This window comes from Drosophila obscura, unplaced genomic scaffold (assembly GCF_018151105.1).
Source record: "Drosophila obscura isolate BZ-5 IFL unplaced genomic scaffold, ASM1815110v1 contig_4, whole genome shotgun sequence".
Taxonomy (NCBI): domain Eukaryota; kingdom Metazoa; phylum Arthropoda; class Insecta; order Diptera; family Drosophilidae; genus Drosophila; species Drosophila obscura.
In genome coordinates this window covers 6,755,942-7,315,972 of record NW_024542828.1, presented here as the reverse complement: position 1 = coordinate 7,315,972, position 560,031 = coordinate 6,755,942, and the positions used below count along the sequence as shown (strand labels likewise).

The 560,031-nt window shown below is 42.9% G+C and overlaps 62 protein-coding genes, 4 long non-coding RNA genes and 1 pseudogene across 89 annotated transcripts in view; 31 read left to right on the top strand and 36 right to left on the bottom strand.

Moving 5' to 3' along the window:
• Positions 1-24,640, top strand: part of LOC121404764 — a 30,359-nt gene extending 5,719 nt beyond the window's left edge. Inside the window, exons 2-3 of the long non-coding RNA XR_005968194.1 lie at positions 12,956-12,999; positions 24,579-24,640. This is a non-coding gene — a long non-coding RNA (uncharacterized LOC121404764). The remainder of the gene's footprint in view (positions 1-12,955; positions 13,000-24,578) is intronic.
• LOC121404799 lies at positions 6,298-6,413 on the top strand (annotated as a pseudogene).
• A 12,849-nt stretch (positions 24,641-37,489) lies between the features above and the next one.
• Positions 37,490-41,677, top strand: LOC111067143 (xanthine dehydrogenase-like). Its single transcript, XM_022356196.2, has 7 exons — positions 37,490-37,544; positions 37,638-37,792; positions 37,854-38,594; positions 38,655-38,888; positions 38,948-40,039; positions 40,101-40,809; positions 40,863-41,677. The coding sequence occupies exons 1-7, from the start codon at positions 37,505-37,507 to the stop codon at positions 41,660-41,662; spliced, it is 3,771 nt and encodes a 1,256-aa protein (XP_022211888.2). The 5' UTR covers positions 37,490-37,504; the 3' UTR covers positions 41,663-41,677.
• A 1,331-nt stretch (positions 41,678-43,008) lies between these two features.
• LOC111067132 (indole-3-acetaldehyde oxidase) lies at positions 43,009-48,910 on the top strand. The gene is made up of 7 exons (XM_022356186.2): positions 43,009-43,407; positions 44,775-44,929; positions 45,000-45,740; positions 45,801-46,034; positions 46,094-47,185; positions 47,242-47,950; positions 48,012-48,910. Exons 1-7 carry the CDS (start codon positions 43,368-43,370, stop codon positions 48,809-48,811), a joined length of 3,771 nt encoding a protein of 1,256 aa, XP_022211878.2. The 5' UTR covers positions 43,009-43,367; the 3' UTR covers positions 48,812-48,910.
• Positions 48,911-49,072: 162 nt separating this feature from the next.
• On the top strand, positions 49,073-53,614 carry LOC111067122 (xanthine dehydrogenase). Its single transcript, XM_022356177.2, has 6 exons — positions 49,073-49,324; positions 49,404-50,144; positions 50,478-50,711; positions 50,775-51,219; positions 51,290-52,333; positions 52,400-53,614. The coding sequence occupies exons 1-6, from the start codon at positions 49,112-49,114 to the stop codon at positions 53,530-53,532; spliced, it is 3,810 nt and encodes a 1,269-aa protein (XP_022211869.2). The 5' UTR covers positions 49,073-49,111; the 3' UTR covers positions 53,533-53,614.
• Positions 53,615-54,048: 434 nt separating this feature from the next.
• LOC111065893 (indole-3-acetaldehyde oxidase) lies at positions 54,049-59,159 on the top strand. The gene is made up of 6 exons (XM_022354335.2): positions 54,049-54,295; positions 54,888-55,810; positions 55,923-56,156; positions 56,222-58,034; positions 58,090-58,710; positions 58,772-59,159. Exons 1-6 carry the CDS (start codon positions 54,256-54,258, stop codon positions 58,951-58,953), a joined length of 3,813 nt encoding a protein of 1,270 aa, XP_022210027.2. The 5' UTR covers positions 54,049-54,255; the 3' UTR covers positions 58,954-59,159.
• Positions 59,160-61,253: 2,094 nt separating this feature from the next.
• On the top strand, positions 61,254-66,560 carry LOC111082032 (indole-3-acetaldehyde oxidase-like). The gene is made up of 6 exons (XM_041594917.1): positions 61,254-61,447; positions 61,905-62,839; positions 62,952-63,185; positions 63,251-65,063; positions 65,492-66,112; positions 66,174-66,560. Exons 1-6 carry the CDS (start codon positions 61,408-61,410, stop codon positions 66,353-66,355), a joined length of 3,825 nt encoding a protein of 1,274 aa, XP_041450851.1. The 5' UTR covers positions 61,254-61,407; the 3' UTR covers positions 66,356-66,560.
• Positions 66,561-73,396: 6,836 nt separating this feature from the next.
• Positions 73,397-74,572, bottom strand: LOC111066326 (allergen Tab y 5.0101). The gene is made up of 3 exons (XM_022354842.2): positions 74,419-74,572; positions 73,962-74,356; positions 73,397-73,894 (listed from the first exon to the last, which is right to left on the bottom strand). The coding sequence occupies exons 1-3, from the start codon at positions 74,548-74,550 to the stop codon at positions 73,519-73,521; spliced, it is 903 nt and encodes a 300-aa protein (XP_022210534.2). The 5' UTR covers positions 74,551-74,572; the 3' UTR covers positions 73,397-73,518.
• A 16,302-nt stretch (positions 74,573-90,874) lies between these two features.
• LOC121404756 lies at positions 90,875-92,265 on the top strand. The gene is made up of 3 exons (XR_005968187.1): positions 90,875-91,345; positions 91,423-91,468; positions 91,724-92,265. It is a non-coding gene; the product is annotated as an uncharacterized LOC121404756 (long non-coding RNA).
• A 470-nt stretch (positions 92,266-92,735) lies between these two features.
• On the top strand, positions 92,736-93,807 carry LOC111065726. Its single transcript, XM_022354101.2, has 2 exons — positions 92,736-92,940; positions 93,002-93,807. Exons 1-2 carry the CDS (start codon positions 92,782-92,784, stop codon positions 93,503-93,505), a joined length of 663 nt encoding a protein of 220 aa, XP_022209793.2. The 5' UTR covers positions 92,736-92,781; the 3' UTR covers positions 93,506-93,807.
• Positions 93,808-122,985: 29,178 nt separating this feature from the next.
• Positions 122,986-124,696, bottom strand: LOC111065750. Its single transcript, XM_022354132.2, has 3 exons — positions 124,357-124,696; positions 123,322-123,501; positions 122,986-123,240 (listed from the first exon to the last, which is right to left on the bottom strand). Exons 1-3 carry the CDS (start codon positions 124,382-124,384, stop codon positions 123,206-123,208), a joined length of 243 nt encoding a protein of 80 aa, XP_022209824.1. The 5' UTR covers positions 124,385-124,696; the 3' UTR covers positions 122,986-123,205.
• A 1,804-nt stretch (positions 124,697-126,500) lies between these two features.
• Positions 126,501-145,162, bottom strand: LOC111065837 (dynein beta chain, ciliary). Of its 2 annotated transcripts, XM_022354263.2 has the most exons (27): positions 144,354-145,162; positions 143,395-143,547; positions 143,079-143,290; positions 142,771-143,012; positions 142,420-142,702; positions 142,102-142,367; positions 141,234-141,685; positions 139,597-141,173; positions 139,085-139,357; positions 138,735-138,764; positions 136,577-138,565; positions 135,792-136,504; positions 135,085-135,437; positions 134,184-135,007; positions 133,400-133,761; positions 133,169-133,325; positions 131,732-133,081; positions 131,493-131,662; positions 130,925-131,422; positions 130,343-130,853; positions 130,102-130,272; positions 129,705-130,021; positions 129,230-129,644; positions 128,159-129,160; positions 127,932-128,080; positions 127,100-127,232; positions 126,501-126,938 (listed from the first exon to the last, which is right to left on the bottom strand). In XM_022354263.2, exons 1-27 carry the CDS (start codon positions 145,075-145,077, stop codon positions 126,774-126,776), a joined length of 13,491 nt encoding a protein of 4,496 aa, XP_022209955.2. In that variant the 5' UTR covers positions 145,078-145,162; the 3' UTR covers positions 126,501-126,773. The 2 variants fall into 2 exon arrangements, with proteins under 2 accessions (XP_022209955.2, XP_022209956.2); XM_022354264.2 differs by lacking the exon at positions 138,735-138,764.
• A 1,909-nt stretch (positions 145,163-147,071) lies between these two features.
• LOC111065834 lies at positions 147,072-147,779 on the top strand. Its single transcript, XM_022354262.2, has one exon. The coding sequence runs from the start codon at positions 147,072-147,074 to the stop codon at positions 147,741-147,743; it is 672 nt and encodes a 223-aa protein (XP_022209954.2). The 3' UTR covers positions 147,744-147,779.
• Positions 147,735-148,836, bottom strand: LOC111065830. Its single transcript, XM_041594956.1, has 3 exons — positions 148,796-148,836; positions 148,078-148,713; positions 147,735-148,014 (listed from the first exon to the last, which is right to left on the bottom strand). Exons 1-3 carry the CDS (start codon positions 148,834-148,836, stop codon positions 147,777-147,779), a joined length of 915 nt encoding a protein of 304 aa, XP_041450890.1. The 3' UTR covers positions 147,735-147,776.
• LOC111065832 lies at positions 148,626-149,967 on the bottom strand. Its single transcript, XM_022354259.2, has 3 exons — positions 149,821-149,967; positions 149,251-149,734; positions 148,626-149,188 (listed from the first exon to the last, which is right to left on the bottom strand). The coding sequence occupies exons 1-3, from the start codon at positions 149,885-149,887 to the stop codon at positions 148,963-148,965; spliced, it is 777 nt and encodes a 258-aa protein (XP_022209951.1). The 5' UTR covers positions 149,888-149,967; the 3' UTR covers positions 148,626-148,962.
• Positions 149,968-150,083: 116 nt separating this feature from the next.
• Positions 150,084-151,344, bottom strand: LOC111065831 (circadian clock-controlled protein daywake-like). Its single transcript, XM_022354258.2, has 3 exons — positions 150,964-151,344; positions 150,397-150,883; positions 150,084-150,338 (listed from the first exon to the last, which is right to left on the bottom strand). Exons 1-3 carry the CDS (start codon positions 151,061-151,063, stop codon positions 150,140-150,142), a joined length of 786 nt encoding a protein of 261 aa, XP_022209950.1. The 5' UTR covers positions 151,064-151,344; the 3' UTR covers positions 150,084-150,139.
• An 11-nt stretch (positions 151,345-151,355) lies between these two features.
• Positions 151,356-152,388, bottom strand: LOC111065833. 2 transcript variants are annotated; one of them, XM_022354261.2, is made up of 4 exons: positions 152,205-152,388; positions 151,989-152,146; positions 151,660-151,931; positions 151,356-151,606 (listed from the first exon to the last, which is right to left on the bottom strand). In XM_022354261.2, exons 1-4 carry the CDS (start codon positions 152,272-152,274, stop codon positions 151,390-151,392), a joined length of 717 nt encoding a protein of 238 aa, XP_022209953.1. In that variant the 5' UTR covers positions 152,275-152,388; the 3' UTR covers positions 151,356-151,389. The 2 variants fall into 2 exon arrangements, with proteins under 2 accessions (XP_022209953.1, XP_022209952.1); XM_022354260.2 differs by having other exon boundaries at positions 151,660-152,146.
• Positions 152,389-152,744: 356 nt separating this feature from the next.
• LOC111065814 lies at positions 152,745-153,644 on the bottom strand. The gene is made up of 3 exons (XM_022354236.2): positions 153,562-153,644; positions 153,035-153,509; positions 152,745-152,978 (listed from the first exon to the last, which is right to left on the bottom strand). The coding sequence occupies exons 1-3, from the start codon at positions 153,617-153,619 to the stop codon at positions 152,783-152,785; spliced, it is 729 nt and encodes a 242-aa protein (XP_022209928.2). The 5' UTR covers positions 153,620-153,644; the 3' UTR covers positions 152,745-152,782.
• Positions 153,645-154,161: 517 nt separating this feature from the next.
• On the bottom strand, positions 154,162-164,170 carry LOC111065778 (protein Malvolio). 3 transcript variants are annotated; one of them, XM_022354170.2, is made up of 12 exons: positions 163,714-164,169; positions 160,976-161,216; positions 160,728-160,912; positions 160,492-160,656; positions 160,279-160,417; positions 159,385-159,540; positions 159,161-159,319; positions 158,647-159,092; positions 158,468-158,583; positions 158,296-158,387; positions 157,972-158,042; positions 154,162-154,964 (listed from the first exon to the last, which is right to left on the bottom strand). In XM_022354170.2, exons 2-12 carry the CDS (start codon positions 161,213-161,215, stop codon positions 154,907-154,909), a joined length of 1,827 nt encoding a protein of 608 aa, XP_022209862.2. In that variant the 5' UTR covers position 161,216; positions 163,714-164,169; the 3' UTR covers positions 154,162-154,906. The 3 variants fall into 3 exon arrangements, with proteins under 3 accessions (XP_022209862.2, XP_022209861.2, XP_022209860.2); XM_022354169.2 differs by lacking the exon at positions 154,162-154,964 and adding an exon at positions 155,811-156,165 and having other exon boundaries at positions 163,714-164,170; XM_022354168.2 differs by lacking the exon at positions 154,162-154,964 and adding an exon at positions 157,462-157,647 and having other exon boundaries at positions 163,714-164,170.
• A 1,808-nt stretch (positions 164,171-165,978) lies between these two features.
• LOC111065838 (hematopoietic lineage cell-specific protein) lies at positions 165,979-168,231 on the bottom strand. The gene is made up of 4 exons (XM_022354265.2): positions 168,091-168,231; positions 167,778-167,967; positions 167,274-167,677; positions 165,979-167,215 (listed from the first exon to the last, which is right to left on the bottom strand). Exons 2-4 carry the CDS (start codon positions 167,942-167,944, stop codon positions 166,095-166,097), a joined length of 1,692 nt encoding a protein of 563 aa, XP_022209957.1. The 5' UTR covers positions 167,945-167,967; positions 168,091-168,231; the 3' UTR covers positions 165,979-166,094.
• Positions 168,232-169,684: 1,453 nt separating this feature from the next.
• LOC111065728 (annexin B9) lies at positions 169,685-175,742 on the top strand. Of its 4 annotated transcripts, none has more exons than XM_022354099.2 (5): positions 169,685-169,731; positions 171,978-172,033; positions 172,650-173,358; positions 173,420-173,601; positions 175,498-175,742. In XM_022354099.2, the coding sequence occupies exons 2-5, from the start codon at positions 172,004-172,006 to the stop codon at positions 175,549-175,551; spliced, it is 975 nt and encodes a 324-aa protein (XP_022209791.1). In that variant the 5' UTR covers positions 169,685-169,731; positions 171,978-172,003; the 3' UTR covers positions 175,552-175,742. The 4 variants fall into 4 exon arrangements, with proteins under 4 accessions (XP_022209791.1, XP_022209792.1, XP_022209790.1 ...); XM_022354100.2 differs by lacking the exon at positions 175,498-175,742 and adding an exon at positions 174,985-175,450; XM_022354098.2 differs by lacking the exon at positions 175,498-175,742 and adding an exon at positions 173,911-174,421.
• Positions 175,613-177,983, bottom strand: LOC111065727 (uridine 5'-monophosphate synthase). The gene is made up of 3 exons (XM_022354097.2): positions 177,721-177,983; positions 177,132-177,648; positions 175,613-176,669 (listed from the first exon to the last, which is right to left on the bottom strand). The coding sequence occupies exons 1-3, from the start codon at positions 177,871-177,873 to the stop codon at positions 175,858-175,860; spliced, it is 1,482 nt and encodes a 493-aa protein (XP_022209789.1). The 5' UTR covers positions 177,874-177,983; the 3' UTR covers positions 175,613-175,857.
• A 1,432-nt stretch (positions 177,984-179,415) lies between these two features.
• On the top strand, positions 179,416-181,287 carry LOC111065822 (doublesex- and mab-3-related transcription factor A2). Its single transcript, XM_022354246.2, has 3 exons — positions 179,416-179,682; positions 180,455-180,994; positions 181,058-181,287. The coding sequence occupies exons 1-3, from the start codon at positions 179,416-179,418 to the stop codon at positions 181,262-181,264; spliced, it is 1,014 nt and encodes a 337-aa protein (XP_022209938.2). The 3' UTR covers positions 181,265-181,287.
• A 92-nt stretch (positions 181,288-181,379) lies between these two features.
• On the bottom strand, positions 181,380-186,937 carry LOC111065779 (hematopoietically-expressed homeobox protein HHEX). The gene is made up of 2 exons (XM_022354171.2): positions 186,035-186,937; positions 181,380-181,907 (listed from the first exon to the last, which is right to left on the bottom strand). Exons 1-2 carry the CDS (start codon positions 186,882-186,884, stop codon positions 181,393-181,395), a joined length of 1,365 nt encoding a protein of 454 aa, XP_022209863.2. The 5' UTR covers positions 186,885-186,937; the 3' UTR covers positions 181,380-181,392.
• A 3,002-nt stretch (positions 186,938-189,939) lies between these two features.
• LOC111065749 (hornerin) lies at positions 189,940-206,529 on the bottom strand. Its single transcript, XM_022354131.2, has 14 exons — positions 206,060-206,529; positions 204,711-204,801; positions 195,223-195,680; positions 195,013-195,095; positions 194,730-194,922; positions 194,206-194,636; positions 193,000-194,134; positions 192,055-192,933; positions 191,845-191,988; positions 191,593-191,773; positions 191,417-191,533; positions 191,226-191,349; positions 190,985-191,139; positions 189,940-190,894 (listed from the first exon to the last, which is right to left on the bottom strand). The coding sequence occupies exons 1-14, from the start codon at positions 206,077-206,079 to the stop codon at positions 190,670-190,672; spliced, it is 4,236 nt and encodes a 1,411-aa protein (XP_022209823.2). The 5' UTR covers positions 206,080-206,529; the 3' UTR covers positions 189,940-190,669.
• Positions 206,530-207,006: 477 nt separating this feature from the next.
• On the bottom strand, positions 207,007-210,556 carry LOC111065718. Its single transcript, XM_022354083.2, has 6 exons — positions 210,295-210,556; positions 210,037-210,220; positions 208,620-209,976; positions 208,334-208,538; positions 208,090-208,262; positions 207,007-208,027 (listed from the first exon to the last, which is right to left on the bottom strand). Exons 1-6 carry the CDS (start codon positions 210,416-210,418, stop codon positions 207,134-207,136), a joined length of 2,937 nt encoding a protein of 978 aa, XP_022209775.2. The 5' UTR covers positions 210,419-210,556; the 3' UTR covers positions 207,007-207,133.
• A 296-nt stretch (positions 210,557-210,852) lies between these two features.
• Positions 210,853-213,851, top strand: LOC111065720 (TBC1 domain family member 22B). 2 transcript variants are annotated; one of them, XM_022354085.2, is made up of 6 exons: positions 210,853-211,316; positions 211,390-211,588; positions 211,855-212,023; positions 212,106-212,637; positions 212,918-213,141; positions 213,225-213,851. In XM_022354085.2, the coding sequence occupies exons 1-6, from the start codon at positions 210,932-210,934 to the stop codon at positions 213,357-213,359; spliced, it is 1,644 nt and encodes a 547-aa protein (XP_022209777.2). In that variant the 5' UTR covers positions 210,853-210,931; the 3' UTR covers positions 213,360-213,851. The 2 variants fall into 2 exon arrangements, with proteins under 2 accessions (XP_022209777.2, XP_022209778.2); XM_022354086.2 differs by having other exon boundaries at positions 210,854-211,310.
• Positions 213,185-216,416, bottom strand: LOC111065719 (exocyst complex component 6). Its single transcript, XM_022354084.2, has 3 exons — positions 216,243-216,416; positions 215,073-216,181; positions 213,185-215,009 (listed from the first exon to the last, which is right to left on the bottom strand). Exons 1-3 carry the CDS (start codon positions 216,316-216,318, stop codon positions 213,903-213,905), a joined length of 2,292 nt encoding a protein of 763 aa, XP_022209776.2. The 5' UTR covers positions 216,319-216,416; the 3' UTR covers positions 213,185-213,902.
• Positions 216,417-216,621: 205 nt separating this feature from the next.
• On the top strand, positions 216,622-218,877 carry LOC111065721 (major facilitator superfamily domain-containing protein 10). The gene is made up of 6 exons (XM_022354087.2): positions 216,622-217,228; positions 217,294-217,641; positions 217,699-217,772; positions 218,064-218,239; positions 218,303-218,608; positions 218,664-218,877. Exons 1-6 carry the CDS (start codon positions 216,770-216,772, stop codon positions 218,753-218,755), a joined length of 1,455 nt encoding a protein of 484 aa, XP_022209779.2. The 5' UTR covers positions 216,622-216,769; the 3' UTR covers positions 218,756-218,877.
• An 828-nt stretch (positions 218,878-219,705) lies between these two features.
• Positions 219,706-224,378, top strand: LOC111065819 (ras-related protein Rab-11A). 2 transcript variants are annotated; one of them, XM_022354242.2, is made up of 5 exons: positions 219,706-219,768; positions 219,962-220,159; positions 222,456-222,577; positions 223,002-223,350; positions 223,425-224,378. In XM_022354242.2, the coding sequence occupies exons 2-5, from the start codon at positions 220,120-220,122 to the stop codon at positions 223,556-223,558; spliced, it is 645 nt and encodes a 214-aa protein (XP_022209934.1). In that variant the 5' UTR covers positions 219,706-219,768; positions 219,962-220,119; the 3' UTR covers positions 223,559-224,378. The 2 variants fall into 2 exon arrangements, with proteins under 2 accessions (XP_022209934.1, XP_022209935.1); XM_022354243.2 differs by having other exon boundaries at positions 219,741-219,776.
• Positions 224,379-224,801: 423 nt separating this feature from the next.
• LOC111065735 (protein Peter pan) lies at positions 224,802-226,433 on the top strand. Its single transcript, XM_022354109.2, has 4 exons — positions 224,802-225,173; positions 225,235-225,599; positions 225,672-226,096; positions 226,155-226,433. The coding sequence occupies exons 1-4, from the start codon at positions 224,841-224,843 to the stop codon at positions 226,388-226,390; spliced, it is 1,359 nt and encodes a 452-aa protein (XP_022209801.2). The 5' UTR covers positions 224,802-224,840; the 3' UTR covers positions 226,391-226,433.
• Positions 226,391-227,439, bottom strand: LOC111065736 (70 kDa peptidyl-prolyl isomerase). The gene has a single exon (XM_022354110.2). It carries the CDS (start codon positions 227,329-227,331, stop codon positions 226,471-226,473), a length of 861 nt encoding a protein of 286 aa, XP_022209802.1. The 5' UTR covers positions 227,332-227,439; the 3' UTR covers positions 226,391-226,470.
• Positions 227,440-229,175: 1,736 nt separating this feature from the next.
• On the bottom strand, positions 229,176-236,615 carry LOC111065888 (F-box/WD repeat-containing protein 11). Its single transcript, XM_022354328.2, has 8 exons — positions 236,074-236,615; positions 234,069-234,291; positions 231,207-231,478; positions 230,943-231,122; positions 230,417-230,871; positions 230,151-230,340; positions 229,950-230,085; positions 229,176-229,831 (listed from the first exon to the last, which is right to left on the bottom strand). Exons 1-8 carry the CDS (start codon positions 236,128-236,130, stop codon positions 229,812-229,814), a joined length of 1,533 nt encoding a protein of 510 aa, XP_022210020.1. The 5' UTR covers positions 236,131-236,615; the 3' UTR covers positions 229,176-229,811.
• Positions 236,616-236,822: 207 nt separating this feature from the next.
• On the top strand, positions 236,823-238,066 carry LOC111065891 (acylpyruvase FAHD1, mitochondrial). The gene is made up of 5 exons (XM_022354331.2): positions 236,823-236,945; positions 237,062-237,164; positions 237,228-237,324; positions 237,383-237,529; positions 237,586-238,066. Coding segments are annotated over exons 1-5 (690 nt in total). The 5' UTR covers positions 236,823-236,944; the 3' UTR covers positions 237,928-238,066.
• On the bottom strand, positions 237,956-238,975 carry LOC111065892. Of its 2 annotated transcripts, XM_022354333.2 has the most exons (5): positions 238,797-238,975; positions 238,682-238,709; positions 238,487-238,627; positions 238,275-238,431; positions 237,956-238,223 (listed from the first exon to the last, which is right to left on the bottom strand). In XM_022354333.2, the coding sequence occupies exons 3-5, from the start codon at positions 238,625-238,627 to the stop codon at positions 238,027-238,029; spliced, it is 495 nt and encodes a 164-aa protein (XP_022210025.2). In that variant the 5' UTR covers positions 238,682-238,709; positions 238,797-238,975; the 3' UTR covers positions 237,956-238,026. The 2 variants fall into 2 exon arrangements, with proteins under 2 accessions (XP_022210025.2, XP_022210024.2); XM_022354332.2 differs by having other exon boundaries at positions 237,957-238,223; positions 238,682-238,975.
• On the top strand, positions 238,702-241,127 carry LOC111065886 (little elongation complex subunit 2). The gene has a single exon (XM_022354326.2). The coding sequence runs from the start codon at positions 239,058-239,060 to the stop codon at positions 241,062-241,064; it is 2,007 nt and encodes a 668-aa protein (XP_022210018.2). The 5' UTR covers positions 238,702-239,057; the 3' UTR covers positions 241,065-241,127.
• Positions 241,032-242,050, bottom strand: LOC111065890 (SRR1-like protein). The gene is made up of 2 exons (XM_022354330.2): positions 241,887-242,050; positions 241,032-241,830 (listed from the first exon to the last, which is right to left on the bottom strand). The coding sequence occupies exons 1-2, from the start codon at positions 242,027-242,029 to the stop codon at positions 241,161-241,163; spliced, it is 813 nt and encodes a 270-aa protein (XP_022210022.2). The 5' UTR covers positions 242,030-242,050; the 3' UTR covers positions 241,032-241,160.
• Positions 241,873-244,123, top strand: LOC111065887 (coiled-coil domain-containing protein 174). Of its 2 annotated transcripts, none has more exons than XM_022354327.2 (2): positions 241,873-242,037; positions 242,097-244,123. In XM_022354327.2, exon 2 carries the CDS (start codon positions 242,190-242,192, stop codon positions 243,870-243,872), a length of 1,683 nt encoding a protein of 560 aa, XP_022210019.2. In that variant the 5' UTR covers positions 241,873-242,037; positions 242,097-242,189; the 3' UTR covers positions 243,873-244,123. The 2 variants fall into 2 exon arrangements, with proteins under 2 accessions (XP_022210019.2, XP_041451079.1); XM_041595145.1 differs by having other exon boundaries at positions 242,088-244,123.
• On the bottom strand, positions 243,876-246,323 carry LOC111065889. The gene is made up of 5 exons (XM_022354329.2): positions 245,951-246,323; positions 245,701-245,879; positions 245,506-245,639; positions 244,801-245,446; positions 243,876-244,740 (listed from the first exon to the last, which is right to left on the bottom strand). The coding sequence occupies exons 1-5, from the start codon at positions 246,098-246,100 to the stop codon at positions 244,509-244,511; spliced, it is 1,341 nt and encodes a 446-aa protein (XP_022210021.2). The 5' UTR covers positions 246,101-246,323; the 3' UTR covers positions 243,876-244,508.
• Positions 246,324-246,794: 471 nt separating this feature from the next.
• LOC111065825 (hexosaminidase D) lies at positions 246,795-263,705 on the bottom strand. 3 transcript variants are annotated; one of them, XM_022354253.2, is made up of 3 exons: positions 263,567-263,705; positions 248,231-248,992; positions 246,795-248,167 (listed from the first exon to the last, which is right to left on the bottom strand). In XM_022354253.2, the coding sequence occupies exons 2-3, from the start codon at positions 248,990-248,992 to the stop codon at positions 246,800-246,802; spliced, it is 2,130 nt and encodes a 709-aa protein (XP_022209945.2). In that variant the 5' UTR covers positions 263,567-263,705; the 3' UTR covers positions 246,795-246,799. The 3 variants fall into 3 exon arrangements, with proteins under 3 accessions (XP_022209945.2, XP_022209942.2, XP_022209943.2); XM_022354250.2 differs by lacking the exon at positions 263,567-263,705 and adding an exon at positions 249,163-249,460; XM_022354251.2 differs by lacking the exon at positions 263,567-263,705 and adding an exon at positions 249,195-249,460.
• A 693-nt stretch (positions 263,706-264,398) lies between these two features.
• Positions 264,399-266,818, top strand: LOC111065827. Of its 2 annotated transcripts, none has more exons than XR_005968186.1 (2): positions 264,399-264,771; positions 266,706-266,818. It is a non-coding gene; the product is annotated as an uncharacterized LOC111065827 (long non-coding RNA). The 2 variants fall into 2 exon arrangements; XR_002607036.2 differs by lacking the exon at positions 264,399-264,771 and adding an exon at positions 265,105-265,240.
• A 356-nt stretch (positions 266,819-267,174) lies between these two features.
• On the top strand, positions 267,175-269,181 carry LOC111065818 (single-stranded DNA-binding protein 2). The gene has a single exon (XM_022354241.2). It carries the CDS (start codon positions 267,246-267,248, stop codon positions 268,587-268,589), a length of 1,344 nt encoding a protein of 447 aa, XP_022209933.1. The 5' UTR covers positions 267,175-267,245; the 3' UTR covers positions 268,590-269,181.
• A 2,476-nt stretch (positions 269,182-271,657) lies between these two features.
• Positions 271,658-272,874, top strand: LOC111065774. The gene is made up of 2 exons (XM_022354165.2): positions 271,658-272,668; positions 272,740-272,874. The coding sequence occupies exons 1-2, from the start codon at positions 272,393-272,395 to the stop codon at positions 272,872-272,874; spliced, it is 411 nt and encodes a 136-aa protein (XP_022209857.1). The 5' UTR covers positions 271,658-272,392.
• A 60-nt stretch (positions 272,875-272,934) lies between these two features.
• On the bottom strand, positions 272,935-275,192 carry LOC111065769 (mediator of RNA polymerase II transcription subunit 17). Its single transcript, XM_022354159.2, has 3 exons — positions 275,022-275,192; positions 273,206-274,961; positions 272,935-273,131 (listed from the first exon to the last, which is right to left on the bottom strand). Exons 1-3 carry the CDS (start codon positions 275,108-275,110, stop codon positions 273,048-273,050), a joined length of 1,929 nt encoding a protein of 642 aa, XP_022209851.1. The 5' UTR covers positions 275,111-275,192; the 3' UTR covers positions 272,935-273,047.
• A 180-nt stretch (positions 275,193-275,372) lies between these two features.
• On the top strand, positions 275,373-276,253 carry LOC111065771 (proteasome assembly chaperone 2). Its single transcript, XM_022354162.2, has one exon. It carries the CDS (start codon positions 275,467-275,469, stop codon positions 276,208-276,210), a length of 744 nt encoding a protein of 247 aa, XP_022209854.1. The 5' UTR covers positions 275,373-275,466; the 3' UTR covers positions 276,211-276,253.
• Positions 276,187-278,320, bottom strand: LOC121404765 (actin-related protein 5). Its single transcript, XM_041595043.1, has 2 exons — positions 277,756-278,320; positions 276,187-277,689 (listed from the first exon to the last, which is right to left on the bottom strand). The coding sequence occupies exons 1-2, from the start codon at positions 278,257-278,259 to the stop codon at positions 276,238-276,240; spliced, it is 1,956 nt and encodes a 651-aa protein (XP_041450977.1). The 5' UTR covers positions 278,260-278,320; the 3' UTR covers positions 276,187-276,237.
• A 156-nt stretch (positions 278,321-278,476) lies between these two features.
• Positions 278,477-279,433, top strand: LOC121404748. Its single transcript, XM_041594955.1, has 2 exons — positions 278,477-278,518; positions 278,579-279,433. Exons 1-2 carry the CDS (start codon positions 278,477-278,479, stop codon positions 279,431-279,433), a joined length of 897 nt encoding a protein of 298 aa, XP_041450889.1.
• Positions 279,434-280,771: 1,338 nt separating this feature from the next.
• Positions 280,772-282,829, bottom strand: LOC111065768 (actin-related protein 5; the record flags this gene model as incomplete). Its single annotated transcript, XM_022354158.2, has 2 exons — positions 282,242-282,829; positions 280,772-282,175 (listed from the first exon to the last, which is right to left on the bottom strand). Coding segments are annotated over exons 1-2 (1,908 nt in total), but the record flags the coding sequence as incomplete, so codon positions are not given.
• Positions 282,830-282,894: 65 nt separating this feature from the next.
• Positions 282,895-284,622, top strand: LOC111065770. Its single transcript, XM_022354161.2, has 3 exons — positions 282,895-283,004; positions 283,065-283,555; positions 283,613-284,622. Exons 1-3 carry the CDS (start codon positions 282,963-282,965, stop codon positions 284,517-284,519), a joined length of 1,440 nt encoding a protein of 479 aa, XP_022209853.2. The 5' UTR covers positions 282,895-282,962; the 3' UTR covers positions 284,520-284,622.
• A 172-nt stretch (positions 284,623-284,794) lies between these two features.
• LOC111065767 (importin-13) lies at positions 284,795-288,999 on the top strand. Its single transcript, XM_022354157.2, has 8 exons — positions 284,795-285,266; positions 285,408-285,904; positions 285,981-286,662; positions 286,731-287,330; positions 287,404-287,601; positions 287,680-287,817; positions 287,891-288,450; positions 288,516-288,999. The coding sequence occupies exons 1-8, from the start codon at positions 285,096-285,098 to the stop codon at positions 288,598-288,600; spliced, it is 2,931 nt and encodes a 976-aa protein (XP_022209849.2). The 5' UTR covers positions 284,795-285,095; the 3' UTR covers positions 288,601-288,999.
• A 1,061-nt stretch (positions 289,000-290,060) lies between these two features.
• On the bottom strand, positions 290,061-300,875 carry LOC111065765 (serine/threonine-protein phosphatase 2A 56 kDa regulatory subunit gamma isoform). Of its 7 annotated transcripts, none has more exons than XM_041595090.1 (10): positions 300,770-300,875; positions 298,720-299,293; positions 297,782-297,820; positions 297,334-297,508; positions 293,510-293,706; positions 293,106-293,440; positions 292,791-293,021; positions 292,307-292,699; positions 291,976-292,234; positions 290,644-290,978 (listed from the first exon to the last, which is right to left on the bottom strand). In XM_041595090.1, the coding sequence occupies exons 2-10, from the start codon at positions 299,143-299,145 to the stop codon at positions 290,832-290,834; spliced, it is 2,202 nt and encodes a 733-aa protein (XP_041451024.1). In that variant the 5' UTR covers positions 299,146-299,293; positions 300,770-300,875; the 3' UTR covers positions 290,644-290,831. The 7 variants fall into 7 exon arrangements, with proteins under 7 accessions (XP_022209844.2, XP_041451024.1, XP_041451026.1 ...); XM_041595092.1 differs by having other exon boundaries at positions 298,720-299,192; positions 300,770-300,855; XM_041595091.1 differs by lacking the exon at positions 300,770-300,875 and adding an exon at positions 299,875-299,982.
• Positions 300,876-301,105: 230 nt separating this feature from the next.
• On the top strand, positions 301,106-301,714 carry LOC111065775 (ubiquitin-like protein 4A). The gene is made up of 2 exons (XM_022354166.2): positions 301,106-301,229; positions 301,295-301,714. Exons 1-2 carry the CDS (start codon positions 301,182-301,184, stop codon positions 301,637-301,639), a joined length of 393 nt encoding a protein of 130 aa, XP_022209858.1. The 5' UTR covers positions 301,106-301,181; the 3' UTR covers positions 301,640-301,714.
• Positions 301,715-302,279: 565 nt separating this feature from the next.
• Positions 302,280-303,307, top strand: LOC111065772 (peroxiredoxin-5, mitochondrial). Its single transcript, XM_022354163.2, has 3 exons — positions 302,280-302,436; positions 302,626-302,760; positions 302,826-303,307. The coding sequence occupies exons 1-3, from the start codon at positions 302,332-302,334 to the stop codon at positions 303,153-303,155; spliced, it is 570 nt and encodes a 189-aa protein (XP_022209855.1). The 5' UTR covers positions 302,280-302,331; the 3' UTR covers positions 303,156-303,307.
• On the bottom strand, positions 303,232-304,035 carry LOC111065773 (nuclear cap-binding protein subunit 2). The gene is made up of 3 exons (XM_022354164.2): positions 303,919-304,035; positions 303,645-303,862; positions 303,232-303,576 (listed from the first exon to the last, which is right to left on the bottom strand). Exons 1-3 carry the CDS (start codon positions 303,964-303,966, stop codon positions 303,378-303,380), a joined length of 465 nt encoding a protein of 154 aa, XP_022209856.1. The 5' UTR covers positions 303,967-304,035; the 3' UTR covers positions 303,232-303,377.
• Positions 304,036-304,323: 288 nt separating this feature from the next.
• Positions 304,324-306,774, top strand: LOC111065737 (protein TAPT1 homolog). Its single transcript, XM_022354111.2, has 3 exons — positions 304,324-304,606; positions 304,666-305,276; positions 305,332-306,774. Exons 1-3 carry the CDS (start codon positions 304,402-304,404, stop codon positions 306,595-306,597), a joined length of 2,082 nt encoding a protein of 693 aa, XP_022209803.1. The 5' UTR covers positions 304,324-304,401; the 3' UTR covers positions 306,598-306,774.
• Positions 306,775-310,456: 3,682 nt separating this feature from the next.
• On the bottom strand, positions 310,457-311,266 carry LOC111065815. Its single transcript, XM_022354237.2, has one exon. It carries the CDS (start codon positions 311,249-311,251, stop codon positions 310,541-310,543), a length of 711 nt encoding a protein of 236 aa, XP_022209929.1. The 5' UTR covers positions 311,252-311,266; the 3' UTR covers positions 310,457-310,540.
• Positions 311,267-311,466: 200 nt separating this feature from the next.
• On the bottom strand, positions 311,467-312,090 carry LOC111065821. The gene has a single exon (XM_022354245.2). It carries the CDS (start codon positions 312,088-312,090, stop codon positions 311,467-311,469), a length of 624 nt encoding a protein of 207 aa, XP_022209937.2.
• Positions 312,091-312,852: 762 nt separating this feature from the next.
• On the top strand, positions 312,853-362,833 carry LOC121404737. Its single transcript, XR_005968175.1, has 3 exons — positions 312,853-312,940; positions 313,152-313,630; positions 362,770-362,833. It is a non-coding gene; the product is annotated as an uncharacterized LOC121404737 (long non-coding RNA).
• LOC111065871 lies at positions 316,069-317,663 on the bottom strand. Its single transcript, XM_022354311.2, has 2 exons — positions 316,370-317,663; positions 316,069-316,303 (listed from the first exon to the last, which is right to left on the bottom strand). Exons 1-2 carry the CDS (start codon positions 317,549-317,551, stop codon positions 316,163-316,165), a joined length of 1,323 nt encoding a protein of 440 aa, XP_022210003.2. The 5' UTR covers positions 317,552-317,663; the 3' UTR covers positions 316,069-316,162.
• Positions 338,816-385,512, bottom strand: LOC121403751 (alpha-protein kinase 1-like). Of its 4 annotated transcripts, none has more exons than XM_041594910.1 (4): positions 385,268-385,512; positions 385,041-385,175; positions 345,013-345,711; positions 338,816-341,778 (listed from the first exon to the last, which is right to left on the bottom strand). In XM_041594910.1, exons 3-4 carry the CDS (start codon positions 345,677-345,679, stop codon positions 339,635-339,637), a joined length of 2,811 nt encoding a protein of 936 aa, XP_041450844.1. In that variant the 5' UTR covers positions 345,680-345,711; positions 385,041-385,175; positions 385,268-385,512; the 3' UTR covers positions 338,816-339,634. The 4 variants fall into 4 exon arrangements, with proteins under 4 accessions (XP_041450844.1, XP_041450843.1, XP_022209997.2 ...); XM_041594911.1 differs by having other exon boundaries at positions 338,819-341,079; positions 341,638-341,778; positions 385,041-385,329; XM_041594909.1 differs by having other exon boundaries at positions 385,041-385,337.
• On the bottom strand, positions 385,254-392,706 carry LOC111065866 (enhanced filamentous growth protein). Its single transcript, XM_041594954.1, has 2 exons — positions 391,950-392,706; positions 385,254-386,643 (listed from the first exon to the last, which is right to left on the bottom strand). Exon 2 carries the CDS (start codon positions 386,016-386,018, stop codon positions 385,254-385,256), a length of 765 nt encoding a protein of 254 aa, XP_041450888.1. The 5' UTR covers positions 386,019-386,643; positions 391,950-392,706.
• Positions 392,707-403,255: 10,549 nt separating this feature from the next.
• On the bottom strand, positions 403,256-404,964 carry LOC111065870. The gene has a single exon (XM_022354310.2). The coding sequence runs from the start codon at positions 404,669-404,671 to the stop codon at positions 403,322-403,324; it is 1,350 nt and encodes a 449-aa protein (XP_022210002.1). The 5' UTR covers positions 404,672-404,964; the 3' UTR covers positions 403,256-403,321.
• A 42,140-nt stretch (positions 404,965-447,104) lies between these two features.
• On the top strand, positions 447,105-449,539 carry LOC111065868 (fibroblast growth factor receptor homolog 1). Its single transcript, XM_041595096.1, has one exon. The coding sequence runs from the start codon at positions 447,205-447,207 to the stop codon at positions 449,500-449,502; it is 2,298 nt and encodes a 765-aa protein (XP_041451030.1). The 5' UTR covers positions 447,105-447,204; the 3' UTR covers positions 449,503-449,539.
• Positions 449,540-464,914: 15,375 nt separating this feature from the next.
• On the bottom strand, positions 464,915-466,635 carry LOC111065869 (tubulin alpha chain). The gene is made up of 3 exons (XM_022354309.2): positions 466,235-466,635; positions 465,861-466,164; positions 464,915-465,803 (listed from the first exon to the last, which is right to left on the bottom strand). Exons 1-3 carry the CDS (start codon positions 466,458-466,460, stop codon positions 464,951-464,953), a joined length of 1,383 nt encoding a protein of 460 aa, XP_022210001.2. The 5' UTR covers positions 466,461-466,635; the 3' UTR covers positions 464,915-464,950.
• Positions 466,636-466,689: 54 nt separating this feature from the next.
• LOC111065873 (SPRY domain-containing protein 7) lies at positions 466,690-468,861 on the bottom strand. The gene is made up of 3 exons (XM_022354313.2): positions 468,589-468,861; positions 467,947-468,522; positions 466,690-467,870 (listed from the first exon to the last, which is right to left on the bottom strand). The coding sequence occupies exons 1-3, from the start codon at positions 468,695-468,697 to the stop codon at positions 467,773-467,775; spliced, it is 783 nt and encodes a 260-aa protein (XP_022210005.2). The 5' UTR covers positions 468,698-468,861; the 3' UTR covers positions 466,690-467,772.
• Positions 468,862-469,908: 1,047 nt separating this feature from the next.
• Positions 469,909-471,165, bottom strand: LOC111065872 (deoxyribonuclease-2). The gene is made up of 2 exons (XM_022354312.2): positions 471,013-471,165; positions 469,909-470,930 (listed from the first exon to the last, which is right to left on the bottom strand). Exons 1-2 carry the CDS (start codon positions 471,114-471,116, stop codon positions 469,937-469,939), a joined length of 1,098 nt encoding a protein of 365 aa, XP_022210004.2. The 5' UTR covers positions 471,117-471,165; the 3' UTR covers positions 469,909-469,936.
• A 6,542-nt stretch (positions 471,166-477,707) lies between these two features.
• Positions 477,708-554,001, bottom strand: LOC111065884 (protein couch potato). Its single transcript, XM_022354323.2, is given in 12 exon segments — positions 477,708-477,837; positions 478,852-478,885; positions 480,025-480,632; positions 480,771-480,808; positions 481,197-481,522; positions 481,603-481,805; positions 483,224-483,368; positions 485,046-485,108; positions 485,180-485,233; positions 485,301-485,378; positions 544,757-546,144; positions 553,938-554,001. Coding segments are annotated over 12 exon segments (3,048 nt in total). The 3' UTR covers positions 477,708-477,790.
• Between the last annotated feature and the right edge of the window lie 6,030 nt (positions 554,002-560,031).

Sequence of the window (560,031 nt, the reverse complement as noted above, 5' to 3'; positions counted from 1 at the left end):
GCTTTGCTTTGGTTTGGTTTTGGTTTGTGTTTCCAGCAAAAGTGTGAAAGTTGCAAGAGCAGAGAATGAAATTTGCATTGGAAATACATACGAATATACGAGTATGTAATATATTATTGGGGAGAGCTAAAGAAAGTGACATCTTTTGAATGGAAATAAGTTATAGTTTCTCTTGAGAAAACTGTGAGACATATAAATATGTAACTGGCAGTTGGAAGTTAATGAAAATTGCTTAGGCGAAGAAAAGTACCGCTTTGTATTTTAGGGCAGGTATTGTAGCTGTAGCCTGAAGATTTGTTCATCTTTTCATTGCTCAAGTTGGAGTTGTTCTTTGAATATTTATTTGTAATCTGAAATTAATTGTACGATAACTGCTTGCTATAAATATTTTTAAATTCACTTTTTTGATTACGTTTCTAATGTTTGAGTTTTAAAATAATATATTTAAATATATATATTAATAATAATAATATATTTAAATATATATATTAAATATATAGATTTAAGCTTAGCTTGCTAGCTTGTTTCTTCTGTAATTATTCTAATTACAGGAAATCATAATTTCACATATATTTTCCACGAGCCCATCCTGGGGGAATGGTGGGAATTTTTGAAAGCTGTTCTACGTTCATATTTATTTCACTCACATATTCAACCCCACCCCCCCGATCTTGCGCCATTTACATAGCAATCCCTTCTTTTATTCTGCTCACATGCACCCTGTGAAATTTCCAAATATAATATTATTACTTTCAATTCTCACAACATTATGTCAATTTCAATTTGGTTATGTCCCCTGTCCCTGCCTGTCCCTCCCCGACCCTACTTATTCGTACCATCAAAAAATAAAAATTCCTATATTGCATTTCTTGTCTGCTGCCAATCGAGAGACGTCTACACAGCATTAAGCCGCTACTAAGTGTCATGTTGAACACATTGTACATCAAATTCAATCAAATCAACAAATGAAAAACCCCTTCCACTTGCCCCTTTCCGCTGTTGGCGTGACACAGCAGAGTGCCAAGGGGGACATTCGTCTCATTTCGTCTCATTTCTGTTTCGGTGGAAATTTTATGTGTTTATGTTCGTTCTATTCTGTCATTTGTCTGTCAATCAACTGTCGCATATATTTTGCAATAAGGGTTAATTTACGCTCATAATCCTTAGCCTGAGGGACTACTCCGCCTCATGCTCTGCTCCTTCTACCGATTGCATGACATAGAGGGCGAAATATTTATGTCCCGAGGCCTAACTCTGGGAGGACTTCCCGCCCAGTCCTCGCTCACCCATCGATTTCTAATGCTGATTGACAATCTCGCAGCGAATGTGTTTCAATCGCTGGATGTGGATGCCGCCACAGCCTGAAAATATCTGGGAAAACTTTGCTAGAAATTTGCATAATTTTTCTATAATTACGAGCCGCTCAAATCGTTTTCCACCGTTGAGCTCATTTAATTGCCGCATAATTGTCCAGCCTCGATTACGATGGGTCCCCTTTATGGGCGTTGCTGGCACTGGGACATGCTACATGGTATCATTAAGGAAGGTCCCAAAAACCCACCGACCGCATCAATTAGATGCGCCGCAGCATAACGGTGCAAAAATATTGACATGTGACGTGTTTCCATAGTGTGTGCTGCGGTCCATGTGCAGGATAATGGCAGCCAGCAGCCAGCAGCAGCAGCAACAGCATAGCCATTGTCCCTTCTGGCATTCGCATCCGCATCCCAAAAAGCTAATCATCCAACCAAGAGAGAGAGAGAGCGAGAGCATTTCCACTCATAATTGTTGCCTCATAATTGCAGAGACACGCGAGCTGTGCCACGGGAATTGCTTTGGGTGCTCTGTGCACTGGGCTCTGGGATGTGTTGAGCGAGGGGTGTTGCCAGGCCACAGGACTGTACTGCTGCGTGTGGCTTATTCACACGTAATAGTTGGGTTTTTATTTTGTCCCGTTTTGCGCCAAATAGTTGTTGTTATTGCAATAATTTAAGGATTATATTCATAAGCCGCCGCTGCGGCCCAGCATTTATCTGGGGGATGTCAGCAGGCGATGATGTCTGCCCAACGGGGTGGACAGATTGAGGGAGACATTTGAGAGGCAATTTGTGGCTAGAGTTAGACGACTTAAAGAGTGCAGTACAGTGGGTGGAATCAGAAATTCTTTGGGTATTCAAGCTAATCGGAGGAGAAGAAGGAGAGTAATGTAGGAGAATATTTAATGGGTTAATAGTTTCAAATATTCTCTTTTTATAATTAACTCTTTCCTTGCTTAATATTTACTGATATTTGAGTTTCCGTTTTAATAGTTTTTCCCTTGTATTCTCTGATAAACCAATATGCCCTGGCTGCACGCAGAAGTGTAGCGCATCGTGAAAGACGAAAATTTCAACCGCAAAATTAATGAGCACAAAACTAAATCAAACGAAGCACAAAGTGCGCCTTCGGCTGGCTTTGGCTCTAGCTCTGGCTCTCTCCGCTGTCCACTAAGCAGCAGCCGCGCGGTTCGGGCTGCACTTTGAGCTCCGTGTTATTGCATTGTGTGAGTGGAGTGGAGAGAGATAGAGAGATGGAGAGAGAGATAAAGCAAACATATTGTACGCTTGTTTGCACAGCGCTCTGCTGCTCGCCACGCAATGAGCGGCTGGCCGCCCGAGCGAACAAAACGATGATTTGATGCTAATCGCCAGAGACAATTTAATCTCTAATCAAAATTCAAAATTCGCAAATTTCCGAATCAAACCGGAGATGAGATGGAGAAAGAGTGGCGAGCGAGCGAGGAGTGGAGTGGAGTGCAGATAGCGAGCGAGGAGAGAGTGTGTGATTGGTAAATGCAATCAATGGTTATCCTCAGAGGGTTACTTGAAAGTTCCACAGAAAGTTTCGAAAAACTTATCAAGCAACCCTCCGTTGTCATTGGAAGCCCCGAGGGTCGCGCTTGTGTTTGTTTGCTATTGTCTTCCCCACGCGTTTATTGGAAATTGGAAAAACATTATGCTGTTTACTTTGGCAAAGGATTTTCACACGTTCCAGTGAACCGTCGACCACCGTCGGCCATAATAATATTTAATTATTGATTTATTGCATCGAATTAACCAATCAACCAAGGAATCCAACCCCCTGGTGAGACACATTCCCCGTCCTCTCTGAGGTTCAGATCTTTAAAGAGCCTTTGCGTTAACGAGAAAATTAAACAAGGAACAGAACAGAGCCAGAATAGAAATATAAAAGAAACCAAAAATCACCGAAAAAAAAAAACAAAACAAAAAACCTAACGAGCAGGTTGATCAAACACCAAAACAAGGATTGGAACGAACGAACGGGGCCTCTCTTTGAAGTCGCCTGTGGCACATGCAACTCGAGATTTCAGTCGTTTTGGTTGTTGTTTTCTTCCTTTTATTACCATTTCTTGTTTGATTATGGCAAACGGATAAACGCAGCCCAAGGCACAGGGCCCGGCCTCGGCCTCGGCCCGTACGTTGCACAAACAGAACCTCAAACAAACACACAGAAAAAAATTTGGATGCTGCAGTTTTTGGCTGTTGATTCAAAGATTGTAAAACTGCATTGGCCACACTTCCAGTGCCCTGTTCTCGTGCGACTCTTACTCTCTCTGGGGGCAAACACACACACATAGAGTTTGAGAATTTACAAAAATACACAGAGAGAGAGAGAGAGAAATCCGTTGCACCTTTTTCTTGAAACGACGCGCGACGTTCAACAAACAATACAAGGAATTGCCGATTCCCAGAGTGCAGGAGAAGGAGGTGGAGTAGGAGGAGGTGGAGGGTTGTAAACAGAGTCCCAGAGTCATCGGAGTCCCCCTGCAAAAGGTGATTGTGTAATCGACATTAAGCCGACATTCCCGGGCTTAGGCTTGTCCAAGAAATTAGCATGCCAGCCAAGGCAGCACGATTGGGCAGGGATTTGGGGACGAGCGCAGCTTGTGCCGAGGGAAAGTGATACAATTTTGGGAAAGAAAAGGAAGATCCACAGAGGAAGTAGTAGTAGTGATTTCAATCAAAGGAATCGGCATAAGAACCGCTTTTTGGGCAGGGGAGAACGATACATATCTCAAATAAAGGTAGGAAAGAAAAGTACCTATAATTCACAGGAATAAAAAAACAAATACCATATATTCTATCCATAGTTGATTGCTCAAAGAATCATTCCAACCAAATCTTTAGGGACTTCCCTTCATAGCTAATAACTTCTAATCAGTCCAGCCAAGCCTTTGAAGACTTCTCCACCATTCACCTGAAGCTGAAATGCTAATTCATTTGACTCCATTAAAGTCAACTTAAGGGATTGCGCCTTATTCAGCATACACTTTTTTTCCATTGAGCAAATAAATATGCACAGGAAATATCAAAATAATAAACCTGGTGCAGGCGGCGTGGAGTCTCTGGCGGATTGAAGAGGACAATGATGAGGATGATAATGAAGAAGTTGACGCCTGACAAATAGAAAACGCAGCAAAGGAAGTTGCCACTCAAAAGGCGACGACGACGATGAGGCGATGGTGAGGTTATGATGGCTTTGGCGGTTGAAGGGAGGAAATATGTTGTCACTGGGCTTATCCTTGGCACAGACGAGAGTGCGACGGAGAGCCACTCGCATCTGCAGTCGTGTGGCTTCATGAGCGTGCATCAGGAATCACACTTTAATTTACACTCGAGAGAGTTCTTTTTATCCGGAATGGAAACGAAACGTGTCCGCAACAAATGAGCAGCCCCACAGCAGAGGCCATAAAAAAATGTCTGGGAAATGTCCGTGCCGTGGGTATAGCTCGTGTACGTACCTATGACATCGGTAGTTGAACAAAGAGCGAAAGAAATCTTTGCCAGGCATCATAATTCGATTGTCCACTCAAATGAAATCGAATGCACAAATCAGAAATCACAAATCACAAGCCGCTGAGGGGAAAAATCGAAAGGAAAAGGGCGACAGCCAAACGACAGAGTAAAAGTTCCCTCAAATTGGAAAAGGGGAAGGGAACTGCAGCCAGTTCCCAAGCAATAATAATAATAATTGTTGTGCCACTGCCTCGATAAGCATATTGCCACGACAGAGAGGGAGAGAGCCAGAGTGTGTGAGGGGTCTGTCTCCTTCCCCCCCTTAATGGACTCTGCAGCGATCCGTTCAAGTGTTAAGTGTCAGATGCAGGATAAAAGCGTGCAGCATGCATGCAGCGGCAGCGGCAGGATATTTGTTTGTTTGTTCGCAGTTCCTTTCGTTCTCGACGCTTGCCAAACACATCACGAGCAGCAATCGCACTTTTAATGCATACTTCAAGGCAACTCGGGGCGTTCCCATCACACGATAAGACCTAACAAATGACAGCCCGCAAATCAGGAGTGCAAGCCCAGAGTCCCAATCCCAAGCCCAAGCCTCAGCCTCAGTGTGGGTGTGTTTGCGTATTTAGCAACGATTTGTGCGATAGGCAGCAGGCACACAGCAGTCCGGCACAGAACCCAAAACCAAAGTCAAGTTCAATTTTCGCAATGCACTTTTAATGTTATCTGCGCTTGCAGGCTGTCCAACCAAGGGGGGTGGGCAGGGGAAATCTACGAGTAGGAGTGGTTAGGCATTACGGGGCACAATGTGTTCGTTGATCAAGATTTACCACACACATTTTTGGGCAAGGGATTTCCCCTAAAGAGTGACTGCTGGCTGACAGTGTGAGAAAATGGAATTTAATAGATTGGATATTACTTGATTTAACTGGTAAATGCTTTTGACAGCTTGTGAAAATATAAAAACAATTTAGATCCTCCATTAAATTACTTGAAATTTCACCAACAAAATTGTATTTTATTAATTTTATATTCTATTGATTATATTTTTATTATATACATATATATATTTTATTATATATACACTGATAGAAAAAAGGCATAGTAAAAATAACTACAATCATATTCGAATTTAAAATGCCATTTTTAAATACAAACAAAGTAAAATTTAATAGAATTCACTTTGATTCAAATATAAATGTATTAAAAATGTTTTTTTAATACGGTCATATTTAATCTAAATACAAAACACTTCAAAATAACTATAATATATTAAATTTGTAGTTTAATATGTTTCATATTTAAATTGAATATTATTATGACTTGATTTAAAAATTTTTCTTTTAAAATCCAAAGGAAAAACTTTTTATTTTAAATATTCCATATTAAATGAAATCAAATATTTTTTGTATTTATTTTAACTATGTTTATATTATTTTTTTATGTCCCTCGAATTCCCAACTGGTTCCAGCTGCTGCCGCCTTGAATGCACAGTAAAATTATCTTAGCGCAGGGGCATAATCACAACCAATGCAGTCCTACTGATGTTGCGATTATTTCTAGTTGAAAACTTTAACCAATTCACACCATGAGGACTTGTGTAATTTGCGTGCGCAAAATAATAACCAATTAGTTAAAAATGAATATAAATATAAATATGAAACATATTAGATTTAAATATTAAACATATTAAATTTAAATATGAAGCATATTAACATTAAATATGAAACATATTAAATTTGAATATAAAACATATTAAATTTAAATATGAAACATATTAAATGTATATATGAAATATATTAAATTTAAATATTTCTATATTAATATCAAAATTTAAGTGAAAAATATTCAATTTTAATACAACCACTCTTGGATGAAAATCAATGGCATAAATATTAAAATCTAAGTGAAAATATATAAATTTCAGGGCTTTTTTCTATCGGTGTACTTATATTCATTTTTATTCATCGATTGGATATTAAATAAATATTAGTAATATTAAATTTTAAATAGATAAATACAAGCACCATCTGTGAATATATTTTTTTAAATTTATGAATATAATTAAGCATTGATTCAGAATTGTTTATTGCTTTATTAGGGATTTATTAGAGGGTATATTTTTTAAATAAAAACCAATTTTCCAGGCAGTAATGCATGGCTATAGCATAGACTATGAACTAACTATGTACTGGCTAAGATTGGATTTGTAATCGAATACTTATCAGCATAAAATCGATTTTGAATCATTTGCCAGTGTAATCTTCAATGATTCGATCGGTGAAAAATATTTGCAAATATTTAAAAACTGTCTACTTTTCAATGATATAACAAATGAAGTTTCGAGTTATTTTTCTTGCCCATGCCAAAAACCGATTGAGAAACCGTTAAATATTTTAATTTAATTTGTGTAAAATGTAAATTAGATTTCAAATCTAAATCTGTTGTAAGAATTTCCTTGATTGGTAAGGCAGTTCTTGCTGCACTTGCCACTTGCCACTTACTCGTAGTTATTGATAACCTGCAGACGATGTCCAGCAGCAGATCTGTGTGCGTGTGTGTGCCCCCGCTGTGTGCCCTAAAGCTCGGCAGATAAACATTTATGCCGGCATAATATTAAATAAATGTAAATAACTTTTGAAATTTACAAAACAATTTGTCAACATTTATTCTAGTAGATGGCATAATTTCCGAGTTAACAATTCCATCCGCAGAGCAAAGCTTACGGGGGTTGTGCCCAAAATGGGAATGGGGATGGGGGATTGTAACTAATGCATGCAACTCAGCTTCATGCCTCCAATGGCAGCAGCAACAGCATCAGGCTGGGGTGGGGTGTGTGTGGGAGCACCATCCGTTTGCCATTGTCATTTAGTTAAGAGTTTCCTTAATTGCAAACATGTCATACTCCCTGGCACACACCAGGGCAGCAGCCGAGGAGGATGCAACAGTTGCCTGATGCCCCATAGCTGGGGCAAAAGTGATTTGGAGCAGAAAATTGTGCAAACATGAAGGAGGAGCAGATGGAACGGGGGGTGCATCTGTGTGGATGGATCCTTGGCCACAGCGTAAATAAATAAACGCATATTTAGAATACTCGCAACAGTCGCCCAAAAAGGTCCTTCGTGGAGGCAGAAGCTCTCTCCAGAATATGAGGCAAGAAGGGAGGTACTGCGGCTGATGCTGCTGCTCCTCTGAACGGATTTGATAAAAAGTTAATCACATAAAATGCACTCGGCTGACTCTCTCTCGGAAAAAGTCTCATAAATCTGTTTGGGAAACTGCTCCAGTCCGTGACTCTGTGCTCCCAGTCACTGCTACTCCGCTGCGGCTGCTACTCCGCTGCTACTGCTACTGCTACTCGTTCATTTAAAGGTTCATAAATAATTGTCTAAACGAGAGATTAGCCGCCAGCAAAGTTGTCATGGAAGTTTTGTGCCCCCCCGCCCGAAAGAGTTTTGCTGGATTCATCTCTGGCTGTCGACTAATTGCCCAGTAATTTGGTTTTGTGGGTTAACACCATTTCCCTGTCACAGCTTAAAATGTAATTTAGAACGTGGAAAGAAAGGGGAAAGACAGGAGTGTGTGTGGGAAATTTGTAATTGTCAAATATTAGATTAAAATATTAACTAAAATGTTAAATGGGTGGCAAGATTTAAAGGCTGTTTCTGTTTAAGAAATTTGAGAATAGAATTTTTATTTTTATTTGCCATTAAATCAAAAATTTCCAACTCTAATTAAAAAGAGCGAAAGAGTTCTCAAAGCGCACTTTAGTATTAATTAAATAGAAAATATACTTCAAATCTTTTAATTTGGGCAACACTCAAAGGCAATTCTCTGGGGCTCATTTCGTTCCCATTTGATTGGTAAAAGTTAAGTAAGAAATTCCCCATTTCCTCCATAGTTTGATTAGCTAAAAACCGTAAGAAATTCTTTAAAGATCTACTTTCCCCACAGAGAGAAACAATGAGAACTTTAAAGTCAAACAATCTCTTTTTTTCCAACCAAAAAAAAAACTCTGTCGAACAGGTACAAGAATTTTACAAGAATCCAATAAGATACGCTGCATTAAGTGCAATAAGCGGAGCAGACAACAAAAAAAAAAAACAACAAACAAATGCTCCACGAAAATGAACCATAAAATTGTATACTTAACAGACAGATAGATGGATGGATGGATGGTTGGATGGTGGAAAAAGACTGGCTCTGATTGAGTCTGCGTCTGCATCTGAGTCTGCGTCTGAGTCTGGGGTAAGTGTCTGTGGGATCATTAGAATCCGTCAGATACCTTTTAGTTCAAGTCACTCAGTGAGTTTTTCAGGTGTTTGAAAAAATATTAAGAAACGAAATTAGTGCAGACGCAAACATTTTACGTTTTTAATGATGCACACAAATTGTATATAACATTTCAGGCTCCAAACTCTTTTAACGGATTTGTGTGGCCATTAAAATGTGGCAAAGTCGTAAACTAAAAATTGGTAGTGGGCAGCAGACAGCCAAAGAAACGAAAAAAAATAGAAGTGTAGAAGGGGGGCACCATTGGCTGTGGATCGTGTGGTAATTAGTATTAAAATGCATTAAAAAAGAAGTGGAAAGAATTCACACACACACACACACACACACACAATTCCCCCCCTCCCAGAGGAAAGGTCGTAAATAAAGCCATAAAAATGTAAACCAAGTGAATGGATGGACTACCAAAAATGAAAAACTCTGTGGAAACTTAATTAGTTTCACTCGCTAACGGTAGAGTTTTGGGACAAAGAAAACTGAACACTGAAGACTGCAAACTGCAAGTTCCAAGCGATAAACTCTCAGTGATAACAATTAATTTTTTTTTTTTTTTGTGTTGGTAGAGACCTGAAATAATTTACGATTGCGGCGACTGTTGACAATGCCGTTTGACGGACAGTTCGTAAAAAAAAATAAATAAATAAACTAGACTTTTGAATTAAATAGCAGACATTTTCGAGTGGCTATAAAACAGGTATGAACAGCTGCGTGGGCGTTGCCTAGGGTCAAAGGGTCTACTCTCCCATAAATAGAATTACAAGCTCGATTGATTCTGCAATTTCTGCCTGGAATAGGATCTATGTATGGGTAATTATATTCCACTTCCACTGTGTCGATTGGGGGAAATACAAATGCTAGAATTGTCATATACCTATATGCACATATATCCCTTTGCTGCTCCTTCTCTGTCGTTCCCTTTATTTGTCATCTTTAATCCTGGTTTGGGCTCAACGCTGCCGCTGTAGGTGCACCTCGGGGATAATCCTGTCGGGCCACAATGCGCTGACATTTCTGCCAGCCGGAGAGCTGTTGACATGCAATTTGTTGAGTATGTGTGTGTCCTCACTCAACCCCACCACCATTGGCCATTCCCTACTTGGTGACTGGTCCTGTGATTGCTTGTGCCTTGTTCCTTGGTCCCACAGGCCGGGTGCACACAATTGACATTTGCTTTTGCCGACTGGGCGACAATATACGGATTTTGTGCCAAACTCCTCCGATGCTGATGCTGCTGATGCGGATGCGAATGCAGCGACTCGAACTCGGCTTTGGATTTAGAATTTTGCCCCTCGGCTTTGGCTTATTATTTGGGCATGTTTTTTTCCCTTATTTTTCCTCTTTTTTTCCTCTGTTTTTCCTCTGTTTTTTTTTTTTGTCTCTATATTTTTCATGACAAATTGAATACGTGATGTCTGCGGCCTGTTTGAGGTTTATAAACAGCATAAATATTTGCTAGATATACGCAGCAAATATGGGAAACGCATGATCCTTTGCACCAAATGAAAATTATCGGCTTGCAGCTGTGGCTTTGCCTTTTTTCCTTTGAGAGTCAATACGAATGGTATGTGTATCATAAATATATAGGTACAAGATCCCTTTAGCATAGTTGAATGATTCTTGAGATCATTTAGAAATGGAACTAGAACTGAAATGCGGTCAAGTACTGACGAAATGGAATTATTGCCGTGCCTTTCATCTCAAGAACTTCCATGTGGAAACGAAAAATAGTTTTTAAGAACGCTCAGCCTATGATCTATAGCTGAACCATGATTATATATTTATATATAAATGGTACTTTTAACATGATCTCATGATATTCTTACAAAGAACTTGATCCCTTGAGTGTTCCTTTTACTGCCCATATGAGTCTTCTGGCCTAACTGGGAGCTCTGCTACACCCACAACTATTTATGGCTGCATGTGGTAAATTTATGAACTGTTAATTTGCTGTGCGAACACATACAGTAGCCACTGTAAATGGCCAGCGTAAAACTTAATTAATTGCAGCTAATGCGCTGGCCCCCAACGAGAGAAAACTGAGAGCGGAGAAGCCGCACAAGTAAGCTGTAAGGTCTCAGGGATCCCACAGCCAGCAAAAACCAGCAACATAGATACTGGTTGGGGTGGGGTGCGGTGGGAGGCCAGTGTGAAGCAGAGCAAGAGAGAAATACAAAATTTAATAAATTATTAAAACTGCAACATGAACAGCACGCGCAGAGAGAGGGAGCGATGAAGAGACGGCCAGCAAGAGGGCAAAGAGTGTGGCTTAAAAACGATAATTAAATAAAAATATGTTTAATGTAATATTTGAAGCAGAGCAGAGCAGAAACGGAGAGGAGCAAAAGGAGCAGCAGCAACCCGCAGAGAACTTTTACGCTGTGGATGAAGCCTGCGGGTCTGCTGACTGGCTAATTGGGTCAGCTTAGAGGGAGTACAAGTGGTTCGTGTTGGCCCACACAAGTACTCGTTACTAACGTGGTTAAAAGTCTGGTTATTAGTTGTTCTTATCAAATTAACTAAGAAGCGGACTTAAAGCCCCGGCCAGGCATTGGTTTAAGGTTGGGTTTCCTCTGAACCAATTATCATTTTACAGCGTTTAACAGTCTATCAATATTCAGGATAAAGCTAAACCAACAATTAACGATTTTCAGTCTCTGTCTATCCTTATTGGCTTCGATTCTATACCAAAAAAAAAATAGTTCAATGAAATGAAAACCCGCTCTTTGCACCCAATTCCAATTCCAAACGTAATTCACACAAAACTCACTTGTTTCGGCTGCTTGTTGGATTCGATTGCAGCCAGCAGGGCAGCAGCACGTGAGGCCAGAGCGAGCAGCCCATCAATGAGAGGTTGAGCTGAGGACTTGACTTGAGCTGCCAGCTGCCATAATCATTAGTGGAGCAGAATGCCAAAGCTGAAGCCAGAGACTGGATGCTGATGCCAAATCCCACCCACGCACACCAAATGCTACGGAGGAGCCCGATCAAATCACAGCGCCCTCTCCGGCACGCTCTCTCTGTGTTCAAGGCAGGGGAATAAAACATTTCCATGAGCTGACGATTTGACAGCTTTGCTTTTGCCAGCAGCAGTAGAGTCCAGGGTGGTGCAGCTGGAGCAGCTGGATCAGGAGGAGTATTGTAAATTATGCGTAGTCGATGCTTGCTTGTTGGTTTTAAATTTCAAATGGTTTTTTTCGTGGGGGGCTTTTGCTTTTGCCTTTCATTTTTACGTGCAAGAAAGAAACCCTCCTTCGAAATACTCTCAAAAAAAAAAAAAGCCACGCAACAATCTGGGACTGGAACTGGGGACTGGAATTGCATTCATTATATGTTTCAGTCGCACTCTACCAGGGGCTCTACTCTATCCGCACCTCTACGCGTACAAGTGGCAGTGCCATTCGACTTATTTGCATTATTCGTGAGCCAAAAAAAGAAAAGAAACCCACTTGACTAATGTTTTTCTGGCTGTAGCTGTGGCTGTGGCTTTGGCTTTTGTTGGTGTTTGGCTTTGACTGCACACGAGATTTAATAGGATTTTAGTGCATTGAAGTGATTGCCCCACCAATATTTGATGATGATGATGTTCAGGCGGGTAGCTGGAGTGAAGTTTATGCATGTGGCTGGGCGGAGTAATCCAGCTTGATGCGTTTCTGTTCTTTGGCAGCCCATTAGTGAGTGATGAGAGCTAAGGGAAATGGTCAAATGGGGGAGTTATTAAATGGAAGAGTGCAAGAAATGCATAGATTTGTGTATTTAATTCCCATAATCTTTTATATTTATATATTTTATTTTTATTATATATTTTTTATTTTATTTTTTTAATTCTATTTTTTTATTTTCTTTTTTTATTTTCTTTCTATTTCTTCCAGAAACTTTTACCTGTCTATATACAAAACCTATGGCTAAAACTTGGGTAAGTTCTGATCAGATTACACAAACATTTAGCTTCTTTAGTTAAATTAAAATTATTCAATTAAACGGAGTATGCAGAAAAGGCTGCCCACAAGTCCCTTTTCTCTTATTCAGTTGTATGTGCAGTAGCCGTGAGTTCCATTTAATTTCAATCAAAAACATACTCGGGGAAATTCGGGCACTTCTTCTTCTTCAAGTTGCGGAGTAGCCGACACAAACCGAATCTCTCTGACAGTTTAAGGAAGTTGGAGTTTAACAGCATTTCCACGTGCCACAAGGCACAGCACACAGAGTCCGGTACCGAAAACCAACCGAAAGCCAACAAAGAGCCAAGTGGAGAGTGCTCTGCTCTGCTCTGCAGAGGGGGCAGCTGTAGAGAGTTGCTCTCTGGTTTTGGTCTACGGACTGTTTGTAAATTTATGACTAGCCTTTGGCTTCTAATGAGTTTGTCGGCATCACTCACAGAAGAGGTAGGGAATGGCATGGGCATGGGCTGGGCATGGGCATGGGCATGGGCATGGGCATGGGCATGGGCATGGGCATGGGCATGGGCATGGGGCATGGGCTGTGGCGCCACCCAAAAAGCAGCTTAGAGCAACGCGTCACAACCTTTTCCATGGGGGGTGGTGGGTGGAAGGCCCACAACATCGCATAATGGGTTAAAAATGCGTAAACGATTTTGGGGCGTTTTTGTAAGCTTCTTAGACTTTTGCATGAGATTTCCCATAAATTGAGTGGCCGCTCCGCTGCCGTGTCGGAGTTTTGCAAGCCCAGCGAGCAAAGAGACAGAGACAGAGAGAGAGAGAGAAAGAGAGAGGTTCTGGTACTTGACCTGACTTGGCGGAAGCATTTTGATTGATTTACACACACACACACACACACTCACACAGATCTGAGTGAGGAATAGGAGACTAGGAACTGCCTGGCTGGCTGCCTACAGCCTGGGGCTCGTGCCTTTTCGTTCATGTGATGAAATTTGTGAAGCCACACACAAAATACGGCCGTATTTCTTCAAGTTCCGGCATTAAGTGCACACTGAAGACTGTCAGTCAGGGCAGTCAGGCAGGGCAGTAAGGAAGGGCAGGGCAGTCAGGCAGGGCAGGGCAGGGCAGTCAGGCAGGCAAATTAATTAAGTGACGTTCTGGCCATGAAATGGAGTTCAGACTCTAAATGGTTGGGGGTGTGGGGTGATGCTGCTGCTTGTCAAATTAATTAAACGCACACCAAAGACACATTCCAGGCGCTGCTGTACAGTGAGCACTCTGCTGAGAGAGAGAGAGAGAAAGCTTTGCTGTGGCTTTTGTTAAGCTTCGGCAATTTACACCTGTCAGTGTTGATCCGGCTTGAAGACCGACCAGTAAATGTCGCCAGTACCCCGGAATTTATGTCTGTCAAGACCGAGACCAGAACTCAGCCCACACAATGTCACAGGAATTCATATAGTTTGTGTGTGTGTGTGTTTGTGTGTGTGTGAATCGTTTTCAATTTCTGTTGAAGTGCATTGAATCGTAGCATATTTTTGGGCGCACAGGCCCAATGCCGCTTGCCTTTATTCAATTTCCTAATTGCCCTTGATAGCCGAGCTCGTAACGTAACGTAACCAAACCAAAAAACTTTCGCTAGAGTCAACAATTTTTAAACCGATTTTCACAGTCAAAAAAAAATACAAAATTTGGTTGAACGGCAACGGCAACAGTCAGGGGCTGGACGAATATGGAAATACACTTTCGCGTTCATGGCCGAGAAAGTTGTTCAAGCTTAAACCCAATTTATAATTAAATATGCCTTAGATTTCCATTGATTTGATGGCTATGGGCCATGATTGCAGCCCCTGCGATACACGGAAATGTTTGCTTCTAGTTTGCATTGCATTCTGCTGCTTAAAATGCTCATACCCTTAGGACTGTAGCCAGAGCATCCGCATGCCAGAAAAATACACACACACACACACAAAAATCCCTTTGCTGACATAGTTTTGCCCATTGATCTGATGGCTTAGTCCCCGCCCGATGCCTGGCAGCGGAAATTAGGCAAACTCTGAACTGAACAGAAAGGGTTGGCTAGATATAGCCCTCTATATATGTATGTATACCCCACCCAACTGACTCCCACTCTCACTCTACCGCTGCACTGCTCTTTGCTACCGCTCCGCTGTGGCATTAAAAAGCAATTTTGCGGCTCAGTTTCATTGAAAGGTTTACCAGTTTACCAGTCTGTCATTTTGGGGCATGTTTGTCCCGTTTCTGTTTCTGTTTCACGTTCAGTTTTAGTTTTAGTTTTTATTTTGTTAGTGTCAGGGATTTAGCAAACATCGACACTTGTGGCTGCTGCAGGCAGGCAGGCAGGCACTGGGGCTTTAATGGGTTAATGTTGACTCTGGTGATAACATCGATATGGGGGCAGGGCAGGGCTTTAAATGGGTGTGCAGTTTTAAGTGGATTTTTGTGGATAGTTTTGGAGGTGTTGGGAGTGTCAAATGGGGGCAGTAGCTAACCAGAAAAGTAGCACAGGGTAAGGCTTAGGCTGCATGGCAAATAGAAGCCTGTAAAGCGACTTGGATATACTCCCCGAATGCTGTATATATATTGGTGTGTACCTGTTGGGATACCCTCTACATGGCATCCTTCCCCCCTCCGACATCGCAAACTGTTTGAATCGCTTCTGACTAATGCATTGGCGTGGAGAATGAAAATGAGACTGAAGCATGAGGCTAAAGTGTCCTGTCCCCAGTCCTGTCTCAGTCCTGTGCCAGTCCTGGCTGGCTGCTGCCGCTGCTCCAACTGGTTAACATTGTCTGAAAGCATTTCCAAGTGACATGCAACCAAATTGCAACTTAAACGGGGCAAAGACAGCCAAAGGAGCAGCTAGCCCGGGCTGAAGGCGTGTGTCCATGCTTCATTCTACAGGCAGCCGCCCGCCCCCGCCACTCCTGCATCCTTGTTGTCTGTTCTATTTTGTATAATTTAGCGAAAGCGCCCAGACAACGCCTGAGGATGAGGCATGTGGCATGATGGGGGAATGCTGGGGGTGCAGACAGCGGGTGCGAACTTCTTTTTTAATGCAATTAGTGAATGCTGGAAAACATTTAACACACACACACACACACGCACAAAGAGTAAGGCAGACTGCACACACATACACACACCCCACACACACACACCCCACACACACACACACACATGGCCTGCTCTCCCCGCTGTCGTCGGGAGCCTCTAATTGAAGCTGAAAGGCGCTGCAAATGAATGAAGTCAACGCCAAAATGTTGTACGAAAATTTTGCGACATCTAAAATGCAATTACGTAATCAGCATACACAGGCAGCAGAGCAGCAAAACACCCCACACCCCACCCCCACACCCTGCCCCAAGAAACAGAGACACATGGGTAAAAAAAAAAACAAAAAATAAAAATAAAATGCAGCTTAAATTTTATTTATTGCATATTTATTGCATATTTGCAAGAAGAAAACATACCAAAATTGGGAACTAAAGCCAAGCAAAATCCTTGGCAAGAATTTTGTGTGTTGTTTGCTTGTTTGTTTGTTTGTTTGTTTGTCTATTGCCCTTGCTGGTCCTCTCTCTATCTCTCTCTCTTTCCGACAGCCGAGTGTTTGCACTAATTGAAAATTTGCATAAAATCAATTTTAATTGAAAATCTTGTCTTGGCCAGGGCTAAAAGTTAAGTGAACAACTCACTGGCTCACTCAAACATATTCGTTCATGCACTCGCACTCGCACTAGAACAGCACAGCACATTCATTCCAATCATTTGAAGGCAAGTTGAAGCCCAGACAAATATTGGCATTTGCTCTGCTCTGCTCTGCTCTGCCCCCGCCTTCAAGATGTTCAATAAGATTACACGTACTCGTAGATACACAGATACGAGCATTTATGTGTGAGGCTGTGGCATGGCATGGCATGGCTTCTTCTTGGATTGCCTTTACTTGTGCTTCTTGTGTGTGTGCGTTATTTATTTATGGCTGGCCAAAAACTTAAGCATTAAAAATTAAATTAAATCCTCAAGTTTTGCCCTCAAGATGCTTTTTGACTTTTACGTCTGTGTGTCTGTCTGTCTGCCTGTCTGTCTGCCTGTCTGTCTGTCTGTCTGTCTGCCTGTCTGTCTGTGTGTCTTGGCCGCTTGTCCTTGTTGCCATTTTCAGTTTTGCAATTAGCTAAATTTCATTATTTAATTTATACATAAAGCAAATTGCTGTACACTCTGACAAATGTGTTCGTGTGTGTTTGGCAGGAACTCTCAGCTCTGCATTTGTTGCTGCTGCTGTCATCGTTGACCTGTTGTCCTCTTCCATTCTGTGCTCAGAGCGCAATTAGTTATTTAGTAGTGCCGGCAATTGCCAAAACTGTTGAAATTATTGGCCCTATCCCTTGGGGGGGGGGGGCACATGGCCATCCATTGTCCATTAAGTGTGGAGCCAAGTGAATTTTTAATAATGAGTGGGCATCATGAGAGAGTGCAGCGAGTGAGGGAAGGCCTTAAGGGGCAAGCTGAGAGCGCGCAGTGACTGATATTTGGGGGCATGGAAAAATTCCTTTCTTTTTATTCATGGCTGTGATTTGCTCTCTAAGTTCTGCTACGACTGTTGCCCCACCTTCCACCATTTCCTTTCCAATTATTCACTTGACTTGAAAAGGCCAACCCACAACTCACTCAGCCCCAGCCCCATCCCCAGCCCCAGTCATAGTTACAGCCACATCATATGCCCCTCAAAATGCTGATGACTTTTATGAAGCTCTCTCTCTCTCTGAAAAGTTGCTACGAGGACTGTCACACCATCAAAGTTGCTGCCCCACAGGGGCCACCATCCCCCAACACCTCCTCCTGTGCTTGGAGTGCGCCTTGTGGGGACATGTTGTCGTCCATTGTTCTCGCTCTCTCTCTCTCTCTCTCTCTCTCTCGGCTGTTAGTTTAGTGCTCATGGGGCATGCCAAACATGTGAATAATAATTTTATTTGCCTTTCAATTTGCATATGCCTGGCCGTACTCTCCCCGCCGACTCGTGCGTCCCGTCAGGAACAGAGGCAGACAGTGGACTTTTTATTCACCAGGCAGCTTGAGGCTCTGCCTGCCTGCCTGCCCCATGGCTGTGGAAATGTTTGCTTACAATGTAAGCTTTTGGGGCAGTTTGACTTTTCGTCCATCAAGTTGTTAACATGTGTTGGCAGGGAGCGGCAGGGGTGGTGCCAAGGATGGTATACTGGAATGTCCAGCAGAGTCTACCGTCAAGTGTCTTTTGGGTTTATTTATTCATGCACTTAGTGAGGCATTCAACGCCGCTTGAGCTTCAGCTTCAGCTTCATTTAAGACGAACCATTCGGATGGATTTCTCTCTGCTAATTGCTCGCTCTATGCCCCACCCCTCCCTCTCCCTCCACTTGCCAATCAAAGCCCTCAAGTGTGGTCAGCTGTCCCAGCCAAAGCCAAAGGTCTGTCTGTCTGTTCCCGTCCGTCCCACGTGCCGCCGTCCTCTCGTTCCTCGGTCAAATCAGTGCGTGCCATTACTGTTTATCTTTCAACTGTTGTCAGTCCATGTCCACAGATTCTACCTTCTGACATCGGACTCCCTGCTTCCCTCTCCCCCTTTGTGTGGGGGCTTTGTGTCTGCAGCTGAACCTGAACCTGAAGTCTCCAACTTATTGAACTGCCAACACAAATGACTTCCATGCAAATGAGCCAAGAGAGCCAGGGAGCCAGGGAGCCGGAGAGCCAGGGAGCCGGAGAGCCAGGGAGCCTCGCCATCGATGAGTGGTTGCTGCTGCTGCTGCTGCTGAGAGTCCTGGGGGCTACCGGACATTTATTGAAAATGTAAGTGCTAATATTTGGACAACAAAAACCGTAACTTAATTGCGAAAACATGTTCAGAGTGCACGGAGCAGTGCGCAGGGAAAGGAAGAGAGCAGGAGCATTGTCTAATTACAATGGGTGTGGTCAGTTGGATTCCAATGTGAACAGAGTCCATATTAACCAGAGAACAGACAGCAAGTCAACTGAAAATTGTACTAACAAATGCATAACCCTTTTTCGTAGTAAGTAAAATGTCTCCAAGCTACTGACTGACTGACTCACACTCCTGTAGCCACACCCATGCAGAGTGTCAATCAGAGAAGACCACAGCAAACGGACGGACTCGAACTCGAACTGGAACTCCTCCCCCAAAGCCTAACCCCGAAGCCCAAAGCCAACCTCAATGCCAAACATCTTTCGATTGTTCTGCAGTCCAGTCGAAGCCCATTAGCTTAGCCAAATGTCCTTTCCCACAGCACACACACACACACACACAGGCATAAGGAGGTACAAAAAAAACAAGCAAATCAACCCAAAATCAAAGGCTAGACAACAAAAGGTTTGTCTTCCAGACAGCATACCGTTACGCCCACAAATCACGCCCTCAACGCAAAAACAAAACATACAAAATGAAACGAAAAGAGCAACAGCAGGGAGAACAGAGTGGGTTGGGGCCCAGGCAGCTGCAGAGTAAGCGGGGAGAAAAAAGGGGTAGAAATTGGTAACGAAAAAAAAGTGATAGGAATTTTACAGTCAGTCGATTATGGCAGTGGCCAAGGAAGAGACCACAGGACAGGGGACAACAGACAGCAAGAAGAACAGCAACAGCCAGCAGACGGAACTCTTCAAGGAAAAGCTAAAGCTATGCTCTGTAGCGATCTGGCAGCAGAGAATATTGGGGTTTTGCAATACAACAAAGCACTGCCGGGAATGGGAATATATATGCTTGAGCTGCATTTATAGCGGTTCAAAAACAAACATTTCCAATTGGTTTAATGCGAATTTAATAATATAATAACTGATAATTGGAGCTTAGGCAGAAATAAAATTGCTCTTAATGGGTGGATATTCTGCTGAGATCTCTGACATTGCCTCCGCTGTACTAATAATATTTTACAACATTTAAAGAACAAGATAAAAAACACTTTCAAGCTAAATATATTAATTTATCATAGCGAAAACGAGGTAAAGTACCACGAGCTCAAATAAAAACAAAAAAAGTAAATGTTAATTTAACTTAAAATAATAAATTGAACACATCACAACCTACAAAAATAACACAAAATAATATTCTTATAAGTAAATCTAAATAAATAAATAAAACGAATCCTCCTCTTCTATATACTGCATTAAACCCTGAAGCTAACTCTGACTCTCCTTCAGCAAAATCAAAAGGAGTACGATTTGTTTCTGAGATCTCTGAAATTTCTGCTGCTGAACTGATGTTATTTAACTATGAGTTGCTTAGAGATATTCTACTGCCATTCCAAAATCTACAGCTGAGTTATTTTCTTCAGTCTTAATGCTTATACTTAATATACATATATTATTTATATTGTATTATATTTATTTTATTTTTTTTTTGTTATTTATTTTATTATATATATTTATATTATATTAATACATATTAGGCTTAATACTGAAATTAGAATATTATTGCCATAAAGTTCGATTTGATTTCTTCTCCTTCAATCTCTCTCCCAAAACACTGTCTCTCCCATTTCTTTATCTCAGATTTTTCGCTCATCTGTCGCTTTCTCTACCTTGAAAATTTCGAATGAAATTATAACGTAAATTGGTGCCCTTAAATGAGATCTAAATGGATCTTCTTTGCTGCTTAGATATTTGAGTTCTGCCTTCAGGTGATGCAGATAATCAAGGGAGCTTGAGCTAATTTCAAACTAAATATTCCCACTCCCATATTCGTCTGCAGGGTATCAAATGCTTCGTTCCCCTGAAGTGCTGCTCCATTCTTTTGTTTCTTTTCTCATACATGGTTTCTGTTTCTGTTACTGTTACTGTAAGCAAAACGCGTATTTTCCATGCGAAGCGCCAAAAAAAAAAGACATGCAAAAAAAAGCACACGAAGAGGTGATGGGAGGGGGATGGGATGGGGATGGGTAGGATAAAGGCAGGGTGGACAACAGGGCGGGCCAAATCGACATATTGACAGACTAAATGGAGTTGTGGGTTTTGAGTAGTAAATCAAGTTAGCCACTCACACCGGACGCACCGCACCACACCACACACACACTGGACTGGCCTGGACTGGCCTGGACTGGCCTGGACTGGCGTGGTCTGTGAGCGGAAGTGGGAGGCATGGGAGACAGCACACACACACACAAACAGTTGCATACATAAGCGAAAATTGCATGCCGCACAGAATTTACCAACACACAAAAATAAAATAAAAATAAAAAGAAGCAAACGAAGGAGAGAAACTGAAGTACCCATGAAGCGTGGATACTCTAAAAGGGGGGGAAGGTGCACTACGCTTGCAATTTTATTGCTGCATCCACCACAAACCCCATCAAAAAGTTAAGCTACCTCGAGAGATCTAACCAAGAGAAAGTGTACAACAAAAAGAAAAAAAAACAAGACGAACCACACAGCAAGCAAGTTGGCAAAAGTCAAAGAAGAGACTCGCCGCGTTAGTGGCTACCAAAAATGTTTGCGGGGGGCGTTGCAGGCAATGTGCTGGCCATGTCTGGGGCGACTGGCACTGGGACTGGCATTTGGGGAATGGGGGTTCTAGGGGGGCGGTCTGGGGACCCTAAACTGTGTGGACTGTGTTGCAGCTTTTTGTGTTGTCTGTCAAGCGGAGTGGCCAAATATGGTTGTTAGATTGGTTAGAGCGAAGACCGAACACCGAACACCGAAGGCGGAACACGGCAGTGCAGCAGGCAAAAAACATTTGCATATTTTTGTGCCACAAGAGGCAGGGGGAGTGTGTGTGTGTGTTGTGTCTTACTCCCGGGACCTGTCTTTCGGCCAGTGTGGTTCTCCGGTTCTCGGGTCTGGCATTGGCAAGTGCCAGCTAGCGAAAAGGAGCCAAAATCAAAGGCAAACTTCGTTTATTGCCGGCGAAGTTTGTGCTCGCTCGTCAATGTTGTTTGGGGCTTGGGGTTTTGGGGTTTTACGCCCCGCGAGACAGCTTAGGCAGTATGTAGTATTGTCTTTTGGCATTGGCCCTGTACTACCCATAGAGCCATAGTGCAGACACATGTGTCAGTGCACTCCCCCCAGGGAATGGCGCCCTGTAACGATTGCTGTTTGCACGCAAATATGAAAATCACAGCAGCAGCAGCAGGCAGCAACCCATCATCCATCGACAACAACGTCAATTGTTGTGGAAAATGTGTGTTTAGCCTGTGGACAAGCCTGCAAAAAATCCCACACTCCACTCCACTCAACTCATCATCATCATCGCTCAGCGGCGGGGCGGCGAGCTCTGTTCTCTGTTCCCACTTGAGGGAATATTTATGCAAAATGCTCGTTGTGCTCCATAGCCCCCGCTCTACAGCTCTCTCTCTCTGCTCTGTGCTTTCTGCTCTCGCTGCTCTGCTCTCTACTCTCCTGCTTTGTCCATTCAAATGTGTAGTTAGAACCAGAGACAAAACCCCCCCACTGCCAGTGCCAGGGACCTCCGCATTCACCGGTTCACAGTCACATTTGATCCATAAAACATGAGTCGATTTCGATTTGCGATTTAATGCAATCAGGTTGCTGTTCGCTGCGGCAGGGGCCAGCGGATTGTTGTGGGTGGTGGTGGGGAAATGTTTGCTGATAGATGGCTGGGCTATTTTGTTTGGGTTTGGGGTTTGTCTGTCAAAATCTGTGCAAGTGCACCTGCAAAATCGTTTGAATGCCATTTGGGATTAGACAGGATGATGATGATCGCATCGCATCGCACATTATATGCCACAATGCATAATTATGCATCGCACTGCTATGCATTGCTGTTGATTCATCGATTGATTTACAATTTAAACAAATTGTTTTTCTTTGTTTTTTTTGCATCCCTTGGGTCTGTCTAGCCCCCACACACCGCAGTCTCTATTTGTTCTATAAAATGCTTTTTTGTGTGCACTTTTTGACAATAACTTCATTAGCAAGCATCCGACAATCACTCGATTTGGCTTGTCCCTGGCCCTGGCTCTTGTGCTCCTTTCCACTGCCTACCCAAGAGCCACTCTTCTAGCCGACATCAACCGACAAGCATTTAGCAACTTTTAATACGGCAGCGGAGTGTGTGTGTGTTCATTTGGTAGTAAAAATCAACAGCTTCCTGGTGGACAGACTTTCAGCACTGGTCTCTGGTCTCCAGCTGCTGCTGCTGGCACCCAAAAACTGCAGCGAGCAATTAGGCAAAGGTCCAAAGTGCAGCTCCCACACCCCACCTTTTTGCACTGGAATATAGTTTCAGTGCCGATGATGGCTAGTCCAACCTCAAGACTAGCCACTCCTGCTCTTGCTCCTTCGCCTGCTTCTGCTTCTGCTCCTGCTCCTCTACTCCTAGTCAAATATTTCTCAGCATTTATTGACATTTCTAAGGGGGGTGTGGCTGTCTGCAAATTTACTACAAATTGGCAATCACTGAAAAGGTGAACTCTCTCTCTCTCTCGAAGAAGAAGAAGAAGCGTTGTTGAAGTCGTCGTACAACGTTCATTTAGCATTGAGTGGGTGTCGTGTCGTGTCGGTCCACACAATTCTTCTTGCATCTCTTTTGTCGAGGGTTCAGAGTTCAAGTGGCTTGTGCCGGGCAACGGACAACGGCCAACGGCCAACGGCCAACGGCATTGTTACCCCTACAAGTTTCAAATTTAATTAGACAAATTTTTAATTGATATCATATGGCCAACGCCCCACAATTGTTGGCTCTCCCCACGCAGTAGCAGTAACACCCCCCAAAAGTTGCACGTGAAAACTTGTAAAGGAAATTGCAATGCAGGAAAATGCCATAGAAGAGACTGAAAGAGGCTGTGGCAGTGGCTGTGGCAGTGGCAGTGGAATGGGCTTGGGCAAATGCAATTATTTGCGTCTGGCTGCTGTATGGAAATTTTGTGCAGCTTTTGGCCCCTCCCCCCGAAATGTGAACCGCCACCGCCTCGAGGCGGCACTCTCAAACAATTCAAGTTTGCTGAGAGAGAATCTCTCGCTTGTGAAGTGATTCTTCTATGGAATGGAGAGAGGTGTGAGCATAATGGAATTTGGACGGATGCCTGCAAGTTGCCAGCAGCTTGTTAGCAAACTAACAGTTTGGATGGCTCTACTAAATGCTCAAAGAGGCAGAACTAGCAGATATAATACTAATATTGGCGAAACTCTAGTTTTGGGCGCTGATTTATTCCGGATTAATTTTTATTATATTTATTTATTAATATATTATATTATTATATTTATTATAAATAAAATATAAATAAATAAATATAAACATAAATAATAAACAAATAAATTGTAAATAAATACTAAATAAATTGTTAATAAATAATAAATAAATTGTTAATACATTATTTACAATTTATTTACAATTTATTTGTTTATTATTTATGTTTATATTTATTTATTAATATATTATATTATTATATTTATTATAAATAAAATATAAAATATATTATTATTATTATTTATATTTATTATAAGTAAAATATAAATAAATAAATATATACATAAATAATAAATAAATTGTTAATAAATAATAAATGAATTGTTAATAAATTAGCCACCCCAAATATTAAATTTTATTAAATTTTATTTTATTTATACTATTTTGTTACAGAACTGATCCCCATTTTAATAGAATTAACTGATAAGCCATTGCAAAAACAATTTATGCTGAACCCAAGGCGTTTTCTTGTTGTTCTGCTCTGCTCGGCTCGGCTCGGCTCTGCTCTGTGTGCCCTGCAGCAGGTCGGTCCCACAACTATTTATCCGCTCGGCGCTGCTCTTGTTTCCAGCTTCCAGCTTCCAGTTTCCAGTCTATTTCCCCAGAAACCCTTTAAGCGCATTTTAGTGTTAAGTAAACAAGTGCATAATTAAGGAGATTCTAAGCCAACAAACAGCAGCATCAGCAGCAAAAACAAGGACACGACAGCCAGAGAGAGAGAGAGAGAGAGAGAGTGCCAGGGAGCAGGACTCAACATTTAAAAGGCAAGCCAGGGAATCCCTGTTCCCCAGTCGCACTCCCTCCCGCTGTATCTGCTCTGACAGAGTTTTCTCCCCTTTTCGCTCTGTTGTCAGTGACAGGCGATAGGCAAACAAACACACACAAAATGATGGGGGGGGAGCAAGGACCCAGGAGCCAGGAGCCAGAGCACAGGACCATGGGAAATCGTGGCGTGACGTGGCGGGGCGTGTCGTGGCGGGGTGGTGCGGTGCGGTGCGGGACATAGACCCGTTTGGTAGAGATAATGTGCCTGCAGGTCATAATATTAATTGTTTTTACCGTTTCAGCACTTAAAAAGGGGGGCAAAGGGTTGTTGTCTGTCCACTTTACACGGGGCAAGGAGGAACGCCCTGCCCTGGCAGCGAGAGAAATTGCGAGAATCAGAGAGTGAGTAAAAGAGTGGGTAAAAGAGAGAGCGAGCGAGAGAGAGAGCGAGTGCCATATTGAATGTCTTTGACAGCCGCTGGCACGCCCAAAAGTATGCTTTCCAATTTTGCAATTAAGCCAAACGCATGTGCCCAGGACACAACGGCCAGGACAGGCCAGGACATTGCTTTGATTCAATTAGCCAGAAGCCAGCAGCTAGCAGGCAGCAGCCCGAATCCAGAACTGGAGCCAGCAGTCGCAGCCAGCCCCTCCTAAGCCACATTGATCCCCGGCTCTTGTACTTATGCCTGGCCTCAAATTCCTTCGGCATTTCATTAAGTCAACGGACTTCTATTAATTGAGCATTTGTGCGGCTTCTGTGCTGGATGTGGGGGCGGGGGCTGGGCGCTGGGGCAGGCTTAAGATGGAACAGATGAGGACTACCCACAGCGCCACTTGTCGACACCAATTGCCGCCAGTTGACAGGACAAAAGTTTTCGTCTCCCCAGCCGTCGAGCCGCCGTCGAGCCGCCGTCAAAGCCACATGTCCACCTTTGTGTCAGCTACATTTCCGGCTTTGCTGCCGACTTAATTTGATTAAAAGTTTGCGGACAAACAAGTAAATTCCCCGCACAATCGTAGTGGTGGGGGGGAGTCTCCCCACCTAAAACAGAATTAATCGAAGTGGCCAAAACACCCCCCAACCACTCATAGAAATAGAGACAAAAGAATTTATTTACCCATTGAACATTTTAATGATTTAATTGTCCCAACAATTAGGCGACAAATCGCTGAGGAAGAAAGTTTGCTAGCTCCGCACAATTCCAACGATTTGAAGGTAAAGACAATGTAAGCCGCCAGATGAGCTGGAAGCGCTAATTAGATTCACGACAAAGTCCTAGGGGCTGGGCAGTGAAAGCTAAGTGAAAGTTAAAGCTGTCTGAGTTTTCTACAGATAATTTAAGTATTGGAAAATGCGCCAAAGGCATTCAGCGATGGGCGAGCATGTAGTCAGGGGGGAGATCCATACGAACTATAGTTCTTCGTAATTATTGAGCTTAAGCAATGGCAAGCCATGTTATTTATTAACAGATTATTAAACAGGGATTATAGCTAATAATAATAATTATAAATAATTAATATAATTCTAATTATTATATATTATATTATTATAATTATATTTTATTATTATATTATAATTATAATTAATTAATATAAATTTAATAATATAATATAAATAATAATATAATATATAATAATTATAATTATATTAATTAATTATTATAGCTAATAATAATATAATTCTAACGATTAATTATAATTATTAGCTATAATAATTAATTAATATAATTATAATTATTATATATTATATTATTATTTATATTATATTATAATTAGAATTAATTAATATAATTATAATTTTTATATATTATATTATTATAGTCTATTATATTATTATATTATAATCATAATTAATTAAATATATTATGGTCTAGCTTCTCCTGATTCCTGCGCATTTTCTTCGAAGGTCAGAACGTCTTTCGATAGAATTTTCCAATTGTGGCCATCTTTTGATAGCTCTAGGGGGTAGAGAAAATCACTCAAATCACAAAATTTCCAGCTCATATTTCATCATTATTAAATTAATAATTCTAAAATAATTTATTTAATGCGCAATCACTTCCAGTAGAGCTGCCAAAAAGCCCTGTAAAATCCTGCATCAAGTAGCCCATATCAACATTTTAATACTGTTAATGGCTTGAAGACTCTCTCTCTCTCTCGTACTGCCAGAAAAACAACTCCAGTGCTGGAGATGTTCACTCAGCCACTCGGAAGCCACGCAATCATTTGCCATTCACATGTCTCCTTGGGATCCCTGGCCCCTAGTCCTGCGCTGACTTGCATATTCCGTGCCGTGCCGTTGAAGTGGACTTAACTTATAACTTTATGCACATGTAACTGACATTTAGGCAAGCGTCAAAACAAAAACTTGAACCAGAGACAGTGCCAGAGGCAGAGGCAAACACAAAGGCGCTGCAAACTGCTTGGAAAATGCCGACCCCCAAAGTGTTTGTATACTCAACTCTATGACACTCCTGGGACCTGCGAACTGGGACCACGAAAGACAAGAGATCCCCGGAATGGCGAGGGTGGAGTTCGGGTTGAAGGAATGGGGCCATTCGTTTCTTGTTCGTGCAGAAGCAGAAGAAACTCACTCGTACATATGTCATATATAAGGATAAGGGGAAGTGGCAGACGTCCCCCGAAAAAGAGAGAACCCAAACGCAATGACAAGAATTTAAATTATTTGATATACACACAACAAAAAAAGAGAGAAGAGATTTTTGCCGTTTGCCATTACTTAATTGAATTGAGTGCAAATACTTTGCTTTGCTTTTTGCACAGGGATTTTTTTTGTGTTTTTGCACGGTGCTGGCTGCTGGCTGCTGGCTGCTCGTTGCTCGGTGGTCTTGGGGTTTTTTTTCATTCATTCATTCGATGATTACAAAGCGCAGCCAAAGGAATTTCTCATTATTGACCACAAAAGTCGTCGCTGGATCAATGCTAACAATGTCTCTGTTACAAATTGCATTCCACTTGTGGGGCGAGAGACAGCGACAGAGAGAAATGAAATTAAAAATCGTTTGATGGCAACACTCAATGCCAACACTGGGTGGCTTGGCGTGGCTCAGATTAATGTAAAATCCAGATATCACAGATGGAGTTGAATTGGAATTGAAGTTGAGTTGTTGCGCACAAAACAAAGCAAAAAAAAAAAAATTAATTAAAAGAGCCAAAGCGATCAGAGCGCGGATTGACATCAAAGTGTTCCTCTTTGTCCCTGGCTGGACTACAGCAAAAACTTCAATTAATGCAACCAAATGGAGCTTGAAGTGTCAGTGGCAGTGCCAGTAGCAGTGCCAGCAATTGTCGTCGTCTATGGAAATAAAGTTTGCTGTTGGAGTTTGCGTGGAGTGGAAAATTCCGATGGTATCTGCATAAGTGGAAAAATTGTTTGTCTTCCTACTATTTCCCTTGGCACAACCCCCTCATTCCCCTTCCCCATCTGTATGCCATTCCCCAATTTCTGTAAAAGGAAAACTCATCACTTGAGCTAATTTAAGCTAAACAAAAGCACAAAAATTTTCTCATTACTTGTGCACACACACACAGGCACACAGGCACACACACAGACACATTTCATGTTCGCCCTAGCCATAATTTTCCCCCATAAAACGTCAAATGTGGCACTTAAAGCGCTCCACATCCCCTACAAAACTGAAGACCGGCGCCTGGATGCCTGTATCCTGAATGATGGGGCAGGGTCCCACAGGTGTTTCGGCCCAGGACGTTCTTCAAATTAAATGAAATGCGTAAAAATGGCAACAATTTGATTTTGTCAGATTTTCGGGGAGAGAAACCGAGAGAAAGAGAGACCCCAGCTCCAACACACACAGACAAAGATACAGATACGGAGAGATGCCAGAAATGGTGTTGGGTGGCGGGGGGAGAGTCGTTGCCGAGGCACGTAAACATCACGGCGGAATGGGGTTGGGGATGGGGATGGTCGAGCAACCCCCGAAACGCATGTTTTATGCAATGTTGCCTTCGTTTCCACCATTCACCATTCTGGCTGTTCCGTATTGCACGCACAGAGCTCCCAAGTTGCTAATTTAAGTGTAATAATCCTCAAAGCCAAGGAAACGTGAGCCAATTTATATGCAGGCATTACGGCTAAGCATTGGTGGGTCGGTTTGAGGTGGAGTGTCCGCCGAGGGTTCGAGTGATTTTGGGCTGGATATGGGTATGGGTGCTGCCGGTTCCAGGTCCACGTCCAGGTCCATTTACCTGATGGCCAGATTTGTGTAAATTACTGTAAAAGCTAGTTCATTCGAGCAGCTAAAATGTTTCATTGGTAAAAGTAAATAATTTTATGCAAGATATGAGCAATTTTTTTTTTAACTAAAATATTTAATTTTTAATATTTGGAATTTGAAGTTGCTAAAAGAAAACAAATTTTCAACGAATTCGTGACTCTCTAAATCCAATACGGCACTTGGTTGTCGCTTTCCAACACTTTTAGGCATGTGCAACACTGCTCGAGATGAGCCACACTGCTTGAGATAAGCAACACTGCTTGAGATAACCAACACTGCTGTATGAGGAACACTGCGACTGTCACGAGTTCCGGAAGCGGGTACAGTTCGAACTAGTTCCTTCACTGGCACCAAAACTCGAGCTACCACTTCTATTGTCTTTGCATTTCCCACGGGCTTTGGCTAATAATCGTTAAGCACACACCGGCAGACTGGCAGACTGGCAGACCGGCAGACCGGCAGACTGGCAGACCGGCAGACAGACAGACAACACCAGCAGCCAAACAATTGTTTATTGAGGCCTGGTGCGAGCGCCCACATTTCGGGGAAATTATGGTACAAACAACCGCAGCAAACAAAACTCCATCTCGGCCCATACCCACCCCCCATTGCTGGGCGGACACCAACTCCCGTTACTTGTTAAAATAAATTTAATATTGATTCAGCTTTTGTAATGAGAAACGCGGACAGCAGCCACAAAAGTCCACTTAAAAAGCCACGGCCTAGTGGGGAAAGCCCCGCTCATTCTGCTCTAACTATGGGGTGGATAGGGGGTGGTAAGCAGGGTCACCACGCTGTGCTGCTGTGCTGTCAAATGTTGCTGTTGTTGCACTTTAGCTGTCCCGAAATTAAAAAGCATTTAAATTATGCTGATGACCAGAGAGGAAGAGGAGCGACTGAGTGCCAGAGACAAAGAGTCCTTTTTCCCCATTTCGTTGAGCCGCCCCGCCTGATGAGGTTTTTCCTATAGCCAAATGGTGGGAGGGGGACGACGAGAATTTTCATATTTGTTAGCCCTAACATGGGGCCCATTTCATTATAATGCCTGTGGGCATCCATCGAGCAGACACCAAAAGCACTTTACACGTTTGGGGCTGGGCCCTTTCATTAAGTTTGGCATATAACATAAATGATAAACAAGGATGCGACGGCGGCGCACATGAGCGCCATGGCTGGGGAATGGATATGCCCGAGCAGAGTACTTTGCCAAAAGTGTTCAGACATTTTTTGGGGAAATTTCACCAGTTTATTACAGACAGTTGAAGCGTTGAAATTCCACTGTGATCTTACGTTAGGGCGTAGGAATATTTTGAGTCATTCGCTGAGATCTTCATTTAAAAAAAAATGAAAATTCTCATACTTTTCCATGCCCCATTTCTGCCTTCAATTTTCTATAAACAAACTACAAAGCTGAAGTAATTTTAATATATTTTCAAAACATTCTCTGACTGTCATAACTTTGTCTGCCAGCTCTTTGACTGCTGCTGGTCCTGCCTGCCGCCCTGTTTAAAAGCAAAGTCATTTACCAAGCAGCTCATTAGACCAAAGCTCAAACCCCCTGGAAATGTCCTTTGAGGGCTTAACAAAGGTTTGCCATCATCCGCCGCCATTCGGAAAAGGAGCAAGAATATTCACAGTGTGGAGACTGTCGCATTTCATTTCATTTTTCGTTAAATATTTGAAAGACCGACCGACCCGACCGCCTGCTGCGTCAGCGCCCAAAAGAGGGAACAACCCTTGCTGCTGCTGCTGCGTGTAAACTATCGTCCTTTTGGTCAGGGCTTTGTGCTTTGCTCTTATTTTTGATAAGCCTCGACAGGACTGGCACAGGCACAGGAACAAGAGGCACCACTTGGAGCCAGCATTGAAATGGAAATCTTCCTCAAAGTTCCAGAATGCAATTAATTTTAACGCCAAAACTCATTAATATCCACAGCGACGAGAAGGACACTCAAGCGGATCGAGGGTGTCCTTGCTGGTTACCTTTTTCTGTGTGTGTTAGCCCTTTTGCTATTTACCTTGGTTAATAATAAAGCAGCCGAAGGCGGGCGCTGTATTATTTTCGTCTGCAAAGATGAAAATAAACTCAAAACTTGTTGCTCGCTCGCCTTTGGCTTTTTCATATCAACCAAAACAAATTCCAACTCTACCTTTTTATTTTCCCTTCTTTCTTTTGCTTTGCTTTATTTTTATTTTATTTTTTGCGCTTGCTTTGCCCCTTTTTCTTTGAGGCGGCCAATGATTAATGGCCAAAGGCCAGAAAGGTACCAGAAAGGCCAGGAAATGAAGTTCAAGGCATCGTAAGTAGTTTCGGAAACGTCCAGGGGAAACGCTTGCTGAAACGTTGAAAGTGTAGAAAAAAACCCCTCCCCTCTCCTGCCCAACCCCCATTCTATTGCTGGCCACGTACCTTGCTCAAATTGAAAAGCTCTCACTCGAGGCCCACTCGAAAGGATTTGCAGCAGAGTCGTCCGCGTCTGCCACTTAGGCAGTTGGCAACAGAAAAAACAAAACAAAAAAAGTTTCATTGTTGTCCCGGGATTTGGGCAAACAAAATTAAGCAGTCTGCAAGTTTTTAATTAAAAAAGGACGAGCCAGTGTGCATTAAGCGGCTAAGACGCGGGCATGGGGGCCACCCCAAAAGGGGCAGGGAGAAGGCCTGAGGCCTGAGGCAGGCCTCCTTAAAGATGGAATGTCATAACATTTTTTACGGGATTAATTTATACTATATAAACATTCCTGCTGTTGCCAGCAGCAATTAGATGGCGGAAAGATGTTCACTGGCAAACTTATCCCCAGCCAGCGATCTGGAAACGATGTTGTTAACAATGTTGTTGTGGTGGAAATTCTGCAACAGGTTTCCATTTCAAATGCACATACGAGTATTACTTAGACGACGAGATCCCCAGACTCGATGATGATGATCCTCCTAAGCATATGTGAACAAATTGCGTGGCCCGTTGGCAGGAAATTTGTTCAATCTGCCAACAAATTGGCAAAGGCACGCAATATACCCAGAAAACCGAAACGAACCTCACCGCACCGCACCGCACTGCAGCGCAGCGCACCGAATCGAACGAATCGAGTTGAGTGTTAAGCCAAAACTTGATGAGATGCAAATGGATTTGTGAGATAAAGAGCAGGCCCCAAAGACACAGAGCTGCAGCCAGCAGAGCAGAGCAGTGGAGAGGAGCCAGAAGATCGGGTACCAGTTTTCGAGGCTGGACGGAGACAGGACAGACGCAGAGGCCAGACCCCAGATCCCGTCCAGAGCCCGCGTCCAACGTGGGCTCCAGCCAAATGCTGGCTTATTATTAACTGTATAATTTAATGTGTAGGCAGGAAATTGATTTATTATCAACGCAAGTTAATTTTTTTCTCATTTTATAAATTAAGAAAACGCCGCAGGCTGCATAAATCTTTGCAACTATTCCCTGAAAATACAAAAAAAAAAAAGGCTTTAAGGGAGTGCCACGACAGGCAGGTACCCTGGCACTGAGTTACAAATATATCCAAGACTTGAAAGATCATAAGAATTATTTGGTTTATAGGCAGAGAATTTAACTTTAAGGCAGTCAAAGTGGTTGCCATGATATGGGCCCCTTGAACACTTGCGAAAGCCTTTTCGAGGGTATACAAAATAAATCAGAAATTAAGTTGTTGGCTCCCACAGTTAAACGGAGGAGGCGAAAAAGTAAAATACAAATAAATGAAAGCAAAATAACGCCCGTCATCCGGGCAGATAAGAGCAGAGACAACACCGTCTAGTGTGTGCCGCCGCACGCCTCGTTTGGGTGACAAAATCCACGCCACAGGAGGATGACTCGAAAGCTGGCAAACGGTGGGGCAGGACAGACGGCAGGCAGAAGCTTTTGGGGCAGGGAGTCATCCACGTCACAGTCACTTAATAATTTATCGCGCCTACTTTTTATTATGTGCTGCGCTTCTTGGCCAATTTCAAGATACACTCACCAAAAAGGGCAACTCGCATTGAGATTATGAACCATAAAAGGAGGCAAAGATTGAATATTAATTTACTAAATTTGACTGCATATATTGGTATATTTCTTTTGGTTTTTCTTAGAGCATTTGCTCTTCGTCGCCTGCGCCGCTTCAGTGCACCCCTCCCTCTGTCTTTCTCACTTGTATTTTTTTTATGTTATCTTTGTATCTGAATGTTTTGCTGTTTGTCGTCGGCTAAGTTATCTTTGAATGCATCTGCTAGGTAGGCGCTTTGCCAAGTTAGGCATAAAAAACCAGAGAGATATTTTTGTGTGGGATAAGTGGAAGGAAATACATTCATCAAATCCAAAAAAAGAGAGCCGAAAACAAGGCAGCAACTGGTAGATAAAGCTTATCAAAACCTGATACACCAATCCAATCCTGCAATCCTCCAGTCCTCCAGTCCTTCACTTTGCCAAGCAACAGTCCATAATTAATCAGATTGGATTGGATATAAGTAGACACATACCATCTCTCTTCCTTGCCGCATAAACTGGAAATTCTGTCAGTCTGTCAATTGCCTCGAATGTCGCTGATTGCCGCCCCACCAGTTGTCGAATGTCAGTTCAACTTTCGATTTCTGATCGAAATAGTTTGTCAGGGCACATGACAAGTGATTGTTACTCCTACTCGTCGTATGGGTCGTATGGGCTGTCGTTGCCATTGTTACCAATGTTCGGACAGTCCGTTGGCATGATTGAAGGAGGAGGAGTTCGCTCTGTTTGGTTTTTGGTCGTTCGGTTGGCTGTTTGGTCGTCAAGCCGTGACAATTTTCCAATTGCATTTCATCAAAAAGTTTCGTTGAATTTTTTTGTTCGGGTTCGGGGCAGAAAATTGCTATTAAATTGCCACACAATTGCCAAATGCCATAAATCGAAATGGGATTGAAATGAAACGAAATGAATCGAATCGCAGGCAGAGTCGGTGTCGAGTCGAGTCGAGGCAGCGGCGTTCAGTTCCCACTTCCATGTCCAACATGAAGTTTCCAATGTTCAAGTCCATGTCCATGTTGTGACCCGAGTGGGTTCCGTTCCACTCCCACAGATGGAATTTAATGGCCTGGTTTTCCGCTTGGTTAACTCAATTTGCGTGGCTTCTTTCAATTAGGTTTCCGCTCGGTTCCCTGTCTGGTCGGGTCTGGTCTGGTCTGTTCTGTCTGCTTTTGTGTCGAATGGGAAAGCTCATTTCACTTAAATATATATAGAAATTTGTTATTTGTTTATTTGTCGCAAATAAAATGACAGCGCCGGGGGGCCGGCGGTTGCGTTCCATTTAAAGAGTTTTTATAGATTTTTCGTTGAACTCGTAAAAAATAGAAATGTTAAATAGTCTGCCGCAAATGAGTTTGACGACAGTTTGCTGCCACAGAGGGCGGCCGCGGCCGCGGCAGTGGCAGGTGCAGTCTGCAGACCCGAGGCAAGCCCAACCCTCAACGGCTGCACCTTGGTGGGGGGTCGGTTCCCGAACTTGGCCGCAGTAACCCAAAACCAATACCGCAATCGTTGCTAATCAATAATGAAGCGCTGATGAATCAATTAAATGGCATTTCAGCTCCATAAGCACAGCCATTTGTCTCTTGGAAGGGGGGAAGCTGCCAACGAATCCGCCAAAAGTCATTAAAATGCGTCGTCTGGTGTCTGCTTATCCCTCCGGTTGCAGCATGCAACAGCAACAACAGCAACAACAGCAGAGGATAGGAAGAAGACGAAGCGAAGCAGTGGAAGCAGTGGAAGACGTGGAAGCAGTAGTGGAAGCAGTGGAAGCAGTTGTCCCCCAAAACGATAAACGCAGAAATTATTTCAAGCAAATAATGCGAATTTAATGTGACATCCGACAGGCGACAAGAGACTGAGACTTCTCTGAAAGAGGAGTGGACTGTTGCGGACTGAGTCTGGGAAGCCAACAAGCCAATGAATGCCAGCATGATGGCTAAGAACCGACCGCACAAAAAGCACAAGGGTGTGGGGAGAAACAACTGCATAAGGACATAGAGAAGAGCGGATACTCTTACGCTTAATAAAGATATTTTAGTTTTGTTTTAGATATAAAAACACCTCGATTTATCAATGTAAACTGGCAAAGATCAACGAACTAAAGAGCTGAACACAGTCTTAAATCATAGAGAATATATTCCTTGGCAATCAGAAGTTCTAAATCGGAACAGATTTAGTCTTTTATTTTGCTAATTCATTATCCATTCATTAAGCATTTTAAACGTTTTTAGATTTACATTCATAAGCCCAACTAAGCTTCCAAATAATCTTTTTTCACGTCTAAGCTCATCTTTGCCCTATCTGAAAGCAGATTCTTAGTACCTGCTGGCAGTTTCAAGTCTTCCTTCTGTCCAGTTTTGATGTGACAGCAGTGTACCCTCTTCGCATCAGAGTCCCAGCTCCCCCAACCCCCACACACACACCAAATGACGCATTATTGAACTGTCAATGGAAGTGACAAAGGGTTAACAGTGTCACCATCGAGTAGTTATCCATTTATTTCTCTGAGAGGGGGTAACAGTAACATCCAATGCCACGGGGAAGGGTAAGGGTGAGTGATGGATAATGTGATCCTGGATCTGAAAGATGTGAATACAATGAACATTTGTTTGCATTTTCGAAATAAAAGAAGTGGAAAATTTTGATTCTCTTCTAGTCAATTTTTTTCCTGCACTATCTGCAGCCGAAAAGTTTTAGCTATAAACTTGAGGTAATCTTTTAGCTCCCAAAGGCATCGCATCGCATATTTATGGGTTCAGCCAAGATGTTGCCAATTGAGTGAGGTGTCGTCTCACCTTTGCTTTTGGCCTGGGACCTCAACCAGAACCTGGGCTTGGCTCTGACTTGTCAGTGGGTCAGTGTCATCTCATCCGTGCTGTAGTTGTGAGCATCAAATGGCCGTTGGCCAATAAAACCCAACACTTACCTGTGGGTGTGGGGTGTGGGGGTACTGTCCCTGTGTCTGTCTGTCTGTCTCTGTGTGTGCATCATCTTTTCGGGTCGGGTTCGAAGTTTGAGTGGGGGGGGATATGGATATGGAGAGGCTCACGTCACTTTTCGTGTTTGATAAGGATCCGCAATCGAGAAGAAGAAACGAAACGAAACGAAGACAAGACAGGGCGAAGGCGAAGGCGTACGTACGGTCAAATATATTGGAATTTTATTATGCATGACAGCTCCAAAAAAATACATAAAAAAAAAAACCAAGAAACCAGCCAACAATGGACACTCCCCCGAACGTAGCAACAAGGAGCGGTTGGGTCAGAACTCAGACCCTGGACTCTGGCTGGCCTCTGGCTGGCTGCTTACCTGTTTGACAGCGGGTTGCCTCCGACGATACCAAAATGCCTAGCCATGTGAGAAAAGATTGCGTTATTCATATTTTAATTTTACTTGTTCAAAAAGTTCTTTTACTCTTGTTTTTTTCTTCCATTTTTTTTTTTTTTTCCATTTTTTTCCCCTTTTTTTTGTTGTCGTTTGATTATGATTATTACGCGTATTTTATTTGTTATGTGTGTGTGTGTGTGTGTGGTTTTGGAAAACGATTCTTGAATATCGATAAGCTGCAAGAGGCGGAACGGTTCTCTTTGTTGTTCTTTCTGCATGTTTTGTGGCCATGATTATGTAAGATTTTTCGTTTTCATTTCTCGAAAGGAAACATCGATTTATATTTTGACAAATGATTTCCCAATGAGTTGACAGTTTTGCCCTCTCGCGAGTTAATAAAACGAAAAGAAACAACGACGAAGAAGGGGAACATGTATTTAATTAATTAAGCCGCGTCAAGATACACGCGATACGAGAGGGTTAATAATGAACAAAAAATATTCTGGCTTGTTAACGTTAAACGAAATAATTCCCAAAATAAAATGAAACTCCTCTAAGTAGTGCAGATCCGCCATAAAACATAACTAAATTACTCACAAATTGATAGCTAATGGAATAACTTAACTCTTAAATGAATATGAATATTACTTACAAAACAAACAATAAATAAATAATCGCCATTATATGCATTGAATGGAAATTGCCGCACAACAAAAGGCAACAAGTAACAGCAAATAAATCTGTTGCATGGGAATCAACAAAGCGCAAAAACTGTAATTTATAACCGCAACAAAAATTATTTGTAATTTCATAAACGATTCTGGCAAATATTGTAACTGCCAACTGATTTGCAGAACAAATAAAGCCGGGTGGAGCGTCCAGAGGGACCATCAGTTGACCATCGGCGAGTGTCCCAGCAGCTGCAAAAATACGTAAATAAATTCCGCAGAAAGTTAACACAACCAAAAGTGAAATGTCCACCACATTTACGATCAATGGAGAACCCTATACGGGTGGGTAAAGGATACACATCAGCTGTGGGATCCTTTTTTCCTTGCAACTAACTACAACTCTAGTCACAAGAAATTCCCCTCCATTTGCCACAGTGAATCTCAGCAATCTCCCACCGGACATCACTCTGAACACCTTCATACGGGAGCATGCCCAGCTGACGGCCACGAAGTTCATGTGCCTGGAGGGCGGCTGTGGAGCCTGTGTGTGCGTTGTGCGCGATGCCAACGGACCCAGAGCCATCAATTCGGTTGGCTCAAAGATCAACGGAATCATTCCAGTTCTCACAAAGATCTCCCATCGCTTTGCAGTGCCTCAAACTACTGAATACCTGCGCCCAGCTGGAGATCGTTACATGCGAGGGTTTGGGGAGTCTGCGCAGCGGCTACCATCCGATACAGAAGCGTCTGGCCAAGATGAATGGAACCCAGTGCGGCTACTGCTCCCCGGGATTCGTGATGAACATGTACGGGCTGCTGGAGCAGCACCAGGGCCAGGTGAGCATGGCCCAAGTGGAGAACTCCTTCGGAGGCAACATCTGCCGCTGCACCGGCTACCGCCCCATTCTGGATGCCATGAAGTCCTTTGCGGTGGACAGCGACATCGCGGTGCCCGCGGAGTGTGCGGACATCGAGGATCTGAACCTGGAGGCGCGCAACTGTCCCAGGACGGGGGAGCCCTGCAGCGGCAGCTGCCACCGTTCCACTTTGCTCTACGAGGACGGCAGCCAGTGGCACTGGCCCAAGACCCTGACGGAGCTGTTCGAGGCGCTGGACAAGATCGGAGAGGCAGACCAATTCATGCTGGTGGCTGGCAACACGGCGCACGGTGTCTACAGGCGATCGACGGACATAAAGCACTTCGTTGATGTGGCTGGGGTGGAGGAGCTGCATGGGCACAGCACTGAGGGGCAGCAGCTGAAGCTGGGAGCGAACCTCAGTCTGACCCAGACCATGGACATCCTTCGCACGACGTCCAAGCAGCCGGGCTTCGAGTATCTGGAGGTGCTGTGGAACCACTTGGACCTCATTGCGAATGTCCCCGTGCGGAATGTGAGTGTGGAGTCAGTTCCCAGGGACACTGGTCAGAGGAATAATTGCTCTTTCTTGCAGTCGGGAACTTTGGCTGGAAACATTTCGATCAAGAAACAACATCCCGAGTTCCCCTCGGATGTCTTTCTCTCCCTTGAGGCTTTGGATGCCAAGGTTCTGGCCATGAAGAGCGCCACCGAAGAGCAGACCCTCTCCCTGGGGGATTACTTGAGTGATTCGAACAGGAAACTGGTCATCAAGGCGTTCCTCCTGCCCGCCTATCCCAAGGATAAGTTTATATACGACTCCTACAAGGTGATTGTGCTCCAGGGTTCCCTTTTCGCTTCTCTTAAAAGTCCTTTCCTGCTGCGCAGATCATGCCCCGTGCCCAGAATGCCCACGCCTATGTCAATGCTGCTTTTCTGCTCGAGTTGGACAGCGGTGCGAAGGTGAAGAGTGCCAGGATTTGCTTTGGCGGCATTCGACCCGACTTCGTGCACGCCACTGCCATCGAGCAGCTGATGGTGGGCCACAGTCCCTACGAGAGTGGACTCATAGAGCAGACCTTCGACACGCTTCCCAGCCAGTTCAATCCGGACGAGGTGCTGCCCGACGCCAGTCCCGCCTACCGCTCCAAATTGGCTTGCGGATTGCTCTACAAGTTTCTGCTGAAGCATGCCCCGAACGCGGAGGTCGCGGATAGCTTCAAGAGCGGCGGTCAGATCCTTGAGCGTCCATTATCGTCGGGTGTGCAGGTGTACGAGACCCAGAAGCAGAACTATCCCGTAACACAGGCCGTGCAGAAGGTGGAGGGCATGATCCAGTGCTCGGGGGAAGCGACCTACATGAACGATGTGCTGACCGCGTCCAACACCGTGTACTGCGCCTTCGTGGGCGCGACCAAGGTGGGAGCCACCATCGATGCCATTGATGCCAAAGAGGCGCTGCAGCAGCCTGGGGTGATTGCCTTCTACAGTGCCAAGGATATACCGGGAACAAACACCTTCTGCGAGCCCAGCTTTGGCTACCAGGCGGAGGAGATCTTCTGCTCCGGCGTGGTGCGGCACTCGGAACAACCTGCGGGAGTGGTCGTGGCCCTCACTGCCGATCAGGCACAGCGGGCAGCAAAGCTGGTGAAGATCAGCTACAGTCATGCCAGCTGCGACTTCAAATTGCTGGCTACTCTGAAGGATGTCTTGGCCTCTGCCACTCCGGATCCTTCGCGCATCATTGCAGTGGCCAAATCGAAGCTGAAAGACGTCACATTCTCCGATAAGCCTGATATGGAGGTAAGGGGCATCTTCGACATGGGCCTGCAGTATCACTTCACCATGGAGCCACAAACGACGGTGGTCATTCCCTTTGAGGACGGCCTGAAGGTCTTCTCGGCTACGCAGTGGATGGACCACACGCAGGCTGTCATCGCACACATGCTGCAGCTGAAGGCCAAGGATGTGCAGCTACAGGTGAGCTTTTATTTTATTCCTTTCAATTCCTAAGCTCATCGATAACTAATCCTCCTGACAGGTGCGTCGTTTGGGCGGTGGCTATGGCTCGAAAATCTCCCGCGGCAACCAGGTGGCCTGCGCCGCCTCTCTGGCTGCCCATAAGCTGAATCGTCCTGTGCGCTTTGTGCAGTCTCTGGAGTCGATGATGGACTGCAATGGCAAGCGCTGGGCCTGTCGCTCTGAATATGAGTGCCACGTGAAGGCCAGTGGCAAAATCGTGGGCCTATCGAATGACTTCTACGAGGATGCTGGCTGGAATACCAACGAGAGTCCCGTGGAGGGGCACTCCACCTATACGGCGGGCAATTGCTACGAGTTCACGGACAAAAACTTTAAGCTCAGTGGCCATGAGGTGCTCACAGATGCCCCCAGCTCCACTTGGTGTCGTGCCCCAGGCTCCGTTGAGGGCCTGGCCATGATGGAGAACATCATTGAGCATGTGGCCTTTGAGCTGCAGCGCGATCCGGCAGACGTGCGCCTGGCCAACATCAGTGGCAAGACGAAGATGGCTGCCCTGCTGCCAGAGTTCCTCAAGTCGCGGGAGTACTTTGCCAGGAGAAAGGAGATCGATATGCACAATGCCAATAATCGCTGGACCAAACGAGGTCTCGGCCTTGCCGTAATGAACTTTCCCGTCATCTACATTGGACAGTTCCCGGCCACGGTGGCCATCTACCATGTGGATGGAACTGTTGTGGTCACCCACGGCGGCATTGAAATGGGCCAAGGTGAGTTATGGAACTCTCTCTGTTCTCTTGATCTCATCCTGATCTCTTTTCAGGCATGAACACAAAGATCGCCCAAGTGGCTGCCTATACCTTGGGCATAGATTTGAGCTACATCAAAGTGGAGTCCTCTGACACCATCAATGGAGCCAACTCCATGGTGACGGGCTATGCTATTGGCAGTGAGAGTGTCTGCTATGCCGTGCGCAAGATCTGCGAGACCCTCAACGGCCGGCTGAAGCCCGTGCGGAAGAGCAAGGCCAGCTGGGTGGAGACCGTTGAGGCCGCCAATGCCGCTCTCATCAATCTGATTGCCTCCGATCACTACAAGACGGGCGATATGCAGAACTATCATGTGCTGGGACTGGCCCTAACCGAAGTGGAGATGGATGTGCTTACTGGCAACATTGTGATACGCCGCGTCGATATTCTCGAGGATGCTGGCGAGAGTCTCAGCCCCAATATCGATGTCGGGCAGGTGGAGGGCGCCTTTGTCATGGGCCTGGGCTACTGGCTCAGCGAACTGCTCATCTACGAGGGCGACAATGGCCGGCTGCTGACCAATCGCACCTGGAACTACCACCCACTGGGGGCCAAGGATATTCCCATTGATTTCCGCGTTGAGCTGGTGCACAATCCCAAACCAAATGGGGCTGGTTTTATGGGTTCCAAGGCCACTGGAGAGCCGCCCTGTTGCCTGGCTGTGAGTGTGATATTTGCCCTGCAGCAGGCGATGCAGTCCGCTCGACAGGATGCGGGCCTGCCACGGGAGTGGCTGCGACTAGGAGCGCCGACAACTCCCGAGACTCTGCTGCTCAATGCGGGGCACCAAGCTACGGATTTTAAGCTCAAATAGGTACTGTATGGATTTCACTAGAATTGTATTGTATTCTTCTGTGTGTTATGTTTGCCCACATTATCGTTCACCTATTATTTTTTTAACACTCCAAAACCGAAGCTCTTCAAATTAACGTTTTCTCTCGTGCTTTGCTTGTGGATCGACGCTCTTAAATAAAATCACAGCACTGCCAGATCTGCTACAAAAAAAGCTTCGCTCTTCTGTTGTGTAGCTTTGTAGCTCCTCTCTCTCTCTCTCTGTCCCACATGCATATGTACATACAAGCTGTAAAAGCTTCACGTTGTCCCGTTTGTTTGTTTTGCTTATTCCATTCCGCTCCGCTCTGCTCTCTCACGAATAACATTAATTATTCGGCAACTTTTTCAATTGCTGTTTAACTTTTGGCTCCACTCTGTTCGAACGAACGCTTGAGTGTTTTAATTAATATCACTTAAGAGCTTGTTCTACTAGTTTTTCGAATGTTGAAGCTTTTCAAATACGTTTTGTTGTTGTCTCTGCTGAACATGGTCGAGTGGGAATGGAAGAGGAGAGCGCGCAAACATTATGCTATTATGCCGGCCGGCATTATGCTCTCTCACACTCTATCGCCCTCTCTCTATCGCACTGCTAGGAAATGTTCCTTCTGTTTGACTATTTTTAGTGTACACGTGACGCGGTGTGGCGTTTAAGGCAAATTAAAGGTAGATTAGTAACTTTGTTTGGCATGGAAAGTCATTAAATAAACACAAAGCAAATATATACAAATCGTTATACGCTAAAAAGCCAGATATAACGACTATTATTATCCCCAGTATGCAATCAAAATACAAATATATGTATGTGCATATGTAACTCCAACAAAGGCCTCTCTCACGTACATACATATGTACATATGTATGTGCGTAGTAATTTGTTGACGCGACGAAGCGCCAAAAAAAATTTTGTTTAAGGTAGGGCGTACGAAGGGTACATTAGTGTTGGCAGAAGCAATGACTGCAATGTATAAAAAAAAGAATTTAATTTAATCTCATAAGCCAAGGAGAACGCTCTCTTAATTGTCATTAGCTTACAACTACAAAGTCTCGGTCTGTTTTTTCCCGAAGCCAAGAAGGTCACTTGTTTATCCGATCCCGAATCATTCCCTGGCAAAGTGTATTCCCTGCTTCGTTGCGCCAAAGCTTGACCTATTTTCTCTTGTTTTTTTTTTTTTGCTATTCTTGCATGTATCGTGACTAGGCACAGCGGCCAAAAGTTAGCAACAAAAAACAGCTGACGAATGGCAAAAAAAAAAGGCAAAGAAATATTTTCAGAAGCCAGCGGGCCGGCAGTCGCAGCCAGTTTCCATGGAGCAGCTGAAACGTAACGGAGCCGCCGAAGCGATAGACTGCAATTATTGCCGATCGCGCGGCATGAAAATTTAACTAAATTATTGTTAATTTATACAGCGTTCCCGTCCAACTGACATTTATCTACGGCTGTCACAAAAATCGCAATCAAATTCTGTTGAACAGATCGTCAAGAGGAGATCGAATCGATTGGTTCGTTCGTTCGTTCAGTTAAGCAACGGCAGTGCTTGAGGCAAGAAGGCATTTCGCAGTGGAACGAACGCCAAACGGAAAATATTTGAAAATATTTTAAAAGTCGCAACTAATTGAATTATTTATAGAAAAAATATCAGCAGCTGATATTTAAGTGTTTCTGTTGTGTTGTGTTAACCAGCAAAATGACTACGAAATTCACAATTAATGGACAGCCGTACACGGGTGAGTTTCACATGAAATAGTGAGAAAGATCGTTAGTTACGCTAGGTAAACAAAGAAATTATGATAAAAATATTTTATATTAAGCTAGGCTATTAGTTTGTAACTCTATAAATAAATAAATAAATATATTATATTTTATATATATATATATATATATACATGTATGTATATGTATGTATATGTATGTATATGTATGTATATAAATAGTGTAAAAAGTAGAACCATGGATACAATCATAGGAAGTACATCCCTTAATTCATTTTTAATTTTTATACCCGTACTCAAAAAAGAGTTAAGGGGTATATTAGATTTGTGGTAAAAGTGGATGTGTGTAACGCATAAAGTATATATATTCTTGATCAGCATCAATAGCCGAGTCGATAGAGCCATGTCTGTCTGGTCCGTCTGTCTGTCTGTCCGTCTGTCCGTCTCGATGAGCGCCTAGATCTCAGAGACTATAAGAGCTAGAGCAACCAAATTTGGTTTCCAGACTCATGTGATATCACACTGCTACAAGTTTATTTCAAAATTTGCCAAACCCGAATCAGATCGGATCACAATTACAGCCAGAATGAAGAAATTAATTTTCTGTTGCTTCCCCTGCCGCCTCCTGCCCACAACAACGCAACTCATTTTCCTTCTCGCTCGCACACTCTGGAGCGTTCAGTGCGCGAACAACCACTAGCGGAGGAGATGTAGAATATGAATGGTACATCTATAATCTTCATGTTAGATGTAAAATATACATTGTAGATGTAGATGTAGATAACAGATGTAGCAAAAAAATTTAAAATGTACATTTTTTTTTAAATTTTAATATTCTAAAAAATCATAAGCTCAAAAATGTATATACTGACTGAGTTCGGGTATAAGTAGAGTCGGGTCCCCAGAAGCGACTCACACGTTCCTTCTCGTTTTTTTATGCTTTCGAACCATCTAAGATAAATTTAATAGTGTAAAGAAATTCCATTCCTAGCCATAGATGAAAGTACTGGAAATCAGAACGAACTCTTTACTGTGTTTGCTTCATATCTTAATCGTAACATCATTTCGTTATCTATTTATTAGCGAAAAAGGCCATCCATCCGCATTGAGTTTTCATATTTATTTTGTATTCCCCTTGCTATAGTCTCCAGTTGCGTACTGTACTCGGAAAAGCGAATATGCGTCTCTGATGTAAACAAATTGTAGGGGTGAACTAATATGATCATATGTCATTTAATATGATATGTGTTATCTTGAGATAATAATGACAATAATACGAATAAAGTCTGGCACAAAAGCAGATGCAAGTGCACGCAATCGTTGGCCCTCTAGGCCATTCATTTGGCACAAATTAACCTGTTCTCTCCCTCTATTTTGCACAGTGAATCTCACCAATCTCCCCCCGGACATCACTCTGAACACCTTCATACGGGAGCATGCCCAGCTGACGGCCACGAAGTTCATGTGCCAGGAAGGCGGATGTGGAGCCTGTGTGTGCGTGGTGCGCAACGCAACCCGCAGCTGGGCCGTCAATTCGGTTTGAACAGATCCCATCGAGTCATCCACTCAACCTCTAACCACAAATCGTTTGTGTTCTCTCTGTCTAGTGCCTCACGCTGCTGAATACCTGCGCCCAGCTGGAGATCGTCACTGCCGAGGGGTTGGGCAACCAGCGCACCGGCTACAATCCCATTCAGAAGCGTCTGGCCAAGATGAATGGCACCCAGTGCGGCTACTGCTCGCCGGGATTCGTGATGAACATGTACGGGCTGCTGGAGCAGCACCAGGGCCAGGTGAGCATGGCCCAAGTGGAGAACGCCTTCGGAGGCAACATCTGCCGCTGCACCGGCTACCGCCCCATACTGGATGCCATGAAGTCCTTTGCGGTGGACAGCGACATTGCGGTGCCCGCGGAGTGTGCGGACATCGAGGATCTGAACCTGGAGGCGCGCAACTGTCCCAGGACGGGGGAGCCCTGCAGCGGCAGCTGCCACCGTTCCACTTTGCTCTACGAGGACGGCAGCCAGTGGCACTGGCCGAAGACCCTGACGGAGCTGTTCGAGGCGCTGGACAAGATCGGAGAGGCAGACCAATTCATGCTGGTGGCTGGCAACACGGCGCACGGTGTCTACAGGCGATCGACGGACATTAAGCACTTCGTTGATGTGGCTGGGGTGGAGGAGCTGCATGGGCACAGCACTGAGGGGCAGCAGCTGAAGCTGGGAGCGAACCTCAGTCTGACCCAGACCATGGACATCCTTCGCACGACGTCCAAGCAGCCGGGCTTCGAGTATCTGGAGGTGCTGTGGAACCACTTGGACCTCATTGCGAATGTCCCCGTGCGGAATGTGAGTGTGGAGTCAGTTCCCAGGGACAGTCATCGGAGGAATAATTGCTCTTTCTTGCAGTCGGGAACCTTGGCTGGAAACATTTCGATCAAGAAACAACATCCCGAGTTCCCCTCGGATGTCTTTCTCTCCCTTGAGGCTTTGGATGCCAAGGTTCTGGCCATGAAGAGCGCCACCGAAGAGCAGACCCTCTCCCTGGGGGATTACTTGAGTGATTCCAACAGGAAACTGGTCATCAAGGCATTCCTGCTGCCCGCCTATCCCAAGGATAAGTTTATATACGACTCCTACAAGGTGATTGTGCTCCAGGGTTCCCCTTTCGCTTCTCATAAAAGTCCTTTCCTGCTGCGCAGATCATGCCTCGTGCCCAGAATGCCCACGCCTATGTCAATGCTGCTTTTCTGCTCGAGTTGGACAGCGGTGCGAAGGTGAAGAGTGCCAGGATTTGCTTTGGCGGCATTCGACCCGACTTCGTGCACGCCACTGCCATCGAGCAGCTGATGGTGGGCCACAGTCCCTACGAGAGTGGACTCATAGAGCAGACCTTCGACACGCTTCCCAGCCAGTTCAATCCGGACGAGGTGCTGCCCGACGCCAGTCCCGCCTACCGCTCCAAATTGGCTTGCGGATTGCTCTACAAGTTTCTGCTGAAGCATGCCCCGAACGCGGAGGTCGCGGATAACTTCAAGAGCGGCGGTCAGATCCTTGAGCGTCCATTATCGTCGGGTGTGCAGGTGTACGAGACCCAGAAGCAGAACTATCCCGTAACACAGGCCGTGCAGAAGGTGGAGGGCATGATCCAGTGCTCGGGGGAAGCGACCTACATGAACGATGTGCTGACCGCGTCCAACACCGTGTACTGCGCCTTCGTGGGCGCGACCAAGGTGGGAGCCACCATCGATGCCATTGATGCCAAAGAGGCGCTGCAGCAGCCTGGGGTGATTGCCTTCTACAGTGCCAAGGATATACCGGGAACAAACACCTTCTGCGAGCCAAGCTTTGGCTACCAGGCGGAGGAGATCTTCTGCTCCGGCATGGTGCGGCACTCGGAACAACCTGCGGGTGTAATGGTAGCCCTCACTGCCGATCAGGCTCAGCGCGCTGCAAAGCTGGTGAAGATCACCTACTCTAAGGCGAACGCGGACTTCCAGTTGATGCCCAGCATCGAGGATGTCTTTGCCGGCGACTCTCCGGATCCTTCACGCATCATTGCTGTGGCCAAATCGGAGCTGAACGAGGTGACATTCTCCGACACTCCCGACGTGGAAGTCAGAGGCATATTCCAGATGGGCCTGCAGTATCACTTCACCATGGAGCCCCAAACGACGGTGGTCATTCCCTTTGAGGACGGCCTGAAGGTCTTCTCGGCTACGCAGTGGATGGACCACACGCAGGCTGTCATCGCCCACATGCTGCAGCTGAAGGCCAAGGATGTGCAGCTACAGGTGGGCTTTTATTCCTTTCAATTCCTAAGCTCATCGATAACTAATCCTCCTGGCAGGTGCGTCGCTTGGGCGGTGGCTATGTGTGCAAGATAACCCGCGGCAACCAGCTGGCCTGCGCCGCTTCTTTGGCTGCCCATAAGCTGAATCGTCCTGTGCGCTTTGTGCAGTCTCTGGAGTCGATGATGGACTGCAATGGCAAGCGCTGGGCCTGTCGCTCCGACTATCAGTGCCACGTGAAGGCCAACGGCAAGATTGTTGGCTTGTCGAACGATTTCTACGAGGATGCTGGCTGGGTGAACAACGAGAGTCCCATCGAGGGCCACTCGACACTGACGGCCACCAATTGCTACGACTTCACTGGCGTCAACTTCAAGAACAATGGCAACGCGGTGATGACAGATGCGCCCAGCTCCACTTGGTGTCGGGCACCGGGCTCGGTGGAGGGCATTGCCATGATGGAGAACATCATTGAGCATGTGGCCTTCGAGGTGCAAGGCGATCCGGCAGCCGTGCGACTGTTCAACATAGCTGCCACAAACAAAATGTCGGAGCTGTTGCCGCAGTTCCTGGCGTCGCGGGAGTACCACGCCAGGAAGCAGCAGATCGAGGAGCACAATGCCAAGAACCGCTGGCTGAAGCGCGGCCTGGGCCTGGCCGTAATGGACTATCCCATTTTCTACTTTGGCCAGTATCCCGCCACGGTGGCCATCTACCATGTGGATGGCACTGTTGTGGTCACCCACGGAGGCATTGAAATGGGTCAAGGTGAATAGAGACAACTCTAGAGAATGATTTCCTCCATTAATATCCGCTGTTATCGTGGCAGGAATGAACACCAAGGTGGCTCAGGTGGCTGCCTATACGCTGGGCATCGATTTGGGTTTCATCAAGGTGGAATCTTCGGACACCATCAATGGGGCCAACTCGATGGTCACTGGCGGGGCCGTGGGCAGCGAGAGTCTCTGCTTTGCCGTGCGCAAAGCCTGCGAGACCCTCAACGGCCGCCTGCAGCCGGTGAAGAAGAGCGGCGACAGCTGGGTGCAGACCGTGGAGGCTGCCTATGCCAAGTCCATCAATCTGATTGCCTCCGATCACTACAAAGCGGGGGACATGGAGAACTACCACGTGTACGGCATGGCGCTCACCGAAATCGAGCTGGATGTGCTCACCGGCAACAATCAAATCAAGCGCGTGGACATCCTGGAGGATGCTGGCGAGAGTCTCAGTCCGTTCATCGATATTGGGCAGGTGGAGGGCGCCTTTGTCATGTGCCTGGGCTACTGGCTCAGCGAACTGCTGATCTACGATCGCGAAACGGGCCGCCTGCTGACGAACCGCTCGTGGAACTACAAGCCGCCCGGCGCCAAGGATATACCCATTGATTTTCGCATTGAATTGGCCCAGAAACCCAATGCCAATGGGCCCGGTTTTATGCGCTCCAAGGCCACTGGGGAGCCGCCCTGTTGCCTGGCCGTGAGTGTGGTGTTTGCCCTGCAGCAGGCCCTGCAATCGGCCAGACAGGATGCGGGCCTGCCGCGCGAGTGGGTGCGTCTGGGCGCACCCTCGACGCCGGAGACTTTGGTGCTGAATGCGGGACATGAGGCGACCAGCTTTCGGCTCAAGTAGTTTCTAATTTTGAATGGGTTTTCCTTTGTTTTTCTCTTTTCCACATTTACTTCAAATATATTTACTATGCATTGTACCCCAAAGGGTACCCCATTGTTACCCCATTTCGAATGCACTTTGTGGGGTGGTGGGCTGCTGCGATTAGCTTGAAGATTTCGCACAGTGCCTGCTTTGGTGACGAACGCTCTGCTGGGAACCCGTTTAGCCTAATTAACGGGGTAATCAGGTTTCAGCCAGCGGCTTTGATATAGAAGCGAATGGCCAAGAGCTGGGCACCATTTGGCCGGCGACTCTGCAGCGATGAGCATCAAATTCAGCGTGAATGGCTTCCCCTACGAGGTGCAGGCGACGGACTATGCCCCGGACCTCACCCTCAACGCATTCCTCCGCCAGCATCTCCAGCTGACGGCCACCAAGTACATGTGCCTGGAGGGCGGCTGCGGCTCCTGTGTGTGTGTCATACGACGACGTCATCCGGCCACCAACGAGGTGCAGCCAAGAGCAGCAAATTCTGTAAGTACAGCGACAGGGACTGGGATTGGCTTTCCTTTCACCCGATGCCGCCAAGCTGCTAATAAAAGTTTATTTCAAGTGCCTGACGCTGCTCAACACCTGCGACGATGTGGATATCATCACGGACGAGGGACTGGGCAATCGACTGAGCGGCTACCATCCGATACAGAAGCGTCTGGCCCAGCTGAATGGCAGCCAGTGCGGCTACTGCTCGCCGGGATTCGTGATGAACATGTACGGGCTGCTGGAGCAGCACCAGGGCCAGGTGACCATGGCCCAAGTGGAGGACGCGTTCGGTGGCAACATCTGCCGCTGCACCGGCTACCGCCCCATACTGGATGCCATGAAGTCCTTTGCGGTGGACAGCGACACTGCGGTGCCCGCGGAGTGTGTGGACATTGAGGACTCCTTCGAGCTGCTGTGTCCCCGCACGGGACAATCCTGCCAGGGCAGCTGCTCGCGTCCGGCGCGGCGCAGGCAGGACCCGGCGCCAGCCCACTGGCATTGGCCCAAGACGCTGACGGAACTCTTCTCGGCTCTCGGCCAGGTGGCCAGTGGCGAGCTCTTCATGCTGGTGGCTGGCAGCACGGCGCACGGGGTCTATCGGCGGCCCAGAGGCATTCGTCACTACATCGATGTTCAGGCGGTGGCAGAGCTGAAGCAGCACAGCCTCGAGACGGATCACCTGCTGCTGGGCGGCAATCTCACACTCACGGATGCCATGGAACTGTTTCTAGTTGCCGCCAAGCGGCCGGGCTTCGAGTACTGTGCGCAGCTGTGGCAGCACTTCAACCTGATTGCCAATGTCCCAGTGCGAAATGTGAGTAGAACGCACGAGCGCTCCATAAAATACACGAAACTCGTTTCGGCCTGGGTCAGCGATAAATTCAGCTAATTGGTGGCTGCAACTGGGGGATACTCTTCCGCTCTTCCACTCTTCCACTCTGCCACTCTTGTGCTGTGAAGAGAAGCTCCACTTTATTTATTCCCCTTCCCTATGGCTTCTCCTTTCGCATAGACTCTGCTCTGTGTTAGCGAATCACTTGAAATTCATTTAACTTTCTCAAGTTTCTGTCGCCGCGTTAGTAAATCAAATGCAGCAGCGCTGCGTACACTGAGAGAAAGAGCAGCTATTAATAGACATTTTCTGCAGAACGGCACACTGGCTGGGAACATCAGCATCAAGAAGGAGCATCCCGAGTTCCCCTCGGACGTGTTCATCACCTTCGAGGCTTTGGATGTCAATGTGCTGGTCTACGATAGTCCCAGTAGCCAGCGTGTGATGAGCCTGCTGACGTATCTGGGCGATGCCACGCCCAAGCTGGTCATTGGCGGCTTCATACTGCGGGCCTATCCCAGGGAGAGATATCTCTTCAGCTCCTACAAGGTAAAGGCTTGTGGCAAAGCTCCCTCACAAGTTCTCCCCTTGATTCGGTTTGTATGCTTGCAGATCCTGCCCAGAGCGCAGAATGTCCATGCCTATGTGAATGCGGGATTCCTCGTCGAGTGGCAGGACGTCCAGCGGCATATTGTGCACTCGGCGCGCATTTGCTTTGGCAACATTCGACCCGACTACGTGCACGCCCAGCCACTGGAGCAGCTGCTGCCGGGCAGAGATCTCTACGACCCGGCCACAGTCGCCCAGATGTTCGAGCAGCTGCGCGGCAGCCTGCAGGCCGAGGAGCGGCCGCCGGAGGCCTCGCCCGAGTACCGTGAGATGTTGGCCTGTGCGCTGCTCTACAAATTCCTGCTGGCCACCGCGCCCCAGGAGCTGGTGCGGGAACGCTATCGCAGCGGCGGGCAGCTGCTGGAGCGGGCTCTGTCCTCGGGCAGTCAGACCTTCGAGACGATCAAGCAGAACTATCCAGTCACACAGCCAGTACAGAAGCTGGAAGGTGCGTGGAAGCCACAGAGAGGATGGGAGGATGGAGCGCCATCTCAGTTCTTCCTCTTGGATCTTTGCAGGTCTCATGCAGTGCTCGGGCGAGGCCAGCTATATGAACGATCTGTTGACCGCTTCGAATGCCGTCCACTGTGCCTTTGTCACGGCCAAGCGTGTGGGCGCCACAATCCAGCAGATTGATGCCACGGCTGCCCTCGGCTGCGTGGGCGTTGTCGCCTTCTTTGCGGCCAAGGATATACCGGGCACGAATAGCTTCCAGACGGTCAGCCAGCTGACCCCAGACGCGGACGAGATCTTTGCCGCTGGCCGGGTCAGGTACTACGACCAACCCTTGGGTGTGATTGCGGCCCTCTCGCAGGACACGGCCGTCCATGCGGCCACCCTGGTGCGGGTGACGTACGCCAACGATCAGCGGCCGATCTACACGAGCATCGGCCAAGTGCTGGCCGCCAAGCAGCAGGATCGAATCGTCTGTCTGCCGAAGGAGTTACCCCATCTGGATTCTGCATCTGGCCCGCCTCTGGCGCCCGGCGATGTGCTGGGTCGGGGCATTCTCGAGCTGGAGTCACAGTACCACTTCACCATGGAGCCGCAGACAACGATTGTGGTGCCCCTGGACAATGTGCTGCAGGTGTGGTGCTCCACCCAGTGGATGGACGGCACTCAGGGCAGCATTGCCCACATGCTCAAGCTGGACGTGAACAAGGTGCAGCTGCAGGTGCGCCGTGTGGGCGGTGCCTATGGGGCAAAGGTGACGCGCGCCAATGCTGTGGCCTGTGCCGCCGCCCTGGTCGCCGCCAAGCTCAACCGACCCGCCCGATTCGTCCAGACCATCGAATCCATGATGGAGAGCAATGGCAAGCGCTGGGCCTGCCGCTCGGACTACGAGTTTCGAGCCCGTGCCAACGGATCGATCATTATGCTGACCAACAACTACTACGAGGATGCGGGCTGCAATCTCAACGAGAATGTCGTCGATTTCCTCACAATGCCAGCCCTCAGGAATGTCTACAAACTCACCAATTCCAACTACAAGGCCACGGGAAGTGCCATCCTAACCGATGCCCCCAGCTCCACCTGGTGTCGGGCACCTGGCACAGCAGAGGGTGAGTCCTGCCTGGCAACACAACTCTTTTCCCTGCCCTAAACTAATTCCGCTCTTCCCGCTGCAGCCATTGCCATGACGGAAACAGCTTTGGAGCACATCGCCTTCAGCCTCCAGCTGGATCCGGCCGATGTGCGGCTGGTCAATCTGCGATCGGGCAGCAAGATGGTGCAGCTGCTGCCCCGGTTCCTGGCCACCACGGACTACCGCAAGCGACGCGAGCAGATCAACCTGTTCAATGCGCAGAATCGCTGGCGCAAACGCGGCCTGGGACTGGCCCTCATGGAGTTTCCGCTGAACACGACCGTTGGCTTCACATATCCCACCACGGTGGCCATTTACCACGAGGATGGGTCGGTGGTCGTCACGCACGGCGGCATCGAGATTGGCCAGGGCATCAACACGAAGGCGGCCCAGGTGGCGGCCTTCGTGCTGGGCGTGCCCCTGGAGCGGGTGAGCGTGGAGAGCAGCAACACGGTGAGCGGAGCCAACTCCATGATCACGGCCAACTCCATGAGCAGCGAAATGGTCGGACTGGCCGTGCGCAAGGCCTGCGACACGCTGAACAAACGCCTGGAGCCCGTCAAGAGGCGACTGGGCAAAGCCGCCACCTGGCTGCAGATCCTGCAGGCCGCCTACCTGCAGTCGGTTATTCTCATAGCCAGCGACTCGTACAAGCTGGGCGATATACCCAGCTACAGCATCTTCGGGCTGAGTCTCAGCGAACTGGAGCTGGACATACTGACGGGCAGCCACGTGATACGCCGCGTGGACATCCTGGAGGATGCTGGCGAGAGTCTCAGTCCCAATATCGATGTGGGCCAGGTGGAGGGCGCCTTTGTCATGGGCCTGGGCTACTATCTGACCGAGCTGCTGGTCTACGATCGCCAGACGGGCCGCATTCTCACCAATCGCACCTGGAACTACCATCCGCCCGGCGCCAAGGACATTCCCATCGATTTTCGCATCGAACTGCTCCAGAAGAGCCCCAATCCGGTGGGTTTTATGCGCTCCAAGGCCACGGGCGAGCCAGCCCTGTGCCTATCCGTGGGCGTGCTCTTTGCCATGCAGCACGCCATTCAATCGGCCCGACAGGATGCGGGCCTGCCGCGCGAGTGGGTGCGCCTGGGCGCGCCCACCACGCCGGAGACTGTGGTCCTGAATGCGGGCAGCCAAGTGCAGAATTTTGCCCTGAATTGAGTGGGGATGTGGTTGGGTTTGCCTTATTACGAGATTTTAGTTGGTTGCGGGGAATTCGGTGAAATATATTTGCTTACATAAATCAGTCGGAGTTTCTTATGACTTAATTCCGTTCAGTAAAAAAAAGCGAACAAAACCCCTTTCATTCAGCTCCCTTTGCTTTCTTGGCATATGAGTTATTGGAGCCAAGCCAAAAGCTTTCCACTCTTTCCAGTGCTGCTGACCGAACCCCAGACGATTGCCGCATTTTGTTTAGAAACCTGAGCAAAACAGAAGAATCTTAAACAAACAATTAGCCGATAAAGCTTTATATACTCATGGCTACATCTAAACAGAACGTGGGAGAGTGGGAGAGTTGCTGAAAGAGAGCGGGCGGGCGATAACGATTAAGTATATAACGCATGAAAGTTCTCTCCGCTCGATCGAAACGTAGTTAGAAGAGTTGCCACCAGAGCAGCGAAGCCGAAGCCGAGGCGGGCTCCCTTTGCGGCTACGCAATAAATACGCGTCGCGAATGGCCCTAACGTGCAGTAGCAGCTCGGAGATCGGCGTGAACAACGTACGGCGGAACGTTCGCATCGCTTGTCTCTAACATTGTGAAATAAATAGTTTCTAGAAGCCACTCCACAAGAACAGACGGCAGAAAGGCTGCAATTGATTTCACAATAAATACAGGCAACCCCTTCCAAGTGACTCGAGGGATTATATAAGACACCGATAATAATGGCTGGCAGCATTACAATCAACGGCACCAGCTATGACGGTGAGTGTGTGGGCAGTTAATTGATTGCTTGATTGAAGCGTCATCCAAAAGATAAAGCACACGACAATTAATAGCGCTTCAACATGTTTCAATATTCCTGCTTTACGCTGATGTTTTTGTTGTTTTTCTACGGAAACTTGTAGAGAATTTAGGCAACAGAATTGGTAACACAACGCCTGCCATTTGACTTGTTTCGATGGTTGTGTTTATCACACAGAAAAGTTGTTAGACGTACATAATGATATGCACAAAATTCTGCCAATTTAGATAGGCATATCTTCGTAGATAATAACTACATATTTACATACATATGTACATCTCGTCTGTGTGTAGTTTACGTCTAATTTTGGAGGTTCATTTAAAAGCTATCTCCATTGGCCACCCGTGTCGACAGTCACAGGAAATAATTACACTAGTGTTAGTGTCTGAGTGCCGCTCATAGACAGATATTATTATAGTCGAAGAGTATTTCTCGTATAACAGTAACCCCGAATTTAGAGTGTTTAAAAATGTTGTAGTGTCTTAGTGCGATTAGATAAACTCAGCCTCAGTTCAGACTCTAATCAAATGCAATATTTTGTCTCGCCTGCAGTGAATCTGGCTGCACTGCCTGCGGACATCTCGCTGAACACCTTCATCCGGGAGAATGCGGGTCTGACGGGGACGAAGTTCATGTGCCAGGAGGGGGGATGCGGCGTCTGCGTGTGCACGCTGACCGGCATCCATCCGGAAGCGGGTGAGGTGCGCACCTGGGCCGTAAACTCGTGCCTTACGCTGCTGAACACCTGCCTGGGACTGGAGGTGACCACCGCGGAGGGGCTGGGCAACAAGCGGGTGGGCTACCATGCCATCCAGGAGCGGCTGGCCAAGATGAACGGCACCCAGTGCGGCTACTGCTCGCCGGGCATCGTCATGAACATGTACGGGCTGCTCAAGTCGAAGGGGGGTCGCGTGACCATGGCGGAGGTGGAGAACTCCTTCGGGGGCAACATCTGTCGCTGCACCGGCTACCGCCCCATTCTGGATGCCATGAAGTCCTTTGCGGTGGACAGCAACATCGCGGTGCCCGCGGAGTGCGCGGACATCGAGGATCTGAGCACCAAGCAGTGCCCCAAGACGGGCCAACTGTGCGCCGGCACCTGCAAGAAGCAGACCCCCAGGGGCAGTCAAGTCTACCTGGACGGCAGCCGCTGGAGCTGGCCGGAGAGCCTCGGCCAGCTCTTTGACGCCCTGCAGAGCGCTCTCAAAGAGAAGCTGCCCGTCATGCTGGTGGCCGGCAACACGGCCCACGGGGTGTACAGGCGCAGGGCGGACATCAAGGCATTCATCGATGTCGGTGGCTTGGCAGAGCTCAAGGGACACAAGCTGGCCTCCTCCTCCCTTACTCTTGGCGGCAACCTGAGCCTCACAGAGACGATGGACATCTGCAGCCAACTGGAGCAGACCAGAGGCTTCGAGTACCTGGCCCAGGTGTGGCAACACCTCGATTGGATCGCCAACGTTCCCGTGCGCAATGTAAGTCGACAAGTGCCTTGTTATCTGCCTGATAGCGCGTCAGCTGGCTCTCCACCTACTCAACTTATCGTATCATTCGACGCTCTTATCAATTTCTTTTGCATTAACCCAGGCCGGCACCTTGGCGGGCAATCTGGCCATCAAGCATGCCCACCCGGAGTTCCCCTCTGACGTGTTCATCGTCCTCGAGGCCCTGGACGCACAGGTGATTGTCCAGGAGTCGGTGGTGAGGCAGGCGACTGTGAGCCTCGCCAGCTATCTGAAGACGCCGATGGAGGGCAAGATCATAAGGGGATTCGTGCTGCCTGCCTATCCCAAGGATCGCTTCCTGTTCGACTCCTACAAGGTGAGATCCATCAGGGAATCTTCCACCGGGGAGGCTTTGGAACTCATCTCTTTCCCCACCCTCAGATCATGCCCCGTGCCCAGAACGCCCATGCCTATGTCAATGCCGCGTTCCTCCTCGAGTTGGACAACGCTTCGAAGGTGAAGAATGCGAGGATTTGCTTCGGCGGCATCAACCCGGAGTTCGTCCATGCCACGGCCATTGAGAAGCTGCTGCTGGGACGCAGTCCCTATGAGAATGGACTGGTGGAGAAGGCCTTTGGCCAGCTGTCGACTCTCCTGCAGCCCGATGAGGTGCTGCCCGACGCCTCGCCCGTGTACCGCCGCAAGCTGGCCTGCGGACTCTTCTACAAGTTCCTGCTGAAGACAGCCGCCGAGCGGAAGCAGGGAGTGGGCAGTCGCTTCGCCCTGGGCGGATCCTTGCTGCAGCGGCCGGTGTCCAGTGGAAAGCAGAGCTTCGAGACATTCGAGGAGCACTATCCGGTGACCAAGGCCACGGAGAAGCACGAGGGCCTCATCCAGTGCTCCGGCGAGGCAACCTACTCCAATGATCTGCCCACGCAACACAATCAGGTGTGGGCGGCCTTTGTCACAGCCAAAAAGGTGGGTGCGAAGGTCACCAAGGTGGACGCCCAGCCTGCCCTGGCTCTGCCCGGAGTGGTGGCCTATTTGGATGCCAAGGACATACCGGGACCAAACTACATTGGCCCCAAGACGCGCGACCAACATTTCTTTGCCCAAGACGAGGAGCTTTTTGCCACTGGGGAGATAAAGTTCTACAACCAACCGGTGGGTCTGATCGTCGCCAGCACCAACTCCCTAGCCCATCGTGCCGCAGAATTGGTGAGTCTCACCTACGAAGGAGGAGCTAAGGAAGTGCTGCCCACCCTAAAGGATGTGCTGGATAAGGTAGGAGCCTCGTCAAGCGATCGTCTCGAGCAGAAGGTGAAGTCCACTCTGGACAACCTCGACCTGGAAGGGGAACACTTCGATCTGAGTTCCTCCGGACAGCTGGACATGGGCCTGCAGTACCACTACTACATGGAGCCCCAGACGACGGTGGCGGTGCCTTTCGAGGGCGGCCTACAAGTGTATGTAGCCACCCAGTGGATGGACTTGTCGCAGGACAACATCGCGAACATCCTCAAGCTGAGGTCCAACGAAGTGCAGGTGAAGACCCGCCGCATCGGAGGCGGCTACGGAGGCAAAGCCACCCGTTGCAACCTCGCCGCTGCGGCCGCTTCTGTCGCTGCCCACAAACTGAATCGTCCAGTGCGCCTGGTCCAGTCGCTGGAGTCCATTATGACTACCATTGGCAAACGGTGGGCCTTCCACTGTGACTACGACTTCTTCGTCCAGAAGTCGGGCAAGATCGTGGGCATTGTCAGTCGCTTCTTCGAGGACGCAGGCTACCTGTCCAACGAGTCTCCCATCGGTCACGTGGTGTTGCTGTCCAAGAACTGCTACGAGTTCAGCGATAACTTCAAGTTAGATGGCTTCCTCGTCTACACGGACTCCCCCAGCAACACCCCCTGTCGGGCTCCTGGGTCTGTGGAGGGCATCGCCATGATAGAGAACATCATCGAGCACATTGCCTTTGAAACGGGGCAGGATCCGGCGGATGTGCGCTACGCCAACATTTTGCCCGCCCATAAAATAGGCGAAATGATGCCTGGGTTCCTAGCCAACACCCTTTACAAGGATCGGCGCTCGGAGATTATTGCCTACAACAAGGAGAACCGCTGGCGCAAGCGCGGCTTGGGTCTGTCTATAATGGAATACCAAATCGGATACTTTGGACAGTACCCAGCGACGGTAGCCATCTATCACAGCGATGGCACTGTCGTGGTCTCCCACGGAGGCATCGAAATGGGACAAGGTGAGTGTTGGATAGCCCTGAAACTGTTCCTCAACTAAAGAATTATCCACTCCAGGCATGAACACCAAGATATCCCAGGTGGTGGCACACTCGCTGGGCATTCCCATGCAACAGGTGCGCATTGAAGCCAGCGATACGATCAATGGAGCCAACTCAATGGTCACCGGAGGCGCCGTGGGCAGCGAGACCCTCTGCTATGCCGTGCGCAAGGCTTGCGAGACGCTGAACTCCCGCCTGGAGCCTGTCAAGGAGGAGGTGAAGCCCTCCGACTGGCAGCAGCTGATCAACGAGGCATACAACCGGAAGATCAACCTCATTGCCAGCGACCAGTGCAAACAGGGCGACATGGATCCGTACTCGGTATGCGGCCTCTGCCTCACGGAGGTGGAGTTGGATGTGCTCACGGGCAACTATCTGGTCAACCGCGTGGATCTACTGGAAGACACGGGTGAGAGTCTGAATCCCAATGTGGATATCGGACAGATCGAGGGCGCCTTCATGATGGGCCTCGGCTACTGGACCAGCGAACAGATTGTGGTGGACAAGCAGACCGGCGAGTGCCTCACGAACCGCACCTGGACCTACAAGCCACCGGGCGCCAAGGACATTCCCGTGGATCTGCGCATTGAGCTGCTACCCAAGAGCCCCAACAAGGCGGGCTTTATGAGGTCAAAGGGTAAGCTTACAAGCGAATGTTCCGTCTTGAATCCAAGTGACTTAAAGTTCTCGTTTTTCAGCTACCGGTGAACCCGCGATCTGTCTATCTATCGCTGTGGCCTTTGCCCTGCAGCAAGCCCTGCAGTCCGCCCGCGATGATGCCGGCGTGCCCAAGGCATGGGTCACCCTCACTGCCCCGATGACACCCGAGTTCCTGGTCCTGCATGCCGGCACAGACCCCAGCCAGTTCAAGCTGAACTGACTGGCTAGGGAAGAGGAGAAGTAGAGCCAGGAGATCTCTTCCTCGGCAGTGGACAGAGCTTGAGACACGGCACGTGGCCGATGGGAACGCTTCGATAAGCACACCAAGATAGCCCCCCCCTATACATATACCTAACCCCCACTTAACCTAGAGGAGCAGACCTTGTATTGTGTGCACAATAAATTAAAAACTTATCCAGCGCTTAATCCCAATGACATTCATTGCCTGAGACAACAAGGGAATGGCATGGAGTGGTCGAGTGGCCAAGTGGCGACTCCACCCTCCATAGAATTTACATTTTCCTTGAGTCTTTTTTAAATGCTTAACACCTCAACATCAGCGACAGCTCCGACCGGATACACTCACCGCCTCGAACTCATCACCGCGCCCAAGGACCAAGAACCAAGTAAGTTATCTTCTGATGGAAGATACTTGTGATAGAAGATACATCTTCTTCTATACTATAAATATGTAGAAAAAAATCGGTGTGTAAGCGGCTCCGCAACGCCTGTTGCCTGTTTTCTGAAAAATTGCCTATTTGTGTAAGTATATTTGTTGCTTTTGATTATCATTGTTTGATTTCGATGAATTCCAAAACATTAATTGCATTTAGTAAGCAGCAAAGCGCGCGGGTCTGCTAGTACTTCATAAAGAAGATATTTCAAATATGGAATAGATGTGTACATGGGTGCGTATCTCTATAGAAGTATCTCACAGCTACAACTTCATCATACAGATTAAAAATTATGTAAGAGATACAAAGTATCTAACAGATACAAAAGTATATTTTGGATGTGTCTCTATAAAAATATCTTACACATAAAAAAGTATCTCACAGATACAAAAGTATCTTATGGGTGCGTATCTCTATAAAAATATCTCACAGCTACAGCAGCATCTTACAGATTAAAAATTATGTAAGAGATACAAAGTATCTAACAGATACAAAAGTATCTCACAGACAACAACGTATATTTTGGATGTCTGTCTCTATAAAAAAGTATCTTATGGGCGTGTATCTCTATAAAAGTATCTCACAGCTACAGCAGCATCTTACAGATTAAAAATTATGTAAGAGATACAAAAGTATCTCACAGACAACAACGTATATTTTGGATGTCTGTCTCTATAAAAAAGTATCTTATGGGCGTGTATCTCTATAAAAGTATCTCACAGCTACAGCAGCATCTTACAGATTAAAAATTATGTAAGAGATACAAAGTATATAACAGATACAAAAGTATCTCACAGATAACAACGTATATATCTCTATAAAAATATATTACACATACAAAAATATCTCACAGATACAAAAGTATCTTATGGGTGCGTATCTCTATAAAAGTATCTCACAGCTACGAAAGCATCTTACAGATTAAAAATTCTCTATGAGATACAAAGTATCTAACAGATACAAAAGTATCTCACAGATACAAAAGTATCTCACAGATAACAACGTATATGTCTCTATAAAAATATATTACACATAAAAAAGTATCTCACAGATACAAAACTATTTTTTGGATGTGTATTTTTATAAAATTAATCTTACAGATACAATGATATCATAAAGATACATCTCTCAGATACAAAATAATCTTTTGGGTCTCAATAAAAGAGTCTCACAGATACAATAGTATTTTACAAATACAAAAGTATCTAATAGTCAAAATAATATCTTACAGGCTTAGAAGTATCTTATCTTACAGATACAAAATTATCTAACAGATACAAAATCGTCTTTTGAGTGAGTCAGCATCCAACATTTTAATTCAAATAAATTAAATAGTAAAGAAGCTCATTGAAAACATAATTCAAGCACACAGTGACAGAGCGTTGTAGTCGTATATGCGGGGAGGGATATGCATACGTACCTGGAGCGTGTTCGATTCCTTGAAATGCGAAATATTGCAAATCTAAAGCTTTCGATTCTTTCCAGCACTTAAGAACGAAAAGAACTACGCACTCCGCATTTTGTTTAGAAGCCCGAGCAAAACAGAAAGCGCGAAACAAACAGCTGATAATGCTGATAAATATGCCTGGAGAGGAGAGAGGGGCAATACGGAGAGTGGCATACCCAGAGAATGACGGAGAGTGGCTAACAAATTTTGCGATAACGATTCACACACATATGTACGTACATTTAGAGAGACCACCACGAGAGCACTCCGCTCAATCGAATAGTAGTTAGGAGCCAGCGCCGGAGCGGGAGCGGGAGCAGCAGCTAGAACTTGAGAGCTCGTGAGAACATTTTGGGCTGCCGCCGCGCCGGGGCTCGGCCATAAAAGCTTGATGCGTACAGACCTAACCTACAGTTGATCGGAGATTAGCGTGCACAACGGAACGAAACTTTCTCCAAAAACCGCAAACGACATTTGAATTCGAGGAAAGACTTCAATTGATTTCAAAATAACACTCGACGCGCCTTTCAAGGGTTTATATAAAACAAAGATAATGGCTGGCAGCATTACGATCAACGGCACCAGCTATGAAGGTGAGAGAATGTGAGCAGTTTATTGATAGATTAATTGCTTACACTCTGTAGAGAGCTTTGGCAATGTATAACATGACGTGTCTATCCAATAACGAATTAATTAGTTGAATAATAAGATAGTGATATAGTGACAGATTCTGCCAATTAATTCAGTATATATCTTTAATCTATTCACATGGTTTGTGCATGCAAAAATGCTGAGCCCAAGGGTTCTTATAATCACGGTGTAAGTCTCACATCACTTCAAAATCCACTTGGAGTGTGATTGAGTGAACCCTTTTCCATGTATTATTTGGAATTATTTCCTATGAAGTATTCATGGAAAAGTTATTATCAAATTGGGTAATATTCGTTTGAATTTGGCAATAGTTTCATACATTTTTGGCTTCTTGAAGTGGTTAATGTAAATGCAGATTAGATAAATTAAATCTGATGCAATATTTTCTCTCGCCTGCAGTGAATCTGGCTGCACTGCCTGCGGACATCTCGCTGAACACCTTCATCCGGGAGAATGCGGGTCTGACGGGGACGAAGTTCATGTGCCAGGAGGGGGGATGCGGCGTCTGCGTGTGCACGCTGACCGGCATCCATCCGGAAGCGGGTGAGGTGCGCACCTGGGCCGTAAACTCGTGCCTCACGCTGCTGAACACCTGCCTGGGACTGGAGGTGACCACCGCGGAGGGGCTGGGCAACAAGCGGGTGGGCTACCATGCCATCCAGGAGCGGCTGGCCAAGATGAACGGCACCCAGTGCGGCTACTGCTCGCCGGGCATCGTCATGAACATGTACGGGCTGCTCAAGTCGAAGGGGGGTCGCGTGACCATGGCGGAGGTGGAGAACTCCTTCGGGGGCAACATCTGTCGCTGCACCGGCTACCGCCCCATTCTGGATGCCATGAAGTCCTTTGCGGTGGACAGCAACATCGCGGTGCCCGCGGAGTGCGCGGACATCGAGGATCTGAGCACCAAGCAGTGCCCCAAGACGGGCCAACGGTGCGCCGGCACCTGCAAGAAGCAGACCCCCAAGGGGAGTCAAGTCTACCTGGACGGCAGCCGCTGGAGCTGGCCGGAGAGCCTCGGCCAGCTCTTTGACGCCCTGCAGAGCGCTCTCAAAGAGAAGCTGCCCGTCATGCTGGTGGCCGGCAACACGGCCCACGGGGTGTACAGGCGCAGGGCGGACATCAAGGCATTCATCGATGTCGGTGGCTTGGCAGAGCTCAAGGGACACAAGCTGTCCACTGGCTCCGGCTCCGGCTCCCTTACTCTTGGCGGCAACCTGAGCCTCACAGAGACGATGGACATCTGCCGCCAGCTGGAGCAGACCAGAGGCTTCGAGTACCTGGCCCAGGTGTGGCAACACCTCGATTGGATCGCCAACGTTCCCGTGCGCAATGTAAGTCGACAAGTGTCTTGTTATCTGCCTGATAGCGCGTCAGCTGGCTCTCCACCTACTCGACTTATCGCATCATTCGACGCTCTTATCAATTTCTTTTGCATTAACCCAGGCCGGCACCTTGGCGGGCAATCTGGCCATCAAGCATGCCCACCCGGAGTTCCCCTCCGACGTGTTCATCGTCCTCGAGGCCCTGGACGCACAGGTGATTCTCCAGGAGTCGGTGGTGAGGCAGGCGACTGTGAGCCTCGCCAGCTATCTGAAGACGCCGATGGAGGGCAAGATCATAAGAGGGTTCGTGCTGCCTGCCTATCCCAAGGATCGCTTCCTGTTCGACTCCTACAAGGTGAGATCCGTCAGGGAATCTTCTATCGAGGAGGCTTTGGAACTCATCTCTTTCCCCACCCTCAGATCATGCCCCGTGCCCAGAACGCCCATGCCTATGTCAATGCCGCGTTCCTCCTCGAGTTGGACAACGCTTCGAAGGTGAAGAATGCGAGGATTTGCTTCGGCGGCATCAACCCGGAGTTCGTCCATGCCACGGCCATTGAGAAGCTGCTGCTGGGACGCAGTCCCTATGAGAATGGACTGGTGGAGAAGGCCTTTGGCCAGCTGTCGACTCTCCTGCAGCCCGATGAGGTGCTGCCCGACGCCTCGCCCGTGTACCGCCGCAAGCTGGCCTGCGGACTCTTCTACAAGTTCCTGCTGAAGACAGCCGCCGAGCGGAAGCAGGGAGTGGGCAGTCGCTTCGCCCTGGGCGGTTCCTTGCTGCAGCGGCCGGTGTCCAGTGGAAAGCAGAGCTTCGAGACATTCGAGGAGCACTATCCGGTGACCAAGGCCACGGAGAAGCACGAGGGCCTCATCCAGTGCTCCGGCGAAGCCACCTTCGCCAACGATCTACCCACTCAAAGCAATCAATTGTGGGCCGCTTTTGTGCACGCTAAAAAAGTGGGTGCAAAGGTCACTAAGGTGGACCCTCAGCCTGCCCTGGCTCTGCCCGGAGTGGTGGCATATCTAGATGCCAAGGACATACCGGGACCAAACTACATTGGCCCCAAGACACGCGAGCCCATGTTTTTTGCCCAAGACGAGGAGATTTTCGCCACTGGCGAGATCAAGTTTTATGACCAGCCCGTCGGTCTGATTGTGGCCAACTCCAACGCCCTGGCCCAACGCGCAGCAGAATTGGTTAAGCTGAGCTATGTAGGAGGAGCTAAGGAAGTGCTGCCCACGCTTAAGGATGTCCTGGCCTCGGTGGGAGCCTCCAAAAGCGATCGTCTCGAGCATAGATACAAGTCAACGCTGGAGCACCTCGACCTGGAAGGGGAACACTTCGATCTGAGTTCCTCCGGCCAACTAGACTTGGGGCTGCAGTACCACTACTACATGGAGCCCCAGACGACGGTGGCAGTGCCGTTCGAGGGCGGCATGCAAGTGCATGTAGCCACCCAGTGGACGGATCTTTCGCAGGACATCATCGCCAACATCCTCAAGCTGAGGTCCAACGAGGTCCAAGTGAAGACCCGCCGCATCGGAGGCGGCTACGGAGGCAAAGCCACCCGCTGCAACCTCGCCGCTGCGGCCGCTTCTGTCGCTGCCCACAAACTGAATCGGCCAGTGCGCCTGGTCCAGTCGCTGGAGTCCATTATGAGCACTCTGGGAAAGCGCTGGGCGTTCCATTGTGACTACGACTTCTTCGTCCAGAAGTCGGGCAAGATCGTGGGCATTGTCAGTCGCTTCTTCGAGGACGCAGGCTACCTGTCCAACGAGTCCCACATGGGCCATGGCGTGGCGGTGTCCAAGAACTGCTACGAGTTCAGCGACAACTACAAGTTGGATGGCTTCCTGGTCTACACGGACGCCCCCAGCAACACACCGTGTCGGGCTCCTGGGTCACTGGAGGGCATCGCCATGATAGAGAACATCATCGAGCATATCGCATTCGAGACGGGGCAGGATCCCGCGGATGTGCGCTACGCCAACATTTTGCCCAACCACAAAATAGGTGAAATGATGCCTGGATTCCTAGCTGGCACCCTTTACAAGGCTCGTCGCTCGGAGATTATTGCCTACAACAAGGAAAACCGCTGGCGCAAGCGCGGCTTGGGTCTGTCTATAATGGAATACCAGATGGGCTACTTTGGGCAGTACCCAGCGACGGTAGCCATCTATCACAGCGATGGCACTGTGGTGGTCTCCCACGGAGGCATCGAAATGGGACAAGGTGAGTGTTGGATTGCCCTCAAACGGTACCTAACATGCCAGTCTCCGACCACAAAGAACAGAGCGTACTTTCTACTGAAACTTTCAATGTTCAAATTAGCATCAGCAGAGCAGAAAATTACGAACTACCCTCCGACAAAGATTCATGCTTTAGAACAGCGTAAAAGCTTCGTGTGACTCGACTCGGCTCGGCTGCCGCAGCGGCAGAAAAGTGTTTGCCTTCGTGTCTGTTGTCTTCGCTCACGAACTCACCAAAACATGTGAGTGTCTGCGTGCCGCTCCCTGCTTTAGGAGTATGCCATCGTGAATGCCTACGACAATTGAGATTAGTATAGGTAGACTCCATTAGATTCGGTGAAATGAAGCAGGAAACAATGGAAGTCATGCACTCTACAGAAGGAAATCTAACTCAACTTTCATCCATTCCAGGCATGAACACCAAGATATCCCAGGTGGTGGCACACTCGCTGGGCATTCCCATGCAACAGGTGCGCATTGAAGCCAGCGATACGATCAATGGAGCCAACGCAATGGGTACAGGTGGCTCCGTGGGCAGCGAGTCCCTCTGCTATGCCGTGCGCAAGGCTTGCGATACGCTGAACTCCCGCCTGGCACCAGTCAAGGAGGAGCTAAAGCCCTCCAACTGGCAGCAGCTGATCAACGAGGCATACAACCGGAAGATCAACCTCATTGCCAGCGACCATTACAAACAGGGCGACATGGAGAACTATGCGGTGTGCGGCCTCTGCCTCACGGAGGTGGAGTTTGATGTGCTCACGGGCAACTATCTGGTCAGCCGCGTGGACCTCCTGGAGGATGCGGGTGAGTGTCTCAATCCCAATGTGGATATCGGACAGATCGAGGGCGCCTTCATGATGGGCCTCGGCTACTGGACCAGCGAACAGATTGTGGTGGACAAGCAGACCGGCGAGTGCCTCACGAACCGCACCTGGACCTACAAGCCGCCGGGCGCCAAGGACATTCCCGTGGATCTGCGCATCGAAATGCTGCCCAAGAGCTCCAACAAGGTTGGGTTCATGAGGTCAAAGGGTGAGTTTATAACTTCATATCCCCACTGTAGACCAAGTCAATGAGAGTTATCCTATACCAGCCACCGGTGAACCCGCCATCTGTGTGGCCATCGCGGTGGCCTTTGCCCTGCAGCAAGCCCTGCAGTCCGCCCGCGATGATGCCGGCGTGCCCAAGGCATGGGTCACCCTCACTGCCCCGATGACACCCGAGTTCCTGGTTCTGCATGCCGGCACCAAACCCAGCCAGTTCAAGCTGAACTGAGTGGCTAGGGAAGAGAAGAAGTAGAGCCAGGAGATCTCTTCCTCGGCAGAGGACAGAGCGTGAGACACGGCACGTGGCCGATGGGAACGCTTCGATAAGCACACCAAGATAGCCCCCCCTACACATATACCTAACCCCCACTTAACCTATAGGAGCAGACCTTGTATTGTGTGCACAATAAATTAAAAACTTATCCAGCGCTTAATCCCAATGACATTCATTGCGAGCGTCCGAGCGACGCCGCCGCCGCCGGCCTGGGTCAACAAGAGAATGGCCAAGGGGCGGCCACTCCACCCTCCATTGAATTTACATTTTCTTTTGGTCTTTTTTTTAATGCTTAACACCTCAACACCAGCGACAGCTAGGGCAGGACACACCCCCAAGCCGAGTTCCGCATTAAATTCCGAGCTACATTTTTGTATATGCCCCACGAAGCGTTAAGTGCGGAGGCAGGCCTTGGGTTCGCCTGCGGTTGTGGCATAAGGCCCGCTCTAATGGATTTTTCGAATATCAGCAACTGCTGTGCCGTTAATGAGCACATCCCTAATGACATTGTTCGATTGATCCGGCGGACACACGCTAAGCTCTATGCCCAACCGATGTTCCCTAGGGTTCAGGAAAATGATAGCCACAGCACTCAGAGGGAGAATGTGATAGGTATAGGGTTAATGAACGATCTATTTTGGCCGTATGGAAAAGGGTTCGCAGGCTCCTCTGAGTAGATTGCATTCCTTAAGGATTTGTAACGCCAAAAATTCTATGTAATTTTTCATTTTTGATTGACAAAGACAAGCCAGGTAATGAGAAAACGAGAAGGAACGTGCGAGTCGCTTCTGGGGACGCGACTCTACTTATACCCGTACTCAGTCAGTATATACATTTTAGAGCATATGATTTTTTAGAATTTTAGAATTAAAAAAAAAAAAATTTTACATTTTACATTTTTTTGCTACATCTGCTATCTACATCTACATATACAATGTCTATTCTACATCTAACATGTAGATTGTACATGTTCCATTTAGATTCTACATCTCCTCCGCTAGGGGTTGCTCGCGCACTGAACGCGGCAGAGTGTGCGAGCGAGAAAGAGAATCAGTAGCTTCAGCAGCGCTGGAGAAGGAGAGGGAACCAACAGAAAATTAATTTCTTCATTCTGGCTATAATTATAATCCGATCTAGTTCAGATTCGGCAATCTGGTAGATATGGGCATTTTCTACGATACTGCGTTTTTAGTTTTATCGTATCTTTAAAAATGTGCCTGCCACGGACGGACAGACGGACATGGCTATATCGACTCGGCTATTGATGCTGATCAAGAATATATATACTTTATGGGGTCGGAAACGTTTCCTTCTCTGCGTTGCACACATCCACTTTTACCACAAATCTAATATACCCCTTAACTCTTTTTTGAGTAGGGGTATAAAAAGAAAGTATTTTAATATTGGCAACTCCCAAGGCACGTGGCAACATATTTCGTTAAAAGGCACTCATATCGTCGAAGGAAAGGAAACTTTACGAGGTCGGGAGGACAGAGGGCAGACTGTCAATTGGCATACAAATATTTTTTTTTTTATTATTATGGGATTTTATTTATCGAATCTTTCCTATTAGAGACTTACGACAAGTATACAAATCTTAGCCTAATATATTTATTTAATTAGTTACACTTAATTACTTAGAGTACGTCCCTAGCTAAGTATTATTGCTGGGTGGGAAGGTCTCTTCGCCGGAGTCGTGTATGGCTAGTGTGCCAAATTAAAGACTGCGCAAGTCTATTAGGATGGGCTTGAAGCTTGACCTGGTACTTTGCTTTCACTTTGGCAATTTCATCTTTAACTGATCCTACATTTAAGTCTTTACGTATATTTTCATTCCGTATGTACCATGGTGCCCCAGTGGTAGTTCTTGGTATCTTCGATTGAGCTCTCTGGATTATTTCTAAATTACTAACGCAAGCATTTCCCCATAGCTCGGAGCCGTATGTCCAGATGGGTTTGAGAACTGCATTGTACAAAAGTACTTTGTACTCCAGTTTTAGTGGTGAACGGGTGTTTATTAGCCAATGTAGATTACTAGCTTTAAATTTAAGTAGATTTCTCTTCGCTTCGATGTGTTTACGCCAAGTAAGCCTTCTATCCAGATGAACACCAAGGTATGTTACTTCGGTGGTTTGTGGAATGTTGATATTGTTCAGACATAATGGAGGCCAAGTTTGTCTGTTTAACGTAAAGGTGACATGCTTGCACTTTTGCTCATTTGCATGTATCCGTCGGTCTGCTAAACCATATGTTACCATAAAGATCTTTAGAGATCTTTGAACTGCACAGTCCAAATATAGTTTTTACGATCGCAAATATCTTTGAAATAATTAACGGATATTGAATAAACATTTAGCTGCTGGCCCCATCCTGCCAGGAAATTTGTTCCCCCTAATGTGCTAATTGCAACCGCAGAGGAAACCACAAAATAAATATAGTCCCCCCCCCAGTCCATCTGAACAATTTGCAGACCCTTTGGACAGCCACAACCGTCCACAGCTGCTGTCGATTGGCCCCAAGGCAAAGTCGCAGCGTGCGAGGGCTTCGCGACTGTCAAATTAAATTAATAAACACAACAATTGGCAGTGGAGGGCGACTACTGCGAGTGCTGGCCAAAAAGCGCCAACTGGCGACTCCCACACGGACTGGGGGGACGTTACCCCTCTGCACCATTCGCCACGAGGAGGCGACGATGGCGTCGGCAATTGTAAATGAAATTTTTATCAAAATTGAGTTCTCGGGCAACCGGCACTGCGGCAAAGACTCAACTTTTGGCATGCCCCCGGCAATAACGTGCAGAGGGAGGGAGCTGCTCCCCTCCTGCCATCACCTTCCCTTTGTCCGGAGTCCATATTACGGGGTCTGACTCCGGAGTCCGTAGTCCGGACTGTGGGTCTGAGGCCACAGCATTTTGTATTAATTACAACATAGCCAGCGGTGCGGTACTGGCGCTCAAAAAAGTTTCAACATAATTGATTTCATTTTTATTCCCGAATCGTCGGCAGCTTTCTTCGCCGGCGAGATTCACGGGTGGGTCCCCATCCCCACCTCCCATCTCCTACACCCCTTTACGCTGCAAATAAATTGATTGAATTATTGGCCAGACGAGAAGTTGCGCGTCGTCGTCGTCGTTGCAGTGAAAGAATTTACTTTTTAATTTACTCAGAAAGCCGAATAAAAAGGAAAACAATTGAGGTGGCTTAGTGGGCCTAGAAACAAAAACTATCAAAAATTCTATACCCTTTGGAAATATTATTTGCGAAATTTATAAGACTGCAATGCCACACTGACGTGACTTGGAAAGCCATAGGAAAACATATGAATATTTTCAGGCATAAGATCTCGAAATATAAGGCTTATAATTGCCTTAAACCTCTTGTATATCCAGCCACATAAACCCTTACTTAGTCGCCAGTACACTGAAGCAAATGGTAGAGGTAGAAAATCTATAAAATTGATATACCTTATGGAAAGAATTTTTGTAGAATTTATAAGACTGCAGAGCAAAAAAAGCCTTGACTTGGAAAGCTAAGCGAAAACATGGGATTATTTGGCAGCATAGAATCCAGTAATATTAAGCTTATAATTGCCTTAAACCTCCTGTATATCCAGCCACATATACCCTTACTTAGTCGCCAGTATGCGGAAGCAAATGGCCGTGGGATTGGTTTTATTCTTTAAGTGATTTTTTTTTGTCGTTTGCAGTGAGCACATTCTGCTATCATTGTCCTGCGGTAGTGCGTCTGGCTGGCTGGTTATTCGCTTTTGCATATCCACAGATTGAGTTACGCCCCGTTTGTCCTTTGCAGTTGGCCATCGTTGTCGTCGCCTATCAGTGGCATTCGTCCGATTCGTGTCCCGTGGCCGTGAACAGGACGTCCTGGCTGCCTTTTTCCTTCTGCTGCTGCTGCCACCGAGTCTGATTTTTTTTTTCCCATCATCTGCCACTTGGGCACTTGGAAGTTTCAGTTGGGCGGGGGCGGGTTATTGAAAAATCGGATATTGCGTATTTTTTAATTATGAACGAAGCGACCGGAGTCCCCATTAAGTCCCATTTGGATTTAAATTTAATTAAATTTCCCATTGTATACCTCACGAATTGCTCAATGCAAAACGAAGACTGTGGACTGTGGGGGATCAGCTGTGGGACTTACCATTCCTTTGAAGAGGTTCGCCAAAGCAAACTTTAAGAATATTTGAGTGGGGAAAATGTGCAAATAAGTATCTCAGGGCGGAATTCTACGGAACTCTACGGTGCATGCAGAAATATTTTAAGCCATTGCACGAGGAGTGCAGAGTCCGTTGAGCAAATAAACTTGCAAATATCATAAATGCATAGTTTTCGTTGGCTTTCTCTTTTTTTGTTTGGTGTGCGGAAATCCAGACTTTTCAGACTATTCATGTTTGCCCAGACTCGCAAAGGGGGGGAAAGAGGCACACGGTACAGCAGCAATGGCAAGGACAAGCTGCTTCTGCTGCTGCTGCTGCTGCTGCAGTGGCAAGCTGCAAATTTTAATGATATCAAATATATATGTATATGGATAGTGGATAGGGCATAGGGGTATATGTATATCTGGGCACAATGCAGTCGGCATTAAGTGGAAAAGGATGCGGCAAAGGATACACTCGCACATGGGGGGCAGGGCATGCATGCGTAGATTTTATGTATTTGGCTCACGATTTAAGCCCCTCTTTCTGTCTGTCTGTCTGTCTGTCTGTCTGACTGTCTGTCTCTCTGTCTGTGTGGTGTCTGGAAGGACGAAGCAGAAGACATTCGTTGCGGCATAAAATTCAACAATGAGGCGAGAGGCGAGAGTCGAGAGTGTCCTGGCCACAGGATATGCGCCAAAAGCATCCAACAATCAACCCAACGCCTCTCCTCTTCCCCACCCCCCCTGGAACCAAACCGAAATGATGTACTTAATTTTGCGAGCTCCCTTTTTTTTTTTGTCTTTTTTTTGTGTGCTGCTGCTCCTATTTAATAAACTGCATGCAGTTTTCCGGCACTGTGCAAAATGCAAATGAAAACTGCACGCCAGGCCACAAGGAGCAGAAGCAATGAAGAATGGAATCCTTGCTGGGCTGGGCTGGGCTGGGCTGCACCGCAGGAGTCTAGACGTTGACGTTGTCGGTGGTGTCGCCGCCGATAAGCATACGCCTGGGCGCGGCAAATATTATAATACGTGGCCATTATCCCAGCTATGCCGGCGATAAATCACACCAGGACATCTTTGTGTGCCAGCGGCAGACGAGGACGCAGACGCAGTCCAACCAGAACCAGAACAAGAACCCATTGAAATGCTCTGAAGTTGCCCTGGAAACTGGAGCAGTTGGAGTCGCATCCGCGTGGCTGCTACCCCAGAGCAGACGTTTCTCTGGCCATATCTGAGTCGCTGCATCACGGGCACGCTCATAAAATGTTGCGCCTGCCCCACCAGCCATCCAGCCAGCCATCCAGCCAGCCCTTCCGTATTCTGTATCCCCTGTTGGAGGACAAATTTGCTTAGAATTTGAAATGCACGCCAGACAATGGCCGCAGACACGGAAGGACAGAGTCATGAAAGGACTGAAAGGGGCGCTCTGGCTATGAAAAAGAAATAAAAGCCACCCAGAGGAGCAGCAGCCATGGAGGGCAGACCGTGGAGGGAAAGATTGTTAGTTGGGATCTGCATTATTATTATTATTACAGTTGCAAGTTCAAGTTCATGGCTGGCAAGCCCATGGCCTCGACTTGAAATGGAAACCTTCCCAAAGGCATAGTAGGAGAGAATCAGGGAAGCAGAGAAGCAGAGAGAGTAGCCAATTTGCGGATAAGATACAGAACTTGCAAGATATGACAGCAGAGATCTGAAGGTCTTTTGGGTTAGATGACAGCTTGTTCAAGGCTGAGAATACTTTTTGAAATATTAAATGGATCTGGGAATGAAGGCGAATAATTTTTAGATATTTTCAAAACTCATTCATTCCCCGTAGCTCCCACTCTGATCAAACTTCCTTTATATGTATACGAGTACAGTATAAAACACTTGATGTGCCTTGGTTCATCATTTGCCGTACTGGCAGCTCCTCTGGCAGCTCCTCTTTTGTCACAATGCCAAACTTGTCGTTTCAGTGGGGGGGTGGGTGGACGTTCTGCGCTGGTGTCTGGTGTCTGTTGTCCCTGCACGATGGCCATGGTGAAACTTTTGAATAATTCTGTGGACATTCAGCATGCTCCATTGGTGCCTGGCCCGCCTCTGTCTCTGTGTCTGTCTCTGCCAGCGCCAGCGACTGATCCCTGTCCTCGTACTCGTACTCATCCTCATCCCTATGCATACAGCACTCTCGTAAGCTCGGACCATTTTATGGCCGTGTCCTGGCCCCTGTCTGCTCTCATGGCCTTCAGACGCTCATAAACAAGCGACACAAGTTGGACACTGCCAGAGTGGCATCAGGACTAGCAGCAGCAGCAGCAGGCAGCAGGGAGCAGGAGGAGGAGGATGACGACTGGGAGCAGCAGCAGGCAGCAGGAGAACGACGACTGGGAACAGCAGCAGCAGGCAGCAGGATGAGAGTATAAATGGCAGCTTGAAGAGGAGTGGACGGGCTACCTAATGTGCTGGGCGTGGCTTTGCATTTATTCGTGTGTAAAATTTTAATTGAAATATATATTTAAGCAGGGAAACTGCGACGAATGTCACTTGTATCTGTAGCTGTATCTGTAGCTGTTGCTGTAGCTGCATCTGTCGCTGTCTCGCTGGCTCTGTATCTGCATCCAGCAGCAAAGGATGGGGAGGATGAGCTGGAGAGCAGATTGAGCATTGGGCTGCGCGTGTGTTCCGCTAATGTTTTCATTTGCATGCGAAGGACATCAGCCCGGAAGCGCGTTGATATGCAAATGCGTCCTGTGATTATCGAGGCTATCGTCTGTCTGTCTGTGTCTGTGTCTGCTCCTCCCCCTGCTGCTGCTGCTGCTGCTGCTCCTGCCACATGGCTCCATGCACATGTCTGGGTGTTAACTATTTGTTTTTGTGCACTGATTTTATTGGGCAATGTTCCACTCGTTTTTGGGGCGTGGCCCTTTGTCTAGCCAGCAGGCAGACGCCCCGAAACTCTGCAGTTCAGCATTTATTTCTAGTTTAAATCGGAATACTACTTAAAGAACGCTGGCTCTCGCCGTAATTGTAGACATGGTAATTGTAGAAAGTTGCCAGTTCCGGATTGCGTTGCCTTTTGGCATCGCTGGTCGGCACCAGCAGCGTGGCATTGGGTATCCTCCTGTCGTTGTGGTATCTCTCGCCGGGCGCACACAGCGCTGGATATTTGGAGTCGCGACGCTTGCAGGCACTGCCCGCCTTGCCGGTCAGCTTGTAGAGGCTGCGCTGCACGAAGACATCCGTGCTGAAGGCGCACACGAACACGAAATGATGGAAGCCGCTGAAGGGGAAGCGCATGGCCGTGCAGCCCACATGGGTGTTAGCCTCCGAAATGAGTAGAGCAGCATTGATGATTCTCCTAAAACGAAAGGCGAAATATTCGTTGAAGGCTCGCTGTGGCAGTCAATCGATTCGATCGATCTCACATGTCTCCAATATCGTCCGGCATGTAGATGACCATCCCCAGTGAGATATCCGCCAGTCTCTTGGTCCAGTCTGTCACCATATTCAGTATTATTTCGTAGTCCTCGTATTCGTCCAGCCTGCCCGAGTACTTGAACGCATCGAAGATGGAGCCGACGTAATAGAAATTCTCCGTGCTCAAGCAGTACTTCAGCATGCTGCAGGAGATGGCCGACAGCTTGGCCATGTGCTCCAGCTCCCTGGACCAGCTCATTCTGGCCATGCGGGCAGCTGGCCGCAGCTTCCCCTGCCCGCTGGCCACACTGTTGCGGAACTCGTTGAGCACACTCAGCAGCGAACTGCGGTACACTGTCATGGGTATGACCCTCGTATTCGGCATGCATTTTGCGTTGAATTTCTGCCAAGAAATCATTGAATTATGTTCGATTTTTCGTGATACTTTTTGGGTGCTCCGCTTACGCCATTGTTGTCGCAGGCCAGATTATTTTCCCCGCAGTCGGACAGCTTGCAATAATTGCCACTGCCCAGCCCGTGGGGCAGAAAGAGCAGCAGCAGCAACGCTGTCAGGTATGCGTATGCCAAGATGCACATTTCGTTGGATTTCTCTTCGAAGACTGCCTGCCAGGTCTACGCTATACGCCGTATATATACCCCTCTCAGCTTTGATTGTTCTGCGAATTGTTTGCCAGATATAGCAGGAATTGGATATAGCAAACGATTACAGCAGTTGTTCGATTGAAACCAAACTATTGATAACTTCTTTAGAATTTTATTATATCCGACATGCCCACTCTTCCCCCTCTTTTCTTCCATTATTCTATGCCCAGTAATACCAGCAATTTGCTGTAAATTCAGCATTGATTAGGCGGCATCGAGGTGGGTGGAAACCAGAGCCAGCACCTCTTTGTGGCAAGCGGCGCATGTGGCTGGCACATTTGTCAAACGGCAGCGGAGTCGGCAAAACTTCAACGTCAGCGCCAACGCATAGGCAAAACAAAACTCTCAGCTAAACTTCGGCTGTGTCTCTGTGAGTCGAGTGCTAAATGGGAGATGCAGTACGTGCCCGCCGTCCCACCCGTCTCAGGTGCTACAAACAGGCGCCCACCTTACAAAACTATAAACAATTTATGGGTTTGGGCAGTCTTTTGCACCATGGCAGTACGGAGTGCCCCCCTCCCCACGCGGACAGCATGCATGCCAACGTGCATGCCAAGCGCCTTTGCATTTGCTGTCAATTGTGCTGGCAACATATTGGTCCGCACTGCAGACCCGGACACCAGCAACATGTTGACAGCGTGAGCGGACTGACTGGGCGGCAGAGCTTCTCGTATTGCATTACAACTGCCCCTGCCCCCTGCCCACGGCCCACTGCACCCTCCAGCTCAGTGTTCCGTCCAGCTCACTGCCCCTTGCCTCCTGCCAAACAACATTGTGAACTAGTTTACAGTTGTGTTTTAGTGCTGCGGCTACACTGCAGCGAGGGGCAGGAACTACGCCTCAATGTCTCCTCTACTTCACACTCGTTTCGAATACCAAATCTTATTTATATCATTTCTCGCAGTGTAGCTAGTTTTGTTATAGCTTTTTGCTGATTTGTCTATCACTCGGGCTGTTGGCGGCAACATTGTTGTTGCTGCTGCTGTGTTGGTTGGCTGCTTGGTGGCAGCAGCACAAAAACTTTGTTGCACTTGAACTTATGCCCCACGGTTATTTGGCTAATTATTCGCCTGGGCACTTGGCCACTTTGTTGCAGCACCACCACCACTTGCCCCTGCTATCACTTACAACAACAACAAATTGTTGCAACAGCAGCGCGAAGCAGCGCGAAGAAGAAGAATGATCTCGTTGAAAGTTTAACAAGTGTTAACTTTGCCATTTTCATTTTCATTTCTTTGGGTTTTATTTTGTATTCATTTCACAGATAAGCTGGGGCAAAATGCGCAAAAGAAAATGGGGCGAAAATCCGTGGAAAGAGACGAGAAGCGTCGCTGCCGTGGATTGTGTGGCAGCTGCTGCCACGTTGCCACGCTGCCACTGTTTCTGCTGCTGAGCAACTACAGTGAAATAATTTTAAATGACCGCAAGTGTGTAATTAAAGTGCAGCGCATAATAAGAACAACAATTATAGCAATGGCAAGGGGCAAATGAGGGAAGAGCGAAAGCAACAACAATTACAAATGGAAACTGAAGCAATCAGCTTTTCTCCGCTGTAGGAAAACTACCAGGCGAGTGCCTGGCCTTGCCCTGCCCTGCCTTGCCGGGCTGTGGCAAAAGAAATCCTCAAGGAGTTGAACTTTTGGCCGGGTTATTCCCCAAATTGGGACTTGAGCCACAGCCAAAGCCCCAGAACCAGAACCGGCTCTGGATCTGGCTCTGGCTTGATTTCAAATGGGAAGCTGTGCAGAATCGAAATTAAAATTAATTAAACAAAATGCTCAAGTGCCATGGGTCTTCATTGTTTATGGATTGTAATTGAAATGCTCCTTATCGAGTGTGCACTTCGGCAGTGGTTTGACTCTGAAGTGCACGAAAAGTGCACAATGGCCAGGTGCAGCAAATAACGGGAAAATGCACTAAAATTTTAAATTTTTAATTCAGCAAATAAAAGAATAATATGGGAGTATGCTTTTTAAGCGTTAACTTTAGATGGAAGATTCATTCCAAATGGGTTGAATAATATATTATATTATTATATATTTAATTTTATTATATTCTATATGTATATGTACATATATGTATGTATATATATTTTATTATTTTATTATACTATATTGATTTATTGTTACCCCCCTCTATAATTAATTAGGATCCCCCATTAAATTGTTAATAATTACTGCTCTTCATTGTGTGATTTCTGCGTTAATTTATCGTACACACATTCGTGACATGCACCCGCATAAACGTTCACGCATAAACACAATGCCCAACAGTCGAAACATTTAATTATTTGCATTTGTCGCTGATTTCTCTCTCCCTCCCTCCCCCACCCATCCGCTTAGTATCTTTCGCTGCTGCTGGTTTCAGCATGCAACTGGATGCAGTGCAACTTCCGCTCGGCTGCCTACTTCCGTTTGGCCCCAGACCCCAGATGCCCAGATGCCTGAACCTCGGACCTGCACCCCAATTCGACCCCAGCCAAAGTCCACATTTTGTGATCCATTTGGCAGCCACCGACAGCAGCAGCAGCAGCAGCAGGAGCGGTGGCAGCAGCAGCCACTTTTATGTGTATTTAAAATCGTTAAAAATAATCTGCAAATTGTGAATTTTTAATGCATTTCATGTCTGCTGATGGCTGCCCTTTCCCCCTTGCCATATCCAATGGGGGTGCTCCAAATGGGGTATGGTGTCGTGGTCCCTGGGGGCAATAATGGCGTCTGGTGGGCGCGTCAGCGTCTGGTTCTGGTTCTGGTCATCCTCATTCACATCGTCATCATCATTATCATCAACAAAGGCATTGTCCCCCGAATCATCATACCCGAATCATCATCATCATCATCATCATCATAGTCAACCCATCGTCATTTGCATTTATTGTTTTTGTGCCTTTGTGTGCGAAAAGTGATCAGCGATTGCCTTGGACCCACGACCCGGGACACAGCATACAGGACACAGGAGTACACTGTCGTACATATGTATAGGCTTCCTCCTATATATTACATACGTACAAGGATGTGCGTACAATATATATACGTACATAAATATGCATATGGAAATATGTCTCATTGTGCCGGAGTCCTGCATTGATTGCACAACGGAAGTGTTGTGGCGGAATTAAAATAAATAAATGCATTCGCATTTCCCACTGGTGGCTGGCGACTCTCATCTGGGAACTGACTTCCTCCAGCGGGGATTTTCCACTGAAGTCTGTCGCTGGGAGCTGTCTCTGACTCTGGGCTCTGGGCTCTGACTCTGGGCTCTGACTCTGTGTCTGATGCTGGCTTGTTGCTTCATTTGTTGCACATTAAACAAGGCCATAAGTTACTGCTGCTGGCTCCGTAGTTGACAGCCTTTAATGGTTAAATTTGCTCCGTCTGCCCGAGGGGGGGAGGGGGAGTTGAGTGCCAAAAGGGATCTTATATTTATGTACGTACAAGCAAGTTAAATCATCTTAAAGTTGTATGTGAATTCCATGCCATGGGCTCACTTTCAGTTCCCTAAGTCCCAAAAGTATGCAAGAAAGGGCAAATTGATATCTTTGCCCCGCTGTTGCCACAACATCTCATTATTCCTGGTATTCCATTAGTTTTTGCTCATTATAATATTATTATTTTCCCTGTATTCTCTCCCACATACACTCTTTAAGGTGGAAACTTTATTCGTGTTATTGATTTGAGGCGAAAGGTAACCGAATTTCGCGGCTCATTTAATCCACAGCACGTAGCTACATCTCTGTGCCAAAAACACGTAGATTCGTATCTGACAGATACAGCACAACCCCCGCACCACCGCCACCCACCTAACCAGAAACAAATCAAATCGAAGGTTGCCGCTTACTTTGATGTCTCATTAGTCGGTCGGTTGCCAGGTGATGGCGATGACGACGACCATAAGTATGGGATGGAATGGGGATGGAAACTGAGACGGAGCTGAAATCCAGATGCAGGAATGTGGGTGGCAATTGGGGGCATAGTTACACGTATTTTGAGAGCGTGTGCCACAAGTTAACCGTGCCAGCTGCCAACTGTATCCTTATTCGCATCCGTATCCGTATCTATTTCACCTGATTTTGGTTTTCTTTTACTGATACTTGTTTGCCCTCCCTGCAGCAGGCAGGGAGCAGCGTATAATCAGTGGGAGGATTGCTCCCATTCGGTTCATCTTGCACTGCTAATTGAATGGGGGACGGGGGACGTGGCGGAGGTGCTGGAAAATCGAACTGAACTGCTGCAATCACACTTGAAATATGACAACACTTAATGGTTATATTAATTAACATAAAAATGCCCGATGGCCGTTGTCGGAAACGCCTCGACCATAACATAACCGAGAGGAAATGCAGCTTTTGACTGCACATCGATATCGATGGCGATGTCGATGTCGATGGCGATGGCGAGTCGATGGCAAATGTTGGGGGAGTGTGCTCCGGAATATGGCCGGAATATCCGCATATCCGTGTGCACTCAAAAACTGAAGTGTTGCGGTGTGGCACTTGCGATAATGAAGCGCTGAAAATATTTGCATATTGCCAATTTGCATTCATTCCGGTCTTGCGGCTTAAAGTTTCTCATTAAAGTTGCGGCTGTTGTTTGCCGGAATGCCTGAATGCCATTCAACTGTTGACAGTTTCTGTTCCTCAAGTGGGTCCAAGTGGGTCCAAGGGCACACTTCATCAATAACTTCTGCGTGCCTCTGCCCCTGCCCCTGCTCTGCGATTTATTCCCCTTGCGAATATCTTACCTCAACAACAATTACAACTTTTGCCTTGTTTTCTCGGAGATTCTCTTCTAGTTTGCTTCCCCGAAACTTTTGCAGTCGGCGAAGCAAAGTTTTCAATGTTGCCGCATATTAAACAAAATAAAGGGAATATATTTATACTCGTACCGCTCCCCCAAAACAACAAAAAATAGAAAAAGTTCAGCGTTTTTTTTCGCATCCTTGGCTGCCTCTTTGGGCATTTTTACTTTAGTGCTACGATGGGGGTGTGGGAAAAGTTTACGGGCGCTGAGCTTGGTCCGCCGTCTAATAAACCAGAGTGGAAAGGAAATAACGTGGCAGAGGGAAACATTTTTGGGGCTTTTGGGCTGAAAACTCAACTTTTACTGCGGCTAATAGTGGCGCATAAACTGGGCCCACAAACACACACACACACACACGCACACACAGGACAGGTTGGCATAGGTTGGCCCGCTGCACGGGCGCTGAAATTATGAAAGCCTCGAGCGGAGTCCGTAGTCCGTAGTCCGTAGTCCATTCTGTTCTCCCTCTAGGATGCGTGACTTTGCATTTAGTTTTATGCTCTGCGGCTACTCCTTGGGGCCACATTAACATGTATTTTGTGCTAAAAGTGTTATTAGATTTTAGTTTCGAGTCAAGTGTGGGCCCGAACGTGGCTGTGTGTGTGTGTTCCCCGGCCTTGGTGCCTTGCTGTCTTGGCCTTCTGCTGATTCGTGTTTGCCTCTCGACTGCGCCCAGCATGCACTAAAGTTTTATTCGAGCGGGCGGCATAAACCAAAAGTGTTTTCGAGTTGAGCTACAAACATATCGCCCAGAGCTTTATGGCAGTCCCCCAACTGAAGGATGGATGGCTGGATGCCAGGGAGCAGCTGGCCAGTCAGCTCTGGATGTCACTTTAAAGCGTGGCAACACTTAGCAGCACGATAAAGATAACAGCACCGAGTCAAAGGCACAGCCTGGACTAGCATAATGTTCTGGGCTGGGCTTGGCAGGCGAAATTATTGAAATTAAAAACAGACTCGAGCGCTTTTAATTGCAAAATAAACTAAAACTTCTGTCTAGAGTCTAGACGCAAATGCTGGCAAATGTCAATCATAAACAGATTCGGAATGCAATCATTACAGGCTTGGCCAGGGGCCATCCCCCCCAACACACTTCTCTGACAGTTTGAAAAGTAATTTAAAGCCTCGAAATAAATGCTGGGCAAAAGGAAGCGCAGAGAGAGAGAGAGAGAAGACTCGTCTGAAATCAATACGTTGACATTCATCCAATGGCTAGACAGCCGTTGGCCTGGCCCTGAAGTGGACCGGACGGACACAACTTGAATCAATGCCAAAGGACAACGCTCTGAGCTCTGTGGCTGTGTGGCTGTGGCGCTGGCAGGGAGGATGTGGCTGTATTTTTTATTTCTGTCGCATTGACACGTCAGTGTCATTAAAAACCGAGAACAGGCGACGTCGTCTTCAGATTAAATAAAAAAGTGATTATCTAAAGAATAAATAACGCAATGCAGACGACCAGAGAGATCTGAATGGGTTTTTCTTTTCGCTTTTATCGTTACAGACATTTGGCAATATTTTTTCGGGAATATTGCGAATTTAATATTTGTGCAGTTTTAATTTTAGTTTATAGATCGTGAGCAATGCCTGAAGAGATAAATAGATAAAGACAGATATATGGACTAAAGACTTCATTAGGAATAGCTGAAAATAAATATGTATTATCGACAGCCCACTGATTTATCTCAGTACCCAAAGGAAACTTCCAGATCGCGAGAACTGATAACACTGGTAATTGTGCAGATCACATGGGAAGTTCCTTTCTTGGACAGCTCTTCTGACAGCTTTTAATTCGTTTAAGCTCAGTCAGATTTTATTCTGTCTTTAAATCGATCCCCTCATCCACCTTCCCAAAGATTTCTATTATAAAAATTCACCACTCCCGGGAGCTGCCCCCCTGCGCCAATGGAAAATGCAAATGATGTATGCCCCAGTCCCAGTCCTGGCCCAGTCCTGGCCCAGTCCTGGCTACGGACGGGGGAGGAGGGCCTACTTTCGTTTGAAGTTCTTGCTTTAAAAGTTGACGAATAATTTACATAGAACTCAGAGTGGGTCTGGCTTCTAATTAAATTAAGAGTGTCCTGGGCGCAGGAGGTTGATATTCAATTTGGACGGGCGTCAAGGCGTTAATAGCGTTGAATTAGGTCGGACGAGCCGGGGCCCCATCCGGCTCCCCGCCTGGGAGGTGTTGGCAATTCATGTTTACAAGTAATTAAGCAATTTCCATCCATTAAGATATAAAAAAATGATATACTTTGATGTGCTGCACAAGCCATAGATATAATATTCTTTTTCAGCCATCTTTTGATAGCAGCAGAATGGATTTTTTGATGACGCAGCTGCAGCAGGGGGCGGTGGGCAGGGGCAGAGCCATGGAGCAGGGGACTCGGCATGAAAGAGGCGCCGACAGGCAGCCACTAATTTGAGCTTTGTGCGCTGTCAGGCAGCATCTTTGGCTGGCATCGTCCTTGGCCCGGGAACAGAGACGACTTCAGCTTCCCATCCATATTCTCACTATTCTCTGACAGCTTGTGGCTTTGTGGGAAATATTTAAATGTCATTTGAGCAGCTCGCTCGCGATAGCTGAAAGGACACGGGACACGGGAATGGCTGCTGCTGAAACTGCAATAAAGTATCTGCCAGCAGGACGAGCGACAACGAGCGACGAGTATCTGTATCTACATATAACAGCTCTGCAGATTTTTCGTGCATTTCGCATTCCGTTTTTGCTGATACGGCTGATATGGCTGATTCCCATTGCCATGCCCGGGCAAACTGAAACGGAAATGGAAAATGTAAAATGTTGAATTGTGGTTTGTTAGGGCTGCTGGCTGCTGGCTACTGGCTGCTGGTTGGGGTTGGATTTTTGGCTCGTTTGGCTTTTCGTTTGAAGATTAAGGTGTCCTGTCTGGCAAGGAAACGAACCGCAAGCCACGAACCACAACTTTAGTCTTGAATTGCAGCATTCATATTCGCACAACTGTTTCCCTAATCAACTTTCATTGGATTTAGCCAGGGAGCAGGCAATCCATCAATCTTTTGCCCACTCATTACGAGTAAATCCGAGGGATCTACTCCGGAGCTTAGTCCGAAATCGTTGCATAAGTGTAACCGAATTAGAACCAGTATCGTCGCACCACATCAATCATGCCGCAAAACGGTTCGCAGCCGTCTCTGCCACAGCGCTTTAAAGCCTCTCGCTAGCGCGCGAGGCGCGAGGCGACTCGGCGAAGGATGTTGTGACAAAAGCATTTCCCTGTCCTGTCTGAGGTGAAAGTCACATGGCCAAGTGGGGACAATTGATTGATTGATGGATTGATTTGTCGCGGCAAGTTTATGAATGCGAAATGTGCATGATTAATGAGTTGTTCATTAAGCTTGTTAAGGTGACGGAGGCGGCGGGCCTCCTCGGCCTCCTGTTGCTGTGTTCCCCGTCTGTGAAAAGATGCGACAAAAATAATGTAGCGCCAACGTGAACCTGTCACAATCACGCGGCAAGGACAGGCAGGCATGGGGCATGGCAGCAGAGGTAGGCCTCTGCTGTTGATGGTGCAGATGAAGGCAACGGCAAAGGCAACCCTCTCGCATTTTCCCATCAGATTGGCAACGTTATCCTTGACACTCCCCCCCCCCCTGTACCGCTGGCTGTTTCTTTTTTTGTATTTCTTCCATCCTTCTGAAAAATGAAGTGCAAAACAAAATCAAATATTTTGCTTTAGAAGAGGCACAAAAAGAAAAAAAAAAAGCGAAAGAAAATGCCAGTGAAAACGAATTTTCATAAATTGGGTTAAATCCTTGGAGGATTCACCGTGACAGCGCGAACAAGTGGCACGGTGACTGACGGCGACTGACTGACATTGAGGGGTTGATGCGAGTGGCCTGGTGGCGTGGTGGTGCGGCGGTTGCTTGCCACCCCTAAACGGTGGCGCAGTTTAAAGTTGCTTTTCTACCCTCAGAGATTTTTTACACCAGCAGCCATGCAATCTCCTCATGAATTGCCCAACAATGGCATCCTAATTTGCCCTTTCAAGGATTTCCCCTGTGCATTGGCACGCCCCGCAGCAGGCGCAGCATCAGCCTCCGCCTCCCTTTTGGGCTACCATAATTAAATCATATTTTGCATACTCCGAAATGAGCTCCGATGCTCATTAACCGTTTGCCAATCAAGCCAAGAAAATCAACATTATTATTGAGACCACCAGTGGGGATTGCCACACACACGCAAAGAGCCAGAGAGCCAGAGAGAGTGTGAGGGAGAGAGAGTAGAGGTGTGAGGTGTAGCTGGGGAACTGGTAGAAACACTGGCAACCAGCAGGAGCGCTGGAGCAGAGCTGAAACTTCACTTGAATGCTGCCACACTTGACTACAAATTGGGGCACAATATCCCAATCGTATTATAGGCATATCCCATTGTACCGTAACCGTTTGGCTTTGCTTTTGGGAGATCCTTAAAAAGGGTAATTTAATTTAAGTGCCTCAATACTCGCCTCAAACTCCAGCCACTTGCTGCCTTGGCGAAACTTTTTCTTTTTATAATAAAATGTAAATTTCTTTGCTGGCAAAATGTGCGCCACAATTAATTGCAAGTTCAGAGTGCAATTGCCATTATCCATTTAGCATTTGGCCCCCCTAGCTAGTCAGACACGTTCCGCCACAGCAAGAGGAAAACCCATTATGAAAGAAAAAAGAAACCTCACGCACACACAGAAAGAGAGAGGAGTGAGAGGGGGGTAGGTAGGGTGCTGGCCAAAATGGCTGTTGGCATGTCATAAATTTACGGATTAACTTTTAACCAATTTACAATGGCAACAAACAAGCTGCAAGGCCAAGATGCCGCATATCCTGTTCCCTCCATATTGAAAGTGTAATAAAAAGCAGCTGTGCGCCACTCGCACACACCGACACCAGCACACGCACATCACACGTACAGAAGAGAGACAGGAGAGAGTGGAGTCAAGTTTGTGATAGAGCAACAAGAAGACGATGAAGCATAAGGAGGACTCGGCGCTTCCTCTTGGGCACCTCAACGAGCATCACGTGCAGCCCACTTCCGTTTCCGTTTGCTTGTTTTAAACTTTACCCCACCACATCCACATCCACTTCTGGTTCGCTCCCGCAGTGCCCTGCCTTTGTGTGTAAATCAATGCTAAAGAGGGTGAAGGCAGGCGGAAGGGTAACGGGGGTGCAAGGGTGCAAGGTTGCTGGGCGGGTTGGGCGGGTTGGACTGGTTGGGGGTCTCTGTGCTTCTGGCAGACAAAGTACATTGCTTACACAAAGCTTAACAGCAGCCAGCGACAACGCACAGCCGGCGGCCCTCACATCAACGGCAACGACATTGCCACACCCTTTCCCCCCGAACCCGGCCACATCCCACCACCACTCACTGCATGGGGCACCCCGCTGCGAAAGGGAAAAACAAAGCAGTGCATAAAAAAACAGCAAAAAAAAAAGAAGTAAAAGTAAAAGTAAAGCTCTGTCGCATCCACAATTCGAGGCATCGAGGCAGCCAGAAGCAGTGGAGCAGCAGCAGTGAAGCAGCAGCAGCCAGCGCGGAGCTTCGCAGAGCCACTCATTAAGCTGATTATATTGTTATCCTTTTTATGATACGTGCAATACGTGAGCGCATATGGCAGGGCGGCGGGGGGAGCGGCAAGAACAGCCAGTGACATCAGCGACATCAGATCCTGCTCAAACCAGCCCCAGCCCCACCCCTGCCAGCAGGCACCAGGAACTGTCAATGTCAACAGTCGTCCGTGCGCCCCCTCTGAGTATTCCCTTTGTCTGCGCTTTTTTTTACAGTTAATTTTTGCAAGTGTAATTATACGGATGATGCGGAGTCGGAGCGGGGAGTCAGAGTCACTGGATCTGTGGGGAGCTTATTTTTATGTAGCAGGAAGGAAACATGCGCAAATTTATATGATCTTGCTGTATGGAAATTGAAGGAGTAAGTAAGGACTTACTGAAATTTTATATTTAAAATAGGAATTCAGCAGATTTAAATGTTTCCTTTCCTGGGGAAATATTTGCTTAATATCGTAGAATTAACAAAAATATTCTTTACCAAACCAAATTAGCAGCTGGTTTGGCATGTCTTTTTTATGGCAGAATGTCTGGTCAAAATTGCACACGTAAATTACAAAAATTAACCAAATATTATTTAACTGCTTTGACAAACAATTCGAGAGATTCCAGTCCCCAATATAATTACCAAAGTTAATTCCACTAACGAAAAATGCAACAAAATGGATATGCAAATGTTTTTTGTCGTCAAAAGAAAGCTTAATAAATTAATTTCGGAAAGCGAATGGAAAATAGAAATGGAAACAAGTGAAAACAGACAATGCGGTGGGGGTTGGGTTGTAGCGGTGCAGACAAAAGAAAGGAATTGCAAATGAAAATGCCTGGACCAAAGAGAGGGAAAATTTCTACATAAACAAATGTAATTTAAATATGAATTTAAGTGGCAGCAGGAGAGAGTCGTGACGAGACCGAGACCGAGACCGAGAGTACTGCAGCGGCGGGACAGCATTACGGATACGCCGCGTGCGCCAACAATGAGCCATGTAAACAGCAGTGTGGCTGCAGATGCAGATGGAAAGGATTCTTCATGGGTAGATGGAGCAGGCGGTGTGGCAGAGTGGCAGGAAGCCAACAAAATATCATAATCATAATCAAAATGGCATTAACAACAGCGCTGCAACACAGCAACAAAGGCAACAAAAGGCAATGCAAATACGACCATAAAAGCGACAACAGACGCCACGGAACAAAGTGTAACCAAAAATGCCATAATGAAATGCGAAACAAAAAAGGAAACGGCAAACAAAAATATAGTTTACACAAAGTATAGCCGAAACTTTCGATACCCTTGCCGCTCGATCGTTGCCATGGGCAGCCGCAATATTGATAATAATTGCGCAGTAAAAAAAGTGGATAGACATAAGTATCTATTCGGCTTTTTCTGTTGATGGAGGAGACATGTGCTTCATAGCGTTAAATATATCATAATAGCCCTGCTGTCAGGGTATAAAAAAACCAACCAAAAATGATAAAAACAACTCAGACACTCGACAACGAGAACACAGCAGCAGCAACCAAATACGAGTAGTTGTTCCTGTTGTTGTGCATAATGCAGTTTCAATTTCAATTGTTGTCGCCGCGCACAAGGACCCGGGACAGTGCGACGGCTCCTTGGGGGCCCCAAGCCAAGCCCCAGCCCAAACAGAATCATCATACCCATCATCATCATCATCAGCAGGGCAGCCAAATTATGCTAATTAGATTAAAGCATAATTTCATGCAACTTTCCCAGTCGCAGTCGCAGTTCCACTTCCATTTCTGTCTGCTTTGGCATTGCATGGACTGTGATGTGGGGGGGGTGGGATATGGTTGGGCATTGTTGTGTCCTTTGTCTGGCAACGTTGACAGTGTTTTTGTTGTCGAGTACTTATGCCAAAGGATGTGTCAATTTGTCCGCTGCTGACAGAGTGTGCTTATGGAAATAAAGAGATTTTTAGGAAACCTTTTTTGGGTGCATTTTCCGTTCTGTCTGTTTTTTTGCGCAGTTAAAAAGCATAGAAAAATATGTGGAACTACCATTTATATTTCTTTTTTATTTGCAATAAAAAGGAATTTCTGAATTATATATTTAAGTCTCTCCATCCCCCCGCTTGCTATGCACCATTTCCAAATTGATTTTCGAATCTCATTTCTCTCAAAACTTCAATGCATTTCAAGTAAAGTTTCGCACAAGTGTCAGTGGGAAAACAAATGATTTTAGGCGAACTAAAAGTAGGGGAAAAACTAAACCCCGAAGCTCCCATAATGCCAGCAAAGGTCAACACTTGATAAATAGTTGAGCTGCTGCGAAAATGCTGGACGATTCATAAGCGAGAACGCAAAGCGGAAAAGGAAGCGGAAACGGAAACGCAAAACGAAAGCAATAATAATCTTAGCAATCAGCTGTCAGTGCGTAATGGAAACTTCGTTTTCCGTTTCGCCTTTTCCACACTGCACTGCTGCCAAGTGGGGAAAATGCAGTCGAGGAAGACAAATGATTAGCGCCAGTACTCACGTGCAGAGTGCAGTGTGCAGACGGGGCAGAGTGCAGTGGAAGCATCCAACAGCGCAACTGGAACTGGAACTGGGTTAAGCATCTGCGTTATGTTCGAGAAGGAAGCGCGCGTGATCTTTGGCATATATATCTATATATAGCCAGAGCCAGAGTTAGAGCTATGGGTACACAGGTACAGCTACGTACAAGTGGGCCTTAGGGCCTGTCAGCCGGTGAAGGTAAAAACAGGAAACAACGTTTGACCATTTTTCAAATTTCAGCACACCTCTCTCTGCCACACCCCACTTTCCACCGCTGCTGACTTGCTACATGCAGCATGCAGAGTCTAGAGTTCGCTGGATTTCGGGATACCAATTTCAATATGCTTGGCACGTTCGCCTGCATGGCAGCGGCAGCAGCAGCAGCAGCAACAGCAGTTTCTGTTTACGGCCATCTCCGTACATCTCCGTTCAAGCAAGCATCATGCATTACCTTATGCCCAGCCACGCCCATGCCGCCCATGCCAGGCCAACCCAGGTCGTAAAGTGCCAGTGCCTGGGTATTTACTCAGGGCCCAGAAGTTGAGTAATGACGACCATGATGCAGCAGCATCAAACGAAGGACGCAATATGCTCGAGGTTGCCGCTTATGCAAATATGAACAACACATGGGAGAGAGCGAGAGATGCTCTCAGGTGGCATGTGGATAGCAACTCTCAAAGCCCCACTAGAGCTTAGATATACAGCAGATTAGGAGGTCAATTTCTAGAGAGGATCACGGCGAGAATTAAGGCAGCCATTACTAATGGTTAACCAGGCAAATGGAGCATCTTTCATCAATCTAAAACCCATGTTCCCTATTAAATTTAAATATGCTTTTAAATTTAAATATAAATTCTGATTATTAATTCTATAAGTTGCCACCTGGCCCGCAGTTACGCTTTGGGGATCTCCTTGGCAATCCAATTAGATTAATGCCAGCAAAATACAAACAATTATGAGTCTCATGATTGTTTTTCAATGGCCGCCGACACGCGTCCTGCCCCATTCGCATCTCTGCTCCCTGTGTTCCCTTTGCTGTTCCCCGTCTCGACCATAAATCAGCAATGTTGTGTGTCCAAATATGAATTTAATTAAAGGTCTCTTTATGACAACAAACGTCGGCTGGGTCGTCTGGATCGCCTGGGTCGTGTGCTGGCTGGCGACCACTTTAAAATATTACCAATATTGTCAGCTCTCTGGTATAACCTCCGCCTCGGCAGCACTCCCTGCCCAGGGTTTTCCCATGCATTAGGCTTATTAGAAGGACACGCGGCCGGGGTTTGGTTAAGGGGCCAGGCAATGTGCAACGCATGCAACTTTCGGTCGTCAAGGTTGGCTGTCAGTCTCTTGGCTGTTGGGATGAGTGTCCCTGTCTGAGTGTCTTTCCCACCCACCCGACAACCGACTCCATTCTCACTTTGTTTGCCGCAAACAGTTCACGCATCAGGGGACGGGACGTGCAACGCGTCCTGCTCGGTGGTTGATGCCTGGCTGATGCCCGGGGGGGGGACCAGAATTGATTGCCCGATCGCCGCAGCGAAAGCATCTTGCTGGAATCTGCTGCCGGAAGACCAGACAGGTCTGTGCTTCTTTTTGATGATGTATTTCTCAGGGCCATCATGCCATTGCCGTTACAGTTGATGCATGCAAATCCTGATTATGCACGGGACACGCGTCACTAAACATCACCGTCACCCCTCCTCATCATCTCCATCCATCTATCTCTTTCGGTGCGTCACGTGCCTCTGCTCTGCTCTGCTCAGCGACAATATGGCAACAAACGGTCTATTGTCAGGGTTACCAATATGCGTGGTGGATTCTCCTTTTTAGGAATTTATTGTGCGAGTTTATTCAGAATTTCCCCCAGGAATTTATTGCGGGAGAATGGTAACTTTATGGCATTTTAACAAAAGATAAAGGCTTAGTGTCCACTGGCGGCATCGGGGACAACAATAACAACCTCTTGAAAAGATACAATCAAGCGCAAGAATCGCTCATAAATGGAGTATAGAATAAACATTCAAGTTCCTGGATCATATGATTGATTATGGGGTAATTGTGGGCAGTTCTTCTTTGCTCTTATCGAGAGTTAATCTTTGATTTGCACAGACATTTCTGCTCAGTTTTTTACCCATCAAAACTGTTGCTTGACAACTCTGGACAAGCGGCTGTCTGGCGCTTTGTTTATGCAAACCTTGGCAGCAAAACGCTCACCAATTATAAATCAAAAGTGACTTTTAATTAAAAGTTCAAACCTCTCTGTGCCCAAGATGCTGACGCCAAATGTCGTTCGTTCGTTCGTTGGCTTAATTTTGTTTTGCCATCGTACCCTCATAAATCACAAAAAAAAATAGAAAGGAAAAAGAGCAGGAGTACCCATGGACGAGGGGGCAGAAGTCAAGAAACCAGGGAACCGTGGCACGAGGGTTGAATCCCAGACTGCCAGTACATTAATTGAAGGTGCAAATGCGACGCACTCGCACCCCTGGCAGACAACGGAAAACAATAAACGATGAGGATGAGGATGAGGCTGTGGACGAGTATGCCGGAGGGGGGATGCTGTCCTAAGACAAATGCAAAATACGCAACAGTTTCATTCTAGTTTGAGTTTTTCATGTTCGTCCTGGGACCTGGAAGCGAATTCTCGATTGCAGTAAACGAAACATAAAACCCACTTGCCCACATTTTCTACCCTCAGGGGTTGGTTTTCCCTTTGCCATCTCCAGTGGCTGTCCCTGTCCCTGCCCCTGCCCTCTCGCCCATTGTTGTCGCGGCAGTCCTTCGACTTTTTGGTTTCGGGGTGGTGGTGCTGGCGGTGTCAAGTTCTTTTTGCGCCGTCAAGTTGAATTATCATAAGTAATAATCATAACCCAAGTATCCGGCAGAAGCCCACGGGCAGGGCCAGAGCAGTGGCAGGGTGGGATGGTAAGGTGCACTATCCAAGGGGTGGGGGGATATATCCTGTTTGTTGCAGATGATGGGTGGCATGAGTAGGGGAGATTTTAAAAAGTTGCTCCGTTAATTGCGCGACACTTGGGTCTTTATGGGGATCTCCAGCCAATCTGGGGTTGGCGCTGATTCTCGCTGGGCTTAGCAGAGGCTTCGCCCCGATACTCGCTGATTAGCTGTGGCCAGCAACATGGCTTGGGGGGGAGGAACTCTATGACGCTGTTACACGCTGCCTGTGACACATCCCAGTGATCTCTGGCGAAACATAACACTCAGGGGGAGTGTTCAAACCCCCTATGACCCTATGGCAAGTGCCGGTACTCAAACCACGCCCACATGCCCTGGCAAACAACATGGGAACATAGTTTGGGAAGGCGGGCACGGGCACGGGCACTCCACAGATAGTGAGAGTTGTCAAAGCCAAGCAGCCAAGCAGCCACAGCCATTGAATGTCAGTCACAAAAATGCAATCACAGTTTGACACAATTTTACCGAGGCGCCACTTCAACACGTTGCAGCGCTGCAATATCTTTACAGTTACAAAAGCCAGCCACACAAACACACACACACACACACAGGCAGTGGCAGAGGCAGAGGAAGTGCCAGTGGCAGTGGCAGGGGCAGACAGGCGGAGACCAACGCACGAACGACAACTCTGCAAACAACACAATGACAACTCTTTAACACAGTTAAGTTGGCAGAGCTGCAGCGACAATCGATGTCGATGTACAGTTATCCATTTGCCCATACATACCCTTTAAATCGAAATGGGATAAAGCTTGGGGAGTATACGACCTGGGGAAATTATGAAGGTGAGAAAAATCGGAGGCAGGCTGGACAGTGGAAAAGAGCATACAGAAATTATTATACAGAAAGTATAAAGCATTAAGGTAAGCTGAACCATAATTGACTCTAATTTTTAATACGATATTCAAGTGATTTATACCAGAATTTCTTCTCTTTTTAGCACAACTTTGGCTGGCGTATGAGCTCTTCCCTGCGTGTCCAATTGGGTAATAACTTTAACCTAAAACTTCTCTCAATAGGTACTCCATTATTCGTCGCTGCAATGATGCTTTTGGTTCTTTGGGTCGCCTTAGCGCGTGCTCGAGTGCATTTACTCACACATTTACTCCTCTCACTCACACACACACATGCTCGCACTTGCACAAATACAAACAGATGCCATGCCATGCCATTGCCATTTTTTTGTTTTTTTTTGTTGTTGTTGTTGATGTTTGATTGCGTTTTTATCTTCGTCATTTCAGCAGTGTGCCTCTGCACCGTCCCTGACTTATGGCATGCCCCTCCTGTGGACGCCTGGCCAGGTCCTGGTCGCACTCCAAATGCAACTTGCAACTGCAACCGTGGTAGCAGTGCCTCGGCGATATTTTACTGCGACAACATTTCATTGCAAACATTGTGCAATTTCACTTTAAACGTCAATCGATTTTCATGTGATTTTTACCAGCATTTCTCCTCATCGTAGCACCAAACAACCTATGACTTTTCTTTAGTGTCCGCAGAATTTTCTTTCTTTTCTTTTTTTGTTTGGCACACAAAATTGCTTTGGTTTGAGTGGAAAAGTTTGTTAGGTGAAGACTTCTCGTAGTTGTGTTCATTGGAGAATGTTCAAAGTGGAATCGAATAAAGATAAGCATATAAATATTTCGAGACTATTTTCACTTCTTAGAAACAAACATTTATTACAGATATGTACTTCCAATCAGAATACATATAAGTACATGCAGGAGTAAATTAATAAAAGGCAGTAAATAATTTTAACAACGTCTGCAGGCTATCTAAAGTTTATTTTGAGTAATCAAGAAATGCAATCATAAGGGTAGCTAGTACCAACAATTAGCTGCTTATCAGTTTCTTTTTTTTTTTTAAAGTAATTCTTCGGTGCTACTAAACCACATAACGCTCTTTATTCTGGCTGTTGAGAACCTTCGATCGTTGATAACTTTTTAGATCAGTTAGCCTCAGTAACGCCTTCCTCACAGCACATCATAAAAAGATTACAATAAAAGAGATCCCCCCAATTAATCATTCAACAGATAGCTAAGTGATAGCAGTACTTTTTTATACATTCCTAGAACACTAAAATATACACGTCAGCATGCATGGAAATGTTTATTTATGTATTATATACGTACATATAGTATGTATGTATGTATGTATGTACGAGTACAATAGTACCTACTCGTATAGTATTTCATCATTCATGCTGATAAGCATATGATGGGATTATTGAAACTTGTGTGTGATTGAGAGAGGGCGTTCAGTTCAGTTGTCTGGAAATTGTCGGAGTGAGCGGATCGAAATGGAAACGCATACATTTGTTGTGACACTTTTGATCGCGCTCTGCTGCTGCGGCATGCCACAGAGCAAGGCAGCGATTCGGATACCCCAGATACCGGACATGCCAAAGCAGCTGGACTGTCGGGCCGACAACATCGGCTTCACCTTCAATCTGACAGCGGTAAGCAATCAGAGAACTCTGATCAAGAACTCTGTTCCAATTTCTATGGTCTCTCCCTCAGCTCGCTGGCTACTGGTACGAGGCTGCCCGAGTGCCCAATGTGGATGTGCTGGAGTGTCTGAATGTGTCAGTGCCCAGTGCCATCGAAGAGGATCGATTTGCGCTGGATTTGAAATACGTGAGCACCGTGAACGGCGGCTGGCACTACACCGAAGAACAGGTCGACTTTCCCTGGGACAATACCACCGAACACGGCATTTTCAAGCTACAGTACGGAATGATTATTGTCACCTACAAACTGATGGTCACCGACTACAAATCGTACGCGTTCGTCTGCGGCTACGGTAACATATCCCCGGTACCCCTCTTCAAGCTCTTCACACGCAAACGAGAACTTAACCAGACTACAATAGCTGTAATTCAGGCGGTAGCCAATCGCCAGGGGATCGGCTCCCAGATTGCCTGGGAGCAGCAATCGCTGGCCAAGTGCAGCGCCTCCAGTATGCAAACCTCTTTGGGGTTCGTAATTGGATTCGTTTTCCTATTGTGCGCCTACTTCAAATAGCATTTGAGACACACACACTTGACGGTCGAGTGTTGAAATTTATAGTTAAATTATGTCATACAAAAATCTAGGCAAATGTTACGTGAAATTCTATGCAGCGTTTTATCATGGATATCTTTATTATGATTTGCGGGCGTTGAACTGATTTTTATATGAATCACAAAGAAATTGGACCAAAGAACGTATATTATGTACACACATATGTAGATAGACATCTGTTTAATTTTAGGCATTTATTTAAGTTCAAATTACGAGTAGTTGTGATATGAAATTATAAAAAAAGAAAAAAAACCAAAAATGTTCCTTCCTTAAAGTTTCCTTTATTCCTTTGCTGTTCTTCTTCTTTCACTTGCACTTCATTCTGTGTTAGTTTTGTTCAGTCTTCTTTTCTTTGTCTTTCCTTCTCTTAGTTGTGTTTTTTTTCACTCTGCTCTGTCGGCTGATAAGCGATTTGTATTCAGATTAAATCAAGCATACGAATATTGAGAGGCATGGAGCGAGAGTAGCTGAAGGGAATAAATATCCCCACCCCAGCGAGCGCATGCTGCTGCAATTACGTTGCCTAAAATGCCGAAAGGAAATGCTCCAAAATATTACCAGCGGAATGAGGATGAGGAATTTTTTCGGTCCATTTTCTTGGCAATTTTCATTTTCATAAACTCGCTGCAGCCGAAAAGGGGGCTGGGCAGGGTGTGGGTGGTTGGCGAAATAAAGCGAATGGAAAATGCTTTAAGTAGAGCTCGAAGCGTTTTTAGCTTCAGCTTCATTGGACCTCCACTCCGGATACGGGCACGGACCCGGCCCTGGTCCCGTTTTGCTGGCCAGTTGTCGACTCAATGAAGTGCAAAAGAGTGGACGATGTAGCCGGGTGGGATACAGAGGAAGTGGCAGTGGTCGACTGGTAGCGATAGCCAGGGCACTTTCATTGATTTGATGCGTTTGGTTTGCGTGCCGCTTGCGGTTGTTGCATGCTTGACTTGAGCGCCACCGAAACCGACCACCGAAGGGACCAGAGACCCACCAGTGGCATTGGGAGTGGTTTAAGGAGCTCCAAAGCTGTTTACTCGAAGCAAACCAAGTGAAATTGAAAGCCTTTTTGCCGATAATTGTGTCCGGCTGTTGCTCCGCCTGCTGCCGGACCTGCCTGTGCCACCGATCCTGCTCTACGCTTTTGCGGGTAATGGGAGCACAACTACGGGGTGGTATGTGTGCACAAGATGATTACTTGGCTGAGTCCACTGCCCCAAAATCGACGTAATCATGCGATGACTGTGCAAAAGTCTCTCCAAACATTCCAGACGACCAGCCACGCCCTAGAAAATGAAAGAAATACTAGTCGTAGTAGAAAGCAAATCGAAAAACTGAAATCGAAAGTTAATGTGGCACATCAGGCTATGCCGAAGGGTTAGAGCCAACAAGTGAACCCTGCCGCCAGTCCGTACGTGTTCCAATTAATTTTGACATTTTCTCTGAATAGATGTGCAACAAGGTTTCGATTTCGGTTTCGATTGAGTTACACCCTGCAGCCTGAACAGGGTTCATAAATAAAGACCCACTGCAGAGCTGTAGAGCCTCCCGTTTGTGGGTTAGATGAAGGAAATCTCTGACTGGTAAAACGGAATCTTAAAGACTATAGAATATAACGTTAGCTAGTGCCTGAGTTCTGTCCTACAGGCATCCCCTTTCAGCCTTAAAGTTACAAATATTTGAGCTGCACACACAACTTGCTCCACTCATTATGATTAACCCATGCACAGCACCAGAATTTATGCCCTTTACATGGACTGCTCAAGAATGCAACTATTCAAAATGCATGGAGCCGAAAAATCTGGCAAACTTTTAGCCAGACTGCAGTCGAGCACAATCGAAAGGCGAGGAACTCCCAGAGAAAAACTAGCTGGCGGAAAAAAAAACTACAAAAAAAACTAGTGAGTAGCTTCTGGGGACGCGACTCTACTTTTATACCCGTACTCAGTCAGCAATGAATTTTGAATTTAATCGTTTTCTGCCATTTGATTCTGAGATACCAGGCGAACAAGTCAACAGAAGGTCGCTGGTTTTTTTTAATTTCCCGTTTTTTCTTGTTTTCTCTTTGTATTTCGTTGCTCTCTTTTTTCGCTATAATTTCTCTCATTTTCTGCCTCCACTTTCCACCGCTCAAATGGCAGAAAACCGTTAAATTCAAATCTGAGATGCCAGGCGAACAGAAATCAGCAGAAGGTCGCTGGTTTTTTTAATTTCTCGTTTTTTCTTGTTTCTCCTTGTATTTCGTTGCTCTCTTTTTTCGCTCTAATTTCTCTCATTTTCTGCCTCCACTTTCCACCGCTCAAATGGCAGAAAACCGTTAAATTCAAATCTGAGATACCAGGCGAACAGAAATCAGCAGAAGGTCGCTGGTTTTTTTAATTTCTCGTTTTTTCTTGTTTCTCTTTGTATTTCGTTGCTCTCTTTTTTCGCTCTAATTTCTCTCATTTTCTGCCTCCACTTTCCACCACTCAAATGGCAGAAAACCGTTAAATTCAAATCTGAGATACCAGGCGAACAGAAATCAGCAGAAGGTCGCTGGTTTTTTTAATTTCTCATTTTTCTTGTTTCTCTTTGTATTTCGTTGCTCTCTTTTTTCGCTCTAATTTCTCCCATTTTCTGCCTCCACTTTCCACCGCTCAAATGGCAGAAAACCGTTAAATTCAAATCTGAGATACCAGGCGAACAGAAATCAGCAGAAGGTCGCTGGTTTTTTTAATTTCTCGTTTTTTCTTGTTTCTCTTTGTCTTTCGTTGCTCTCTTTTTTCGCTCTAATTTCTCTCATTTTCTGCCTCCACTTTCCACCGCTCAAATGGCAGAAAACCGTTAAATTCAAATCTGAGATACCAGGCGAACAGAAATCAGCAGAAGGTCGCTGGTTTTTTTAATTTCTCGTTTTTTCTTGTTTCTCTTTGTATTTCTTTGCTCTCTTTTTTCGCTCTAATTTCTCTCATTTTCTGCCTCCACTTTCCACCGCTGAAATGGCAGAAAACCGTTAAATTCAAATCTGAGATACCAGGCGAACAGAAATCAGCAGAAGGTCGGTGGTTTTTTTAATTTCTCGTTTTTTCTTGTTTCTCTTTGTATTTCGTTGCTCTCTTTTAGCGCTCTAATTTCTCTCATTTTTTTGCCTCCACTTTCCACCGCTCAAATGGCAGAAAACCGTTCAATTCAAATCTGAGATACCAGGCGAACAGAAATCAGCAGAAGGTCGCTGGTTTTTTTAATTTCTCGTTTTTTCTTATTTCTCTTTGTATTTCGTTGCTCTCTTTTATCGCTCTAATTTCTCTCATTTTCTGCCTCCACTTTCCACCGCTCAAATGGCAGAAAACCGTTAAGTTCAAATTTGAGATACCAGGCGAACAGAAATCAGCAGAAGGTCGCTGGTTTTTTTAATTTCTCGTTTTTTCTTATTTCTCTTTGTATTTCGTTGCTCTCTTTTATCGCTCTAATTTCTCTCATTTTCTGCCTCCACTTTCCACCGCTCAAATGGCAGAAAACCGTTAAGTTCAAATTTGAGATACCAGGCGAACAGAAATCAGCAGAAGGTCGCTGGTTTTTTTAATTTCTCGTTTTTTCTTATTTCTCTTTGTATTTCGTTGCTCTCTTTTAGCGCTCTAATTTCTCTCATTTTCTGCCTCCACTTTCCACCACTGAAATGACAGAAAACCGTTAAGTTCAAATTTGAGATACCAGGCAAACAGAAATCAGCAGAAGGTCGCTGGTTTTTTTAATTTCTCGTTTTTTCTTGTTTCTCTTTGTATTTCGTTGCTCTCTTTTTTCGCTCTAATTTCTCTCATTTTCTGCCTCCACTTTCCACCGCTCAAATGGCAGAAAACCGTTAAATTCAAATCTGAGATACCAGGCGAACAGAAATCAGCAGAAGGTCGCTGGTTTTTTTAATTTCTCGTTTTTTCTTATTTCTCTTTGTATTTCGTTGCTCTCTTTTATCGCTCTAATTTCTCTCATTTTCTGCCTCCACTTTCCACCGCTCAAATGGCAGAAAACCGTTAAGTTCAAATTTGAGATACCAGGCGAACAGAAATCAGCAGAAGGTCGCTGGTTTTTTTAATTTCTCGTTTTTTCTTGTTTCTCTTTGTATTGCATTGCTCTCTTTTTTCGCTCTAATTTCTCTCATTTTCTGCCACCACTTTCCACCGCTCAAATGGCAGAAAACCGTTAAATTCAAATCTGAGATACCAGGCGAACAGAAATCAGCAGAAGGTCGCTGGTTTTTTTAATTTCTCGTTTTTTCTTGTTTCTCTTTGTATTTCGTTGCTCTCTTTTTTCGCTCTAATTTCTCTCATTTTCTGCCTCCACTTTCAAATTCAAATCTTAGATACCAGGCGAACAGAAATCAGCAGAAGATCGCTGGTTTTTTTAATTTCTCGTTTTTTCTTGTTTCTCTTTGTATTTCGTTGCTCTCTTTTTTCGCTCTAATTTCTCTCATTTTCTGCCTCCACTTTCCACCGCTAAAATGGCAGAAAACCGTTAAATTCAAATCTGAGATACCAGGCGAACAGAAATCAGCAGAAGGTCGCTGGTTTTTTTAATTTCTCTTTTTTTCTTGTTTCTCTTTGTATTTCGTTGCTCTCTTTTAGCGCTCTAATTTCTCTCATTTTTTTGCCTCCACTTTCCACCGCTCAAATGGCAGAAAACCGTTCAATTCAAATCTGAGATACCAGGCGAACAGAAATCAGCAGAAGGTCGCTGGTTTTTTTAATTTCTCGTTTTTTCTTGTTTCTCTTTGTATTTCGTTGCTCTCTTTTAGCGCTCTAATTTCTCTCATTTTTTTGCCTCCACTTTCCACCGCTCAAATTCAAATTCAAATTCAAATCTTAGATACCAGGCGAACAGAAATCAGCAGAAGGTCGCTGGTTTTTTTAATTTCTCGTTTTTTCTTGTTTCTCTTTGTATTTCGTTGCTCTCTTTTTTCGCTCTAATTTCTCTCATTTTCTGCCTCCACTTTCCACCGCTAAAATGGCAGAAAACCGGTAAATTCAAATCTGAGATACCAGGCGAACAGAAATCAGCAGAAGGTCGCTGGTTTTTTTAATTTCTCGTTTTTTCTTGTTTCTCTTTGTATTTCGTTGCTCTCTTTTTTTGCTCTAATTTCTCTCATTTTCTGCCTCCACTTTCCACCGCTCAAATGGCAGAAAACCGTTAAATTCAAATCTGAGATACCAGGCGAACAGAAATCAGCAGAAGGTCGCTGGTTTTTTTAATTTCTCTTTTTTTCTTGTTTCTCTTTGTATTTCGTTGCTCTCTTTTTTCGCTCTAATTTCTCTCATTTAACGGTTTTCTCCTTTAGCGGTGGAGTGGAGGCAGACCACTTTCCACCGCTAAAATGGCAGAAAACCGTTAAATTCAAATCTGAGATACCAGGCGAACAGAAATCAGCAGAAGGTCGCTGGTTTTTTTAATTTCTCGTTTTTTCTTGTTTCTCTTTGTATTTCGTTGCTCTCTTTTTTCGCTCTAATTTCTCCCATTTTCTGCCTCCACTTTCCACCGCTCAAATGGCAGAAAACCGTTAAATTCAAATCTGAGATACCAGGCGAACAGAAATCAGCAGAAGGTCGCTGGTTTTTTTAATTTCTCGTTTTTTCTTGTTTCTCTTTGTATTTCGTTGCTCTCTTTTTTCGCTCTAATTTCTCCCATTTTATGCCTCCACTTTCCACCGCTCAAATGGCAGAAAACCGTTAAATTCAAATTTGAGATACCAGGCGAACAGAAATCAGCAGAAGGTCGCTGGTTGTTTTAATTTCTCGTTTTTTCTTGTTTCTCTTTGTATTTCGTTGCTCTCTTTTTTCGCTCTAATTTCTCCCATTTTCTTCCTCCACTTTCCACCGCTCAAATGGCAGAAAACCGTTAAATTCAAATCTGAGATACCAGGCGAACAGAAATCAGCAGAAGGTCGCTGGTTTTTTTAATTTCTCGTTTTTTCTTGTTTCTCTTTGTATTTCGTTGCTCTCTTTTTTCGCTCTAATTTCTCTCATTTTCTGCCTCCACTTTCCACCGCTCAAATGGCAGAAAACCGTTAAATTCAAATCTGAGATACCAGGCGAACAGAAATCAGCAGAAGGTCGCTGGTTTTTTTAATTTCTCGTTTTTTCTTGTTTCTCTTTGTATTTCGTTGCTCTCTTTTTTCGCTCTAATTTCTCCCATTTTATGCCTCCACTTTCCACCGCTCAAATGGCAGAAAACCGTTAAATTCAAATTTGAGATACCAGGCGAACAGAAATCAGCAGAAGGTCGCTGGTTGTTTTAATTTCTCGTTTTTTCTTGTTTCTCTTTGTATTTCGTTGCTCTCTTTTTTCGCTCTAATTTCTCCCATTTTCTTCCTCCACTTTCCACCGCTCAAATGGCAGAAAACCGTTAAATTCAAATCTGAGATACCAGGCGAACAGAAATCAGCAGAAGGTCGCTGGTTTTTTTAATTTCTCGTTTTTTCTTGTTTCTCTTTGTATTTCGTTGCTCTCTTTTTTCGCTCTAATTTCTCTCATTTTCTGCCTCCACTTTCCACCGCTCAAATGGCAGAAAACCGTTAAATTCAAATCTGAGATACCAGGCGAACAGAAATCAGCAGAAGGTTGCTGGTTTTTTATTTTTCTTTTTTTTTGTTTCTCTTTGTATTTCGTTGCTCTCTTTTTTCGCTCTAATTTCTCTCATTTTCTGCCTCCACTTTCTACCGCTCAAATGGCAGAAAACTGTTAAATTCAAATCTGAAATACCAGGCGAACAGAAATCAGCAGAAGGTCGCTGGTTTTTTTAATTTCTCGTTTTTTCTTGTTTCTTTTTGTATTTCGTTGCTCTCTTTTTTCGCTCTAATTTCTCCCATTTTCTGCCTCCACTTTCCACCGCTTAAATGGCAGAAAACCGTTAAATTCAAATCTGAGATACCAGGCGAACAGAAATCAGCAGAAGGTCGCTGGTTTTTTTAATTTCTCGTTTTTTCTTGTTTCTCTTTGTATTTCGTTGCTCTCTTTTTTCGCTCTAATTTCTCCCATTTTATGCCTCCACTTTCCACCGCTCAAATGGCAGAAAACCGTTAAATTCAAATTTGAGATACCAGGCGAACAGAAATCAGCAGAAGGTCGCTGGTTGTTTTAATTTCTCGTTTTTTCTTGTTTCTCTTTGTATTTCGTTGCTCTCTTTTTTCGCTCTAATTTCTCCCATTTTCTTCCTCCACTTTCCACCGCTCAAATGGCAGAAAACCGTTAAATTCAAATCTGAGATACCAGGCGAACAGAAATCAGCAGAAGGTCGCTGGTTTTTTTAATTTCTCGTTTTTTCTTGTTTCTCTTTGTATTTCGTTGCTCTCTTTTTTCGCTCTAATTTCTCTCATTTTCTGCCTCCACTTTCCACCGCTCAAATGGCAGAAAACCGTTAAATTCAAATCTGAGATACCAGGCGAACAGAAATCAGCAGAAGGTTGCTGGTTTTTTATTTTTCTTTTTTTTTTGTTTCTCTTTGTATTTCGTTGCTCTCTTTTTTCGCTCTAATTTCTCTCATTTTCTGCCTCCACTTTCTACCGCTCAAATGGCAGAAAACTGTTAAATTCAAATCTGAAATACCAGGCGAACAGAAATCAGCAGAAGGTCGCTGGTTTTTTTAATTTCTCGTTTTTTCTTGTTTCTTTTTGTATTTCGTTGCTCTCTTTTTTCGCTCTAATTTCTCCCATTTTCTGCCTCCACTTTCCACCGCTTAAATGGCAGAAAACCGTTAAATTCAAATCTGAGATACCAGGCGAACAGAAATCAGCAGAAGGTTGCTGGTTTTTTTAATTTCTCGTTTTTTCTTGTTTCTCTTTGTATTTCGTTGCTCTCTTTTTTCGCTCTAATTTCTCTCATTTTCTGCCTCCACTTTCCACCGCTCAAATGGCAGAAAACAGTTAAATTCAAATCTGAGATACCAGGCGAACAGAAATCAGCAGAAGGTCGCTGGTTTTTTTAATTTCTCGTTTTTTCTTGTTTCTCTTTGTATTTCGTTGCTCTCTTTTTTCGCTCTAATTTCTCCCATTTTATGCCTCCACTTTCCACCGCTCAAATGGCAGAAAACCGTTAAATTCAAATCTGAGATACCAGGCGAACAGAAATCAGCAGAAGGTCGCTGGTTTTTTTAATTTCTCGTTTTTTCTTGTTTCTCTTTGTATTTCGTTGCTCTCTTTTTTCGCTCTAATTTCTCCCATTTTATGCCTCCACTTTCCACCGCTCAAATGGCAGAAAACCGTTAAATTCAAATTTGAGATACCAGGCGAACAGAAATCAGCAGAAGGTCGCTGGTTTTTTTAATTTCTCGTTTTTTCTTGTTTCTCTTTGTATTTCGTTGCTCTCTTTTTTCGCTCTAATTTCTCTCATTTTCTGCCTCCACTTTCTACCGCTCAAATGGCAGAAAACCGTTAAATTCAAATCTGAAATACCAGGCGAACAGAAATCAGCAGAAGGTCGCTGTTTTTTTTAATTTCTCGTTTTTTCTTGTTTCTCTTTGTATTTCGTTGCTCTCTTTTTTCGCTCTAATTTCTCTCATTTTCTGCCTCCACTTTCCACCGCTCAAATGGCAGCAAACCTAAAACTGAAACCAGGCGAACAGAAATCAGCAGAAGGTCGCTGGTTTTTTTAATTTCTCTTTTTTTCTTGTTTCTCTTTGTATTTCGTTGCTCTCTTTTTTCGCTCTAATTTCTCTCATTTAACGGTTTTCTGCCATTTTAGCGGTGGAAAGTGGGGCAGAAATTTCCACCGCTAAATTGGCAAACCGTTAAATTCAAATCTGAGATACCAGGCGAACAGAAATCAGCAGAAGGTCGCTGGTTTTTTTAATTTCTCGTTTTTTCTTGTTTCTCTTTGTATTTCGTTGCTCTCTTTTTTCGCTCTAATTTCTCTCATTTTCTGCCTCCACTTTCCACCGCTCAAATGGCAGAAAACCGTTAAATTCAAATCTGAGATACCAGGCGAACAGAAATCAGCAGAAGGTCGCTGGTTTTTTTAATTTCTCGTTTTTTCTTGTTTCTCTTTGTATTTCGTTGCTCTCTTTTTTCGCTCTAATTTCTCCCATTTTATGCCTCCACTTTCCACCGCTCAAATGGCAGAAAACCGTTAAATTCAAATTTGAGATACCAGGCGAACAGAAATCAGCAGAAGGTCGCTGGTTGTTTTAATTTCTCGTTTTTTCTTGTTTCTCTTTGTATTTCGTTGCTCTCTTTTTTCGCTCTAATTTCTCCCATTTTCTTCCTCCACTTTCCACCGCTCAAATGGCAGAAAACCGTTAAATTCAAATCTGAGATACCAGGCGAACAGAAATCAGCAGAAGGTCGCTGGTTTTTTTAATTTCTCGTTTTTTCTTGTTTCTCTTTGTATTTCGTTGCTCTCTTTTTTCGCTCTAATTTCTCTCATTTTCTGCCTCCACTTTCCACCGCTCAAATGGCAGAAAACCGTTAAATTCAAATCTGAGATACCAGGCGAACAGAAATCAGCAGAAGGTTGCTGGTTTTTTATTTTTCTCTTTTTTTTGTTTCTCTTTGTATTTCGTTGCTCTCTTTTTTCGCTCTAATTTCTCTCATTTTCTGCCTCCACTTTCTACCGCTCAAATGGCAGAAAACCGTTAAATTCAAATCTGAAATACCAGGCGAACAGAAATCAGCAGAAGGTCGCTGGTTTTTTTAATTTCTCGTTTTTTCTTGTTTCTTTTTGTATTTCGTTGCTCTCTTTTTTCGCTCTAATTTCTCCCATTTTATGCCTCCACTTTCCACCGCTCAAATGGCAGAAAACCGTTAAATTCAAATCTGAGATACCAGGCGAACAGAAATCAGCAGAAGGTCGCTGGTTTTTTTAATTTCTCGTTTTTTCTTGTTTCTCTTTGTATTTCGTTGCTCTCTTTTTTCGCTCTAATTTCTCCCATTTTATGCCTCCACTTTCCACCGCTCAAATGGCAGAAAACCTTAAATTCAAATTTGAGATACCAGGCGAACAGAAATCAGCAGAAGGTCGCTGGTTTTTTTAATTTCTCGTTTTTTCTTGTTTCTCTTTGTATTTCGTTGCTCTCTTTTTTCGCTCTAATTTCTCTCATTTTCTGCCTCCACTTTCTACCGCTCAAATGGCAGAAAACTGTTAAATTCAAATCTGAAATACCAGGCGAACAGAAATCAGCAGAAGGTCGCTGTTTTTTTTAATTTCTCGTTTTTTCTTGTTTCTCTTTGTATTTCGTTGCTCTCTTTTTTCGCTCTAATTTCTCTCATTTTCTGCCTCCACTTTCCACCGCTCAAATGGCAGAAAACCGTTAAATTCAAATCTGAGATACCAGGCGAACAGAAATCAGCAGAAGGTCGCTGGTTTTTTTAATTTCTCGTTTTTTCTTGTTTCTCTTTGTATTTCGTTGCTCTCTTTTTTCGATCTAATTTCTCTCATTTTCTGCCACCACTTGCCACCGCTCAAATGGCAGAAAACCGTTCAATTCAAATCTGAGATACCAGGCGAACAGAGATCAGCAGAAGGTCGCTGGTTTTTTTAATTTCTCTCTTTTTCTTGTTTCTCTTTGTATTTCATTTCTCCTCTTTTTTCGCTCTAATTTCTCCCATTTTATGCCTCCACTTTCCACCGCTCAAATGGCAGAAAACCGTTAAATTCAAATCTGAGATACCAGGCGAACAGAAATCAGCAGAAGGTCGCTGGTTTTTTTAATTTCTCGTTTTTTCTTGTTTCTCTTTGTATTTCGTTGCTCTCTTTTTTCGCTCTAATTTCTCCCATTTTATGCCTCCACTTTCCACCGCTCAAATGGCAGAAAACCGTTAAATTCAAATCTGAGATACCAGGCGAACAGAAATCAGCAGAAGGTCGCTGGTTTTTTTAATTTCTCGTTTTTTCTTGTTCTTTTTTCGCTCATGCGAAACCCATTTCAAATCTGAGATACGAGGCGACAGAAATCAGCAGAAGGTCGCTGGTTGCGAATTGAATTAGAAATTAGAGCGAATAAAGAGAGCAACGAAATACAAAGAGAAACAAGAAAAAACGAGAAATTAAAAAAACCAGCGACCTTCTGCTGATTTCTGTTCGCCTGGTATCTCAGATTTGAATTTCACGGTTTTCTGCCATTTGAGCGGTGGAAAGTGGAGGCAGAAAATGAGAGAAATTAGAGCGAATAAAGAGAGCAACGAAATACAAAGAGAAACAAGAAAAAACGAGAAATTAAAAAAACCAGCGACCTTCTGCTGATTTCTGTTCGCCTGGTATCTCAGATTTGAATTTAACGGTTTTCTGCCATTTGAGCGGTGGAAAGTGGAGGCAGAAAATGAGAGAAATTAGAGCGAAAAAAGAGAGCAACGAAATACAAAGAGAAACAAGAAAAAACGAGAAATTAAAAAAACCAGCGACCTTCTGCTGATTTCTGTTCGCCTCGTATCTCAGATTTGAATTTAACGGTTTTCTGCCATTTGAGCGGTGGAAAGTGGAGGAAGAAAATGGGAGAAATTAGAGCGAAAAAAGAGAGCAACGAAATACAAAGAGAAACAAGAAAAAACGTGAAATTAAAAAAACCAGCGACCTTCTGCTGATTTCTGTTCGCCTGGTATCTCAGATTTGAATTTAACGGTTTTCTGCCATTTGAGCGGTGGAAAGTGGAGGCAGAAAATGAGAGAAATTAGAGCGAAAAAAGAGAGCAACGAAATACAAAGAGAAACAAGAAAAAACGAGAAATTAAAAAAACCAGCGACCTTCTGCTGATTTCTGTTCGCCTGGTATCTCAGATTTGAATTTAACGGTTTTCTGCCATTTGAGCGGTGGAAAGTGGAGGCAGAAAATGAGAGAAATTAGAGCGTATAAAGAGAGCAACGAAATACAAAGAGAAACAAGAAAAAACGAGAAATTAAAAAAACCAGCGACCTTCTGCTGATTTCTGTTCGCCTGGTATCTCAGATTTGAATTTAACGGTTTTCTGCCATTTGAGCGGTGGAAAGTGGAGGCAGAAAATGAGAGAAATTAGAGCGAAAAAAGAGAGCAACGAAATACAAAGAGAAACAAGAAAAAACGAGAAATTAAAAAAACCAGCGACCTTCTGCTGATTTCTGTTCGCCTGGTATCTCAGATTTGAATTTAACGGTTTTCTGCCATTTGAGCGGTGGAAAGTGGAGGCAGAAAATGAGAGAAATTAGAGCGAAAAAAGAGAGCAACGAAATACAAAGAGAAACAAGAAAAAACGGGAAATTAAAAAAACCAGCGACCTTCTGCTGATTTCTGTTCGCCTGGTATCTCAGATTTGAATTTAACGGTTTTCTGCCATTTGAGCGGTGGAAAGTGGAGGAAGAAAATGGGAGAAATTAGAGCGAAAAAAGAGAGCAACGAAATACAAAGAGAAACAAGAAAAAACGAGAAATTAAAAAAACCAGCGACCTTCTGCTGATTTCTGTTCGCCTGGTATCTCAGATTTGAATTTAACGGTTTTCTGCCATTTGAGCGGTGGAAAGTGGAGGCAGAAAATGAGAGAAATTATAACGAAAAAAGAGAGCAACGAAATACAAAGAGAAATAAGAAAAAACGAAAAATTAAAAAAACCAGCGACCTTCTGCTGATTTCTGTTCGCCTGGTATCTCAGATTTGAATTTAACGGTTTTCTGCCATTTGAGCGGTGGGAAGTGGAGGCAGAAAATGAGAGAAATTGGAGCGAAAAAAGAGAGCAACGAAATAAGATTTGAATTTAACGGTTTTCTGCCATTTGAGCGGTGGAAAGTGGAGGCAGAAAATGAGAGAAATTAGAGCGAAAAAAGAGAGCAACGAAATACAAAGAGAAACAAGAAAAAACGAGAAATTAAAAAAACCAGCGACCTTCTGCTGATTTCTGTTCGCCTGGTATCTCAGATTTGAATTTAACGGTTTTCTGCCATTTGAGCGGTGGAAAGTGGAGGCAGAAAATGAGAGAAATTAGAGCGAAAAAAGAGAGCAACGAAATACAAAGAGAAACAAGAAAAAACGAGAAATTAAAAAAACCAGCGACCTTCTGCTGATTTCTGTTCGCCTGGTATCTCAGATTTGAATTTAACGGTTTTCTGCCATTTGAGCGGTGGAAAGTGGAGGCAGAAAATGAGAGAAATTAGAGCGAAAAAAGAGAGCAACGAAATACAAAGAGAAACAAGAAAAAACGAGAAATTAAAAAAACCAGCGACCTTCTGCTGATTTCTGTTCGCCTGGTATCTCAGATTTGAATTTAACGGTTTTCTGCCATTTGAGCGGTGGAAAGTGGAGGCAGAAAATGAGAGAAATTAGAGCGAAAAAAGAGAGCAACGAAATACAAAGAGAAACAAGAAAAAACGAGAAATTAAAAAAACCAGCGACCTTCTGCTGATTTCTGTTCGCCTGGTATCTCAGATTTGAATTTAACGGTTTTCTGCCATTTGAGCGGTGGGAAGTGGAGGCAGAAAACGAGAGAAATTATAACGAAAAAAGAGAGCAACGAAATACAAAGAGAAACAAGAAAAAACGAGAAATTAAAAAAACCAGCGACCTTCTGCTGATTTCTGTTCGCCTGGTATCTCAGATTTGAATTTAACGGTTTTCTGCCATTTGAGCGGTGGAAAGTGGAGGCAGAAAATGAGAGAAATTAGAGCGAAAAAAGAGAGCAACGAAATACAAAGAGAAACAAGAAAAAACGAGAAATTAAAAAAACCAGCGACCTTCTGCTGATTTCTGTTCGCCTGGTATCTCAGATTTGAATTTAACGGTTTTCTGCCATTTGAGCGGTGGAAAGTGGAGGCAGAAAATGAGAGAAATTAGAGCGAAAAAAGAGAGCAACGAAATACAAAGAGAAACAAGAAAAAACGAGAAATTAAAAAAACCAGCGACCTTCTGCTGATTTCTGTTCGCCTGGTATCTCAGATTTGAACTTAACGGTTTTCTGCCATTTGAGCGGTGGAAAGTGGAGGCAGAAAATGAGAGAAATTAGAGCGAAAAAAGAGAGCAACGAAATACAAAGAGAAACAAGAAAAAACGAGAAATTAAAAAAACCAGCGACCTTCTGCTGATTTCTGTTCGCCTGGTATCTCAGATTTGAATTTAACGGTTTTCTGCCATTTGAGCGGTGGAAAGTGGAGGCAGAAAATGAGAGAAATTAGAGCGAAAAAAGAGAGCAACGAAATACAAAGAGAAACAAGAAAAAACGAGAAATTAAAAAAACCAGCGACCTTCTGCTGATTTCTGTTCGCCTGCTATCTCAGATTCGAATTTAACGGTTTTCTGCCATTTGAGCGGTAGAAAGTGGAGGCAGAAAATGAGAGAAATTAGAGCGAAAAAAGAGAGCAACGAAATACAAAGAGAAACAAGAAAAAACGAGAAATTAAAGAAACCAGCGACCTTCTGCTGATTTCTGTTCGCCTGGTATCTCAGATTTGAATTTAACGGTTTTCTGCCATTTGAGCGGTGGAAAGTGGAGGCAGAAAATGAGAGAAATTAGAGCGTATAAAGAGAGCAACGAAATACAACGAGAAACAAGAAAAAACGAGAAATTAAAAAACCAGCGACCTTCTGCTGATTTCTGTTCGCCTGGTATCTCAGATTTGAATTAAACGGTTTTCTGCCATTTGAGCGGTGGAAAGTGGAGGCAGAAAATGAGAGAAATTAGAGCGAAAAAAGAGAGCAACGAAATACAAAGAGAAACAAGAAAAAACGAGAAATTAAAGAAACCAGCAACCTTCTGCTGATTTCTGTTCGCCTGGTATCTCAGATTTGAATTTAACGGTTTTCTGCCATTTGAGCGGTGGAAAGTGGAGGCAGAAAATGAGAGAAATTAGAGCGAAAAAAGAGAGCAACGAAATACAAAGAGAAACAAGAAAAAACGAGAAATTAAAAAAACCAGCGACCTTCTGCTGATTTCTGTTCGCCTGGTATCTCAGATTTGAACTTAACGGTTTTCTGCCATTTGAGCGGTGGAAAGTGGAGGCAGAAAATGAGAGAAATTAGAGCGAAAAAAGAGAGCAACGAAATACAAAGAGAAACAAGAAAAAACGAGAAATTAAAAAAACCAGCGACCTTCTGCTGATTTCTGTTCGCCTGGTATCTCAGATTTGAATTTAACGGTTTTCTGCCATTTGAGCGGTGGAAAGTGGAGGCAGAAAATGAGAGAAATTAGAGCGAAAAAAGAGAGCAACGAAATACAAAGAGAAACAAGAAAAAACGAGAAATTAAAAAAACCAGCGACCTTCTGCTGATTTCTGTTCGCCTGGTATCTCAGATTTGAATTTAACGGTTTTCTGCCATTTGAGCGGTGGAAAGTGGAGGCAGAAAATGAGAGAAATTAGAGCGAATAAAGAGAGCAACGAAATACAAAAAGAAACAAGAAAAAACGAGAAATTAAAAAAACCAGCGACCTTCTGCTGATTTCTGTTCGCCTGGTATTTTAGATTTGAATTTAACAGTATAGCTGGTCGAAATTTTAAACTTGTAAACTTGTAGCAGTGTGATATCACATGATTCTGGAAACATAATTAGGTTGCTTTAGCTCTTATAGTCTCTCAGATCTAGGCGCTCATCAAGACGGACAGACGGACATGGCTATATCGACTTGATGCTGAACAAGAATATATATACTGTATGGGATCGGAAACGTTAACTTCTCTGTGTTGCACACATCCACTTTTACCACAAATCTAATATACCCCTTAACTCTTTTTGAGTACTGGTATAAAAAGAACTAAAAACCCCGGCAGCCCAAACATGCGAAACTATTAAAAACATGTCTTTGTCCTTTGGCTTCGGGTGCATATAATGAAATTCCTAGCTGCTTTGTGGAGCCATGGCCAGGACCAGGACCAAGCCACTTGGCGGCATGCCTGGCGCTGCTCCCTTCAACCCTCTTTATGTGCCTCAGATTTTTTTCCAGTATCAATCTAGGTGAAATATTAACAAGCAGAGTCGAGACTAAAGTTTGTGCGACAGAAAGCCGACGAGGATGGCAGCTGCAACAGCTACGGCAGCTCATAAAAATTCCTTAGCTGACGACAAAAGCTCCGCCCGATGGCTGATAGGATGAGAAAGATATGGGGGTGATGGGGGATATATCTATATACATATATAGGGAGTGTTGTCTGGCAGAGTTTAAAGTGCGGCCGGCGATGCTGAAACAATAGACTCGAGTTAACTTAAATTGATTCCCAGACGTTTCTAGCAAAATGAAACTCAGCTCAGACATTGCCATTTTGTTGTGACTCCAAAGTTACTTGCACCGGCCCCGGCCAGTGCCACTCCCCCGGTGCCAGTCCTTGCACCTTGATTGCAAGTTATTTGCAATTTTGTGCAAATTTAAAAAAGGCAAAAAGGACCAAAATGAGGCAGCATTCAGCCAGACAGCTCTGCTCGCCTCCTTGCTTCCTTCCTTCCTGCCTGGCTGGGACTTGGGACTTTGGCACTGCACTTGAAAATTTTTTAAGTGTTCGCGAAATTTTTTATGCAATTTGTTCCTGAGCGGAGGCGGCAGGGAAGGAAGCATGGAAGGATGTATGCAGGGAAGTAGGGCCGGGCCCCATTGTGCTTCATGTTGCCCAGGAGACTGCGCCGTCCCACCGTCTGCTCCCTTGCAGATGCTCAATTTGCTGGTTTATTTTTTGCATTCGGGGATATTAAAATTGACACTTCATTTATGCCACTCTCAATGCGGCAGCAGTCAAGTTTTAACGATTTTAAATGATTTTCGAGCTCCTTTCTGCTGTTGTTCGCATTGTACTGCAATTTGCATTCACAGCTCCAAGTGAAGGCAATGGGCGATGGCATCCACTTGATGGTAATCAAAATGGAATTATTGTTGCGGTTAAGGATTGGGTTTGAGCTTTATTGAGTGCCTGATGGAGTGTTGCAACGGGGAGTGCATTAATATATGGGAAATCAACTGTGTAGGGAAAACCCTGAAGCAGTGTTCCTTGTGGTTTCACTCTTGGCTTCCCAACTAACATTTCCATTTCATGTCAAATTCTCTTTGATGGAACCCTTCAAGTTTATTGTGTCACCCACCTCATAAGGTGTTTCCGACTCCTACCAACTTCGTCTGCCTTTAGTTAACTTCTCTACTGCCCTCAAAAAAGAGGGGCCTGGCCCCTAGAAGATTTCATTAAGTGCTGGCTCTGGAAGTTCTTTTACCAGCACGCTGCCTCTGCCGACTGTGCAACAATGAAACTGCAACAATGCCCCACAGCCCCAACAAAAACAACGAACGATGACTGCGAAGGTTGCACTTGAAGTCATTCAGCCTCATACTGCGAGTGCAAACTTTTTAAGTGAATTTTTGATTAGATCTGGACGAAAGTTTTTTGTCGCAAAGCCCAGCAGCAGCAATGGACGGTATAGAGTGGAACAGGGAGACGGGATACTGGGTAACGGACATAGATATAGATGCCTTTTCCAACTTAAAGTCACCAGTTAGTTGTGCTCTTTTGTAATTTGCGCAAAAGTATATTTATTTGTGCGAAAGGATAATAATAAAATATGCGCCACAGATAGTTTCCAGTTGCCAGTGCGCCAGTTGTGCGCCTGGAAAGTTGTCCCTCGACCAAAGGTAGCGAAACTGTACCTACTGCAACTTTTCGCGAACAGTTCACAGAACAGTCTGGCTGCTCCTCTCTCCCGTTTCCTGTGTCCTGTCTCCAGTCCAAATCAGCCTGGTTGCATCGCTGAAGTTTTGCGCAAAAGTTAATAAAATTATTTGCCACAGACGTTGATAAATATGAAACAAGTCGCTGGCAAATGGCAAATAAATACTGAAACACACCGCCAAACAGTGCAAGAATTCTGTGGGGTCGGCGGAAGAGCTTTGTCTCCGATATGAATTATTTGCAAAAGTTTTATTGCATTTCTGTGCGCAGAGTCGCTTAAACTAATTGCCAGAGTAAGGGCAGACAGGGAGGACTTGGCTCAATCATATACAGATAAACAGATAGATAATAATCGATAGATATAGAGATAACCTACACCTCCCACTATCATTTCTGAACCCTTTTTATGCTCTTTTTAATTATCCCTACACCAAATAGTAATAAATATGCCACCCCATCTTCATGCCACAAAATATATCTAGCCACAAAAAATATCGTTAACTGGGAAACATTTTAAATTGCAACCTCCCAATCCTTGCAGGGTTGTCCCTGCTTCGTCCTTATCCTTTTTTCTTTTCTGTTTTTTTTTTTTGCTACCATATGCATTCCATGTAGTTATTATTCATTGTCGTGCTTCAGCAAATATCAAATAGAGTCCGAGTCCGGCGAGTGGCTGCCGGGGGATTCCTTCTTGCTGCTGCTTTTTTATGCTTCACTCTACGCCGTATTTTGTTTTCTCCGTTACTTACATTTTTGCACACACTGTAGTCGTATGGGCGGAGCGGATCGGAGTTCGGTTTGGGTTCATGTGAATGGTAGGGGTGTGGTTTATTGGCAACCCCAAAACGACATTTGCAAAAAAAAGGAAACGAGAAATTTTTAATCGAAACATTTGTAGCGTGAAATTGTCGTTATGTTTGCATTCCTTTTTTTTGTATTTTGTTAAGCAGCAATATGTTAGGATTTAAATATACGAGTGTGCGTGGGCTGTATCGATTATTGATTGGTTTCTGCTTTTCAGTGGATTTCAATAAATTTGCAACTTTTGCGCCGAGCGGGCGAGGAGTCGCTGATGTGTGACATTGATATGCCATCGAAGGGCGAGAACAGTCATTAGCCGGTCATTAATCATAATTAAAAGAGAGATTCACCTCCTCCTCTTCCTCCTCCCTAGCCGCTGTGGAAACCCTTTTGGCTGGATTTAAATTTTCGTAGGCAACTTTAAGAGCTAGACAAACCGAAATATTCAGGGCCATAAATCTCAATTTTCCACAAATTAGGCGACGATATGCCAAGAAAAGACCACTGCAGTTCAAAGTCCAGCATCCAGTATCCAGAGTTCAGTTCAGGTAACTGAAAGCCACACATCAACTCCAACTATAACTCAACTCAATTCGGGAGTTTCGCCTATCGCTGCTCTCTCTCTCTCTCTCTCTTGGTGACATCTGCTCAATTTATCGTTATTTCTGGCAAAGCCAAAACAAAAAATCAATTTACCCAATGATAAAAAGAACCAAACAGCAGCAACGGCTGGGCGAGAAAAAACATTCCAAATGAAGACAGCAACAAAGGGAAAAGGAAAACTTTTCAAGCTGGCAAATCGAACTGTTCCCCCGGCCAGTCCTCTGCTCTGCTCTGCTCTACTCCTACGGCACAGCTCTCTGGCTCTTTGGCTCCTGAAGCATTTAAGTGATTTATGCCTTGGAAACTGTTTTTGAAATGTGGCTTCAGTCTCGGCTCTCTGAGCCTAGTACTAGTCTCTCTCTCTTTCTCTCTCTCTCTCTCGGTTTCCCATTGCTGGAATCGTTCTCCTCTGGAATTGCTCGATGGCTGGCCAAAAGTCAAGCAAGAGAATGCCAAACCGAACACAAAACTGTCCAAAGTATACAAATTGGCTTGGCATGAGTTATTGATGATCCAGGCCATGAAATGAACGACCGCAGGGCCGCTGCTGCCCCCCCTTCCCACCCCCCAAAACTGACTGACGGACTGACTTACCGACTCGAGGCGAGGGCCCATGGTGGATGTGGAAACAAATGTCTACCATTTGCAAGAAGTGTACCAGAGGAACAAAAGTTTCGCTAGGCCGAAAATTGCCAAATGAGTGGGCGAGGACGAGTCGAAGGCTAATTGGGTAAAACTTTTATGCAAAGGCTGATGAAAAGGGCTGTGAGAATATCAACTGTTGATGTTCAGCCATTGGCATGATCACAGTGTGTCCTCTCTGCCCAGAAATACAGAACAGACACCCTTCTATCCCCGACCCCGATACCGACCCTTCCCTCGCATTGACCTAATTAGTACAAAAACTAAAACAGACTAAGACATAATTCACATACTCAGCTCAGCCCATTAAAACGTATTGCAAGTCGGCATAAAATATTCATGGGGTGCGGATCTCCAGCTCCCAGTTATTAACAGGAACATAACTCATGTCAGAGCAGGACAGCACAAAGCATAAAGCATAAAGAATAAAGCCCTGTTATCACAGCCACAAAATCGTGTTATTTAATGTTGTGCTAATTTCTGGCCAAGTCAACGGTGCAGCAACACATCCAAACATCCAAAGGAACACACCCCAGATGGAAGTGGAAAGTGGAAGTGGATGTTAGCCCCCTGCCAGGTGAAAGTCGTGACATTTTTGTGTGTCCAAGCAAACGGAGGCTCATTTCTTGGTCATTTCCGTCAAGTGTTGCTGTGGCTATGGCCTGTGTGGCACACGAACCTATTTACAAATGACCAGACATTTAAGCCAAATGCTTCCGGGCTGGCCCAAGCTAAATGCCTGAAAATTACGCTGCCTCAACGTGAAAGGGCAAAACGAAACAGAACACAAAAAATTAACGACAAACAGGGAAGATTTTTGGTGTTGGCAAAGCCGAATAGTGCAGACGCTATGAAGGGCCAAAAACGAAAGGTTTCTGATTGAAGTTTTGGCGTGCACAGAAAGTCCTCATGCCCGTCTATGCCCTGCACTGAGAGCTTGCATAAGAAACACGATGAGTTATGTTAACATTTTGGCTTCTGCAGGGGGGCAGCACGAGAATGTAGGCCTCGGGACTGGCTTGGGGTGTCACTGTGTCAATTGCCTTGGCTGCTTCTGCTGCTGCTGCTGCTTCTGCTGGCCCTGCCCAATTTGGCGTGGGCTTAATTAAGTTACAACCACAAGGCTGACAGCGTCGAGGACGACGATACAGTTTCACTAATTTCCGTGCAAGGCGACACCGACAATCAGCGGCCGGCGAATGTTAAATGCTTACTTAGCCCCCACTAACCAACCGGTCACGAGTTAATAAATATTGTCCGTCCGAGAGGGCGCACCCAAGCCGAAAAAATAAAACCAAACTGTTTTCAGGCGTTAAAAGCCCAGAAACGAATGGTCAATATATGCGGAAGCATAAATAATATTTAGGGGTTGACAAACCCCACCCCCGCCCTTCTGTCTGTTGTGTGTGTCGCTTGGCGTGTTTGAGCAACATTTCCGCTGAGTTTTGTTTGCTTTCAATTAACCAAAACTGGACATGGACAGCGCCGAATTGGGTGCGTTGTGGCTGATCTGATCTGGCATGGTAAAGTCTACTCTGCTCGATGGTCTTGCCAGCTAATTGAGTGGTGCCACACAGCATGTTGTCGGCAGTTGAACAAGCAGTAAAATGAAATATGATTGAAAGTGTAAATAGATATTTATTAGCATGGGAATACGCAGAAATCATTAGAGGGCAAATGGAGTTGAAAATAAATATAGAATGGCCTCTACTTCGTTTTAGAATTTAATGAGAATTTTCCCTGTTTTCCCTTCGCATTCATTTAATTTGCATCATAATTTCCAACTCTTTCTCGTCTGCAGCCTCCAGCCGGAGTGACGCCTACTGACAGTGCGGCTTGACAGTTTAATAAGTCCATTGCTGCAAGCCAAATCGAATTTAGCCGACACTTTCCAGCTCATCGCCGCTTCCTTTGCGCCGCAGCAGAAAGTTGACGAGCGAGTTTCAATGGCCAGCTCTTAAGTCCGTAAAGACAGTCGGTCCAGTGGTCAGTACGATAGCTGGCAGCGCTTCCGCCTTGCCACGGATAAACTTCAAAATAGCGCCCAAGGCTATGGCAACGAAGAGAACAGGAAGTGAAGCCCCGTTCACAGACAGCCAAGTGGCTTTTGCCTGTCTGGACTCGCTGCCACACTTCAGTTCTTGTGCTCGTACAATAATCTTGATTTTGTGGTCAATTGAATTCTTAACTTCTCAAAGCCCCCGACATACACACACAACAGCCACCCCACCCCCCACAGGCCAAAGATATCTCGAGGGCGTGGACACGGCCATGGATGACAGCGCAAAGGAGCTGCAAGGAGTCGCGGCGAGTGGTGGGGACATTTGAGCGTTTCGGTAACTGGTAAACGGCGCCAAATTGCGATTACTCAACACAGCAACAACAATAACAACAACAACAACAAGAACACCAGAAGCTCCGGCTGCCCAGGTCCAAGAGCACACAAAAAGAATGACTGACCAGAAAACGATTTTGGCGTTGCCTACTTATTGGCCATTGATTCCTGAAAAATTGGCCAAGCACTGGGCCAAGAGAGAAGTCCAATTTGTGGGCCAATTTAATGCGTTATGATCTTTATGAGGGGGCGAGACATGAGAGGCTCTTGGCTGCCTTTTTTGGTGTGCTTCCGCCTCGGCCTGTGCTTCCGACGATTACAATTTCAGTCTCTCCTTCGTCCGGCGAAGCGAGACCAAACCGAACCGAACCTAGAATCATTTGCCATAACCCATTGCCATTGCCATTGATGCCATGATTTGGCCTTTCGGCCTGGTTTTGCCTGGCCTTCCCTGGTTTTCTCTGTTCCCTGTTCCCTGTTCTAGTAGTTTTTGTTTCGTGTACGAACATCTTTATGGGTAATTAAAACTTTTCCCTATTTTTGCCCAAAAAGTTCTTGGTTTTTGTTTTGCCCCGAAACACCCAGCCCAAACCCATTTCCCCAGCACATTCACTTCCTGTTTTCCAGTCAAATTTATTGCCGTTCAATAATACGAATTTTTGGCCAGAGAGCGGGAGAGAGAGAGAGAGAGAGAGAGCTGCCAGCAGATGTGCTGGCAAAACTATTTCGCTGGGAATAGTTTTCGGAGCACGTTTGTGTTCACACTCGAATGTTCCACATTATTGAAATTGGAAGCTGTGCGGTGCAGGGCGGGGCGGGGCGGGGTAATGTGTCTGCAATTTTTGGTCTACTCGTACGAGTCTTCGCATTCGGTTAACTTTGCTGCTGCCACTTTTGGCAAATTATTTTCGGCTGCCAATGTCTCGCGATTATTATTATCTCATGGCAAGTTTTTGGTTATTTGTGGGCCAAAGTTCGGCTGTTGCCAAAGTATAGTTTCTGCAGATCAATGCGAAGAAATAATGGGAAGAAAGGTAGGAAGAAACAGGATAATAATAAGAGCAAGCCAACGCATCGTCCCGCTGTTACCCCTTTCGCATTTGGTGGCCTTTGCCACACCCCCCACAACACTCTGCGCGGAAACCAGCTTTCGTGCATTATCTCCCCAATCCCCAAAGAGGATGCCGGATGAGTGGAGGCAGCCCAACTTGAGTCCTAAGTCTTATCACAAATTTGCAAGTATTAACGCTTCGTGGGGCAACTTCCGCTTGTTTGCTGAGCGGCTTAGAAGAAGCCCCACCCAGACACTTAGACGCACACACACTCGCTGCGCACATCAGCCCAAGACAAATTGCAGATTGGTAGACTCCACGCACAGGACTCTCGCAGGACTGCCGCCCTGCGGCAAGGGCGTGCAACAAAAAAAGAAAAATCCATATTTTATTTTGATTACTTTCCGGCTGCCACGGCAGGTGTCGATTTCGTAGAATTTTTCTTTGGGTAAAATTAAATTTATCCAGGGATTCCTGCCCGCCCGGCCAGTGTGCCGCCACCTTCACACAAATCAGCGTCAATCAATTTTGCTTTTGCCTTTGCCTTTGGCTGGCTGTCGTCAGACAAAAACAAACCCACACAGCGTAATATTCCTTTTGTAATGGGAAAAATTATTGAATTTGTCAACGACTGCCGCAGGCGGCTGGGTACCCAAAAATTAGGCGAAGGCTGAAGGCTGTGCCTTAAAGCCGCCCAGAACGGTCCCAAACCGCCAGAATTAAAGATGTGGAAGATTTATGCGCCTGTTGTAGGTGTCGGGCAAACAAAATTATGTTTCGAAACGATTTTCCACCTTTGCCGTCATACATCATCAGGGGAGGAGGCAGGGCGAACCAACCCTCCAACGTTAACAAATTTCTTTGCGACGTTTTTAAATTTTTTTTTATATTTTTCTGCAGCTAATGTAAATCGCATGTGAGTTGCGGGGGGAGGAGAGGAGTGTGTGTGTGTGTATGACCCACGCCTTATTTAGTGGAGCGCACCCCCCGCCACAGAACTCCCCTGAACAAAGTGATTTGTTGACAAAGAAATTTTTTAATAATTCACCGAGTCAGAAGCAGGAAGGAGCAGCAGGAGCAGCAGCAGGATCAGGACAAGAGAAAATCTCATTCAGCATAAGTGATGATGTAATTTTCGCTAAAAATTGAAAAAATCTCCACGCAAGCAGCAGCAATTGGGATGAGGGGAATGGGGCATTGGCAGGGGGAAGTGGAAGTGGAAGTGAAGACCTGACGGTAACCCCTCACGTAAAATATGTTGCAACAATATGTTGAGTGAGTGTGTTGTGTGCCACTGACGATGATGAATGTGGCACGCATGCGTTGCACTGATTTAGCTGACGGACCAACTGACAATCCTGTCACGGCTCCGTGCGTGCGAATTATGCTTCCCCCGTTAAGGTTCACGTATCCACTCTATCATAGTCGAAGCAGGCGGACTGTGTATAAAGGGATCGGCATATAGTCCTCCTTTGTGATTTTTTGTGAGGTATTTGCACCAGTTATGGCATGCTGGAAGGAGTATATACACAGAGACAATGATCTGCGGATCAAGCTACCTATTCCATATTTGTTTATGTCAAAAACAAAAGTCAAAAATTTGATTGGAACAATAAGCAAACCTGAACTGTGCATGTCAATCGATTCTCAATTAAAAATATATGGGAAACAGAGTGAGCTCTGTAATGCGTATCCATTACCAGGCGAGTAATAGACATCCCCCGGAAATACAACCACATTCCTGCTCAAGCACTTGATGGCTCAATGCACTCCTCAGAACGGGCAGTAAGTAAGTTCTCATCTCCCTTTGCGGTCTGCTCTCCCCCCCAGCAATTGATAGTCGGATGCTGAACAAGTTTTAATGTCTCGAATGGAGGCGGCGGTGGTCATGTGCATAGCTCATTAGTTTTTCGCCTAATTTGAAAGGCCAGAGACGAGAGTTCGATTCCTACCCTGGCCCTGGCACTGGCCCTGGCCCTGCCTCTGGCCTAATGGAATTCAATCAATTTCCATTTACTTCGATAAGGAAGGTCGCCCCATCAGGCCAACAGTGGAGGGGGGGTCGTGTGGGAGTGGAAGTGTGGCGGCCATCCCAAAATGGGGAACTGAAAAATTTCTTAATTATCCTGACGTGGAATGGTTGTGGGCGGCGGCTGGGTGGGTGGCTTGGTTGACAAGCTGACTGCTGCGGCCGGCTGTTGCGTGGCCCTCCTCCCTTTGCCGATTTTGCACTCCCTCGTCAGCTTGTGGGCATTCTGTTTCCTTAATGTTTGCGGACAAAGCAAGACAAATGGATCGGAGCCAACCACAGCAGAAAAAAAAATTACTGTGAACATTGAAGAAATGTTAAGTTTACTTTAAACGGAAGCGAAGAGGGACAGAGTGGGAAATCTTCTTATGTGCAGCTTAAATTTGACATCTCCACGGGAGACTCCCACATTAAATATTAACTCTCAAGTTTAAATCATTTCGATTTATGAAATTTGATTGGATGCAAATCGTTTCCCGCTGATAATAATCTCGGTTGAAAACAATATGCCACAGATGTCAATGCAACAATACTCGGAGACGGCAAGGAAAATCCCTAAAACATGCTACGCCAGAACGAACGAAGGGACGGACGACGTGGGGAAACCGGGGGGGCGGAAAATAAGGATGAAAATGCTGAAAAGCGTATAATCTGCTTATCAAAGGGCTGCAGCCCCTTTTTATACGTACTCGTAGCACCGCTCCTTGCCACCGCCCCCTTAGGGGCGCCTATCACAGTCGGGCAAGGGCGCGCAATGATTCTAGCAAAAATGAAATGAAAATTGTAAACAAAGAGAAGTGAAAATTTGATTTACATTTTCATGCGCAAAACGAAACTGAAATTAAATTGTTACCCAGCTTTCGGTTTCGTTTTGCATTTTGTTTTACGTATAAGCAAATATGAAAACAAATGAAAGGAAGTGAGAGACCCTAGGTGGCAGGAAGTCTCCTTTTGAATGGAGTTTTTAAAACAAAAATATTTTATACCCAAAGAAATATTCGTTAATTGTTTAAGTTTGAAAGGAAATAATTATGTAAGGAAATAAATAAACAAAACAAAAAAAAAAAAAGTGGAAACAACTCAGAAATCATTCAAGGAATCTGCCCCAGAGCGGTGCAGTGCCTTCACCTGCCTGCCAATGCTGCAATGCGACTGAGATTATTATGTAACCGATATCTGACCCTACATGTGCACACATACATATGAACACACTGTACATATTTATGTGCTTAAGCCGTCGGTCAAGGGGTTCAACCGAAGTCAAGTCATGTTCATTAAAAAGCGCAACAAACTGCAGCAAAATCTGTATGTTAAATCTTGAGAGCCACAGACAGAGTCGGGTCCGTGGCAGGCACAGAAGTACGCGAAACAAGAGCAGCCCTGCCTCCGAAAACGGGGGGAAACAGACACCAGATGAGGCAAGAAGCTGCAGACGCAACTTCTTGCGCCGCCTCAATTATAATGAGAAAAGCAAACGAATTGGAAATAATTTTCAATTCACTTGTTTCCCACCTACTTTCGTATACGAGGGGCATGTGTGTGAGTACGAGTGTTTTCTGCTTATTTGGGCGATCTTCAAATATTTATGCGCCCTTTGTTTTCATTTATTTATTTTACTCGCGAAACTTTTTGCATGCAGCTCGAAATTCAAATCGAAATCGGAAACCGAATCGGACGCACCTTCCTCTCGATGTCTGGACCGGCATGGGCACTGGGTACTGGGTACTGCCGCTGGCTTAGTTTTGGGGTCCTCTGCGATTGATAAAGCTGTTAATATTACTTTTTACCGGCCAATGGAGTGGGCACAATGGGCAGGCACAGGTACAGGTACGGGTACGGGTAGGTGTGGCTTGTTTGCTGACGATAAGCGAAACTCCTTCGGCAAAATAATGAATTATTTATGCAGCAGGCACCACAACGGTGGAGTGCAGAGGGAGCGAAATGAATAGCTGAATGAATATGTTAAGGCTAAAATTAATTGGCCAGGACTACAAAGCCAACAAACAGCTCACAAGCAGTTCTCCGTATAATCTCATGAAACAATTTATATTCGTAGGTGCATAATTAAATATTAGAGGAATACTTAAGCTTGCGTCTGTTGTGGTGCACAGGATACTCCGGCAAGTGCAGCCCTCGAAGCTCTTCCGACTTTTCGCTTTGGATATTTACACACCGAACGGATCCGGAAGCTGCAAGCCAGATCCTTTTGTGGAATGCAATGCTGCCTGATCCAGGCAGCTTCATTAATCGATAACATCGGCTCGACTTACGCCTTCAGATGGCTGCCCTGCCGGCATTACTCTTTACTTAACCTCTTAATGCAAATGCTGCAAATTAAATAAATTTCTTTGGCTGCCATCTCGCCGATTTGGCCCCAGAAGTTTGCGTGCCAAGACAAAATGAAACCCTTTACGTGCACAAGGTGCTAAAAGTTTCCGAGAAACTTTTCCAGCTGTTTATTTATTTGTTTGCTGATTATGGAATTTTTACGAAGCCGATACGAAGGCGGGAGAACTGAGAAATTTACTATGCCAACTACAGACAGGTGAAAAATAAATTGGATGGTGAATATTTTTGATAAAAAGAACCCTTTAGCCCGCTGGATCACTTGTTTCTGTGTGCTCACATTTAATAAGGAGGCTGCTGCTAGATCCCGCAGCTTAGCCACACATCCCTGATGGGTGTTGGGTTGGGTCTTCGATTTGCCAAGGAAAACTTGTTCATTATTTCTTTTTGTGTTCGTTTGGGTTCGTATTAATTAATTTCCATTTCCGTTTTGTTATCGTGGGTACGCCGATTTTTACCTTCATGCTGACTAGACAATTAATCAAGTTTAATTACGGGGGAAGTGGCGCACCCACCAACCGACTCCTTATCCACTCGCGTTGCGAGTCGCGAGACGTGGACCCCCCTGAGGGTCCTCGATGTGGTGGGGCCTCATTGGCCGGCTCCTGCATTAATCACTGGAATATGCTCACATTTCTCAGAGCCATACATATGTATGGGGTGGGGTAGGGCGGGGGTCTCTGGCCACAAGATAAAGCCCGCTATTAGGAGACGCCGCACGTATAACAATACATCTGGATTGCGATGGGTCATTTAAATATTTTCGCTACGAAATGGCTTTAGCTTGGGCCAAAGCAAGCCAAGTGTTTCCATGAGGCTTGGTTTCTTTTGCTCAGGGGTTTCTCAAGGAATTCTTTTTCTTCATATATTTTAAGCCCTTTCTCTAATGAAATTATACCTCAATTTCTCCTGCGAGCAATTTATCGACTAAGCCTGAAGTATTGGTTAATTTTCCCCTTCACAATAAAGTTATCATCAAGCAGTGCGTATCTGAAACTGTAAGATTTTGTTCATAGCAAGCAGTTTACTTTTAAATCAATCCGTTTATCCCTGATTGTGTGGACTCGACTGAAGGAAGTTAGCCGCAACAGCAACGCAGACCTGGCAAAACATAGACTTAAACATCGCGCCTACTTTTATGCTCGAATCTTACACTTACACCCAAAAATATGCTACGAATTATATTCACTGACACAAGCTGACTGCCATGACACTGTGCACGAAAAAACCAACAGAGTAGCGCCACTGTGTAAAAGTTGCCAATTTCTTAAAAACATGCTGCCAACAACCTAACATGCAGCCAATGTAATAACATCATGTTGCCAATAACTTAAAATGTTGCCAGAGGAATTGCAGCATGCTGCTGGCAGCAAACTTTCTAATGTTACAAATATTCAAATGCAATAAAAATATGAAAATATTGTGGTGAAAATGAGTTTTAAAATATTTAATAATTGTTTAATTTAATTACGTATTAAATTATACTATTAAATGGGTATCAGGGGTATCGGAGTGGTCTGGGCGATCTGATCTTCGTGCGAAGTCTTTGAGCATGCTGACCTCTTGGTTGCACTGCCCCATCCAAAGCTATGCAGCAAGGACTAAGCCTGAAGTCGATTGAAGCTGCTTGCAGGATAATTAAAATAAAACACTTTAATCCACATTGATCCATGTTAAACCTGCGATCTAATGGCCAGAAGGGCGGTGGGTGGGGTGTCTACTATCAGCTCCGAACTCGAATCCGATGCGAATGCTGACGCAGATGCGAATCCAATCCGTTTTTCTGTTAGCCGAGCGAAACACGTGATGCGTAAGCGTAAGCGTAAGTAGCAACAGCGCGTGTGTTGTGTGCGCCGGACGGGACGGGACGGGATGGGACGGGACAAACTATCAAATCAAGAAACGATTTGCTAAATCGGTCCGATGACTTAATTTCAATTTGAGCAATACGAGGGCAGAGATTAGGAGATCAGGGTGGCGGTACGTCTGCTGGGAGCGCGGATTGATTGTTCGTTTGGGGTGAATGGGGAATGGGTACGGGGAATGGGGAATGAAGTCATCGCTTATTTAAGGAAAAAACTATGACGGGCCTAAGGTGCGTATTTAGATTACTTTATTTAATATTTAAAATTAATATAGAATTATAGAATACGGTATATTGTAGTTATGCATTACGTTGGGGGGCGTGTTCTGTATTCCGCTGAAGTACAACTTAAAAATATCACACACAAATACCACGCCAGAAAGAAGACTCCCTCCAGCATCCTCCCTCATCGATTAAGTTCATCATCCTGCTGGACTAGCGCTGCTTTTAAGGACACTCCTTGTCGCTGATCTTTTGGAAGCCTGTGGGGGGGAAAACACAATACGATAAAAGAGGCATGAATAATGAAGTTAAAAATCGAAGTTCCCTTCTTCGCTACTCACTGGCACTCTGCAGGCAATTCTCCGTCTTCATTACACACAGATTGCGATAGGTCCTGGTGGTGCCCTTGTCATCGGCGGCACAAATTGCCGCATACTCCTGCGTATCACAATCCATGGCGCACTTCACATTGGGATCGGGCAGGCTGAGGCACTGGACCACCGTCAGGGCGTACAGCGCCACTATAAATAGACAAAAACAAAAAAGAAGAGCCACATCAAAGTTTCATCGTTAGTTAGTTAGGCAGGAGGCGTGCGAAAAGAATCACTCTGTCGAGTGCCGCATACAAAGTGCTCTTGATCAATGCCCCCATCCCCTCGCAATGATATCACCCACATCGCCGCCAACACAACAGCCCCGTACGTACGCCCATCGATTCTTCGCGACGCCAGAGCGTCTGGCATGTCGTTTGGCCTGGCAGTCTAGTCTCCACTCCAGCAAGCGGGCAGCATTAGCGCTGCATACCCAATTAGCCATGTCACACAAAATCCGAGAATCACAATCAGAAACTGAATCTGGCCTTGCCTTTGCCTCTGCCTAATCTGATGACTCAATGATGAATCTCTGAAACTTTCCATTCATAAGTTTTGCCATTGCATTTTGAATGGAGCTGCCCCTCATTTGAAATTCGTGAAAATGTGGATTTCCCCAGCCCCGATTCCCCGTCTACGCTGCCATAAAAATCACAAATAGGTCAGACTCTTGTTGCTGTTTCTAGTCGTGTTTCATATTTCTAAGATTGATTGTAGAAATTGTCAATAAATGAGTCACATCGAACAGTGCACTGGACATTGATACTCGTACTCGTGCTCGTATTCGTATGGAAAAAAAGCAACATTCAAAAGATTATTTTACTATGGAAAGAATTGAAATATTTTGAGGCAAGCTTTGAAGGAAATTTGTACTTAATTCTTAGATTTGTTTAACTTTTACTGGAACTTAGCCCCATAAAACCTTTGCTTAAACCTTTTCGTTGTGTTTTGCTAGTTAGAATTTTAACTAAAACTTGTAAAAAATATGCCCAAAAATGTACGTACATGCCAGCAATACTGCAAACAGCTTCATATTGTTGATTGTTGTAGACTTCCGTTTAATTGTCGCAGGTATTATTCTTTGCAGGGTTCTTCCGCACTTTAACGCACTTTGCACAATAGTTTTTATTTTTTATTTTGTATTTGCTCTGTGTGAACTCTGGGGGGGGCCAGACGAATTGATTATGCCGCGGCTGCTTGATATATTCTATATAAAATATATATATATAGATTCCCGATTTGGGGCTTGTCACTGAACTTCAGACACGTGTATATGTGTGTGTCTATATGTTTTTTGTTGTTACGTTTAATCGCGCACGATTCTGATTCTGATTCCGTTGCTCTGCTTCTACTGCTGCTTCTGATTCGAATTCGAATTCAATTCAATCCAATACGATTTTGATTTTGATTTTGATTCGGACTCTCTGTCTCGTCTCGGCGATGCCGCACCAGCACGCGTCCAAATGCGAACTGAAACTAAAGCGCCGCGCAGAGATATCCTCCGGCCCAGCGTGCGGCGTACGAGTGGTCGATTGACGAACTGACTAACTGACTGATTGATGGCTTGACGACTGCGACTGGACGTTGGATGCTGCTGCGATATGCGGATGGTACGGGGAAGGGTTGTGTGTGCCTCCGCGCTGTTAGACACAGATACGAGATGATGCCGATACAGATACGCGATACGGGATACGGGATACTGCTGACTGCACAGCGATTCGATTTTCAATTTGGAGTTTGAGTTTGGGTTTTGGTCTGGGGTTTCGGGGTCCAGCAATCAATCAATCAATGACTGTCCCTACGTCCGACTGGATGGTTGGCTGGCTGGCTGGCTGGCTGGCTTGGCTGGCTATCTGTATCTGGCTGTTGGCTGATGGCTGTCGTCTGCCGTTTGCCGTCGTAGCGCACGAATGAATGATGTCCGACCACACAGTGTCTGTTAGTTTTATAGAATTTTTTGTTCATGCTAAAAAGATTTACGCTCGTGTCGTCGTCTTCAATTTTCTTTTTGTTGCGGTGTACAGCATTTTGCCTTTACTCTTTACCTTTTTATCTCATTCGATTGAGTATTTGCGGTGGTGGGCTCTGCTTGGCTGTTAGCTTGGCTGGAAGAATCATACGAACACCGATACGATCCGATACGATACGATCCGATCCGATCGGTAGATTGGGCGGGCGATCGTTTGATCGATACTTCTCTGTCCCTCAATAGGCAAGTCACGTCACGTTGACGTTGTCGTTGTCCCAACTTGTTGTTGCTGTTGCTTTGGCTGCTGCTGGCTGGAGTTTTGTATTTGAATTATTCATGTATTTATGCAGTCACCCAGAAATGCTGTTGCTAAAAATTCTCGTCCTCGGCCCCGACGCTGTTAATTGGTTCACGTACCGTTCAATACTGTTTTTCCTCCTCTCTTGGTTCGCTTCGCTTCGCGTTGCTTTGCTCTGCTCTGTGGCATCTTTGAAAATTTCGTCAGCATAACCGAACCCCAAAGCCGTCGCACGCTTATCAGAGAGCGAGAGGGGCACACCCGAAATGTACAACAAAAAAATATACAAAAATACAAAATAAATAAATAAACCAAAGCGAAACAAAACCAAAAAAAAAAAAAAATAAATAAATATGTGAAAATTCTTTCAATTTGCGACGGCCACGAGTTCACAGCACCCCAGCACAAAAATGTCTATGAATTTTCTCTTTGATGGTAGGCAAGCATACGTATTGTGGTCCACATACTCGTATGTACATATATCCATAACTATATGTAGGTCTGGTCTGGTCTGTTATTTATGGCTACGCGACGCTTTTCATTTCGAATTATTTTAATTTACATTTTTTAAATTTCTTTCCCATAGCTCATACTCGTAGGATCTTTGCTGTCTTATCGGCGGCGTGGTCAAACGATTATCGCACAGCTCATTCAATAATTATAATCGAATTGGTTTCCATTGGCTGTGATGCATTGTTTCGTTTAATGCGTAATTGGGCGATTTCCATGGGGTTTTTACCTTTCAATAAGCAACACAAATTGAGTCACAATTAAACGAATTAAATGCATTATGCTTACCCAGCTAAAGTAACCTGTGGATGGGCCTTGGCGTACTGCCAGCAAAGTAAACAAACTAACGAACGATGTTTTGCTTCTGTTTAGTTTTATGCTAGTGCGCCTAAGGCAGGACTACTTAGGAAGTGTTTTTATTTCAAAAAAATGTGCACTACAAAGAGGTTCAATCGAAGTCTAAGCTCAAGTCTACTTGCTACTGGCAAACATTGTTAATCATAGCTTAGGTCTAGTATTGTACTAACGCGAGAAGATGTCTTTCTAAGTGGTGAATTATCTCTAAATTTCAGCTATAAAATTCTACTAAAAATTGTCAGTTGGGAATTATTAAAGTACAGAAAGAAAGCTAATTGGTTATGCGATTTAGGTCTGCAGTAGTAGCGCCACACCGGCCAGAATCCATTTGCCGGGCTTGTCTTTGGTCTTCAGATTCAAGTTCGATACGTAGGTGGTGGGGCCACGGGTGCGGGTCTTGTAGACGGGGCACTCGTACATATTCCGCAGATCTTGCTTGTCCTGGGTAATGGCCTGCAATGGACAAATTATTCGCCATTCGTAAGGGCATCTAGTTTTGAGAATTTATTCATGCGGCAAACATGCGCCAAACTTTGAGACGCCACAGATTCTCATTCTCAATTCAGCACTATCCAAAATTTGCATTACAACAACAACGAGAAGAAAAGACTCACCCGAATATTGATCACTGGCATTGATGGATAGAGTTCTTTGAGCCGCGATTCCATGATAATGCCCTGCTGTATATCCCATCTGGCGCCCTCCATGAAAATGCCATGCACGCAGCAGCCGTCGCGCGGTGCCGTCCTGTAATTACAAACATCGGCAGATCGTGGATCTTTAATCGAGCGTTTATCGCTGTTTAATTAGGGGGGGGTGTGTGCTAATGTCGCGACGGTGCCACAGCCATTGTTTGCTTAGCGCTGCGACTGCCGTCTGACGCCATGTAAAACGTGTGCGACGTTTTGTCGACCAGGGCGCCACTTAATAAGCAATCAGCTTGCTGCCACAATCAGGCACACAGACAATTGTAAATTACATGAGGCTATTAATAATTCCTATTTATACGCCCCTACTCCACTCCCCGCCACACCACACAGCTCCCCGCCACTCCTCGCCACACTGTGGGCTTTTAAAATTAGCTCTTATGAAATAGCATTGCGGCTATTAATAGACACACTCAATGAGTGGCCATTGGCCGCTGTTTACACAGAGTGCCCGTGCCCGTGCCCGTGTCCGTGCCCATGCCCCCTCTGCCCCTTACATGTTGCAACATCCATGCCATGGAGATTAGGGGGCGCGCTGAGGGTCGACAAACCGATTATCTATGACTGCTTAAAGAGCTTACAGGCAGCCAAAGCTGCTCAAATATTACGAGTATTCTTTCTATGCAACGCGAATAAAAAAAACAATCAGCGCAGCATTAATAATTCTTTGCTCTCTCTCTGCTCTCTCGCTGGGAAGGGTCAGCTGAAAAGTCAATTGGGTATGGGCCGTATCACTCACGTAAATTCCTCCTTCTGCTTCTTGGTCACGTCACACTGCAGGCACATCTTGTCCAGCGGCAAATCGTTGCGGCGCGCAGTGCTCTGCATGATGGCTGTGAGCAGGGACTGCGGATTGAAGAAACCAGCCAGCCACACGCAAGAGGGCAGCTGCAAGAGCGGCAGAGGCCCAGACACCAGAGAGTACAATAAAAGAGTAGCCAAGCTAAGTTCGGACTGAGAGCTTACCACAAAATCGGTGGACCAGGTCTCAAGCTCACGCAGACGCAGGCACAGGTCAATGAACCAATTGTTGAGACCCAAGAGCGAGGGATACGCACGCTGCGTCCAAATGGGCGGCACTTGATCCAAAAACAGTGAATTCTCCAGCACCTCCATGTCCGATGTAATTGTCAATTCACCCTTCAGGCCCAAGTCCAGCTCCTTCAGGCTGCGCTTCATTTCGCTGGTGAGGAAGTTCATGCGCTCGCACTCCTGAAAGGCCACTATCACATACGGCGTGCGCTCCTCCACCTTGTTCATGATCTCCACCATATTGAATTCCTCCGGCAGCTTCTCAATTATCTCATCGACAATCTGCTTGACCTTGTCCTCGCGCGTCACCGTCGCCCCCCCGCCAGCGCCTGCGTCGCGTGGCTGCATCTCGAAGACGGTGCGGAAAATGTTCTCGGCTCGTGTCGTTAGAAAGCCAATCTCCGCATTGGGATGCAGCCCATAAAGGTACGGCGACTCAGCCGGCATCATGTCGTCCACATAGCTGTGATAGCCCTGGTAGTCGGTGTTGGGCGGTGCGGGAAAGCCGGGCGCCAGAAACAGTTCACCATCCACCAGATCCGGCTGCATGTACTCCTCCAGATAGGTGATGCACAGCCGCCTGTCCCAGTCGTCAGTGATGTGGCCGCCGTACATGATCTCGCCGAACAGATAGCGCAGATCCTCCCACGGCACCTTGGCATTCGCCTCCAGATAATTGTACAGCACCGACACACTGATGTTCAGGTCGCCCACATTGAAGGGATAGATCTTGTTCCAGCCCTGTGGGCCGAATTTGCGCCGCTCTGCCACCACGGCATGGAAGTAGCAGAGCGAGAAGAGAATGGCCTTGAACTCGGCCTCCTTGCCCGACATTTCCAGGGTCTCCTGGGTGAAGTTATCCAGCGCCTTGTGCAGATTCGCCAGCATGCCAGTCGGTGGTTCGTTGGTGATCTTGATGGACGATTCCAGTATGCCCTGCCATCGATATGGAGAAAGATTTACTTGCTATAACTTATAGATTTATTTCCCCTCGATGTGTGTTACCTGTGGTATTATGTGCGCCGAGGGCGTGGAGGCTGGCTCTGCGCTCAGAAACATGCGATAGTCCGGATGCGAATCCTCGGCGTAGTACTCCAGTTTCTTCTCCAGCACGGGCAGCCATTTCCGCACCAAATGAATATTCTGCAGCACCACCCAATGGCCGTTCTTGGCCGCCGTGTCCATGGCCGCCTCCGCAATGGCCTCCTGACCCTGTCCCAGCGACACATTATGGAAATTGCCCAGATCCATGGTGAAGCCGATTGTTTTGCCCAAGGCCTCCACATCTTTGAGGGGATTCACCCCGGGCGACAGTATAAAGAAGATCGGCGTGGATGGACTGGCCTCCTCGTACGACTTGGCAAACTCCATGGCGCGACTCTCCACATATTTGGAGCCCAGTTTCTCCTCAATAAAGTCGCTGCAGGGCATACACTATTCGTACTTTGTTTGGGCAAAAGAGTATCTGGCGTTTACTTACGCTAAAGCATAGGTCATGCGATCGGGCCTGAGGGCTCTGATCATGCAGAGCCGCTGCAGTGCCGTTTTGTTCTTCCATTCCTGTGGAAATTTCTCCTTCTCCGGCAGCTCCGATTCCACAAGTTTCTTCCAGCGCTTCGATGAGGTCTCAATGTCGCGATCCAGGTTCCTGAACTCATCCTTGGACGCTAGACTGCAAATTCCGCCCCACGATTGGTTTGACAAAAACTCCACAGGACTTGTCACATGTGGCTTGATCGGGAAGCGGAGCAGGAAGTCCAGTTCCGCGGATGTTAGCTCCTCGTTCATAAGTAAAATCTGATTGGGTGGGCAGGAAGGAAATTTGAATGTGCATCAATCAATGCAGAGAGAGAGAGAGAGAGAGAGAGAGAGCTCACCTGAAATGTCATTTGTGAGGCAAAGATCAGCTTGTCGCATTCGAAAAGACCACGCGAAGTGTACTGAAACACCGAATACGTAATGCAATCGATCAGATTGGACACACGCAAATCCAAAGTTTCGCCCGGATCAGCCTTGGCAATGGCCTTTTGGAACACTACACTAAAAGCCTAGCAAAAATCCAACAATTAATCCAGCAGGCAACAAAACGAAGGGCTCATCAGCCCCACCTCCCCGCACCTTCAGTGAGAACTGATAGATCGGATTGATCGTGTTCAGTTCGTTCAGTATAAAGTAGAGCAGACTGGCCCTGGCCGCGGCCGGTCTGTAGTATTCCCGGGCCTTGTCAATTTTCTTCGATGTTATCTTGGCCTCCGCCACCTTCACCTCAATCTCCGACGCTGTGCTCTTGGTCGTCTCCAGATTCTCCACCAGCGCAGTGTCACCTAAAATATTCTCACCCGCCGACGAGAGGCGCGACAGCAGATCGTCCTCCAGTTTCTTGAGCATGATCTTAAAGTCATTCTGCTGTTTGGTCAGCTCTGCCTTCAGTTCCTCCAGATCGGGCCGTTCCGCCTTGACCACTTCCGCCAGCAGCTGATCCTCTAGGCCGTCGCGTGTAACGGTAAAGTTAATGAGTGTGGTTTGCGCCTGCATCTCTGGCTTGTAGTGCGGATTGGCCAATTTTGTGTGCAGAATCAAGCGGAAATTGGAGTTGTATTCGACCTCTTTGTCTCCTATCTTGAGGGCTCTGAAGGGGCATATAAAAGCGAGAATTATCACCCACTTGAGAGCTCTGTAAATCCTCCCTCCCACACTCACTTTCCCTTCTTGATCAAATTGCGACCCAACAAAGAATCCAGCACTGGATCCAAGTTCTCGTCAATGTTCTCAATCAGCACAGTGCAGCCAGCGATTATGGACTTCTCGATGATGTCCAAGTAGCTGCGCTGACCCAGGCGTATGACTTTCAGCTCCTCGCCGTACTTCTGCTTGATCCATTTGACGCCCTGCAGCTGGGGATCGATCATCAGGGGCCAACGGTCCGAATTGGACAGAATGGTGGCATTCTCGATGGACATGCGATCGCTGGGCAGCCCCTCGTTGGTCCATATGGCCACGGTGGTGTCGTCGGTGAGCAGCGACAGGGGATCGAGGCACTCGGTCGTGGGTATGGGCGGATCAATGCTCTTGAGAAAGGGCGTCCACATCTTAAGCAGCAGATCGATGCGGAAGCCTTTCGTGAAACAACCGACATAGGAAATGAAGGCGGTAATGAGTAGAATATCGCCCGGTAAGGTAATGCCCTGCTTCACAAAGCTATGGGGTTAAAGATACGGGATACATTAGCTTGGATTTGGAGCTGGGAGTTGCTCGTGGGGACACTCACTTGTTGACAGCCTCTGCCCAGCGCACATTCTCACTGGCCAGACCGCCCACCAGTCGATTGGCCAGGGCAATGGTTGCCTGCGTGGCATCCGCCTCCTGCTGGCACCGCAATTTATCCGCGGTGGCCTTCTCAAAGTCGGCCGTCAGCTTGGCCAGCATCTCCTCGAGACCCTGTTAATTGCCACTCACTTGTCGATTAAATCTACAAAAAGAATTTGAACTTATTTACTGGCTACCCACCATAACTTTCCGTTTGATGCCCGCTAGCCTGTCCTGGGCAGCGGCCAGCTCGGCATTGGCTGCGGCGAGGGCCTTCCTTTTGGGCTCCACATCGCAGTAGACTTCGTAGAATTTAATTATGTTGATGACCCAGGCGCACAGGCCAGCCGCAGCGCCCGATTTGGAGCGCACGAACTCCGGCTCGAATTCGGGATCCTTGAGGTACGGCTGAATGCCTTTGACGATCTCCGGATGAATGTTCTCCTTGTCATAGTTGATGAGTTGATCCAGGAACGCGTCCACCTTGGCCATGGCTATTTTGGCTGCCTTCCAGGAGCGGTCTTTGGGTATCTTGCCGCCAGGGGCGAGCAGCACCATAACGGCGGCGGTCACATTTGTCACGACACCCGGCGGCGAGCCGAAACTCTTTAGCTCGGTGAGATTTGCCTTGTTCAGGGTGTTGAGTGCTTCCTGGGCGGCGGTCAGGGCCGGCTCTGCCTTGAGTAGATCCTCCTCGCAGTCGCGCTGCTTCTTGCTCACCTCGTCGGCGATCAAAGCGACCTTCATTTCCTCCTCATCGGCCACGGCTTTCTCCGTTTGCACCTTCTCCGTTTCAATGCCCACAATTTCGATCAAAGCATCGGCCGCCTCATTCTTCTCCTTCAGCTCGACCTCCTGGACGGCCAGCTTCACCTTCAGATCGGCCACCTGCAAGGCGGTGGAACGCAGCTTCTCCAGCCCATTTTCCAGACGCACAATCTTGCTCTGCAGATCGTCGTGCTTGTGATTGAGCAGCTTGATGTACAGATTGATCTGCTCGAGATAGCTCTTGGGCGTTGTGTAGTTGTAGCGTCGCTCGTTCTGTAAATAAACCTTGGATGTCGTATTGACCGACGTGTGCACATAGGCCATGAACTTGGCCACCGAATCGCGATGTGTCTCGGGCAGCACCTTGTTCTGCGCCAGAAAGTTCATGGCCACCGAAATGAGCGCCTCCTGAGGCCATTCGTGGAACCAATTGATGGATGTGGCATTTATGATGGCCGGGAATTTTCTCGACCGAACACGCAATGTTGAGCCCACTGGTGAAAAGCACAGAACTATCTTAAGCTGTTTGCGCACGCGATCGATGAAGAATTTCCAGCAGTTCTCTCGCGTATCAACCAGTCCCGCACCCTTGACCTCATTGCGCACGCCGGCTATAATGTTCTCGATTTCGTCATCCGGAAATAGATCTGGTATCTCGCCAGTGGCTAACATATCGTTGATAAGGACAAGAAAATCCTCGCTGGGTATTTGGGCATCCGTCATGAGGAACATGGTGCCAACATTTTTCAAGCCAGCCTTCAAATATAGTCCCGAAAACTCGCCCTGAAATTAAACAATTAAAACGAATTTTGGGGTTAGCTTTAAGGTGCTTCGATTGGGCTTCGATTTAGATTGTTGTTGGCAAGCAACCTTGAGGTCATTGACGCCATAGCCCTTCTTCAGCTGTATCTGCACAACCTCCAAGCTGGATATGAATGCTGCCAAGCGCGCTAGAGATTGTTTGCCACTGCCACCAACACCAACCAATAAGGCGCTGCCACGCGGTGATTCTAATATGCGATTTATTCTGCAAGGCAACCAAAAAATAGCACCCATTAATAGCTGATTTATGGGCTGCAGTTTAATATGGCTTAAACTTACCTGCATACATGCATCATCGCATCCTCGAATAGCACCAGATTCATGGCAGCGACTAGATCATTATACGATGACATTGCTTCCTGAAGGAGTTTGTGAAGCTCAGTCCAGCCCTTGATGGGCATGTACTTAGGATCACCAATTCCTCCAGCGAAATGACAGTAGATATTCGGCTTGTCGAATATAACGGATTCGTCAATTTCTTCGAACGACTTCTTGACAATGTCATGCTGCATTTTGGTAAAGCTATCGATATCCTTATCATCAGTTAGCTTATCCGCGTACACGCGCTGCGTTTCGTGTTGCCACAAACGTATAAGATCTGTGGAGCCCGTTAAGCACTCTGTGGAACTGAATAGCAAGCCCTAAAATGAAACAAATAATCAAAAATAATTAATATATAATATAATATAATATAATATAATATATATAATATAGTAAAAATAATAATAATAAATTAATCAGAATATAATAATAAAATATAATAAATAATATAATATAATATAAAAAATATAATATAAATAATAATAAAAAATAAATCAGAATATAATAATATAATATAATAAATAATATAATATAAAAAATAGAATATAAATAATAATAAAAAATAAATCAGAATATAATAATATAATATAATAAATAATATAATATAATATAAAAAATATAATATAAATAATAATAACAAATAAATCATAATATAATAATATAATATAATACATGATATAATATAAATAATAATAATAAATTAATTAGAATATATTGCTGGGTAATCCGCTCTTCCACCCACCTGAAATACATTGCTAATGTCTCGCAAATTAAATATATAATGCGACTTGATGGCCGTGGGCAGAAACACCTGCAGGCACTTGTTGTGCAGCGCTATGGTGGCTGCCACAATATTGGCCACCATTCGGTGCACAATTGGCACAAACTTCTGCTCCGCATTGGCAAAATGTTGCGCCAGAATGGCCGAGTACATGACCGTTATGGACTCGGGCCCCGGAAAGCTGACGGCCAGCACACAGAAGTGTCGCTGGAGGCGCGGATTGATGGTGAAGCTGCCCGATGTGGGATTCATGCAGGCCACATACTGACAGTTGTGTATGTCCTTGAGGGTCAGCTTGTTCCGGTCGTACCAGTGGCCGTAGTCGAGGTGCTGCCGCATAAGGGTGTGCGGCTGTACGGTGCCGTAGCAGTCCACCTCCGGCATATTGATGTCGTCCACAAAGTAACAGAGCAGCTTGTTGCCGGGCGGTCCGTAGTTGCGACCCGCTTTCTTTTCCAGCGGCTTTTCGAGTATCTTTTGCAACATCTCGGACGTGGTATAGTAATTGAATGGTATTGTTGTGACAGCGTAATTCTCAGAAAGCGATTGAAGCTTCTCGTTAACCAGTACGGTCTTGCCGCAGCCGGCATTCCCCACTAGCATCACCGGGTGCTTCTTATCCATCAGTAGATCTAGAAAGAAACGCAGGCGTATCGACTCGGAGGTGTGCACAATGACAGCCTGCAGCGGCAGATCCGAATCCAGCTCGAACTTCGGTGTCTTCTCGGTCCAGGGCAGAAACGTTTTCGTTTCGCTATCCAGAAAATAATCGAAAACTGTGCCACCTTTTGTTTTTTTTTTTTTTGGATTGGATTAGATCTGATTCATATTAGACTCGGGGAAAGATATTTCGCGGACTTACCTGAGGGAAATTTAACAGTTTTGAATTCATTTACCCACCATTTGCTGAACTCCACACGATAGTCAATGGCTTGATCCTGGAACATGGCCGAACCGAACGCCCAAATGCAGGCAAATACAAAATACAATTCGTGCCATTCCTTTGGGCAGTCGGCCGGGGTGTTCGCTGGTATTAGAAAACAATTTAACAGATGGCACAGCATTTGTATGTGGGCCATTTCGGCGACAGGCGTGATCTTCTTGAAACGCACGCGTATCGTTTCCAATGAAGGCGGTATGTACTTATCGAATAACATGACCAAATTGGACTTTTCGGCTGGAATTTTACGCGTTTCAACCCAACTGGTTACATAGCTAGAACCACAAAATATATATATACAAATAAATATATAAATAAATATTATCAGGCAGGCTCTGTTATCGATAACAAAATCGGGCTGCAACAGCTGTTCCTTCGAATGCACTATTTGAGCTTAATTTGAATAAAAAATTATTTATAAAAACGACACAAGCTCTATTGCACTGGTAATGGTGTCAAATCCGGGTCAATGCATCAATAAGTCATCTATTTTTTTCCTTTTTGCAATTAACATTCGTTTACTTTTCATTTTGGCGTTGCCGTTTTGCGTTTCACGAACGCGGGAGCGCCTTAGATTTCGTTTTGAGCCTGCCTGTAATCAATAAAAATAGCTGGCTGTATGTACTTACGGATTCCAACCCAAGTCCTGTGGATTTATGTACAATATGCCAGCCCTGGATACGGTTGCCGGCGTTGCCGTTCTCAGATTGGAGATCTCAAAGAGCAAACGCATCGATGGAGTCAACGCAATGCGCTCGTTACTCGCCAATGTCAATACCTTATTGTCGTCCATGACAGTATTGAGGCTTTCGATCCACATGGGATCGATGTCGCCATCGAGCACAATCCACTTTGGTTGATCGCCCGTTATGTTTGCCTGATCCCGCATTAGCACCGAGAACAGACCATCCTTCCACTCGCGTGTCGCCGGGTTGATGATGCCGAAAAGTTCATCATTGGTCACAGCTTTCGGATTCAAGTCATTGATCATTGGCTTCCGCTTGATGTTCTGATAGGTGCGAAGCAGCGTCTTCCACACTTGTGTCTTGCCGGTGCCCGCATTGCCAACGGTGAACACAGAGTGGCGTACCTCCAACAGTTCCTCCAGTTGCACCACTTTCAAAATGAAATTATCTTCTGGTTGCAGTAGCAGATCGGAGGCAGCTTGTTTTACGGTGCGCTCAAAGTCCTGATCACGTTTGCGCGGCACATCCAAGGCGGGAAACAGATCGCTGATCAGACCCATGAACACCGGCATATCGTCGGTGATTATTTTGGGTATATTAAAATCGCGCAAGGCGCGCATTAGCACCTCCTCCTCCGGTCGGCCAGGATCACCGCGCTACAACACAATAAAATACATAAATAAATTGCGCATAAATCTACAATTATTAAATGCTTTGCTGCTTTGTACCTTTAATGATCCCGCTACCACGAGCACCGATTTGATGGCCCTCAGGCCCCAATCGTAGTGATCCTGCTTGGAGAGCAGCTCCTTGCACAGCGTATAGAGCGTAATGAACTTACGCGCCAGCACTCGTGCATCCTGAAAGCCCTCCGCCACCAGCATAATCTCGCAGATGAGCTCAAAGTCGGGCACGACCATGGCGCAGGGCCGGAACAGTGCCTTCAGATTCTCCGGCAGCTCTGTGCGACCCGCGTAGCCCGGATTCATGGTGATAAATATGCCCACCGTGGGCACCAGGCAAATCATTTCGCCCATAAAATTGAACATTGTCTTCTTGTCGCGTATGGCATCCTGGACGGACTTCACCTGCACCGCCACCACCGACAGGACCTCGACGGTGATGCGATTGAACTCGTCGAAGCAGCCCCAGGCGCCCGTCTGGGCCAGACCCTTGTATATGTTGCCGCACGACTGATAGTCCATTTGCTCCGAGCAGTTGAACACGTAGACCATGATGCCGATGGCGCGTCCCAGGTCCTTTGTGGTTTCGGTTTTGCCCGTGCCGGCTGGACCCGCGGGCCCACCGCCCATCACCAGATGCAGCGATTGTGTGAGTGTGATGTAACAGCGATCTGTGAGCGGCGTTATGACCAGGCGTGGCGTATTGCCTAAGTATTCGTGACAATAGTGGAACTCGGCATCGCAAATATTGGCAAAGCAGTCCTTCTCCACATCGTCGAAGCGATGCCTCAGCTGCGATTGCCACATAAAAGCGGAGCCCGAATCCAATTTGGCTTGAATCATCTTAGCGACCACATCTCTCGAGTGCACATCAATGGTGCATATCGTCATGATTTTCTGACGATCGCCCTTGCTAAGCTCGCCCAGCAGAAGTGTTATGAGTAAACTGAGTTGTGTGATTTGTTTCTTGTAGTAGTCCTTGATGGCGTTGTCGTAGCCCTCCTCAAGGCGACTGAAGGCGATGTTCACCTCCGTGGACCACCAGATCTGTGATCCGCACAGGGACACCTGGGCAGGATAGTCGAACAACCATTGCTCCCGTTGCTTTTCCTCGTATGCAATCACCGCCTCTGTGATATAGTGCCGCAGACTGGCCCGCATGGCCGCCTGTATGCGATTTAGCCAGGCCTCGACCGGCCCCCGTATGCTGGCCAGCTCATTGAACTCCACATATTCGCCATCCTTGGCATACATGCCCGAAGCTGTGTCTATCTCATTGGCCGGGTCACGATTGAACTTAAGGCGGGCAATCGAATCGAAGAGTTTCGTCAGATGCTTGGTGACCATTTCCGGCTGAATGCCATTGCTGAGGACATCCAGCAGATCGGCCGATGATACAAAATAGAAACGAGGAAAAGCCAAACGTTTCGTTTCCAAATACTCTGCCAGTGCCTTCTCGCATAGCGTAAGCTCCTTCTGCAAATGCTCCAGACGCTCGATCAGGCCCGAGCGATTGGTCGATGCCACCACATTCGATGAGAGGGCCATCTCATCCATGAGTATGCGAAATTCGGCATCTATGTTATCGAAGCGCACCGAATCGATGGGGAGCTGTTTGCGTATGTCTTCCGAACTCATGAAGATACTCTCAAGATGGGTCCAAGTGCGTTGCACCTCAAACCAAACGGTTATCACTTGATCGGCGATCATTAGTTTGTTTTGCCAAGTTGAAACTTCCTCGAGGAAATGGGCGATGTACTTGGATGTTATTAAATTCTGTAGGCAAACCTGATTATCTTCAAGCGTCTCTATGAGTTCTTCCGATGCCTTTAGGAGGTTACAGCCAGTGCGCGGATGCAACTCATGATCGAACTCCATGGCCGACCATGTTGTGTTCAAATCTCTCAGTATCTTCTCCATGGACATCTCCTTCACGGCCTTGTCCACAATATTCTTCACCTCCTCCTCGCATTCGTGCAGATTCAGGCTCAACAATTCCTCCAGCGTTGTCTCATGATCCATAATAAATTTCACCTACAAAAAATGTCCAACCCAAAAAAATGTTAACAAAAAAATGTATCAAACAAAAAAAAAAACTAAATCAAATCAGCTGCAACAACTAAACTACATAATGGATAGGGATAGCTAAAAATCTACAACTGAGCTGAGGTAACTGTGCTGGTTGGTTAACTCTTCCACTTACGGTAACTTCCTTGGGCAGGGCGGCCAGACTCTGCAATGAAATGGTATTTACAAGAACTGTACAGAGATAACCCCAATCAAATCAAGCGGAAACGAAAGAGGCAGTAGGAGTAGGGCAGTAGTTTGTAGAAAAGTAAAATTATTAAAATGATTTAAACGATTGCTATACAATATTGAGCGCATCCAACCTCCAACCTCCAACTGGTTGAGAACTGAATGGGAGGGGCAGCTCAGGTGCGAGCAGATAGAGCAGATTTACATGTATTATTTACAGTTGTTTGCCAAATATATATGTATATATAGAGGAGTTTAGGACACAAAATGGATGTAAATTGGAAGCACAAAATAGACCTTGGTGGAGTTCATCAGCTGATTCCAGTGTCGCTCGCGTATGGCCGGATTCTGTAGCTCGCCGACGGCACGCAGCGAGGTCAGCATATTCTTGACCGTTGACTCCAGATTGATGAACGTGTCCCAGGGACGCATTTCCTTGTCCAACAGCCGTATATCCTTGGCAAATTTCTTGCACTCAATGTCCATATTCTCCACATCCACCTTGCGCCAGGGCGTCGTCTTCCAGTCATCGATGCTGGTCTGCACAATGTTCACATAATCCCAAAGTTGCTAAGCAATTTCCAGGTGTGTACAAATGATTAGTGGGAGAGCCATTAGGATTAGTATTAAGATTAATAATAAATTAGTAAATCCCCTAAAGGCGGGCATAAAGTAAAGTAAGCGCAAAGAATCCACATGGGGGCAGGGCATGCAGTAAATTTAGTAGATTAAAAACACATGCAGCATATTCTAGGATAAATAGAGAAAAGGAAAAAAAAAACATTTTTGGAATAAAAGTAAAAAGATACCTTGAGCATGCGCAGCTCCTTGCGGCACTGTCGGAGCACCTTGAACTCTGGTATATTGACCTCGAACAGGCTGCCCGACTCCTGTATATCGCGCATTTCGCGCTCGCACAGGTACATGTCATCGTTGATGCGATCCATCAGCAGATAGGGCTTGTGGCAGTCGAAGCGGAAAAAGTCATAGGTCTTGAAGACCTCGCGGAACAGCTGGATGTGCATCTCGAACAGGGCGATCTTGTTGCGTATGCTGACCACCTCGGTGGCCTGCAGCGGCGACACCTGCTGCTTCACCGTGCTGGCAATCTTCTTGGTGTTCGCCCACTGTTCGGGCAGCTCCTGCAGCAGCACGTTCACCTCCTCGGGTATATCCATGTCGTAGTACTTGAGCAGCTGTATCGTCTCCTGCATGGGCTCGAACATCTCGTCCGTTTTGGCCGCACGCTCCTTCACCTCCATCAGATAGGCCATGATGCTGACCAGGCCCTCGTAGTCCTTCTCCTTGACCGTCTGCAGCAGTCCCTCGTCGGCCTTGCGTATAAACTGGCTGAGATTCATCAAGCTGGACGTGACGGTGGTCACCAGATGCTCCTTGAACATGTTGCCCCACTTGCAGACGGTGTTGAGCAGCGCCTGGCGAAAGGGTCGCACATCCACCTGAAACCACGAGCTAAACACCTGAAAGGCGGCAATGTCCTCGATCTCATTGAAGAGCGATTCGTAGTTGTCGATCTGCTCGCGGAATGCCTCGATTGTCGGCTGGCAGGGCTTCGGGGGCGGCATATTCGGATCGTTCATCTGCACCAGCTCGATCTCGTCCGGATCCAGCATGCGGCCGTACTCCAGAAAGTATTCCATGCACTCCTCGCGATCGTCCAGCCACAGGTAGGAGTAGCGCTCGAACTGGCGACAGAAACGCGACGCCTCCTCCATGACCAGATCCACGCCGTTCAGTATCTCGCGGCGCATATCGATGATGTCCTGATTCTCCTTAATTACCTCCACATAGTTACGCTTCTCGCCGGGCTTGAGTCGCCTGATCAGCGATCCCATTTTCATAATGTCTCGCATCAGCTCGATCAGCATGTTGTTGAAGCCCATGGGATCGTCGGGATCCAGCGAGGGCACAAACACCAGATTCGGCTCGACCAGCTCCAGGCGCGACTCGAACAGCGGCGCGTAGTTGTTGTCCGGATCCATATTCTCCGCCAGATAGCCCACGCTCACGCCCACAGTGCGCAGTATGTTCTCGTACACAATGTTATCGACAAAGTCCACATAGCTCAGCCAGACGGCATCGTTCTGCTTCTGCTCCATGTCGAACTGCAGCATGTTGTCGTGCAGCAGCTTGTGTATTTCGACGGAGGCCGCCTGGATCTCGGCATAGCGCTTGGCGGTACGATCTGGCCGCTCGTCGATCGACAGCACCGAATCCTTTTTGCAGTCGCGTCGCTCGAACAACGGATGCTTGGCCCACACGCCCATTATTTTGCGTATCTGCCGGAGGTTACCCTGCGTGTGGTCCATGCGATTCTGTAGAGCAGCCACTGGCTGGCGCAGCTTCTCCAGATAGCTCATAATATCTGCAAGCAAAGGGGATAGCTTAGGCAGGGATTTCCTTAACGGATTTGCTGACTTGTCACCTGATGAATTCCACACAAGCTCGTCCACACCGATGGCCACCAGATCGTCAATCAGTTTGATCTCCGGTTCAATCAGCCGCAGCTCCACCGGCGAGCTGCCCTCCTGTATGCTGTTGTACCAGTCAATAGTCTTCTCCAGGTTGAGTGTGTACGAGCGAAACACATCGCTGTTCTCCGCAAAGTCTATCGCTATTTGCGGCACACCTTCGATCTTCATCTGCTGCATGTAGTGCACCTCGCGCAGAATGGAGAACAGCGCGGCACTAAAGTTAAGGATCAGCGAATGGCTGCGCCGATCGCGTGCTATCAACGACTTTTTCAGATTCTTCTCAATTTGTACCGCCAACTGCTCGGTCCAGTCCGCAAAGAACTTGGTCTTGCAGGCGCCCAGCTTCACCATGAGACACTCGTAACGTTCCACGATTTCCAATGATTTTTCCGTTTTGGTGATTCTAGCAAAAAAAAAAACAAAGGTTTTATTAATTTTATACATTTTGTGCTTTGGGCGGGGCAATAGTTAGGTTGTAGGCCGACACCATACTTAGAATTCGCAATATAAACCCAAACAACTTTTTAAAAATTCAAAAACGGCGCTTTGGTTACACTTTGCACTTTCATAATTTTTACTCAGAATTTGCAGCGCTAATATCCACAAAATGTTATAGGTTGACAAGAAAATTGTGTGACCTTTCACAGGATTTTTAGTTCGTGTTGATTGAAGCGATATACGTGAAGATATAGCGACTTAAAGTTGAAGTTTTCTACCTCAACTTTGCAATTTTTTTTTTTAATTTTTTTTTTTTTAGTGCCATCTATTCTTAACAAAATAATTATAGGAATATTGATGTCATATAAATGCGATGCTTACTCATGCTGCAGTGCCTTGAAGTGCTTTACTGGTGCCGTAATTCGCGTCTCCAGCTGATGGCACCAGCGTATAAAGGCAGCCACGGGCGGACAATTGTAATTGGGATAGAGATTGTCGCCCTCACGACTCAGCTCCATTTGCTTGTCATAGATGGCCTCGCACACGGTCATTTCATCGTCGAGCATGCGCACAATTTCGGCATAGCGTTGGGTGAACTCCTCCTTGATCTTGGGACGATCCAGCACGCTGCCCACAATGCTTATCAGCTGCAAGACACATTGCATTCGAAAGGAATCAATGAATAAACAACTGACTCACCTTGAAAATGCTCTCCAGATTGTGGCAATCGTCAAAGGCCTGACACAAAATGGCAGCCAGCTTCATGTCCAGCTCAAGAATGCGTGTTTGAAAGCCTTTAAAGTCCTCATCGAACTCATGATCGTCCGGATCCAGGACATCGTAGCTCTTCGAGGCAAAGGCCGTGAAATATTGATTAAACTCCACATAGACGTCTGTGATGCGTGTGCTGAGCTGTCGGCCACGCAAGCCACCGATTTCGACCTTCTCTAATTTCAGGAATTCAATCACAGTAAAAAAGAACCTGCCAAACGAGTAGAGTAAAGTTTTGCAAGTCTCTACATATTCGGTCATAGATTCCAAGCCACTTACCACTGTATGGTGGTGAGGCGCTCGAGGAAGGCATTAAAGCGCTTGAAAACTGAATTTGGATGAAAAGTCCATAAAATCGGTGGCCGCTCCTCAGGCTCCGTAAAGAATGGGGCCAGTCGCTCCTTATAGTAGTCAAACAATTCGCGAAAGAACTTCAAGATCTGTATGGACAGTGTGAGGCGTTGCATGGCCTCATCAATATCGCTGTGGAATATCGACGATGGATCCAAATATCTTTTGGCCTGTAAGCAAATCAATTGGGAATAATATTCGATTGCCCGATTGATGGCCCCATCGATTGCCTCTACCTGGTATATCATCAAATTGCATATCTCCTGCAGCAGCACTGTGATTTTGGCCGACTGACAGTAGTATCGTGAGTTGCCCCACAATATGCACACAGTATTCATGAATGGTATGAGCAGTGGCTTGCTTTCGGCAAAATCAATCTCCTCCAGGTGGTGTAGCGGGCGCTTTAGCGGATTCAAATACAGTGTTATGTCCTTTGCCTCCGCCAGAGCTGTGGACGATGATTGGTTTCAGTGCAAATGCAAATAGAAATTACTGTTTGGCATGCAAAAGGCACATGGCATGGTACTTGCGCTGGCATGGTACACCACTCACCCGTAACGACATTCTTGAAGAGGGTCTGAAAGCACGGATGGTAGGCACTAATCGAGTACTCCAGTATCAGGGCCATGGCTCGAATGCGTTCATTGCGCAATTGGTCGTAGATAAAGGACAGATTCTTCAGACGATTATTCCAAAATGTAAATTCTGTGTGAAATAGGTAGGCATTTAGGTTATGTTTGCTTATTTATGATAGTAAAATATTAAATATAAATATTTAAAGAATTCATAAAATTGTGAATTGTTTTGAATTTTTGAGGAGGGAATTGAGGGGAGGAATTTTAGGGTTAAAAAACTATGAAAAACTATAAAAAAGAGCAACAAAATATAATTGGCTTGAAGACCTATAAATCCTATTAGATATATGGTGAATCATTTCTAGAAATTTCTAGACATCTGAGATCCTGCGAGTTACAAACTTCTGGGTGCAAATTATATTTCCATCTTTAGTTCTGGTACCTAGATGTATCAGTACTGTAATCAATTCTACTTCCATTATTATTCTGCTGTTACTATTCGCTTTTCTTGCCCAAATAAAATCAGAAAAATCGCTTGTGCTTTAGGCCCAGTCAGTGCTTCAGCTGCCTTAATTGCCTGTGTCAAATGTCAGCATGTCACATGGGCCAAAAACCCTTTTGATATCCCCCTACCCTTTGCCATAGGCCGGTACAATAATAACCAAATAAATATTGCATGCACATGGGAATGTCATTCGCGAACAGATAATAAAAACGAAACTTTGTGAGGAGCCAAAAGGATGGGGATGGGGATGTGGATGGGGCCGCTGAACATGCAAATTCTTTTGGGGTTGCTAGGATATTTGGAAACTTGAATTTTATCAATAAATAATAAGTGGAGGGAGCCAAAAATAACTGATGGTGTACACTGTACAGACATACATACATATGATGTATGTGTGTGTGTGTGTGTGTGTGTGTGTGGCTGAGTCTCACCCGTGTGTGGCGTCGGATTCTGGCCATTGGCGAAGGCATTCGTGGGACTCTCCTTGATGACCTCGTGGATCTGGGTGGCCCACTTGATGACCACACCCTCGATGGCACTCTTCAGATACAAATCGAACTGGCACTGCTCCGTTTCGACCAGCTCCTTGGCCGCCTTCACAATCTTCTCCACGCCGACGGGCATGGCCAGTATGGTTTCGCCGCTCACCTGCCCCTTCACCTGATGCACGGTGCTCTTGAGGCTGTGCACATGCTTCTGCACATCCTGGGCCACCATTATGGGCCAGCTCCTGTAGTTATCCTCGTTGGAGAGCAGCGGCACGAGCACCTCCTCCACCAGGGCGGACAGCTGATCAATGGTGCGGGTGGCCAGGTCGCCATAGATGATAAAATTGCCACAATTCTCGCGTGGTATGGGCTCCGCATAGCGCTTAATGAAATACACGCCCTTGCTCTTCAGCTGCGACAGCGGAAATGTGTTGGAGGGCACCAGCTGGGCAGCGGGCGTCAGTATTATGATGAGCACCACGGGCGTGTTCTTGTCCAGAAACTCTTTGATTATGCCCTTGTGCTCCTCCACCGTGATGACACGCGTCCATTTCTCCGGCTTCAGTTTGAGCGACTTGATGACAAACGAGCCCATAAGCTCCAGCCTTGGATCCGGTCCGACCCCAGCCGCCGCTGCAGCTGCATCGGCGCTGGTGGATGGCTCCATGGCGGCCTACTCCTTGCCGGCGTTGTCACACGGGGGGTTATTCTACAGTTGTTATTCTGGTTGTCTGCTGCTGCTGCTGTTGTTGTTTTGCTAGGGGGGGAGACGATGTGCACATGCATATTTGGATTTAAGTGTGTTTGGGTGACCTTGTTACCACTAACAACTATACACACGACTACAATTTGTACATATATAATCAATAAAACGTTGCAAATCAATATGGTTTCATGCCGACATCTACAATATTATTATTCAATTTATTACATTTTTTTTTTAAATTTTATTTTTATTAATTAAATTTTTTTTTTTCCCTACAAGTTTTGCCATATTTTTAACAAGTTTTCCAACATTTTTGCATAATTTTCACACATTACATAACACGAAAATAGCGAAAACTGGAAGATTTATCCATTTAATGCCATAGACTTGCATCTTTATTGATTAGTTAACTATTATTTGCAGTAGAATTAAATCACTGACTAATTTGAATTATATTTTGAGACTTTAAATATTTTAAATATATATTTTTATATTTTAAATATATATTTTTATATTTTATATTTATTTTTTCTACTTTCTAATTGCGACTGCTTACCTGCGGCTTTGGTACGCGACTGAATGCGCCGCTTTTTAAACGGCAATTGGCTTGTGCCGTTGGCCGGAAAAGTGATCGTGGCCAGGACTCCGTTGCCAAGCAGTTGTTGATTTTGGCACTGTCTGAGCCAGGGGAATTGTTATTTTCGCCTGTGCCATAACGCGCGTTGCTACGCGGTTGCCACAACTGGCGGCAGCCTGTTGCGGCGCCATCATTTGATTGCCTATTGCACGCCATTTGTGCAGCTTTGAGTGCGAATAAAGTTGCTTCGATTTGCACGAATCCAATTGATTGATTGGGTGTCTGATTAGTTGGATGGCAGTGAAGAGGCGCCTCAGCCATTACGATTATGATTATTCGAAATGCAAATCCGTTTAATGTGTGAAATTGTGTTCTGCATGGCATCGACTACAGATCGCATCAGTCAATGCTTACACTGAGTCGAACAAGTTTTCCTCTTAGTTCCAACAATGATTTTAATGTACACTGAAGCCAAAGGCATTTCCATATAACTTATGTTTAAAATAAAAATAACGCCTGTATTTTGAGCAATATCTTCCGCATTTTTCGCTGTTAATTTGGCATAATGTTGAACGATGTTGGATATATCACGATATTTTAATTAAGCTGTCATTTTGTAGCTTTTAAAGTTAAACCCAACTGGCAGCTGCAGAAGTACCCAATAGATAGAATTTATTGTAAAATGTAGTTGTTCTTGCTTTGCTTAGTATATTCAATGAATATTATTATTATTAATATTATTCATGCTCTATTCAACACAAAATCCCCAATAAATACCTTAAATAATTTGCTTAAATTTATTAAAGTCGCTCAACTTAAATTGAATGCCCAATAAACATGCAATAGGCAGGACCTAAAAAGCCTGTCAAGCACCTGGACACAAACAGTTTCGTTGGATGTTGGCAAATGTTTTCCAATCACGCCACAAATTGTTGCATTCCAATGGCAACAGATGGTCAGGGGTAAAATTGGCGGCCGCCCCACCCCACCCCACCACAACCTAAGCAACAAACCTAAGCATTTGCCATAAAAAAATACCCTTTTCTTATGGCAACCCTCAGCGCAGGCGCATGCAACATGTGGCAGTAAAAAACAGACAAACATATATATAAATATATTTCAACTGTTGAGCCAAGCAACAGATAATTGCATGTCTTCCGGCCACACGAAAACAAATGTTGTTGCCACTTCTAATAGCGCTTATCGATCTGAGCAAGGTCTCTGGTCTGCCTCGCGTCGCGTCGCGTGCTTTGGCCGTTGGTTCGTTGAACCTTGCACCCCGCCAAACCACAAGACACAAAAATTATGCAAGAAGTCAGCCAAGCCTGAAAGTGCCACAGACTTATAAACTGTCAATGTGGCTGCTGCAGCGGCAATCATGTGGCAGTTGGCATTGGCATTGGGACTGCTGCAGCAGCTGAATGCACCGCCGGCATCTCGCACGGCCATGGCCATTGTGGTGGAGCGGAATGTGTTTGCCTACTACAAGGTGCCGGCAGCCCAGCTGCTGGACCCTGAGGAGAGCATCACCAGCAGCAGTGGCAGCAGTGGCAGTGACTCCAAGAAGGTTAAGAGCGATCTGTACTTTGTGCTGCAGTGTCCACCCAAACTGAATGCGAGCATACCCAAGCCCAGGGACATGCAGACCTGCAGTGTGGTGGACCAGTACAAGGGAATGTGGAAGAAGCCGCCGCCGCCACATCCACAGCCACTGCCAAAGAAACATCTGCAAATGGTGCCATTTCGAATTGTGCTGCGACCGCTAAGACCACCAGCAATGCGCAGGACCTATCGTCGCCGCAAACGTCAACAGAAGCGGGAAGATGATGACGAGCAGTCCACGCCCTTGCAGCATCTGGGGCAGCCACATCTACGACAGAAGCTGCTGAAACTCAAGGCGGACCAGCGAAAGTTCAAGCGGGGCAGCAGCTCCCAGGGCTATCAGCACATGTATCATCGGGATGAGTCCTACAACGATCACATATTCTACGACGATCTGCAGGCCACCGGACAGTACCATAAATACGGCAAAGAAATCCAATCTGAATAAACCCTGATATATTCAAGACAAAGAACTCCTCTCTCAGTTTTGAGCGTCACTAGAACCAAATCGTATGTCAATATCCGGCAGAAACATATCATCGTAGGCGACCTGCTCGAAGACCGTGTTCAGCAGCACAGTGAAGGCAGTGGAGAAGGTTTTCAGTATACCCGGCTCCAGGTTATTCCAGAACTCCAGCCAGTGCTTGTTGAAGGAGTGATTCAGGGCAATGGTCACATCCTCGTTCTCCCCGTACAAGTTATCGAACCAAACGATCCAGCTGCAAATCTCAGAGATTACATTCTAGATCTATTCTCTGCGCTGCGCTGCTCTGTGATCTTACCGATCTATGTCGATGATGGGCACCATATCGTAGATCTTCAAATATCGCTTGTTGTTCCGATACTCCAGTATCACCTTGATGGTCAGTGTTAGCCGAAAGTTCTGGAAATCCGACTGCAGTTTGCCGGTGGTGTTGGCCACAAACAGCAGAATCCTGCCCTGCATGTCGTAGGTGGCATCGTGGACAAGTCGTGGCAGGCGTGCCTTCAGTATGATCTGCTTCTTGGTGGGATCCCGCTGGAAGCCCTCCACATGGCTGACTGTGGCATTGTTGAAGCCTCTGTGCACATTATGCCGCATGTGAAAGGTCATCCAGATGGGGCCGCGTTGTGGCGCGTCCAGTACGGTGGAATCGGGAAAATTGTACTCATCCAGCGGCGGCAGACCAATCTCTGGTATGCCCTTGGGATGGCGCTTGATCAGATCATTGATGGTGCGCACCAGGCAGGGCGAGTCACCAAAGCGGCACTTTTCTATGTCAGCAGCTGGAAATGTTTTAAAAATAAACCCTAAACCTTTGCTTCGAATTTCGAACTCATCTACGCACGTAGCTCCGCTGATAGAGCTGCGCCAAGTCCATCGAGGATGCACAGCCAAGCGAGTGATGTGACAGCCAGATGTGAATGCATACTTTCCGCTTGAATTTCAGACGTGTATTAACTTTAGTCACGAACAGTTGGCTTAATTATATTCAAGCTGGAACCTGCTCAGTGTCGGACCGAAGCTCAACTGCTAAAAACAATCGAATGGCTACGCGCATGAATGTGTTACTACATTGGCTACATTGGCTACATTAATTGCTAATCTATGGACCCCGAACCGGTTCTAAAGTTTGTCCTTCTCTAGAATAATATGCAATTATACGTGTAAAGACGTTGATTCGATTTTAATCATTCACGCGAATCTCTTTTTGATCCGATAGGAACATGTCATCGTAGGATACCTTATGCAGAATATCCTCAATCAAATCGCGAAATACGCTCGCAAATATACGCAAATTAGTGGGCTCCAATTCGTTCCAGAACTCAACCCAATGCTTGTTGAACACCTGATTGATGGCAATCGTGAGGTCTGTGTTCTCTGCAAAAAAGTTATCCAGCCAGAAGACCCAGCTGCAAATTGAATCTGTGGTTTAGCAACCGAAGGGGAGATGGTTAGCCCGTGGCTAACTTACCGATCCATATTGACAATGGGATTCAGTTCGTATATCTTCAGGTATCGCTTGTTGTTCCGATACTCCATGATCACTTTTAGCTTGAGTACGAATCGAAAGTTCTGGAAATCCGACAGCTGTTCGCCCGTTGAGTTGAGCTCCACGATCCAGACGCGACCCTGAGACATGTAACGGCCCTTGTGGATGAGGCTCGGTATCCTGCCGTGTATTTCCATCAGGCTCGATGTGGGATTCTTGGTGAAGCCCTTGACCTTTGTGATCGTTGTGTTCTCAAAGCCATAGTTCACCTGATCGAACAGATTGAACTGCAGCCAGAAGGCGCCCACTTTCGGATTATCCCAGAACTTTGAGTTCCTAATGTCCACCACATCGATGGGCTTCATGCCCAATGCGGGTATTCCCCTCGGATAGCGTCGTATCAGCTTATTCATTGAGCTCACAATGCAATCCGAGTCACCGTAACGGCATTTTGGTATATCCTTTGCTACGGTACAAAAAAAATATCCACAGAAATTGGATCAATTTTTGAGGGTTCGATCGATATGATATCGAGCGGTTCTCGTTACCCACGCAATATTTGACCCCGCAAAGATTTGATGAGGTACAACCACAGCACTACGTTGAATATGTCACGCATTCTCCTACTACAGCCAGTTGATTCACTTTTAATTCACTTCCAGTGCATTCAGCAGCCGATTACGATGTGATATCGCCACCAACTAGAACTTAATGTGGAACTTGGTTAGTTATGTCTAGAGAACCGGTCGAAAGCTCAACCTACTACATATCTACCTATTACATTAGCATTTTCGTATATTTTTTAATATAAAAAAAAAAAAAATTATCTAACATATTGAGTGACTAGAAGTCTATGTGGAATTTATTGTATTTAGCTGAGGAACAGATCATCATAGGAGACCTTCTCGAATATATCCTCTATCATTCTAGTGAACACACTCCTGAATACCGATAGAATCGATGGCTCCAGCTCATTCCAGAACTCCACCCAATGGGCATTGAACACCTGATTCACGAGTATTGTCAGATCGGTGTTCTCGTGAAAGAAATCATCCAGCCATATAATCCAACTGCAAAATATATGTATATATAAATAAATATATATGCTATGGGGAGAACATTTCTTACCGATCTAAGCTGACGCGCGGCGCCAGCTCGTACATCTTCAAGTAACGCTTATTGTTCCGATACTCCAGCAGAACTTTCAGCTTGAGGGAGAATTTGAAGTTCTGAAAGTCCGATATGAATTCTCCAGTTGTATTGATTTTAATCAGCAGCAGCTTGCCAGCGGCTGTGTACCTGCCCTTGTGGATAAGGCTTGGGATCTCGCCAAATATCTCGATATGCGATGTGGTTGGGTTCTTGTCAAAGCCCCCAACCTTTGTGATTGTTGTATTCTCAAAGCCATAGTTGACCTGATCGAACATCTTGAAATTGAACCAGACGGCGCCCCTTTGGTCATTATTCCATATCTGGGAATCCAATATGTCGACCACATCGATGGGTTTCAATCCGAGTGCTGGTATGCCCTTCGGATATCTCCTGATAATGCTGTTCATGCTCGCGATAATGCAATCAGAGTCCCCAAAGCGACATCTTTGTATATCGCTTATATCTCAGGGGATGTGGAGGGGGATAGGAAAAGCTTAAGACCGGAAACTGTTTGGTTTCAAACGAATCTGGCAGCATACTCACTCAGTGCTTGGCATCGATAGACGGTGATTAGTTGTAGACTTAGGACTACTGTGCTCGAAATGGAACGCATTTTAGTTGGATCTGTGGGAATACTGTACATGTGCTGGCTCCAGCGGCTGATCAGCGAATAAAATGCCAATATAATCGTAATAGAATAGAAGTTCTATGAGGCCAACAGAATTAACAGGAATGTGCATTCAATTGAGAACCAGTTTCGAGTCAGAAAATGAGACCTGCCATCAATATATAGTGGAGCTTTCCCGATAATCCGTGGGGTGTCTATGACCACAACTAATACGAGAATCAGGCATGCAACTATTTCTCTTTGGTTTGGTATATTATAAGCACTGGTATTCGGATGGAATTCCTCATAAATTTTCCACTTGCTTTAATGCCTGCTAAATTTAATATGTACATAAGGAAATTCTATACAATGGAGGCTGCATCGGCTAGGAAGAGATCATCGTATGGTATGTTGTAGAACAGATCTTCGAACATGCTCAGAAACACCGTTTCGAATAGACGCAATATGCTCGGCTCCAGCTCGTTCCAGAACTCGACCCAATTCCGATTGAATAGATTATTAATGGCTATCGTCATATCAAAGTTATCGGGAAAGAAATCATCCAACCACATGATCCAGCTATAACCAGTCGAATGATAAGAATTAACCATACATGGAGAACAACTACTCACCGATCCAGTCGTATGTTGGGCACCAGCTCATAGATTTTCATATATCGCTTGTTGTTTCTGTATTCGGTGCGCACTTTTAGCGTCAGATCGAAGCGAAAGTTGAGAAAATCCGAACTGGAATCGCCTTGGGAACTGATATCCACAAACCAGAGCATTCGACCCTTGGCATGGTACTTGCCCTTGTACACCAATCTGGGTATCTTGCCATGGATTTCTATTTTGGATTTGGTGGGATCCCTATCGAAGCCCTTGATCTCTGTAATTGTGGTATTCTCGAAGCCAAGATTTATCTGATTAAACAGTTGGAAGTAGTACCAGGCACCGCCCACCTGCGAATCATTGACCAGCACCCAATCCTTTACTTTCACGTGGTCGAAGGGTTTTAGATTTATCTCGGGTATGCCCTTGGGATAATTACGAATCAGAGCATTGGCCGACTCTGCCAGGCACTTGCCATCACCATAATGACATTTATTCACCTTTTCAGCTGCAAATGAAAATACATTTAGCAATTTATTTCTGGAGGATTGTGCGGGATTACTCACGAAATGTTTGGCACTGCAGGCCGACAAAGAGCTCCAGGCTGATCCAGAGTATGCAGGGCAGGTAATGCATTTTACAACCAATTGAGGATACAAAATACTTTGAAGCACTCTCAACCGTCCGTCCGCACACCAAAGCGTAAACAAATCACTTGCCTGGCCAATGGGCAACTAATTGAATCTGGGAGAGTTGTTTTTCCTTGCAACGAGCAAAAACATTTATGAGGAAATCAAACGAGCTGCTGCTATTATCATAACAAGTTCTCGATGCGAGCAATACTATATGGCAGATATATAATTTACTTGGAAACTATCATTGTAGAATCGATTGCAGCTCTCGCCAAAGCTTTGCCCACTTGAGCTTTAACCCATACCACGTAATAAAATACACGCATTAATCTGGATTAAGCAGCCGCCTGTAATACTCGCAGCATTCTTCAAAACGCGCTCTATCATTATAGGTCGCTGTGTTAATACAAATCTATACATATCCCAGTGTCCAGGCAAGTGAAGACGGGCCACATTGACTCAGGTATGTATATTTTACTCAATCTTTAATTTATTCAAGGCAACATTTAATTCTAAACTTGAAAGAAATCATCATAAGACAATTTATTGGCCACTCGTCTAAGTATCGTGCCGGCCACCTGATCCAATGCCGAATTGATGCCTTTTCGCAGTGTTTTCCAAATTTCAAACCAATTGTTGTTGGCCAAATCATTCATGGTGTCACTCAGCTCCTTGTTGTTGAACAAATTCTCAAAGTTTATGTGCATGCTGCCAATGGAGAGTCCAATAAGATGCCAGAAATAATTAAAACCCCTTTCGCATACCTCTGAACATCCACCAAACACTTGATCTTTGGTATTTCCATATAGTGTTTGCCATCCAAACGATGCTCTTCCACAACCCTCACCTTGCAACGAAGCTGGCAATCCTTTAGCTCAACCAGCGCCTGTCCCCGACCCTGGATGGGCATCGTTAGGAGTATGCCTTGGGTCTCGTACTCGCCCTCAAGTCTCAGCAGTGGTGTAAAGGCACTCAGCTCGAAGACACGTGGCATCTCTGCATCGAATCCCTTGGCATCCAGCACTGTTGTGTTCTCAAAGCCTCGCACGGTGAGGGTATGGAATTTCAAGTCCAACTTTGAGGTTTCCCGCCGGCTAACGATCACGTTCTCAAAGCTAATGGCATCCACAGCATCCAGTCCTATGGCGGCTATTCCCTTGGGATGGGACTGCAAGATGTGGGTGATAGTTTGCGCAATGCAGATCGCATCTCCAGCCTGACATTTCTCTATATCTGGAGCTATAAATTGGACAACTTAATTAGTGACTCCCGTTGATCGCTTTAAACTTACGGAGCTGTCCCCAGACGAATGCTATCGTTAGACATCCAATGCAAATTGTAAGCCTCATTACGATTCGTTCTTGTTGTCGGCTAATTAAGGGATGAGCTTGCAACTAACGAGCCAGCCCCTTTTATAGCTCCCTAAGCTCTGGATCCATTCAGATACAAATTGGATGCGGCTATTCAATCGTTCCAATCCACGCCCACACCTGACAGCTGACACCTCATCAGCGGTGATCGAACGATTCAAAAAGCTGAATGAATGTCTCATTTAATTTTCAGGCTTTTCGCTTTCACATCAATTAAGCTATTAGCTAAACTATTGGCTATTAAGTGTCGATTACATTGAATACTTAGTTGAATGCAGCAGGCTTTTGCAGTGGATTAGGTAACCTCCCAAATTCTGACGTAAGGTTTTACTTTTAAAATCAGAATCTGTTGGGAAATAATTTCTATATATATTCATAGCTGATATCCCAGCATAATTATATCTCATAAATTCCCCAAATCCCTTAAACAAGTTCCCAAAAATCATCAAATCATCCTTAATAGAATACAATTATTTTTGTTTGTTTATTATTTATAGTGATTTTTGTACACAACAATTTTTGAAATATATTTTAATGAATGAACTAGCTAGGAGAGTCCATGGAACTCCATGGACTAAGGTGCAACATTGCATACAGAGAGAGAGGGAGAGAGTTCTTAAGTAAAACAGTACAAAATAAATAAGGAATACGAATACATAAATTGCTTTGCTCTCCCAAAGGGTCTACAAATTGTATGCCATTTCTACAGATAAATTTACACACACGATTAGACAACACATGTGGTTCGATATACGCTCAGTTAATTTCACAGCCCTATTATCAATAGACTTTATGATTATTAGCATTCATTTAAAGTGTTTTTCGATCATTTGACAATTTCGAACAAGGATGATCTGTTATGGATGTGCTTTTCTGGTCATGTCTTGTCTTTTCTTTTCTTCTCTTTTGGTATGCATTAAAAGTAGAATTTAGTTATTGTTTTACACTGATCCCCGGTTCTCTTGGAGAACCATTTTAAAAAATAATACCCGAAGCCACAATGAAACCCAATCCATTCCGCCTGTTGCCCAGGGGAACTTTGCCACATTGTGTCCATTGTCGAGTGGTTTGTTGCTGCTGCTGCTGCTGCTGCTGCTGTGGCAACCATGCAGCCGAATGCCAATTCAAATGCCAATGCTAGCTGATGACCACATGGTGACCAGGGCCGCCGTTCACGTTGCTGCTGGGGCACCCGAACTCATTGTTGTTGCTGTTGGTGAAACAAACCTCCTCACTGCCATCGGAATCAGTGCAGCACAGTAATGGCTACGCATCATCCTCGCCATCCAAGACGTCCGCTTCGTGGTCGCCGCTCGTGGCAATCCTGCAAAGGATATTTGGAGACATAAGTGAATGATGTGAATGATTGATGTATGCAAAAGCAGATTAAAATGACTGTTCGATGAGTGTACGCAGGTGGAAGGTTATCTCTCTCGTTTATCATTTAAGGAAAATAAAAGAAAAGTGAACGAAAGGGTTGCAGCTCTTAATTCAGATGATCAAATGTGTTTGAAGTTTGTAACCATCTTTTTATTTATTCAACAATATATATATAATCGTAAATGGATATACAGATTGTGCTCACATATTATCCAACAAATCTATTTCCCTTTGGATTTTTTTTTATTTATGATTTTTAATTCAACTAATTATACATTTTTTTATGGCTTTCAACGGATTCCTATTCTCAGCAAATATCTCGACCATCCAACTAATCAAAATGCAACCATTTATTTTGGTATCGATCAATTATATCGATATTTCTATCTATCTGCCAATTGATCGTTGAAATGGCTCATTTACATATATAACCCACAAATTTAACATCATTTCTACGCCTCTTACATGTTAAAAGATATCTAGTGAAAAATCTACACTTTACTTTTCAATCTACATATTTATTTAGATCTAACAATTGCTCTACATATACTTTGTAGATCAGATATATATTTGCACAACAAACTAAATACACAGGTACGCATTACGCAATGTACCCTTCACTTTCCGCAACTTCCATTCGAAGTCCCACAAATATAGTTACGAAAAAAACATAGAAAGTCAAACAACTCCAATAAGATATCACACACAGAAACAATTAAAAGTTAATAACAGAGGCAAAACAAACACTAAGACGACTTTTCGTATTTATTATTGTCTGGCAATAGGAGTGGAAAATATTTGTAATATTTATTTGTTGCTACAGTTAATAAATACATAGATAGATAGACTCTATTATCGAGTACAGCAGGCATACAGATTTATACAAAAGTTTTAATATCAACCAAATACGTACAAATTTATCTAATAAATAATCTACATATAAAGATTAAAGAACATCTAATACTTATAGAGAAGGAGCATAAATTCTTTACAACATTTACATACAGAAGAGTGCACGGAAATTACGTTTAAATCGAGTGTGGATGGGTTCTAACGCTTAAATCTATCTTAGTTGGCTTCGTTGGGGTAGATTCTGATTCTGTATCGAGTTTCTTGAGATTCCATTATCGTTAAGAGTCAGCTCGCTATATACATATATGTACATGTGTGTGGGTACAAGGTCCGATCCAGAGTTTGAAGATGTGTTGTTGATGCGAGACCCCAACAAAGAGAGAAAATCAGATTTTGGCCGGCAGCACATTTTCGGGGGAATCAAAAATGGATTTTTAATTGAAATTCTCATGGCACGCGTTCTCAAAGCGATCCAAAATCAAAATCAATTGCTATTGCTTTTTTTTATTATTACTTAGTATTTTTCTTTCGTTTTATTTTATGTTGCATTGAAATTTTGCATATTTTGGGCCATTCTTTAGAAATTCAATCATTTTTGGAAAAACGTTTTCTCATTGTTTTGTATCAATGCCAAAAAATCCATTTCCACATAAATAGAATATTTAGTACAATTTGTTTTGTTTTTTTTCGTGTGTGCATGTTTGTTTGTTTGTGTATGTCAATTTGGAATATTTTGGGATGGTTTTTTTGTGTTTTTTTTTTAATTTTTGTACATTTCAATTAGCCACAAAATGAATGGGAAACATCAATCAATCCGGTATCAGTAGTAGACACAGAGTATAAGAGTGGGGTGTAGTATAAGACAGTACATGAAGAGAGAGAGAGAACAGAGAGAGACAGTGATAGAACACAAAACACATATAGAGAAAACAGGATTGTCGAGTGTAATAAAATAGTTTAAAAATTTTTAAGATCTTTTATTTTTAGTTTTATATTTTAGTTAAATTTGTGTGATTAATTTTCAAGTTGAGGGTACCACGTCCACGGTGCTTTTGATAACCCTTTAACCAATTGACCAACCGGAAACCCTTAAATTAAAACTAATCCGCGAATGTTTAGAGCTATAACTATTCTTAAACTTAAAAATATAAAATATTATATTTGGTATGGAAGATCTCCAATTGTCTTCCTTCAAGTTCTTTGGCCATCCACTATATGTACATTCGTCGTCCCTTTTATCCTTCTTCTTCTCAAACAGATTCCAGTTTTAGAATGGGCTCCTCTTACTACTTAAAGCCGAGACCAATCAACAATAAATTTAAAGACTTTTCCAAGTAATTCGAAGCCATAAATGCAAACTTTATTCAACGTGCTGAGCGTCCAAAAGCCTTATAAAGTACATAATACCCCACAAATGCCTGATAAAGCAATCAGTGCAGACTTACCAGCAATATTCTTACAATCTATAGGAACCCACCATTGATGGGGTAAATGCTGTATGTACAAGCGTAGATCCCCCCCAAAGACATGCCTTATTCTCGTAAATTCTAGAGTGTTGTTGAGGAGAGCCCTATTAGGTACTTTGTTAGTGTTGTTAAGCGTGTGATTTAGTGTTAATATCACAAGGGTATGTTCGTTTGTGTGTGTGTGTGGGGGCGGTAGGTTAGCCATAATGAGTCACCAAAATGATTCAGTTAGGAACCTTCTCCGAAACGGTTTCAAGACCTTTCACCGTTTTGTTAGTAGCTGATTCGCCTACAACTAAGGTTACATCACTGTGAAGAATCGAAAGAAGAGAGAGAGAGAGAGCATAGCAAAGATGTTTCGAAATGTTAGTTTCAGTTTTTGAGAGTTCGTAACCAGATGAACGATTAGTAGAAGAGTTTAATTAGCAGGTAGAAAGAGTTAAATTTGAAGTATTTAAAGCCAATTCAGAGGAGTTCAGTGCAGATCGAATAGTTTACTGAAAGGTTAGACTAGAGATTGCTCTCCATGAGAGATAGATATAGCGAGATAGAGAGAGAGATGGTGTGGAGTGGAGTGGAGTCGAGTGTGTGTGTGCGCATCGGTGCGTGCGATGAAAATATTCTTGAACATACCTGGCATACGTTGAGTTGGCATTCTTTATCGAAAAGCTGTTCTGGCTTGGCAACACGAATCGCTGCACCCACTGTAAAGCAGATAGACAGAGAATACCATTTAGTAACAGTAGATGAAGTGGCACCCACCCCACACGCCCAACTACAGTGCATAAGCCCCACAACTAAGCCTCCAAAAACCCGCATATGGTGGTCAGAGTCACGTAAATTGATAATGTCAGAGCGTCCAGTTGATGGACGATATCTTTTGCGATGCGTGATTTGTGATTTCCTAAGACCAATTGATAAGTGCCGCCCGCCCTGTTATGTGTGTGGAGTACTCACCCGACTATTCATCAGACGCTGATTGCCCATGCATGCGGCCATGTGTATCACAAGATATAAATTAAATAGTATATATAGAATGGCAAATATGCCTGCAATACAAAAGAGAAAAAAAACGTCAATCATTAGCAAGTTCCAAATGCGGTAAGATTAACGATTTACGACTACTTACAAACAACAGCCAGCAGACCGCCTTCGATCTGCATTTTCTCCACTTGTACAATCACAAAGTACAGATTTACGCCAATTACCACAATCGTCAGACAGATAGAAACGATTTTGTTTCCCCTGAAAGTACAAAAAAATAGTGAAATAAATCCAGGAGAAAGCGTATATCGAGGCGACACTTACACTCCATTGACAAACTCTCCCATAATTGCCGCACATGAGGTAAACGCTATGGTGGGTATTGCAGCGAAGGGCAACTGCAGTGACATCACCGCATTCAGTATGTCATTCATGTTGGTTAGATCCTCCATTTGGCTGAACATGGCCAGGCAGAATGTTGGGATGATGGCAATGCAGCGCGTGACCAGCACGCGACACCAGCGCGGCCACTGCAGATTGAGGAAACCCTCCATCGAGAACTGACCCGCATATGTGCCAGTCATGGTGGAGCTCTGGCCAGCGGCCAGTATACCCACGCCCCAAATGTACATGGCCACAGCACCGAAAGTGCAGCCGAGAAAGAGGCCGCCCTTGTACAGATCCGCATCGATGATGGCCGTGCCATTCTGGCTGTCCACAAACGACACTTTGGCATCCTCGTACATTGATTTGTTGGTGCAGATTTCGAGCTAACAAAATAACGAGAGTGAATCCATGATTAAGTCGTTAAGATGCGGAACAAAGTGATTGCACTTACCACATCCCTATTGGTCTTGCCATACATGCCATGGGCAAAGACGGACACCACAAACAGATTGATGATGAACGACACAAACAAAGCCACGGAGGCCTCAATGAAGAAGTAGAAATTCGCTTCGCTCACTTTCTTTGGCTGGCGACGATCTATATCGCGGGACTGTAAATGAAAACCGAAAATCTATGAATTAAATGTTCACTGAGAGATTGGGATTTAGATCTTACCTTGACCAAAGCCGAGTGCAAGTACAGATTGTGTGGCATGATGACAGCTCCCACAACACCCACTGCCTGTAGCAGCACATTCGAATTGCAGTCAGAGCACCAGGGCACAAACATACCCTCGAGTACCTCCACTTGATTGGGTGCAGAGACAATGTACTAAGAGGATTGGAAATAAACATTGGATTAGTGAATGCTTTGGGTGTGTGTTTTTCCCACAAATCTACTTGGCAAAAAATTCCCCCGAAATGCCAGACAAGTGTTTGCTCATTATATATTTGGATTCTCGATGGCGCAGAATAAAGTCCCCATGGATAAGCATACAATATTTTGGCTTATACAACAAACAGATAAGGCCTGTAATTGTCTTGTCCCATGTGGTATTGTTTGTCATATCCGGGGGCAGCATCATGTGCTTCCACATCTGCCACATGAAATGAAATGAAATGTGCAAGTGCAAGCTTATCTAATCATCTCCGGGGGTTTGTTCTGACTCAAGTACAATTACTTATTATCTTTGTCTGGGTAGTAAATATGACTTGCTGTCTCCCGATTTACGAGACAAAAAGAAAGTAAGCCCCAATTGAATTATATAGGTTCGTTTTAAGGGCTTCCGTTTGTTGGGTGCTCCAATTAATAGCACGAAAACGCCCTGCGATATTCGGTAATTTGCAAATTACGTGACAATGGCTTTGCGCAAAAAAAAATACGATAAAACAGCAGCAGACACAGACACACACAACATTTAGTTTTGGGTTATTTTTGTTTGTTTGCTGTCTGTGTGTTTTATTATTTGCACGCCCGACAGGCAATTGAGTGTCTCTGAAGGGGAACTTTTGCTCTTTTTGTATAAATCTACTTGATATTTAGGGGATTTTTTTGTTGGGGGGGGCTTACCTCATAGCCAAATGTGACAGCCATGACTGTGATGAGGAGCCCAAATAGGAACTCCAGCTTACGCAAACCGTATTTATCCAGAAACAGGAACGTGAACGTGTCAACAATGGTGATCAATACACCACCCCACAAAGGCACACTACAGCAAACAAAGAAAAAAGGGGAATTATAATTTTAATTATAGATTCATCTTGGAGCAACATCGTATCTTACGCTTTATTCGATAGCAGATATATGGCAATGGCCGTGCCAATTACCTCCTGCATATCGGATCCAATGATGGCTATCTCAATCATGATCCAGAGTATCCAACGGGGCAAACGCTTGTACTGGCGATAGCACATTTCAGCCAGATGCAAGCCCGTTACCACACCCAGCCTGAGCAAATTTAATGATTATAAATTAAAGATACTTTCGGAGAGAGAGAGAGAGAGCAGCCAGCCACTCACCTTGCAGCCAAGCGTTGCATGAGCAGACCCAAGACGGTGGCCCACAGCAAGACCCACAAGATTTTGTACTTGGCGGCGGCGCCCGACTGCAAATCGGATTCGATGTTGCCGGGATCTAGATATGCAATGGACATGAGAAAACCGGGTCCCGTGAAGGCCCACAGCTTGCGAAAGCTGAAACCAATCTTGAAGCGGAAGGTCAAGTTCTGTTAGTTCTAGTTTTCTTTGTATCTTCTTTGTAGACTTACATTTGTGCGATCATCTTCGGGTATGAGGACCTTTTCATCGCTGAAATAGGCTTGCTTGGCGCCGGGTTTCAGATATGTGGTTTCATTGAGTATCTGCTGGTGGTGCAATTGATTGGTATGGCTGCTTCCTGCTGCTCCGCCATTACTGCCATTCCCAGTCCCACTCCCACTCGATCCGCTTGGCCCATCGCCACCGGCACCCGGCTCAACGTTCTTGTGATAGGTCTCATTCGTAGACATGCTGCAAAAAATGGCAAGAATATAGTCAGCCCTTAATAGTTTATTCATATATGTATATGTATCTATTGTGGCTATCTATTGTTCGATTCTGCTTCTATTGCTTTGACTGCCCATCAAATGCTCTATGTTTAATTATACATACGAGTGAATATATTCAATGTGTGATTGTTGCGCCTGCCATTCACACACAATTTCCATTTAATTAAGCATCTGTCTGATCTCTGCCTCAATTAGCATTATCGTAATGCGAAAAACAAACACAAAGTTAGAAAATATAATTATCTCCGACTGTGATTTCTGCAGCCATAACAGCAGCAGCCATATTTCATTTCATTTGGACAGCGCAAAAAAGTGATCATCCAAAAAGTATAACGATTTTCCGCTAAACATATGTACGTATATAAATACTAGTATACATGTGTATGTGACAATAAAAAAGAAATATACAGCTTTACGGATTTTTCACTTGTTTCGTCTCATTGATAACGCTGCTACAGAATTACTGTATATAGTATATGTTCATATAGTATGTACGAGATGAGGAAATAACACCAAGGCCACAGGCCTTGTGAATCATTTCTAAGAGTCTGTAAATTCATTTCGAGTCTGTAATTTTGTTTGATTTGTTGCTTTTTTTGCAACAAATATCCAGTTGCAAGTGCGACAAAAATCAGTCTATTGACCTGCTTATAACTTTGTCCATATGTACATATGTATATCTGATAAAAAGTGATTACAAGTACATTATACATGTACGAGTGTGTGCATATTTACATAACTGTATTATGGAGAGCTCTTGAAAAGATATTGTTCCCTCCAGCAGGTTGGAAATACCATCAGCTGGTTCACCTTGACAGGCACTCTCGTCTGGCCGCCTCTTCTGCCACTGCTGTGCAGTTGCTGCTGCTGCTGCTGCTGGTGCTTTCCACATCGCCTCATTGGAGACGGACAGAGCAAGACAAAGACTCCGGAGAGCATTAGTCGATGTCTAATTAAGTAGAGGCCTTACATATACTGTACACAGAGTTTGGTCATATCAAGATATCGCCATTAATGGCCAATTAGCTTCTATCTATGGTCAAGATTTAAGTCAAATTGTAACGAATCCAACTGCTGGTTTCGTTGTCTGGTTCATTGGAATACGTTGTATTTGTCACAACATTTATTTAATCGGTTGTGTTTACCCAGATGTGCGTGTCTCCTCCATACACAGAAATATGTATGCCATACTACCACTCACCCTCATATAGTACGAGTCTATGTATTTTGATATGATATGTATATATTTTAGCTACGTGTTCGGCAAGCGGAAATTAATATTGTTGGGTCGAAAATGTTGCTAGTTTCCCGATGGTTCATATCACAAGTCATAAATTCTGATAACTGCAAAAGAAATGCTCTTGTATACCCGAAATAAACAAAGGAATCCTCTACATTAAATACCACATCAATTGAATTTTCCATATTTGTATACCCTTGAAAGAGGGGGTGTTATGATGTGGCAAGTTATACGGGTAAATATTTTGCTGGTGCACTTTGGTTTCTTAGGAAAAGCCGACCAAACGTTATAATTATAGTAAAATCGTATAAGTCAAACATGACTTTGAGATATATTATAACCTAATGCCTGATACAGGAACAATCAAGGGTACAAGGGTATCTAAAGCGTCGGTCCCTGCATTTCTTGTTTATTTTTTGTGTGTTTTCGTCTTTGTCCTCGTCAAATAAATGTCGCTTATTTGCTGTTCAAAACAAAAAATATTTTAAAAAACTGCGTAGCAATTTGTTCAATCAGCGGAAAATGCAAAAAAAAATCAGCAATACTATTTTTAGCAGACAACAAAACAACCGACAATGTAAGCGAAAATAAATAAATTATGATAACAACCTTTAAATTACTTTAGCTATAAGCAGTTTTCCACTAGCAATGTGTTAACTGCTTTTTTTAAACAGTAATTATTCGGTTTTAGTTCCTAAAGTAATGCGCGAGAGCTGTTTTTGAGTACGATTGCACGAGCACTGGCAATATTTTCCCCATTGTTGAGGAATTACCATTTTAAAAGTCGTTTTCTTATCACAGAAAAACAATTGTTTAAGAGCCTCAATAAGTTTGAGCAGTGATAGTTGATAAGTTAGGGTCTTCCCAGAGAGAGATCTCAACATGGTGGCTTATCTTTGACTCAAACTCTAGAACCAGCATCCTTCACAACTTAATATTTATCACTCTTTCTCACTCTGTGAGGAATGTTTAAAAATCCTCACCCTGCCCAAAATAAACCTTGGGCTCCACGTTTTGTTATTGGCACACACCTGCGTGCGCACTCACACACACACACACACACACGACACACTCACACTGCTTTGTTCACTCACAACATAAAAAATAGAGAGAGAGATGATGGCCAAAAAGATAAGCATAATGTAAATTATTGAATATTTCAGGTTAACACCATTTCCTAGCAGATAATTAGTTTTAATTGAAAGACTATTTGGCTTACTTGCAACAGCTTGTTGTTTTGGTGCGGGATGGATGGCAGCGACGAAAATTAAAGTATTGGTCTGGTAAATAATTAAAGCAGCCGTTGTGTTTGCCTTTATTATATCACACACACAAAAAGAGCACAGAATGAAGACGACACAGCACTTATATGCATTTTATGAACATTTCACTCATTCCGTTCATTTATCCCGCTCGTGGAACAATTTACGAATTCGGTGACGTTGAACACCAGCAAGCAGATGCAGGCAAGCAGCACAGCACAGTCAGTGCCAGCGGAGGAGTCTGCTTCAGATTCCAATTGTTGACTTATTTAACGGCAATTGACGAGTATCTGGCGGCCACCACACCAACGACGTGACATGCAGTTTCGGTTTAATGCCTGCCTCCCCTTATGCCACCGCCTCTTTCTTGTTTAATAACATATATTCTTTCAACCAAACCAGCTGCGTGTGGACCGATAAAATATACCAACACTTGCTGAAATATACCGAGATACCATAAATCATGAACGAACTTAACCCACTTAATCCCCCTCTATTTAAACATGAGTTAAACGGCGTGACACAGTACTGTTGGTAAGTTCTTCTTGTAGATCTTGTAGATAAAAAAGAAATGACCACGATATCTTTCACCTGAACGGCGCTATAATTTTGCAAGTTTCCCGAAATTCCTGCGTTTACCCACTGTACGACAATGGGTTAATCCTTGCAAGCAGCTGCTTCCACTTACGCACGCACACATCTACTCCTTTTTGGTATTTTTCGTGCAAAGTGGCAGCACCAGTCCGCAGTTTTTGAAAATTTTTAGTACCTTATCGTTTCAAACACTCTGCCGTTTCAAAACGAATGTTGCGCGCTTCTGACTCCGCTCAACACGATCACCGCTGATTGACGAATGCTGTCGCTTAACTGTAGCCGCTATTTATTCGAAATACACTACTGCCTCTTCTCTCACTGGCCGCCGGCGGGCTCGCTCGCGAGGCTTATGTTTTGCTGATTACAGCACCGATGGACAGAGAGAGGGCAGGGCGAGAGAACGTGCCGTGCCCACCACGGTTGTCTAGAGCGTTTTTTTGATGGGGGATTTTTTGATAATACCTCAGGACCCTCAGCAGATTCATGCCCACACCCCATGACGTACGCTTCGCCGTAGGGGCAGCAACTATTCTCTCTGGCTGTCTGTTTTATTTTTAACCACAGGTTTACTGTTAGCCTACACGTATATAATTACGAGATTTAGACCCCTTACCTGCCCCACACAATCATTTAAGTTGACAGACAACCTCCCAATGCAGCATTTCCAACGTTGCCTCCAACACGCACACTTTATCTTAATACCCTCTAAAAGCCAAATTCAATTTATAAATCAATTTTATCGGTTGCACGATTTTTGATTTGGTCTGACATTTGTTCAGATTGCCATCCGACGCCAATATTTGTGATAAGCTAAGTGCCCCGTCGCCGTGTCTATGCTATGGAAATATGGCTTGTTCTTTAAAAAAAAAAACCTGACTAATCAGCACAATGCAAAGTTCTCATTCCCTTTGTCCAGCCGCCACTGCACCATAAATGATATGATTCATTACAGAAAAGTATAACAGTACGCCATTACAGCAATTGGAAGTACATAAGTATTCCAAGTGTTTACAGCTTGGGTCGAGTTTGGTTCCAGCAAAAAGATAAGAAAGGGTACTTTATTCAAGAGCCTTGAGATGAGGCCCTACCCCAAACCTACTTAGAGTTGCAGTCGTGACTCTGAGAGCCATTCCTAAAATAATCATATTCGTTATTGATAAACTTTATTAAGTATTATTTCTTTATCAAAAGAGCAGACTTTTCTGTTGTGACTGTCTTTAACATTAGATTTTACCTGACACGGGAAACATTCATAGACTTTATACAATTTAAAAAGAGCAAAATCGTTCTTTTGACACACATTAAAAACTTCATAGGCAACACATATAAATTATCAAATGAATTAATGTAAAATTTTGTTTGCACATACATTTCCTTAAGCGACAAAAACATAAATATAATTTGGCATAGTATTTTCTTTGAAAAAAATATACTATTAAACGAATACATAAGAATGTAAAATGGGCTTGTTTTGTAAAATGATATATCAAATATATATATATGGAATACCATGAATGGGTTTGTTCATGTGCTAGCATAACAAATTACAATAATAATTTCAATCTCTAGCAGTTCGTTGCACACAAAATGGGACACAATGTAATGGGTTTTTTTGGGTTAGTAGTGAATCGATTTTATAGAATCCAACATCTGTATTATTTGTTGTTCGGTTAGTACGTAAAGTAAATACAATTTGATTTTGTTCTATCGTGAATTTCAAACGGAAGCATTCTGTTTCATGCACTTAGGAATTTTGTTCGGCAACCTGCACGTAGTTGGCCGGAAAGAGGCCATAGCGGTTCTTGCACAGTCCACGCCACCACCCGTCATCGATCTTCTCGATGTGGGTGATCAAATCGTCGGGATCGAATGATATCTCATCGTCATCGGCCGCCTGGTAGTCGAAAAGCGCCAGCGCATGTATGCCAGTGTCCTCGAGGTAGTCGGCAAGATTGTCCGAGTTGGCATAGATGGCCTCCTCAAGGGTTGTGGCAGCACCAGCCGCAGCTGCTGGGGCAGGCTCAGACGTGGCACCATTCGTTGATGGTGGAAGTGGGGAAGCTGCCGGCGGCTGTGGCGAGGCAGCCTTAATCTCTGCCTGATTTTGATAGAGCGGTTCCTCCACAGGCTCTGGCTCAGGCTCAGGTTCCGGTTGCGGTTCAGGCTCACGTTGCACTTGAGGCGTTGGCTCATGCGCTGGGGATGTGGGTTCACTTCTGGGTGGCGTGTCCACGGTCTCTACCTCAATCTGAGGCACAACATCCGGCGGCCGTGCAACAACCTTGGCCGGAGGTGCTGCCTCTTTGACCACAACAGGCGCAGGAGCGGGAGCAGGAACAGCAGCGGCTACGGGAGCTGACGCCTCTGGTTGGGGTTCGTCTGCCACCTCCACCTTAGGTGGCAGTGCCTTGGGAATGACAATGGGTTCCTTGCGTGCCGGAGGTGTCTCAGAGACGGGGGATTGCATTTGATTGAACGCACTGATGGCATTGCCAATGCCTCCAGTTCGGCCCGTCTGGATGGCCGCCCGACTGCCCTTGGGTGGCGGCGTCTCAGTAGAGGTTCGTGGAGTATTCTCCGCGACCGTCTGCTTGGCTGCCTCCTCCCGATCCCGCTTGTCCTTTGCCTCGCGCAAACGTTTCTGCTCTTCGGATCGCTTGCGCGACTCCTCCTCGGAGTTCTTGGCCAGGTTCTCGAACTTGGCACGCAGATTCGACGGTTTGGCTCCCTCGATGACTGGCTTGACCTTATGATCTGCCTGGCTGGCATGCTTTTGTGGGGCCTCTTTGTGATCCCAGCCCACCGCCGATTTGTCCTTGCGATCCTCCTGTACGCCAAACTTACCCCCAAAGCCCTTGGAGTAATCTGCAGCATAGAATTGTGGCTATAGCGATGATGAGTCATCCAAATGAGAATTACTTACCCTTCTGCGACTCGTGTTTCTCCACCTTTTCGATGTGATCCCAACCGACGGCCGATTTATCAACACGATCCGATTGTACACCGAATTTGCCACCAAATCCCGATGAGTAATCCTTTTGCGAGGCATGCTTCTCCACCTTCTCGATGTGATCCCAACCCACCGCCGATTTGTCCACACGATTCGATTGCACACCAAATTTACCACCGAACCCATCGCTGTAATCCTTCTGAGAGGCATGCTTGGCCACCTTTTCCTGGTAGTCATGGCCCACCGCTGACTTGTCCATGCGGTCCTTTTCCACACCGAACTTTCCACCATAGCCATAGCCAGCATTCTGATCCTTCAACAATTGCTTCTTCTTGTCCAAATCGGAGCGTTCCGTCTCCTCGCGCAACTTGTCCATGCTGGGCATTGTTGTAACACAGAGAAGAGAAAGAACACACAGAAAGTGCATTAATGAAAACAATGAACTCGAATTTCCTGCGAAATGATAAAATGACTCACTCAATAGCGCCCGCTGTGCGGCCACTGCCATCGATCGTCTTCGATCCCCAGCGCTGCTCTTCCTCATTCACATCATTGATAAAATCCGGATCGGTCTCCCAGTCATCATCTTCGGCGTCTGGGGCACTGGTGGCCTGGATCTGATGACCAGCACTTGCTTTCCACATACTACTGACTGGCTTATCCTTATCTGCCACAAAAGATAAACACACACATTAGTCGGCGGGGCAGGTTTTCTTTTACGTCCAGATAATAAATGGGAGGGGCTGAGTCGCAGCATAAGTGCAAAGCGGCCCATTTATTATGCACTTACGGGCTTCTGACTAACTACAAATGCAAAATGCAGTGCGGATGCTTTAAAAGCTGCAGAATGTTTTCGAAATGTTTATGGGAAAAATTTAAACAATTTATTTTTAACGCAGTGTGAGGTGTTAGAGGTGTCAAACCATTTGAGTCCGATACTATTACGATAGTATCGATTGTTTTTTTTTCAAAACATTCAAAGTTGATATTCCTCGATTTTGATATTCGGTTTAATATTACTAGCTAGCTGGGAAGCCCTAAAGAAATAATTTTATCCGATAGATACATACATTTTCTACAAGTTTGGCAAGTTTTCAGAAGTCCTTTTTATATTAAGGTTCCAACAAAAACAACATACAACGAATGTGATGTCGTTTTGTGGCGTTGCCAGACTCGTGCAATTCGTAGTTGCTGCGGGCTGCCACACCATGATATTTTCTGATACGAAATTCGTCAATTTTGATATTCAGTTTAATATTACTAGCTAGATGGCCCTCTCAGCCCTAAACAAATAATTTTATCCGATTCCTCCATGAATTTTGTTCAGGATAGGTTAGTTTTGAGAAAACCCACCACGAATTGAGAGCGAATTTTGCAAACCCACCACGAATTGAGAGCGAAAAATGTTAGTATTTTTTGTGCGCTAAATGAGTTTGGCGGTCATTTTGAAAAGTATCTTAATATATTAAAAAATAAATTGGAACTTGATTAAATAATATGCCGTAAGTATTCTGAAGGACACGACAAGATGCGTTGATATTCCTCGATTTTAATATTCTGTTTAATATTACCAGCTAGTTAGAACTTAAATAACTGAAAATATAATTTTATCAGATAAATGAATCAATTTTCTACAATCTGCTGGTCTAATTTATAGACTCCCAGTAATTGAATTACTTATAATATATGGTTTAAGCAAGAATATTCTGAAATATACTGAAACCTTCTCGTTTTCAATATAATACCGTAAACGATATATATTTATTGTTGACCCGAGTGCCGATACATATCTAATAAAGAGCAGATGGCAAGCAGTTCAAAATTTGAGCCGTTATAATCTGACCCATTTAACTTATATTGCAAACAGATTACTCATAATCTCCTCACATTTTTCCCAGTGGCGTCATTATTACTAATGTACATAATATTGTTATATTAAGATTCACGTCATGGTTAGCAGCTTCCATTGGTCTGATGATTCATACAGATAAATATTCCTCTAGAGCGTAGGAGAGCACAATTTTCCAAGCTAGGCGAGATCGGCAAAGACACAGCTTTATACATATTTCAAAGATCTTTATAATGCTGCTAATTGAGATGAATATGAGTATAGAATATAATTGAATCTACTCTCAAGCAAAAACCACTGCAAAATCTGATATTTTCAATTAATTTATAAGTCAGCTATGCCCTCCATAAGACGCCAGCTCACCAATACCCCAATGGTCGCTCTCATTCTCTCTCCCTCTCTCTCTCTCATTTGGATCCCATGCACCGGCTTTTACACTTCGAATGAATCCAATGGAAGGCGCAGCGGCCCCACATTTACAGAGACTGAGAGAGAGAGAGCCCCGCATATAAAAGCGACGACCGCGAGCGTCAATTGATTCAGTATTTTTTTCTCTCGCTTACAGTTCGCTTCGAAAATCTTGTACGTTAAAAATATCACTGGTAATCTCTTGTGTGGAATTTGCTCTCCTATATTACCCATTTTGTTTGTTCCTCGCTGTGTCCCGCCCTTTCGTATTGTCCAATCACCAAACCAAAAACCAAGTGAAAAAACAAACGAATAGTGCAAAAAGAAAGTGTATGATTTCGTATGCCAAGGGCATTACTATAATTACTGTAATTCTGGGTGCGGTATCAAAAGAATTTATCTAGAGAACACTTGTACGTGGACGTGGCCACAACCTTGGGAGATAGAGAGAGAGAGAGAGAGATGAAATCTCACAGTTATTTACTTTTCCATTGAATTTGCGCCGCCCCATTCAACTACAGTTGGATAAAAGAAGAGAAAAACCAAAAAAAAAAAAAAAACTGAATTTGCTAGCCAAAGATGACATCATCAAATGTGGGGTCTCGGTCTCTCTCTCTCTATTGCTTTGTGCTCTACTCTACTCTCCTCTCCCAGCCGCAGCCGCAGACGCGTGTGACTTTTTAGTTCATCATCTCGTTTCAATTTTACTCTATTTTACATTTTTTATAAAGTATTTACAATTGAGTTCTTTGGAAAATAAAGATAGAGGCCTATCCGATCTCTCCTACTTAATTCAATCAACTTCAATTGCACACCCAGGAAGCTTTCAACTACAGTCCGGCACATGTGTGCAAGTGCACTATACATAGGCTTCCAGCACATAGTATTACTCATATCGCATCGGATGTTGTCAAGTCACATTCCTTTGCTTGCAATTGGTCTCGCTTCGCGTTATAAAGGCGTGCCATCAAGGTTTACTACCGACTAAATTACTACAAATTATTATAAAACAACTTTGTGAATATAAATGCGAGGTACAGTCGCCCATGTGCTGACTCCGAAGACAACTTCTTTTGAAGTCGAGAAAGCTTTTGTTTATGAAATTATTCACACATTTTTGAACGAGTCACGAGCTAAACTATGTCCAGAGCTCTCTTTATAGGCCGCTATTGACTAGTTTTTCTCTCTCTCTCTCTCTGTCGAGTCACGTCTGAAGCTTCTGTCATTGACGTCACAGATCTCACGAGCCCATGATTCATATTTAATGATCATTTGGAGGCTATTTATAGAGCAAACGTCATGAATGTATGAATCCATCACCAATGAAGGGCATTCAAGTGGTCGTCTGTTGATTTTCAAGTTTTGTCCATCGCTACCAAAAAATTTGTTTGCCAGAAAGAACAATAATTTATGTGTCTAAAATACAAAAACAGATGTACGTACAATCCAGAACAACCGGTTCCAGCTACAATGTCTTATGGTGTGGGCCCAAGGAAATTGTTGTTTGTTTATAGCTCTGCAGCTCTACAGCTCTATAGCTTTCGGCCTGCCAAGGCGTTGTTGTTGATGGTTTGGCCTGTTTTGGGGAAGCTACGCCACGTCTTAGCTTTTTGTTTTGTTTTGTATGTTTTTTCTGTTGTATCTTTTGTTGACTTTCTACTTTGGCACAACATACGAATATTTCTGGAGCCCCAGCCCCCCTTTTCTGCCGAAACTTAGTTCAAAAATACCATTTATAATAAACTCATTTGGCACTATTGATTTTCCGGATTATGTCAGCTCAAAGTGCCCCACCAAAAAAAAAAAGATAGTGTCCCAGTTGACAAGCCAACTGGTTTATGCTGGGGATAGTTTTGGGTCGGTTGGGAGGCGGCATTTTCCCTGAAGCTTTCTCTCTGGCGGCCATAGACGTGTCATGTCCGCAATGTGTTCCACAGCAGAACGGTACGAATGAGCTCATCCGTGTTTATAAGGCCAATTCGTGTAGGTTTCTCGGTGTGGTCTTGACGCTGCTCATTGCAGCTATCACGGAATAACAGCCCATTTCATTTAGTTATCAGCCAAGCCTCAAGTCCCAGTTCCAGTTCCGAACCACCAGAAAACTTTCACTTTCCTTTCCAGTTGTTCGTTGAACTTGGCGCTTGGTTGAAACAGAAATAAAAACTAGAAAAAAAAAACACCATCAGACATCAGACACTTTTGCTTGGTAGGTAAAATCAATGGGAGGAAAATGCCAAGCCAAGCGCCAGGCGGACTACACGGCGTATGCGTGCTGCGAGAGTTTTCATGGCCTCTCCGGCATGATGTCATAGGGCAGGGCCCCAGTCTTGAACTGGGACAGGTTCATTAGCTCTCACGATTTCGTCTACTTGTACACATTAAACATTTAATAATTATGCTTTATTACAACCCATTTACAGATTTACCACAAGCCAACCAAATCAAAATGAGCTCCGCTGAGTACTACCCATTCAAGGTGAGTCGAGAATGGATTGAATCTTAGATACTGTAAGATAAATTATATGATTGGGTGTGGGTTTTGATGCGTATTTTCAAGGTGTTTCTGCGCACTGAAAGATAACCCCCAATGGACATTTGTTTTCTCACTTTCTTTGTGATTCAAAGTTCAAGTTTTTTCCTTTAATCTACAAAACGATTGAGTCCTGAACTGAATCAGATGATAACCGATTATCTGTAATTTACTGGAGCAATTACACGTCCATTAAATTATTGTATAGAGTACTCGTATTCGAGATAATTACTGAAAAATAGGTACTGACAGCCAGGGCAGTAGAGTTCGTTGATAGCAGAGTTCCTATCTACGTATTACTTTTTGATAAGAGCTTGTCAGCAGTGCCAAGGCACCGCAGCACAAAGCGAAATTAGCATAACAAAAGAAAGAAAAAAAGGCAAATAATCTTATATGTAGTCAGAGTGAGGGTGAGTGAGTCAGAGCAGAACCTTTACGGCTATTACGTGCCTCATATATGTAGATGAATAAACCCAATTGTTCACGAACCACCCTCTGTGATGATGAATTGCCCAGTTTTGTTACTCACTCGATCGCCTTTTTGTGGTTTATGTTTATTTAGTGCACACCCACTGTCTACCCGGCGGATCCCTTCGATCCCGTTGAGGATGCAGCCATTCTGCGCAAGGCCATGAAAGGCTTTGGCACTGACGAGAAGGCCATCATTGAGATCCTGGCGCGTCGCGGCATTGTGCAGCGTCTGGAGATTGCGGAGGCCTTTAAGACGGCGTACGGCAAGGATCTGATTTCGGACCTCAAGTCGGAGCTGGGCGGCAAGTTCGAGGATGTGATTGTGGCGCTGATGACACCGCTGCCACTGTTCTATGCCAAGGAGCTGAGCGACGCCATCTCCGGCTTGGGCACCGACGAGGAGGCCATCATTGAGATCCTCTGCACCCTGTCCAACTATGGCATCAAGACCATTGCCCAGTTCTACGAGCAGAGCTTTGGCAAGCCCCTGGAGTCGGACCTCAAGGGCGACACCAGCGGACACTTCAAGCGCCTCTGCGTGTCCCTCGTCCAGGGCAATCGTGACGAGAACCAGGGCGTCGATGAGGCTGCTGCCATCGCCGATGCCCAGGCTCTGCACGACGCCGGCGAGGGACAGTGGGGCACTGATGAGTCCACCTTCAATTCGATCCTCATCACCCGCTCGTACCAGCAGCTGCGCCAGATCTTCCTCGAATACGAGAATCTGTCCGGCAACGACATCGAGAAGGCCATTAAGCGGGAGTTCAGTGGCTCTGTGGAGAAGGGTTTCCTTGCCATTGGTACGTATTGAACTCTCTTGACTGATTGCCTCCCGTACTAATGATTGCATTCTGTCTATAGTCAAGTGCTGCAAGTCCAAGATCGATTACTTCTCGGAGCGCCTGCACGATTCCATGGCTGGCATGGGCACCAAGGACAAGACGCTGATTCGCATCGTTGTCAGCCGCTCAGAGATCGATCTGGGGGACATCAAGGAGGCATTCCAGAACAAGTACGGCAAGAGCCTGGAGTCGTGGATCAAGGTAAATACCGACATTAACTATCTATCCTTAATGCTTTTGTGATTAAAACTAACTAGCACGGGGTTTAATAACCCTCAAACATAACACCCCATCGAATGCGCATCATTCAGAGAGATATACCATATAGCATTAGCTGCAATATCCTCATAAATTCTCATTCTTTTGTACACGCAATGCATCGATATATTCGGTTGAATCTGTTTCTCCCAGTGCTTACCCGCAATGCCATAACTTTTCCCTCAAACTTGTTCTAATTCATTTGTGTGCATAAAAAAACATTAAAACCTGGCATATTCTATATATTTTTAGGGCGACACATCTGGCGATTATAAGCGTGCCCTATTGGCCATTGTTGGATTCTAGAAAAAAGAAACCCCCAACCAAAAATCCAAAAAAATCAAGCTCCAACAATACCTTTTTCACTGTCGTCTGTTCCATGCCTTAAGCTTATCTATCTATCTACTAAATACACTTAATAGAATGTACAAAAAGAGAGAAAAAGAGAGTTCAGATATCGAATAGTTAACACTTTTGTGTAGATTTTATACTGGAACAAGAATTTTCAAGATGACAAGTGCATTTAAGGCCCACAGAAACAGATCTACTACCGTCTCTCGCATCATGTTAATTATTATACATAAACTATGCACGAAACATGCACATAATTTTATCTTTATATACATATATATACCATTTGACTATGTTTTAGCTTATGCTATGGTTTTGTTTTGTTTCTCGAGTCTCATTTTGCTATTTAAATCGTTAAAAAAAAAACGCAACAAAATAAAAAAAAAACCGTTGAAAAACTGTTCAAAAAATATAACATTCAATTTGAGTTTCTGTTAGCTGCAGCACTGCTTGTCATGTCACTAACAGCGCTCTGTTAGTCGCTTAACACTTATCATTAACTTGGGCAGTGGTTTTTGCAAGGAATTTAGAATGTATGCGTGTGTGTGTGTGTGTGGAAGAAGAAAAGGGTTATTCATCATTGATATATATATACATTCCTGATCAGTTAAACATACCTTAAAATTGATTTAAAAGTGAGTTCAATTCAAGCACACTGCTTGCAATGCAGTTTATGTTAGCTTACACTGCTTACTGTCATGTCAGTTACATGTCATGTAGATAGCATGTACATGTTAGTTGAACTGATGTTAATTTAAAAACAAATCGCGCTTTTCGCTATCAGATCATGGATATATATGCTAATGGCACCAATAATTCTCTACTTCAACCATTTTACACGACTTTAACCTATAACCTTATCCGACAAGGATACTTACTTATCGCTTAAAGCCGATTCTTAAGCAATGTATACAAAATAAAATGCTCTGACATTTGCTCTTTTCACGCTTTTATCTTTCCTGCAACACATCACAGGAGGATGCTGAAACCGATATTGGATATGTGCTAGTCACACTAGCGGCTTGGTAGAGCGGATCCAGCCGGCATACAGATTTTTCCCCAAAACTGCTAAAATAGAAAATGCCAAAAGAAACAAAACAGAACAAAAAATGTTGCATTTCGAAGAACGAAAAAAAAAAAAACCAATGAAATTATTAATGTAGTTCTCTAATTCCAATTGTACTTCTAACAACAAAAAAAAAAACACCCTTAGTATTTCCTCCGTGCAATAACGTCTAACGTGTCTCGTCTCCAAAAGGATCTTTACTCGATTATACTGATTTTTTATTGTGTGTTTTATTTTGTATACATGTTTTTTTTTTATTTGTGAAATATGCTGCATAGTACTCGTATACATACATACATTTATCTATATAAGTATGTATGTAGTTTTGTGCTTGCTATTAACAACAATAAAGTTTGCTTAGTGCGATGGCAAAACTACGTAAGATTCAACAATGTTTCTCCTCCTCTCGATTTCATTTACAGGACGATATATCCGGCGACTATAGCTACGTATTGCAGTGTCTGGCTTCTTACTAGGAATCAGATAATAATATGTATATATTGTTATCATTACACCACCTAACACATCACACATCGATTGTTGTAACTTTATCTTCTATTTGTTGTGATTTTTCTTATCTTAAACATTGGATACGTTTTTCTGTCTGTTGAAAATTCTTATCTAGAGTTCAATTTCATATAAATGCATTTTAAAATCATGGAACGAATTTGTTGTTGTCTTTTGTTGTGCTTAAATTAGTTAACCAAAACCGAATGTAGGGGCTGGGGGGGAAATTTCTATTCAAATTCAAATACGGAATGCTGGGTTAGCCTCTCTGTCGCCTACTTGGCCACGCGATCCTTGTAGGCCGCCCACAGCCGATCACGATAGGTCTGGGCTGCCTGCTGCACATTGGAGGCCTGCAGAATGCCACGTCCCACCACGCCAATGTCGGCGCCACGCTCCTGGATCACATGCTCGGGCGTCTGGTACTGCTGCCCCAGCTTGTCCACACTCTCGTCAATCTTCACGCCGGGCGTCAGCTGCAGCAGTCCCGGAAAGGCGAACGTCTTCGAGGATTGGCACACCACGCCGGCCACAAAATCGACGTCAGCACCTTCGGTGGCTATCTTGTTGCTGTTTTCCTTGTACTTGTCGTCGATGAGATTGCCACTGGCCGACATCTCGGCCAGCAAAAAGACACCGCGCTCCTTGCTGGCATCGCCCGGACCAAGAGCCGCCTTCAAGCCCTGCAGAATGCTCCGACCAGGAAGCGTGTGGGCTGTGACCAAATCCGCCCAGCTGGAGATCTTGTATATGCCCTTGCCGTACTGCAGGGCAACGGTGTTGCCAATGTCCGCAAACTTGCGATCCTCCATGAGCAGGAAGTTGTGGCGCTTGGCCAGCGCTTGCAGGTTGGTAATGAACCCCTCGCTGAAGTCCTCGACAATGTCCACGTGCGTCTTGAGCAGGCAGATATAGGGGCCGCACTTGTCAGCCATATCCAGGATGTCATCGGCCTTGGTCAGATCGGCGGCCAGGCAAAGATTCGTCTGCTTGCTGGCCATCAGGTTGAAGAGGCGCTTGGCCACCGCACTCTTGGCCAAATTGGCGCGACTCTCGTAGGTCAGTTTGGTGCGCTGCAAGTCATTGGCTGCGGAACAAAAAAAACACAAGCATTTGCTTTGAGTATTTTTAGTATCAGCAGGCAGATTGCCTTTAAATAGATTCAATTGGAGAGGGTCTTTGGCACTCGATTAGCTGATAAGCATGACATAATTCATTGAACGCTTTCTACCATCACGTGCCGGCTTTAAGTAGCCTCAAACTTGATCTTCTCGCTCTGTGCTAGAGCCAAATGGAACACCAGTTGGGGGACACCGCTTTTACGGCGGCTATATATATCAAATATGTATATCAAAAGGGAATATAAAAGCTAATTTAGGCGGTGGTTTATGGCACGTCCCTAATTGAATCAGACCGGCGGGATGCGTGGCCTCTGGGCAATCAAAGTTCGTTGGGTTCCGACTAAACTGAACATGCGCGAGTGTCATGGATTCATTATCTTTATCATATCGGGGGGAGGGGTGGAAACACAAATGTGGAGCATACACACCTCCGACAACATCGGGCTTATCGCCACCGACGAACGAGCCATCGCTGTTAATCTGGACGGCGGCAATATACTTGGCCACCGCGTCCACCGTCGACTTTTCGATGCGTCCCGCCGCATGTAGGGTGTTAAGCAGGAAGGACAGCGTGAAGAGGGAGTGCATCTTAACGCCGTGCTTGGCAATATTGGCCACGCCGCCCTGCTCACGATTAACCACCACAACGGCATCGGTGACCACAATGCCCTCGCTCTGCAGATCCCGCACTGTTTCCAGGATGCTGGAGCCCGATGTGACCACATCCTCGACAATCAGACAGGTGTCCCCAGCATTGAAGATGCCCTCGACGAGCTTCTTGGTGCCGTAGGCTTTGGCCTCCTTCCGCCGCACCAGCATGGGCGTGCCCTGCTGCAGGGAGACGATCGTGGCCAGCGGCAGGGCCGTATACGGCACACCGCACACATGTTTGGCGCTCAATTTCACCTCCTTGATGTGCTCCACCAGCAAATCCGAGACGGTTTGCTAGGGCAATTCGGTACATTAATGGTAATAAAATCACGGCCACTGCGACTGCCACACGTACAAAACACTCACCATCACATCCGGATAGCTGACAATCACACGTAGGTCAAAGTAAACCGGCGAATTGATGCCCACCTTCATCTTGAAGTCTCCGAACTTGAACGCATTGATTTCAAACAATTTGAGCGCGAGCGCCTTCATTTTATCGGACTCCTGGGCAACCATTTTTATCGGCAGTCTGTATGATCTTAGTCAAACACAACAAGTCGGTTTATTTGGGGGACACGTGCTAGCTGGCTGTCTCTCCAAAACGATACAAAATACCATCCGGCCAAAAAATCCGGCGGTCAAACGAGACTTAACCCACTCAACACCCCTTTATTTAAAAAGTTGAGCACCCTTTGTTAAACAGCGGAAAATAATACTGTTTTGAAGGCTCTTTGTAGCTCCATCCTCCTCTTTACTTACAAAACCAAAATGACCACCGACATCTTTCACCTGTAATGCGTAAAATATGTCAAAGTTACATAAATTTCGTGAATATATTAAATACCCCCATGGTCGACCATGGGCTAACGTTCTATTTTATTGATTGAAATCGTATTCCATGATTTTGATATTCAGTTTAAATTTACTAGCTAGTTGCGCTCTCAGCCCTAAACAAATAATTTAATACAATTCCTCAATAAATTTTGTTTAGGATAGGTTAGTTTTCAGAACTCTTTTTCATTGGATTGTTTACAAAATAAGGTTCAAACAAAAGCGGCCAAAGCATGAAACGTAAGTGTGTACGAAATGTGACGTCAATGTTGCTGGTCAACCAAGTTTCTTCTATGCGTATGGACTTTTGTATACCATATTTTCTTTAACTGATGTTAAATTTGTTGTTCCAAGCTGCTTTGAAACATTAATATTGAATTTATCCAAGATTGACATGTTGTTTACCTATTAATGCATATGTTTGGTGATTTATATATACATTTATCCCGGTTCTGATCACTATTATTGGTACCCGTGAGCTGCAAAATTTCTTTAATATTTTTAAAGCAGTGACAGTGGCTTTTGCATTAAATGGTGCCTGAAATTACAAACAATATCTCAAGTCCATAATATCCATCTTCCCAAGGTATGCAAATTGTTGCATACAAATCAAATGCATCTTACGGGAACGTCGCAGCAATGAGGCTAGAAATAGCTAAACTGGCAACACTGCTTGTAAATATCGGAACGTTTTTCGATTATCGGCTGGAGTGTGACCATCACGTAAGCTCTGAGGAATCCTCTGTTATTTTATTTGAACTTGTTTGGCGCCAACGAATAAATTTGAATAAAAATAAACCAATAATAGAACAATCAAAGTGTTTTCTTCAAAGAATGCCCATTCCTTCCAATCATTAAAGTCGTGGCTTATTAGTCATCTTGTGTACTGCTACATTTCTCTGATTATTTGCTCCTCCCACAAAACCCCCACCCTGAGTCTTGTGGGTGGAGTCCGCATGACAAGCAACCACCAATAGAATCGAATAGAACCTGACAAATCCTCGCCAAGCCAAAGCGCCTGCGTAAGTCAACAAAGCTGCTTCAGCATCAACTTGGCTTTGAAACAATTCCAAATCCTGGTTCCAAGTGTTTCCAAAATTTAGTTTCTTTTCGCTTGCCCCCAACAAAGCCACAAATACTCGTATCACTCTCTCGACGCCGCTGCAACTTCTTTGGTCAATTATCAGTTTTAATTGAATCTTTTCCACGGCTACGCTACGCTACGCCATGGCCAGTGCCAGTGAGGATTCCATAAGTGAGGTGTCCAGCAAGCGTGCTCGTTTGTCTGGCGCCAGCGCGAAAAGCCTCAAAATAGTTGAGTCGTCCCAGCAAGGCCCCCCCAAGGTCGCGAATCGAGTGCCCAAGTGCGCCCGGTGTCGCAATCATGGCATTATCTCGGAGCTGAGGGGCCACAAGAAGCTCTGCACCTACAAGAACTGCAAGTGTGCCAAGTGTGTCCTGATTTTCGAGCGGCAGCGCATTATGGCGGCCCAGGTAAGCAATGGAAGAAGCACTGGGGATATCATTTTTTTTTTTGTACCAACTCAAAGCAAATAGAGGGGATACATTGAGATACTCTTATTAGCATAGCCCCTAATTTATTTTCAGTACAAATAATTCCCCTATATGTACCTTAAATGTTGCAGAGCAGTTCCAAATTTATATCAACTTCAACCTGTTCAAATTTAATAAATTTCAAAGGATTCAGTCACCTGAAATGCCTCAAACTAAAAGATTTTTAAAGCAGTATCAAAATATCTTAAAATGCAATTAAAATCAATCAATCATTGCCAACGAATTCAATTTAAGGCTGAGAAACTATTCCTGCCAGCTATACCATTTATATTGTGCTTAGATTAAATGCTAGCCCTGCTCTAATTTGAAACACAAATACCCCATGGGCAGACCTTCCATCCGCCCATACCAACACAAACAACCAATGAAATGGAATACGTAGAACAGATTTAGTCAGAAAAAAACCAGTGCGCCCAGTGCTATCTACGCGTCCTGATGATGATGGAAAGTTGTCAAAGCGTAGAAACAAATCGAGCAAAATATCCGCTTACCAAAACTGTTTGCACAAGTGTGGCCTGGTCTCGCATTTCATTAGGTTAGCAGGGAGGGAGAACTGAACAGGGAGAACTCTGTGTGATACCCCAAGGAATTGCTGTGGCTTTTGTTTGTAGTAAAGTCAAATAGAAGCAGTCGGCAGGAAGATGTTCACTTGTCGCATATTAATTTCAATTGTTTGGTGGCCGGCCTTCAGGTCGCCCTGAAGCGTCAGCAGGCGGTGGAGGATGCGATTGCCATGCGGCTGGTGGCCAACAAAACGGGACGCTCCATCGATGCACTGCCGCCGGGCAATATCTATGGCCTGACCGTCACGCAGCCGAGTTCGCCCCAAAAACTCAAGCAAGATGAACAGCTGGAGAAGCAGATTGTGTCGGTGGAAAGGCAGCACCAGCAGCAGCACCAGCAGGAGCAGCAGCAGCAGCAGGAGGAGCTGTGTGAGCCGCCGGCTGTGGCCCAGGATTTGAGTGCCACCCGACGGGAGAATGTCTCGCAGACGGCCATCGATATGCTGGCGCAGCTCTTTCCCCAGCGAAAGCGATCTGTTCTGGAGCTGGTGCTCAAACGCTGCGATCTCGATCTGATACGGGCCATAGAGAATGTCTCTCCAGCGGCGGCAGCAGCTCCCATGGACAGCTCCAAGTCCCAGCTGGCAATGGCAGAGAGTCCAATGCAAAGCCTACCGCTGGCCATGCCCCAAAGGAGCAGCGCCTTCCGGCCGGTCATCGCAGATCAGGTGAGTGTGCTGCAACAGGCAGAGGGAGGAAGAGCAGGTCTAAAGCTGGTTTGCTCCTTGCAGTATCCAAACAAACCTTTGATGGAGCTGAAGCCGCCGAGTGGCGCCTTTGGGAGCAGCCCGTCGGCAGCAGCAGCGGCGGCCATTTGCGCCTACCCCAAGTGGTTTGTGCCGCTCTCCTTTCCGGTGACCATGGGCCATCTCTCGAACCTGGCACCGCGCTGCACGCTGCCCAATTGCGCATGCCTCGACAGCTACCAGTTCCACTAGCCACCAGGATCGCAGCTGCCATTATTCGCATTGAAATAAATTTATTTAATCTAAACTACAAACTGAACTATCTTATGAGTAAGTCCCCCCCCGCCCCCCTTGCCCCTCCCCCTGCCAATCCACGAGCTTCACTTGACCAGAGGCTCGGCTAACGCTTCCGCCGGCTCCTCCTCGTCATTATCGTCGTCCTCGTCATCGTCCGACAGATACATGCGATCCTCCTCGTCGCTCTGCTGCCCGCTGCCACTCCGACGGCTGCTCAGTGGGAGGAGGGCTGTGCCGTAGGCAGAGCTGCTGCTGCTGCTGTTGGAGCTGGGCGCCGTTGAGGTGGCACCTGCCACCGATCCTGCACCCGATCCACTGCGCTTCGTGAGATTGGCCCGTCGCCATTTGGCGCGACGATTCTGGAACCAGGTCTTCACCTGGCGATCCGTCAGCTTCAGCTGCAGCGCCAGATGGCGGCGCTCCTCGGGCGACAGATACTTGGAGCTGGCGAAACGGCCCTCGAGATTTTTCGTTTGCTGCGACGTGAATCGGATCTGGCCGCCCTTGCGCTTCACCCCAAAGTTGGACATGTAGAAGCTGGCCGCCGGATAGGCATTGCAGTAGAGAGCGGCTGCAGCGGAGGCCGGATTGGGAAAGCCTATGAGACGGAGAGGAGAGAGTGTAGAAATTAAAGGTTTTTGTTGGAGTTTAATGAAGATTTTGGGTAAGATTTTGGATGGCTTTCAGGGGTCATTTCTGGGAATAACTGATGAATGTTGAATCTGGTAAGTACAAGGTAAGTACGGGCTCTGTTTCTGGCTACAATTTTCTGCACAAACTCTTTCGTTGTACACAAAGAGATCTCTCTACTATTTATCTTTTATTAAGCTCATTCTGTAATGAAAAATAAAAATAAAAACTGCTAAGGGAACAAATAAAAATATCCATCAAATATTAAAAATCATCACTTTTTATTTCCCTTATATATTATATTATATTATATATGTATATATTTCCCAAATATTATGGAAATTAAAAAGTGATGGTTTTTTTTTGGTCCTTTCGTACTAAAATATTACAATTTTTTAAACTGTTTAAAGCCAACTGGCTTACTCCCATTTGAACTCAGATCATGCAAGAATTTAAAAGTGGAACAGACTTACAATTTGAACGGCTACACCCAAAACTATATCTTAATCCAACATCGAGGTCGCAAACTTTTTTATCGTGATGGTTTTTATTTCCCTAATATTATGATATATGTACTATTTAATGGATGCTCGTATATGCTTATAGTAGTTGTGACACCTTATAGCTTTATTTGATTAACATTTTTCTAAAACCTAGTAAATATTTTTGGGGGTTCCTAAAGCCATAGAACTATTTGCGCGAAACATTCTTGGAATTTTCTGTCTGGTTTATTGCAACAAATTCCGTTTTGCAATCATCATCAGAAACAACCATTTACAGGGCACATGGAAGAGGACTTTCGACCCATTGTACTCATACGAGTATTCGACTCATATTTCCAAATAAATCAAAATTTTTCTGCACCACTTCTAGACTGTACTTTACCCGAAAATTCACAACTTTATCTTTTAGATATAAATTGGAATAGTCATTCCATTTTCGATTGGTTGCTTCAATTGCTCGATTTCCATTATCTACGAGGTATCGGCGTCCCACTCTGTCGAACAGCTCTCTTATCGCAGGTAATCAGACAGAACTATTCCCAGTAATACATGTGTATTGGAATGTGGAATACGCGTATACTATATGTACATATATATCAGTATCTGTATACGTATCAGTATCGGGGGAATATGTCAACGCCCATTTGTAAGTGGGTTGCAAACTTGGACGCCATTGCGAAATGAATTAAATTGGAAATTGAGCACGAGTGGGTTTCGGACGCTCTCCCGCCATGCCTCCCCCTCCCCGGTGGCAATTGAGCGGAATCTATTGCTGGTAATTGAGGTTCGGCTACCACCCGACAAGCAATCCGATTGTACACTCCCCTCGAGTGGGGCTGATAACGCACTTGCAGAGTGCTGGGGTAGACTCTCCCTCCCTCTCTCTCTCTATCTCTCTCTCTCTCTCTCTCTCTCTATCACTATCTCTATCTGCTGTTGACGTAACGGAAATTCGCACTTGTCAAAGATTTAAATTGCGCTCATTCAATAATTCTGATCTAATCTGATATTTTGGGACTCAATTACCTCATAACCCTCGAAACGTATCGAAGATTGCACCCATGTACCTACCTACGTGTACATATATGTATGTATATAGTGCCAATATATTTTAGAACTCTGCCAAGTATCATAAAAGTAAATGGCGCTCATAATTTAAATTATTACAAATACGCTTATTAACGTTTATTTTTATTAAGTGGCGTATACCGCGATAAGCCGCCCCGTCCCGTCCCGTCCCGTTCCGTTCTGTCTACGTCTACGTGTACCCCTTCTAAAAAAAGATCTACTCATACCCCGCAGACGGTTTGTTTTTTTTTTTTTTGTTTTTAATCGTTGAAAATTGAATTTGTTATTATTATTTTATAATGTGTATGTCCGAAAAAACAAAACTAAATCATATCAAGCACTTGTCGGCCATACGCCCAACCCAACCCAAGCCAGCCCAGCCCAGCCTTCCTGCACTCCCAGCCCCGGGGGCGGACAAGCGTCGTCAACGGACGACGAAGCTTATCGAAATCAAATGGCAATTGTCGCCACCAGATGATGGACAGCGCCTATTAATCGCCTCTAATAGCATTTTTCGTTTAGATAAGCCAACCCACAAATCGGAAATCAAAATGTGAATGCGACTGGCTCAATAGTGCTCAACAAATTGTCAGACCGCACCTAACAATGCTCTATCAATTGATGAGGCTTTAGAGGGTAATAGCAGATAGAATAGATAGAATATTAAAGCTTTGAGATGCTTCCCAGATATTAGGACTGTAAAAGGAAGTGGAAAAAAATTGGCAAAATAAAAATGGGAATGGGAATGTAAACATGAAGTAGTCCAGACATATTGGATCATAAGCTGCTAGATATTTACCAAGTGATTCAGTTTATTGTATCAAAGAAATCAAATGATTCAGACTATTGAATCACTTGGTCGTTATTATATATTGCCTCAACCCCCCTAATCATTACCCATAAAAAAAACTCCCAGCTTTAAGTGGGATTTATATACACCAAATGCAGTCACTTATGGGAAACATTCTTGTCCAATATTTTCCCATAACTGCGAGTACATTTCTCTGGTGTATGAATAGTTAATCTTAGTTAAGACTTTACCTTATATTTATCTAAATTCTACATGGAAGGTCTTACGGAGCATTTCAATTGCATGAATGAATGAATTTCAAACATATCCATTTCACTAAAAACATCACAATAATCCCCCGCAGATAGTTCCAAACCGTCACTGGGTTTCCCAGTGTTTCGTTATACCCCTAATGAACGCATTGCTATGGCGGCTTCTGATCGGCTCTCACCTCAATTTCAAATATTTGTCATTTTGATAAGGCAGCCGAAAAAATATTTCGAATGTTTGTCCACACTCGACGGTTGGCAGAGAGTTAGGGGTAGAATTGGGGCGGCGACTTTATCAGTCGTCCGTCCGCTGTTTCAGGCTTCAGTTCCATGGAGGTGCCGGGGGTTATTCTGCCGTTACATTGCACTAAGAACTAACCACAGAATGCAACTGGGGGGAGGGATTCGGATGGGGATGGAGTGAGATTTCAAGTGGCATTGGCGCCAACACTTGACTTTGACAAACACCCAACAGGGCACACACATTAATCATGTTTATGGCCCATTTTGTGTGGGATCCTCATTGAATATTTTTGGTAGATTGAACAGTGCTGCGCTTTGAACGGTTAAGACTTTATTTAAATGAGGATTTTAACATATATTTTCAGACCTATTCCATCAAGGTCGATCGATTTCCATATGTCAGTTGAATGTTAGGGGATTATGGGGCTTGTTCTCACTCAAGTTCATTGACTTGAACTTGTAACTGTCCCAGGGGCTGCACTTTAATCCATAGAGATACCCAAAAAAAACTAGCTAATTCTGTGTGAAAGTTCAACAGAATTTTTGGGCTCTTCATTTCGTAAAACCTTTCCCGAAATGTCCCACATTTATTTGCCAAAACTATTCATAACTTTCGGGTACACATTGGCTGGCTTCATATCTGGATGGGATCAACATCTCACTTGTTTATGAATACCTGTACTTATAAAGTTGCTACATTTATCAGCATGTTTAGCCACTAATTGATAATTGTATCGCTCATTCATTCATGATATATGTGGTCTGTGACTCATATCCGGTATTTCACAAATATCTATGACCGAATGCTAATAATTATTATTATAAGAATTGCCAGAATTTTCTTTGTGTTACTGAGAGTCAAAGATCAAGGAGGAGATTATGGTCTGAATAAAGAACATTTACATCCCAAATATATCTAGTAAAACTGCTGAGATCTTGGGAATTTGTATAAGAAAACTATTGCCACTTTAGTCAGTGCTGCCATTATATTTAACAGATCCTAAAAACTATAATTATTATGCGTATAAATGCTTCTAGAATATTTCATTCTTTCAAATAGAAAATCTATTTAACTGCCTGCACTTCAAAAAGCGAAACATTAATGAAAATTAATGCTTTTATATGTCTTTGACATACATATATTCTATGTATTCTCTCTGTATTATCCTATATCCCTTATCCCTAGCATATATTAAATATACATTCCCCAACTGACACTCACCTTCACAATCCATGGCAAAGGGACTATATTGATCACAATAGCCGGTGGGTTGGGCGGCGGCTGCTGCGGCAACGGCTGCTGCCTGAAAGTGGGGCATAAAGAGCGAGGGATTCTTCTGTAGATGCAGCATCTGCTGGTAGAACAACGAGGCGGGATCCGGATAGATGGGATTGAAGCGCAGCGTCGTGGGCGACAGCACCTGGCTGGACTCCAGATTCTTGAGGGCGTATTGAGCGGCGACTGCCTCGCGGGATAGATCATAGATGGACACGCCCGTTGCGGTGTTTGGTGGCGAGGCCGTGGCCGTGGCCGTGGCCATGGTGGCCTTGGGCATGCTAAGCACAGATGTTGCCGCCACAGGACTATGGGGCGAGCTGCGACGCGATTGCGTGCGATTTGTTGTGGCTTCTGTGGCTGTGGGACTGTGACTCGTTCGCGTCCTGCGATCCAATATGTTGTCAATGGAGAAGGAAGATTTGCTGGACTTGGTGCCAATGTCCATGATGAAGTTGTTTAGTGTTAAGTGTGGGCCGGGGATACGTATCCCTATGGAGCACCGAACGATCGAAGCGACTGCGTTGGCCGCAGGCGATGAACTAATTGATGAACAGTGGAAACCAGCAGCAGAAGGCCCCAAACCAGAGCCAGAGCCAAGGGGCCCAATAAATTGTACTAAATCTGATTTCACACAATATAATAGATTGTACATATAATGTTGTGCTAATGGGTAAGATATCAATATTAACAATAATAGAGCCGTTATGTAGATATGACACACACACACAGCAAGAGACACAGAGAGCGAGAGAGAGAGAGAAACCGATATAGATAATGCCTCGAGCGCTACCATCGGGGGTTTTTGATAAGGGCATAGTAGTGGGGTTGGTGGTTGATGGTCGAATGGTCGAATGGTCGAATGGTTGAAGGAGGTGCTCACGGCGCTCCAATGGCTCGATGGCACTCCACTCCACTCCAATTTCCAATTGCAGACAACGACAGCTACGACAACGGGCCAACGATACGATGCGGCCTCTGTATTTGAGACCCTGTTGTATACACCCAATCGGGGGCGGCGATCCGATCCTAGCAGTCATATAAATCACTGCCACCTACCGCCCGCCACCCACCTAACGGTTGCTGCCAACCCACCTCAAATCGCGACTATTCCTGCGCGTGTCGGTGCGTTTGATCGAGTAATTGTTAATCACCCTCGTTATCAGAATCGAATTTGGTCGGCACTCTTTTTTTTCTGTTTTTCGTTTCGTTTCTCCTCGTTGTACTACTGTTGAATTATTCTATTCTATTCTATTCTATTTTGTGTTTTTGTTTATTGTTGTTGTAAACAAATTAAAATTAACTGCGCGCTCTTTTAACTTACATTGCCAGCCACTCTCCTTCACCCACAGGAACGCATCGCTTTGATTGAGTAACTGTTATGATCTGCTCTCTTGCGCGCTCTCTCTCGCTCTCTCTTGGTTTGCATAACTGTTCTTGGTCGATGAGAGAATTCTGAATTCCCGCGAGGGCTTTGGTTTTTTTTTTTTTGGGCGGTGTAAGTGGAGTGTGGAGGTGTGTACCGTGCCGCCTTATCAGCTGTACTCGTACTCGAGCTCCCCCTTAAAGCCACCCAGATGATGGATTACTTTTGATTTCGGCCTTTGCTTTGGCGATAAAAAAAAAACAACCAAAAACCAAACTGCGTCTATAAATGCTTCTAATTGTTGTTATTGCTGTTGATTCAACAGTTTCACCAGATAGATACCACTCTGATATTGTTTTTCAGGTCGCCCCCACAACAACAACAACAACAACTGAATGTATCTTCCAGATAATTTGGCTGTACTTTGAACGAGGAACGAGGGCTATTCACAGGGCCACTGGAATATATTTTATTTTATTGAAAGGATGATAATATTATCATGTTTTCATTTCACACGATGGAACCACTGAAAGGAGTAGTTTTCACTCAAGGCTCAGGACTCACTCAAGGCTCAGGGACTCACTCAAGGCTCAGGGACTCACTCAAGGCTCAGGGACTCACTCATGACTCAGGGACTCACTCAAGGCTCAGGGACTCACTCAAGGCTCAGGGACTCACTAAAGGCTCATGACGCGCGCTTTAGAATGGCTAAACTCTCGAAAAAGATTAACCTCAGTGACTCAATTTGGTTTGAGTTCAGGCAATACACGACGAGTATTCATTCCGATAGAGTTCCTTAGAAACTAAATATGATTGAACCAATTTACAAATAGATTGTTGTGGTGGGGGTTCTTTGGCTGAATCGGGCAATAAAATACACGCAATCGATTGCCGATTAAGTTTTATGATTCTACCAAAATTCACATAATAAATGAACGAATTCACATGACTGTTCAAATAAGGGTTGGGTTTTATATGCAACGACATTCAGGGAACAGAATTCATCATATCTTTCCCAACAAATATTAAAAAAAAAAAACGCCTATCTCAGAGAAGGGGAATAATAATTTTAGGGAACTCTATCTACATAAATGTATCTTTTATAATGCGCTAAAAAGCGGAAAATAAACTTATCATTCAAAAATAATAGTGCTGGCCAAACTCTTTCAATTAAAGGTATTTCTTTTAGCGTTATAGAAAGATAGATGCTATAGTAATTTATATAATTCTAGCTTTTATATCTTCCAAATACACAAAAAAAAATAAAAACTTTGATCATACAAAGAAGAATATCTCTTCAGCAGTCATGAATATTCTACGAACATCTAGGAAGTATAGGAAGTATGTATGTATGTAATATCGTTCCCTATATGCACTAGCAAAGCATCAGATTCATCATTAATGTTGGCACTTGCTTCTTGCAATCATAGAATCAGTTGTGTAACTCCCCACCCTATAAACACAATCCTATCCAACTAAAAGATATACAATTTAGCACGCGGCCATATTATGATAGATCACAAGGTGAGTGTGAGTGAGTGCTCACAACTATCGCGATATACGAGTGCGGGTACGAGTGTGTATGAACAGTTCGAGTGGGGGGTTTTGGGTACCACTCAATGGTAAGGCTATAACTGCCATTTACAAACAATTTTGTGCTTTAAGCCAAATTAAACGAACATAATGAATAATGAAGGCTGATAAGCCACACACACACAAAATAAAAGGTGCAAGGTATGTATGTATATGGAAATAGTGAAATATATATTTTTTTTGGTGTATGGCCCAAGGTATTGACGGGGGCTCTGCACACAGTACCAGCTGTCTGCCCCTCTCTCTTGCTGTCTCTCTATTGATAAGGTGCCCAGGGCTGTGTGGGGGCTTTAGGTCGTCAAGTGACGCTAAATTATTAGCAATTATCAGGAGACAAACGGTTCGAAATGACTTCAAAATTGGGCATAAATTGTGCCCAAGGAAGAGCTGCCTGAATTTATAATGTGTCCCGACTTATAGTAGGCATGTGGACAGAGCAGATAAGACTCGAATGAAATATATTTAACATTTGCGGTGTAGGCTTTTTAATTTATACATATATAACTTTATTCGATCACCTTCCCTTCGAAACATGTGTCGCTCGCCCATACAATATATTTATATGTATACATTTATATTCTGTTTCAGTTGAGTTTTTGTTGTCCATTGTAATTGGTTTGTTTGTTGGATTTGAACAATTTGTTTATTGGTTTATTTACGGGTACTTTTAATTTAATTTAATTTGTATTTCTTTTTTTTTATGCAAATTGAATAAATATTTTGTATATAGCACTACGTTGGCTGCAAATGTAATTTATAAGCAGTTTTATCATTAACCTCTTATTTCATTTGATTCACTTCTCTTCCACTCTTCCACTCTCTCTCTCTCTCTCTCTCTCTCTCTCTCTCTCTCTGTGTTGCTGCCCATCATTTCATACATACATCATACATATATAGATTTGTTATTCTTTAATATTTATATTTATATATTTATCTTTAGGTTTATCTTTACTTTAGAACTATTTATAGGCTTCTGCAAGAAGTTGTTCAAGGTTTGCTTTGCTTTTCTTTTCTTTTATTTTTATTTCTTTTTTGAGAGTTAAGAGTTGCTTTGAGTATTGGTTTTGCCTTTGCTTTGATTTAAATTCCATTTAAAGTTAATAAACACAATAATTCGAAATGCAAATTAAATTAATTCAACTACAATTTGACACATAACTAGGCATGCACACATTGAGTTAACAGTTTTGGTTATCTTATTTTCATTTTTCATTCTTCATATTCTTTTCGTTTTTGTTTTTTTTTTTTTTTTGGTTTCAAAAAGCACTAAATGTTGCAAGTTCTTCGAGTATTTCGAGTGTGTGATTTGCTGCTGCTGCTGCTGTTTGTTCTGAACAAGCTGCCTAGACAATACAAAAAATAATAATAATAATAAAATTCGAGTTTTTGGATAGCAATTAGACTGGAGAAAATGCGAGCAGCAAAATGAGTTTCAACATTAAAGTAATAGTTAAGATTCTTTCCTTCGTTTCCGATTGTAGAAATTCAAGTTTAAGTTAAGATTTTTTTTGTTTTTTGGTGTAGAGTAAAGCTAGGATAGGTTAATAACGTTTACATATAGGGATAGGTAGATAGGTAGATAGGTAGGGTAGGTAGGGTTAGGGTAGGTAGTAGTTTGTATTCTAGACCAGATTCTCCACTTTTGTGGTGTCCATGTGCAGTATTAGGGTGCGCATAAACGACATCTCCTTGCGCGCATTCTCCAATATCACCTTGGGATCATCGGATGTGCAGCGCAGGCAATTCGGTGCAAATACCATGGCCAGGTTCGAGGAGTCCATTTTGGTATTGCTCACCACCTCCGGAATGGAGAATTGTTGCAGGAAGTGTATTAGATACGTTAGAACCTGCAAACCAAGCCAATCAAATCAATCCAATCCAATCGAATCATTTACAAGCTGCTCTCTCTTGTTTAGATCTGCCCATAAAACACTCACCAGCTGATTTATTTCGGGCAACTTAGTAAATATTTCTTTGGCTTTGTCGGGATCCTCGGTATTCACGCAATCCTCATAATAGGCATCCGGTATAAGCGGATCATACAGTTCGCGATACCACAGCTTAAGCAGGCTCGCTGGGGCATGGGCATCAACTGAAACGGCAATGGCAGGAACACTCTGCTTAGTAAGCTCTACCAATGGTTGGTTGGTTGGTTGGTTGCATTATTATGCCCCTTACCCATTGTGTTCTTATAGTCAGGAACATCCCACCGATCCAGGCGATTCTTCATGCAGCTCACCTCATCCACATCCGCTGAGACGCGAAATATGCCCTCCGTTTGCTTGCCATTAAGCAGCAGAACCTGAAAGAAACCCCCAAACGTTTAAGAGAACTTCCCTGGGGCACACTGCTGTTGGGCGGCTACTCACATGCTCTGACAGTGTGGTCTGTATCCAGGGCAACTTGCGAAATGGAAACTTATCCTTTTGCAGGTCCATCACCTCTGACAGCGTATTGCCAAACATGCTGTTCCGCAGGATTTGTTGCTGCAATAAAAATCGCTTAGATATTGGGATTTAAATTATCATTATTGTTTGCGACTCACCCTCGCCTGTTCCACCTCATCTTCTGTGGGCTTTTTGGCCAGTCTTCTGCCGCTGCTGCCTATGCGATCCAAGCGACGACAGCAGACTGTCGCATAATGCGAGATCTGCACATGAATGGGCCACTTGCACACCTCCATGAAGCTGGTGGCAAACGAAGGATCCCTATGGCGATTCACATAGCTGCAAGGGGCAATACAATTTGTGTTGAATAATAAAAGCAAGTCAGAGAGATGGAATAGGTGGGAACATACTTGAGCAGCGTGGGCTGAAAGGTGGGCGAAGGCGGCACAAAGGACAAACAAATGGCCATCAGTTCCCAGCCACGTATGAGCGACTCTCGCTTGGGATTCTCCGTCGTTTGGCGGCACAACTGCACATACAGCTCATCCCTTAATCTGCAAGGGATATAGGGAAAATACACAGACATTTAGAGACCATTTCCATAGACTTAAAAGACTCACTGTTGCTGCGGCAAGGATGCGGTGATGATGTCAATGGCCACCGAATTGAGATTCATGCCCATGCGTGCCTTTCGATCAGCCATGTAGATCTGGACCAGTTTGAACAGCTCAATGGCCGTCTTCTTGTCAGCCTTGTCCCGCGACAGGGTCAGCATGGGCCGACTGATGGCCTCCGCCGTCCAACTGAGCATATCCCGCACCGATGCCTTCTTCCGGAAGATGCCCTTCGAGTGCAGATTCAGATTGTCGGCGGCAAACTTCTCGATATCACATTCCTTCATGCAGGCCAGCGTGGCGCCGTGTCCCATACCGCTATTGATGCCACCCGGTGCCCGATCGCTGGGCGGAAAGATCTGCTGTATGGTGGGCTTGAGCGATGGCGGTGCCAGCTTATGGCCACCCGCACGTGACAAGCTAGCGGCCGTGCCCTGCTGTTGTCCGGCAACCAGACTATGGCTGTGGGGGCCATGATTGGCCTCATCTTTGGCTGATGCTGTGGCTGTTGCTGCTGCTGCCGATCCCTGATGGCTGCCGGCTGCTGCCAGACGCGAGATTTGACGATTGGGCGAGGGCAGCGTTTGTGATTGCTTCTGCTTGGAGTCGCTCGGATCCAGATGCAGCTGCTGATGCGGCGGTGCCGGTGGCTGGACGTGATGGCCATGCCCATGACCATGACCTTGATAGGGTGGGGTATTCGAGTAAAGCTGCTGACCATGGTAGGCGCCGCCGGCCGAGGGACTGTGCGATACGGTGTCATAGTGTGCGAACTGATAGCGAGGCTGAGGCAGAGGCTGAGGCTTTGGCTTGGGCACAGAGGGTTGCGTTGAGGGTTCCGCATTGCCGCCAATCCCCTCGAGCACAGCCTCCACATTATCGGAACTGGTATAGGGAAAGAAAAGTGGAATTAATTTTGGCTTTGCTCGTTCTATGGGCGCCCAAACTTACATATCCTCTCTGCCAGCAGGATCATATGGCGGATACTGATACGCATAGTAGGAGGCACTGTCGCCCATGTTGGCATAATCCTCGATCATGCCATAGTTGTGCTCCAAGTAGCCACCGTGCGTATCGGAGCCGCCATCCGAGTCCTCGTTGTCCGGCTCATGGCCAGACAGCGAATGCTCCGACTGGCTGTCCGAGTGATACGAGTCCGAGTCGTTGCCATCGCCAACGCGATAGTCATAGCGACCCGAGAGCTTCGCCTGCTCGATGATGTAGTGCTGCATCTCCCACAGATGCGGCATCTCCTGATCCCAGTTGCTGTACAGCGGCGAAGTGTTGCCATTGTCGTACTCTGCATCGCTGTTCTCCGCCTGCAGGTGATGCTGCTGTTGCTGCTGCTTGGAGCGTCGCTTCTCTGCCACACCGCTGTGGTGGTAGCCACCACCACCGCCACCACCACCACCACCACGCTTGTCCAGGCTGGAGCTGGCGCTGTGCCGCAGCGATCCTTGGCCGGGATAATGATGCGTTTGCGAGCGATTTGCCGTCGAGTTGTTGGACTTCTGGCGCTGCCGGGCAGAGTCATTGGAGCCACGCGAAGAGTGCGTCAGCAGGCCCAGATTCTCGGTGCCTGCTCCGCCGCCAGGCGAGATGGGTGCCGCCGCCTTGCCCAGCGTGATCCGCTCGAGGCTCAGCAGATCCAGACTGTGACTGGGCTCCTGGATCCTGGGCGAGTGCTGCAGCTGGGGCAGCGGATTCGTGGCACTCGTCTTGGCCTGCCGCGAGCTCTTTGTCTGCGGACTAATCGGACTCTGTGGACTCGAGTCGCTCGAGTGCTTCTTGTGGCTGCTGCTGCCGCTGCCCGCTGTACTTGTGGCTGTATTGCTGCCACTGGCACCGCCGCCCCCCGCACTGCCACTCTTTGTGGCATTGGTTGTGTGCCGTCGCCTGGACAGTGGCGTATTCTCCACCGATTTGAAATACTTCTCGTGCATTGAATCATCGCTGGCTGCCCCGCCATTGGCCGCTTCGGCGCTGCTCTTGCGATAGGATTTGCTGTGATGTCCAGCGGCAGCGGGATTGATCGAGGAAGACATGAAGCTGCCGGAGCGGGCCAACGACACTTTGTACTCGCGATCTACAATGCGGGGGGAAAAGTCAGATTGGTTTAGAATGGAAAGCAGCACAACAAAGTTCATTTCACTTTACCTCCGCCATAAGATTTACCCACTGGCGTTCCTGCAACTCCGCCGCCACCGCCTACGCCTGCTCCACCTCCTCCAGTGCGTTGTGCGTGCCTTTGTTGATGCTGCTGCTGTGCGTAATTGTACGGCGTGGCCGTAGGCGCTGCATCTGGCGATATCTTCTTCTTTTGCGACTGCGGCGTATGTATGGAGTGGGTGGGCGAGGCAATGTCCGATGACTTGGATGAGCAATAGCCCTGCATATGATTGGGCAGAAGCTGATGATCAAAGTACTTGTCGCCATAGCCACTGCCACTGCCCGTGCCCGTGGCCGTGCCCGTGCCAGTGCCCATCCCCGTGCCCGTGCCGCCACCAATATACGATGAGGATGTGTTGGACGTTGTGGTGCCATGCGGTAAATTATGCGAGCTGACGCTCTCTTGCAACATTTCAAAGCTATAGGCGCACCGAAACCCAGGGGACAAGCATTAAAATGTGGCTAATGAGAATGAGGCGGAGAGACTTTAAGGGTGTTTAGGGTCCACTTACGCTCCATTATCCTTGCCGCCGCTGCGCTGATGCTTTTGCAGGGAGCCCAGCCGCAAGCTCTCGGCGTGGCCAGGTGCTGCTGCTGGCACTCCGCCTATGCCATTGCCCGCATCGTTGAAGCGTCGATAGCCATGCGCACTGGACAGGCTCGAGTCACTGGATTTGCCCGATTCCTTGTAGTGATTGCAGGAGTCTGTGTGAAACAAGAACAATTCAGGAGTGAGTCATTTTATTTCGATCTTCCAAAAAGCCAAAATAAAGGAGCAGAGCCGCTGCCGCTTACCTTGTGAACGTCTGGAGGCGTAGGCCTGCTGCTGCTGCTGCTGCTGCAGGTCCATCGAGCGGGATGAGTCACCTGTGCCGACGCTGCAAAACGATGCCCCCAAATGGAATGTAAACACAGATACACACACACACATACACATACATATATGTATGTATATATGTATAAACAAACTGGCTGGAGGCAGGCCAAAGGGTTTACTCAACTCACCGAAAGCTTTGGCGTCCACGCGGACTAGAGATCATTTCAGTGCCAGTGCCAGTGCCGGGCAGCTTCTCCTCGGAGCTGGCCACTGTACCATTACCGCCGCTGATACGCTGGCCACGCCCCTTCTTATTTGGCCCTGACATGGGCGATGCCTGCTGTGGCAGATGCTGCTGCTGCTGTTGCTGTTGCTGCAGCAGTGGTTGTGTCTGTGTCTGTGGTTGTAGCTGTGTTGGCTGCTGCTGCGGCGGTGGATGCTTCTGGGGCGTTGTCTGCTCCCGCCGCTCACTGGGATCGGTGTTCTGTTTGAGCGTCTGCAGCTTGGCCAGCGGTATAATGTCGCACTTGCTCGGCCGATGCCACACGGTCTTCTGCGTGGCCGCATTATAGTAGTAGAATCGTTGCGTATTCGTATCAAACAGTTCCCACCACTGCGATGAGTCGGTCCGCTTAATTGGCACATCCTGTAATGCGACAAAACGGAACGGGAACGGGAATGAGAACGGGTACGGGTACGGGAACGAAACGAGATGGAACGAGATGAAACGCGTGGCAAATCATTATAGTAGTAGCTTGGATTATTATTATTATTATTTATGTTTTATACGTAGGTGGGCGAATCGGGGTAACTTGGGGAATGTGGAAACCAGCATCTGATTCTGGTATTAAGCGAGCACTTAGGGATGATAAAGACTACGAGTAGGTCAGTGTTAGGAACTTCAGGAACTACTGATGGTCAGTGGCTCCTCCCATGACTCAGCCTTAGAATTCGTACAAGCAGAGAGGCCTACATCAGCTGATTAATGATGTACATTTACATGCCGATCAGCTGTTGGCAAAAGAGAGCGAAGAAAGCATTTGCAGTATCAAAACCCAGATTCATATTTATCTATCATCTATCTATGCAAACATATGAATAAATAAAGAAAGATAATCGAAACAAACCTTAACAAGAAGGAACGTGTGAGTCGCTTCTGGAGACGCGACTCTACTTTTATACCCGTACTCAGTCAGTATATAAATTTTTTTTAAAAAAAAAAATACTTCAAACATTTAGCTTTATCTGTTATCTACATCTACAATGTATATTCTACGTTGCACAAATCCACTTTTACCACAAATAAAATAATACCCTTGAGTCCCCTATAAAAATGATAGAGTCATTGATTACACTACTCGACAAAATCGAACTTTTTTTTTCCTCAAGGATCCAAACCGACTTTTTCTGATAGATATGGGGCTTTAAAATTTTTTAAAGAATTATGGTTTTTTTTCTATGGCAGAACTTTTTTTTGAAGAATTTTTGAAGTCTGGTATTTTTTTTTTAAGCTTTTTTCAGAGGTAACGTTGAAATGCAAAAATGATGATTTTTGTGGGGTATTTTTTACGAAATTTTGACTTTAAAAACTCAGGAAAAGTCGAAAAAAAATTATATCTTGTGTCCTCTATTTTTTCGTGTATAGGTGCGTTAATTTGGCGTCGTTTAAGGTATCGCTCATTAAAATCTATGGAGAGACTTTGGAGCTAAAATTCGTTAACCAAACCTAAAATATGGAAAAAATGAACAAAAAATACCTTTTTGAAGGCGGCGGGCCCAACTGCCAATTGGGAACAAAGGAACGCGATCAGGTACCAAATGTACAACCCTTGAAATGAAAAAAGCTTAAAAAAAAAATACCAGTTTTCAAAAATTCTTTAAAAAAAGTTCTGCCATAGAAAAAAACCATAATTCTTTAAAAAATAGATAAAACCTAATAAATCTATATAAAATGGAAGCTTTTGTTGTTTCTTTTGAATGTTTCTGTTTTCGTTTCCAATTCAGTTAAGCTTAAATAGTTTCTACTTTTTTTTATGTATGTACGTATGTTTGTTTGTAGTTCGCTTGTCATCTTATCGCCATACAGACTTTGGCACGTTTCCACACATCTGTCTCACACCAAAAATTTCAACAGAACTGACACTGGACCCAACAGGCAGACAGGCAGACAGACAGACGGACGGACAGACACAGCGGACATTATGCGATGTCTTGGGCAATGAATGATAAGTCGCCTCCGTTGTTGGATCCTCTATTGTTGTTGCGTTCACCCCCCGCTCACTCAACCGAACCTCTTGAATTATAACCAACAATTACACAAAACGAATTTATTTTGGTATTTCTTTTTTTTTTGTTTTTTGCACACAAGAGCTTTTCTTTTCGGCTTAATCAGCAAACTTGAAAGAGAGGGAGGTGGAGAGAGAGGGAGGTGGAGAGAGCGTGCACAAAGAGCTTTGTGTGTGGTTTTAATCTGAATCTGAAGGGTTTTATCTGCCAGAGCAAATACAACAAGTGCCTTGACAAACAACAAGGTTTCTCGATGTATTCCTGGCACAGCCACTCCCCCCTACCGCACAGCCTACGCGCTACCCCCTGCCCGCCCATTCAATGGCCTTGTCCACGAGGCGCGTGTGTTTAATCCGCTCCATCTCGCTCTCATTCTCTCTCCCTCTCTCTCTCCCTGTGTGGGCTCTGAATTGGCATCTCTTTCTGTCAGAGAAGTCAGGGTTATTTCTGCAAAATGCATGCAGCAGCAGCAGCTGCTGCTGTTGCTACTGCTGCAGCGTGGGCTGACCTTGAACTTTTTGCACTGCAGATGCGCCTGCCCACAGTAAAAGCACAGGGCCCCGGACCTCAAAATGGGATATGAAGAGCAGAGCTAAAGAGTGGAAAGAGGCAGAAAGTTGAAGAGTAGGAAGGGAGGGAGGGGGGAAGGCGGGAGAAGGCGGCAGCAGAGCAGGAGATGTCAAGCCAAGGTACACTATGTAGTAGGTAAGGGTACACGTCGCCCTTCTATATCTCGCTCGATATGTTTCTCTTGAGTGCCTTACCCTTTCTGTAACATACCCTGCTGTGCTGTGTCCCGCCCCCCCAGCCCTGACCCACGCTCGTTTTTAATCTGCAGCTTTTGTTGCTGGTTTGCTACTGTTACTGTTATTGTGGTTGCAACTGCACCCAATCCTCTGCTGCTGCTGTCCATTGCAAATGAAAGCTTTCAGCTTGGCTGCTTTTCATTTCTGGTATTCCATTACCATTTCCATTTCCATTTGGGGGGGAGGAGAGCAGCCGGGAGCCGCCACTCAACTGCGCGTCGCATGTTGCATAATTTGTGGGCGCGACCAGACGCTGATTGGGGCAAGGCTACTCATCAGTAGGGGGGCCACAATGCTATGCTATGCGATGGGACTGGGATGCCAGCCAGCGATGGCAATGTCGTCTCGTTACGCTTTTCGCATTGTTGCGTTTCCAACTGTCAGTCAAGTCCGGCAAGTCAGTCAGTCAGTCAGTCAGTCATCCAGTTTGTCCAGATGCCCCCACTACTTATCAGATCTTCCCTCTACCTTTCAGTAGCGTGAGAGAGAGATTTTACTATTTAACTAAGAAACATCCAACAACTCGAGTCGACTCGACTCGACTCGCCCTCATTTATGGCCTTGTACGATATTCCAAATATTTTTTTGTAATTATGGAAATATAGCAACAACAACAATGGGCTGGAAGTGGAGAGTGCCTACTATGGGATGGTCTATGGCCTACATCTTTATCACATCTGGCAGAGAACATAAAATATTATTTTAGATTGATGGAACTTTGTATACCCCATAGGAGTAGATTTAACATGTGGAAACCGAGTAAATAGTGTTTTTTTTTTACCATAAGATGTCAGAATTCCCCTAGATATGGTAGTTTTTTAGACCTCAATATTATGCCAGCAAAATAAGTTATGAAAGTGTTTCATTAAAAGATAAAATTAAATAATTAAATAATAAATAATTAAATAATTCCCTTATTATTTGAAACATTTTTTTTTTGGTAGTTTTCTTGCTTTAAATATATCCAAATACCGAGTATTCCCATATACTCTGACACTGGATTTTCGTTTTGCCATTCAGCTGTTCCCCGCACCAAAAATTTCATTGTTTTTGTGCTGTAGGAAGAGGAGAAGAATGCGTTCAAGAGCATTGCACTTGACTTGGGCAAAAAATGTGAAAAGAACTCGTCAAATTTCCTTCATATTTTCGTAATATTTGTATGGGATTAAAGCATCAACATGATTTGTTTTTTGTTATGGCAAACTCTGCTCACAATTCTTACTCATGCCGTTCCATCAGATTGAAGATGAAAGACCTCAAAAGATATATCCAAGATATAGAGAGGCGGTTTCTGTTTGTCATCCACACAATTATTATTATGAAGCATGGAAAAGTTGTACATATATACAATTTTCCAACTGAGCTGGCAAAAACAAGAATAGAATTAAGATATAAGAATGATGATGATGTTAATGCCATTATGTTTGCCCCAATCAAACCTCACTAATTTCCCCCAATTGACGATCAGCTGATTGTGCCAATGGGAGAGCGCTATAACTTTATATATAGAACATTCTTACGCATGTAATGCATTTCGTGGCGTTATCTATTGCCTTCAATTTGCCACACTAAGTATTCCACGGAATAGATAGAGATGTTCGCTACGCTGCTCTGCTCTGGGTCCGGCAGTCTGGGCACTTATTGAAAAACAATTCCAACTTTAATCAGCGGCAAATGGTGGACGGGCCACAAAGAGTGGCGCAAGCACGAGATTTCCAATGGGGTGGGGTTGTGGTTGGGGTCTGGCCGTAACACTGTTGCCGAGGTCAGTTATGGACCACACTCCCTCCCGCCTCCTTCCGTTCGATCCGAAAGTGAATCATGCTTGGAAAAAATAGCCAACATTAAATTAAATGATCCACAGACGCACAGAAATACATACGCCTAAAAAACAAATAAAATTGAACAGAAATGTATTTCGTTTTTCCGTATTTTTGTTGTTGTTTTTTTTTTTTTGTAAATTAGGTCATCATCAGAGCGAATATTTGAAGCCCAGCAAGCAGAGATCTGAAAATAGCCCCCACCAATGGAGCCACCGATAACATCTGAGGGACTAATGAATGAGTTGTCTGGCCAGACTACTGTTCAAAGAGTTGTGCGAATTCGAATGGAATGTGTCCCCCCAAAATGGTATCCAATGAATGGAATTGAATTGTTGGCTACCCAAAACGGAGTTTGGGGGTTTGCCGTTGGAAGTAAAAGCGATGGACACATGCATAGAAGTTATTTCGAATTATCGGAAACTTTTAATACGATCAGAGAATTTCTTGGTGCAATCCAGACAAAAGCAATAACCATCAAAGGTCTCTAGATTTATAGATAATCGCCAGAGGCAGAGGACAGAGTCAGAGGCAGAGGACAGAGGCAGAGAGGAATTATCGAAACGTTGTCCACATGTTTCACATTCTCGAGGGAGCCAGCAGGCGGAATTCTGATCTCCGGAATATGCCCATTCCCATTACCAATAATTTATTTATAGATCTACGGGCGCGCGGGGGCAGTGCCAGAGAGCCTAGTCTTAAGCTTATTTATGGGTTTTCTTCTACCAGTTCGCTGTTTGCGCGCACAGCGAAATTTATTCTGAGATCGAAAATGAAATTGAAATGTGTGCAATATCAATAATCGTTAATCAAACAAATAAATATGCCTGATTTGTTGTCATATTCAAATGAATCTGTGTGGGTTATAATGGAGGAGGTCTTATCGCGGCTTGAAGCTAACTCATAAAATGTGACTAAGCAAATACCAGCCAACGAATATAGATCGCACGTCATCCACCAGCAACCAGCCACCAGCCCCACAGTAGACAGTTTTCATGTATCCCCCCCCCCACACTCACTTCTCATGTAGGGCATGGAGGCATTTCCCAATTTCTTATTTCATGCCTGAAAGTATCTCTAATAGCCACAAAATTCATTAGCAATATTTATGCACATTTAATTGGGTTTGTAATTGCTTTCAAACTATGCCAAACAACGCGGAAGAGATGGTTAGATGGTATGTGCCTGTGTGTGTGTGTGTGTGTGTGTGTGTAACCCAAAAGCACACTTTGGCCAAGACAGGAAGCCATACCTTGCCCAAGAAGGCTATGGCCAATAGCTCGAGAGAGGGGGCAAGTAATCGATTTATGACATACCCAGCAGACAGGGAGGGAGTGCAGCCGAGATGCATCTACAGTAAAACCAGACACAGAAGAGAGTGATTAACATGCAGGACTATCGTCTATATTAGCCTAATGGTGGGTAGAGAAGGGGGAAATACCCACTCAAGCGAGTTTTCCCTGCATAATCTTGTGAGTACCATGCCTGAATGATGAATACATTCCAATTACAGTATTCATATTAAAGGATGAAGGAGCCCTCTCAAGTCGAATATACCCAACACACATTACCGACTAATAACAATTTGAAATATTTTGACGATTGCGTAGCAGCAGTGACACCACCGTTTCTCCCACTGCGCACTGCGACCTGTTGGAAGGCCAAGAGTGGAAGCCCAGATCGGGCTCTGACCATATTTGAGGAGCCTTAACCACCGGCGCCGCTTTTGGTTTACCCTCATCGTGTTGGGGCCCCCTCGCTTCACCTGGTTTTGGGTGACGCCGGCGGACACACGTGAACATTATCGTTTTGCCTGGCTTCGGGGGCCGGCCTGCTCGTTCGGGGCGAATTTTTGTAACATGAAACGAGCGACGTTCGTCGTGAGGGCAGCTACTTTTTCTTGTATGCTTTCTTCTGCTGCTTCCTCTCACTCTGCTGTCGCTGTCTTCTTTTGCTACTTCTTCTGCTTCTGCTGGTCCCTATTAACCGGAAGTTTTACAAAGGCAAACGAGCAAAAAGCAACAACAGAAAAAAGTATTAGGAAAGAGTTGACAAAGCGCCCTAGGAGAGAGGGGCACAGGGTATGGCAGGGTGTAATGTCGAGTTATAATAAAAAGCACACAGAGAAGCACACAAAAAAAGAGTAGTCCCAACTGTGAATAAATTTCAAATCACGTACAATGAACGCAGTCCGCAAGTTCTTGTTGCTGTTGCTGCTGCTGCTGCTTCAGCTTTCTGCTGGTGACACCAAAAAGAGCGCAGCACGCTACAACAAAAGCAGCGCGCGGCAGCGTCGCTAAAACAAAAAGCTGCAAGTTGGCCAACAGCAACAAAAACAAGAACAGCAGCAGCAACAGCAGCAGGCAGGCAGAGAAAAACTTTCAACAGCAGACGAAAGGAGTTTTAGCTAAGAGACCACCTCACGCGGTTAATACACCTTTCGAACCTTCCTACTAATATATTTATATGATTTTGATTAAATTTGGCCAAGCTATTTTAAAAACTATGGCTATATTGACTCCGTTTTTAGTTATAATCACGAATATATTCACGTTATAGGGTCGTAAATGCGTATTTCCCCCGTGCGTTACAAACATCTGGCCAAAATAAAAATACCCTGTCGCTGCAAGGGTATGGACAAGCAGAGAGAATGTTGCTAATTTCGAGCACGTTAGACAGCACTGCGGGGGTGGCATAATGATGGCAAAGAGAGGCAAGCGGAAGCATCGGTGGGGGGGATGTAAAGAGGAAGTGGAGTGTGATCCCCCCCCCCCCCCTGCCCGCTTGACTCCTTTAATAATGTCTTTTTCACGCTGCTCTGCATAAATTCTTTAGATTATATTGCGCAGTGAAAAGGATTCGCTTCCGCAGCAGCAGCGCTGAAGGGGAAGCAGCAGCAACAATTGCAGTGCAGCTGGCGTCACTGCTGACGCTGACGCTGACGTTTACGTTGACGTCGCTGCAATCAGATACTGAATTGAGGGCGGGCTTCTGCTGCTGCTTAGGGAGAGCGCACACGCAAGAAATAGGAGATATAGAAGGAGGATTCTCTAATGGGGAAATGTATTACGCAAATATGGAATATGCTGCCGCTAATCATCATTAATTAACCCTGCTGATCAAACACAGCCATTGATATTTACCTATATTTTGTTCGTTTTTCTGCTCTTGTGTTCGCTTTTGTGGGACCAGGTATGACACTTACTTAATGTTCAAAATTACAAAATTACACGCGGTCAGTGAGACTAATTTTCTTAATGGTATACAAACTGGACAGGTATAATGGATCAGGGGGGGACATCTCTCTTCTACGTTGCTTTCGGTAAGTGTCATATAGGCTTTAGCGCCGCCCCATGGCCAACAGCAAGAACGGTATGTTTGCGTCTGTGTCTGCGTGTGTGGGTGACGTTGTCGATGACTCAAACAGAGAGTGAGAGTGACAAAAACCGAAATGAAATGCACACAAATAAACACTCGAAAGAGTAACAGAGAGGCAGAGAGAAAGCACAAGCGCGCACACACACACACACACAGATGTGGATGAGGAGGAGATATGGGAAAGGGTCAGGCACCAGACCACATGCAATAAATCATGGCGTCAAACGGACACCCATGGACGGCCAGGCCCAAGGCAAACACGGACTGCTGCACTCTCTCAGCATGCAAGCAGGACTCTCATTAAGGAAGCAGTACAAACACTCACACAGGCACACAAAACTGCATGTGTGAGTGCAATCAGAAGCGAAACGAGGCCGTCCGGCAGCAGTCGACGAGGACATTGGAGCCAACAAAATCAATGAAATTTTCACTACTTCCGGCACTGAGAGGGCACAAAAAAAAAATGAAACCGTATAGAGGCAAAATGAGGATAACCAGGTCTGTGTTTGCCTTTCTGCTTTGGCTGTATGGCTGCCTGCGGGCGAGACCGAAGTTATTAGCCTGCAACACCTTTTAGGAGTTGCCGCATTAGGAAAGCCAGCAGGAAAATGGAAGAGTGGCGGAACCAAAGCATAAGGAAAAGAAGCAAGAGAGGGAAAAGGTTTTGAGCAAACAATTTCCAACTTTCTAGTTTATTTTATTTTTTTTTTTGCTGTCTTGAAAAGGAAAAGTTTTGATTTAAAATGGGGAAAAAGCAAAGAATATTCTATGAAAATGTTAGTTTTGGTTTAAAATAGGGAAATGAAAATATACTCTATGAAAATCTTAGTTATGAAGGATAAAAGGCAGCAAGTAAAGAGAAAATGTAGCTCTAGAAGATGGAAAAAAAATCAAGAAAAAGAGAATGTGAGCTTTTAAAGATGAAAGGTAGCGAAGAAAAGGAAATTTTAAGCACGCCCCAGATTGAAAGGAGACGTGAAAAAACAAATTTATCAAAGAATTCACTTCAAGACGGCAAACGCTTTCTCTGGCTGTTATATCAGAATAGTTATATCATTCGACAGATATTTTAATATAATTAACCTTGGTCACGCCACTTTACGAACTGGGTTATGAAAATTTGCAAGCCAAACCACAAGCATGAAAATTGTGCAAACAAGTGACCCAGAATAATAATTAAGAAACCAGCCGGACAAACAAATTGTTCATCTAATCATTGAGTTGAGAGATCCACCCAACACACAGCGCCTTGGAGGGTTAATGAACCCCGTGAGAGGAGAGCGAGTGATCTTATGTTAAAGTTCTCTTAGTATACATCTCTCTCTTTGCTGGAGATTGCTCCACTGATTAAAAGTGTTTAGAATATAATAAAATGGAATAACTTACTTCTGGTGGATCCCAAACGCATTCGCCAGTTGTGAGATTGGCATACATATGCTCCTTGGTGCGTGGCTCGATGATTTCTACCCATTCTATTCTGTAAGGCCAAAAAGAGAGAAAGTGATACAGATGATGAGACAAGGACGGATAGCAAGCAAGCGAGCGAGCAAGAAAAATACACATAAATAAGACATAAAATGCGATTGCTTCTATTTTAGAGCGCCCAAAAAAGCATTTCAGGAATGCTCTTCACGCCCGTGCGCTCCTCTTCATGCACCGTAAGTACAAGATATTTTGTAATACACGCCCCTCCAACAGCAATAAAAACAACACACTCTTACCAAAGCAAAGCGAAGAGAAATATCTCATACAAAAAGCAACAGCAACAACACTGCTAAAAGGAGCAATCTGCAGGAAAGGGAAATCTCAAAAAGAACGGGAAAAAGTCCACCCCCTTCCGCTGTTGTCAATTCATTCATTCGTTGCGACAAATTTCTATACGGAAAAAAAGCTGACCAAATTCGGCTTTTGTGCGTAAGATCTCATTCATTATATAGATACTATTGTGCGTGTCGTGTGTGTGTTTGTCTGGTTTTCCCCCACACTCAATTGGGCTTTTCTCTTCACACACACACAGGCACATTTTGTCAAGCGTTTTCCGGTTTTTCCTTATTTGAAAATTGCAGCGGGGCCGTCCTTTCCTACACACACACATAGACACACACACACAGTGGGAAATAAGGAGTGAGAGCGAGCAAGAGAGGGTGTCAGCCATGGCTGGGCTCTCTTTTTGGCATATTTGGCAGCACGACGCTTGTTGCCGCGCCTTGCAAGAAAATCGATTTTGCAGGCACGCTTGGCTCAAAAGCCAAAAAATGCATAAATTTGCCGAAGACCACGGCCGGGCCGGCCTCGAGACTAGCATATAATCAAGCTAAAGAAATGCAGGGAGAGACCGGGTAGAGGGCGGCTCACCAGCAACCCAAACGAACGCACACACGCACTAACTCACACACTCTCTTCAGCACGCAGCTGTCAAAGCGGCAGGCGGCTCGCCTTAAAGAGGAGGACTTGGCCCGCCCCGACTCCTTTACCTCTCACGCTCTGACACTCTCTCTCTCTCTCTTGCGAACGCCACCCACCACCCAGCTGCACTCTGCATTGAAATTTTCTGCATTCAAGACAATTTATTTAACAAAAGCATCTGCATTGTTGCTGCTGCCGCTTGCTTTCTTAATAAATTGTATACACAATTTCGACATTTGCGTTGTCTAGCTAGAGGTTGTTGTTGCTGTTGTTGTTAATGCTGCTGCTGCCATTTGTTGTAATGCTAGTTGTAGTGTAACGGCACACACCTTTCACAACTTGAACTCATTTTTTTTCTGCTCTTTATTACTGGCCGCTCTGTCTCGACTGATGGGGCGGCGGGTTTCTCTTGGTGTTGTTGTTGTCGTCGTCTTCGCTGGTGCTGCTGCTGCTGCTGTGTCTCCTTTTGCTATTTCTGCTGCTTGCCTCTGCTTATTCCACTTTGTTTCCTTACACACACACACACCACACACGAACGCACTTAATATATATATATATATCTATTTTTTTCACTTATTTTCGTTTTGGCCGCGGCAGCGAAAATGCAATTTTTCTTTCTCAATTGATTTTTTCTACCCACTCGCACTCCTTTTTCACATGCGTGCCGTGGACGATTTTGCGTTTGTTGTTGTTGTTGTTGCAATGCAACTGGAAAACACTTTCACATTTATGACATAATTTACAGGCCATATTTTCGCTTTGCTTTTCGTTTGTGCAACTGCATGTTTCTTGTTATTTATAAGATGCACCGCCTGAATTCGAACAAATCCGCTTTTCGCTGCACAAAAAATTCGACAATATCGTGTTCGGCGGCCAAAACATTGAGCAGCAGTGTGACCACGGATTTATGGATTATAAATACCCGTCTGACCCTGAGAAGTATACCCAAATATACCTTATCATTTTCGAAATATACCGAAGAAAAAGATACTTAGCCCACTTAACACCCCTCTTTTTAAACAGAGAGAAGCTTTCAATTAAGCCTCGGAAAATAAAACTGTTTGTATATTCTTTTTGTAGATCTTTATACCGTGCCCAAGTTGCAGAGCAATGCTCACTAAATTCCCCATGCTGCTGAAATTTTGCCCATACAAATTAAATCTAACGGGAACGTGTATGTTTTGTAGATTCATTGTTGCTCTACCGAACAATCTCGGTATTTTTTGTTCGCTAAATGGAGTTTGGCGGTCATTTTGAAAAGTAACGTAAATTTAAATTTAAAGGTGCTCTGCTTTATTATAATCCGTTCTTTCTTCGGAATGAAATCTCATTTCACATGTAGAAAACGTTATTAAAAAAATAGTTTATATTTCAGGAAAAAAACACTCAGCTCGTTTAGCGGGCTAGTAACAATCGGAAATAATATTCTCATCGTCACTCCTTATGACACACAAAATATCATCCAGCAGGGATGTCAAGTTCTCGGTGCAGTCAAACCACTCCTCTTGCTGTTTGATCAACTTATCCAGGTCAATTGTCTTCAGCTCTATAAAGAACTGGCGCAAAGGCATCGCAAACTGTTTGTAATAGAACTCGTCCACGTGCCGCTTCTCGTCCTCATCGTCGTTAATTTGCATTTGCGTTTGGAAGGCCGTCTCCAGCAGCTGCGCATCCTGCGAGCTCAGTATGCCATCGATAATCTCATCCGCCTTGCTGGGGTTCATGGGAGAGCTACGTCCAGATGTCTGTGGCGTTGGCTCCTGTGGTTTAAAGTTGAACGAGGAAGATTGTTCATCCCTCGGGGCAGGTGACCTCAGCTCGACCTCCTCCGTAATGCCCTTGTAGCGCTCAATTTTTTCATTCATTATTTTAACTCCTCGTATTACGAACTCCAGTATATCCGACGACACCTCTTCGCGCAGACACTTGATGATGATGCCAAAGTAACCGAATTGCTGCACCTCGCCCAACACTTTGGCAATGCTCGTCTGAATCTCCTTCTCCGTCAGCGTAACAATCTTCTTCTGCTCCTTGGAGAAGGTCACTGTGGGAAAGACGCCGTCGATCATGCCCTGGTTGCTGAACTGGCGGAAAAACTCGCGACGCCAAAACAGCAGAGCATTTATCTTCACCTCTGAGTGATGATCCCCGACCACGCAGTAGTTGAGGGTTGAGAAGAGCGTATTCTTGTACTTCTGCTGGATCTTGCGATGTTCGTAGATCTTCATCAGCGTGATCACAGCCTCTGCACGCACGAGATCGTCATTGTCCCGATACAGCACATACAGTAGATGATCCTGGGAGCAGATCAAAACAGAATGTTTAACGTCTGCGGAATAAAAGAAGGGCAATCTCTTACCACAAGATCAAGTTGACTGAGCCCATTATCCCACAGTAGATTGATGGTCACCATCTGGGAGAGGCATTTGAAGGCGGAGGCGCGCACATAGCTCTCTGAATCATTCTTGGCCATTTCGTAGACAATCGGAGGTATCTTTGCGTCAATCAGAAACTGCTGAAAGGCGGGAAACTCTAAACGAGAGCAGAAATTTCATAAATGTTTGTTAATAACAATTTAGCATAGTTTTAGGGTAGAAACCTACTGATGCGGGAAATGCTGGCTATGGAGGTGGTCAACTCCAGCGTGGTATCACGCACCTCCCATGTGGTATCATGCATACGCTTGACAATAATGGGGCCCAGGCAAACCAAGGCAGAGCCCTGCAGATTGTCCACCAGCAGAGCCATGTTCGGCGACAGGAAATGCTCCACAGCCAGCTGGACGAGCTTCAGGGCCTGCACAGTGCACTGGAAAATAGACAAAAAACAAAAACAAAATCTATGAAACTCTGGAAAAATAAAAGAAAGAATATTTCATTGTGTTCTCACTCTGGCATCCATGTTGGTGTTCTCCAGCACAAAGGCCAGACAATTGACAAGTCCAATCGTCTCCACCGACTCCTTCCACGTGATCTTGAAGCGTTCGATTAGCGTACGCAGGCCAACCATGACGGAATGCAAAACTTTGGGATCAGTCACCACCAGCTCCGTGCCGCGTGGATACAGATCCCGGTAAGTGCTGCCAGAGTCACTCACGCTATGACAATCATCTTGAGCCGAACTGTCCAGGTGGTTGTTCATAGCCACCACCTCGCGGAGAACATGGAGCAATGCCTGGCAGACGGTAATGGCCTGTTCTCGGTCCAGCACATGCTCCAGGGCCAGTATACTGTGTATGCACTTGTTGGCCAACTCTGGCGTAAACAGGCCACCCGCCACACCTTCGGGCGTGAAGAAGGCATCGCGCATGCTGTAGCACAAACGGAATGTCTGCTCACACGACATTTCCATTAATTTCAGAACATAAGCGTCGAACAGTTCGGCTCGCGCCGCCTCGTCCGACTGCCCCTGGACATTTTTCATGGAGAAGAGCAGCGGCAGCATGTGGAAGCAGATCAACTGATTCTCAAACGTTACACGTTCCTGCTGTATGATGATCTCTTTGGGGGCCCGTGGGCCAAGCTTCTTCCACAGTATATGATTCAGTTCGGCCATTTTCACGAAGCCCACACCGTCCCTTCGGGTAATGAAGAATTTCATGAGATTAAAAAAGGACACACAGAAGTCGTTGAACTGTTCGGGTGGCTCGGTCACGTCCGGATTGAGCAGCTTCTCGTGCATCAGCAGGGCAAAGTAGTAGCTGCTCAGGGTCGTGAAGATCTTCTCCACAAAGTACGGATTGTGCGTCATGTCGATAAGTTTCCAAATGGTTATTTCAATGTGGTGATACTCCTTCATCAGCGAGATCAGCATTGTGCGCTCCTCGAGCACCAGCGTCTGCTGGAGAATGTACGAAAGCAGATCCAAGGTGGAGGAGATCTTGTGCAACAGCTCATTGTCGTCCACATTGATGTGAATGCGTTCCTGCACCTCCGGATCCGTGGTCTTGTACAGGTTATCGTGAATGGGCTTCATTATCTCGGCCAGTATTTCCAGGGTAACAGCCTTGTCGTGCAGCTTGTCGCACGATTTGTACAGCATCTCGTAGAGCACCTGTCTGGCCTCCCTCACCACATACAGAGTGTGATCGTTGTTCGAGTATTGAATCAGCAATGTCCAGGTGCGATGGATCCTCATGAATGCCAGACCCATGCTGAAGCAAGCCACGGCCTTCATCAGCCGTATGCCACCCAGTTTGATCGACGGACTGAACTGCTGATCTCCCGACTGCAGGAATTTAATGGTTCTGCAAGAGAATGGCAGCAGCTGCTTTAGAATGGGAGCTAGCTCTGGGTAGAAGACTTACCTGCCCACAATATCCAGTTCACGGAGGCGCACAATCATCCATTCGTTGGACGCCAAGTAGCTGGTGAGATTCAGCATGAACGATGTCACCTTCGGATGGACTTTGTTGAAGTCCTCCGTTACCATGGTCATGCATCTGTCCACCCAGTCGACGATAAACGGCGCCTGGAGCACATAGTCATTCTCTGTGGTGGGCGAAAAAAGATCTCTGATTAGTAGACAGTACTTAAAGAACGAAAACATGCTCTCTCGCCCTCACCCTTAGCCTTTAGGTGCGTTAGAAGCTTCTCAAAGTAAACATTGTTGTGTGTGGAAAAGTTATCGCGCAGAAATATGTCCAATATTTGCCTGAGGCGCGACAGGACCTCCTCTTGCTTTTGCATTTTGTTTTGTATGTAAGCTAATTATGCGTTGGACTGTCTCCAGTGCATACTTTTTATGCTTTGCCCTTGTAATTGTTTAACCAAATAATGAAATCGTTAGAGTGCGGCTTATCACGGCGGAGAACACTTGTTTTTGTATTGAGTGTTGGATAGCGCAAAAATACCTACTGACCAAGTAGAGTTGCCAGCACTTTTGAAAAATCAGCTAAGTTATATAGCTATTTTTAAAGTTCGATTGGTATGAATATCTGAAATTATCTTTTAGCCGAAAATCTGGCTATTTCAAGTACATATTTAACTATGTTTTGTTATTTCTTTACGTGCTAAACTGATGTTTAATTGTCCAATAAAAATGGTTTGTCTTAGTGTGATACAAAAACAGCCAAAAATGCAACTCTATTAAGAAAGTTATGTGGCCATACAGTTGTCTGTTTTCTAGCACTGTTTGTAGATGCAAAATAATGACGCTGACATCGACGATTGGATTATTTTTGTTATAAGAGGGGACGTATAATGGATAATAATGTAGAACACGCTCCAGAAAAAACGCCAACAGCAACAGTAACAACAGGAGCAGCAGCCGCCGCAGCCGAAGTAATCAGTGGAACACGCAACGCCGGAGCAACGCCAGTGAACATCTTGGCTAACAACTCAACCTTTTGGAAAAACAGCGGACGGAGAGTCCCCGGACGGCCCAGTCCCAAACGAGATCTACCGCCCGAGGTCGTGGCGACAGGTCATCGCGGTGCCGGCAGTGGCATGGTGTCCACCTTTCGTGACTATCAGCAGTCGGTGAGCGATGCCTGGGACACGGGCGACGACGAGTTCTGCATCATCAGCAGCACGGAAGCGGCGGCAGCAGCAGCAGCGGCCGCAGCTGGAGCCGGCGCTGGTAATTGTAATTTGCAGCTTATCTATCGGTCTTATCGGTTAATTGGTTTTATATTTCCGGATTCCCTCTCTATATGTAGATGGCACTCGCATATCGCGCCAAATGTCACAAACGGCGGCACTGAATGTGATTGAAACGCACTCAAGGAGCAATCAAAACCACAACACACCAAGGGCCAACGACTGTGGCAGTGCAGACCTGACCTCAAGCACCAGAAGCACCCCGGAAGAGAATAGGGAAGAGCGCCGGCGATCGCTGCCAGACAGCAATGAGAACAGGTGAGGCTCGTGCACAATGGGGGAAGTTAAATAGAAAGTTCAGCGCAGCAGCAGCAAGAGTTGTGTTGTTGTCGTGCCTGCCCCACAGTTGTGTAAACAAGTGCCAGGGCTGGAGTGGGTGTGGGCCCGCATCTGTCCTTAGCTACTCAAGTAACTCGAAGTTTTGAGCTGCCAGAATGCAACAGTTTCCCAGACTTTCATCCATAGCCATGTGGACAGGCCACAACAAGTGCACCACTAAATAGTAATCGAATTTTCTTTTACAGATCACGTTTGAGAAACTATCCCGGACGACCGCAACTGCAGAAGATCAGCTGCAACTCACAAGACGGCGAATATGAGACGAAAATTGAAAAGTTTCAGGTGCTACTCGACTCGCCGCAGTTGGATCTGGTGGCTCTGAAGAAGCTCAGTTGGTCGGGAGTGCCGCGCAAGGTATGGCAGCAAATTGGAAAACCACATTTGTGTGTGTGTGTGTGTGTGTGTAATTTAATTAAATTTCTCTGCCATTCCACAGATGCGCGCTGTAAGCTGGCGGCTGCTGTCGAAATATCTGCCCCCCTCGAGCGAGCGACGCATGGCGGTGCTGGAGAGTAAGCGGCAGGGCTATCACGATTTGAGACACAACTACTTTAGGGTCGACAGCCAGGACGAGACACAGCAGGATACGTATCGTCAGATACATATCGATGTGCCGCGCATGAATCCACAGATACCGCTCTTCCAGCAACAGCTCGTCCAGGAGATGTTCGAGCGTGTCCTCTTCATTTGGGCCATCCGGCATCCGGCCTCGGGCTATGTGCAGGGCATCAACGATCTGGTCACCCCCTTTTTTATTGTGTTTCTGCAGGAGGCATTGACGCCCAACACAGATCTCGAGAAATTCGACATGTCCACACTGGCGGAGGAGACGCGCAACATCATCGAGGCAGATTCGTTTTGGTGCCTATCCAAGTTTCTCGACTGCATACAGGATAACTATATCTTTGCCCAGTTGGGCATACAGGAGAAGGTCAATCAACTCAAGGATCTTATACAGCGCATAGACGGTGAGTGATGTGACGTGACCTTTGAGAGGTGTTCATATATAGATAGAGATATGTACCCACATATTTTTATATGATAAGATAAATGTGAAGCGTCGCTCGCTTAAGAGTTGTATGTTGTCTGCTGTTGTAGTGCTTAAAGATAACCCCAAAGCTGTGCCATAAAGCTATCAAAATTATAAAGTTGTCATAGCAATGATTGGCATGGTACCACCACCAACCCATTGTTCTGCCCCGCCTAATTATCTTCCATAATTTTTAATTTAATTTTGTATATTTGCAGTTAATCTGCATCGTCATTTACAGACGCATGGCGTTGACTATTTGCAATTCTCATTTCGTTGGATGAACAATTTGCTGACACGCGAACTGCCGCTGCATTGCACCATCCGTTTGTGGGACACATATCTGGCCGAATCGGATGGCTTTGCCCTGTTCCATTTGTATGTGTGTGCCGCATTTCTGCTGCATTGGAAGGAGCAGCTAATGCAACAGAATGATTTTCAAGTGAGTTTTCTATTCGTAAAACATTTCATTGTTATTATATTTTGTTAATTTATGGAATTTCCAACACCCCACCCCCCAAATAGGGTCTCATGTTGCTGCTACAAAATCTGCCAACCCATAATTGGTCCGATCGCCAAATAAATGTACTGCTGGCTGAGGCATTTCGCTTGAAGTTCACCTACGCGGATGCGCCCAAGCATTTGGAGACGAAGAGTTGACAAAAGCGACACAAACAATATATATATACGTAACATAGAAATTAGTTTTACTACAACTTTTTGCGGCATATACCTACACACCATACGCATACATACATACATACAATCTAATAATTATATACAATTTGTTATTAGTCCTTCCTTTTGTTCTGTTCTGTTCTTTGTTTGTTTTTCAGTTTCGTGTTTTTTTTTTTGTTTTGTTTTTTGTAGCTTTCCTCCAACCCATAAAGTAGGCAAAACGTCAAACCAATTACATATTCCGCTTTTTGTACATAAACAAATCAAAATACAAAGTACAATTTTACACATTCAACGGCTCCCCGGTCCTGGAAGGAATTCTTCAATTGAAATTTTTGTCTTTTATAAAAACAAAACAGAATCAAAAAGGAAGCGAAGAATTAAATACGTTTTTTTCCATATGACAAACTCAAATTAGCCTACAAATAAACAAAAAAGCTACTTGCGTGCAATCGAGTAGAGTATCTAAATTAAGCCATGGGAGTGTATAATTATTACGGCGGGTAGTCCCCGCTTTAAAATCGTTTAATTCTGCCTTTCGGCTATGTGTTTTAGCTGTTTGAGTACCGTCTCCAGCAGCTTTTTCTTGTCGTTCTTTCGCACCAGCGAGAATATTGGTTTCTTGTCCGCTTCGCGTATCTTCTCGAGTATCACAATGATCGACTGTGGCTGCACCAGATGATAGCGATTCTCCTGCTTGCCATAGTCATGGAAATATGTGCTCCATTCCTCCAAGATCAGCAGATCCAGCAGCTGTCGATTGCGCAGGAAATACTTGCTCAGCTCGCCCTCCCTTAGGCCGGACACTGGCTCAGAGGCGGCAAAGAACTCGCATTGCATCAGATCCAAATTGATCTGAGTGAGGGCACCCGTGGAGATCTGCTTGACATCCTCGTCGTACATTATCGAATAGATCTTCTCTGCAATATGCTCGAAGGTGCGACGACAGGCGGCCTGTGCAATGTGCGGCAGCTTAAAGGCGAAGCTATCAAAGGTGCTCTTGAGGTACGAAATCATGTCCGTAATGAAAGCGGAGGCTATGCCGGGAGGCTCCACCAGCAGCCAGTCGTAGGCACTCAGCTCGAAGAACTCATCGATCTTGGAGCAAATGCGCAGGCCCACCTGCTTCTCGGCATCCTGGCGCGCCACATGGAACATGGCCGACGGCGTTTGTGACACGCTCCTCTCCGTGTTGGTCATATGACAGACGAACTCATCGAGGAACGGTCCGGCCTTCTCCAAATACTGCGTGTCGATGATTATCTGTATGAGCTGGGTCAGCGTGATGCTGGGCTGTCGGAATACCACCGATAGACAGCCGCTAAAGCTGCGGGTGAGCAGCAAATTGGCTGCCTTGCGCACCATGGCAGCCACCTCGTTGGGCGAGAGGGTCAGCTCTTCGGCAAACTTCATGCAGGCATACATAAACTCTTTGGCCTGATGGTACACCTCCGGCACCATGCGCGAGAAGGGAAACTTCTTGGGAAACGGCGCATTCTCCAGCTGCTCCGAGTGGAAGGGAAAACGCTCAATGATGCCCTCGTACTCCTCAACATTTTGCACGACCATCGGCAGAAACTGCTCCTTGTCGAGAATATCGCGAAAGACATGAACCCATCGTTGCAGCAGCACCTGTAAGCAGAACGTTAGGAACGTTACAATTTATTGGCATGCTATTGCTGTGCTTCTCCTCACCTCGTTGTAATGATCGCGCATATTGTGCAGCAGCTCCCACAGAATGTTCACCGTGTAGCCATAGCACTTGAAGGTGTTGATGGACAGCATGATGACGTTCTTGATGCGCAGCAATATATTGGGATCGGTGCAGGAGGAGGAACTCATGCTGATCTCGTTGACAAACTTTGTCAGCGAGTTGGACCACAGCTCCTCCAGATAACTGCTGGTTACCACATCCCCAGCCGTATTCTTTACATGATCCTCCACCACAAAGAAGCCGACAATGGCACAGATGTAGGTTTTGTAGGCCTCCAGATTGTCGTGCATATTGGGTGGTGGTTGAAGCACCAATTTGGCCTGGTCGCGACGCTGCTGACGATAATCCTTCTCGAAGTACTCCCTCTGGCCCAGTACCATGTAGATGTGCAGACACCGGTAGATGGGCGAGAAATCAATCAGATCCTGAGCGCTCACATTGCCACCATCGTCGTCGCCGCCCGCACCGACTGTTGCGCCATTGGCCTGCTGCATGTGATCTTTGATGATGGCATTTATATCACGCTTTTGCAGCTGCTTGGTGTGTGTGATCGCCAGCTCGCCAATGCGCGGCGAGAACTTTCGTATATTCTCGAGGAACTCGCGAAAATCTAAGGCCGAGGACTTGCGTATGTTCTCCTTAATGATTGGAATCTGTATCTGCATCTGAGTGGCAAAGCGGTAGTTGTGTCTCTTCAAGCGCGACAAATGCTCCGTTTCCAGTGTCTCCAGAGTGCGCAGCGCCTGATAGTATTGCTTGTTCTTGGCCTGTTGTGTGAACTTCATGTAGCACTCCAGGGCAGGCAGACAGGACTTGAGAGCCTCGATGGCACTGGCCAGGTTGGATTCGATTTGGCGTGCCCGCACCAGCTCATTCCCCTGTTGGATGAGTGAGGCACTGATCTGCCGCAGCGAGGTGTCCAGCGAGTGGACTTCATCGTGCAGCTGCTTGGCCTGTGTGCGCACCTGCAGTAGTTCCTGGATGGAATCTATGAATCCCTGATAGTACAGGTTGCATATACGTTCGATTTCCTTGTCATGGCTGCGTATCCGCTGATCCAATTGTTCGCTAATCAATTTTGTATTATTGCCTGCGGGAATGGCAGATGAAGGGGCGTAAGCAAAACAGGTTTTCCGGTTTATTTCACTTACCTTCTAGGATGGAGCGAAACGTGGGTCCCCAGTAGTCATCGACGGCTTCTATGTCTTGCACGGTCACCTTTGACATGGTCTTAAAGTCTTTCTTCTAATTATAATGGCGATTTTGTTAGACAAATTAATCAATTTTGTTTTCTTTCTAGTTGGCGAGTAGTGTTGGTAAGTGCCAGTAGCCACAGCTGTTCAAGCCAAACTTTAGTAGATTTACACGTTCATGCAACAAGTTGTTGAATGTTTTTTTAAATATTTCATCTAAAATTACACCCGTGGTCTGGTTTTTGCTAGCTGATGTGTTGCCCATTAATTTGTTTATAACTGGTTATCCATGTCTGATCGTGGTAGACCACCGCCAGTCAGCTGTTGCGCGCTTCAACTTTCACTTCTGGTGGCGGGTTGCTTTTGGGGAGCATTTAGCGTCTTTGTTTTGTTGGGGCCAAGCCGTTGGGCAGTTACGCCGAGATACAGTTATGTTGAAGTAATAGCATTTGTACACGCACGCAATCACAAAACACAGAACAAACATGGCCACCCTACGGAATCGCCTCCACACCACAGAAACCACAAAAGAAAGGCCGGAAACGGACTCTCAGCAGATCGTCACCAACAACAATAACGATGGGAAGCAGCAAGGCAAGGAAGCAGCCACCAAGAATGCTGAACCAAAGGAAAAGAGTGACCGGATGATATACATCATATTCTTGTCCCTGCTGTTTGATTTGCTGGCATTCACCATCATTTTGCCGCTGCTACCCTCGCTTCTTGAGTACTATCGCGTCAATGATAGTTCCGGTTTGTACAATGTGCTCACGGAGAGAGTACGTTGGTTCCAGCAGCTGCTGGGTGCCCCAGAGCGCTATATATCGGTGCTGTTTGGCGGATTCCTAGGCTCAATGTACAGTTTCTTGCAATTTCTGGCTAGTCCGATTGTGGGAGGCCTCTCGGACTACTATGGACGCAAACCCGTTCTACTTGTGTGTGCGGTAAGTGTACGTTCTTTTAATCTGGGTCACAATATTGAAACTTTTCGCTTATCCAACAAACACAGTCTGGCATTGCGCTCTCCTATCTGCTGTGGGCCTGCTCCGGAAACTTTGCTCTGTTCGTCCTGGCTCGCTTCGTTGGTGGCATCAGCAAGGGCAACATTTCGCTGTGCATGTCGGTCATCACGGATGTGTCCAGCGTGAAGACCAGGGGCCGCGGCATGGCCCTGGTTGGTGTGGCCTTCTCGTTGGGTTTCATTGTGGGACCCATGATTGGTGCCATGTTTGCCATATTCTCGAATAAATCTGCAAGTGGCGGTGCTTGGTTTGTGCTTCCATCCCTATTGGCCCTGGGTCTAGCTCTGGGCGATCTCCTGGTGCTCACCTGCTGTCTGCGAGAGACCCTGCCAAAGGTAAGAGATCTTTTGCATCTAAAGTTTTATCTTTAATCTGTATGATGACATTTTCAGGAGAAACGTGTTAAGGAGATTTCATCCGCCCTGTCCTACGGCTTGCAATTGCTCAACGTCTCATCCATATTTAGGTAATTCGTGTTTTAATTAGCATGTCTTGCAAACCTGTCGTGTGACTAAGTTAATTGATATTTTGCAACAAAACCCGCTCGACTGGTTACCGGCCCAAGCGTGACGTTCCGTTCGCTATCATGCCGGGCACTCGGGCACGTTAGTTTGATTGTCTTATCAGCTGGCACTTGCTGGTAATTCTCTTCATTAAAACTAGTTGCAGGGAAACACTCTGGAGTCATACATGAAGGGCATATAATCTATGATTATTGATGGATTTCCTAAAACATTATCATATTTTAAATTCACAGATTTGCTGCCATCAAAAATGTGCCCAAAAAAGATAAGGACGCCCTGCAATCCATTGGAATGATATACTTTTTATATTTATTCTTGTATTCTGGCTTGGAATTCACCGTCACATTCCTGATGTATCACAAGTTTGGTTACACGTCCATGGATCAGGCGAAAATGTTTCTCACAACAGGTGAAATTCATGCCCTTTTGCATATATTTTACATTCTTAATTTAATAATCACATTTTGTGTAGGTGTTATTATGACTTTGATACAGGGATCGGTGGTGCGTCGTCTTCCCGACGCCAAAATCAAAAGTTATGCCATCTTTAGTCTGTATCTAATTGTGCCCGCCTTTGTATTGGTGGGCCTAGCCGAGGGCAGTCGAATGCTCTACGCCGGAATGATTCTGTTCGCAATCTCCACAGCCTTTGCGGTTACTTGCCTGACCACCTTGGTGTCCAAATACGGCAACGATGATCAAAAGGGTTCAGTATTAGGCATATTCCGTTCTCTGGGAGCGCTAGCTCGTGCGCTTGGTCCTGTTGTGGGCTCCATAGGCAAGTACAGCTTATCTTTTCCATTGCTTTTATTTTAACTCTGGAATCATTGCAGCCTTTTGGTGTGTGGGCTCAAAGATCACATACATAGCCGGCGGAATCCTGCTTGTTTATCCAGCCATAGCTTTGCAGCGGGCACACATTTAAGTGCAATACGAACAAGGTTACCCATGCATTCTAGAGATTCTAACGCTAAACGCAAGTATTAATTGCACATTATACTTAATTTATTGTTTTTATGCAACAAGTATTTTATATTAAAATAAAAACACTTTTATACATTTTATAAAAAATTGTGGTTTAATTTGAAATGCTATGAAACTAAAAGCTGTCTGCTATGTCACTATCAAAGCTGGCTGCTATCAATTGTCGATTATATGGGCAGTAGGGATGCGTCCTTTTTTTCCTCGGTATATTTATGGTATATATTGAAAATGAGAAGGTATATTTCGGTATATTTTGATTGAGTTGGTATTTCACACAGACACAAAAAAGAGTGACCGCTTACGGAATATTTTTAAGATACATTGGATTTGTATGGTAAAAATTTCAGGCAACATGGGGAAATAAATGGGCACAGAACAAATAATGTTCTGCATTTTTGGCACGAAATGAGCCACAAATCTGAATACCTTGGGAATACGCATAGAATAATCTTGGTTGAACAGCAACAATGACGTCACATTTAGTCAAAATTTACGTTTTATGCTTTGGCCGTTTTTGTTTGAACCTTTCTTTAGGCCTGAGAGAGTTAACTAGCTAGCAATATTAAACTGAATATCAAAATCATGGAATACGATTTCAATCAATAAAATAAAACGTTATCCCATTGTCGACCAGGGGGGTATTTAATATTTCCCCGAAATGTATGTAACTTTAACATATTTACGCATTACAGGTGAAAGGTGTCGGTGATCATTTTTTTTTTGTAAGTAAAGAGGAGGATGGAACTATTAGGAGCCTTTTAACAAAAGGTGCTCAACATTTTAAATAGAGGAGAATTAAGTGGGTTGAGCGCGATCGTTCGATCGCCGGATTACCCTGGTTTATTTTGGTATGGTATTTAAATGGCATTTCTCGAAACTGAAATGGTATTTATTTTTTGGCCGGACGGTATTTTGTATCGTTATCGGACGGTCACGCTGTTTGGGAGTGACTAAGTGAGTGTGTAAGAAAAAAATCATAAATAAATGCATTAAAAGCATCTATAATTAGTCACTTTATACTGCACTAGTTGCCGCACACATGCTGCCAGATGTGACAGCTGAAAAAGCGCTCGAAATACCAGCCATTTTGACATAAAATTGATATATAATTTTCTTTTTCTTCACAAATACACCTACAAAAATAAAGTGTAAAAAAGTGTGTGAGCTACGACAAACATATAGAAATCGGCGGCGCGCAAGGATTATTGGATTTTACTTAAGACTCACACCAATAAAACGGAACGGAACTGGAGCTGCCAATAATTAAACGAAGCCAACAACTATATTAAAACAAACTTCAGCAAAATGGGTGCCAGAGAAGACGAGTACGATTATCTGTTCAAAGGTAATTATAAACATGGCACACTGGTGTAATGTGTGTGTTGGTGTGTAATTACGAGCTGAGCTGGCTAGCCGGTGGCGGTCGAAAAAGAGGCAGTTAGCATAGGAGCAGGCTCTCTTTCTGTCTTCCATGGACACAATGACGCAGTAGTTCAATGGCACTAATTGAAACTAATTGGAGAATAACAAAAAAATGCAGTGAACAAATCTGTGTTGTGTATGTATATGTGTGTGAGTGTGTGTGCGAGTGCGTGTTTGATTAATTCCCAAAATAATTCTCGGAACCTATAAGTACGCCCCCTGCCTGGCTGTCAATGATTGTTGTTGCCTCATGCAGTTGGATGCCCTTTGCTTTCTCTCTTCCGCTCCGCTCTTCCAACTACGAGTACTTTGTGCCGTTAACTGTCTGTTTTGTCATTACGTTCCCGTTCCATTCCTCTCGCCACGTTGCATACAAACAGCAGATCGTATTTATAGTCGTGATAAAAGCTCAAAGTACTTCTTAAAGCTGCTTCTTCTTGCAGTTGTAGAGAGTAGTAGTAAAGTAAATGCTAAAATGTCCGCCAACCACCCCCTGCCCCCTGTCCCAGCCATATTTTAGTTTGATTAGATTTTTATTTGTGGGCGAGAGAGAAAGAGAGTTTTTGTGTGTCTGTGTCTGTGTGTGTGCTTTAATATTTCGTACTGCTCCGACTATTGTATTGAATTTTCGTAATTTCTTTTGCATATGTTTATTTTGTCTCTCCCAAAAAATGGCATGAGAGCGCCACTTGGCGGATGTTCAAGCTGCGATTAAGTTTTGCTGCTGGCACAGTGGTCTGACATCCATTGTACATATGCAGCTGTGCAGCCCATTTCTGTTTTCTCCTGTCACTCAACAAATTCAAACTTCCCACATCTCTGTGTGTCGCCCCCCAGTTGCGCTCTTTGTATACTTTCCGTTTATGTTGTTTGGGGTCATCTCAATTCTCTGTTTTCCTTTGTTCTCTTCGTTTGCCCAGCTCAAGCTATTGCGCCGCTGTAAATTCCAGTTGCGCTTATAAGAAACCGGGAAGTCTAGCGCTAGCTTTAGTATGCGGGTTTCGTAAATGGGAGAAAAATCTGATTAAAAGATGTTTTTCAGAGATTTGCAAATCTTATCGTGGCTTTTTTTGGGTCAAGTATCCAAAAAAAAACCCATTATACACTGTGATAAGCTGCGTCAATAAATGATATGCATGATGAGGCCCTCAAATTTCACACATAACAATATTTGCCATGCCACCATGAGTCACGGCAACGACAATTTACTGTAAAGGAATGCCACTTGCCGATAAGCCTCTAATCACATAACCAATAGTGGATGGAAATGGTTCGATATACATATGAATGCATTTCTCTATTAACAAATAACTGCTACATTAATTTCGAGCACTTCCTTTTAAACTTTCATGTAATTTCTCTTTGGATCCAATTCAAGATCATTAGAGAGAGAGCGAAAGAGAGTAGGCAACATCATAATGACTCATGACTGGTGCGCTCTCTTCAGGCATACACTGATAACTGTAACCAGGCTGTACAATGTCCAGAGAGAATTTAGAGAGAACGTGATATCACAGAAAAGGTGTTTGATACGTGTTTGTTATTGCTTTATCAACAGATTTGAAAAAGGGTGTCAAAAATGAAAACTAACTGACGAGACAGTGGACATGTGATATATGTACATTTTCAAATGATTCTTATGGGAAATAATTACCAGTTTGATTGTGCGATCAGCTGTTTCTCACATTATTGAAATTACCCAAAGTTAAATGTTTTCTGCAGTTTATTATATCTAAGAACTAGAGAATTTGCTTCCATTATTCATTCACTGTTAATTTCATGCTATCCGCATTAAATTTTGTAAGAAATTTATCCTCTAACGAAATTTATTAAACATCCCACGAAACTGCACGAAACACTGAAATTTCCAATACCGCTGCCGAACGTCAACTCCCACAATAATAAAACATTTGTTTTCATGGCCCAAAATCCCCAAAGCATAGCAATTTTTATGTATTTTCTGACCTTGGGGCCGCACCAGCGGCAGCGGGGAGTCAATACGAAGGAGGACATGACCTAGGAGCCGGGTTGCCAGGCCAGCAGTCAGCTTGTCTGACCATAAAATACAAGACACGGAATGTTGTGCCACTCACATTATGCAACTGAACAGCCACCCCGCAAAGGGGGTGGGGGGCTGTTTTGCTGTGGGGTGGAGAGGGGAATTTCAACCAAGATTACCCAATGCCAGAGTGTCGCTAATGCTTTATAATCCTTTGCAGTTGTCCTTATCGGTGACTCGGGTGTTGGCAAAAGTAATTTGCTTTCACGTTTCACGCGCAATGAATTCAATTTGGAGTCCAAGTCGACGATTGGTGTGGAGTTTGCAACGCGCAGCATAGAGGTAAGTAAGAGGGAGTGGGTGTGGGTGTGGGTGGCCAAAGGAGCAGCAGCAGCACAGCACCTCTTTTGAGGAGGAGGGTCGTTGCTGGGTTTCTTGTGTCTGCGTGTGGGTTTCGCTGGCAGGACACAGTGGTACCGTGGTGCCGTCTGCTGAAAACATGAAACAAATGCCCTCCACATTATTAGCTTTAAATTTAAAAAAAAAAATCGGCACATTAAAGCATGAAATCACTTAAATTGATTTATACAGAAACAAATTAAAGTTTAACTGAGAAAAACTTCATTTTGGCATCACTGTGTCGCAGCTTGTTTATTGATTTTCAAAATGCGAAACTGCCACAGCCGCAAGGATATCATGGCCGAATTGCCAATTACCGTCCATCATCCTAATGTTTCATGCTTCTCTCCTCCCCCCACATTCACAGGTCGATAGTAAGACAATTAAAGCGCAAATCTGGGATACGGCTGGTCAGGAGCGCTATCGCGCCATTACCTCTGCCTACTATCGCGGTGCTGTTGGAGCTCTGCTGGTCTATGACATTGCCAAGCATTTGACGTACGAGAATGTGGAGCGATGGCTGCGTGAGCTGCGCGATCATGCCGATCAGAACATTGTCATAATGCTGGTGGGCAATAAGTCCGATTTGCGACACTTGCGATCGGTGCCAACGGACGAGGCGAAACTGTTTGCCGAACGAAATGGCTTGAGTTTCATAGAAACATCGGCCCTCGACTCGACGAACGTTGAAACGGCATTCCAGAATATACTCACAGGTTAGTTTAAAGGAGAATGTGTGGGCTCTCTGAACTTTGCTAATAGAACGCAATATTTTGTTTGTGTTTTGCAGAGATCTATCGTATTGTGTCGCAGAAACAAATTAGAGATCCGCCGGAAGGCGATGTCATTCGTCCGTCGAATGTGGAGCCCATCGACGTTAAGCCGACTGTCACAGCTGATGTACGTAAGCAGTGCTGTCAGTGACCGCCCCATGCAACATCGGCAGCAGCAGCAGCAGTAACGGCAGCAGCTACCACCCGCAACCGCCAGAACAGAAACATTAACAAAAGCAACAACAATTACAACTACAAACAACAAAAACAACAACAACAGCAGAAGCAGCAGCAACAGCAACCAGAGGAGAACCGCATAAGAAGATATGGATTGCATCTGTCGTTTGTTCAGCCACAGCCACTAGCAGTTTGTCATATATGCATAAATTGATAATTCAAATCATCAACACCACCAACACCAAGAAAAACAACAACAACAAAACAACAACAACATCCGGCTGTAGTTAACTGCGGTTTAAACTGAAATTTTATATATATATAAAAATATCGCATTAAACGATCCAATCATCGTCGATGCATGAAAAAAACGGATAACAAAAGAAGAAAAACTAAACACTCCAAATTCAGTTTAAGCTGTAGAACTATAATTTATAAAATATACATATATGCTAATATTAAAAATATTAATATTATTAATTTTTCGCAACATAAATACATAGTTGTAATTTTTCGAAAAACAAGAACAACAAAATCTTCGATTGAATGTTCAAAAATCATTTTCCCGCCCTCCGCACTGCAGCTCGGCCTGGCACTAGCTTATCGCCGATATTTTAGCCCCTCAAGACCCCATCTAAAATCAATTGCAGAACTTTACTTTAACTTTTCAGTTTTCACTATACATTTCAAAGAATTGGCCTCCTTAAAAGCAACTTTTCAAAACTAGCTGATAAACGAAACGAAACATAAAAACAGTTGTAAAACTTTAAATGCATAAATGAAACGAAATAACATCATTTGTGTTTGCTATGTTAAGTGTGATTAAATAAATATAATTTAAATACAAGAAAACCAACCCATCGAGCGCTCATTTTTCCAAAACATCAATTTGAATTATATTTTCTTGTTGGGTAGTGTGACCAGGTTTTTTGTAATGGTGGAATGATGGGATTTGCACTTTTATTGTTCAAACCTTATTTTCGGAAAAACACAATAAAAAGAGTCATACAAATTGGCCAATCTTCTAGAAAATAGATTCATAAATTGGATAAAATTAAGTGCTTAGTGCTGAGGGTCCTAACTAGCTTGTAATATTCAACAGAATATCAAAATCACGGCCTATGAGATCCCATCATGAACTGAGAACGCTTAACCCATTGTCCACTAGTGGGTATTGTTTAAATACAGCGGGGCCAAGTGGGTTAATATACCTTATCGATAGGTCCGCTACACGTGCTACTTGGAATCAGACCAAAATGGGACGCGGAAAGAAAAAAGTGCATCCTAAGACGCGTACAGCTGCTTTCAAGGCCAGCGAACCGAACGAAATCGTTGAAGCTCCCCACTCTTTTGTCATACATCGAGGACTAACATGCCCGTACATCACAGACCTCACACTGGACTTTCGCCGCATCATGGAGCCATTCACGGCGACCAACTTGCGGGAGTCGCGAATGAATCGCATCAAAGACTTTGTCAGCTTGAGCAGCTTCTTTCATGTCTCGCACATGACCATCTTCAATAAGGCATCCACACAGTTGTCCTTCAAAGTGGTGCGCCTTCCGCGAGGTCCTTCGCTGACATTTAAGGTTCGTGTGTTGCGGCAATGCATTTGCTTTATAAATCCATATGGCATGACATATTCAACAGGTCCACCAATTTACACTAGCCCGGGATGTGATTTCTATAGCCAAGAAGCAAATGATTGACAGTGATCACTTCAAGCAAGCCCCGCTGGTCATCATGAACAACTTCAGTGGCGATGGCAATCATCTGAAGCTGATGGCAAGCACATTTCAAAACATGTTCCCGTCGATTAACCTGAATACGGTTAATATTGGCACTATACGCCGTTGTGTTCTGTTCTCGTATAATCCGGACACGAAGCTCGTGGAGATGCGTCACTATTCGGTGGAGGTTGTGCCCGTGGGTCTGAATCGCGCAGTTAAGAAAATTGTCACGGGCGTCGTTCCGAACCTAAACAAGTACAACGACATTGCGGATTTTGTTGCGAGGTGGGTCTCTGCAGTGCACAACAGGTGTGTGTGTGTGTGTGCAATTTGTATTTATGTGGTTTTTCCTTTTAGAGATGGGAACGCATCTGAATCGGAGGCCGAGGATGACGAACAGGCGCATGTGGTGCTGGCGCAGACGCTCAAGAGCGGCGGAAACTTGGAGGGAAATAAGAGTACCATAAAGCTGCACGAGATCGGACCACGTCTGACCATGCAGCTGATCAAAATAGAAGAGGGACTCTTTACCGGCGAAGTGCTGTATCACGACCATGTCGTGAAGACGGAGGATGAAAAGGAAACGATGCGAAAGATAATTGAAAAGAAGAAGAAGCTTAAGGAGCAACGCAAGAAGGAGCAGACTGAGAATCGGGCGCGCAATTTGAAACTGAAGAAAGACCAGAAATGGGCAGCCAAAAAAGAAGCCGATGGGATCAACAGCGATGCTGATGATGATGCTGCGTACTACAAGGAGGAAGTGGGAGAGGAGCCAGATGAAGGTAACGTATAGTAGTACGCCACCATTCCAGCCAACATATTAAAGGTTTCCTTTTGCAGAGCTCTTCAAACACGAGGAAAGATCCTCTCGCAAGCGACACAGTCTGCCCGGCGGCATGAAGTACAAGAATAAGAAGGCAAAGTTGGACCCCAAGAATGATAAGAAAGAAAAGTTTGACCACAAAAATGAGAAGAAAGAAAAATTTGATCCCAAAAATAGGGGCAGAGCAAAGTTCGACCACAAAAACAATAGGAAAACCAAGTTTGACCCCAAAAAGAATAAGAAATCAAAGTAGTATTTTAAATAAAAACTATTTTCTACACATTTTTTGCTGTCTGAGAATCTTAACAATGAGTATGTATATGTATTTTAAAACTAGCTAAACATTCTTTGTACGACCTCCTTGTAGTGGGCCTTGCTATCCTTCCAGCTGGCCGCAATTTTGTCCCGCAATTTGCTGAAATCTCGTTTCTCCTCGTAGTCGTGCACCCGCTCTATGGTGGCCTGGGCCTTGGCGAACTCTTTCATGTGATAGTAGGCCAAGGCGCGACGGTAAATACTCTTCTCGGTGGGGCTCTCAGCCCTCTCCACAAACTCTGTGTGATAGATAACGTGCTCGTAGCGCTCCTCCTGCAACATGCATGCGGCCAGGTTAGTCTGTAGCTGAACAAACAAAGCCTCCACGATGGTGCCATTGATGCCATTGGACTTCTTGGTGAGTTGGTCGAAAGGTTTGTACGTGATGAGCAGCTTTGCGGCCCGCGCAAAGTAATCAAATGCAAATTTTGGATAGCTCTTAAACATGGCCACTCCACTCTCCTTGAGCCGCAGCGCTAGTTCATAGATCTCGGCTGCGTTAAGCTTGTGCACTTGGGGGTTTTTAACAATCAGCTCTAGTGTCAAATCAAACTCGATTCGTTCGCCGGTCTTGCTGGTAATGCTGCACGCGGCGGTTTCCCCCGGCAGGAATTGCTGCAGCAGCATCTCCACATAGCAGTCCACGGGCGTTATGGCAGTCCCCATTTCCAAGGTATGTTGCTGGGGAAATGTCAAGGACTCGTCGCTGTCCAGATACTTGCTGGGCCTGTCCCCCAAATTGGCGCATTTGTTGACGCTAAATAGCACTGTGCTGGCAGCCATCGGCTTTGCCATGTCGCCGAACTGCAGGCCAAGTACCTTCTTGCTCAGGCCGCGCTTCTCGTCCTTCCATTCTGTGCCAACATACCATCCATCCATCTTAATAGAGCGCAAAAGAAAAGAGTCTTGTCTTGCAATATGTTAAAAGAAAAACCAACCAAAAGAAAACCGACGTCAGAGGCCTTATTAGAGGTGTCAAACCATCGAGGGCACTATCGATAGTATCGATATTTTAATGATGGCCTCTACTGTCGACGGTTTTGAGACTATCATGATAGTATCGAGCTACAGTCGTTGCGCTTTTGATATGTTTGGATTGGTATTTTTTTGATTTTGATATTCCGTTTAATATTAATAGCTAGCTGGGACGCGTTATTCCATACGCGTTCCCGTAAGATACATTTGATTTTGTATGGGAAAAATTTCAGCAGCATGCTGCCACACCACGAAAATGAGGGGAAAGTCTCCACAAAAACACTCTATTCTCCACTGAAAAGAGAGCACTCTCCACGAATTGAGAGCAAATTTTGAAAACTCCACGAATTGAGAGCGAGTTTTGCAAACTCTCCACGAATTGAGAGCGAAAAATGTCAGTATTTTTGGTGCGCTAAATTGAGTTTGGCGGTTTAAAAAATAGATTGGAACTTGATTAAACTACTTTTATATACCGATATAAAGAGATGAAAGCGAAGAGCTACCCAGAGTGTTCAAAAATATGTAGTACTGTAACACTGTGGCGCCCCCACAGAGATAGGCGGTCATTTCCCGAAGCTCCGAATACAGTTAGTCTCAACTGGCGCGATTTGCGTCTGATCTTATACTATACAAAATTCTTTAAGAAAAATTTATAAAAAAAATCCAATGCAACTTTTTGTGTATACCTTTTTTTATTTCTAATTATCTGTAACCTAGTATGCCCATTCGCGCAATACGCAGTTGCTCTGCCATCGTATAACAAGCTGCATTCCATACACTAAACAGTTTTACAAATATTTTGGAGTATGTTTCATATTCAATCAACTTTTTTGTTTGTTTGTAGTAAAACGTTATGTACATACATTAGTTAACGCGGAAGCAGCGATCATGAGGGATCAGATCAAGTATTAAGCATTGGAGCTTAACTTACAAATAGCAATACATAAAGTAAAAGTAACCATCGATCACAATCAACGATCTATGTATACATATAGATATAGATATTCATATATGTATGTGTATATATATATATATTGTATATTGATGACCTGGAAATTTCCTATTTTCTACATACATCTGTATATTGCTATAATCTATAGTTATCATATATCAATCAATGAAATCGGTTATATATATTGCAGTATAATAGAATTAATTTTCGTTCACATACTCGTGTATTCCATATACGTAGTGTTGTATTATACCGAACGCAGACAGACCCACTCACTTGTCATGTCTTGTTTCACACAAAGATTTTAAATTAATTTGTATATATTGTTGAGTAAACTTAGATTACAAATATTTGCCAATGGATTACTAAGCTTAACTTTAACTTTACATTTAACACAAACATTAGGCAATAGGCATACCATACATATATACTTAAGTCACAAATGTGCATTGCGAAAAACCAAAAGCATGCTTTGACAATTCAAATTCAAATTCAAATGAAGCGAGACACTAACTAACATTATTCTAAGGACTAATTCCTCATTCCGGTCTGCAGTTTCCAATCTGTGCAACGAATATCCAATTCGCATACACAGTTTTCCAATTTACTTAAGGCCGTTCCGCGTGTGCCCTCCGGGGCTAACAGTTTAAGCTGCCGGAGCGCAATGCAATAATGCATGTATTTGTGTATTTGAGCTAAATAAACACTTAAATTAACACGGATCGCGCGCATGCCGATGCACAGCGGATCCAATGCACAATATAGATATAATATAAAGAGAATGACCCACAAAATGTGTCTTACAGCGCCTAAGTCACTAATACATATATTTCCGTTCCATGTTACATTCGTACATTACAAACCTAACAGCCAGTTTTTGCAAAAATATCTTTCATATATGTATATATAAATATTTTGTATTTTGTATACTCCTTTTGGATTTATTGTGGTTGTTTTTTTTTTTTTTTATCTTTTCTTTTGTTTCTTTTTTTTGCTTTTATAACTTCATTTAATTCATATTATGCGCGCGTGTGTGTGTGTATTATGGGTGTGTGTGTGTGTGTATGGATGTAAATAGACTTTCGGAGATCGCTGTATTTTGGGTATTTTCAGCATGGTTTTTCTCTCAATGCTGTGTGCATGTTTTTGTTTTGTTTTTAGTTTTTAGTTTTGCTGGCTAATTATCATTCATTCATTCATCGTAATCATCAAAGTTTTCAATATCTATGTCGTATTCATAATTCTCCAGATCTATATCGGGGTCGGAATCAGTGTCCGAGTATATATCGCCGGCATCTCTATTCCATCGATTTCTTCTCCTCGCATTCAAATGCATCTCCTCATCCGTATCATAACCTTCGTACTCGTCCCCGTCGCCATCATCGCTCGAGGACAGTAGATGATCCTCGCGCCAATGCCGGTTAACATACTGTTAATGTTCCATAAGGGCCGCTACACAACAGTAAACCGCACCAATAGCAACAGTCACAAAAATAAAAAAACAAAAAAAAAAAACAAAGAGATTTTTGTTATGCATAATTCAAGAGATCAAATGAGGTGAAAGTCTTACGTGACGGCGTGCGGCCGGTCTTATTCTCATTGGGTGTGAAGTTTAGAAAGTCCCAAATCAAAATTGTATCATCGTGTGAGCTGCTGACAATTTGGAACTCGTCGAATTGCAACCGAAAGACGCGACCAGTGTGTTCCTAGAATGTTTCAGGATCGACCATAGACCGGCAATGTTGAACATGAGCTTACGACCCCAACTTACCACAAGTGTGTTCAGACATAGAGTGTTGGAGGCAGCTCTTGGGTCCAGGGCAGCCACCAGATCCCAGACCTTAATCTTTCCATCGTACGCACCGCTGACAATGCGTTTCGTATCGAAACGAATGCAACGTACAAGCTCCTCGTGGCCCTCCAGGACCCGCAGGCAAGCGCCGCATTCAATGTCCCAGAGTCTGAGAGAGAGAAGCATCCAAAAAAAATGATGAATTATTGAAATACTGGGGTGAGAAAGTATTCCAGCGCGCTCACCTAATGGAATTATCTGAGCTGCCGCTTACAACCAAACGATCTCTATATTGCAGGCAGGCAATGCCACGCTTGTGGCCATTCAGAGTGCGCACAAATTCACAGCTGGATGTGGACCACACCTTGATGGTGCGATCCCCACTCGCGGACACAATGTACTTCTCATCGAAGTCCACCACATTGACGGCAGCACGATGGCCGACGAGCACGCGACGTAATGTTATCTCGCTGGGAGAGGTCATGTCCCACACGGCAATGGATCGATCCTTGGAGCAAGTCACCATCATGCCATTGTTGAAACGCAAGTGTAGCACCGCTTCGCAGTGATGAATGAGAGTGTTGACCATATCGCCAGTGTTGACATCCCATACGCGCACCGTGGAATCGCTGGAGCCACTGATGATCACCTTGTCGTCATACTGCAGGCATAGCACCGATCCAGTGTGTCCTGTGAGGGTCTAAACGAATGCAGCCAGTGATATTGGTTAGTGAGAAGAGTCGAGAGTAGAGAAAGGTGTAGCCGACTCACCTTGACGCACTGCAGATCCGTGCGATCCCAGATCTTGATGGTGTTATCCCTTAGGCCGGACACAATCTTTCCATCATCGTACTGCAGACAATAGACACCCTTGGAGTTCTCGGAACGACAATTGATCCGTCGCAGCATGTGACGGCCAGTTCTCCAGTTATTCTCAATGCTGTCAATGTCCTGTTGGCAACATACACAAAAAAGGATTCGATTAGCCTAAACAAGTCATATGTATACTGGCGGAGGGGTTGGGGCACAACTTACATTCATTATTTTGGGGAACAACTCGCGATGGAATGAGTGCGGCCTTTGGGTCTGGCCAGGTCTTGGCTTGAACAGATACTGCATCCAGTTGCGCCGCTCAGCCAGGCCACGCCACAACGAATCCGTTCGGACCTTTCGCTCGATGAGCTTCTTCCACAACATACCCTCGGATATAACGCGCAGCCATTCCTTGCACACCAGCTCGGCTGATTTCAGCGATTCGGCATCCACATACGATAAAATGTTTTCGGCAATGTGATCCAGACCCTTGACTGCAATGTGGGGATATACACACAGAATGATTAGCATTTTATTGTACGCCTCGCCGAGCCCTATTTAGTCGCCTAATTAAGTTACTTTTAGTGGCAACCAGAGCCAATCTGTGACAGATCTGATCTCTGATATGCTGCAGCTGTCGAGATGATGCAATGGGTGGTTATGGCATACCCACAGCAGAGCAGAGCAGTCTGCTGGCACCCACGCACACCCCCCACCCATTCATTGACATACAAGACACAAAATGATGCACCTAACGGCATTAAAATGCACTTAGTCTAGGAGTGGAGTGTATGGAGGAGGCGCAACCAATAGAGCGACATATTTACATGTGTCATGTGCACACACACGTTGCAAGGAGCGGCGGCGTCGGCGGCAGCGCCCTCTCTCCTCACTCTCCATGCCCACAAGTGAGGTTGATGGTGAGGGTGGTTGGGTTAGATGTCGCCAGACACATCTGCTGCATTGACAACCCAACCCAGGGGCGGGGGGCGGTGGGCGGTGGGCTGTGGGCCCACAGTCTGAAGTGCATATTCGCTCGCTGCATTTGCCAAACACAATTAAAAATGTGCATAACTCGTAGCGATGGGCGCTCTATGGGTGTCGTGTCGGCTTGGCTCTGTGGGGCTTTGCGACGATTTGGCTCAAGTTGTTTGGCTGTCGTTAGCGTCCCCGTCTAACGGTCTTAAGAGCGTCTCTTACTCTGTCTCTCTGTCGGTATGTCTGTCTCTCTGTCTGTCTGTCGGTCGCTCCCGATGTGTATGCCTGCCTGGTTAGCTGCCTTTGAAGTGCATTACAATGTAAATAGAGAAGAGAAGACAATGTTGCATATTTTCAACTCTTTCTTTTCTGCTTTTACGTTCATGCACAAGGAGGACACTTACTAGTGGGGGAGGGGGGATTTCTGAGGGCAGGAAACATTCAACGACTTCCTCAAAGAACTTTTGCCATGGCTGAGCCAGGCGGTGAAAGGGCTACCCCCTAGAGAGAAAGCAAAGATAACAGGCAGCACCTGGGCACCTAGGCTGCTAGAGGGATTTTCGCGAACGGCATTCCTGTAGGCGGCAAGCAGCCGAGCAGCATTTTTAATCGATAAAACGGATGCGTTGTTCATAGTACGAAACCGACAAAACGATGCAAGTCCTGCTGAGCGGTCACCTGACATGGCAGGATATATGTATTTATGTATGTGTATGTATACCCCCATTACCGGACGCAATTTTTGCTTTACATTTCCTCTATTTTTTGTTTTGTTTTCTGCTACGATTAAGCTACATTAACAGCTATTTGTTGATTTTATTAATCATCGATATATGCAGTATATATAAATATGTATGGCACATAACTCGAAATATACATATATGTATAGATATATTTTTTAAACCTGTTTACCAAATGCAACTGCAACTGCTCCCCCCAATACCATTATAATTGCAATTGGTTAAACATTATTATCAAGCCAATAAGAGAGCACAAAATCGATTCTCATTTTCTTATGAATAATATATAAGGTTTGTTCCCGGTTTCGTTTCGTTTTGTTTTTGTTCCGGTAAAGCGCGTTTAATGGAAGCAACGACCTTTCAGTCAACACAGCAACTTCACCCTGGACTCCCCTCCTCCCTCCACACTTTTTTCCAGCTCCAAAGGCATGCCCCGCCAACAAAAGCAGGCGGCAGCAACAATCGGGTTCAGTGAGAGGGAGAGAAAGCACAAGGGGGGAGGGAGCTCCCCCCCGGAGAGAGAAGTCGGAATGAATTTAGTCGAGTTCTGTTCGGGGTTTACCTTTCATGTTGTTCAACTTTGTTCCCATCATTTATACTCGCATGTACCCTAACAGAAGGGTATTACAATTGATTGCAGAAAACGGAAACTCTGTTTCCCTATGCCATGGCAACAATACATCAAACTGGACAAGTGTTTGTGTTTGAGTGGTAAAAGCATTAAAATAGTTCATTTAAATATTATAAATTTCAATCTATTCTTTGGGACATTTTCTGTTGCTTTTATCAACCCAATTTAGTCATATTGTGGCAACTGTAAGGGTATCCTACAGCTTCTATTACAACAGCCATCATTATGATTGCATGTCATGTGTTTAGGTTCGAGCTATTGGATGTACACGTAGTGCTAACACAGCTCTGGATCATTCATTTTAAAACGAGAAATTTCTTGAACATTAATTGGGTGCTGCAATCTGTGCTGTTGTTATCGGTGGCGCTTGGCTTATCATGGCATTTGGCTTAGCCACTTTTTTTTGTCATCTGAGTGAATGGAGGAGTATTGACCTCTCAAAATAAATTATAATTATAGTATATTAATAATTATTTATAGATTAACATGTATGATGAATAGTTGGTGTTCCCTCAACATCCAAAGCCCCATCGATTTCTTAATTACTCGGAACGATTAGAAGATTGTGTCTGCGCTTCCCCAGAAGTACTTTTCAATTAAATCAGTCCACAGGTGAAAGCAATTATCTTCACTCCCTGCTTCCCCTCCCTCCCTGTCTGGTTGAATGTTCTCCAGAGTTGAGATATTTCTGCTGCCCTACACTGCCCGCCCACTCGATGGGATGATGATACTCACTTGGTAACAATGTGATAAAGTCCCGCTGTAGCATTGGCTTCAGATACGCATTGATCTGTCCGTGTTGATAGTGGCACATGCGTGATAGCAGCTGCTCCACAAAGTCCACCTGCCCCGACTCGCTCCACTGTGTGAAATATTGAAAGCAGAGATCCCGCTCTGTCTGATATGTGGGCGATGAGTCTTTCTTGCGCACCGGGTCGTACAGCATGGTGGTGGTGAACTGTACACAGCGCACAAAACAGAGAGAGAGAGAGAAAAGAAGGAAATTAATTATGAAATTACATTTGTTTGTATGTATGATTTTTGGATGGTGATATGGATATGATACTGATATGATATACTCTTTCTTGCGGCCATGTCAAGGGGCGGACTCATAAAAACTGAAAAACTAGCTAGATGCTCCGCTCCCCGTTTATTGTATGTCTCGCCGGGGAGTTGTGCAACATTTCTGAGATTTTATTTTGTGTATTTTTTCTGTTTCTGTTTTTTGTTTGGAGGCAAGCAGCAACTCGGACGACCCAAAGTTGGGGCTTACAATTAGGCAATTAGTTGGTGGAGCTTGGAGTTTCTTTCTTTTTCGTAATCTCTTACTCTTTGCTTTTTGTTTTTATTTGGGGGCTACGAAAGAGTTTGCAAAACGAAAATGGCAAAAATTCAAGCCAGACAGGCAGCAGCAAATCATTCACATATGATATTTATGCAAAAAATGAAAGTATCTTTTCTAAATATAGTCGAATTAGTCGAAACGAAAATCATTTATCAGGCATAGATTTCATTCAATTATTTGTGGGCGAAAAATTGATGTTAAAGATCTTCCCAGCCCCCACAAACAAATTGGCTAAACAAATCGGACAAAACTTGTGCGTGTGTGGTGTGTGTGGTGTGTGAGTGATTTAGATAATTAAGTTAACTGCAATGTCAGCAATTATAAAACCTTGCCTATGCTATATACGATAGTATACGTTGTACATACTTGTATGTATTCGCTTTGCCTTAATTTAATTGCAATATTATAGCTTGTGTTTGCTTTAGTTGTTTGCCTTATGCTTGAAAGTTTTTAGCTTAAATTTTAGTTTGAGGTTTTATGGAGTCTACTGCTGCTGCTGCTGCTACCTTGATAAAGTGGGTTAAAGGCAAGGATGCTCGAAATAGGTAAGCCTGGCTTGGTGTCTGTGGCCAAAACGAAGCATCATTAAATTAATTAGCTTTGCAAAGATTCCACCTTGATTTCAACTTAAAGCCCAGATGACTCAGGCAACAACTTTTATTGCAAATGGAAACCACACTTTTTGACACAGGTAAATGTACAACATAATAAATAACATAATGTCTGTGTGTTGTGCGTGAGGCTGACCTTCAGTACAAAGCCTACCCTACCCCCTACACCATTTACTCAAGATCTATGTTGATCCCATGAATGAACGGGTATGTGCTGAGTATTGTTTAATATTAATTGTGTAAACAAACTTGAACGCAACAAGGCCAATAATAAACTAAATCTGAAATCTGGTTAGGCCTCTGTTATTTTTTATTTTTGCGGTGCGAGATCGGGAATCGGACAAGAACGAAATGAAAGAGAGATGGTAATGCTGCTGGCTGCTTTCGCGGATGATGATGATGATGATGGTGGTGACGCCGAATAATTGGGCGAGCGAACTCTCGTATGAGGCTGAAAAGTTTAAGGTTAGCACATTTAAAAGAAAAGCAAAATAAATAAAAAAGCGACAATGTCTGAATTTAATAGAGTGCACGAGTGCAAAATCTGTAGTATATACGAAAATAAAGCACAAACGCACACTCTGGCATTTAGAGAGCATATACATACATATGCACACATATATATATATGTATGTCGCTGTGTGTATGTGGAGGCGACACCTTGAGTGTTGAGCATTATGTACATAAATGTGTGTTGGATTGGAGAGAGAGCATTGCATATATGGGAAATCGTTGCCTATATCGATGGCGCTTACTCAATCCATCTACATTTGGGTCTACTTACAGCTTGGGCATTGGAGTTGGTCTCATCCATTATTTTGTCCGTGTCCATTTTCATCATTGTTGTTGTGTTTGTTGTACTTATAAGTTACTGGCTGTTTGGGTTTGGTTTTCTTTTGCACACACTCACTCCCGCGATTATGCACACGTAAGTGTTTGCTATTGCTTTTACTTTACGTTTAACGCGACAGCACAACAAATAGTTACATTTAATTTGGGTTTTTAATTGCTTTTTTTTAGGATTTCTTCACAGAAAAATTACAATTCGCTCGTCTCGCTGTGAGTATGACCACAAGTTGGAAGCGCGTAAATGACAAATTCACATCACTAAGATGATTCTCGCTGCAAGTCATTCATTATAGTTTGGCCTTATTGCTGGGCACCCCGCCATTTAATGGTTGGCCTTTGCATTCAACGAAAGTGAAGCCACTGTAAGCCGTGCTTTGACCAGCAAGGCTTGATTTAACTTAATTAATTTAACACCTAATTTAAAATAGTTTCCTTTACAAATTGACAGAGAGTAGATTTGACCAGTGTGCCCGCAAATTTATCGATAAAATATACCACTGACCCTCAGAAATATACCGTAAATATACCTTGAACACAATTTCGACGTCAAAATATTCCGAAATGTATATTTCTACTGCCGCCGATGACAGTGCACTATCGATAGCTGTGTTGTTTGTTTTTTGTGAATACAAAAACAGTACTGCAAAGCGCCAGCATATAACCCTCCGAGAGGCACCACTAGACACCAGCTGATTTCGTGTAGTTGTTGATCGCGTTTGTTGTCGTTACTTAATTGATAAACTTTTTGGGTTGGGGGGCGACTCTCCAGATAACCTTCACTCTCTAAATTAATAAACATTGACGCAAGTAAGTGCCGGTCCAGCTGTATGGGCTGCTCATTTCACTCACATTCAATCGACCGCAGCTGTCACAGTCCCCTGATATTCCGCTCAAATTTTAACTAAAATTAAATCTTATTCAAGTGGTTCGTTTATCGGCTCGTTTTCTAATGGCTGTCCGTAATCAAGACACGGCCAACTTTATCCGCGATGGCAAGAAGATCGTGGGAGTGGCCCTCAACTACATGTAAATCCATACACTGCCGTTGCTCTAAAATTAGGTAATCTTCAACTTGTAACGTCCACGCAGGGACGTTGTGAAAGCCAGAAATGTGCCTGTGCCAAAGGAGCCGCTGGTTTTCCTCAAGCCCACATCATCTTATCTACGCGAGGGTCATCCGATAATCGTAGGTTATCACCAAGTCAAATAAACGGCCTTCAACTAATTTTTGGCATGTCTCTTAGCTACCAAAAGTGTTCTCCAAAGTGGCCTATGAGGTTGAGCTGGGCGTGGTGATTGGAACACGGTGCAAGAATGTCTCCAAGCAGGATGCCATGAAGTATGTTTCGGGCTATTGCCTGGCTCTGGATCTAACCGCCCAGTGCAATCTGGTAAGGATTTAATATTCTACTTTCCCCAACATCGAGTAATACTGCTTTCGCTGCAGACTGCCGCTCGCGCTGCTGGCCATCCGTGGACCTTGGGCAAAGGATTCGATACCTCAACACCCGTTTCGAAGTTCATACCTTTCGATGACGTGGACGATCCACACGCGCTGCCACTGTGGCTCAAGGTTAATGGCGAAGTGAAGCAAAAGGGTTGCACCGCGGATTTGATCTTTAAAGTGCCCGACATCATTGCGTACGTGTCCAAGTATATGACCCTGGAGCCCAACGATCTGATACTGACGGGCACGCCCAATGGCTCGGACGCATTCAAGGCTGGCGATGAGATTGAATGCGGCATGGCTGAGTTTGCCACGCTCAAGTTCCAAGTGTGTGGCGAATAAACGGCAAAGCAAACGGACTGACAACATGGACACATATTTTTGTATGCTCTGTAAATGCTTTATAGTATGATTTGGTTATGCATAATTTATTCTTCAATATTACTTCCTGCCACTCTTGACATCATCGCAGGCAATCAAATATTTGCGCATCGCTGCACACTCGTCTGTGTTCTTCCATTTTGTGGCGGGACAATTCTCGTATACCTGTTCCAAAATGCACGCCAGCAAGGTGGCAGGATAATAGTCGCATTCCCCCTTCGTGTGCATCCATTGGTATTGCTGGGTACGCTTTAGCGCTGTTTCAAATATGGATTAAAAAATGCCATAAGATTGTGCTCCACACTCACCATAGTCCACGCAGCTATTCAGGCTGCTCACCATCAGCTGGGACATGGTCGCATCGTTCTTGTAGCGCTGCTGGTAGCTTTGCTGCAAGGCTGCCACGTTCACGGATCCATTGGTTAGCAAATATCCATTCGCCTTGAAGGCACACTCGGCTATGCACTGAAAATGATGATTTTCTTTAAAGTTTTGGCCACCATTCGTGTCGTGTACCCACCGCATGCAGGGCCACTTTATCCGATTTGAGATTTCGCGACTCGCCATTGTTTGTGGTTGTAGTAGAGTTTTTGGTCAGCAAGGATTTGCGACAGGTCTGGATGGCTTTATCGTTTCGCTGGACATTGCAGCAGGAGCTCATCTAAAGGATAATAAATAAATAATTAAAGAAAACCGTAAGCTGTTTAAGTCTCACAAATTTGGGTTGCTTCGCCTGGTCACAGCTCGTATAATTGAATGAGTTTGCAGCGGTGCACAAAGCAGGCAAAATTAATAGAAGCACATATCCCCCGTACATTGTTGTCACTCACTCAAAAATTGTCAATCAAGTGTTCATTTTGGCAGACTTTATATTGGGCTATATCCAAACTGCTGCAATTTAATGTTAAAGTTAATGTTGCATAAAAAGTAATAACCGTTGTGCCAGTTAAGAGAATTTTAAATTTTCCATTCAAAATAAATTAGAGAGCTGCATGACACCGATAACACCCGATAACATTATCGGAAATTGGTGTCACGCAAAAAACTCGTAAATATTGGAATTACTCGAATTATTTGGAATTAAAGAGGACATGGAGCCGAGTTTGTACAAGGGAAATGCAATTTTCCAGAACCAACCCAACTATAAGGTATTTAACAAATCATTTGAGCATGCGGACGATTCCTTCTACACATATTTGAATGAAGTGGACGCGGAGGTGCTCAGGCAAGAGCTGGAAGAGCCCTCGAAAGTATTTACATCGTACAGCAACAACTCGACGCCACAGGACCCGCGTACACAACAGACTGCAAATGCATACATATGGGACCACTCAAGTCCACTGCTGCCCTACAAGTTTCCCAATCACAGGGAGAAGTATTCTGCCCTGAATCGCAAACAACAGACGGCCTGTGTAAGGGTGCTGCTGGCCTGGCAACGCAACGAACTTGTGCCGGAGGAAGATTTTGTGATATGGCGTGTCACCGAGAAGAAACGATGCACGGAATACCAAATGTTCCAGAAAGATGTCCACGATTATGAAACCAGTCAGAGGGAGCTGCTCTACGCCCCAATGAAGACGATTGTGCAGGCCTATAACGTGTGGCATGAGCTGCGTGTGAAACAGCTGCTAAAAGGCGTTCCCAATGACACTTATGTGACGTACTCGGGTCTGCCACAGCTGGCCCAATGCAAGAGCCTCAATCCTCAAACCGCCAGTGTGGAGCAGGTGCAGCTGCAGCGGATTGTGGGCCAGGTACGGCTGTGCCCGGAGGTGAAGCTAAAGCGAGGCGAACTGATGACACTGAATGTGCGTTTGAGTCGCTATGCGGGCATAGAAACCGTTTACCCAACCATGCCAATGCCGGAAGAGTCGGATGAAGGCAACATCTTCGTTTTGCCCTTGGAATCGCTCCTGATGCTTTTGACTACCGGTGCATATGTTGATTTGCCCACGGAAATGATGCTCACCATCAAGGAACCAAATGGGAGTGATTGCAGATGTATCGAATTTCACGAGCCCTTTCCAGCGCGCAACTGCGGCTGGCACACTAGTGGTTTGCTTTTGACGCAAGCCTATCAGGTCTACAAGGCGCAGCCAGGAGAAGACAAGTGGCTAACGTTTGACCAGAATGGCACATTGAAAGACGAACCAGATAAAAAATCAGGTGCTAAATTAGCCGTCGATCTGCAAATGTACTACAATCTTCGACCAGTGGACATGGAATCAGCTGCCATAGAGCCGGCCAACTCGAACACTGCCATGATTAGCTGGTGTCTAAGATGCCAGGCGGATGATAATGCCGAGTCACTTGAAGACTTTCAAATATATAGCAGCGTATCGGTGTCTGCTGTGAGCGATATGCAGGGAAAGCAGCCCCTCGGCTGTCACTTCATCAAGCTGGAGAACAAACCCGACTGCGGTTGCGAGATTATGTCCAAATATGAATTGCTCAAAGCTTGGCTGCAGTTGAAGCTCCTCAAAGCGGAGCTGGGGCACTGCAGTCGCGTGTCGCTGCGTGACTTTGAACCAATGCTCGAGGAGAAGCTGACACTGGCTTCGCTGGAAAAGACGCTACACGACTACTACAATACGAGCATGCCGCAGTTGCTCTCACATCTTTGTGAGTTTCTTAAACTTTTTAATGCTGTCCCGCCTGGCAAGTATTTGCTCCGAAATTCAGCCAAGCACAAGGACAAGTTTTTACTGTGTAAACCCATCAAGGAGGCCACACCACAGAGTTTCAGGCTGCACGAACTGCTAACGGGCAGCGCGCCCAGTGATGAATGCTTTCTCAGTCAAAACAGTTACTTGCCCATCTCGAACACACTCTGCGGACGGCTGCATCAAGAGCAGCAGTTGCTGCCCTGCGCATTTCCAACGAATATCACAGGCCTACCAGTGAAATGCCGCCGCAATAAGGTGCCCGCGATTGAGCCACGACGACAGCCATTAAACTGGAGAGTCACTGCCTATAGAGAGGCGAGGCAAAAGAACGCGAAAAAAGCGCAGAAGATACGGGCCAGGGCTCGAAAGAAGGTGGCTGCCAAAAATGAGGAAAAGGTTGACAAAGAGATGGACAAGTTTATGAGTCTGTGAGCCCACAAAGGCGCCACTTATTGCACTGTATATGTACAAAAATGTTAATTAAACTTAAATATAAACCTATTTCCTTGTGTTGTGATTATGGGTGATCTAATGCTCCGCTTTGGCCTCCGTCTCTATAATTAGTTCGTCTTCATTCACTTTCAGGGGAGCGCAACGTGTCCAAAATGTTTCATAATCGCTTTCCGGCAGACTGTCCCAGGGAAATGTGTGCAATGACAAGTCATTGAAGACATTGTGATGCTCGTAGTCATCCTCCAGAGGGGTCTCTGTGCAGTGTTCGAGTATTTGGTTGATGTGATCCTTGGGGGTCTTTCTCGTCATGGTCAGCATCTCAAAACTATTCGAAATCAGTAGCACGTTTGGCAGAGAATCCCTTGTCCAGTTGCGCCACAGGATGTTGTGCATCAGGGGGTAGGGGCAGTGGGGCAGATAGTAGAGTGTGGGAACGGTCGCCTCGTGCTTGCCTGCACAGTCTTCGGCTATAACACTGCCATCGAACAGACGCAGCAGCTCCTTCTCGCTCTCCCTGAACACAGGATCGAAATAAATAGCTTCCTTGATCTGGTAGTGTCGCTGCATACAAACAACGAATGCAGCCTGATGCAGTGCGATGTGGGTGCGGGAAAACGGCCCCAGACCCAGGCAGACGATGCGCTCCAGTGGTCGATTTATGATATCCACCTGTTGCTGCAGCGTCTCCATAGCCAGTATAAAGTAATCGCTTTGTGACATTTTCGTGCACAGACGCTCCAGACGACTAGAATTGGATAGTTTTGTGTTTAGATTTGGATAATATTGTGCAGTCACACTTACTCCTTGAATTTGTCGACATTCACATCGGGGCAGTCGTTCAAATAGTCGGTCTCGGACTTGTGGCGATCCCGCCGCCCCAAACACTTGCGGGCTATCCATTTCTTCCTGGTAACCACTTGGAAATCCTCGCCAGGTCCAGACATCGCAAAAGGTAAATAAATAATTTTATTTCTGCTAGAGCTGAGAAACCAACGATAGTAGTATCGATAGGACCGTGGCGTTGTATCGATATTGGAAATATGCTGCAACAGCTGGTTGCTCTTTCCATCTCTTTCTATCACAAGAACTACTTCAAATTTAGAAATGAACGACCCAAACAAAGCTATTTCGGTAAATTTATCATCTTTGCTGAGCTTAAAGGCCGAATTACTGCGCAAGCAGCATGAAGTGAAGTTGGCCAAGGCCGCGCAAGTGTCGGCCGGTGAGCACAAGCCCCAAAAAGTCGTCAGCGAGAAGGAGAAGCAGCCCAAGTCCCACAGCTACAAGGAAGTAAGCCGCAATGAGGACGCCAAGGTCTATGAGACCGAGGATCATGCGCAGCTGGAGAAGTCGCGACGCGTTCTGGAGGCCAAGAGCAAGTACTACGATCGCATGAGTCGCAGCGGGGGCAACCTCAACTCTGACGACAATTGCCTGGTGATGTTCAATCGAAAGCGACAGGAGGAAGACCTAGACGACGACGACGAGCCACAGACTTGTTCTCCTCCCGGGCGCGTCAGCAGCAGTTCAAGCAGCTCCAGCGAAGATGAGGGCAATGACGATGACGAAGTGGAGTACGTTGATTGCTTGGGCCGCACAAGGAAATGTCTCAGAAAGGTATTGGCAGAGGAGAAGAAACGCGACAAGAAACTGGCCCAAAGTATGCCGGAGCGCATTGATACCACCAAGGCCAACTGGATGATAGACACCAAGGGCGATCAGGAGGAGCGGGAGGAGGAGGATCTCATCGTGAAACCGCGTCCCCCAGGCAGCATTTTCAGCGATGACCAGTCCACAGCGACCCACCACGCCGAGCAGCTTCTGAATTGGGAGCGCAAAGAGCAGGAGAATGCCGAAAAGCCAGACGTGCACTATCAAGATGTCTTCTTTGACGAGGCCCGCACCCATGGTGTCGGCTACTATGCCTTCTCCACAGACGAGGAGGAGCGCGCCAAGCAGCAAAAAGAGCTGGAGGAGGCCCGCAAGGCCACAACAGAGGAGCAGGTTCGTCGCGACGAGTTGAGAGCCAAGCGCGACAGCATGGTGGCTGGTCGAGTGCTGGCCGCCAAGAACCGTATACGGGCACGCAGTGGTCTGCCGCCCATCAGCAAGGAGGATTACGAACGGGAGCTGCAGCAGAAGAAGGACGAATCAGCGGCCGAGGCTGTGGAACGGGAACGCAAAGAGCGTGAAAAGAAAGAGGCGATTGAGAAGGAGAAAGAAGCCGAAGAGGCGGAACGCGCAGAGCTGCGCAAGGAGCATGTTCGTGATTGGGATAAGGAGAAGCTGGCGGAGGAGTCCGAGGAAGAGTGGGAATACAAAGCCGAACGTCTGCCCATGTCGCAGGAGGAGTGGAACGAGAAACAGCGTACCGAGCGGAAAGAGGAATTTGCTCCCCTGCCAGAGCCGCTGAAACGCAGCAACTTCAGCAGCATTCCAGAGCCTCCGCCACTGTGGGACATTCAAGAACAGGAATTCAGTAATTTCCATTCCAGCAAGCAGCAGCAGCAGCAGCAGCAACAGCATCAGCAGTTCCAGCGACGCAATTACACTACACCCAACGATGACATTGACGATGATACACCTTCGACCTCTGCAGGCAGTCGGGGTGCTGCTATTCCGCCACCTCCAGGCCTAAATGACATGGGACCTCCTGCCGCGAAGATATCCAGATCTCAGAACGAGTTGGAACGCTCCATCGAGGCTGGCCTAAAGTTTCTGCGCAATTGCTGTGACAAGGAGGCGATGACCAACAAGGCCACCTGGACAGCCAAGGCGGATTATTAATCTAAGGCATTACTTTTGTTTTGTTTATAATTTATTGCTTTGTGTAAAGAATACTTTAAAAAAAACACACAATACACAATATGCGAACTGGACAAGTTGACTATTGTCTGGGTTCTTTGAGCTAAGATCCAACAAATATATATGTTAACTATATAGCTACAATAAGAGCATAAACGTACAGTTCCACAATGCCAGTCCAGAAATATCCATCGGCAACTTTGGCATAAAATAAAATATAAATTCCAAAAGCGTTTATAAAGTCTACCTAATTTGGCTTTGGATCGTTGGGGGCTTACTCAAACCTCACATCCAATACAATAAAGAAAGAAAAAGTCTCCGAAACTAAAACAAAATTCAATTAAAAGTTATCCCCGATGGCATTATCGTATTGCTTCACCCACAGTTCACGCTTTTCGAGATAACATTCCATTGTTGGCTGCTGGAGCAACGCAAACGCTACCGACATGTAGGGTAGCCGGACGTTATCGTACCCTCTAATCTCATATAAAGTATTGCTAGGCCTAATGGCTACGTTTTGAAAATATTCACTAGTTTTGCATATACCTATGTACCTATGGGTTAACTGAGTTATCGTTAATTTGGTGTGTGTGTTCAAGAGAGCTGTGGATGCCAGCCCTAAAGCATATCCCCATCGACCATATCGATGACTATTTCGGACATTTTCTGGCGACACAGATCGTTGGGTGGAAAGTTAAGCATTGGCGCACCCTCATCCTCCTCCTCGGGCTCGTCGTTCCGATTTAAATACATGTCCGGTGCATCTTCGGAAGAGCATGTACTTATGGGTATAATGTCCATGGCCAGGCCCAGGGCAAAGCGTCCATAGGCTTTCAGTTCCTCGGCGAAGCTTGAATCAAGATAGGGATAAATAAACTAGTTGTATTTTTGAGGATTTTCTTTAGCTTACAGATCCTGCAGCTTTTCCAGGGTATTGCAGTGTTCTGGCAGAGCAGTGCACAGGATTTCCAGCCACCTGAACAACTCATCCGTGTAGGTTTTCAGCAACGTCTTCAGCTCCGCATCCCGCATCTCCTTTGTGGTGCAGCAGTACAACAGATTGGCAATGTCCAAGGCAATAGAGCTATAACGTATTAGCTGAAAATCTATCAGGGCCACCTCCAGTACGCGCTGTGGAAACTCCGGATCGTAGTGATACAGAAAATTGTTGACCCAACAGTCGCCATGGCAAATGGCCGACAACGGAGACTCTGAACTGGCCAATTTGACCATCTGGCCAAAGAAGGAGGAGCCCTCAGCGAAATTGCGCATGGCCAGGACGTACTTGGAGTCGGCGGGCAGCACTTCGGAAACCATTTTGACGGCATTCTTTGTGAGACGCTCGTAGTAGTTTCTATACCAACTCGTGTTGGCTGTGCAGAAGATGCCCTCGCTGATGAGGCTGCACAGCTTGGCAAAGTCCAGCGGATGCTCAAACTTGTACGCCAAACTGAGGGAATGTAATTGGGCCACCTGCAAGAGCACAGACTGCGCCTCCTCCATGCTGAGTCCTTTGTGGCGATCGGACATCTGAAATCCACGTTCGCGCAGATCCTCTGCATGAAATGGAAGATGCTTAGCATAATGTGGGCAAGAAATGTGGTCTCATAGTTACCCATTATGAGCAGATCATGTCGGGCTGTGTAGCACTTGGGTATGGCATTAAAAACCGGCGACTCGCGGCCTGTTTTGCTCGCCTGAAACTTCAGTAACTCTGGCATTATTGTGGTATAGAACTCCACTTCGTTGCTGTTGATGGGACGCAACATTAAATAATTGCAATATCTGTTTGGATATCTCTGTCTCTTACCGAAACAATTTGTCGCTTTTGTAGGCCTCACGCTGGGCCACGCTCTCCGGCATAACCTTGCATATGACGTTCTGCGTCCATTTGTGTTGGCTGCCATCGAGACTCTGCCGCTTGCCACTCAGATTTATTCGATACAGGGCAGCCGTATAATTGTCGCCGCGGTCCGAACCCTGAGCCAGCTGCAAATGCCACGTGTCCTCTATGTCAGCCAAAATATATTCAAAATCTCTCTTTCATGCATCCACTTTACCTCAAGGGCATCGATTTCCACATCCGGCTCCACGTGCTTGAACAATTCCTGAAACACGTCCAGCGATAGGATCTGTTTGCTTTCGTCGTCGGTTGCACCATTTGCCGCTCCCATTCCGGTTGTTGTTGTAGCTGGCTCTGTAATACCCATTTCTATCCGTTTTGCCACCAAAAGTTTATCTGCTCCGGAAAGGTCCTGGCCTGGCAGCTCCTCCAATGTTGTAAATCGATTCGAACAATTTCGAGTTAACTTTGTGTTATGCACGCTACACTTTTCAGATTTTCTGTTTTCGGTTTTCGCTTTTAAGTTTTATCCATCGATTTTGCGCGAACATGTGTTTCCTTCCCATGCCCCTTCCCCTACACAATCCATTTCGTCCTTTTTGCGCTTTCATCCGTGCTTTTATCGGACTTATCGATCAAATATACCGAAAAATACTCTCTCATGTTCAAAAAATATCGTATATATACCGCGAAAGTTGCAAGGGCGCTGCCAGCCTGAACTTTTATCTCCCCACTGAACTGCGCGCCAAATTTAAATTTCTATAAGTGGCCCACACACTTTGGCATTTAAAAACATTAGATATAGATTTTTGGTGATTATCATATGATTATTTTAGATCATTTACTTGTATAATTGAGCTTTGGCTTACAAAGTAGTCTAGAAAAAATGAACATTTGATGCTATTAGTTATAGATATATGTATATATGTATGTATGTAGATAGAGAAATGCCTGCTGCAGCGATGTTAACATTCGAATTATCGCTTATTATCCATTGCCCGGGGGCTTGGGGGCGTTTCGAACGCCAATCACGTTACATTAGTTATCAACATCACGGGGTGTGGGTTCAGTGCGGCTGCTGGCGATCTGTGACCAAGCCCATATCCTCCTGCATCTTCAGGGTCAACGGCAGCGGCCGCTGTGGCCAGGTGCGCCGTTGCAGGAGTGTCGCACCGCTGGCCAATTGCCGTTGCAGCGCCTCGATGGTCGGATAGATGTGCTGCTCCACAAATTCAGCCACCGTATACTCATCGTACACCTCCCAGAGCAGCTGCTGGGCCTCGCGGGCCATGGCGCGCAGCTCCTCCATCAGCATGGGCGTGCGTGCCGTCAGCTCGTGAACTCTCAGCGGTGAGCTGAAGTTGTGCCGCACATTGTAGTCGGAGAGCCAGGCGCTCTGCTCGCGCGTCTGCTGCAGATAGGCCCCCACCTCGGCCAGTTTGTCGTACAGCCGCAGGGCATACTTGTGGATCATGTGGCCGGGATAGTTGCACACAGCAAACAGTTGGCTGTGATGCGCATTCGTGTGCAGCTCCAGCCAGGGACGACCCGAGCGTCGGCTGTCCGGCTGAAAGACGCACTGCAGCACACGCAGCAGATCGTTGTCCCTGGGATTGGTGCTGAAATAGCCCTTGGAGACGGTCGACAGCGATGTCATCAGGCTGGGTATGCCAACCGGCAGCAGTTCGCACAGAATGGCAAAGTGATCGTAACGCTGCCAGCCGGTTAGGGCCACGCCACGCAGTCCCTTGGCGAAGCGTCCGCCCTCCTTGGCAATGACCGCCAGCCAGCGTATGTTGTTCTCCAGATGATGCTGCAGCGGCGGCACCAGCAGGCTCTCCCCGAAGGCACCCTTGTAGGCTGAGGCCACCCAGGCACTGGAAAAGACCTTCGCATAGGTGTCCCACAGCTGGGGCTGGATGAAGCGATAGATATCGCTGGCATACACCCACACCATGGGCTCCACATAGCTGCCGATCTGCGACTGCTGCAGCTCGCTGACGGACATCGAACGCAGCTGATCGTCCCAGATGACCACGCCCAGATGCGGCCAGTGGCGACGCACAAAGTGCGACAGACTGATCACGTGCGAGAGGAAGAGCTCGCTGCGCAGTCTCTGGCGGCACGTCTGGCACTCGCCCATGCGCTGCACCTCGTCGCAGCCGATGTGGATGTGCGTGAACTTGATGGGCAGTGCGGGTGCCGAGGGTGTCGCCTTGCCAATGCACTGTAAATGCAGCTCGATCACCTGGGTGAGCATCTGCTCCAGCAGGGCCATGCTCTGCGGCTGACTGGGGCAAATCGATTGGGGACTCTCCGGCAGCTCCCTCAGCTGCTCGAATCCCTCCAGCTTGAGCACATACTCCATGTGACCGAAGGTCTGCAGCAGCGGCATCACACTCAAGCCATGCAGGGCAGCGCACTCCAGAAAGTCCTGCTCGAAAAACGAAATAGGAATAACTAAAATGAATCACTGGAACACGCCCCCAAAAGTTACCCGCAATTCATCTGCCTTGTAGGCATTGTGTGCGGCCAGCGGCTGCAGAGCGCCCGTAAAGGGAAACATATCCTCGTATTCGATGAGTAGACCCGTGGCACCCAGCGCCCGCAGCATGGGCAGCAGTTGCTTGAGGAAACTCAGCTTGGGCGGGGCACCCTTCAGATCCAGGTGCACGAGACGCTCGTTGGGGGCACGTGGCCCGTCCGGGCCAATGCCAGCCACCACGGGCACACCCATGCGCTGCAGATCGTGCTCATACTGGGTCTGTCGCTCCGCCGAGCTGAGCATGCGCTCGTCCTCTGCATTGGCGTTCAGCTCCTCCATACCGGCGTTGCGTTGACGCTGCTGCTGTTCGAGTATCTTCAGGCGTTCCTGCTCGAACAGGTAGCTCTCGGCCAGCGGTAGCGGTGCCTTCTTGGCCTGGGTGGGACGCAGGAAGCGCACGTTGCCCAAACGCTGTACTGTGGGCGCCTTCTCTCCGGCAGCGTTGTCCTTGAGGCGATCGGCTCGCAGCACGCGATTGGCCTGGGCAATTAGCTTCTGGATGATGTGCACCTGCTGGTATCCCGTGGCCTGCTGCTGCTGCTGCTGCTGTCGCTCTCTGGCCTCAGCGTTCGCCGAGGGAACTGACAGCGCTGGCGTGTTGGTCGTATCGATGAGTATGGCCCATGTCCAGAGACCCAGCAGCACAAGGCCAGACACCAATAGCAGAAAGGAGAGTTTGCGACGCCAAATGAATATCCACAGATTCGAGTGCATCTGCAGGGAGAGGATAAAGGGAGCACAAGAGAGTGAGATTTGTGGGTTAAGTAAAGTGGCGCCCAGCAGCTGCCGAGTGGAAAAGCAAAAGAAAAACTTTCTTCTCTTGCTTTTCATAAATATTTGAGGATCCAACAAGTAGCCCGCCCGCCCGGAGTTAAGCTACCCACAATTCGAGAAGCCATCCGCATGTTACACATACGCCACCGTAGCCGCCACCGTAGCCATACGTTGCATGCCGCACAGCACTCATTGAGGTTAAGTTGAGAGCTGTTGGCGCTGTTGTTGCCTTTGTGGATGCCTCTCATCCTCCTTTAGCGCCGGTTGGGTCCTAGGGCTATGCACTATGGGCCCCAGCAGGGCAACTTGTATACTGTCTGTCTGCAGGGACCACAAAGCATAAATGGAGCAAAACTTATTTGTTTTCGTTTTTCTATTAACTCAGCTCTTGATAGCTTTTGCTGTGCTACTGTTCTACAGCTAAGCCACACTGGGAGGATTCTACAGCTAAGCCGCACTGGGCGGATTCTACAGCTAAGCCACACTGGGCGGATTCTACAGCTAAGCCACACTGGGAGGATTCTACAGCTAAGCCACACTGGGCGGATTCTACAGCTAAGCAACACTGGGCGGATTCTACAGCTAAGCCACACTGGGCGGATTCTACAGCTAAGCCACACTGGGAGGATTCTACAGCTAAGCCACACTGGGAGGATTCTACAGCTAAGCCACACTGGGAGGAAGAGAAAAGGGAGCAACAGACCACGGCAGGAAAGAGTCAGGCAACAGCTGGGAAAATTTTTTTTAAATGCTGGCTTTAGTAACAGATACTCGCATGAAAAGATAAGATAACTCTGGTAGATAAATTCACTCTCTATAATTCTGTTTTTAGCTTACAAAACTCCCCCCAAAACTCCAATAGTTTGTGGCATATTCCCAGATCTACAAGTATTAGCTGCCATTTCCTGCCTTTCCTTTTATTGCTTCAATTAATTTCCGTTTATCTACTCTTCGGACCCACTATGACGCCACAGCCCACCCTGTTGCACCCTGTGTGTGAATGCTTCAGTATGCTGCACATAATGGCAAGTAGTTGGCTGGCATTCGGGCTTAAATAGGCACAACTGGCTGCTTATTTAAATGAGTTTCTGGCCGAGTCATAAAAGCAGCAAAACACACACACACAAGCACATGCATACGAGTATATATGTATAGATATATATACGACCCACAATACAGCATCCAGCGAAGCAAGTAGCTGCCTTTGGGGCATGGGTGGGATGGCTGAAAACTTGCAGCTTCAACAGGCGATAAATGCAAGTGTTCAAGTGCAAATATGCAAGCTGTCTGTCTAGCGGAAATTGAATTGCCTTGCGTTGCCAGTGGGTGGGAGAGATCTCTATCTTCCCTTCCCTTCCCCAGCCCACCTATTCGGTTCGGTTTGGTTCGTGACTGACTGCCACACAAAGACAAACACACACAAAAGTTTGAAAAGTCCTTGTGGACACTTGCCAGACGGCTTTGGCTTGTGGGTGTAGTTGTGGCTGAGTGGATGAGCTGAGCCATCCAGTGGATCATCAGAGGTAACCACGCGTCTGCTCGTTCAGTCAATTGTCACAAATTGTCGAGTGGACGACAAGGATGGGGCGCCAAAGGTGATTCACCATAACGAGGGATGGGCGTTCCGCGGCATGGGAAAACTTCATTGCATTAGCAGCTGCTGCAAAAGCGCAAACGAGGAAAAGAAACCAAACCAAAAATGCTACAATTTTGCTGCAGAAATGTTCCCTTTTTTTTGGTGCTGTTGCCATGGCCCGATCGCCCTTCTTGCCCCAACTCAAACCCCCAATTGAATTACAATTGTTGGCGCCTGTCTGTAAACGTCCATTGCGCTGGTAACAATACAATTAAGTATTCCCATTCGCAGCTATAAGCTTCATCCATTCAGCACAGTTTCAGCATCCTTCAGCCATCATCCATTTTGCATTTGGCAAATAACCAATCGAAATCCGATTGCCGACCCATTTGGCTTAATCCACATTTGCATTATTCCTCTGTCCCCCGTGTACCCAACTCAAGCTCCCAGCCACCAGCCACCAGCCACCAGCCACCAAGCCACCTACTCGAATGCTGACTTTCCAGCATTTTTTTGTTGCCAAAATAGTCCACTCAAAGCGTTGCCCCCCTCCCACAGGCAGCTGAGTGCTGGAAGCCCCAAAACAAATATTGTATGCATGTACAGTGTTACATATAAGTATATGTACTCGTATGAGTTTCTCTTTTCTGTGCTTATTTTAATGCCCTGGCAAAGAGAAGTGTAACTTTTCGATTATCTGTAGGTGCCACGCGTCATGCAGCAGTACCCCTCGGCAGGTAGCTTGCGACTTGATTAGCTGCCAATAAGTGCTGCAGTTCTTGTGAATGTAAAAACCAAGCTCAGTGGAAAATTATACAACTAAAAAACATTTAATGGAAGAAGTTCGAGTAAAGCTGCTAAAGGAAAACTAAAATTATTTTTGGTTATATCTTCAAACCAATTTTAAAGCTTTTCAAGTTGAAAACAAGTTAAGCAAAAATAAAACTAGAACTGAAATAATTTGCGGATTTGTAGCTTAAAGAGTATGCAAATTTCGGCTACTCGAACCCGTCTTTTGTGCACTTGTCTCTTTTTTTTGTGTTTTGTGGTGCATCAGAAAGCCACAAACAATTTTGAAAGGGCGCTCTCGTTTTCGGGCCCGCTTTGTTGGCTAAGGTTCTCTTTCCGCTCGAGAGTGGGGGCCACAAAATAGAGAAACCAACTAAGCAAACGAAACGCACAGACAGACACCCACTGCAGCAGACACACACACACACACACACAGGACGAAGGACAAAGGAGTGTATGCAAGCGTAGGGGCAAGGCAGGGCAAGGCAAGGCGAGTGTGTGGCGTGGCGTGGCAAGGCCCACAGGCGTCTAAAAGGAGGCATGACATGGGCCAAAAATAGGCTGCGCTGCCGACACATATAACAATGGATGTAACGATGCCCCCAGAACTTGTGGGGCCACCCCTCCCCACCCCACCCTTTTGATGTCGAATTGCAGACATCTGATGCTTTCACTTTTGCTTGTTTGTGCCTGCCACGTCGCATCTCTCTGACACGCTGCACTGGGAGGCACTGGGAGGCACTGGGATGGGGGGCGCTAATTGCATTCGGCTTGAGCGCAGCGTTCAGGCAAATGTTTTCCCAAAATTAAATTTAATTGCGCCGCAAAACGACGGGCCAATTTGCAGTCATGGACATCGACATGGCAAGGAGAGAACTGAACTGCAACCCCCCCACGCTCCAAACAGGTGAAACCACCCACTATGCAGCATCAGCAGCCATCACCCCCCCGCTGTGGCATGATTTCCTCTCACACCCCGTCATACGGATGTGAAGTGTTTGCAACGCCCGCAACACAATTTGGCAACTTGCCACAAAAATAAAAATGAAACTGAAATATTTTGCCAAAAACAGCAAAAAAAAAAAAAAAAAAAAAAAGAAGAAAAAAAGCTGAAGAGAAATCCTTAAAGCGGGGCTCTGACGGACTTGAAATGCACTCAAGCGCTGTTTATGATCTTACGCCCCTCCCCACCCACAGACCCCTTATATTTTGCAGCGCATAACGGGGTATACGTGTATCGAATCGAATTTCGATAGCTGTTAAATTTATGTGCAAATAAGGAAAGACTTGACTTTTTTGTGCCCACTCCTGGATAAATGAAGATAGGCAAGAGATATTTAGCCACTGTTCTTTTCCCCTGAAAAACTCTGCTTTAAACTCCGCTTTAATTCAGTCATGAATCTGTGATGAATATGCGATAAATCTGTGATGAATCACAGATATATATCTGTAGAGTTTCATTGAAGAAACAGTCCAAACAGCACAGTCGGGCAAATCAGCAGTAGATTATCCGGCAAAAGCAATACCTCAATAACGTAGAATTTAGTGCGATTTTTCTTTATCCCAAAAAACAGATTGAAAATCGCAAATTTATGATATAATTGAAATGAATTGATTTATGATATAATTTAGTTCGTTTAGCACGTTTTAATCTGTTATTTTGTTGTAAAGGAAAATCTTCTAAAATTCTACTTCAATGACCACTTCTGGTTAAACAAAAATGAAAGTTTATGGAGTGCTCATAACGGAAACATTTACACACACACAGCTGCAATTGCCAGAGTCATCTGTTATTTTGTTGTAAAGGAAAATCTTCTAAAATTCTACTTCAATGACCACTTCTGGTTAAACAAAAATTAAAGTTTATGGAGTGCTCATAACGGAAACATTTACACACACACAGCTGCAATTGCCAGAGTCATATAAAAACAGTTTCCAACTCCATAAAAGAAAAACGTTCGTTCGTTCATTTTATTAGTTTTATGTGGCAGTTGTGTTGGCTTGGCTTGGCTTTCTGCTGTTTTCAGTTGGTAAATTGTCAATTAAATAGCAAATCAAGTTTCCATTTAATACCCAATTAAGCTGCCCCACACTGCTGCCAATTAAATGCAATTTTCCTCTGACCAATTAGTGTTTCACATATTGCTTTTAATTGTTTAAGTTAGTTGCTGCTTGTATGTAGTTTCCTTTTTGGTTTACTGGCAGCAACTTATTTTTCCTTTGCTTTTCTTTTATTGTCTGTCTGTTGTTGCAGCGGAACGCAACACCTCCTTGAGTTATATTTTAGTCAAAGAACAGAAAATACAGAAGGGAAGCCCCAAAGAATTTCTTAAACAATTTACAGAGTATGGATCGAGGGTCTAGCATACACTGGCAGCAGACCATTCATCGTTGCCTCCTGCTCCTGCTCCGGCTCCGGCTCCCTTCCACTGCTGTTTCAGCATTCCCATTCAATGGCTCTGGCTCCAGCTCCAGCTACAGCTACAGCTCCGCTTAAATTGCATTCCCTGCATTGCATTTTCAGCAAGGGAAAACTTGCTGCGCTGCGCTGCGCAACAGGGGAGCTCAAGGATGCCAAAAGAGTGGGGAGGAGAGCAGAGCTGGCTTAACGTGGCTTTAAGCATAAAGCAGGCCATAGATTACCCCAACAGAAAGCCAGAGGCAGACAGAGAGAGAGAAAGAGAGGGGGTAGAGTGCAGTTGGAGTGCATGGGCATGCAAAATATTGTGTTTGGGGGTCCGGCTATCTATCCCCTGTTCAGACTTATCGCAACGAGAGCCATAATCGGCAATTAGGCAATTTAACGCCTTATTAACGTCCATTAGCCAGCGCCAACTAATGGACGAGTGGAGATGAGGAGATGGAGGGCCCAAAACAAACGATACGATATACTCGTACATATCCTTTAGCCCACTGCACGCGCTCACTCGCTCACTCTCCCCCTGTCGCTGGTGCCCTGTTACTCCTCCAATGCAGTCTCAAGTTGCAGCTCGATGGGCACTCATATTTCACCCAACCAGCAGCAGTGCAATGCAGTGCCCTGCCCCTGCCTCTTGGGCTAAGAAAACGAATGGGGCACGGATGAAGTGCTTGCTCTGCTATGCATGCTGATGATGCTGGCGGAGTTCATTCCCATAGCTTCTGGTTAGCGCCTTTAAATGTCTTCCAAAGGATCAGATCCAAATGGTTTTTCCAGTTGAAGGCAGGCGGCAGTCAAGATAAAATAGTCAAATTGCACTAGGCAACAATATATTCCCATTGGGCTGATAGTTTAAGTAATTTATTTATGGGGCTGGCTGTTAGCAAAGTAAGTGACTTGGCAAAAAAAGTATTCGGCTTGAAATTCGTTGCTAAAATAACTATGAAATAAAAATATTCACCTCCATCTGAAGTATAAGTAAGGCACTCAATAACAATAAAGTAGAACAGCCCTGAGTTTGAATTATATTTACGTTGCATATTTCTTAACCGCTCCAACTCCACCCACCACCCACCCCACATTCAACCATCCCCACAAAACAAAAGGCGCCCCCCCCCCCAAGGCTCATACAAAATAGTTGTTTTCGGTATTGACCCACTTTGAATGCCATAAACAAACTTAATTTTTGCCATAAATGCATTTTGTTTTTTGTTGGCAAGCGAAACGAAACGAAAAAAAATTGGCAATAAAATGTATGCATTTTCCCGGCTTAGTCTTTGCCTCTCTCTCTCTCTCTTTCACCAATGAATGAAAATATAATTGGCAAAGCAAATGAAAAATCCAAGGGGGCTGGGGGATAAAACAAAAGTTGTCACCGTAACGGGTCCTGCCTGGCATCTGGCATGGGTATGAGAGTATATCCTTGATGAAATACTCACTAGGACCTTGGAGTACTCGTTTTTTTTTCTCCCTCTTCGCAGTAATTTCCTCTCCTTAACTAACAAACTTCTCTTGTTTGGCGGAGGAAGGGAAAAGAAAACTTAGCAAAGCTTCAAAATTGTCTGCATTCCGTTTTTACTCGAGTTCTGGTTCGCTGTCTCTCGCTCTCTCGCTCTATCTGCCCAGGCTTAATAAAAACGTTGTTACCTACTTCATAAGTAGATTATAACTGCAAAAGTTTAGAGCGAAAAAAGCACAGAATATCGTGGGGAGAAATCAGAGACAGGGAGGGTGAGAGAGAGGGAGAGCTAGAGCCACAGACAACACACAGAAAGTGTGCAACAGAGCGGGAGGGCAAGGGCTAAAAATGGGAACGAACACCACGTCTATAACTATAACTATGCAACACTTGCTGGTAGTTTTGTGCGCTTCCCTCGTGCCAGGCGCTAAACAGTAAAAAGCAAAAACTGTCATAGCCCCCCAGAAATGGGTAAAACGAGAAAAAGGTGGAACGATCGAGCTGCGACACGACTGCTGTGCTACCCCTCTTAAGCCAGCCCAAGCCAGCACAAAGAGAGGAGAGTCAAAGGATGATTTGTGCTCGCTCTCCACTGTAGCTGCGCTCTCTTTGTGGCATTTTTGCTTACTCACTCTTTAGAGTTTTAGTATGGCAAGGCTGCGGCTCTCAGCTGAAGCATTGCTCGCTCTCCTGCTTGGCTTTCATTGCTGTAATTTAGTTTACTCTCTTTCTTGAATTCTTAAATGATCTCCTGTGCTCTCTCTCTTCAAGCAGGTTCGTTTGCATGGCAATGCTCTCAGCTAACACTGCAATCTCTTTTACTCTCCTGCCTATACATTTCTTTTGCTTGGCATTTCTTTCTTTTGATGCTATTTCATTTCTCTTCAACAAAATTCCACTGGCATGGCAATGGCTTCAGCTGAAACCACTACTAGCTGCACTCCTTCAATAATTCTCCCTTTAATATAAGCCCCTGCTCATAGCAATGCATTCAGTTGATATTACAGCCTCTGTACCAATATATTTCCTGCTTGACGCCAACGGCAGCTGCAAACTTCATTTTAACTGCAAACGCCCAGCCCACACATATTATGTTTGTTCTTGGGCCATATTAATTACACGATGCAACATGCCAACATGCCCCACGTGTATCGGGTATGAAAATCACGACTAGGACACGTCGTCAGAGAGTCCTGCTTGAAAAGGGACCCTCGACAGCTTGGTGTTTATAATTTGAAATGATTTTTTGCCTGCATTTCTACAGCAAACAGCACGGATATAAAAGTGCAAAAGAAAGGAAAGGAAAGGCAAGGGCAGGGCAGGAGGAAGATTAGACATGAAACGTGTTGGGGACATTTTGTTTGGCTGCTTGTCACACAGATTTCTAGATAGATTACTTGAGTGTTGTATATATCGTACAGAAGAAGGTAATACAGAGCACAATATATATCTATACCTAGATATAAGATACGATTTTGTGGTCATGGATGTTGATTGGGTGAGAAATGTGAACGGGGGAGAGAGGACTGCCAAGCACTAAGCTCTGTCTTTGGCTCTGGATTTTACAGCTGAAAATTCAATCAGAACATGTACCAGCATGTTTTGCACTGACACATGGACATAAGTACATATGTACGTATCAGTTAGGGGGAGGGGGGGGGGAACATCGATTTCAATTGCATTACGGGCATTAGAGTGATTTATGAGACTTGTGTGCGAGACAAATTGATTGAAAAATCGCAGAGAAGCGCAAACAGATGGAAAGGAAACTGCTCTCTTGATTCATTGCGCCCCAAGGCCTTGGGGTGCCCAGATGGGAAATGCATTTAAGCGCTGAACGCTGCCATGTAAACATATATTCGATATCTGATTAAGGCCAATCAATGGCGGGGGTTGGTGATGCATTTACCAGCAGCTTTAATCACTTTGGCCCTGGCCTTTTCCCGCCACCACCCCCCACAAAAGTCAATGCACACGAATGGATGCAACAGTGCGTATGCGTGATATTTATTTAACGATAAGAATGCCCAGACCGCAGCAAATATTCGGCATCATTAAATACGAATGTCAGCAAAATGTCATGTACATATGTATGTATGTATGCATATTTACACACATATGTACATATATTTATGTACCAGCTTATGTATTTAAAGTCCCATTTGTTTATGTAAATTTCCGTTGAGGTCTGTAATTTGTGGCACAGCACAAAAAAACGAGAAGGAAACGTAGCACCACTTTCAACGCCTTTTAATTCCAGTAAAAGCCATTAAAATCTTTTGTTTCACATGCAGCAAAATGCCGACTAGCCTGGCAGATACTCACTCGAGTGGGGAGCACTCCCCACAGTCCACCCTCTCTCTCTCTCTCTCACTGGATGGTGCATCCATCTGCCTGCTCTGTGTGTGTGTGTGGTGTGTGTGTTTGTTGACTCCTTCGTCGCCCTGATGACAGCCAATGACGAACGTTGACAACAAAATGTTTACTAATGCAGACCCAAAACAGTGACAGCCAAAGAGGATGGAGTGCAGGCAAGCAGCAGAAGGGCGGGCCGGCCCGGATGAGCAGAGAAGCCCACCACCATATGGGTAGAACTTCCTAACAAGGCAGCAGCGATGACAGCGCTGATGGAATGCACTCTGGGATTGGAAAACTAGGGGCCTCGACTACGGGTCGAGAGCTCTGATTGATGTTTATGAATTATTAAGTAACTGCAGGGCGATGGGATGAACCAACTCCGCTCCGCTCACATGCTCATCCTGCCCTGCTGAGTGCATGCTGTTTGAGGAATGGAAAGTTAGCAAACGCTTTTGAAAAAGCAATTTACAACCAGATGATAGCTTCAAGATCACAGCCCCTTTGGCTTTACTTTAACCATTCTAGGGCCCGGATAGGGGCGTTAGAGAGCCAGTAAATGGTCAAAGGATTTCCTAAAAATGACTGCAGAATTTGACAACAATTCCACATAATCGTATTATAAATTAAGCAATGGTAGCAAAATACATCTGTAGGATTTTTGCACTTGATTAAGGGCACACCCTTCTGGCTGAATGAGGGCTCCGATCGATTTATTTTATTTTATTTATTATCGTATGTAAAAGTTAACAGCTGCTGGCATACTAAGACCCTTTTTGGCACGGTTTATGGAGTCCAAAATATCACACAAATAAATTAAAATTAAAATATAAAATTTGCACCTAAAAAAATGACTTACAATCTAAAGAACATTTTGTATACCTAAATATTATATCTTATAATGCATTTCAATTCTGTTCTCTTCACACAAAGTTCTTTTTTGGACTTTCGTAGTTTACAAAATTAAAGTAAAGATCGTGGAATTTTTATTTACACTTTGGAAATAGTTTTAATTTTACTTGCAATTCAATTCGAAAGTCAACAAAGTTCAAAGGAAACAGCGGAGAAACTTGTGTGTGTGTGTGTGTGTGTGTTTTCCAAGTAGTTTTCCCCAGTGCAGCACACCGCTGCGATGTCGCCAGCAGCACCTCAATGTTCATCCACCTGCACTGTTCTTGCTTCTTCCTTCAACAAATATCTGCTTCAACCCTGCTACAAATGCAATTCAAACTTTGCTGCCAATTTTCTGTGTGTTCTGTGTGTGTTCTGTGTGTGCCAAAGGCTAACCAAAACATGTCAAACATTTGAGTCAAACCCAAAAACTTTTGGTCAATTGTTTAGCTGTCGGCTGCCGGCTGTTGGCTTTGGGCTTTGGCCATTAGTCAAGAGGTTAATCCAGGGATTGAGGTGCACAAAATTGAGGCAAACTTTTAAGCCAATTTGGGACTTTGGGAATATGCAACTATGTCTCCGGCTCTCTGGCTCTCTGGCTCTCCATGTGAAAATGTGGTGCGGAAATTGTAAACCATTTTAAGCTCTACTTCTGGGACAAGTGTCGCCAGCTAGTAATTAATCTTTGAGTGGCGCAGAGCCAGAGGCCCAGATAAATCACTGTCAGACGTTGCGCGGTGCTGCTGCAAGTTGCAACGTGCAACATCTGATGTTGCCGCTCCATATGCACAACGTCAGTGGAGCTGCTACTGTCGCGATGTCGCGATGTCGCGCTGTCTCTGTCGCTGTCACTGTCCCTGGCATGTGCTAGGGTTTCAGCAGTCTAGTGCTTGTTTCTTTTCGCTTCTAATATGTCTTAAAAATTAATTAAGCGCCCGCTGGCTGCAGCAGCAGAACATAAGGCAGAGAGCTCCACACAGACACAGCAGGAAGTAGGAAGAGAGAGAGAGCCAGGCAGGCAGGAGATTAGCTGCCGGAAGTGGGCAAAAGGCAGAACCTAACAGAACAGAACAGAACAGGGGCAGAGTCCAACTAAGTCGCTTCCCACTGAAGGCAAGTTATTCTAGCCTGAACCAACACAAAAAAAAAAAGAGTTAGTTAGATTTTCCATTTGCAAATTTCCATATTTTCTTGCCCGGCTTCAGACCGCATTTGCATAATTCCTGCGTTTCTTTTGTGCAGCCCCATACCTATACCCATTCCATTCTGCAAAGCAATTAAAATATTTTCACTAATTTCATTTTGGTAGGGGGGAGGGTGGTATATTATCATGCAAATTATTACAATTTATACGCATTAAATGCAACAGCAAATAGCAAAATTCTTTGCCTTCTTACTGCACAGCAGCCCCTCTATTTTACATAATCACCCCCAGCCCTCCGCCCCCTCCACCTACCTATATATATATATACGTATCTTTCTGCCGCTTTTATCCTACATTGTTTGCCACTCTTCGAACAGGAGGGGGGGTTCGCATTCTGTAAATGCAAATAGAAGTGCAAACTTTTCACATCTAAAAACAGCAACAAACAAATTGAGGATTTCAATTTGCAGCACATCGAAGGATAAATGCGCTTTCCTTGCAGCCAACACAAATGTTACACTATGCAAATATTTAAATTTGACAGGTGACAGCAGGCCAATACCAAGCGCTGGTATTTATTTTCTGTGTGTGTACACACTGCTAGACATTGTGAGTGTACAAACAACAATATCTAAGGCATAGGAATAAAGAATATGTTGCACTGGCTGTGAGATATTCAAGCGCTCAAATCTCTGCTCCTATTTAAAACAAAAAAACAATTAAAACATAAAACATTCGGTTGCTAAATTTGTTTTCCAAAATTTCTAATAGTGCAAAAAGTATTTCTTTTTTGCAACATGAAAAAATAAAACACGCACTGCACTTTTATATTTAAATGTCATTTTGTTGTGGTTGAGCCAGCAATTTTACACAAAACCATAAAATGCTGTAGAGCTGTTTTTGGGAACTTTGGGAACATTCCTTAAACTTAATTACTTACAAATGGCTCTCTTTGTGAGCGCATAAGAGATTAGAAAATGTGCAGCCTGCAACTAGAGTTTCGTTTCGTTTACCTGACAAACATTATAACAAAGTTCTAATACCCCCCCCCCACAGACAAAGTTTGAAGCCGAAATGAAACGAGTCTGTTCTGGCTGTTAGAGGCATGAAATGAGCCTGGCAAAACTTATGTCTGCGGTCCCAGGACCACGACCACGACCAGCAGCAGCAGCAGCAGCAGCAGGAGTCCTGCCTTTCCTCTGTCTCTCTCATTTTGCATGCGAGAAATGTGGCACTGCTTGCAAATGAGATTGCTTCTGTTGTTGCACGCTTAATGCCATTGTTGCACGTATCCTGCGCATCCTGGCTGCACGTACTCATTGTTTACATTGGGAATGTTTTCGTTTTGCTTGTCACCGTCTGCTCCCACGCACAGCACGCACACACACACACACACACACACACACACACACACTGTACAGCACACAGAGGACACACAGGATGCTGCCCGGGCTCTGGTATTCCCTTGGATAGACCAGTGCAAGGTCTGACTTCAATACGCACTCATGCAGATATAATTTTTGCACACGCACATCCATCCCCTCCTTGCCGTATTCCCCTGCTCCGCATGTTCCCAATGCGATGTCATCAGCAGAACTCTAAATAACTTTTAAATGAAGCACAGAAAGATGCAGGCAGGCAGGCAGACGGGGCATCATGACCGCCAAACAACTGGACACAGAAGCGAAAGGCAAGGGTTCCCAAGGGAATCGTCTCCCTCTAGCCGGCCCCTTTTTTCTGACCAGCGCTTTGCAGTCTGGTTTCAGGCCCCACTGCAAAATGTGCCATTGTTTTAAACTATATTCACATACATATGTAAATATGTATGTATGTATGTTTGCATTTGGCAAACTTTTTCATGTTTTTTTCATGTCCATGAACATTGTAAAATTTTGCTGCGTGATTTTTTGTATGCCCCTTTCTTTTTTTTTTCTTTTTTGTGTGTGTGGTTGCGGTGGCCAAAGTGTGAATGTGTGAATAAGTGAGCGAGGCTGTTGTGTGTGTGTGTGTTAATGAAAAGTTCCCTCAACTTCCACATGGCTAATGAAATATTTAAATGTAATTTTAGCGCGTTAATCAAAAGTACGTTAATTAACTGTGGCAAAAATGTTTTAATTGGGGCATATAAAATGCATGGGCATAGCAAGTCGTCCCCAAAGAGATATGCTTGAACAAAATCCAATATTGTGCCTGCTCTAAGAGCAAGTCGTTGTTAGTCGTTGGCGGCACAAATGCTGGGCGAGTGGAATTGAAATAAATGTAGCCTACTTTTGTGGGTCAGTGCAGGGCATAAATCAACGTTTTCGGTGGCCGTTTTTCAGGGCAATTGAATTACAAGTGCCACTGCTGCAACCTGCAAAATGCAGTGCCAGATAGCCGACCCAAACGACCGACCGACCGACCGACCGACCAACCGACCAACCGACCACTTGCAAGACGACAAAAAGCGGAAAAGGCAAAACGGAAACAGGAAACGCCTGCCATGTGGAGTGGTGGTGTGGGAACGGGTATGGGTATGGGGGATGGGAGAGTTTCATAAATCCCGATGGCTGGCAAGCAATCCCCTCTTTGTGCTCTTGTGAAATATATGCTTGCCAGAATCCAGATGCTGCTGCTGCTGCTGCTTCAGACAACACGATACATGCGTTTGCGTTTGGGTTTTGGGTACGGCTGCGGGTGTGCGGGTGTGCGAGTGCCGGTGTGGATGTGGGTGACAGAGAGAAATACATACTTCACTCTTGTTATATCTTCCATGGGTTGATTCTTTTCTTACGCTCCGCTTAAGCCGCAGCCAACAAAAAGAAAACAATTTAAATGATAAGTCATAACGCTATTTATTTGCTCTCTTCGCTTCGCCTCTGCTGCTGCTGCTTCTGGTTCATGGTTGGGCACCTATGTATAAGGATGTGTGCACTCATGCCAGCAAGAGATTGCATGAAGAAAACACTTGCACAAATAAATACATTAAATTGTCAAGCAATTAGTAATCTCTGTGTGTGTGTGTGTGTGTGTGTGTTTGTGTGCCTGATGGGATAATATAATGTCATTAATTTAAGCTTAATTTAATTACACAGAGAGTTATGAGTCAGTCAGTCAGATGGATTAACGTGCAGCAGCGCAACAAATGTATATTAATTCTGATTTGTGGCACAACTGGGACGAGCACAGCCGAATCGAATCAAATCGTATCGAGTCCTTCTGCTGCAATGGCCCCATTCATTCAATGTTCGAAATGTTTTTAATTGAATGCCCAAACCCATGCGGAAGAGCAAGAGCCAAAACCCAACAAGAGTCAGCATCAGCTTTAAATCTGTTTTCGATTCCCCTTTAGACGGGGATTCACACACACATGTACACAGGAGTATGGATACGGGCACAAGAACAACGACAACAAATGTTGCCCTTGGGGAGCTGTCAATAGGATTGGAGAGCGAGCCCCTGCTCAAAATGTCGGCCTCAATTTTAACAAAATTAGAACTGCAAAAGGATTACCATTACGATTTGCCCAATAAAATGTGCCAAATAAAAATTGACAAAAGGGAATTGCAAAGGGCAAACAAGACCTAAAAGCCTCCCATACCCTCTCCTCCGCACCCCTAAAGCGACATTATTCATTTGGTAAACGATGGCCCACAGGAGGCAATCGCCTGCGGGCAGCCGTCACCATTCTGTGCAATTTGAATGGAGGGTTTCAATATGAAAAATCAGCAAAGTTTTTAAACTTTCAGCAAGGGATAGGGGAACGGGAAGTTAGTGCCGCATGCAATGCTTAAAATTCGGTCATCACGTGCTCAATAATATGACCCAAAAAAAAAAAACAAATCCCAAAAAGGAATTCTATTTCTACTGCATTTTTCCAAGCATTTTTCGAAATACTTAACTGTTTAGGCCGTATCGTCACACTGCAATTAACTGCATGGCGTATTATAAGTCGCGTGTCGCAAAGCACGAGAAATGCGAAATTGCAGCTGAATAGTTGGGGATATTAAAGCGCCGCACCACGCACAGCTTTCACGGACAGTTGCAGTTGCACTAATGTTTATGCCCCAAGACACAGGACTATTTTCATTTGGCGGCAAGCAAAAGTTCTTGCGCACTAGATTGATTTCAAACTCCATCGAATTCCCGCTTTCGAACTTTTTTTCTTAATCTGGCAGCAGTATTACCAATAACGGTTATAACAACTGCACGTACCCGATAGAAATATCGATATATAGTTCAGAGAACTTTTGAAAATTATAAGATTTTATTACCACGATTAATATCGATTTTTTCGATCGATTTTCAATAGAGAAACGTTGCTGCAAGTAATAAAATTGAATTATAATCAGATAGTAAGGGGTCATTCATTTTAAACGATTAATTTCTTGAAGAAACTTACAAAATAACACTTAAACCATCTCTTTTGAGACCAACAAAACAGCTGTTAAGTGAAACAAAGTGGAAACAAAAGCAATACAATCCGTGAAACATTATTATGTAAACAATCCAATAAAAAGATGTTCTGAAAACTAGCCAATCTTTTACAAAATGTATCGAGGAATTAAACAAAATTATTTTCTTAGGGCTGAGAGGCCATCTAGCTAGTAATTTTAAACCGAATATCAAAATCGAAGAATATATCGAGGCTGTCAGTATATTTACGGTAATTTAATGGCAAAGCGAAGGTATATTTGGGTATACTTTTGAGGTTCATACGGTATATTTTTTCGATAAAACCGCGGTCACACTGCTCTACAACTTGTAGCAAAAAAAAAAATATTTATACGAATTTTGATTTTAATTAACGAATTCGTAAAAACGAATTAATAAAACGAATTAAATCTTGTAGTCGAAGTGAAAATGTGAACGCTGTGTTTGCTTTTGAAATGAAATCCATTTAAAATGCATTTCAACAAATCAACTCGCTGTGAAAATTTCGTACAGGCAAAAAAGAGCCGATTTTTAGTGGAAGAAGAAGCAGCAGCAGCCGAACGGGCAGTAAAAGCAATCGTCGAATACACGGACAAAGCGCAAGGCGAATGAAACTCGTGTGAAGAGAAAACTTGCAAAAATTACAGCAACAACAACAGCAGCAGGCGAAAAAGTGTGTTTAGAAAAGAAATTAAAAACACTCACATATACATACCCACATATAAAACACACGAATACAAGTACACAACGAAGAGAATTGGTGCAAAAAGCAACAAAAAAACGAAGTAAAATAGCGCGCGGTTTAATAATAAATAATTATATGTATGCGCGCAAAACAAATGAAGAGCCGGGGAGCCGCAAAGACAAATACGAATACGAAAAATCAATGAGATTGTAATAAAATTCCGTATTTTTGCTCCTCCTCCTCTCTCTCTCTCTCTCTCCCCCGACTCACTCTCTCGTTGTCGTTGTCGTCGTTCTCGCTCTCTTGTCCGCACGAGCCAACAGCAGCAGCCTCTCAGTTTGTGTGTCTGTTTGTGTTTCTTGTTGATTTTGTGATAAAATTGCAATCAACAACATACACGATACAACAATAGTTAATGTATTTAAACAAAAGTATTAAAACAAGAGAGTAACTAAAGGTGCGTATGCAACAATAACAAACAACCATCTGTGAGTTTGTGACAGTGTGTGTGGCAAAAAGTAGAACGTGCGAGAGAAAACCCGCGTACCAAATTTGATGACGTCTCCAACATAGACACAACGGCAAACCGAATCGACAACAACAATGGTGAAATATCGGTAGTAATGTAGTTTTTGTCCTACTACTGTTTAGGGGGGAACAGGGAGAGAGGTAGCGGCAGGGCAACTACAGCGACGTCAGCAGCAGAGGTGAAGCAAGCAAGCATCAGCAGTTGTAGAAGAAAAGAGAGAGATGGACCGGTATTTTGTAGCCAGTGCAAGCCAGAACGAACCTCTGCTCTGCCAGCAGTTGGTGGATTTTTAGAGCCCTCGGAACTCACTCTCGAGGTTGATTAACAGCCCGAAAAGGGGAACAGTCAGACATCACATCACAAAAAAGTGTAGCCACTTTGCATGAAGAGGCTAGAGTGAAAAAGGTGTACTTGGCTTGCGTTCCCAGTTTGCTCTTGGATAGTTCTCTGGGTATGGTGTGGGTAAACCTTATTTGGTTTCATAATAGATTTCTGATAACATCTGGCCAATGATAACAGCTGACAGTCTCCCTATAAACATCATAAACTATATTCGAGTGGGCTACAGTGGGGGCCAAGTACATTGCTGTAACCTGCCGCTATCATTCTCACGTGCGAGATTCACTTCATGCTTATTTAATGACTATATTTAAGAGGGTTCTGTAGAACCTCCATTAGATATTCGATATTCATGGCCCTGGGCCTAGTAACGGATGCACCTGCCATGTAAAGCCAATTGGCCTTATCGCCACGCGCCCTGGCTCTCTCTCTCTCTCTTTCTGTGCTGTTGTCACCCATTCACTCACTCACAGTGGTGTGTTAATAAAATGGGAGCTCCCTAGACGAATTTTGATTTGAATAGCCATTTGACAGCGGGAGCCACATACAGTAGACAGACAGATTACGTTGCCTGCTGCTGGCCTGGCCTGGCCTTTTGCTACCTACCAAAACGACCAAACGGAGCAGCCAAGAGCATCATTCACTCACTCACTCACCTGGCGGAACAGCGACGCACAAAAGTCTATGCAAAAAGTTCGCGTACATCTTTAATGATTCTATCAAGTTTATTCAAATCGAGTGTGTTTTATGTTGTAATTTGAACAGTGTTTACTTTGACATACAAAAATGCAATTGATCATATTAACTAATATTTCAACAATAGATAAACTAAAGTGCACCTTAACTATTCGCAGTCAGTGTAGCACTTGTGCCGTTTTGTCGACAATGCGCGCGCTCCCTCTCTCGAACTCACGCAAGTACACACACACACACACAGCCACGCACATGAATACATATATACGAGTTTGCAACACACACACATACATACAATGTCGCTCATTTTGCCCTCTCTCACTCACGCTCTCTCTCTCTCTTTGCTTTTTTTCTGTTTTAGTGGTTGTGCAAGAAGAAGCAGCAACAATCAGGCAAAAAAATACCTGAAAAAAAAATAAACGGTAAAACGAAGAAGTGGCGACACACAGCGCAGAGCGCGCTAAAAGTTTATTGTAAAAAAATCGCAAAAAGTTAAAAAGCACAAAGTGTGTTTTATTTTTCATTTGCAAAGAAATACAATAACAACAATTATATTAAAAATGGTGGAAGTAATAGAGCGGCAGAGAACGGCTGCGTGAGCTCAAAGCGCGGCCAATTAAAAAACAACAACAACAGCAGCAGAGCAGCCGCTGAAGCCAGAAGCAGAGCAACAGCCAAGAGCCAGCCTCGAAAAAGTACATAAAAATATATAAATTTAAATAAAGAGTGGAAGTTGGTAGAAAAAAAAAGCAAACCACCAGCAAAAGAGCGAAACGAAAGCAAAGTAGAAGCAAGCGCAAAGAAAAGCAAAGAAAACCACCTTACCAGCCAGCAGCAGCAGCGCGCAGCAACTAGAAACATCACATAAACATAAACCAACAAAAACCAAGAGACCAACAAAATGTACGGAAAATCAAAGACATCAGCGGTCCCCTCAGATGCCCAGGCACGGGAGAAGTTGGCCCTCTACGTCTACGAATATCTGCTGCACGTGGGCGCCCAGAAGGCGGCACAAACATTCCTCTCCGAGATCCGATGGGAGAAGAACATAACGCTCGGCGAGCCGCCAGGATTCCTGCACACCTGGTGGTGCGTCTTCTGGGATCTGTACTGTGCGGCGCCCGAGCGTCGGGATCAGTGCGATCACAGTTCGGAGGCCAAGGCCTTCCATGATTACGGCTTCGTCAGCTCCGGCTATGGCGTGAATGGCATTGGTCCCGGCGGACCACACAACGCTGGCGGTCCGGCGCCGAGCCCTCTGGGACAGATGCCACCCGGCGGTGATGGCGGCCCAATGGGACCCGGCGGACCTATGGGTCCAAACTTTTTCCCAAATTCAACAATGCGGCCGTCGCCGCCAACGCATGCATCCAGTCCACAGCCGCCGCCGTCACAGATGATGCCGGGCCAGCCGCCGTTCATGGGCGGACCCCGATACCCTGGTGGCCCGCGACCTGGCGTGCGTATGCAGGGAATGGGTAACGAATTCAACGGCCCGCCCGGACAACCCATGATGCCGAATAGTATGGATCCGACAAGACCTGGTGGCGGCATGGGTCCCATGAATCCACGCATGAATCCGCCTCGTGGACCTGGTGGTATGGGCCCCATGGGCTATGGCGGGCCGGGCGGAATGCGTGGCCCAGCACCCGGACCTGGAGGAATGCCGCCAATGGGCATGGGCGGAGCGGGCGGAAGACCGCCGCAATGGCAGCCCAATGCGTCGGCGCCTCTAAATGCGTATTCATCATCATCACCAGGAAATTACGGACCCGGCCCCGGCTCGAATGGTCCACCCGGACCAGGAACGCCCATAATGCCCTCGCCGCAGGATAACACGCAAGGTGGTCCGGTTGGCGGACCAGGCGACAGTATGTATGCACTTATGAAGCCAGAATTCCCCATGGGCGGTGGCCCTGATGGCGGGGGCGGCGGTGGCGGGCCCGGCGGCATGGGTCCAATGGGCGGTGGCCCGAACTCGATGGGTCCTGTACTTAATGGCGGCGGTGGCCCAGACGGCACCGGTCTGGATGGCATGAAAAACTCACCAGCCAACGGGGGACCGGGAACGCCACGCGAGGACTCTGGCAGCGGCATGGGTGACTATAATCTCGGCGGGTTTGGCGGCCCCGGCGAGAACGATCAAACCGAATCGGCGGCCATACTGAAGATCAAGGAGAGCATGCACGAGGAGGCCAAGCGGTTCGAGAAAGACTCAGATCATCCGGACTACTTCATGCCATAACAACATCATCAACATCATCAGCAGCAGCAGCAGCAACTTCACCAGCAGCAGCAGCAGCAGCAACAACAACAGCATCTCAATACGGTAGCAGCCGCTGTGGCAGCTGTTGTGGCAGCAGCTGCATCCAATGGCACGGCGGGCAGCTCCTCAGCGGCATCCATAGCCGCGGCAGCCCTTGGTGCGGCAGCCTCCAATCTGCTCAGCAATGGCAACAACAATTTCTGAAAACAAAAACCACAACAACAACAACAAAAACCAAGCATAAAACAAAAGCGGTAGTAAAAATCCTTGATACATAAGCATAAAGTAATTAAAATTAATACATGTATGAGAAATAGAGAAACCCTTAAATATAATAGACTAAAAAAGCAAAACAACAATTTGTAAAATGTAAAACTGTATAACGATAAAAAAAAAAGGATCAAACAGACGGACGAACGGGCGGACAGAAATCTGTTCCCAGTTGCTGTTTCCTGTACACCCACACTGCACTGTAATTTCTACTTGTATTACACGCTGTTGATTTTAGATAAGTTCGTTTTGTTGTTGTATTGTATTTTTAATCTTATTTGTCGTAAATTCAACTTGAAAATGTCCCCAAAAAGGCAGGACAGCAAGCAGTGCAGTGGGGTTAGGTTAGGGCAGAACGACGTGAGCAGCAGAGCAGAATGGAAGAAGTCCGCAAGGGGAAGGAGAAAACCAACCAAGAGTAATCATAAAAGAGAAACAAAAGCAAATATACTTAAAGTAATGTTTAAATATGCAACAAGTCTAGCAAGTCTTCTGTTTAGTTCAGGCAACACACACACAAACTTACCTTTCTACTCCACACCCCCGAAACACCCACTCAGAACTGTCGCTGACTATCCCTATCCCCTCCACTATTTATACCAATTTACTTGCTTACTAAACTAAAAACCCATTAATGATACCATAGCATTATATAGAGATTTATATATATATATATATATGTGTGTTTTTGTATGTATATATATATATATATATGTGTGTTTTTGTATGTATATATATATATATATATATATAGAGCAGTGACTACCATGTATGTACATTTATTAGTTTGTGTGATTTATGTTTTTGCATATACATATATACCAATAATATATATATATATATAATTGTAGAAAGAAATCATAAACGCAAATTAAATATTTTGTTAAGCCATGGCGCAACAGAAGATCGCTTAAGGCATAAAATGGATGAATGAAATATTTATAACGATATATATATACATAAATACACACATAGTTGAGTATATATAGCTAGCATTATTGGACATGTATATGTATAGATTGTAACCAACCAACCACACACACACACACACAAGTTCTTATAAAACGCTTCTCCGATTGATTTTGCACAATGAGCTACGAGCACAGTGTCTAGATCGTTTCTTTGCGGCTCGTTCGGCCCCGTTCTTGTCCCAAATAATATTATCTTTTTAATTCTCATTGTACAAATTGTAAACTTGGCACTTTGCTGTCCGCCGTCTATGTATTGTATTGCTTTTATTCTGTATTTCTGTCTCGCGTCTGTCTATCTGTTTGTTTGTTTGTTTGTTCGTTTGCTTTACGTTTTGTTGTATTATTTTTTTTAGTGTTTGTTCTTTCTCTCATGTGTATGTGTATGTGTATTTATATTTTAACCAAACAACTTAAACGAAAACTGTTATTTAAGTTCCTTTTAACAGCGAGCAATACCATATATATATATATATTTATTATATGTATATGCGACTTCCCCCTCAGTTTTTGGAGATCGGCAACAGCTTGCACTTGTTTCGATTTCCTCACGGCATTGTGTGCATTAGGACAGCATAAGAAACTTATATAGAAATCTTTATATACCAGGAGATATATATGTAGGTATATATATACATATAGACCAGAAAAGGATACAGATTGTAGCCTATTGTATGCACTAATTTATTGCAGAATAGCTACGCGCATAACTATAAGATTTAGCTGTTTAATATGCATATGCAAATATATATTATATATATATATATTTCTTAAAAGGCAGCAAAGGCAACCACAAATGTAGAAACCTAAAAAATCTTAGACCTTAACCTAATGCAAAAACGTTTAATTCAAAAATATCACACTAAAAAAAAAAAAAAAAATGAATGCTGTACAAAACAAACAATTTATAAAGTACATAGAATATATATATATATATACACACATTGTATATGTCTGTGCTTGCATCTATATGTATATCCCCGATACAGCACATTTCGCATTCATAATGATGATGATTGATGAAGGGCAGCAGTAGAAGGGAGAATCCACCCGTATAATAGCATTAGATTCGAAGATAATTTATAAGCCCCAAATCAAAAGGAATATAGATAAAGAAAATAATTACATTTCTTTATAATACAACAAACACCACACACACGAAACACACGCAAATCAATTGCTAAATTAATTTAAAGAAACAAAACAAAAAAAATATAACAAAACAAAACATGAAAAAAATCTATTTTAAATATTGTATATGTTTAATGTGTCGGAATTTAAAATATATACGAGAGAAAAATTGATAGTATGTGCGCTGCATGATATAAATCGAAATCGATGTGGCATGCCGCGCCGCATCCATGATGCGTCAAGCGAGAAAAACTTAAATAGTAATTAAGTTAAATTTATTTACTAACGCTTATGGTTAAAGCGTTTCAATTGCTGGATCTATATTAAATGAATAAAAATAAAACAAGCAAAAATATAAGTATAATGGAGCGGAATTATAAGTAAAACAAAAGTATAAATGCCCCCTTCCTCTCCCCCCCAAAACAACAAATGAGAAAAACAAAAAAATGGCAAAAACGTAACCCAGAAAAAAAAAATCGAAAAAAATGAAATGAATACAAAACAAAACCGATTGAATATGGAAATATGTTTAAATAAGTATTTTAGTGTTAATTATACAATTTACAAGTACACAACACAAACAAAAAAAAAAAACAACAACAACAATATAATATAAAAATGAAATAAAGTTTTAAAACAATATTTGTAAAAAGTAAAAAAAAAAATATCTAATGTTTTTAATTTGTTTAAATTGGCGTTTATTTGGGAAACGAATCAGATGTAGGTATAAGATTTGTCTACATGTTTTATAAGTATCCATGTCCTGTCTGTCTGCATGTTCTTTAGCATAAGGAAAATTCATGTTGTGCCTGTTGTTGAAGTTAAAATCTGTTTATCCATTCCCTTGGACTCTGGAAAGTTATTTATAGGTTTTTGTAGATCCCAAACCACATTAGGCGGGGTAGATCCCAAACCACATTAGGCGGCGTAGATCCCAAACCACATCAGGCGGGGTCGATGGAAAAAGATGGAAAAGATTTCTTGTTTTTGTCATAATTGAACAATTTGGCAGCAAAGTGCGTGCGGCATGTAATCTGGCTCGTGTGTCTGGGCTAACCACAGTCAGACAATTGGCCCGGCACACGAACATGGCTAATGAATGGACAGTTGCACTGCAGTGTGGACAGTACATTGTGGATGTTGATGGCATTGGGTTGTCCGGGGCAACCGGCTCGCTCGATGGCGGCCAATACAAATTGAGCAGTTAATTACACACTCAACGGACAGTGGTCAGTGCTGATAGAAGCGCTGAGGCAAATGCTGCACAAAAAATCGATAAAGCTGCGGCCCAGGCGACAAGGAAAAATGCATGTCCATCATATACCACTTGAGTGCCGCTGAAGTAATCAAGAAATCAAGCCTGGCATTTACTCTCATTAATGCAACAAAGTGGCGTCCTGTTTCCACTCTTGCATGGGACTGGTGCGCACTGCAGTTGGCGCTGCTGGGGACAGACAGCCGCCAGAGGAGACTACAGCCTCGGTGAACCATTGTCCGACCTATCGACAGATTGCTGGTGCCACAACTGGAGCCGGTTCGGCGCCGGCCAAGCGTGTTCCCATACTGTTCTCAACCAATCGCGGACTTTATTTGCGTCTTTCGCAATCTGTTGTCGATCAGGTGGAGGTGCTGACACTGCAACCACGGGGCCAGAACTACAACATCAGTTTCTGTGATCTGGAACGTTGGGTGAGCAAGCAGCAAGCAAAGTTTCTTCACGGCCAGCGAGAGTTTACCGATTATTCTTTTTGTGCTTGCAGAGCACTAATCGGGCTAATGTTGTGAGTCTGGAGGATACGTTCACCATCATGCATCAGAGGAATATGTCACCGGAGGTGCATTTGTATCAGCCGCGGCTATGGAACAATCACGTCAGCTACAGCTTGATGCATTGAGCCGAGCCCTCTGAAGCACCTCTGCGGATAATTTAAATCAAATTTCTAACTAGTAGATCGATGGATAATCAATTTATATGTAGGCCTTAATTATAATTCTTTTACTTTTAATATTCCTTAAACAGAGAACTAAATCGAGTTTCGAACAATATTTGTTAGGGCCGGGCCGCCCCTTAGGCCGTATTGCTGGTGAGTGAAGCCATCAGAAATTCCATTTTGTTCAGAAAACTCTTGCCCTCGATTTTATCAAACTTCACCTGGAAAAGAATCGAATAATATGCGTTAGCGGATAGTCATTAGAGCATTAATAACACACAGCTAGAACACCTACCTCTTTGAAATTGCCACCCAGATTCTCCCACAACTTCTCCGGCACCAAGGGACTGGGAAAGAAGTCCTGCCGCGGACTTCTCGCAATGTAAACCTTGACATCAATTTGTGGATCGCAGCGTATTTGAACAGCTATCATGCGATCACCATTTGGCGAGGCCAGCAGACAAGAACTGGCATTGCCCAGAGGCTCCACCTTGCCAATGCCCAGATGATTGCTGTTCGAGAGCACCGTCCAGGCCATGCAGCGGGCCAGGCTCACCAGGCAGGAGATTTGATGCGAGTTGATTTGGCAGAGTATTAGGTCACGCAACTCCTGGGGCTCATACGACAAGCGCATGACGCGTCCGTCACGACAGATGCACTTCAGGGAGCGCTCCTTGACATGGATGACCAGTGAAGTTCGTCCAATGGCATCGTAGCCGTGGGTAACAATGTTAATCTTCACACAGGACATGGTCGGACTATTCATGGCATTCCAGTGGGACACAATCTGTGGATCCTTCACATCCCTCGCCAGGGTATCCAGCACATATTGGGTGCGCTTGCGCATGAATATATGCTGCGCCTGGGCAATGATCTGCTCCAATATGGTCTGCGATTTGGTCATGTCCAGGAGCGTTTCACGATCAGCCGCCATGGGACCGGCCAGCATGCGTTTCTTCGTTGGCCCCAGTGGAGCACTCGCCGGATGGGGGAACGGATGGTGCGAGTTCTTGTAGTGAACCTCCCGCAGCAGCTGGTGAAGGGAATGCTCCAGCACATGATCGTGATCGTTGATCGGAGCCGGTTGATTCGAGTCAAAGGTGGTGGAGTGGCACAGCGAGATAATTAGTTGAATATTGGGCAACAGGGTGGCTCGAATCTGATTCCCAATAACCACATGCGGAATGGGGGCCTGCAGCTGAATGGCCTCGCGTGCAAGCTGTGCGAAGAGCTCCTTGCAAAAGAGAACATTCTGGGCAAACTCCAGCGTCTTCTGCCATACGCCCACCTGAGCGGTTATGTTTGGACCATGGCCCATTAGATTAACTTGAGCTGTGCACAGATCCTCTTGGTCTTTCTGTGTGATCACCTTAATGTAGGCCACACCTTGCAGCTCAGCCGGAACAATCACCCTCAGAGCGGAGCTGGCCTTCATCTGCATGCCATTGTTGGTGGCTGTGCTGCTGCTGGTAGTCGAGGTGCTGGCACTGTCGTCGTCGGATGCCTCCTCCGCTTTGGTCACCTCGAAGGTGCCGCTCATTCCGAACTTGGATCCGGCTGTGCGGTAACTGAGATCTCCTATGATTGCATTGGATACCTTCTTCAAGCGCCAGTTCTGACGTAGACGCAACAGTTCTATGTGAAAGTCGGACACGTTCCGACTGCGCTGTTCGCTGTGAGCATTGCGAAGGCGCTCGGCGCCGCTCAGCAAAATCTGGGCCGCCTGTGAGATGGCCTTCTTGCGACTATAAACCTGCACAATGGGCTTTGTATCGTCGCCCTCCTCCAGCAGTGGGTCTAGCACCAAATATCGCTTATCCTTGGCTATGGATATCACATCGGATAGCACACAGATTTCGGTGAGTGCATCTTTCAGCTTATTCCGCACCGCGTCCCAGGGCCAAAGACTCTCCTGGAACTGAGTGCCATCTTTGTTCTCCTCCTCAGCCGCTGCGGCCGTCTTCTCCTCCTTCTTCAGATCGTCCAGCGATGTTTTGCTAAAGTCTATGCGGGCCGCACACTTGGCCAGGCTCTCGGATAGAGTCGGCGGTCTGAAAAGTTGACCAACAACTTGTTGAGAAAAGCCAGTTACACTCAAACTGTGCACTTACGGTTGGTATAACTCGGTGCCATCATATCCAATTTCCCGTATCTGGTTCTCGCAAGTGGTTTCCACCGATATATTCACAGTATTTGACATTTTTGTTGACGAATATGCCGGAAAACATTTGCAAAAAAATGCAAGCAAAGAGGTAGTGTTGTTAAACGTCGGCAATGGCTAATCGATTGAAATGAACATTGGTAGTCGATTTTATTAATATTAAATAAAAAGGGATAGGACACAGTCCAATTAATGCAATTAAATTATTCAGATTACGGCGAATATTATGTATAGTTTTTAACCACTCAATCTATTTATATTACAATAGTAAACACTCGTAGAGTTGTCATCAGTTGTATCGAGCCTTGTCTGGAACATTTCACAACACTAAAACATTACTTTCATTTTTTTGACTTCTCATTTTGGACTCCAACCGAAATAAATAATTGAATATTATGTTGTTTCTTAAGAATAAGCAAGAGACATTAGATGTGACTGATTACACAGTCATTATACCCAGCATTTGCGTGGGAAATGCGGCTCAGCTGGCGTGTGACCTGTTGATTGCCTCCAAGCAGCTGAAGCGCATTGGTTCCGTTTCACATCCAGCGCTCATACCGGTCTTCGGGCCCTCCGCCTACCAGCATGAGCCCAACGAGAAGGTGTCATCGTGTGAGCTGTACGAGGGTGTGGAGGACAAGCTGCTGGTCATACAGTTCAGGGCTCCATGGATCGCGCGCCACACACGCAGCTTCCAGCAGCAATTGGTGGAGCTTGTCAAGGGTGCGAAGCGGGTAATTATTCTCAGTGGCAGCTTTGGCTTTGAGAAACGGGTTATTGAGGCATCGCCGTGGGCCTATCGTGCCAGCGAGAATTTCAAGCTAGCCCACGCTGCCCAGCTGGGCGATCCCGATCTCATCAAGTGGAAGGAGCACACCGGAGAGGCCATCTATGGTGGCGGCAACGCCTTGCAGCTGTTCCAGGCCTTCGACGAGGCTCAAGTGCAAGTCATGCTGCTGTTCCGCTACCTCATCGAGGGCGACAATTCCACCGATGCCAGTCTGATCGTGCGAGAACTTAACGAGCTGTGCGAGGACTTCCTGCAGCTACGCGGCGGTGGCGATGGTAGCTTCAAGTTGACCGTGCCCAAATCCTGGAACCTGCTGTTTGGCAACGATGTAACAGAGTTTCTCTTCTAGTTGTTTATATTTTGGACAAATAAATGTTTAATCTTTCGGTGTAGGATAAAAGAGATTGCTAGCACGATGCTCCCTGAAGTATTCACTGCCGTGTTCCTGGTAGTCCTTGCGCGTGGTCAGCGACTGACCGAAGTTTGGCTGACTGGCCTGTGCACAGGCCCCCAGCCAGGCGCTCAGCGTGTGCTCATCCGATTCGTAAATGGAAAACTTCGACTGAAATGGACGCATTTCCTGAAACTCTCTGGCCAGACGCTCTTTGAGACCACGAAGCTGAGCACAACCGCCTGTGAGATACACATGATCCACCATGCGCTGCTGTTCCTGGGCGTTGAACAGTTTCAGCACAAAGGCTATCAACTCCGCCAGGCCCGCCTCCGAGGAGCCAATCATGCTCGGCTGAAAGAGAATCTCTGGCACACGGATATCCTCTACGCCGAAATGCAATTGATAGTTTTCGGCTGCGCTCTGGGTCTGCACTGCATTGCCATCATCAAAGTTCACATCGTAGTGGCTGAGAATTTTCTCGTACTCCAGCAACTGCTCATTGTCGGCATCCGAATCGCTGTCGTCGTTGTAGCGATTGATACGCTTGTACACATCCCAGTCGTTGTCGTTCATTCCAAAGCCATCGTCCTCCTCCTCGCCATTGGCCTTGCGGCGCTTCTCACTGCGCGCCAGCGTCGAGATGATGCGCATCCGCTCCTGTGCGGCGTGCGTGTGCCGTTTGCCCTGTTCCTGTCGCTGCTGCTGGCGTGTCTGTTTGCGCTGCAGTAGCTGCTCCCGCTTGTCCTGTAGTTCGGCCAACCAATCCGCCTGGGATACACCCGCGGGTGCTTTTGGCATTTTATCAAGTTTAAGCTGCTCCTTGCTGGGCTTGGGTGAGCTCAGGGGCCGCTCCTTGATGCGCTTGATGCGATTACTAATTGTGCTGATGAGCGAGTCCAATTCCTCCAGATTGCCAATCTGCTGCTGGGCCAGAGCCAGCTCGAACTTCTGCAGCTTATCCTGCTCATAAAGCTGTCGAAGTTTGTTGTACACAAACAATTGTTGCTCATCCTCGCGCAGCTTCTCGCCCTCCCTGCGATTCTTAATCGCTATCAAGCGCATCGCTAACTCACGACGCTTCTCCAGCTTCTGCTCGGCTGTGAGCAAAGCGTTGGTGGCCGTAACCGGATTGTAGGGCAGCTGTATCTTCATGATGTGCTCCTCGTAGTAGTCGATTTGGGCCCACTTCAGCAGCTCCTCCCTGTAGTCGACGGCAATGTGGCAGTGCTCGTGTACGAGCTTCTCCATTCGGCTGATAGAGATGGCATTCAGATGCACCGGATACTTCATTTGCATCAGACATAGCAAATATGTGATAATGTGATAGCCGCCGACATTCAGGCGACGCACATGCTGCATTTGGAGTTTGCCATTCAACACTGGAATCACATGGGTGGTACTGTAGCCAAAGGAGATGATGAGGGCATCCGACACCTGCAATGAGAACAGAAATCTTTGTCAATTAAATCAACCCTTTTTGACGATGGATGTGCGCTCAACCTTTTTGCGACGATGCTGATAGTGCTCCCAGCTGTAGAGGGCATCGATGCCGTACGAAACGGCTGGAATGCCATAGCATTCAAAGAGCAGTTCGCTCATGTTCTGGCGGCAGAAGTTGGGATTGGCCAGCGCCTCTGTCAGCACGATTGGATGGGCTATGCTCTGCTCACCCTCGAAGCCCATTTTGGTGAATATATAGTCAAAGATCTGCTCCTGATGGTTCCAATTCGTTATTATGTTCCGCTCGAATGGCGACTTTAGATGAGCCCGCACTGCTTCGATGTTGGTTATATCATTGCCCACTTGTATTTCGGCTGGGACTTCAGCTGCGACCGGTGTCGAGGCGCCTTCCGAGGCGCCCGGAGTGGTTTCCTTCTTTCTATCTTTGCGTGGTTTGGTCAAGACGTTTCTGAATCGCAGCGCCGGCTCCTTGGCGTTGTTCCAGCCCACACGGCATTCGTATGAGCCATTGTCGATTACCAAAACGCGCTTTGGCGAACCCATTTCCACGCTTTTATTCAAAGAATTAACTATTTCAATATCCTATCCGCAAAATGGTAAACAAATGCGGCCAAACTCAAGTGTTGGTAAGCGTATTCAGCTTCCGACGCGGTATAGCACGAATAAACCATACCATGCAAGAGATGACAGCCCTGCACGTAACTGTAATTGTCAAATATTCCGCAAATGTGAGGCGTGCATTTTTTAATTTGTTTGCAAAATGTATGTTAAACTAAAATTGGAGTGTTCGGAAAACTCAACGGTGAGCAATAAATATGCTGCATGATATTTGAAACCATCTAGTGCAAACATTTCTTCGCAGCCGCCGCAATTTTTGACAATAGAGGACGACGCAACAATCTATGATTTAAAGACGCAACTAGAGCCATCCATAGGCATCCCTGCACACATGCAGCAAATTAGCGAAATTTCTGTAACAATCAAAGCCAAAGATGTCCCCGAACCTGTGCCTCCTGCAGCCCCAGTCAAATTAGCTTTTGCTGTGGGTGATATCACCAATGCTGAAGTGGCTAAGGATGCAACTGAAACAGTTGCATGCATCGCAAAAAAACAACTGGTCGGAAATGAGGATGAACTTACCTATGCCGGTGTAATGCCAGAGAAGCGTAGATTCGCATTGGTAATCACCAATGAAATTGACACAATAACATCTGGCTTCGGCGCTCTGATGAAGCATTTCCATAAACTCTTCGAGACATTCGAGGATTGTGGCATGCTCCAATTCAGGGAGAGCGCCTCCGTAAAGGGGTTTGGTAATCATTTAATGATTATATCCGACGATAAGAAAACCTGTGACTGGATAACCAATGGCACAAGCACCATGACTCCCCGTTACAAATGCTCCAGCTTTATTGAGTTTTTTGGCTTGATAAAGTGCAAATTTATAATGCCAATCATTGTTAAGGACAAGGAATTGAGCATTATTTTTAAGCTATTAGAGCAGCAGAACACTGGAATAGTGACGGATAAGTGGGTTGTGACGGATCGCACTATGTTGGATCCCAAGAGTGACGTTTACGCCGAAAAAGCAGCTTCAATCATTGTGGATAATCAGGAAGTTGTGCTCTACGTTGATCGGGAGAGTAAAACATTAATTTCCGAACGGGGCTTCAAGCTCAAATACTGTTTTTGGCGCTTGAATTTTTCATTCTCATAGATGTATTTCTTGAAACCTACTTATGGTCTAAAACATGAATAACAATATTATACATACGCAGAAGAATTGAAGAACAATTAAAGAGTTTAATTATATATTTTTGATTTTTGACCTGATTTTCAAATTAATGCACTGCTTGTCACTTGTTAGGTGGACGGACTGCTTGCCAGCATTGACAAGTCTTGCGTTTATCAGGGTTGACAGCTTTCATTTTTTCATTAAATCAAACTTGTGAATTACAGATCATTGTTTTGTTACAAATCGGTGTAAAAATTGAGATTTATTTGTGCTTAAAATATCTTAAGCAATATCCATGGTCAGATCGGTCTGGTTAGTGCATATTTATTGTATGTCGTATCAGTTTAAGCGGCAAGAATTTGTTATGCTGGCAACCCTAACATTCGGTCAATAAGCAAAGAAGAAGCAGCACAAAAAAAACATCTTCGGAAAAACCGAGTCGAGTCGTAAAAATCCTGGGGAAAAGTCTGGGCTCTGGGCCTTCTACAGGCAGCATCAAAACAGAAAACGAATCAATTGAATCTAATCGAAACCCGGGACACTGCTAATACGACAAAATGGAACGAATCAATTTGGAGAACATCGATATTGCACGTCTGGAGGAGGCTGTTGTCGTATTCTATCGCTCAAACTCCCATGAGCAGGCAATTACGCACGAATGGCTTACGGAGGCCGAGGGCAGCCCACAAGCCTGGCAATTTTCATGGCAGCTAATGCAACTGGGCAAGGTAAGATATGACCTGCGCATCAATTAATTCAATATGTATACGCTTGCATGCATCTGCATACACATACATACTACGCTGTTCCACCTACTTCTGCTCTACACCACCCACCCATTCTCTCACTCTCTCTCTCTTCCCGCGCAGAGTCAAGAAGTGCAGTTTTTTGGCGCAATCACCCTGCACGCCAAGCTGATGAAGCACTGGAATGAGGTGCCGCCGGAGAACCGCGAGGAGCTCAAGCAAAAGATACTCGAGAAGATTGTGCAGTTTGCGGGCGGACCAAAGATTGTCCTCAATCGGCTGTGCATTGCATTGGGCGCATATATTGTCCACATGCTGGACGAGTGGCCCAACGCCATTGAGGAGGTGATTGATACGTTTCAGAACCAGCGCATACCCAATGTCAAGCCCGATGTTCAGCTCTGGATCATGCTGGAGGTGCTGACGGCCATACCCGAGGAGGCGCAGGTCATACACACCTCGGTAAAACGGGTGACGTTGCGAGCGGAGGTGGGCAAGCGGGTCCCCGTCATTCTGCAGACAATGGAAGCATATCTGAGGCAACAAATGAACCGCGTGTGGGATGCAGAGGCCTGAAGTATTCACTGCCGTGTTCCTGGTAGTCCTTGCGCGTGGTCAGCGTCTGATCGAAGTTTGGCTGACTGGCCTGTGCACAGGCCCCCAACCAGGCGCTCAGCGTGTGCTCATCCGATTCGTAAATGGAAAACTTCGACTGAAATGGACGCATTTCCTGAAATTCTCTGGCCAGACGCTCTTTGAGACCACGAAGCTGAGCACAACCGCCTGTGAGATACACATGATCCACCATGCGCTGCTGTTCCTGGGCGTTGAACAGTTTCAGCACAAAGGCTATCAACTCCGCCAGGCCCGCCTCCGAGGAGCCAATCATGCTCGGCTGAAAGAGAATCTCTGGCACACGGATATCCTCTACTCCGAAATGCAATTGATAGTTTTCGGCTGCGCTCTGGGTCTGCACTGCATTGCCATCATCAAAGTTCACATCGTAGTGGCTGAGAATTTTCTCGTACTCCAGCAACTGCTCATTGTCGGCATCCGAATCGCTGTCGTCGTTGTAGCGATTGATACGCTTGTACACATCCCAGTCGTTGTCGTTCATTCCAAAGCCATCGTCCTCCTCCTCGCCATTGGCCTTGCGGCGCTTCTCACTGCGCGCCAGCGTCGAGATGATGCGCATCCGCTCCTGTGCGGCGTGCGTGTGCCGTTTGCCCTGTTCCTGTCGCTGCTGCTGGCGTGTCTGTTTGCGCTGCAGTAGCTGCTCCCGCTTGTCCTGTAGTTCGGCCAACCAATCCGCCTGGGATACACCCGCGGGTGCTTTTGGCATTTTATCAAGTTTAAGCTGCTCCTTGCTGGGCTTGGGTGAGCTCAGGGGCCGCTCCTTGATGCGCTTGATGCGATTACTAATTGTGCTGATGAGCGAGTCCAATTCCTCCAGATTGCCAATCTGCTGCTGGGCCAGAGCCAGCTCGAACTTCTGCAGCTTATCCTGCTCATAAAGCTGTCGAAGTTTGTTGTACACAAACAATTGTTGCTCATCCTCGCGCAGCTTCTCGCCCTCCCTGCGATTCTTAATCGCTATCAAGCGCATCGCTAACTCACGACGCTTCTCCAGCTTCTGCTCGGCTGTGAGCAAAGCGTTGGTGGCCGTAACCGGATTGTAGGGCAGCTGTATCTTCATGATGTGCTCCTCGTAGTAGTCGATTTGGGCCCACTTCAGCAGCTCCTCCCTGTAGTCGACGGCAATGTGGCAGTGCTCGTGTACGAGCTTCTCCATTCGGCTGATAGAGATGGCATTCAGATGCACCGGATACTTCATTTGCATCAGACATAGCAAATATGTGATAATGTGATAGCCGCCGACATTCAGGCGACGCACATGCTGCATTTGGAGTTTGCCATTCAACACTGGAATCACATGGGTGGTACTGTAGCCAAAGGAGATGATGAGGGCATCCGACACCTGCAATGAGAACAGAAATCTTTGTCAATTAAATCAACCCTTTTTGACGATGGATGTGCGCTCAACCTTTTTGCGACGATGCTGATAGTGCTCCCAGCTGTAGAGGGCATCGATGCCGTACGAAACGGCTGGAATGCCATAGCATTCAAAGAGCAGTTCGCTCATGTTCTGGCGGCAGAAGTTGGGATTGGCCAGCGCCTCGGTCAGCACGATTGGATGGGCTATGCTCTGCTCACCCTCGAAGCCCATTTTGGTGAATATATAGTCAAAGATCTGCTCCTGATGGTTCCAATTCGTTATTATGTTCCGCTCGAATGGCGACTTTAGATGAGCCCGCACTGCTTCGATGTTGGTTATATCATTGCCCACTTGTATTTCGGCTGGGACTTCAGCTGCGACCGGTGTCGAGGCGCCTTCCGAGGCGCCCGGAGTGGTTTCCTTCTTTCTATCTTTGCGTGGTTTGGTCAAGACGTTTCTGAATCGCAGCGCCGGCTCCTTGGCGTTGTTCCAGCCCACACGGCATTCGTATGAGCCATTGTCGATTACCAAAACGCGCTTTGGCGAACCCATTTCCACGCTTTTATTCAAAGAATTAACTATTTCAATATCCTATCCGCAAAATGGTAAACAAATGCGGGCAAACTCAAGTGTTGGTAAGCGTATTCAGCTTCCGACGCGGTATAGCACTAATAAACCATACCATGCAAAAGATGACAACCCTGCACGTAACTGTAATTGTCAAATATTCCGCAAATGTGAGGCGTGCATTTTTTAATTTGTTTGCAAAATGTATGTTAAACTAAAATTGGAGTGTTCGGAAAACTCAACGGTGAGCAATAAATATGCTGCATGATATTTGAAACCATCTAGTGCAAACATTTCTTCGCAGCCGCCGCAATTTTTGACAATAGAGGACGACGCAACAATCTATGATTTAAAGACGCAACTAGAGCCATCCATAGGCATCCCTGCACACGTGCAGCAAATTCACTCGCTTGATAAAACTATTGGCGACCACAACAAGGTGTCTGCAGTCCTGGACTGTCAAGTGGATAAAATCAACGGAATGGCCTTCTCGCTGTATAAAAATGAGGAATTCGTTTGCTTTCTGCAATTCTACAATCAGAAGGAGGGAGAGAGGCAAACAAATTTTTTCAGCATGCCACTGGGGAATAGAAATTTGCCCATAGAGAAGGTGGCCCATCTTGAGATTTCGGAATCGGAGCAGTCCTGGAGCTCAAGCTGCAGTGACACAACGACCGACCCTAGCAGCAGCTCCAGCGGATCCTCCTCAAATACCAGCGGGAGCTCGAAGGCAAAAAAATATCAGAAAAGAGTCCACAAGGATAATGTCAAAACAATGTTATCTCAAGAAAAAAGGTAATATCACAATTATCTCTTAAGTATAATCAAATATTTCTTAAGCGTAATTTGTAGGGCGCGTCTTACCGACGAGAACATGGACTTGCATTCGCTCGTCGACGACCCAGTGACTACAACAATTTCACCTCTAATGACGAAGTCCACCGAACTAGATGCAGCGACAGACTTTTCTGGTTATATTACCGCTAGTGATTTGACACCGATTAGCGAAATTTCTGTAACAATCAAAGCCAAAGATGTCCCCGAACCTGTGCCTCCTGCAGCCCCAGTCAAATTAGCTTTTGCTGTGGGTGATATCACCAATGCTGAAGTGACTAAGGATGCAACTGAAACAGTTGCATGCATCGCAAAAAAACAACTGGTCGGAAATGAGGATGAACTTACCTATGCCGGTGTAATGCCAGAGAAGCGTAGATTCGCATTGGTAATCACCAATGAAATTGACACAATAACATCTGGCTTCGGCGCTCTGATGAAGCATTTCCATGGACTCTTCGAGACATTCGAGGATTGTGGCATGCTCCAATTCAGGGAGAGCGCCTCCGTAAAGGGGTTTGGTAATCATTTAATGATTATATCCGACGATAAGAAAACCTGTGACTGGATAACCAATGGCACAAGCACCATGACTCCCCGTTACAAATGCTCCAGCTTTATTGAGTTTTTTGGCTTGATAAAGTGCAAATTTATAATGCCAATCATTGTTAAGGACAAGGAATTGAGCATTATTTTTAAGCTATTAGAGCAGCAGAACACTGGAATAGTGACGGATAAGTGGGTTGTGACGGATCGCACTATGTTGGATCCCAAGAGTGACGTTTACGCCGAAAAAGCAGCTTCAATCATTGTGGATAATCAGGAAGTTGTGCTCTACGTTGATCGGGAGAGTAAAACATTAATTTCCGAACGGGGCTTCAAGCTCAAATACTGTTTTTGGCGCTTAAATTTTTCATTCTCATAGATGTATTTCTTGAAACCTACTAATGGTCTAAAAACATGAATAACAATATTATACATACGCAGAAGAATTGAAGAACAATTAAAGAGTTTAATTATATATTTTTGATTTTTGACCTGATTTTCAAATTAATGCACTGCTTGTCACTTGTTAGGTGGACGGACTGCTTGCCAGCATTGACAAGTCTTGCGTTTATCAGGGTTGACAGCTTTCATTTTTTCATTAAATCAAACTTGTGAATTACAGATCATTGTTTTGTTACAAATCGGTGTAAAAATTGAGATTTATTTGTGCTTAAAATATCTTAAGCAATATCCATGGTCAGATCGGTCTGGTTAGTGCATATTTATTGTATGTCGTATCAGTTTAAGCGGCAAGAATTTGTTATGCTGGCAACCCTAACATTCGGTCAATAAGCAAAGAAGAAGCAGCACAAAAAAAACATCTTCGGAAAAACCGAGTCGAGTCGTAAAAATCCTGGGGAAAAGTCTGGGCCCTGGGCCTTCTACAGGCAGCATCAAAACAGAAAACGAATCAATTGAATCTAATCGAAACCCGGGACACTGCTAATACGACAAAATGGAACGAATCAATTTGGAGAACATCGATATTGCACGTCTGGAGGAGGCTGTTGTCGTATTCTATCGCTCAAACTCCCATGAGCAGGCAATTACGCACGAATGGCTTACGGAGGCCGAGGGCAGCCCACAAGCCTGGCAATTTTCATGGCAGCTAATGCAACTGGGCAAGGTAAGATATGACCTGCGCATCAATTAATTCAATATGTATACGCTTGCATGCATCTGCATACACATACATACTACGCTGTTCCACCTACTTCTGCTCTACACCACCCACCCATTCTCTCACTCTCTCTCTCTTCCCGCGCAGAGTCAAGAAGTGCAGTTTTTTGGCGCAATCACCCTGCACGCCAAGCTGATGAAGCACTGGAATGAGGTGCCGCCGGAGAACCGCGAGGAGCTCAAGCAAAAGATACTCGAGAAGATTGTGCAGTTTGCGGGCGGACCAAAGATTGTCCTCAATCGGCTGTGCATTGCATTGGGCGCATATATTGTCCACATGCTGGACGAGTGGCCCAACGCCATTGAGGAGGTGATTGATACGTTTCAGAACCAGCGCATACCCAATGTCAAGCCCGATGTTCAGCTCTGGATCATGCTGGAGGTGCTGACGGCCATACCGGAGGAGGCGCAGGTCATACACACCTCGGTGAAACGGGTGACGTTGCGAGCGGAGGTGGGCAAGCGGGTCCCCGTCAGTCTGCAGACAATGGAAGCATATCTGAGGCAACAAATGAACCGCGTGTGGGATGCAGAGGCCTACAGCAACATGATACGAGCTGTCAAGTGCGTTGGCACTTGGATCAAGTGAGTGAAATGGAATGCACTTGCCTCTGCCTCATTGTACATGGTAGTTGTTGATTTGATTCTCTTCGCCCCATAGGAACATTGGCTACTCCCTGGAGGCTTGTGTGACCATAACGGCTGTCCTTTTGGAGGTGGTCAACAAGTGCTACTGGCCCGCCGTTCAAACTGGCGATGGTTGCATGTCCGCCGATGAGAATGAGCTGGCCGAGAACTGTTTGAAGTCCATGGTGAACATTATGATCCAACCGGAGAGCCACAGCTATCCGAAGACGGCGTTTGTTCTGCTCCGCATGTATCTGGACTCGCTGTGTGATATCACAAAGATGGAATGGAAGCGTGACAATGACAACGAGGACATCATCGTGCACATTTACATGCTGTTTGTCTCCGCTGTCGAACGCCACTCGTCGCTGCTGCTGAGCGGCGTCATATCGCCGGATCCGAATCTACCGATTACAGTGAATCGCATGGTCCAGGAGATATTACACTGCACCGACAAGCCGGGCATCTATCCGGTGGAGGAATCCTGCAGCACCATGGCCCTGGCCTTCTGGTACATGCTGCAGGACGAGGTTTTTGCCATGACCAACGAGGAGCACAAGCGCAGATGCTGGGAGTACATTAAACCGCTGTACGCACACTTGACCAGCATTCTGGTGAGGAAATCGGAGCAGCCCGATGAGAAATCACTGGACAGATGGAGCTCCGATGATCTGGAATGTTTTCGATGCTATAGACAGGACATTTCGGATACTTTTGTGAGTGGTTTACCCCCTAATCCAAATGCAAAGAAACTTTGCTGATGACTGTTCTCCTCCCTCCGTAGATGTACTGCTATGATGTGCTGCACGATTACATATTGGTGATCTTGTCGGCCATGTTGGACGAGGCCATAGTCGATATGCAACGCCATCCGACGCATTGGACCAAACTGGAGGCCTGCATCTATTCGTTTCAATCGGTGGCCGAGCACTTTACCCACGACACTTCAAGACAAATTCCAAATTTGATGCGTGTATTGAACGAGATACCGTACGAGAAGATGAACGTCAAGCTGCTGGGCACAGCCCTCGAGACAATTGGTTCCTATTGCAATTGGTTAATGGAGAATCCCACCTTTATACCCGCGGCCATTGATCTGCTGGTGCGCGGCCTCAACTCGTCCATGGCCGCCCAGGCTACGCTCGGTCTGAAGGAGCTTTGTCGCGACTGTCAGCTGCAATTGAAACCGTATGCCGAGCCGCTGCTCAATGCATGCCATGCATCGCTCAATGCGGGCCGCATGAAGAACTCGGATTCGGTGCGGCTGATGTTTAGCATTGGCAAATTGATGAGCCTCCTGCCGCCCGATGGTATACCCAAGTACTTGGATATTATAGTCAGTCCATGCTTTGAGGAATTGCAGGCCATTTGCCAATCTGATGGGGTAAGTTTCAAACAAATTAAGTGCCTCCAAGTTGTGTGATTACAATAAGGTTTCTATATCTATGCGCCCACAGAAAACACCCACGGCACGGATTCGCACAATTTTCCGTCTCAACATGATCTCCACACTGTTCTCCTCGTTGAATACCGATTTGAGTGAAGAGGACAAGGAAATACAGATTGTCCAGCCAGTTTTGTTGGTCATGCAAAGAACTATGCCCATTTTTCGGCGTATTGCTGAGATGTGGGTGGAGGAGTTAGATGTTTTAGAGGTAAAAAAAAAAAAACGGGGCTTAAGTCATCACATACAGCGTGCTCAATGTGTTTTTTTTGTTTGTTTGTACTAACAGGCCGCCTGTGGCGCCATGAAGCATGCCATTATGAACCTAAGAAGCAGCTTCCGACCCATGCTGCAGGATCTGTGCTACTTTATTGTGGCCAGCTTTCAGACACGCTGCTGTGCACCAACGCTAGAGATATCCAAGACAGTGAGTACTCTCTCTCTCTCACTCTTCCTCTCTTGCTAGTCGGATTTTAATTGAATATAATTTCTTTTGCCAGACTATTGTCATGTTTTACAGGGAAGAGGGCTGCAAGCCCTATATGCAAGAACTTCTGCGTGAGTTTATTAAGCACAGCTTCAAGCTATTTGAGAACACGCCACAGCAGAACTTCTCCAATATATCAGACACCATGGAGGCCTTCTTTGGCTGCCTGGCATATATTGTTAAGAAAATACCTCAGGCATTGGAAGACAAGACACTGGCCTACGATCGCCTCGTCTACTATGGCCAGCGTTGCATGACGCTGCCCGAGAGCGGGGCCATACGCAGTGGCATACAGTTCATGACACACTTTACGATTCAGTCCCGCAACCATGAGCACATCACCGAGGTCGTGTTGAAAACTGGCGAACAAACCGTATACTTTATCATGATGTGTGTGGGATATTTGACGCCACGCTCACAGGTGGACAAGTTTGCCGATATTATATTGGCTTTCAATAAAAAGTATCCTGCGGAGCTGGCCATCTGGCTGAAGACCGTGATGTCCGTCCCACATTTCCCCACGCCACTATTAAACGATGCAGAAAAGTCGCGATATGTGTCATTGATCATCAAGTGAGTTCAGATTTGAGTGCAGTTTTGAGACAGCAACATGATTATAAACGAATTCTTTTACACAGGGAAAAGGTCAACAAGCGGCTGCTGCAACAGCATCTGTCGGAGATGGCCATCAAGTTGCGTGGACTCACCGAGAAGTTCCAGTAAATGTGAATTAGCCTACAGCTATTTAGAGGCCAACAATTCACACCTTTCGCACGCTTTTCAAAACTGGATTCTAAATGTGTGTGTTCTGTCCCCAGCCCTCCCCACTCCTTGTATTTAGACTGTAATTAGGCGACTCTGTAAATGTTCCTCGACCTTAAGTTGTTGTCCCATCCAGCCCCCACCCACGCCCACGCCCTAATTTTAACACCTCAAAAAGCTCTCGACAAGACAAACTTTTATTTATAATTTTACAAAAATTACATGCTTTCATTTACAATTTATTTTTCATAGGGTTGTATAACTCATTTTTATTTATTGTTTGTTTTTAATTTTTTTTTTGTTTATACATAAATATTTTAATATTCTTACATTTTAGAAAGTTTGATTTTTCACCATTTCCTTCTGTATGAAAAAAATCTGCCTTTCAGTTTTTTTTTTTGTTTATTAATTAATATTTTATACCCATTTTTAGACCTTGCCATTATTATTATTGTTTTGCAACTTTTTCCCATATCGTGTATGTATCTATAATGCCAAAAATATGTAAATACATCTCTTTATATAATATATATATATATATATATATATATATATGTGTGTCTATAGCTAAACTGAAGCCTTTCGTTTTCTTGGCCTGTGTACAGCACTTGGTAGTGGTAGCAAAAACTTATTTTGATCCATCTTCCATCTCCCTGCAACATGCAATTTAACTTGCTCATCTCTCATTTAAGAATCACCGTTTTAGAATAGCTTGAGAATATCCTTCCGCTTTTTTAAAGACCCTGGGAGGGGGGCACAATGACTATAAAACCAAACAAATGGCTGACACGGATCCAGTATTGTATGTTTACATATATATTTTAGATTAATATATAGAAGTAGTAGCTACGACCAGCAAAAGTCCAAGTCTGTTGTTGTTGATGATGATGTTGATGTTGGGATGTGAATGCTGTTTGATTATGATATCTAGGGAGGGGTGTATTCACTGTGCATAGACGCTTCGAAATTGGCACAATCTTTGGGTGGCAGTTAGCTCCTCTGGTACTCCTCCTGCTCCAAGCATCCTGCGTTGCCACAGTAAATATCTCCCAAAAAAAAGACGCACACGAAAAAAAGCTACACCAAATCTCTGGGCATTCCTGGGATCAATAGGAATACGATTACGGTTATGGATTACCCTTACCCCACATATGTATATTTAAACATCTATATATATATGTATATATATGTGATACATACAAAAATACACTCATGTCCATACATATGTACCACAATTTTATCATTCTTTTTAGGCTTTCATTTCATTGTTGTTTTTTTTTTTTTTTTTGTAGGTGTGTGTATCGTACATATGTATAGGTAATAGGTAAGCAGCTAATTGCTAGGCTACTCATATAAATTGCATATATTATAAACTTTAGCTGTGGAGAGAGAGCTGAGCAGAGCTATATGCCGTGTATGTATTTGTAGTTAAAGATACAGTATATATTTATATGGTTTCGTGTGGTATGGTATTATAGCTTATGTAGGTTGAAATATGCAGTAGATGTGGTAGGTAGGTATAATAGTATGCTCAATCATGGTGGTAAACAGCTACGCCTTAAGTTACGACAATTCAATTCAACTGTACAATTATATATCTGGTTTTTGTTTTAGTTTTTGTTTCTATCTTTTGTTTCACGTTTTCACTGAAATGGTAAGAGCACAATTAGGATTCTAATATTATTGTAAATGTTCCGTTTGTTAAACTCTAGGCAAACAGCAAACAGCGAATTTCATGCAAAATAAAACATACTTAAGATAGAAATCATTCTTCACTTCGGGCATGCTTAAAAATCAACATTCGCATTCAAAATTATTATTGGATCTGGATATTTGGGATTTTTCTGATCTTTATTGGTACTATGCATATATTTCATTATAGATAAGTATTTTCATATTGTATTTATATAAAGAAATTGTGTGTTTTAATCGTTTCCACGCCCCCGCACTAAAGTCCCCAAAAAGGATTTCCTTTTCTTCCTTCTTCTTTTTCTCGGTTTGTGCTTTTGTACGTGTATGTGTGTGTGTAGTGGGTTTGTGTATTGTGTTTGTGGATCGTGGACCTTGTGTGGGATCATCTCGAAAGCCTCAAGCTTTGCTTTAACTTTGTGCAACGCCAGCGTTTTTTGAGATTTGTTGTTCGTGTGTTGTTGGATTGGATTGTTGACCAGGAAATTGTTGGTTTTGTTTTCTCAGTAAGTGCTTCCGTCTGGCGGCGGCGTTGTTAAAAACTCATCTTGTCGCTTGTGCTCGAATAGGGCTCGCACAGTGCCGCTGTCCGAGGGCAGATCGGATTTTCGCCTCAGCAATGGCTTCTCCTTGTTCCGTTCGCCGCGTATCTGTGAGTAACGGAAGTGGGGTAGGCCAAAATATATGTAAAGTGCCCGGCTACAACAGGTACAATTACGAGTATATGTACGTGTTTTGCAACACTGGACAAGTGACGTTACATGGTGACAGGTGTGACGTTACGTGTGAGTTACTTTACGTTAACGATATAGAGAGTGCGTAGAAGAAGTTGTTGGTTGGCTTTTGTTTCGGGGGAGGGGGTTTTAGCCGATCGACCCCCACAGATGGAATACAATACAGCTACAAAATGTACATCAACTAACTGATGAAAAGTCGCCGTTTCTTTTTCATATGCATGTTACATAGTCCAATTCGAGATCAAGTGGGTGGTGTGTGGTTGCGTGTGGGTGTGTGTGTGAGTATGTTTCGAGTGGGTTAGAGCGTAGGCACAGTGGCTCAGGGTGTGAGAGTAAACGGTATGGTGTCCAATACTTTAAAATGTTTTCCACTTCAATTTAGAAATTTTTCTTTTAATAAAATTACGTATGTATGTACGTACATATGTATGTGATGTAAACTGAATGAATTTTATACAAATGATGGAATGATGGAACTACATGTGTACACTTCACTATGTATATTTTTTCCCACCCCATTTAGATGAGATTCTGAGCCACTGTGCATATGATATGCTCAGAGTAAAAGTCATACATATATACAGAGAGTGAGAGGATTGTGGTTTGTTGTGCTTATGGATTCGAGTTTAAAGACAGTGCGAGAGAGAGAACCAATAAGAGATCATAATAAATAAATAGACAAAAGTTAAAGATATACAAATATGTATTTTTTTTTGTTTGTTTGTTTGTTGTTGTTTAAATGACATGAGTGTGATTAATTTTAACAGACATTCGTTCGATTAGAATTAGAGTTGAATTAGAGTAGGTGTTCTAAGCTGGGCACAGCTCACAGCAGACGCCATGGATCAGATCACACGTGGCGGTATTAGTAGTTGTTTAGTGTGGTTAGTGTGGCAAGTGCCTGTCTCACCTCTCGGGGCTCCTGCAGCGACGACTGTTTCTGTGGTGGTAGCGGCGGCGGTGGCTGGCGCGATTGCTGCGGTAGCTGATCATAGGCCAGATCATTCTCATCGTATTGATCGTACAAATTTTGACTATCGGTTAGCTGCTGCTGCTCTAGCAGGCGGCAGTCGTTAAAGCGGCTCGACTTGGACCATTCTGGATTGGTCTTGGCCAGGCTCTCCACCTGCTGCCATAGCTCCTCCCGCTGCGACAGCTTCTCCCGTTCCCTGTCGAGTATACAAAATAAATTCATTTGATTAGATTGCAAATGCAAGAGTTTAAGAGTGTCTGTGACGTACATTTGCTTCTCCTGTTTGTAGTTCTTGCTGCACTCATCAAACAACCGCTGATCCATCTCCATGAACAGCTTGAGCGCATTGTAAATGAGACCGTGTATGGTCTTGTTCCAGTGCGTCTTGGAGTTGCGATTCAACGCGGGGAACATAATGGGCAATATGACCGCCGAATTATCCGCTATTAGGGACATTATGTACTCGTTGTTCCAATAATACAACGCCCGTTCGGCCACCTGAAAGTGTGGCGAGGAGACACACTTGGCTATCTGACGGAACAGCGGCACCATCACCTTCTGGAATTCGGCCGGCTCGATCACATCCAGCAGCTCTTCCACCTCATTCAAGAACATCACCTCCTTGGGACTGTGCGTCTTCGGCCAGAATTTAAGCAAACTTCTGCAGGGTATTTGGGTAAAAAACAAATCAAATTTTCTATGTGCTAATCACAATGTGTGTGTGTGTGTATGACATTTGGGTTTAAACTCACTTGATGACCGCCTCGGACAAACTGGGATCCTTCTCGAGGAACTGCACCACACAGTAGGTCAACTGTGGATGATAGACCGAGAGGCTCTTGGCTTTGTGCAATGGCAGCAATACCTTAAGTAAAAATTGTTTATGCTCCTCTTTGAGCGGTAGAGCAAAACCATTGATAATGCTGCCCAATATTTCCAATAATTCGGCTATGCCATTATGATGTTCCGTCTCATAAATAAATCTAAATATAAAAAAAAAGACTCAGTATTAGAGGGGGGAGGTGGGAATGTACAATTAGTTTTTTGGTGTTGGTTGTTCGACTCACCTGTAAAACACATTGTTGATCTGCTTTCTAATAAATGCTCTCAAGCCCAAAAATTTTCCATAGATGCGATGTAAAACAGTCTTTAGGAAATCACGTTCACGTGGATCCTCCGAATCGAATAAATCCAATAATTGTAATACAAATTGATGATCAATAAAACGTTTAGCAATATTTGGTTGGAAATCCGGTGACTCCAAGAAACGCAAAAACAGCTCATATACCAATTGAAGGTGCGGCCAAGATGACTCGAGCGTTGGCTCATCCTCTTCGGGATCAAATTCGGCCCCATTCGGATTTGATGATGGCGGCAGCGTTCGGAATAGATTCACAGAGAACTGTCAAAAAAAAAACTTTGAAATTAGTAACGAGAAAGTGTATGTGAGGAAGGAGTTCAGAATATTAACCATATTGATTGCCTCCGGATAGATAATTTCGGTGATGATGCCATTTTGGTTTGTGAGAAAATCGACCATCTCGTGCAGAGCCGCACGCTTCACCTCCTTGAATTTGAGGTCGCTGAGCGGCTCGGAGAAATCGAAAAGCGTGCAACATTGTCGTATCTTTTGGATGAAAAGCTCTTCCCTTTCACTGGCGGCCGTCTCTGTGGATTCATACAGAAAAGTGTTTTGTTATTATTATTTAACGTTTTATAAATGGTTTATTTATCTACAGTAAACTATAAAATATTAGCCTACAAAAAACGACGAAAGAAATCAACAACAAATCGACTAAACCAACCAAAAAGTAAAGCAAGCGAAACTCAAAATCAAGTAACAATGAAGATCAGATAAAGGATCAAGTTCTATGGCCTCCAAACCGAATGCCCAATGACAACAGGTAGACCGGTAGAGGCTTCTCTCACTTTATCTACATGCCGCATGGCCATTGGTTTGGGAATTAACTGGAGAGATAGCAACCTCGAAGTGCAGGCAGTGCCAAGGCAACCGAAGCAGTGGGTGGCGAATGAAACAGATTCCGATCGCGTGCGCGTCCTGGACTGCCCGTCAACTGTTGCAACGTTTGCGGGGATGTGAGGCCCTGATGATGATGATGCGGCGGCGGCGGCGGTTGGCCACCAATTCCAACACCACCTGTAACATCACCATTCTGATGTATGCCCAGCGTGGTCGTTGGCAGAACAACAACTGTAGATGATGCTGATGTCGTGGCTGCTGCTGCTGTTGTTCCACTGCCATTGCGCTGACCAATGCCCAGGGAGATGCTTATGCCACCCACTAGATTCTGAGCCACCGTTGGACGCAGCTCCTCTGGTGGCAATGGCACGGACACGGGCACGATCACTTCAGCGGCAGTCGATGGCAGGGTTGAGGATGCTGCTGCTGCTGCTGCAGCACTATTGCCCACACTCTTGGTGGCATTCAATATGTTCTTAATGGCTGCGGCCGCGCTCACGGGTGACTGGAAGATGATGAGGTAGGCGATGAAATGAGAAGTAGATTGATTTTTTTTTTTTTAGACATTTTTGTTCGTGAATCAGATTTAGTATGTGTCTGTGTATGGGTGTGCAGAATATGTGTGTGAGTGTGGGTGTGTGTTATGTGAGTAAGTTGAAACGGTGCGCTGCAAACCTTGCTGGCCGCTATCGAACCGCCTGCATTATTGGTAGAGGATGATGAAGCAGATGATGAGGAGGACGAGGACGATGTTGCTGAGGCGGCTGCTGTGGCCGCAGCTGCTGCTGCAGCCGATGTGGCCGCCGAGAAGTGTTGCGCCAATGTCGATACCAGCGAATTTCCACCACTAGCTGTGCTTCCTGCTGCTGCTGCTGTTGTTGCTGTTGCTGGTGCCGTGTTCTTCGACATTCCTGCATTTGAGGACAGCGACAACGATGATGTGGAGGATTGTGAGCCAAACGGCGACGAGGCTATCAAAGCGGCGGCAGCTGAATTCGCCCCACCACCATAGGTGGCGGCTGAGGACGAGCACGAGGCCGAGGAGTTGGCGGCGGCCGAGGCCAGTGAGGAAGAGGCCGCCTGCGACAACGAGGACAGTGCCGATGCCGACGAATTGGAGCTGGTCGACGACGACGATGGTGACGACGATGTTGTGGTGGTTACTACTGCTGCCTCCGGCGGGGACAGTGGCATCTTTCGACCCTCAAACTTGGCCTTCAGCTCCTCCACGCTGCTGAACTTGAATTTGCTGGCGCCCTGCGCAGACGATTCCTGCGATTGCTGCTGGTCCTCCTCCTCGTCGTCGGCCAGCTGGTCTAGACCGCTGTGGAACGATGGCGATTTGGGTATGCGTATGCCCAAGGCATAATATCCAGCGGCTGGTGGCTGATCCTGTTGCTTCTGCAGAGGCTGTGTGTGCTGCTGCTGCTGCTGTTGCTGTTGCTCTTTGCTGGAGGTGGAAGCAGAAACAGATTGGGTTGATTCCTCCTGCTGCTGCTGCTGCTGTTGTTGTTGTGACTGCTGCTGCTGCTTCTGCTTGGGTCCGTTGAGGTTACCCGTCAGCAACATAGCACCGAATACCATTTCATTAGTGCCGCACTTGGTTTAATGGTCGTCACCACCAAATCGAAAAGCATTTGTCTGCCCCCGAACTGCCGCTGACCACCAACAACAACGACGACGACGACGACGACATCAACAACGAACGACAAAACGACACACACACAAATTGTTATACACTCTATGAAATATTGAACGTGAGGAGGAGTTTAAGCATGAATGTATAGCATCTGTAATGGAACTGCAATATAGATAATGATTAGGATTACGATTAATGCCATGTGCGATCGATCATGAGTGGGTTTGGGGGGCTGGGGAGGGTGGACAAAAACACACACATACACAAAATGAATATGAAAATGGAAATGAAAATGAAAATCAAGTGCATGACAATAAAAAATACAAAAAAAAAACTGAAATGCGGCAACGCCTCCTCCGCCGATAATTTGCAGGAAATTATTAACTTTTGAGACACCACTTACAATGCTCAGGCAGGGCAGTGAGCAGAGTATAGAACGTAGAAATTACGCTAGTGCTAATACAGCTAATATATATAATATTCTTGCTGCTATAAATTATTTTTTTTTTGGGCACTGCTGGGGCTGGCACGACGCAGAGCTGCTCTTCGACTGCGGCGCTGCCGGGCTATCGGAAAAATCAATACATTTTTGGGTGGGTACGGAACGGGGAGCAGAGCAGAGCAGAGCGAGAGTTATGGGATACCGATGGAATGGCAACAGTGGCCGCTGAACAACACTTTTGCCACAGCAATAGCAATAGCAGCAGCAACAACAAACACAAAACAAAAACAACAAAAAACAGCAACGAAAATGAAACAATAATATTAACCAACACACGCGAAATTTGTTTATTCGATTTGTATGTCAACAGGCGAGCAACAACCGCCTAAGCAATTAGCAAAAAGGTAAAGTCAATAACAATTTTGATGAAGGCTATGCACAAGACAGACAGACACACACGCACACACACACACACACACACAAACACACAACCACGCACGCGGAGAAAATGAAACAACCAGCAAAGAGAGAGAGACTTGGCGCAGCAAGAGCGTGGAGACATTCAATTCATTGGAGTGCGCAGCAAAGAGAGATGTAATTGAGAGCTGTCTGCAAAGGTGTATGTGTGTGTGTGTGTGTGTGTGTGTGTGTGTGTGTGTGGGTGGACGTGCGTCAGTGTTGCCACCCACCTAATCAGAAGGCAATGGCACTCCCTTGACCTTTAACGTAGTACGTGATTAATAAATAATAAACCAATTGCAACAGCTGAGCAAAAACAATTACAAAAATGTCGCAACAAAGCCGAGATTCATTTTCGGACTGACCGAAATCGATGACCAGAGACTTGCTGATTTTGTTGTTGTTTTATAACAGTTAGGGAGAGCACAGCCAACTGTATTTACAGTGTACATAAGCTTGTGGTAGAGCTGCTTTTAAGGGATTTTTCTTAAAATGAAATTGTTGAAATTTTACAAAAATTAATAAAATTCGAATAGCTGCAATTTTTAAAATATTGAGCCGACTTATTATTGCTGATTTGCTTAATATGTGATTGGCATTCGGCCAAGGTATTAGTCCCATAAGACTGTGTGTTAATCCGTTACTTTCCAATCAACACCTACCCATAAAAGTATGCTATTCCCAGGATATCCTCTAAAAAACAACAAAAAAATCTGCAAGCTCTGCTTAACTAGTAACTAATTAATAACTAAGTTAAGCTGTTAGTTTACTCACTCTCATTTAGATAGCTGAGTGCCGTCAATTCACAATTTTTGGACACATTGTAACGAGAGCTGCTTTGGCGTTTCTCCTTGCGCACCAGCGGCGTGCCGGTTAGGTTTAATCCCTTGGTGATCTGCGTTGGCGGTGGCGCATCCCGCGGTGGCGTACTATCCCTGTCTTTGTTAGCCTGAAAGAGTGTATAAGTATTAGCAAATCTTGGCTAAAGAAATTATATGACAGTTTTTGGTAGTAATAATTTTGGTTTCTTACTGAATAAAAACAAAACAAAACTTGGTAATAAAAGAAAGCAAAATGCATCAGATATTAAAAAGAATTCTTAACGTAACACTTGCAAAAATTACGAGTAGGCCTAAAGTAGAGATCATCCGTTGAAGTTCCCGTATCTCATCGCCGTTTTTTTTTTTTTTTGGTTTTTTGGTTTTTGTTTAAGAGCATTTACCTTGGTCTGCGCAAATCCTTGACGCCTAAGTCGCGCTGCCTGTGGGGTGTGTTTTAGGCTGAGTTTAGTAATGCCAAACATATAAATGTACTACACATTTGGGCTGGGAAGGAAGTTGGTTGGCTTTCCATTTACTATGTGGACTATATAGCTGTTAGCTACCAGGTACTACATAGGTAGGGATCGGATCATACTTGTATGTTATATTTGTACAAACATTTAGAAGTCAGTCACAAATTTGATCTAGGTTTTATTTTGATTATTTTTTGAGAAATCCTTTCTCTGTTCAAGTGCTTGCGGGGAGAGTGGTGCTCTTCTAATGCAGATATTGTACCCAAAAATAGGTCTAAAGGGTTCACTCTGGTGGCTATATTTTGTAAATATTTTATCCCTGGGCCACCGCCACCTAACGATTTTCATGCAATGTTTCTATAATCGATTATTAATATTTGTGATCCAGCGATTGATGGCGCTTTTGATTGATTCGATTTTGAATTTGATTTGTTATCCCAAAGCATTACACAATTGGCAACGTTTAGAGGCTAATTGGTGTTGGTCATTTGGCTTGTTCGGTCGGTGGGCGGGGGGAGGTGATGGGTGTTAAAACACACATCATTTGCAGCGATAAGATTAGATAAAGTTTGTTAAGGTTTTCGACTTTTCAGCAAAAGGAAGTATTGTGTACTTTATAGAGTGGGCATAACACACACATACATATGCACATATACACATCCATATACATATATAATATATATACATTGATTTAATAATTTACGTCAAATAACGGTTAGGCACAAGGCATGCGTAGAGGTAAGGTGGCGAGATAGGCAACACACAGAGAGAGAGAGAGAGAGAGTGTGTGTGTGTGTCAGAGTAGGAGAGTAGGTGGTGGTGGTGGTGGTGTGGTGTACACAATGCATTCGCTAGACACGACTCACCTCGCTGCTGATGGGTACACCGCCGCTGGTCACCACAAGGGGTATGGCTGACGTTGTAGTTGTTGTTGTTGTTGGTGTTGATGGTGGTGCTGCTGCTGCTTCTGTTGGTGTGGCTATTGTTGCTGTTGTACTAAAGTTACTGTTATTCTCTTTGATACCGTTAGTGGCTGATGTCGCTATGACTATGCTACCGCTGCCACCGCTGGTATCGGCGCTGCCGACACCGCCGCCGCTGCTGCTGTTATTATTGTTATTTGTGGCCGTTTCGGTTTTGGTGACTTTCGTCGTCGCTGGGGATAATGATTCTGCTGACGATGCTGCTGCTGCTGCCGGTGTCGCTGCTGCCTCTGATGTGGTTGCTGCTGACGATGCTGCTGCCGCTGTCGTGCTGCTCGTTGTTGTTGTTTCTAACGCCTCGTTATCCATAATACGCTGCTGTGTCAGCTTTAGCTCTGTTCCGATATTCCTTATTGCTTACCAAAAAACAAACCAACCAAAAAACATAAAATAACAAACAAATACAACAGCTGGGCCGGCCGAATCAATTGATTGCTATCTGAAAATTATATTTGCACTGTGAAGTGTCGGAAAGAGAGAAATTAACGTAGCAATTAACCAAAAGGAAACGAAATAAACACAATTAAATATCATGCTACAACATTCACGATACACGCACACACACGCATACACATACAAACACACATACGCTTTTGGTTGATTACCAATAAGAATCATGGCAATAGGTTTTTTTTTTTGTTTTTTTGCTTTATATTCTTATTCGAAACGTAAAATTTTCTGCTAACTGGATCACCACCGATCTCTGGCCAACTCGGAATGGCGGAAAACCGCTTCGAATCAGAACCCAAAGTTGTCACAAGAAGTCCCCACTGTGGCCGCCGCAAATTAATGCCCATGCCATGCCATGCTATGATTTTCTAGCAAACACAAAATCCGGTTCTAAACGGTAATAAACATGTTCTCAAGCTTCTTCCACACACAACATCATGCACTTGGTGGCCCGGTAGAGACTCCCAATGAGGGCTAAGAGGGCAGGTGTCGCCTTCGGGGCAGAGCTGAATCATTAGCTTCTGTCCCTTCATCGAACAACAATAACACAGTAATGAACAGACATTTTAATTTTTTTGCACAACTTACAGCAAAACGGAAATAAATAACAAAAATTCCATAACACACAGGCAAAAAAAGTCAGAATGAGAATCAGAAAACAGAGCAGAGAGACACACAGAGAGCGATACGGACGAGCAACAAGTTGCGAAGCAATGGCCGTCGTCGAATCAGAGTTGCCAGACAGAGTTGTCATGCGAGCGTGAAGAGCATTTTTTGGGGTGGTGGTGGTGGTGTTTGTGTGCGGAATAGCGGAGGATAGTGGACTGGTGGGGGGGTCGGGTGTGCTGGGATAGCATTCTTTAACACAAAAATATTGTTAAGCGCAAAGTTTTTCGTATACTCATACTTTTAGTGGCCCCCCTTAACCCAGAGAGAGAGAGAGAGAGAGCGAGCGAGAGACAGATAGTGAGCGCCGCCAGAGAGTAAAAATAAAATTAATGTGTACTATAATTAATAGTTTGGTTTGTGTTGTGTTGCAGCAAGAAACTCAATAAATAGATGGGTGCAAAAAGCAATATACTCAAATTGTGAATGTCAAGGGGTTTTTTTTTTGGTTTGGTATGGGATGGTATGGTGCTCTTGGGAGAGCAGGAAATCAGGGGGATCGGCTCTATTTACCGCCAGAAGCTGCAAGAACTTGTTCAATTTGCTCCTGCTGAGATTCAGGCTCGAGAACATCAAACTTATTGCTGATAAAAGCCGTTTCTTTACGTAAAAATGCGAATTCTAACAAAACGCACGCACACTCACACACACTCGCAAACACGTACGCACACACACTCTCGCGTTAATTCACTCGAGGCTATGTATTTGCGCTGCAATTTCTTCTGATTGCGATTTTCAAATGCGAAATTCACAAGCTCTCTCGCGAAATTTCGCACTTCACAGCACGGCGTACTATCAGCAGCGGGGTCAAGTTCACCTTTTCTTCAAGAACACACAACATCAACGGCTTGTTTAACTATATTTAATATTTTATGTAAACTGTTTTATTCACGCAACGTCGTCGAGCCTGCTCAATAGAAAATAGAGGTGCCAGGGCTGCCCACTCCATTTAGGGCTGCCAGACGCTCTCAAAATCCGATAGTTTCCACGGGAATTCTTTTCCCAGCTTTCGCATAACTATTATTATGTATTACAAATTAAATCTTGCTAGTTGGAGTCATTGGACTAACATAATTAAGCTTATTTGTGTCATTAAACCAGGGCGGCAACAACCGCTGTTCGGAGACGGCTCTGTAGATACAGCCAGGTGGCAGCACTATTGATTGTTGATATTGGCTGGTGGAGGCCGATGTTTTTATTTATTTGTAACAATAATTAAATCGTTTGGAATGCAGATTACAATTAAAGTTCTCAAGGGCAAGGACTGCACGCTCGAGGTGAGTGTCGAATAATAAACAAAAGTTGCCATGTATTTGTACTACTTTCCGCCATTTTCGCACAGGTCTTGCCGACCAACACCATTTTGGAGGTGAAGCAACAAATTGAGGCAAATTTGCAAATATCTGCGGCCAATCAAAAGCTACTCTTGCTGGGACGTCCTCTGAACAATGATCTGACAATTTCTTCGTATGCAAACATCAAGGACGGCACCAAACTCAACCTGGTGGTGATGAAGCCCTGCCTGCGCGACTGCATCCTACGCGGTTTTCGCAAATTCTACACGGAGCAGCAGGCGGAGCGCTTGACCAACGAATTCATGACCGATTTTGAAAAAAAACTGAAGGAGCATAGTCTGGACGACTTGGAGCGCTTTGCCGAGAGCACAATGGGCAAAGTTTCAACATAAACTTTATGCCCCAATTCAGCCACTTTCCTAGAACTCAAAGATTAACAAAAAAAATTAAAAACTGAAAGATGTCAAGACTTTTTTGATTATTTCTTACCCTGTAGTTGGACTCGCTGCTTCACCTTCAAAAACGGCCGGCTCCGGTGATTTTTGGCGATCTTGGAACACCTCGGACGTAACTGGAAAGCTTTCCCTGTTTTGATCTGCATTTTCCTGGGCTGCCTCTATCACGCGCGCATCTTGAGCGGGTATCGCTCGCGGACAGTGGCGTCCTTGTAGAAGGCACTGTAATACCACGTGGTCATCATTCTCCTGTTGGTCGCTTTGAACATGGATTGCAATGTCCGGCAGGTTCTCTATTAGCCTACTAAATTGCTGGAATGATACTGGAGGGAGAATACATTTTCGTATTGTTACCGTAAATGAGCAGCTGCCTCAGCCAGTGTTGGCAACTGCAACACAGAAACTATAAATATTACCTATTATCCAAGAAAAGAAAACAGCATTCAGGCACAGCATTACACCAGAGGAACGACTAAAGGTGACGACGCTCTTCTATTTGTCCACTGTTCGTATGCCATATATATTTGCTTGTTGTTTTTACTCCCGTCCAGCGTTGCCACCTGATCCGACCGCTGCAGTGTAACCATTGACAGAACCAGAGTGTGGTGCGAAGAAGAGCAGAAAAGAGAATGCGAGTGCTGTCGTGCAAATTTATTGGCCGTGTGGTTAACTCGACGCTGTCCAACGTCAATCAAGTTAGATCTTTGTCCAGAAATCTTCCAGCCATGGTGAAAGTAAGTAGTCGCCGCAAACATACCCTCCCCTCCGCCACACAGATGTGGATTACATAAGGCAGTAGTACCTTTGCATACAAATATTGATTCGGGGCGGAAGAGAATTGCACGGAATGTGCAGCGCTTCAAGGTTACGCACACTAACATTTCTTTCTTGTCCTCTATGCCTGTGTGTGTGTGATATTTTAGGTTGGAGATGCTCTTCCCTCTGTGGATCTCTTCGAGGACTCCCCAGCCAACAAAATCAACACCGGCGACCTGGTAAATGGCAAGAAAGTGATCATCTTTGGTGTGCCTGGTGCATTTACTCCCGGCTGCTCAAAGGTAAATTATTCCCCTAATAGAATATAAGCAAATATCGACGAATAATCAATATCATCAAATCGCAGACCCATTTGCCGGGCTATGTGAGCTCTGCCGCGGAGCTGAAATCCAAGCAGGGCGTCGACGAAATTGTCTGCGTGTCCGTGAACGATCCCTTTGTGATGTCTGCCTGGGGCAAGGAGCATGGCGCTGGCGGCAAAGTTCGCCTCCTGGCCGACCCAGCTGGTGGCTTCACCAAGGCTCTGGATGTTTCCATTGATCTGCCACCACTGGGCGGAATTCGTTCCAAGCGTTATTCGCTGGTCGTGGAGAACGGCAAGGTCACCGAATTGAATGTGGAGCCCGATGGCACTGGCCTCAGCTGCTCCCTGGCCAACAATATTGGCAAGAAATAATCACAGAGAGAAACAGCCAACTCGAAACGCTTCCAAAATACTTGCAAAAATCACTCAATTAGTAGGACTTTAGGCCTAGGGGAAATGATATCAATTCTATCTTGGAAAGAAACTATGTAGAACATACAATATATATGCGATTAGACAAGTTATCCTAATGTGTTTGCTTTAATATCTAGGGAGGGGGAGGGGGCCTTAGTCTTATCTCTATCTCTTAGGGCGCTAGCGGTTGTCGGTGTTGGGTGCAATCTTTAGCGAGAGCAATTTGCCATAACCGCCACGTCCGGCGTCGTAGTCTGTGCGATACTCGTCTCGCACCTGGCCGCCGGTTTTGCCGCGTCCATACTGACGGCCCTCAATGAAGCCGGCATCCCAGTCGACACGAATCAAACGATCGTCCAAGCGTGTTCCATTCACAAATCTGCACGAAAGATAAAATACACATATGCAATTTTATTGTTGTTGCTGTCTCCACAGACGCCTGCCTACCTCATGGCGGACTCCGCTTCGCTGCGGATGTAGTATTCCACAAAACAGAAGCCGCACGGTGTCTTTTTGTATTTGTCCAGGCCCATTACGATTAGACGCACATCGCCGCACCGGGAAAACAGTTCGTGGATTTGTTCCTCCGTCGTGTAGAAGCTCAAATTTCCCACGTAAAGTGTGCAAGAATCTTTTAGAGAGCGCTCTTGCTCCGAACGTGAGCCCTTTGGGATGGCAAAAATTGTACAAAGAGGTTCCATGCACTACGAATGAAACGTACCTTGAAGTGCTGATCGCGGTAGGAGCTTAATTCTACAGATGTTGCCATATTTAAAGGTAAAATTAAAATTTAAAAAAATTAATATTTTTTGTGCCTGTCTATAGAGGTGAGAGCTATGCGATAGGTTTTTCCGATGCCAGCAATTCTGGTATTTTCGATAGTTTGACAATCGGACTAATTTGTTTCGATAGTGCAGATATGGTTTTTGCAGCCCTCTTGCTGCTCTCACAGTCTTGGAAGTGAAGAATTTTAACGCAGTTCAGGTGAAAGATAACGAAATCATTTACAAGGAACATATACAAATAGTATTATGTTCTGCGGTTTAACCCAAGGTTTTTACCTGTTGCAATAGATGGGGGCTAAGTGGGTTAAGTTCTTTTTTCCACAGTATATTTACGGTATATACTGCATATTTCAGTATATTTCCGCTCCCAGTTCTTGGCTCGTTGTTATTATTAAATTTATGGGTATATTTCGTACTTAATGCAAAATTCAATCAATTCGGGAGGCAACAAGCGTCAGCTGCGATTCCGTGGCGATGTCAGCGGTGCCAGCAGTCGCGTGGAGGAGCTCCAACACCTCCAAGAAGAGAACAGACAACAGAAACCAAAGCAGCTGCCGCTCTCCCAGGATGACGTTGCAGCGGCGACGGCAGCGTCGTCGGCAGCACAGCAGCGACTTCAAAACGGTAAATATTATTCATATTGTGGCGATTCTCATTCACAGTGATCCACGTGGATATTTCAGGTCCCACTGAGACCGGTGCGAACACCTTCCTGGACTTTTTCAAAGTGGAAATGACACGCGGCTACATGCTGGAGCATGACGAGGAGCGGTATTCGGCTCGCCGCCAGAAGATCTACAGCTTCATGAGGATACCGCGCGACCTGGAGCGTTTCATGATCTATGGGATAATGCAGTGTGCCGATTCCTTTTTCTACATACACACATTTCTGCCCGTGCGCTTCGTGTTGGCCGTCTGGGCACTGGTCACAAGGACAGTGGCAAGGATTTGCCGACTGCGCAGCAGTGGACAGCGTTTACTGTCACCCGCCGAGATCTGTGATCTGCTCAAAGGTGCCATCTGGATAACAGTGACGCTCTTGATGCTGCTCGTGGACACGAATCGGGTGTATCACATCATTAAATCGCAATCGATTATTAAGCTGTACATATTCTACAATATGCTGGAGGTGGGCGATCGTCTGCTGTCGGCCTTTGGCCAGGATACCATCGATGCTCTGTTCTGGACGGCCACCGAACCAAAGAATTCCAAGCGGGAGCACTTTGGTTCCTTTACGCATGTTATTTTAACCCTCACCTATGTGTTTCTACACAGCGGTCTAATCATGTTTCAGGTGGGTTCTACAGATACTTCTCTATCTTTTTTATTGACTTATTTTTGTGTTGCAGGCCACCTGCCTGAATGTGGCACTCAACTCCAACAACAAGGGCCTGCTGACCATTATGATTTCCAATAATTTCGTGGAGCTCAAGGGATCTGTTTTCAAAAAGTTCGACAAAAACAATCTGTTCCAGTTGACCTGCAGCGATGTGAGGGAACGTTTCCATTTATCCATACTACTGTTTATTGTGATTATTCAGACGATGAAAGAGTTTGACTGGAGCTTCACGCAGTTCTATGTGATGGTGCCCGACTGCATTGCGGTGCTGTTCACCGAAATACTCATTGACTGGGTGAAGCATGCCTTTATCACGCGCTTCAATGAGCTGCCCGAGAGCATCTATCGAGAGTATACGACCAGTCTCGCCTATGACATGACCCAGACGAGGCAGAAGCATGCCTTTTCGGATCATTCAGATTTGGTGGCACGCCGCATGGGCTTCATACCATTCCCATTGTCAGTGGTACTGATCAAGGCTATTTATACGGCCGTTTCCTTTCACAATCTGGCTGCGTGGCTGCTCTTTCTGCTGGCCTATCTGTTTGCCTTGGGTCTGAGGATTTGCTTAACGATTTGTGCCCTGGGCAAGGCCTGCAAACTGATGAAGGAGCATCAAACGGAACGCAATAGTTCCACGCCAAGTAGCATGACTAATGTGCCTTTTGTTGGCGGCACAGCCGGCAGCTCCTCGATGACTGGACAGCCATTCCATCACCCCCATCCGAACCACAATAACAATAACAACAACAACAACAACAGCATTGCAAGCAAACCAACAGCAGTAGCCAGCGCGACGACCATTATGTTGACCCCACCAAATGCTGATATGAGTCACGATTTCTCACGCGCATCGGTGCAGTCCACGTCCACACCCAAGAAGGCCGTCAGCGAACAGGAGCTGGATGTGACCAACTCTCTGGAACTGGGCGCCACAGCACTCTTCTACAACAGCGATGTGGTTCTGGACGATGTGTGCCTCAACGAGCAGGTGACCAACACCAATATCAGTTCTGCCATCCAAGAAGTCTACCAGGAGCAGGATCTGGCACGCAGCCAGCCAGATCTGCTGCAACTCAACAATTCTGGCTCATCCGGTGGTGAGGCATCCAACAGCAGCAGCAGCAGCAGCAGCATGATGGCCAAGCAGGCGGCGAAGCGTCCGCCCAAGCGCACACACAAACGCTCCGAATCGGAGCCGCTCATCCAGAGTCTGGCCGAAAAGTCAGGCGCATCTGGCGGGATGTCTGGCAGCAGTCAAACGACACAGCTCTAGCCATAAATCGATGCTAAATTATTTGTTTCTTGATTTTATCGTTCATTTAGTTGCGTCTTTGTTCATTTTGTAAAACAATTTAGTTGCCGTTTTTGTAATAGAAATATGTACGTAAGGATAAGCGATATGTATTTAGTTTATTAAGGAAAATATGATTTTAATGTTCCCCAAAGTCAATCTCATTTTTTTCTGCTTATTTCTGTGAATAATACTCAATAGAATGGCAACCAAAACGCACTTAGCACAAGAAGTGAACATACAAACAGGCCTGATTCTGGTGCCAGGGGGAATCGTGCAAACTACTAGGCTCTGGCCTTTGAGCTCTGGCATGTGAGCTCTTCAATCGCTGGCTGCGAGACCTGTGGACATTGTGGTGTGGTGGCGGCATTGGCAAATGATAAGGATCCAAGGAACCAAGGAACCATTTGTGATTTAAAATGCAATTTTGTGCGTGAAGGGATTTTATTTTAGTATATCTAGGACATTGATAGATACACACACATGGATTTATACAAAATAAATTTGGAGTCGCTGAAGGACAAGGTGGCCAGCGGCTCCATTCAGCTGAAGAACTGGCAGGTACCCAATCGCGTCGAAGGCGAGCTGAGACCCGCCAGAGCCGGAGGAGATCAGCGATTAAAGGAATTAAAGGAACCTGCAGGCATACGGCTATAATTTAAAAGATAGTCACTTAAATATACGAATAATTAGCAAGTGAGATACCAAGATACTTACTTCATCATGCTGGTTTCGTCCTCTCATCCCTGGCATAGTACTCCGCTCGGGAAAAAAGCTAGGGACGGGAAAGGTAGGCATTCGAAAGACCACTGACGGAGTTCACATGCTGCTCCCACTGACGGACCAACTGAGGGAACCACTCACGGGACCCGTCCCTACAATCGGATTAGCAGGAGAACACCAATGGGGAGCCGGTGACTGAACTGAATTCAGAAATGACATCCAAAACGATTCAAACAGCGAGGCTTACTTAGACCCAAATAAATTTGTTTATATTTATAATGCTTCAAGCTGTGGTTCTTGTCACAAACACCTGTGGTTTTTATAATCGCTTATGTGCAAGTGTTTGATATCGGCTATCGATTTAGCTTCGTATATATTTGAGCTTTCGATAGAAGGGTTCAGGACATCGTTTATTGCTTATCTAGGAAATAAATTGAAAAGTGGCTATCGATTTATTAGTGTTCGATGTTTCTGATATCGTTTATCGCTTATCCAGGCAACGAATTGAAAATAGTTAATCGATTTTTCTTATCGTTTATGAGTAAGCATTCGATAAAAGGTTTCCAATCATTTTGATGGGTATTCTTTATTTTTAATGAATCTGAAACTACAGAGGTAACCATTAAAAACCATGAAAATCCGATTAATTTAATTATTCATGGCGGCACATGGCAAAACATTTACGCTAATATTTTATTAGCATTCTTCGTAACCTTTGGCCTTATGCTTACACCAAAAGACTAAGCTACGCTTCCCCCATGTTCAGGCTTTGGAAAAGTTTACACACAAAAATCCCCAGGGCGAAAATTGCTTTCAGCTTAGCGAGAAATTATTCTCCGAAAATGGTTATTATTGTTGTGGTTTTTTTCTTTACCTGTCCCCTCCCTGTCTGTGGGTTGGCGCTGGAGGTGCCTTTTTTGGGTTTTCATGAATGAAAATGGTTTCCCGCTTTGTTTGCGTTTGCACGCGTAGAAAAATCAACAAGCTGCAAATAGGGAGAGGCGCGCCGCCTAACCCACTTCCGCAAAACAGAGTTCTGGCACCGAATCCACCCTCCGGCTTGCCTAAGATGACACGCGCGTGCACGCACAAGGACGCAGCACACTCCCAGGCAGAGCCGGATGTACAGTATGTATGCAGAGGGAGTTACGCTCTACCTATGGGGCGTTTCGTTTTTATGAATGAAATTTTACGCGTGACCTTGGATCAAGCGCATCGCGCGGTTGCGTCAGTGCCCTGACAACAGGGGTACAAAAGCACACACACACTTTCGAAGAGTGGACCCCCTTTGGGAGCCATGGGCCAGGGCGCATGCTCACCAAATATTTCGAAAATATTACCCCTGTAATTCGCCAGCGCCTGGCTATTTTTCATTCATGAAAATTTCCTGCTAATTTCATGAATGGCTCTCTGTTTTCTCTTTGCTTTCAAGGACACGCCGCTCCCGCAACGATGGCGTCCTTATTGATTTTCCCTTTCGCATTTCGCAGCTCAGTTCACATTTTCCACATTCGCTTTTCTGCGTAGGCGAACCAAAAGTTGATACCATACCCTACCCCTCTGCGTTGGGTTAAATGTAACATTTTTTTTTTTTGTTCTTTATGCGGTTCGTCGCATTTAATGTCGCGCTTGAATGTGGGCTGCTCCTGTGGGTTGAAAACCTGCACAAATTGGGCAATGAATTATTGTGGCCATTAGGAAGGATTTCTTGCATAATCCTATTTGGGGGAGTAGCGGCAGGAGCAGCAGCAGCAGCAGCTCAAAGGTATGTGACTGTGCTGTGGGTTGGCTTGAATGTTTTTCTGCATTACAAAATTATTGTGCATCTGCTTTTGTAAGGGAATTTGAATGGAATTGTAAAGGAATCTCTGGTTTACGGGGCGTATGCGCATTATTTGCGGGGTATTACATTTTTCTATCATGTGTGGGAAGTTCATTAGCTGATTGTGTGCTCTCCTTTGTGTGCCTATTATTTTTTAATTGCATACAAATAATTTTATGCATTTATCATCTCGGAGACGATGCCCCGAAATGTTGCACGGATTGGGGGAATCTAAGGAACTATGCAAATTATTGACTTATCCATTAATTAAATAAATATAGTCGATATGCTCTGTTCGAGGTGCAATCAGAGCTTTAAAATATTTAAATAAATTACCAAAAATATAACTTAAATAATATCTAAGTCTATGCATCACTGTAGTCAAGAAATTTAGTATTATAATCGGAAATAAACTTGTTAAGCTACGTTTAGGGTGCTAAAAATCCGTGTAACAATGCAATAAATTCTTAAAAGTAGAACTTTAATTATTTTTTTTAATATCTTTAGCTTCTATATTCAGATTTTGTATTGGTATAAATTGTATACAGCACTGAAACTCTGAACAAAGACCATAATCAATTGCTTTCTCAGATTTAGTACAGCAAACAAATACATTTAATTTAATAACTAATTTCCTTCTGTTCTTAAATATTAATGCCCATGAGATGCAAAAACTTTGGCAAACTTTATGCCACCATCAATATTTATGGGTAGCATTCGTTGCCTTGATTGCATATCAAATGTGTGTGTGCCTTGGGTCAATACTCGTAGTTTTGTGGTAGAGCCACAACAAAGAGGAAGAGAGAGGAGAGCAAATAAGAACCTTTCAATATCCGGCCGGCTGATGCTGCTTGGCATGCGTTAAAAATAGCCTTGAGAAAGTCAAGACCAGGGAGAAAGAGTCCTATATATGTATGTACGATACACAGCCATCCAAAGGAAAGTGAACGCGTAGTTTTATGAATGAAAGCAGGCAGGCAGTCAGGCAGTCAGAGGCAGGCACCGCACCCAGTACGCAGCACAGCACCCGGCAATGGAGCCAGCCAGCAGTTGCAGGGCAATGCTTCACCTTGCTCTTGACTGCCGTTTTACCCCATAATTTATTGATTTTCTTTTTGGGGGGCATGCGCACTGGCTAGAGCACCCAGCTTCACCTTCACCAGCTCCGACCCCGGCCAACAGGCCACACAGCTGCTTATCTGTGACACATTGTCGTCAATGGAACAGCTCTCTCTTACTCACTCTCTCTCTTTGCACGATGCACCCCCCCGAAAAAAGACTGTTGCTTTTCCACTGACGTCATAGGAGAAAGAAAGGCAGACTTTAATTAGAGAGCGGTACAATAAAATGATATGGGGGGAAAAAGGCGTATGAAATGGTTTAGAGGTTCATGCGGTGATCATGAGAGAATTCACGGAACCAGTGATAGCGTTCGAGGTGCTGCTGCAGCGTCTCCCCAAGCACATACAAGCGCACGGGCATATAGTCCGTATCATCGTCCGAATATTCATCCGAGCGTTCATCTTCATCCCCATCAGAGTACTCCTCGCTCGACAGCAAGACATCAACGACAATGAGGCAGTGCAGCAGGTAGATGATGCTGCAGACCAGCGAACACACCGCCTGTGAGCGTAGATAGGCAAAGAACGGATGCACCGGCTTCTCCGGCATATTCGGATCCATCATGTTAATGTACATCAAGTGGAAATCCATTTCGGCATCCTTGAGCGTCATCAGCGAAATAATCACATACAATATGCAGCCGGTCATTGAGCGTATGATCTCCTCCATAATGCTGGCCTTGTTGCCCGAGCACACATTAATGCTGGCAAAGATTGTCAGCACGGTGAAGATATACAGCGTGATTGTGTAGAAGTAGTGCGTTACTTGGTCCCTTATGGGCAGGAAGCTCAGATCCTCTGCCATGAAACCGCGTATATGGAAGCCCATCAGCATCATATTGACCATCGTTTCGGCGGTATAAAATAGGAACAGTACTGGCCGCATCGTATATACATATGTATATATGTATACCTCTATATCTGACAGACCTGGCACGGCACGCGTCACAGTAAAAGAAGGCAGCTTCATATTTTTATGATGCTCCCCAGCTCTCGAATGCTGCTGTCACTGGCTGTGTGTGTGTGTGTGTGTGTGTGTGTGTGTGTAGTCTGTCGCTGACACATTCGTCGTCAATAAGCCCTCTCACGTCATAAGAACTGCCAGTACTCAGAAAGAAAACAAAACCTAAAATAAGAGGAGGACTCCAAGGACAAGCCACATACTCGTACGAATTACATGCACGATTAGACGCTCATGCGTCCGCCATGCGAGAATTCACGAAACCAGCGATATTGTTCGAGGCGCTCCTGTACATAGGCACCACAAAAATATAAGCGTACGGGTATGAAACCAATATCCTCCCCGTCTGATTCATCGGATGTGTCATACATTCGATAATCGCCCTCCTCATACGACAGCATTACGTCAACGACAATGAGACAGTGCAGCAGATAGATGATGCTGCAGACCAGCGAATACACCGCCTGTGAGCGTAGATAGGCAAAGAACGGATGCACAGGCTGCTCCGGCAGATTGGGATCGCCCATGCCAATGTACATCATATGGAAATCATTCTCCACATCCTTGAGCGTCATCAGCGAGATAATCATGTACAATATGCAGCCAGTGAGCGTGCGTAGGATCTCCTCCAGCAGCACCGACTCGTGGCCGGTGCACGCACCAATGCTGGCAAACATATTGAGCGTGGTAAAGACATAGAAGGTGGCCGTATAGAAGTAGTATGGGGTTTGGTCCTTCGGTGGCAGGAAGCTCAGATCCAGCGACATGAAGCCGCGTATATGGTAGCCCATCAGCATTATGTTGATCACCGTCTCGACGGTATAGAACTGGAACAGTACTGGCCGCATCCCATGTACACATACACATCTATGGCAGTAATTTCTATAGCAGTAGTAGCAGCAGGGAACTCCTCCACTGGACAGATCTCGCACAGAATGTTTGACAGGGTCCGACACGGCACCACACCACACGACACTACACGACACGACACGCTTTTGTGTTTGTGGGTCCGTCTCGTCTCGTCTCGTCTCGTTTCAGTTTGAAAGTGCTGCCTGGGCTCATCATAAAAAAAAAACCCACTTCACATTTGCTGCTGCTTCTGGTGCTTCTCTGTCTCCAAGTGCCGCTGCCGCTGCCGTTGTCGTGGTTTGCTGGAAACAGTAGCAACATTTTCTTGGCAGTTTGATGCTGTTGACTGCTGTTGACGGCGATTATGTTGATGACGCGAGAGACCGCAACGAATTTACGCGCAATTCTCCACCGTGCTTCAGCTCAAGTGTCGAGTAAGCATTTAAATAAACGTACAAACATACGTCCATAAAATGTGGCGCCAAAATGTTAGTATGCCAAGGCTTGGCTTCTGAATTGAGTTCCCCCCCATCATCGATATCTGCAACAGGAAATCTTAATTAAGACTTTCTTATGATTTTTCGCACCGAATACAAGTAATTTCTTTATATTTTTCGTGAAATTCGCCTGCAAAGGTTGTTGACATTTAAATAGTGCTCCACAACGTTCAACAGCTTCAAAGCTGTTTGCCCATTGGTAGTAGGAGTGCTGTACAACGTTTTTTGGCATATCCTAATTAATAATTATCCTAATTATTGTATTGTTGACACTAATGCCTCTTTGTCCGCCATTTTTCGCCAGTCGCGATTCGCTTAAATTATTCTGTGTGTCTAATATTTTCGCATTGGGGTAAATTATTCTTGGCCAAAAACACAGAAGCCACACTTGCAGGCAACCAAAAGAAAAATACAAATCAGTTTCTGTTGCTTCTGGGCTGCTGGCTGCCTCCTCCTTCTGTAGTTTGTGGTCACTGGATTGCCCATTGCCATCTGCCAGCGAGTGTGTGTGTGTGTGTGTGTGTTTGCGCGCAAAGTAAAAGGGTTAATTCACTTGGCCACAGCTGAGGAAGGAACCTTTTCGACTGCGTCATCTCTTGTGGCTTCTTCGTCGGTCGTGCGTGGGGGCGGCGGTGAGGAACACCGGTGGCTGCTGCAATTTTGACAAGCGAACAGCGTTAAGCGAGTTTAAGTGGTTGCCGAGGAGCGAGCCACAAAGGCTTTTCGTCTTTGCCTTTATCCCTCAGTCGAAATTCCAGGGATCACAAATGAGAGAAGGCAAGAAGAGGCCCCCCCCTGTCGTCATTCGTCTCCTGCACAGTAGTCACTTCTCCGCCATCAAGTTGAACTTAAGCGCGTGTGTGCCCCTCTGAATGTCCCTTCGCTGCATAGTCGGTTTATTTCGAGTGCGTTCGCGAGTGCATTCGACGGCCATCTTGAAGCATTCGTGCGTGTAATTAGGCCTAGAACTAAACATAACCTCAAAAAAGTAGACCTTACATTCATCAAGGAGCGAAAATTATGAAGAAACGCCCAAAATAAGGTAAGTCAGAACAAACAATAATCCTAAGAATATTTAAATGCAATAATCGTATTGAGAATCAGCATGCGCCCTCCCCGCCCCTTGCTCTCACAATTAGGAGAGCCTAACCTCTTATGTAATCTGCAAATTGCTCGCGTTACGCCCCTGCCAGGGGAGGGCCATGGCAGCCGGAAAATGCGCCATTGCATACATACAGCTAAATGCAAGTGCATAAATAACAATTATTGCGGCGCTGCAGCAGCAGCAGCAGCAGCAACAATAATAGGCACGGGCAACGCTCTCAGGTGTCAATTGTGGGGCTCTGCAACGTGACCGGCGGCCAAAGCGCATACACTGATCGCCATATATCGGCGGCATATAATGCCCGTTGATTATTATGTTTACACTTGGCTTGCAGTTATGCTGGCCAAGATATTGCTGATGCTGGTAGTCCCCCAGTAATGATCCCCGCCCGGCCAAAAAGAAATCTCAATGCAAATCAACGGCAATTAATAATTCATCGCCCGCTGGGGTCTCCTTCCATGGCGCGTCATGGCAATTATGCGGCCCAGGTCGTGAGAGCGGTGGAGAGAGTGGGACACACATAGAAGCTGCAAGCGTAAGGAAACGGTAATACAATGCAAGTTAGAAAACTGTATGTGCAAGTGAGAGGGTGGATATGCAGGTTACACAGACACACAGACCCATACAGCTGAGAAGAGAAAGAACCGTTTAGTTGGTGGTGACAAATCTATGCGAATTTTGGTATTTTTTTTGGCAAAATGCGTGGGTGGGAAGTGATCGATAGTTAAATGGTGTTGTAAAGTGCAACAATTCAAATATCAATAATGGAAAAAGCGGGATTTTGGAAATTGAAATTTGAAATTTTTGAAAACCATTTGAATAACTTTACAATCCGCCCTCGAATATCAAACTAAATCTATTCCTATATTCAATAAAATAAATTTAATATGCAAAACAGCCGGACAACAGCAATGGCTACAGCAGCGGCAGTACAAACTGCTCCAGTGGCCCGCCTGTCGTCCAATATCAGCAAATTTGCAATAAAATATTTGTCTGGCCGTCGCGTTCCGTTTGGTATGAGTGCTGGGGTCCACATATATGTATGTATCGAACGAGAATACAAGAGGTAGGCCAAACAGTGGGTCGTCTAGTGGTCGCCGCCTGGTGGCCGTCGCGGCTACTGCAAATTATTTATTTGCACCTTTCGCCGCCATCGTCTGACTGGCCTCTCCTCTATTTCCTCTTCCCTCCCTCCCAACTTCTGGCTCCCGATCGAACCGCTGCTGCGAACTGCATTTCCATTTGCTTATCAAATCGCTTGCAATCGACCGAGTGAGAAATGCAGGGCAAATATAAATATTAGCTGGCTGGAATCGGCTGCCACAACGCGAGACGGTACGCGCGGAGTTGGTGGGGGGGATCTAAGACTGGCGTATGAAATTAGGCGCTGCCAATGCGCCGCCAGCCATTCCCGACCTGTCCGATATATGAAAAGTGTGAAAACGAATTAGTGGCCAAGGCGAGCTCGAGCTCAGGGAACTGGAAAGGAAAGGAAAGGAGCCCCGTCCCGATTGAAGGAATTGAGGGCTGTGAGATCGCCAAAGTTATTAAAGACTTGTATGTAGAGATTTCTTAGGAATTTCAATTTTAAAACTCTTGACGCTACTTAACACTCTTTTACCGCTTTATTTGGCCATCGAATAATCGTAAATAGTTCGATAGGCATCGATTAAAATACTTCAAAGATCGAATTTCCAGTTGTTTCACAACTTTTCAATCGAACTTTTCCCCCTCCCCACCCCACCCAACCCATTAATTTATTGCCGCTCTTCGATCACAACTCTTCGTCTTCGAACTACTTTCAACACACATGTCGCTTGTTTACCGACGCAACGCCGCGTCGGATCGGGTCGGTCGTGCTCCACAAATGCCAACCCAGAGAGAACCAGAGTTAAATTGTCACTTGCACATGGGCGCCCAATAATTATAACAATGGGTGGGCCCCCCAGCAAATAGACGACAACGATAGACGTAACCATGGAGCTGTAAACTGCATCATGTTCACAAATTTGTTTGGCATTCCGCCGCGGCGGGGCAGACTGACAAAATGCACCAAAAAAAAAAAAAACCCAAAACTGAAACGCAGCCTAGACGCCACGCCGTTTTTTGGACATATTGTCCATACCGTAGTCCGTCCGTCCGTCCGTCCGTCCGTACGGCTTCCATCGTCACATATGACAAATTTTGTTGTTGAAAATCGTGTAGCTGTGCTCTGTGTGTTGCGTGTGTGGCTTTTGGGGTAGGATAGGATAGTGCGTGGAGTGGCGTGGCGTGGCGCATGCGTGGAGTCGGTGACTATGACAAATCGCCACATGGCAGGCGGCCAATTAGCAAGAAGAGAGAAGTCCAGTCCCAGTCCCAGTAGTAGAGACTGGTTTGGTTTCGATGTGCCACCTGATAGACTGAAGATAAATGATGCCCCAAAGGCAACCCAGGCTGAGCTTCTTTATTCTTCAGAGCAAAAAACACTTATGTTTTGGACTCTTTGGCAGGCGTAACATTGATGGGTGGGTCCTTGAACAAGAACTGAACATGCTGCAGCGGATTGTAGTCCTTTTTGAAGCGCTCCACTTGCAGCACATCCACGCGATCCGACCAAAAGTTGCGAAACTATAAAGACACAACAAATATAACAATTATGAAAGGGAGAGATCCCTAACAAAAAGCTCTACACACATTCTTCTTATATGCCTCCCAAATGTCGGGCGATCCCTTGAATTTGATTTTCAACGAATGCGATTTCTTTTCATGGCGTCGCAACTTGTAAATATTTTGTAGCAATTCCTCCGTCAAGCTAGGGCAATCGATAAACACAAGCTGCTTTAGCTTTGTGTTGGCTTGAATAAAGTCCAAAATTTGGTCATCCATCAGATTCGAACAGTGGCAGAAGACGGCATGCTTATAGGTGACAGGCAGGCCCAGAGCCAATATATCCTGATTGCCAAAATTGCAATCAATCAGCTCCAGGCCATCCATATAGCGGCAGCGATTGAGCCGGAATGGTATCAGGTCTTGGGCGCTGTTCATGAAACTGCAATTCAAACGAAATATTCTCAAATGATTTTCTCGCTCACGAATAATCTGCCATAAGGTCTCCATTGTTTCCTTGGATTCGGCGAGTTTTTTAATTTCCAATATATGAAGTTTTGGCAGTTGAAAGATCTCCTCTTTGTTGGCCTGAAATACAGCCTGATTCAGCATTAGATTTTCCATTTGTGTGCACTGCGAAATGCCCTGAAGATCGGGTGAATGAGAGCCCACAAAATGTAGCACTTTTAGGGGCAAGCCACGCGACAGAATGCCCTTGAGCACCCAGTTCTCCACGTGGCCATGAAAACGCAGCTCCTCCAGCTGCCTGAACTGTTCAATAAAGCACACCTCCAGCGGCGAATGAATCTCCAGATAACGTAGATTCCGCATCAGCGGGGGCAATGCATGAAATGGCCACTGAGGGAATGTGGTGGTTCTGCGTTGCATGACCGTGCCCCATGTAATCACACAGCGTTTGACATTCGGCAGTTCCCTGATGCCCGCCTGATCCAGGACATTCATCTCGTCCTGCAACTGTTGGCTGCGAAAGTGTGCGCTGCGAAAGTCCTCAAACATTTTCTGGATAAATGTCTGCAGATCAGAGCCACGCAACTTGAGCTCCATCTTCTGCAGATCCAGACAATTGTATTCACTCTTCCAAATGGCATTGCAGGCATCGGGCACATTCTTGTAGACTCTGCCCAGTATCACCTGCTTGCTAACGTCCAGCTTTCTGATGATCGTCTGCACTTCGGCCAGTTCCTTTTGTTCCGTTGGATCGCCGGATCGCTGCCCCTTTGTGAGCATTAATTTGTTCGTTGCTGGCATAATTATAGAATGATTATTATATTTTGTTCCGATTGTGTTTTGTTGTGTGTTGTTTTGTAACCCTGAAAATTGACATAAAGTTAAACAAAAAATAAGTGTGGATTTAGCAAGTGAGTGAAATAGTTTATAATTGCTACTGGGTTATGTATTTTTGGGGGGAGACAGTGAGGGTTTTTTTTTCTGGTTTTTGTTCGTGTTTTGATTTGCCACACCTGACATTTTACCGGACAATCTCTTGACTGCTTGACTGCTGTTTGTGGCTATAATTTCCATGCCATACTCTCGTATCGGATATCGCTCGATCGTTTGTAGTAGTTCTAATGGCTATTGGATTGCTTTAACCACCCTGCTGCGATCAAGCAACTAACGAGCCATCGATATGTTTTCATTTCAAACTGATTTTTGTTTTATGGCACCCCAAGGCCCAGGCATGGGGTCGCCTACAAATCGACGGGGATACAGCATCAGCTTTCCAGGTGCATTTCCAGGTGCTGCTCGTGGCAGGCGGCACTGCTTGAACCTCTCTCTCTCTCACTCTCCATCTGTCTTTGCCCAAAACTCTCTCTCTCTCTCTCCTTTTCGGTGCTCTCTGCTAATGAGCCGCCAAGTTGTTTGGGTTCTTATTTATGGCACATCTTGGGCCTTTGTTTCCAAAACATTTTGCTTTGGCATCAATTAAGCGATTGGGTGGAAGCGATCTCTTTCTCTACCAAAAAAAAAAACAAGTTTCATCATCCAATAGCAGTGGAAAAACGTACAAAGAAACTAGTTACAAAAATATATGAAAATTGAAATGTTTCATTAAGATTTTTCAACAGCTTTAGACGCAAGTTAATTAAATTTTTGTCTCGGTTTAAAGTTTTTTTTTTTCTGACACTTTGGACACTTGCCGAGGAGGTTGGAAAATGCTTTGCCATTGGGTGGTTCCACATCTCAGATGCGGATGGGATTAGCTTTGGGGGGGATCTTTGCTGCTGTGGCATACAGGCGACAAAATGTTTCGCTAATGAAGTGGCAAATGAAATTTGTGGGAGCTGTTTGTTTCACCTTTTTGCTTGGAAATATATGCGAATAATCCTAGAATCTAAGCATTCAACAAGTGCTTAACATTTTATATATCTCTCTCATTTACGTTTAACATGAGAAACACACAAAACACAAAGCATTTATTATGGCCACGTCGGGTGGGCCAACAGCACAAAACATAGCTACAGATACAACAGCAGTAACGTAGATACATAGCTACAGATACAGCTATAGATAGTTGCCTGCTGCTGCTGCCTGCTTGCCCACATTTTGGGGCGTTTACATATGAGTTTTTTTTTGTTTTGTTTTACTTTTTGCTTTGAACTCGTTTAAATGTCGGAAAGTATTTTTTTCTGTGGTTTGATTTTTCTGCCTCCTTTTTTTTTTGCTGGCATTTGTGTAAATATTTTAATTATTTTGTTGAGGCAACGCCCCTTGAAATATTTGTAGATTTCCTAACTTCTTGATGTGATTGAGGATTCTGGCAGAGAGAAACGATTGGTTTATACCCTCTGTAGATCATCGGTGTTTTATTATTTTCCGATTTATTATTTATATATTAATTTCTTTCAATTTTCTTTGGATTTCGTTGAAATGCCTGCCGTTTATTTCTTAACAATCAACGCCATAAAAAAGTCTGGTATGACACGACAATCCCAAGTTCGCATTCTTCTTCTTTTGAGGGACCTGCAACGATGCTTTCTCATTAGCGGCTCATTAGTATGGCCAATTGACGCCTCCATGGCTGTCTACTCCATGGCTGGCTCCACCAAGGTGGCATTCAGCTGCGGAAAGAGGAGGTACACCTCGTTTGCGATGGACGATAGTGGGGCCAAAGGGGAGTCAGGGTGTACAAAAGCTGATTACAATGCGCAGCCAATCAACCCAGAGGAATCCTCTGGCTGGTCTTTTGAGGCTGCAATTATTTGCACGCAAATAAACAATTCAAAACATCTGTGGGGCGTTTATCACTGGCTGGGGCCTCGGTGGCACGGCCTGTTGGCGTTTAATTTTACGGCTTTATTAGCAGGGGCTCGCTCGAGCCATGCCCGGTAATTTGACGGGCCCCCAGGGCTACCCACCTGGCATTCAGCATTTTGAGCTACTGTCCGACCATCCAACGGCGCAAATGAAATGAGTTTCTGGCCCGTAGAAGCGTAGAAGTGTGTCTTCAATGGCGGCAGGGGCTTGTGTTTGTGGATGAGGGGAAGTTGCATTTTAATGTCTTAAGAATTATGTTTTTCTTTTTGTGGGAAGTTCTTGTTAAAATTAAATAGAACAGAAGCATCTGATTGATATGCGAGTTAATTACAACCGAAATTTGAATATTTTACCAGGAGAATCTTTTGGTAAATTTAGTTTATTTTATTTCCAAAATCTTTTTAACATTCTACCTGCTTTAAGGACATTCTTTCTGGTCACTGAACCTTTGTGCTTGGCAGTTTTAATGGTACGCTTTGTTTTAAAATAAGTTCCTGAGACTTAATCACACATCTTTTGCCACTGCACTTCAATCACTTTGCGTTATCAATCACGTTGTATCTACCGAAATTTCTGGTGCCTTTTTTGCAGCCTGCGCCACTCGTTTAGTTTTGATTTATGCACTCAATTTCTGTGTGCTGTTAAAACCTGTAGGAATGTTAAACCGGCAGATTATGAATCGAAATGAAATGTTTGCTGGGAGGGGCATTCAATTGCGTTAGTTTATGCCGAAAGAAAACCACATTCAATAATAATAATAATGATAGCAACTGTAAGCGCATCGCTCTATGGATTTTATGTGCAAAATGCAAACAGATCCTCTCATACACAGCAACAGAACACAAAACAGAGAGGCAAAAAACCGGACTCAGGCGGGGCCCCCACAGACGCAGTCTCTTGGGTGGGGTGGGATGGTATGGAAGGGCAGGGGAAATGTCTAGCAGGCGTCTGCGTGTGGCATTTATGTCCAACTGTCAGCCGTAGAGATGACAGGCTTTAAGACTGGGTGACAATGTTGCCCTGTAGGACACGAGCACTTGGATTGGCTGGACAGGCTCTCCTTTTTCTGCAGACCCCTTGGTGGCAGCCTCCCCGTCTCTCCGATGGATCTCCCCCTTGAGGCTAATTGCCATTTACACCTAAAAGCTGCAATCAAATGTGATACCTTTCTGATTCTTGGACTAATTTGGGAATGAAATGAAATGTAGAAAATTATGGCTCGACTTGGTGGATGCCCTGGAAATGGGCTAAAGTAAAGATTTAAAGATACATTCGATTGAATGGGAGGGAGTCCTATTTTGTATAACTTTGCATGAGGCAAAAAGTCAAGAGAGAGCCTCTTAAAATATTAAATAATTTATTTATTTTTATATATTAAATAATTTAGAATACTTGATTAAAATAAAAAATAGAATATTTGTATTAAATCCTCATGTTTCCAAAGTTATTTAATTACTTAATATACACCCTTTTCTATCCTGTAATTCGTTACAAAGATATATCGTTATTTAGACATCATCAAAAAGTCGCCTAATATGCTGCTTGCCTTTCCAAAAAAAAAAGAAGATATATAAGTTCCTCATTTGTGTAGCATTTAACATTTTTGATGGGTTTTTCAAACAATCCAACAAAAAAACGAGAAGGAACGTGCGAGTCGCTTCTGGGGACGCGACTCTACTTATACCCGTACTCAGTCAGCATAAACATTTTTAAGCATATGATTTTTTAGAATTTTAGAATTAAAAAAAAAATTTTACATTTAACATTTTTTTGCTACATCTGATATCTACATCTACAATGTATATTCTACATCTAACATGTAGATTGTACATGTTCCAATTAGATTCTACATCTCCTCCGCTAGGGGTTGCTCGCGCACTGAACGCGGCGGAGTGTGCGAGCGAGAAGGAAAATGACTTGCTTGCATGCGTCAGGAGGGGGAAGGGGAAGCAACTGAAAATTAATTTTTTCATTCTGGCTATAATTATGATCCGATCTGATTCAGATTCGGCAGTCTGGTAGATATGGGCATTCTCTACGACACTGCGTTTTTAGTTTTATCGTATCTTTAAAAATGTGCCTGCCACAGATTTTCGTCCTTTGTGGAGGCGGAAGGGGGCGGGGCGAAATTTTGAAATACACTTGTAACAGTGGGATATCACATGAGTCTGGAAACCAAATTTGGTTGCCCTAGCTCTTATAGTCTCTGAGATCTAGGCGCTCATCGAGACAGACAGACAGACAGACAGACAGACAGACAGACAGACAGACAGACAGACGGACAGACAGACATGGCTCTATCGACTCGGCTATTGATGCTGATCAAGAATATATATACTTTATGGGGTCGGAAACGTTTCCTTCTCTGCGTTACACACATCCACTTTTACCACAAATCTAATATACCCCTTAACTCTTTTTTGAGTACGGGTATAAAAACAAAGCCAAAACCCCATTTTTATGAGCCATGTCCAAAAGGTTTTTCAATCGTTAATTTTTTTTTTCGGGGGGGAATTCTCCAAAAACAAAATGCCAGAAAAACGTTTACATGCCACATAAAAATTCCTTCAATTTTTTATTTTTATTTTTTAAGTATGCAAATTAAGAAATTAACGTTATTTCGCATAGACATAAAAATAAATAAAAAACGAACAAAGGAAAAACAACACGCTGAACGAAATTCTACAGCTAAGAGACAAAAAGACATTGCTTGGTTTGATGGGGGCCCTCGATTAATAACTCTAATTTGCTATCAATATCGATCAACGATAGTAAATTTTATCGCTCGATTGTAAAAAATCAACAGCCTGCTGTGTTATTGGATCAATTATTCAGACAGACAGACAAACGCCAAGAGACTGTAAACAGTGGAGCAGTAGAACTAACAGAGGGGTTCAGAGCAGAGCAGAGCAAGGCGGAAGGGGGGCATTGGGGCGGTAGGGTATCGCCTCATCGGGTCTCTAATGAACACATTACATAAAATGTTGAGTTTTATGCCCCACTTTGAGACTTGAAGCAGAGCATTTTTTTACTCCTCTTTCTACTTTTACGGGGACGCGCCAATTAGATGAGGAAGGGCCTGCAACGACTCAGAATCGGAATGGGGGTCGGGTCTCCGCCCGCTCTCTCCCCTCTCTGGTTTTTTAATGGGCATTGTGCCCAAGCCATGTCTGGGTCTGTGGCTTTTATTGTCTACTGGCTACTGATCTGTATCTATATATCTGGCTGTGTATCTGCTGGCATTACTCATGTTACCCCACACACACACACACACACACATGAAGAAATTGTGGGCCTGATCATCAAACCTGGTCATTACTTGATTGAAGTTCAGTTTTGCGGGCAAAGGAAAATCGATACGCGTAAGCGATACTCAAGCTTAGAGAGTCAAGTCTGTTTTCCATAGGAAAAACAATCGAAAGAGCTTCATAAATCGTTTGGAAACATTTCCACCTGCTTCATAATTTTACATTTTAGTGGATTTCCAATAATATTTGACAGACAGTTTTCGTTATACAGAAGGAGTTATGGCAAAAGAATCCAATTTCCAGGTAGAGCAAAACCAGATATATGTATCATTCGAGAACATCAGTCTACTGTTTAAAGCTCATCAATCATCAATCAATATTTGTGCTCCCCTAACCGAAAAATCGAATCGAATATATCGAATATATATTCGCTAATAATCGCGCATAATCTTTGATTACTCATTTCCGGTCGCACATAAAACCAAATCAAAAAAAAAAAGCCAATTGCAGGGCTAACAAAGTTTAACCGAATTGTGGATACCCTATGAAGTATTTCTGAACTTGTTATACATAGTAGTGTGTCTCCAATCCGTTAGATGCGTGTATCTTTCTAACACAAAAAAAAAAGAAACTCAAGTACAGCAGAAAAAAAATGTAAGAAAATAAATTGCGCTCAGTCATTACGCTTAAGCCCAAGAGGGGGGAGAGACCCAGCGATAGCGGCTGAGACCCAGAGACGAGGAGACAGGGAGAGACCCAGAGACGGAGAGATCGTCAAGTACTCAATAATTCATAAAAAAAAAATGAAAGAAAAAGAAAAAAGCCAGAAAGATTTATAGGCTTGAATGTGAACGAAGCTGCGGATACCCTCAAAGATCGATTTTTCTAATGAAAACTTTTAAATAGAGCCCTGCCAGAATTTACAGTATATTTATCCTAAAAGACACACAAAAAGTGAAGTTACGTTCCATGATCTAAAAAACGTCTTAAAAATTAAATCAATTTAACCTGGGGTTGCTTTGGAACCATCTTAAGATAATTTATATAATATATATTATTATTAAAATATTTGTATATAAAAAAAAAAATTATAATAAATTTAAGAACTAAGGTTTTTACGAATTAAGTAAACAGTTGAACAAAATATTTTACGACTATTTCTGTCTGTTTTCACTTCACTTCACTTCTCACCTCAAAATTCATAATACCTCTCTTTAAAGAGTATATGGAAAAAACGTTGATCAATACAAGAGACACTACGAGACATCTTACGTATAGGACAGAGAGAGAGAGAGAGAGAGCGAGGGACAGAGAGAGAGCAGGACAGCAGAGGGGGTCCGGGCACCGTCCCGTCCCGTACCGTACCGTGCCGTCCGACAAGTAACAGAGCAAAACGCTCAACAACACAACAAGAAATTGAAAAGCCACAAGTCATCTCAGCTGGTGGCTTAAAAGGCGCGTGCTAAGCCATTCATATTCATAAAAAGAGCCACAGCGCGAGACCCGCAAGAGACCGAAAAGAAACAACAACAACAAAAAATAAGGATTGGCCACCAGACCCCCAGACCTCCAGAGCCACAGACCTGCAGACCTCCACAGACCCGTGATTCGAACAACCCAACAACCGATCCGACCGGGGGGGTTAGTGAGGAGGTGAGGGCGTGAATGTGAAGGCAGCAGCAGCCAGAGCTAGAGCCGCCAGAGCGACAGCATCAGCAGAATCCAAAGAGATCAAGCTTGAAACTGGACTGAAGACTGAAGCCTGAAGAACATAACGAAAGAGCAAACGGACCTTAAAGATACTCGCACAGAGAGAGAGAGAGAGAGAGACAGGGAACGATGTTGGTTCCAGTTCCGCAAATGTCGCCAGGCGACAGCATCAGCCATCAACTGAAACATCAGCCTCCATATAGTACGATACTCGGTTGTAGTAGAAAGCACTGAAGCACTGAAGACTGCAGACTGTAGCAAGAACGGAGATAGAAGACTGAAAACTGAAGACCGTAGAAGGGACAGAAATAGAAGATTAAAGACTGAAGCAAGAACAAAAAGAGTAGAAATATATGTAGATGAAAAGACTACTCTTCTACTTTTGAGTTGTATTAATAATATTATTTGTTACGTTCTAACAAAAATAATATGGGTTCTTAGGATGCGATTTCTTCCAAGAAAAGTTCTTCGGTTAGAGAGTGAAAGGAAGTCCTTTGGCTAAGTCAGTGTAGTATTATTCTACTGTGAGTCTAGTAATTTATTACACTCCCAGTATTTGTTTCTGTTATTTTGCCTAGTCTTTAAATGTTATTTTAAGATTTTTTATTTGGTTTTTTTTTTATTCTTTACAATTTTGCTGGAATTTTTCCGGTATTTCCTCAAGTTGTTTCTGGTACTTTCTTGGATCTAAAAAAATTTTATTTATCTGTATATATTATATAATTTTCCTTATGGATTAGTTTAGCAAGCATCGTATTTTGTATATGTTATTTTTCTATTCTAGTCCCACCTTAAGGGCATTCAGAGATCTCTCCTAAATCTGTTGTTTTTCCTTTCATATTTTTGTATATCTGCTTGCGTTTTTTTTTTTAGGGATGGGCATATCCGATTTTTGTTACAGCTAAAAACTTTACGGACAGACAGACCAGACGACTTGCTGTGACTGTTGGCTGTGACTGTTGGCTGTTGGCTGTGCCTGTTGTGGCTGTTGGGGCTGTGATTGTTGTGGCTGTTGCCGTTGATGTTTTTATCTTGTAGTCATTCCGTCACAGTGGTTGTTGTATCCACCGATTGTTGTACCTCTCTATGGCACTGTTGTTTGAGTTGCCTTTTGGCGTTTGGCTGATGGTAGTGGCAGGGGGGGGGGGAGCCTCTGTGGCTGTGTGATTTACCCCGTTTGATTGATTGGATTAGGTACTTATGTTATTAATTTACTTCTATTTATAAACAAGCAAACGGACAAAGGCCCAGAGAGTCTGTGTTGTCGAGGGCCACTCTAGGGCCATGTAGTTTTTCAATTTTCATTCAAAAGAAACCTCATGAATGAACGAATGGAATGGAATGAATGAATGAATGAATGGATGGATGAATTGTTGATGCTTTTGGCTTGACAAATTCGGGCTTTAGTTGAGATTTTTCTTGCAGAGATTAATGCTTCATTTCCGGTGGAACAAGCCACAGATTAGACCACAGATGAGGAAACTAATTTATGTGCATTTTTTCCCTGTGCTTTTGCTGCGCTTTTGTCAAGTGTAAAGAAATTAATATTTCATGGGGGTTTTCGTCTTATCAAAAGTCTGCCAATCGCAGACCAATCAAATAATCAAACAATCAAATCGTTTTCAACACTTTAACATAATTGTAAGTTATTTTCACCCATCCCCTCCACCTCTGTTCCTGCGCTATGCATTTGCATTAATTGATTTTTTCCACTGATTGTTTTTTATTTTTTGTTGTTTGTTTCTTTTCGCGCGATAAGCATCACAAGAGACAGACAGAAAAATTTTCATTTTCATTAATTGAGGCAAACGAGAAACGGTACCACAGAAAAATCACCGATGTCCGATAGGAGATCTCTTCTTGGACACAAAACAGCATCGGGATCGGCATCGCCATCGGCATCGGCATCTTCTCTCACTCTCTCGCATGGCGCTGATAAGCATCGCAGAGGAAACACCGAATTGTAAAAAGAAATCAACAGATGATCACACACTCGGCTGGTGGTCGTCTGCTCTGAGGGTTTGGTTGGCCCTGGTCAAAATGTCAAACTACTCGGCTGCAAAGCGGCCTCATTAGCAGGCCAGTGGCATAAAGTGTGGAGCAGCAGCTTGGCATGAAGTGTGGAGCAAGCAGCAGCAGCAGCGTGGTATGAAGTGTGGAGCAAACAGCAGCGTGGCATCCAGAGAGCGGAGGGGAGACACCGTCGTCGACGCCTGAAACAGGTGTAAATGTAAATAATCTCGTGGACACTAGACATACCACATGGGGTATGCTACATATGCTCAGATGTGGTATCTACCAATCGTTAAATCGTTGTAGTTTTTTTTTTTATATATTTTTGTAGAGGAATTTTTACAAAATATTTATCTGAAATCAGAAATTGATTTCTGTCTATTGAGATTAATGCAAATCATGGGACAGGATCGAGGCAGAATCAAAACTGAAAGACTATTTGATGTGTGTGTGTGTGTGTGGGGGGGGGGGGGGGAACCATAAACGAATGGACGATGTCTCCCACAAGTTACTTTCGATGCGGACCGTAAATGGCTAAAAGGAAGGCTGCTAAGAAGTCTGGCTGGCTAAAGGAAGGAAGGAGGCGCAGAAGGTTGGCTAAAAGGAAAAAATGAGAAGGAACAGGGCAGGCTGTCTGCGACGAGACGCACTGGAGCATTGCAAATGCATTTTATCCATTTTGTAGCCTTAGTTTTGGTGACGTGTCCGGGGATGGGTTTGCTGCAACGCGCTTCGCTCTCTGTTTGCCTGATTATTGCCTTTGGCGTCACGCCTTTGGGGTCCAGAGGAAGGCAAACGACATCAGCCTCAACATCCAGCAGCAGCAGCAGCAGCAGCGGCGGCAGCCACACGACATGACTGTGGCACTGTGCTCCTATGTGGCAGCCAAACCCTTTTTCTATTTCCGCTTGCGCTTTGCTTTTCAGATCTTGAAATGAAGGAGAACATTACTTATCGGGAAACTGAAGGAGACGCGATCAGCAGCAAGGCAGAAAGGAAGTTAGCGGCTGTAGATCTACGATTTGGGGATTATATTTGAGGATTATGACACAACATTGTGTGTGTGCAATGATGATTGGTATAAGAGTTTTTAAGCAGAAAAATGGTAAAGAAAAATTATATGAAAATTACGAAATTCTGTGGAATATTTTTGTTTGATTTTTGGGTACATTTTTGTGTATTTCCTTTACTGATTTTTAATGTAAATATTTTCAAAGTTTAAAAATTTCTATTTCTGTTTATTATAGAAAAGTCGGAGCATGCGACAGACTTCTTCTCTGCTCTCTAAACCATTCTTACTTTTTCTCTTCCTTTTCTTCTATCTTTTGGCTTTTCAGAAATTTGTAAATGAGACTCGAAATCGAGGCATAAAATTAAAGGAAAAAGGAACAAGGAACAACAACAAGCAAACAAAAACGGCACACGGCAGTCGTAAAGTAAATGATCAGAGAGTTCCAAGCAGGGCACAGTGGATGGGGAGGGGGTTCCACTGTAGTATGTAGGTCCCCCCACCCTGCCAACCCTCCATCCAAGAAGTCGATGCTGGGAGAGAGAGAGTTGGGGAAAGGGAGACCCTTTTGCGTGTCTGTTGCTTTGGTGACATTCTCGCTGTTGAATTGTTGTTATGGGTTTTTGCCTGTTCGGACGGATCCTCTCTTGTTATACACTGAAAAGAAGGGTATGGTGGTTTTTACTCCATGCTTTTTCACTCAGAAACTTTTCGTATATTTTGGGTATATATTTGTTTTTTACAGTATTTTTAGTATTTTATTTTTAGTAAATTTTATTTTTATTTGCATTGTTTTTGATCATTTTATTTTTAGGGTCTTAGTATTTTAATTTACTATTTGATTTTTATTACTTTATTTTTTGTATTTTTTTTGAGATATTTTTTAATATTCTTTTTTATTATAAAATATCAGTATGTGTGCTCAACGCTTAAGTCTAATGGTCTATCCGTATCAAAGGTCTGTTCGCTTATGGGAAATTTGTACCAGCGAACCATCATTCCAAGTGGAAAAATTTCATAGAAATCTCAGGTTTTTTTTCATTTGGGAGCAGTAGGAGGAACAACGTATATGTAAGGGTATTTAAAGGTTCTGCTATCCATCTATTCTTATTGGTATTGCTGTTGGTGTTCCTCCTGTTGCTGATGGTGTTGTTGTTGCTGGTGTTCTTCTTGTTGGTTTTATTTCTTAGTGTTGTAGATGCCGCTTGTCATTTTCAAAATTATATGTCACACTTTTGGCGTTAAAACAGGCACACGACAGAACCGAACCCCAGAGAGTGAGAGAGACATGGGAGATCCGCAAGCGACCCGTTTCAGAGTCCTGATTTTTATTGTCATGTTTTGATCTTTTCTTATTTCTTTTCTTGTTTTTTTTGTTTCTGTTTTGTTTTTTTTTCTTAGCTGTCTCTCAGGTTTGGCATCGGAATGGGAGTTGGAGTTGAACTTGAAGTCAAGGAATGCGCATAAAAGTTTTTAGTATGTTGTGGGCCACGTTAGGCTGGTCCTAACTGGTCCGAGCAGACCGACTTCAAACCAAGTCCAGGTCGAAGATTGTTACTGGTACCTCTCAGGCACAACTCAATTGAAGCGTTAAATATACATATATTTGTTATTCAAAGAAAATCATTCTTCAAGACAATGGAATCATAAATAAAACCTTTTTATCCACTTGTTGCATTTTGGGGGCACAATATTTTTATTTTTTCCCAGTGGCCAATGAAGCGTTTAATTTGAAAATTTGTCCAAACGGAAAGACAGTTAATCAAAGTCTGTGGGAAATGTCGAGAGAGCAGTGCATACTACACTGTATAACTGAGTGGGTGGGTGGTCTTTGTCTTTGTCTTCGTTTAGCGTCTTGGGTCTTTAAGGTTGTCCATCAATTTGCTTGAGTTTTGTGGCCTAACCATTTTTGACAATGATTTGAAGAGTGCCAGCCCCTATGTTGTATCTACAGGTTAGTTTTTCGGGGTTTGGTCAGGTTGTTTATGCTGGTGTCTGACCCACAAAAGAAAATCATTTATATATACGAAGGGGCAACCCTTTCGACAACTCGTTAAAGTTGTCAATAAGTGCACCATTTTCGGCTTCTTATCGCGAAGCAGCCACAGGGCCCAATCGAAAACCCAAAACTCAATTTCCCCCATTCGAAAAAAACTCTTCGACTATTTAAATGCTAATTTCCTCTGCGGATGAGACGGTGACCCTTCGTTTTGTTTTGGTATGTTGTGATAATTACCTCAAGTTATTTTTATTTATATTTCTTTAGATAATACTTTTTTTTCTTTGTGACTTGGAGAAAAAAGTGCAGATGAGTTTTGTTATCTTAGAGCTTTTACATTAAATACCGTTGGGAAATTTGTAAAGAAATGTTAATTTCTTTAAAGCGTGTGTGTGGTCCCCCAAACAAAACTAATTGGTTTCAACGGATGGAAATAATACAGGAAAGGAAGGTTAGCGCTGCCAGTCGAAGATTGAGATACTCTTGAGAGAACCCAAACACGATCTAAAGATATTTAAATTTGTTTTGAACTATCATTGCTCTTTGGAATAAGTAAAATAAAATAAGTAAGTAAAAAGGATATGAAATTTTTAAATTAATTAATTAATAAATTATAATTTTGAATTTAAACTTAATTTAAATACAATGCAAAAATAATAGATTTTTTAGATTTACATTACTTTTTTAAAGTTTTTTTTTTATAGCCCAACAATATTTGGTTTATATTAAGATAAGCAATTTTTTAATAATTATAAAGAATTTTCTATAATGGGCGGAATAACGAAAGTGATCGAAAAAACAGTCGGAAATGCATTCAACTCAGTTGAAAAGTCATCAAACCCCCATGCAAAGTGTATTAGAAAACGAAATTCCGTAAATAAATTTCTGGCTAAATGGTAGATAAAATTATAAGTAGCTAAAGCTAAAGCAACGATGCACCCAAAAGAGAAGAAGGTGGAGGAGGACGAGGAGATGCTCTAAAGAGAAGCAGAAGGAGAGGAAGATGCTCCACCTTGTGGACGCCAAAGTCCAGAGACACAGACACAGACAGAGATGCCGAACCACAGCCAAATGCAGATCGGAGAGCCTAAGCAAGTTATTAGAATTCTTGTCACCTGGTGGCCGCAACAGAACAAATTTACATGGCTACAAATAATTGCAACAGCAATTTTCCATTTCCATTGCCACACAAATTGCCAAGGACGTGAGAGTGGTAGAAGGGGGTGGGAGACGGTGTGTTGGATGGATGGTGGATGGATGGTGGATGGAGAGGAGGCAAATACTACGAGTAAATTGATTTTTACACTCGAGAATTCGAACGTTTCGCCTAAGGACACAACACACAAAAAAGTGGAAGAGGAGGAGAGCTCTAAACTCTGGGCAGATTAGCACTGACCAACACATGTTGCCAGTTGCTGTTGCAAGTGTTGCAGCTTCTGCTGCTGCTTCTGCTGCTGCTCATCAAGGAACGACGCACGCAAGTTGTAGCTACAAGTTGTACATGGTAGCAGCCACAAAAGCAACGAAGGGACTGTGAGAAGTGGCAGGAACAGAGACAGGAGTAGCAGCAGCAGCAAGGGACAAAGATTCCTTTCAGCCAAACAGCAGCAGCAGCAGCAAACACATTTTCAATGTACCTCTGTTCAACGGCATGTTGCAATTTTAATTGAATCAGTCATTAATTAATTTTCACGCAAAAAGGGAATCATCTAAAAAGCAAGAGATGTGTTGAGGGCTTCAGGGTAAGAACTTCAACAGAAGATGCATACTATAAGATGTGTAACAAAATTATCAAAGATATGTATTTCAGAGGAATCAGCATTTTCTATAGCTATAAAAATAGTTGTGTGAAGTTTAGAATTTCCCAATGATCCTCTACTGAAAAGAATTATTTCTGGCACACACACTTGAGGGATAAAATTTCCCAGAAGTGAGTATCTAGCGATCTTCAATTTTTTTGAGAATGTTCAGACAATCAGAAATTTGGTTTTTATTAATTTTTAGAGTACCTCTAAGTATTCCTTTTCATCGTCCATCTTCAGTTCTTATTACATGCTTTAATTCCTGCATAAGATCGATCTTTGATCGCAATTCCAATAGGTGAGAGATGCCTGAAATATCACTTGTAGAACTCTTTCTTCGCTGCAGTCATCTCTTGGTGGCTTAGTCTCTTGGCCGAATGCAAATCCATGGCCGATGTAGCGGCAATAATTTCATGATTGATGGCCGCGTAGTTCAGTTAACGGCGCGCTGTGGCTGCCGATCGCTGAGATCGCAGAAAGATCCCCGTCGTTGGGGTTTTCGATCGAGGAGAGGAGGCCTTCGCATAAATAATAATAGACTTGTGGGCCAATTGTGCTAACATGGCTGATGGTTAGCGTAATAATTCATTGGTTACTCCTCGGGGGAGGCAGAAATGGTGGATGGAAACGGGGGGGCCATCATTAGGCAGTCAAAACGGCTACTGAATTTGTGATCGAAACAACAAAAAAAAAACACCATCATCGATCATTTGGGAGCGAGAGAAAGATTAAGAAAGCAAGAAGAGGCAGGAGTAGGCTGGCATGCACCTGTTGCATCTATCGCTGTGGAGCGATATCTGTAAAATTGGGGCGTGTCATTCAACGATTGACGGGGCAGACTCACCACAGACTCCACAATCACGATAATCGAACATTAATTGTGAATCAATAAATGCACGAGGGCGTGGCCCGTACCGTTGCATCGCGTTGCTCCAATGGCTGGATAATTGGCTCAAATGTGCGCAAAATGCGTTGCCAAGTTTGTTTAAAACAACATTAATTAGTGATCCATAATTGCCACAACCAGAGTGCCACAACAGACCCATAGAGAGACCAGAGCCACAGCCAGATTTAAGATTAATTGGAATATGAAGATATGGCAAACGATTTTCAATGTGACAACCATTTTCCCCCCCCATTCGGGAAAGTCTCGCGAAGAGAAAGACGCCCGAACGGACAGACGAGCGCTCAGATCATAAATTTTCGCAATTAAAATGCACATGCCACAATATAGTGATGGGAGAGTGTAAAATTCAAATAAGCAAAAAATATTTAAAATATAAGATATAAAAAATATAAGATATAAAAAATTTGGAAGATAAAAAATATCAAATATAAAAATAAGAAAACATATAAATATTATATAACAAAAAATTAAATATAAAATATATAACAAAATATGAGATTTTAAAAATATATAAAATAAAATTCCTTTAATGCGGGTTTCATGCAAGGATGTATTCCATGATTCGATATTTCATAACTATCGCCATATTGAAGCACCCAAACATCTCTAGCAAACACCAAAAGGCAACTGTAGATGGCGCTAGAGAAGAGAAAAATCACAAGGCTGGAAGGCAGGAGGCAGGAGAATTGTTAATTGCTGGGGTGTGGAGTGGTAGAGTAATGGACGGGGTGATGGTGAAGAGGCAGAGTGATGGAAGAGGAGGTACTGTGGCTGGTGGCAAAGATAGAGAGAGAGAGAGAGAGAGAGAGGAGCACACAACCGATAGACCAAACTTAATTGATGTCTGGGTGGACGCGCGACTTGCGGTATGTCGCGGCTATCTATTTAATGTTTCGATTTTAATTCTGTGCCACTTCCTGTCCACCGTGCAATAATTACCCCAAAGGAGAGAGGAGAAGGCCACAAAACGCTGAAAGCACCAGAGGATGGTGCAGCAGCAACAGCAGCAGCAGCCCCACAAATATATACGATATATCTCAATGTTGGGGCATTTCTTTTATGGGAAATTATTGCTATTTTTAATGCAAATGCGCTAATTACAAACACTGATAAGAGTCCACCCGGTGAGGAGAGGGAGAGGCCGTGGCCGGCCCCAAAGCATTAATCAGGCATACCAAAGAGACGGGACTGCAGACCAGTCCCCAGTTCCCATTCTCCATCCTCCATCCTCGTATCGAGTGTCTAGCGGCGCCTTTGGGCCTCTTGGAAACGAACGCCCGCGGCACAATGCGACCGGCGTGACAAAGTGGCACGCTTCCGCAAAAATGTGTCTCCAAAGTGGATCGGTGGCTGTGGCTCGCTGTGGAACGAGTCTCGAAAAAAAAAGAAGAACCGAAAACAAATTAAATTGATCTAGTTTCTTTATGGCCATGAAAAGCTTCTGTGCATCCACAACCCCCCTTTGAAGAAGAGCCAGTCGAAGAACGACAACCGACGACAACGATGAGGATGAAATATGTGGCCATAGATACGCATACTGCTGGAGAGGAGTATCTCTTTTTGGTAAAGGTAGAGAGCCGCAAGAAGTGCCCTTATGCAGTGCCAGGCTGATGCTGCTGCTTCTGCTGCAGCCTCTGATGATGCCACTACTGCTTCAGATGCTACTAATGCATCGGCAGCACTCATGATGTATTAGTTTTGATTAGGGCCACAGATCTGGGGAAGAGTAGAAGCAGCAGCAGGCAGCAACAGCAACAGCATTCCCCAGAGCGGAACTTTCGCTGATCGCGGGCCATAATATATTTTCGAGGGCTTTTCAATTAGTCAAAATGTCATAGACAGTGCGATATGGTGGGGTTTATTAATAGCCCGACGGGCTACTGACCATCCCAGAGGGGTCCCTAACCTTAGAAACTTACTGGAAGAGACGTGAAATGCCTTTGCACAAAAGAATTTCTCACGGAATGATGGAAAATTACCTTCCGAATGGAAGCTGCTCTTGTAATACGACTTATGAATTGTACAGGATTGTAATTCATTTTTTTTTAGTTTTTCATGCCAAATCTTAAAAATAAAATACAGTTTTTTAAATTAAAATATAAAATATTTTTTAAATTATTTAAATTTGTTTTTAAGTTAAAACTCTTATTTTTTATTTGTTTGTTTATATTTTGAAATTATTTTTCTTTTAATTTAGTTATTTTTTAGTTTATTTATTACTTTATTTATTTTGACAATTATTTCATCAGAGAAAACTCTGAAAATTAGCTATTACGTTTATTTTCATTCGGTTTTAAATGAACCGCAACGTACGGCAGCGCCCCTCTGTGAAAATCTCAAACTAATTACAAAGCCAAAAACTTTCGTCAGCATTTAATTTGATTTTTGAGGGTGGGATCAGTGTGTCAGGGCATACGGGCATACAGCTCTTGTTGTGGGTCTCGTGTTGCATGTTGCATGTGGCATGTGGCATGCAAAGTTTGAACTTGGCTTAACTGCTGGCAATTCTATTTATTTAGGAAATAAATCACACTAACGGCAACTCATTAGCAGTTAAGCAAACAAAAAAAAATAAAATAAAAGATATTGCGCGCAAGGCACTAGAGAGATTGTCTGCATGACATTCCCAAAGCCGTCGATCGGTTGCAGGCAGTCAGTCCTTTATACTGCTGCATGCTGCATGTAGTGGAGTCGACTCTCGGGGGGCTTTGCTACAAAAGTAGAGTCCGGTTTTTGATAGTCAACAACTGAGTGACGGCGCGGTTCGGCGACACCTCTCGCCAGGTGATAGCCAGAGGCCACCTCTCTCTCTCTGTCTGTCATTTCTGTGTGTGTGACTCTCTCTCTCTCTCTCTCTCTCTATCGAATGACAGCTCAAAAGCAATCGAATGACTCTCAAAATATTACCGATAAAAGATGAAATATAGCTGCTTATCAAAACGAAATCAATTTGGTGGCATATCTTGGATCGTGCCACATCTAAACACCTAAACATGTCAAATCGGTGGCACTTAAGACGACATCTACACATGCCACATGGCCTCATGAGACGGGGGACTGCTGCTGCTACTGCTGCTGCTGCATACTGCCGACAGTTCATCACCTGGCGGCGCAAAAGGATGCAAAAATAATTTTGTTTGCGCCTGTCATAAGCGTTGTGGTCATCGAACGAACTGAAAGAAGACTGGGGCACACACACACACACACACAGACATCACCAACTGTGGCATGCTTGGGGCTCAAATTGTACCGCAAGCACACAAATCACACAAGGCGAACCTCCAGCTACAGCTACACAGCCAGAGCTAGAGCTAGAGCTCCTCTGTTGGCTCCTCTTGTTCCTCCAATGATGATTGCCTGCGAAAGACAAGAATTTCTAGTTTCGGTCAAGGCAAGGCTCCAGAATAGAACGAACCTTAACTGTGGCAGCCGCAAGAGGCAGAGCGCGGCAGCCGTGAAAGCATTTTGCATTTTTGTATGCCCTATGAAAGAAGAGTCTTTGGGTTACACAATACACTAAGACGGAAAGGTCGTGAATGGTTGGAAAAGAATTGTGATAAAGAAATAATCGAATTTTCTGTGCAGCATTATTAAAGAAACAATTAAAAATATTCTCAGGCATTTCTTTGCAGCATTCGCTTGTGCGTCTCGGGTCAAGCATTAATTCAAGCAAAAAATGGAAGCAACAGTTGAAAGCAGAGCATTACACATTCTGCTTTCTTTGGACATGATTTGTCCTTTTCCTTTTTGCATTTTTACGATAGAATTGCGCTCATAACTTTGGCCGCGCGCTTCCCCGAGACATTGGCGGGCTGCTCGTCTTTGAGCGAACGAGAAAACAACAAAAAAAAAATATGAAGATTTTTTTAGGCCCCGACATGCGCCTGTCGCTGCTGGCAGCCCAGTGCCAGAGCAGCAGCAGCAGGTGAGCAGCAGCTCTCCTAAATGAAAATAGAAGAGAACTGTGACTAGTAGGAGAGGCTTTTCTGGTCAATCGACTTTCCGCCTGGCGGTGGTGTGGTGTGGTGGCTGCCGCTGCCTGCAATCGCTTTTGACTTTGGGAACATTTCATTAGTTTTGAGTGCTGGCATATATCGTCCATGTCCATGTCCACATCGTCGTCGTCGTCGTCTCCTCTGGAGCCACTGTGGCTATTATTTTCAATTTTATTGCGCTTTTTATTGGGTCTGCATTTCGATGGCTCAAACGAATGCCAAACTAATTTATATGACCAGCTAAATAGAAGCCACAGTTCCAACCTTCAAAGAACAGAAAACAAGTGATCTTTTGGTTTTAAATTTTAAATTTAGTTTCATTTAATTTGCTTTCAAAAAGTGTTTTCTGCCAAATTGTTGCATATATTATATTTAATATTTTTCTCTGTTTGTGTGTGTGTGTTTGTGTGTGCTATATAATTCGATTATTGTATATATGTATATATCCAACTTATGCTAACTCCCAGATATAGATAATTATATAGAAAAAGAACTGATATATGGATAGATCCTACATCTATCTCAGATAGAATCCAAACAACATTCGATCTAAACACAAAGACAGTCTTAAACAATGAGAGAGCTTAATGTTTAATGAATTTATATATACTTTATTTAAGGTTAATTTTTAATGTGCACACACATAAAAAACACATGAAGAAAACATTCATTTTTGTCCATACTCGTATATATGTATATTTAATTTTTAACACACCAAAAAATACACCTTTGAGCATTTTGAATATTTTTGTTTTGTTTTGTTTGGTTTTCTGCTTAGCTAAGCGAATAATTGTGGTTCTAGCTAAATGAATGCATCAATAAAATACATTTATCCCAAATGTTGAATATTACATTTACATATCTATAAATATGGAAGAAAAACTGTCCATAAGCAACATATTTTTTTTTTTAGTTGTAAAACACACATTTACGAGTACATATATACACATTGAATTATACATCTAATCGGAAACTATATCTAATTGTCTCTCTTTTAAGCGGATTTAATTCCATTTTTTTTAACACCATGCATTAAATCAGCTGTGGGCACAAAATTTAAATTTTGGGATCAGCAGCAACAACAAAAAAATAAACCCTTATCAGCGAGGCTCGAGCTTTTTGATTCTTTTTTTTTTCCTCGGTCTCGAGTCTTGAGTCAAGAATCTCGCTGTCGAAATCATTTGTTGTTACCTTGTCGGTTTCGCGTACTTATTTTATTTGGGGTTTTTAGTTGACGAAAAAAAATTCTCAGAGCAAAGGGGGAATAGTGGGAGCAAAGGAGTGTGCCCACCGCTGCATTAAATTAACATATATAAATGTACTGTATGTAATCACAACGTTTAAAATTTCAAAATCTTTATGTGAGTGTTTTCGTTTAAATATTTTCTATAAGCTTCGTTTTTTTTTTTTGTAATTTCTTAATGGCACATACGTTTCACACATTTATTTGTTTGGTTTGTAGGCATTTTGTATATCCTTTCATTTGTCTGTTGGGATGGGGGGTGTATTATCTATAAGAAATGACAAACTCTCAATACAAATATATAGATACAGATCTTGGCACTGCCCTTAAATCCTTATATCTATAGAAATATATGTACCTTATTTCCTCTCCTAAAATCTATTCTTATTCCTTTCTAATTTGTGTCTTTAGCGGCTTTGCAAAATATATATTTTTCAATATCTTTTTTTGCCTAAAAAATATATAGATTTTCAAACCATTCGTTACATTCGTATTTCAGCACTCCTCTTATATCTCTATATTTAGCACAAGAGTTCCATTTTTTTAAATTTTCGTTTCAAGTTTCGTTAGGCTATAATTTGTGAGTCGCCCGACTCAGATTTCAGAATAAGCTGAACATTCAAAATAATAGATCATTAACATCCTAAATATATCTGTATACAGTGTGTGTGCTATAGCTATGTGTCTTTTAGGACGCTCAGAATGCGCAGAAACACATTCCGACCGATGGGCGCTGCGGCATAACGCGTGACCAGGCTTCTTTTCAGCTTGAAATTTATCAAAGATTCCTATTGTCTAACACTTATGAAGTTTTTCGATATATTTTTAGTCTTTTCAACACAAAACAATGTAAATAAAAACCAAAAATTGAATTGTGTTTTAAAAAATGTTATATATTTTTCAAAAGTAAAAGTAAACTAATTGTATATAAAAATTAAATCAACTTATGATAAAAAAATTTAACAACTAATAAGAAATTCTTTTCTACAGTAGATTGAACATTTATAAATTAAAAAATAATAATAAAATTAAATTAAATATACATTTCGACATATTCTTTTTATTGATTTCGAATCATTTTTAAGGAAGTACAATGGGCAACATTATGTCAAAATTTCATTTTTTAAACAATGTTCGCTTTAATGTTTTAATTTCTATAAATTTATAATGCTTAGAGGGAACAAAATGATATGCTAAGATTTGTGTGTTATTAGTTATTTGTTTGTGTGTTAAAACCTAAATCTAAACCTTTAAGATAATAAGTTAATCATTATAATAGATATATTTATTTATTATTATATATAAAATGCAATAAATTAGTGTGTATTTGTGTGTTAGCATTTTTTAAAAATGAACATTAGCTAAAGGCAAAAGGCGAAACGATTATAATTTTTAAAATTATTTTGTGTTGTTTTATTTTTGTTTTTAGTTATGTAAAGAAATTAAAATTAATAATTATTACACATGAGATCACAGTATTAGAGACATAAGTTAAATATTTTCCCACTTTTTTTTTCTTCATATTTTGTATTATATTTTATATGTTCATTCGATTTATCGATCACTTTTAAATCATCTATTTATCGAATCAATAATATTCGATCACTTTTCATTATATATCGAAAGAGATTTTTCGATCACCATTTTCTTAATTTTCGATATTTAGACAATTGATCGATTGTTTCGATCATTTTCGATCATTTTGAACAGGATTTTCTTTTCATTTATGATTTTTTAATGGTTAGTAACTGTTTTTTCCATTGATGTGTGATATATCATCTATCGTATGTTTTATCGTATGTATAACTGTAGCATATGGTTTTTCTTTAAGATTTAATGTCTTGAAAATTGATTTCTCCGTCTAACACAACCCCTGGATTACAATTACAACTAGGTAAGATTATTCAGCATCAGCGATTGATTGATCAGATCTCAGAGGATGAATCATCCTTATAGTATTCATGATTGGCCCACAAATGATTGAATTTCAAGGGACTCGTGAGTGGCGATAGGGTGCCATAATCAGAGGTCAACTCAAATGGGAATCCACTCTCATCGATGGCCAATGATAGATCGAGATTGGTATGCTGTAGGGACTGCAGATTCCCCGATGGCTTGGGATCAATGGATGATGCTGAATTCTCTAGACTCTACATGCTCGCACTTGAGGTGACAATCGCCAGATCGGCGGCATGCAACAGATGATGATGGGGATGCTGATACTGCTGCTGGTGGAGATGTTGTTGCTGTTGCAACTGTTGCTGCTGCTGCTGCTGTTGCTGTTGGAGCTGTGATTGTTGCTGCTGTTGCTGTTGCGATTGCTGCTGCTGTTGCTGTTGCTGTTGTTGTGACTGCTGTTCGCCTCGCGATTTTGACTCCTTCTTGATGCGCTGCTTAAGATGGACCTTGGCATGACGCTTCTTCTCATCGGAACGGGCAAACTTTCTGCCACAAATGTCGCAGCTGAATGGCTTCTCCCCCGTGTGGGTCCGTATGTGGGTGGTGAGGTGATCGCTACGACTGAAGCTCCTCATGCAGATACGGCACTGGAAGGGCTTCTGTCCCGTATGGATGCGTATGTGGCGGGTGAGCTCGTCCGAGCGCGAGAACCTCCGGTCGCAGTTCTCCACGGGACAGGCATAGGGACGCTCATGGACGGGCGTCTTGCTTGGCCGATTCGGATACTTGCGCGGCTTGACGGGCACTAGTTTCAGCGGCACAGTGCTCTGTTGATAGACTTGTGACAGTATCTCATGGCCCTTGCTGGTGGAAGGACTATATTCTGCAAGTTGCACAGCGGCAGCCGCTGCAGCGGCGGCGGCGGCAGCTGCAGCTGCTGATGAACCGCCAGAGGCTGCTGAGTAGCCCGTTCCATTGGAATTTGGCTGCATATCTGGATAGGTCTCCTGCTTGGGAATGAGCACCCCCAGAGCGGCATTGCTGGAGCTGGCCGAGGATGTGGGTCCCGGAAGGACAAGATTCTGTTGCTGCTGTTGGACCTGTTGCACTTGCTGCACCTGTTGCTGCTGTGGGGCATAGTCCGCCGGAGAGTCCAACCATTGATATTTGGGCGTAGAGACACTCGAGAGTTGGGAGCGTACGGCATACTGCTGCTGCTGCTGTTGCAGCTGGTCGTGGCTGCTCTGGAGCTCTGCCAGGCTGGCAAATCCCGCAGTGGACACAGAGGGACCAGCATAAGTCGGAGTCGGTTGCTTCAGCAACAGAGGAGTGCAATCCATGGATAATCCCAGGAGTTCCGCATGCTGTGCGGCTGCTGCTGCGGCGGCTGCACGTCCATCATCGTATGGCGAAGGTGTGGCACCAGCGGATTGCTGCTGCTGTTGCTGCTGCTGTTGTTGCTGTTGTTGCTGTTGTTGCTGTTGCATGGTGGCATAGTGTGCGAACATCGGTGGCTGGAAGAGCGACTTGTCCGGGGAGGGCAGGCCCCAACTGTTGCCCAAACTATTGGATGGTGGTGACATCTGTCCGGGTAGGACACTCAACTGGGGGGAAGGAAGTTGTTGTTGCTGCTGTTGCGCCTGTTGCTGCTGCTGTTGGGCAGCTGCGGCTGCTGCTGCGGCATTCATTGCGTTTCCTGTTGTGGTGAAAATGCCGCGATATGAGATTTTGCCACTTTGTTGTTGTTGTACTTGTTGTTGAAAGTGTTGGTGTTGTTGGAGTTGCTGTTGTTGTTGGTGTTGCAATTGTTGTTGATTTTGATGTTGGTGTTGCTGTTGGAGTTGTTGTTGAGTTTGTTGGTGTTGTTGCTGAGTTTGTTGCTGTTGTTGTTGCTGTTGCAGATGACTATTATGATGGTGATGATGGTGGTGATGGTGATGATGATGTGGCAATTGTTGTTGTTGTTGATTTTGTTGTTGGTGTAATATTTGGTGTTGTTGGAATTGATGTTGCTGATGCTGCGGTGGGGAGCTGCTGTGTTGTGGCTGTTGTTGTTGTTGTTGGTGAGAATTGTTGTTGCTATGATGCAGCTGTTGTTGTTGGTGTTGTTGAGTGTTTACAGGCGAACCAACGCTCTCTGTTATTGTGTTGTTGTTGTTTTCGCTTGTTGTTGTCTGTTTTGTTGTTGTTGTAGTTGTTGCGGATGATGTGTTGTTGTTGTTGTGGTGTGGATACATATTACAACTATTATTACTTGATTCTTCCTTAACGATAGTCAATGCTGGCGGCGTACTACGCTCCTCCTTTAACGGACTACAAACGGATGATAAAACTGGACTCCCCACCGATACAGCCACTTGGGGTTCCAGCGAGAGATCCTCCGATGCAATAGAGCCTGGAAAATGGATAGAGGAATATTAATTATTAGTTACTTTTGGTTATTTTGTTGAAATAAAATTATAATAAGATGTTGGGGATATCTTTGAGTCTTAGGATTTAATAGCTATAATGTTTGTACGTTGAGTTATATTTTTAAGAAAATCTCTTCCTTTGACAATCTTTTTGGATGGATGGATTGGCTTCTCCTCTTACCATTACCCCTGCCCCTTCCTGCCACTGTTTTTGCTGCTGGGTTGCATGGGTGCGATATCAATCACAGTTCGCTTGAATGGCAATGGCATTGGCTTGCATTGGGGGGCTACTGAAATACTCGGGGAATACTTGCAGCTGGGCAGCGCTTTGATTTCGCGGAAATCGAACAACACGGGAGGTCGGCATCATCGCTCATCGCTCATCGTGCAGCAGCAGCAGCAGCAACAGCCACTACTTGGCCACAAGAAGAAGCCAAAGAGAGAGACACAGAAAATGTTGCACTTGGGGCAAGGCAAAAGTGTCGGGCGAGAAGACTAATTACGCGGCTGCCCAGCAGAGTATATTTTTTGTTGTTTTTGTTCAGTTGGAAGTCTGTTTTTTTTTCTCTGCTTCACGATTCTTGTCATTAATGCCGCCTGTGGACTGTGTGGCTTTAGCCTGGATATTGATTGAGTTGCAGTGTGCAGTGCGCCTAATGTGCAGCGACATCAATCTGGTTACAGTCAGAGAGGGAATCGGGGGGCATGGGGGGCATGGATGGGGGCACTGTATGTGCGCTTCAATTCACAGAATTTTTAGCGATAGCAAATTCTATTGTTCTACGAGTAGAACAATATATATTGCAAGCCTCATTAATGCTGTCAGAGCAAATTATTATTGTCCCTCCAAAAAAAAAAAGAAAGATATCTGGAGCCAGACTTTCCCCCACATCTCTCTCTCTCTTTCTCTGTCTATAGCTGCCACATATCTCTATAGAGAGAATAATATCTATACATCTCTTTTGGACACATGACTAACTAATGCCCTCTTCTGTTTTAAGTCCAAATCTCTTGCCAATTTTGGCGATTAAAAGCCGCTCTGTCATTGTCATGCAAATTGTTTTAATGGATTTTCATTTGAAAATTCAACCATGTCTATGATTTCTGTGTTTGTAAATCTTTCTGTATCTTTTTTGTGTGTTTTATTTGTTTCTCTTTTTTTTTTTTTGGCTTTGCTCAACGATTTTTTGTGCGTGGGTTTTTTTTCTGGGGAGAGGGGGAATTAAATTTATGAGTGACATTTTCTTGGCTTCTGTCTTTGTATCTAAAACTTATTTTATTTGGAAAACATATGAAAGATATATTGGATTTTATGCATTTTCAATTGATGCAAGAAAATCTGTTTGGAAAAATGTATCTCAACCTCAAAAGTAAATCTGTCTACGAAAGTGTATCTTTAAAGTAAATCTGACATGAAAAAATGTATCTGCAAAGCAAATCTGTCTAGAAAAGAATGTATCTGCTGCGGACAGAACGAACGAAAGAACAATTAAACCCAATTGTTTTTGATAGCAGCAGCAAATCTAGTATACTTTATTTGCTTTGCCTTAATTCAATTAGAAATGCAGCGACATATATGTACGTATACATATGTCTCTGGAAAGATATAACTTATATTCGTATGTGTGCGATATCCCCGCGTATCTTGAGCCGTTCGCCGAGTGAGAAAATTGCTCTCGAAACATTGACACTGAACGGAAATGTTTAATACATGTGCTGCTATTGTTGTTATTGCTTTTTTTTCTAGAGATTAATTAAAAGTTCCTATTACTTATTATGCAGTCCCCACATATGTATAAGAAATATCTGAGCGATGAGAATGGCAATAACAACAAAAATTGCAATAAAAAAATGCAAAAAATAATATAAAATATAAAATGAAAAAAGAGAAAGGAATTAGCTACCTCATGGGAGGGTATAAATGTTTTTGATACACTCAAAAATATAGGGAAACATGCAAAAAAAATTGCATTGACCTTTAACTATTTCATATATATTTATATTTTATATAATTTTGCGTGCAAACATCTCTTTAACATCATAATATCCGTAATACATTGGAAAGGGTATCCAAAGATATTTGTGACATAAATTTTCTATAGTCTATATAGAGATATAGCCATTTGGAATGTCAACATTTTTTTATTAATTTATATTTATGGCTGCGTAATCAAAATGGAAAGAAACGATGTATAAGACTCTTGGAGACTGGAGATCTCTTAACATGCCCCATAATTTAATAATAACAACAAAATTATTAACACACAAAAAAAAAACACCAAAGAAACCAAACAAAAAAACGAACAAATAAATAAATCAAATAAATGAGAAAAGTACAAAAAAAATATATATTTCGAAAATTGGTACTTGACTGAAATTTTAGAATGTTTGCTTTAGATTTTGAACTTGTTTTTACGGTGAGGGCAAATCAAAGAGGAAGCAAGGCAAAAGCTAAGAGAAAGAGGCATAAAAAGAGAGAAAAGCTGAGATATGTTTGGAGAGAATTAAAGCCAAAAGATACGACAATTTTTTTTTTTTCGCATATGTACTTCCATTTGAGGCTGATTTATGTTGAGACTTAAGACTGACAACGGATTAGTTGTGGACTCTAGACTCCCAACTGCAACTGCAACTGGCTTTGCCACTGCCACATGTGCCAGCTGTTGCTGCAGCAGCATCCATTAGCAGGCAGATAAAGAAACAAACTTCAAGGCGAAACAAAAAAAAAAAAAAGAAAAGAGTTTCACCCAAACAGCAGCATCAGAAAGGTCTATAAATGTTTTTGAGGGTTTTCTCGTCGAAGATTTATGCCTATAGATTATGCTATATATATAGGCTATAGGCTATATCTGTTTCTAATATTTTATGGGGGAAAGTCAAGCTAAAAAGGAGGAAACTTTAAACTGTTAAATCTCTGGGAATAAATGTAGTTGGGTAACTTTAAATGAAGCTAAAATTGACTCTTTAATTATTGGTAAAACATGTGACGCGTCATGCAGCAACGCACCTCGGTCCACCTTATGGTGCGGCTATTGAAATTATTTCATAATTAGAAACCCTAGAAAATGGCTTTAATATAAATTTTTGTTTGGGGGCTTATTGGGTGTAAAGTGATAAATGATTCTTTTCTCTTCTATATTTAATTTCCGTAAAAACCAAGACCTGAAAGACTCTAATATCTCGCCATAGCTAAAGTTAATAGATGCTGTAACACTTACCGGTTATTGGAGGTGGCTCCACCACAGTGGATGGCCCAAAGAACGAGGGTATATCGCTGGACGTAGTCACCGGTGTATTTAGATCCCCCGGCAGTGCCTCGATCATATGCTTATGCCCCTCCGTATGCTCGGTGGTGGCTGTGACAGGACTGCCGCCGTGTTGGCTGGTATTCAGGAGACTCAGATGCGAGGCCGAGTTCCGTCCGCTGCTGGCCGTGGCACTCGGCTGCACGGCCACGTTGCTGGGACTGCCGCCCTGCGTGGGTGTGGCTGTTTGATTGCGAGCCCGTAGTACGGAATTATTGGGACTGCTGTTGTTGTGCTGTGAATGATGATGCTGCTGCTGATGCTGATGATGATGATGATGGGCAGCTGCAGCTGCAGCAGCCGCCGCCGAGGCTGTGGTATAATGCTGCAACAGCGACGAGGACGATGATGATGATGTGGATGCTCCAGCCGAGGACTGTCCAAATTGTGCTGGGCTCAGATATGAGGCAGCAGTGGAGGTGGCACCACCCGATGGACTGCTACTTTGGGCGGCAGTGCTCGTCTTGAAGAGGCACGTGTCAAAGCTCAAGACATTAAAATGGGCCGCAGCGGCCGATTCGGTGAGCAGGAATGCGTGATGGGTTGGCGCCACCAGGGTTTCAAGCCCTTCCATGATCATGGCCGCTGATGGAGTTCCAGGGGCTACGCCGCCTAAGAAAAATGATGAAAGAAGTAAAAGCGATTGATTAGTTGAATGAAATCATATAGAAAAATCAATTGATTTGCCATGACAGCTGTTCAATTGCATAAGCCAAGCCATAAAAAAGCGATCGACTGAGCCACAGATAGCAAATGGGAGCCACTGGGGATCCACTGGGCACACTGGAGACGCGTCTCAGACATTATTTAACAATTAGTCTTGAAAAAAAATACTGTCACCCACGGTCTAAAAACAATTAAATTAAAATCGATTAAGCACTTGCCCCTGCCTGAGAAGTAGAACAGTTGTAGCTTTCCCACACACATAAAGACAGGTTCCGCCTGCTGCTCTTTGGGTAAAAGTGGGTCATCTATGGGTCACACTCGCTGCGTATGACCTTATGCAATCGTATCGTATCGTATCGTCGCCCCCCCCGCCTTATGCAAGAGTCATCTTCAGCAGCAAACAAACTTCATCTTAATTAGAGAGGCTGATCATTTTTTTTTCTTGTATAAAACAAATGTCTACATAAACTTGGCTTATAATTGTTGTATCTTATGGATGTTTATCACAGATAAACTAACCAAAAAAATAGCAATTGGCGAGATTTCTGTGCAACGACAAGTTTGGGCATTGAGCCATAGAGCTCCTCTCTCTCTCTCTCTTTATAGAGATCTCTGTCTATGGATCACCTCCTTCCACGAAAGATGTGTGGCGTCATCATCATCATCATCAACATCGCTTCATCGTTTCATGCCGCTCGAGTGTTGTTTGGCGAAGGCAAAAGGCTTGACCGCGTTGATTTGCATTACAAGTGCACTTGTGTTGACAGGCAGCTATGCGCCAAAATAACTACCGTGCCACAGCGTAGCCGACAGATACGAAAAAACAACACGAAGATGCAAGAAGAAAGAGTTAGAGTCACACGACCACAGAGATACCCATTGGAAGTGGTTAATGGGGGGAGGTCAAGTCAACAGCAACACGCCTGACACGTATCTGTGAGGTAAAAAATTAAATTTGAGGCTCTAGCTTTCATGTTACCATCAAATGTCGTGCCTACAGCCACTGCTGTCTGCCACAAAACCGCTCATTTTCTACATTTACAGGGTATGTGGCATTCTCTAAAGCTTTTGGCACTTTTGCTTTTTTATTTACATTTGATTTCACGCATAATTTCCATGGCAGAGGAGGAGTGCACTCGAGACACACAGCGGGCAGAGCGAGTGAAATTACATTCAAACAAAAAGCAAAAGCAAAAGCAACAGACACAGATTCAAATACATAAGGCACACCAGGGCCAGACCAGACCAGGCCAGACCAGGGCACACCACAAGATACACAGATATCCAGATACCGTAGATACATTTGTGTTAAGCCCAGCGCGTGCTGTGCCCCGTTGTCTGTCTATACCCTCCGCTGCTCTCCGCACCGCTCCACTCGTCTACCCCCTCCCACCCATCTTTTGTGTGGCTCTCGAGTTCATTCATAAAATTATGCGCTGGAGTCAATAATTTTTACAGTCGATCAAAGATTTGTATCTGTGTATCTCTCTGGTGCCTCTGCCACATGAATCATCTGCCATCCAGCAAAACCTCCGAAACCTCTGACCAAAAACAAAAAAAAATAACGAGAGACTGAAACTGGTTGGAAGATTCTATACTCCCATATACATCTCCTTCTCCTGCTGGTTTCTGGGTTTTTCTTCGTGGTTCTGTCTCTGGTGTTGGTCTTTGTCTTTTGGTCGAAACTCTCTGGGCCTCTGGTCCGCTTAATAACTTGGCTAACAATTGACACTCCCTTAAATGAAATGAACAGAAAAAAAAAGATATATAACCCAAAGCTGTGCCACAGTGGCAATTGGCTACAAGGGAAAAGCGAGTTCAGATTTGGATTGACTTTCGTAGTTTGGAATTTTATCAATAGGTAGAAGAGGTTTCTATGTCTGAAAGATTATATTTAATTAGAATTAAATAATTTTAGAACTATTTTAATTATTTAATTAGAATTAAATGACTCTGGAATTATTTTAATTAATTATTTGGAACTCAGAATCCCTACCGGATCTACTACTACTTGGGAATTGCAACTGAAGATTTTTCTCTCCTCCGATTATTATGTTTTTATGATACGGATCTGGCTCTCATATCTAGATGCCAGCTTCCCTTTTAGCCACTTGCCACTGTCTCAATCTGAATCCGTATCTACGTTTATGTATATTGTAAATCTGTTGTATGTATGTATGTGTGTGTGTGTGTGTGTGTGTGTGTGTTTGTGTAGTGTGTGTCTCTCCCACTCTAGAGCCCGGCTCTGTCGTGTCTTTTCTTTCACTCTGCATATTTTTGCATAGCATTTTTCTTTATTTTGTGTAGTAGAACGGACGAACGGACGGGCGGACGGACGGACAGACAGACACGTCAAGATCTTTTGCCCATGAATGAATATTGGCAGAGACAGAGAGGGAACAAGAGATAGATGGATGTGTGGATACATTTAACGGCTCCGATGAGGAAGAAGAAAAAAAATACGAACCAAGGCAAAAAAAAAATTGTTATGTTGATATTATTTTAATTAAGTTTCTGCGGAACCGGTTGCCACGGCGACTCTTGGGGCCAGAAAATATCTATAGTTGCGCGCTGGGGTTCTATGGTCCATAGTGGTCGAGAGTGTTAACAATTCGATAGATGGGGCGCCAATTTGTTTGCTTTGGCAAATGAGAGGAGTTATCGCAGCGAGGAGAGGTATCTGTGAGAGCAGAGGAATAGCTCAGAGGAGGAGAACGGTGCAGGTATCGGTGAGGCCACAGCTCTGTGACCCAGAGATCTCCGCTTACACAAACTGAAAAGATGGTGTTGTGTTTTCATTGGACCCCCCTCATTGGAGGATTAAAGACGCGTCAAGATGCCGCGACCTTTGGCTACTTAACGGCTCCAAAAATAAACTACAGATTTTTTTGTTTCTTGCTGTTTTGCCGTTGTTATTATCTTATGCAACACCATATGGCCATATTGGGTGGATTTTGGCAACCTTGAGAATTTTTTTAACGAAATAATAAAAAAATTAAATTTAAAAAAATATATAGAAAAAAGAAATTTGAGAGACTTTTTATTTTTTGTGCAGAGAGAGAGAGAGAAGATCATTAGTCAAATTGTATGTGTATCTGTGTGTGTTTGAAGTAAAAGTATCCTGCAGATACATAGATAGAAAACATGCAAGTTGCATGCGACACGTAAAACAAAACAAAAACGATGATGGAATGGAGCCACGGAGGAGAGATGGAGAGAAGGAGGCGGTAACAAAGTCCATCATTCACACAGCGGGATACTCTCATGCATTCCCCCCGTCCCCCCCTTTTACTGACAAGTCCAACAAGTTAACATGGACAACAGCAACAAAAACAACAACAACAACAAGATGAAAATGTATCTTTTGCATGCGTAACACTTTGTCACACTTTTCATGCCAACAACAAACAGCTCGGCGGCGGCGGCAGCGGCAGCGTCGGCGACTACGGGTTCGGGTTCGTCGCTTGTTGCTGTTTTCCTCATGAGAACAATTAATGAAAATAAACAGCCGCAGGCCCAGACACGAAAAACCAACAGATGAAAAGTATCTACAGAGGGTAACGAAGCACCGAAGCTATAGATACACTTTATACAGATTGACTTTGGCTGAAGGGATACACGAAAGTGTCATCGAATATATTAAAAATTAATGCATTTCCAATAGTTTATTGAGTTTTGTTGGAATATCTTTTGGAACCAAAAAGTTTTCAATGTTTTTTAATTGATTTTATAGTTAATAGTTATTCCTATATAAGTGTGATAATATTTTGGCTATTCAGATATTTATGCTGTATGGAGTATACAAAAAATTATCTGTGCAGATTTATCTTTAAAATTGAGTCCCTCCTTTGCTTGGAAACACACAAAGTTAAGGCACTTTTTGTTTAAAAAAACGTAGCGTCTCAAAAACGTAACACCCTCTCTTTGAAGAGTATTACATGAGGGAATCTATGTATATTTTTATAAAAGTTGTGTCGCTTGGTTGTTGAAAATCATTTTAGTGGGCACTTAAATGAAAATTTTCTTCTGTTTGACTTGGCAGCAGAAACTCCCGACGGCCCAGACGGCCTAAAGCTTAAAGCCTGGCCACTTAGTCGTGATGGAGGGGGTGCTGCTATTCATTTCGTAGGGGGGTGTGGCGACGGCCCTGACTGGTGGTATGGGGATGTCAAAGTGCCATTTGGCACAACCTGCGGCATCGGCCGCAACAGCAGCAACAGCAGCAAGTGTTAAATGAACTTTGGGGGCCCACACTTTGATGTGTCGGCATTTTTCGTTTTGATCTCATAATTATTTTGTTAAATATTGCGGTAAAAACAATGTGAAAATTGAGAGAAAAATTATTTCTTCCTTTTTCGGGTTTCGGGCTTTTCGGGTAGAGGTTGCATGTAAATCATTTTGCTAATTGTTTTTCCATTTTCTAACAGAAGAAGAAGAAGGAGCAGGCAAATCCATTAGTTGCTTGAGCGGAAGAGTACAGATACAAACGGAGGGGTAATAAATGCCTAAAGATGCAGATACAAGCAGAGGGGAATGCATGTAAAATATACGAATGCGAGCACTGGACACGGAACACTGCAATATTTGCCATTAAATTGTAAAAGCAGCTGAAATGTGCAGCAGAGATTTTTGCTCTGTCTTTAATTGAGCGCTAAGTGTATGACAATAATTTAATTACAAAAATTCTGCAAATATATTTTGCACACACACACACACAGATACAAAGTTGCGGGCCGTAAAGCTGTCCGTCGCCGGTCGTTTTGTGCCTCTCAGGTGCACTGTCTAAATAACGTGCAGATATTTTTATTATGCGTTAAATGAATTTTTATATCTTTCAACAACACAAAAATCTAAGCGTAAAATAAAAACAGAATTGGATTAAAGAATATCAGAAGAGAGGAGAAGCAGAGGGAATGGATAGCTATGGTTGCTATAAACTACAAAATAGTATACGATATTTCGACAAAGAAATTTTCGAAAAGTTTGTAAAGGAAAAACATTTCTGGAAGTATTTTGGATTTTTATCAAAGTGAAAATGAAAGTGGAAAATATCATTAATATTGCTACAAAATGCTTTCAAGTAGAAAATCACTTTTAGGAACAAAACTCAAGAATCTATTGGACTTTCAGGTATTTTTACAAAGTGAAATGCATTTTAAGCATCATTTGGAACACTTTCAGATACTTTAGAAAAGAAAAGTCGCTTTTAAAGTCAATCCAAAGCTTTATTCATCACAGATAAATTCATGAAAATACTTCCACTTTTCTGGGATTTTCTTTGACAAAAGAAAAACGCTAACAAAACACTCAAACACAAATATATTCGCCTTAGAAGCACTTTTTACGAACTAATTTCCCTCCGAAAAATAAGCTTTCATACAGAAATAATTCCAATCAGAAAATTGTTCCTTCAAACAACAATCATGATGCCAGAAATTATTTCAATCTACATTTTTGGTTGCCTTTATGAAAAACATTATTAATTCAGATATTGTTCTAATCAGATATACGAAACATCAAATAATCCCATAAGACACACAGTTTCGCCCGCAAATCACAGAGAAAATTTATGTTGCCCTCCAATTTCTATAAATTTAATTTGTTGCCTCATAGCTCAATGAAAAATCACAAGAGAAAATCCCAAACTTGACACAATACACGAAAATATTGTTCCACCAACATTTTTTGACACTTGAAGAAACGTATAAAAAACCCACCTGGATCGCAATGGCACTTGCAGAAGAATTCAAAGGGTTTTATTTTTGCCTTTGGCTTACGCTCTTGCCCTCTTGACAAGCGCCTTTTTTACAGCTTTTCTTTTGGCTTTTCTTTTAGTTAGATGGCTTTTAGATGTTCACGTTGCCAAAAGGTTCTCTCTATCTGTCACACGACACACGAGGCGGCCAAGAAATCAATAAAATATTGCACGTATAAACATATTTTCATTCATGGAAATTATCCTTTCACTTTTACTTTTTATATCTAAAATTTGCTCTCTCTCTTTTTGGGGGAGACACACTTTATTTTTTTATTTCACTGCACAAATATATTTTATTATGTATTTGATTTTGTGGTTTTTATTTGTAGCTATATTTTTGTTTTTTTTTGTTTTTAGATATGATTTTCCGTTGGAGTTTTCTTGATGTTGGAGATTTCTGTGGGCTTTGCTGCTGTAGCTTTTTTATGCTTTTTCTGTTGCTTGGGGGTTTTTTTTTTTTTTGGTATTCCCAACCGTCGCGTTTGCTTGTTCGAACACAACTGAGGCACGAGATGAGCCCTCTTTCGGTTTTTATGAATGAAAAACTCAACAAACAACGTACGTGTATGTGCCCCTACTCTCGGCTACAGCGGCCACAGCGGCACGCGCCCCACAAAATAAAATCGAATTCGAAACAAGAGAGAAAGAGAGCCCGCAGCAGCAGCAGCAGCTGTGGTGGGGAAACAACTCGACTCGACCGCCGCTCGACCGACGTCATTATAATACATATACACAAAAGAGGCCCCCGTATAGCCGGCCGGTTTTCGGTGCGGATCCAATCGTAGGTCTGGTTGCCTCCCTTTTGTTGCAGCCATTTTTCATTGCGCAGGCGCAGAACAGCCAATCAACAGTTTGCCAGGCCTGCTACGGCTCTCCCTCTCTCTTTCTCTCTCTCTCTCTCTCTCTCTCTCTGTCTCTGGCTAGCTCTTGCTCTCTTTTTGTGGGGAATTTCGTGGTGAATTTTCGAGTTCGAAAAACCAGCACCTTGGCTTGCGCGCTCCCTCTCTTTGTATCTGTCTCTCTTTCGCTTGGTTTTTGAGGTAAAAATAAAACAACAGGTACCCCCCCATACACACACAAGCATCTGTGTATCTTTGTGTGTGTGTGTGTGTGTGTGTTTTTGGCGGCTGGCAAATGTTATGATTTCCCAAAATACGTCATCAGTGCGCGCGGCCCATTAGACATGGCAGCAATTTCTGCATCGACGTAAACACCCAAAAAATAATGTGAGAGAATCTGATTGCGAATTGTGTTTTTGCATGCGGCCGGCCCCAGACAAAACAGAGGCCACGGATATTTAAACAATAGTGATTCACTTGACCATTTATGGACAGCATTTTCGTAGGGAGCATGCCTAGATCGATATATAAATATGGGGTGGGGGCGATAGTTTTTGCCAAGGAACGAGCACATGAGTGGCAGGGTTAGGTTAGGGTAGGACTAATTTTGGGGTATCTTTCGGCCAAATGTTGACCCACCCAGACACTCAAGAGTTCCTTGTTGTGTGAAGTGGCAATTGTTTAGGAAATTCCCAGCTAATTGAGTGCCTTGGGGATAGTTTTGTTATTTTACTTTCGATTCAAGGGCTATCAAATGGGGCTTTTGTTGGGTATAATTTTACTCTAATTCTGCTAATTTAATATATTTTGGATGCCTTAAGCAACTTTAAGTTATGGTTGGTGCTTTGCTGATGATTTTGGAGATGAATTTAAAACTTAAATATATAAGTTTCAGTTTCCGCTTTATTTCCGCTTGAGATAATATTCTTAAGCTAACAAAATCGTGGATTTCTAATGGGTTGGAATGATTCAGTCAATGTTCCACTGAATGAGTTTCGTGAGAAATTATTCTATGAAATGCACAAGAGGAATGAAAAAATGAAGAGCAAGTTGACCGATTTCTATATGGTTTATTACCATATATAATTTAATAATATTATAATAGATCTGTAAACATTATTTCCTTCCCGAAAAAGCACTTTCAAAAGCCCAAATTTTAATTTTAAAAACTGTAATGCCTTTTGCTTTATTCCTTTTATGTTTGCCACTTACGCAAATCTATACTGCGAGTACTCGTAAAAGATCATTAAAATCTATTAACAACTTAAAGCTTTTGACTTCCTCGTTTATGATCCTCGTTTGTGGATCATAATTTTTCTCACTATAATTAACTGAAAATATGTTTTTAAATCAACCAAAATATGTCTTTCATGTGTGTTTAGAACAGCATTTTCATTTGTCTAACTGCCAATTTTTCCCCCCAAAAACTGCATTTTGACAGCATTTCAGTGGCGAGATTTTTCCGGATTTTTGGAATTTCGACTTCATATGTTTATTATTCTGGCGCACATTGTAAATGGAAACATGGCAGACAGACAGTAATTTTTCATGAGGTTAAGGACAAGGTTGCACACACGAATCGTGCATTCCGCATTGTATCTAACAGATACAGAAACATAAACAAAAGAAAATGTGCGAAAATTAAGTCAGAAAAGAAGGAAATAGAAGGGGGGGATAGGTATGCCATTTGGGGGTATGCGGCACGCGTGGTTCATCGGTCAGATGATCGCGATACCGCGATACAGATACAAAGATACATAACCCAGACACAGTTTGTGCTGGGAGCAGCACACGCCATGACCTAAAAATAAACACCTGGGAAACGTTTTCTGACAACGTCAGATAGGCAGAAGATACCTACAGATACAGATACAGCCAAAAAATAGAACTTTGCCTCATTTTCGTAAAAATTTTAGCCAAACAAACAAAAAAAAAGGAAAAGAATATACGAGTTTATATGTACATATGTATGTATATATTTAGCCCTCAGATTGATGCCAAACAAAAATACGCGATAATGATTCGGATGCCAAGGGTTTAAGGTGCGATCGGGAGAGAGAGAGTGAGAGAGAGTGAGAGAAAGGTCTATCGTCTGCCACCTGTAGACCCAAGGCAAAAAGGAAAACTCATTAGCCTATAAATAGATACATTCGCGTAACGATTTTCATCAGCGATTCTGTTGTCTTGTGTTGTGACGTGAGAGACGGTTAAATGTTTGAGGTTTGAGGCGGCCCAGCCCCTGACGAAACACCCACGAAAATAGTTGAAAACAATTTTATAAATACATTTTTCGTAGCAGGGGGTGGCCAGGCCAATATATAAATTATTGGGTCTGACTGGCTGCCTGCTTGATTTGCTGTTTTCAGCCAAAGATGGACATGAATGGGGGGGATTGGATTGAGTCGATTGAGGGTGGATTTAAGCTCCACAGGTGATGACTGGAAGCTGTCTCTGATTGATGATGTAACTGCACCTCTTCCTCAATTTGGTAGCAGCCTCAGCAGCAGCAGCACACCCAAAAGGCAGGGCATTTAATTTGCTTACATTTGCTGCTGCTGTTTTTGTCTGTTGCATTTGCAAATTAATTGCAGAAAAAATAATGAACTATGAGGGTTAGCTGAATAAGAACAGAATAAATGGGAGATTTTTATGGCGTTAATGGCAACTTGTGAGAAGTTCTGTTGAGGAATTTCCATATGCTAAAAGATACGCTTAAAAGATAGATTTCGGATAGCCTTATAAATTAACTATTTTTTTGTTTTAAATACCCAAAGATATACTTTTACAGATATATATATATTTTTTTTAAACCAATTAAAAAACAAAAACTAAATCGTAATAAATCCCCAGTCTGTTCTTTTGTCTAGTGGCCTTAGATCTATACGAATATCCATTAATGTATTGATATCTAAATTCTGTCTATATGCCAATTGTATCTGTTTTTGTGTGTGTGTGTCTGCTGTATGATGTGTGGGTTTCCTCAGGCCGTGTGTGTTGTTATCTCATTGAGAACGTTGCCAGAGTCAATGCGTGGGTCAATGGGGAGACCAGAGACCGCAGACGACTGTTGCCTGTTGATGAGGCAGAGGCGTTAGATAGTCGCAAGTCGCAAGTCAGATGACACATGGCACGCGCCTAGCCACAGATACACAGATACATGCAACAAAACAAACATTCGAGAGGGGCGCATCAATGCCAAACCAGAGTTCCACTCTGTCTCTCTGTGTCTCTGTCTTTCTCCCTCTCCCCGACTCTCACTCTATCTGTCTCTGTTGTGTGTCTGTGTCTCTCTGTCTTTTAGCCAAGGTCCGTGTCGGTTGCCATAAATGGTGAAAAGTTTTTGTGTTTTGTTAGGGCAACTTTTGAGTTACAGCCCCGATAGGGGCAGGGGTAGATTGTGGCTCGCGTCGCGTAGGTTGTAATTAAAAGCGTATTGACTGTGGCAGTATTGCAACTTGTTTGTTTCTCTAGCTCTGTCTCTGTCTCTCTCTACTTCTCTTGCTATAGCTACAGCTCTCCTTCTGGCTCCTAGCTTTGATATACTTGTATCTGTAAGATAGTTTTTTAGTATTGTATGGCTTTTTATAGATACACTTGGCACAGAGGGCACTTTCGTTTGTGCATGATGTTTGTAAGGACAGCGGGGCAAGGAAAGGATTTATGACCATGAAAAGTATATCTATATAATATCTGATTGATTAAATGAATGATCGACTCATTGGCAATCAATTCATATCCCAAGAGGCAAACCTAAGGTTCCCTTTCATTGAAAATTAACTCGTTAACCCATTCTTGCTTTCTCTTATTTTACTTATTTTTATATATCTTTTTTTAAACTAATATTTATTTTTTTTATACTTTTATGACTATATTTCCCCTTTTTTTTATTAATATATATTTTTTTTCTTTTTTGCTATATTATTATTTGTATTAATATTAGGTATTTTATAATTTAATTAAAAATATTTATTTTTCATATGTTTTTTTGTTTCTACATAAATCATTGAGATGCGATCAGTATCATTTATCATAGGCTAAAAGTTTCTTTAGAGTATCTTAAAGCGTATCTACAACATCGACTTTCAAATTCAGCTTTTCTGTGTAGTTTTTTTTGTTTTGTTGTGTCTATCTTTCTATTGGCAAGACTTTGGATTGCCTTCGGAAATACAGAAATACAAAAATTGTTTTGTTTTCAATTGCCAGCCAGGCCAGCCAGGCCACCAATCGTGGGGCTTTGCGGCTCCCTTTTTTTCTAGTGGATTGACGATTGAAAAACACTTGACTGCTGGTGGCTGCTGCTGCTGCTGCTGCTACGCATTACGCAAGAAGCGAAAAAACTTCATTTTGTTCATCGTCTATGGAGACGAGGTGAGAGCCATAAACCTATGGCCGCAAGTGGGCGTCCACCCCGGGAGTTGAGGTGTGAATAAATTTATATAGACAAAAGTATATAAAATCATATACTACTATGTAGTATACATATTTTTTTTGGGTAGGGGGGGTTTTTATATGGGCTGTGACCGTTTTGATAATGCTTAAATTTCACATCTTGTAAATTGTCAAAAAGTTTTGTATTTTTATTTACTTCCATTTCGTCGTAGGTATATTTTCATAAATAAATTTTGGAACATTTCTATAGATTTTATTTCATTTAATTTATGATCATCATAATATGCTTTATGATCTTGGCATCTTGCCGTAAATTGTTGCAGTCAACAGCAGCATCAGAAAGATTGGTGGGGCGACAGTGAGGGGACGGACAGTGTGAGGAGACACAAATTAGAAATTTAAACACAAAAAATATTCCATTGGTTGGAATTAGAGCAGATACCAAGATACAGATACAGTGGAGACAGTGGGCGGTGGAGATACAGTTCGTAATTCCAGGCGCCATTTTTCAGGCAAGAAAATGAGGTGAGAATTTCATTTAATTTTTTTTTATTATATTTTGTGATTTTTTTGCGGTATTTTTTTTTGTGTGTGTTTTTTTTTTATGAGTTTGCTGTGCATAAAATTTAAGTAATTAGTGGAATAATTAGTCTAATTAAATATATTGCTACAGATTTATGATGAAATATATCATTTTATTAGACGGCTGGGTTTGGATTTATGGGCTTGCAAATGATAGTCTCCAGATGCAGATTTTTGGCGAGACTATGGAATGTTTTAGAGTCTTTTAAATGTGGAATATTCCTAGGCAAACTATTCAAAGTTGCGACACGTGAAAATAGGATATTTGGTAAGCCCTGAAGGGTTATTAGATATCATATAATTAAATTAACGTAATTAAATTAGCCGTAGCTGCGTAGAAGTTTCTGCTTGGGAAAATGATATAATAGATTTGACCACAGGCAGATGGAAAGGAAATATTAAAATTGAAAAATATTAGTTAAGATTATTTTTAAATAAAATTAAGCCAATTTAAATTCGATTATTATTTCTCTTGATTTTTGCGACTCTTCTCCATATTCTTAATTAAACATAATAAACAACAAATATAGTTTAAACTTTCACTGAGCTCTGTACCTTATATCCTCTTCTATCTTCAATCATCTCTTTCCCCTGTCCATCTGTCGTAAGTATCTCAACATTTTTGGAAAGCCCCGAAACGTCTGGCAATTGTATAGCAGCTGTCTGCCTGTCTGCCTGCCCACAGCCTTCGACTGACCGAAGCGAGCGACTGACTGGGCTTTTGTCTAATTGCAAATTGTATGAGTTTTGGCACCAAAAACACATGAATATTCATAAATAATAACTCAAATCAACTCGAAGTCCGATTGGATATGTTCCCAAATAGGAATAAGCTGCTCAGCGGTGAAAGTGGGTCATCGAAAAATAGATTGCATGAATGTTTTGAATGATTTGAATGTTGTTTTTTGGTATTATTATGAGTACTCATTTGCACTCATTCGCTGATCTCCTGTTTCTAAATATAAAACGCGTGCCTCACTCGAAAACTAAATTTATCGAAACATATTTAGCCCCTAACAAAAAAAAAAAAAAAATTACCAAAACAAATTAAAAATTTGTTCATAATTTTCCACCCAAAAGACGTAGAAACAATTTTCGCACTGAGATTGACAGCAGCTGGTGTGTGGGGAAAATGCCTAATCAGCTGTGGGAAAATCTGAAGGAAAATAATTGCAGAAAAGAGAGCAGGAAAGGCAAAGAGAAAGAGAGAGAAAAGGCAGAACAGAACAGAATAGAGCTAAGACTCGTGTGCCGCAGAGGGAAACAAGACCTAAATTGGTCAAAGTCAGCGCAGGGGGTCTTTTCTATATCTACATATCTACATATGCTGTGTGTGGTTATACCCTGGCTTTTTTTTTTTTGTAGAGATGGTCGAAAGGTTGGGTTTTGGTACCTAGTAAAAATGTGATTTATTTTTTAAACCTTTTTGGATAAACAATGTCGGTATATCTAATATTATCTAATAATATATAATCTAGTAATCTGTAAATAAATCTCATTAAAAGGTATCCCAAAGTCTCAAACACTCCCTCCTAGTATTTCTTTCTTTCTTTCTGTTTCGCTACTTTTTCAAGAGGACGTCAGTAAACAATTAAAAGCCAAATCTTAATCGATCGATGGAATACGACTCACTCTCCTACCCACTCTCCGACTCACTCCTGCTCCTCCTTCTCTCTCTCTATCTCTCTGTCTCAACTGTTCGCGCGTGAGGAATGACGTGAAAAGCGCCGCGTGAGAATAGCGAAAAATAATTACAAATATAATCAGCATCATCGTGTGTACTCGTGTTTACACATGATTTTTCACGTCCAAGTTCATAAAATTCTGTGGCGCTTAATCAGCTTTTCCCGCTTTAGATGCTCACGTAGCAATGAGCATATCCCGTCGATTGTTTTGTTGTTTTGTATCTATTTATAGGGTTTTTTCTTTTGTAGTCTCTGTTAAGGTATATTTTGGGCACTACCTCAGCTCTACACTGCCCCTTGGCATTGCCATTGTGGCAGGCTGTTGATGACGTTCAAGATCTCACCCAAAAATAGCCAAAACAATGATTGGCAAAACTACAAATAATTGGGTGAAATTGGCTGAATCAAAAAATAGATTCCGTTGCATCTTTTTGTTTTTTTTGGTTTTTTCTTTCTCTGTATTTCTCTCTGTTGATGGATTTTGTATATTGCATTTTGCTGCTCTTTTGCTCTACTGAGAGAAAATTCAATGAAGTCCATTTTAATGGTTTTATTTATGAGGCGTGTGAGGCATGGGGCAAGGCGAAGAACGCTTTTCATTTTCACATTTCTCATTTGAATATTTATGACGCTGTCTGACTGACTGGCTGTGCCTATCTCTCTCTCTCTCTCTGTCGGCCACAAAAAGTTAATCCCACTAAATGCCGTTGATAGTTTATATTACGATTTGTTGTCGAGAGAAGGCAGAGATTTTTGTGGAGCGATGGCTGGTAAGGGAGGTGGAATTAAGAAAGGAATTATTGGAGCATTTTCTTAATTTTAGAATTGTGACAAATGCACAATATCTGCAATATCGTTGCATCTGCCCTCCCCAATTCTTCTTTCATTTTCATTCTAAATTTTATTTTATGATTGATTTTGCTTTATTTTTTTTGCTCTTTGGTTTGTAGTTTTTGGCTGTAGACAGAATTTTGGGGTGTTTGCTTAGGTATTAGGAGGGGCCATAGTCATTGGTTTATAAGGAGAATTGAGCAATATGATGGTTTAATGTGGGATTTAATTTTTTTTTATATAGAAAGTCTGTATATTTTGTAGAGTGTCCATCTAGTTCAGGGAAGACACGAATTCAGATTCATAATCCAATGAAAAACTTTGAGAAAGAGATTTTTGTATAGGAAAATTTGGATTAGAAGTCATAGAACTAGTTTTAAAAAGTTTTTAGATACAGTAAAAATTTACATAAAATCATATATGTATACCAAATCTCCTATAGATATTCTACCGATTTCCCATAGATCTCTCCATAGAAGTCTTTGCTTGCCCACTTTTTCCCTTCCCACAAAAGTATTTCCCTCCACATGAGTTGCAAATTTTTCTAACATTGTTAGTTTCGCCATATCATTTGTCATGGACGTCACAGATCGATGGACTTTACAGATAGCCGATAACAGATATTATGGGAACATGGGAACATAAAGATAAAAGATAACCCCCAAAGGCAGCGTCACAGTTTTGCTCCCGCTCTTGTGCGTCAATCAAGCATAATCTACACCGATATTTCTTGGATATATACGAGTAGAGTAGATGTCACATGGCTAAATATAGTCGACTAGGAAATGTCTGTCTGTTTGTCTGTGTGGATAGATATCTAGCGAGAGAGAGAGAGAGAGAGTGGGATATATATCTCCCGGTTTTTTTTGATTAAAATATCGACAAACGGGGGGGCCTGGCAACCCGGCAGTCCGGAATCGGGCCAAAATGAACTAATTTCCAATATCCGAAGTATTCTGAGGGCTGCCCTGCTGCTAATGAGCAGATTCTTTGCTTTGTGTGTGCGTGTGTGTGTGTGTGTGTGTGGAAATCCATGACACACTTCCGTGCCACATAAAGTTGCATCATTAATTTTTCAGTTCTCAAGAGAAGAGAAGTTTTCCTTCCATGCCTATTCGTATCTTTTCGGGCTAATGACACGAAACTATCTCTGGGCTGTGACAATGGGACGAAATGAAACAAATTCGTGTCGTGTTTACGCCTGCCAGATTGCCATTAATTTTTATATATATTTCTATAGATATATAGACATACATTCTCTCTATAGGCAGACAGACATTCCTGGGTTTTGGATCTTGTAATTTTTAATGTTTGCAGTCTTGTCTGAAAAGAAGAAAGAAGTGTGTCACACACGAAAAGTATCTGAAAAAGTTTTTATTGATTTAGTGCCCCATTTCCCTGTGCTCTCCACTCTCATCGCTTTTTTTTCTCTGGCTAATTATTTATAGAACGTTTTTCCTAATCCCATCCACCCATGATGAACCCCACAAAAATTGCAATCCTATATTTAGGAACAAAACTACTAGAACATCGACCTATAGATAGATTTTGTTTATTTCTTTCAATCGTGATCTCTCTCTCTCTTTCTCTCTCTCTCTCTGTATTTTGGATTTTTCCGTGTGGGTTTTTTGTTTAGCGACGTCATAGTTTTTTTTTCTCAATTCTCATGAACTTGACGTCGTCTTTGGCGGAATAATTAGTGGAAAGTATTTTGGGGATGTTTTTGTTGTTTTTTGTTGTTGTTGCTTTTGTGCCAATAATCAACCCAAACAGCTAATATTCGTTACGTGAAATGTTATAAATAGATTTTAAGTAACTAAATTTAGACATAGATACACACAGATACAGGAGAAAATATACACGAAAGATAGACGTGAAATATTTGTACTATAAACGATTTTCTTGTGATTTCTTCTATATAGTTTTTTATCCCATGGTTAAGCCAAACAAATTGTTAGAAAAAATGTCGTATTTTTTTGGGGATAGATATATACATACAAGAGATATACCCCCTTAAATACACGCCTGAGTTTCATGTGTTTTGGTTTCGGATTTTTTTGTTTTTGTTTTTTTTTTTTTGGTCGGTTCTTGTCATTTTTCATCCGTCGTCTACGAGTGTCAGGAGGCAGGTCTCCGTCTCCAGTCTACCATTTGGGGCCACATAAATCCCTTCAAATGCCATGACATGTAAATATTTTCCAAGTCTTTAAAGCCAACGAGAATACTCTTGAGTGGAGAGCACAGAGCACAGAGACAGCGACAGAGGCAGAAAGCGAAGCGCTTTATAAAATATAATTTCATTCTATAAGAAAAATGCAAAGTGACAACATAATTCGCCAGTTTATCATAATCAAAATACGCCTACATATTGTTCATTCGCCATTCCTTTAGTTTTGCGTTGTTGTTGTGCTGCAGAATCGTCGTGTGGCATGCAAACACTTTACAGGCACACGCTGCAACAACAACAGCAACAACTTGCAACAACTACACTTTCAACAATGACACAGACGAGTGTCAGGCCGGCCACAAGTTGTCTGTGTGGCGAAAATAACTTCAAATAGTTTTTTTTTAAGATTCTTTTCCTACTGCTTCCAGGTTTGCTGTTTCTTTTTCGTTTCCATTTGAAACATGAAATTTCTCTTTTGCCAAAGTGACATTTTTGCATGCTCAAAATTTATACAGCAACCCAAAAAAAAAATAGGGTATTTGTAATCTAATAGAAAATGTGGAATGCAAAGTAAACTGTACTTAGTATGGGGTACAAATTACGCCTGGTCAAAGGCAACAATTTCCTTCAGAAAACAATGCCAACAAAATAATGGAACAATTTCTCTGTATTTATTGAATAAAGGAAAAGAATCCGAAAACAAGAACTTGAATACTTTTCTTATAATTATACTTTTTTTTCTTATTGTTTTAGCTCTGCTACGAATGAAAATAGGTAACAGAAAAACAGGGAATAACTAAGAGAGATGCCCATAGATAAGGTATTTATTTATGTTTTTGTTTTTTTAAATAAAAATAGGAAACTAAAAATATTATTATGAAAGTTTATATAGATAAAATAGATTTCTCCTTCATGGCTTAAAGAGGCTCTATAGAGTATCCCTCGCCTCGAGACTCTAACCATAAGTCACCTGCGTTTGCTAGATGATTTCTACATTTCCTTGATCATTTTCTGGTACACTCTAATGCCTGTTCTAATGTCTGATAATCTCACGGCAAATTAATGTTGAACACGAAGTGGAAAAGTCTTAAAAACTGCAAACAGCATGAATCATTGTGGATGTTGTTGTTCTTAATTAACAGTGAATGCAGTCAAATAGTGTGTGTGTTGCATGCAGCACCTATCCATGTTGAGTGCAGAGTGTGGCACAGACAGACAGACAGACAGACAGGCGATATATAAAATGTGTCTGAAGAGGCATTCACTTCTCATTCCATTCCATTCCCCATTCAAGAGTTTCCAGACCCCCAAAGCAAAAAAAAAAAAACTTTTTCATGAAATGTCAGAGACTTAATAATTTGTAATTTTTATATTTTATTTTTAAGAGCTGAGTCTTGAAAAACGGGTCAAGTAAGAAAATGAAAGAAGATACAAAAAGCGATAAATGCCACAAACCAAATTTGGTCAAAAGTAGGCATCCCAAATTTTGTTTAAGCTTTTGGAATGCACTTTAAAAAAGGGTATGCAGACTTAAAGAAAAGGTTTGCAATAAAGAAAGGCAAGTAACTTTAGATGGGAGATGGAAAAGGAAGGTAAGAGCCATCGAAATGGGTTTATTTTGTAGCTAAAATTGCTTTATTTTGGCACCTGTTTTCTTAATACTTTGCATCTTTAAGAGCATCTACAACTTCGATTTTCTATACTCGCTTTTTGTGCGGCCTCAACGTGCGATCATTTCTTTGGTTTTTGGTTGAGTTCCCTTTTGGCCTTTTGGTCTTGTGACCAATTTTGGGCAAACTTTTGTGATTTGTGCTTAATTGCGGTTTTGCGCTTCTCTCTCTCTTTCTTGACGGCGCACACACACCATTTATGGTAGCATTTGCGTCGAGAGCCACACGAAAAACAAGTTAATACAAAGTTTCTCATGGCTGCGGGCTGCTGGCTGCTGGCTTAATCATCGCCAGAGATATACTCATGCGATACGGGGCGCTAGAAGCCACGTCAGGTGCTTCAAATATTCTGAGACCTGACTATTTTTATAAAAACATTTCACCATTGAAAAACGGGTCTACGAAGCAGCTTCTGGAGTTGAAATTTTGTAGGCAGAGCGCTAAAAAAGATCTTTCGGGCAGAAAATTGTCTTGTGTGTTTTTTTTATTTTATATTTTGGTTAAAAGAATAAACGAAAATCACTTAACATTGAAATAAATTATTAAAAAATTTATTACGATCTATAAATAATTTTTCTTCAAATAATATTATGTTGGAAAAATATAATTTTCGATCTAAAAATTGCCATAACAGTTTAAACAGTCCCTATTTTAAGAGGACTACTATTTGTATAGTAAAAACATTTTTAATGAAATTTCTCTGCTTTGTTTTCTAGTAACAAAATAATTTTTAAAATAATAATTACTATTTTTCTGTTTAAAGTCTTCAATAGCATCTTGATGGCATCTTACATTCTTCACCTTTGTTACCCCTTTTGGGAATAATAAACATTTCTTACGCCATTTTCCTGCATGAAAAACCCTTTTGCACTCCCTCCAGCCAACAGGGAACTATTTTTAGCGGTCTAGTGTCAACTGTACAGTAATCTAAATGAAAATTTATTGCTTGTCGCGCAACTTTGTCGCCGCTCAAACTACGTCAACGGCAAAGCCGGTTGGAGTGGGGGAAGAAATGCGCGGGGAGGAAAGCACCCAAACCCCCAAAAACATGAGACAGCTTTAAAATGTCCACCTGTTGTTGTATAAAAAACGAAACGAAACGAACGAAACTTTCCAGCAGTCAAGGACATTGCTGAGGTGGAGATGGGACTTGCTTTCGTCATAGGAAAACTTCCGCATATGCAGGCAGACAAACACACACACACACACACACACACGCAGAAGGGACACAGGCACAAATACAGAGGCAACGCAGGCGCCCTACAAAGTATGCTATAAATTCGGTGGCGGTTTTTTTCATTCATAAAAACATCTACGACAGCAAGCAAAAACAAAAAATGAAGGGAGAGAGCACCCTAGAAGGAAGAGAGTGAGAAAAGGTTGCAGAATTTTGCAGGAGAATAATGCCGGTATCATTTAGCTCTATCGATTTTCGGGCATAACCAGAGAGGGTGAGCGATATATATAGAAATATTTAGGCATAGAAAGAGAGATCCAAAAAGAGAGATGTACCAAGAGAGATATAGAAAGAGAAATGTAGAAAGAGCGTTGAAAAAATATATAGATATAAATTGCTAAAAAGCTTTTCTCTCCTTGACTTTGAACTCTGGAGGCTACCTATACAGACAAGTTGACAAGTTTGTCATTACAAATCAGGGACAAAGTCGGTGATAGTACGAGCTGTAATAATAGAAAGTTCTATGCGGCATTAGAGAACGAGAAATATGAATGAAAAGCTTGCTCTTACAGCCTTTTGAGCTGAAGAGATTATAGTTTTATAGGTTCAAGAAATCTTCCGGTTGGATTTCCGTCACTTTGTTTAATTCGCGGGGAAAGTCCGCAATAATAAAATTACTCTAAAAATTCTCACCAGTTTGTTTCACTCAGAGTAAAAGTCAGAGACGATGAGAGGGTTCTTTTTGTGATTTCCATTTTAATTCTTCATTTAAGAATAAAGATTCAGTAATAATAGTAATTTTGAATCGGTTTCTCAGCGCTTCATTCCTCTTCGTCTGATGTACAGAAATAATCCCAATGCTAGGTAGGGGAATCATTTCATTACTGTGTTTCATTTGCTTACCGGCTGGCTGACAAGAGGGATAAAAATGCAAAATAAAAACAAAAACCGAAACCGGTAAACATTTATCATATTTTTTTTTTGCACGTAGCCGTCGCACAGTCGCTCAACGACCAACCAACCAACGATCTGTGGATCTGTGCAGCTCCTGGGGAAGGGGTGGAAGGCCTTGCCATAAGAAGGCGTTCAAAATTAAAAGTCGCTCAAAAGCAACAACAGCAACAACAACAAATGCATTGCGCAAATGCGAAATGATATTAAAATGAAAACTTTGCCAAGTAATAAACTGATAAAGAGGCGACGGACGGCTCTGCGTCGTCGTCTGTCTGTTTGTCTGTCTGGTCGTCTGTCGCTGACTCTGGGATCTGTGGCTGTTGTGGCTCTGACATATCGCAAGAAGGTAACTTATTAAACAACATGGCGCTGGCTTTTGATACACTTACCAAAAAGAGATACACACCCCAGGAATGGGATTGTTTGGGTATTCGAAAATGATAAAATTCATAGTGAAAAACCCATGCGAGGGGGGTAACTATTCAAAGGGAAATTTGCTGAAATAAGTTTAACCTTTTAATGTTAGAAAATCTTTATTTTGGAACCACCTAGAGATGCAATCGAATGTGCATACGTGCTGTAAAATGGAAAACTATTAAGTAACTAAGGTTTAAAACGATGGAAAAACATTCTCATCCGCTTTAAATTTTTTACCAATATCCTAGCATAAAATTATCTTGGGCATACAATTTTAATTTAATTAATTCCATCTAATTTCAATGGCCAATTTTGTACATTTCCTTTTACCTGATGCGCCTTTCATCTTCAGTCTGTCGAGCTGCCTTGCAGGACATTCTCACTTCGACTTGTGGAAAGATGGTCTTATCCTTTCTTGTTATAAATACTCACACACACTCACTCACGCATTCACACATTGAGTATCCAGTTTTTGTGTGTTGTTGCTTTGTCGACTGCCTCGTTGCAGGCAGATAAATGTAAATTATTATGTCGTAAATTTGTTGACTGCCATGTTTTGTGGCGCTGCAGCCTCACACAAACACACTCACACACTCGACATATGGCCCAAAACCAGCCCAAAAAGAAAAGAAAAAAAAAGACCCCCAACAATACGTCCTTGCGGCAGACATCGTTGGGTCTCTGTCCCCGTCCCTCACCGTCTCTCACCATTCATATTGCAAATTAAAACCTCGAAAATGCGTTAATAAAATGCCTTGATTGAGTCGCCGTTTGCATAATGCCAGATAAAAAATAATAAAAAGCAAAAAAAAATAAAAAATGTTTGCATATAAGAAAATATTTTTGAGCCATGGGCGAACCGGATGCCACAGAGAGATAGAGGCAGGCAGGCAGGCAGCAGCCAGGCAACATGTTGTTGATTTATTTGTGGCGGCACACGACCAGACACGACAATGACATCTACGCATCGGTAGATGCAGCAGAACGAAAGAGAATGCCAGCCCGACAATGGAGATACCTGCAGCTATGGCACTTGGAACAGATGGACCCCAAATGGAATATACCCTGGCAGCCACACTTTGTGGCAGGTATTAAAAGTGCAAGTTGCAGAGCAGCCACACTTAGCAGCCCCAAAGAATACGTGGGCCAAAATGGCGACGAGGCGTTCCACACACACACTGACAGAAAGAGAGAGAGAGCGAAAGATTGAAGCGTGCCACAAACGCCTCCATATGGTATCCACTGCTGCTGCTGCTGCTGCTGCTGTGCCTCTGGCGTGTGCCAAAAGGTTTTTTGTTTTGTGTGTAGACCGCCCTTGAACTGGGTCTCAGAATGTGGGGGTAAATGCCTGTGGAATGACCGACATTGGCAGATCTTGGCAGGTGGGTGGATGTGCCGGCCGGCCGGCCGGCCTGCCGGTCTCTCTCCCTCTCTCTCTCTATCTTTGGTCTGACCAGCCTCTCTCTTGGTTGTGTGTGTGGGAAAAGCAAACACAACCCCCGCAAAAATACAATCACGAGACGAGACCAGACATTACGTCGACATCCCCCAACGTATTGTACGTAGACACTTGTCGATGCCAAGAGCACGCAGAATTTTGTGGAGGAGGACCCGCAAAAACCGCAAACCGAAACCCGAGAGAACCGAACTGGACGGATCCCACGTGATGTGTGTGCTGTGGTGTTGTGGCTCGCAAGTCGCGTGCCACATTGTCCTACACACATGTGTGTGCCACGCGGGGGTCACTCAACTGAACTTGCTCCATAAACGAAATGAAATGAAACCGATCTCTCGCTCTCCCACGGAGCAGAGCACAACCGAAGGCGTTTTTTTTTTTTGCCAATTTCGGACACTCGTATTGGAAAGTGGGTGCAATTTTGTTCGCGTCTAGTTACCCGGGGGTGTGGGAACTGCTTCTTGGCGACTGCTGTTGCACCGCACGCCGATCATCGTTTTAAATTATTGCACATAAATTTCACACACAAAGTAGTTTTTCGTGGGGGGGGACGGACTCGCGACATGACACCCCCCCAACATAAGTATTCAGCGTATAATGGAACCCAACCACCCCCCTCCCTCTTGGACCTGCTCTGATCGCCTTTAATTTAATTAGTTGCGCGTGTGGCAGCCTCTCACGATGGCACTGGGCATGGGCATGGGAGAGAGATCTTCCTCATGTTTTGGGGCATTGCATTGCATCGCATCGCAGCGCTACGGTGGGTGACGCCTTATTTTATTTATGCCGTCGCCTTTCTTTATGGCTTCCCATATAAATTCTCATCGCGCTTGTCATCATTTTCTTCTCTCATTTGTGGGTTCGTTTCGGGTTCTGTTCTGGTGATGCAGCAGCAGTTGATGCGTTAAGTGCACGCGGATTTTGGTATTTAGTTTATGGGCTTTTCCCCACACAGAAAATAGTTTATATATGGGCGGCAAAGATAGGGGGAAGGATAGGGGAAAGGCAACTTGATTTAAGGCAATTTCGGTTGTTTAATGGAGTAAACTGTACAGAAAATATTACCACTACGCAGGAATGTAGTTTAAATTGATCGAATCGATCTTGAATGGTGATGAAATAATTCATTTCTATAAGAAATACATCCATTTGTATGGAAAATTTTAGCCAAAGTCTAGTATTGTAAGTTTTCAATGTCATACGATCAACAGGATCTGTGATCAGGGATAGTTTTTGGTGATTTATGATTTTAACTTAAGTTTGGGACTACATAGAACCACGGACTATGTCCTATATCAGAAAAAAGAAATTGATATATGATATATTCAGGTAAAGGTAAAAGGTAGTTGTCTGAGTTTTTATGTAATGATGTATGATCATGTTTCGGACTGATAGAGAGAGATCCGAAGATATATACCCTTGATGTAATTTTAAATGCATCAAATACTGAAAGAATCGGCCAATGAGTGACTAAAAGTGATATTACATTCCAAATACTTCACCTATTAAACTAAAAAAATCCTCCATCGAATGTGCTTAAATGCCATATCGAACGGATCTCAAATTAGTTCGATTCGAACATATAAAATTTCTAGTTTTCTATCTCAAATTTTGCTCGCCATAAAGATCAATAATTTATAACACCAAAGATAACAATTATCATAAATTTAAGCAGAGAAAAATGTAATTTTTTAATCTTATACGAAATAATCAATAAGATGATCTTTGATTTTCTACAATCAATAAAATATTAATGGGAAATTCTTTGCTTATCTACAAAAACAATAAAAACACACGCATGTTTTACTGATTAATCTAGTCTTTCAAACAATTTTAGATATTATTTTTAAGGCACTCAAAGTCTGTCTGCCATCGTTTCCAACTCATTAAAACTTGATTACTTATTTAACGAATGTTCTTTAGACAAGTTATTTCTAGCAAGCTTTTCCCCTAGAAAGTGATCTGTATCTGATTTATGGTTATAGAATTCATAGGGTGGCTAACCTTCGCCAATAACTGGATTCATTTCTTTTGCCAAGAGTTTATTTTTTTTTTTAATTGGTTCTCTCGAGTGCTTTTATTGCTGCTGTTTATTGTTGTTGTTGTTGTTGTTGCTATTTCTTTCACTTATGATGGAGGCAGGAAATATCTACTTAATGTACATAACTATATTTTGCTTTAGCTCACGATGAATATAATTAAAACGCATTGAAAACAATCACAAAAGCCAAATGCAAAGGCAAAGCCAAAGCTACAACGTCCGAACTGACAGCAGCGAACGTCCCACAGATCGCCATAGATCGATGGATCGGATCGGATCGGATCGACGACTCCCTTCGAAGCGGAGTGTCGTGTCTGTCTGTTTGCCTGTCTGTCCGAGTTGTTGTACTGCTCTCTCGCCCACCCAGTAAATGTCTTTTGATGTAATAATTTATTATCACATTTACGTTGTTGCCAGCATCAGCCAGCAATTAATATGAAAAGTAAATGGTGGAACACAACAACAGCAAAACAGCAACAGCGACAGAAACTAGACAAATTAAATGAATGAATCAACAGCGAAGTAAAGTGATGAAAATAATAGAATACACTCGAATACTTATAGGAGGGAGTAGACAATGGGTTTACCCTGGTATTTAGGGTAGCACTTGAATAGGAAATATTTTATAACTTTATTTTTTGAAGGATTAAAAAAAAATAAATATCTAATAGATCTTATTGATAGCTAAATTTGATCGATAGGTTGAGATATAGTAAGAAAAAATAGAGAGAAACAGAGAGAATTAGAGAAAGTTCCTACGCTTTTTTTTTTTCTGTAAACTTTGTATTTTTTTGCTCCAAAACTTACTCTTAGTTAGTTAAAATCTAAGCTTAGAAATCTGCAATTTTAAATTTAAGTATTTTCCATTTTTTTAATACCTTTTGGTATTTTTAAGATATATATTTTCAAACGAAGATCGCATATATTTTGTGCAGAAGTGTCACGATCTTTCCTCCCCCCCCTGTTCCTATATACCCTGCCCAATCTTCTGGCACAGGGTAACCCAAATCATCAATGAACATAAACCAAACAGTTGTAGATCCATCTTTCTATCTGTATCTCCATCTCCTGCGCTATCTCTGTGTATCTCATTTTGTGTTTGTGTTGGCGTCCCAAAAAAAAAAAAACAAAAACCGCAGAAACACACAACAATCGGCGATCGGCAGCTTTTGACTAGCGCAAAGCGTTTTGGCCTAGGCAGAAATCAAATTAGCCGCAACACACTCAGACTGTATCTTACAGATACTTGTCGCTGCTTGTCGCTGCCTGCCTGCCTGCCACTGCCGCTTGTGTGGGTTACCACTGGACTGTGCGTAGGTCGCAGCAGCACCCTGTATCGCTGTCGCAGAATAATAAAATTTAACAATTTATTGCATTTGTTGCTTTAATTTGTTGTTGGCTTCGAACACACAAATAAAAACAAAACAAAAAAACAAAAAAAAAAGCAAAAAAAAAATCTATATATTTTCATTCACAAAACGGCCGCCGTTGTATGCAAATTGATCGTTCGTCTCGTCTCGTCTCGTCTCTCGGATGTTGTTGTCTGTCGATGTTAACTTTATTTTTGTTGTAGCTGTTGCTGTATCTTTGTAGTTGCAGTAGCTGTTGCTGCGGCTGCTTCACTGCTGCCTGCTGCGACGTCGACACACTTGGCAAGCGATGTTCGATGATTGCAACAGCAACAGCCAACAGCCAACAGTCGCAGATACAGATACGAAGCCGCCAAAATGAATGAATTGGGTATTGTGCCTTGGGCGAGGGCATGTCTGTGCCAAAGCCAAAGCCAGTGCCTGCTGACTGCTGCCAGTGCCTGCTGCCTGTGCCTGCTGCCGACTATGCCTACGTGGCGGCTACGTGTTGGCATAAATTATATTATTAATACTCTTTTTTTTTTTTTGGAGTATGGAGAGATTTTTTAATGTTTATGGTATGGGAAATGTAAGAGAATAAATGGGAGAAATTACACTGTTTTTAGCTGTATACCCTTTCGTTTTCTCGGCAGATAACTCCATTTATTTCAGGCCCACAGAAGCTTCCACTAGAGACAAAATGGCAACAAAAATAGCTAACGGTTGAAGTGAAATTAATTTTAATTCCAATTTCTAAAAGAGAGATTTATCTCCAAATATTTGCCATTTAAGGAAGGGTATGCCCGCCATCGTTATCTCTCTTTGCAATCAAATTTCTTATTCAGTTTTTTTGTGTGTGTTTTTTTTTCGCTTTTCTCTCGTTTTTTTTGCTGCAATTTTCTGCATTTGCATTCACAATTTTATTTATTTAAAGCATTAAACAAAGACACAGACATATGTTCCACGAGTGGCTAGTGGCTAGCTGGTTGCTTATTGTTGTTGTTGCTGTTTTCGACTGGCGACATGCAACAAATGTTAGACATTCAATTTGTTGTTGACACTTCATTAGCAAACAAAAAAAAATCAAGGAAAAGAAGCAGCAGCAGCAGCAGCAGCAGCAAGCAGTCGTGAAGCCTCGAGAAGCAGAAGATACAACAAATAAACTGGGTTAAATGTTGCTAAAATTAAGCGAGGCACAACAGCAGTGAGCAGTCAACATAGGTGGCAGTGGCAGTGGCAGGGGTGGAGGTAATGCAACCAGAAGCTACAGGAAAAAAAACCAACATGATATGCATAGATACAGATACAGATAGACGCATCTCTCAAGCTTAACCAAATAAAAGCAATCGATGCGCGAGAGAGCCGTGCGAGTGTAGTATTATGTTACCTTTTTCTACCCCTTCCCCCAACAAAACGAAACAGAGATTCAAAGATCTTTTTTCGGTGTCTCTGCTGGTTCAGGGCTAGGCGCGAGTTTTTTTTTTTTTTATGAATGAATGAACGAGAAAACGAAATGAAAACATTTCGTAGTAAAAGGCGCCCACGAAACCGCTCAATGATGAAATCATGAATGAATGAATGAAAACCCGACCCAAAAACCAAGCTACAAAACCTTAAGACACCGAAGTAAACCCCAGGTGCCAAAAAGGGCACGCGAGTCATAAAATGTGGGCAGCAAATGCAAATTGATGGCCATGGCTCGCTCCATGGATGGAGTCACTAAAACATCGAAGAAAATGTTGTTGTTGCTGCTGCTGCACACCGGAACCGCATTAGCATTAGTCTCTCTCTATCATCGAAAAGACCGGAAAAACTTTACTTCTTCTTTGGAAACAAATTAACTGTCAAATGCTTCAACATTCATTTGGGTTTCGAAATCTTGCTGCATTTTCAATGAAAAGCTCTGTGGGTAGGCAGTGATCTGATCAGCAGGGAGAACCGTTTCCACCGATCGGAACTATCATATTTCAAGCATTTGTCAACGGCTGCCATTGTCTATACAGATCTACAGATCTATAGATCTAGGCTATAACTATAAAGAGCAGACCAAGACGCATTCAAATAGACTCAGAAATATGTGAGAAAATTCCCATAAAATTCGAAGACCTCTAATCGGAAAGTATATGTCTGTATCTCGGTTTGACCACTAAAGATATCTCAAAACACTTGCAAGGCACTAAAAATCTCTTCGACTCTTTTGGGACTTTTCGTAATTAATTTGCACTTTGCTGGGGGGACGTCGCAAAAAGTTTTTATCCATGAAATGGGCTTATTTCCCACTACACCTCCGCTTTTTCACTGGCTTGGACTGCTTGGCTGCTGCTGCTGCTGCTGCGGCCATTATAGTTTTATGACTTGCCACACAGCTGCCACGGCACAGTAACACCAGTTACAAGATACAATTGGCAAGGCACAAAAGTAGAGATACTCTTCAAAAAAATATCTGTTAGATGGTAAAAGCTATAGATACTTTCAAAGCTATATCTTTTAGATTACAGACTCAATTTTAGATACAAAACAGAATGTTTTTTGCGTCACGCGTCATGCAGCAGTGCCCATCGCTGCTAATTTTTAGCTGCATTTCTTTGCTGCTACACAAACCTCTGGAAATAATTGTTATACCCTCTGTTGTAGAGTAAACCAACTGCTAACCACATCCCATGGTCAAAACTGGCTGACGTCATATGCAAGCTGGCGATGACATAAATTGCATTTGAATATTGGCCAACAGCGCAGTGCAAAAATATTGTACAAAACAGCAACAAAAAGTAAGCATAACATGCTCCCTCCGACCCCTCCGGCCCCATCGACTCTTGGCTTGACTTTTTGTTTTGTTTTTGAGTTGAATTTTTGAGCTTTTGGGGGCTTTGGTTTTGCCGCTTGTCACGATGCCTGACAGCTCTGGGGCATTGATCGATTTTTATTTTCAATCGCTTTTCGATTGTCGTGTCGTGTCCGGTGGGTGGGTGGTTGCGGTTGCTGCTAGGGGGGAGGGTGTGGATAAAGACAGCAGATTTTGGCACTTGAAAAATGGTTAATATTTGAAGGAAGTGGAAGCGGAGGGAAAAAGTGATCTTGGCAAAAGGTAGAAATGATTTTGTTGAGGCATTTATTGGAGCATTTGGCATTCAAGCTGGTCCTCAAAGTATGATCATTGATGGTCCTGGCAGAGGGCTTAAAGGTGTTTCGAACAAAGACCATAACTTAGAGGGAAATATGGAGGTCAAAGGAGAAGGCATATGGAACTAAAGAATACTTATAAATGGACATTATTTTATAGCTATGAGTTGGGTAAGCTACGGATAGTCGTAGTAGATCAAAAACGGGGAAAATACAGCTTTTAAAGGTTAAAGAAAAGTTAAAAAAATGTGACGAGTTTCCATTACAAATCAATCAGCAGAAAAAAGTAACTCTAGAATGATAATAAGAATCATTCCTTTTTGCATTGCTTACCGAACACTCCAAACTATTCCAAAACAAAGGGATCTAATCATTTCCTAATGAAAACGTCCAGCAGAATGATTATCTCGCTGTGAATTTTCTGCTACTCTAGACTCTAGAGTTAATCAAAGCTAAAAACAATTTCCCCATCATTTAATGCCCAAAAAATCCTCATAGATTGCGTGGCTATCCTGGGGCTAAGGAACCACACCAACAAAAAATAGCTAATGAATGAAAAGCAGTAAAAGAATGACCAAAAAAAAAAAAATAAAATAAAACTGCACAATATCCGTTGGTTGGCAGTCGCTGTCGCTGTTGCAGTCGGCGTCGTCGTCGTCGTCGTCGTCGTCGTCGTCGTTAACTGCAGCTCCCAACAGAGAGCCACAACGAGAGTCACTTCTTAGTATCGAGGCGAAGCGAAGCAAAGCAGCGCGTGGGTTGCTCCATTCATAACGACCAACAAAAATTTTCGCTGAATGAATTGCAGTTTTGTATCTTACAGATACACACGCCACCAACACACACACAAACACACAAATAGACACACACACACACATGGAGCTTGGGCCAAATAACGGACCCAAAAACTGAAGAAAGCCCCAACAACAACAACAACAACAACAACAAGTAGTGCAGCAGGCGAGGATTAGGGAGTGGTAGGCGGTGGAGTAGAAGATGCTGGATGGATGGATGGTTGGATGGAGGAGGAGTGGCGGCAGCGGTAGCGGGTGCATTCAATACGCTGATTGGGAACCACAAGACAACAACAAGAACGAGCAAGGAAAGCTGGCATTGAATGCCGAACACTGTTGATACCCTTTAAGATACATTTCCTTAGGTTTTTGGGTTTAGAGGGAATATCTTAAGCAATAATCCTAAGTAAGAGACAAAGTAAACAAAGATTTGTTTTTCGAAGGATTTTTGCGATGATTTTAATCCAATTTTTAAGGTTCCGATCTACGTACTGTAAAGGGAAAAATCTGTGGTAGGTTTCAATGAATTTCAATCGTTTTGGCAAGTATATTTCGTCGGGAACAGCAAAAGCATCCTCTCTCTGAGCCCTCCTTAAACCCATAGCAACCTCTTCAAAAGGGTATACGAAAAAAAAAAACTTTAAAATAAAAACTCGTCGTCGTTGTTGGCGATTTACATAAATCAGCTGCAAATTTGTTCCACTGTTCAAATGCAATGTCGCTGTGTCGCTCGTTTTGTGTGTGAGCGAGAGATTCGAGGAAGTAGCAACAGCTTCCACAGAGACAGAGACACACTCAGAAACAGAGACAGAGAGAGAGAGAGAGACAGTGAGAGATAGACCTAAGAGATCCAAAGTCCCCAAAGTCTGAATGCGCGTGTCGCAGCGCAGGAAAAACTTGCTGCTTTTCGTGGCTTTAACGTCTTTTAGTTTCATTTTATATTTAGGCCTCTTTTTTTGCGGGGGCTCTTCTTGCGCACAAAGTAAGTAGCTTTTGTTTGGGCAAAGAGATGGAGAGATTGAAACTGCAAAGGCATAGCCATACGCATAGGTGGATGGGAAAATGCTGCCGGCAAAATAAAGATCCAAAAGTGTCGCTTTATTAATGACCCAGAAGTCAATCGTCGAGAGGCTGAACAAATGAGTTTTGATTGTGCTGGCAAAATATCTATCAAATATTTGCGAAAACTACGAGAAATCATTTAAAGCCATTAACGAGAAAGAAAACTACACTGAAAATAAAAGGGAGGCTCAAGAAAAAAACTTCGTAAGGAGTAACAAAATGATACAAATAAAATTAAAATTTAGCAAAAATACAAATAGAAAAATAACAAAAATAAAATAAAAAATAATAATAAAATAAAAAATCTAAAAATAAAATAAAAAATAATAATAGAATAAAAAATTTAAAAATAAAATAAAAAATAATAATAATACAAATAAAAAAAAAATAATAATAAAAATAAAAAATAATAATAAAAAATAAAAAAAACAATAAAAATAAAAAAAAAAAATGTAGTATGAGCAAAATGGGACCAAGTACAAAAATTATTCGCTTATTTAGGGAAGATTTATTTTAATGGAATGCAATAAAATATCTTTTAGTGGACGAATATTAAGCTACAGCTCCCTCAATAATCTCTATTTGATATTTTTATTATCTATCCTTTTTGATAGATAAATGCCTTCTTTGATAGCAATCATTGTTTACTCTGCTGCTTCTATTTTCTTCAGTGTACTACGGATAGTTGCTGTTTTGTGTGGGTCCCACCCTCTCGCTAATTAGCCTTCCTGTCTAATATTTGTTTGGGCCACAAATTGTCGCATCTTTCAACATTTGACAGACACTTTTGCTCTGGCCATCTTTATCTTTGTGCTAACGATATGTGTCTGTTCAAGGCATCTGTTGGCACCAATTGTTGGATGGACACCCTCCTACTCCGCCTCCATCCAAAGCAAAGAGAGGTGCTAAGGGGTTGCTGTTCAACGCATAAATCTTGTTTTCTTAGCTACCAGCAGAGGAAAAATACTTTTTCCTTGTATATGAAATTTTGGGTGTTTTCCGAACCATAGCGCGATCTGGTGTGGGGCGGCATGCTTGAGCTCATTAGAAAATATGCGCGTAATTTGTGAGGTTTCGGTTTTTTGAACATTTTTGTGCATGGGGGAAAGGCTATTTTTGATTTGTCTTCATTTTTGGATGCTCCTCCTTCTTCATTATATATTCAGGGGTTTTTTTTTTTTTTTGTTTGTTTTGTGTTCATTGAAATGTGTCAAGTGGCATGCCTCTTACAAATACACAGAGAGAGACAGAGAGAGAGAGAGAGTACTTGAAACTGTTGGCTACCAATCCAATCCAATCCAAACGAATCGAATCTCTTGGACAAATCTTTCATTCACGAAAACAACAGCAACAGCAAACAGAAACAGTGGCTCTAAAAAAGGCAAAACCCATTCAGGAGTGAGTGGGCATCAAGGCGCGCGCGCGCTCTGTACGCCCACAACTGTTGGTGGTATCCCATAGATACATTTAGAAGAGCAATAACATAAAACTTGAAAATCACGCAAACAACAACAGCAACAACAATCATGAAAGATATAGCGACACAAAACAGCAAAACAGGCAAAGAACAATAAAGAGCATAACAACAGCTTGATGTAAATTATTTTGTTTGCTACCATATTTAGTTGGAAATCTTGTGATCTGTATGATCTCTGAATGATCTCTCATGGTGTGGCTATGACGATGATGATGATGATGACGATGGCGATGCCGTGCTTTGGCTGCCCCTGTTTATGAGTGGAGTACCCTTGATACGAGTGTACAAGAGTTAGCGTAGACAGAGGTACACCGGAATGGGTATGCTGAATGGGTTCAGGTCACAATTTAATATTAAATATGGAAAATAAAAAAGAATTTATTGAAATTGGTGTCAAGTTTGTAGAGTTCGTAATATTTTCTCTTTCATAAAAAATGTTTACTATTTTTAAATAAAAATCGAGGCACTCGACATTAAGATACCAAAATGAACTAGTTCCGATTTCAATGCTAGCAGTTCTACTGCCACACTACTTTTATGCATTCCAAGAGTATCTTGAACTATAACTGAACTAGTTCCGATTTCAGTTCACGGAACTAGTTCCACTAGAAATTGCAGAGAGTAAATCTCTAAGCCTAGAAATTTTAATTTAACTATTTTATGAGTTCATGGTGCGTTCACTGAACTAGTTCCACTTGCAATCCATCCCCAAGTAACTCAAAATTAAGACTCCTTTCAATTGAAGGGCATGCAACATTCGTTAACCCTCAAAGAACCGACACTTTCCTTAAAAAATGTTATATCTAAGCCATCTTTAGGGGCAGCCCACGAATGGTAGATGGTAATGGCCGCTAACCACCCAAATCATCATACAGCAGCAGCAGCAGCAATAGCACTACCATTACATTCCATTACCATCATCATCATCATCCAGCAGCAGCGGCGGCAGCGGCAGCAAACGTTCAAGAGAGCACGGCTGCACGGCTGTTGAGGAATGACTGACATTTCGCTTCAAAATGTCAGATGGGCTGGAACTTGCTACAGCCATCCAGTCCGTTGGGAGGGGGGAGCGGGTTTCCTTGTGGCATGACAGTTCAAATGTACAAGACACGGACTCGAGACGAGACCATTTTGTGCGCCATATTTGGGTGCCCCTAACTGTGTGTGTCCATTGAGGTTGTCTCATGAAGTGCAGAGAGCTCAAAAGCTCAAGATTTTGTAGTTTTATTTGGTGCTGCAACACATTTGAAGCCCCACTATTTTTTTTTTTTCGAGGTTCCCGAGATGAGTTGAGAGAGTGGAACCGTACCGTTGTTAACCGGAAACCCCCAGCGACAGCCTATAATTTGCAAATTTAATTTGCAACACACGCCAACATGTGACCCCAAAACGGCAAAATGTTATAAATAATGTGCAGTTGCAGCAGGCAGCAGTTGCAAGCAGCAGCATCAGGCAGCAGGCAGCATCAGCAGCACCACCAACAGATCGTAGGTGTCCAGTGGCTTACCTTAAACTAGAAATGTTTTTTGCGGCTCGAGAGCGGCTTATGAATGGAGCGGAGCGACTGCTGTGCGCGTTTGCGACTCATGAATGAAATCAACTCTGGGGCTTGGTCGCGGTCTTGGTCTACCGTCTCCACTGCCCCTGCCCCCGGCCACCCCCGCTGTTGCACTGTCTATCTGTCTGGCTCATGTTCGATTGCTTTGGCAGCAATTTTTTATGCAAATGAATAACGCGTTTTGCGGTTTTTCAACGAAAATTCAACGAATTTCATTTGAACTCCTAGCATACAGTTTCTTTTTTCTTAGTTTTGCCTATTTTTGCTCTTTGCTTTATTTAAATGATTGTGGTTTTTCGTTTTGTTTTTTTTCTTTTTTTTTTTTTGCAGGTTTTGTCTTTTGTTTTTTTTTTTTTTTTTTTGTTTTTTCTGTTTTGCTTTTATTTTGTATGCGTGGGCTGTGCCACCGAGTTCCACCAAAACGACGGCGGACGGCGCCAACAGGTTGACCCCCCCGGCTGTGTGGGCGATGTATTCTAACCAAGTGGCAGACCCTCCCTCCATAAGAGATGCAGAAAATAGCCAAATCATTGGTTCATTCATATTGAATATGGAACTTGTAGAAATAATGGAAATTTTGATTGTTTTTCATAGATAATGCAAGAAGGTAAAGAGTAAATTTAAAGATGTCTTCTATTAAAAGTACTTAAAATTCTAAAATGTACTAAATTTTGAACTGAAACAGTTTGTTATTATTTTTGAAAGAAAGCAAGAAAGCTAATAATAGATAATATCACAAATAAGTGCTGAAAGCGTGGCAAAATCCTTGATGAAAAAGTCTGCTATGCTGCATGGCTAATATAGAAATTATTGCTAAAATTCCCTTTTTATATATCTTAACTTGCTATTCCTTCGCTTAAAAAGGAGAGCCCTATTAATTCGTGTGAAAAATGATCCTTCATTAAATATTTTTCAATCCACAAGGCTATAGTTCCTAGTAGGGTTTCTTAATTCAAACGCTTGAGTAGACAGAACAAACAACAGCCAGTTGCCAGAATAATTATTATTTAAATCTCATTAAATGCATATTTTATAGAACTTTCTTCAAGTACTTCCACAACTATCTGACAGACCTACTCTCTGCTCTCAGACAGGCCTTCCGCTGATCTCTGCCGCTATTTATAGCATCGTGATCTCGTCGATGTTAACTTTATTTGAAAGTTGTCAAATACAAAAAAATCGATACACAAATTATAACTTAACCACAAATGCAAAACCACACACAAAAAATAACAGCCCACATGCTGGCTGCGGTTGGTTTTCATTAACCCCCCCCCGACACACTTTGCTCATTTACGATTTCGATACGATTTGATTAGGCCTGAGGAGCAGACTTGGCGCCAAAAAAAAAAAATAAACCAACCAACCAAAGACCATGCAGGTGACAATAATAATCAAGTTGACCTATACGTAACCATTTGTGGCACACTTTATCGACCCACACACAAGCGAATTATGTTAATAATAATCGTTAAATGTTGGATCAACTTTTGTGATTTTTTGTCAAAGTTTAAAAATTGAAGCCCCTCCATTAGTGACAAATTTCCAGGTTTTCGAGGGGCGGTGGGGGGAATGGGAAACTCTGCAATTCATCAGCTGCATTATGCCACCAACAAAGCCTGTCCCGGGAGCGATTTCTCTGTCTCTTTCTCTCTCTCTCTCTCTCTCTCTGCAGCTGTCTGGGTGTCCAGATCTCCCTGTTCAAGTTTAGGCCACATGTAAATGGCAATTAAGTTGCCGTCGTCGTCGTCGTGAACTTGTGAACCATTCCCCCAACAGGCATCATCATCATCAACAGAGTTGGCAGCAGCAGCAGCAACAGCAGCAGCAGCAAGAGCAACAAAAGCCAGCAGCTTCGGAGATCTAGGAGGAAGTTCAGTTCCATTTCCATGTCTGAATGGTTCCTGCAATTAATCGCAGCTCAAGTGGCTCACTGATTGCAATTAATCTTCATTAAGGCTACTGCCCTGCCCCTGCCCCTGCTCCAGCCGATTGTCCGATTGTCCAACTGTCCGACTTCTACTTGTGGATATGTCCTTTGACATAGGTCTTTTACTTTACGTTTTTCCCTTCGTTTTTCCCTTCGTTTTTCTTTTACTTTATTTTTTTTTTGGTTTGTTTTGGTTTTGGGGCTTATCCTTACAAACCAATTTGGTGATCGTGAGGTGTTGTTGTCGCTCAGCAGCAGCAAACATCTACAACGGCAGCAGCATCAGCAGCAGCAGCAGCAAACAACTGCAACGACGACGGCGACGACGGCCAGGTGACCGCACAGCAATCACCTTAATTAAACATTAGGCAAGCCTCGCTGACTGCCAAAGCTTCTGGAGATTGTGTGTTGTGTGTTTGTGCGCTTGGCTTGGCCTGGCTTCGCTTTTCGGTTCGGTTCGGTTTGGCTCGGTTCGACTATGGCCCTCTCTCTCTCTGATCCAGTAGTATTTCTCTTCTCTCTCCTCTGTGCTGTATGCTGTGGTGTGGTGTGGTCCATGTCAACGATTTCCGTTGCACAAGGTAACAAAGGTTGTGCCAGCACAGTGGGACAAGAAATATTTAAGGGATTTTTAATGTGTTGAGCCTACTTTTGACCGAAACGATAATTTTTTTGGTATTATATTTCTGTAAATATTTTTCTATAATTTTTTTTTACTTCTTTTTCCTGAAGTTATCTGAAGATTTCTGGTATTTTTTTATTGTTTATTTTATTATTTTACTGGTCTATTTTCTTGGATATTTCTGGTTATTTATTCGCTAAATATTTTAGAATTTTACTATTTTTTTTTCTAGCGTTTTTTTCTTGTTATTTATTGTATTATTTGTCCTATATTTATTGTAGTCTTTCCACTTTTTTTTATAGAATTATTCTGCTGGTTTTCGTATTTTCTGGTATTTTTTTTATACATATTTTGTTGGATTTTTCATTTGTAAACTGTTGCCACTGTGCCGCCACTGAGTGTTCGCACTCCAAGAGCCTGGATCTCGCATTGCCTTAATTTTCTTGCAGTTTTTCTTGACTGTTTGACTTTCATTCCGTACCCATTACCCGGATACCCGGCACCCTGGATCGTGTTTTGTTGTTGTTGTCGGCGGTGTCAGCGTCGCCTCTCGTTGACAAATGCTGAAAGGCTTTTGTGTGTGTGTGTCGCGGCCCGTCTACGTTTTGTGATTTTTCATTGGAAAACGTGGAACGATCACCCAGGTTGATTTGATGACAAAGAAGGAGCAGGAGGAAAAACGGCAAATGGGCAAAAAAAAAAAAATAAAGTGAAATAAAATAAACGGGTCACGTTATTAATTGGTGAACCCTTGCCAAGAGATTTATGAATATTGATTGCAAGTGAAGTGCAACCAGAAGTGGCAGCAAGCAGCAGCAGCAAGCAGCAGTACCTACTGTCACCAGAAGCGCGACAGCTGCATTTGGCCCTGGCCTCCTCATAGGCTGGCGCTGCTGCTGCTTGCTGCTGCTGCAGTACTCTGAGAGATTGAGTCAGCTTCCTGTCGATTAGGGTCACTCAGCTGTGTGGCAATGCGAATGCGAATGCATTGACTGACTCCCTGCCCCCTCTCGTGGCTCTCTGTGTCGGTCAGTCGGGGTCATTTCCTGGCTAATTAGTTGCCATGAGAGATTTGCTTTTTTTGCTCTCTGCATCTCCATCCAGCAATTAAGCGCCGTCGTGTATTTATGATATTAATTAATTAAGACAATTTGTGTGTCGTATTGCCATGTGGGAAATGCGAGCACTGCAATGGGATGGGGTTTTTGTTCTTTAATTTTACTATGGAAATACGAGCCGATTCGTGTGGCATTGTATTCCAAGGAGAACATTCTAAAGAATAATGAAATTAGTTTTCTGGTTAAAGGCCAGGCAGAGGTTCTACTTTTGATTTTTAATTGATTTAGGGGGTTACAAATAGTAATTTGAAGCTGCAATTGGTTTGAAATTGATAAAAGTAAAGTAAATTAATGTGTCTGCCATTCTTTATGGGTTGTTTTAAGTTATACTTGCATGCCAAGATCTTCAGAAAATGTGTTTTATTTGATCTTTTCTAACTGGATAAATTAATTGCACCAACTTTTCAAAACGAAAATGTACTATTTTATTTTTCTGGAATTTATTGAATTCTTCATCCTATATATTTTACTGTTTTTATTTTTGTTTTTGTTTTTTTCTGCTATTTATTCTATTGTTTTTCAGTTTTTTAAATATTTTTGGTTTGGTTTTTTTTTGCATTTATTATTTTAATATTTTCTCTAATCTTTACAGTAATTTCTGATACTTTCTAGTAGTTTTTCTATAATGAATGTAGCACCAATCAATGGAATTAAAACAGTATCAATTATGGATTTGTTGCAAGTTTCAGCTATGTGAAAAATGTATTTCTGTAGTGTTGCAGCCAAACTTTGACCAACGAATATATATACATATATATTCTATACAAAGTCTTTGATATTTCATAAAATATCAACCAAGAATGACATTAACACAATTCAGAGCCAACATTTTAATTGAATTTTGAGGCGGAAATAGCACCGTTAGGCCTCGATCGAAACCACAAACTATATAATTTAATTTATACGCATTTATGCGCCCCACCCGCACTCGTACACTCCTCCGCCCATTTCCCTTTCCGACGTGTTCGAACGGTGCTGCCAACATTGACACACTTTGGGTGGTCTTGGCGGCATCGGGAATTTAATTTTTTTTTTTTTGGCAAACAACCGCAAGAAAGAAGAGCGAAACCGAAACCAAAAACCGTACCGATACCGAACTCACGTCGGAATCTGAGGCGAGTAATCGATGAGACGTGCGGGCACACACCTGTTGCATACACAGGAACACACACAGCAAAAGTAGCAGCAGCAGCAGCAGCGAAAGGGCGCAGCAGCAGCGGCAGCGGCAACAGCAGCAAGTGCCGGACGATGCACTGCATCATTTGCAGCAGCAAATTTCAATTTCAGGCTTTTGGCAACATTTCAAAAGAGCGACTGCCTGACTGACAGACTGCCGGACGGGACGGAACGCAACGGAACGGACTGTCGTCTGTATTTGAAACAGTCGTCGGGCGCCAGGCAGCAAGCAGTGCATTTGAAGGCGCCATCGAAAAATTGCCAAGCGAACGGCATTAAAGTGCGCGAAATATGTTATTATACACTTCAAAGAAGAGGGTAATGTGCGTGTTCAAAAGAGGTTTGTCTTTGAAATAAAGAAATATTATAGTTCAATATTTATGCATTTTATATTATTTTCATTTTATTTATTGCTTTAAATTGGAATCTTTCTATTCGAAATATGGCATAGAGTCTTCTTTTTGCTGTAGTAATCGTCTGGATTTATTACTACATTTATTTATCTATCATAGCAAAGATCTTGCCCCAAGAGTATCCACAATTTCGATGCTAAGGATACCCTTTTTTGCTTGCTTGTTTTATTTCCATTTTATTTATTGAGCCATTAGAGCGAGGGCGGGGGGGACAGGCTATAGGAAGGCAGAAAGGCTGTGTGCTGTGGAGGCAGAGTTTTTTTTTTTTTTTTTTGACTGTCAGCTCATTCACAGATTAATTTTGGCAATTTATAGCCGACGAGATAGTTTTTGAGTAACTGCATCCCATGGACATATGCCGCATGGAGTGCGCGGAGACTGTGAATTATGTAATGAGAGTGGGGCAGAGGCAGTGGCAAGTGGAAGCCTCCCAGACAACCGCTCCAAAACAGCAAACAGCAAAAGACATGAAGCAAAAAAAAAAAAAAAAAAAAAAAAATCTGTCATAGATACCCTGGGAAAATTCAAGTAAATTATGAAATTCATATCGGAATGTCATAATTAATTTTGTCGATTAATATGTATGTGGAAGAAATTAGAGAAACCGAAAATCAATGCCAAAGATGTCGAACAGAAGGATCGTCGCCTTAACGAAAGTGAAAAATGATGGTGGGACGGGACGGGACTCACCTGTGCCATTGCTGCCAAACCAAAGGGCCACTAGGTCCTCGCTTGGCGGCGTATGATGATGATAATGATTGCCGTACAAATATGGATTGGGATAATCAAGCAGGACACGACGCGTGCCAGGCGATGAGGACTCGGCTAAGTGGATGAAAGGAGGATGACAAGGAGAGGGATACGCTATAGATATCATGACATAAATCTATAAAAAAGAGCAGCTCAAAGGTACGAACCTTGTGCTATGTGTGCCGCATATTCCGTGGCTTTTTGTAGATTGATGCGTGGTCGTGGCTTTGCCACAATTTGTTGCTGCAAATGTTGCGACTGTTGCTCTTGCTGCTGCTGCTGTTCTGTTGGCGTAGGATTCGAAAGATTTTGATTTGCTGCTGCCGCAGCGGCGGCCGACGAGTCCAATAGCAGTTGTTGCACCTGCAATATGTCCACGTATTCGTCCAATTCCACCGAATGCTGGGGCTGCTCCGTGTGCCCGCTGACGCTTGTGTCCTTTGCCAGACCCGAGGGATGATGCTGATGCTGCTGCTGCTGCAGATATGTTGTGGCGGCGGTGGTGGGCGTTGCTCCACCTGCACTCGTGCTAGTGGGTTGATGGTAGTAGCCAAAGGCCGGACTGCAGGCTGTGGGCGCAGCTGTAGCGCCCTGCTGCACGGCAATGGGCGGTGGTGCCGGTGGGGCGGCAAACTGAAGAGGATTACGACTTAGTCCGAGCAAAGGGGTTGTGGGTGTATTCAGAGAATCCTGCTGCGAGGTGGATGGTGGCACTAAGCTGAGACCTTGACCATTCAAACCGAATGATGTGCCTGTTGCTGCTGCTGCTGCTGCTGCTGCTACTCCTGTTGCAGGTGGCGAGGGTGTACCACCATGTGTGGCAGATGCCGCTGCAGTTGTATGTTCTCCCACCGATGTTGTACCTGGATGCTGCTGACTGCCTATCAATTCATTCTGTGGCCGCATTGTCAGCAACATTTTTGTGATTGAACAGAACGCTGAACGTTAACCGAAACGAAAATAAACGAATATTGTTGTTGAAAAATAATAAAGAAAAACACAAATTATTGGGCTGAAACTCCATTTGATTGTTGTATTACTACACTTTTCTAAATAATAATATTGATTGGTATTTAGACATTTTGTGGCACTTTTTTTTTTCGCTTTTTGCTCTATAGTTTTGATTGTTTTTAATTTTGCTCACTTTTTGCAGGTACTTTTTGAAGTTTTTATCGTTGTTTCAATCACTGTTATTACTTTATATACATTGTTGCAGTATTGTTTAATTATTTTCTTTATTTAAATTGGTTGCTTGTTGAAATTTTGTTCATTTTTTTATTGTTTCTTTATTCAAATATTTTTCATATTTGTATGTTTTATGTTTTCGATTTAATTTTAGTAGATATTTTCACATATCTGTTGCTATTATTTAAGATTATTTTTGTTGCTCATTTTTTCACATATTTTTGGTCACTTTTGATTAGTTTTTCTTAATGTTTTAATTTTTGCACTTTTGCAACCTTTAAGGTTGATCAAATCAGTCCTTCTGGATTGAATTGGCTATCGCTTTGATTAATACAGCTGCTTGAAGATTGAGTAACACCTGAAAAAAAATATTAAAGAAATGTATTAATTAATATTAATTAAATATTTAAGATCATCATTGAAATAAAAGAACCTTCACCCAATATAATTATTCAAATTAACCAGTACTTAAATATTTAGTTACATTATGGCATCCTTACCTTTTCTTTGAATTAAAATTTCCTCTAACTCTTCACTTAATTTTACTCTTTGGGGGAAACAATGTTATTTTTTCACCTTTGATTCCAAATGATTTAAACCTTAATATTCTAACACCAAAAATATTTATAAAAACTGTATTTTTTATTAAAGACTACATTAAAACCAGACTACAGTAAAACATTCTACAGTAAACTGACACTTCTGTAAAATTACTCCACAGCAATATGAAACTACAGTAAACTGACACTACAGTAAAACCACACTACAGTAGATAAATAGTCAGACATCGAAAGACACATCAAGACACTGAGAGTTTTCTTTAGAATAAAATCTTCTGTCTAAAATTGACCATCAAAAATACACATTTATATGGGGATTAAAAATGTATGTAAATATTTTTAAATCTATTTAAATATTTTTATTCAATTTCAAAACTCTTTATGCAAAAAAATATGCTTTAAATCTATAGAAATTTCTCAAAAATGATTTCTATCTCTCTTGCATTTCTATTTGCCGGCGGCAATTAATTTTGTTTTCTGTTGATTCATTTTACGCTGTTTTCCTTTTCTTTGGATTATTTTCTTTCACTTTTATTTTGATAATTATCTGGCACTTTTCTTTTCTGTTTTGTCACATTTTCCTTTTAATTTGGTTTTTTTTTTGTTTGGTATAACTTTAATAAATATTTGAAAATATCGCTAAAATTGTTGTACGCGCGCGAAAATTTGTTTTGATTTTGTTCTGATTGTTATGTGTGATTTTCTGGGTTGGCCAAAAATGTGGCGAGACGAGCCGTTGAGCCGTCAATGCGCTACTGGCACGAGCGGTGAAAATTGAAAATGAAAATCGGAAAACTCGGGCATCGGTAAAATCACAAAAAAAAAAAACAAAACACTGAAGAAAACATGATGAAAACAGCGGCAAATCGGCTGCGCCGCTTTTGTACTTGTGCGTCGGCGTCGATGGCAGCAGCAGAAGCAGCAGCAGCATCGGAGGCGTCGGAAATGTGTCGGAAAATGCTTGAGAAATTTGTATTTAGCTTTTCCCGAACTCTCTGTCGGTGTCGCTCTGCCACTGCCACTGCCTCTGCCTGCGTGTAACTGTTGATTCTTTGTATGGGATTGCTCCAAGAGCACCTCTCTCCCACTCTCTCTCAATCTCTCTCTCTCTCTTGCTGTGGCTGTGTGGGTGGAAAAGCAGCATTTCCGATTCCGTTGGCAGAGGAAAAGTCAACAACAATTGTGGGTGGCTCTCGCAGCGAGAAGGAGAGAGTGTGAGCGGCAATATTGAGCATTGATGAGAGTGAATGAAAATGGAAAGCAAAATCGTGAAAAATGCTAAAGTATAAAACTACGTAATAGTGGCAGATATCCTTATCTATCAGATAAGGCATTGGCTTTCACTCTCAAAAGACAAACAGACCGATTGGCGTCATTCCACGTGCGTTCAATGGGTCGCATGAGTAATTTATGATAAATCATACGCCACGATGTACGCCACGAAAAGGTGTCTGTAATGAAGTTTATATGTTGCAGCCTTCTCCACTTGATATTTGATTCGATGATTGACATTTTGGGCTAGAAATTCCCTTAAATCGCGAAAGGCAATTGCTGACTTTTTGAAAAGTCAGAGAACATGCAAAACATCGCCTGAGACGCCCACAAAAGCATCAACAAATGGCAATTAGAGTGTTGCAAACGCACACACTTTCTCTCTCTCTCTCATTCTCTATCTCTCCCTCTCTTTGTGTTTGTGTCTCTGTTTTCCCCGAATGATATGACATTTAAAGGTTAGAGGTTGAGCATCAATCAAAAAAGCAGGCAGCAGCAACACTAAAATGGCAGCTAAATGCTACAGTTTCATCTAAAAAAACAACAGAAAAAAGGGACTAGCGACTGCTAACTGCGAAGGATAAGGTTGGAAGGCTGGAATACCCTTAAAGGTATAGTGTTCGTAGGCGAGCGAAGAGAAAAATGTGTTAGCTTAGATATTTTACGATTTATATACAATTTTCCAGAGCCATGAAAGAACTTCTGTTTGTCGAATATCATAAAAAGAATTCTTAAGAAATACAACAGTTTTTTCTGGACATACGTTGGCGATAACTTTTAACAGATATACCATAAAGTATTCCTAGTTTATTCATTCCCAAAGTATTCACCATTAACTGCTAGGCCACACTGGGAAAGAGAGAAAGTGTTTTGAGAGAGATAGCGACGCGCTGAGAAACTTATTTTGTTCATTTTTCCATGCCTGCATTTACCATTAGGAAAGATCTACGAAATGTTGAAGCAAGATTAAATAATATTATATGGGAATGTTTAGGAATATGTCATGAGCAATGCCTGTCCTACAAACAAAGCCTCAAAACTAATATACCCGCTCTTTATGAGCGCCAGAATGGCAGCCAGAACATTAACAGCAATAATATTAATACTCATAATAATGAAAGGAGACACAAGTCCTCCGACAGAGATGAAGACATTGACTAGCAAACAGGTGAGTGGGTGGGCAAATCAAGGAAGTAGCAAGGACCTTTTTGGGGTTCCTTAGTCCATTAAGTTTATCAAAAACTTGTTGCTTGCTTTTCGGTTTTGTGTCCGTCTTGAAACGAAGTAAAGTTCTTGTTGTGAACTTACAATTTTCTGGTGGAAATAATCAAACGGAACGAGTGCGGGGGCGTGTAAGAAAACTCTCTCGACTACGATGCTAATAGATGCGATTAAACGCCTCCACATTGTCAGTGTTGCCATTGACTGAAGCGCTGGTTGGTAGCAGCAGGAGGGTGGAGAATCAGGAGGCAAGAAGGGCAACGGTGCTGCCCGGGAGCAGCAGCAGCAGCCACAGAGCTCTAGGAAGCAAATGTTGCACAGTGGTATGGAGTGGGAGCATAAGTAAAGGCTAAAAAAGATTGCCAAAGGAAAAGTAATGGGAGATTTTGTGGAATATTTGCCAACCGAGAGGATGGTAGCAAAAGTGCCTGAAGCGCTGTTTTTAATTGATATAATTCACCTTTTAGTTTTTTTCTTAGATTTAATGTAACTTGAATGAAGAAAGTTTCTTCTCGTCAAACATTTCCTACTGCAAAAATAAGGAACTTATACAAAACCCCCTTTAAAGTCTCAATATTATTATAAATTAACACAATTTTGGGATTTTTCAAATTCTTTGAAGTCAATTGATTACCTAGAAATCTCGACTTATATCCATAATAATGTTTTCTATTAGAGCTCAAACCACTATGAAAGTTAAGCTATACCCCAATTTTCAGTCCCTTTTAGAAATCTGTGGGCTTAAGGCTATTTTTCCCAATCAAATTAATAATTATTCATATCTATGAAAACCTATTCCAAGAAATCGAACACCATTTTCTATCTATCTATCTATTATCAATCTTCGCGACACTGTGCCATGGGTTTCCACTTGACAGGAGCCTCAGTCGGAGAGCATAGATACAGGATGTTTGGTACTTTGCCCTTTACCCGGCTTCCACTTCGACTCTCTGTGGGGCACGGCACGTGTGTGGGCTGTCAATGGTGGCTGCCTGCCGCCGCCGCCGCCGCCACACTCTACAGCCAGCAGCATCTGTTGCTGCCTCAGTCGCTGCCTCTGCCACTGCCACAGCCAGCGGCGGCAGCATGAAAATGGCGGTAAATGGCAGCCGAAAAAAAAAAAAAAAACAGAGACGGGAGACCGTTACATTCGGCAGCCAATTCATTTGAAAAACTTCATGAATGGAATACTGAAGGAAGCTCATCAATGAAATGAAAGCTCAGCGTGACGTCACATGGGCGAAAATGTTATTTTCCTCGAATTTCATTCATGGAAATGCTAAGGTTTCTGGCGAGCGATAAGAAGAGAGAGAAGGAGAGATGGAGAGTAGCGGAACGCGAGAGAGAGTGTGAGAAATAGGTACAGCTTTTATGGCCGTTTGAACTTTGATATTTTTTTTTTTTTTGGACAGAAGTCCTGCTGCTGCTGCTGCTACTCCTGGAGCGACTGCCTGTTGCCTCCACCTCCTCTGGGATTCTCTCAAATGTCACCTGCGACTCCTATTTTAGGCGCTCAATTGTCAAGTTTTAGCTTGGTCCTGCCACTGTGACAGCGTTTAATTAGTTTGTTATTTGTTGCAGCCATTTGGTGGCTTGGTGGCTGCCCGTTTTGCCGGTTGACCTTTCCCAGCTGCGCCCCAAGAGCAACAGCAACAGGAGCAGACGCGCACATGTCTGTGCGGCTTTTAACCTTTAAATGTTGGCAACACGCTAATTGATTTGCCGAATGAATACATTCATATGTCTTTCGTTTGCCGGCGAAATTCTTGTGTGAGTGGGCAAAAGGATTCCATTTACAAATGTCATTTCTGGTTTAATTGTTGTAGGAAATTTTCAAGGGCAAACTACACTATTTAGTGGGCTCTTTGATATTTTATTGGAACAGAAGAAGACAAGAAATTTTGGTTATAGTGGTTCAGTAAACATAAGTTTGAAAGCTAAATTAGAAATGTCGTTTCTAGTGTTAAAAGTTAGCCAACACTGCCAACACTTTTACGGAATTATCCAACTCTAAACACTATTAACCAGCACTGGTATTGCTTCGTTCTAAATACTCTCTTTTGTTAAACGTAGTTCTGTTAAATGTAAAGCTAAATTTTTTTTGATAAAAATGGGCTTACCAACACTAGTTTATTTATGGGAATTGTGTTGGATAAAGGTACCTCCCGTTTCTGTTATGAAACCCTTAAAACAACCTCGAAATGTCGAATTCAGCCTTACTCATTCCTCTCTTACTTATAAAACATTTCTCAACACTAGAAAATTACAGCTAAATTATTTTTACTACATATGTATTTCCTGGTTCTAATATCTTAATTATGGTCTACTATAAAATAATTGCGATTTATGAAGTATTATCATCTAGAATCATATTCATAATTCCTAAATTAAGTTTTATCAATAAAAATATATTCATAGCCCCTCTCTGCCTGCCTATGGGCAACCAAACAATACCCAATATTGACTTGAATTAAAAGCCATTAGATGCAATAACCCAAAGCCGCCAAACGAATGGCAGAGCCCCCAATCGCCCAGCTTAACCATTAATATACTTGTTTAGAGTTGTCGAAGTATAAGCCTGGGCAATAGGCGCATAGCCAAAGCTACTTACCAGCCATAAAAAGGCAATCAGATGTCGTCGATTCCAGTGTCGGCGCACGCAAGCCTCCGCAGAGCTCCGAGCCACAGAGTCAGTACCCCAAAAAGAATCAAGATTTAGCGCGTATATACATACGTGTATATGTAAGCAGGAGAAGCGTCTCTGGGCTTTCCTCAGGAGATGCCGGCAGAAGAAGAGTCCGGGAAAGCGGGGCAGCGCGACTGCGTTTGTAATTAATTACGAGGCGGGCCCAAAAGGCAAACGGCGACGCACGCGCGACCGACCGACTGCAGCCGGGAGGGTACCGATCGGGCAAACTGGCAACTTTAGATGGCCAACAGGCGATAAGACCAGGGCTAGAACGTGGCTAGGCTCAAAGGAAGCGCAACTCGAAATCTTGGCGGCTACTGCGATTACGCGGCGACAACAGCAAACAGCAGCAGTAGCAGCGGCAGTAGCAGCAGCGAACGGAGCGGGGGTATCTCTCTCGGATCTGTCGGAGAACGCGAACTCGTTCCAGGATTTCCGAGATTATGCAATTTTGATTTGAAACACGCAATTTTGATGGCCAGGCCAAGATATTGGGTTACCCCTTCGGATGATATCTGTCTCTCGTCTCTCCTCTCTCTCTTTTGGGGTTTTAATTCCCTTAACGATCTCATGCACAGGGCGCGTAAATCTGTGAATCTAGGGAGGAGCTTAGCTGCTGCTTGATAACTTATTAGACGATAATTTCCTTCCGGTTGCGTTTTTTTGCGATTCGACTCGTCCGACTGTCGGCGGTATAAAAAAAACTGTGGCTATGGCTTTGCTTTTGCTCTCTCTGCTGCTGCTGCTGCTTCTGCTGGTGCTGCTGCTGGTGCTGCTGCTGCCTTGGTTTCACTGTATCTGTGTGGTAGTATCTGTGTGTTTGTGTGTGTGTGTGTCTTAAAATCGTGGGCCGATCATCGCCTTACTTAGAGATCTGTCGCCCAGTTGAGATGTGTCTTGGTGTTGGGGATGTGTGTGGGCACAACTGTACATGCAGCTGAGGCAGCAGCAGGCAGCAAGCCACCACAGACTGTCTGTCCCTGTCGCACGCATGCGTGGCACTGAGCCTGAACACCACACCACACACCACAACCCCCGCAATGTGTGTGTGTGTGTGCTTCCAAGTGCTTTTCTCCGGCTGAGCTTCTATCTCTCCTCAAAAGTCACACAAAAAGCAACACCTTTGGATTACATTTTAGTTGCAGAATACCCTGGAAAGTAGAGTCTATTAGGGTTAGAGGTGATGATATTTAAATTGATTCTAACGATGGATAGGTACTAAAAGCAAAGTTATTTCCCCCCATGGCGCAGGGCTTTCAAATTAAATTTTCTTCCTTATAAAATTCCCATAAATTTCACTTCTTTTTGGTCAACATTTTTTGCAATATTTGTGTTCTAGTACAGTCCCACTAAAAGGTATCTTTTATGCCGTGTTAAACCTTCCTATTCGTTTTCCCAGCTAGAATATATGTGTGTATGTGCCTGTGTGGTGTGTGTTCATTGTGTGGGCTTTTCTTCTAGCTGCAACCCACACACAGCCAACGGCCAACAGCCAACACACATGCATATTGACGTCTGTTTAGCGGCTGATCCACAACCCTCTCTAGGCTCCCACCCAATGCTGGCAGGCAGGCAGGATTCTTGCCCTTAATGCACTTGCGTCATTTGGTTGCAGTTTTCGAGCGAATCACGATTGCCCACATATATAATTTGAGGGTTTTCGTTGGAATTAACAAAGTTCGTTGGACAGTCCTGAAAGCTTGCAGGCAAAAGCTGCAGGCAGCAGCTAAAAATAAAACCCAACGAAAGCTGTCAAGTGTGCGACAAAAAAGCTTCATTGGCTACCACCTATAGGAATAACAGCAATAAGCTTTTACACCCACACAAGTACACAGAGGGAGGCTCACACACATTTGTATGTATGTATGTATGTACGAGGAAAGAGAGAACCACGCAGAGAGAGAGGGAGAGGAAGAAGCCAAAGAGAGCGAGATGTCAGCGTCACGTGGGTGGCTTCATTGATAAATTTTTCGAAGGTGCCTCTGCCTTCGGCCTCGCTCTCTCTCTCGCTCTTGCCTGCAAATTGAATTGCAAAAAAAATGTTGCAGCTGTACTTTAAAATAGCCAAAGATGAAGAGAAGAAAGAGTTGGGGAGCTAAAGAAAGCGAGCAAGACAGAGCTAAAGACAGAGACAGAGGTACAGGTACCAGGCCTCTCTTTATTTTTGCTCCACTTTAGATGACATCGTACTCTCGCATGCATGTGGTGTGGGTGTGGGTGTGGATCATGCTCTCAGGCATTAGATTGTGAATGAAATTGAATGGAACAAAGAAAGAGACGGATAACTGAATGGAACACAGACAGAGACAGACTAAAGCCAGAGCCCAAGAGACAGAGACGAAACAACAGTCAGAGCAAAAAGAGCTGGAAAACCGCCCACTAAGCCGTGATTTGCCGTGTGACTCTCTCTCTACCTCGATACCTCCCTCCCTTCCCATTGGTTTCTAATCATATTCAAAAGTCGACCCTCCCTGCAGCCCCCCTGTCAGCCCATGGCCCCTAAACTTCATTCACAGAAAATGTTTAAATATGGAAACTTGTCAATTAGTTCAAGTGCCTGCCTGTACACTGAGCGAAACGAAAAGGCTATCCCCAACCGAGTCAAATTAATTATACTTACGCCCACACACACACACCACATCGATTCTCTGACACTTTGTACCCTTATTAACTGTAATTGCTCATTCAGAAATGACACACGAAACACACTAATAAACAGAGCAGGGGGTGGGGCAGAGCATTAGCTCACACCTTATACAGAACATATGTATATTGTACTAGCAGAGCTGCGCTCACTAAATGCATTTAATGTTTAGGAATTCATCGAAATTAAGCAATGATATTTAAAAGCAATAAAATTTACTTACACAAATTCCAATTTTTAATGGAGGTTTTACTTTTACCAGGATATTTACTTTACTTTTTGGGATATTTAATGGGGCTCTATACCATATAGTTTTCGTGATAAATGAAAGTACACTGTTGGGTTTTAAGCTAGGAATTGAAATTTAACTAAATCAGAAAACAAATTGAGATTCTTAAGAAATGATGGCTAATTGTTAATTAATTTCGATAACTATCGATAGATTTCATAAATATAGATGCCTGCCGATTTACATTGATAGTTTTCTCGTTGATAAAATCGAGAATTCTATCGATATCATCAATACCAATCGATACAAATTTAAATAACTAGATGCAACTTTCATAATATTTTTCGTAATCGCTGTGCACTTTTAATTCAAGTGCATGTCTTAATCTGAAGTCTAATCAAAAGCTTATTTATTTCAACACTAGCCCCAAACCCAACTCTACCGAACCAATCATTTAATTGAAAACTTACAACATCATTCAGCAGCAATCGAGAAAACCCTTGAGTGAAGTGTACAACACAACACAACACAAAAAAAAAAACAACACCACTCGATTCCTAGTCTTTACCCACCCCACCCCACCCCGTCCATCTTCCAATCGCGCCTGATTGACCATGTTAAATCCTTCAGCACCAACTGACGCTGGCTTCCGTTTTTAACGCCATTTAAATGAATTAATGAGAGACGCTTAAGTCCTACACTCAAGAGTCATCCCCTCGCCCCTCCAGCGAACAACAACCAGTAGCCAAAAGAGAGAATACCTTTTTGGCCAGACAACGTTGTCTACGGCTCTGTGGAGAGTTCTACTGAGAGTTGTACTGCTGGCTGCTGGCTGCTGCTCATTAAAAGGCAACTCCTCTGCCATTTGGCTGTCAGTCACTCATTTAGTCACTTAACCATTCATTCGTTCCTTCGTTCATTTGGCAGACAATTTACAAAACGCGTTCCATTCATTAGCATTGACTTGAAAAAAAAAAAAAAAACGGCCTGTGTTGCCTGGACAACTCCTTTGACTTTTTAGCCTCTTGCAGCCTCTGGTCAGAAGATGTTAACAAAGTGTTTAGTTAGTGTTTAAAATTAGTATTCCCTTAGGATATTACAATATATTTTATTTCTTTCTTTTGTGGCAGCAAACCAACTATTGCTCTCCCTCTCTCTCTCTTTCTTTTTGTTTTGTATCTTTTTACCCAAAAATCATGCTGGTGGTCTGCTTATACGATATTTTGGAATCATTTAATAGCTACACCCAAAGAAAATTTCATTTTTCTAGTCATAAATATCCAAAAAAAAAAAAAACAACAACATTTCAATTGGAGGTCAGACGCTGCTCTGCTGTGCGTGCGGCTTTTGTTTTCATCAGATGTATCTGCCATCTCTTATGTTTACTGATAGCCACAGATACTATATATATTTCGTTGACACTTTTATTTCGCTTTTGCTTTTTGTATTTTCTGTGTGGCTGATTTACGATAACGCGTTTCATTCATTTTATGCAAATTTGTAGAAATATTTTACCTTTTTATTGGGCATTTTCTCAAATTTATATTGTTTTATTGGTGGGCTGGGATGCCACACAGGTCGTGGGGTCTACGATTACCTCGAGTCCACACTACTGCGTTTTGTATATTGTAGATCTACTGCCGCTTCTATCTTGTAGATATTGTTTTTTGGCGGCTTGAATCTGGGTAGATCTTTGAGCGTCTCTCATAACAATCATAATCCAATGGATCTCCACCATTCAAAAACTTATAATTCCTCAATTAATTAAAGTGACACCATGGCCGTGCCTGCGTTTATGAATTTATGACCCCACAACAAAAAAAAAAACCAAGATACTGCATAATACTTGTATCAATTTTCCAGAGCAGAGCGCAGCGTAGCAACACATTTGCAATTTCAATTAGTGCAACGCCCTCGACTGTGGGGGGAAACTATGTCACATAAATCATGGCATTCCCTGGGATAATCCCCGAAACCCAAACACCCAACCCGATCTCTGGCGCTGACGCTGACTCCGTGCAGCTGTGGGCTCTGCGGCATGGCGTCAACTTGCTCCTCAGTCACTTCCTGTGTGTGCAAAAAAAAAAAAAAACCAGCAACGAAAAAGTCAGCATAACTAAAATTTAAATAAATAAATTGAGTTACCACCTCGAAAAAAGGTGCTTGTCAACAAGTTGGAATTATGCGGACAATTTTTGTAAGTTTTGGCGAGGGTATTATGACTTTGAGGAGATTTTTGTAAGCCAGAAAAGATTTATTCTTAGAATTTGTGGCCCTGAAACCATAGACTGACAAAGAACTAATCAACTGTATTTTATTGGCATGCCCTGAGATCGATTGAAACATTTTGTTTAATAAACATTTTTCTTTCTAAGAAAATTGCATTCGAATAAAGTATCTCCAGTTTCTTGACTTAATTCATAGTTTATTGCTCATTTTTGGCATGTACACGATCCGTTAGGGTAGAGCGTCATGCAACAGCTCACCTCGGTTGTGTTAGATATCCATCTGGAATCCACTCGTAACATGCTTTGGCTTCGACGTTACTTGTGACACTTTATGATGGCATTCCCTGGGATATTCTCAACCCACAGCCAAACCCAATGGCACAATCTACTTTTAAGTGTATTCAAATCTTCATTCCTCAAAAACAAACTTCCTTTTCTGGCCCTTGTATTTGTTATAGTGTAAAAGTAATTGCCAGTTGTGTTGCCAATTACGAAAATTTCACTATTAACTCAATTGTTGGTTCTATGCAAATGCTTACCTTCAGCATTTATCCCATAGTTCACTCCACTCCACTCCACACTCTGTGTCTCACTGGTTTGGTGTCTCTGCCATAGATGATTGCCCCCTTACGATTTCTCTATTAACCATAACCAGGGTAAATAGGCAATTGACTTGAAATTGGCAATTATTTTCTGTATTCTTTTTATTTATTTTTTTTGCCAGAGACACAGACGACCAGAGACGCTGCTCAAAAGTTAAATGGTAAATAGAGAGCCCATCGAGCGACTCTGGCAGTCAGTCGTTCATATGTGAATGGCTGTTTGTGCGCAAAGCGCATTATGAATGAATAATGTATGAATGAAAATTGCATGCACGTGCCCTCGAGCTATTGAAAAAAAAATCTGGCACTCTTTGGTTTGCTGCATGCGAGTGTGTCTGCCACAGACAAAGAACTCCTTTGGATTGGATTGGGTTGGAAGTACTTGCACTCTTCAGAGCGGAATGGCAAGCTGTCGAATGGTTTTTGTGAAAGATCTGACCGAAGAGACTTTTGAACTGAGCAACGTCAAATGATGTTTCTATTAGCAGTAAGCTTAGGAAATTTCCTTATTACTGAAATAAACATTAAATATGTAAAGATATTTTTAGCCTAGCTAGAAATAGTCTCAAGAGTTTTGAAAGGGTTACGAGTAGTCGAGGCCATGCTTTGATCACATAAATATCCCATGTAATAATCCTAGACTGTTTGTAATTACTCTGGGTTCTTGATCTCTAGGGATTATCTATGGATGAAAATTCTATTGATCCCTGGTATATTGAATCTTCTATGTGTTTGTATATCTTCTACTGCATTCAGTAATTTTAATCCATCTCCTAGCCTTTGCCAAGTAATTTTCCAAATCAATTTCTTGGCTGCCACCAATTATATAAAATATTTATAGCATTTTTTTTCTAGTACTTTAAGTGCCACTTTTTCGATCCAATCATCAATAGCCAAACCTACGTGTTTTTAAGGTTTTGATTTCGGTGTTCCAGCTTGAAGAGTTCGTCACCTTAGTCTTTTGTTTTGCAGCGCCTTCTATGATGTCTTCATTAGCGTCGGACGCGCCGCCGCTGCTGCCGCTCTCGATAAGCGTTGGGGTGTTTAAGGCTTGGAAATCTGTTTTTAATAACCCCCAGAGTCGAGAGAGTGGAACTATTTTAATTAATTGAGTGAAACGAGAAAAAGCCTTTACTTCGGCAGTAGCCACTGGAACAATTTATATGCAAATCTGCAAGCTGCTGCTGCTGCTGCTGCTGCTGCTGTTGCCGCCTTGTGAGTGCATCGGATCGTAAAGATGCGTAGACTTAGAGAAATTCAATTTAAGCACTTCTCCTCTCCCTCCTCCACCGGAGATGCAGGAGCAGCATTGTTGGGACGCAGTTATTAAATTTGACAGTTTACAGTTGTCGATGGGACTTTGAAGAGTAGCCGCTGGCCGCCACAGCTGCCGCCTGCCACCGATATGCCACCGATACGATGCGGCTACTAAATTACATTGGAACTTGGTAAAATGATCAGCAGGTTGTTTGATTTTCTGGTGCAGCGACGGTTAGAGATGAAAGGCAGCGGCAAACGGTCAGGTTAAAGCGATTTCAATTAGCATTTTGATGGCTCTACAAATGAGCAGATAGAACAAAAAACTCACCGCCATTGATAGGCCATTGATAGCACATCATAAAGCAGGCAATCGTTTGTCGTTTTTTGTACGTTCGGCTGGGATGGAGAGTTTTACCCATTTCCATGAGGCGAGTCGCTGGTGTTGGGTGTGGTATTTACTTTATTGAAGGGGCTCTGCAAAACTATACGTTTTTCAGCGATGAAAAACTAAGCAGTTTAACTGTAGGTAGTTTCTGCCATTCACAGTTTTTGCATTGGTATTTGCACTGCGTCGAAATTCCAGAAAATATAAAAAGGATAAGAAAATATTGTTTCTAATTGATGGACATTTTTTAAGGTACTCCCATCAGTTTCTAGTATTTTAGTAGAAAGTACCAACCAAAAAACCACGTACGAAATTGCGTTTCTTAGTGACGAAATTTTTATATTTTCGAAATATCAATCACTTCTTAATACTTTTCGAAAAATACCGCAAAGTACCAAAAAAAAAATTTCTTAATAATTTCTTCTCTCACTTTTATTAAAGTAACAATTCAATTTTGCATTTCTGTACTTTCTTTGTACATTAACGCAGAATTAATAAAATACCACACAAATACCAACCGCTTAACTGTGCCAGAGAATGGCTTTATTTCCCTGATGTGAAGAACGAGTAGTAATTATATTTTTTTTTAGATTTCGCCTAAGAACCATCGGTGGAACACCTATCGTGTTTGCATCAGTTAAATCATTTTTGTTTTGGAATTTATGAAAACGTCACGCGATTTTCGAAAGACAACCCAAACCCGCCCATCAAAGTGGGTATCCAACTGAGCGAGCGCCCAGCCATTGACAATCTTTTTGGTAATTAAGTTTTTTTTGCCAAGTGACAAATTAATCGAACCGCCGCCAAATGCCACAAAATGCCGCAATGAGCGTCTGGCTCTCAGACGCCTGGCATTAATCAATGAGATGTCAAATTCAAACGCCACTCCATTTGTGGGGATGAATGCAATTTTTTTTCTAGCATATTTTTGCTAGGCCAAAAAAGCATTTGACAACCAACAAACGAGCGGACAACGCGTCAAGTTTTTTGTTTTTTCGGTTTGGCAATAAAATTGTAAGCATTTATCTCTTGTGTCCGCTTGTCTTTTGTGTATTGTGCGTAGACCCCAAAATAGGGTCTTACTTTTCTTTCTATTTATTTTTATTTTGTATTTTCTGTGTCTTTTTGCATTACAAATGAAAAGAGTATTGAGTTACCAAACGATTTGTCAACGTTTAGCTAGTTAGGTTGGGGAGGGGGTCGTACAGGGGGGTTCAACAATTTTGTTGCCTCGTTAAGATTTGTTGACACTTGTGTTAATGTTTTGTGTTTGTTTTTACCCCTACTCGGTGTCTGAGACTATTTTTTGTTGTATTTTTTGTTAGTTGCAAATCAAGTTGCAAAGACCACCTGGAAAGCCTGTCTGTTTGTTGGTGCATTGAGGGTTTTCGTGGAAGTGGTAAAAAGATCGATGGGAAGTGATCAACGTGTAAGGCAAATTGAGCTTAGAGGAGAGCCCTTAAGAGCCCCTGATTTATAGTAATTGCAGATTGCCTATAAATTGCTTAAATAAATCTAAGCAAATATAAAAATTCCATAGATTTATAAATAAAAGAATAAATGTTTTTAGATGACCAAGTTTTACTTTTATTAGTTTATTTAATCCTAAACCTATAGCACATTATTTTAAATTAATTTTAAAATTTGTAAAACATCCATCAGCGCTTCTTTTGCTCCCAAATCAAATATCCCTACCGCTAAAGATATATACCCACCTGTTGATCTGCGATCATTACTAGCTCTCGTTTCAGCCACTGCATTTCACCATCACTCTCTCACGAAAATATATCTCTCTCTCTCTCAATATCAAACGCCATGCCGCTTTGAGGGTCTTATCGCTGTATTTATGGTCAAAGCCATGGATCCCCAAACATTATCCGGACACTGTGCACCACTTAAGAGAGAGCGGACCTTTTATGTTTAATTTAATTATGTTAAAATCTGTTTCAATTCCAATACATTTAATTTGATTCGTTTCGATACGTTTCGAAGCTGCTGCGAAAATCCCATATAGTTATGGCACTGAACGAATCGTGTGTAATCCTCCAACTTCTGTTCCAATTTCCACCTAGAAATTCGATACACTTTTTACCAGACCATGACGAATGGTTTGCTCCCCAGTGTCAGTGTTAAATAAAATTAATAGAGAAATTAGGCAAAATGTTTCGAGAGCAGACACGGCCGCCGCCGCCGCCTTTAATTGGTTGGCATTAGTTTTGGGCTTTAAGTGGTGCTGGCCTGGCCTGCCCTTTGGGGGTCAGTGTGTGTGTGTGTTTTGTGTTGCCCACCCAGCAATTAGTCAATTAATGAAAAACCCATAAATATGCAGCTAACATTCATCGAATAGATAGCCAAAAAAAAAATACAGAAAAAAAGAAAAGGTCTCTTTTGGGAAATGGCAACTGCAACGGCTCTCTGCTGGCTGCTGCTGCTGACTGCTGGCCATAAATTAATAGTCCATTATTTCTAAATTTTTGTCCACTTCAAACTGTCGTCGCCGAGTCGCCTTCGTTTGCATTTTAATCTCTCGATTGCTGCCCCACAAATTAGTCCCCCCCATAGCCCCCATATAGCTGCATAGCTGGACTTTGTGTTGACTTGTCAGTGCGACCAATAATTTAGGCCAGGAGACAGCCTCCGTCGCAGTCACGGCTTCGACTCTCAATGGTTGACGTAATGCTGGGAAAACGAAAGCCAAAATATGCCCCAAACTTTTTTTTGGGTGGTAGAAAAAAATTATGTAAATAATTTTGTGGCTATACATTTTTCACACAAACAAAAAAATTAAAAAAATCGACGGATGGTAATGTGGAAACAAGGTTAACGTAGAGAATTTTTCGGATTATTGAGTTATTTCATTCAGGGAACTTCATTTTTGTATGTGTAATAATTTAATAAATTAAATTAATAAAATAAATTAAATTAAAATAAAGTGGAATAGCAGATCTGCTAAATAAATTCGTCTGAAACTCTAAGAATTCTTAAATTTTCTAGCCTGGTGGTAGCTTCTTGCAGTCTGATGGACAGCTTGTTTATACATTTATGCCTAAGAAACATTTTCAAGAGATTATAAATCATTTATTATATTTTTTAAGTGCACTTTTGGGACACCTGTTACCACTTAAACTATTCTAATGGTACCTAAAATCATCGTTTAGTTTATTTTTATATGATCTTTAACATTTTGCCATGCCTAATGCCTGTTCCCACACTTCCACAGTTATTTAAGGCCATATTTTATAACGTTTTGTTTTTTTATTCTGAAATACCAAGGCTATAGCCCTATTCAGACATGGCTATAACTTCCGACTAGTGTTTCCTTTTACCCAAAAGAACCAAACAATGTGTACAGTGTGCCCCAACCCTGAAAGTACAGAGTACCAAAGCCAAAAAAAAAACCTGACCACTTGAGAGACTTGAAAGAGTGGAAAGGCGGAGGAAGGGAGGGAGCGTGTGGATCGTGGAACTAACTCTGCGTTGGAAAAACGCTGTGGGCATTTTGCGAACTCATTTTCCGACTCAATCAAATCAAATAATTTATGCCTCGCAAAATTAACTTGGCCAAAAGAGTTGGAGTGGCCAAAAGAGTGGAGCTGCAGTGGACTGTGGCCAGTGGAGGTCATACACACATGTGTGTATACAGACTTGGGCTTAAGTCCCCCAAAGCGTACAGGCCATAAACTCTGTTGATTTTTCCATTTGTGAGACCCCAAAGCGATCGTTGGGATGCCTTGGAAAATTGCTTTGAAAGCGAAAAAGGCATAGAAGCATAGAAAATTAAAGCATTTTGCGTGTTTGATTTGTTGTCCAAGTGCGTGTGATTTTGTGTATTTACAATAAAACGAAAATTAAACAATAATAAAATTATACAGAAAAAATAAATTTAAGATTTTTTAAACAAATATATATACAATCTGAAATGTATGTAGAGAGTAGGGTTTAAAGCCTAAACAAAATCAAACTCAAAGCCATCCTCCTGGTAGTCGTATTCGCTGCCATCGCAGGTGACCTGAACGTACTTATCCGCGGACCATTTCTTGTACTCGTCGGGCATCAAAGTGGTCCACATAATATCGCTGAACACCTGCAGTGGCTTGGCGTTCTTCTCCTCCCAGCGTATGTGCATTAGTTTTTGCAAGCGATCCAAATTGCTGTGGTAACCGTTCAACGCTAGATGCTGCAACTTTGTGCATTCGGCCACCATTTCGAGCAGCTGATATTCACGCACTATTTCCCAGCCACTAAAGCTAAGGACCTCCATCTGGGCGCAGGGCATGTGCCGGCGCTCCAGGAAGAAATCATCGTGAAACCAATTCTCGCACACCAATTTCTTGAGCTGCGGCAGTTCGAGCAGCAAACTTTGATGCCAACGTGCCGGCAATTGCACCACCTCATTGTTGACGGCAATGCGTGTAATGGACTCACTTTTGGCCACAATAATCTGCTGGAAAATGGTCTCCTGATCGGCATGCAGCTGCCGCGAGTCATCAAAGCGTACGGCCAGCTTTTTGAGCTTGGGCAACTGCAAAACATCCGATATGACGGTCTCCACGCTGCTCAGATTGATCTTGAGCACCTCCAGATTCGGCAGCTTGATGTCCGTCAGCCGTACGCCGCTATCAAAATGATCGGTAATGTCCAGAACACGAAGCTGTGTCATGCTCAAGCAGATCTCCTGTATCCAGCGACTGTCCAATGGCACCGAATGGTACATCGAATTGAAGACGAGCTCCTCCAGCTTACGGAAACACCAGATATAGCCACCAGAGATGTTCATGCAGCTGGTCAAACGCCTCAGATTGGGCAGCATTTGTGTGAGATCACGTATATCATCATCGATGACGGTATTTGGATTGCCAGCCAGTATGCAGGTCTCCACACCCGGCAAACGTGTCACATTTATATCATTCAGATGTCGTATATAATCAAAGAACTCGGCAAACGAACCGACACCATCCTCATGGACATGCAGCTCCTTGAAACGATCAGCCATGTGATCCATAAAGAACACATAATCCTCGATATCCAGCAGGCCCAAAAATGGTGTATTCGGTCCGACAATCATGTTCAAACGCTTCTGCCAGATCTTGAGGATGTGTGGTATAAACTGTGGATACGCCCGGGCCATGCGCACCTGATCGCTCAGATTGTCAATGGCCTCAAAGATCTGCTCGAAGAATATGATGTGCAGATTGTCCACATAGTTGGGTTCACGTTCCTCCAGCGGCGGCAGACGGCATTCCTTGGCTCCCTCGATGATGCTCTTAAAGGCGGGATCGGCAAGTGTCAGCTCCATATTTAGTTTTTTTTTTTTCTCTATTTAAAAATTTTAACTACAATTTGTATTGTGGTGTTGCTTGCTCAAAGACTGCAGCTTGAATGTGTCGTCTGTCGGTACGGTTGAAGGGTTTTATGCAAAAATTAATAGCGAGCTACCTAGATTAGCTACCCGGCCGGATCACAGGCAGCGTAATTGAGGATACATAGGTAGCTGATACCTGCAGGTATGTATACCGATCATAGAAATGTGATTTCCGAGCAAACACATAAATTGTGGATAATCCTTATTTGACAGCTGGCCTGGCCAGGCCTGGCCTGCTCTCCAAAAATTGACACACAATTTTCGTAGGTAACTGCCATAGAGAGAGAGATAGATTTACCTGTGATGATTCGCTTGCACACTGCCTGCAATTTGTAAGCGTACTTTGTGGCTGTGGCTCTGGCTCTGGCTGCCTCTCTTATCTGTACAGTTATCGCTGCTGCTGCTGCTGCTGAAGTCTCGTCTCTAGTTTGCATATTACACGAGCACAGGCGTGTTCCTCCATGCAGCCGGATGCAGCGTTGCAAGTTGGCTAACAAAACGTGGTCAGCATGCTAGGCTTCTAGGAAATAGCCAAACAAATAAACCGAAGAAAAACGTATCAAAAGAAAAGAACAGAACGAATGGTAGCGTGGAGTGAACAATAATCTAATAGCACTGGACAACATGTGATAGCTTGTGACTAAATATATGCCTGAAAAAATGCTGCCGAGTGGCCTAGCTCATATATTTCACTTTATTCAGAGTCTCATCTTATAGGAAATTTATGCATTAAAAAATACATAACCTTTGATGTCGACCCAAATGTTAAACTGCAATCCTTTTATAGCACCTAAGCTCTGAAGCAAACAAGAAAAGAAAACAAAATACGTGTGGGGAACGTTTATTCTGGAAATCAAAGTGAACTGAGGCATTGATAGGCCATTTCGCACCCCCAAAGGTTTGTTTATTAGCACGCATTTGGCACCCGAACATTTCATTTGTGTGTCATTTTGTATCCACATTTGGTGGATATAAGGAAGAGTAGTTTGCTGCAGCAATGTGTGGATGTTCCAGTTCCCTGGTGTCTCTTCAGGTTCTGCTCTTCCTGCAGCTTCTGTTATTTCTCCAGGTTCTGCTTTCCATTCAGGTCCTGTTGCCCTTTCAGCTTCTGCTGTCTCTTCAGGTTCTGCATTTTCCTTCAGCTTCTGGTGCTGCGCTGCCGAGCCGTATGAATCCCAAGACACACACTGTAGGGACACATCAGTTCAAGGAAAACTACGATATGTTTTGGCCAACTGCCAAGCAATTCCCAAGCAGAGGAAATACAAAAAAATCAGTCGGAAATCAACGCAAAAATGACTTGACACTGGCATAAAAGATTGGAAATTATTTTAGTACAAAAATTACAAAATAAACTTTAAAAAATGTACCATAGAAAAAGGTTACCAAATAACTTGCCTTACATCTCAAATGGTGCTTCAAAAACTCTTACCAACGCGACTGAAAGAAATGTATAACCTGTAGCACAGTGTAATCAAAGTATCTGGGCAGCTTAGCGAGCGATTAGTGGCATCAGAATGGAATCAGAATGAAAGCCGTGGCAGAAGAGGTTCACACCATCTCTGTGGCTTACAGTTTCCTTCTTCTTTTTTGGGGTGTGAGTGCCATTGATAATTTCTAGATGCCCCTGGCCGGCCCCCCCTTCTGATGTTGTCAATTGTCATGGGCCCATACCCTTTGTCCGAGACTAATGGCATTGTTGTCAGCCTTGTCTGTGTTATGGCCTGTCAAAGCATAAAACTCGGCAAACAAACAATGCCAAACCCCACCAAAAAAAAAAAAAAACCTAATGTCTATATAATGCACATTTTTTTTTGGGTGAAAATATTTTCCATTTGTTCATATTTTTCAACAAGTTTTATTCTCAGGGAAAATCGTTTGCTTCACACGGGAAGCCAACCAACCAACCAACTAACCAATCGACTGACCGACCGACCTGTCTTTTTGGATGCAAATGCACTTGTCTTTTGGGGTCTCTCTCTCACTCTTTATATGTATGTTTTTTTGACTGTTTGTTGTCTGTTTATTTTTGTTTTTATCTGAGATCAGTGTCGATCAATGGGGCAGGCTGACTGCAAACGAATTGGGCAACATGACATACGGTTATGAGGCAAACAAGAAGCAGCAATCGAGCGATGTCTCGCGAGAGTCGCTCTGAGAGACTGTTTTAATAATTTTGACATAATCACATCACAACAATCTACCCATTGAAGGATGCCGGATTGAAGTGGTAAGACTGTGACTCCATCTCCCCCATGCCATCTCTGATTTGTTCATTTAAATGAATTACAATTTATCGTTATCTGTTCACAGAGATCTGAGACTCTTTTATTATTTTTGGGGGGCAAGCTTTAAATATTTTAAAATTTTCCTTCCATATCTTTGCAGGTAAGCGAGAAGAGCAGAACTTTCCAGACAGCTGCGCTCATAAAAACCTGGCGAGAAAACAAAAAAAAAAGGATCAGTGGTCAACGGCAGCAGCTGCTGTCAAAGCCAGGTAAAGCCCTTTTTGGGCCAAATTACTTCACACCTCCAGCAGGCAGGCGGGCTGGGCTGGCAGGCAGGCGGGGGAGGCGGAGTAGCCTGCACGTTTTCAAAATTCATTTGTTCTAAAACTTAATCAGCGAACGTCGCCTCGTACCGGGGGACAAGACAAGAAGTCGTGATTGCGCAACTCATAACTCACGAATAAAAACCAGAGCAAAAAGCAAAGAAAAACACAACTGCTACTTGAACTTGGCTTTGGGTTTGGGTTTTGTGGTGGCGAAAAGAGGGAGTGGTGTGTGATGTTTGTTGTTGGCTGCACACTTCACAGCGATCTTTGTGGCTCTCTTTTTTTGTACATTGTTTAATTAAAAAGGTAGCTGCCGAGCCGCTGCTGTTGCAACACGTACAAAGATGATGACAACAACATGAGGATGAGGCTTGAAGCTTGAGCAAGTAGCTAGAGGTAGAAACCAGAGGCAGTAGCTAGAGGCAAGAACCAGAGGCAGTAGCTAGAGGCAGGAACCAGAAGCAGTAGCTAGAGGCAGGAACCAGAGGCAGTAGCTAGAGGATGAACCTCGTGGCAGTAGCTTGAGGCCCAGAGCCAGCAGCCAGTCTTCATGCCGAAGTCGTCTTAAGGGGCAGCCGCTCTTCAAGTGACTCAAAAGGACGACACGTTTTGGCTTCTGTGTAGTCAGCGAGAGAGCTGTTGTTTGTTAGCTGTTGCTGTTGCGGCTGCGGCTGCGGCTGCTGCTGATGTGGCAGTGGCAGTTGCCGAGTTGCTAGAGTCAAAAGCAGTAGCAAAAGAGGTTGCAGTAGCAGTGGCAGAGGAAGGAGGAGGTTGCAGTCGAAGGAGAAGGGAAAAGAGAAGTAAAAGAGGCTGACAGTAGCAGTTGCAGCAGGAAAAGCAGAAGAGTTTGCAGTTGCAGTAGCAGTTGCAGTTGCAGACGCAGCCACAAGAGGCAGCGGCGCACCACTTGCCACAATTACGATTGGCGGAGACCCCCATAAGACCTTTCGACTTCATCTCCTCAGAAGCTGCTGCTTAATTTTTGAGACAGCCAGCGATTATATTGCTCCAGAAATATACGAAAATGATGGCTGCTACCGCTTACCATTGAAGGAATGAGAGTATGATGAAATGTGGAGAAGTTTGCGACGTTCTAAAAAGGAGCGACATTTGGCCATAAGGGAGGAACCTTTGTTTAAACTATTTAATGTATCTTGGAGCATTTATATTAAATAAAATAGTTAAATAAAATAATTAAATAAAATAATTAAATTAAATTATTAAAGGAATATTAAAGCAAAAGTTCTTGAATTTAAATTTAGGTGAAATTAAGTTTTGTCTGAAAAAATTGATCGGTTTGCACAGATAACTAAATGGCAGAGAAAATCTATAAAATGTTAAAAACTTAACTGGATCGTAAGAAGTTAAAGTAAAATGATTTTTTGTATTAAATATAATTTTTAATTTATTTTTATCCAATTTTTGAGCAAAAATAAAGACATAATTGTTAAACGTGAATAGTGGTCTAAAAGTAGTCTGCAAATACCATAACTCAGTGGAAACTCCAACAAATCTCTGCTCAGAAATGCTTTTAATTTCTTTAATCCATCTTTTCTTTATATCTACTAACTCCACAGGGTAACTAGCATTCGTTTGGAACATCTCCCTTCGCTTCTTAAGCAGCGCGCGTGGTGTTTATAATTCGCGAATCATGTTGCATTGTTCGGGGCGTCTGCTGCCGCTTGATTCCGTTTCTGTTTTCGGTGCGATGATGAGAGGAGCTTCACTTTTATGGGTCCCCGCCACTGGGCTCTCTTGCCACACAGCCATGATGTGGCACATTTCAGCCAGGGGGACTTGAACTTGCGAGCTCCTGTATGCCTCGCCCTTGCCTTTAACAATGACAATTGTTAGTGTCGGGTGCTGCTGCTGCTGCTGTTGTTGCTGCTTGCTGCTGCTTGCTGCAGCTTCTGCTGATTATTTTGACTTGATAACGAGCTAAACAATAAAAACAAGCATCTTCAGGCACCGCAAACAAACTGAACAAAACTCTTTTCGCCAGTCATGTTTATCAGGAGAGCACCAGACAGCAGTAACACCACAAGGATTTCTGCCAGTCTACAGTCTTTCAGTTCTCGTGTGTTGTAATCAATTTGAATGCCTTCGGACTTGAGGTTTTTCATTATACACTTTAAAGGTGGGGCATTACGGTTATGAGTAGATTTTTGTAGCGAAGAAAAATATAAATCTATGAAGCTAAAAATTATATAGTTTGGTGATCAATCTAATTTCTAATTTACCTAACACTTTTCGTAGACATTGACGTCCAGAAACGCAAAAAAAAAAACCGACTGGGAGGAACAGACGCGAAATACTTATAGTTGAGATAACGTCCAAATTGGAGCATTCTAGCGATCATATAACACTTTTTTCTAAAAAAAAAAAACTTCCGTATATCCAAAGACAATTCTATCCATAATTATAGTTCAATTTGAAATGCTTTTTTCTTTAAATTAAGATCAAAATTTATTCCTTTTATATTACATCTTACACAGGAAAAAATCTGAATCATTCTATATTGAATCTTTTAGTGTATTCCTGTTTTCGCCTGATATATTACATCTTCCACAGGATCCCATCTGAATCATTCTATAATGAATCTTTTAGTGTATTCCTGTCTTCGCCTCTCAACAACTTTAGTTTTCTCTCGTATTTTTTCGTTGAATTTGAGTTTATTTTGTTGCTTGTTTGTTGTGATTTCTTAAGTTGTTGCAATTATGTTCGGGAGCCTGCATAAAAGCGAAAACAAATTGAAGATCCATGGAGTGAGCAGGAGATCACCAAAAGAAAACTAGAAATTCATTTTCTTTGATGCTGGAAATTTGTTTCTTTTTTGGCTATTTTAATGTTTCATGTTTTTCGAGTAACTGCCTTCGTTTCCTTCTTAATATCGCTCGTAAATTGGCGATCCATAATAAACTCTGCCAAACAATACGCTTCTAACAATCGCTACAAGTCCAAGCCCCTCAAAAAAAAAAAATAGTATATCTAGAGCGTGATGATGATCTCCTTGTGGCATTTTCTATTGTTCAAGAGATTTGCATAAGAATAAGAAATGAACCTGCCGCATTTAGTCACAGAAAATGTTCCTCTCGGGTCATAAATGGAAGTTCCAAAAGCGAGAAAAATGCCTCGTTCCACACACACACACACACACACACACACACACTTGATGGTCGTTTTCCCAAATGGACTATAGATGAAGTGCATTGTGTGGATCTCTTATCTATTGTGTGATTTTTCTCCCCGGTTCTCTGGGAATTTTTTTGAATTTATTTTAGTGTCATTTTACTGCAAATTGTTTTGCTTCTGAATGTCTTAATGTCTTAATCTCTTGGATTGATCTGTGATTTCTTATTTCAATGGAGCAGCTTCTCTTTGATTGTTTTGCTTCTGAAGGTGCTAATCAGATGTGGTCTATAGCTTGTAGATTAATGGATCTTTAAGTGATCGACAGAGACACCTGCTTTTGGGAGTGGTTTTTAGAAAAGGTTTTGTGGAAATGTTTTCTCAACATCGAAATAACAAATAGGGTTGAATGTTAGCCATTACATTTGATACTATTTTTTAAACTATTTTCTACATATCATATGAAAATATTCGTGTTCTTATTTTTTGTTTTTAGTGAATTTTGTACTCTAGGTTTTAGTTGCCATAGAAATTTGTACGCTTTGCTTTTTTAAAGCACGGGAAACATCAATTGGAGATATTTTGAATATCTTGCTACTAGATCGATTTATAGATCGCTTATTTAGGACTCGAAGCCTTGGCGATCGCTTAAAAATAATCTTGTTTAATGTGCAAACCATTTCTGGATTATTCTTGTAGAATTTCTTTACAACCAAAAGGAATTCTGCCTTAAATAATACCCTGAAAATACCATTTAGGCCCATATACCATTTAAAACCAGAGATACGTTCGGGAATTTTTTTATTTTTTTTTTGATAAATATTTTTGCATAAATTAAAATCAAGTAACCAATTTCTGGCAATATTCCCATGGCAGTTCCATTCACTAACTTTTATTGGAATAAAAATATATGTGCTAGTTTATTCCACAATTCATTTGCATTTCGTATATCTACAAGATACATCTGTCAGCGATCCCCTGATCAATGATTGTTCTCAATTACTCAACCAAGTAATTTCTCAAGTGAGACCGCACAGGCACAGGCACTCATTCCTCCCTCTGCTTTGCTATGCTCTCTTCAGCGTATTTCTTCTTTTATTTCCCTACTCCCCCATTAGAGTGTATCTTCTTACCCATATGTATGCCCGCCCTCGTTTATCATTGTACACTTGACTTGACCTCCCGATTCTCTCGATTCATAAATCAACAAATCATTAATTTTTCACTCCTCCGAAACGGTGTGTGTAGACCTTTTTTCTACGAGTTCCACTGCTCGAGTTCGGCAAAGCAATGAGGGAACGGGGTTACCCTTTTTCACAGTGGGAAATCTTGGCTCCCACAATTAATCAAATCAGAGAATAAGAGAAGAGAAGAGAAGAGAAGAAGAGGAGCAATGAAATGGAACAACACTCCCCTGATAATTTGTTTATTGATTTCATTGTTGTGTTGGGAGTGAAACACTGTATAAATAATTCAATAATAATTGAACATGCTAATTAAATGTGGTGGGCCCCGAAAAACACTCTCTATATGGAAGCTCTGTGGTATGCCATATCCTGTCGGTCCTTAAGATCGCTATGCCATTCGGCATGCCATGTAAGATCTCTTATCGTCGGTTCTTAATAAAAAATAAAATATCAATGCAAAAGGCGATAGCACAAAACATATTGTAGATTGGACTTGTGACTCGTGTGTGTGTTTGCTCTTATCGTTGCATATGATCTTGCAACACACACACACCGAGTGTGAGTGTGAGAGAGAGGGAGATATCCCTGCCACACTGGCCAGACGAAGGAGCCGAACGATCGATCGACCGATCGCCGATTGATTGATAATAGCACGAAACGAAATGCTGTTTGCCAAACGGGTTAAAAGCAGAGTAAACCGAAAACTCATTAACGCAATAATTAAGACGACAACAAGGTTTTTAAGATAACAGACAACGCAACGACATCATGCCACATTGTAGAATTTTCTCATCTTTTTTTTTTTTGAGTTGTACCCTGCAAGATCTGGGCCAGACTCTGTGACGCTTTGAGCGGCCTGAGGGTCTGCTGCTGCTGCTGCTGACGGGCTGCTTAGGCATTTGTCCTGGCAGGCAGCATTGAGGGACACGAGACGACTGTCACTCGCAGTCGTACCTGCCCTCGTTCCAGATGTGATAATGATAAAGGGCTGCTACATCAATCGCTGACAGTCGAGGGGCTACCACACTTTTTTTTTCGTCCAGATCCCATCCCAGATCACCCGATCCCGTACCCATACCCGATGCGATCTCGTCTTCTATCCTCATATCCTAAGTACCTCTTCACGCTCTGGCGATGCCGTGGCTGTGATAAGATATTACTGGTTTCTGGAGAGGAGAGAGATATTTATTGTGAAATTGATTTTTTATTACACTGTCACATTCGCAGACATTCCTCTCGCTCTCGCCCTCTCGAGCGGGTATCTTTTGCCTCTTTCTTGGGTGTATATTTCCCCCCCCCTCTCTTGGGTGTATCTCTCAGGTATGTGTAAAAAAAAACCGCATTCAAGACCAGCAGCAACGGGCAATTTTACGCTTCATTTAGCGTGACGTTTAATTGGAAGTTGCTCCGATCCTCTTCGTTTGCCGCTTCACTCCAACCGATCCGCTCCTCGACTTCTACCTGTAGCCGTATCTTTTGCCCCTCCACCTGCCTCTCTCCAACTTGTTTTATGCCATCAGGTGGCTGCGGCAGAGAGAGACCGCAAACCGATCAATATCTCTCGATGCAGGCTCTGTGGCTCTCTGTGGCATTCCCATTTGATCGATTGTTGCGTTTCGTTTAATTGATTTTTGTTTTGACTTGCATCTGAATTTTTGGTGTATTTTTATAGACAAAAATAATGCCAGATCATGGCAATTAGAGGAACATGGATTGGTGATCACTGAGAGGATCTGGGGGAGGGTTTTTGAGGGAGGGATTTGCTGAGATCAGTGATCAGGGAAAAGGTGTTAGCTCTAGAGATCAGTGATCTGCGCAGCCTTTCGAAGGTGGCTTTTCTAATGCAGATCACAGGCAATTAAAGTTGATCCTCACAACCATTCTCTATGGATTCTACAGGTGATCACAGCTATCCCAAAGAGCACTGAGAGAGAGGATCTTGCTCAGGGTCGCTTCTATTTGCGGCTGGCTTTGGTCAGGCTGCTATAAAGAGATCGTTCGAGGGAAGATCCTACCTGTAGCATCGCTCTGGTGATCCACACCTCTCGCCCAGAAAGGTGTTACTTTGTTTCCAGAACCCACTCTCTATGTCTCGCGCGAGAGGTGCACCTCCTGGCGTTATTTAATTATGCCGCTGATAACATTCCGCGTAGATGGTAGCAATTATTCATCGAGCGGGACAAACAAACAGCAGAAACAGCTAAAGGATGGGACAGCAGCAGCAATAGGAGAGGAGGGTAGCGCAGCAGCAGCAGTCGGAGAATCAGAAGCAGAATGAAGCCTCAAGCCTGGGAGTATCCGCAGTGAATCGGCTAGCAATAAATAAACCAAAATGATAAATGGGGCAATGCTTTTTTAAATGTATTTTAAATGCAATTCGAATGTGGCAATGGGTAGCAGGCAGCAAGCAGGCAGCAGCAGCAAGCAGCAGCCACAGAAGTTCCAGTCGGCAGTGGCGGCGGCGCCTGTTGAGTCTCATTACGAGGATAATTTATGATGGCCAAGTGTGAAGGACGACCAGGGACCAGGTCCAGGAAAAACCTGTCGACAGTAGACACAAAAAAAAAGTGAAATCAAAGCAGTGAAAATGTCTCAATTAAATATGGAGGGAAATTTTGGAATATTTTGAAGATAAAAATACTGAAAAGCAGAGCTAAAAAGTGGCATAAAAGTAAGAATATTTCTCGCACACCGAGGGAGCAGCTAATCCTAGGGAAACATCTCCGTTATAAGCTAACAAAATTCAAGTAATTTTTCATTCAAAAGGAAAATCCCTTCCTCCAATGGCAGCACCATAAAAGTATCCAATTTAATCGTGGCAAATATATGACATGTTGTACACAAGTCACATTTCATTTGGTACAACTTAATTAGATTGAAAATAAGTCAACCATTTGTGGCACATGCCCCATGGGAGGGCCCCCAACACAACACAACACCCCAGCCATGCCGTGCCATGTCATACCATATCCATTCCGATACGATCCTCATCATCTGCCACTTGGCGCCATCGTTGACAAGTGCCTGGGTGGCAACAGCAGACTATTCCACAAAAGGGAGAGAATGATCATCGCACTCCTTATAAAGGGTTGCAAGTATTAATCCCCCCCCTTGAGCATTTTGCACATGTTTAGGGCCTTGTAAATTGTCTAAATGATTGAAATGATATCATTAGCATGCCAGCAGGGTAAGATAATGGGGGAGAGAGACAGATTATGCTGTGGCGTGAATATAAATGGGTGATTCTCTGTGGAAAATAGTTTTTGAATTGTTTTTAGATTATTACTTTCTTTAGAGATTTAATTATGAAAGATCCGAATTTTTGTGAACATTTTTTTGGTACATATATTTATATATTGCTTGGAATTGAATGTTCGTATATTCCTCTTGAAAATTGTTGCAGTTTCAGTGATGACATTAGAGTAAGAATTGTAGATCATTTATAGATACTTTGTAAATCATTTTTCATAGGATTATGCACTCAAAAGTTTTTAAAATGATTTTCCATTTATTTATTAAGGATTCTGATAGGTTTCATTATGGAATTTCTGAAGATATCTTTGTGGTTTGGTACTAAGAGCAGTTTTTGGTAAAGGAAGTTTGGAAATCACTATTTTAATTGATGTCAGATTATTTTTTAAAGATAAGGCCTCAAATCTCTATACAATTTTTAAGGTATATTTTAGTTGAAAAATGGTTTTTGTTTTTATATTTTCTGTAGTATTTTCTGTTTTTTTTTTTTCTACTATTTTTTCTAGCGCTCTTCTCTCTGCGGTCTACATTTTTCTTTAATTTCTCCTGTCAGATATCCCCTCTTAAATTCAAAGAACCTCTCCACTGATTAAACTCTTTTTTTTCCCCCACCCAGCAGCTACTTTCTTTGAACTTTAGCAGGTCTTCGTGGTCATCGAGGGGACATGGACATGCTGCTGTGCTTCGATTTAACATATGTAAAAATGAAAAAAAAGATGAACCGTTTTGGGAGTTGCATTATTAACAAAACATTTTTTGAAGCCAAGCCAAGGCCGGTTGTTTGGCTTTGTTAACACCTGCTGTTTACATGCCGAAAATCAACATCTAATTGTGAGCTGGCGATGATATGCCGCCTCTTTTTTTGTTGGGGAGGAGTATCTACACACCCAGTCACATACACACACATAAATTAACATACGCTTTGCTCCACATAAACTGACATAATTGCCGCTGAATTTATGACTGCCAGCCCCAATGAGGGAATTTTCTACTGCTGCTACTAAGACAAAGGCCCCCAATGTGTCAAAGCAAGTCATTAGAGAACCAAAACCAAACAAAAAAATTCCCTCTAATATGAAGGCTACCACTGAGAGGAGGGACCTCTCTCTCCCTCTCTCTCCAATTAATTAGGCGCATTCGTATGCCTCTTTTTTCACTTTGTCGCCAGCCGCCGCCCCAGAGATGCCGACTCGTTCGATTGAGATAAAAAAGATACAGATATTGATTGGAAACTACTTACATATATACATATGTACACACACACATATAGAAAAGATTTTTCTTTTTAATTTTATAACCAATTTGCATTTTATTAAAAGAGACCAAAAAAGTTAGACCAAAAAAAAAAAAAAAAAAAAAAAAACTAAAACTTAAACTAAAATAAATTGGTGGGGAAAAACCTTTAAAAGATGGCAGCCTGGGGGCCAATTTTCCAGGCTAATTTGCCAATTTTAAGGCACGCCAAACGTTTGCCGAACGTTTGCCCGCCAAGTGAGATTGATCATAAAAATTGAATCGTGCCGAACGGCGCCGAACCCAATTGAATTCAATTGCCATTGCCTGCCTGCCTGCCAGGTGTTGCTGCTGAGGCGTTCTGCTCAGCCTCAGGTTAGTCTCTCTCTCTCTCTCTCTGGAGTTTTGGCTAAGTGATTTGCTTGTCATATAAATATGTTTGATTTTTCCCAGTTTTTCACGTGCCACAAGAGATTTATGAGCGAGTGAACAACAACAAAAAAAAGGTACGGTCTTCGAAGGAATGTGTGTTGCCTTTAACTTTTGATAATGAGGCAAAGGGGGGCGCATAAACTTTATGACATACCCAAACAACCAAAAAAAAAAAAAAGAAGAAAATTGGTACCGCCCATAAAATAATTAAATCTTACAGCAGTGAAGGTTTTCCAAAGGTATTTTTCGTGTGTGGATCATTAAGCCTCATGGAAAACCCGCATGAGATGCTGATGCTGCTGATGCTGCTGCTTGGGAGATGTTAACAAGCGTGTTATAGTTTTCTAATGAAGTCATTTTGTGTCTGATTTCTAATTAGGAATCGTCTCGGAGTTTGCTTTCTAATTAATGGAACCTCCAAAACAACAAAAAAATGTCATGAAGTTGTGCTGCAAAACCTCTAAAAAAAAAAATAATACAAAAACTAAACATCCATTTGTGCATTTATATGCATTTATTGAACTCTGATCGGTCAGGTGTGCTGCGTGTCTCCGTCTCCTCGAATGTTGATATTTCCAAACATTTTTTATGGGATTTTAACAAGGCTGAACAGGCCTCGCCGTTAATAACTTTATTAATGGTTCAAACTCTTGACGAAGGAAGAAAGTCATTTTGGGGCACACAAATGGAATTTATAACTCTCAAATGAGAGAGTCTGAACTATATTTTACAGTAGTTTAAACGAGGTTTATGGGCCTTTTGCCATGTACCGTAACCGCCATACAGAAGATCACTGAATGGAGATCCTAGGCCCTGCAACACGACGAGACACACTACTCCTCCTCCTCCTCCTCCACCATCTTCTGCTCTCACTCCATATTGCCTGCATTTTCTGTCTTTGGGTTTAGACTTTTGCTCTGCTCGCTGCTCGCTGCTCTGTAAGTCAATAAAAAATCGTAACTGACATTTTTCGTTTACGAAAATGTCACAAATTCACAGCGGGACTGTTGCCAATACAAGTGATTTAAATTCAATAAATCATTGGGAAATGCCTCGGCCCAAAAGACGGGCTGTTCACTACACATTGATGAGAGGAGAGGAGCTCCAGCTCCAGCCACAGCCACAGACCCTCTCCCCTCTGTGTGTAGATGAGCAGTCTCTGGAGCATCGGATACCTCAATCTCTGGTAGACAGAGTCTGGTAGAGGGTTTTGCTCTGTGCTTCGTTTCGAGTGCATATTGCTTATTGCAATTTAATTACAATTGGCCATTGACTCTTCTAGCTCGTCTTCGGACCTGGGCATTATCTCATTTAAATTGCCTATTAAATGGATATGTCTGGCAGGAGGAGGGTTCGGTTCGGTTCTGTTCTGTGCGTTCTGTCGATGAAGAAATGGCCAGACAGTTGTGGTAAATTTTGCAACATTTGAATTATGTTTTCGTTGTCTTAGAACGTTGTAAAGGTACGGGTAGGGGGAGAGGTAGGGAGAGATTTAAAGAATTATATAGGGAATTAGAATTAGAAATGTTAATGGATTTATAGAGGGATGCATTAAGAGGAAATGAGCTTGGATAGATATCAGTAAATAGAAGAAGGGGATCGATATATATGTACAAATATATATATAAAGGGATAAATGGATACGGAAGAGGGTCTTGGCTATTTTGGTAGAATTATAGGTTAGGATTTATGGATAGAATTTATACTGGAATTGCTCTAAAAGAAGAAGAGAATAAATCCATTATGACAAATCCCTCTACATTAACATCAATTAATTTAAACTGGAGTTGGGAACTTAAACTTATACTATAAAGAGGGAATATTGCCATACGAAGATCTCTTACTAATTGCTAATATTATTCCAAGAATAATTCTTTGGTTCTTTTCCAATCTCTGCTTGAAGATGAAGAACCCAAAGGATGGACAGTTTGCAAATGGTATACATATACAGTTGTGTTCAATGAAATAGTAGTGCCGCACCTCACTACTTTCAAAACTCTTTTTGAGATAGTTCTAGTCTTTCAAATTGAACAAGTGATACCTTTACGGAAAGCCCGGAATGTAGGCATTGGATAACCGAAGAAACCCCGTTACATTTGCATTCCATCTTCTTGTTTTACATGACATAAGCCGAATACCCTTAAAATATGCTGTTCAATGAAATAGTAGTGTTTTTTTAGAAAATTAAAAAAAACAACGAAACTCAAATAAAAACATATATCTCATGTTCTTCATGTTTCTTGAGCTTTAATTTGTAGTTTTTTATCAATTTGGTTTTCATTGCGAACTTGCACCGGCCGGATATGGGTCATTAATCTCTTGCCAACGCTTCAATAAGATTTGAGCCAATAATCCATGAACCACTTGCTAAAACTTGGCTCTGGTTCACGGATTTGCAGTTGCAACAATGTATTTGGTATTCCAGCATAAGATTTCGATGAGATTTATATCCAGTTGGACAGTTGGCCATGGAAAAACGTCGATCTTTTCCGATAAAAATCAATTCCTAGCGAGCTTTTCTGGGTATTTTAAGTCATTATCCTGTTAAAAGATCCTTTTAACATGAATTTTTCAACTGTAATTTGAATTTAATGTATTCTAAAGTATGCCTACATACACAGTTTCGCTCAAAACCATAATATACTCAAACGCCAGGCTAGAAAGTACTAGCTTATATGAGCTGGGCCCCATAAGGCTCAGCCTTCCATGCCCAATGCTATTTTTTTCATGATTTTAAGTAGTAATTGAATTTCTGTGAATGCCAAACATATTCTTTTGAGTCTATCTTACCATATAATACAACTTTACTATCATCAGTCAAAAGTATTTTTGTCACTGTGACACAGGCCATTCCACATGCGTTTTTCCAAACTGAAGTCGTGCACCCATGTACTCTTAGACCCAAACGCGGAGCTTTCTGGGACTTCTTGCATTCAAACAATGTGTAATCAACCGTCTAAGAACCGTCACATCACTGACATAGCGATTTAAAATTTTTTTCATAATTTTTGAGGATATTAAAGGCCTGGTCTTGCCTTCGACCATCGCCGACCATCCTCTAAAAAATAATTTTTTCGCATACAAAATCGATTTGCAGTCTACTTCTTTTAGTTAATTGGGTTAAATACAATAGTGAGAGTGCATACAACTTAGTTTTCAATTCCAATATACCTTCTGCCTTAAGTTTTTAGTCTAACTCTTAAGTATCCTCTTCTGGACCGAGCAATGATTTCTTTAACGCTTCAAAATCAAAAGTACCGCTATGTCCAAAACTTTCTTTCATCAAATTATTCGATTTTTGAATTGAGCTTGCGGATGGTGGCTTATTTAAATTAATTTGCTTTGTTTTTTCATTTTTAAAAATTAATTTAATCTAGCACTACTATTTCATTGAACAGAAGATATCATGGGTAGTTATCTAAAGTCATGAAAAACAAGAAGATGGAATGCAAATGTAACCGTGTTTCTTCGGTTATCCAATGCCTACATTCCAGGCTTTCCGTAAAGGTATCACTTGTTCAATTTGAAAGACTAGAACTATCTCAAAAAGAGTTTTGAAAGTAGTGAGGTGCGGCACTACTATTTCATTGAACACAATTGTATATGTACATAGATAAATGGTTGAATGGTTTCATGGGTTATTTAAGATACTTCTAGCACATCAATATACGTTCAGCTATAATGATTTGTGAGCTTTTTCCAATGGTTTTGTTCCAGTAAAACCTGGCTTAAATCTCTGAAACGATCTTGTTGGTATACCCCATGGAGTTACTCCATAAATACTCCTTCCATTACCTTCCAACTTCAGCTGATGATGCATTTCAAGCTAAACTTCAGTCCTACTAGTTCTGCCCCTTTATGCCATGGTACCTTTTGCAGCTTAACTTTAAAACTGATTTGCCACGAACTCTCTCGTCTGTATGTGTGTGTGTGTGTGTGTTTGTGTGGACCATGACCTTCCTTCTCAACGCAACGAATTGAACTCAGTTTTTTTTTCCCCCTTAATGAGAAAGTTGGCTACGTTTTTTTTTACGTCCTTTTAGGTTTGTTTGGCCGATCGACCGCACAGCATACTTTTTGACTTTGACTCTTAACATATTTATGGGTTTTTGTGTCTTGCCGCGTGCCGTGTGCCACACAGATATACCCCAACCAAACAGAGACAGAGAGATAGAGAGAGAGAGAGAGAGCGAGAGCAGGAGAGATCCAAAGAGGGATTTGGGAGTGGGGCAGAGACAGAGCCAGAGACAGAGCCAGAGCCTTTTTGGCATTCATAAATTTGTAACTTCACTTGGCGTGACAATTGCAACACATTCGTGTGTACATTAGCCCGCGTCGCGTCGTCTCTCGATCGTCTGTCTGTCTGTCTCTGGAGGAGCGTTCCTGTGGGGATATGTGGTGGGGTGGGGGGTAAAAAAAGAAATAGACGTTTCATTGTCGCCTGCTGCAACGTGGGGCCTTTAGCCCAGGGCCCAGGGCTTGAGTCTGGGGCCAGCGCCGCTTTTATTTATCGGGGCCGGTGCACAGTGTGTCCAAAGTCAGGGCGGCAGGAGGAGCAGCGGAGCGAGCGAGTGGTGTGTGTTGGTGCTCCGTGGATCGATCGTCGCGCGTGTGGCGTTGGTATGAATTTTTTTGTTTTTGTTTTTTTTGTTTTGGATTTTGGTACGGTTTTGGTGCCTTGTCCATTATAATGTTGTTGCTCTCATTGTTGGCCAGCGACGCGAACGCCAACGATAAGAGAGAGAGAGCAAGAGACGAGACGAGACCCCTGTTCCTGTCTTTGTATTGGCGTGGATCTGTGGAGCCCTTTCATGTTCACAACATGTACCTTTTGCTAGTTTTACAAGATGTTTCCTGTCGTCGTTGCAGGCCGCATCGAATTGTTGTCAATATACCCAAAGTCAGACATGAGGTCTCTGTCTTTCTTTTCTTTGAATTTTTTTTTTTTTTTTTTTTTTAGCAGATATTCTTTATCATTGATTTAGACATATGAAAATTGATTAGATGCCAACATCAAGCAGACAAACAAAAAAAAAAAAAATGTGTATAGAGCACCTCGTGATAAATAACAATTTGCGCAAAGAAAAGAGAGAGATATGTTGATGAGCGACGAGCGACACTTTTATGTGCATATTCTACCCCCTGTGGAGAGCGAGAGAGAGAGCTTTGGCTGGCTGCTGCTGATTGCAATTGCAAATCAACGTTTCATAAATTCCCAACGCAATGGCAAAGCACTTGGCCACAGAATTTATGCGCCTGTAATTGAGGAGGAGAGCACTCTGCGGTGGAGCCAGCCAGCAGCCAGCAGCCAGAGCGGCAACTGGACTGGACTGGACTTGGACTGGATTTGTACGATATGTACACGACCTCAGTGCGTTATCAATAAATTCAAATTGACACTTCACACTCGATATGTCACACGATACTTGGGGTTGTACGCTCGGGCGACACTCAGGAGAACCCCGAGAGACACACACGAATGAAGACCCAACTCAAATGAAAAAAAGAAGGAAAAACAGGGCGACAGATATCGCCAGGAAACACAAGGAAGGGCTTCAGGCAAAAACCTCCAGAGATACAAAAAAGCAAAAAAAAAAAAAGAAAGGAGAACGGGAAACGGGGACCTGCTGCAGAACGAACGGAGGACTTCTTTTGGCTGAAAAAAAAATATGATTGCGATTGAGAACACTGCAGGTTCATGTAATCTCTTAGCCAGAACAGAACTTATTAAATGAGTGCCAAAGCATCAAAAAAAAAAAAACAAACCGGGTCTCAGCGAAAGATAAACGCGTATGATCATGTAAGGAGAAGAAAAATGCATTAGCCCGAGCGGCAGAGCGAGAGAGAAAGAGAGAGAGCGGGCGCCAGGCCCCTCGACCAAAAAGCATCATTAAAAACTGCCAGAGGAGCGCCGCCCGTCAAATCAATGGTTCTTTATATTTATTTATTATTTTGTTGTTGCTTTTGGAGGAGCGGTTCAAGCGGTTGACAGCGCAAAGGCAGCAAAAGCGATTGGACCTTATCGCTGGACCCTTCCTGTGTGGGGTATAATGGGTCCCTGAATGCGCTGCAGAGGTAAAATCTGAAAATTTGTAGAGGGAAAGTCGATTTTAGCTGGAAGTTTCCATACATGTGATCCGATAGATGCGTTTTGCTAAGACAAAATAATACTGCAAATTTTCATGGGAAAATGTGTTCGGATCGATAACATCATATTAATTGAGAATATTAAATATTTAAATGTTTTCCTGACCGTATAATATAATCAATATTCTGATAGCTTACAAAATGCTAACATTAAAAATGTCTAATAATCTCAATAAACATTAAATCGATAATATAATAAATTTGATAGTTAATTTCTATCGATAAGAACTCAGTTTCGATAGCCAATCATCTTCGGTAATTTCACAAAATACAGATTTTTTTTATTTTTTTTTATCGAATAGAAAACTGATTCGATTGTCGATAGATTGATTAATACAAAAATTTCAACAAACTGAATTTCTTTGATAGATTCGATAGACCTTCGATAAATAATCAAAAGCTAGATAAATTTTCGTTAGTCAATAGATTATAAATAATCAATTTTACTGTAAGTATGGTCTATTCCATGTAAATCTTTTTCTTGTACCGCATTTGTCAGCTCCAAAGACCCCATGCACCGTGGACCACAAATGCTGCAATTGCTGCACCAAATGCTGCACCAGGCATTGCCGCCGATAAAGTTCACATTAAGAGTCTCGTTTTACAAAATGTAAACATGTTAAGGGTTAATAAACATAAATAATCTACGCAGCTTATTAACGGGCAGAGAAGCACAGCAGATCACCAAAAGGGAATGCCACTCTTCTCTCTGTCAGAGTCAGAGGGATCTTCACTGGGATGTGGAATCCGAATCCGAATCAGAGTCCACGTCAGGGAGAGGCGTTGGCCAGTTATCAGTGCGCCGAGTGCATTTTGCAAAGGTGTTTGTCTGTTTTTTTTGATTGGCCCCGACACACGACACTCCAAGTTGACTCCAAGTGGTAGCCCAGAGGCAACAACAGCCAGGCACATCTCTGGGGCCCCCAACTCATCACCCAGTCATCATGAAATATGTGTGTGCCAGGCAGCTTCCTGATAGCGTTGCACAAAGTGACTTAATTAGCGCAGAATGGAGACCAGGACCAGCGCACCAGCACCAGAAAGGAAATCACAGCCAGAGCCAGCGTCAGAGCCAGAGCCAAATACCGTAGTTATCGCCCTTTAATTAAGTTGCGGCCAATTTGTCAGACAATTAAAGGGGGGGCTTTTCCTGCTCTTTTTGCGGCAGGTCGCGGGCACAAAGTCCACAAAAATTGTGTGGCATTAAAAAAACTGGTAGTAGTTGTAGTGCCGACCCGAACCGTCGGGAGTTAGCAGGCGCCTGGCAAGACGGTAACTTAAGCCACGGCTCTAACCGGACTTTAAATGCAACGAACGTCCCCAGACTACCGTCGAGACTACCGACTAAGCCAAGTCAAAGCATTTAAACATCACCTTAGGCCTCATTAAAAACAAAATATTATGTAAATTTCATTAAATTACACACAAATCAATGGTACAGCAGCGGGGTTGGGTTGGGTAGGGGCACCTGCAGAACGGGATGGAGTGAGAGGGCGCCTAGATCTCAGGAGCCAGGTCCAGCCAGACTGTTGCTAGCTGCTGCTGCTGCTGCTGCTGCTGCTGCTGTTGCTGGCTGCTTGTTGAGCCAATGAGTATTCAAATGGACACTTGTCAAGCCATGCATGCGGCTACTAAATCATATTAAGACCAGACAAGGATTTCCAGACTTAAAAAATTGGTGTAACTTGTAAGCAGTTGTTGCCCCAGAAAGGGGTGGGGGGAGGCAACGGCTGCCAAAGTTGGGGCAGGGAGGACAGGGCACCGGCACCGACATCGGCACAGCACCACTGTATCTGGGGGGATAAAACTCTGCGCTACGCATGATGTTCACTTGACACGCAAGGCGACAGGAGCGACGACGACGACTGAGGAGCGACATGGAGAAGGCCTCAACAAGATCGCTTGTTGAAAAAAATAAAAATAAAAAGAGTTTTTCATTTAATTAAGTTGAGATTTTTGTATTCCTCCGATTTCTTTTTAGGAAAGAGAGAAGGAGAGACGGTTCAGAGGGTATATGGTGTTTAATGGTGATGTTGCTAGGCCCATCTTTCGTTCCGTCCTGAGATATATAGATTTACTTTTGCTTAAAACAAATAAAAATCGCTTTTAAAACTAAAATGTATTACCAAATAATAGATATTCATTTTAAATGATTTTTCTTCCTAGAAAATTTTCTGAAACTTAAAAAATGTTTGTGCAGTTTTATAAAAATTCAATAATTATATGTAACAGTGGAAATAGCATGGAACCCATTATTTCTGTATGCTTAAATATCTTCATTTACTACCACCGTTCAATATTTTATTTTGTTTTTATATTATTATATTTTTTTTATATCTATTATTATATATACAAAATTTTTATTTTTAAATCCCCAATAAAATTAAATATTTATTATATATAAAAGTTAATGATAGATTGATCATATGTGCAGAATGTGTGCCAAATGTCATTATCTACCTATCTAGGGAGTTTCATAAGATTTTATACTTTCTTATACAGTTTTTATATCGCATGAGGAACTAAATATTTTATTTTAAAATCAAACAGAATTTTCATAGTTAGAACTTGGATACCTGAGCCTCTCATTTATCTTCCAAAATTTGCTCCCATCTTCCTGGTACTCTAAATCCCACTAAAAGGTATCCCTTAGTCGGATTCTTACCACCAATTTCCCACTTGTTACCATCCACTGTATGTGACATGGCATATGGCGACGGGGAAATGTAAACATTTCATATTCATTTCGTGCAGCCCGGCGTCCAGTGCCAGTGCCAGGCCCAGGCATTTCGGAGGCGACAGACAGCTAGCTCTCTGCTTGATGGGGTCCCCATGGGTCTGACCTGACATCACATCAGTCGGATCAGCAGATCAGCGGATTCAGCGGATCAGCATTAGCCTCCAGGACGGAGATGTACAGAAATCTCTGTCTCTCTCTCTCTCTCTTTCTGTGGCCTAAACTGACGTGCCCCTGTCGTAACATGGCAACAACTGTTGTGGCTAAAACACAAACCGCTCATTAATCAAAAGTCTCTCCTGGAAGAGAGAGAGAGAGATCCGCCTGGTCAACTGGTTATGAAATCTGAAAATGGGTTTGGCCTTTTATGTCAATTTCAACCAGTCATAAGGCACACAGACAGATTAGATGCCTCCGGAAGTCTGCCAGTGCACCTGAAAGGCTGCTCTAAACTCGAGCTAAAGCTTCATCTGTGGCTTCATTTAGTGCTGCATCTGTGGCTGCATCTGTGGCTGCATCTGTGGCTGCATCTGTGGTTGCATCTGTGGCTCCATCTCTAGCTCCTTCTCCTACTCCTGCTCCTGCCTAAGCTTTGCTTTGTCATTGCCTTTGGCTTGCATCAGATATGAGCCACAAACATATGTTGGTGCGCCAAACCCAAAAGGCTCCCCCGTATCGGCCATGCGCCATTTGAGATTAAGTAACATGTTTGTGTCTAGCTGTGTGTGTGTGCTCTGTGTGTGCTCTGTGTGGTTGGTTGTTGGCCAATAAACGAAACGCTTATCTAAACAAAAAATCTTTAAATTGATCTAGCAAAACCTTTTAGCATATTTTGTGCGATTTGGCAGGCGATCAACGCACCACCGGCAGTACCATCGGCAGTCCAGTTTTTCCATGAGCAACTAAAAGAGTTGTTTCCTTGCCGCCTCCTACCTACCCCTCTCTCTCTCTCTCTCTCTCACTCTTCTCTCTCATTTTGATATCAACTTTTCTTTTGGCAACATAGTCCACTAGATAGTAGTCCACCCCACTGTGTGTGTGTGTGTGTGTGTATCTGTCTCTATTTATCTATATGTAGGACCGAACGACCGAGCGACGCCCCATTAAAAACTGCCAAAGCCATAGTCATAAACATCTAAGCTATCAAATTACAGAACGATTTGTTAGATGCCGCGCGATGCCGATGCAAAAAAAAAAAAACTCAAACCCCAAAGCCCAAAACGGAAAGAGGCAAAGATGGAAAGCAAAACAAGGCAGTTGCTAATGGATTGCCATGGCCCACAGAACGAAACGGAACGAAGACCCAACGAGGCAGGGACCTGGACTTGGACCTGAACCTGGACTTGGACTTGGCTTTAGTTCGGGGGGGTTTTTCTGGACCTGAACTCTAATAGCTCATAGCATGAGGTAAAGTTGTGTTGCAACGACGACGCAGCATGTCGCTGAGTCTGAGGCTGAGCCACTCGCCGATATCTTTGTTATAAATCTGTGAACCCCGAGATCAACAGGGTTCTCTCCCTCACGCTCACGCTCTCGCTCCCTCTCTATGGTGGATGCTGGGGATGCCATGCTGCGTTTGTTGGTGTTGCCCAGGATTCTTCTTCCTACTCGTAAAAAGCTCGTTTGTTGCCTTTTGGCACGCGCAGAGAGCAGCCCCAAAAGCAGCCCAAAAGGTTAAGCTGCTCAGCTTAACCTGACCAACTGCCAGCCAGAGAGAACAAAGCTTCCAGCCAGAGACAGAGCACAGCAGAGATTGATGGAGGCAATTTTACAACTTTATAACCCATCGACTCGGACGCGGCGGCCGCCTCATCCACCGACTATGACTTGATCATAAATGTCTCACAGAGCTGCCAAATGCTGTTCAATCTCGAAAGCTGTCAACCACAGCTGAGCAAAGGAGCGGCAGACGGCGGGCGGGCGGGCGTGCGGTCGGTTGGAGTGCCTCCAAGTCGCGCAAATGACATCATTTGCATGCTGCCACTGCCCCCAAAACCTGTGCCGCCGCGCCTCATGCTCCAAAGTGAGCCATTAACAGTGCTTTACAGCTTCAGCGTCTCAGAGTTTCAGCGTTTCAGAGTCTCGAAGCCACGTCAGGGAGCCCCAGTCCGAGCCCCAGTGCCAATGCCCAGAGCCTCTATCTCTCTCTGTTTAATTGTTGTCTGGGTTTCAGGCCAAACCAACAACAACAACAACAAAAGTCAATAGTTGTTTGTTCCGCCTGCTGCGAGAGAGCCTGCTGGCTGGCTCGTAAATAAATTGTTTCCTATGACTGAGTTTTTTTTTCCTGCTTTATTTTTTTTTTTTTCTGCCAGCTTTATGGCATAGACAAAAGCGGCCGTTTGCAGATTTTTCTTTTTTCGGACTTTTATGGCTACTGGTGGTGCCACACAGTGGTGCTGCTTTGGTTGGTGTGGTGTGGTTGGTTCCAACTCCGCCATTCAACCAAACATACATCTAACCAGCCATCCATCCATCCATCCAGCCATCCATCCATTCAGACTGCCAGTCAAAAGTCACCTTTTTACGCATGAGACCCGGGACTCGAGGCGAGGGCTTGCAACTGCAAAGATCTCTGCGATGCAGTAAGGGGAAATGACAGAGAGAGAGAGAGAGTTTTCAGTTGAGTGCATTTCGAAATTCGAAAAATGCATTAAAAGTAGGGGAAAGAGAGTACGAGAGAGAGAGAAATAGAGAGAGCGAGAGCAATTATGGTGAAATTCAAAAGCCACTGAGGTGAAGAGCAACGATCGAGCAGCGGGCCGATCTCGAATTCAAATCTTATTCGAAATGCAGTTTAAATTAAATTCTGTTGGCACTTTGATGAAGAGTGTAAGAAAGGTTTCTAAGGGTCAATTTTGGGTAAATTTTTAAAGGTATTTAAACGTTTATTAGATAATTTTATTGCGAGTATTAATAGTTTATTTTGTGATGAAAATTAAAGTCATATCGATTTTTTTAAAATCGAGGAGACTTCAAATTTTGATCAGCTTATATAAATAAAAAAAAAATATATATAAAATATATCAGGAATACTTAAATGACTAAAACTAATTTTTCAATAATTTTAACTCCGATTTTCATGTACTTTAATCAATTTATACCATACCATGCCATACAATGCCATACAATGCCATACAATGCCAGATTTGATTAAACTCCAACTCATTTTGGAATTAATAAATGTATAAAAATGTGCTAAAAATAATATTATAATTAATTGAATATATTATATATATTTATATATTTACATGTTACATTTACATTTATGTTCATGTATATATATATATGTAATACATATATAATTATTACTTATATATTTATTATATATATATTTTTGAGCAATATGTACATATAAATGTAATTAGAAATTCTTTTTAAATCACTTTAAATGTCTAATTGGCTTTTAGGATCGAAGAAAAACGTATCTCAACTAAAAGTCTACAGTCTAAGTCAATGAGTGGCTTTAAGGGAATTTAATATTGTATAATATTTTGATCGAAATTAAATCACTTGTAGTCGAATATGAAAATGGTGAATCAATTGCTGATCTGTCACAGGCCTGCCAGTCTTCAAAAACCACATTGAAACTTCTCTAATAAAATCACTGATCTGCTCCCATTAGGCGTTGGAAGCAACAGCCAACACTTTTGCACCCTTAGCGAATATTCCCGTAGAGATTCTTTGTACAATTCACTTTCATTGAGCGAGTTGCAAGTCTCCCCAACTAGCGACTCAGCGCCGGCGCCGTTCGTCAATGGAGGATGATCGCTATCGCCTGAAATATGATCGCGCACATAATCAAGCCTAATCAGCGACTAACCCCCAACGCAGCAGCAGTCGAGCATGTATTTTCACGCCATTAAATTAGCCAAAGAATGCGGAATGGAAAATCCCAAACCCAAAGAAATAAAAGTAGAAAACTGCAACTAGTTTGCCAGAGCAATACAAAACGTGAATGCAACTCCTGAAGCAGCAGCCAGCGACAGCCGCGCACTACGATTCACTTTGTTTAATGGTCAGTCTTTGGTTCGGTTTGGTTTGTTGGAGAAGTCTCTCATTTTTGCCCTCAGCTACTTACAGACAATCAGCAAACGGAGAAGTCGGAGCTGCTGCTGCAGTCGGATGGAGATGGAGCTGCAATAATTTCACTCTGCTGTTATCCAGCATTAAAATTTGTCTCTGTGCTGCTGCAACGGCAGCCTCGAGGCCGTCGGCACTGCACACGCGCCACGGTTCCAGGGGGTTAGGGGTAGGGGTACGGGATTGAGAACGGGAACTGCAACTGCAACCGAAATGAGACCGGACTAGAATCTGTTTTTATTGATTGGTATTTTTGAGAGTGTAAAGGGTATGTTGGATTTTTGGAAATATATGCAACAGAAGGGGGAGTTTTTTTTTAAGGATCTTGAGCTAGAACAGGGCTTCGTTTGAGCGCCTTTAAATTGGAGAATATAAAGGAGAGGGTGCGCCAGTTTGGTTTATGGATTTCTGGAATGCTTGGACATATTTTGATATATTTTAAAACATTTCAAACCCTTTTTTCCAGTTCTAATGATCGAGAAAATAATTGTGGCATTGTAAATTTTAAGAATATAAATGACTAACAGTTTGTAGAATCATTAAATTTGTATTAGCCAACTGATACTACAATTTTTATATATGGGGAAACAATAACAGACGGATTAAGGAATAAGAAACAAATATGATATAATATAATATAAAAATATAATATATATGCCACCAAAAATGGAAAAAACTCCGCTGGAAAGTCTTTGCCATTTTCGTCTCGGATTTCTCCTTTCCTTTGCCAGAATGGGAATTTATTCTAGATTTGCTTAACCTCCCCACAGGGTAACTTCCAGTCGTAGTCCTAAACTTCAATCACCATTTGTACATCCACTCCAAGTGGCATTGCATGTGAAGATGCAGGCAGTAGAGCCATTCATTCATTCGTTCGGTTTGAATGCATTTTTGCTGTTTGTTATGTGCGCTTTGTCGCCGGCGGTAAAATGATGCTCAAAAGTGTTAATCAGGAAACTGTTGCGGAAAAACCAAAACGAAAACGAATAGAACTCCTCTTAGAGCAGAGCTAGAGATGTAAAGACCCCCTCCTATCGAGAGCTAGAGAGCTACAGGCAGACCCACTCCTCCGTCGCCATAGAGCTAGAGAGCTACAGACCCTTATAATGGCTCTACTTATGGGAATGGCGTCTGCCTTAGTTAACATTAACTTGTTGATTACCAGAGTAGAGTTGCTTCCTCTACAGAGAGGGAGTTGTAACAGCAGAGGGAGACTCTCACTTAATGTCTGTGGGTGAACAGGAGAATCATAAGCCCATTATCAGATTTATTGCCAGACTACTGTTTCAACGCCCACCCCACCAAAATGGGGTAATGGCTTGGATGATCATAAATCAGGATCAAATCGTGTATAATCGAGCAACAGAGCAAGATACAGAAAGTGAGAGAGAGAGAGAGAGGGAGAGCCAACAATTCAATTCAGCTGACAGTTTTACAGCTGCAGCAACATGGCCAGAAGGGGTCAAAACAAAAGCAAAGAGACAGCGAGAGCGAGAGCGAGAGAGAGATGCTAACCGCACCCCAAAACGACGATCTACCGCCGATCGAATAGGCGACACACTAAACTAGTTGGATTTCAATTAACAATAAAATTGAATCATAAATTGGGAACAAAAGGGCCACACGCAACCCGCAGCCAGAGAGAACCCAAAACCAGTGACGATTGTTATGATCGGTGGACCCCAACAACCAACAACCAGCAACATCAACATCGCTCGATGGATCGCTGGTGGTCCGCCAGAAATGAAAATTAAGTCAAGATAAAACCAGCGACAACAAGAGAGTAGGAAACGTTAGAAGAAATTGAATTATCAATGCGGCAAGGAAGGAAAGGGAGGAGGAGGAGGGGAACTGTGTCGCTGATCGTCGCTAAAGTTGTAACGATCATTGGAAGCGACACCTCGACAGCGCCGCACCATGGCCCCACAGTCCATCTCCATGGGCCATGTGTGTGGCATACTTTAATATGTCACATAAACTTGAACGCTGATTAGCACAACAAAGTCGGCGGTGGTGGTGGTGCATAACCCTCCTCTGCTGGGGGGTGGGGAGGCCACCGGTGTAGGATTAAGCCTTAAGTTCTCTCTCCACAGAGAGTGTATCTTATATAGATATAGATACATATGCATATAAATCAGTAGAGCCGCAAAGAGCAAAGCTCCCTCACTGGTCTATTGTTTACACCATTGTGCGTCAGCAGACATTTTGGTGGCATTAACTCATTTGATTTAAGTAGCAGGCAGAGCAGAGCCACAGTCATCTATCGAGGTTATGACAATACTTTAGATGACACTTTAGTTGCTTTAGTCGGTCGCTTAAGTTGATGTGGTGGCGGTAGAGTCAGTCGTGTTGGGGGGTCGTCGTCGTGTGCTAAAAGACCTCCCAATGTGGAGAAATTTTTTGGTATATAAATGAGCGAGCAAGCGGTGGAGTACTAGGGATAGAAGGGGGGCAGAAAATGGTTGGAAAATTATTAAGATATGGCATTAGGAATGTAAAATAGGGTTTGATTAGGAGTGCTATAGATTAGCAATGATAATAATAATAATTATGGATATTAAAAAATATTTATAAGTTATTTACGCTTAGATTTATAAATTTATTCCAATAGATTTTCTTGGAGATTAGATATTGTAAAAAGGATATTAATTTTTTTATTTTAATTTAAATAACTATATTTAATATTTCAAATAAATATATTTCATATTTAAAATAAATATATTTTATATTTCAAATAAAAAATATTTAATATGTTAAATAAATATATTAAATACTTAAAATAATTATTTTCATATTTAAATTATTTCTTTTAAAGTCTTTTAAATTAAATATGGGATGTATTAAAAATACTTTTAAATGCATTTATGTTTAAATTCAAAATAAATTCCATTTAATTTCACCAGAATATGTTTTGCATATAATAACAGAATATTTCATTTAATGATGGATGTGTTTCTTTTTTACTATGCTATTTTTTTGTGCACTGATAAAGTTTTCGAAAGGATTAATAGGGTGGTGGGGGGGTGGTGGCAATAAAACAATTAATTTGTGTATATCCCACCAAAGATCATACATATTTAATTTAGAAAAGACACACAGAGGATATCCTAATCAATCTTTAGTCAACCTCTAGCAAATTAGTAATGAAAACATCATTAGATTTCGATAAAAGTGAAACAAAATCTAATGAATATTTATTGATCAACTGCTGAGCTCACAACGAAAACCCCAAATGATTGTCTGCACAATTGAGGAAGTTTTTAGCGCGTTTCGACCACCTAAAGCTAGACAAAGTTGGTATTAATTTTTAATTGATCAATTATGTTTGGTTACAACAAAAACAGGGACAGAGAGGGAGAGAGAGAGGGGGCACAATAACAGCAATAACCCATGGAATAGTAGTAGCTGTAGGAAACCACAGCCCATACCGGGCAGAAAGTGGTACAGCTTAAGGAAAACATAACGCCATGTACCGCCTGTAGATGCCTGTTGCCTATTGCCTGTTGCCTGCCTGCCTGCTGATCATAATCGCAACGATTTAAGTGATTGCCATACCACAGCCAGGCAATGGGAATGGGTATTGGGGTGTATCTCTGGGGTTGGCTTTGGGGTTGGGGAGTGGGTGGAGTAGTCGTCGCTGCCTGGCTAGACATGAAATGCAAACGGTGGAATCGTGCCTCCTGCTGCACCTGTTTGTGTGTGGCACAGGGTCTCCTCCTTCGTCTCGCGGTAGCTTTTGTGGCCTTTTGGTGTGGTGTGAAAAGGCATTTGTTGTTTGATGATGATCACGATCAGCCGGAGAATGAACGCAAAAATAGGCGGTATATCTATTTTTTTATTTAATTAAAAGTTATTAGCAGCAGCAGCAGCAGCAGCGGCAGCATCCACACAGTAGCCTTTTGTGTTGAAAACGATCATTAAATAGCACTTTCGGATATAATTGTAAAGAACTGACAATGGGGCCTCCAAAGATGGTGGTGGCTGATCGGCGCCAATCAATCGGTTTTTGGTGGCTGATGATCTGATCGACATGTGTAAGCTGCATTTGGACAACTCATTTGATGGCTGGCAAACTCATTGCAAATGCCAAACACGTACAAACGTCGAACAAGCCGATCAACACCAGCAGCCAGCAGCCATCAGCCCAAAATGATCCTCAAGAGTGGCCAGAGAGCAAGAGATCGATCTCTGATCGCTTCTCTGATTAATTTCACTTGTTGCTGTTGTGTGTTGCCGTGTTGTTGTCGGCTATGCCTAGAAAATTGTTTCAATTAATTTAGTGATTAATCCCAGTACGTGATCGGTGTAACAAAAGGCAATGGCAGCGCCTGAAGAGCCGACCAACTGCATCATAAACTGTGCACAAAGATTAAGTGCACCTAAGTGGCCGTAACGTTCCGCGTTGCGTTTATAACTCATTCAGCGGAGAGCAACAACAACAAAAAGAGAGCAGCATAAAATAGGAATTACCCTAGAATGTGGCAGAATGACCCAATTTCCTTGACTCTTTTGAATCTTGGCCATAAAATCGAAACTTAATTTGGTGTTAATGCTGCCTGCCTGCACACAGCAAAAGGCGCTGCATTTTCTTTTTTTTTTTTTGTTGATTGGTATCCCATAAACGGGCATTGAGGAAATTATAAACGCATAAAAAAAATACGGCAAGTTGCCTGCATGCAAAAAGGATTGCAGAAAGAGAGAGAGAGACGGGAGAGACTCTAAGTGCGGCGGGGTTGGTCGGTCTTTTGGAGCAGCGGCGGTCTCAGGTGCACACACACACACACACACACACTCCACCAGGGCACCGTATGGCTATGGTTGTCATGCATATGCATTTGATTTATTAACCTTTCATAGCCATTCGTGTCGACAGCAACAACAAAAACAACAACAACAACAAACGATGCAAAATTAATGCGCACTGAAACGCCAAACATGCAACAAACAACAAACACACACACACACACAAGCCTTTAAGACCTGATCCACATTATATCCATATCCATTTGGAGGAGCCACAGACACAGCTACACAGAAAATGCCCAAAGCCAAAGTCCATGGTTATCCGCAATCCTTTCATGTGCTTTTTGTCGACATGTGTTTGATGCCAAAAACAGCGACGTTCTGCAGCAAACGAAAAAAAATCTGAAGCTGCAGCAGCGGGTTCTAAGCGGAGTGGCATGCCACGCCACCGCACACCACACACCACACACCACGCATGCGCGGCTGGCATGGCATGGCATGGCAGTTGGTGGTACAGTTATGTCAGCGACGTTTTTGGTAGGCTACGGCTGCTGCTGGCCGAAAAATGCCAGACAAACTGGCACTGGCACGCAGATCCCAGAAAGGTGGATTGGATGCCCTCCCTCGCTGCTCCTCTCCACGATCCCCCTCTCTCGCTCTCTGACAGCATCTGGTAATTGCGGGGGATACAAGATCAAATACGGTAGCCTTTTGTGGATTGGATCGCGAATCTCGCAACACAGACAACAATAAATTTGCGTGCCAACACTTTTTTTTTTTTTGGTTTTCGTATAGCGTACACTTTGTTGGGTTCGGATAAGGGTATGGGAACTATTTTATCAGGCTTAAGAGGAGCCATGGATGATCGTGGGAGATAAGTGGCAGCGAGAGAGAAAGATATATGATCTGTGTGGCAAGGATGAGATCAGTAAGGATCAGTAGAGTGGGAGAGTATTGATTGAAGCAGGTGAAAAGTGGAATTGGATGATACTTTGCGAGAATTGAAGATGATTGAAGAGGCTGAAGATCGATAGGAGGATGCAATTGGCATATTTGGCAGCGATATGGATGATAGTAAAATTATAATGAGATATAGTTGCATATAAGGGTTCCGTTAGCAGAGATTATTGATTCTGAAGTATCTTTTAAGACTTCAAATAACACCAATAAACTTTTTATGAACGTTATTGATGGAAAACCGCTTGAAAACCACATTTATGATGATTATATTATTATTATATATTATATTTATTATTATATTATATTATAACAAATCGAAAATGATCGTTACAAAAGGTATTATAGCTTCTAAAATACATCTTGTGACTTGACTTGCACAAATGTATTTATTTTAGTCGAAACAACTTGAATTAAACAAGTAAACAATTAAAGATAGATGCTATTTATCACATATCTGCAAAGTTAGTAGAAGAATCTTATTGGTAAAAGGAATTGCAGTGGAAATCCTATTAGCTTTTTGGTATATTTATAACTCGATTTTTAAGGAATTATTCATTCTAAATTAGGAACTATAAAAACATATGAAAATGCATCCCAAATTATGACTTAAATTTAAATTAAAGTTAAATTAAAGTAACAAATATTTAGGTTAGAAAGTGAGTAAAACAATTAATTGTTTATAATTATGGAATGAAAATAAACCAAAGTTCATCCAACATTTTATGTTTCAGAAATTAAATTTAAATTCAAATTAAATTAAATTAATGTTTTAGATTTAAGACCAAATCCACCGATTATGATATTTCAAGAGTAATATTCACCAAAAATAAATCCAATCTCCAAGATATCCACTTAAATCGAAACTTTAAAGAGCATTTACCATTCGTTTTGTATAATTTTGTTCCCGTTAACTCTTTTTTGTTGGCTGAGTTATGCGAACGCATTTGCATTGTGTGTAACCTGCCCGACATGCATGTATATGCAGCACCATCCATGCTTAGGCAGCCTGTAAAGCGAGATGCCGGCGTGTGTGGGAAATATTTGTTGAGCCATCGAGCGGCTGTCGTGGCTATGGCCAGGCCATGGCCAGTAGCCAGTCAACCAGTCAGCCAGCCAGCTAGCCAGATTGTACTCGACAGAATTCCCTGCCCCCCGCCCCACACAACAATCTGCCGTTTCAAGCCCCCCCCCCGCTTTGGTCTACCACGTGCAGTTATGATTTATGCGATATTCCTGCCTCCTCCTACTCCTCCTTGGGGATACTCCTCATCCTCCACCCTTTGGATATTCTCCCACCAAAGAGGAGGTTTTTGAGCTTTGAGGTGAGGCCCTCGTACCTCGTATGTTTCCAACGGCGTAAATTATATCGGGCTTAGCATAAATCGTCAATTACAGCACATGATTATTATTAGGGATTATGTGGACGTTGGGGCAGGGCACAAAAACAAAACAAAAAAACAAAAACAAAAATAAGCAAACTTGGGACACGCCCGCGCCAAGCCCAATCCGGCCAGAGGTCTGTTTTTAAACGCACTTTTAAGCGCCAGTTTTAGCCGTCTTTAAACCTCATTCTGCAGCAGAAGCATCAGCAGGGAACTGCTTTTAAATTATGGCCTAGACAGAGGAAGGGCCCGCAGCCCTTTTGGCTAGACCTGAAGGTGGAAACACACACACACAGCCTACAACTGATTCTCTGTGGGTTCTCTTGCTGCTGCTGCTGCTGGCCAAAACAGTAGCCAGAACAGAGCCTTCAAATCGTAGATCGTGTATCTAATACAATTAATACACCTTTCATTAGAGTTATGTGCCGACGAACGGACTCCTACAATCGATTCGAAATGCTATGAGAGATTTTCTTTTTGTTTTTTGTGTGTGTTTCGTAGATCTTGAAGCTGCTTAAGATACATAGATACGCAGCTACATAGATGCATCTCTGCACAGGCACACACACACAATATAAATCAATCAGAGGCATACAAGTTCATTGACAGCTCGCACAGCTTGCATGGGGCAAGGCAAGGCAAGCCTCCAGCTCCAGAGAGACTTACACCATGATCCATGGATCCCATCCTCAGCTGGGGCCTGGCCAAGAGCCAGAAAAAAAATACAAAACAAAAATAACCAACCAACCCGCCTGTCAAATTGCCGGACCACATTGTAAGTTATGATTAGCTCACGCGCTTAAAGATTTAAGACCGGAAATGCTAAGGAGAGTGAGACACACAGACAGAGACAGAGACAGCGAGAGAGATCTGTCGGTAGGAGAGTTGCAGCAGCAGCAGCAGCAGCGGTACAGAGCCAATAATTCAAATTCGAATACTATTTTTGAGTGATTTGAAATGTGATTTGAGTTTTGTGCTTGTGCCTGTGCCTTGTGTCTTGAGGGTTTTGGTCTGTCTCTGGTTATTGGATTTTCATTCGTTTTTCCTACTTCCACACCCGCATAATATTTTTTTTTTTTTTTTTGCCAGCAGCAGCCCACTCTCTGCCGTAACTCCACTTTTTTTTTTTGAGATCGATGCCATGCATAGATTTTTTTTTGCATAAATTATGGCAAATACATCTTGGGGATGATCTAGCGATGTGTTCGTTTTTTTTTTTTCAGTCGCTCCAAAAAAAAAAAAAAAAGGAGCAGAAGTAAAATTTCTCATTGGCATATTTCGCATATAATTGGCTATAAAAATTCATGTTAATGTGCAATTAATCATATTAGCAATTAACTTTATGCTGTTTGGCTGGCTCTGCACGAGATCTCTCTCTCTCTCGTGTCTCCAAAAGCCGTTCGGTCGGTACGCAGCCCGAAACCCACTTGGTAGCCCGTGTAGCTGGCAAGGAGCTCCAGACTCCAGTCTGTGGCTTTTTGAGCCAATTTTCCCCAATATTTATTTCTATGTTCGAAACGCTAACAACTTGGCGTTTCGTTTCGGTTGCTGGCCAAATTGAAAACCCATACGGAAGCTCACAGACAAGAGTCCAGAAGTACGCAGAAAGGAGATGGAGGTTCTAGCCAGAAATGCATAAAATTTAAGTATTATGACCATACCACTGCTGCTGCTGCTGTAGTTGTCTCTCTGCTTGGTCTTTGGCTTTACGAGGTTGTTAACTGTTGAAACTATTCTAACCATTCATTGGGTTACTCCTCCTAACCCATCGGCCCGTGCTTGGGTCGGGGGGAGGTGGCCCATCAATTAATCAGTCAAGCGTAACGCCATTTGGCACAAAACGGGCCTCCAACTGGAAACCAACCACAATTGCCAGTCAATAATCGTTAATTGTTTTCGATTTTTGAGTCCCATTGTTTGGCAACCCTTTTTCCCTCTTTTTTCCTGCGGAGCAGAAGAAACGTTAAACGATGCCATTGTCTTTGGGGCACACACAGCGTGTGTGCTTTGATGGGCACCTCTACCGAGAGACACAGAGAAATTGTCATTCATTAGAGAGTCTTTCTTCTCTTCAAACTATTCTCTGTTGGGCAACTGGCTACTGGATATCATTTGGCATTTAAGTAGCAGCCATAATTAATAACTGCTAACTTACTTAGCGCTGTATTGTGCCAGCTAATGAATCAATTTTATCGCTGTAATGAAGCGTAAAGAAACGATTAAATATTGTTTTTTTTTCTTTTCTTTGGTATTTTTGGTAGCAAAGCGTAGAAGTTAAGACTTTTCTGTGCATAAATTTGACAATTTGTGACGAATTTTTAGTTGGATTTGAGCCTCAAACTAATATTAGAAACTAATTTTAATGAGTGGAACTAAATTTTCGATTTAGTATGAGTGTGCACAAGAATTAAAAGAGGGGATACGAAAAGAAACATGACAAAAATGGTATATCAAATGGATAGAAAATAAATATTTTACGAAGCAAAAACGATTATTATAAAAATAATCTATGGAAATTATAGAAAAAAAAGTTCAGCATTATTCACAGTAAACAGATATTGGGTTTCATTTGTATAGAAACAATAATCAATTTTAAATACGATACGAAAACGATACCAAGTGCCAAAATGATGTAAAGTTGAACAGAAAAAGTCAACAGTGCGGGGGGAACTTTGATTGAAATTGAGCTTAAATGGCATACATAGAAGAAAAATTTGTATATAAAAAAAGTGTAACAAAAGATCCCATATTCGTACGAGTACTTATAGAAATTATGTCTTAAAAGAAATATATTGTAGGATTTTTGAGACATCACTATTTATCATTTAGCGGGTTCCTTATGAAATTAATAAAATATTAGCATTTTTCTAAACATCAGGAGAATATTTTTATGATATTTAGTATACCTTTGAAATTACATTAATAATCGTTTGAAATATTACAGCGATTTGATGGATTAGATGGGGATTGGTATTCTGTAGTATATCCCTTATTTTGACATTATTTGATGCAATGTGCCACATGGATTACGTATGGATTAAAATAGGTAAATCATAAAAAATCTGTGATATATGTTCATTCCAATGTATCAAAATGTAGATTAGTTGGAGCCCGTTCCACTTAAGGTAACATAGCTCTCTTACCCCTCATAATTATATGCATGTTTTCTTTAACGTTTGCCGCACAAAACTATGCAACAAACTGGGGCACAGCCGGCAGCTGCGGCTGGTGACTGAGCCATTTTCATTTAACTCAATTGCATGAATATAGAACGAGAGCAGACGAGACGGGCCACGCCACTCAATTACACATTTCACTTTCCAAGGGAAGGCCAGGCCCAGGCCCAGGCTGCCACTCAGAAGACACACCAGCAGCCGCAGCAGCAGCAGCAGCCCCTGTGCCCTCGGATCCCAGATCCCAGATCCCACACCCTGTAGTGCCTCCCTGCCACTCTCTCTCTTTTTCTTTCTCTCACTCTTTCTCTGTCACTCTCTTTTGGTGGGGGTTATACAATGTGTTTTTGTTCAGTTTTTGTATTTTGCTTATGCGGCAGCCAGCCGCAAAAATACATTGAAGAGATCTGTGTTTTCCAGATGATGATGATGATGATGCTGATGGGGGAATGAATTCCGTTTCATTTGTGTTCCCTCATTTAATTGAAGAGATTTATTTTCGCAGGCAGGCAGCCAGCCAGCCAGCAGGCATACCGCGTTTTCAGTTTTTCAGTTGCGATCGGACTGCGTGCCTTTACAGATCGGAAACAGCCAGAATCCGAATAAAACAACGGAACTACATACAACGGCAACTACTATCAATCGATCGGAGAAAAAATAACAAAGCGTTCAATAAGTGTTCTTAATATTTATTGAAAATTCCATACAGTTCTTTGTGTTTATACTACCAAAAAAAACAAAAAAAAACAAAAACAAAAACCAAGAGATACAAAAGTGCGACTGAAAATTACTTGAGTATTTCAAGAATTTTAAGTGGAAACATTCCCCCCAAGAATTCTGTGCGTGTGTTTCTCAATTGTGTGTGTGTGTGTGAGTGGTGAAACATTTACAATAATTTTCCGTAGAAAAAACGACACTTTGGTTGGCCACAGCAAACTATTTGGCAAGACAGCTTTTCTTTGTTTTGGAAAAACGAAAAGAAACAACACATGTGAGGTAAGTTTTTAAAAATATACACTACCCTATACACCCCTGCCTATATGTAGTGCATGTTGTTTTTGCTTTTGTTTTTTTTTTTTTTTGCGTAATTGCGCAAATTATTTGTTTGGTCTACTTTTTGATTGACCGAAACGAACGGTACAGCAATTTGACTTTTCACCCAAAGGCCAAAAATCAGTAGAAAAACAGAAACAAAACTATTCTATAGTTTCTGTTGTAGTTCTGTTTACCCCCATAGAGAGAGACCCATGATTGGTGCCGTTTATGGCTCTGTCTGTCTGTCTGTCAGTCGTTCAATTATCATAGACTACTGGCTGGCGGTTGTACCCTATAGACTGAATGGATAGATAGTTTGTTCTGTGGTTAACCCCAGCCGTACATAAATTTCTAGTACTGCGTACTGTTATGGTTCTATGCCCAAATTGAAAGCAAACATCAGGGGCCAGTGGCCAGTGCTTTCCCATTCTAATTTATTAAGTTATTTATTTGTTTTTACAACAGATTGGGTACAGAGAGCACTGTGTACTAGGCATCATAATTTAGTTTTGCTGCCTATGTGTGTTTGTGTGTCTGTCTGTGTTTTTTTTCCCATGAAATCTCTTTGCCATCTTTCCATTATTCTCTGTTTATCAACATTTCATATAGAGAACATTATGAACCATGCAATATTTAGCCGCATAAACAAACAAATTTCAAACTTGTTCTAAATCCAAAACTGATGTACGTTCTATGTACATGTGTGTCTGTCTATATCTATATATATATTTTGTATATATTTATCTTATATTTGTAGAGCTTTACCATGCCCCCACGTTCTCTACTGTTCCTTGCTGCTTGGGCTTCTGTTTTGTTGCCTTTGGCAGTCACTCAATTCTTTCGCTCATCGCTCATCTCATTCGGGGTTGCCTCTGCTCTGAGAGATCTGTTCCATGTCGATTGTATGTAGTACTCTGCTGAATGATCATTAGGGTTAAGTTTGTTTAGCTAATTGTATGGCTAATTCCCGCTTATTGTTTCGATCTTGGCTGCAAGTTTATGCTGAAAAGATCTTAAGGGAAATTATATGGAAAATACTATATAAAGGAAATACGGAGAATAACATTTTTTGATTAGTTGATGCCTAAAATGTAATCAATAATGGCTTATAGCCACGTGTGGACTTTTTCAAAATGTAATCGAATAATTTGCAATAATAAATACGTGATCTTTATGAGTTTTTCTGTGCAATTCAAGCGATCAGTTTGAATAATGCGCTTAATATTTGTTATATTTCGCTATATCCGCATTTGATTATATTTATCTAGCAATCAATTTAATTACAAGAAGGTCTGAAGGTTGCAATAATAAATTTGTGTATTCCTTCGATTTTCATGCATTTTTTTTTTTTAATTTTTCTTTTATTTATTTTATTCCATACACTCTGTGATCCCTATCGATCTAGTAGAACCTTTCGGCATACTTTGATCTGCCATTTTCGCTGCCTGCTGCACCGCCCTGCCGTCTGCCTCCTGGCTGTCTCTCTCACCTTCTCGTGATGTCTTCAACCTTCGCGCTGTCACGTACTCGCCACTCGTACGTACTCTCTGGGCATATGAACCCATTCAAAATTACAGACTCGTGCCGGTCTCCACACCACATATATCTGTGGCATGAAGGGGGTTGCCTATCAAGTGCGTCCGCACAGCGGCAAGTGGAAGTGGCAACCATTGGGTTTGGCGAGGAGAGGGTGCACCACCCACAAAGGCAAACCTATGGCTAAAGTGTGTGTGTGTACCCCCCATCCAAACGATTCTCTGATGGATTATTTGTTGTGTTTTGTATATTTATTTTGCACCGAAAATTATTGCAAATATTTTCGCGTGTGTGTTTATTTTTTTGGGGAATTTTAACCGCCGCTGGACAGGAAATATACTAAGGAAAATTTTTGTGTGTGTTTTTCGGGGTTATTTCAATGCAGGTGAAGGTCAGCCCGTTCGCAAGGGAAAACTTTCTGATTTTTCGGCAGTTTTACTGGAAATCCAAGTTTTTGGTTAACCCCTTCGTGAGTTTTGGTGTTCGTTTTTCCTCGGGTTTTTTTCATGTACATTAAGAATCAATTTTGGTTTGTCGCGCCCTTCCGCCATTTCGAGCAGGAGGAGGAGGAGGAGGATGTCTGTGCAACACATGTGTGTGGTGGCACGAACTTAGGTAGAATGGTTGCCCCCGACCGTTGCTGCTGCTGATGATGATGATGTGCCCACATGTTGGATGGGTGAATGCGAGACTGCGTCTGCGTCTGGGTTTTGGGTCTGTTGCTGTTGCTGCTGCTGCAGTCAACAATAGTTGCAACCCGAAACAATATTTGCCCTTGTGCGCGACGCACTGTGTAGGCGTGGCCAGAGGGCGCGGGCAGAGAAGGCCACATAAAACAGGGACAGAATCGTAAGAACACAACTGCGTTTTTGTTGTTTTTAATTTCTTTAATTTTTTCGTTGCGCCGCCAGATGTGGGCTGTGGAAAAAGATCAGCCTGCCAGCCAGCAGCCGGAGCAGCGCACACACTGAGAGACCAGCAACTGTGTCTGTTTTAATTAAGCGTCAGAGAGAGAGAGAGAGAGAGAGAGACAGATACAGACAGACGGTAGACGGTGCTGGGCAGTGAGAGTGTGTAGTGGTGGGGAGACGGCGGGGGAGACACACAGATCGAGGCATATGTGAAAAATTAAGGCAAGGCGACCGTTGAAAGCGAAAAGAGGCACAGGCAAAGGCACACAAAAAAAAAAGATGCGGGAAGCAAAAGGCAACGACCAACAAAATAAAACATGTACCCCTGGTAGGGGGGTGGGTGGTGACCTCTAAGGGACGAAGCTTTTGCTACCCTGGAAAGAGTAGTGGAAGGAAGTTAACATGGGAGCACATACATATAATAAATACATAAATAAATATATTCATTCGATTTGGTTCAGATTTAGGTTTATGTATGAAGGTTTTCCTTAGGAAAAAGTTTAAATTGAATGAACTTTGTCAAAGGATAATTTCCTATTATAATGTTGTATAAATTTTGCAATCGATTTGACTGAAATGGCGAAGCTGTGAAGTTTTTCTCCACAAAATCCTTCGCCTCTTACCTACCCCCTATCACTGACGCAGCATACCCTTCAGCGTTCCCTTTCGATTGCTGGGTATCGCAACAAAGTGCAGGCATTGGAAATATAACGGCAAAAGTGGAAGCCCACACACACACAACACACACGCGCGAACAAGCACTCGAGAGAGAGAGAGAGAGAGGGCCCACTAAATTGAGTTGTTCTGTCTCGACGCCGGCGCATTGAATAGGACAATACGAGTGGGAGCGAGAGAGAGCGAGGCACATCCATAGAGAGCGCGCGTAGGAGACAACGCAGGGAGAGAGCGAGAGAGAAACCGTATGATCATTTGAGAATCGGAACTGAAATGAAATTGGCATTGGGCACATAAACAAGCACATCGTTTTCAGTCCAACGGACTACGCAGCGCTATTTGGAACAGTCTTCTTTTCGATTGCGATTGCGAGTCTCTGTAAACGCGAAAAATAAAATAAAATAAAATTACTTCTCCCCCAATAGAGAAACGGAGATACGTGGGGATACAGTGAGCGAAACGATGTGAGTGAGGGGGAGAACTGTGCAAAAAATAGAATAGAGGGGAAACATTAAACAGTAGGTGCTGTGCTGTGCTGTATGCCATTCAAATATGTACATTATGTACATGTACATCCATCTGTACATGCAGCTGTAGGTGCCACCCAGCGCCTTATGCTCCACACGCTGCACGCTAAAAGTACACCTTTCAATATACAGTGCAGCTTCGTAGTGAGTGAACTAATTAAAGTTTTTAGAGTGAAAGTTTCTGTGAGAATAGTTATTTTTATTATTTTCTTTTAGGCAGTGCAACCTCGGAGTAGTGAATTATACAGATGTACATATGTATGTGTATGTATATGTAATTAAAAGGAATGTATCCGCAGCTTTTTCTTAGGGGATTGCTTAATAGTTTTCTACTCAATGAGGTGACGCTTTTTATGTTTATTGGATATGTACTATGGATATCGTTAATAACCATAACAAAAAGTAATACATCCTCTTAAAATTTGTATTTGTAAAATTAAAAATAATCTTTCGTTTAAAAAATGGTTCAACAAATTTGACATCTCAAATTTTAAAAACGTTTAAAAAAAATGTCACTGCAACAATTTAAAAACTAATCAATCGTTTGATGAGCCTGCTGTTATTTAGGTTTGAAAATCCCTGATAATATTCTTCGAATAATTTAAACCCTTCAGCAACAACTACAATTTAAACTTAAATTCTTTTCGTGTTGTTCAGAACTTTAAATTCCAGCCCTGAAGAGCTCTATAATTTTAGAGAATTCGATGTACAAATATTAGCAATTTCTCGTTCCTTTTAATGCTCCTTAGACCCAACATCATTTCCTATGTCGAGCAAGCACCGGGAAAATATCATATAAAAAACTGCCTAGAAAATCGTTTCACTCGCTGCCCCCAAAAAGGTGCTCATTTGCAGTCAACATTTAATGGCCTTTAATAAAAGAAAAAATGATAGTATTTGCTGGCTGGCACTCTTTAATGTCCACTGTCATAAAAAGCTATTTTCAAAATCGATAAAATATTCAACGAAAGTCAAAATGAAATGAAATGAAAAATCTCAACTTGTGAGCTCATTCCGCGGGCGTGGAATGGGATGGACAATCGTTTGCAATTTGCGAGTATGGCACGCGCTGAACCCCAATCAGAGAATTATACAGAGCGGGAGAGAGAGAGAGTGGGAGAGAGAGGATCGAGTGGCGGGACAAGTTACCGGATATGTGCGCGACATTTTAATTAAGTTCACCAAATGGAAATGGCCTTTAATCAAGTCAAGTCCAAAAAAAAGCAGAGATTTATACATTGCAAATTTGTTGAGAAAAAAATATAAAGAAGAATATTTTGTTTGTTGTTGCCTCAAAGCGAGAACAGAACTTTCGCTTGTAAACAAATTTTGAAAGGAAATTCATTCAAACGTAGAAAACAGCAAACGGATGTGCCAGCTACTGTTGAATGCACAGATACATTTCCCTTTCCGATAGATTTCCCTTTCCGAGATACATTCGGCTTTATTTCCGCTTGGCTTTTTGGCATATGTACACAAATTTATGTTTTTGGCTGCTAATTGGGTGAAAAGTTTGTATAGATCTTCCAGATATGAAAGACCGATTGCTTTGCGGGTTCTAGAAACTTCGCTGAACGATAATTGAATGATCTTTCAACGTTCCAGGAACGATCTGCTAGCGATTCCATTACAGTAACGACCATTAACGAGCCAAGAATGGTCTTGGAACAATCTTTGAAACCTTTTTTTAGCGTTGCAAAAATTAACAGACTTCTAAAATTAATTCTTCAACGATCTAAAAGCAATTGTCAGCTATCAGATAACTCTTTAACTATCCTAGCACTAACAGAAAATTGTATTTAAACTGAAAATCTCAACCAGTTCCGCTTGAAAGTTTTTTAATAATATTTTTAAGCAACCCTAAACCAAAAGAAATACCATCAAAAATGAGTAAAAACACTAAAAAATTCCCCCTAAATTATAAACCCTATTATTTTGACCGCAAGTGTATGCCGCGGTGTTGCATGTAAAATACCTTAGCGCTCCCCAGCCGGAAATGAACATAAATCTAATCGAATGCATTCTTCCAGGTGTTGCAGCCAGCAGTCACATCAAACGGCGAAGCATCTTGCCCGGCAGCTGCTGAATGATCTATGAACTTGTAGTATCTGTATCTTGTGTCTTGTATCTGCCTGTGTGTGTGTGTTTGTGTGCGCCCACGCATTTGGGAGCTCACTTTTGGTGACAAGATGGCTGCCATAAATCCATCAACTCACTGAGTAAATCACACATCGCACCAAGCCAAAACAATAATTAAAAGGCATATAAATACGATACATATATCGAAGAGTAGGATTTCCGTTACGCCCCGACAAAAGGTGGATCATCAAGTGAAGGAGGATCATCATCATCATCATCGAGAGAGAGAGAGAGAGTGAGACAACGAGAGAGTGATCACTTCAAAGAAGGCGCCAAAAACACATGTTGGGGTGCGCCCCTTAAAGAGAAGGCAACTGTTGTTATATCCATAATAAATTAGAAAAACTAGAAGATCACTGATCTTCTTCCGGAGAGAGAGCGTAAAAAGAGCGGCAGAGCAGAGCACATCCAGATCAGATGCTGAAGGCAGAACCCCCAAGCTAAAGTGGATTTCCGGTGAATAAAAAACACATGCGACAAACTCCAACAACATCAGAATCGGAATCGGAGTCGGAGTCAGAGTCGCAGTTGCAGTTGCAGTTGCAGTTGTCTGCTATCGGCTACCCCTTGGCTGTTGGTTGCGAGTGGCACTTAGGAGGGTGCACACGATACAAAAAGTTACAAAAATAAATATGCTAAAAATGGATATGTGCAGTGGCGGGAGTGGCATCAACAACAGCAGCAACAGTAGCAGCAGCAACAGTAGCAGCAGACGGCAGCCGCGCCACAACAGTCACTCGAAGATCATGATGTGGAAAAGACTTGTCTGGGCTGTGATGCTTTCACTAGTTCTAATGACACCGCTACAAATCACCGCTAGACGCTCACCTGCCAGCTCCCAAGAGCTGCTCAAGGACTACGATAATGTGGCAGCTAGCAATCGACAGAGGATGCCACCATCACCACCAGCACCAGCATCAAACAATCCAACAGATAACAATCCAACGGAGGAAAACAATGGCGAAGAGGATGACAAATCCATAGTGGCAGAGAGCCCCAAGGCGGCACAAAAACAACCCTACTGGAAGAACCTGAATAAGATGGTTTCACTGCAGACCAAGCCATCGGGTTCGCTGCTCACTCTGAGCTGTCCAGCCTTGGGCAGTCCCGAACTGAAGCTCAAATGGTATCGCAACGATACGAGCGAGTGGTCGAGGAGCTATGGTAATCTCAAGAAGATACGTTGGACGCTCACCATGGAGGATCTGGTGCCGGACGATTCGGGCATTTACACGTGCGAAGTGTGCAACGATTTGGGCTGCATCAGTCATGCCACAAAATTGATAGTCAGCGATCGTGTGAATCACAAGCCCATACTGATGACGGGTCCAGCGAATCTAACGCTCCTCATCAATGGCAGTGGCCACATGAACTGCAAGTATCTGTCGGATTTGACAAGCAAAAAGGCCTGGATCTTTGTGCCCTGCCAGGGCGTGACAAACTGTTCGAATAATCGCACCATATATGCCCACGATCTGGATCGGTTGGATTTTGTGAATGTCACCATGGAGCAGGAGGGCTGGTACACGTGCATCGAGAGCAACAGTCTGGGCCAATCGAATAGCACCGCCTATTTGCGTGTGGTGCGGAGCCTGCATCTGCTGGAGGCGGGCATGGCCAGTGGCATGATGCGTAACAATGGCATGGTGGTCATTGTCATCATTGTGATTGGGCTGCTCATTCTCATGTGCTTCTTCTTTGGCTACTATGCCGTGCGCAAGATGAAGCACGAGAAGCTGCTCAAGCAACGCATCGAAACGGTGCATCAGTGGACCAAAAAGGTGATCATCTTCAAGCCCGAGGGTGGCGGCGATTCCAGCGGCTCCATGGACACCATGATCATGCCCGTGGTGAAGATACAGAAGCAGCGCACCACAGTCCTGCAAAGCGGCAACGAACCGGCGCCCTTCAACGAGTACGAATTTCCGCTCGACTCCAACTGGGAGCTGCCGCGTGGACAACTGGTGCTGGGCGCCACACTGGGCGAGGGCGCCTTTGGCCGTGTGGTCATGGCCGAGGTCAACAGTGCCATTGTCGCGGTCAAAATGGTCAAGGAGGGACACACCGACGATGATATTGCCAGCCTGGTGAGGGAAATGGAGGTAATGAAGATCATTGGCCGTCACATCAACATCATCAATCTGCTGGGTTGCTGCAGCCAGAGCGGTCCGCTTTATGTCATTGTCGAATATGCACCGCATGGCAATCTCAAGGATTTCCTCTACAAGAATCGACCCTTTGGACGGGAGCAGGGCGACAGCTCACAGCCACCGCCATCGCCGCCGGCGCACATCATCACCGAAAAGGATCTGATCAAGTTTGCCCATCAAATTGCACGTGGCATGGACTACCTGGCCTCGCGGCGTTGCATTCATCGCGATCTGGCCGCACGCAATGTACTCGTCAGCGATGATTATGTGCTGAAGATCGCGGACTTTGGCCTGGCCAGAGACATCCAGAGCACGGAATACTATCGCAAAAACACCAATGGACGGCTGCCCATCAAGTGGATGGCACCCGAATCGCTGCAGGAGAAGTTCTACGACTCGAAGAGCGATGTCTGGTCGTACGGCATTTTGTTGTGGGAAATTATGACCTTCGGGGCACAGCCCTATCCCACCATAATGTCTGCGGAGGAGCTCTACAGCTATTTGATGTCCGGCCAGCGTATGGAGAAGCCCGCCAAATGCTCGATGAACATTTACATTCTGATGCGACAGTGTTGGCATTTCAATGCCGATGATCGACCGCCCTTTACGGAAATTGTGGAGTACATGGATAAGCTGCTGCAGGCCAAAGAGGATTATCTGGATGTGGATATTGCCAATTTGGATACACCACCCTCGACCAGCGATGAGGAGGAAGATGAATCGGATGCTGAGCAAATGTTGCGATATCATTACGTTAAGAGAACACAAAACGATCATTGAAACGCCATAAGAACGATCTGTAAAGGATCTTTGAACACTGAATCTTTTATTTGAAATGATTTTTAAACGATCTTTTGAAATGATAATACTGTATATAACTCGCCTATAAGTATGTAAATCTATTTAAATAACGCATCCAAAATTGCACCAAAGGCGTAAACCAAAAAGCAACACGAATTTATTATTAGAATTAGTTGATAGCATACCTTAAAATGTACTTTACTTTATATATTATATATATATATATAGAATGATCCAAATTGCAAAAGGGACATGCAGCAGTGCACCTCGGTTGAGCTGCTTTCTTTAGGATTTTAAGTTTTATCCTTAAGGCAATCGGTTGTATTTTTTCTGTCTGTTGTATTTCTATTCTGTACTGATCTTTGTAGTATTCTGCAGTTTTATACTTGCTACTAAATGTTAAATGTATGTTTAACTTTAAGTTTAGAGCGCTGCATGCCCCCCACACACACACACACCCAAAAAGTGCCTTATGAAACAAATAAATGTTGTACGTATCTGTATCTATATCTGTAGCTGTATCTATGCACCCACCAATCTCACAGACAACAACAACGACGACGACGACGACGAGATCATGACGTCTCAATTTGGGAAAATCTGTGAAAAAGCAAAACAAAACAACAACAAAAAAGAACACTCGATTTGAACCGCACGAGGCACGCGCGTCACTAAACGGAAAAATGATGAATGGAACGGCCTGCGGTCCACTCTTTTTTTTTTTACCCCCCTCCCCAACAAAACACGCTGCCTGTTGCCGAGGTGTGGATGGGGTCGGTGTTTGGGGTCTCTGGTCTCGGGTCTCTGGGGGTCGCAGCGGTGGCGGCGGCTCGTTTGTTGACGCGCTAAATGCCAAGAGCGTCGTCGGAGTCGGTTTGGAGTCCGCTGCCTGCCTGGCGATGCAATTAGACGATAATACAAGCGCTGAGGCTTATGGCCAAAGAAATATAAGTCTATAAAGTATTGTAATTGCAGCGAGATTTGTGGCAAATTTTGTTTTTGTTTTTGCGTTTTTGGTGGGGGAGCAAACCTATTTGCAAAGCGTCTGCCGGCAGGCAAATGTTGGCCGAGTTAGTTAGATCTCTCTCTGTGGCTTAAACGATTGCAACATTGTGTGGTTATGAGGCATGACCATTGGGGCATATTTAAATTAAACATTAACGTACTTACAGGTTCACCGAAATGTTTGGCGCTAAAGTTCACAGGGTAATGGCTGTGATTACGAGCACTAAATGGTTGGGAGAAGTGTCGGATCTTTAGGGCTTACGGTTATTTATTTCCATTCGATCGATTTGTTAGACTATCTATTATTTTTAGTATTATGAAGGATTTAGGATATAATTAAGTGAATATTGGTAGATCATTTTGGGATTTTCTTTTTGTCTTTGTATATTTTTTCTCGCTCAGAAATCATTTTAGTTTCGAGCAAAGATTGTGAGTATTCAGGAGATGCCTTTACTGATCTTTCTCTCATATATTGATCCGCGTAATGAACGCCCTTAAATGTGTCTTTGAAGACGCATAATAAAAGCATTTTTTCTGCCCAAAAATATTTCATTTATCTTTGCTCCAAAAATTCATATTAAAACATATTTTTTCTATATATACTTTGTTATATGTTTTCATGTTGTTTAATGCTCTGTTATTGTTTTAGAATTTAAAACTCCAACCCAATTAAAAAACTCCAACCATATCGAATTATTCAAGCAACAACAACAAAATGTACCCCTTGCAGCTTTCATCTTTCTTGGACATTTATTTTCCAATGACCCACTGGATTACACGACACAATTTTCATCGCTTTCCATGTGGAGATCCATTAATTATGCAGCATTAGACGACAGACGACCCATCGAAGTTCGCCAACGCACAAAACATCAGATCAGCAGATGCAGATGATGATGATGGCTGGCTGGCTGGCTGGCTGTTCCAATGATTAATCTCAATATCTTTTGTGTCTTAGGCACACGCTAAACTGAATTTTTTGATAATTTATCAATTTCTACGTTTTTATTGTTTTGTGAGGGGACCTCTCAAAAAAAATTGTTTTGTCTGTTTATTAATTAGGGCCCCGCCGTATGCTATAGAGTGTGTGTGTGGGTGTGTCTCTCTCTCTCTCTCTCTGTCTATCCTCCTAATGATCGGAAGTTTGACACGTGGATCAAAAGCGTGGGTCGGCAGTGACCACAAAAAACACACACACACACACACACACACACACACAGACAACGTGGGCAAGAGACCCCTGCGAGCGACCCCTGCAATTATTGCGTGAATATGTTAATTGAAATTTGTTCAGAGTAGAGAGAGAAAAAAAAAACAAAAAAAACATTTCACTAGCCGCTTAATCGAGTCAGCTACCGGCTAGGAAGTCTCCAACGTCTGTTCGTATGATCGTCTGATCTGTACAAAAATATGCGGGCACTTGCAGGCATATGTACCTCGTAATTTGGAGGCAAACAAACCCTACACCGAAACCAAAAATTTCAGCACCTTCAAATGAATTTTAAATATGAATTTAAAATAATATTTAAAGAATTTTCTTATTTTCCAAAGCGCAGCCACATTTAGCCTCCTGTTTTTCGTTACTTTTAAAACCTTAAAAAAATTCCTTAAACATTTTGCTTCAAGTGTACAATCCACGTTCAGGCCATTTGCTGTATAGAGATCGATCGATCGGCCTGGGTCTGGTCTGTCGCCCTGTCTATCGTCTTGTCAGATGTCTGTGGTCTGTGGTCTGCAATCTCCTTCGTCCGCTGCTGCTGCTGCTGCTGGCCTGTCCCGAGTGATCAATTAATTTTTGGCCAAAGTTGGCTATTAATTTGCATGCGCTTTTTGTTGTGTGTGTGTTTGTTTTTTTTTTTTGTTTTTTTTTGTAGTTGTCGATCGGCTGGCCTGGCGATCCGCTGGACAAAGCACAGGTCTGTTGGGGCAGCCTGCTAGCTTGGACCATTTGAAATCATTTTAAAAGTCTACAAATTGCCTGTCTATGGCCTGATCGGTTGGTCGATCTCTCGCCCAAGCCAACGCCAGAGCCAGATCGTGGTGCCCCGTCAGTCAGTCAGTACAGTCTTTCAGTCTTTGGTCCGATTGCACACAGCTCGAGTTTGACCTCGTCTTTTGGTTGCTATTTTGTTTGGAAAGGCCTTTGGAGTGGTGGGCCAAACAGAGAGGTTTTCATTTAGACGCTGACATAAAAGAGAGACAACTGACAAGTGTTTTAATACTCAAAATAAAAATAAATACAAATAGCGAGAAGATATGTTAAGCAACTAGCTAATTTTAAAAGCATTTATTATTTGTTTTGAATGGAAAGATGTTCAAACATTTGTTTGGCAATCATTTCTGAAATATATATGACAATCTATGCCCTAAAAAAAACCACCATTTAAAAAGCTTTGTCGCTGTATTAAAAGCCACTCATCTCACTCGTCGCTGCACCGGAAATAATAAATTAATAATAATTCAAATTGCTTATTTAAATCAGGCATTTGTTGCTTGTTGCTATCTGCTGTGTCAGATGATTCAGTTTTTGGCACACCTGTCGCGGGGGAATGTTGATTCATAAGTGGATGCTGGCGGTATTTTTTTTCTAGCTTATTTTTTCAGCGGAACTAAACTAAACAATTGTTCAGGTTCCGTGCTCATCTTCCCGCGCGCTGCCTTTTTTTTTGCAGCTCACTGGGTCGTATGAGTAATCTTGGAGTGTAAAACCAAATGCAAATTTTACGCTTCATTCATAAATAAAAAAGAAACATCGAACATCGAAACGACAAACTGTAAAAAAGTATACACAACAAACAGTTTCATAACCGAAACAACAAACCCATTAACCGGTTTGGCAATTCTTTTGGGGGGGAATACATTTTGACAGCGTTTTTTTATTTTTTACTACTTCGAACAAATGCAAATTCAAGCTAACATTTTGTGCCGTGTGTGGGCAGGCTGCAGACTGCGCCTCGGTATCGCTTGAGTATCTGTCTCTGATTTTTATGAATGAAACTTGGAGTTGAACGAATGAGTGGAGGTGACAACATGCCGCCGAATAAGTTGCTGCAGCAGCAACAGCAACAGCAGCAGCAGCGGCGGATGTGCCTAATTAACATTGTTGATTACATTTTAGTGTGTTATTAATTAGAAATATACGATACATTCATTCATTCATTCGCTCATTCATTCATATGCATATAAATCTATAAATGTATGGCATCATAATGAGCGAAAGGCAGATGAGCAAAATTGTAATTCATTTGCCACGCTCTCACTCCCTCTCTGTGTGTCTGTTGCGCTTTCATGGTCCATGGCCAATGCATCTGTCGGATTTGTGAAATCATATTTCGTTGAGTTGCACTAAATTATGTACCTGAGAGGCTGTGTGGCAAGCCTTAGGGTAATGGGAATGCCCTGCAGCAGCTAAGCAGCACATTTACAGGGGGAATTTGCAAGCACTTTTATATTGATTTGGATAGTTTTTTGGCACTACAACGAATTTATTAGAGGAATAAATAAACGATTATCTATTCATTAACTTCTAAAATGTATACATAAAAGCTTGGAGGATAGGGAAGATCCTCAAAGAAACCTCTCAACATCATTTTAAAAGGTGTATTTAGATATTTAGATGTGGAAATATTTTGTGTTTTTTTTTAGCATAGTACTTTTATTTTATATTTATTTATATTATATTTATTTATTTTTTGCAAGAATTTTAAACTTTTAGAAGGATATTTTTTTTATGCTGTAAATTTTCTTTTAATAGTTCTCTTAGACTTAAAAATAAATTCCTTTCTAGCCCCATTTTAATTCTCAGAAATAAAGAGAAAAAGACGCCCTCTCCGATTTTTGCGCCCCTAAAGGGCATCCATTTATACCCAATTTTTACCCGCTCGCAATCATTTCATTTAGCCATTTTCTTGCCCCCAAGCCTTCCACGGAGTTGTATGGGGGCCTCCAATTTTAGCTGGCTGTGCCGTTGCCTTTCTGCTACTGTTAAACGCAAAATTTATGAACAATTTTCAAAAGAAGTCACGCGTTAAATGTACGACACGAACTCACGCGACATTCCCTCCAAAGAGCAGAGCATGAGAGAGAGAGAGGGAGACGAGGAGGCGCGGCTGTGGCTGTGGCTGCCTCTCGTACTCCGCCTCCAACTCCCTGCAGATGATTTCGTTAACGCATTTGGGGTCCGGGCATACTCAACCTGGTTTTGGCCTTTTGTATTGCTCCATGTAATATATTTTATTAACAATAAAATGTTAAGTGCCACAAGCCGCGATGCGAAGCAACGGAGAGGATCGGGCCACCACAGGCCACAGAGAGCACAAGATCAGGGGGCCCTCCTGCAGAAGCGTAAGAGTGTGGGGCTTGGAGCCTTCATGCTGCGACCAGGCAGGCTACTGTGCAGCTCAACAAAATACAACAAAAAAAAAAGAGGAGGCAGGAGGCAGCCGCAGCAGCAGAAGAAGCTGAAAAGAAGATAAACTGCGTGCGCACATATAATCGCGCCATGAATCAAAATCACACCAGTTGGCTATATATAGATATCCGGCTAGCAAAAACCACACAGTTACAGTCACAGATACATTTACAGTCACAGCAGTCGCAGCAGTCCCGGCAACGTGCAAAGCTAACGAGGGCAAAGCTCGTAAGAGGACATTGCCGCATAAAGTTCTGCTCGCTTGTGGCCTTTTGTGTGTGCCACTTGCCACCTGTGCGAACTCTGTAGATCACAGAGAGAACAGAGAGAACTATGCAAATTCCCAAATAAGTAGCAGAGAGATTTTGCGGAACCGAAGCTACAAATGCACTTGGGATAAAGCTTAGAATATATATAGGTAGAAATTTGGGCTAGAAATACCAGAGAACAATTGCATGTCTGATAGTTAAATTATGATACGAGCTTTGGATTTATTTTAGAGGCAATTTGTTGCTTTTGATTATACATTTTTCGTGTGTTTTTATTTATTTTTCACAGTTGCTTCCCTAAGATTTATTTTGAGTACAAACTATAGTCCAATTGCTGTAGAACTTGTGTCAAAAATCATTAAAATAAATTCTGTAAAATATCTCTCACATATCTGAAGTGCTTACGCGCTTAAAACGTGCTTTAAAATGGATATTTCAATATTTTAAAAATATCTTAAAGCTATGCCAATCTATGTAGTACCGACTAAGACCCTTAAGTCTGATAATTTCAGTGCATTCAGTGGAATATTTTAGGCAGTTATCAAAGGAACTCTTTAAGTAAAAACAATAAACTTAATTAAAAAACGTTTACTTCAATGCACATACAACTTTGCTGCCAAATTAAAGAAAATACCCGCTGCTAGGGTAAACCTAAACCCGTTTTTCGTGTGTGTTTGTGGTGCACAGACCTATGCCGAATTCGGTGGTGCTTCTGGTGGCTCTGCCACCCACAATTGGTCAACAAATAGCGGTCACAATTAACCGTACGATGCAAATGCGTCGCCAAAGACATTGACAATGCCCATAAACAGCCATCCAGCCAGCCAGTCAGCAGATGATGCAATGTAGGGGACTCCTTGGGACTCCTTCAAATTCCTTAGCGGCGGCGTAACCACTGTCAGCATCATCAGTGGAGCATTTATCTTGCACCCGCTATGATGAGGATGAGGATGAGAGGAGAACTGGTGGAAACAGAAGCCCAAGGAGCAGAACAGAGCGTCGGCCCAATGGGCAGCAGGTGATCAGTTGAGTTTTGAAAGGGGGGACCACACAACATTTGCCATGTGCCTGGGTCATTTATCTATTTCGGATTTATCATTGATTAATCGGCCGGCGGCAGTCGCGGCAGTCGGCAGTCGGTGGTAATGCCAGTAGCCATGTCGTTCGCTCGATCCAGTAACCAGTCGCCCGTCGCCCAGTACACCCGGCTCCTTCCTAATCGTCGGCATATTTGCATATGCCACTTTATATAGCAAATGGTCTAGTCAATGATCGTTAAGCCGACTTCTACAGTGACTCTCAGTTATGATACTCTTTTTGGGGGGGTAGGGTAATGGATTGGGAGTTTTGGAGTGCACTAGTGGCATGCTTAAGATTACAAAAAAAATGGTTAGAACAAAATAAATTTTTAATCTTCACATAATCCAAGTAATCCTTACACAAAGCTCTTAAATGACACTTCTGCATAGTTTTATGACATTTGATTTTACTAGAACTTTAATTATCTTTCAAGAATCGAATCCGAAAAACTGTTAACCCCTTTTATTGATAGAAACAAAAGGAAATGTCTATCGTTTATTGCTATGAAAAAATCTACATTCTGAGACGTTTAATTCGAGGAACATCAGAGATTTGTTGTACCAATAAATTGATAAAACTTCAGCATCGAAAACTTGTTATTCTACATATTCTTCAACTATTTTTCAAATAATATACATATATTCCATATATTCTATATTCCTGCCAAATTTTAACGAAATTAAAACGCTAAATCTTTTCTTTTTAGGTTTTATAAGAAACTTGGAATCTTTTGCAAGGTTATATTTGCTGTGGAATATGGGTTATCTTTCCTATATGTTACTGGATACTCTCGTATACGTATATCCCACAGATGTCTGCCAAGAATGAGCCCATGTAAGTACCTCCTATAAGAACCATAGCTCTAAAAGTGTATCTAAACCGTCGGACATGCAGATAATTCCGGCATTGCTTATCTGTGCTCTGGTACCTCCCCAAATACATTTATGTTTGTCATAGATTCCTTCTCAATTAGCACACACACACACAGAAAGGAGAGGAGGCGCTCTAGAGATCTCTAGCTGCAGCTGCACCTGTGCGCAGGTCAATCTCCCAGCACCCAAAAGCCCCAAAGCCCATAGCCAGAGCACGTGTTAAATGATTCAGTTAATTGGTTACAGTCTTCAGTGCTTCGGTTCTTCGGGCTGGCGCATTCGCTATGGCCTTAAGGGCTTCGGCTGAGCTTCTGTCTGGACTTGTGTGACTCTGTGACCAATCTGTTGGCTCAGCCGCCTGTCAACGGCCTATTGGTCATGGCGCATCTTCTGGTTTTGACCCTGTTCTCTCGCATAATCCTGTCAAGCTGTTAAATTAATTTCTGTTTGTGGGCACACCCCTCGCGACCCCTCGCGGAGCGGCAATCGGTGTTGCCCCCTTCCTCCAGCAGGAGTTTGCTTGCTACTCATTCAATTTTCCAAGCAAAAATGTTCCAGTTTTACTAGCCTGCAGTTGGGCTAGCTCCAGCAGCCAGCAAAGTGTTATAATCCATCATCGTAATCAACGTATGAAAAAAAAAAAAGTTGATAATTGTGCCCCAGCCAGCTCCAGTTGCAAGGCAGTGTTGCCTCACTCTCCGCTGATGTGTTTTGGCCAAATAACTGTAACTAATGGAAATTGTAACACTTTGGCAAATGTTTTTTTTTTTTTTAAATGCCTAAATTACTTTGGCACTCCATACTCTCTGTCGCACTCCTGCTGAGAGTTCTCCGTCTGTCTCACTCTTGCTTTCTGCTTTCTGTCTCTCTCTCGCTCTTTCTATATTTTTCTGTCTCTTTCGATTTTTTTCTGTGCGTGGAGTGCTTGTTTATGACGCCTCGTGAGGCGTTCAAAATTGATTAGGATTAGCAATGACTACCATTGGACAGTTATTATATACGGTAGTCGTCGTTGAGAGTATGTTGAGTGTTTTCAACTCTATAAAACGATCTAGCCATATCCGTTTTGTCTTGTCTGTCTGCTATATCAGAGATTATGTGTGTTAAGAGCATATGGAAATTGTATTTAGACATCTAAAATGCACAAGGTGATAGATTTTCTGCACATAATTTTGGATGTTTTACTTTAAAATATTTTGAAATTATATTGAAAGAAATTATCTAGCCATATTCCTACTTTTAGTTTTCTTCGAGTGAATTTTTATAACTTAAGAAAAATATAGTTTCTTGGGTATTAGTGTAGAAAATATTTATAAACAATTTTCTTACATGTTAATTAATTTTTTGTTATATATTTTTATCTAATAATATTTCTAAAAAATCAATGTTTGTTTATCAGGGTATCCTTTAGTTCAAATCAAACACCAAATCTCGCTCTGCTATTACTTTGTAACTGGCCACGCATTTAAGCCAAATTATCAGGCCATATTAATGCACAACGTCCACAAACGCTGAAAAGCTGGCCTGTACAGTCTCAGATTGCCTCGATCCATCAAGATATTGACTGCGCAACACGTGACCAAGTCAAAGCAAATTAGAGCTTGACAAACGTCTGGCCAGGCACAGCCACAAGCCACAAGCCACAAGCCACAAACTTCAAACGTTCTCACGCAATGGTAGAGGCCTGTCCCGCGCCCCAGACTAACTTTGGTCTCTCTTGGCCATAAGTGAGACATTAAGCACAGTTTTTTTTTTTTCTCTCGTATTTTTGTGTTTTTGCAGTCGGCTTGAACTTTGACTTAAGCCATATTTGCGCAATGGCATGGAAGGAGGAGAGGAGAGTTTCTAGTGGAATACGACCACCACACGGTCATCATTAGGAGTGGAAAAAACATTTGGCCAGACACGACCCAAGTGGCTTGATTAATTGCGTTTAGTGCAGAATTTGACTTTTTGTTGTTGTTGCTGTTGCCTCAAATTGCCAGCCAGAGAAGTGCAGTGTAATTACCATGCCACACAGTACACACCCCCCACCACCCCACCCCCCGCAGTGGAGTGCAACGCCGTTTTGAGTGCGCAACTCGATACGATTCTATTTCAAAATGCACTTAATATGGAATTCTCAAGTTCAAATTTAAAGCATTTTTCTGTATCTACTTATTCCAAGTAGTTTGAATATTTTTTTGTCTCTCACCTGAGCGCCAATAAAGCATTTAGTCAAAGCCGCAAACAAAAAAAAATCTATTTGATCTAACCGATTTGTTAGTGAATGTTTGAATGTTTGAATGGATGGATGGATGGATGGACGGGTGGGTGATCTCATCTGCTGACTGCAGCCTGCCTGCTGGCTGCTACTGTGAGTGGCCCCCGAGAGATCAAAGACTGTCAGATTGGCAAATCTTTTAACAAAATGTTGTATCTGCTGCTAATTTCTACTTTAACTAATTGAATTATTTATGTAGTATCTGTGCAAGGCACGACTATGCCAAGCACTGGGGGAAAAGAAAGTGTAAAAGTGGAATTTTTAGAGGCTTATTTTAATATAAATCTGAAGCAAAAAAAATATAATAGTAAGATGAGCAATGTACATTAATTTCTATGGCTTTTGTAAGTGTTTTTGTCTTTGAGAACGAGAACGAGCCAATATTAAGTATCCAAAATGATACCAAGAAAAGACTTGCTAAGCCCAAAAGTGTAGAATTCAAGCGATGAGCGCTGCTGCATGACGCGCCATAAGTGTAAGCAGTTCAGCAACTGCCTATTTCTGAAGTTTCGCTGAAATTTGGATTTTACTTGAACAGACGAGCATCTGCTTGGATCTTCCCTTAGTCTCCATATCTCCAAGGATTTTCCCAGTTTTTTTTTTCAGTGCATTTACAAAGTGGCCTAACGATTTGCACACCATTTTTGGCTGCTCGCTCTGTTGTTGTGCGTCGTCTGCGTTCGTTCGTTCGTTCGTTCACAGTCAATTTGCATATGTCGATTGTCGTTTGTCGTTTACCCAGAGAGTTGCCTGTAAGCCTGTTGCCAGCTGCCTGCTGTCTGCTGCCTGCTGCCAGAGTTGAGCCTGCCATTTGGCCTGCTGCTGATCTCTGATGTTGGCCAAATCTCCAGCAAATTATGTCGTTATTTGTGCCATTTTTGGCAAACGTCTACTCAGCATATCACCCGCCTGCTGCTGGCCCCTTCGATGAATGGATGATGATAAATTCCATGCACTTAGAGCGTTCGACTCCTCAGAGACTTGTGACTGTCTGTCAAGGAGTATGTCAATTGCCTTGCTAATGGCTGCCAATGGAGTCAAACGGAGCTCTGGAGCTGTAGATGATGCTGGGTGCTGCCAGTGAAGCGGCAGTAAAATTCTCTTAAAGTGTTGTAAACGATCCAACAGCAACAGCGATATGTGTTGTGGGGAGGGAGGAGATGAGGGAGGAATGGCTAACGAGCCGAGTCGAATTCAAAGTTTTTGCAGATCTTTTGGCATTTATCATAAATTTCATGGCAGTCGCCTCATAACAGCAAAAAAAAAAATAAAATAAAACCTAATGCTGGCAAGGGAGGGAAAGGAGATTCAGAGGAGCGAATGGCAATGCAATGGAATGGCTCAAGGCAATAGGAAGCAGCAAAGTGCAACAATTGAATAGATAATAACTCACGCCCCACCTACCCACCCACCCAAACGAATGAACGAATGAACCAACATAATAACCAAACACCACACACTAGCCACAAGCCACCAGCCACCACTGACCGTTGACCACAACAACAAATGTAATGGAAAATATTTGAGTTTGTGAGAATGAAATATCAGATACTCTTGTTGGTAAATCTTTCTATTGATAGATATATGGGTATAGAATATAGTTTACAATAAATTTTTCAGGAATATTATGAAAGAAAATGAAAGTATTAGTTCTGCTAAAAGTATTCCCATTTGAACATATGTAACTAAATCTATAATTATAATTGGGATAGAATTGGTGATTGAAATGTCTTAAATCCTTTCTAAAATTCTCCTTCTTTTCTTCAGAAACGAATATATCTAAAATAAAGTTCAATCGGTCTATTAATCGTCCATGACTTCTTTAAATTCTTTGCATATCATCTACATGATATGGCCACGATCTGTCAGATTATTTTCGTTATTGCCTGATGAAGTGATTTTATTATATTTCAACATGATACTTACTTACTCTTATATATCATTAATATTATCGATAAATTTTGATATAAAAAAACCCGATAATTATCGATAGGTCTTTTTACTATTAGTTATCGATCTCCAGTCACCGATAACTATCGATACTGACTCTTAGTCTTATTTATTACTGATATCGATAATTATCGATCACCAATAACCAATATTTATCGATAATTATATCTCAATTCCTACTTAGAAGATAGACGACCAACCGTTAATCATGAATATGTACAGCCGATACCTTCCTTCTTAGTACTTCCCTCCTGCGTTTAACTAACAAAACATCTTCCCAATACCCATCAAGTTTTACCCCCCACGAAAACAAAAGGGCATACGCGATGCACTATACTATGCAACAACAACAGCAGCAGCAAGTGGAGAGAATGCACTGTTACTGTTTGTAGCGCTGGCGCTGTCATATTCAAATTGCTAATATGATTGGTGTTTACAGATTAGAAAACAAATATTTCACAAATATTACCCACTAATAATTTTGCCATGTAAACATGCAACAGAAGAGAGCAACAACGCAGTGCAGCCACAGCATTAAACCCATGCCCCATAACCATGAGATCGCCCCATCATGATCATCATGATGATGATGATGCCTGCCTGCCTGCCCCATGATGAGGCTGTATAAATGCAGCAAGTGTGGCGATAACCTTTTGACTCTATGCGCGGGGAAGTACTGGGGTACTGGACTGGACTGGAGTGTTGCTGCTGCTGCTGCTGGAGGAGGAGGAAGGAAACTTGGACTGGGTTTTCGTTTTGCTAGTGCAAAACTGACAAATTGAATGAATAAAAGAGCAACAAGTGGTCTGGTCCGAACCAAACCGAACTGAACGGCTGGTTAAATATTTTGAATGAATATGCCGCAGCCACAGCCGCCGCAGCAACACTCTCTGTGCTCTCTGTGTCTTGCGTCTTGTGGCATAAGTGTTGTGACTGGCTGCGACGACTGCAGCCGGTGGTTGAGGCGCAAAAACATAAATCGAAACACTTGCTGCGTATATCCAAAGCCCCAGCTCCAGCTAAAACTCCAGCCACAGCTCTAGCTCCAGCTACAGCTACAGCTCCGACTCCTATCCCTCAGCTGCTAGCCGCCCACCGAATGTACACCGTACAGCCAGCCCAGCCCGGCACGGCCCGGCTCGGCTGTGCTCGCTGGTGTCGCTAGTTCCCCATTTGTGGTAGGTGTTGCCTTGTGCCTACGAAGCCAAAGCCAAAGACACCAAAAGACGCCTGGAAATGAAGTCGAAAATTGTAATTCCAAAATGTTTGCCCTCGGCTACAAACAACAAAAAAAAAACAACAACAGACACACACAAAAAAGTAGAGTGGAGTGGAGTGGAGTGCAGTGCAGTGCCATGGCGAGCTGTGGTCAGTCATGTGGCATCTATTGGTTGCATATGTGGATGGACGGAGCCTGGGTTCCTGGCTCTCTGGGTCCTCTTCCTGCCTTCGTTGTAAATGCCTTTTTTGTGTGTGTCGTTTAATGCGTGGCCGGCCGCCTCGTGAGGCGCTTTATTAATTCACTCGACGGTTGTTTCATATTTTTACCTCTCCATGGTGCACTCTTTTGTGGTAGAGGTATATGGGGTTTTGTTAGCGACTTGGGGTCTACTTTAAGGGATCTCTAAGCTAAGTCTAAGCAAGTCTTGATCTACCATGTGTGGGATTTTCTCTAAAGTTGGCTTAAACATTAGAACTATATGGGCCAGCATTGCTTTAAAACTCTAGTTATTTAACTGATGAAAGGTGCCGCTTTAATCAAACCAATATTGTCCCTTCAGACCTCACGCTAAATTTTGGAATATTATTTTGTACGATTTTTGGATTTATTTATATCCATAAAAATCACAATTATAATTATATAAAAAACATTGTATAAAATTAGCATAATCCAAATAAAATAAATAAATAAATCCCGAGCTATATAAAACCCAAAAGATAAATAAATAAAATAAAAATCAAATTTATTTTACATAAAAAGTTGCTTTAAAAATTACCTTCAACCATGATTATCCTCTGTTTATAGAAAAAAATATCTTGTAAAATACTTCCACAAATCCCTCAGATATAAGTTCCACTTACTTATTTCAGCCCCATTTGTCGCATCTTTTCCTATATTCTCTCTCTCTCTCTAGAAAGAGCATCTCTAGCTCGTCTTTTATATTCTTTTTCTGCTGCATTTTGTTGCATTTTGTTGCTGGTGCGGGTGCGGGCCGCTCCAATGTTTCTCTCTGTGTTTTTTTTTTTTATTGTGTTGCGGCATAAATCGGCCCCCAGGTGTCTCTGAGCGAGTATTTCCCACGGATTAGTGCATAAATAAAGGGGGTCAGGAGTGCGGAGAGAGCCCCCACAAAGTTAACTAGATATTTCACATTCATGTGGCAAGAGGCAGGGGTCCTACACCCGCCCGACCCTAGCCTTCAAAAGATGCGTCTCACTAGAAAAAAAGAAAACAAAGCAAAAAAACAGTTGGAGGGTAACTTTTGGTGGGGCAAATTGCTTTATTAGCCAACAAATCCATCGATGGAACAACTTCATTTACGGCTTGGAAATTTCAGTGCCCAAGGTGGTCCATGGCATTTCCTTTAGCTCATTAACACCACGTCCCAGAAACAGAGAGAAAGAGAGAGCGAGAGATGCCACACGCAGCGGTTCTCACGCTGCAAAAAAAAAGCACAAAAACAATTTAAGATTAGCAACAGTTAACACAAAGGAATTGGGGATAAGCCCCGAAACAAAAGCCATAATGATAATAACACAGTGGTCAGTGCAGTGCAGGACACAGGACGAAGACGAAGACCACACCAAAGGAAGGGCTTTTGAGCTGTGATAAGCTCTGGAAAGGTCTAAAGAAGATCTGCTGCAGATAGTAGGGGAATATTCTGTGTATGGGTTTGTGCTGCCTGCATCGATAATCGCGCTTAAAGCGTGCGTAAGTCACGTCACAGAGAGAGGAGCAGCAAGAGAAAGAGGAGCAGGGAGCAGGGAGAGAGAGAGAGAGGATCAGGGCGTGAGAGAGAGTGGAGCAGGGAGCACGGAGAGAGAAAGAGGAGCAGGGGGAGCGAGAGAGCAGGCAGGAAGAGCGAGCAGGCAGCGCATCATCATCCCGTGGTGGGACCTTGCCCATGGCTGCGATCGCGATAAGCGCGACTTTTGCCTCGGTTACGTGCTAAAGCCCCTTTCCTGGGGCCTCGTACTGCGATCATTTTAATTATACCCCACAAAAGGGGGCGACACGCCCACATAAAAAACCCCTGCTCGCTGCTGCCTGCCCTTTCTGGCTCTTCCTTTGGGGTCAATGCAACGCAAATTGCAGTGCCCAGGTCAATGTTTGTTTTAGCCGCGCAGCCTCCCATAAATACTTAATTTGGCCCCAACACACAGAGACAGAGAGAGCAAGAGAGAGAGAGAGAGAGAGACAGAGAGAGAAGAGAGAGAGAGAGAGCGAAGAGTAAAACTGTTTGATGAAGTCATCGAGACATCAATTGAGCGGCCAATTACCAAACAAAAAAAAAATAATAAAAAAAAAAGACACAGGACAATGAATTTTATTATGGTAGGCAGGGTAGAGCCAATTTTAATGATCAGAGCCCAATGAATCCATATCGTCGTCGACGTCGCCGCCGCGTGGCGTACTTGGTGCCGTCTGATCCACCTCCAGATAATCGTGTACTAGCTGGCAAATATTCTCGGATGCCTCGCTGAAATTCCCCTCCTCCAGGCCCTCGCCCACATAGTGGTAGACAAAGGCGCGCCGCTGATAAAGCTTATCGAACTTATTGACCAGCCGACACCAGGCGATCCGTATGTTTGTGTTATTCGAAACGGCCACGCAGGCGCTGTTCGTGGGCGCCAAATCGCCGCCGGGCACATACGCTGGCGGCATGCTGCTAACGCCAATCTTGAAGCCGGTGGGTGACCAATCCACAAAGCGAAAGGATCGCGTTCGCTTGATATTCTCCAGCGCCAAGTTGATCTCATTGGTGGCAATGTCGCCGCGATAGAGCAGCACACAGGCCATGTATTTGCCATGCGATGGATTGCAGCGCACCATTTGATTGCTCATCTGAAAGCATTGCCCCGTCAGCTGGGCCGTCGACATATTGACGAACTGCGAGTGTGAGTGGGGCACCAGTGGCGCGTAATTGATCAGCGGATAATGGATGCGCGGATATGGCACCAGATTTGTTTGCAGCTCCTGAAAGCTAACGCTGGACTGACCGCCAAAGCGCTGCGAGGCCGTAAATCCGGCCACCACTTGGCCAATAATGCGATTCAAATTGGTGTAGGTGGGTGCGGGCACACTCAGCGTATTGGCACAGATATCATAGAGCGCCTCGTTGTCCACAATGAACGAGACATCCGCACAGTCCATCGAGAAGTGTGTGGCCAGCAGCGCATTGTAGGGCTCCACAATCACAGGGGATATGCTGCAAATAAAAAAAAATGTCAAGAATAAATTATACAAGTTAGGGAGTGAGACTTACGATGGCGATGGATACACCAGAAACTCCACAATGGTCATCTTTTTGCCAAAATCCTCGACTAGTTTCTCCATGATGCGTGTGCCCAGACCGGAGCCGGTGCCACCGCCAATCGCCCGATAGACCAGAAAACCCCGTAGACTTCTACAACGATCGGCCACGCGTCTGATAGCATTCATGGCGCGATCCAATAGCTCACTGGCCATCAGATTATAGCCACGCGAAAAGTTGCTGCCGCTGTCATCCTTGCCACTGATGAGCGTGTCCGGATGAAAGAGATTCTTATAGGCGCCCGTGCGGATTTCATCTGCAACGTAAAAACACACACATTAATGAGAGTACAGAATAATATAGCATAAGCATAGAAGAAGTCGCACCAATAACCGTGGGCTCGGTGTCGATCATTACAAGTCTGGGCTGTACGCATGACTGCTGGCTGGTGCACTCAAAGAAGGTCAGAAACGAGTCATCCGCTGGCTGTTGCATCAAACGGCCATTGGCCATGACGCCATGCTCCAGGCAATAGAGCTCCCAGCAGGCATTGGCTATCTGCACCCCCGCCTGGCCAATATGTATTTGGATGATCTCCCCTTTTCCAGCCATAGATCATCTCCCTCCGACTACTCTTAATTTTGTTCAAGATTAAAATATTAAAAATAATTATTTTTTGTTTTTTTTTTTATGAATTTTGTTTGACAATTTTTAGTAGCCCTGACATAGAAATCCATGGCAAGTACATAACATCGATTTATTGTCCGCGCGCGGATTAATCAGTTTTTTTGTTTTGTTTTTTTTCAAAGCGTTGGATACATTCAGATATCGTTTTAGATATAGATTTAGATATAATTCTTAAAGTTAATTAGGTATTGCCGTGCTCGATTAAGTAAGAGAGGACAGGACCCATCGAATTGGACCATTGGAATGTGTCTTTAAGGTTGAAACTTTGGGCTCCCAGTAGTGGAATGGATATACATATATATCGTTATACATTTTGTCGTGTGTATCGTGTGTATAATACAAAGCAGTCGTTGCCGCGGCTTTAGGCTACATAAATAATTTACATAACACAAAGTAAACATAATAATACAATCATTTTTAAATAGATATTTCTTTGTTTTTTTTTTTTGTTGTTTTGTTCGAGGGACTAGATAGGATTACTCTTTAATTTTTATACACTTGCAGTCTGTTGGGCATGGCGAGTGATTTTCATAACTATAAGATGGCAGAAGAACGGAATTTTCTTTACTAATTTAAAGGAAACTATACGCCAGGAATATCAGCAGAAAAATGTTTATGCTGGAGAGCTTTACTTTAAGTACGATTGAGCTTTAGGATTAAGTTTTAATCAATTATAACTCTTAGTCGTAGAGTTTCTCTTAATTTTTAACTGATTTTTTAAGCTAATTTAAAGCTTAAGTTAAATTATTGATCATTTGTGGATCATTTCAACTGCAAAGTTTGTTATCAACAATTATTTAAGGTGTCTAGAAACATTTTTCCATTATTAGAAGCTAGAAAACTGCTAAAGTTTTCGAGTATCTTAGATATGCACTAGCAGTATTATTGACTGGAAACCATTGCCAAATGAACGTGCTGGCCAATAGATAAAGCTACATAGGTGCTGCTGTTAGATATAGATTGGCGTATATAGATAAGAAATTGGAGTTAAATTCTGTCGGGACTGTAACACAGTGCAGGAATATTAATGGAAATAAATTGAACACTGTTTTGCACTAACAATCGTAGCTCTTGCCTGCCAGCTGCCTTTCTGCGCACTTTTCTTTGCTTTGTTTCTCATTTTGTTCCATTCTTTTCCGCTCAACTGCTCTTATAGTTGTGAAATGCACTTTTTTAGCTGTCATTTTGGTTATTAATTTTGTTCTCACGCGGCTAAAATTGTTGTTCACCAGACTATCTAAAGAAGCGACTGCTCCAGCAGAATGCGCTCAAAACCGGGCGGTGGTCCGTGCGTAAAGTTATCCAAAATAATGTCCAATATGGCACCATTGCCCACTGCAAAAGAATAGATCAATTAAGAGCTGCCAAAGAACAAAGCTAAAGCTGCTTGGGGTGGCGTGCATACACATACCATAGATGACGGGAAACAGTGCCGATCCACGCACATTTCGGAATGGCACCTCCAGATTTTTGCCATTGAAATAGAAATTCAATTCGACATGATCAAAGGCGACGCCCACAATGTCACCCTCGTCGGGAAAGGCACGCTGCGGCGCCGCAATTAACGATTCACCGCCAATGCATACATTTGGCGGTGCCACGCCCGTGGTCATTAGCAGATCCTCCTGTTGCAGATCCTCAATGGAAATGAGACCAGCTGCCGCTGCAGCGCTGTTGTTCAGTATGCCATTGGCACTGAGTTTCGTTGTTGGTGGCTGCGTCGTGCAGGCGGCCACCACCACGGGCCGGAATTCCTCCTCGTTGTGCCGTGTGGCATTGTCGGAGCACAGGCACCAGGACTCGCGATCACCGCCACCGTTTTTCCGGCTCAAGTCCGTTTGGCGTGTGGCCAGGCCAATCGACCAGCTGCCACTCTGCTGGATTTTCACCTCAAAGTAGGACTTGGACTGGACGAGCGGTGCCGTGGCCAGGACGCCGCCAGTGCCCGTCACCCTCAGCTGATGAGACAGCAGAATGACATCGGAACCTGTGGGCCATACAATTTATATGCTTAATGTTCTTGGTTGTGGTTTATCCTTTGTCCATTTGATACCCATATGCGCCGCATCCAGGTGAACGTCGGGCTCCCGCAGGCGACTGGCAGCTGTCATTGGTTTCCTCAATTGTCCGCCATTGAGGCAGGTGCGAAGGCAGCAAAACATTCCAACTGTTTGTGGCGTTACGTTTATCAGCAGATTCGTGTTTTATATAAATTTCCGTCTCTGTTTTTCGCGTTGTTTTGTTTTGGCAATTTGCATTTATTGTTGTTGCTGTGTGTGGGGGTGGGTGCAGTGTGACCGAAGAGTAAATATTTGAATTCCGATATTTGAAAATAAAAACTCAAAAAGTATATGGTCCCTTTTTTCTGTTTGGGAATTTGCAATTTTCCCAATTTCGGACAAACGGTATGGGATTTTTCCCAATTGCACGGTATTGGAATTATAAAAATCCAATTGGAGCAGCTCACTTTTTGACGCAAAAATGAGCCATTCACAGTGTGACCGCGGATTTATCGGCAAAACATACCGACTGACTCTAAAATATACCCAAATATACCGATGATCTTCATATTCATCAATTTTGATATTCGATTTAATATTACCAGCTAGTTAGGACTTTAACAATTGAATGTATCATTTTATAAGATACATGAATCAATTTTCTACAATCTTGCTTTATTTAAGGGCTCCGATTTATTGGATTACTTGTAAAATAATGTTTAAACAATGAAGGTCATAAAAAATGTCCTCTTTTTACAAATCAACGACTTTTTGTGGAGTATAGCACTTTGTATACCGTTTGAATTTATTCGTTTTGACATATTTTTGACCTAGATAAGATTCCTCGATCCCGTTTAGTATCGGCAAGAATACAATAAACTGCAAAATGTATTGAGATGGATTTAAAATTTAGTGAAAATTTTCGCATAGCCACTCATAATACAAAACAGTTCATTAAATCGATCACCACCAAAGAGAGGTATTTCAAACCAAATTACGCTCTCCAACTCATTTTTGCGTTCGAACAATGAGCATTCGTAACAGCTCTGTTAGGACTTACAGAAGTGAACACTAGACGGAGCTAGTGTTGCGCTGTTAAAGTGTGAGTCAGATGTCGCCACGTCATGTCATGTTAAGTAGAAACAGAAAAACCAAGAAAAATTAATTTTAAATACATATAAAAAATTCAATTTAATACAAAATAAAATAAATTGAAATTATAAAAAACAAAAACTGATTTTTGGTTTTTAATTATTTCAATGGAATAGCCACAAAATTGTTATTAGATCCAATAATATTTATCTTGCACACATTTTCATTCCCAAAAATTGTTTAAAATCAATGGAAATTGCTCTCGTTTATTTTTTGTTTTAACAGCTAGAAGGGTTATTTTCTTGCATACTACTCCTCTGCACACTTGTCATAGTTGGCCACCAGATTTCTATATAGATTCGACACTCGCGAGCTCTTGTGGCAGAGGGTGCCACCGCCACGTCCCAGTTGGCCCTGCTGCCGATTGATGTCACCCACACAGATCCAATCGCCACCGCCCACACGCCAGTGATAGAGCAAAATGCCTGAGGGACGGGACACGGCCCATTTGGAGTGATCCAGTGTGGTCTTAAAGTCCACAGAGAGCTCCAGATTGGCGATCGATTTAACATTGAAGACCTTGTCCGAGATGTCGCAGCGATTGGGCAGATTGCCGGCACCATCGCGCCACGCCTCCACAAAGAGGCTGACATCGAGGGCAGGAGCCACCACATCCGCATAGAGCTCCACATTGGCGCGTCCGCTCTTGCCGAACAAACGGAACTTTTTGCCATCGAAGGAACGCAATTCGAGATCCGTCTGGAAGGGCGATTCGGTGCGCCATTGGCCGTGCATGGCCCGCTCCAGGCTGGGGAACAGCAGGTCCGATCTCTGGAGCAGCGGATTCCGTTGGTAGTAGAAATGCGGCTCATTGTAGATCAGCACCTGGCCCACCTTCTCCAGATCCTCGGCCTTCACCGTGATGCAGAGCATGCTCTGGGCATAGTTCTCCCCAGTGGTGGGATACGCGTACTCCGGCAGGGTGGGATATTTGGGCACCGAGTGCACAATCCATACGCCCGTCTCCCCATCGCTGGCCACCAGACCCTTGGTGTGGCCGCCAGTGCTGAATACCGTGCCATTGGGAAACTCATCGTTGTAGGCCGCCAGCAGGGTGTGCTTGGCATCCACATTGAGGGCATTGATGGTCTGTGCAGGCAGGGAGTCGGCATCGCTGACCCGCTTCCCGGACAGTTGCCAGTTGTCGTAGCTGTTGCTGGTCACATACAAATACCTCAAGCCACTCACATCCTTGCCCAGATCGTTTTGTTGGTAATGTTTGGGCAGCTTGTACAAATGCCACCTACACGAGAGAGAGACAAAGAGAGAGAGAGGAGTTCTGAGAGGAGATCCAGCGGAAACTTATGGCTGGTTACGGCACTCACCAATCGACATCGTTGCCTTGCTCATCCTTGCAGGAGACTTTCTTGTTGCCCCTTGACTGGCTAGCAACCCCAATGAGGAGCAGTAAAACACACAAAAATCTCATTCTAGAATCTAGAACCTCTCAGTAGCTCTGTTGGCAGACAACTGTCTGTCGGGCAGATAATTGAATCCATGCCAATCTACATAGAGCTGCCCTCAAACAGGGTGCCTCATCTTCTTAGTCTCTTTCTCTCTCTCTCTCTGTGTGCTTCAGGTAGAGTACTCTCTCTGAGAGTAAGGTTCAGATCTCTTCCTGTTTGATTCATTTATCGCTGTTTGGGGTTTGACTACAGAATGACCCGTTTTGTGCTTATCCCACCGCTTATCGGCAGTGTGTGTCTGTCATCAGAGGGTTTAGCAACCTATTGCCAAAGATCATTTGAAACTGAGCGATAAGAGGCGAGTGAGAGCAATATTTTAGAATCGAGTATACGGACGAGAAGATACCCCTTACTCAATTTGAGAAATTATATGACAACGTATAAAACTCTATCGATATCGATAAGCTATCGATAACCATGCATCAATAGTCGATTAATGTATTAATGAATGTAACCTATATTCGATAAACAATGAAAATAGATAACCGATAATTAATAACCGATATAAAAATAATCAATAAATTAGCATTAAAAAATATTAAAAAAATAAATAAAAATAAAAATGATTAATTATTTAATAATTTCCGAATAATAAAATCTATAAACAATAATACAATACCAATACAATCAATATATCTGTAAAAAAATATATAATATCGATAAATAATCATCGATAGCGATAACATATTCGAAGACTTTTATGGGCACAAGAAATTCTTTTCTTTTTTCTATTCCACCACCATTATTTTACCATCTACAGTATATACCCTCCTGCACCACAATAAATGGGTATCAAAGGCAAGCCACAAACAAAGCAAAGATTTTGCTCCACTTATCGCAAAAGCACCGAGCGAATCCCGAACCGAACCGAACCCCCGAACCTCATGCTGATTGTTGATGATCATTCCCACAACAAATTCCATGCTTTACAATTACACAAAACAATTGTTAAAGTTTTTATTTATTATTTGTATTATTATTATTATAATTTGTCGCCTGCTGCAAACTGCGATTTGTTTCGTCATTCCCCCATCTACCCGGATATACATATAACGTACCATATGCAGGGCATATCGTTTGTGCTGCTACTCCCTCACTTCTTCGATCGCTTGAAAATATTATCATTATCAAATTGTATAATTTGTATGTGGGGGGGACAGCTTAGGGATGGGGCTGTCTTTCTTCTGTTTTCGGCTTTCTCTGCTGTGACAATTATTTATAATTATAATTTGAAATAATCTGCATTTTGTAATTGTAATTTGAATTCAATTTCTGTCTTTTTCTTTAAACTTTGTTTCTAGTCGGTTCTTGCCAATCCAATCATTTATCGTTTTTTCTTTCACTGCCAATCGGTTTGGGGTATATAACATACCGATAACTGCACCGATCTGTAATGGGTTCTTCATTCATTATGGTATTTCGTATGCAACAATACATTTAAACTCACAAATACAATATTTTCGCTAAATACTTTTTGTTTTTTGGTTTTATAGTAGTTAATAATTTATTAATATTCTTTTTGTATGGTTTCATTTTTTTGGTTGCTTTTTTGTTTGCTTTTTTTATACTGTTTTTCAAATATATATATATGTATATATATATATATATAAAGAACAAGGCTGATATTTATATTTATATATACGAGTTTTTGTTTCTGCTTTATGTAAGTTGTTTTTTTTTTAATAATAATATTTAGCTATTTGTTGTTTTTTGCTTCAAAAATCAATGGGTTTTGTTTTTTGTTTTTACATTATTAGCAAAAGATTTCCTTTGTTTCGAAAGAAAGTAATAATTTTTTGTTTTTAATTTTTTGCAGAAAATGCTAAATAAATGAGCCTCAAAATAGACAAATATTTGCCATTTTTGTTTTGTTTTGTTTTTTTTTTTAATATTAATATTTAATATTATTCTTTACGCCATTACGCTTTTTATTTCGTATAATTTACTGATAAAAATTGACTCAACTTTCGAGTGATTTATCCTTGATAATAGATTTCATTTCATAATTTTATCTGCTGTTTTTCATAGATATATCTATAAAGATATAGGTTGTGTATATCATGTGTATATATAGTTTTAATCGGGCACGAGTTTGATATGTTTTCGACTTGTGTGTGTATGTTGTTTTTCTGCTTGATATTTTCAATATTCAATATCAGTTTTCCCACTAAACTTAACTCCCTATATTCCCTATACTATATATATGCATACTATTACAAATTTACAGCAAATATCTCTCCCATGGTGTCTATGCCTTTTGAGTACTATATAATGCCACGCTTCTCTAGTATTTGGATATCCCTTTTCAAATGACACGAGATATGCATATATATATATAGTATATATGTATTTGTATAGCTTTGGTTTGCTTCAAAATTTTCACTAATTTAAAATTCGTTTCTTCAAAAGTTTTTGTTTTATCTTGTGTGTGTGAATGAAAAAATAATTCGATTTTTTTTTTGTTTAACGAACAAAATATAAATGTTTTTATTATGCATAATTAATACCGTCAATTGAAAAAGTTTTCTAAGTTAAGGCTACACAAAAGATATATCGTATATATGGTAGGGATTCGGGGAGCGGATAGGGATACATAATAAGATTACACATAAATTACTTAGAAATTAGTATTATTTTTTTTTAGGCAAACATAAGGCAATCAATTGGGGTTAAAAATACATTTAAGCAATGGAAATTATAACAAAAAAAATACAAATACAAATAGAATAAATATTTAATGTTTGTTTTTTTTACTGTCTTTCTATTACAGCTACTATTATGCCATTTTACTTGGTAAGTAGTTCCATAATCTATTACTAAATTGTTTTTCTTATTTTCTTTTCTTTCAATTGTATTCTTGTTTTTTTTTTGTTTTGTTTTTTGGTAACTGCTTTACTGCCTTTTTATGCTTACAATGTTTTAAAAAAGTGTTTAAAAACCACATCAAAACATATCGCTTTTATTGTAAAAGTTTTCTCCATCCTTAACCATTCATTTATCCATTCTCTTTATCCATTTGTTTGCTGATATGTATCTGTTGTTGTTTTCCCATTGTTTGTTATATTTCAAAAATGTTTTTAATATATCTATATTTGTATATATACTATATGTGTGGTGTATATATATTCATATAATGTTCCCATAATTCATATTGTTTAGTTTAGGTTTTTTTTCTTACTTTCTTTCATTTTTATTTTCATTCATTTTCCAATGTCATTCTTTAGTTTATTCTTTTTACGTTCTAAGTGGTTTTTATTTTTTCTGCTTCTTGATGATATCTATACTAGAAATCGGAAATCTATATAGCTATGAAATTTTTGTAGTTTCGAAGAATGTTTGAAAAATCAAGCCTCTAGGGGTTGTGGCGGGGGCGGGGAACGATCCTTTTCATCGCGTTGGTTGGGTTTTTCACTGAATGAAAATTGCACACAAAATGTTCCTTAGATATACACACACACACACACACACACTAAACACACACACACAAATAAACACACACAACGCATGTGTGTGTATTTTACATTGCTTTTCTTTTGTTGCATACTTTTAGGCCCCAAAAGCCTTTTCGTCATTGCAAAATCTGCCTTTGTTTATTCTTAAAAGCTAAAAACTAATTTCGAAAATATTTGTTTGTTGTTTAAACATTTTTAGCTTCTATTAATTGTTTGTTAATTATGCTTACTGTTTAATTGTAAATATTTTGTTGTTTAAATTGTTTGTTTGAAAGGCGCAATTTTATGATATGCATTAGTATTATAATATAATTAAACATTTTTCCTCCTCCTTAAACACTAGAACCTTTAACTAATTTATTCACTTATATTTCTGTTTGTTGCTGTCTGTTTTGTGTGTGTGTGTGTGGCTTAGGATTACAGACTTATAGATAGAGACTTTTCTGATGATGTTTTCTGATGTTTGTTTTGGACCAACGCGATGCTGAGATGAGGGAATGATATTTTTGTTTTTGTTTGATTGAGGGGCAAGAGGAAAGCAAGAAATGTAATTGGACGGAATATGCGTTTTACATTCGACTAAAAAGTTAGAGAGAAAAAGTCAAGGAAAACCTAAGAATAAAATGTGTGGGCTCTCTGAAACTTTACCAATTATTAATCGACTAATCGATAAATCGATTGTTTTAGTTTTGTTTGTTTTTTCATATTTTCTCTTAACAATTGTTTCCAATATGCCTTTGGTATGTCTAGTCACATTTCTAAAACACCCTTAAACTTAAAAAATATACCTTAAAAACGAAACCATTAAAAATTAGTATATATTTTTCATACGATTGCTGTTTAACAAATTGTGTGGTGTGGTAAATTTTTGTTCTTGTTAAATTATTAAGGACAACTTTGGTAAAATATTTAAAGATTTTATCCCGTATATTATTTTATACTTAAAATTGGTTTAAAAATAAAAACTGAACGAACTCTCTAGAAAATAAACTTCAACTTTTGCTTTAAATGTTTTTCACTTTGTTGCTATGTTTTTGTGTTAGTTAGTTTTAGCCTTTAAGTTAAGTTTAATTTTTTTTAGTTTTTAGTTTTTGTTTTAGTTACAATTTGAATTTGTTCTTTGTGTAGTTCCTGTTGTTGTTGCTACATAAGATGATATGTAAATTGATTTAATTTACTCGTCCTTTTTCGTTCGAAGCTATATCCCTCTCTCCTATCACCCTCTCTTCAAGCTATTGGATCTCCACGTTCCTCCCCGCTGCTCTTTCTGCGCCCCATCTAAATCGTTGGTTGGTTTTTGTTTGTTTGTTTGTTTGTTAGCAAGAAATGTGATTTGATTGTTCTAGCATTTCGAAATGTAGTTAGGAATAGTCTTTAGGAAGGGAGTCCCTTTATAGTAGTCTTTGTCGGGGGAAATTCTCGAATAAAAATCATTGGAAAAAAAGTAAATCATTTTCTTGGGCGGAAAGTTTGTCTTTAGAGTGTCCTTTCATTTGTTGTTTTTCTAGAAAATCTTTCGAGTCTTTTTATCTTTACTACAGCGTGCGGCGCACACGCAACCTGCAACATTTTGAGTAAATTTTCAAATTCATTTTGTAACAAATAAATTGTATTTTGTTTTCATCTAGTTTTTGTTATTGCGAAACCAGCTTTCAGTAATGACATCGACTACACTCGTTGTTTGTTCATTTTGTTTTGCTTGAATTATTTTTCAGAAAAATTTCCACTTTTTCCTTATTAATTATACAAATTTATTACCAATAATGCAATACATTAATTTATGTATTTGTTTTTTTTTTTTGGTATTTCTCATATTTTTTGTTTGTTTTATAATACTAGAAAGAGAGCTATTTAAAGGGCACATTCGGTTAAGCTATAATTATATATTTTTTAATTCTTAAATTTTCCGTTTATTATTTTATATTTATTTAGATGCTGAAAACCAATAGAATAATTAAAATAGAAAATTATAAATTTCATGTTTCAATTCCATTTTTGTTGTTGAACGATTGATGTGGATGGTTGGGGAGGGGTATTGGTTTTAGGAGCAGGATATTGAGTCTTAAATCAAACGAAAAACAAACAAACGACTTCAAACAAAATTAATTCAACAAAAGAGAACAAAAATTCTTCTTGATTCAGCTTTGTTTTTTTTTTTCTTTGCTATATATAATTAATATTTATTATAAATATATACACATATATATAGGGTTTATGTATATGTATGTATATATATAAATATGTATTTGTTTATAGGGGGCATATCATCGGCTGTTTGGTTTGTTTTGTTTTTTACTAACTTTAGTTTAAGTAGTTCGCTCAGCTTTTCCGATCTATCGTATATTTTGTATATTTTACTACAAGTTTTTTCCCATTTTCGTTTTCTTTTTTGTTTTAGTTTTGCTTTTTGGTTCCTCTACACAATCTTGTGTTGCTTTTCTTCTGCTGCTTTCTTCTGTCGAAAAATTTCACTAAACTGGGATTACGGGGATTTTCTCTTTCTCTCTGTTTTCCTTTTTTTTGTTTCATTCTCATCTATAAATTAACTTTCTTTTTTGTTTTTTTTTTCTTAATTTTTTTAAGTTTTTTTTTTTAGTTTTTTTTTTTACTTTTTCTGTTGTTTGCTTTGTTCTAGAACTAAAGTTTTTTCTTGTTTTTATTTGTTTTGCCTCCTGTTTAACGCATGAATCCGTTGCATGCGGGAGCTCCTTTTGACCTATGGAACTCAAACTCAAATGTGGGATCATCAACCCATCAGGCTGCTATGTGACTGACTGCCGGAACCACATACGAATAGATATGATGTTGCTGCTGTTGCTGTTGCTGCGGCAGATATTGTTGCTGTTGCTGCTGCAGCAGATGTGTGGCTTGCGTCGTTCCACCTGCATAGTGATGGAATCGTCAGGTTGCTGTCGGCGTCATCAAGAACTGTTGCTGCTGATGGTGATGATGATGATGATGCTGATGATGGTGGTTCAGGTGTTGCTGTTGTTGCTGCTGTTGCTGCTGCTGTTGGTGATGGTGGTGTGCTGCCTGTTGATGGTAATGTTGCGCTGCCGCGGCTGCTGCTGCTGCTGCATGATGTTGCTGCTGTTGTTGTTGCTGCTGCTGCTGTGTCTGATGATGCACTTGCGTCTGTTGCTGTTGCTGCTGCTGCTGCTGTTGTTGTTGTTGCATTTCTCTCTCTAGTTTTTTAGCGAGCAAATCATGCCGTGATTCCATACCCGCTCCTCTGTAAATAATTGAGGTAATACATTCATTTAGTAAATGTTTAATGGTTGGATTTTTTGGGTTTTTTTTTTTTGTTGTTGGTTGCATCACATGCGCTCAATTGTGGGTGCTTTGAGTGATTTTTTAACATGCTTGGAGATACTTGGATTCGTTAGACTTTTTTTTTGGTTATGGGTTTTAGTTTTCTAGGGTATTATTTTTTTTGTTTGGTACGTTCTCAAGATAAAAACTTAAAAAATTACAAAGGAAAAGGTTGAATTTCCATGCCACTTGTATTTGTTTAATGCTGCCACTCGTAAAAGCTGTAAAACTGTAACATTTTTCATGACTTTTTAGCGTATAAGGGCAGTGGAGTGTGGCATTCAGCGGTGTGGCAGAGACTGGTGTGGCAATATGGGTGTGGCATGCGTTTAATTTTTTGCATTTTTTATAAAGTTTTCTCCCCACGACTGCTGCTGCTGCTGTTGCTGTTTTTTCTTGCAGCAAATTGAAAAACTAAATTTATGTGGTCTTTTAGCATTTTGAAAGACGTGCGAGACCACACACACACACACCCACACATGCGGTGAAGTGGAATGAGAGTTGGGTAGAGTGAGTGGGAGAGAGAGAAAGGTGCTTAAGTCTCAACGGAAGCTAACATTTATAGAGCGGATGTCTGGGGAGAAGTCAGTGGCGGAGTGGCAGTAAAAGCTTCTCATTCTCTCTCATTCACTCTACACTCTACATACATAAATATGCATATACATATGTATCCATCTCTTTTCCTTTATGGCCACCTGTTTTAGCTCCCTCCACTCCCTTCTAACTTTTACTATCATAATCAAGTCATAACTTGTTTTGGGAGCACTTTCCACTGCATTTTGTGTGTGTTATAATTTGTATTTAAATGTGGCTCCAATTGTTATGGCCACTCCTTGCTCTCACTCCCACTATTTCTCCCTTGTATGAAACATAAATACATACACACACAAACACATATGAATTGTTATGGGCATCCCTTGGGCGGGTTTCTTACTTGTTTCTGCTGCTGAATGCTGCTGCTGTTGCTGCTGTGGTTCGAGTGGTTGTAGGTGGTGGTACGAGGTAGGTAGGTGGTGGGTAGCATGCAAAGTAAACGAGCACCAAAGCTTAACAATAAAAATTTGCAAAATTTTATAAATATTTAATGGGGTTTTGGCTTTATATTCCAGTTAGTAGAAAGGATCTCATGCTACAGAGGATTGGTTTCTGGACCCTTTCTTTTTTTTTTTTGTGTTTTGGTGAATTGAATGGGGAGGGTGTGCATCTAATATTTATGGGTCAAACGGTGTGTGTGGATGTGTGTGTGGGTGTGTGCTATTAGTGAAAAGGAGTGCAGGCGATTAGGTTTAGGAGCAGCAACTAAGGAAGAAAGTTATTGGCCAAGATTCTAGAACACATAGTTGAGCTATTTACACGATTTGGAACGATATCTAATGAAGAGAATGAGGGTGTAAGCTATGCACTCAGCGGCATTCAAAGAACAGAAGGGGTTTCTTAGGTGGAACACCTTTTTTTGAGCACTCAGATGCGTCCATTTAAGGAAAAGCACGAGAGGGTAGGCTGCAAAAATTAATGAAAAAGTACATAATTTTCATTTTTGGTGCCAAAACGAACGGAAAACGAAGAGAATGAGCGTGTAAGTACATTCTAATAATAGTTGTGACCACTACGAATGGGATACGCTATAGAGCGATTATTTTTTGTATTTGATATGAAGAGAATGAGCGCTGAATATGTGTGGAAACATGCATAGAACTAGTAGAAATGGGTTTACAAATCTTTTAGAGCAGGCAATAAAATTAAACGAGTGTAAGTATATTCTTATAGCAGAACTCTGCTTTAAGCGAGCAATTCCAGCTCATCTATGTGTTCTGTGTAATCTCTTTTAAAATAACTTGCTTAAATTAAAAATGTTTTATATAGTGTTTTATAGTTGAAATGAAAGTTAGTACAGCTAAAAAAAAAGATGATAGCACAGAGGAATAGAGCAAGCACAGCTAAGAATAGTTCAGATCATCTAGAGCATAGACAAGTACAGTAGTACATGGTACATATGTGGATCATCTAGGGTATGGTCTACACATACACACACACACACACATATTGGTTTTTCTTTTCGGTTTTCTATTTGGTATCACTTTTGTTTCACTCGGAATTGAATACATACGTCTCTAAAGAGATGATTTTGGTGGTGCTGATTTGAAGGATGATGAAGTTGGTTGTGGTGCTGTAGTGAGTTAACAACAACGCTAGTGGTGCTATCATTGGTGCCGTTGGTGTTCATGGTGCAATCTGTTGCCATTGACAGTTGTTGTTGCTGTTGTTGCTGATGTTGCTGTTGTTGCTGATGTTGCTGTAGTAGCTGTTGTTGCAGGTGCTGCTGCTGCTGTTGCTGTTGATGTTGCAAGTGCTGCTGTAGTTGTAGCTGTTCACTACCATTCAATATATATATCGGTGGTGGTGGTGGCGGTGCTATGGCTTGCTGTGCTGCTTGCTGTTGTTGTTGCTGTTGCTGTTGTTGAGCTTGTTTACCAACAATTGTGGTTATATCGTTGGACATTTTATTCTTTGCATATTCGATCCGTATGGATCCACGATCGGAGCTAAGTAGATACTTGCCCTGCAGCTGTTGCATGGCCTGGGCGGCGCTTGGCGCATCCTTGAACTCAATAAACGCCACTGGATGTTGTTGTTGTTGAATGCTGCTATTGTTGTTGTTGTTGTTGTTGTTATTGATGGAGCAGCTTGAGCCAGTTGCTGCTGTTGTGGCCATGACTGTTGTTGGTGTTGTTGTTGCATTCGATAGTTTGTTGTTGTTGTTGTTTGGAGAGTAGGAAGTTGAAGTTGTTTTTGTAGAGGTTTTCAAAGTTGTAGACATAGTCAGAGGCATAGAATTTGTGATTTGGTGCATACCTTTTGTGTGCATTCGTAGGCGACAAAAGCCAGGCATACTGTGCATGGTTATATATATATATATATATATTATTTGATGTTGTTGTTGTTGGTTAGAATATATATATATATTTTTTTTTTTTTTGTAGATTTTCGATTATATTCAATGTATTATACAATAGAAGAGGTGATATCGAGTGGTGGTTTTTTTTTTTGGTGGTTGGTGGTTTTGGTGGTGGTAGGTGGGCGAACAAACGAACCAAGGAAAGAGAACGCATAAAAGTTAGATCTGGTTAGTACTTTTTTTTTGTTGCTCACAAAAAGTGCCTAAATAAAATGGTTGTGTGGGTTTTTTGTTGTGTTTCTCCATTTTTTTCTTTTTAGTTTGGTGGTTGGGTGCTGGTTTTTTTTTTTTTTAGTTTTTAGTGTTTATTTTAAAATATTTACCTAGAGAAAACCTCCTTGAGTTCATGCTCGGAGACAAATTGGCCGAGATTAGCCACAAACAGCGTGGAGCAGGGTGCATTGGCCGCAATCTGTGGATTAGCCGGATGTGTGGCATTATTCGTGGATCCGGCGGGACTTGCCAACGCTGGACTCGATAAAAAATGATGATGTTGTGCAGCAGCAGCAGCGGCGGCAGTTGCTGCCGCAGCAGCAGCATTTTGTGGTGTGGCAGCTGCCGCAGCAGCGGCCATATGTGCCATTGCAGCTGCACCAGGATGTATAGCAGTAGCAGTGGTCTGATGATGTTGCGGCATGGTCATTTGAGTCTACAAAAAAAATTGGTAGTAAAAATGTACATTTAATATCTACGTATATAAAATGCAGAATATATTTTTGTATGTCTTACTTGATGCATAGGCTGCTCCATTACTTTGTCTGTATTTAGTCAGAGATAGGAGCGCACTGGCACCTGCGGATGCAGGGCCGGATGTACTAATGTTGCATGCTGCAGTGCTGCAGCGCCTGGTAAATCAGCGGCGGCTGCTGCCGAATATGCTAACGGATGATGCCATAACTCCGGTCCGCCCGGAAAGAACGGCCCACCCAGATCTATGAGAAATGGAGAATAGTAGACTAATTAGTTTGATTATCTCCCAAGCTCCAAATCATTTGGTTTTGATTTGATTTTTAAAGCTAAACACATAGTTTTTGTTTTGATTTTTTCTTTTTTTAGTTAGTAGTTGACAAAAATCAAAAATGGAAATAGAACAAGAACAGGTTTCCAAAAAAAAGGTAAAAAAAATATATATATATTTATGGATTTTATTTTAGGTAATAAAATTGTTTCATATGGAAAGTTCGTTGTCTCAGTCTTTTATTTTGTTTGGCTAGCCAGGAATGGAAAGATTTGATTTCAAAGAACTAGTTCTGCGGGGACTTGAGCGCTTTATTGAAGTACTTAAATTCTATATAAATAATTGGATAATTTGGATAACTTTGTTGATATTTTGAAATATTTTAAAAGAATCTAAGGAGATTTAATGGAAGCTTTAAAAAACATTTTGGTAACTATTTTTATATTCCTGAAAATTGAGACATTTTAAATGCGGAAAATAGCATCCTTTCAGGCCTTAGAACTGCTTGTACATTGGTTTATAAATATAACAAAATATTTTTCTAAAGTTTTCATTGTTTAATGTAAGGTTAACCCTCTAATATTCAATTTACAAGTTTAGGAATCTTTAAGGTTCAAATTTGTATCCCCAAATTAGGGAACTAGTTCCCCTTTCCATCCCTGCCCATCTGCTGGTGCTTTAAGGCCTCCTCTTGTCTATAATTTCGAGCATTTATTTTTTTTTTTTGGCGAGTGCGTCCTTTTTTGAGTATCTCTGTGTGTTGGTTGTGTGTGTTTTGTGGGTGTGTTGCGTGTGTGTGTGTTCGAGTGTGTGAGAGTTTGAAACAAAGTGTAACAAGTGATCAAAGTGCAGTACATTATATATATAATATAATATAATATGGTATAGTTATTATTTGTTGTTGCTGTAACCTATAGTTGGGAATATATATATGTAATATACGATTAAGACCCAATAGCGACTTTTATATATATGATAATTATAGCATACATAAATACGATATTTATATACTTATATTCTATAAAAGTTCTGTGTGTTTATGTGCACTTGAAAGCATGTATTTTCGTTTCGTCTTTTTAACTGCTCAAATCGTTGGATATCAGAGTGTGTACGTATCAGTGTGTATTCGTTGTGTGTGTGTGTGTGTCTTTTTCGTGTCGATAAGTTAGGATAGTGCTCTGCGTTTTATCGTTATCGAGTACGCCTTCGTTTGTTGGTTTTTGTTGTACCCTTAAACATAATGTACTTTTTTTTTTAATATTAACTACATACAGTAAGAGGAAAAATAAAACAAACAAAAAAAACTAAAGAAATTAGCAACTGCCGAAATCTCATTCTTTTTTTTTTATTTTTGCTTTTATTTTTTTTGTATTTTTTTTTTTTTTTACTTACGTCCAGTGAGTGGGTGCATCAATGCAGGATGTGAGGCTGTTGTCGCTGTATTGGGCTGTGGTTTGGGTTTGCTCACTTTCGTGTTACTCTTGGCGAATTCCAAGCGAATTGTTTGGGGCATATCGGGATCGAAGCGTACACCCTGCTGTAAATGATCAGATCAAAATACAGCGGTTTGTATTTTCTATTTTTGTATTTTTTTTCTTTTTTTTTTGTATAGTTTTTTTGTTGTTCAAGTTTCTCAAGAGACTTTCTTTTTTTTTTAATTATATAGTTTTTGCAACAATTCGCCAAAAATAATTTTGAATGTCGCGTAAAAGTAACGTTTAATTTAAAAAAATTGTGAATGAATAATAATTTTCTTAGTAGAGCTTTTTTTTATTCATTTGCTTGAGGGCGGGTCAGGGAACGGGCGGGGGGGTGGTCATTCAACGTTGATATTTGTTCTATATATATCGGTAGTGCCTGCACTGTATGTACTTTTGTGGTTTATGGTGTGGTAGGGGATTTTTTGTAGCGTGGATATTTTTGATGAAAAAGGTAACAGATTTTGAGAGCAGATGACATTCTGCTTTAGATCTTCACTAATGGGCAACAAAAGCAGGTTATTCCTTACGGGAATGATATTTAAACCGATTTCCGAGTTGCCTTTAAAATGTAAACGTTAAAGTACAAGAATCAATGGGATAATTCGATTAGAATTATTATGTATAATTTTACACAAAATAGTGAATTCTAACTGAATGGCAAATGGCCATTCACATGTAAACGTTAAATGACAAAAAGCAATTTCAACTTTTTATTTAACAAAAAATATGATTATTTAAGCGATTACCTAGTGGAATCTAGAAGAAGTTTTCGACGATAAACGATCATTTTGGATAGAGTGGTTCAACTTCATGTGGGTGAGACAGATTGCGAGAGGGATTGTCTGTTAGAGAGGGGTGGAGGGGAGGAGGGGGCATGCACCAGAGTGGCTTTCATTTCGTTGTTGTTGGTTGGTGCTTTTGCGCTTTTGCCTTTTGGTTGTTGTTGTTTCTTGCATTGAGCTTTTGCCATAGATGAAAGTGTGTTTGTGTGAGTGTCATGAGTGTACCCGTTTATAGGTGTGAGTGTGTTTTCAGTGAGTGTAAGTGTGTGTGTGTTTTTTTTCTGCGTGTTTTTACTGGGATAGGGCAAGAATGAGAGCAAAGAGTAAGACAGAGAGAGAGAGAGAGTGGGAGATGCAATACCAAAAACAAAAACAATAAAAAATACACAACTCAATGAAGAGAAAAAGAGACAGCGAGAGAGTAAGAGTAAGACAGAGAGGGGAAAACACTTAATGCGATTTTTGGGTGAAATGTAAATTTAAATTTAATTGTTTTTTTCATTTTTTCAAATGCAAGCACGTGTCGTGTTTTTTTTATGTGTGTGTAGATCTTTGTTTGTTGTTGTTGGTTTTTTGTTTTTGTGGGGGGTGATGATGCAAGAGCTTTATGGGCTCCACAATTTTTTTGGATTTTGAGATACACATTGCATTTTGTTGCTGTTGTTGTTGGGGGATAGCAGCGGCTAAGAGGGCCTAAAACGGTAGTTTATTTTTTATTTTTTTGTTGAAGGAAGCCAGGCAATACGATTATACAAGTATTTTGATTTGTTGTTGTTGTTTGTGTGCTTTACAGTGTATAATACTTTTTATTCGCCGAGAAGAGGGAGGGTTTTTTTTTTCTCTTTATCTTTTTTTTTTTTGATAAAAAAAATTGCTAAAAATTATTTTGGTGTTTTCTTTTTTGAAATATTCAAAGATAATAGAAATATTATTAACGAGTGAATTTATTACCTGCAGATCCTGCTTGGCTGCCTCGGCTCCAGCTCTTGTATGGAATGTCACAAAGCCCACGGGCTGTACAGGGTATCACAATAAATAATCATTAGTAAGGAACATCCTTAGGTTCGTCTTAAATTCTGACTTACCGATGCAGTTTTGCCATTTTTGCTAGTTACTTTCAAAAGAGATCCTTCGTAGCCCTAAATTATGAAAGAATTTATTTATTATGATTTTATTTTCTTGTGAAAATATGCAACTTTAACTCACCTCGTAGGCTCTGAATAGTAAATAAAGTTCACGCGGCTTGGCATCCATGGGCAAACCGCTGACAAAAAGTGTGCGAACCTGCAAATAGATAGACGAATAGAGAGGATTGATAAGTTGAAACCCAATATCAAATCATTGCAGGAATTAAGTTAAAACTGTCACGTGGCTGTGCACGAATAGAATTCCAACCCTCAGCCCCAATTTTAAACTTGCAAAATGTTAAATGTGTCTTATTTTAAGCAACATGACACGCACATGACACCAGCAGGCACAAGGGTCACCCAAAAAGAGAGGACAAATAGGTGGGGAATAGAACACAGAGAGAGAGAGAGCGAGCAACACTGTCATAGAAAGCAAGAAGGATAGGTAAAGGGGGAGGGGTGGTGGGTTAGTGGGGATACATGTACATACTGATAATGAAACCAAATGGAATAAGCGCCATAAACGCTGAATTCATTATGACAACGCCAGGAGACGTGACTCTGCTAGATACACAGGAGCGCTACAGCAGGACAGGGTACGACTGATTCCATGGGGAGTACTGAACGGTACAGAGGACATGTGTACAGCAAAGGCACTAAATGAGTGCCGTACCGCGTGTACCCCCTACCCCTGCACAACCATCGTCGTCATCACACACACACATCTCTGACAGCTTTTTATTTTTAACACCTAGGCGAAAATGTTTGAGCAGGTAGCAAGAGTTACATTTTGAGCTATGTATGTATGTATGTACAATTGTGTTCAATGAAATAGTAGTGCCGCACCTCACTACTTTCAAAACTCTTTTTGAGATAGTTCTAGTCTTTCAAATTGAACAAGTGATACCTTTACGGAAAGCCTGGAATGTAGGCATTGGATAACCGAAGAAACCCCGTTACATTTGCATTCCATCTTCTTGTTTTACATGACATAAGCCGAATACCCATAAAATATGCTGTTCAATGAAATAGTAGTGTTTTTTTAGATAATTAAAAAAAACAACGAAACTCAAATAAAAACATATATCTCATGTTCTTCATGTTTCTTGAGCTTTAATTTGTAGTTTTTTATCAATTTGGTTTTCATTGCGAACTTGCACCGGCCGGATATGGGTCATTAATCTCTTGCCAACGCTTCAATAGGATTTGAGCCAATAATTCCATGAACCACTTGCTAAAACTAGGCTCTGGTTCACGGATTTGCAGTGTCAACAATGTATTTGGTATTCCAGCATAAGACTTCGATGAGATTTATATCTAGTTGGACAGTTGGCCTTGGAAAAACGTCGATCTTTTCCGATAAAAATCAATTCCTAGCGAGCTTTTCTGGGTATTTTAAGTCATTATCCTGTTAAAAGATCCTTTTAACATGAATTTTTCAACTGTAATTTGAATTTAATGTATTCTAAAGTATACCTACATACACAGTTTCGCTCAAAACCATACTATACTCAAACGCCAGGCTAGAAAGTACTAGCTTATATGAGCTGGGCCCCATAAGGCTCAGCCTTCCATGCCCAATGCTATTTTTTTCATGATTTTAAGTGGTAATTGAATTTCTGTGAATGCCAAACATATTCTTTTGAGTCTATCTTACCATATAATACAACTTTACTATCATCAGTCAAAAGTATTTTTGTCACTGTGACACAGGCCATTCCACATGCGTTTTTCCAAACTGAAGTCGTGCACCCATGTACTCTTAGACCCAAACGCGGAGCTTTCTGGAACTTCTTGCATTCAAATAATGTGTAATCAACCGTCTACAAACTGTCACATCACTGACAGATCGATTAAAAATTTTTTTCATAGTTTTTGAGGATATTCAAGGCCTGGTCTTGCCTTCGACCGCCGCCAACCATCCTCTAAAAAATAAATTTTTCGCATACAAAATCGATTTTCAGTTTACTTCTTTTAGTTAATTGGGTTAAATACAATAGTGAGAGTGCATACAACTTAATTTTCAATTCCAATATACCTCCTGCCTTAAGTTTTTAGTCTAACTCTTAAGTATCCTCTTCTGGACCGAGCAATGATTTCTTTAACGCTTCAAAATCAAAAGTACCGCTATGTCCAAAACTTTCTTTCATCAAATTATTCAATCACCAAATTGAGCTTACGGATGGTGACTTATTTAGATTAATTTGCTTTGTTTTTTCATTTTTAAAAATTAATTTAACCCAGCACTACTATTTCATTGAACAGAAGATATCATGGGTAGTTATCTAAAGTCATGAAAAACAAGAAGATGGAATGCAAATGTAACGGGGTTTCTTCGGTTATCCAATGCCTACATTCCAGGCTTTCCGTAAAGGTATCACTTGTTCAATTTGAAAGACTAGAACTATCTCAAAAAGAGTTTTGAAAGTAGTGAGGTGCGGCACTACTATTTCATTGAACACAACTGTATGTGTGTGTTGGGGGTTGAGGTTAATGCTTCTACATACCATATGTATGTATCTGGGATGGCTCTGACTCTGACTCTGGGTTAGTGTTTATTTTTGTGCTTTTATTCGGTTGCATACTTTGCGCTAAAAGGTTAAATTTACTTTGTCGGGCGAATGGAATTAATGATGTGTGTGTGTGTGTGTGTATAGAGAACATGAAGCGTCATCATTAACCTCATCATTTGGGTTTCTATATCATTTCGGTAGTTAAATGTCTGTTGGGATAGTGAAAAGAAAATTACTAGAAGAAAACGAGAAGGAACGTGCGAGTCGCTTCTGGGGACGCGACTCTACTTATACCCGTACTCAGTCAGTATATACATTTTTGATCTTATGATTTTTTAGAATTTTAGAAAAAAAAAAATTTTACATTTTACATTTTTTTGCTACATCTGATATCTACATCTACATCTACAATGTATATTCTACATCTAACATGTAGATTGTACAATGTACATGCTTCATTTAGATTCTACATCTCCTCCGCTAGGGGTTGCTCGTGCACTGAACGCGGCAGAGTGTGCGAGCGAGAAGGAAAATGAGTTTCGTTGTCGTCGTCGGGAGGGGGGACAGGGGAAGCAACTGAAAATTAATTTCTTCATTCTGGCTATAATTATGATCCGATCTGATTCAGATTCGGCAGTCTGGTAGGTATGGGCATTCTCTACGATACTGCGTTTTTAGTTTTATCGTATCTTTAAAAATGTGCCTGCCACAGATTTTCGTCTTTTGTGGGGGCGGAAGGGGGCGGGGCGAAATTTTGAAATACACTTGCAGCAGTGTGATATCACATGAGTGTGGAAACCAAATTTGGTTGCCCTAGCTCTTATAGTCTCTGAGATCTAGGCGCTCAACAAGACGGACAGACAGACAGACGGACAGACAGACATGGCTCTATCGACTCGGCTATTGATGTTGATCAAGAATATATATACTTTATGGGGTCGGAAACGTTTCCTTCTCTGCGTTACACACATCCACTTTTACCACAAATCTAATATACCACTTAACTCTTTTTTGAGTACGGGTATAAAAAATACCTTAAAATGCTTCAATTATATATAATATTTGCATTTTAAATTGAATTATACTCTGCATAACATTCTTGGTTACATTCTACATTCAATTCTACGCAAATAACCGCAAAACGCATTGTAATCCTCGCCATCTCGCTCCCACTAACAGCTGTTACCCCACAGCCAAACACTTTCGATTTCATTTTAAGTGAGAGAGGCAGACGAAGAGCAGCAGCAGGAGTCGATCATCTCTTTTGCCGTAGTTAAGAAAGAGAGAGTTAGGGAAACGAGGAACCGAAACTTTCGGTAGAACACGAGCCGTTACAATTGCAGAGATAAGCCGAAAGAGAGGCACTTTAAGCCTCCTCTCCCTCGCCACTCTCACTCCACATGTCGTCGGGTGCCGACAACCACACACCTTCGATCTCGCTTTGAAGTACGCGAGGGCGCTGAAGAGGAGCAGAGCGTGGGAGAGTGTGAGAGAGCAACAAGTGCGAGCATAAGGAGAGCGTCGCAGGAACGTGCGTGTGCCAAGCTGGCTACGCATCTGCATCGCGCTCACAGTTTTTTCTCTGCCAGACCAGCTTGAAGGTCAGCTCCGCGTTTCGGCTCGCGAAAAAAAAAACGGGAATATTCGGTAAATCAAATGGAAAGAAGTGTCGCGTATTTGTGAATAATCTTTGAAAATGGTCAAAAAGTAGTGTTTTAGTGTAATCCAGAGCGGAGGCTTTACACAAGGCAAAATGGCATTCAAAAGGCAGATCGGCGAAGGAAAAAGGCGCCAATATGATGTGAAGTGTAATGTAGTGTTGTGTTGTGGTAAAGTGAATAATCAAATGGGCAAAAAATAGTCTACGAAAAAGTGCGTGATTAGTTGCGGAGGCGGTCCAAGAGGCAAAATGGCATATCGGCGAGGGAACAATGCGGCAATATATGAAGTATGTGCAAAAATCAGCGGAGCCCCGATTCCAGCGTTCCAGGAGGTGTCTCAGTTTTTTTTTTTCGTTTGGTTTAGCAATGTCTTGCCATGTGTGTGTGCGTGTATCAAAATATTTCCCCTTCAAGATGTAACGGTCGTTGAAAAGAGGGGAAAAGAGAGCAGAGCGTAGTAAAAAAAAAGGCAAAAGGAGTAAAAATATGAAAAGTGAGTGTGTGAGTGCAGTGCGAGTGCGAGAGAAATCTTTCCATTTGTCGTGTCTTTCTCTCGTCGCAATTTCGCAATCGCCGTGCGTACGTTTGTATGAAATGAACTGAACAGATAAAGCAGAGGAAAAGTAACGGTAAAACGACTACCACGGGCAGAGGGAAGATAGAATCGAATGAAAAAAGCAGAAGAGGAGCAGAGTCGTGAGTTTGAACTTTTTAAAATGTAATCCATATATTTCTACGTTAAATATACTCGTATATATCTCCCGTCCTTTGTAAACTATCCTTGGCTATAAAGTTAATCTTTCCCTACTGCCATTGAATGTTTCCCTGAATTGGCACTCCCTTACTCTCTGCCCCACCCTCTCCATCAGCTCCCCCTGACATTGTGTGTGTGTGTGTGTATTTTGTTCAAAATTAAAACGTGTTCTATCAATGCAATCTACCTTTATTTTTTCCTCCCCTCGTTTTACTCCGTAATCTACTGTGAACTCTGCCCCTGTGTGTGAGTGCTTTTTTTCTTGTTGTATAAAAATAGCGATATAAGTTGCAACATGTCACGCATATTGACGAAGGTGAGAAGGTGAAAATGTACAACAAAAGCAGAAGGGCGAGGCAGCGGCGAGCGTCATGACTGCTGGGGCAACATTTCAAGTGCAGCACAAAAACAGGAAGCGTTGGTGCTGCTGCTGTCTTGTCCTTGTCCCTTGTCCCTGGATCTCGGACATTTTTCACAAATTAATTAGCCAAAGTCCGACCTCTGTCCACTTTCGTGGCTCCTCCTTTCTTCCAAATAAAATGAAGAAAAAAGAGCAAAAGGGGATGCAACATTTCCAAGAGGGGCTGGGGTGGAAAACCTTTAGCATGGTCAGTTAAATAGCAATTTAAATTAATTTTTATGCAGTAAGCGGCGGTTTCTCACAGACTCCTCTTTGGCTAATTGAAGGCAATAATGAGGCTCTGGTTCTGGCTCTGGCTCTGGCCAGGCAAACAGGCAGCAGCAGCCAGCCAAGCAGTCTAATTAGGAGGTGGGGGTTGGGGTGGTTTTTTTTGTTTGTTTCTTTTTTTTAGAGCTAATGGCAATTGAAATGCAATTTATTAAATGCCTCAAAAGTGTTAATGAACTTAGCGGAAAAGATGTTTGAAGATTGTTTTTGTTGATGCTTTTTTCTTTTTGAGAAAAGTATGCGGCAGGAATGAGCATTGTAACGGGGCATAAGGATTTTAATAAGGTTAAATATTATAAAATGAAGCTCCAATTTTGAAATCACTCGAACTTCCACTTCCGATAGGAGTAAAAACTAAACAAATTACTGAAGTACATACATACATATGTACATATCTTGCAGTTGTAACCCTCGATTACTGTTTTGTTTTAGCACGGTGCCAGACAGGACTCTACCTTTTAATCTCATCCCAAAAACCTATGGAATATCTCATCCTGTGCCTGTGCCTGTGCCTGGGCCTCTGTGTGTGTGTGTCTCTATCTCTATGTTGATTTGACTTGTGTGCGCTTGTGGGCATTGCGGATAGACATTTAGTATTTTGGCAACCATAATATACACATATATGTACACTGGCAGAAGGTGCAGTAGAGGGAGTAGCAGGAAACTTCAACTTCCACTGCAATTGCAACTCCAAAGCCAAACTCCAACTCCAACTCCAATTGTGTGATTCCCCCCATTACGATGCCGATTCCGACAAACTGCACAGAAACTTGGATGGGTTTACATATGCAAGCGACATTATATTGGTGTGCAGCAGCAACAGCAGCAACAGCAACAGCAGCAGCAGTGCACACTCCTCTGATTCCCAGACTTGGATTTTGGATTTTGGATACTCCTCTGATGCGCCGCCGCCGCTGTTTGTGGGTGTGGCATCCAACTACACTATCTACATACATATCTGCTGCTGCTGCTGCTGTTGTTGCTGTTGTTGTTTTTGCTGCTGCTGCTGTTCTTGGTGGTTCTGTCTAACTCTGGTTGCCAAAATCCATTTAAATACAGCAAAATTGTTGTTGCCACTACACTGCCTCTGTCTCTGTGTATGTCTCTGGTTGTCTGTTGGTCAACCTTGCAACTTGGCTCTGATTTTGGCTTTGGCTGAGAACCTGAAATCCATTTCCCCTGCTGTCTGTCTGTCTGTCTGTCTGTGTGTGTTTGCTATTTGCGGTTTACTGTTTACTGTTTGTTGCCAAGAAGTTAAAGTTTACCCCCACCCTCTCTCTCTCTCTCCTCTCTCTCTCACACACACTCTCTATCTGTTGTTTGCCGCAATGCACTGTTTCTCCAGTTGATATTCCTTTTTGGCCAAAAACTTTGTTTATAATTATGCACGATTCCATTTATTTGTTGGGCTTGTTGGGCAAATAAATTGCCCTAACTTTTGGGTGATTTACTTGAATATTTCACCAAAATGGCAAATGCTTCCGTCTGGTCTGGTCTGTCTGTCTGTCTGTTAAGCGGATGTTACACGATAACTCTATCATTCAGTTTTACGCTCGTTGGAGCTTTTGACATTCATGCAAATTTTATATAATTTAATTTAAAATATTTTTTAATTTATTTTATTATTTATACGAGTATGCTCCTATATAATTTAATATAATTTTTATTTTACCAATAAAAGGAAACCAATTGAGTGATGGAATTTTCCCTGTGGCAATTTCCTGTCGCTGCAAAATGCCGTCGGTGTTTAATCATAGGTGGATAACGTATCGTTGTCACTGGCAACAGCTTTCAAATGATTTTGTGGTCAATGGAAGTGTCACACCCCCCTCTCTCCATCTCTCTATCTCTCTCTCTGTCTACTTATGAGACTTGCCTACCCAGTCGACCTTGTCTTTGCGTTGCCTGTTGACTGTTCTGTTCTGTTAACTGCTGTGTTCTGTCGTTCTATTGGGCCAACATAAACAGTGTAAGTAACAACGTTTATAAATCACTCTGGCAGTCAAGTGTTGACTTACAATAATTAAGCATGACAGAGGCACACAGACACACACACACAAACACACACGCACCCGTACAGAGCCACTCTCTTACGCCCAACCATTACGACGCGCAACCATAGACGTGGGCGTGGCAATGGCATACATACTTATTACTTATAGCAACTGAACAATTTGCTGCTATTGGCAAAACTTTGTTTAGCCTTAAAAATAGAAAAATTTGCATATTTCTATGCAAACGTCGCAACGTCGGGGTGTGGGTATGCGCGCGGGGGCTTAGAGGGTTGATTTGTTGCTTGATTTTTTTTTTATCGGCTGCGGCGGCATTTCCACAAAGCAAAAACGCAACAAAATGTTGTATTTATTTCTCTATAAATAGTTGTGGTAATTAAATGGCAATTGATGTATGCAAAAACCGATAAAATAGTTGATGTGCCAATGTCCACAGAGAGCACAGCACAGCACACTGAGTGGAAGAACGAATGATAAATTCATCATTTAGAAGACATTTTAAGCATAAATCTTAGGCTCAGTTGTGGGGAGTAATGGGCAATAATTCATTTAGTCAAATGGGCAGAAAATATGCATGTACTATAGTTGAGAGAGATCATTAAAAATGTTCTTATAATATCCTATAAAAATCTCCAATTTAAATATGATTTTTTTTTTCCTTTTGTGGGCTCCTAATGATGCTCCTTTGGTCCTCGTTTCGTTTTTATTCTCCCCCCAGCCTTATTATTCTTGTCACAGCAAAAGTCTTTTCAATAGATTGCTGAATAGTTTTTCAATGCCTTTGGATTTTTTCCGTTGACTTTTATGCTCTCATTTTTCTTATTCTATTTCTCTATGTAGTGGTTGCTTCTCAGTCTGGCCCTAGACCCTACCCCCACTCTCACTCTATCTCTCTCTCTGTCTCTCTCTCCTGTGTTGGCCAATTAAGTCGAGCATTTAGTCAACTTAAAATGCTAGCGGCTAAAAGTTTATGTTACAATTTGTTCTTGTTGTTTGTGCACTTGTTATTGTTGCCAGCTACTTGTGTTTGCTTAGCTTTTCGCTCATTTTTTTTCTTTTATTTTTTTCTTTAGCTTTTCTTTGGGTTTTCCCCGTGCAACAACAGAAGACAGAAATCCCAGGCAAATCTTGAAGTGTGTCGCAACAGCAAGAGAGGCAGCGAATGGGAAAGAATAGAGGGAAAGGAAAGGCAAGGGAGTCAGGAGTGATAGGAAGAATGACATAAAGAGAGAGTGAGAGGGAGAGGGAGAGTGAGTATAATTCACAGAGGAGTGCACAAATTAGAGTAAAGAACTGCGACTAAATGAGTATAAACCGAATGAATGAATAAATGAATGAATGAATGCATGTGGCTTGCATTTTGTTGTTGTATTGTTCTTGTTGTTGCTTTGTCTCTTGGGGTTTTGCTACCCTTTGCAAGGGATAGTATGAGTAAGAGGAGATGTTTTTAGCCCCAGAGTAGGATTTATCTTTAATCTGGATAGAGTGGATAGAGGAAGAACTCTGTCTGTCCATCAAATATGTAACTGCTAGAGGGTATCAGGCATACCGAGGGTATACCCTCGATTGCTACTCTTTTTCTGGCTGCCATTGTTGGCTGTAGTTGTTGCTGCAGTGCTTTAGCGCAGTTTGCATACAAAATGTGAACAATCGCAGTCGGTGAAAGGATAAACAAGCAGTTACAATTGTGCCCCGCCCTCTCTCTCACTCACTCTCATTCAGTCGTCACTATATACCCTGTACATTTGGGGTATGCTGCAGTTGTCTGAGCGAATGTGGGAGGAGCGCCCTACATGAACGGACACACACAGCACTCGCTGGCACCTCGGTAATCAGTCGCTTTGATTACTCATCGCGTTTCGGTTTTATTTTGTGTTTCTTCATTCTCCAGCCACGCAGCTAACGACACCGTGCACCACACACCTTAGAAAGAGCGAGAGAGCAATACAATTTTCTTACTTATATGTTTTTTTATATGTTTATTTATTTATATATAATTATTTATTTATATAATATTAATAATATAATATTTATATTTGTTAGCGGGCAGACCAGCAGCTGGACAGTTCAGAAAACAAATGTAAAAATTGCAAACAAATTTGTCATAGTTTTGGCGTTCTAGAGGGGGCTCTTTGCCTTTCGAGTCGTAGACATGCACGGACATGCAAGGCTGAAATTAGCACCACCACCATCAGGTCTTGGATCTCAGCGAGTGCAGGACGTAATGATTGCTGTTTTATTTCAACCTTTATTAGCATCAAAATCAAACATTAATGAGTATTCCCTAGTCACCAGATCCGACTGCGGCTTTGTGCACTTGGTTTTTTTTTTTTCGTTTTTACTGCATCAGAACCAGAAACAACAACAACAACAATCAGAAGCAGAACAACGTGGAGAGAACAAAGTTGAAAACGTTTTGTTTTCTTGGGTTTTTGCCCGCTTTCAGCTCTGTGTTTTGGCATTTAGCTCACGCGTCTGGCAAACATCGCGTATACGCGATGTGGATTGGTGCTGCTTCTCTGACTCCTCTGCTGACCCCCCCCTGAAACAGACTGCAACCCCAGCTCCTAGTGCTCCTAGTGCCCACCCCACCCGTTTGCTCAATTAAGCCTCGGCAAGGTTTTAATCTCTTCAGAATCTTTTGCTTTTGTTGTTCTTGTTTTGCTTTGCTTTGTTTTTGCTTTGCTTTTGGTTTTGGCTTTCAGATTCCCTCTTAGCCTTAGCCATTGTTTAAGCCTGTTTGTTGGCTACTGGCTCCTGGCTCCTGGCTCCAGTTCTGGCCTCTCTGGCAATCGCGTTGCCTGTTTATTTATTATCTTTGTCTGGATTTCTTTTCTTTTTTTTGTTGTATAGCGGGGAGATGGTACAGCATTGGGGGGGAGGATGTAATTGTGGGTGTAAGGATAATTAGCGCCTGTCGACATTTTGCATTTAATTAAAGTTTATTTGTCTTAGGCCAAATCTGGGAATAAGACGACTGGTCGGTTGGTCGGTCTGTCGGTCTGTCGGTCCGTCGGTTGCTAAGTTTTAAGGCAAAACTAATATTTTAATTGCTAAGCAAACAACTGGTGGCGACGACTGCAGATACGGCTGCGAAATACCAAGGAAGAAGTTTACACAGATAAAATCCACAAACAAATCCACAAACAAATCCACATAGAAAATATACATATGTATATATATATGTATTGCTCGGATTCCACAGGGATGTTGGCCTTCTTGGGTTATTTTAGAAATTAGAACAACATTTACCGGAATATTTGGATATGGAAAATGGGAAAAACAGAAATTGCTGTTCTACGAAACGTTTTTCATAGAACTTTCGTGGAATAATTTGGTTCAAATTGAGATTATCATGCAAGCAAACAGACGACATTTAGCAGCATTACAAAAAACCGATATATGTATGTATATAAAAAAAAATTCATCAATGAAGTACCATTCATTATTATATCCATTATTAAGTTATGAATATATTTTTTACCAGCTCTTTATACATTTATTAAATTGATGGATCCATTAAATAGTTTAATTAAATAAATAATTAATTAATTAATTAAATAGTGTAAAAAATTTGTTTCTTCAAACTTAGCTAATTTTACAAATTAGACCAACAATTCGCAGCTGAAATTAAAAATAAAGATGGATATAAAAATAAAGACAGAGAAAGAGAGCAAAAGAGAGAGAGAGTGAGATAAATGCAGATATAGAGAAAGAGACAAACACACACACACACACACACACACTCTCCGTAGCCTGCAACTTTTTGATTGCAAATTATTTGAAACACATAGCACACACACACACACAATGAATTTTATACACTGAATGTCAAAAGTTTGTTGCCAGCAGCAAAATCTACTTTTTTTTTGGGGGGGGGGTGGCATTATCGTTGTTATTGTTATTGTTGTTGTTGCTGGCAGTTTTAAAACAACGCCCGGCAAATGGTTCTAACAAGATAAACCCAGGGAAAAGCATTTTATTAGAGGGGGTGCGGCAAAATGTTTGTGCTGGGGAATTTGAGGAGGAGAGCAACGAGAGCGAGAGGAAGGTCTTTAGCTCCCTATGCGCTTCATGAAATATATAATGTCTATAAATAAAACTCTACTTTAAAAATGCACCAGCAACAGGGAACAGCAAGAAGGCAACGGTCCAAAGGCAACTTCAGATTTTAATAATTAAAACTCATTAACACTTTCGTTCGCTATGGCCATGGCATCTAGAGTGGATAGAAAGGGTTAAGGCATCCTTGAGGATAGATACATAGGATACAGAGAGAGGGTGGCACAACCAATCCACATTGGCCGGACAAAGATTAAATAACAAATGAGCGATGACTTTTCCAGCAAGCAAGCGAGCGAGCGAGCGAGGGGGACTTTTCGTTGCACACACTTTCGGATGGAAAAGTTGAAGAGGAAAATTTGCAGGAGCAACTGGGAATGTTGTCTCAGTTTTTGTTTGCTTATTAATTTTGAGCGAAAGCCAAGAGAAATATTCTCAGGCAGCAGCACTAGCAGCAGCGGCAGCGGCAGCGGCAGCTGTCTACGTAATTTATGAGGGAATGCGCTATAATTGCAATAAATAAACTCCAAAATTTATTAGTTAGTAGTAGAAAATATTAAAGCAAGAGAAAACTATTCGTATTAGCCAAGGAATTTAACGCTTAGGCCAAGGTAACAATACAAATTGTTTTCCGTTAGCAAAGCAGAAATGGAACCCAAAGGAAAAAAAAAAACCTACCCAAAAGCGACAAATGACAAAACAATGCAAAAGGAAAATATGGCGGGCCTTGACTAAGACTACTGGCAGGGACAATGGAAAGAGTTTTCTCTGTTGTCCTTCTTTCGTTTTCTATATTTTTTTTTCTTTTCTTGAATGAAAGCGCCAGTCAATTTGACAAGCAACATTATTTAAGGCAGAGGAAGAGGAATAAAAGAGGAGGTAAAATGAGCCAAAGTAGAAAAGGTAGCGGCGGCAGATGTAGAACGATGCAAAGTAAATTGAGATGAATGTCAAAAGGAATAACAAGAAGAAAATAAGCAGAGAAAAGTAATAAATTAACTAAGTGCTAAGGATAACGTTCCCTAAGGATTAAGGATTGAGGTAACTTTTAAGTAGGAATAATACTTTAATATATTTAAATGGGATTAGCAAGATAATCGAAACAATTGGGGGATTATCTTCAGAGCGAGAGCTCTCTCTACAGAAAATAATCTCACTTCGATGCGGCAGTGCGTCGTTTTTGTTTTTTTGCATTCCTTCATTCTCCCCCCCAGGAACTGAAGAATACTCAATTTGAAGTTCTGTTGGAGAGAAAGAGAGAGCAACTTTTTTTGTTGAAATATTTGTCAGACCGGAAGCAGCCAAAATCAATGTAAATTGCAGAAACAATTTTTCAGCTACGCCTTCACAAGCAGAAAGAAAAAAAAAAAAGAGGGAAGAAAAAAAACAGAAATAAAAGGAGAAGTATGCAATGCTAAGAACTAAAACATCTTCAGTGCACAGAGGAATCAACTGTTTCATTTCATTCATTTTTCATAAATTAAACCTAAATTAAATTATTTAATGCTTTGACTAAACAGTTTTAGCCAGAGAATACCCTTAATGCTTGATGTAATATTCATTAAGCAAAAGTTTACAGCGAATGTAAAAGAGAGATAGAGAGAGAGAGAGAGAGTGAGTGGAGAGCCGTTTGTTGCAACTATAGAGGGGAATATCTAATAAAATGTATATGCGGCGTGGCATGGCATGGCGTATACGTGATATGTGTTGCCACGGCAGCAACAAAATATACGAGAAGGAGTTGTTGCAGTGGCAGTGGTATAGCAGTGGATAACTGTAAACTGCGTCGACATCAGCTAATTAAGATTGAAGTTGCCGCAGTGCCACGGTGCCAGGGAACACACGAACACGAAGTGTGGGGAGGCGAGAACCGGAGTAGAAGCTAATTTATTATGCCAAAAGTATGTTGTGGCATGCCACCGCAGGGTAGGAGCAGCAAGTGTGTATCTGTGTGTGTATATGTTTTAGGAGGAGGTGTTGAAGTGCAGGTGTTAACTGACAGATTTAGTGCGAAATTTCATCTAACCGAGGGAGAGGGTTTCCTCCTTCCCTTTTGTTTTTGTTTTTAGTTGCACATCAAACCAATATCGATGCGAAAAACCATAATGGAAATTTTTCGCCAAAAATGGCAAAAACTCTGATATGCAAAAACTCGTCGACTGTATTTTTTCTCTGTGTGTTTTTGTGGGTTTTCTGCCTGGCATGAGAATTCGCTCATTGAATTTGCGAAGCAATTTCCAAAAAGTTTCTCCTTCAAGGCCTACCACAAAACTGAATTTTCTTTTTCAATAAGCATTTTGGCTATAGATTTTTGTTTTTCAATTTGCTTGCGAGCACAAAACAGCAGTTGGAAATTTACGTTGAAAGAAAAGCAGCAGAAATAGAAAATTTGGTGAAAGAAAAGTAGGAGCCAGTAGGGCAGGGAAAAGCAGTAGGGAAAATCAGTAAGGAGTGGAGGAGGAGATCCAAAAAGTAGTAGAGTGAAAAATCAAAACGAATCATCGCATTTTTGGGTCAATCACAGATGAACGATGAAGGAGAGAAGGCAGAGGCAGAGACACAGAGAGAGAGAGAGAGAGACAGCAGGACATGGATTACGTGCTTAGGATATGCTTGTTACTTGCTCTATCTGTCCCCCCACCCCGTATCTCCACTATCCACCCCTCTCTGTTTTGCCTCTTGTGCCAGTTTTGGTGCCATCTTTTTGGGGGGGGGGGGGGTTTTGAGCGCTGGCTAACGAGCGCTTTTTGGACTACAGAGGGACACCACCACTTCTTAGATTTCGGTGCGGTGCGGTGCTGGTGCTTGTGGCATGTTCCCTGCATCGATTGACCAAACAACAGGGTATGCATATTAAACACCGACTCTAGGACTCTTCTCTTTCTTTATCTCTCTCTCTTCGTCTCTCTCTTTCGCACGCTTTTCTGTTCCATTTTCCCCACTCTCTACTGCTTAGATCTCTGGGCTCTCTATACGCCCGGACCTTAAATAAATAATGTTGACCCAAGCAGCGGGCGCTACGACAGCGGCTTTTCAATACAAACAACAACAAAAAAAAAAACTACAGCCAAAAGGAAAGCACTTGTTCAACGGGGTACTTGGCAATACTGTTGGCCAGGGTTGCGACTGCTGCTGGCTGCTGCTGCGGCTGTTTAATGAATCGTTCGATTGAATGCAAAAACATTTGCATTCCGTTCTCGTGTTGCAAATGAATGAGGCAGAGGGGTACTCCTGCTGTTGCTGCTGCAAATAAGGCAGAGGGGTACTCCTGCTGTTGCTGCTGCAAATGAAGGATGGCAGGGAACGGGCACGGGCACGGGCACGGGCTCTCCTACTGCTGCTGCTGTTCATTAGTTTTGCATTTTGCTGATTGTTTTTTGCGTTTTTGCGTATAATTAGTTTTTGTAAATGTGTGTGTGGTGTGGGTTGGGGGTGGGGGTGGGTAGAAAGGGAAAACACAACAACAACACTTTTATTGCACAAACATTTTGATGATATCAATTTTTAAGTAATTCCCCTTGCAACAGAATGCAGAAGCAGCAATGATTGGACAATAATTGTATAGCCTTCAACATTTCGCATTTACCGCAAAACAACATTGAAACTTTCCACATGTGAATTATTGAATAACCTGACAATTATCCAGAGTCCACATGTCAGTGCTGTGCAGAGTGTATGTCAGTGTGACAATTAAAACATATGCCAAATGCACAAGAGCCATGTGAATTGTTTCCGACAGCAACAGCAAACAAATACGAGTATGCTCGCCAGCTTCAGCTTCAGCTTCACTCTGTTCCACATATTTTGTGTAATTAACTATTTATAAATGTTGTTTACACACACACACACACACATTTCAGTCAGTGGTTAAGTGCATTTATTCGTTTGGGTCGGGGATTTTCAAGGGATTGGAAGGAGCAGACACCACCCTGCTGGTGCTGCTGCTGCTGCTGCCTTTGCTGCTGCTACTGTCAGTGGCATAATCTAATCGTAGCTCTTGCATTTGGAATTGTTGATTGGTCATGACAAGACAAAAACATAACTAAAAATAAATAAAATTATTTGTTTTGCACACAACATTTGACATAGGAATTTTTAATTCAATTGAATAATTCACGAACGCATTGTAATGCTGTCCATTATTATTTCCATTTAAATATCAATGGGGGAAGGAAAATTTCTTAATGGCATGTCAGCAGAGAATGCTGTTGACTTAAGCTGTCGATTGCTGCACAATGGCAAGGAGTTGACGAACAAACTAAAGAATTGAGTCAGCAAAAACACACACAGAGAATGTTTTAGGTTAGGAGTCAAATATTGTTTGCACCCTTATGCATTTGAAGCGGTTATAAAGGGGGTGTGAAAGGGTTATAATTATGAATGATTTTGTATATTTTAAAGCAAATATAATGCAAGGGATCTTTAATATTCCAATGCTTAAGTTCTGCGTTTTTCTGCTTCGCATACTTTTGCCGCTTTCCCTCCTTGGTGTCTGTTGCATTAATTCCCTTTTGGGCAAAGTACTATTTTCTGGCAGTCAAAAATGTTCACACTGCACCTGTCAATTTTCGTACGTTTTTCCACCCCCCGCCCCACCCAACCAGAATTCCTTTCGCGTTTTTCTTTCTTTTTGGGCTAGAACTTTTCTTTGGGTGCCTGCTGCTGTCTTTGCCACACGAAACCACCGCAAATTAGGCAAAGTTTTCCCTGCTGCTTGCCCACCCTGCTGTCTGCATTGTTGTGGCAAGTTTATTAGCTGCTTGGCAGGTGGCCAAGCGGAAACAAAAGGCATCTTAAAGGAGTCGCCAACGAATGCAGCGCTCTGGAATTGGTTGCAGGAAAGTTAGTGGCAAGAAGGGAAGAAGGCACGTCACTGTTTAAATAACTGTGGCATACAGGCAGGCAGGCAGTACGGGGCTGCATGTTTCAAGGCCTGTTTGGGGGATTTTTCACTGACTATTTATAGAGAGAGAGAGAGAGGACACTGGCAGGACATTCTGTTTCTGCTTCTGTTTCTGTGTTTTTTTTTTTTTCAGAGAAATTTTCACACTCACTTGAGCCGCCGCCCCATCGATGTGCCACACACACACACACACACGCATCCTGCCACAGTGCACATAGCACATAATCCTCTCTCACTCTGTGTCACTTTTGCACGCTTCTATAGCCATCTCTTTTCAGCTTGTCATTCACAATTAGCCGCTTTGGCTAAAAATAAAAGCTGTTAAAGTGGGATGCGAGAGGACAGCGATATGGGGTACGGTCAGTGCTTTAGAGAGTGACTTGGGGCTAAAACGGGTTTGACAGCGTGTGACAATACATGTAAACGACACACGCAAACACATATGCAAAAAGGGTAGAGAATAGCGAGAGAGAACTCAAAGTCAGACGTTCAGTTTTTCACCGATGTTTAGGCAGGAAAAATCGAGAGAACCTACGATGAGGTTTTTTCATTTGTAGAGAATTTTTTTTTGTATAGAAAATCACATTTTTTGGTATTCCATTGTATGAAAATGGTTGCTGGATTTTTGTGGCACTCAAAAACCGATTGTGTATGTATTTATTTATTAATATTTATACATTTGTTTTTTTGTAATTATTTTTAGTTTTATTACGTATTTTTTAACTTGTTTTTTTTTTATATTATTTTTATTTTTATTATGTTTTTTTATGATAATTATTTTTAAATTAAAACATTGTCAAAATGCTGCCGGTTATTAAGTTGTCGTGACATTTTTTTTGTTATCAAAACCCCTTCTCTCTTTCTATCTCAGTGGCTTAAAAGCAGAGGAGGGACAGACAGACACACTTGGACACAAGGATTCAAGTGTCCTTCAGTCTATTTGGATACTTTGCATTTTGCAACGATTTTTTTTTTCTACTCTACGTTCGTGCTTCTGCTGCTGCTGCTGCTGTTGTTATTTGCTTGCTAAATGTGCTCTATTTTTGAACCAAAGACAGACGGAGAAGGAGAAGGACGGTTGGATAAAGTGTGGATATAGAGAGGTACGAAACGAGAGCCGGAGCGACACACACATACAATGCCACTTTGGCTAATGAAATGCAAACGCCATGGCAAAATCTCCCCAACCCCCACCCCCAGCAAACGCGTTCAGCGAGCGAGAGTGTGTGTCTGTGTGTGTGTGTGTATGAATATTTATATGTAGGAGAGTGTAGTAGGTGTAGGTGTAGCTGTGAGCAAAATAGCTGTAAAAACATGAGAGGAACCCGGCAAGAATACTAAAAAAAAAAACAACAACAACAAAAAAAAACGAATGCAACAGCACACACACACACAGTGGCAACAACAGCTTCAGTGGCAGCATCTTCAGGCTGCCTGCCACATTAATATTTATGCACTCTCAGGGGAGGAGTGAGGGAGGAGTGAGCAGCGATGAAACGCTGAAACCCGATTCATAACCCACCTTAAAGCAGCAAAACGTTAACCGATTTGCCAGAGTGCTTTAAAACGATTAAAAATCGATTAAAATATGTTTATATACGCTTGAAAAATAAGTATTATTGAATGGAAATCTGATATAGCCATGAAATTCATTTGAATACCGTTAATATTTTTGTGTGTGCCGAATCAAGTGTTAATAAACGATGGAAATCGGTTTAAAAGGTTTAAAGGTTTAAAAGAAATTAAACTGGAACGATTTATTAATCGGTTCCACAGGAGAGGTCTACTTCTCCTGGAATAATTTTCATAATTATTATGTGGAAAGATGTCAATAAATTCCATTATAAACTTCTCCTGCAATAATTTTCATAATTATTATGTGGAAAGATGTCAATAAATTCCATTGAAAACATGTCCCGGGAACCTTGTTGCTCATTTAGTTTTTCAAAATTTCCAATTAATTTGATTGGAAATTAATTTTCTTGATTTTCTTGCATTTTTTCTAATGAAACTTGCAAACTTTTCGAAACTTTGAGTGCCAAAAATGTTTCGTTGTTCAGCTTGATTTCTTTATTATATTTGTTTCTTATTCTTCTCGTATTTTCCATGTTTTTTACACTCTTTCTCACGCATTTTGTCATGTCAATTACTGCCTGCCTTAATGATTACTTCATTTAATGAGAAATTTTAGCTCAAATATTTGTCTCAACATCAGTTCACGTTGTGCCATTTTCTTCGAAGAATTTAGCCATATTTTTCGCAAACTATCATCTCACCTTTTTTGCTCTGTGCCAAGCAAAACTTTTGTGCATTGCTTTAATTGCAGAAAGAGTTGACAGGCAGTCCGGACACGCCCTTTGAGCCAATAACGTTAAAAAAGTTTTGCCTTTGCCAAGCCTCCCCTCACCCCCTCAAATAAAAAGTAAAGTAAATAAATGGAAAATTGTCCTCAAAGTTTAAAGGTGAAAGAGCACTGGGTTCAAGTCAGTTTTGTCACCCCAATTTGTATGGCAAATTGAATATCGAATATTGAATCTCTGTAGAACTCGAAGCGACACTTTGCAGGGCGGAGACGTGTGGATTTTAATTATCGATTTGCTAGAAACGAATAAAGAAAAACTGAGACTGGGAAATCTTGTAAGGCAGGGAGTTACACAAAATGTAAATTGATTTATTCGCTGATTTATTCATAAACTGTGCAAAACTCTTGCCAAAAGTAAATGTTTGATTAAGTCACGAATAAAAATGCAAGAAATGCATTTAAAATATTTTATATTCTGTCGGTTATTCTGCTCTGCCATGCAAATTAATTGAAATTAATTACTTCATTTACATTTGTTGCATGCAACACATCAGTGGGGGCGCGCGCTGCAATTGAATTAAATTGAAATCTTCAGCAAATATTTGGCTTTAAATTTAATTTAATTTTCATACATATTATGGATACTGTTGCTGCCGCGCTGTGTCTGTATCAACAAATGTGGTCTCCCGTTTAATGGGAAAACTGTCAGCGACACTCAGCTCTGCTCCACATGTAACGTGTAACCTTTAGTTAAAGTTACTGTCAAATCAAATGCGGAATGCACAGAGAGAGAGAGAGGGGTGTGGCAGAATTCTGTAGCCAGAGCCCAGTGTGGATTCCAGTGCCAAATGGTCCTCCAATTGAGTTTTTCATTGCAGCCAAAGATCGACACAAACAAGCGCGTAATTGAGTCTGCACTGTGCATGCCATTGCCCCCCAGTCCCTTTGATTTTCCACACAGGGAAACCCCTTTCCCACAAGTTTTTGCCAGCCATAAAAATGCAGCAGAACAAACAAAAATTAAGCGGAAAAATTGTGCCCCGAAAAGGGTGTTGTTTGCTCGGCCAAAAAAAAATTTTTAAGAAAGATGGGTAAAATTCCATTTAAACCATAAAAATATGTGTGTAAACTTTTTTTTGGTTGATGCACCAAAAATTTTTGTAAATCATTTTGAAAATATTTTTGTAATTGAATTTATGTAATTTTCGGGACATTTTATCAATATTTTTTTATTGATAGCATATTTCTACAATATATGTATTTTTGTATATTTGTTAGTCATTTAAATATTGCTTTTTATTGTGAATAATTCCGTTTATTCATAAATTCCTTTTGAAAAATTTTCAATATATTTGATTCGATTTAATTTTTTGGGACATTTTGAAATCCATGCTCTCTTTTCCATGTGGATGCAAGGTATATTTTGTGCTTCTTTTTTTGTATACCCGTACTCAAAAAGAGTTAAGGGGTATATTGTATTAGTGGTAACTTTTTTTTTTAATTCTACATAAATCATAAGCTCAAAAATTAATATGCTGACTGACCAACGGGTATAAAAGTAGAGTCGCGTCCCCAGAAGCGACTCACTCGTTCCTTCTTTTGGTTTTTTTTTTAGGTCTTTGCGACAATTGCGATGACAGCCAGGCACTCCCTTACCCCTCATCTCCTTCCCTGCCCCTTATCGCTCTGTCAATAGACATCAAAAATGAAAATTGTAATGCGAACATTTTTGGCAAACGGCGGAACTCCGGGACTCGGGCTCAGTGCCGGACCCTGGCATTGCCGCCGTGTGGATATAAAATTTGGGTGGGTGCGGTGCACTGCGGGGGAAGATGGGATCCGCCCGTTTGTTGTTTTTTGTGCAGTTTCCACCTACAATTCTCTCTGAAATTCGCCGCTGCTGCAGTACCCTCCTGCCGCTGCTGTTGCAGTACCCTCCTGCCGCTGATGTTGCAGCACCCTCCTGCCGCTGCTGTTGCATCACCCTCCCTTTCCCTGAAAACCCACTGTCCAACTCTTTCCCTGAATCAACCATCCAGCGACCCTGTCTCTCGTTTTTGGCTCTTCTGGTAGTTGGCCATATTGACAGCGCCAAATTCATTAATGTCACAACGGCAAAGAGAGGAGGTGGTGCAGACACACCGAGACAGGTACCACCGATGGAAGAGCAGTGCTGACATTCCACTGGTATCCCCCGCCCCCTCCCCCTCCCTCTTCACCCGCAGTTCCACAGTAATCCAAAGTTTATATTTCTGGATGCCATTGTTAAATGGTTTGCATGGCAGCAGCAGCAGCAGGGGGCAGCAGTGTGGGGTGTGGAGTGCTGTAAAGGCTACGCGACAAAAGAACACACAGAGAAAAAGAGCAGGGAAGCAGGAGGAGTATGATCCAGAGTGAGTTATCGATGGGTAGCCAGGACGACGCAGGACAATTCACGTAATGAAGTGACAGCTTTATTGACAAATAAATTCTGTTTGACAACACTCAACGAAAACCAACACTCGCTTCCTTTCGCCGCGCAACAAACACAAACTAATAAAAAAAAATACTGGAAAAATACTTGCGAAAATACTGGAAAACTGTTGGCCAATAGTGCAATTTGCTTTGATCTTTTGGCTGTATAAAATAAATTGCGTAAATATAACAAAAATGATGGCACCCAAAAAAAAAAAAAGGGGAAGACGAAAGGAAAGGAACGAGACGAAAGTTTCATTTAAAATTCAAATCAACAGAGAGACGAGATGAATGGATGATGCTGGCAGAGAGAGACAGGAGAGATATAGAGCATCACTCAATGGGGAAAACAAAACTACAATTGCTGCTGTGTGTGTGTGTGTGTGTGTGTGTGGCAGCAATCCCCACTGCTGTTGCAACGTGGCGCCATGAATTATGCAACAAATGTGTTGCAGATTAAACACACAAAATGCCAAAGCACTTAAAATGTCACCCAACCCCAACCTCAACCCCCCCCCCCAAAAACTAACTAATGCAATTCCCGAAAACACACACACAAACAGAGGAGGGGCGGGTGTTTGGGGATGATGTATTCACTCGTCGTTGACTCAATGAATAACAGAATTGCAGGGTATGGATGGGAAAGTCAGGAGTTGATTGTCATAAGGCAGGAGAGTTAGTTGATGCCTTGAAGCCCGACAAACAGACAAGCCAAAATCCATAGGCAATTATAATTATTTAAATTATTTACACAAATAATAAAATGCAAATGCAAGTGGCTGAGAAGCCGTAGATTTTGTCTCGGATTTAAGGGGGTGGTGCAATGTGCAATGAGCAATGGCAGGATGAGGCATCCTCCAGAGACTGCAACTGAGATGACAACTAAGAATCCACTCATGAATGTGTGTGTGTGTGTGTGGAATGAAAAGTAATCCTCCATCTAAGCTCATAAGAAGTGGAATTTAATTAAGTTTTCATTTGATTACAGAGACAGAAAGGAAGTCGAATAAATGCATAAAAGCGAGAGGACTCAAAACTCAGAGATTCCTCTATCAAATATTCATTGGAATTAAATGAGATTGGATTAGTTAATTCGATATAAGATAAACATATTTTGTGGTATTTTTGGGGGGGTTTCAAATAACAAAGCGTTTTCGCATGGGCAGAGTTTTAGCTGCTGATCTGCTTTCTGTTTTTTGGCCTCATTTCATATGCGAGAGCAGTGCGTGCACTCACGCTCTTTCTCTATCTAGGCGGCCTCTCTCAGGAGAAACAAAAAAAATACGCAGGAGAGTTGCGTTGCACTTCGTTGCTGTTTTCGTTTGGTCATCGCCCGATCGTGTACGAAACGGGAGCGTCATTTCATTTCACGAGCAGCGCTGCTGCTATCTCTACTGCTCTCTTCTGCTCTCCTGCTCGCCGGCATTCCATTTCTCGCACTCGGCAACAACAGTTTTGCTTTTGTTTCTTTTGTCATAAATGTAGAAAAAAATGGCTACATCGATTCTTGCATTTTTGTTGTTGCTTCGACTGCCCCACTATGAAATAAATGAATCGCAAAACCTTCTGTTGTTGTTGCTCTTCTTAGCTGTACTCCAATGCATAATGCACTCTAGCAATTAATTGCATTATTCTATAGCCCTCTTACTCTCGCGACAATTCCTACTATCTTTTGCTCTGCATAGCTCTCATAGCAACAACAACTACTATATATGCATACAATGTAACAGGAATCCTGCACTCTGTTCTCTCGCTCTCTCCGCAAATATGAAATTTGCTTTTTTATATTGCCAGCATGTGGATTAAAAACTCCAACCAAAAATCTCAATACATTTGCCGCAACTAAAAACTAATCCTTAAGCCTTAAGCCTTAGTTGAAACTTTCCATTCCATTAAAATGTTGAGGCATTTTTCTAGAGAAAATTTTATAGTTTTTTGAATTGAATTTACACGTTTGTGTTGGCGTGGCTTCAGGTGAGTTCAAAACCCACAACTTCTCGCACATTCTTTGAAATCTCTCCCAAAGGGCACAAATCGTAAGTGAAAATCCCCTCGAAGGCGAAAAGATTCCCCCCCACTCCAAGTCAAGTCGAGTAACTACCCAACAATTGCAAAACTCAATCTCGCAAGCCACAAAATGAAGACATTTTTCAACCCATGTGTGGGAGTGTGTGTGTGTGTGCTCGTATCTGTGTGGAGTGTCTGTCTGTCTTGCCGCAAGGATAAAATTTGCCCCGCTTGAATGTGATTTCAGTGGCAAACCCCAGGAATGTCGACTCCTTTCCCTGCGTGTTTGTTTCGGGCTACAAGGATTTGTTTGTTGGTTTGTTTGTTGGTTTGCTTTGGTTTGGTTCATCCGTTTGTCTGTCGCATTTTATCTTTTGCCTCTTTATGGGCAGCCATTTTTTTTATCGCCTAACGTGATAGACCCCATGCCTGCCCCTCCTGATGCTGCCCCTCAGCAATCCATCTATGGTTGCTCCTACTCTACTTCAGGCTTCTGGCTTATCTCTCAAGCGGCGTTTTGTAACAATTTTTATTGTTTTTTTGTGACGCAGTGGGGTGGGGCGGGGGGCAACGCCTGAAGTTGGCTTTTCGTTGGTGAAGATTTATCTTCGAGCTTCGAGGGGACACAGACGTGGCTGTGTCTGTGGCTTTGTCAGAGAGCTTTACCCTTGCGATAAGGGCGAGAGAGGAGCCCGCCAACTCGACAGTAAAGAGCCTTCGGGGCTTCGTGGCCAATGGTTGAACGATTTATTTTCTATTTTGTGCCTGCAAAATGAACTCGAAATTAAATCAGAAGACAGCAGCCAGCAACCAGCACCAGCCAGCCGATTGAGAGGCACAGCAGAGTTTGTGGCGTCTGGCAGGCAGCCTGCTGTTTCCGATCAAAACTGAAAATTCGACCCATATTCGCCGGGACTCTGGCACGTGCTGCTCCTCTCTCACAGGACACAATGTGATGTGCCCTGGCAAACAGCTTTGGACTGCAGTTCCTGCCTGCATTTGCCCATTGCCATGGGGGGCGGCGGCAATCGCTTGACTTGATTTTTATACGATTTCTGGCTTATTTTACAAATTTTGCGCAAATTTTTTTTTGAAATGGAAATGGAAAATGGGTTGGAAGGAAGGAAGGAAGGAAAAAAGCTTGAGTGCAACGAGAGTCACGTTTCTGACCGAACCATTCCCTCATCAATATTATGGCCTTTCCACATTCTTCTCTCTCTATCTATAAAATTATGATGCAGTAAATTTTGATGCCCGGAAGGGGAGGCCTGCTCTGCTTTTTTCTTTGCCCGCTTGGCAGGAATAAATACATGACATAAAAACTGTAGCATCAAATGGCAACTGCCACGACATTGAGTGACAACGAGAGTGCAACAAACAAACAAACATCAGAGTTGTATTCTCGGCCACTGCTAAAGCGACTGTCAGTTGCATGTCATACAGAAAGAGAGGCAGTGGATTTCCCTGACGACTTGACAGCAGATGGAGCCGAGCCGGTTAGGAAATAAAAGGCAAAAGGCAAATGAAGCGCAAGGAAAAACTCAACTTAAAGCAGCGAAAAACACTCTCTCACAAAAAATTATGATGTACACACTTTGCCAAGGGTGTTTGCTTTTGTTGTTGTTGTTGTTGTTGTGGAGTGAACAAAGAACAACAACAAAAATGTGTCACCATGTGTGCGAAAAGAAAAAAGGAAAACTTCTTGCATTTTGCTGCCCGAAGTTTATTGGCATTTTTGCTGCTGCTGCTTCCATGGGAAAAGTCAAGGAAATTTGAAGCATGAACTTTTCCACCTCAGCTGTAATCTATCCTCTTGCAACTTATCTCATATCGCGCAGGATAGGCACACACACGCACACAGCTCTTTGCTCAATCATTTGATATCAATCAAAAGGCACTCCAGCACAGGTAGCTAATGGCAACGACCTCTCTGCTGCTGCTTCTGCTGCTGCAAATAAATGAAGAATGTGCGTGTCCACATGAAATGCGATGGGAAATTTAATCAAGTTTCTCCACTCTAGACACTCGCAGGCAGGCAGACGACAGACGGTGGGCAGACGATTGATGTATGTGAATATCAATCACACTTAATTTTAAGCTGGCACACAGAAAAAATAAAAGATGAGTGCCAATCGAGCGACGCGCCAACCATTGCTTGATCTTGCTCTTTCCCCCGTGGATGGACAAGTGCTCGCTCTTTCCCTGCCTCTCTCTGAGTGACCAATTGAACATAATTTCATGCCCCAAAAAGGCTTGAAGCCGTGGCACATAAGCAGGCATTTTCCAGGCCATTAAATGCGAGTGTTTTTCATTGTTTGAGGTTCATTTAAGCGTAATTTTCTGGCTTTAAATTCTCTGTGCGCCTCAGACGTATTTATTATTGAATGTGTACTGGAGTGTATTTATTTTTGAATTCCTTTAAGGAATAAATTCTAAGCTAATTTCAGAAACACCGCCATTGATATTTGATCGACTTATCCACGTCGTGGATTTTCTAACCAACCTTTTACGCTGCCATAACATCGACAGGCGGCAGTTTCGTTTGAGCTGAAACCGAACGTCCGCCTTGAGGTGCATTTCCGCCTCGCATTACGTATACGCAGTGCTGTGTATACACAGGAGGACCTGCTGCTGCTGCTGTTGCTGTTGCTGCCAGTCAGGCGGCAGGCTTGATGGCATTTCCCAATCAACGCCAATCAAATCAATGCCGTCTAATGGCATTAACCCATCAGAGAGAGAGAGAGAACTTCAGTGTCAGGATTGGGTACGTCGCCCTCTTTCATATGCATCCCGACTACCGGCCACTACCTCCCTTCCACCCGCCGTCTGACGCCCTCCTGCCTGAAGTTTTCCACTTTTACAGTTTATTTTCCCCCGGCTGCGCGTCCAACTCTTTTTGCAAACTTCGCTTTTGATTCGATCAGGAAATGTTAGGAGTTTTTTTAAGCCATTTTTTTTCTTTTCTGCCTTTTGGTTTTTTTTTTTTTTGTACTCTTTTTGTGGCCAACAGTTGTTGGCCTCTTCTGTAATTTTGCCAACACGCTGGCCTGTCCTGGCCAGGGGGGTGGGGCGTGGCAGTGACGTCTGGAAAAAACCAAATTGTATTTGTCCAAATGTCAACGGCGGCTGCGGCGCTTGGCAACGACATTGCCCATATTCAAAGGTACAACAACGTCTGCTGCCGCCATATGGAAATTTACTGGTGCAAAAAAAAAGGAAACCCTAAAGGAGGAAAAACAACTTTAAGACTGGACGATTTGTGTCCAAAGAATTTACGTCTAATAAAAGTTTTCCTTATTTGTTGGAACGTGCCAAAATGCCAAATCACGTAACACCTCATTGCGCTCATTAAATGGCCATGCTGGGGTTAATCTTAACCCCCCCCCCACAGCCACAGAGCCTCTTGGACCGACCTGTCTTAAAGGTTGAGAGGGGTTTTCCACTAAAAATGTTAAACCATTTCTCTGGCGCCATAAAAGCTGTTCTGGATGGGATCTTAACGACTGCTGGCGACAGCAGCGACCAGCGGGAAGCTCATGAAACATTAAACAAAAATATAACTTGAGCTGGTCGTAGAGGGGCGGGTGTTTGAAGGGGCTGGCTGGGGGTAGTTGGTTGTCCTCTGTCATGTTATTGATGAAATGTTGTCAGGCACACGTTTTTGTTGCCCATTTTATTTGTGAGGAGTAGCTACCCTGCAACAAGTGGGGTATTATGTGTTTGGGCAGAGGAAAGAATTTTTGGACTTTGTAAATTTGAGCACAGCCGAATAAACTCTCGACGGTACTCGCTAATCAGTTGCTTCGATCGCTCGTCGCAGCCTCGGGCTTTGTTTCGTTTTTGTCATTCTGCCCACGCATATGCGCTGCTGGAGTGAGCGAGAGAGCCTGTCTGCAGCCTGCAAAAATATTTCGCAGCAGGTAGACCAGCAGCAACAGCCGGCAGATCCGAAACCCATGTTTCCAGTTGTGGGTGGACATGCACGGACTTGCAAGGCAGCGAAGAGATCCATCGAATATGAGTTTTGTTTGTGTTTTAGTTCTATGATAAATAGTTCCATGGGTACTGAAGATCATTTCTTGAGAGAATTTCGAATGATCTTTGGGTAGTGCCCTTTGACTCAGTCTTCTGTGACTCCTGCTCATCCGAGTGTGTGTTGAGGTGGAATATCTTCCATTAGAAAACTATATATTTCGATATTCTAGGGTACCCAAAGCTTCGTACTTCGCAGGCAGCCCAGCTCTTGCTGTCATGATAATGTGTTTTTATTTGTATCATGATGAGCGGAAAACTATGGCAACAAAATCAAACAAAAGCCAGAGGATGATGAACGAAAGGCAGGCCGACAGACAGGAAGGCAGAAGGAAAACCAACAGGCGCCAAAAAACACATCAAAATTTTAAGGGGTTTGGTGTCGGTGCTGAGGAGGGGAGTGGTGGGAGGTTGCCTAGCAATTCAGCAGACACGAAAATTTAATAGCTCCAACAACGGGAAAACGGAAAACTTGATGGGCCAAAAAGTTGTGTGGGGCAGGGCAGGGGGTGCATTAATAGCCAGGGGGCGGGAATGAGTGTATGGTGTTGAAGGGGGCTTTGAGGGTTGTGCAACAAAATTTTCAACACTTGCCGAAACATGTCATGAATGCGAACATGAAGGCGACGTGGCCAAAAAAGTGGGCGAAAAATAGTGTCGAAGAGGGGTGCCAGAGGGCATAAAGTAGAACAGAAACAGTGGCAGTGGAGAGTGGAGAGGGAGACGGAGGCACACACAAACACGTGACATGCGGGAGCCACATGCTTTCGTGGGTTCAAAGTAGTTTGTCATAAAAAACAGGAGCCCAAAAAGAGGGATCTACTGGGATAGGCGTCAGGCCGAGTCGTGGCCAAAGGGCACAGTGGGGTGGGTGCCTTAAAAATTATATAATGCTTAAGCATATTGTTTTAGAAGTTTCTTGGCACCCAAAAGAAGTCACAGCCCAACCCCCAAAACGTAGTTCAATGAACTCTAAAATATCTAAAAAAAAAAAAAGAAGAAATAAAATACTTAATACATTTGTTGGCAACCCTTCGGCTCGTGTTGTACTCCTGTCGCTCCTGTCATTCCATTCTCTAATTCGAATTTTGGCCACAAAACCAAATTAGAATTTGCCAACAAAAATTTAATGCCAAAGAATTGTGAATGGGCAATTTTTAGCATCAAATTGCAATTAATCAGGGGAGGGCCGTCGCCACATCCCTACATCGCTACATATGTGCAACATTTTGCAGCAAGGCAAAAGCCCCAAACTGTTGTGTTGACAGCGATAAATGTTCTCGCATTTATAATAATTTGCGACTAATTTATTGCCCGACACATTGCCCCTTGAGTTGCGTTTTTGTGCGCTGGCTGATCGGTGGCGAGAGGCATCGTTGTTGTTTGTTGTATGTATATATAGATGATGTATTTTTGTTGGACTTACATACATGGGGCATGCAACCAATAAGTGTAATTAATGTTGAAACATACCTGAAATGAAATAGAGGCAGAGAGAGAAATTAGTTTCGGATTTTGAGAGCCACAAATTATTGTTGGAAGGTCTTTGAATTATAGAACATAAAAATGAAAGCTCGAGAAGCAGAATAATTGAACCTATTCCGTTAGTTCGTTATAGGGAATATGCCTAAGAAACGGCCAGATTGATTTCTACTTAGATTATTATCGTGTACCAAAAAAAAAACACATAAAGAAATTAATTAATAAATGCAGAAATAATCACCTAAAGAAGAGGAATTCATTGGTCATTCATTAAGAGAATGTAGTTGAATTTATTTTAATTAGTTTTCATTGCCATAGCTAATTATATAAGCTGTCAAATGCTTTTAGTGAGAAGCACTCAAATTGCTTTAATAAATAAGCAAAATAAATGTCTTAAATAATAATTGCTAAAGAAAAAAGGGTGACAATTTTTCTCTAAAATGTTATCTGAACTCCAAAAGAAAATGCATACATATAACATTTTTCACAGCAAAGAAAATTTTCTTAGCTGTATGCTATCCATAAATTCTTATCACATTTTCTTGTTGTTGTTGTTTTGATCACATAACTCTCTCTGCCTTATACTAAAATATTTTCTTGGCATTTTCAAAGCAACTTTTTATACTTTATTTTTGCTTAAAGTTTTTAGTTTTTTTTTCATTTTTCATTTTGCTAAAGCGCAAAGCGCACTTTGTCGCATACATCTCTTGCATATGCATTGAAATGTGTCTAATGGGAGTTAAAGTTGCCATAAATAAACAGCAGAGGATACACCCAGCACCAGTGTAGGAGTGTAGGTGTGGTGCAGGGCAGGGCAGGGGGCAGGTCCTGTCCAAGGCTTAAAGACACTCAATGGCTAAAAGGAGTGGCAGAGTGGCACGCACGTTTCAGTGTTCTGGACACATGTACGACAACAACCGCTGGGGTAATAACTGTCCTCGGTCCTCTGTACTTGTCGTTGTTTTTGTTTTTGCTCTGTTTTCAGTCATGCTGTTGCTTGTGCTGGATGTCCTGTTTGTATCCTTCTCAACACAAACACAGAGAGAGAGACACAGAGAGTGAGTTTCCGTTTCAGTTTCGTATTTTATGCAATGCGGCGCATAAAACTTTGCGCTTAAACCTTGTTGCCTGGCTCTCTGTGGAACAAAAACAAAAAAAAAAACAGAAAACTGGCAAACTGGCAAACAGACAGACCAGAGCCCACTGACCATCGTCTCTTTAGACTCCCAACAGCCGCCTTCACTTTATGCCGCATGCCGCTTCCAGTCCATGATGCTTCAGATGTCCCTCCTCCACCCCGATCCACAACAGTATCCGTATGCTGTGCTCCACTGTCGGAGCGTAGGAGGAGGCGGCGGCAAGTGTCTCAACACATTTTGCACGGTTCGTTTGGGGGCGCGTGACATGTATATGAGAAATTATACCGATGACTGCCTACCGGCCGCCCTGCCCTGCCCTGCCCTGCCCCTTTCGAGTTGAGAGAGGTGCAAAAGGATGGATGGATGGTTGGTTGCATGTGCCGCATGCTGTTTTCATGCTCGAATGGATAGCCAGCCTCCTCCGCCACCGCCTCCTCCTCCTGATGCTGCTGCTGCTGATTCCAGTTTTATTCGTTTTTTTTTTCCACCCTTTCTTTTTGTTTTTTTATTTGGCTGGGGAATAATTTATTATTGTTGCTAGGTGGTAACTCCTACGTTTTTCTCCATTTTTCTTCATTTTTCTCCATTTTTCTCCTGTTTTGCTGTCCTTTTCTCAACCCCCCCACCCAAGAGAATGCATAATTCTTCGGCCACAGAACGACTTTGGTCTCCTTAATTCACTCCCGGACATGTCGACGTCCTTGTAATGAAATTATTTGTCAGCGCAAATGATTTTCAGTCTATTATTATTATTTTTATTTTTTTTTTTGGGCATAGCTCTTTTTAAGTTTTATTTTCCCAGCTTTCATTGAGAGTGGATTTTTGGTTTTCGTTTTTTTCCGTCTGGTTTTTTGCCCATATATAAATATTTAATGGTTATTTTTTTTGCATTGCAGTTGCAACAAATATTTGCACAGCATCGAGTGGAAATCTCTGTGAAAAACCAACACATCCTTTTTCCTCTCTCTCTCTCTCTCTCTCTCTCTGTCTCTCGAATCACTTTAGGCATTAAAATATTAATAACAATTTTGTGTGTTGCATATTTTCAGGCTGATGCTGATGCGCTCAACAAAAATTGGACGACAAATGGAAAACGAGAAGCCAGGTAAAAATAAATTGACAAAATGCAAATCAGCAAAAGGTTAAAATACTTTTGTCGGTAGCATCATGGAACTTTGTTTATTTTTTTTTCTCTCTTTTTGGGTTTTGGGCATTGTTGACTTTTGAAGGGATTTGCCATTGGATTTTGCATTCACAGATTTGATGGAAGTTGATGAAATGTTGAAAGCTCATGGATTGACAGTATTTAAGGGCTCAAAATATAATATATATGATTCGAGACAGGAAATGATCTTTAGTTAAGACCTAAAGTACATCACATTTGCACGGTAGGAAAAAGAGGATAAATGGCTGCAGGACATTTTGATATTTGTGCGAAATCTATGAGATTTAGCCCATAGTTTATCGTTTCGATATTTTCGTTTTGTTGGTAGAAATAGTGGCTTTCAATTGGAATATTTTCCATATTTATACGATAGTTTTTCGGCTAATTATTATTATTATTATTATTATTCGATTAGTGTTGAAAGAAATCTTTCATTAATAAATTTTTTATATTTCTTAGCTTTAATCGATTGACATTCACTTTCATTTCCTGTAGAACACATTCCCAAAGTGCATTCCAACTTCGTTTCGGAGTCAAACCCCTTTTCCAATTTCCGTTTTGCTGGCTGCCGCACATCGCATGTGACTTTTGAGCCGCATCAATTTGCGCTGCATGCAAAAACAGATCTTTTTTTTTTGTTGGCTATAGATTTGAATTGGCTGGCTTTTGGCTGATGTTTAACATAAATGGTTTATGGCCAGGGCGGCGGGTGGAGGGGGGGTCCCCAGGGCACCATGTCGATGATGATGAGGCAGGCAAACGATTAATTGCCAGCGATAGCAAATGGTAATGAGGGGCGTGTCCCGGTTCCCTGCCATGACATGCATTGTGAACAGCTAATCACTGTGAAATCAAGCCCCAGTCATAGCCCCAGTGCCCAGAACCCGAACAGCGATGATCATTGGACCAAAACGTGACATAATTTGGCCTCCTACGACAGAACAGGGTGGTATGGTGGGGTATGGCGCGGGGGGATGTCTAATTGCTGTTGCAGCTGCTGCACCTTTTCGTATTTCGTAATTAATGCTGCCAAGGCTGCGCCCATTTCCTCAATTGGGAAGTGCATTCGAAGCGTAGCGCACAAGACCATTAAATTGTTGTCCATTTAACCTCATTACAGAAATTTCGACCCCGTCGATTTTTCGATTTAATCCATATTTTCAGCCCTACCTCCCCACCGCCCGACAGTGCGTAAATTCATTGCAAATTTAATTAGTTGATAATAATATTGTTTTTAGCAGAGCGCGCACGCCGAACGGCGCACACACATATTTGCTTTGCCATAAATAATTATTTGCATTTGCTGTAAATGGAATTAATGTTGGTGTTCAATTTTGATTATTATTTATAATAATTGATGACATTAATTGGCTACGCAGAAAACAGTTTCTATTTAAATAATTAATGAATTAGAATTTTGGATGCTGTTTAAAATTTATTTAAAGGCGGCGATTAAAGCGACAGTTGAGACGGCTAACACTTTTAGATAATTCCAAGGCATGCCAATAATTTGTATTCAGGAAAAATGTAAAGAACAAAAGCCTCTAAAAGTCAATCGATTAATCGATTGATATTTATCTAAATTGGAGGCTTAATTTACAAGTAAACCCTATCCATTATTGTAGGCGCGGCGGATCATGCCAAAAGCAGCTTTTCATATGAAATCTACTCTGAAAAGTATGCAAAGGTAAATGGAAGTATACATATATCCTGAAAGCAAAGGATAGTTCACTTGCCTTCATTGTTGTAAAAATCTTTCTTGTATGTTGCTTCTAAAGGAGCCCAAAAGGAGTCTTCTCCATTGACATCATTTGCGGCTAAGAAACACATCCTGTGCTGTGCTGTGCCCAGTCCCCTGTCCCTGTCTGCTGTCTTGTTGCCTGGGAAATTTGTAATTTTAGCAGAGGTTCTGCGGTTTAGAATTGCCTTCCTCTTGGGTTTATTAAAAATTCCATTACAACCGCACAAATTGAGACCAAAACTGACAAGTCAAAATTAAAGTGATTGCTGTGGCTGCAGCTGCTGCTGCTGCTGCAGGAAAGGGCACCACAGCAATGCCAATGGCAATGGCAACGACTGCAACGACTAGCGACAATGTTAATTGCAATTGTAATTGCAAACACACAGATACACACACACACACACACAAACGAAAAGCGAGAGAGAGAGAGATGAAAATCACAGCTAGGAAATCAGCTTTTTGCTTTTTTGGGTACCTTCCTCCGGGGCTCTCTGGGTCTCAGGTGAAATATTCGCTAATTAGTGTGTTCGCAGCTATGCGAAAAAGGGGGAACTGCAACATGGTGGGGGGTGCAAAGAGGTGCAAAGAGAGAGAGCAAAAGGAATGCCATTCACTTGCGAAATATGCGAATGGCATAAAGGCAACAAATGTCGTAACAGAAGAGAATCAGAACCCATGAGCAGCAGCAGCAGTAGTAGTTGCTGCAGTAGTGGCACAACAAGTACGCAGCAGTACAATTGTTGCCTGCAACAATGGAAACAACAAAGAGGCATCATCATCCAGATACTGGCTACTGGCTACAGCGCCAGCAACAAACAAAAACCAATTACAATTATATCTGCGCTTGGTTAATCATGTGAGGCCCCAACGCTGTTCTGTTCTACACCAAGAGCCAGGCACCGTGCCCGTGCCGTGCCTTCCACCAGACTAGGCTAGGGGCAATGTAAGAGCATTAGCTTTAAGCGGCTCACACACGATGGGCTTTTTACCGACGCTTTCTGGTGGGCACGGGGTAAGGCAGGGAAGCTTATTTTATCGAAGGAAAACAGATTCGAATAGAATGAGTACTGTGGTAATGATTAATTTCATTCTAGTTTAATAAAATGGGAATTTTTTTAAATTTCTCTTTCTTTAAGTATTTTATTTGGAATTTTTTGAACGTATTTTAATGATAGTATTTTATTTGTTTTTTTTATAGGATTTTATTAAAAAATGTTCCCGGAAAAGACCTATAGAATCATTGACTCTCCTAGTATACATATTTCTATTCTCATGTAATTTTTTTTTTGTTCAAATTTTTTGAGTAGTAATATATTGTTTTTATTTTTGTATTACTTTTGAAGGAAATTATAGATGTATAATTTTGTATTCAGAGTTCAGATGCAGAGCTAATGTAAATGCCATCGGCATTAAAGTCATCGTCTAATAGAGTCATAGAACATCTCCATTTCTGTTGCTAATTCTGTTCTTGTCGCTGCTACGCTGCACGTTTGCACGTTGTAGCTTGGTGTTCCGCTTGGTGATCCATTGCGAGGGTGGGGGGCTGTACACTGCGGATATCCAGGATTTGTTGAAGGCACAACAACACTTTTAGGGCTACTTTATCTACAGAAAACGAGGTGCAACTCATTCCAAATGTTGCTGCTGCTGCTGCTGTTGCTGCTGCTGTTGTGTGTGTGTGTGGCATGCAACTGCTGCTTAAAGTTTACTTCCGCTCAATTGTATTTTGGCGCTTTTTCAGCATCGGTTTTGTAGGTTGTTTTCCCCCCTTTATTTGGTTTCATTTTTCAGTGGAAATTTTTGGTTTTTCCGAAAGTCAACATAAACATTGGTCAATGGTTCTCTTTTAATGCAGTTTTCGCACTCTTATTTTGTTTTTATTTTATTTATTTTTTCGTGCATGTGCCACCATATTGTGGCAACATACAGCGAGTGGTATTGGGGTATGGGGGGCTATGGGCTGTGGCTGTGGCACGTGAGATAAGCCACAATTGGCGCTGTGTGGAAAATTTAAGTAAATATGAAAAAGGAAAAGCATTTTCCCCCTCCACTGTACTGCGTGCAGCAGCAACTGCTGCGGCAAATGCAATTTGCATTCATTTGCGGCACTGGCCATTGATAGGGCATTACGCATACGCAACGTGTTGCAGGCAGCCAAACCGAAGTGAAGGGATGGATGGATAGGGTTAGGTAGCGTCAGGAGGTGTGGTGGCACATCAAACACACTGATCACGTTGCCTAATCAGGTTGCCAAATCATTTAATGATGCGTTCCCCGTTCCCATTTGCGTATGTCCTTGGGTTCTGGGGCGGCGGGCACACAGAATATTTTTAAATATTCTGCAATGACTGGTTTGGAAAAACTGTTTCGTTTTTTCACCCCGCCACACCCGTTTGTTTAATGTCATGTCACGTGTGGGTGCAAAAAAGGGTTTCCATTGCTGTGGTGCGTGGGTGCGTGGGTGGAGCCTGCGGCCTGTCTAGTCATTCTATTTTGCAAATTGACGTTGACAGGCCCGAAACAGCAGCAGCAGCAGCAGCAGTAGAAAAGCTGACAACACATGTTTCATTGATTTGTGTGTGTGTGTGTGTGTGCGTGTGTGTGGATCTGGCATCGGTTTAGAGCCAAATTAGTTTACTGGCCCTCAGAATATGTCATGTTTGGTGGCTTTTTGGCTTAAAGCGCAAAAGTTACAGCTGCGATTTTGACTAGAACCAATACTGAATTGAGTTTGTGAAGGTAACGAGTGGTTTGAGAGATTTTTGGCGGATGGAAAGAATAGAGAATAATATTTTAATCTATGAAAATTTAGAAGAACTAAATTGAATGAAAACTAACACTTGAAATATTTTTGGAAGTAAGAATCTTAGCCTAAAATGGAATATAGAATGCAGGGATAACCTTTTCAATGGCTACGCCTGATGTAGCCGTGAAGAAAGAAAAAGAAACTCAAAATGAGTTTTAATTCATGTTAAATGATACCTAATGGATTGGTTGTATGGTTTGGTTTACTTCCCAACAGAAACTCTTACAGAAATATATCTGAGGAGTCCTAGATTAAAATTCCACCCTCAGCGTTGGAAAAAGACTATTCAAATATATGTATATCGCTTCGGTTAAGGGACTCGGCATTCTCTGAAATAAAGCTAATTTTATGTAGACTATATCCTGGAACTGTGAATTTTAATGCTCTGAATATTTGTACCATTTTTAGAGCCCTAATTTAGCGAGTATTTTCTGATATTTAGAAGGTTTTCCCCCTCAGTGCAGGCACAGCATTTCCGCTCTTGCAACTTTTATGCCGCCCTGATCCACTAATATCCCTCATAACAACAAACTCTCCAACCTCATCCCTCGTAGATTTATGTATGGCAAACAATAATATTTAGGAGCTGCTGCTGCTGCTGCTGCTGCTGCTCGTCCTGTTTTCCATAAAATCTGTGGTCTAACCACACACAATCCATGAATCATCCTCCTTCCAAATGGCGGCACAGACTCTGTGCTGTTGCCAGATTTTTGCAATTAATTTAATTAGCTTTAGGACACCAGCAGGACAAAAAACAGAGGAAAAAGTGGGGGAAAAAACAGCAGAAAAAGAGCTGGCATAAGGGGTACGAGAAGTGCCATTTAAAAATGCACAAAACGCATGGGCAACAAAATGGCAAACATTTTAATAATTAAACCGCACAGAAAAATGCTTATATTTGCTGATATTTTTTTGTTTTGCACGTTCAAAAAAAAGGGCAACCAACAACAACAAAAAAAAGAAAATGGAATATTTTTGCAAGCGCATAATTTGTCAGCGGTGCAACAAACAGGCTGGTCAGGGTGTGCCCCGCTAACCCTCTGGCCCCATCATTCTGGTAACGAAGAGGGATCAGCATTTGGGGGCCATAATTAACATGTAAACTACGGCAGACGGCAGCGAGAGATGATGGCGGCAACTGTGGCGCAGGAAAACGAACGTCCAAAAAGCTCATTAACATAATGTGCGGTTACCTGCTGGCACCCAACAGCAAAAAAAAAATCCACACCCAGTCAACCGCTCCTCCCCTTAACCCCCTTAAGTAGCCGCCACCCCTTTTAACCCACTAGTCAGCTAGAATTCTTCAGCCTTTTTAGCCTATTTCCCACCATATTTTCACCTCGTTTTGCCTGCCTCATTTTACACCTTATTTTCGCAAGGGTGCATATAAAGGCAATTGCAGTATGGCAGATAGGATTTTTTTTTAGGAGGTCTTGGGGGATTTTTTTTGTATGAGAAATCTGCGGTCCACTTAATGGGCTACAAAATGTAAGCCAACAAAAAAAAAAATAGAAATGAGAGCAATAAATGGAGTAGAATGTGAACTTCCGAAATACCCCTTAAATGGAAATAGAATTGAACTTAGAGAGCGCAAATTATGGCAGAAAACCTGTTTAAAATGAGTTGGAAATACTGCCAAAGATTTGAATAAGCATCTTAAATTAGAGTCTTTTTCTGACTTTTACTCATTGATATTTGATTATTCTTATATTCGATAAAAAGGTTTATAATAATGCTAATAGGGAAATCTATCAAGTAGGATCTCTGTATGTGGAATATTGTAGAAGCTATAATCTTTTATTTGATGTCACGCGCCATGCAGCAGCGCCTCTTGGTCGTTTAAGAGAGAAAGAGCCAAAGCTGCCGTGAAGCCTGTGATCTGCCTTTATCATCACATAAAATCATTCCAGTCATTTGCTTCTACCCAATTACATGGCCAAACTCAAAAACTATACACCCGTTCTACTCCACAGGGTATCTAAAAACTGCATAAAATAGCCAGCAGCTGAAAGCTGAAAGCCTTGCCACCTCATTACTCCTCTTTCGCACTGCTACATTTTACCTTAAATCCATTGCGTATTTGCCTTTAGCTTCACTTTTAAATATCCCGTCCCCCCCGCACATTATGACTGTTTTTTTTTTTTAGTTGTGCATATGATTGAAACATAGCTTGGATCCTGCCACACAACGTGTCCGGAATGCTAAGCAGTCCTTCTTCCTTGTGGGTAGCCGGCTGGCATGTCGCACATTTCACTTTGGTTTATGAAAAATTCATAACAAAACATTTCTTCGTCACGGGCCAAGGCGACACGAACAAACAAATTCCAAATGGAATAAAAAGCGAGCAGCAGCCCCACAATCCATCACCCTGCCCTCCACCCACTTTTCCCCATTTAAATGTTAATGCAATTGAAGGGAATCGTAGAGGGTCCTCTTAGGGATAAACTACCCATGTATCTGCGCTGCCACTTGAAGTAGAATAAGTTTCAAGAGAGTGAGAGAGAGTGAGAGAGGGGGAGAGCAGAGCATGATGTGACATCCAGTTAGTTATCAAATGATGGCAGTAATTAAATGAAAATGCACTTGACAGTGCAGGGTAAAGTTCAGTGCGCGCTCGAGAAAGTTGCGAAAAGAGCGAGAGAGTTTCAACGCTTAAGTAATTTCTTTCAATCTGTGGAAACATGACACACACACACACTGGGGGATGGGAAGAGGATGGAATGGAATGGCATGGCATATCCTCCCCTCCCAGTTGGCAATTGTCGCATTTGTATTGCTCAACCAACAAACAGAGCAGAGAGCCAGGGCCACAAGAGTTGGCTTAAACGATTCCACATAAATATGACAAGTTGTCGCCAAAGGAAAAAAAAAACAGCAGCAGCAGCAGTAGCAGGAAAAGCAGCAGTTTTTCTTGAGACATTCCTTGGTGCTTGTGTGGCAAAGGATCCCGGGTAAAGCTCCTCAAGTGGCAAGATGCTTATGAAAAGTCATGTGATGTATTTGTGGCCATTAAAGTGGCAAAACGCACACACACACACAGCCTTGGAAGCTTGGCTATTTACGGATGGGTGCGTGGGTGTGCGTAAAGAGAGAGAGAAATGAATATTTATGTTGGCCATAATATTTTCATAGCCTTTATTAGTTGTAGTGTTGTTGCCATTTTGTGCTTTGGTTTGGTTTGGTGTGGGAAATGTAGAAACAAAAAACACATCACATCTCTTTTATTTGCGGGCAGTTTTCCATCTCCGCAAGTCATTAATCAATTTGCCGCAAAACGTCACCGTCACCTGCGCTCTCAAAAGTAAAAAAAAAAAAAGATCAACTACGATGATATTTCCGTAGCGTTAATTAACAGTAAAGACAGAAATGCGCCGCAAAGGCTGGGCTTTGAAGTGCTGAAATGTGTGATATTTGGGTCCCAAGCTTTGGGGGGAGCTATGTTTTTGGATAAAATACAATTTTGTAATAATATGCGCGGAAATATATTGAAAATTTCAGTTTTAGGGGTTTGCTTGAAAATACTAAATATTCAGGACATTGCAACAATAATTTTTCATTGTTTTTGGTATAATTATTTTTTAAATGTATTTTAAATATTTGTTTTTAATAATTTCTGACTATGGTTTTTTTTTTTTAGTATTTTAGTTGAATATTTTTTGTAGCACTATATAATGTATTTTTTTGAAGATATGACTCTCTCTTTACTCCTCTTGACTCCTTTTAAAAATAAATATAATTCCCTATGCCACTTCCAGGGTATCCAATGCTTCCTTTCAGTGCAAAAACTATGATGCCTCCTACTCCAAGGGCAACATAATATGATGATGATGATATTTACCTGGCGTTAATTAACAGCTGCAGCAGCAGCAGTAAAAAAAAAAGGCAGACAGACAGTCGGCGACTCTGCGCCGCTTGGAAGGCGTGACCCTGCAAATAAACTTTAACCCCAATGCCGGCAGGGAGTACTCCCTGCGCCCCGTCCCCTCTACCGTGTGTGCTTGCGCTGTCAACCAGTTAACATTTTTCTGCCAACTGCACTTTTCGCATATGCAAAATGAATGTGGATACAAATTCTGTACGAGTATATTTCTCTTAATTTTTCTTTTTCTTTTTTTTTTTTTGCTGAATATATTTTTATGGTCTGCTGACAAATTACGCGAACTTTCCATTAGGTGGACGAGAGAGAGAGAGGGGTAAATAAGAAGAGGTACGGGAGAGTTGTAGTGCTTTAGCCATGACTTGCTTTAAACCTTAAAGTTTAGGGGACATAGAAAATATATTCTCAGGCTTCTTTGCCGGCTTAGGCCTCAAATTGCTTTTTAATTGTTTGAAAGAGTGAAATTCTGTGGTGTGTTTGAAAGGTAAAGCAAAGGAAAAACCAATGAAAATTCTGTTTGAGTAGCAAAAACCTCAACACACACACATACACATCGACACACACACATCTTCTTATAAAAGAGGAACGAACACCTGTCGCCAGCAAAGATTAATATCGTGAAGCTCATTAAAATGTCAGACACGGAGGACAGACAGACAGACAGACGCTCTGCTGTCTCTTCCTCTGCCTGTCGTTTTTATACCTCTAAATAATTTTTGTCTACACGGAAAAGTTCAAGGAACTGGCGGTGGCTCCTTTTGTTTGCACTCTCTTTCTGTCTCGGCTTGGTCTCGCTTGATATATGGTCCAGGGGCAGCAGCATCTACATTGCCATGCATCATTTGGTGGCATCAAGGGTGCTGCTGGGGTGGTACTAATAAATTTATTACTGCCACACGCACACACGGGACAGAGACACACACACACACACACACCGCTAATGATGTAACCACACATTTGGTTAGGCACAAAATTAGAAGTCGCCGCGCCGTCTCGTGATTTTAATGAGCATTTTCCAGCGGCTTGCCTCAGACTTAAAGTTTGACTTTGAACTGGAATCTACCCATAACCGGGAAAACTCTAAGCTTAAAAGTTCTAGAATCTCTGCCGCTGCTGCTGCTGCTGCCGCCGCTCTTATCCTTGCAACTCATTTCCTGCCTCTTAGTGCCTTGAGTTGTTTTCTTTTTTCTTTGCTTTTGCTACTTTTCCTGTTGACAAATTGGCTTTAGATGAAAGTTGCTTAAGCAAAAGTTTTTGGGCTTTAATTTCGGGGCTTAGTCAGGGTTTGTCTCACTCTCTCTCTCCCTGTGTCTCTGTGTCTATGCCATTAGGCAACAGCTGTCCTTAACCACCCCCCATTTACGGCTGCTATTAACGGGCCATTTACCAAAATGACTTTCTGATTAGATGGCCTGGCCAAGCCCTGGCAAAAGAAATATCTTATCAAAGAAAAACTATGTGCTATGGTTTATAGTTGGAGGCTGCCACTCAAACTTTCCTTTTTGCCTACCCCGTCTGTTACGGGACATGCAGACAACCAGACACATCCTCTTTTGCCTAGTCAGTCATCAGATGAAATTGCCGCGATAAACTTGATGAAAGTGTCTGCCGCCTCGTGCTCCGTTTTCCGCACAGTGTGCAAGAGAGATTTATCAAAAACTGGGCAATCTGCCTGGGAGTTGCTGCGCCTTCTGTATCTGTGCCTGCCCCGTCCGCAGCCGCTGCCTGCCCCGTTCCGCAGCCGCTGCCTGCCCCGTTTCACAGCCGCTGCCTGCCCCCGTTCCGCAGCCGCTGCCTCTGAGCGTGTAAAGTAATTTGTTAACCAAATGACAGGCAGATGTCCCAAGAGCAGCAGAGAAGATGTAGCTGTAGATGGTAGCAGCAGGATTTCAAATGAAATATTTAATTATGTGCCCAGCAACAAGTAAGTAGGGAAGCAAAGTGCAGGGGCGGAGGAATTGGCATTCAAATGGTCATGCAAATCCACTTTACACCATCTTATAACAAAAAAAAAAAACCTGCCAGAATGCGCACAGAATTTTTGATAATCTCTCTGCCTCTCACTCTCTATTTTTATACACTCCCCAAGATGTTTCAGAAAGGGGAGGGAAAGGGAAAGCGATTTAATTGATTGCCAAAATGGGAAAGTTCTATAAAAAGTAAAAACGAATATTAAAATATTTCGGTTTAATTGCTGCTTCCAATCAATCAATAAAATGCAACAACCAAATGCAAATAAATGCAACATTTTTCGCCCATTTTCATTTGTGGTCTCGAAACCTAATTGGAAATCATTTTGGTGCACACACAAAATGTTGTTTAATTTGTACAACAATACAGAAATTTCATTTCGCAATATAATTTGAGAGCGGGGTTTTTATTTGGAAATCAATTGTTTTTGTTGGGTAGTTTTTTATTTGTTTTTATTGGAAAGGGATTTGTGTGCTTTTATTTATTTGCTGCGGTGAAAGTTTACCTTAAGTTGTGTAAAGATTTCCCATTTTTGTAATTGCTATGTGAAATGTTTACCTACATTTGTATAGTAATTAAATATTATAAATTGGGCATAGAAATGGGTGGGGACGCCTTAACCAGAAGTTTTGCTTTAATTGATTGATTGATTGATTAATGAATGGAATGATTATAGGTCTAGGTTTATTTTTACGGATTTTTTTTAATTAAAGGTGAGATGATTTCACGAATAGAAAGCTTTTCTATGACTCTAATACGACTTTTAAATACCTCTTATACCACTCGTATACAAAATTAATTTAGCTTTAGCCTAATTAGCTTAAGCAACAATTGTTGCACGAAAGTAATACTCTTATACAGCTCTTATAGCTCGTATACAACTCTTATACAAAATAAGTTTTGATGCAAATTATTGTACAGCTCGTATACGACTCTTTAGATGACTTTACGACAGAAACTTTTATACAACTCTTATAAAAAATATGCTAAAAGGATTTCATAAAGAAAAACACTTCTTCAACTCGTGTAAAAAATCGGTTGAGATTATTTTACAAATAAAACTCTTATACTAAGGAAACTGTTATGCTCAATCTTTCATTTCTCATAGGAAAAATATTATACAACTAGGAAAAAAGTCGAATACAATTCTTATACCACTCACTACCCATGCAACTCTCATTCGAAATCCCATTTAAGGCTTGCAACTGTTTGAAAACAAATCAAAGGCAAAAAGTCGAAACTCTGGCGCCTGATTAATATTTATTATTTCATTAGCTTAGCTCTCTCATTACATCACATCACCCCCCATCGTCAATTGTTGGAGGAGAATTGTGGTGTGTGCTTGGATTGTGGTTTTGTGGGGCTATTCGGCTTTCCATTCGGCATTCGATGGGTAACTTGAGTGTGGGGCCTAAGGCCCTGGGGCGTGGCCTAAACACATGTGTATGAGAGGTAATTGGATATACTATATTGAGCAACTCTTTTGGGGGGGGTAGGGTAGTGGGTAGCTTTTGTGGTAAGCAGACTCTTACATCAGCAGCCACTCTCTCTATGCCACTCGGTAATATGATCCAACGCCTCAAATCCCCGTAGCTTTAACCGCATTTGAATGTATAAATTATATACGTACATACATATTTTGTATGTATAACAAGTTATTATTTTTCATTTGCTACAAACATTTTTTAGACATTTTCTTGTCTGTTTTCTGTCTGTAAGCAGCGAAATTCCATTAGCTTCCTGTATTTTTGTTGATGTTCCTACGTTTGTTGCCACCACACTCTGTTAATTGTTGTTGTTGTTGTTGCCTCGTTGTTGGCTCTAATTTGTCAAAAACATTAAACCAAGAGAGTCGTAAATAAAACAATCAACTCTGTAGAGACATTTGTACATTTTCGTTGGTTATTTTTTTGTCGCTTTTTGAAAATGCGACGAACCGTGAAGGTTATAGTTGATGGAGCAGATACAGATCTACGCGATATATATATATATATATATATATATATATATTATGGGTGTGTGTGTTTGGGGGTGTACAATTATATAAATGTTTTTATCCATGGGAAATTAGCTGCGGTGGCTTTTTGTTTTATTTTTTAATGTTTTCCATTGCTCTGGGAAGAACGTTACGAGTATTTGCTGGCACGCTGATATGTACGTTTCACTGCCATAAAAAAAGTGTGCGAATCCAAGTTTAGGCCATAAAGATAGATCACACAATAATTGCTTCGATACCAAATTTTCTTGCTATAGGTGTTTAAATTCAATGAAATTGGAAACTGGACAGCACTCAAGATAACTACATTAATTTAATACTAAATATTCAATTACAGATGCACATATGGGCAGTTCCTATCTGGCGTTACGTTACATTCGTACGACAAAATGTTGAAAAAAATAGTCAAAAAGCTGAAATTTGGAAAAAAGATTATCCTCGTTGAATATAATTTGGTTAGACCTATATTCACCAGAAAAGTGGAAATAATCGAGCGTACGGTTTTTAAGATATAAGCCAAAGTATGACCTAAAAGTGCGTTACATAAAACAGAAGTGGTTTTCGAGGTTGGGGTACAAAATGGCAAAACTCTGCGAATTGGATAGAGCTATTTGTATAAAATTTTTTGTGGTAATAAATGAAGTATTGAGAGTTAATTTTCAAACTTATTAAATGTAAAAACTTTTCCTCTTTTTTTGTTAAAAATCCGCGGAGGCATCTGGCGAACGTTACTGGCGTGACGTTACCGAATTCCGCGATTATAAAAGCCTAAAAATATACTGTTAGCCGAGGGTGGACCAACGTTCTGATAATGGTTTTAGGTAGTTTAATATGTTAGAAAGACTTTAAGGAGAAACTTTTATTAAGAATAATCTTCTTCCTAGGAGATAATAGTAAAAGAAAACATGTCTATAAAAATACCAGAAAATACCAAAAACGTGAACTTTAGCTAATTTTCATAGGTTTTAGGATGAAAGTTAATGAAATTATATGTCAATAAAGTAAATTAGTTACCTTTCAATAAATTTAGAAAAAAATATCCGGAAAAAATTATATGGAAATCTGTTTTTATTGACTTTTTATGATTTTTGGCCGGGTGGACCTTTTGGCGGAACTGCCCATATGTATATTTTTGGATATTCGATAACTTATACACCAGCTGATATACGTACATATATGTAGGTATGTAGTTTTATATTCTGCAATAATGCCTCATACAAATCCCATTCTTCAAAATTTGTTTTCATAATCTTTCTATTTTATTTTATTTTGTTCCAATTTGCTTGTACTATTTTTTGGTGTATTTTTCAAGCAATATTTTAAAATTTTCATCACCATTGTTCCCATAGCCGCACATTCTCCATAAGACCCTTCCAAAATGCACTGTTATAAGATCTTATTATGGACGAAAAAGCATTGCTTGTTCATCAAAATACAAAAAAAAAAAAAATACAAAATGCACACAACTTCATTTCTTGTAATCCCAAGCGACACAACACAATGTTTATCGTTGTTTCTGTCTATCTGTGTGTCTGTGTTTGTGTGTGTGCGCGGCACTCATGACAATTGTCAACGACGAGACGAGACACAAATTAGCATTAGTATGAGTAATTAACTTAAATACAATAGAACAATTTAGTTTTCGCCAAATTGCACATGCGACAACAACGCAACGAGAACGACATTGTGTGTGTGTGTGTGTGTGTGTTGGGGGCATCATTACGGGGGTACGACACTGTCGCCTGACTCGCTTAGCTCCTCCTCCTCCTCCACCTTCTCCTCATCCTCCCGCATACAATTGAAAATTTTGCATGCTAAATAAGGCAAATGGGAATGCGGGAATAGGGGTTCTGGAGGGCTGTCGACATTTTGGACTGTAATTACGACCGTGCACGTCAACTGCTGACCGCTTCAGCGACTATCGAAGCCATCTAGCACTCGCCTCCTCTCTCTCTCTGCCCTGCCCAGCCCTGCCCTGCCCTACCCTGCCTCTGGTATTCATTATGTTCCATGCATATTTGATTTTCAGTTGCGGATTATATATGTACTCATACGATATACGAGTGTGTGTGTGTATGTGCACTTAAAGAGTAATGTGATTGGGGGAGTGCTGTGCTGCTGCTGCTGCTATCGGATCTGTATAATTTGTGTGTATGCGATTTTTTGTTCGTGTTCCTAAATGGACATTTCATGACCCAAATTTCAGTGTCAGCTAATGAGCATTTGATTGACTTTTTTTTTTAGCTGTTTGCTGTTTTATCAATGATATTCCAAGCGTAACCCCAGCGACATTATAATTTTGTACTTGCGTGTGAAACGATGAAGATACGCTTCGGTTGATAGATACACGAAAATAGATAAAGCACACATACCTGTAATGATAAAATGAGTAAAGCAAATTTTATTAGTTGTGTATTTTTGATTGCAGAAATATTGTATGGTATTTTGGATTATTTTCTAGAACTTTTAAGTAACTTTATAGTATTTACTGATACTTTGCAGCATAGTTCTAATATTTAAAGTATTATCCCGTAATTTCTACTATATTTTAGTATCCTATTATTTTCTGCTATTTCTTAGTATTTTCTCGAATTTTGTGAGTACTTTCTGGTACTTTAGAGTATTTTCTAGAATTTTCTTATACATTTTTTTAAATTTAGTTTTTGGGTTTTTAAAAAGTAATTTTTTTGTGGCTTTCTGGTAATTTTTTATATTTTTTTTTGATTATGGTATATTTGTGAGAAATTTACTCAAAAATGTTAACCAAGTGACAAATGTTTTTGGGCCAAAGAATAATCATAATTTATCCTCGAATGAATTTCAAAGGGAAATTTCCCACTCAAATGCTGCTGAATCAACAGGCAGCACACGCCTCCATGCCTGCAACACACTTAACCCCATGTTGACCAAGGGGGGGGGACAATTTCAGCTTACAGATTGCCAATGGGCCCTTCAAAATGGCTTTTCCGCCATTCATGCGCCCTCCCCAAAAACACAATGCCCCATTCACAAATGCTGCTGCTCGATGATATTTTCTATATGTAAGTATTGCTTTTTGCTCCCCTTTTTTATGGGCCTTTTCTTCTATTTTTTTTTTTGTGCCCTGTGAAATTAAGCGAGGGATTCCTTTCTTATTTGCCGCCTTTGCTGCGGCTGTCGCAGTCGCCGCCTTCCTGGTTCGCCTTTTGTGACGTAAATAGGCGGAAAAGAAAATTATGTTTACGCAAAGGGAGTGCGGGGTGGGGTGTCTGGGGTTTCAAGGGAGTTTCCGCAGGTCTCCGGTTTCTATAGCTTAAAGCTTTTGGGAATGGAATGATGGGCCGCCTTCCGGTAACACTGTGAATGGATGGGCTGTACAGTGGTTTGCAAAGGGATGTGGAAATGGTTTTGAATTTAACGACATTAAGTCGATAGCGAATGGAATGGAATGATGAGTGTTCGTTCGCCTTTTGGGTAACCAATTGAAATTAACTGGTTCTGTTCTGTTCATGACATGGTCTCTACTCTGTTTTCGGGATATATATTTTATGAATATATCGATAATTTGTAGTAGTATTATTTGTTATTTTATTGTTTTTATATTCTCTTTTTTCGCCCAATTTTTGTTGGTTCTTTTCTAGTGTTTTTCTGGTATAGCAGAGTATTATTATTATTAATTTCCTATTATTTTTTGTTATATTTTTCTAGAACATTCTCGGTTTGGATTTAATATTTACTGAAAAGTTTCTTCTATTTTCTAGTACTTATTTCTATTTAATTAAATCATGAATAAAATCAAAAAGCTAACTAATTTGTAGTTTGATGTGGAAATAATTTAAATAATTGATCCTTAGCATTAATTATGAAACAAAAAGCAAACTTTAACTTAAACTAGTTCGACGGATCCTTGCACAAAGGACACACCCACAGTGGCCCACAGTGTTTGGAGGATAGCCCCTGTCCCTTTCGTTCGCAGCTCGAATGGAGCATAATACTTTCCATAGTACCCCCTTACATGGCACGCAAATTAAATGAATTGCTTACCCCAGCTACATGGCTATCCCATGCCACATGCCACACACACCCCCCCCCCCACCATCTATTTCCTTTGCACACCCATTAAAATCATGCTTCAATGGTTTTTGACCATTTTTACTCGAGGTTCTTTTTGTTGTTGTTGTTGTTTTTTGTTGGGGGCACCGCTTCAATGAAGTTTTTTGCAGCTTTGTTGCAGCACCCAGCAACCAGCAGCCAGCACCCAGCAAAAAAAGTTCCAAGCCAAGTGGCAAAGTGGAGCAGCAGCATGCCACATCCAAAGGAATGAATCCACTTTTCTGTTCCCCATCCTGCTGCCTCTGCCACACGATACTCATAGCACTCCCTTTCCTGTTCTCTAGGTAAATGAACCTAAGGAACACTTGCCTGCTAAATGATTTACGCACTTTGGGCAATTTAATGGAGCAATTTACCCAGGCAGTTCCCTGGACAGCACACGGGGACGGCTGCAGTGCGGGAGCCATGTCGAGACATTGCTTTGGGGCGCCAGTTTGCCTTTAATTTTTTAAATCAGCTGGGCGTGTCCGTCCCTTTTTTTCACATTTTTTATATTTCTTACACCATTTTCTTGGTGTATATTTCGTGTTCTTTAGGGGGGGTGAGAAAGGCAGTTTATTTATTGGGAAAAAGAGAAGATAATTTAGGGGTGTGAATGTTTGCGGTGTTATTTGTAAGCGTGAATCATCTACAAGAATCAATATGCATAGAGAGTAGCTTTGGGTTTTCGCTAGTATGTACCAATATAAGGTGTAAATTTAACAATTTCTCTAGTTGCCAAATGTGTAAGAGAAAAAATTACGAAATAGAAAGAAATACTTATACGCAAAAGTATTGTTAAAATGTAAGTGTATTTTTCTATGGATATTGCATCGAAATTTCAAAGATGATATTTTGGTTCCATTAAGTCAAGGATTCCATTAGGGATAGGAGATAGAAAAACCCTCCACGCGCTAGCTATGGGGTTAATTAACCAGCTATAATTTTGCTTATCTTGGTTTTCTATTCATTTTTGTATAATGTTTTTTTTATAAATTTTTTCCTGAGTTTTATATTCTCTATTTTGTTTTTTGGTTTACTTTATTAATGATCGGCCGTTGTGCCCTATTAAAGCTGGGTCCCTTCACCGTGACAGCGCGATAATCTCTCTCTTTGGCGCTGCATAAAACATCAAAAGCTGTGTGTGAAAATATAAAGGACAACAAAAACCATGCTCTCCATGGCCGACTCTCTCTGCCCACTCCACTCCACTGCTCCCCTCGTGAATGCTAAACAAATAAGAACCGTAGAGCGCAGAAATAAGGAAAAAAAATCGCTAAAAACTGCGCGTCGACGACTGGATGGCTGGTGAGCCCCTAAAGCTGTGCTATGATTTTTTTCGGCTGTTCTGATATACCCTTGTCAGTGAGCAAGGGCAGGGGGCGGGTATTATGATTTTTGGAATGAAGTTTGCGAATGCAGCAAGGAAGGATCTGTTACAGGGTATCAACAGATTCGATCCCTGAAGCTCTAAACTTTATGTTTTTGTTTTGTTGGGTTGTTTTTTTTTTTTTTGTTCTTTTCTTGTTGCTGCTGTTTGATGTTGTGGTTGTTGTAGTGCAAGTGCTGCATATTGTTGTTGCTGAAGTGGTAGAGCCATAAGAGCGAACCAAAGGGAGAGTAGTGGTGGAGGGAAAGAGCAAGCCATAAGAGTAAAAGAGAGAGAAAGGGAAAAATAAAATCGCATAAACAAAAGGCACCCTAAAGTTGATTTCCGGTTTCCGCTCAAATGGTTGCGTTGCTGCTGCTGCCTCCTGCCACAGCCCCTCCAACAGCAGCAGGAGCAGCAGCAGCAGTACTCTCTACCTCTTTCCCTTACACCCCCTATCGCCTCTCTTCCTTCCCTCATTCCATGACTCTTGACGCGTTCGTGTGAGAATTCCGTGAGAGATTGAGTGCAGCTGCAGGGTAATTTGTGGGCATATATGGTTGTATATATGCGTGTGCATGGGCATAAATATGAGAGTGTGTGTGGGTGTGGGTGTTGTGGGGGCGTGTGTCTATTGGGGTGTGTAAATTTCATATTTTATGATTGACTCTACCCCGCCCACGCCCGAACAACAGCCAGAAAAACAAACAAACAAACAGCAGCAAAAACCGACAGCACAGCACAGAAACCAACAAACCGAAACGAAACTTTAAGTTTTTTTGAAGGATGAACAGCCAACAGTTAAACAAGTTTGACTGCTGACTCCTGACTGATTCAAGGATCTCTCTCCCTTCCTTGCTATAGGATTATACAGAACTAACAGAATTTTTGCTTGAATGCCGATGGTTTCCAGGCGAAGGATGAGTGATGTAAACACATGTCCAACCGAGAGTGGAGGCTGTGGCCACGCCCACGCCCACGTAATTATGATGGACAGCAAACACTCATTTTTGGGGGGGTGGTTGTAGAGCAACTAATGAAGGCCTCCAAAGTGTGGCGACAGATCAAACAGCACAGCACGAAATCATTTGTGGGCGGGAGTCCGTGTCTCCAAGGAACTCGAGCGGAAACTGAGCAAATAGTCCGGGGAAAAAAAGGAGCAGCAACAGCAGGAGTAGCAGGCAAGAGCCATGTGGCATGTGGCATTGTCATTTGTCTTTTCGACCAGCGCAGCGCTCTTTCTTTCCTCTGATTGCGTGTTGTCAGCACATTAAGGGGCAACATGTGGCAACACATTAACAGAGGGGAGCAACAACAGCAACAGCAGTCCCAGAAGTTCCTTTTTGTTTAGTCAAGCCAAACCAGCCAAACAAAATGCTAACCCACTTTGGTCATTTTGGGCTTGGAAATTTACAATTTGAGTGAAAATAAATAAAAGAAATAACAAATAAGGCAACCAGCTAACAAGAATGAGAAAAATTGCTACCGAAAATGGAGGGAGAGTAGCGAAAAGAGAGCTGAAAGCTATTTCCTTGGAGAAGTTTTACATTGAAATTATTTTTATATTTATAATTTTGTATTATTTTTATATTTTATATTTTGTATTTATATTTCTTTTTATATTATATTATTTATATTATATTTTTAAATTTTTATTATTTTGTATTTAAATGTTGAAATGGAAACAAAGTAAAAGTAAAATTCCAAGCTTAAATCGACCAATCAAGGTTAATGTTAGCATAAACCTCAACACACAGAATTGGGGAACCCTTTACCTTTTGTATACAGAATATTCAACCGCAGAGAAGCCGAGTGTGTAAATTAAATTTTTTTTTGCGAGCTGCTCATAAATTTTTCAATTGATGGTACGTCCTTTCACGTACCTTCGAATCCTATCAATATTTAATTGAGCTTAACCTTTTTCACTGTTCGCAGAGACTTCAACTTTTCCACCTTGCCCATTTCCAACTCCATCTCCATTTTCCTGACCCCCGACTGTTTGCTGTCCACCTTTCAAAAGAACAACAAGCACAACAACAGGAACAGCAAAAGAAACAACACAAAGCGACAACTCAAATGAAACTTCAATTATTCCACGTAAAAAATAAGCAGGCGGTCAAGGTTGTGGGTGGAGTCTCCGCTCTCTCTTGACCATAAATTTTAGGTAAAATGAGTGCAAAAATGTGACAGAAGAAACGACATTTTATACCCTTTTTGATAGAATTTTTATGGTATTTGATTGTTTTTTTAAGGCAAAAAATAAAACATTTAAATTTTTAATTTTTTTTTCAAAGATTATTTTCAACACAAAGTTTGCATTTTTCTTGTGGTTTCATAGCTTGCTGGAAGCAAGATAGTTTGAATTTGTTTCGGTACTCTAAAAACTAAAAGCTGTAGAAGTTTTCAACGATCTATTGGGATTGGAATAGAGTGTGACTGGGTATAATTTTTCTAAAAATAATCTCTACAAAAAATAGACAGAAAAAATTGGAGATGCTCTGAGATTTGAGAGTAAAAGTTGAATTGACAGAATCATTGTAGTTTCAACTTATTTTCTACCTTCTAAAGAATCATATCATATGCTAAAACCTACCAAAAATCATTATACCCTCTCTTTGAAAGAAAAAAAACACTAAACAGAAGTAACAGGATTTTTTTTTTTTTTTGTGTGTTTTTTGTTGTTTTTCAGCCTTGTCACGATTTTCTGTTTACCAGAAAGGTAGGGGCGGGTCATCCAACCCATCCCACCCCACCAACTACTCTTTGAATCTTTTCATTTATCGTTACCCCAGCCGCTGCTACCTTTTGCGGTTGGTGGTGCCCCCCAAAATGATGGGCCTTTTGCACTTATTTGTTTGGTGATTTGTTTGACTTGCGTGTCGATGATGACACAACAGAAAAAAAGAGCCAGTAGCAGCAACAGGAACCGGAACATCACGAGGGGAAGGGGAATCCAAGGAAGGAAAAATACTAAGTGAAATTTTGCACAACGCCCCCAAAAATCAGCAAAAAAAAAAATAAAAGAAAAAGCAGCCACCACACCTCCGAGAAAAAGGGGCGAAAAAAGGCAACAACAACAAAACTTATAATAATCATAAAAATGGCAGCAGACGGCAGATGTCAGCAGATGTAGCAGGGTTGGGTTATGGTGGGGGGAAGCACTGACCAACACCGGAAATTGTTGCAAATGTCAGCAACATTTCTTCTACTCGTATATTGCGTGTGTTTACACTCGTGTCCTTATTTATTGTATGAGAGATAAAAAGCGGAAGGAAATATGAATGGAAAGAGAGCGAACGGACGTGAGGCCAAGAGAGTGGACATAGAACAAATGGGATGAGGAAGAAAGATCCGCTTTAAAGAGCAAAGAACGTTTTGTAGCGTTGCAAATTGGGAAATTTGCCAAATATTTGTGGGGAAAGCAAAACAAAGAAAAATAGGGGGAAATACAAAAAAAAAGGTTTAAAAAAAATACAGAAAAAAAGTTAGGGTACATTTACACCTCAAGTGGTGGCATGGTTTATGTTTATGGTTGGTGATGTCTGAATTCCGTTAGGAGGGAAACATTTTAAATGAAAATGCAAAGAAAAAAACATGCAGGGAAAAGTATTATTCAAGAAAATGATTTAAATTTTTAGCACAGAGTTTAGTCAATTTTGGAGGAATATGTGGATTTTTTATTGTAGTTTTATTTGAAAAGCTTATGTGAAGAAGTGCCTTAAAGCATTTCTAAGGCGTGCATAAATGTATATAAAGAATACAGTGAATACTTAGAACTCTAATGAGAAAGTCATTTAGAAAAAAGGCGATTTTAGGAGTTTTTTCATTAGGAAGGAAAAGTTTCTTGCAAGCATAAAAATATGGCATATACATATATATGTATAAATCCCATAATTTTCAACATACATATTTTCCTTGTGTTTCTTTTCGTTTCATAAATATATTTTCATTATTCAAACTCAAACAAGAATATACAATCCCCAGTTATAATAAAGTACAGCCCTCGTATGTCGCTAAAATTCGAGTTAATTAAAATGGAAAGACTACTTAAAAGTTCTCAAATCATCACTTGTTAACAATTAAACACTTTCCAACCGCAATTAATCTTAATAGTGGTATCCCTACTTAATCCTAATACTCGAGAAAAATCATCCTCGCATCAATCTAAATCTTGTTTGCCCCCAAAGACTAACCCGCCTTTTTCCTACCCCTTAAATGAAATCCATTTTTATTGGGCTTTAATTACTTTCTTTTCTCTTTTTCTTGCTATTTCTTTTCATTTTTGTTTTGTTTTTGTGGTTTGTTTGTTGATGGCTGTGGAATCTCTGGTCACTCGTTTATGAGGCGTTTGCATGTTCTGTCGATTTGATGGCAATGCCATAAACAAAACAACACACAGACAGAGACAGATGGAGAGTGATGAAAAGAGAGAGAGAGGGAGAGAAAGAGAGGGAGAGGGAGCTGGATGTAGAGACAAAAGAGCTAATGAGTTTTAAGGGGCTCCGACTTCGCATAGAATTGTACTCATGGGTGCTATATTCCCCCTGCCTGGTAATGACCAAAAACCAAAGCAGCAAACTAGAAGGAAAACCAAACCGCCAGTAGAATAATTAAAACCGCCCAGTTGAAGGTGAAGGAATATTAACGATGTCCGTGGGGCGCCCTCCCCCAGAGTGCGTTATTAAACGAGCAGCCAAAGGGAGAAAGGGCAGAACTCTCAGCTCCTGCAGTTTGATGTCAGAGTTCATGGCGGGCTGCACTTTTCATCTTCATCAGCTCTTAATCATTTCTGTCTCCTTCTATTTTTTTTTTTACTCCCTCTCTCTCTCTTATTCTTTCGCTTTCCCTTACACGCATATGAGGTAATTAAAAGTTATGGCCGGGATGAACAGAACTTATTAATTTCTGCATTATTTAAGCGTGTAATTTATGTGTTCGGCTGGCATTTTTAATTGCATTACACGGCGGTAGGTTAATGCATGTTAAATGCATAATGAGAGAGAGGTAGAAACAAAGAGTGAGAGAGAGAGAGAGGGAAACCAGCTGGAAAAAGGGCAGTAGAAGTTCTCTCTATAGAGACAGCGAGAGCGGGGGGTAAGGGAAACCTGTCATATGAGCGCTGATCTCTGTGGCATGGCGTTTGTTTTATTAATTGAAGTGTAATCAGAGACAGCTGCCAACAGTCACGTAGCACATTTCCCCATTTCCCCGCCATCATTTCCGATTCTCTGGCTCTACATTTCCGACATTTTCCCCACATGCTATTCGGCAAAAGGTCAAACCATCTGATGAGTGCAGGTGATAAGCCAACTTTAATCAAGTGACATTCCCTTCTCTCAATAAAAGCCACTCAAAATCACAATCAAACTTAAACCTTGGTGTAACGACGAGCACAGGGAGAAAAAGCTATCAAAGAAAGCAAAAAAAAAAAAATGCATGAAGCTTAAAGATAATATCAGAAATCTCTATGGAAATTACATGGAATGGAATAATTCATTAATTAAATTAAATAATAATAAATAAATTTCAAACATATCGATTTTGATCGAATACTATTATTATCGAAAACAAATTATATAGCCCGAATTTTATTGTTTTAAATATATCGTCTAACAAGTGTTTTCGATTTTTATCTTATAAAGTTTTATCGATTTATGTCAATCAATATACATGTGCGTACCTTTTTGTGATTGCTATCGAAAGGTACGATATATAAAATCCTGAGGATATCGCTTGTACGTACATATATTTGTAATATAAACTTGCAACATCTCACCCCTTTTTTCTCAGTGCATCACTTAGCTTAACGCCAGTTCCATTTCTCTGTCTCTAAACTCCTATTTAATGCCTGGTTCTTGGTTCTTGCTCCTTTAGTATCTATCCTTTACATCGGCTTGCAATTTGATTTTGTCGCTTTAGTTTTACACAAATTATTTCCGATAACATCTTCTCACAGGGTGAGAGAGAGTGAGAGAGACAGAGAAGTCTACAGCTACTGTTACTACTTCCACTTGCACTTCACTTGCTTTCCCTCTTGCTGGAACCTTTTAATAATTTCATTTAGTGCCGAAAATTGTCTGAAACGCAAATTGAATTAAGCCACCAAATGGCGAAAGAAAAGGCAACTTCTTGGCACTCTTTTTTTTTTGTTTGGTTTGGTGAGTAAGGGAGTTAACCCCAAAACTCAAGGACTGGCTGGCACTTGGCTAATGGCGCTCAAGGACTTGGCCACATTATGGCAGGAAAAAGAAATGGAAAATGGAGAATGGCGGCTACCTGGAATTGGAAATGGAATTTGTGCAAGTGGCGGAGACATTTTTTGTATTCGTTGACCACGTAAAGCAATTTGTGTGGAACTGCATTGATGTCAGGGCTTAAAAGCCTTGTCACAAAAAGGAAAAAACCCAGGGACAGGAGGAAACAAAAAAAAAAAAGGGACAAGGACAAACAAAATGCAAATGTTCAGCAAAAGTAAATAAAATACCCATACAATACAGTTGACATTTAGCTTTTACAGCGCGATAGGGAGAGGGAGAGAGTGGGAAAATTGGGTGGGGTTTTGACCACACCGAAAAACATACTCAAGAGAGAGAGAGAGAGAGAGAGGGACAGAGAGATCTCTTTGGGGAGGCGTGTGAATTGTTTAGCAACAAAAATTCATTGGCCCGAAAAGCTTTTGTTTTTATTTTGTCAGTTTTTTATTTATTTATAGAAAGAGATGGAGAGGGAAAAGCAGAGACTGTGAGAGAGCTCTATATGCAACAGTTTGTGGCAGCAAGCACAAACAAAACTTTTCCTGACAGAAAAAAAAAACTTTTGAACTTTTGATATTCTTTTCGGCCGAGGGCATTATTTTATTTGCATTTCGCAACCAAATAAATAAGCAATTTGAAAAAAAAAAAAAAAAAACTACAGCTAGAAAACTGTCAGAGGAAAATGAGGGAGGAAAATGAATGGCAGCAGCAGCAGCACGAGGAAGTGGAGGTGGGACGACCCTGTCTGCCATTTTGGCACATGGCAATTTCCGTTGAGTGCAGCAACAGCAGCAGCACATGACAAAAATGTGGAATGTAGACGTATCTGGGGAGGTGCTTTGAGGTCTTCTGAGAGGGGAGTAAGCAAATTCCAAAAAGTTAAAAGTTTAATTGTGCGCAACTCTCTTTCTCCCTCTCTCTCTCTCTCTCTGTGTCTCTGTAAAGGATGTGATGTCAAAAGGATGTGCCTCCAGAGGCAGGACACATCTGTGACAAGTTTTATTAAGTTTATTTCTATATATTTTCAACATTTTGCATTTAAACAAAGGCACAGCACAGTGGCACAGGCAGGACGTGATGCCACAAAGTTTTCCAGAGAGCAGAGAAGTTCTCTCCGGGGGCCAGGGGCCAGGGTCCAGGGTCCAGGCAGGGGGCAGGCTATTCGATTGCATGTTGCACAAACACCAACACCAACACACACACACAACACACAACACACATACTGGGATTTTACATGGCACGATGCACACACTTGACTGCTCGATGGCCCCTGCTGTGCTTGGCCAGTGCCACTTTTGCATCAGTTGCAGGGACAGGTTCTCCAGCCTCTGCCTTCTACTTCCGATGCCCGCCCCATTTTCTGGTCACTTAAAGCCGCCTGGGGTTGTAGGGGGTTGGGGGAATTGCCTTTCTTGCCACATCAAAACCGTTTAAAATGAAAGAAAAGCAATATGTTGCCACACACTGTTGCTGTTGCTGTTGCTGCAGATGACAAGCAAACACCCAAAGGATATGCCATTTAATACGAAGGGGAATACACCTGGAATCAAGCGCTCAGTCTCAGCTCTCAAGAGTATCCCCCGCATGTGTGTTTGTGTGTGTGTGTGTGTAGCTGTATCCTTTCTCTGTCATGGAACACGACTTGAGTTTTGGTGTGTGTGTGTAAAATATTTACCAACCATCAGTCGCTGTCATACTTTTTTAATTGACTTATCAATAATTCATGCAACGGCCACACAAACACACACACACACATGAGAGTGTGGAGTGTGGCACAAGAGGCACGAGACAGGTGGCAAGGATGAGTGCAGGAGTGAATACTCATAAATACAAATGAAGTCACATTGCAGTCTCAATGTGAATGAATAGAGTAAGACAACAGAAAAGAGAGATTGAGGCAGAAAGAGAGAGAGAGAGAGAGAGAGAGAGGTTATGCCAGTGAAAGAGAGAGAGAGAGAGAGGTTGATAGAATCAGAGATAAAGGAAGAATCAGAAGTAAAGGTAAAGGCTGAGAGACTTTTATCCCCCCCATATCCATTTCCATCGCAAAGTTTTTCTCATCTTTTATCTCTCAGGTTTTTCCATCTGAAAATTGCCTTCGTTTACTTTTGCGTACATATACATACATATATATTTTTTTTTGATTAATTTAGGACTTGCGCTAGTCAGAAATATTTCACATTTTGACTGAAGAGAAACTTTATCTTATTCTGCTCAGAGTTTACTCCGCTTTTTTTGGGGCAGGTACAGTTGTTGTAGGGTTGAGGGGTTGCCCGCCCCCCACGTCATGTGATTGATGCATTTTTAATGCGCAAAGGAGTTACGGCGAATGGAATGCGTTTTGCACACAAGGAAGGGAGGAAGGGACGAGGCGACCTCTTTAAGGATTGCATTCTGCAGAAAAGATGGAAATGTTACCGCTGCTAAAGAGGTTTTCTCTCACTCTTTTATCCTGCATTTCTCATACGTTTCTCTTGCTTTTTTATTCGCTGCTTAAATTTTCCAAAATCACGCGCTCAAAGCAAATAAAAATTCATAATCGAGAAAAAAGAAGGCGAACAAAAAGTGGGAGGGAACCTTTTTATCAAGGATAAAATCAAATTTAACGCATCGCTTGGATTTTTAGGGGCAGAGACACAGTGCGGCAAGGGGCATGCCACCCCAAAAGGATGTGTGTGTGTGTGTGTGTGTTGTAAGGCCACGTTTCCCACTTGACATGATGGCAACGCAGCGAAACGCAGTGTGTATGTGTGTGTGTGTGGTGAAGGGGGATGGGATGCCGGGCACGTGCCGCGTGGATTACGCGTGCCAGAGAGCTCCACACGAGGCCGCAGACGCCGCCGCCGATGCCGAAAGAAATATGAAAGGATGGCAGGAGGCAGGCAGCGTGAGGCAGCAGCGTGAAATATGTGTAGCATAAGACAAGGCGCATAATCAAAATGTAAGCAACAACAACCACAGCAGCAGCAGAAGCAGCAATAGCCAGCAGCCAGCAGCATCCTCCAGTTGCACATGCCACTTACACGAGTGCAGAACCCCTGCCCTAGCCTTTGGCTTCATAAAGCAGCAGGGATGCTGCCCCCTTGGCTTTGGCCACCGAAACACACACAAACAAAAAAAAAAGAAAAAAAAAAAAAGAAAACAAAAGGCGATGGAACAAAAATCTTATGCCTGAGCTGCCAGTTGATGTAGCGCGCACTTTGTGGCACTGAACGAGTGAGCGGGGGAGGGAGGGGCATAAATGAGATGAGTGCTTCGTGTGGATTTGAGTGTGGGCCGACGGCGACTGCGAGTGAAGGAAATGCAGGCGAACAGCCAGCCACTCGACATATCGATCATTATATTTTCTATTTGCGGGGCCTCAGAAAATCAAGCGAAAGTCTTTAAGGAAAAAATGAAATTGAAACGAGGGGGGAGAAAGCCTTTTACTCTGGGAAATGAATTAAGGAAATTCTTGTGAAAATGTATTTTGGGATCAATTTCAAGAGAATTTATGTTATGCAATGAATGCAAAATTTATTTAAAGATTAAGTAAAGCAATATGACATTAATTTATATATAAAGGGAGCAAAAACTGCCCTGTTTTCGAATTAATTGAATGATATATCTTTCTTTTCGTGCATTTTTCAGGCGAAAGTCTGCAAAAACTGAATGCCAAAAGAGTTAGTGACTGAAACACACACACAAATCTAACGAGTAATCACTCGAGTAGGAAAAAAAAACAAAACGTTTTTAAAGTTCTTGTTGAGGTAAGTACAAAAATATAGTTAAAGAAAATAAATTGTCTGCCCTATATATTTTATTTATTTTATATCATATATTTTAAATGGAGTGTAAGAAAATCTTTGTGTGAATTTCCTTTGAAATAAACCACAAAAATAAATAGAAAAAAAATGAAAAAGATTCCAAGAGAATGTGCCCTACGTAAATGTACTACAGCTATAATATATGTACATATACATATCTACTAGATAAAAGATACTATCTACACAAATATATCTTATGATAGGAATTGCAAGGATTCAAGAAGTCCTTTAAGAATGAACTTTCGACACCAAATAAAAAAATGTAGGTCCAGTCCCCGAGATAATTTGCATTTTCTCATGAAAATGTAAATTTTTCGTAGCCTCAAATTCTACATTCGAGTGGAGTTTTTCTTTTGTTTTTTTTTCTGTGAAAAAATATTCATTCCCCAAGCTGGGGAAAGCTCTTTTTCTTTGGCTTTTCTTTGCTTCTTCAGTGGGTAAAGGAAAAATTGTGTCGTCTTGTCACTCACCTCTTCCTCATTGCTGGCCGTGTTCACGGAGTCCATGCTCTGCGAGAGTCCCAACGGGGCGAGTGCCATTTGATTTTCCATTATGGCGGCGGCGGTTGCGTTGTTGCTCAGGTTGTTGTTGCTATCGCTGATGCCTCCTGCTGCAACTGTTGTGGCTGTTGTTGTGGCACTACCTGCCGGTGAGGGTGTCGTTGGCGCAGAGGCCGATGCAGAGTTCGATTCGTGCGAATGCGATTCGTGGGCGGGGCTGTCCGGCAAGCTGCTGCTGCCGCCGCTCGTGGGTACAGCGGCAACGGTGGCTGTTGCTGGTGTGGCTGCTGCAACTGCAACGGCTGCTGGTGCGGGCTGCTGTTGGCTGTTGTTGCTGTTGTTGCTGGCGCTATGCTTGCTGCTGCTGGCACTCAGCAGAATGTGCTGCTGTTGCTGCTGCTGCTGCTGCTGTTGTTGCACGTACGGCGAGTGCCTGTGCAGCTGATAACCGCCGTAGTGCGCCAGAGACTGTTGTTGCTGGATCTGTTGTGCTGCTACTGCTGCTGCTGCTGCCTGTTGCTGTTGTTGTTGCACAACCTGCTGCTGGTGGACTGCCGCCGAATGTTGCAAGTGCTGATTGAGCAAGGCAGCGGCTGCCGCTTGATTGAACTGTGCCAGACGCTGCTGCTGCTGCTGTTGCTGTTGTTGTTGTTGCACTTGCTGCTGCTGGTGTTGCAGTTGTGGCTGCTGTGCTGCCGCTACTGCGTATGCAACCTGTTGCTGTTGCACCTGCTGCTGTTGCTGTTGCTGTTGTTGCTGCTGCTGTTGCTGCTGCTGATGGTGGGCGGCAACGGCGGCCGCAAACTGTGTGGGATGGGCAAAGCTCAGCTGATGATGCGGATGATGGGGATGCTGTTGCAGCTGACTTCCAAGATGGCTTCCAATATGATTTCCCAGATGATGATGGTGTCCTTTGAGGGCGCTAGCTGGCACTGGGACTTGCACGGGCTGCAGGGGTTGCACGGGCACTGGCACCGGTACGGTGACGGGCAGCACTGAGACGGCGGCGGCACACTGGCGTTTCGGCGACGGCGACAACACCTGTGGGGCACTTGCTGGCGTCTGCGGCAGCGTCGGCCTGCGTTTAATCGCAATCGACGAAATGGTGATGGCTTTTTCGAACACCGCCTGCTGGTTGTTGTTTCCTTTTGTTATTGCTGTGTTTGTGTTGTTGTTGTTGTGGTTCTGGTTGTTGTTGTTGTTGTTGGGTGTTATGGGTGTGGTGTTGGTGGCTATGGGTGGCGTCGTCGTCAATTGCGGCAGTTGCGGCGACTCGACTGCGGCAGCGGCGACGGTGGCTGCTGCTGTGGCGGCTATGAGCAGTTGATGATGGCTGCCCAACAGGTCCTGGTAGCTGGCTATGTTGGCGAATCAGTTGGTACTGCAAAATGGAAGATCAAAAGAGGGTAATAGTTGGTTAGAATGGATGTATAAGAAATAGTTTGGGTATAAATATAAGAGTTGGGAGAAGAAGTTTAAATATAGTAGGAAGTATAAGAAAAAAAAATATAAGAGTGAGTATAAGATGGAGTATACGAGTGAGTATAAGATGGAGTATAAGAGTGGGTATACGATGGAGTATAAGAGTGAATATAAGAGTCAGTATAAGATGAAGTATAACAGAAAGAATAGGTATAAGTGATAGTATAAATATAAGAGAGAGTATAAGATGAAATACAAGAAGGAGCATGAGATAAAGTTTAAAAAGTAGTATAAGATGAGTTCTAAACGTAAACTCCTTATGAACTTTAAATCTATTAAAATTAAGATAAATCTAAAAAATATTTAGAAGTTTGGCAGATAATTCAAATAGTAGAAGAGCTGTAGAAAGAAGTCGAAAAAGCGCAGATTGAAAGAAAACTAGAGTGTCTGTAAGAAGAAGTTGAAGTACAAAAGGCAGAGCCAGAAAGTACAGAAGAAGTACCCAAAGAATTAGGCACAAAACGAGCTAAAAGTCGAGAAAGATAGAGCACAGAAAGAGCTTCTCCCCGTATAAGTACTACCCTCCAATAAGTATAAGTAGCACACACAAATATTTGCCCTGCATTTGAATGTTGGAGCTATTGTTTTTGGGGCTGGCCATGCAAATAATATCTCGATATTGTCAAAATACTTTTTGGGTTTATTTAACATAATGCAAATGTTTACACAGCCACACAAAACACAAAACAGAGAGCCACAAGAGGGCAAGAGAGGGAGAAGTGGAGGCTGGTGGCTGAGGGTTAGGCTGAGGACTGGAGCAACGCTGCATAAATCAAAAGTAAATATGACGACAAATATGTGGGATGGATGAATGGATGAAAGCAACAGAGGGTCTGCGGCGGGGCAGGGGGCAATGACAAACAGTCAGCACAAAATGTGAGAGTGGGGAAAAGAATGAACCAACTGATGGAAAAACTCACAGGAATTACAACGGAAGGTTTCGAAAGCAAAGGAACCCCTTTTAGCAAAGGAAAAACCTATTGGAATGTTCTGAAATGTTTATTTTTAGAGTTTTAAATATTAAAAAAAAAGCCTTTTCATTGCATAAAGTCAGTGTTATCGATTGCAATCACCTATTTAAGCCAGAAAATTAATTTACATGGATTTATTTGAATTATTTTCTCGAATTTCTAAGAAGAAATCAACACATTCCCCAGCACATCTGAACTTTCACTTTAAAGCCATCTATCTAGACCATCTCCGGCAATAATTTGAACGGAACTTCCTTTTGAGATAATCACACAAACATCTGTTGCAACGCAGCACTGTGTGCCGGGAGCGGGTGAGAAGCGAGGGAAGCAGCAAGTTACAAGAAGAATGTATAAATTGAGTAGGTCAGGCATGCCGCCAGACAGACAGACAGACAAAAAACACACAGACTGCCCTTGTTCTTTCTTGCAGTGTACATATTCGCCTTATCATAGTGAGAGACATCACCAAGGGGCAGTCATAGCTGTGGCAGTGGAAGTGGCAGTGCGGCAGCAGCAACAGTGGCTACAACAAAGGCAGCTGCTGGCAAAAACTCCTCCATCTCGTGGAGAGCAAAATAACAACAAGAAAAAAAATTTGTATATACAGAAGAAGAACATAGAAATGAGAATAACAGCAACCGCAAGGCAAACAAACAAACAAACAACACACAGATGCAGATACACTCTAGAACAAACACACACACACACATACACACACTAGAATGAGTGGTGAGGGGAGGAGGAGGATGAGGAGTGAGAAGTGAGTGTACTCGTATCTGAAACAACTTGAAAATTGAGCTGACAACAAAAACCGAAAATTATATTACAAAATGCTATGCTTCAGCAGGGCGACAAATATATGCACATAACTAAAGCTCAGATCTCCAAAAGATACATACATACATATGTATCTGTATCTGTATCTTTAGCTAAGGTACAAGCACACACAAAACAAGGCTATGAATCTGTGGGATTATAATGGGGAATGCTGCCAGGGCAAGGACAGGAAATCGAACACAAGCATAGAAGTAGAGATGGTGATACTTTAACCCCCACCCACCCCCTTTGTGAATTGTATCTTTGGCAGTGGAAAGATGATGTATCTATGGGTACGATAACACATGATATATTTTTGCATAAACAAAACAAAAGTAACTTCTGCACTGGCAATGGATGCTGAATTTGAATTTAATGAAAGTTTGAGGGGAAATATAATGGCAATACTACGACTGGGAGGATTGGGCTTACTGCATATTATCCGGTAAGATTTTTATTGCAAGAAAATGTGCAAAATAAAAGCAATAAAAATATCAGTCAAAAACTATAGATTGTTAGAGAATAAAATGTTTACAGCAGAGCCAGGAATATTGGGGAAAATTATTAGAGGATTGCCCTGAATTTACTATGAATTATAGATAGTGTTATATATTGGTTTAGTTTGTAATTAAATCAAGCTGATGTTTGGGCCACTATTTCTTCGATGCACTCAACTAATTTCTAGCCTTTGAGACTTTGAAATATAAACCAAACTTTACCGCGAACAGATCTTTGCCTATGCCTTTTCAGTACTCAACCAGATAGTAAATAATTTTTTCATTTCATCTTAAGAAAACGTTTAATAGTATTAAACTAACACAAAACTGAATCTGTAATATTTGTTTCTTTAATGCATTTTGGGGTGACTATTTTTATGCACACAACTGTCTCCTAAATATGCCCAAAACTTTTGCATTTGTACATTCATTTGCATATGATTCTATTTTATCGATTTGCATGGACGATTTATGACCAAAAATTGCAGATACTTTTGTCGATTAATGAGGCAGAGCCCACACCCATGCGTTTGCCCATTGAAATGAGAGAGCGAGAAAACGATATCTCTATCTATATATGGTATACATACATATGTGTGTATGTATGTGTATATATTTGTATAGCAAATATTTGGGATTTAGTACGAAAGATTGACAAAAATGAAATTGATTTCCGGGCTATGGCAATTAATTTCATGGAATGGTCATAAAAACGATGCATGAAGCAGCAACCACTTGTGGCAGTAATTGCCCCAAAGATTGAAAGATAATGATGATGTGATATATGGTTTTTGTTGGTATAGTTGTTGTTGTTTGTATAGAATAGAAATTTGTGTGCCCTGAGAAATATTCTCATTGATTTTTTGCACTCACTTTTTCGCGCTCTTTCTCTCTCTCTCTATCTGCCTCTGTGTCGCTGACTGTTTTTCAATGCAGTTTTTTTTTTTTTTGCTTTCAATGACTAACAATTGTTTATATAAGCAGGCAGCACAGAGGGCACACAATGGCTGCCTCAGAGAGCAACAAATAATTGATGCAAACAAAGGAAAGGAAGGGGGGGGCTGGGGCCCAACGAGAGAGTAACAACAATAATAATGACGCTGTACCCGGGGTCTATGATTATTCCCATTGCCATGGAAATTAGTCAGTAGACAGTAGACGAAAAAAAACAACAACAGCAACTAGTCATAAATATTGCTAATGAATTTCCCGCACGCTCTCAACAACAACAACAACAACAAAAACAAAAACAACAGAAGCAAACCGAAAAGCGGCGGAACGAAATCGAGTCCATCTACTACGACGATTCCATCTCCTCTCTTTTTTTTTGGTTTTTGTTTGGAACGGAAGTTTGTTTTTTGTTTTGTTTTGGTTTTGGAGCAGGCAAATAAATATAATTAAATGTAATTTTTATAATGACAAATGCCGGCTGCGCGCCCCTCGAAAATGAAAGGGAAGTCGTAGCCAAAACTAAATTTGAATTACTTCAAGACACACAGAAAATCTAGAGCTTGCTCTGGCTATTAATTTGGGTTGGGTGTACCCTCGCTGGCAAAATCGATTTGATTGCTCGCACGATTAGCTCTGTCGAGGAATGGAGGAGGGGCTCGACGATCGGTATGTAAGCAATAGATACACACGACGATCCAAAGCTAATCGATGCACGCCCACGATACACCACGGGGCCGTTCATGATGATGATGATGATGATACCAGGCAGCAAACGGAAACGAGTTTTGCCCATAAAAATAAAGATGATTTTGGCTAGATCACTTGTCAGCAGCATCAGCAGGCAGCAGCAGGCGGCAGCCAAGCATCCAAGCAGCCAAGCAGCCAAGCATCCAAGCAGACAATTACAATTAGCATTGCAAATATGCACACAACCAAAAAAAGATAAACGTAAAGAGTATCAACAAGTACGCGAGTATCTGCCAGGCATCTCATCTGCCCACGTGATCTGCCCTTTGAGCGACAGAATTGTTATAGATACACATCCACAACAAGATGAGATGCAAATGTATCTTGTTTCGTGTCAAATGCCCAAATTTGTCATCCCCAATCTCCCCAGTCGCCCACCCCCCCAACAATCATCAACCGAGACACTTGGATGAGCTGACACGCCTAGTGGCACTAGGAATAATAATACTCTCGTGTTTGTTGGCCCTCCCCCCCTCGGTCCAAGTGGTTCTGGCCATAAAAATTGTGCACACAAATATATACACTGTGTTTTTATTGTTATTGCTATATGCGACTCCTCCGAGAGGGTCGCCGCGCTGTCGCATAATTAATATTTAATAAGCACACGGAGGAGTCACAAGAGAGCATTGGCCATTGCCAGTAAAAAGTTTTTCCTGCAACTGAATTATTCCGTTTCTCTCAGGCTCAAATTTTGTTCTTTTTGCTGGCTCTCAGTTCACAAATTTTTTTTGGTGATCTCTCGAGATGGTTGTTAAGGTATAAAAGTTCTCTACACTTTGCTATCAATTAATATTCAGGATACATCTTATCATAGTAGGAGATACTTTGAAAGCAAGTATTTCAAACCAAATTCAAGGTTTAATATGTTATAGGGTATCAAAAGATATTTTCCGATTATTGTTTTGTAGTCCATTAATTATTGCGATAATTATCAAAACTAATGCAGGGTAAATATAAATTAATCGTATTTTATTGATTGTAGAATGCTCGAATAATCGTAATTGATTTACATGAAATATACATATATATTAATGATTGATAATCGTTGTCGATAAATGTAAAAAAACGACAGAGAAAAATACTTTTTTCATTAAAGAAATATTAAATTATCGGTAACCGATAAATAAAATAAAATCTTCCCTATTCCCCCGCTCTGTAGGGCATCAAAATGTCAGCCAAAAGTTCTGCACTGCCATCAGAAATGTTTGTTTTCATTTTCAACTTTTCCCTTAGACGTAGCAAAAGATTGAGACAGAGGGAGAGATCCAGAGAGGGAGAGACAAAGAGAGAGAGATGAAGGGAAAATAAGAGGACGCGAATGAGCCTCAGTTTTGGCTCGTTGCGATGCTTATGTGCCCGCATATATTATGATGCCTCAAGAACACACATATTTTTTATAACTTGGGCGGCATGCTCCAATTCTTTTGGATGCTTTTTGGTGCAAGAGCCTCAGCGGCAGCTTTAGCCTCGTGTCTCCTTCAAGAGGTGGCGTACGGTAGCAGAGGGGGGGAGGGGGAGCTGGCAAAGCTGCCTTTGGGAGCGGTGGATAAACTATTCCGAATGGCAAATGTCTGAGTGTGCAAAGTATCTACAAGATAGTTTATTCTGGGTAACTTTTCTGTTGGCAACAAAAAACAAGCAGAATAAAAAAGAAGAAAATTACAAAATCCATTAAGTTGCTTGCACGCAACTTAAACATAAATCCATCATACGCCATGTGGCACACACACATAGAGAGATAGCAAAAAAAAAAAAAACGGGAGGGCTTTCAGTAGTGGCAAGGTGGATGGCTAGATACATAGATACTTCGCATGGGTTGCATGTCTATAAGACACACGCCCCCATCCTCTAGTTGCTGCTGCTGCACAGACACATTCCGACACTCGAGTAGGTAAGTAGGTTGCCTTCAAAACCATCTACATCTCAAGCTTTATCTATAGCTAAATGTATCTGTATCTGTAGCTATAGGTATACATATGTTTGTAAAAGGCTTTCAATTTAATTTCCTGGATGAACTTTTGAGCTTACACTTCTGCTGCTGCTGCTCTCAGCTCTCTGCTCTCTGCTCTGTCTGCCGCGTCTGCTGTCGTCTTCGATATGTGCAAAAGATACTTTCAAATTTGTCGGCTTTGCTTTCAATGATTTGATGTGTATCTTTTATCTGATGGGCTTGAGCGAGCGAGAGAGAGAGAGAGAGAGAGAGATAGATACCATAAATCATAGAACCGATTATGCCAAATTGCAAACTTTAATGTAATAAAATTGCCACAGAGCTGGAGAGCAAGACACGTCTTGCGAGCGAACTGAAGGCGCTCACAAAAAAAAAAAAAATGCTGGACAATAGACAGCACTCTCTCTCTCTCCCGCTCAGCGTCTCTCTCTTCCTCGTTTCTGAGTGAAAACTAGTTCAAAAGTTCAAGCATAAAAGCAGAGTTTGAGCGAAGACTGACTGCCACACGACACAAGACTTTTGTAGAAAGGGGTCTAGTCTGCGTCTCTCTCTCTCTCCTCTCGCTCTTTGGGGCTTCTGTTTTTTTTTTTTTTTTGGGCATGATTTGTGCTTTTTTTTATGCTGTGGCCAAAACGTGTATTTCAATCACTCTCGAACGATGAAGACCACAAATCAATCGCCATCGTGTGTGAGAACGAACGAACAATATGGCAATCATTACAGAGACGACAAGCAAGTTGCCTTCATTTTGGCAGGCAATTTCTAAAACCACAAAACACAACCCAAAGGCAAAGGCAATATGCTCGATGCTGCTGCTGTTACTGCTGCTGCTGCTGCTCTGATGACAAATGCTATGGACGCCTGACAAATGCCATTGTCGTCTCTCGTCTCCATCATCATCAATGTCACAAATATCAGGCAGCAAAGTCAAAGGCAATAGCAACAGCAACAGCAAATATCAGAGGTATATCAGACAGAGACCTCAAAAAGGTCTCAGATTTGCAATTAATTTTCATCTTGAATGTTTGTGCACAGCCAGTAAAATCTGTGCTTTTACTATATGTTCAACATGAGATTAATTAACATTAATTTTGCATAATTAAAGCGTGCCACAAATGCAAACAATAGACAGGAAAAGCCCAAAGAGAGGTAGAGAGACAGAAGGGAAAAAAAAACAACACAGAAAAAGCCTACAGAAATAGCGCAGGAAAAGCCACCCCAAAAGAGACAAAGAAATGCCAAGAGAATCAAAGAAAAGTAGGCCCAGAGAATCATTGAAATGTTGGCCCAGAGAAAAGTTTCCTTCATGGTGCAAAAATATCAACAGAAAAGCCACAGTTTTTTTTTATATTTTTGGGTCACTGCCAAGGGTTTTTTTTCCCTGCTTGCTGGTTTTGTAACACAATTTTTATCAATTTTCTAGCTCAATTAATATGCATAAAAATTAAGAAGAAAATGTCTAAAGACTGCTTTGGTGGCTTATGCCAAAGAAAACCCAAGATACATATTTGTATGTATCTGCGAGCTCTTTTCACGTACTTCCGGCTGCTGGCCATTCATCAGTAGTAGAGTCGTCAATGCGACCGCATCTTTTGTCTATAGAAGAGACGTCTGTCTTGAAATTGCCTCGAATTAAGAGCAAAGTGCGTGTGCGTTTGGCTTCAGCCTCTGCCTTTTTTGTTCATAAATTGCGCTTTGTTTATTGTGGCACAGTGGCAGCCGCCCAAGCCCCCTACCCGCGCACTGTGTGGCCTCCTGCTGGCTGCCTGCCTGCCTGCCTTGCCATGCCTCCTCATTCATGACTGACCCGGCAGCTCTTGTGAATGATGTCATTAATTAATGTGAATGAGTTCAGTGTATGATGTCAATTAGCTGCGGAAAAGGCAAAGGCACTTGATGGCAAAGACAGAAGGGGCTCTAGGAAAAGTGCACTGGATACAGATACATACCACACACACAACTACAGATACAGATACATAAGAGGCTACCTACAGATACACTCTATACTCTCGTTTTATCTCTCTTTAGAGCGGCTTAAACAATTGAGGGAAGCTTATAAATTTTCGTGATTATCATAAACAGCTGCCACTTTTGCTTAGCCAAAAAGAAGTTCCCCAAAAAGTAAGCAAGAAAAGCCAGCGGAAAACTTTGCGGAAAAGTGCTTAACAATAGTTAAGACTCTGTCCTGAAACTTCCCCGAATTTACCAAACGGGAAAGAAAATAATTTAAGGCAAAGGTAGAAAGGAGAAGGTGCCCAAACAGAATAATAATAATAATAATAATACTAAGTAAAATGCAATAAAATGGAGCAGCAACCAACTGGTGAAATTTCCCTCGGTCATGATTTATTGTTGAGCAAAAAAAAAAGAGAACAAAAAAAAAATGGTAAAAGGCAAAAGAAAAAGCAAGCATTATGCAGATCAAATTCAATGGGAAAATGTACAAAACTTTTCTTTACTTACAGAAACAGAGACCAAGAAGAGCTTTGTCTTTATTTAAGTGGGTGGGGGTTGGGGGCAGGGCTTTTTTTGCCGTGGAACTCACCTGCAAAGGAAGAATAAAAGATAAGACATTTTATAAGTATTTTAAAGATTTAAAATTAGTTTCCAGAGAATAAACTAAAGCAAAAGAATGACAAAAGAGAGCACGAATAAAACTTATTTCGAAGTATTTTTAGATTTGTTGTATCAGAAAATATTTAAATTGAAAGTTTTCCATTTTCATTAGTTATTAGATAAGAATATTTTATTTTGTATAATTTAAAACCATTTTTAAGGCATAAATAATGTTATAAGTGTCCATAAGGCCATAAAGCATAGGAATGCTAGAAATGTAAATAAATTCAAGAAAATGTAGTAAAAATCAAAGATTGAAGTCTTAAATGCAGTGAAAACTGTGTGGAAATTGTCCATAAGTAACAAGATAAACAAAAAAAATGCTTGAAATGAATGGAAAAAATGTAGCAGAATTCGTGGAGTTTTTCCATAGTTGGAAATTTTCTATTTTCTACATTTACATGTGACAGGCATATTCTTCTGGCAATCACATAAAATGCACAACATTTCAGCAATGTGGCGCCACCCCAAAAAGCCACTAAAACTTTATGGCACTCGTGTGTGTGTGTGTGTTTGGTGTTAGCTTTTTTCACATAAAATTTAAGACATTTAAGATCTTTTAGTCAACTGCAACAAAAATAGAGTAACTGAAAGTACAGATACTTTACGACAGCGATTAATGTTTATCCATAAGATACGAAATGATTTCAATAAACTTATCCATAGATGAAGCCATAAAAGATACAGAAACATCAATTTAAATGGAAGCTTGGTTGCCAGCTTAAAGTTTTTCTTAAAGGTTTCATGAGTTTCCAAAAAAGCGGCGGAGGCTGTGTGGCAAAGGGGTAGAAAGTTGTTGCCACACACACACACAGACACACAAACAGAAATTGCATGGCATGCCCCAAAAACGATGGCCCTGTCCGGCGTCTGGTCAATGGATTTTTTGCTCTGTTTTTGTGGTGCTGCTCTGTGGCTTTGGCCAATTGTTGCCTACAATTTTTTTAAATGCAAAATAACAGCAACAACAGCAACAACAAACAAAGAAGCAGGCGAAAGGCGATCGTTTCAGTCTTAGTTTTTGTGGCAACAATTTGTAGGTCTATCTGCCTCTTTCTTTGTGTGTGTGTGTGTGTGTCTGTAGTTCGTTCGAATCAATTTTTGTGGTCAAGAGCATTTCCCCCAAAAGGGGAACAATTGAACGATGTGGCGGTAGACTGGCGGCTCAAAGCCTCGTGAACTTCTCTGCACTCCTCCTACTTTTAGAGCCTGAAATTTCTCTACCATTTTTGGCCCTGAAACTCCTTGACTTTTTGGGCCTCGCATCAAAGTATCTTTCTGCTGTAACTCGTTTATTTGGAGGAGTTTTTGGTTAGGCTCCTGTTTTGGTTGTAACTGAAATCCGTTTCCCATTTGAATGAGAAATTTATTGGGCTCTCCACTCTGTCTTTGCTTGAGCTCTTGTTGCCCTTCTTTCTGCCCTTGTTTCACCCCTTGTTTCCGCTATTTCTCTCACACTTTTTCTCTTCCTATTTTTTCCCTTAATTCCTGTACCCTCCCATTCCTGTTTGTGCTGCTGTGCGCTTTTCCTTAGTGTTTCTTTGCTGACTTTTTGGGGTTTCCCCTGCAATCACTGGTGCATTTGAAAGTATGCAAAAAGTATCTTTAGCTGCGACACAGAGGCATTTACCTGTAGACTACAAACAGAGCTGCAGATACAAAAGTATCTACAGAGTTTGCTTGGCCTTCTACTGGCGGCGGGGCTTCGTCTCTTTTGCTAATGATGTGCAAATAAGAGGGACAAGAAAACTGGCAAACAAGCGAAGAAGATGCCAAGCAAGAGAGGCAGAAAGCGAAAGAGAGAGAGAGAGAGAGACAGAATGAGTGTGTAAAAGAGAGAGAGAGAGAGAGAAGAGAGAGAGAGATGGTATGCGATATGGTGATAAGGAGCCACAGATTAAAGCGAAACGCTAAGCAAATTCCATTCATGCATCCATCGCTAGGCGACTGCCGGCAAGGTTTGCTCAGTTGCTGCCTCTGGGGCTGCAGCTGCCGGCTGCATTCCTCAATTAGCTTATGCCAAGACACACAGATACAGCGACACCCACACACACACACACACACACATATACGCATATTTAAATAATAAAATACCCCAAAAAAACTAAAGCGATATTTACTTATAAGCAGCTCAAAAGTCCCCCCCAATCTGCAAGAGAATCCTTTGCCCCGTAACTCTTTCTCAGTGTCTCCCTACCTTTCTTTCTCTCTCTCTCTCTCTCTCTTTCTCTCTTCTTTTCCCTTTTGTATATATTTGCACATGCTATTTGATGGGCTACCTGTTTCCCTGGCTACCTTAATGGTGGTGGGGGTGGTTTGGGTGTCCTCTGATTGGGGGTGTCTGTGTGTGGTTGGGAGAATGACATGTAACCCCAGACAGAGTTTCGGATTACATGCAGGCGCAACCCTTTTTTTTTACTCTGATGGATTCCTGTCCTCCCTCCCCCGTTACTGTCTGATATTTCGCTTATTTACTTAAAGCAAAATGACAAAAGGCAGACAGCGGAGAACAGAGCACTGAAACTGGTTGGCCACTGAGTGAAGAATCATGTGAGACACACACGAGACAGAGAGAGAGAGAGAGAGACAAAGGGGAGCAGGGGACGTCCCCTCCATTGGGGGAGCAACTGACAGTTGGCACGGAAGTGGTTTTGATTTAATGCCGTCGCTTGCTTTGGCGCGCTGAAATGACGCAAGATATCGTACAACAGATGCTACCGCCACTCACTCCACTCCATTCAGAACAGGTGTCGACAGACAGGTGTGGGAGAAGCAGACGCAGGCACGACAAGACAAAAAGAAGCGTCAAAAGTAAAGCAAAAAGAAGCGAAAGGGAAAAGGTAAAACGAAACAGCAAATGTGAAGGATGAAAAGTTGATTAGGATATGCCTTAATAAGCGGCACTTGGAGGGAGTTGACGGAATCGGAAGGAAGGAATAAACTTCTTTAACTGTAGCTCTCTTCCACTCTCTTTCTCTGTCTCTATCTCTGTTTCGGAGAACCTTTTTTTTACACTTATTAATGCATTTGTGCGCGTGAAGGGAAAAGTGCGTGTACAAAGTTTCTTCAGTTTGAAACACGCTTATATTTCTATTAAATATTAATTTTTTAAATGCAAGCAGAGAGAAATTCATTAAAACTCACTTTGACTTTAATATAAATATTAATATAATATTATAATAATTATTATTATTATTATATAATATAATATTAATATAAATATTATTATATATTATAATATTTTAATATTCATATTAAAGTCAAAGTGATTTTTAATGAATTTTCTCCTGCTTGCATTTAAAAAATTAATATTTAATAATATAATAAGCGTATTTCAAACTGAAGAAACTTTTGTATTATTATATATAATATATTAATAATAATTAATAATAATAATAATAATAATTAATAATTAATAATATTAATATATTAATATTTATATTATATTAATATACATTTATATTAATAAATATTGTTGATATGGCAAACTTTTATTTTGTTTTTATGCATGGAAAATTATTTTAGGTTTTTGTTTGTTTTTTAATGTGTCATTCTTTTTATTGATATATTTATTTTTAATTATTTGTGCTATTTTAATTTATTTGCTTTAGTTTTTTACTTCTTCAATTTTTTTTTTATATATTAAGTTTTTTTGTTTTTGTAATTTGTAAATATAACTGTATATTTAACTGTTGCGGGGCTTTTTTCTCTGAGTGTAGGATGTCGCTCAATCTCTAGCATTGGACTGCAATTTCAGACATTTTTCTTAAACAAATTTTACATTTAATGGTCCCTTTCTCTTCCTTCTCGTTTCTCTTTCTTTTTCCATCTGTCTTTCTCTGCCCTCGGCTTCTCTCTTCTGCTCCCTGCTCCCTGCTCAATCAAATCATAATTGTCTCTCTCTCTCTGTTATGCGGCGGTTTATCTAATTTGTAATTGCTGCCCCAAAATTCGAAAACAGCTGAAGACTAAACCACAGAAAATACAATCAAAGTAAACGAGACGAGGGGGAGAATGAGGACTTAAGGGAGAGCAGGAGATGGAGCTTAACAGAGGAGGGGGGAAATACTGTAATGGAACTGAATAAATCCCACCACTGGGGGGGTGGCTGCTGCTGCTGGTGCTGCTGCTGCTTGTGGGCTTATTGCCAATCAAATTTTGTGGAACGCAGAGCTCGTGTCGGCATCGAAGGACAAGTGGCAGGAGTGGCAGGAGTACAATCTGTAGCCTGTATGCTGCGTCCTGGTATTCTCGCAGCTGATTAGCATAATTGACTTTGTGTTAAATTTAGCGTTTAATTAATATGGAAACAATACGAAGGGAAGGAGCGCCAACAATTGCAGTAGAAGCAGAACCCAGAACCGAATGCCAGACGTCGGCATTTCTTGCAAGCAAAATTTGGGGCAGGCCTCCCTCCCCTTCCCTCCTGATTCTAAGAGACACTAGACCCGAAACGACCCGACCCGACCCTCTTTCTCTCTCTAACTCTCTCTCTCTCTCTGTGTGGTTTGATTGCTGTAAGCACACACACATGTGTGTGTGTGTGTGTGTGTGTGTGTTTGTGTGTTTGTGTGCTCCAATTCCAGCCTTTACCTCTGCGTCCACCCTCTCCTCACCCACTGTAGCCACTTGAACAAAAGCCTGGTCCATAATTGACTTTCCCAAGCGCCAGAATTCCAAGCCCACAACCACTTAACACCTCCCCCAAAAAAACCCACCCGAAAAAAAAGCAAAACCAAAAAAAAAAACGCTAAAGGAAGCGACGGAAACGACGGAAGCAGCGGCAGAAACTAAGGCAGCAAACGGCAGAAAGGAAGCAGCAGAAGCGCCACAAACTGTGGCAGTAAGGAAGTGGCGTTCTAAAAAACTTTCAACAGTCGCAGCAGCAGCAGGGCAGAGCCCAAAATCCAACCCAACCCAACCCAAACAACCCCTCGGCCAAAGCACTTAACATGTTCATCAATTGCGCTCCTCGTTTGCTTGCTCCCAGACATAGACAAAGTGTCGTCGTCGTCGACGTCGCTGAAGTGTAGGGCAGAAGAGTAGCAGCAGCAGCAGCAGCAGCAGAAGAATGGCTGAAGGAATTCCGTTGGTGCTCTAAGGGCAAAGGGGAATGGGCGGCGGCTTAGCACTGATGGTATGCCATGAAACAGCAAAATCTGGGGAAAGCCAAAACAATGCAAGCGATGCCTTCACAACGACCTGCTGCTGCTG

Coding starts and splice junctions, on each gene's coding strand:
- LOC111065726 (XM_022354101.2), top strand. CDS start 92,782: ATGGAAACGCATACATTTGTTGTGACACTTTTGATCGCGCTCTGCTGC. Junction 92,941..93,001: donor TCACCTTCAATCTGACAGCG/GTAAGCAATCAG, acceptor TCTCTCCCTCAG/CTCGCTGGCTACTGGTACGA.
- LOC111065770 (XM_022354161.2), top strand. CDS start 282,963: ATGTATGTTAAACTAAAATTGGAGTGTTCGGAAAACTCAACG. Junction 283,005..283,064: donor AGTGTTCGGAAAACTCAACG/GTGAGCAATAAA, acceptor ATTTCTTCGCAG/CCGCCGCAATTTTTGACAAT. Junction 283,556..283,612: donor ATGTTATCTCAAGAAAAAAG/GTAATATCACAA, acceptor CGTAATTTGTAG/GGCGCGTCTTACCGACGAGA.
- LOC111065750 (XM_022354132.2), bottom strand. CDS start 124,384: ATGAAGCTGTTTGCAGTATTGCTGGCAT. Junction 123,502..124,356: donor GTTTGCAGTATTGCTGGCAT/GTACGTACATTT, acceptor GTCTATTTATAG/TGGCGCTGTACGCCCTGACG. Junction 123,241..123,321: donor GAATTGCCTGCAGAGTGCCA/GTGAGTAGCGAA, acceptor TCCCCCCCACAG/GCTTCCAAAAGATCAGCGAC.
- LOC111065819 (XM_022354242.2), top strand. CDS start 220,120: ATGGGTGCCAGAGAAGACGAGTACGATTATCTGTTCAAAG. Junction 220,160..222,455: donor GTACGATTATCTGTTCAAAG/GTAATTATAAAC, acceptor AATCCTTTGCAG/TTGTCCTTATCGGTGACTCG. Junction 222,578..223,001: donor TTGCAACGCGCAGCATAGAG/GTAAGTAAGAGG, acceptor CCACATTCACAG/GTCGATAGTAAGACAATTAA.
- LOC111065837 (XM_022354263.2), bottom strand. CDS start 145,077: ATGGAGCCATCCACCAGCGCCGATGCAGCTGCAGCGGCGGCTGGGGTC. Junction 143,291..143,394: donor CTTCAAGAATGTCGTTACGG/GTGAGTGGTGTA, acceptor CATCGTCCACAG/CTCTGGCGGAGGCAAAGGAC. Junction 133,326..133,399: donor GCGATGATGCATGTATGCAG/GTAAGTTTAAGC, acceptor GTTGCCTTGCAG/AATAAATCGCATATTAGAAT.
- LOC111065870 (XM_022354310.2), bottom strand. CDS start 404,671: ATGGAGCTGACACTTGCCGATCCCGCCTTTAAGAGCATCATCGAGGGA.
- LOC111065749 (XM_022354131.2), bottom strand. CDS start 206,079: ATGAGTTCAAGTTGTGAAAG. Junction 194,923..195,012: donor CGCCTCCAGACGTTCACAAG/GTAAGCGGCAGC, acceptor TGTTTCACACAG/ACTCCTGCAATCACTACAAG. Junction 194,637..194,729: donor GGCGGCAAGGATAATGGAGC/GTAAGTGGACCC, acceptor GTGCGCCTATAG/CTTTGAAATGTTGCAAGAGA.
- LOC111065720 (XM_022354085.2), top strand. CDS start 210,932: ATGGATAATAATGTAGAACACGCTCCAGAAAAAACGCCAACAGCAACA. Junction 211,317..211,389: donor TGGAGCCGGCGCTGGTAATT/GTAATTTGCAGC, acceptor CTCTATATGTAG/ATGGCACTCGCATATCGCGC. Junction 212,638..212,917: donor TCTTATACAGCGCATAGACG/GTGAGTGATGTG, acceptor GTATATTTGCAG/TTAATCTGCATCGTCATTTA.
- LOC111065779 (XM_022354171.2), bottom strand. CDS start 186,884: ATGGTAGCGCTCGAGGCATTATCTATATCGGTTTCTCTCTCTCTCTCG. Junction 181,908..186,034: donor CTTTGCCATGGATTGTGAAG/GTGAGTGTCAGT, acceptor TCCGTCTCATAG/GCTTTCCCAATCCGGCCTCC.
- LOC111065773 (XM_022354164.2), bottom strand. CDS start 303,966: ATGGCAACATCTGTAGAATTAAGCTCCTACCGCGATCAGCACTTCAAG. Junction 303,863..303,918: donor ACCGCGATCAGCACTTCAAG/GTACGTTTCATT, acceptor GCCATCCCAAAG/GGCTCACGTTCGGAGCAAGA. Junction 303,577..303,644: donor GAAGCGGAGTCCGCCATGAG/GTAGGCAGGCGT, acceptor TCTTTCGTGCAG/ATTTGTGAATGGAACACGCT.
- LOC111065822 (XM_022354246.2), top strand. CDS start 179,416: ATGGCCAGTGCCAGTGAGGATTCCATAAGTGAGGTGTCCAGCAAGCGT. Junction 179,683..180,454: donor AGCGCATTATGGCGGCCCAG/GTAAGCAATGGA, acceptor GCCGGCCTTCAG/GTCGCCCTGAAGCGTCAGCA. Junction 180,995..181,057: donor GGCCGGTCATCGCAGATCAG/GTGAGTGTGCTG, acceptor TGCTCCTTGCAG/TATCCAAACAAACCTTTGAT.
- LOC111067143 (XM_022356196.2), top strand. CDS start 37,505: ATGTCCACCACATTTACGATCAATGGAGAACCCTATACGG. Junction 37,545..37,637: donor CAATGGAGAACCCTATACGG/GTGGGTAAAGGA, acceptor CATTTGCCACAG/TGAATCTCAGCAATCTCCCA. Junction 38,595..38,654: donor CGAATGTCCCCGTGCGGAAT/GTGAGTGTGGAG, acceptor TCTTTCTTGCAG/TCGGGAACTTTGGCTGGAAA.
- LOC111065775 (XM_022354166.2), top strand. CDS start 301,182: ATGCAGATTACAATTAAAGTTCTCAAGGGCAAGGACTGCACGCTCGAG. Junction 301,230..301,294: donor GCAAGGACTGCACGCTCGAG/GTGAGTGTCGAA, acceptor ATTTTCGCACAG/GTCTTGCCGACCAACACCAT.
- LOC111067132 (XM_022356186.2), top strand. CDS start 43,368: ATGACTACGAAATTCACAATTAATGGACAGCCGTACACGG. Junction 43,408..44,774: donor TAATGGACAGCCGTACACGG/GTGAGTTTCACA, acceptor TATTTTGCACAG/TGAATCTCACCAATCTCCCC. Junction 47,186..47,241: donor CCAAGGATGTGCAGCTACAG/GTGGGCTTTTAT, acceptor TCCTCCTGGCAG/GTGCGTCGCTTGGGCGGTGG.
- LOC111065891 (XM_022354331.2), top strand. Junction 237,165..237,227: donor GGAGTGGCCCTCAACTACAT/GTAAATCCATAC, acceptor ACGTCCACGCAG/GGACGTTGTGAAAGCCAGAA. Junction 237,325..237,382: donor GCGAGGGTCATCCGATAATC/GTAGGTTATCAC, acceptor CATGTCTCTTAG/CTACCAAAAGTGTTCTCCAA.
- LOC121404748 (XM_041594955.1), top strand. CDS start 278,477: ATGTATGTTAAACTAAAATTGGAGTGTTCGGAAAACTCAACG. Junction 278,519..278,578: donor AGTGTTCGGAAAACTCAACG/GTGAGCAATAAA, acceptor ATTTCTTCGCAG/CCGCCGCAATTTTTGACAAT.
- LOC111065818 (XM_022354241.2), top strand. CDS start 267,246: ATGTACGGAAAATCAAAGACATCAGCGGTCCCCTCAGATGCCCAGGCA.
- LOC111066326 (XM_022354842.2), bottom strand. CDS start 74,550: ATGTGCATCTTGGCATACGCATACCTGACAGCGTTGCTGCTGCTGCTC. Junction 74,357..74,418: donor TGGCCTGCGACAACAATGGC/GTAAGCGGAGCA, acceptor ATTTCTTGGCAG/AAATTCAACGCAAAATGCAT. Junction 73,895..73,961: donor CCGGACGATATTGGAGACAT/GTGAGATCGATC, acceptor CTTTCGTTTTAG/GAGAATCATCAATGCTGCTC.
- LOC111065737 (XM_022354111.2), top strand. CDS start 304,402: ATGCAAAATTCAATCAATTCGGGAGGCAACAAGCGTCAGCTGCGATTC. Junction 304,607..304,665: donor ACAGCAGCGACTTCAAAACG/GTAAATATTATT, acceptor TGGATATTTCAG/GTCCCACTGAGACCGGTGCG. Junction 305,277..305,331: donor GCGGTCTAATCATGTTTCAG/GTGGGTTCTACA, acceptor TTTGTGTTGCAG/GCCACCTGCCTGAATGTGGC.
- LOC111065774 (XM_022354165.2), top strand. CDS start 272,393: ATGGGACTGGTGCGCACTGCAGTTGGCGCTGCTGGGGACAGACAGCCG. Junction 272,669..272,739: donor TCTGTGATCTGGAACGTTGG/GTGAGCAAGCAG, acceptor TTGTGCTTGCAG/AGCACTAATCGGGCTAATGT.
- LOC111065735 (XM_022354109.2), top strand. CDS start 224,841: ATGGGACGCGGAAAGAAAAAAGTGCATCCTAAGACGCGTACAGCTGCT. Junction 225,174..225,234: donor GTCCTTCGCTGACATTTAAG/GTTCGTGTGTTG, acceptor CATATTCAACAG/GTCCACCAATTTACACTAGC. Junction 225,600..225,671: donor ATTGCGGATTTTGTTGCGAG/GTGGGTCTCTGC, acceptor TTTTCCTTTTAG/AGATGGGAACGCATCTGAAT.
- LOC111065869 (XM_022354309.2), bottom strand. CDS start 466,460: ATGGCTGGAAAAGGGGAGATCATCCAAATACATATTGGCCAGGCGGGG. Junction 466,165..466,234: donor CACCGAGCCCACGGTTATTG/GTGCGACTTCTT, acceptor TTTACGTTGCAG/ATGAAATCCGCACGGGCGCC. Junction 465,804..465,860: donor CTGGTGTATCCATCGCCATC/GTAAGTCTCACT, acceptor TTTTATTTGCAG/CATATCCCCTGTGATTGTGG.
- LOC121404765 (XM_041595043.1), bottom strand. CDS start 278,259: ATGGGTTCGCCAAAGCGCGTTTTGGTAATCGACAATGGCTCATACGAA. Junction 277,690..277,755: donor ATCAGCATCGTCGCAAAAAG/GTTGAGCGCACA, acceptor TTCTCATTGCAG/GTGTCGGATGCCCTCATCAT.
- LOC111065832 (XM_022354259.2), bottom strand. CDS start 149,887: ATGCGTGACATATTCAACGTAGTGCTGTGGTTGTACCTCATCAAATCT. Junction 149,735..149,820: donor TTTGCGGGGTCAAATATTGC/GTGGGTAACGAG, acceptor TTTGTACCGTAG/CAAAGGATATACCAAAATGC. Junction 149,189..149,250: donor CCCATTGTCAATATGGATCG/GTAAGTTAGCCA, acceptor TTCAATTTGCAG/CTGGGTCTTCTGGCTGGATA.
- LOC111065825 (XM_022354250.2), bottom strand. CDS start 249,300: ATGAGAGGCATCCACAAAGGCAACAACAGCGCCAACAGCTCTCAACTT. Junction 248,993..249,162: donor TGCGGATGGCTTCTCGAATT/GTGGGTAGCTTA, acceptor CTCTCCCTGCAG/ATGCACTCGAATCTGTGGAT. Junction 248,168..248,230: donor ACAAGGCAGATGAATTGCGG/GTAACTTTTGGG, acceptor TTTTTCGAGCAG/GACTTTCTGGAGTGCGCTGC.
- LOC111065778 (XM_022354168.2), bottom strand. CDS start 161,215: ATGTCTACGAATGAGACCTATCACAAGAACGTTGAGCCGGGTGCCGGT. Junction 158,584..158,646: donor GGAGAGTTTGTCAATGGAGT/GTAAGTGTCGCC, acceptor TTGTACTTTCAG/GGGAAACAAAATCGTTTCTA. Junction 158,043..158,295: donor AGCGTCTGATGAATAGTCGG/GTGAGTACTCCA, acceptor TCTGCTTTACAG/TGGGTGCAGCGATTCGTGTT.
- LOC111065866 (XM_041594954.1), bottom strand. CDS start 386,018: ATGTTGCTGACAATGCGGCCACAGAATGAATTGATAGGCAGTCAGCAG.
- LOC111065721 (XM_022354087.2), top strand. CDS start 216,770: ATGGCCACCCTACGGAATCGCCTCCACACCACAGAAACCACAAAAGAA. Junction 217,229..217,293: donor CCGTTCTACTTGTGTGTGCG/GTAAGTGTACGT, acceptor CAACAAACACAG/TCTGGCATTGCGCTCTCCTA. Junction 217,642..217,698: donor TGCGAGAGACCCTGCCAAAG/GTAAGAGATCTT, acceptor TGACATTTTCAG/GAGAAACGTGTTAAGGAGAT.
- LOC111065889 (XM_022354329.2), bottom strand. CDS start 246,100: ATGGGTATTACAGAGCCAGCTACAACAACAACCGGAATGGGAGCGGCA. Junction 245,880..245,950: donor TGGAAATCGATGCCCTTGAG/GTAAAGTGGATG, acceptor TGGCATTTGCAG/CTGGCTCAGGGTTCGGACCG. Junction 245,447..245,505: donor ACATGATCTGCTCATAATGG/GTAACTATGAGA, acceptor CATTTCATGCAG/AGGATCTGCGCGAACGTGGA.
- LOC111065767 (XM_022354157.2), top strand. CDS start 285,096: ATGGAACGAATCAATTTGGAGAACATCGATATTGCACGTCTGGAGGAG. Junction 286,663..286,730: donor AGGACATTTCGGATACTTTT/GTGAGTGGTTTA, acceptor CTCCCTCCGTAG/ATGTACTGCTATGATGTGCT. Junction 287,331..287,403: donor CCATTTGCCAATCTGATGGG/GTAAGTTTCAAA, acceptor ATGCGCCCACAG/AAAACACCCACGGCACGGAT.
- LOC111065888 (XM_022354328.2), bottom strand. CDS start 236,130: ATGATGAAAATGGACACGGACAAAATAATGGATGAGACCAACTCCAAT. Junction 234,292..236,073: donor CCAACTCCAATGCCCAAGCT/GTAAGTAGACCC, acceptor CGCTGTGTACAG/TTCACCACCACCATGCTGTA. Junction 231,123..231,206: donor TGTTCCCCAAAATAATGAAT/GTAAGTTGTGCC, acceptor TGTTGCCAACAG/GACATTGACAGCATTGAGAA.
- LOC111065815 (XM_022354237.2), bottom strand. CDS start 311,251: ATGAAGCTGCCTTCTTTTACTGTGACGCGTGCCGTGCCAGGTCTGTCA.
- LOC111065771 (XM_022354162.2), top strand. CDS start 275,467: ATGTTGTTTCTTAAGAATAAGCAAGAGACATTAGATGTGACTGATTAC.
- LOC111065892 (XM_022354332.2), bottom strand. CDS start 238,783: ATGTACGGGGGATATGTGCTTCTATTAATTTTGCCTGCTTTGTGCACC. Junction 238,628..238,681: donor AGGCGAAGCAACCCAAATTT/GTGAGACTTAAA, acceptor ATTATCCTTTAG/ATGAGCTCCTGCTGCAATGT. Junction 238,224..238,274: donor GAATAGCTGCGTGGACTATG/GTGAGTGTGGAG, acceptor TATTTGAAACAG/CGCTAAAGCGTACCCAGCAA.
- LOC111065893 (XM_022354335.2), top strand. CDS start 54,256: ATGGCTGGCAGCATTACAATCAACGGCACCAGCTATGACG. Junction 55,811..55,922: donor CCAACGTTCCCGTGCGCAAT/GTAAGTCGACAA, acceptor GCATTAACCCAG/GCCGGCACCTTGGCGGGCAA. Junction 58,035..58,089: donor AGGCATCGAAATGGGACAAG/GTGAGTGTTGGA, acceptor TATCCACTCCAG/GCATGAACACCAAGATATCC.
- LOC111065890 (XM_022354330.2), bottom strand. CDS start 242,029: ATGTCTGGACCTGGCGAGGATTTCCAAGTGGTTACCAGGAAGAAATGG. Junction 241,831..241,886: donor AATGTCGACAAATTCAAGGA/GTAAGTGTGACT, acceptor ATCCAATTCTAG/TCGTCTGGAGCGTCTGTGCA.
- LOC111065736 (XM_022354110.2), bottom strand. CDS start 227,331: ATGGATGGATGGTATGTTGGCACAGAATGGAAGGACGAGAAGCGCGGC.
- LOC111065833 (XM_022354260.2), bottom strand. CDS start 152,274: ATGCATTACCTGCCCTGCATACTCTGGATCAGCCTGGAGCTCTTTGTC. Junction 152,147..152,204: donor CCTGCAGTGCCAAACATTTC/GTGAGTAATCCC, acceptor TTTCATTTGCAG/CTGAAAAGGTGAATAAATGT. Junction 151,607..151,659: donor CCCAACATACGACTGGATCG/GTGAGTAGTTGT, acceptor GACTGGTTATAG/CTGGATCATGTGGTTGGATG.
- LOC111065871 (XM_022354311.2), bottom strand. CDS start 317,551: ATGCCAGCAACGAACAAATTAATGCTCACAAAGGGGCAGCGATCCGGC. Junction 316,304..316,369: donor GGGAGGCATATAAGAAGAAT/GTGTGTAGAGCT, acceptor GTGTCTTTATAG/TTTCGCAACTTTTGGTCGGA.
- LOC111065718 (XM_022354083.2), bottom strand. CDS start 210,418: ATGCAAAAGCAAGAGGAGGTCCTGTCGCGCCTCAGGCAAATATTGGAC. Junction 210,221..210,294: donor AACGCACCTAAAGGCTAAGG/GTGAGGGCGAGA, acceptor CGCCCACCACAG/AGAATGACTATGTGCTCCAG. Junction 209,977..210,036: donor GAACTGGATATTGTGGGCAG/GTAAGTCTTCTA, acceptor ATTCTCTTGCAG/AACCATTAAATTCCTGCAGT.
- LOC111065728 (XM_022354099.2), top strand. CDS start 172,004: ATGAGCTCCGCTGAGTACTACCCATTCAAG. Junction 172,034..172,649: donor CTGAGTACTACCCATTCAAG/GTGAGTCGAGAA, acceptor ATGTTTATTTAG/TGCACACCCACTGTCTACCC. Junction 173,359..173,419: donor GAAGGGTTTCCTTGCCATTG/GTACGTATTGAA, acceptor TTCTGTCTATAG/TCAAGTGCTGCAAGTCCAAG.
- LOC111065831 (XM_022354258.2), bottom strand. CDS start 151,063: ATGTACAGTATTCCCACAGATCCAACTAAAATGCGTTCCATTTCGAGC. Junction 150,884..150,963: donor CTATCGATGCCAAGCACTGA/GTGAGTATGCTG, acceptor ACATCCCCTGAG/ATATAAGCGATATACAAAGA. Junction 150,339..150,396: donor CCGCGCGTCAGCTTAGATCG/GTAAGAAATGTT, acceptor TATATTTTGCAG/TTGGATTATATGGCTGGATG.
- LOC111065821 (XM_022354245.2), bottom strand. CDS start 312,090: ATGCGGCCAGTACTGTTCCAGTTCTATACCGTCGAGACGGTGATCAAC.
- LOC111065838 (XM_022354265.2), bottom strand. CDS start 167,944: ATGTGGAAAGCAAGTGCTGGTCATCAGATCCAGGCCACCAGTGCCCCA. Junction 167,678..167,777: donor CGCACAGCGGGCGCTATTGA/GTGAGTCATTTT, acceptor AACAATGCCCAG/CATGGACAAGTTGCGCGAGG. Junction 167,216..167,273: donor GAAACACGAGTCGCAGAAGG/GTAAGTAATTCT, acceptor TCTATGCTGCAG/ATTACTCCAAGGGCTTTGGG.
- LOC111065765 (XM_022354150.2), bottom strand. CDS start 295,603: ATGGTATTCGGTGCTATGTTGCTGACGGGTAACCTCAACGGACCCAAG. Junction 293,441..293,509: donor ATCCGGAGGCAATCAATATG/GTTAATATTCTG, acceptor TTTTTTTGACAG/TTCTCTGTGAATCTATTCCG. Junction 292,700..292,790: donor TTGTCCGAGGCGGTCATCAA/GTGAGTTTAAAC, acceptor AATACCCTGCAG/AAGTTTGCTTAAATTCTGGC.
- LOC111065868 (XM_041595096.1), top strand. CDS start 447,205: ATGCTAAAAATGGATATGTGCAGTGGCGGGAGTGGCATCAACAACAGC.
- LOC111065873 (XM_022354313.2), bottom strand. CDS start 468,697: ATGTTTTGCTGCCTTCGCACCTGCCTCAATGGCGGACAATTGAGGAAA. Junction 468,523..468,588: donor CCTGGATGCGGCGCATATGG/GTATCAAATGGA, acceptor TATGGCCCACAG/GTTCCGATGTCATTCTGCTG. Junction 467,871..467,946: donor ACTGTTTCCCGTCATCTATG/GTATGTGTATGC, acceptor ATTCTTTTGCAG/TGGGCAATGGTGCCATATTG.
- LOC111065872 (XM_022354312.2), bottom strand. CDS start 471,116: ATGAGATTTTTGTGTGTTTTACTGCTCCTCATTGGGGTTGCTAGCCAG. Junction 470,931..471,012: donor CAAGGCAACGATGTCGATTG/GTGAGTGCCGTA, acceptor TCTCTCGTGTAG/GTGGCATTTGTACAAGCTGC.
- LOC111065772 (XM_022354163.2), top strand. CDS start 302,332: ATGCGAGTGCTGTCGTGCAAATTTATTGGCCGTGTGGTTAACTCGACG. Junction 302,437..302,625: donor ATCTTCCAGCCATGGTGAAA/GTAAGTAGTCGC, acceptor GTGATATTTTAG/GTTGGAGATGCTCTTCCCTC. Junction 302,761..302,825: donor TTACTCCCGGCTGCTCAAAG/GTAAATTATTCC, acceptor ATCAAATCGCAG/ACCCATTTGCCGGGCTATGT.
- LOC111067122 (XM_022356177.2), top strand. CDS start 49,112: ATGAGCATCAAATTCAGCGTGAATGGCTTCCCCTACGAGGTGCAGGCG. Junction 50,712..50,774: donor ATCTCTTCAGCTCCTACAAG/GTAAAGGCTTGT, acceptor GTATGCTTGCAG/ATCCTGCCCAGAGCGCAGAA. Junction 51,220..51,289: donor GCCAGTACAGAAGCTGGAAG/GTGCGTGGAAGC, acceptor GGATCTTTGCAG/GTCTCATGCAGTGCTCGGGC.
- LOC121403751 (XM_041594909.1), bottom strand. CDS start 385,227: ATGATATCTATAGCGTATCCCTCTCCTTGTCATCCTCCTTTCATCCAC. Junction 345,712..385,040: donor GTTTGGCAGCAATGGCACAG/GTGAGTCCCGTC, acceptor CATTTTTCTTAG/GCGGCGTAGCCCCTGGAACT. Junction 341,779..345,012: donor GGAGCCACCTCCAATAACCG/GTAAGTGTTACA, acceptor TCCATTTTCCAG/GCTCTATTGCATCGGAGGAT.
- LOC111065719 (XM_022354084.2), bottom strand. CDS start 216,318: ATGTCAAAGGTGACCGTGCAAGACATAGAAGCCGTCGATGACTACTGG. Junction 216,182..216,242: donor GTTTCGCTCCATCCTAGAAG/GTAAGTGAAATA, acceptor CCATTCCCGCAG/GCAATAATACAAAATTGATT. Junction 215,010..215,072: donor TGCGCGATCATTACAACGAG/GTGAGGAGAAGC, acceptor TTCTGCTTACAG/GTGCTGCTGCAACGATGGGT.
- LOC111065887 (XM_022354327.2), top strand. CDS start 242,190: ATGAACGACCCAAACAAAGCTATTTCGGTAAATTTATCATCTTTGCTG.
- LOC111065814 (XM_022354236.2), bottom strand. CDS start 153,619: ATGAGGCTTACAATTTGCATTGGATGTCTAACGATAGCATTCGTCTGG. Junction 153,510..153,561: donor ATTCGTCTGGGGACAGCTCC/GTAAGTTTAAAG, acceptor TCCAATTTATAG/CTCCAGATATAGAGAAATGT. Junction 152,979..153,034: donor TGTTTGGTGGATGTTCAGAG/GTATGCGAAAGG, acceptor CTCCATTGGCAG/CATGCACATAAACTTTGAGA.
- LOC111082032 (XM_041594917.1), top strand. CDS start 61,408: ATGGCTGGCAGCATTACGATCAACGGCACCAGCTATGAAG. Junction 62,840..62,951: donor CCAACGTTCCCGTGCGCAAT/GTAAGTCGACAA, acceptor GCATTAACCCAG/GCCGGCACCTTGGCGGGCAA. Junction 66,113..66,173: donor TGGGTTCATGAGGTCAAAGG/GTGAGTTTATAA, acceptor ATCCTATACCAG/CCACCGGTGAACCCGCCATC.
- LOC111065834 (XM_022354262.2), top strand. CDS start 147,072: ATGTGGCAGTTGGCATTGGCATTGGGACTGCTGCAGCAGCTGAATGCA.
- LOC111065830 (XM_041594956.1), bottom strand. CDS start 148,836: ATGCGCGTAGCCATTCGATTGTTTTTAGCAGTTGAGCTTCG. Junction 148,714..148,795: donor TTTTTAGCAGTTGAGCTTCG/GTCCGACACTGA, acceptor CTGAAATTCAAG/CGGAAAGTATGCATTCACAT. Junction 148,015..148,077: donor CCCATCATCGACATAGATCG/GTAAGATCACAG, acceptor TGAGATTTGCAG/CTGGATCGTTTGGTTCGATA.
- LOC111065769 (XM_022354159.2), bottom strand. CDS start 275,110: ATGTCAAATACTGTGAATATATCGGTGGAAACCACTTGCGAGAACCAG. Junction 274,962..275,021: donor GGCACCGAGTTATACCAACC/GTAAGTGCACAG, acceptor TCAACTTTTCAG/ACCGCCGACTCTATCCGAGA. Junction 273,132..273,205: donor TGGGTGGCAATTTCAAAGAG/GTAGGTGTTCTA, acceptor ATTCTTTTCCAG/GTGAAGTTTGATAAAATCGA.
- LOC111065886 (XM_022354326.2), top strand. CDS start 239,058: ATGGAGCCGAGTTTGTACAAGGGAAATGCAATTTTCCAGAACCAACCC.
- LOC111065727 (XM_022354097.2), bottom strand. CDS start 177,873: ATGGTTGCCCAGGAGTCCGATAAAATGAAGGCGCTCGCGCTCAAATTG. Junction 177,649..177,720: donor TCAGCTATCCGGATGTGATG/GTGAGTGTTTTG, acceptor GAATTGCCCTAG/CAAACCGTCTCGGATTTGCT. Junction 176,670..177,131: donor TAAGCCCGATGTTGTCGGAG/GTGTGTATGCTC, acceptor TTTGTTCCGCAG/CCAATGACTTGCAGCGCACC.